The sequence below is a fragment of the Lithobates pipiens genome, unplaced genomic scaffold (genome assembly GCF_037356315.1).
Source record: "Lithobates pipiens isolate NorthernLeopardFrog02 unplaced genomic scaffold, aLitPip1_a1.2 Scaffold_18, whole genome shotgun sequence".
Lineage (NCBI taxonomy): Eukaryota > Metazoa > Chordata > Amphibia > Anura > Ranidae > Lithobates > Lithobates pipiens.
In genome coordinates this window covers 477,453,779-478,030,494 of record NW_027507758.1, presented here as the reverse complement: position 1 = coordinate 478,030,494, position 576,716 = coordinate 477,453,779, and the positions used below count along the sequence as shown (strand labels likewise).

Here is a 576,716-nt window from a genome sequence, read left to right as displayed (position 1 = left end):
AAGTAGGCCATGAAGCAGCTTTTGATTCGATTGTCTAATTACTTTTGGTCCCTTGAAAAAGGGAGGATCGCTAGTCTTAAGAGCTGTAATTCCTAAACCTTCCTCCCATTTGGATGTACATACCCTCAAATTAAAACCTGAGAGTGTGCACTTTCAGCCCATATCTATCATTATATATATAACTATAGCTTGAATATGTTTTGGTAAATACCGGAAAAAAACGAAAAATGTGTCCAAATATATATGGACCTAACTGTATATTATTATTCTAAAGAATTTATATAGCGCCAAAAGTTTGCACAGCACTTTACAACATTAGGGTAGACAGTACAGTTACAATACAATTCAATATAGGAAGAATCAGAGGGCCCTATTTGTTAGAGCTTAAAATCTAGGGGGGGGGGGGTCAAGGGATACAAAAGCTAATAGCTGTGGGGTGGTGAACTGATGGAGAAAATAAAAGTACTGTTGTTAGGTGGGGGCAGAATAGGCTTCTCTGACAAGAAGGGTTTTCAGGGGTCGTCTAAAATTAAACATAGTAGGAGATTTAATCGGATTGGGGTAGGGAGTTCCATAGGATGGGAGAGGCTCAGGAAAAGTCCTGGAGGCGAGCATGAGAGGGAGTGACGTAGGAGCTAGAGAGAAGGAGGTCTATAAGGTATATGAAACAACATACATGAATTATGCATATTATGCATATCAGATATACATTTGAAAAATATTGGACATTTTATTAGCTATTACATACATACATGTACAATTTCACCGGCCAAATGGTTTGTAATTCAGATACCACTGTCAGGCAACATCCTAGCCAGGTCTGTGACATCCAATGCAGAATTGCAGCCCCATCCTACTTTTCCAGTTAGGAATTTACAGTAGGCTGATATTAAAATAGAGTCAGGTTGTTACATTAGTTACATTTAAAATACATTATAAATTGTCTTGGATTTCTTTGAAACTAAATCAGATTTTTAAGGTTATCTATAGTAAAATGTGCTCTGTTTGAGATGTCTGGCTTCCAATAAATGACAACTAATTCCTAAAAATAAGGGTTGGATTTACCAACAATAGGGATACAAATACATTACAGTTATAAATAAGGAGAGAGGAATCAGTAACGGTGTGGTTGAAAAAACTGGTGTTACCAATCCACCCTATAGCAACTGTACATTAACATGCTCAGTTGCTATAGGGTGAATTGGTAACACCAGTTTTTTCAACCACACCCTTACTGTTTTTGAATATACAGAGCTTATTTTAATTTGTTTATGTTTTAACATGTGTTGTTGTAATGCTAAAGAGGAGCTCCACCTTAAAAAAAATATTAAAAGTCAGCAGCTACAAATACTGCAGCTGCTGACTTTTAATAAATGGACACTTACCTGTCCAGGGTGCTCGCGATGTCGGCAGCAGATGACGAGCAATCGCTCCTCTCTCAGCTGCCCCCACCGGCATTTTCGGTCAGGGAATCAGGAAGTGAAGCGCTACGGCTTCAGTGCCCGGTTCCCTACTGTGCATGCACGAGTCGCGCTGCTTGTCTTCACTGGTCCCCGTTGTGTTCTGGGAACTGTGTGTTTCCCAGAACACAACGGGGGGGGGGGGCATCTGCCATCTGCGGATATTCTGCGGTTATCTATGCCCGGAAGTGGGTGCAGATACCTGTAGTATACAGGTATCTGCACCCCCCATCCCCCCTGAGAGGTGCTAAATGTGACACCGGAGGGGAGGAGGAATTCGATGAGTGGAAGTTCCACTTCAGGGTGGAGCTCCGCTTTAAATTCAACTTTTTATACCGTACTAATTTTGTATATTAAATGTCTCTATGGTACCATTAAAGTCTATTATAGCCTTACTCCAATTCTCCTATCTGAACTCATGCATTTATCTAGCCCTCTTTGATATTGCTAGATAGGCAAATATCCTTTTGCAGTGTGCTCCTAGAGAGAAGCCGTATTTCAGTTCCTGTCCAAACAGCAATGATATCAATTTTCATTGAATATTACACCTATTAACATGAGAAAGCATTTTCCCACTTCAGCTGTCTGTGTTCAGCTTGGGTAATCCAACAAACTACCTGCTCCTGCTGATTTGAAAACTGAGTTGTGTTGCTAGCTTCCAATCACCTGAGCTTTTTTTCTTTGTAGGTGGTGCAATGAAAGCACTGTATTCATACAGCCCTCTGGAAGATACCTGGTGCCTGGTGACAAAGTTTAGCCATGAAAGAGCGAGTTGTGGAATAGCTGCATGTTGTAATAAAATATTCATCACAGGTGGAAGAGATGAGAGGAATGAGGTCATCGCCACTGTTTTATGCTGGAACACTGACCTAGAAAAACTGACTGAAGAATGTGTCCTCCCCAGAGGAGTCTCCCATCACAGCAGCGTTACATTAAGGAAATCTTATACCCACATCCGTAGGATTGTCACAGGGGCTGTTTCTGTCTAACTACAGAGGACACCTTATCACAACTATCTAATATTTAGATGATTTATAATTTATTGAATTCATTATCACATTAATATGGGGAATGAAGAGTATTTGTTTAAAATGAATTGTTGGCATTGATGACTTATTGTTATCTTGCAGAAAATGTTAGCAAAACTCAGGGCTTTTTTAAACTAGTAAAAGCAATTTTAAGTGATTTGGTTTATTATATTGATGACATTTTCAATATGCCAATGACACTGAAATTAAAACATGAACCGTCTCTTTGTAGCACAAATATGTTTTGGCACTTTTTTTTTTTTTTTTTTTACGTTCTGTTGAGTGCATCCAGAATTATTGTTTAAAGATTGGATGTAATGAATGAAGGTAAGATCCTCAGTTGGGTTTTATTGTGTTCCTGTTAGACATATTTCCCCTCACTTCATGTCCTGGTTTTCACCCACCAGGAGGACATAAGGAAGACGGTTTCTCCCAGCAAAATACAATAAAACAAACAATGGTTCTAACTTTCCTGCACCCAACGAAAAACATATTGATTGATTGGATGCTGCAAACAATATAAATCCACCTGTACTCCATTTTAAAGTACTAAGAATAGATACCATGTAGTGCCTACTTTTAACTTATTAGCCAGAAAAACCTGTTATGTCCAATGAGGCTGCATTAGTGCTATTAAAGTTATTTTCTTTAGACAGGCTATTAGTTGGGGCTGATTTTTTTTAGTGGTGCAGAATTCTTTACAAAAGGCTGTAACAATGGAAAGTCAGGCCCCACATAACACATACAAAATATATCAGAGAGAAGCACAAGGGAGGCTTTTGTGGCTAATAAGGAGACATCCATGTAGAGGTCTTACAAAGGTAATCCTATACTTTATTGTATCCTATAGCACGCAATAAATTGGATCAGCAAGTGACTTAACCATTGCAGACTTCAGTTTTTCTGTGGTCATTTTCCTTGAGATTTTGTAGCTGAACCTTAAACTTCAGCGGTTCTGCAAGAATCTTAAAAGCTATCTACACACAAACCATCTGTGCATTGGCTGCTCTTAGATATGACTTAAAAGTTTAAAATGAATTTCAGTCTGAAAATAAGTGTAATGTGATGTGCATGTACAGACTGTACATGTTTGACTCCAAATGGGGACCAAATCAAATCCTGTTGTAAATGAATACAAAATATATATTTCAACCCCACAATGAAAACCAGGGTTATGGTTGTCATTATTCTCTTTACATTCCTCTTCAGTGCCAAGAAAAAGTATACTAAATTTGAGCAGCCATTCGTGTAATGTTTGGTGAAGTGAGCAGTGAGGCATTGCATATTTAATTACACAATTGCAGTCAACACTAAATTTCCCTGTGCAGTTACATTTTCAGTTATTTAAATTACAAATACATATTGGTATTTTAGATTTGCGCAGTAACTTACCTCAGGGTATTACTATCTAGAAACTTTAATTCTGCAGTAATCTAATTAGGGCATTACCTATAATTGTTATCATAATTATGCATTGTTTCTTCACAGTTCTATATGTAGTGAGGAATATACAATTGTTAATGTAATACACTGTAACATAAGGTAGGTATGAACCCTAAGGCCCCTTTCACACTGGGGCGGTGCGGGCATCGACGGTAAAGCGACGCTATTTTTAAAGCTGTTTTACCGTCGTTTTAGCGGCAGTATGTGGCCGCTAGCGGGGAGGTTTTAACCCCCACTAGCGGCAAAAAAATGGTTAAAACTGCCGGCGGTATAGCCACGCTGCCCCATTGATTTCAAAGGGTAGGAGCGATGAAGGAGTGGTGTATACACCGCTCCTTCACCGCTCCAAAGATGCTGCTAGCAGGACTTTTTTTACCGTCCTGCTAGCGCACTGCTCCAGTGTGAAAGCCCTCCGGCTTTCATACTGGAGTGAAAGGGCCCGTTTTTTTTCAGGCGCTATACAGGTGTTATTTTTAGAGCTGTAGAGCCTGAAACCCGCTCAGTGTGAAAGGTCCTAACTGAATGGCATTTTGGCATTTTGTTATCCAAAGCTCTCTGTATCATTAACAATTTTCCCCTTTTTTTTAAAAGAAAATACTTGTTTTTATAATTTTAACCCTGATTATTTCTTCACACTAATGATGTCCTGCATTATCTTTGACGCCAGTCTCTGCCTACATGCAGTCCAGCAACTGCTGCACTTAATTTCTTACGGTGGATTTCCAGGTGGTAACAACAGTGGATCACACCTTTGTAATGTGTGTTGAAACAGCCACTCAAACAGTCTCCATTTAAACCTGTGTAACAAGGCAGGGAAGTGCCTGAACTAGGACCTTCATGTCAGTGTCACAAAATATTATTTTCCTGAAAGCTGCAAATTAAAAACTTGACAACTACTTTTAAAATTAGATTGACATGTCAAACTGTATATGATATTTTACTGATTGGGTTTATATAACAATGGTTATGTTATGGTAAAGTTTTCAAGTACAGTGCTCAGCAACAGACAAAATATCGAATCCTGCTTTGCACTGTTTCCTTAAGTCTAGGTTCACATCTATGCGGCTGCGCTTGATATGTTTTTCAGGCAGGTTTTTCAGCGCATTTTGCATTTTTAAACCAGCATTTTCTGATGCATTTTTGCATACAGTTTTAAAGCATTTCACGCTTTTTTTTTTCCTCTTCAAAAGCACTGTAAAACACACTGAATAAAGCTGGTTGCTGGGGAGAGGACCATGAAGCCCATGTTGATGAGGACAAGGTCCTCTTCCCGACAACCCTAGCCAGTTGTTGTCAGGGTCTGCGGGCGGGGGGACTTATTGGAATCTGGAAGCCACCCTTTAAGAAGGGGTCCCCCAGATCCCACCCCCCATGTGAATGGGTATCCATTCACCAAAAAAAAGCAGTAAAATGTAATAAAATCTCAAGAGCTGGTTTTTGACAATTCCTTTATTATCTTCCCGCTGTCTTCTCCTTCCCGCCATCTCGTCCTTAAGCAGTCTTTTCCCACTGTCTCTTCCCGCAGTCTTCTCCCGGGCTGTCTCTTCCTGCTGCCGCCATCTCTTACCACTCCTGTCTTCTTCCTTGCTGCCGGTTACTCCCCCAAAAAATTTAAAAGCCGCTCTTGTTCTGTTGATGTCTTCATCTGTTTTGTTGTTGCCCCCTCTTTGCCGACTCTTATATAGCAATGGGGCGTGGCCATCCGATGACATCAGCCAGCTCCTTGCCCCTTGTCACAAGTGATGTTATCAGATTGCCATGACCATGGCTATATAAGAGTCTGCAGAGACCAGGCGACAACAAAACAGAAGAAGACATCAACAGAACAAGAGAAACTTTTTTTTGTGGCGAGGAAGAAGACAGCAGTGGGAAAAGATGGTGGCGGCGGGAAGAGACAGCTTGAGGAGAAGATGGCGGGAAGGAGAAGACAGCAGGAAGAGACAGCTCAAGGAGGAGATGGTGGGAAGGAGAAGACAATGGAAAGAGACGGCTAGAGAAGACAGAGCTACTAATAAAGAAATTGTCAAAAAGCTCTTGTGTTTTTATTACAGTTCATTGCTTTTTTGGTGAATGGGTACCCAATACCCATTCACATGGGGGGGCAGGATCTGGGGGCTTCCAGATTCTGATAAGCCCCCCGCCCGCAGACCCCGACAGCCACTGGCTAGGGTTGTCTGGAAGTGCCCCTTGTCCTCATCAACATGGGGGGAAGGTGTTTTAGGGTGGGGGGGTGTAGAACCCCCCTTGCCCAAAAGCACCCATCCCCCATGTTGAGGGCATACCTGGTATGGTTCAGGAGGGGGGTGATCACTCGTCCTCTCCTTTCCCTGACCTGCCAGGTGGCATGGTCAGATAAGGGTCTGGTATGGATTTTGAGGGGGACCGCACGCCAATTAAAAAAATAATTGGTGTGGGGGTCCCCTCCGAATCCATATTAGACCTGAAGGGCCTGGCAGGGGCTGTTTTTTCGCAATTTTTGTTTTTACATTCAGCTTTCAGCGGGGAAGCCCACTTGCAGCTGATCACTCGTCAATGTTTTTTTTTTTTTGCATAAAATATTTTTTTTTATTTTTACAGTACAAAGTAAAACCAAGTACAAAGTGGAAAATATAGAGTGGAGGAGCTCTGGATCATAGTAATTAACCTATGCATAGGATAACCAGGAGTAAATAACGAATAGGAGGGGGAGAAGGAGGGAGGGGGAGGGATAGGAAAGGGGGTGTATTTACCTGTAAACAGTACAACGGTAAAATAGATTGTATCAAGGAATTCACAATAATATAATAAACTATGAAACCCTCAGGAGCGGAAGCAACATTGAATGTAATAAGGAGAGGACTGTCATAAGTGATATACCGATAATAGTGATAGACATGGTTGTCCATCAGGGTTGAGGCCGGTTAATAATCCTAGAGAGATGGGAAGGGTTTAAGCATCAGGGAGTGGACAGATGAGGGATTTTGAGTTTGCCCAGGGTATTAACAAGATCACGCTTCAGGTACTATTCAGTATATAGAAATGGGTGTATGATGGATGATAGTTCTTCCGCAGTGAACTTAGACTTTATATATTTCCTCCACCTGGTAAAAAAGAGTAGTTTAAGACAATGGTGTCCAGTCTTTCAACATGAAAAGGTGACAGTAAGGCTTGTTTCACAGCCCGTAGGGGTGGTGGAGATCATTTAATCCAGCGAGCCGCCAATAGACATATATGAGACCATTGCGTGGGAATAGGTGTTCCTGTCGGTGAGGAAGGGAAGGCCGGAGCATTGCATCCAAACAAACATAAGAATGGATCTTTGAGTAGCCGTATCTTGCTAACATTAAAGAAATAGGCAAACACAGAGTCCCAGCATGTAAATATTGCTGAGCATTCCCATAGACGGTGCAGCAGGGTAGGGCGGGGGAAAGAGCACCAAGGGCATTGAGCTTGGGTAGGTTCTGTGACTCATGGGTTGTTAAGGATGAGTCAGCTGGCTTCCCGGCCCCCTGCTTAGCAACCAGCTATATACAGTGATAAAATAAGAACCGCAAAACCCAAAACACCTAAAAAATCACATTAACAAAGGCACCACTTGCATTTCTGGTGCAGCTCCATTGAAATCTATTAGCTGCAAATCGTGGCAAAAAAAACTCCCTGACCCTTTCTAAAAACTCACCGGCCGCAAAAACGCATAGATGGGAACTAGTACCATAGGAAACTATGTTAAATGGAAGGTAAGGTTAAAGCGAAGTTCCACCCATTTAAAAGTCAGCAGCTACAAAATGTGTCTCATGGTCCAGAGATGCGGGTGCCTCGCTCCTCTCTCCCTCCTCTCTCCCTCCTCTTCACGATGCCAGCATTCTAACTGTGGGCACCCGGCTTTGACTTCACAGCCATGCTGCGCACTTTGAATGGCCCGGGCAATCTTCTGAGAAACGTGACGTGTCCCAGAAGATTGCAGCGAGGGAGGAGGGAGAGGTGATCTTCCTTCCACTGTGCCAGGGGAGGAAGTGGGAGCTGGGTGCCTCTAAAAACAGTACCTGCTCCCCCCAAAAAAGGACATGCCAAATGTGGAATGTCAGTGGGTCACCAGCACTTAAAGCGTAAGTTTAATTTTTGGGTGGAACTCCGCTTTCAGCACTCCATTATTCATAACTTTAGACCAGGGGCCAGTTTCCTCTAAACAGTTGGGGTCATGTAGAAGAATATGAAATCCCAATGGCTCTGTAAAAACCATGCATAGAAACACCTTCTAAATATGCACATGCTACAATTTAGTCATTGAATTTGGTCACTAGAAAAAAGTATGTCACTTTCTGGAGTTTATCGTTTTTGGCAAAGTAAATGTTAATATTAGATCCAGGTCCATTTCCTGTCTATATATTTTCTTACATATAAAAAGCTTAAAACAAATCATCTCAGTGAACTAAAGGCTATTCCACTGCATCCATTCTAAATGACTTGGTATTGTGTAAACTATTTCTTTTTTTTTTTTTTTTACATAAAGTTTTTATTGAGATTTTTATATTATGGTTACAGTCATGGTGATATCTCTGTACGATAGTTGGACATAAAATGAACTTCCAAGAAGTTTTACAGATGATGCCATAAACAGTCAAGCAAAAGGATTATGACATTGAGGTCTGACTAAAATGTACAGAAAGGATTCCTTATTTTGTATATAAGAACAAACAATAAACAATCAAGCATCACAAAAGCCCTTTGTGTACTTCTTTTTACTATTGTTAAGGAATCTTCCCAGTGAGATAAGTGATAGAGATGAGGGTAGCGTATTGGGTTATTTATTTCGAGTATTTTTCTCGTCTTAGGCCTATCTGGGTGGCAAGCAATTGAACTAATCAGAGAAAGTAGGGTAGGGCAGAGGGAGGGACACCATTAGCTCCTGAAGGATCAAATTTTCAGGTTTTAGGGGACATATCATTACCCTGGGAGGATAAAGCTGAGTTTGACTTAGATTTCTCCATATTGGATTGACTATGGGGGTGGTGTTGTTTATATATATCTGAGTTCTCAAAAAAGGAACCATCTAGTCCAAGTTTTAACCTAATAAAACATGTTTTTTTTCTGCTGATATGCACCAGTTCCTCCATCTCCCCTGCCTGAGTCACAGATCTCAAGTATCTTGGTATAGTTCCATAGTCTTGAGTGTTTTTACTGCATTCAATCAATGTATGAGAAGAGAGTGTTTGTATGTGGTAGGAGAAATATAGGTATGGTAAAGTAGGAAGGTAGCGGGACTGAAGGGGCATTCATAGCCTGAGATTTTTTGCAATAAAAAGGTGCACTTTAGTCCAAAAAGGACAGTTTTTGGAGCAGGACCACATGTGCAGCAGTGTACCTCACACCACAATGCATCTCCAGAATTTGTCTGTCAAGGATGATGAAATGGCATGAAGGCGTGTCGAGGTACAATACCATTGGCAGTGAAGTTTGTATGAAGTATGAAATATCATATGGTATATTATCAAAATTTAACTGAAAACAAACAAACTGAAAAATATTGCAAAAAAACATCAAATGCAGCCACTTGTGCCCATCGATTGCAGCCATTGTGCCAATCAAATGCAGCCACATGTGCCCATCAAATGCAGCCCCTGTACCCATCATATGCCGCCACTTGTGCCCAATCAAATGCAGCCACTTGTGCCTATCATATGCAGCCACTTGTGCCATCATATGCAGCCACTTGTGCCTATCATATGCAGGCACTTATGCCCATCATATGCTGCCACTTGGGCCCATCATATGCAGCCACCTGTGCCCATCATATGCAGCCATTTGTGCTAATCATATGATGCCACTTGTGCCCATAATATGCAGCCACTTGTGCCCATCATATGCCACCACTTGTGCCCATCAAATGCCGCCATCTGTGCCCATCATATGCAGCCACTTGTGCCCATCATATGTCGCCACTTGTGCCCAACAAATGCCGCCACCTGTGCCCATCAAATGCCGCCACTGTGACTCCTGCCCACCCACTGTCCTCTCCTTCAGACTTACATTAGACAATAATGGGTATCACTTAAACTGGAAGCTTTCTAAGTATTTTGGTAAGTAAAGCAGTGAACATATTTTTATGATCTGTGTATTTTGCTGTTTGCCTGGCATTACACTTTTATGCACCATGAATGCAAATTGCACGCTTGCCCTCTCTAGTGATTATTTTACAAAATGTTATATTCAATACAGTAACAAAAATGTGGAAGAACAAGCAAGTAAAATGTGAAAGTCAAAAATGTATTTAAGATAAACACATCACTAATAACTCAGAATGTATGCACACTGCACATAAACCATACTTCCCTATTGCGCCATGTCATAAACATTTTCCTTAAAATATGAATCTTATAGCTTATTACCCTGTATATGGCAGAGTATATCTACTTAGTAAATATAAGATTAATGAGCTGCATTGTTATCTAACAGGTATGCCTTATTTCCTACAGCCTATAGTTCATATCTATCTGATAGTATTCTACGTTGCTTGACAACGTTGTTTGAACAATTATTCCACTCATGCATTTAGAATGTCTGGTCTCAGCAGATGGGATATTTACTATATATACATTCACATGGAAACGTATGACCAGGACAACTGTGTATAATTACAGGTAATGGTTTAACATAGCATCTTTTTTTACTTTAAAGTGGTTCTAAAGGCCATATTTTACTAATGCATTCCCTGCTCTTCAATAATGGGCCAATTCTGACACTTCTCACATACATGTAAAATTCTATATTTTTTGCTAGAAAATTACTTAGAACCCGCAAACACTATATATTTTTAAAGGCCCAGAGAATAAAATGGTGGGTATTGAATTTGTTTATGTCACACAGTATTTGTGCAGCGGTTTTTCAAACACACTTTTTTTAAAAATAATACATTTCAGTGGATTTTAATGCACAAAAACACAATATAATATCAATGTTTTTGGTATAGTATAAAAGATGATATTGTGGCGAGTAAATAGATACCTAATATGTTACGCTTTAAAATTGTGCATGCTTGTAGAATGGTGCCAAAGTATGGTACTATATGATATTGGGATCATTGCTGTAGCTGAATGCAGGAGAATGTACTTGCATGGCATGTTAACATTTAAAGATCATCTAACTTCACTACATTAACTCTTAACGTCTATGTTAATATCCATTGGACAAGCAGTCATAGTGGATGGTTTATCATTGTTTTCACCCAAGGGCTCAAACATTTTCCCAATATGATCTTGTGTGAAGATGGGTGAATCTTAAGTGATAATTATGGTGTTAATTAAATTGAGGACTTTCAATATGGAAGGTAGTATAGAATTCACCAGCTTGACAAATACTGCTTGCCTGCATTGTTTGCATTTCTGGCCTGGCTTTTCAAACATCTTTTTTGTTCTGTGAGATGGTTATGTAGCACTAACCCCCGAAGGAGCTGCTGGTTATCTTTGGGCCTACTGTTACCTTCTGTTCTCCTTGTGACATGTCTAGGGGATGTCCTGTGGTAAATAGCTCAGTAACCTGAGACTGACAACAGATCCACTTGAATTGATTTTATTTGCAAAACTCAATTGAACAGTCTTTCAACTTGGGATCAGAGGGTTGGAAAGGAAGTTCAGGTACTCTAAAGCCCGATACACACTATCAGTTTTTCTGCTGAGTTTTTCCTTCAGATTTACCAAAACCATATAATATGAGGTCAAACCTTAGGAGTTTCAATGTGTATGCAATCAGGCAGGCTCTGCTACTACATGGTTTTGGTAAACCTGAAGGAAAAAATCAGCAGAAAATCCGATAGTGTGTATGGGGCATTCGTGTCAAAGTCAAAAACGTTGAAGAACTTGCTTACTTCGACTACATCCAGAGAATAGCCATTCGCAGCTGGATGGTCACTGAGGTTGGACAGTCCCTCTCTCACAAGGCCTAGCAGCCAACAAGGTGCTTACTCAGGAAACAAGTCTCTGCCACAGACGTTGTTGTAGAAAGTACAAAATAATGTCTCTGCCACACACGTTGTTGTAGAACATTGAAAACAATGAAACTTGAAACACTCGTAGGATATCTGGATCTTTCAGCCAGCTTGGCGATATCCACAAGACTGGATTCTCTCGGGTACTTCAGCCCTTCCACGCTCTTGTTAAGAAAACCAACCCGTACGTGGTGTTCTTCTAAAGAGTCCTCCCCTCTTTGATGCTTTAAGTACACTGGGTCTCTCCCCAACCGGAGATGGCACCCAACCACCTCAGAATCCTCCTTTAGTTTCCTTGCCTCGGGCTAGCCAGCCCAGAGACATTCAATTCGGGTGGATCCACACCCCAGGCCAAAGCCTTCCTGGGGGTTGGTCAGGAGGACCAGGACCATGAAGTCAGCACATCATACTAGACCGGAGCCCCAAACCACGTGACGTCCGCATCTTAAATACCCTCTCCCAGAGGGCACAGCGAGAGGGCCACTCCCACTGACCTGGCTCCGAAAGAGAGCAACTTAAAGTGGAGGGCCACCCTGAAAAAAAAAATACATTAAAAATTAGAAAAAAATCTTTAAAAAAAATAATGAATTTTTTTTATTTTTTTTACTTTCCAGAAATGCCTGTTGCTAGGCACATCATCCTAATCTGCCTCTTCCTCCTCCGCGGAGATCTTCTTTCTTCTCTCCTCCATGCAGCATCTTCTGGGTAATGGGTCGCGCTGTGTTCTGGGAACTGTGTGTCCCAGAACACAGCGCGTCCCATTCACAAAGCGCTGCACGACTCGCGCATGCGCAGTAGGTAACGGGCAGTGAAGCCGCAAGGCTCCACTGCCTGTTTCCCTTAGAAAGAATGGCGGCACCGGGACCGAGAGCCGAGGGACGGGTCGGCCTCGGGCGGCCGACATCGCGGGCGCCTTGGACAGGTAAGTCGGCTTATTAAGTCAGCAGCTGCAAACACTGACTTTTAATTTTTTTTTTTTAACCGGCCCTCCTCTTTAAGCACCTAACCTGACCATAGTTCCACGCCTGCCACCAGAGACAGTGCCCCCTGTGGCCAGGCTGATAATCTCATAGTCCAGTCAGACTGATGCAGAGGTCCAATTTAGACAAATAAACCCAAACCAAACTTCAGGAGCCGCCGCTAAATTTTAATGTTGCCTATTGTCAAGGGGGAATTGTAGACACAAAGACGATCTATAAACAGGTACTGCAAGCATAAGTGAATATAAAGTAAATGCATTAAAGTGGTTATAAAGGCAGAAGTTTTATTTTTATTTTAATGCATTCTATGCATTAAGATAAAAAGCCTTCTGTGTGCAGCAGCCCCCCTCACCCCCCCTAATACTTACCTCAGCCCCATCTCGGTCCAGTGATGTGCACGAGTGCCTCGGCCATTCGGGACTCTCCCTCCTGATTGGCTGGAACACAGCAGCGGCGCTATTGACTCCCGTTGCTGTCAAAGTTAGTTAGCCAATTAGGAGAGAGAGAAGGCTGGGCCAAACTGCGGCTCCGTGTCTGAATGGACACACGGAGCAGCGGCTCGGGTGTCCCCATAGCAAGCTGCTTGCTGTGGGGGCGCTTGACAGGAGGTGGGGGGCGCTCAACAGAAGGGAGGGGCCAGGAGCACCAGCAAGAGACCTGAAAAGAGGAGGATTAGGGCTGCTCTGTGCAAAACCATTTCACAGAGCAGGTAAGTATAACCTGTTTATTATTTTCTCACCGGACACACTGAGAGTAGCACGAGCCATAGCCTCCTTCTGCTGTCAGTCAAATGCTGTGAGGCGAGAGCAGGGGCATGGTTGAGCGTTGTGTGTGTCTATGTCCTTGCACATAACAAGTATGCATAACATCTTTTTTATTTTACCCCAAAAAATTTTAAAAAATTAAGGTTTAACTGTTTCCCGGCCACCATATAAAATGATGGTCAGACGGGACCGCCCCTGTCCCATTCTTGCCACACCCCGGGGCCTGCGGGGGCACACAGCGTTGTGATCGATGGTGCACTGTGTCCCTTAGGCATAGTGCAGCACCAGTCACAGTAAAGAGCCAATAACGTAGGCTCTTTACTATGTGATAAGCTGTGTCCAATCACAGCTTATCACCTGTAAACAAATGCCAGTTATCAGCATTTCTTTTCCTCAGCGCTGTCAGTGTCTGAGGAAAGGAAAGCCGATAACTGGCATTCCTGTGATGACAGGGGCATTTACACTGATACTGAGGGCACTGATCATCAGTACCCTGATTTACAGTGCAGCCCTATCAGTGTCCATCAGTGCAGCATATCAGTGCCCATCAGTGCTCCATATTATTGCCCATCAGTGTTGAATATCAGTGCCCAGCAGTGCTGCATATTAGTGTCCATCAGTGCCACCTATCAGAGCCCATCAATGCCGCCTGATCAGTGCAGCATCTTCAGTGCCAATCAGTGCAGCTTATCAGTGCCTATTAGTGCCACCTCATCCGTGCAGCCTTATCAGTGCAGCCTTATCAGTGGCCATCAGTGCATCCTCATCAGTGCCCATCAATGCAGCCTATCAGTGTCCATCAGTGCAACCTCATGAGCACATATCAGTGAAGATGAAAAATTACTTATTTCCAACATTTTACAACAGAAACAAAGAAAAAGGTTTTTCTTTTTTTCAAACTTTTTGGTCTTTTTTCGCTTGCTTAGCAAAAAATAAAAAGCCCAGTGGTGATTAAATACCACTAAAATAAATCTCTATCTGTCTCAAAAAAATTATGAAAAATAAAATTGTGTGCAGTGTTGCATGACCATTTAATTGTCATTCAAAGTGCGACAGCACTGAAAGCTGAAAATTGCCCAGGGCAGGAAGGGGGTTAGGGTGCCCTTTATTGGGGTGGTTAATATCACTTAACTGGGTAACATCTGCTTAACAGAGACGCTCACTTTGATCTCCTGCCACTTGAATAGCTCTCACAGTAAAATATGGGGATGTAGGTACATTTTTAAAACCTCATCTACCTATGTCAAATTCATGTCCTCCCCTGCAGCTAGCGATGAGCCGAACACCACCCCGGTTCGGTTCGCACCAGAACATCTGAACATGCAAAAAAGTTTGTTTGAACACTATATACTCTGAACAGAAGAATGTATACTATAGGGCCTGCCCTAAATACTCTGCAGAAAATTGGGCCTTAGGTGTTGGAGGTGCCAGAACACTATAAGCCCTCACAGATAGGCTTGTTGGGCGCAAGAACGGGCCCTGCTATGAAATATTATATCAAGAATTGTAATTACATGGCCCTGTTAAACAGAGGCAGAAAAATTCTGCCTTGGGTGGTGATGCCACAACACTGTAAGCCCTCACAGTTACTCTTGGTGGGCGCAGGAACGGGCCCTGCTGTGAAATATTATATCAAGAATTGTAATTACATGCCCCTGTTAAACAGGGGCAGAAAAATTGGGCCTTAGGCAGTGGTGGTGTGGTGGTGCCACAACACTGTAACCCCTCACAGTTATGCTTGTTGGGCGCAGGAACAGACCCTGCTATGAAATATTATATCAAGAATTGTAATTACATGCCTCTGTTAAACAGGGGCAGAAAATTGGGCCTTGGGTGGTGGTGGTGGTGTCACAACACTGTAACCCCTCACAGTTACGCTTGTTGGGCACAGGAATGGGCCCTGTTGTGAAATATTTGATCAAAAATTGTAATTACATGCCCCTGTTAAACAGGGGCAGAACAATTGGGCCTTAGGCAGTGGTGGTGGGGGTGGTGCCACAAAACTGAAACCACTCAGGCCACGTACACACGCGGGGACTGTTCGCTCAACTTTGTCCGCTGAACAGTGTTTCGGCGGACAGTCCGCTCGTGTGTGGGCTTCAGCGGACAGTTTCAGCGGACAGTCTGACGAACAAAGTTTTTCGGAAATTCCGAAAAACTGTCCGCTGAAACTTGGTTTGAGCGGACAGTCCGCCCGTGTGTAGGCTTGTTCGTCAAACTAAGTCTCGCGCATGCTCAGAAAGAATTTACACGCCGAAGGTTGCATTGCAGTGTATAGGACGTCGTTTTCTAGTCCCGTCGTACGTGCCATTCACGTCATCGCGCACGGTTTCAGCGGACTGTTCGTTCGTCGTGTGTGGGCAAGTCCGTCCATGCTAATTTTGAGCGGACTGTCCGCTGAAACTGTTTGACGAACAAAGTTGAGCGAACAGTCCCCGCGTGTGTACGCGGCCTCACGGATACTCTTGTTGGGCACAGGAACAGGCCCTGCTGTGAAATATTTGATCAAAAATTTTAATTACACGCAACTGTTAAACAAGGGCAGACAAATTGTGCCTTAGGCAGTGGTGGTGCCACAACGTTGTAACCCCTCACAGTTACGCTTGTGGGGTGCAGGAATGGGCCCTGCTATGAAATATTAATTCAAGAATTGTAATTACATGCCCCTGTTAAACAGGGGCAGAAAAATTGGGCCTTGGGCAGTGGTGGTGGTGGTGCCACAACACTGTAACCCCTCACAGATAGTCTTGTTGGACGCAGCAACGAGCCCTGCTATGAAATATTATATCAAGAAATGTAATTACATGCTCCTGTTAAACAGGGGCAGAAAAATTGGGCCTTGGGTGGTGGTGCCACAACACTTGGTGGGTGCAGCAATGGGCCCTGCTGTGAAATATTATATCAAGAATTGTAATTACATGCCCCTGTTAAACTGGGCTAAAAAATTGGGCCTTAGGCAGTGGTGGTGGTGCTGGTGCCACAACACTGTAACCCCTCACAGTTGCGCTTGTTGGGGAGCGGAGGAATAGGCACTGCTATGAAATATTATAGCAAGAATTGTAATTACATACCCCTGTTAAACAAGGGCAGAAAAATTGGGGCTTGGGTGGTGGTGCCACAACACTGTAAGCCCACACAGTTACTCTTGGTGCGCCCAGGAATGGGCCCTGCTGTGAAATATTATATCAAGAATTGTAATTACATGCCCCTGTTAAACAGGGGCAGAAAAATTGGGCCTTAGGCAGTGGTGGTAGTGGTGCCACAACACTGTAACCCCCTCACAGTTATGCTTGTTGGCCGCAGGAATGGACCCTGCTATGAAATATTATATCAAGAATTGTAATTACATGTCTCTGTTAAACAGGGGCAGAAAAATTGGATCTTAGTCAGTAGTGAAGGAAGTGCCACAACACTGTAACCCCTCCCTCTCAGATACTCTTGTTGGGCACAGGAATGGGCCCTGCTATGAAATATTATATCAAGAATTGTAATTACATGTCCCTATTAAACAGGGGCAGAAAAATTGGATCTTAGTCAGTAGTGGAGGAAGTGCCATAACACTGTAATCCCTCCCTCTCAGATACTCTTGTTGGGCACAGGAATGGGCCCTGCTATGAAATATTATATCAAGAATTGTAATTACATGCCTCTGTTAAACAGGGGCAGAAAAATTGGGCCTTAGGCGGTGGTGGTGCCCTAAAAATATTGTTGGAAGCTAGCATCATCAAGATTGAGGAGCAATAGGATAGTCACTCAAGGGATCCCACATCCATAGAAAAATCAATCAGTTACATCAGCATCAGGTTCTTGACAGCTGCTGCTGATCCAAGACTGATTCGTTTTTATGAATGTGAGCCTATCAACGGAGTCTGAGGACAGACACACTCTATGACCTGTTACAAACCCTCCAGCAGCACTGAATGTGCGTTCAGAAAGAACGCTGGATGCAGGACAGGCCAGTAGCTCAATTGCATATTGAGCAAGTTCTGGCCAGTGGTCCATCCTCAAGACCCAGTAATCCAGTGGATGTTCTGTTGGATAGGCCTCCAAGTTTGCTCTTGCCCCAAGACATTCCTACACCATGTAATGCAGACGCTGGCGATGGTTACTTGAACCGATCAGACCTTGGCGCTGAGGACTAAAAAATTGTCTAAAGGCATCGGTCAGCCGGCCATATTCTCCACCGCTCTTCCTCTGCCTGCCCGAAGCCTTAGCAACATGTTGTCCAGCACAAGGAAATTGTAACCTCCCAGGGTCTGGAAACGCATTGCACAAGCCTTTCTTGCTAGACAAGGAAGACCTAGGCTGTGGCTGAGCCCCAGCACATGTGAGCCCACCGCCCAGCTCACCACGTGAACCCACCTCCCAGCTTACCCTACCTCCCTCCTCTCCGTAGGCTTGCGGGCCCTTCCCGACTCAGTACACCGCTGCCTGTAACTACCGGACCGCTCCCCAGAGACACCAGGAGACAGCAAGACAGGACCACCACAACAAGACCGCCTCACAGCAAGCCAGGGCCACCACCTTCAGGTAAGCTTGTGTGACCCCCACCCCCTCCCCCAGCGGTTGATCCAGGGTCTCGCGGTCCGACCGCCTTCGGGGGTCGGGAAGGATTTTTTTTCCCCCTATTGGTGCAATTGGCTGGCACAGCTAGGGGTTTTTTCGCCTTCCTCTGGATCAATGGGAGGGCGGTGGGTCAGTAGGACCCCCCCATCACCGCCACCTAAATTATTTTACACCTTCATTAGCTCAACCATTCAGCTTTCACCAGCAATACTCTTCTGGTCCAGGTTCTTCGCTTCAAGCTGAGCCAGCTGGAAGAGCCAGGAATTCACAACCCCAATATAAATACTCAGTCCGCATAGGTGACCCAAAAGATCAACTTGCGTGCTTACAAATAGCCTTTACACGGCGGCAAGGCTGATAAATAAACCGACAACAGGATAAAATCCTGGATTAGGATCACCATCTTTTGTCCTCCCAGTACCATCAACTTCTTCCGCGAGCCATGTGCCACTTCAAATACTCAGCAGAAGTTCTCCACAGACTAAGGAGTACCACCTCAACATTCCCACCCTCTTTACAAAAAATCCTACAAAAAGAACGACTACTAAATACCAGCCTATAATCAACCATCAAACACAGGAAGATATCTACTCAACCACAACAATTAGCATGCGCCTTGATTAACACCAGGTCGGCAGTCAAACACAGACTGGAAGTACACGACTTCATCATCGATAACAACATAGAATGCCTCTTCATAACGGAAAGCTGGCTTACTCCCGACTGCAACACCATCCTCACCGAATTGGTGCCAAAGAACTACAGGATCCTAACTGAGCATCGGAAAGGGCAAAAAGGAGGAGGCCTAGCAGTGATCTTTAAATCGCACCTGGCGCTCACCAAACCAACGGTACAGAACCCAGTGGCTTTTACGGAGACACTGACACTACATCTTCAATCAACACCCCATGACACCACTCACATTCTACTATGCTACAGACCGCCTGGGCCAAAGACTAATCTTCTTACACCCCTCAGAATTCATTGCAAAACAAACCCTGAAATCCAAAAACTTCATGGCACTCTGGGATTTTAACCTTTGGGCAAACGACTTGCAAGATCACATCGCGACCGCCTGCATCAACCAACTGGAAGAACTGGGTCTCCAGCAACTGATAAAGACTTCCACACACGGATCAGGACACAGCCTGGACCTCATCTTCAAACAAAATATGGACATTGACATACTCGACAACATAACACTACCATGGACGGACCACCACGCCATCAAATTCAAAATCTCCTCCAATACCGTACACCAAAAACGGAAACCTGCAACAACGCATTGGACCAGATCGCAGAAGAAACTACGCTCCGAAACCTTCAAAACCATTTTATCCAACAAAATAGCAATGCTGGACTTAAGCCACTCATCTGAGCAAATACTCAGCTCCCTTAACAAGGTATTACTACAATCAGCAGACTCAGTAGCTCCAAAACGCAGGACACACATCAGGAGAAATAACTTGGGATGGTTTAATGGCCACCTCTCTCTACTAAAGCAAGAACGCAGAAGAGCTGAAAGAACATGGAGAAGAAATCCCACCGAGGAAAACCACACAAACTACAAAGGACTCATGGTGAATTATCACAAAGCAATCTTCAAAGCTAAAAAGGATAATTTCTCAAATGCAATCTCAATGGCCTTAAACCGCCCTCTGGAACTTTTTAAAATAGTCGCTCAATCGATGAACCCCGTATGCTTAGAGCCCCCAGCAAACGAAACCCAAGATTTCTGCAATGAATTATCAGATTTTTTCATCAACAAAATCGAAACCATCAGGAAAACAATTCATCAGAAAAAAACAGCCAACCCCAGTCAACAAAAGCAAAAAGAAGATATCTACACCAACATCCCACAACCGCCGAAGTTTTCGCTGACCCCAATTACCGCTGACCTCACTAAAAACATTGTCAAAAACCTTTGAGACAGTACATCACCAATTGACATCATCCCCACAAAACTCCTGAAAGAATGCTTTGACATCGTGGCTCCCACCATAACCCACCTCATAAATCAGTCGTTTAAAGAAGGGATTGTTCCGAGCGCCCCCAAACAAGACATCGTCAAACCCCTGCTAAAGAAACCTAACCTCGACCCTCAGGACCCAAACAACCGCAGGCCGATTACAAGCCTCAACACCATCTCCAAGATCATGGAGAAAGCGGTAGATCAACAGATACAACACCACCTGGATACCCACAAACTCCTAGATCCGCTGCAATCAGGCTTCCGCCCGGGCCATGGAACAGAATCAGCACTCCTCAAGATATGGGACGACGCCCTCGAAGCAGCGGATGACGGAGAATCATGTCTCCTGGTACTGTTGGACCTCAGTGCAGCATTTGATACAGTGGACCACAACACTCTACTCATCCGCCTCACAGAAGTAGCAGGAGTCACAGGCTCAGATCTTCAGTGGTTCGCATCCTTCCTAGGAAATCGGTCACAGACAGTGAAACTAGGAGAATTAAACCTCGGAAACCAAGGCAGTCTCCTGCGGAGTCCCCCAAGGATCGCCCTTTGTCGCCAGTGCTCTTCAACATATACATCCGCCCACTCCTCAATATCATCAGATCATCGGACCTCTGCTTCCACTCATACGCTGACGACACGCAACTTTATTTTCGTATCACAGAACAAAAAGACCATCATCAGCAACTAGAAAATTGCCTCGCTTTGATAGAAGACTGGATGACCACTAACTCCCTCAAACTCAATGAATCAAAAACAGAGCTTCTCATCCTACACACAAAGCATAATTCCCAAACCAAGATCCCCTGGACACCACCCACCATTTTTGGGCAGACCATCCCCCCAAAGACCAAGGCAAAGAGTCTCGGGGTCATCTTTGACTCGCCAATGTCAATGGATGCCCAAATAGGAGCAGTAGTCAGTGGCTCTCACCATCTGCTCCGCCTGCTACGCAGACTAATCCCGTTCATTCCAAAAAAGGACAAAGCAGTGGTAGTTGGAACAGTCATTAATTCACGACTTGACTATGCAAACTCACTTTACATAGGATTACCCCAATATCAACTTGCGTGCTTACAACTTATCCAAAATACGGCGGCAAGGCTGATAACAGGGAAAAAACCCTGGGAATCAATCTCCCCTACCCTGAGGAGCCTACACTGGCTAACCGTAAAGAATAGAATCACATTCAAGACCCTCTGCCTCACCCACAAATGCACGCATGGAGACGCTCCTCAATACCTAATCGAGAAAATAAAACCCTACACTCCCAACCGCAGTCTTCGATCCTCTAACCAAAACCTCCTCCTCGTTCCCAAATCTCGGTACAAATCAAAGGGGGAACGGAGATTCGCTGTCCAAGGACCGTGGCTATGGAACGCTCTACCAGCCAACATCCGCTTAGAAGAAAACCTCTAGGTCTTTAGGAAAAAACTCAAGACCTTCCTCTTCTAGAAGCTGGACAACAAAGCTCCGCAAAGCGCCTTGAGGTGATTCAGTTCGCATTATGCGCTATACAAATTATTCATTCATTCATTCATTCATTCATTTATTCGATACCACAAATCCTAGGGTCCTTTCGCAGGCTTTGCAGAATCAGGGAGCCCATGCAGCGTAAGTTTGCAGACGCATTCGATTGTGAGTCCTCTGGGTCACCTCCTCCCAACCATGTACAACTCTTTGGGTTTCTGTGGACTGAAAACCATCCCTTGAAGACTGCTGCTGAGTGTTATCCTCTACATCCATGCTAAAACAATCTTCCTCCTCCTCCTTCTCTTCTTCCTGTGTGTTTGGCGGGCCCACAGGAATGCTATCTGGATAAAGGGGGCCTTGAGAGGTAAGCAAGTCCTCCTCTTCCTCCCGCTGTTCTGCCTCAAGTGCCTTGTCCATTATTCCACAAAGCATGTGCTCCAACAGGAAGACAAGAGGGACAGTATCACTGATGCATGCATTATCGCTGCTCACCATCCTCATGACCTCCTTAAATGGTGACAGGACAGTGCATGCATTCTTGATCAGTAGCTACTGGCATGGCAAAAAAAAAGCCAAGCTCCCCTGACCCTGTCCTGGTGCCATACTAACACAGGTACTCATTGATGGCCCTCTGCTGCAAGTGCAGCCGCTACAGCATTGCAAACGTTGAATTCCCCTTGGTGGGCATGTCACGTGGGGAGGGTTGCATTCATAGTTTCATAGTTTCATAGTTTGTAAGGTTGAATAAAGACACCAGTCCATCTAGTTCAACCTGAGTAAGTGGCTACAATTGCCCCTATCCCTGTACATTGCACACTCACATCAGTCCCTACCCTCAAGGAGCCCACAATCCAAGGTCCCCATTCTTATACTAGGGCTAATTTTGGACAGAAGCCAATTAACCAACCTGCATGTCTTTGGATTGTGGGAGGAAACCGGAGTACCCGGAGGAAACCCACGCAGGCACAGGGAGAACATGCAAACTCCAGGCAGGTAGTGTCGTGGTTGCATTCCCTTTGAATGTCAGCCAGCCGAGCACCGGCATTGTATGACTGGCGGAAATGACCACAGGCTTTTCTGGCCTGCCTCAGGAGATCCTGTAAGCCTGGGTACCACCAAATTCAGGACATGTGCCAAACATGGGACATGGGTCAAGTTTCCCTGTCGGAGGACGGAGAGAAGGTTGGTGCCATTGTCACTTATAACTATTCCTGACTGAAGCTGGTGTGGCGTCAACCACCACTGAGTCTGCCCCTGCAGAGCTGACAGAATCTATGCCCCAGTATGGCTCCTGTCCCCTAAGCAGACCAACTCAACAACCGCATGGCATCTTTTTGCCTGAGTGCTTGCGTAGGTCCTTGATCACTTACGGAGCCCCACTGGTTCAGAGGAGAAATCAGAAGAAGAGGCCATAGAGGAAGAAGAAAAGGAGGGGGTGGAGGTGAGAGCTGTGGCAGAATGACCACTAGCATTTTGGAGGCGCGGTGGCGTAACAAGCTCCAACAATACTGAACCCTGTCCTGCATCCTTCCCAGCTGCCAGCAGAGTTACCCAGTACGCCGTGAAAGAAAGGTAACATCCCTGCCCATGCCTGCTGGACCAGGAGTCAGCGGTAATATGCACCTTACCACTGACCGCCCTGTCCAACGAGGCCAAAAATATTGCCTTCCACATGCCGGTAGAGAGCCAGAATAGCCTTCCGTGAAAAGAAATGGCATTTTGGAACTGGCTACTGAGGTACAGCACATTCCACAAATTCACAGATGGGGGTAGAGTCTACCAGCTGAAAAGGCAGCAGTTGCAGTGCTAGCAATTTGGCCAAGCTAGCATTCAGACTCAGATTATGTGGATGACTGGGACCGAATTTCTTTTTCCGGTTTAGCAACTGGGTTAGGGAAATTTGCTTGCTGAAATCAGATGGAGGTGTACTGATAGCAGATTGGCTGCAAGTACTTGGGACACCTATTGCTATACCTTCATTCCCCTCAGTGCAGGTTTTTGAGAGGACTGGAGGTATAGTGGGGTTGGAGATCCCTGATGGGGAGCAATTAGAAGTCCGCCTTTTTCTTTGATGTGGGTCTTTCAAGTGCTTTTGAGAACGGACTGCATGAGAGGTCTTCATATGTCTGGTCAAGCATGTGGTGCCCAAGTGGCTGCTGTTCTGGCCACGCTTGATACGCTTCAGACTGCGATCTCCTGCACATGTGTCAAAAAAGGCCCACACCAAGGAACTTTTCAAAATCAGCTGGGAGTCAGCAGCGCCCTACACCTGCGGAGCTCTGTGGTGTTATGTAAAAGGGTTTCTGCCCTTAAGATGTCCCCTAGAGGACATCCTGCCTTGTTGGAGTTGTGCCTCCTCCTCCTCTCTTCTATCAGGCACCCAAGTAGAGTCAGTGACCTCATCATCCCCTCCCTCCTCATCACTGGAGCAAACTTGGCAGTATGCTGCATCTGGGGGAACATGACCACCTGTTTCTAGTGCTTCTTGGGCACCCCCTCTCTCTAGGCTCATGTTACTCCTTTCCTTAACCTGGGAACCAGCATCAGAGCCTTCCAATCGCTGCGCATCCTCCATAAGCATGTACCTGACATTGTGGTCAAATAGTTTGGGGGACTCATCTGTGCATGATGGTAGGGCTAGGGAAGGAGTGACTGTGGACAAGGAGCCAGTGGAATAGGCCGCTTTGGGAGCTACATTGGAAGGCAGACTACTCTGAGCCTGGGTGACCAAGGATGAGGAGGACGGCTTTGTTATCCACTCCACCAACTCTTCTGCATGTTCTGGCTCAATAACATGGCCAGCAGCAGAAAAAAAGGACAAGTGTGCCCCACAGCCACCTGCAGAGGATGCACCATGTCCATGACCAGCACTGTTGACTGTAGACACAGAGCCTGCTTGCCCTCTTTTAGTGGCCTATGAGCATCTGCCTCTCCTTGGTGACCTTCCGGACATGATGTATATTTTGTTTGACAACACCACACTGCACTGTATTTTGTGCTGTGTACACCACCAGAAATGTAGTAGCAACTGCACTACTGCTGCACTGTATTGTGTGCTGTGTACACCACCAGAAAAATAGTAGCAACTGCACTACAGTTGCACTGTATTGTGTGATGTGTACACCACCAGAAAAGTAGTAGCAACTGCACTACGGTTGCACTGTATTGTGTAATGTGTACACTACCAGAAAAGTAGTAGCAACCTCACTACGGCTGCACTGTATTGTGTAATATGTACACCACCAGAAAAGTAGTAGAAACTGCACTACAGTTGCACTGTATTGTGTATTGTGTACACCACTAGAAAAGTAGTAGCAACTGCACTACGGCTGCACTGTATTGTGTGATGTGTACACCACCAGAAAAGTAGTAGCAACTGCACTACATTTGCATTGTATTGTGTAATGTGTACACCACCAGAAAAGTAGTAGCAACTGCAGTACGGCTGCACTGTATTTTGTAATGTGTACATAACGAGAAAAGTAGTAGTACCTGCACTACGGCTGCACTGTATTTTGTAATGTGTACATAACCAGAAAAGTAGTAGTAACTGCACTACAGCTGCACTGTATTGTGTAATGTGTACACCACCAGAAAAGTAGTAGCAACCACACTACGGCTGCACTGTATTGTGTAATGTGTACACCACTAAAAAAGTAGTAGCAACCGCACTACGGCTGCACTGTATTGTGTAATGTGTACACCACCAGAAAAGTAGTAGCAACTACACTACAGTTACACTGTATTGTGTATTGTGTACACCACTAGAAAAGTATTAGCAACTGCACTACGGCTGCACTGTATTGTGTGATGTGTACACCACCAGAAAAGTAGTAGCACCTGCACTACGGTTGCACTGTATTGTGTAATGTGTACACCACCAGAAAAGTAGTAGCAACTGCACTACGGCTGCACTGTATTGTGTAATGTGTACACCACCAGAAAAGTAGTAGCAACTGCACTACGGCTGCACTGTATTGTGTAATGTGTACACCACCAGAAAATTAGTAGCTACTGCACTATGGCTGCACTGTATTGTGTAATGTGTACACCACCAGAAAAGTAGTAGCAACTGCACTACAGTTGCACTGTATTGTGTATTGTGTACACCACCAGAAAAGTAGTAGCAACTGCACTACGGCTGCAATGTATTGTGTGATGTGTACACCACCAGAAAAGTAGTAGCAACTGTACTACGTTTGCATTGTATTGTGTAATGTGTACACCACCAGAAAAGTAGTAGCATCTGCACTACGGCTGCACTGTATTTTGTAATGTGTACATAACCAGAAAAGTAGTAGTAACTGCAATATGGCTGCACTGTATTGTGTAATGTGTACACCACCAGAAAAGTAGTAGCAACCGCACTACTGCTACACTGTATTGTGTAATGTGTACACCACCAGAAAAGTAGTAGCAACCGCACTACGGCTGCACTGTATTGTGTAATGTGTACACCACCAGAAAAGTAGTAGCAACTGCACTATGGCTGCACTGTATTGTGTGATGTATACACCACCAGAAAAGTAGTAGCAACTGCACTATGGTTGCACTGTATTGTGTAATGTGTACACCACCAGAAAAGTAGTAGCAACTGCACTACGGCTGCACTGTATTGTGTAATGTGTACACCACCACAAAAGTAGTAGCAACTGCACTACGGTTTCTCTGTATTGTGTAATGTGTATACCATCAGAAAAGTAGTAGCAACTGCACTACGGCTGCACTTTATTGTGTAATGTGTACACCACCAGAAAAGTAGTAGCAACTGCACTACGGCTCCACTGTATTGTGTAATGTGTACACCACCAGAAAAGTAGTAGCAACTGCACTACAGTTACACTGTATTGTGTGATGTGTACACCACCAGAAAAGTAGTAGCAACTGCACTACTGTATTGTGTAATGTGTAAACCCCTAGAAAAGTAATAGCAACTGCACTACGGTTGAACTGTATTGTGCAATGTGTACACCAGAAAAGTAGTAGCAACTGCACTATGGCTGAACTGTATTGTGAAATGTGTAGACCAGAAAAGTAGTAGCAATTGCACAACGGTTGCACTGAATTGTGTAATGTGTACACCACCAGAAAAGTAGTAGCAACTGCACTACGGCTGCACTGTATTGTGTAATGTGTACATCACCAGAAAAGTAGTAGCAACTGCACTATGGCTGCACTGTATTTTGTAATGTGTACACCACCAGAAAAGTAGTAGCAACTGCACTACGGTTGCACTGTATTGTGTAATGTGTACACACCTAGAAAAGTAGTAGCACCTGCACTACATTTGAACTGTATTGTGTAATGTGTACATCACCAGAAAAGTAGTAGCAACTGCGCTACGGCTGCACTGTATTGTGTAATGTGTACACCACCAGGAAAGTAGTAGCAACTGCACTACAATTACACTGTAGATATACGCTACACTGGATGCTGCAGAGTGTTTATATATATATATATACACTAGACTGTCTGTATATATATATATATCAGTAATGAACAGAAAAAAGTGCACTCACATAGCCACATCCGTAAATTAACAAGAAAAAGGTGTACTATAACAGTAAACCTAGATCGGACTTTGAAGGCATAGGAAACAACAAAGAGGTATGAAAATAAACACTTATTGAAAAATACACAACATGAATAGAACAGTAAAGAAAAATAAAAAAATCATGTATACTAATACATAATGTGCAGTGAGCCCTTGTGTATCTACGCGTATCTATTTGGTTACTTAACCTCTTGCTTACTGTTTTTCTTGGTTCTGTTTTTGTTCTATAGATTTTGCTAAACATTGTGGACAATCTCTGATGCCGCATACACATGACCGTTCTTGCCGGCAGAAAAGGTCAGACGGAATCATTTCATCGGAAATTCCGATCCTGTGTGGGCTTCATCTGACTTTTTCTTTCGAAAAATTATGACGGACCTAGAAATAGAACACGTTTTAAATCTTTCCGACGGAATCAATAAATATCGGGACAACCATTCGTCTGTATGCTATTCCGACAGATCAAAAATGACCCAAGGACAGCTATTGGCTACTGGCTATTTAACTTCCTTTTTCTAGTCCCATCGTATATGTTGTATATCACCGCATTCTAAACGATCGGACTTTGGTGTGATTGTGTGTAGGCAAGTCAGTTTCAGCAGAACTCCGTCACAAAAAAACATCAGTTTATTCTGATGGATAAACTGGTCATGTGTACGTGGCATCAGTCTCATATTTGGACTATTTTCCCGGTGGGTGTCCACTTTAATTGGTGGGCATTGTAGCCCATATTTGGCTCCCCTCTTTGGCACTGAGTCCACTCTTTGTGCATTATTCTGCCCTTGTACCGGGAACCGTCTGTCTTTTTATGTTCTTCTCTTACTAGCAGGTACTACTTTCCTATGATCATTGTCATTAGGTGTTTTATATTACCACACCTCAAAGGAGCTTACTCTGTGTGTTGGTAGTTACACATTTATATCATCTTACACCGTTTACTAGATTGGGCTGGCCTGACCTATTTGTGCATAGATCCTGATGGTGGTGTAGTAGAACTTCCAGTGGGATGGTACCCACTGAACCAGTTTCTGGATACTTATAAGTGAGACTTATCTCTTTGTAAGGTATGGCCGTCTGTTTAAGTATATTTGTCCTAATAACAATGTAAAGGCAATTTTTTTTCTTCTTGTATATATCCACCTGCATTATAGTTATTTCCTGTTGACAAACATCTATTTTTAAATGTACAGTGGTATATCACCATTTTAAAACCTATATGTTCCATCAGACAGTGAGGTCCATTCTCTTAATTTGCTATCTGTAGAACCTTGACTGTATCCTAAAGAAGCTTAACGGTGAAACGCACAGATACACAAGGGCTCACTGCACATTATGTATTAGTATACATGATTTAAAAATTTTCTGTACTGTTCTATTCATGTTGTGTATTTTTCAATAAATATTTTTATAGTACACCTTTTTTCTTGTTTATTCCTGTATATATATATATATATATATATATATATATATATATATATATATATATAACACTGCCTGAAGTAGATTAGGAATAGTAAACCATGGAATGCACTGTAGAATGTAGATCTCTAGGCTACGATCACTGGATGCAGAGTGTGTGTGTATATATATATATATATATATATGTATATGTATATATATATATATATATATATATATATATATATATAGATATATACACTGCCACTAACTCAATAATCTGCCTGCTGAAATCAAAATCAAGCTATGTCTCCGTCCACCCCAACAACACTACACAGGGCCGCCCTGCCGGCAGCCTTATATAGTGTGGGGTGTGGACTTAGTCCCCCTGAGCCATGATTGATTTATTGATTATGGCTCTTAGCAGAGGGCGCTGAGGTTGGCCAAAGCATGCAAGTCAGGTGCATGCTTTGGCCAATCATCATACAGCAATGCACTGCAATCTCGCATTTCCAGCAAACATCAAGCTCATCCCTACATGCAACTAATGATTAAAGTAGAACAATAGGTAAAACTTTTTTAAATTTTGGATAGAGCAAGTGAGGGTTATAACCTTGTCAGATTTTTTTTCGCCATCTGTGCCCCATTTTGGAGATTTTCCTTAACTTCCTGTCCAATAGCCAAACAAGAAATGAGTGGAAATCCCTGCAAATGAAGGAAATTCCTTGGGGACCTCCAAGCAGTGTTACCAACCCCCCGTGAATTTATGTTCAGCCCGTAAATTTCCATTGCTGGCATTGATGCCGTAAAAAAGATGGCTGCAGGTCAGCCATGCAACTGCGCATGCGCCATCCCGAAGCCTGACGGGCTCAGGAAAGCTCATACGCGCTTGACTGGGGTGGCGCATGCGTAGTAACGTAATGCCAGCACCTGTCACCATTTTTAAATAGAAAGCAATCATTCTTTGCGGTGCCAGTGCCACACCAACGCTGCTCCCCGCCAGTTGCTACAGGCTGAGGCATCAGATTAGGAGCCAAGGAGCAGTGAGGACAGAGACAGCTGTGTGAGTGAGGGGATAATAAAAGGGGGCAGAGGACGACATTACTGGGGGTGTAGCCATGGAGGGTGTGCCTGTGTGGACAGAGAGGTGACAGGGGCACAGGAGGAGCCTGGAGGACACTAATGTGGAGAAGTAATATGAAGAGGGACTGAGGAGAAAGCTACTGTACACTACCATGTCCGTGCAGCCTCTGATCATCTCCCGTATCCTGACCGCTCCGCAGCCTCTCATCATCCCCCGTATCCTGACTGCTCCGCAGCCTCTGAACATATCCTGTCTGCTCCGCAGCCTCTGATCATATCCTGTCTGCTCCGCAGCCTCTGATCATATCCTGACCGCTCCGCAGCCTCTGATCATATCCTGTCCGCTCAACAGCCTCTGATCATATTCTGTCTGCTTCGCAGCCTCTGATCATATCCTGCCCGCTCCACAGCCTCTGATCATATCCTGTCCGCTCCGCAGCCTCTGATCATATCCTGTCCATTCCGCAGCCTCTGATCATATCCTGCCCGCTCCACAGCCTCTGATCATATTCTGTCTGCTCCGCAGCCTCTGATCATATCCTGTCTGCTCCATAGCCTCTGATCATATCCTGTCCATTCCGCAGCCTCTGATCATATCCTGTATCCTGTCTGAGTTATGTAATAGCAGTTTTTTTTTAAAACTCAAAAGAAAATATTTTCTTGCAATGACATTTAAAATACACATAAGGGAACAATAAACTAGAGTTAACTAAAATATATACCAGAGATTTTAAAATAAATAAATAAAGTAAAGTAAATACAATTCAATTTGTGGTGATATGGGTTTGAATGCCTAAAATGTCTAAATAATAATATGAAATTTGAATAAGTTAACAATTGATAATGAGAAACAATCCATGTTTTAAACCTGGGAATCAAATCCTTTCTTTATGTGCTTACATGCAGAGTGCAGACCACTTGTGCTGAGCAGAACTTAATGAACGGCAGGTAGCCAGGGACAATGTCCCAGCAGTGCTGCATGGATCCCAGCAATAACTATATTAGTCAGCTAAATGAGTCAACAACACGCTATCTGCTGATAACCATTTCATTACATATTGAAAGGCAGGGAAAAAGCTATTTCCCATAGAACCCTCCAGCTAAGGCCAGTGCTCCCCTGAAGAATGAGATTGTTAAGGCGCTCTAGACATCTTACATTTTCAGAAAATTTATAAATTTAAAAGGATATAAAATGAAAACTCTTGAGTAAGTACAATTTTTATTTTTTACATATCAGCTGTTTAAAATACTTTTATAAAATAAATAAGCATCTAATTTTGTTGCATATTTTATGACATGCATATATATTATTCAATTTTATATTAGGATCTTGAATTAATAATTCTAAATGAAAGATAAGAATATTGGTTTGAATCTTTGTTTATTCTACTGAACTGGACATTGGTGCTGAACTTTGGCAAAACCCTCTAAGGTCGTAATTGATGCTATGTCAGAGTAGAAAGTCCAAAAACTAAGATAAACTATATGAAATCACTTCATGGATGTTTAAGTCAATAGGAGTTAATGTTGTACCAATGGGAGTTATTGCTGCATTCAACCTTTATTTATCTTATCTAAGCTTAAACTTAATCCCTTATTTTGCTCTACTTGAACAAGCAGACATGGTCTTTGGACTTGGTGCCATAGAAACATACTTTGGGCATTATTTACTAACATGTTAGGCCTGTACCCTTCAACTTTAAACATTTATGTAAATATAATCTACAATAAATGTTTAGTTATGCAAAAAAATATATATATATATATATATATACATATATATATATATATATATATATATATATATATATATATATATATATATATATATATTCACAGGTGTGGTATGCAGCACACGGTGTACGTCCTAGTGCCAGCAATCAAGCCTTCCCAAAGACCATAGATAAAGAATAAGTCTGGGGATTGCTGCACTTAAAATTGATTAATTCCACATGTAATAAATTACATACTTTTTATGTCATTCCAAATAACAGTTTCGGGCTACAAAGCTTACGCCCTTCTTCAGATGGGAACAAGATGTATACTGACATTATTCTCACTTCATTTTATATTGTTACATTTTATAATGTTTTGATGCCTAATGGATTTCTGGTGTGAAATGTATGTAATTTATTACATGTGGAATTAATACATTTTAAGTGCAGCAATCCCTGGACTTTTTCTATATAATTCTATATAATTATTCTGCAAATGTTACTAGAACAACAATTAAAATAAATATAATGCTACATAATATGCTGGTTCTATATATGTAAAGTGTGCCTTCCATTTACTAATGCTGTAAGGTAGTGCAAGCAGACATTGCATTTTTATATGCAGTATACATGTATACATTATGAGTATTTTATGGTATTTTGGAAAGGCAATATTAAGTAATGTCTTCTATCATTTTAACACCACCTTTATTTGTTTATAGCTTCTGTTAGGAGGTTTGGTTGTGGAAGAGTTTATTGTCAGGTATATTAAAGACCAGAGATGCTCATTGATATTTAATTCACACCTAATTCACAAGTAATTGCAGCAATGCCAAGGAAGAGGATGAAGGCACAAATGATGAGAAATAGCCTTAAAAATCACACTTCTTTAATTCAGATTTTATTGAAAATTTTAAGAAATTTACATAACCAACAAACAAACAAGAAAACGAAAAAATAAAATAAAATCACACTTCAAAATACACTAAAATCACTGCTGGAAGAATTAAGTACAGTATCTACCTCCCTGCCAGAACAGAAAGTAAGTGGCAGTCTCTTTAAAGCGAGGGAATATCTTCTCCTAGGCAGCTGTCACCAGAACAGGGGTTCCCACAGAAATAGGGAATATCTTCTCCTAGACAGCTGTCACCAGAACAGGGGTCCCCACAGAAAGAGGGAATATCTTCTCCTAGACAGCTGTCACCAGAACAGGGGTCCCCACAGAAAGAGGGAATATCTTCTCCTAGACAGCTGTCACCAGAACAGGGGTCCCCACAGAAAGAGGGAATATCTTCTCCTAGACAGCTGTCACCAGAACAGGGGTCCCCACAGAAAGAGGGAATATCTTCTCCTAGGCAGCTGCAGCTGTCACCAGAACAGGGATCCCCAGAGAAAGAGGGGATATCTTCTCCTAGGCAGCTGTCACCAGAACAGGGGTCCCCACAGAAAGAGGGAATATCTTCTCCTAGGCAGCTATCACCAGAACAGGGGTACCCACAGAAAGAGGGAATATCTTCTTCTAGGCAGCTGCAGCTGTCACCAGAACAGGGATCCCCACAGAAAGAGGGGATAATTCCTTAATCATCTGTTTCCCTAAAAACACTGCAATTATGGATTTCCCATCACTTTCAATTCCAATGACAGTACTTACCAGAGCAATGGTATATGTCCTTGTTTAACTAGTTGCTGGCCGCTGTATGTATATATACATCCTGTCAGCAAGGGGTTATAACAAGCTCATGGTAGGTGAATGGCTGTTCAGTAACAATGAACTGGGGTGGCTCTACAGCCAGTTGATCACTTTTACAGAAGTGAAAAGGTTGGCACCATCCTACCCTACCACAGTCCATGGTGGTTCCCGAGCTCTCCTGTTCTGTTGGGGAGTCCAGGACTGCAGTAAATGGCTAGGATCCCTTCACACACAGGAAATAGAAAAACATCCATTCATCGATCTCCTCTGTGACTAGTGAAACCAGAAGTGACAATGATTTTATCACTTCTGGTTTCAGAGCTGTCCCATAGCAGCCAGGGACACAGCTAATTAAGCATGATCTGTGCTTGATTAGCTGTATTAGAGGACACAGGAAACGTTGGGGGTCTAAAAGACCCCTGATGTCTCCATACAGAGTATCTATCACCTGCCCAAAGCTTGTAATCCCCTTGTAATAGCAATAAAATTCCTTGCCTCTGGGCATAAATGCAAATTTATGTGTAGCTCCCACACACATATGTAACCACTTAAGCCCCGGACCATTTTTCTGGCCAAAGACCAGAGGATTTGTTTGCGATTCGGGACTGCGTCACTTTAACTGACAATTGCGCAGTCGCGCAACGTGGTTACCAAACAAAATTGATTTCCTTTTTTTTCCCACAAACAGAGCTTTCTTTTGGTGGTATTTGGTCACCCCTGTGGTTTTTATTTTTTGCGCTATAAACAAAAAACAGCGACAATTTTGAAAAAAACGCATTATTTTTTACATTTTGCCATAAAAAATATCCCCAAAAATGTATAAAAAAAGTTTTTTTCCCTCAGTTTACTCTGATACATATTCTTCTACATATTTTTGTTAAAAAAAAATCGCAATAAGCGTTTATTGATTGGTTTGAGCAAAAGTTATAGCGTTTACAAAATAGGGGATAGTTTTATGGCATTTTTATTAATAATTTTTCTTTACTAGTAATGGCGGCGATCAGCGATTTTTATCCTGACTGCAACATTATGTCGGACACATCGGACATTTTTTACACATTTTTAGGACCATTGACATTTATACAGCAATCAGTACTATACAAATGCACTGATTCCTGTGTAAATGACACTGGTAGTGAAGGGGTTAACCACTAAGGGGCAGTGTAGGGTCTAAGTATGTTCTGGGGAGTAATTCTAACTGTGGGGGGGGGCGTGGCTACATGTGACACATCACTGATCTCTGCTCCCAATCATAGGGAGCAGAGATCAGTGACACTGTCACTAGGCAGAATGGGAATATGCATGTTTAAATTAGCATCTCCCCATTCTTCCTCTCCCTGAGGCGATTGCGGGTATCCCTGCAGACATCGACCACGGGAACCGCGATGCCCGACTCACAGAGGTCCCGGCCTGCTCACGCACATGCCGCGGGCTGCACACACATGATGGCACAGCGGCAGATTTAAAGGGAGGTACAGGTACGCCCATTTGCCCAGCAGTGCCATTCTGCCGGCGTACATCGGCGTGCGCCAGTCGGGAACCGGGTAAACAGCAATTTCACCACACATGTGAGGTATCTCCATGAACATCAAAGTGAGAGCAATCATTCTAGAGCCATTGTTTGTTATGGCCTCCATGTTTTCCTCCTCATTGGGTGCCAAGCATGGGTTACATGAGAGGTCCACCCTGGGGTGGGTTCTTCTGGGCTACTCTAAGCACCTTATACAGGGTCACTTTACTACACAAAGGGTTCTTTTGCTTATTGTCATCTTCATCAATGCCCTGGGACAAGGCTGAGACTGCTGTGGGGGAATACTCGACTTTAAGGTGGGCCTCTATTCTAAAGCCTCATACATACGATTGGATTTTTCGAAGGGAAATGTGTAATGACAGGCTGTTGGCAGAAAATCCAGTCGTGTGTATGCTCCATCAGACAATTGTTGGCCAACTTTCTGTGGACAAATGTTGGATAGCATGTTTTAAAATTTTCCAAGGACAAATGTCTGTTGTTGGATTTTGCGAGCTTGTGTACACAAGTCCACCGGACAAAAGTCCAAAGTACAAACACGCATGCTCGGAAGCAAGGACGAGCCAGAAGCGGTCGGTCTTGTAAACTAGCGTTTGTCATGGAGAATTTACATTTGTGATGTGGCAAATTATGAATTCCCTTCTTCTTTAATGGGATAATAATGAAGCTACTTTGCTGGGGATACTGATGGAGTTATTGCAAACTAATTTTCCAAGGCTTTTTTTTTCTAGTGATATCAAGAATAATATTATTATGCTTTTTTTTTATGGGGAAAGTTACCACAACACCATAGTTTTTTAAGATCAAAGATACAACTATGTTGGTGTCCCTTGTCATTTGAAGTAAAACACATACATAAGTCTGTTATTATTCTACACAATTTTTTTTATGTGCATTAACAGCTTCCTGACCGCCTCACGCAGATATACTGCAGTAGAAGGGGACGTACAGGCAGATTAACGTACCTGTACGTTGCTCTTTAAGGGGCGGCTTGCGGGTACCAGCGTGTGCCCGCCGGGAGCTCCGTGACCATCAGACTGGCATACCATCGATCGTCCCATGGTCAGGAAGAATGGGGAGATGCTAATGTAAACAAGCATCTCTCCGTTCTGCCTAATGACACTGTCACTGATCAGCAGTCCCTGTAATTGGGAGCGGTGATCAGTGACATGTCACACACAGCCCCTCCCCCCGCAGTTAGAATCACTCCCTAGGACACACTTAACCCCTACAGCTCCACCTAATGATTAACCCCTTCACTGCCACTGACATTTTTACAGTAATCAATGCAATTTTTTAGCATTGATCACTGTATAAATGCCAATGGTCCCCAAAATTTGTCAAAATTGTCTGATGTGTCCGCCATAATGTCGCAGTCATGATAAAAATCGCTGACCATTGCCATTACTAGTAAAAAAAAATTATCAATAAAAATGCCATAAAACTATCCCCTATCTTGTAGATGTTATAACTTTTGCGCAAACCAATCAATAAATGCTTATTGTGATTTTTTTCCAAAAATATGTCAAAGAATACATATCGGCCTAAACTGAGGAAAAAAAAAATTTTATATATTTTTTGGGGATATTTATTATAGCAAAAAGTAAAAAAATTAGACATGCTATCTGCCAATAGAACTTAACCAAAAAGTGCATTCTATACCTCCAAAAATATAGAAAATATACCAAATCAAATCATTATTCAACCAAAAAATAATGTCAAAGCAATAACTACAAGGCCAATAATAAATAACGCGTTATCTCCTCTGATTCCGCAACATGGCTGGTTGACGAACGGCCGTTCAGAAACTGAAAAGTGCGAACTCAATAGCGCAAAATGAAAAGTGTGAAATGGAAAAAGCGAAATGAAAAGTGCGAATCAATACTCCCCAAACTTCTACTAACATGAAATTAGCAGAAGGAGCCCAAAGGGTGGCGCCAAAGAGCTGAAAAACAACGTAGTATGTCACTACGTTCATAATTGTTGGCCAACAATCATGTGGCCGTGTGTATGCAAGACAAGTTTGGGCCAACGCCCTTCGGACAAAATTCCATGATTTTGTTGGCCAACAATCCGATCGTGTGTATGAGGCTTTAGGGAACATATGCCTTGTACACTGACACTGTCACTTGTCTCTAGTTAACTCTTGGTTCCTCATGACAATCTATACCTTCTCTATTATGTGCATTTAGGAGAGGCACAGTAAGGCAATGTCCATGTCCATCTGTCCAGCATTTTCCATTACTAATCCCCAGTAGCGAAGTTGGCCCCACCGTGCACTTTGCACAGGCTCCACACGTGCATTTTACTCTTGAACCTCCGTACCTCTGTACAGAATGGGAACCTCTGCGGTGCAATCCACTCCCGCTGCTATGGGAGACAGACCACTGACAGACGTGCCGACAACATCTACTTTGATGCTAGAGGCCGTTCTACCTATAACAGTTACATGCTTTTGACACGCTGCTTGTTACACATCTGTTACTCTAAGTAACGATTTGCATCTTTACACTACTTCACTCCACACTGATGCCTTCATACCCCAATGTGTTAAGACCTACTCAGTGAACTATGTGTCTACCAGTCCAGACCAGCAAAGGACAGCATTTCAAACAAATGGCCACTGCCTCAATAGAAGCACATGCATAATAATGGATAGATAGATGGCAGGTAAGGCTTGAGGGAGCCCACCCCCCCCCCCTTAAAGGCACAGGAACACGATAGACACCCAGCATATAGCACAATGGCAGCAAAGGTGTCCAGTGCGTCCCCTCACCAGTATTCCAGCAGTACAAACAAATGGCCACCTATAACCAGCCTTCGCAGCAAGAAGCACGCAGAAGGCCAACGCATGTCAAAACCAAAGAAAATTTCCAGCTCAATTTACCAACCAGCCTGCAACCAACCAAATTATGCTGTTTAACAGTTTACTTTAAAAACAGGGGATAGGTTTTCACACATTTGCAAATAAATGCGTAAGCTGCAGAGCCACTTCATGGCACCCCAATATTATCTGCAGTCCTAACGCTATACATTTTTGAGAGCCTCTACAGTAGATATGTTTTCTAGGAGACACACAAGGAAACTCCTTGAGGTGATTGCCGTTGTGCCAATTGCATAAGCAGGGCTGCTTGATAATACTTGCATTAAAGGGGGGGGGGGCTAGGGGATCAGACCTCCTTGACTTTTGGATTTATACAAAATCATCTTAGCTATCCCAGAAAAAGTGTCCTTCCAAACATTTTTAAGGCTATGTCTTTGCATTGTGTGAAGTTAATAAGATGAAGTACAGGTAGGACTCATGCAAAATACAAAAATGTAGGTATCAATGTCATCTTTACTACTTTAATGCTACCTAACCATGAGATATGTGCTTTTTCCAAGACAAAAGTAAAGATTTAAAAAAAATTTATGGTTTCAGGTAATTTGCCTGGCCTAAATAAGGCAAAGAGAAGGGGGTCCAGGGAAAAGAAAGAACTGCTAGATTGCTGAGGAGCATGCACTGTCAATGTGGGCAGGGAAACATTCAGAACTTTAGATATGGTCTCATTAATATAGAGTGCAGAGACTTGGCCACAGCAAGCCAATAATGACATTCAGTTAGCAAGGAAGAGGATTACAACATCGGCGAGCAAAAACATTTTGTAAGGATAGCCCCCCACCTCAATCTCTCTACCGTCCTGATGTAGGCGGATTGCCTAAGCAAAGGGTTCTAAAGTGAACAAAAGTGGAGCGAGAGGGCAGTCCTGTCTCATCTCTCCCTTCTATGTCAGGGATAGACAACCTTTGAGAGGTGAAGATCTACCTGGAGAACATGGAAGCAATCAAAGATTACTGGGTGCCACACCCTTTAAAAAAAAAAAAAATAACTAGCAAGCCCCCTTTGAAAAGTGAAGACAGCACAAATAAAACGTAGAAAATGTTAAAAAACTAGTGTCACTATAGAATAATAACTTAGCCTACCTTAAAATTTTGCTTCAGTGGGAAACTCAGCATTCACTTTTCATTCACAACTTGTCTGGGGAGTAATTGGTTGCCCCCACAAGGCTAATGCTAGAGTTCATTATGAAAGCAAAACATTTGGTACTGCAGGCTGATTTCTTCGACTAGTTTCAGGCCTGGCTATCTGCTCTGATTCCTGGCCAGTGTAAGTAGTATGTAGGACAGTATACAGAGGTCAGTAGTAAGTAGGGCAGTATACAGAGATCAGTAGGATGTTGAGCAGTGTACAGAGTTCAGTAGGATCAGTAGGATGTTGGGCAATGTACAGAGGTTAGTATGATGTTGGGCAGTGTACAGAAGTCAGTAGGCTGTTAGACAGTGTACACAGGACAGTAGGATGTAGAGCAGTGTCCAGGGGTCAGTAGTGTGTAGGACAGTGTACAGAGGGCAGTGTACAGGGGTCAGTAATAGTATAGGGATCAGCAGGGAAAAGGAGCTGGGGCAGGAGAGTATGGTACTGGGGGGGTCAGGAGAGCATGGTGCAGGGAGGTCAGGATGATACAGTGCTGAGGGGTCAGGAGGGCATGGTGTGGGGGGGAGGGTCAGGAGGGCATGGTATCGGGGGTCAGGAGGGCATGGTACTATGGGCTCAGGAGGGAAGATTACAGGGCCTTCAGGAGGGCCCGGTACTGGGAGGTCAGGAGGGTATGATATTTGGAGGTCAGGAGGACAGTACAGGGAGGTTAGGAGGGTAAGGTATTGGGGGGCTAGGAGGGCACGGTACTGGGGGCTCAGGATGGCAGAGTACAGGGGGCCAGGAGGGCATGTTGCAGGGAGGTCAGGAGGGCATGATGCAGGGAGGTCAGGAGGGCATGGTGCAGGGAGGTCAAGAGGGCATGGTGCAGGGATGTCAGAAGGGCATGGTGCAGGGAGGTTAGGACTGCATAGTATCAGGGGGTCAAGAAGGCACAAAAGTTCTTTATGCAGAGTGGTGCAGGAAAGTTGTCATGGCAGAGCTGCATGTTCTGATCCACACCAGCCCTCCTCTCACATATCACCCACAAATTCCTTGGATGGATTGGAGGGGGAAAGCTGGTGTGGAGGCACACACTGCAGTCAGTGAAAGAGCTTGGGCATGTTCAGTCATGAGCCTGAATCATTCTGAGCTATTTTCGAGGCTTTGACTGCCCCTCGGCTGCATGTATGACATGGGCAGGGGCTGTCTCTGCAAATTGGTTGAATTTGTGCCCACACGCTCTGAAGCTGTCAGGAAAAACACAGTGTCGGCAAGCTGGGGATCTGTTCTCGATCCACCTGTTACCTGCCCACGGTCCACAGGTGGATTGCGATCAACAGGTTGCCAACTCCAGCTCTAGGTATTGAAAATTTTCGATTACCCAACATATGCATGTGGGGAACTGTATAGGACCCTAATCCAAGTTAGGAAACATGCAAAAAAGCCCCAGTGTTTAAGTGCAAACTGCAGCTAATCCTCCAACAGCCCCCTTTTTATTTTTCAGGGCCTCTGCTTTCAGAAAATGTATTGGGGATTGGGGATTCCAAGTAATTTTCTTGCAAAAAATATGATTTAACATTTGTGTCAAAAATGTAAAAAATTTCCCAGACAGCAAATGGCTAAAGATCTTATAAACAAATTCTAGTACCCATTATATTTTTAAGATATCTACAGCCATGGCATTGTGTTATTATCTCATTTTCATTTGACTTCTCCCCTTTGAAAATCCACGATACTATACAGTAGAGCTGTTAAGACCTGACAAATCTAAGGTTTTGTTGATAGCTTTATACTTCTTTCTTATTTACGTCTTCTTCTAAACTGTTTAATAAATGAAAGATTAAAATCTCACACTAAAGCTGGCCATACACCTATAGATTATCTGCAGATTTTGTATGGTTAGATGGAAAAAGTGGGAGACTCCTCCATCCACAGTTTAGCGAACATGGAGAAATCTGTTGTACTTTTTCAATCTAACCATAGAAAATCTGCAGATAATCTATAGGTGTATGGCCAGCTTTAGATTGAGGCTTGGAAGAGGAAGACTACTCTTTCAAACAGTTTAATAAATGCCAGACTAAAATCTCACATTTAAACAGAGAGGACTTGGATATAATAATGGAGTCGACAAGGTAAGTCACACCAATGACAAACAACAGGTTAACCCACTTTTATATCCTTCACAGGACATATCTTATGTCCAAGTTCCATCATATGCCCTGATCCAATTGTCCAAAGTGTAATACAACTGATCCAACCTCTGGAATTTGATTTGGAAAAGTCCCACTGTTCATATTGGATATGGTTTTCTTAAGTGATCTCTAACAACAGAATCACTTTTTCCTGTCTTACATATTTTGGGTATAGTAAAGGAAAACCTATGAACCCACCATAAAAGACATTTCATAACTGAATCCCTTCTCTGCTAACAAATTTGTACACAACCTAATGATGTAGGAAATCTCCTCTCCATCACATTCAATGTTTTTTGGTAAATTTTTTACTAGTGTACCACAAGGTGACCTATTATCGCAGACTATGCCAAAATATTAAATATCTGGAACAAATGGCTTTCTAATGCCGTGTACACCCGAGCGGACTTCTCGTCGGACTGAACTCCGAAGGACTTTTTGACGGAGTACTGACGGAGTTCCACCGAAACGGACTTGCCTACACACGATCACACCAAAGTCTGATCGTCTAGAACGCGATGATGTACGACGGGACTAGAAAAAGGAAGTTCCATAGCCAGTAGCCAATAGCTGCCCTTGCGTCATTTTTGGTCCGTTGGAATAGCATACAGACGAACGGTTTTCTCGATAGGAACTGGTTCCTGCAGAGTTCCGGCGGAAAGATTTGAAACGTATTCTATTTCTAGGTCCGTTGGAATTTTGTAAAGAAAAAGTCAGATAAAGCACACACGAGCGGAATGTCTGACGGAATCGTTCAGTCTGACCTTTTCTGCCGGAAAGTCTGCTCGTGTGTACGCGGCATAACTGTATTATAAACTACATAGTATCTTCTCTATATACAGTAGTTATATTGCTTAAGCTACCCATGTAACCTACTGCCAAATATGTGTCCAATATTGCCAAATGAACCAGGGAATTTTTGCTTGTACGTTGGATGATGGAAGTCATCAAAAAGCTTATTCTCATTAACCTCTGGGGAAACTTCCCTTAAAAAGTGTTACATCCCCTGAACAGTCTAATTGTCTATACTAAATCTATTATATTGTGTTGAAGACCATCACTATACAGATCCTTTTCTGGGACAAATACCATTATTACTTTTTCAATTACCAGCACTGTATGATTGGATACACTGATTTTTTTCTCCTATTATTAATAAGTATAAACATATTTTCAAATATGAATGAAAACATATATTTACAGGGAACTGTATCTTAAAAAATGCTTGCAGGTATGTTTTTATTTGCAGAAGAGTCATATTGGGGTTTATTTACTAAAACTGGAGAGTGCAAAATCTGGTGCAGCTGTGCATGGCAGCCAATCAACTTCTATTGTCAGCTTGTTCATTTAAGCTTTGCTAATAAAACCTGGAAGCTGATTGGTTTCTATATAGAGCTGCAGCAAATTTTGTACTCTAAAGTTTTAGTAAATCAACCCCAGTATGTCTGTTCTGCAATAAAATATTCTTACCTTCCAGCACACAAACTTCTTTGGAATATACACTGATCTGCACATGTACAGCTCACTGTATATTCTTGGCATATCTTAGTCTTTGGCTGAATCAACTCTGGGATGTGTGTGCTGCAGTTATATCATGCTAGACAGGCCGAAATGCCAAACCTGGGCAAAGTTGTTGGATGCAACAAGGGGAAGTGAATAGAGCAGACTTTAGTGCCACTTTAAAAAGTGTAAATAGTTTCAGTACTACAGTGAGCATGACTAAGGTACATGCTAGAGGTTTCCAGGCAAATTACATATTTAAAAACTGTGGGTCCTATACACTTCTAATAAAATGTACTTAACATTTTCTTCCATAGAGTTTATTCCAATTTAAATGCATGATATATGTGTAGTTCAATGATCAAGAAAGCATCCTTTAATGTTTCTGAAATATTAATAACAAATGAATGACTGGTTATGTATATAGCGTAAACATATTAAATGGGTTCATGCTTATCAGACCTTGCTTTATTTTTCAGGCATTAATCACAGCTAATGCCAGTTCCAGCCATCCAATGAGGACCCTATGTACACCTAATAATCTCTTTTATTGAGGATGAGATAACGATGCTTGTAGATTACATGAATTGCACTTCCTATTATGAAAACCCCTCATCATACACGACACCTATTGAAACTGCCATCAACGACACAGCAGTTAACTCAGAATGCCTTTCACAGTCTATCCTAGTCATGCGGATGTTTTTAATTCCTGTAGTGGTCTGCAGTATTGTTACTCTTTTAGTCAACCCCCTGATCCTCATTACTATCTTAATGAAGGACAAATTACGGAAGGAGACGAGGTACAATCTCCTGGCCAATGTGATGCTCTCGGACCTCATCTTTCTTCTATTTAACAGTCTAATTTCTACTTGTAACGCCATACGCTGGTACATCCACCAGATTCTGTGCTTCACCATGATTGTCTTCTCATTTGCAGCCTATACCAGCTGTGTTTTGACATTTACTGTTATGGTAATTGACACCTACATTGCTATCTGTTTCCCTCTACATTACCACTCTCTCCTGTCTGTCCAACGCACCAGAAAAATATTATCAGCAATTTGGATTTTTTCAGCTGTTTTCCCCATAGCTGTGTTTGTAATCTCTGAATCATTTAACACAGCTGTACAGGAAGGACAAAATGTTTGCCTCTTGCTCTACTACGGGCCTAAAGATAATGGGAATAACAGAATTACCATAGTCTGCTCATTTGCCATATTTTTCTTGATGATTTGTTCTGTTATGATCACATACTTTTACATTAGGTTATACAAAATGACGCGCCACTCAGGTATATGGGCTAGCCGATTCTCAAGAGCTCGAATAACACTTCTAACGCATTCCATTCTGCTGTGTTTGTATATTGTACCTGCTTTTATATTGACTCTGGAAGTCATAATGTTTAAAAACAACGTGATTGGAATGGATGTAAGGTTGTGGCTATCTGCCAGTAACAATGGTGTGATAATGTTGATGCCGCGGGCACTATCACCTTTATTGTATGGACTCAGGTACCGTGAGATATCCACCTCACTAAAACTCTGGCTTTCACGGAATAAAGTAAGCATTACTGGCACAGAGGGATACAGATAATATACAAATTCACAAAACTGTTAGCACTTGAAATTTGTTTAGCATTTGTAATTTATTATGTATGTGTTGTTGCATTTTCAATAAAATAAACTATCCTTTATTTTAGAAAAAATAGTGCATATAGTTCTTGTTATTTAGTGAGGCATGTCATTGGGTAAAAATGCTATGCAGAAGCAGTATTAAATTGGGTTCTTTGAACAAAAAATGTAGTTATTTGCCTTGTGTTTAAATATATGCTAACATTGCATGTTTTTATTTGTAAATTCAAAACTACATTATTAGAGCTATAATACTGCTATGTTAGCAAAGGCACACTGGTGTCAAATATGGTAAGATCTTATAAAGAACAATGGTAAAAAAAGCCACAGCAATGTGAATATGTAAAAACATAAGCAGTTAAATTTTGCCAGAATATTGCCATATTATGAGAGTGATACCATCTTACCACAGCAGTGCCCTCATACTGGAGCCAGAGCAATGGCCTAGAAGCTGAACACCTTTCCATTTCTACATCAAGAAAAAGTGCTGAGGAGTTAAGGCTTTTAAGCACACTTAAAGGGAGAGCTTTTTTTTTCTAACTTTCAGTTGCTCTATGCACCAATATACCATTAATATACATCCTTTGCATGAAAGAAAAAGCTTTCTATGTATTTAATGACAAGCCCTTAACTCAGCCTTCAGCTTGTTCCATAGAAAAGTTCATGACTTTCTGGTATGTAGCTGACATACCTTACACACCCTGTACCTGCCTTTCCCCTTCAGGAGATTGCTCCCACCCACCTCTGTATTGACCATCAAGGATGGAGAATGATCTGGGGGGTCCTAGTAGATTGCAGATTGAGCAATAGAATGCAATGTCAAGCTGCAGCTACCAAAGTCGGGAGAATATTAGCATGCAAAAAAAAGGAATATATTCCAGAGTTAAAACTATAATCCTGCCACTTTATCAAACTCTGGTTAGACCACATCTAGAGTACTCTGTCCAGTTCTGGTCACCAGTCCTCAGAAGGGATGTGCTGGAACTGGAGAGAGTTCAAAGAAGAGCAACAAAACTAGTAAGGGGGCTGGGTGCCCTCAATTACGAAGAACGACTGCAAGCACTACATTTATTATCACTGGAGAAGCAACACTTGAGAGGAGATATGATAGAGATTTACAAATACCTCAATGGTGAACCCAGAAAAGGAAAAAATAATGCAATGCACATTGCTTTTTAAAATCTAAAAGCTCCCCACCGTCACTGTTGACTCCAAAAAAAGGAGAGAAAAAAAAAAACGGCGGCCGCCCGTTCCTTAACGACCAGGATGTTTGCTGAATGTTAAGAATGCAAGCGTCTGCTGGCTCCTTAAATATTGCATGCCGGGACCACTACTTATTTGTTGGAAGATGAAGATGGAGTGTTCTGTCGGAGGCCTTTGAAAGTAGCCCCCCATCCTGGGGGGTGAACTCAGGTCTGGGCTCAGGTGCAGAAGGGACCCCTTCTCATGACACATGGAAGGATCATAAACAGGAGGCAAGGGAGCAAGAAGAGGACCACAGGAGAACACCGATGGGAGGAAGACAGCCAAGAGGGCTGGTGAGTGTTACAGTCAGAAGACTGAGAGGCATGCCTGAAGGGACTGGGTGCAAGCAGTCTGGGATGGATGCGGAGTCAGTCTGGGAGGACTGTGGAGAAGTAGCCAGGAGGACTAGTGAAAGTGCAGCTGCAGCTGGATAGCTAGCACCAAAAGTCCTCTCTTTTGCTACACTGCCAAAGTGGCCCACAGTCCCTGCCTGCAAAGGGCATTTGCTATGGTCTGATTATGCTCTTTTTAGAGCATCCTGTCAGTGCTCGCTGGTCCTGGGAGATGTAGTTCTACAAGCAAGTCTGTGCTGGAGGTGGAAGAGGAAAAGTGCATATACTGGATGTATATAGTTGAGTCCCTGAAGAATTTCTTTGCTGATCAAATGGGAATCCCACAAGAACCCTTACCCCATCCAAGTTTAATCCCCCTAAAATAAAAAAACAAAACAAAGCTGCAAGGACTGTTTCTTGTCTCAGGGGTGGAAAATTCATGTGCCTGGCTGTGCAGGGAGGGAGATAACTATATTCATCAGCAGCTCCTGCGGGGTAGCGCTACAAAATTATCAGGGGATGTTGTTCACAAGTGACAAGGAGAAGGCAACTGTATTAAATACATTCTTCTTCTTAGTATATATGAATGAAAAGGAGGGATATAATAAACAAGTGTAGAACAGTGTTCTTGTGTACACTGTCTTTGAGGTTGTTTACATTCATGCCTGGTAACTACCATAGAGTTCCTATTACAAACGGAATCTGCCTTTTAAGAGGTTGTTTCCTGCCCCTGCTTAAGGGTCAGGAAACCCCTCAAGGCTATATAGGGGGATGTCTTACAGGAAGTGAAGGAGAGAGTGTGTCCAGCCACGTGCTGATTTGCCAGAGGTGCTAGAGGCTTATTTTGTGCTGTAGCCTTCCAGGCTGAAAAGTGGCAATAGTGTTACTGCACAGTGTAGCTCACTGTTTGTTATAATACTGTCACTCTTGTGTGGGAATCAAAGATATCTGTTGTTGGCTTCTCTGATTCAATGAAACTTTCTATTTGCATACTGCAATGTACTTGGGCTAGTCTCAAGTGTATGAAAGCAAAGCTCATTTGATTATAACCTATCAAGTGACAGGTTTGTGTTAAAGTGTATATCTGCCACTTCATTATTTAAAGCGACAGTGTCCCTTTTTGGTCTGGGAGGTTCCTAGCTGGTATTAGTCTAGGGAACGGTAAACAGCTCAGGGTAGCAACAAGATAGGCTTCCAATGGCCACTTAGAAAGGTAGCAGTGTGGTAGAATTGATAGCCTATAGTCAGGTCAGAGACCAAGAGATAGGCTAGATACGTCTGATTTGCCTTGCAGGTGGCGTGTTCAGAACTTCTTCGCCATCATTGTGTTTGTCTGTACAAGTATCCCCAGGAAGCCACCGATCCACAGATGCATCAGTGTATGTCCTCTCAAGCCGGATTGTGTTACGCCTTGTAAGTCAACTCATCAGGAGCCCCAGCAACTGAACTATGCCATAGTGCCTAATTGGAGGTATTGGTGTTAAAGGCCTTTAGTTTTAAATAAATAAATATATATATATATATATATATATATATATACCGTATTTATCATTTTAGGAGGGAAGTTTCAGGAAAAAAACTTACATTTTAAATAAATAACTTTGAAGCAAAATAAGAGTCCATGCCCATCAATGCAGCCTCACCATTGCCCATTTGCAGCCTGATCAATGACATCTGCAGCCTCACAATTGCCCATCAATGCAGCTTGATCAATGCCCATCTACAGCCTCACAATTGCCCATCAATGCAGCCTGATCACTGCCCATCTACAACCTCACAATTGCCTATCAATGCAGGCTGATCAGTGCCTCACCTCAGATTACTGCTGCCTCGGAGGAGACAGGGAGAGGGGCGGGATGAGCGCCTTCAGATTACCTACAGCGAGAATCTACTGTTTAGTCGGCGGCCTCTTTAATACAAAGTTCTATGATAGACAGAACAGTGGTCCAATTCCGGCCCAGGAGATGGGACTTCCTATTACAGAGGTTGCTGAGTAAACAGGAGATTCTAGCTGTATGTAATCTGATGGTGCTCATCCCACCCCCCTCCCCGGTTCTCTCCTAGGCAGCCCAAATTGCAGTATTGGTGTATAACACGCACACACTATTTGCACCTAATTTTCAGGGTGAAAAAGTGCTTGTTATACGCCAATAAATACAGTATATATATATATATATATATATATATATATATATATATATATATATATATATATATATATATATACTGTTCTCAGACACATGTACATTCTTCCTGTTATTGCTATCACTTTATCATATATAAAGTTACACTAATCACCTGCTGGTATGTCTACACATCTTTACTCTTAGACTCTTAGAAATCTATGTTGGGTGTATTAGTACTACTGCTGTCAGTTATTTTGGGTGAGTTAAGAATTATTGTCCAAGAAAGGGTTAATCTCTACATATGCTGGAGCTCTGTTCTAAGTGGAGGCACTGCCAGTTATATATTCATAGTCCACTCTTCCTTTAGCGAAGGCTCTGGCTCATTTGGTTACCTGCAGGTTAGTGCCATAACCTGTGTGGAGAGGGCAACTTCATATGTCTTGTGTAGCCCCTATAACAGGGCTACACAAGACAGTATTGTCAATAACAATATATCAAATGTACCCTTGTGGCTGACAGAGGCCAATGTTCAAAAAAGATTATAAAAATGTAACATGAACAAATCACTATGACTGGTTGCATCACACCTGAGAGTTCTCAGAGAACGTATACTTGTTATAAACAGACCATTGTTCCTAATTTTTAAGGACAGCTTACTGACTGGAACAGTACCAGCAGATGAAAAGCAAATATGGTGCCAATAATCTATAATTTTAGATAGATTATAACCTCTTTTTCCCTCAACCCAGAAGGGCACTAAAATTTGTTACACAGCATTCATTTCTTCATATACGTATGAGCAGAGACAAACCAGCACCCTGAACAGTTGAAGTTCCACTTTATCAACCTTCTTAATTCAATATCTGTATACAAATTGATCTATGAATATTGATAAAGATGTATCAACAGAGTCCACACGATATGCTAGCTGGATAGGATCAAAGTAATTCCTACAGGGGCAATTCTCAGCAGGGGTTTTTTAGTTTGAGGAAGGGACAGCTTAGTGCCCTTCTGGGGTGAGAATAGAAAAAAATATAATTTGTGTTTTTAGAAATATACTTCAGATTAGAGGATGTGAATAAACCCATATTTCAGCACCCATCCTGAAGAAGCAACTACTTATAGCAAAATGGGGCAACTGTGAGAGCTGTGGAAATCTATAAGATTCTAGACTGTTGTAATCTACTTTCTGTTTCAATATGTTTATTGAGAATATTGTCAGAAAGTAAAATAACATTACAGGCAATTTATGAAGGCCTGCAAGGCCAGTCAACACTAAGAAAACCTATACAGATTAGGTAATCAACAGAAAGGTTCAGAAATGGAGCATGTCTAACTTTTTGAACCAGACATAGAACCAACCTAGTTGCAGCTTCTGTAACACATAGTGGAGGTGTCTGGGTAGATCCTGTCGGGAGGGAACATAGTACTATCTAGTGAGGATTTTGACATTCGCTTCAATTAGTGTAATGTTCATAATACCTTTATAGGAACGTTGAAAGAACTGGTACCATTTTTCAGAATCCAGGTGAATCTCTAATTCCTACTCCCAGGCATGGGCATAGGAAGGTTTAGTTGACCTCTCTGCCAAAGCGACGTATATAATGCAGATGCTTTCCTTCTGATTCATGATATCGGAACACCATTTTTCATATGGAGTTGGTTTGTCTGCCCATATTGTGTGTAAGAAATGCGTAATTTGGGTGAATCTGAATTTCTCGTTATTTGGCATGTCTAGTTTGCTAACGCAGTAACCCAAAGAACTAGGGCCCGATGCTGTAAAGTGTCCTATTCCAAATAGTCCTTTATTCAGCCACCTGCGGATGGCTGTTCATCCCTGGCTGAAAAAGTGGGTTGTGGAATAAATGTAAGAGGGGCCTTATATTAGAGACCAGAGTGGTCTGTTTGTGGAGGATGTTGCAAAGTGCTAGAGAATGGGATAAAATAAGGACCAGTATAGGGTGAGAGATCTAAAAAGATAGAGTAATCGAGGAGGTAATGTCAACTTGATCTTGTTAATCCTGCCTAGCCAGGACAGACCACACTACGACCAGCTTCTTAAATCCTCTTCAAGTTTTCGAAAAATTGGTGGGTAATTTATAGCGTACAGTCTGTTTATGTTGCTTGGGAGTGCCACTCCCAAGTATGGAAATGATTCAGTGGCCCAGGTAAATGGGAAATGGCGTTATAGGTGTTTGATTGAGTGTTGTGGGAACAAAAAGTTTAATGCCGCGTACACACGACCGTTTTTTTCTGTCAGAGTAAACTCTGATGGTCTTTCCGACAGAGTTACGCTGAAACAGACTTGCCTACACACGATCACACCTAAGTCCGTTCGTTTAGAACGCAATGACTTATGATGGGACTATAAAAAGGAAGTTCAATAGCCAATAGTCAATAGTTGCCCTTGGGTTGTTTTTGGTCCGTCGGAATAGCTTACAGACGAATGGTTTTCCTGATAGGAATTGATTCAGTTGGAAAGATTTAAAACATGTTCTATTTCTAGGTCCATCAGAATTTTTGAAAAAAAAGTCAGATGAAGCCCACACACGATCGGAATATCCGATGAAATGATTCCGTCTGACCTTTTCTGCCAGAAAGTCCAGTCGTGTGTATTGATTTGGAGGCGTTGATCTTGAGGCCAGAGATAGTACCAAAATCTTGGAGTATTTGAAATACATTGGGGGTGGATATTAGGGTAAAAGAGTAGCACGTCACCTGGGAATAAAGCGCACTTGTGTTCTTGGGGACCACATGTCACTCCCTTTATATCTGGGTGAGATCTGATTGCTATCACCAAAGTTTCTATAGCGATTGCGAATATTAGCCGGTATAGGGGGCATCCTTGTCTTGTGCCCTTTCTGATGTGAAAAGCTTTGGAGTAGTGACCCATCAAATGAATTTGTGTGCTAGGGGTAGAAGATAGAGAATGTATAATTCCTAAGAATTTAGGGTCAAAGCCCCACCTCTCCAGAATTTCAAAGAGATTGGGCCATGAAACAGAGTCAAAGGCCTTCTGTAGATCAATCAAGATCGAAAAAACTTTTTGTGGTACCCCCCCCCCGTCCCATTGCAGTAAGGAGATTATGTCTATGACTCTCCTGACCTTATCAGGGCCCTGTCTCACCAGAATGAAGCCCACGCAGTCCTTATGGATATAATTTGCTTTAAAACTAGAAAGTCTAGATGCCAGAATTTTTGTCATGATTTTAAGATCATTATTAATGAGTGATATCGGGCGGTAGTTACTCCCGTCTTTCCCTGGTTTGGGGATAACAAAGACAAAGGCTGTGTTAAGGTCTATATCCAGGGGAGCTCCATCCCAGAGGGGATTTAAGCACTGCGCCATATAGGAAGCCAGAGAAGGTCAACATTTATTATAATAGCATCCTGAGAAGCCATCCGAGCCTGGTGTCCAGCCTTGTTTGAGTGTTTTAATCAGCTACAAAATCTCTTCCGCTGTAATTGGTTTATCTAGGATTTCCTTATGCGTGCTAGAGATCTTAGGAAGGGTTATATCTTGAAGAAAGGATTCTAGTTTGCTGGAGGGAGGAGAGTCCTGATCTGTATATAATTTTGAGTAGAAATCCTGAAAGGATTCCGTTATCTGAATGGGATTTTGTGTGAAGTCACCTGAAGCTGTGCAGATTTTGGGGAAAGACAGAGTACGTGATTTAGTGTTTGAGCTTGCCGCTAATTTAGAGCCAATTCTGTCTTTCTGAGAGCAAAATTTTGCAACCGTCCATCACTGCTGCAGTGATCAAGGCTAGGTTAAGTGGTAATTGGGCTGTCTCCAACTTGGTCAGTGTGTCTGGTATGGTGTACTGTGGGATTTGCTTATGAGGAGAAATTTCTTTGTTAGTTTCTGGATGTCTGCTCTGCATTCCCGTTTCAACTGAGAGGCCTGCTAGATAAGCTTCCCTCTTATCACTGACTTGTGGCCTGTCCACAGTGTAGTAGGTGAGACTGTACCATTGTCATTTTCGGCAAAGTACTCCTGCAGTGCTTTAGCTAAAGTTATGCATTGCACTGGGTCACTCAGGAGAGACTCGTTAAGATGGCATTTATAGGGACCCTGAACCCCACGACGCCGGGCATAGTTAAGGACATTATGGAGTGATCTGAAAGGGAGTTGTCACAGATTTTAGAGGAAATGGCTAGAGGGATGGGGGATGCCTGCAGAAAAATGTGGTCTATCCTGGAATAAGTTTGGTGTGGGACTGAGTAGTGTGTGTGTAATCTTTGGCATGGGAATTAATTTCCCTCCATATGTCTACTAGGCCTAGGGAGTGTAATTGCTCTGCTATTTTAAGACTTTGTCTCTGCGGCCGTTTAGCTTTCAGGGTCCCTATTTTGGATTTACCCAATGAAAGATCAAAAGGCATACTGAAATCCCCCTCCCCAAGGATAATAGTCCCTTTCAGGTGCGGTTTTAAAGTATTTAACATGGAAACAAAAAACTTTCCTTCACCCTTGTTTGGGGCATAGTAAGACACAAAGTTATAGGTCCCCCCATATGTGGAGCCTTCAGTCATTAAGTATCTCCCTTCCTTGTCTCTAATAACCTTATGAAGTGAGAAATTGATTGGTTTGGAGAGGCAGATTGCAACACCTCGAAATGAAAAGAAACAAAGCGCCTCTAAGCGCAGAAGTAAAACTTTATATTCCCCAAAAGCATTAAAGACACTTACAAAATGGGAATTTTATATATATATAAAATGAAAACACCTTTTTTATTTTTTTCAAAGTTATCATATAATCTCTGTTCTCAGCTGTATAAGGGGCTTAGAGAGCTGGGTGTGGGGAAGCAGCAGTAATCGCAATAGGCATACATTGATTTGCGCAAAAGTTATCGCATCTAAAAACTACGGGAAAAATGTAGGGACATTTATTTTTCTTTAATTATTTTTACTAGTAATGGCAGCAATCTGCGAATTTTAGCGGAACTGCTACATTGCGGCGGACAAATCTGACCCCAATTGACACTTTTTGGGGACATTATTACATTGATCAGTGCTATAAAAATGCACTGATCTATGTAAAAAATACACTGACATGGAGTGTGTTCCCTGGGTGTGTTCTAACCAGGGACGATGGGCTTACTGGAACTTGACAGAGATGACTGGGAACAGTATATCTCTGTCATGTCATTAGGCAGAACGGGGAATCGCCTTGTTTACACAGGCAGTTCCCCGTTCTGCCTCTGTACACAGCGATTACGGGTCATCGGCAGACATCAAGTTAGAGTGGTTAAATTAGTGTTCACAACATACCAAAATAATGAGTGCATAAGGGGATGTTGCCCATCGCACAGATATAGGAAATTTGCCATATTATGAGAAATTGTCATGCTAGGGATATGACATTTTAGAGAGACTGTCATGCTAGAGAGACTGCTGTGTTATTTAAGACTGCATGGAAAACGAACAAACTCTGGACAGCCGCACTCCGGATCAGATGAACAGTAAAAGTGCCTTTATTCCTTCAAATGAAACAACTCCACATCACACAAATCACCACAGAAAAGGGAAACAATTAGAACAAAACTGCTGACGCGTTTCACGCTAAAACCAGCACTTACTCATAGCTATGAGTAAGCGCTGAAGGAATATAGGCACTTTTACTTTTCATCTGATCCGGAGTGCGGCTGTCCAGAGTTTGTTCGTTTTCCATGCATTTGGTTTGTGCAATTAGCCCGCACCTGGAACCCCTACCTGCTTGGAGAGTAAGCAGTGTACTGGTGGACTGATCTGGAGCAGTGGACCTTTGTTCTTATTTAAGACTGCCTTGTTAAAGATGTAAATGAGTCTCTGCTTGGTGTACCTCTTTACCTTGTGCACGGAGGGGCAGATTGGGGACAGCCTACAGCCCTGCTCCTGGAGTTGAAAATGTTCCTGAAAGCCCAGGAAGTGCCATAGTGTGCATATAATTGAGCATAGGAGGCTGTTGTTAGTGGTTATCAAGACAAGTGTTCCATGTAATGAGTGGTTATTTAACCATGGGCACCAGAGAGCAAATGATTTGGTGATTGGTCACAAGATAACAACTGTAATCTCTATTGCCAAGTGATACCTATTGCTCTTATACTTGGTGTTCTATGCTTCTTCTGGACCCTTTTCCATTAACCAAGGGGCCCCCCAGTACATCAGGGTCTAAAACAGAAAGGCTCTTTAACCACTTCAGTCCCGGAAGGATTTACCCCCCTCCCGACCAGAGAACTTTTTGCAATACGGCACTGCGTCGCTTTAACTGACAATTGTACAGTCGTGTGACATTGTACCCAAAAAAACTTGATGTTCTTTTTTTCCCACAAATAGAGCTTTCATTTGGTGGTGTTTGATCACCTTTGCGGCTTTTATTTTTTGCACTATAAACAAAAAAAGAGCGACAATTTTGAAAAAAAGCAGTATTTTTTAATTTTTGCTATAATAAATATCCCAAAAAATATTAAAAAACGAATTTCTTCCTCAGTTTAGGCCAATGTGCATTCTTCTACATATTTTTGGTAAAACAAATCACAATAAGTGTATATTGATTGGTTTGCGCAAAAGTTATAGCGTCTACAAAATAAGGGATACATTTATGGCATTTTTATTATTTATTTATTTTTAGTAGTAATGGCAGGGATCTGCGATTTTTATCGCGGCTGCGACTTTGCGGTGGACACATCGGACACTTTTGACACTATTTTGGGACCAGTGACATTTATACAGCGATCAGTGCTATACATATTCCCTGATTACCATGTAAATGACACTGGCAGGGAAGGGGTTAAACACTAGGGGGCAATAAAGGGGTTAAGTGTGTCCTAGGGAGTGATTCTAACTGTGGGAGGGATTGTCTCACTAGAACATGACAGAGATCACTGCTCCCGATGACAGGGAGCAGTAGCTCACTGTCATGCCTTGTTTACATAGGCATCTCCCCATTCTGCCGCTCCGTGACACGATTGCGGGCCATCGGCAGACATCAAGTCCACGCTACCCGTGAGCACGGTCAAGGAGTATGCGGTGGGGGCACTCGCACGCCCACAATGCCAGGATTTAAAGGGGACGTACCTATACGCCCATTTGTCCATCTGTGCCATTGTGCCAATGTACATCGTTGTGCTCTGGTTGGCAAGGGGTTACGTTTGTCACAGAACTAAAGCAGCTTTTGCTTTGTGATGGCTTTCTTTGGTAAGTCACACTTTTACCTTTGAGGAAGCAGTAGGCTTCTGGGTATATTATTACATTGTTAAAGTTGGCTGCATAGTGTGAAGAGCTAGAGTTTTCTAAGAGCTTATGCCACTCCGGTCATGAAGTACTTAACAGTGGGGATAAGATGGTTATCCATCATACAGCCTCTTCATCAATCTATACAAGTACAAATCGCAGATACAGACTAAACTATACTCTAACTATTTGAGCTACCCAGGACAGGAGCACTGTTTACATAGTAATCTGGCATACGTGGAGATTAAACGAAGATCTAATTGAAGATATGGAAATAGAAAGGATCATAATAGCAGAGATTGATTAATATTTTTTGAGAAATGAGACCACAGAATTAACAAACGCAACTATATGGGAAGCACATAATACATGTCATAAGGGGAAAATTGATTTCCATTGGGACAAGAAAAAAGAAGGAGAGAAAATACCATGGGGAAAATTGTAAAAGAAATATATGATCTGCAACAAAGACATAAAAAGCAAGCAGAAGTGGAAACCCATCGGACCCTAATTATAAAAAGAGATCAATTAAAAGACCTGATGGAACAGAAAACTAGGTAGGGGTTTAATAGAGTGACACAGGAGAGATACAAATGGGGTAATAAGCCAGGGAAACAACTTGCAAAAATGTTAAGAAATACGAAGACCTTAAATTATATTGAAATGATAAAAAATTAGAGAGAAGAAATGGTAAATAAGACAAAAGACATTGCATTGGCCTTCCAATCGCATTACAGTGCATACTATGCAATAAGAAATGAAGAGACACAAGAAGAAAAAGTAATAAGAAAAAAATATGGTGAACTCTCCAATTTTAAAATGAATCCCATAAAAAAAGAAATATTAAATATAGGAGTAGAAAAAAAAGCAGAACTCGCACTACAAAGGGAATTCCCATTCACATGAATGGGAAGAGAACTGCCATACTTAGGAATTAAACTGACCTCTACTGCCAAGAATTTATATTTGGAAAACGATATCCCATTATTGAATGAGATCAAAGCAGAATTAACCCCTTCTCGCTCGGCCTATAGCAAAAGGGCGGTGGTTCAGTTACCCTGACTGGGCGTCAGATGACATCCTTCAGGATAACAGCCACTGCGTGCCTGGGGGGGTGCACATGGCGGCAATTGGTGGAGAGGTGTGTCAGTCTGACACACCGCTCCACCAATCTTGGTAAAGAGGAGGCTCTTTACCACATGATCAGCCGTGTCCAATCACGGCTGATCACGATGTCAACAGGAAAAGCCATTGATCGGCTTTTCTTAACTCGCATCTGACAGATGCGAGTAGAGGAGAGCCAATCGGCAGCTCTCCTGACAGGGGGGTCTGAGCTGATTGTTTATCAGTGCAGCCCCCCCTCAGGTGCCCACACTAGACCACCAGGAGAGCCACCAGGACCACCAGGGAAGGGGGCAACATGTGGATGGCCAGGTATGTACCCCATAGCCATCCACATGTGCAAATAATTCCCAATCTGTGCCAATCAGTGCCCACAAAGGGTACTGACTGGCATTATATAACATGATGCCCAGCAATGCCACCCATCAGTGTCATCAGTGCCACCCATCAGTGTCAATCAGTGCCAACTATCAGTGCCCATCCGTGCCCATCAGTGCCCACCTATCAGTACCCATCCATGCCACCTATCAGGGCCACCCAAAAGTACCCATCAGTGCCACCCATAAGTACCCATCAGTGCCGCCTCTGAGTGCCCATCAGTGGCACCTATGAGTGCCCATCAGTTCCACCTATGAGTTCCCATCAGTACCGCATACAAGTGCCACCTATCAGCGCCCAACATCAGTGCCCGTCAGTGCCCCCTCATCAGTGCCACCTTATTGGTACCATCTCATCGGTGCCCATCAGTGCCACCTTATCAGTGCCCATCAGTGCAGCCATATCAGTGCCCATCATTGAAGAAGAAAACATACTTATTTACAAACATTTTTAACAGAAACAAAGAAAAACGTTTTTTTTCAAAATTTTTGTTTTTTTAAATTTGATGCGCACAAAATACAAACCGCAGAGGTGATCAAATACCACCAAAAGAAAGGTCTATTTGTGGGAACAAAACTATAGAAAAATTGTTTGGGTACAGTGTAGCATGACCACGCAATTGTCATTCAAATTGCGACAGTGCTGAAAGCTGATAATTGGCTTGGGCAGGAAGATGTCTAAGTGGTATTGAAGTGGTTAAAGAAGGGTTCACTGCAATCCCTACCATGGATGGGAAGGATAAATATGTTTAAAATGGTGATCCTCCCAAGACTAATATATAAATTCCAAATGTTACCAATAGCTATACCACAGAGTTTTTTTCAGAATAATAAAAACAATGATGATAAAATATATTTGTCAAAATAAAAACCAGAGAGTAAAATTTGCAGTAATCAGCAGAAAAAAAAAACATGGAGGCATAACAACACCAGATATAAATAGATACTATAACTAAGTAATTATTTCACAAATGGTAGAATGGGTTGATAAAAAAAGCAAAAAAAAGTGGATTAGGATCGAAAATACTTTAAGCAGAACACTTTTGCACAAAAATATTTATAAGCACAGAACATTAGATTGGCAGTACACGATTTAACTACAAATGTATTTAAAATTTGGGACACATTATATTGACAAAAATATTCGGTATATAATTCACCATTAATTGCACTCACGGGAACACATTTTTTTGGCCCAGGGAAGCAGACACTTTTTGGTGCTAGAATGGGGAATGCACAAATAAGGGACATCACTATACATGGGAAGATCGCTAAAGGACCTAAAGGAAACAACCGGGTGGAAGATAAGTGAATGGGAATACTTTCAATTGAAACACTTGGTAAATACACTACCTCAACCAATTAGAGATGGAAAGAATTTAAATCCACTGTACAAACTCCATGGGATATCAAAAGTGTATGGAATATTGACAGACTTGGAAGGACAAGAGATGCCCCCCTAAATAGGGAAATGGGAAAAAGAAATAGGTATGAAACTAGAGGATCAATAAGTTGAGAGAATGATAAGGGCAGTATATAATTACGCAACACACATAAACACAATAGAAATGAACTACAAGCTCTTGGTAAGATGGTATTTGACGCCAGATAAAATCCACAAATACTAACCGGACAAATCCCCACAGTGTTGGAGGGAATGTAAACCGAGGGCCACAATGACACACATCCAGAGGATGGAGAAAATGGATTGGGAAAGAATTGAATCTCTGAAAGACAGATTTAGAGGGTAACGCTAGTGATTAAGATTTTAATATTACATTTAGAACAATTTGATAATAAAAGAAACCGAATAATGAATAAAGTCTTGGAAAAATATCAGAATGATGTGAAACCGAGATGGAAGCAGTAAATGAACATAAAGTTGAATAAGTCTCTCAACAGAGTTTGCTGAAATGGTATTACAAAAAAGAAGAATGGGAAAACATTTCACTCTCTAGATGTGCAAAGCTGGTAAAAACATATGTAAAAAGACTTGCAGCTGTAATTGCAGCGAAAGGTGATTCTACAAAGTATTGACTGGGGGGGGGGGGGGGGCTGAATACAAATGCATGCCACACTTTTCACATATTTATTTGTAAAAAATGTGGAAAACCATTTATCATTTTCCTTCCATTTCACAATTATTTGCCACTTTGTGTTGGTCTGTCACATAAAATCCCCAAAAAATAAGTTTTACGATTTTGGTTGTAACTAGGAATGAGCCCGATGTCATAAGTTCAACTCGAACATCAGGTGCTCGCCTGTTCACCGAGTAGTGAACAATTTGGGGTGTTCGCGGCAAATTCGAAAGCCCTGAAGGGCCTGGTATGGATTTTGAGGGGGACCCCCACTCCATTTTTTTTTTATTTTGGCACTGGGTTTCTCTTAATATTCATACCAGACCTGAAGGGCCTGGTATGGAAATTGGGGGGATTCCAAGCCATTTTTTTCAATGAGTATTGCTGGGACTCAACAATTAGGCGCGATTACTTTTAAATGACTTTTTTTCCTTTAGAAATTTTGTGCAGGGACTGTTCTAAACACGCAAAACTTGCCACTTTACAGGCATACTATAGACACCCCCAGGTATGAAATTTTAAGCGGAAGTAAACCCATTAATTTAACAGTTTCAAAAAACATGTATATTCCCAGCATGCCAGGAATGCTAACTGTCACATTGGTTGTGCTTTCAACCAAACTGTCAAAACATCCAATGGCTGGTGTCATAATTGATCACATGTGCAGCATTATGGCAGTTGAAAATTAAACAGAGGCCAAGATGGCAGCTTCCTTGGATGAAAAGGATAGGCAGGTTTACTTCCACTTTAAAGGAATATTGCACTTTTATTGTTTCACTTCAAGCATTATTAAAATCACTGCTCCCGAAAAAACAGCAGTTTTAAAAACTTTTTTTTGCATTGATACATGTCTCCTGGGGCAGGACCTGGGTCCCCAAACACTTTTCATGACAATACCATGCATATAAGCCTTTAAAATGAGCACTTTTGATTATTCATGTTCGTGTCCCATAGACTTTTTGCCTGTTTGTAAGTTCTTCTGCGAACCAAACCGGGGCTGGTGTTCGGCTCATCCCTAGTTGTAACATGACAAAATGTGGAAAATTTTAAGGGGTATGAATACTTTTTCAAGGCATTGTATTATTTACGTTGAGATGTTCCCCCTACTCTCAAGTCAAATACCGACATAGTAATTCCCACTTCTAGTGAGAATAAGTATTTCCACCACTGGGTTGACGCCTTTGAAATTTTAACCCTTCTCTACTCTATCCAAAACTAAGGAAAAAAGTTTTTAATAAATAATAATATAATAGATGAGCATCTTAATGAGATGCAATGGATAGGGATAATTGTAGACATACTCAGGTTGGACTGATGTCTTTATTCAACCTTACTAACTATGTAACTATGGATTTACTTTATATATAATTTGTTTTGGTAGGAGGGCAAAAAAACAAAACTGCTGTTTTTGTATATTTTTAGAAAAGATCCAGAAGGTCTATGGAATGTATATAGGATGTTCTCAAATTGATGTTTGCTTCAACTTTAAAAAATGCACAATTTCTGGGATATCAAAATGTCCCCTAAAGCAATTGTAAACCCTTAAATTTCCAATGAAGTGACTGGCCTCAATTGATACACAGAAATTAAACGAATCATCCTACATAAGCTGTACTTGTTTATCTGTAGTTTTCTTTTCTCTACATCTGTTGAAAACTTGCTGAGCTGTCAAAAAAGGGGTCAGAGGGCTGAAGTTACTCTGCAGAGCTCAATGATGTGACAGCTGATTGGAAGTAGAGGACACAACCTCATTTACAAAGCACACAGGAACAGAGCCGAGGCTCTCAATCAGCTGCAGTTCTCTCCCCTGTCACCTTTTTTCTCTTGGTGTCAGAAAAACTTGTCAGAGAGGATTCATGCTGATATAGGAAGCAAGCAGCAGGCAGAGATTACACTTAGGGGTTTATTTACTAAAGGCAAATCCACTTTGGACTACAAGTGCACTGCAACTTGGAAGTGCCATTGCTGTGGGTCTGAGGGGGGCATGCAAGGAAAATAAAAAACAGCATTTTACTTGTACATGATTGGATGATAAAATCAGCAGAGCTTCCCCTCATTTTAGATCTACCCCTCAGATCTAAAGCGACTACACTTCCAAGTGCACTTGTAGTGCAAAGTGGATTTGCCTTTAGTAAATCAACCCCTTAGTGCTCTTAATTGACATAAGTACAAACCACAGCTGATTATACTTTGATCATATTTCATGTCTGGGGGTTACAACCATTTAATCACTTCTGGACCACCCACAATGTAATGTGGATGGGAAGCCCATGCAGGCAAAGTGACGTATGTGTGCCCCCCCCCCCCAAGGGGTAAGAAACAAACATACGTGTTAGTAAAAGCAGCACACAACAAACATTACACATTGTTAGGCACACATTTAACCCCTTGATTGCCCTAGTTGTTAACTCCTTCCTAGACAGTGTCATCCGTACAGTGACAGTGTAAATTATTATCACTGATCACTGTATTAGTGCCCCTTGTGATGTCAGTGGCAGCTAGTTAGTCCCCCCCCCCCCCCCCCCCCCAGCGTCAGTTGGTGTCAGATTTGCTGCTGCAGTCCCAATAGGAGTTACTAATCTCCTCCATTAATAGTATAAAAAACTATAAATAAATAAAGATTCCAGCATATATACCATAGTTTGTAGACTCTATAACTTTCAAGCAAACCAATCAGGATACACCTATTGGGATTTTTTTTACCAAAGACATGTAGCTTTGGCCAAAATCTATTAAAAAAAATAGATTTAAAAAAAAAAAAAATGTATTGGATATGTGTTATAGCAGAAAGATGGTTTTTTTTTACATTTTCGGTCTTTTTTTTGTTTATATCACAAAAATAAAACCCAGTGTTGATCAAATATGACCAAAAGAAAGCTCTATTTATATGAAAAAAATTATATCAATTTTGTTTGGTTACAGTGTTGCATAACCGCACTATTACTCAGTTAAAATAGCGCAGTGCCGAACAGCAAAAAATGGCCTGCTCATGAAGTGGGTAAAACCTTCCAGAGCTGAAGTGGTTAAAGAAACATGTAGCAAAAGATATAAAAAAAGAGTCTGGCACTGCTGTCCTTCTGAATTACTGGTTGCCTGCCTGCCATGCTGAACCAGTGATTTAGTAGTGTTCTCCACTAATCCAAAACTCGAATGCCACGTACACACAACCGTTTTTTCCGTCAGAATAAACTCTGACGGTCTAACAGGTTCCGACGGAGTTCCGCTGAAACGGACTTGCCTACACACGATCACACCAAAGTTTGTTCATTTAGAAAGCAATGACGTACGACGGGACTAGAAAAAGGAAGTTCAATAGCCAGTAGCCAATAGCTGCCCCTGCGTTGTTTTTGGTCCATCGGAATAGCATACAGACGAACGGTTTTCCTGATAGGAATTGATTCTGTCAGAAAGATTTAAAACATGTTCTATTTCTAGGTCCGTCAGAATTTTTAAAAAAATAAGTCAGATGAAACCCACACACGATCGTAATATCCGATGAAATGATTCCATCTGGCCTTTTCTGCTGGAAAGTATGTCGTGTGTACACGGCATAACATTTGAACTTCCACGGACCAAAAAATAATAATCTACTTAATCGAAAACCATCAAAACAAACATAAACAATACCTGAAACTGTAACCCTTTAGAAAAAACTTTTATTCATACAAATATTAAAAACAATTATTATGGTACATTTTAAAACATGCCAAATATATGAATAACTAATTCAAAGAGATCCCACCTTTTTAGCACCCTTATGCCCTGTACACACGGTCAGATTTTGCGACGGAAAATGTTCGATGGGAGCTTCCGACCATTCCGACCATGTGTAGACTTCATCGGACATTTTCCATCAGAATTTCAGACACACATAATTAGAGATCTGGATCTCAAATTTTCTGATAACAAAATCCGTTGTTGGAAATTCCAATCGTGTGTACACAATTCCGACGCACAAAATTCTACGCATGCTCGGAATCTAGCAGAAGAGCCACACTGGCTATTGAACTTCAATTTTCTCGGCTTATCGTACATGTTATATGTCACTGCGTTCTTCACGTTTGGAATTTCCGACAAGATTTGTGTGACCGTGTGTATGCAAGACAAGTTTGAGCCAACATCCATCGGAAAAAAAACATGGATTTTGTTATCGGAAAATCCTATCGAGTGTACAGGGCATTGTACTGCATATAAATAACTTCCAGAGCATTTCTCAAACATAGCCCTTGTCCACATGTATGATAATCAAACTTATCTTATATCTCTGGCAGCAACCATGCACAAGTACCCATGAGTTCAAAGGTATGTTGTATACCTCCTTCAACTGCTACAAGCGACAAGAAGGTATAATGGTGTATATACAGTTACAGTAGTATAAGATATTCACATTTAGGATATATGCAGTGCCTTGAAAAAAGTATTCATACCCCTTAAAATTTTCCACATTTTGTCATGTTACAACCAAAAACATAAATGTATTTGATTGGGATCTTATGTGATAGACCAACACAAAGTGGCACATAATTATGAAGTGGAAGGGAAATGATAAATGGGTCTCAATTGTTTTTACAAATAAATATCTGAAAAGCGATGCATGCATTTGTATTTAGCCCCTTTACTCTAATGTCCCTAACTAAAATCTAGTGGAACCAGTTGCCTTCAGAAGCCACCTAATTAGTAAATAGAGTCCACCTGTGTGTAATTTAATCTCATTATAAATACAGCTGTTCTGTGGAGCCCCAAGGTCGTCTAAGCCACCCTTAGACAACCTTAGTGAACAAACAGCATCATGAAGGCCAAGGAACACACCAGACATGTCAGGGATAAAGTTGTGGAGAAGTTTAAAGCAGTGTTAGCTTATACAAAAAACATCCCAAGTTTTGAACATCTCACGGAGCACTGTTCAATCCATCATTCGAAAATGGAAAGAGTATGGGACAACTGCAAACCTACCAAGACATGGCCGTCCACCTAAACTGACAGGCCAGGCAAAGAGAGAATTATTCAGAGAAGCAGCCAAGAGGTCCATGATAACTCTGGAGGAGCTGCAGAGATCCACAACCTGTCCTCAGGACAACTATTAGTTGTGCACTCCACAAGTCTGGCCTTTATGGAAGAGTGGCAAGAAGAAAGCCATTGTTGAAAGAAAGCCATAAGAAGTCCCGTTTGCAGTTTGTGAGAAGCCATTTTGGGGACACAGAAAATATGTGGAAGAAGAAACTCTGGTCAGATGAGACCAAAATTAAACTTTTTGGCGTAAAAGCAAAACGTTATGTGTGGCAAAGAACTAACACTGCACATCACCCTGAACACACCATGCCCACTATAAAATATGATGGTGGCAGCATTATGTTGTGGGGATACTTTTTGTGCTGAGTTTTTCCTTTAGATTTACCAAAACCATATAATATGAGGTCAAACCTTAGGAGTTTCAATGTGTATGCAATCAGGCAGGCCCTTCTACTACATGGTTTTGGTAAATCTGAAGGAAAAACTCAGCAGACAATCTGATAGTGTGTATGGGGCTTAAGAGTCTGCAAAAGACTTGTGACTGGGGTGGAGGTTCACCTTCCAACAGGGCAACGGCCCTAAACATACAGCCAGCGCTACAATGGAATGGTTTGTATAAAAGCATATTCATGTGTTAGAATGGCTCAGTCAAAGTCCAGACCTAAATCCAATTGAGAATCTGTGGCAAGGCTTGACAATTCCTGTTCACAGACACTCTCCATCCCATCTGACAGAGCTGGAGCTATTTTGCAAGGAAGAATGGGCAAAAATGTCACTATCTAGATGTGCAAAGCTGGTAGAAACATATTCAAAAAGACTTGCAGCTGTAATTGCAGCAAAAGGTGATTCTACAAAGTATTGACTCAGGGGGGCTGAATACAAATGTATGCCACACTTTTCACATGTTTATTTGTAAAAACAAATTGAAAATCATTTATCCTTTTCCTACCACTTCACAATAATTATGTCCCACTTTGTGTTGAGCTATCACATCAAATCCCAATAAAAAACATTTACGTTTTTGGTTGTAACATGACAAAATGTGGAACATTTCAAGGGGTATGAATACTTTTTTAAGGCACTGTAGCACAATTGACGGTTTACCACCATCAATTGTTTCCAAAAATCCTTCAAGAAGTCTTGTAGATTTATGCCCACTATTAATAGAAAGGGATCACCATTTAGAACATCTGAATGGCCTAAAGAAACTATATCCAATAGACAGTGAAGCTGTATACAGAAAGCCAAGCACCATATGAATGAGAAAGGCCGCGTACACACGGGCGGACTGTTCGCCCAACTTTGTCCGCTGAACAGTGTTTGGGCGGACAGTCCGCTCGTGTGTGGGCTTTCAGCGGACAGTTTCAGCGGACAGTTTGACGGACAAGGTTTTACGGAAATTCCGTAAAACTGTCCGCTGAAACCTTGTTTCAGCGAACAGTCCGCTCGTGTGTAGGCTTGTTCGTCAAACAAAGTTGCGCGCATGCTCAGAAAGGATTTTCACGCCGAAAGTTATAATGCAGTGTATAGGACGTCGTATTTTTCATCCCGTCGTACGTGCCGTTCACGTCATCGCGCACGGTTTCAGCAAACTGTTCGTTCGTCGTGTGTGGCCATGTCCGTCCATGCTAATTTTGAGCGGACTGTTTGCCGAAACTGTTTGACGGACAAAGTTGGGCGAACAGTCCGCCCGTGTGTACGCGGCCAAACACTATTTGCTTGTTCCGTAACATACATAAAGCAAATGTTATTTAAAGACATTACACTCACTACAGACCATGAAGTTGTATGTAGAAAGTCAAATACCATATAAAAAAGAAATGCTTTATGCTTGTGTTCATCACATGAAGCAGTGTTACTGTATCTACGACACTTATTAAACAGGAAGGCTTTTAGGGACATCATATGCATCAACACCCAGTATATTTAAGTATATGGCTAAAATTGAGGGCTATATGTAGGGATGTAGCATAAATTGACCTCTGATACATTTTGTTTAAGATTTGAGATTTATTTGATCCTTAGTGTTGGCTTAATATTAGCCCCTTATATCCTCGACTGAAGGATTTTTTATAACAACTTAGCAGTAAACAGTCAAGTGTTCTAAATATCGCAATTGTGGTTTACCTATACTGCTGCAGCTGGATGTATTTCATCACTTTACCTTCTTGTCTTTCTAAACAGTTGGAGGAGGTATACTTTTGAACACGTGGGTAATGTGTTACCTAAGGTTTCTCTAATGGACTGCAAATCCAAATATTCTTTATTTTGTTTTGATTTTTTAATTTAATAAATTATGTTTTTATGGTTCGTGGAAGTCCAAAATCTAGGGTTTTGGATTAATGGAGAATATTGCCAGTATCGGGAACTCGGACTTGAGGTTGGGAGCTGAGTTGCCAGTGTATTGCCAATTTCAGTAATGTCAAACTCACTGGCTTGAAATAAACAGGAAACAATTAAAGCTGTAGTAAAGTGAGAAATCCTGTTTTGCACACCTGCTGAGTGACCTCATTGAAGCTAGAAGACCAGTGTGGCAGTCAGGCAACTAGGAATTTCAGAGTGAGAGGGCAGCTATGGCACGCTATATATTGCTACCATGACAGGTTTCCTTAAACTTCCAACTGTTCTGTGCAGGAAATTAAGGAAAAAAACACACCTCTAATTCCACACCCCCTGCAACTAAACAAAAACAATTATGAAAAGGGATGAGCACAGAAGTTTGAATCCTAGTCTGAAACTCCCTGATTGACCCCCGCAGGAAGCTGTCCCTATACTGGGCAAATCATAAGAGGCTGAGGCACCCCACATGCCCTTTGTATCTGTGTGGCTACAGGATGGAAAATGCCCTGACCACAGAAAGTTTGACCAGTATAGGTGACGGCTTCCTGGTAGGCTCACTCAGGTGGATTCAGACTTGAATCCAAACATGCCTGAGTTCATCCCTAGTAACGACTGGCTCTAGTGCTGAGGACTTGAATTTGATTTGGTAAACACTCGTTAACCTAACTCCAGGCATTTTTTTAAGTTTTAGACTCAACGTTTTTTCAGGTTTTTTTTTCTGCCTGTAACTATATTCGGGAGATTTTCCTTCACTTCCTGTCCCTGGGATACCAGTACAATAAATAGTGGGGGGAGGTAGCTACTGCACAGACGAACACATACACTCATGCATATTTATCTATATTTTCTTAATTTACAGCTCCCTAAATGAGTTCCTTTGCATATTTCTCTTTACTGATTTTACAGATTTTTTCAAATAATCACAATAGCCAAAACTGAATGAATAGCCAACTCTATATTTCTATTTATTCACTTTGAACTAATGGCTAAAATATACAGATTTTTTAGAGGAAATAGATCTAAGTAATCATCAAGGTAAGTTGAAAAAATGTAAAAAAGATATAGAAGAGGTACATGCCATAAAGGGTTTAGGATTGTAGTAACCAGATACTTAAGTGCATTTATCATTATCCTAGGCCTTTAAACCATGAGATTTCCTATTAGCATTCTATATTTTCTTCCGTCTATAAAGTAGGCAAATGTTTTCCACCTCACACATCTGTTAAATGATTTGCCTCCAGTAACAATCATACTGTTCTTGTGTTCATTATTCGTTTTTTTTATGGTTAAATTATATTCTTTTGCGATGAACAGTAAAAATAGCCCAACTCCAGCCAAAAATATTTTTTTTTAAATTTTCAACAGTGTGGGAAAGAGTTAGAATCTCTGTTAACATTTTTGTTCTCTGTGTCTTTATCAGTGACATTTCCCCCTACTTCCTGCCCTGTCAACACTAAGATCCCTTTCATACTGAAACGCTGCTAAAACAGCCGCTGAAGCGCCGGTTGTTTTAGCGGTGCTTTAGCAGCGCTTTTTGGGGCGCCCTAGCGGGTCGATATTTTACGGTCACGTGATAACTTGACCTTTCAAAAAAAAAAAAAATTACCCATTTTGCAGCGCTTTAGAATCACTGCTTATTCATTTCAATGGGCAGGGGCATATTTGGAGCGCTATTTACATTGCTCCAAACATATCCCAAAGATGCTGCTTGCATGAGTTTTTCTATCATCCCGCAAGCACACCGCCCCAGTGTGAAAGCAAACATTCAAATAAATTGGAGGCAGTTTTCAGCCACTATATTTAGCGCTAGAACACATGAAAACTGCCTCAGAAAGGGGCATTAGACATAGGCATAAGATGGTAAGGATTAGGAAGAGACAGAAAGCAAGAATAACCTGAGTGATGTTCTAAACCCTCCCAAGATAACAACATTTTATGTACTGACTGTATATTTACAAGGTATACGTTTTACTTATACAGTATATATCCCAAGTAGATAATGGCATCTTCAATCAGTTATCTACACAGCTTTACCATAAGCCCAGAGACGCATCATTATACATAGAAAAGTACTTACATTATTAAGGTGTTTACCAGTTGTGTGGATTTAAAGGGTCAGTTTCTCTAAACTCAAACTCATACTTTTGAGTGGAATCATTTACTGGTTTCTTGTATGTCTGAAAGGGCTCCAGTGGATGATCTCTGTGCCTGAGTCTTCTGATCTGCTTTACCTGCAATGACTGTTACAAGAGGGTCTTACTGGCACACTATATTATGGTAAGCCATAGAGATGAGACATGAGACACCATGGTTGGCAAAGCAGAGCTGGGCACAACTATGTGGAGAATCTGCTACTACAATACCCAAGATGTAAAATGAAACCAGTGAATAATTCAACTCTACCAATCTTTCTTACAAATCAACTTTTCCTAAGTAAATCCATGAGCTGGTACTACAAGTTTAAGTTGTTTGAATTTGCAAAATAGCCGAAGTGATCTATAAATCTCTCTATACCTAAACCCATACATAAAAGGGGAGATACCCTTTGGCAAGACTATGAGAACATCACAGATGATTAAAGTAATCAGCATTCCTGTCTTTAGCTCTATAATTTGATTTATGTATAAGAGAGATGCAGCCAAAAGAAGGAGAAGTGGACAGAAGTAGGATCCTAATATGATGTGATGCATCAAAAATGTGACATTGGCTCTAGAATAAACCCCCTTCCATAAGCCACTCTCTCTTGTTTTATAGCAAAGGAATAAGTAGCAGCATAAGATTGTTGAAAAGCATAAAAGAAATACAGCAATAAAAAGAATATGAAACAGTCGGATTGTATTGTCCCCATGTAATGTCATTAAAAGTATGACAGGCAGAGAGCAGTATTCTGGTTGGCATGGATCTGTTTTCTGAGTAAAGTGCAATACTAAAAACAAAGTTCCTGAAAAGAAGCATGAGGAGAACCACAGGAAAGTTATAAGCTTCTTAGTTCTTGATGGAGGTAGAAGTATCGTGTAATGCAGAGGCCATAATATTGCCAAGTAGGTGTCCACCACCATTCCAGCTGCTGTGAGGACTCCACCGCCATAAGTTGCAGCCAAAGAGAAAAGGAGAAAAGCACAAATATTTTTGGGGATCTGCATGCTTGTTGTGTTGTAGATGCTGACTGCTGTGTATAGAAATAGATATAGTAAATCAAAAATTAAAGAATTTCCCAGGAGAAGGAACCGAGTTTCTTTACGCATACTGAAGTTCATAAAGATGGAGAACAATATTGGAGGTGTTACCAAAATAGCAGCAAGAAAACAGGCCAGAGTGGGGAATAGGAACATCAATATTTCCTGGTGAAATGGGAGAAATGCTTTTTCAGGATACGTGTAATAGGCTTGACTGACTACGAAGTCAGACAAATTGCCCACATCTCTTTGTGATATCAATGAATGGGTACAATCTGTAGAGTTCATGTCACTTCTGTAGAGCCGGATATTCTTCAGTAGGGTAATGTTTTATATCACATTTGAAAAAGAGCTTGTGTCCAAACATCCACGTTCTTAGTACCCAAATCCTTTTTGCCAATCATGAAGAATGAAGTTTGTATGTTCCTCAGAACTAAAAAGCCCCCAATAGAGTATGCCTGTAGTCCAGGTTGCTTGAGATGCTTTTCTGCATCATTCTGCTTTACAATGAAACAACAGATGGGATGTCTGCTTGACCAAGCAAATCACCCAGTGTATATAGACCTAGAATTGTATACTCAGTTAGTCTATATTAAAAGATTTAGCTGTTTCTAGTCATGAACTATCGACTCATCTACTGCAGCTGTCATCATAATATTTATTGTCATAGCCATGACAATGACAGTAACCTATAGCAGAAGCAGGCATAATGATGATGCTTTTAGCTTCCATAAATGTCTTTAGTTGCTGATAAGCTATAATGATCAGTAGCAATAGGTGACCTTATTTTTCCAGAAAATGTTATATTTCTTGGAGCATCTTGTTAGGCTTCCCTTGACTCATCATCTGCCATCACTATAGCACAGGTGGAGTGGTTTAATGATTAAAAAGGTTAAATACAGAAAGACAGATCTGTACTTCCTGTTTGTTCTGCAGTATTTACTGTGGCCATTTAGGCTGCGAAAAAAAGTTGTCAGAAAGTGCTGGAACGTACTTTGAACCGACATGTCTGAAAACAATATATATTATTTACAACTGAAATCTATCTATCTAGCTATCTATCCCACTTCCATCCACATGCAGATGGAGCTGGATAGTACAGTTACCGTCTCTGATTGTACCTAGAGTCTTTTATTCATGGATACCAGGGATGGGAGAACGGTTCGGCCTGAGCATAAGTTCAGGCGAACTTTGGCTGTTTGGACATTCTCCAAACAACTGAGTTATAGGGTCGTTCAACCCTTTGTTCAACCCACCGAACTACCACAATGCACTGTGCCACTGCATACCCCACACTATAAAAGTATTCTTTCTATAGCGGCCATTTGTAGTGTGATAGCGGCGTGGAGAGAGATAGAACAGGGCTCTGTTCAGTGCTGTTAGATAGTTAGTGTGCTGTAGTGTGTTATTCTACTTCTACTGTCAGTGTAGAATATCAGATTAGTGTTCATCTAGGGATAGTTCAGTGTGAGTGTAGTGTTACTATTCACCTTTACATTAGTGTGAATGTAGGGATAGTTCAGTCATTGTGAGTGCAGTGTGACCATTCAACTGGGAAAGGAGACTCTTTTCCCAGCTGAAGCCTATTACGGAGAAACCAGTTGGGTGGAGCCCATTTTGAGACGTCTAACCGTTTGAGCTGGCTGGTGCAAACCTCTGCTCTGTTTTTTATGTGCATTGATTTTTGCTGATGTTTGTACATTTTTAGTGTGTTGTTTTAATAAACCCTTTTGTTGAAACATTGCACTATGAGGTTATCCTCTTCTTCGCTTATGCTCTGGGATTCATCCTTGAGCTGCCAGATTAGATATCAGCTCTTCCAAAGATACCGTGATTCCTGTGTTCTCTGAAAAACCGGGTCCACTTTTACAGTTCAAGGTGTCATTGTCCAGTGTCTGATATCGCTGCTATCTGGAACTTGGTTCGTTTGTACAGCCCAGTCTGTTGAAGCATTGTGGGATTATTATCCAATGCTTGAAACTACCGTTATCTGGTAAGAAGTGAATCTATGTGGTGATGGGATATTAAAGTCTTTGTGTTTGTAAGAGCACTGAAGCTTCCTTATATTTGATTTACCTAATTTCCTTGAAGAACACTTGGTTCACTCTGTTCCCTTTTGTATAAGGGTTTGCCAGTTGGACATTTTTTATGCACTTTCTTTATTCATTATATAGCGATACCCTCACTTAAGAGGGCCGCAAGTTTGGTTTGGGTCCTGAGCACAGCTCCGCCAACCCCCCGGCAATCTGCACTACCCACTCTGGCACAGTTAGTATCTAGCAATACACATTAAATCACTTATACTCTAAATATGTGTGTGTGCGTGCGTGGGTAACTCAAGCTCATAGACAATCTTTGAAAGTATATAACTGACTTTACTTGTTGTTTTATAAAAGGAATAACATGAATTGAACATTTGGTTTGCAACACATAAGCAGGTCCCTGCAGTAACCAGTAATAAAGATAAACAGAGTAATCAGCACAATAAAGTATTGCTATGCAACTCTAACGCTGCCCTTTTTCAGCTACTTCCCCGCATGGGTAAACTAACACCCAGCACTATCTACCTATGCATTCAGGCCTGACTGATCTAGATGGAAGTCCAGTAAAACAATATTCGCTAGCAATCTTTCGGTGGTGCACTTGAAGAACAACTTTGTAATCCAAACGAATAATAAAGATAAAGCATCTGTCTTTAAACAGCTCTCACCACCCGGACAAGTCCAAGTCCGGTTTCTCTGCCTTTTCGTCTAGGAACAGGAATCCACCGACCTCCGAGTCTTCAATCCTTCTGGTGTACTGCAGCAAGGAATGAGAAAATGTCTCTCAGGTGCAACTAGGCTGGCAGAGAGCTCTTTGGAAAAGAGCCCAGGCTTCAGGCCTTGTGCCTCAGCAGTTCAGCACAGATCTCCTCTTGCTTGAAGAGAGGGGGGTGTGCAAAGAGGAAGAACTAGGCCTCTCCCCCTCCTTATATATCCTCCCCCATGAGTCTTTGAGACATAACTCAAAACATCCTGGGAACCAGCGGGGTTCTGGGAACAGTAGTTTTATAGTCCTTAAAGAGACCCCGCTACACACTCCCCCCACTGAAACTCTTTGGTCCCCAAAGGTAAACTTTTAACACATATCCTGTACCAATTTTGAAAGTGCTGGGTATGATGTTGGTACAGGGAATTTCCACCAGAACTCAGAGGTGGGATTCCCTGTCCCACAGGTCACACTGACATGAGTGGCCTGCCTAACTGTGCCAGAGAGTGAGCTGGGGTTGCCCTCCACCAAATGGTCAGTGGAAGGATTAGAGCGTTCAGCACTTCTTCCAGCAGTCACAACAGAGTCCTCAGAGCTCTCCCCCATTTGAGAGTAGGTTAGCTTCTTGGGGGGTCTCACAACTCGGCGAGCTCTCTGTTCTCTTGGGACTTCAGGCTCTGGTGCCACAGGCTCTACTTCAGGAACACATTCTGACAGCATCACTGGTTCTGGAACATCGGTTCCTTCCTCTTCTGAGTAAATGCTAGGGATATCTTCCCAGCCTTCAGGCACACCACTAGATGGAATGAACTCTGTAGCTTCTGGGTTCAGTGTCCCATCCTGTGTATCCTCAGTAGGTGGGAGATCTATGGCAGAATTTTCTGGAGTTGATGAAGGCCATAGCCACTCAAGCTCTCCTCTTCCACCTTCACCTCGTTGGGGATCTTGTCCATCTCTAACCCGGGAGGTCTGAGACCGAGTGCTGGGTCCCGGGGTATCCAGAATGGAAACAGATTCAGGTGGATTTCTCACTGGAGGTATTCTGACTGCTTCAGTAAGCGGGAGCAAATGATTCCTGTGCCAAGTCTTCAAGGGCCCCACTTTCCCCTCTGGTTTTAGCTTATACACAGGCAATCCAGGTAGCTTTCTGCAAATGACATAGGGCTCCGATCTCCATCTATCAGCAAGCTTGTGCTTCCCAGGGATCCCCAGATTGCGTAGCAGTACACGGTCCCCAGGCTGCAGGTCTTGCACTCGAACCTTCAGATCGAAGTTCCTCTTGTTGCGGGCTCCCCTTTGGTCCGAGGCCGCCTGAGCTCGTTCATGGGCCACTTTCAAATTGTGTCTAAGTCGATCCACATATCCCTTGTGGGAGGTAGCAGAGGCATGGTCTAGGGAAATGCCAAAGGCCAGATCCACCGGCAATCTTGCTTCCCTCCCAAACATGAGCCGGTAGGGGGAGTAACCCGTCACATCACTTGTGGTGCAGTTGTAAGCGTGCACCAAAGCTGATATGTGTTGGCTCCAGTGTTGCTTCTTCTCTGTCTCTAGAGTTCCAAGCATGTTTAGTAAGGTCCGATTAAACCTCTCAGGTTGGGCATCTCCTTGTGGATGATAAGGTGTAGTCCTGGTCTTCTCTACTCCCAATGAGTCCAGTAGGTTCCGGATCAGACGACTCTCAAAGTCCCTTCCTTGGTCTGAGTGGATTCTCTGTGGTAATCCATAGTGGACAAAGTATTTTTCCATGAGCACCTTGGCCACAGTGGAAGCCTTTTGGTCTTTGGTGGGGAAAGCCTGGGCATAACGGGTGAAATGGTCGGTTATCACCAGAACATTTCCCAATCCACTCAAATCGGGTTCGAGGCAGAGAAAGTCAATGCACACCAGATCCATTGGACCCTGACTCTGTAGGTGGCCCATTGGGGCAGCTTGATGGGGTAGAGTCTTCCTCTGGATGCATCGTGCACAAGAACGGCAATATTCCTCCACTTCTGCCCTCATACAGGGCCAATAGAACCGGCTTCTGACAAGCTGGAAAGTTCTCTCCGCCCCTAGATGGCCATGCTGGTCATGTAAGGCAATTAGTACCGTCTCTCGGTGCTTCTCTGGGAGAAACAACTGCCACTTATCTTCTGAGTTATCAGAGGGGCCCCTTCGGTAGACCACTCCCTGATGTACTTGTAGCTTATCCAACTCTTTCCTCAGCAGGCGAGCCTCCTTGGAAGGGTGATGTCGAAGTCCCTCTGGATTCTCGTTCTCCAAAGCTTCAAGGACCAATCTCCCCATGGGGTCTTCCAATTGGTCATAGCTCAGCTCCTTTCTGGACAGCTTTGGCAGGAGTTCCTCTGCTAGTTGAGTTTCCCCACAGTAGGGTTGAGGGACTCCCACTGCGGTGACTCCTATCTCCTCTGCTCTGGGGCCCCCTCTTGCTTGAAACTCAGCACCCTGACAGAGTGCTCGCACTCCTTCCGGTGCTACCTGGGTCCAGTCTTCCCAGTCATTGACCATGACATGAGATCTTCGGGACAGGGCATCTGCATCCCTATTTCCAGCCCCTGGTCTGTACTTTAGACTGAAGTTGAATCCGGATAATGCAGCCAACCATCTGTGTCCGGTTGCATCTAACTTTGCAGTAGTGAAGAGGTAGGTCAGAGGATTGTTATCTGTCTTTACGGTAAACTCCGCCCCATAGAGATAGTCCTTCAGTTTGTCTACTACTGCCCATTTGAGGGCCAAGAACTCCAATTTATGAGTGGGGTAGTTCTTCTCCGAGGGAGTCATGCTCCGGCTCACATAGGCCACTGGTCGCAGCTGCCCTTCATACTCTTGATAGAGCACTCCGCCTAGGCCCTCATGACTGGCATCGACATGTAGCTCATATGGTCTGGTGGGGTCGGCATAGGCCAGGACTGGGGCCGTGGTAAGGCTCCTCTTCAAGGTTCGGAAAGCCTCTTCACACCTTGGGTTCCACTGATCTTGAACTGACTCACCGGCCCTCCTAGGTCCCAAGCCATCCTCTTCTCCTTCAGTCTTGAGCAATTCGTTTAGTGGCTTGGCAATCCGGGCAAACCCATCCACAAATCTTCTATAATAGGAGCAGAACCCCAGGAAAGATCTGAGCTCTGTGACTGTTGTTGGTCTTGGCCAAGAGGTAACTGCCTCCAACTTCTCAGGGTCTGTAGCCACTCCCTTTTCAGACACTATGTGTCCCAGATAGTTCACCGAGGATTGGTAAAACCGGCACTTCTCGGGAGAAAGCTTGAGTCCTTTTTCGCTGAGTCTTCTCAACACCTTCTCCAACCTGGCCTCATGTTCTTCCAAAGTCTTCCCGAAGACAATGACATCGTCCAAGTACACAAGGACTTCTATGAGGTTCATGTCTCCAACAGTCTTCTCCATGAGGCGTTGAAAGGTAGCAGGGGCTCCAGACAGGCTCTGAGGCATTCTGTTGAATTCAAAGAATCCCACTGGGGTTATGAAAGCTGTCTTCTCTCGGTCTTCCTGGTGCATGGGGATTTGGTAGTACCCACTCTTGAGGTCCATTACACTGAACCACTTGGCACCAGACAAACTCTGTAGGGCATCCTCTATTCTCGGTGTGGTATACTGGTCAGGGATGGTCCTCCTGTTGAGAGTCCTGTAGTCGATACAAAGCCTCAACGACCCATTCTTCTTTCTGACCACCACTATGGGGGAGGCGTAGGGACTTCTAGACTCCCGAATTACACCAGTCTTCTTCAACTCCGCAAGCTGCTCCCTCAGATCCTCCAGATCAGCTAGAGGGACCCGCCTAACCCTTTCCCTGAAGGGTTTGTCTTCTTGGAGGCGGATTCGGTGGGTGGCACTCCTGGCACATCCCACATCAAACTCATCCTTTGAGAAGATCCTCTCCCATCTAGTCAGCTGGGCCTTGGCTCTCTCCTTCCAGGCTCCAGGTAGGTCCGGGTTCTCCATGGAAAGTTTTTCCCAAATATCTCCTCCTTCACCCGTTCCTTTTACTTCTGACCAGCTGACTGGGGCTGCAGGACTCACCTGCCCCAACAGCATTCTGGCAGGGATCTCTATGGGTCTCTCCGTAGGGTTTCTCACACTCACTGGGACTCTTCCTCGAGCCTTCTTCAGGGCCTTGATTGAAATCACTTCCGGTATCACTTCCAGGCCTGAGTGATCCTCCCTTGGATCGGATTCCAGCATGACAAAGGGGCCAGGCTGCTCCCAGGTAAGCTTCACCGTGGCCCTGAGGCAGGCTACCTCTCCGGGCTGCAGCACCACTCCCTCTCTCCCAAGTCTCCACACCTTCCCTATCCCCTCTCCTGGGGTCTTCTGCTCTAGGACCAACCGTTGGTAGGCTGTCTTCAGCATGGGATGGATATTGGGATCTTGATGGTTACTCGTCTCCACTAGAGGGGTCAGAAGTCTTCGCACCAGATCCGTATTGGTCCCTATGATGAGGGACATCTTGCTGGCCCCGGGCGGTCTAGGACACACAACTGCCAGGGTGTCAAACACCTCTGTTTTCCCCGCCACAGATGGATCGAAGGTCAGCTTTATGGGCAGGTAACCATCGTAGGGGAAACTCTGAGTTCCCAGGCCCCATATCTCCAGCTCTTCTATCTTCTTTATAGGCAAATGGCTCAAGTGCCTATCATAGAAGTCTCTGTACAACAAAGTCACTTGAGCTCCAGTGTCCAGGAGGGCCTTCGTGTAGACTCCTTCCACCTGGATGGAGACAGTGGGGGACGGACCGACCAATTCTTCTGGGTAGGGCCGGGTTGAGGCCACCCTCTTCTGGGGACCCGTCTTCATCCAGTTGGTTTTAGACTTTATTCTTTTTCGAACCTGGTATGCATTGACCCTCCCCACAGTAATGGGAGTACAAACCCGCTGAGGGATGTTATCGTTTCTTATTTGTAGACATTCCTTCTGAGGGGTCTGGTTTTCTCTCTTCCTCTTCCCTCTATTCAGTTTGGAGTTCACTGAAAGGCATGGGCACCCGGTTGACTCCCTCACCGGGGCCCTCTGGCGTTTCCCGCCGGCTGGCGGTTATCTATCTTCTTCTTCTTGGGACTGGAACATCTACTGGCGAAGTGGCCTCTGCCCCCGCAGTTGTAGCATAGCGTCTCTTCTCGGTCTCGAGTGGGGCTTGGTATTGGTGTATCTGGAAACAACTCCTTCCTAGGACTTGGTTTCTCGGCTCCCCCTTGACCTTTCGCCATCATAGCAGTCAACATCTCCATCACCTGGGACATCTGTAACTTCAAAGTGTCCACCTCCTTATCTCTAGCGGTAGTCATGGCCGGTGTAACTATTGCTACCGGTTGTTTGACGGGCTCGGTGAGATGTTCTTCCCTTTTCTCTTCCAGTAGGGCCTCTTCCTCTCTGATCATTCGGATGAGGTCAGTGTACTCCAGATTCTTCCCATCCAGTCGGGCACGCAGTGTCCATGCAATAGGATCCATGGGTTGAGCTCCCTTCAGTACCTGTTGAGCACGGGCCTCATCTACTTTTCTTGGGCTGATCCCCTTCTTTAGGATCATCCTATGCAGGATTTTATCTAAACGTCCCATGTAGTCTGATAGTTTTTCACCCTTTTTCTGGTAGCAATGCTCTAACTGATAAGCAAGCTCAGAGATTTTCTCTGTCCCACCAAACACAATCTGTAGTACATCTAGGTACTCCTGCGCATTACAGTCTGTCCTGCTCATCTTCAGGTTGCGTACGGCCTCTAGAGCAGGCCCCTTTAGACTTTCCACAATCCTCTGCTTCTTTATGCGCTCTGGAACTTCCCATTCCTCTAGTGCCTGAAGGTACAGGTTTCCTCCCTGAAAACATCCGGAGTTTTCTGTACCCCGACATCGGGTAATCTGTGGGATCCTTCTTGATCCTTCTTGCACTGGGCCACAATCTCCACAATCTCCCCCAGGACAGCACACAGTTCTGCGCTAAGGGTGGCCGGTGCTGATCTGAGACTCTCGGGTGAGGTACGGGCCGCAGCCTGCGGTGATCCCGTTGGCGAAGGCTCCTCCTTTATTGCGTGCGCCAACCTAAAGGATCTGTTGTCTTGTGTCCGTACACGGTTGCGCTTGCAAGCCTCAGGCATCCCATCCCAGTATTCCACTAGCGCATACTGATATGAGATGTCTGGGTCTGATTTTATCTCCATTAGGGATGAGCTTCGTGTTCGAGTCGAACGTACGTTCGACTCGAACATTGGCTGTTCGGCCGTTCGGCGAATTCCGAACGTTTGGGCCGTTCGCGTCAAAATTCGAGTGACGCGCGCGCGGACCACAATGCACTGCGGTGGCGCAGTGCATTGCTGCCCCATGATTGGCCAAGCATGCACTGTGACCCCGCATGCTTGGCCAATCGCAGCGCCGGCAGCGGGGAGAGCCATGATTGGCCACAGGCATCCTGCCTGTGGCCAATCATAGCTCAGGCTGTGTAGTGCACGCCCCACACTATATAAGGCCGCCTTTGAGGCGGCCTCGTGTAGTGTGTTACTTAGCATCTGAAGCAGTGGGTGTTCTGTGTACCTTCAACACAGTACACACCAATCGTTTTTGGCTGATTTCCTATCTTGCTGCTGTGTAGTGGTTGTTGTCTGTGCCCTGACTGCAGTATACACCACTATATTCACCTCACCTATATAGCTAGTGATCTAGCTTTAACCACTTAACAACTGCCCATTGCCGATTAACGGCTTCAGGGCGGTTGTTTAACTCTGAGAGGCCGTTAATTAACGGCCTCCCAGAATTCTGCTCTCGCGTGCCCCGAGGTGTGCGCACTCGAGAGCATCCGTGACTGCCGGGTCGCATCACGGATCACGGTAAACGGCCGCTCATAGCGGCCGTTTACCACGTGATTGCTCCGTCAAATGACGGAGTGATCACTTGGAAACAAACCGGCGTCATGTTATGACGCCTGTTCCTCCCTCCCCTCTCTGTACCGATCGGTACAGCGGAGGGGAAAGAGATCGGTGTCAGCAGCGATGTGGGCTGCATCTGCAGTGCCCACATCGCTGCTCACCGAATTTAACCCCTCAATTCCCTGCCAATACTCTGCAATACCAGTGCATACTCTGCAGTACCCCGCCATTACTCTGCAGTGCAGTACCCTGCCATTACTCTGCAGTGCAGTACCCTGCCATTACTCTGCAGTACCCCCCATTACTCTGCAGTAACCCCCATTACTCTGCAGTACCCCCCAATACTCTGCAGTACCCGCCATTACTCTGCAGTACCCCCAATACTCTGCAGTACCCTGCCATTACTCTGCAGTGCAGTACCCTGCCATTACTCTGCAGTACCCCCCATTACTCTGCAGTACCCCCCAATACTCTGCAGTACCCAACATTACTCTGCAGTACCCGCCATTACTCTGCAGTACCCCCAATACTCTGCAGTACCCTGCCATTACTCTGTAGTACCCCCCAATACTCTGCAGTACCCTGGTATTACTCTGTAGTACCCCGCCAATACCCCGCCAATACTCTGCAATACCCTGCCATAAATTGCCATACCCAGCCATACTCGGAGATACCCAGCCATACTCGGTGATACCCTGAAATACCCAGCCATAGACGCCCCCCACCCCTCACCGCCCTCCGGTGCTTCTACCAACTCGCCAGTACGATCAAAGCCAGAATCTTTTTTTTATTTTTTATTTCAGGCTTCCCAGCCTAGAGGTGAGATGTGGGGTCATATTGACCCCCAGATTTCACTGTAAAGAGGACCTGTCACCCCATATTCCTATTACAAGGGATGTTTACATTCCTTGTAATAGGAATAAAAGTGATCAAAAATATATTTGGGGGGAAAAAAATGTCAAACTAAAATAAATAAAGTAAAATGAACAATAAAAAAATAAAATAAAAATTAAAGCGCCCATGTCCCCATGTGCTCGCATGTGCCACACATGTGAGGTATCGCCGAGAATGTTAGAGCGAGAGCAATAATTCTAGTCCTAGACCTCCTCTGCAACTCAAAACATGTAACCAGTAAAAAAAAAATTAAAGCGTCACCTATGGGGATTTTTTAAGTAGCGACGTTTGGCGCCATTCCACGGGCATGTGCAATTTTGAAGAGTGACATGTTTGATATCTATTTACTTAGCATAACTTCATCTTTCACTTTATGCAAACATTGGGCTAACAAGTGGTTAATAATAGAGCTTGCAGTCAGTAGTGTTAGGAGATAGTGCGTGCTGTCTGCGTGCTCTGTACCCAGTACATACCGCTATAATATAGGGCAGGCCCCTACTTTCAAACATCCAACTTACAAACATCTCCTACTTGCAAACGCAAGGAGACAGCAGCAAGTGAGATGAAAAAAGATGGACGACAAAACAAATTATACAGGGGTGATAACCCTTCCCTATGTTTTCCAAAAAGCTTAAAGATAGTTTTTTTGACTGGAGCTACACTTTAAAAATGTACCGGTTGAAAATGACAAAGAGATTCAACTTAACACAACAAACCTACACAGTCCCTGTCTTGTTTGCACCGCCTGTATACTGCTGTTCTGAGTATATAGGGCCTGGGGGCCACACGCATTTCCTTTTTTTAATATGGGTACGGGGTTCCCCTTAATATGCGTACAAGACCCAAATAGGCTGGTAATGGGCAGGGAGGGCTACCCATGCCATTTTTCTGAATGATTTTCAACCATATTGCAGGAACCAGATATAAGATTAAAACCGCAAGCAGTTTTAAATGGTGTTATTTCCGTTTAATGTCATTTTGTGCAGGGACTGTTCTAAACACGGGAAACACGTGGCACTTCACAGGCATACTACAGACACCCCCCAGGCACCATATTTAAAGGAATATTTCACTTTTTTTTTCACTTTAATCGTCATTAAAATCAGTGCTCCCGCCAAAACGGCAGTTTTTAAAACTTTTTTTTGCAGTGACCCATGTCCCCTGAGGCAGGAGGCAGGTCCCCAAACCCTTTTTAGGACACTATCTTGCATATTAGCCGTTAAAATTAGCACTTTCCAATTCGAACGTTCGAGTCCCATAGACGTCAATGGGGTTCTAACGTTCGTACCGAACGCGGGGGTCGTTCGCAAGTTCTGGTGTGAACCGAACCGGGGGGTGTTCGGCTCATCCCTAATCTCCATCACCCATGGTTCATGGTCTGGGGACACTGACTTCATTAACTCCTCTACGGTCTCAGTCGACCATTTCTCCCCTGGGAGGCTAATGACCACTGACTGACTTGGGTCGGCCTTAGCCGCTTCACACCACGCTCTGACTCCTTGTGGGTCCATGCCGGTACCTCTGGCGTGTTCACCGCTGTCTCAGAAATCCCGGATTTACGAGCCCCCACGTATAGCGATACCCTCACTTAAGAGGGCCGCAAGTTTGGTTTGGGTCCTGAGCACAGCTCCGCCAACCCCCCGGCAATCTGCACTACCCACTCTGGCACAGTTAGTATCTAGCAATACACATTAAATCACTTATACTCTAAATATGTGTGTGTGCGTGCGTGGGTAGCTCAAGCTCATAGACAATCTTTGAAAGTATATAACTGACTTTACTTGTTGTTTTATAAAAGGAATAACATGAATTGAACATTTGGTTTGCAACACATAAGCAGGTCCCTGCAGTAACCAGTAATAAAGATAAACAGAGTAATCAGCACAATAAAGTATTGCTATGCAACTCTAACGCTGCCCTTTTTCAGCTACTTCCCCGCATGGGTAAACTAACACCCAGCACTATCTACCTATGCATTCAGGCCTGACTGATCTAGATGGAAGTCCAGTAAAACAATATTCGCTAGCAATCTTTCGGTGGTGCACTTGAAGAACAACTTTGTAATCCAAACGAATAATAAAGATAAAGCATCTGTCTTTAAACAGCTCTCACCACCCGGACAAGTCCAAGTCCGGTTTCTCTGCCTTTTCGTCTAGGAACAGGAATCCACCGACCTCCGAGTCTTCAATCCTTCTGGTGTACTGCAGCAAGGAATGAGAAAATGTCTCTCAGGTGCAACTAGGCTGGCAGAGAGCTCTTTGGAAAAGAGCACAAGGCCCAGGCTTCAGGCCTTGTGCCTCAGCAGTTCAGCACAGATCTCCTCTTGCTTGAAGAGAGGGGGGTGTCCAAAGAGGAAGAACTAGGCCTCTCCCCCTCCTTATATATCCTCCCCCATGAGTCTTTGAGACATAACTCAAAACATCCTGGGAACCAGCGGGGTTCTGGGAACAGTAGTTTTATAGTCCTTAAAGAGACCCCGCTACAATTATATTAGGGAGGTAGCACTCTCACCTAGCAGTACAAAGCATCACTGGTTCAAATCCCAACCACAACACCACCTGCCTGGAGCTTGCATGTTCTCTCTGCACCTGCATGGGACTACTCCAGTTTCCTCCCACACTCCAAAGACATGCTGGTAGGTTAATTGGCTTCTGTCCAAAATTGGCCCTAGTATATTAATGTGAGTTGGGGATTGATGTGTGTGTCTGCTGTGCTGTGTACATTGACAGCAATATATGGGTGCTTTAAATAAATAATATATAATGGAGAAGCATCTTGATGAGATGCAATGTACAGGGATAGAGACAATTGTGGACACTCACTCAGGTTGGATTGGTGTCTTTATTCAACCTTACTAACTATGTAACTATTCACACCTTTTTTTATAAACTGAATCGTATATTTTTCACTTCATGAGTCATTTTATTATTTTATTTATATTTATACACTTGTTTTTGTAGGAGTGGACTTTATGCCCTTAAATTTTTGTCATGTGTATTTTTGCACTGTGAATATTACCGATCAGCACACCTATTTCTTTTAATTAGTTGCTACTGCGAGTTTAACGGCGTATATTTCATTGCGTTACTGCAAGTTTAACGCTGCATAGTTTGTTGAGCTCCTACAAGTTTAATACTATATATTTCATTGTGTTATTGCAAGTTTAATGCCATATAGTTCTGTGCATTACTGCAAGTTTAACGCTGTATATTTCATTGCGTTACTGCAAGTTTAAGATTGTATATTTCGTTGCACTACTGCAAGTTTAAGCCCGGGTTCACACATGTGCATTGTGAATTGAAGCTCCGGTTTCACTGCGCAGATAAAAATCAGTTGCTCAGCAGTCCCTCTGTGTTTTAGCTGTGGATCAGCTGCAAATTCAGAGGTAACCCCTGAAGTGTCTAATTAGAGCTGGCCAATCACTTGTTATCTATTTGTGAGGCTGCTAACAAAAAGATTGATTTTTGTGGACACTTCCTGGTTGTCTAGGAGTCTGTAGTGTGTTTTTTATTGTTAGAATGTGTGCTGCTCTGCTCTGCTTCTATGTCACACGGTATTTGCGCAGCGGTGTTTTACACGCAACTTTTTGGGAAAAGGGACACTTTCACGAATTAAAAAAAACAGTAAAATTAGCCCAATTTTTTTGCATAATGTGAAAGATAATGTTACGCTGAGTAAATAGATACCAAACATGTTACACTTTATAATCGTACACACTTGTGGATTGACGACAAAGTAAGGTACCTAAAAATCTCAGAGGATTTCTAGTGCTAGAATTATTGCTCTCGCTCTGACGATTGCGGCGATACCTCACATGTGTGCTTTGAACACCGTTTACATACACGGGCGCAACTTCCGTATGCGTTTTCTTTGCTTTGCGAGCTCGCGGGGACGGCGGGCGCTTGAAATTTTTTTTTTTTTTTTTTTTTTTTTTTTTTTTTTTAAATGACTAAATTGTTTTAAAAAACAAAAAAAATGTGATCGCTTTTATTGCTGTCACAAGGAATGTAAACATTCATAGTGACAGTAATAGGTGGTGACAGGTACTCTTTATGGAGGGATCGGGGGTCTAAAAGACCCTCCACCCCTCCTTTACACTTCAATGTATTCAGAACGCCGAAAACGGCGATTCTGAATACCGTATATATTTTTAAAACCGGCGCCATTTGCAGCCGAGTAAACGGGAAGTGACGTCATGACGTTGCTTCCGTGTTTACTATGAGGGGACTGGAATGAAGCTGATTACGGCTTCGTTCCAGTTCCTCCCCAGCAGCCGGAGGCATCGCACATGGAATCGGTGCTCCCGATCTAACGGGAGCACCGGTAACAGCGGCGAGAGCGGGGGAAGTGCCCTCCCGCTCCTCCGGCATAACAGCCGAGCGGCTTTTAGCCGCATCGGTTGTTATGGCTTGAAAGCCAACCGCCTGCTGAAGAAAACGGTACCGGGATGATGCCTGTAGGTGCGGGCATCATCCCGGTATACCCCCGGAAGCCGAGTACACACATCTGCGTACACTTGGCGGGAAGGGGTTAATTACATGCGCATGTCAATAACTAGGTGAGTCATTTACCTGCCAAACCATACATATTTTTCATGAATATTTCCATAGTAGGGGAGGTTTGAAAAAGACACAAGTCCATCAAGTGTAACCTTTGTGTGTGATTATGTCAGTCTTATATTTTTAAAAATAAGCGTTGTTTCTCCCCCCCAAAACACCTTGTCCCCAAGTTGATGGGGACAAGGTGCTTTATGGAGGGGATCCCACACCGCTTTGTTGTGCAGTTTGTGACCAGACAATTGTTATTGTTAAATTCAAATGCCAGTGTCTATATCTATGTCAAAATGATGTCACAACTGCAAATTAATTTCTTATTTTTGATGCCACTTCTTTAACCTACATGTTGATATAGATGAAGGATGCAGGCCTTCTTAGAACTAATAATGTTCTCTAACACTTACCTTACTATTTTGAAGACTGTATGGCAAAATATGTTTCATACATGTATCTAATCAAAGTTTTTTTTTTTTTATTTAGTTTTGACTAATTGCTTGGGTTAATCTCCCCTCGCTTAGAGCGTCAGAACACATGTAACAGAACAAGTATCCAGCCTGCTGAAAGATTACTGATCACATTAAGGTGTTTTTCATCACTGATGTCCTTTGTCATGTGAATTTTTGAGCATGTAATCAATTTTTTTTTACAACTCTTCAAACATGTGTAATTATAAATATATAACCCGACAAAAGTTGGCGTAATAAGGATTTATTCAAGTATCCAAAATAAATTAAAATTATATCAAAATATATAGATATATAAAAAAATAAAAAACATTTGCTCATATAGCCATCATAAATTAACATCGAAAAAAAAAAAAAAAAAAAAAATTCTCTCAAGTAGGCCTCTTCAACATAGTTAACCAAAAAGGTGTCCTCTTGGTCCTCAAGCTTGGACAGACATCATTAATCATAGATTGGGATATGTTTTTTGGAAAGGGGGCTCATTAAAGTAGTGACTGGCAGAAGCTGGGTCATCACTGGCAGTGCTGGGAGCAGGCCTAGCCTCACCATGTTGACTTGGCACATACATACCAGGATTTTGGGGGGGGGGGGTTGATTGAAGGAATTGGGGATGGGATGGGATAGGGAATGTTACTGTGTGGCACTTCATATCTGGAGATTGCCTTTTCAAAACTAGAAGGATATGATGGGGGATTATAGGGGTAAGGTTGGTGTTGTTGTTCAGGGTAGTGGACGTATCTGGGGTAGTTAACGGGAGGTCTTGGTGGTGGCACATATGGCACTTTAAATGAAGCTTCCTCTCATGGCTGTGAGAAGGAGTGCAGCACTTGTTCAATAGTGTTTTGCATTTCAAAGTAGCGCTGTGATTGTACCTTTTTAATTAGAGGGACAAAATTGAGCGCCAGTATAGTATCCGGACATAAAAAAGCATCCACCTTTTCGACATTTCAAGTAGGCGCTCACTTATGTCAGGTTGGGATTAAGGTGCTCGCCTCCGTGGCACTTTGGTTGGCAGAACAATGTCTGCAGGAGCAGAGGAGGGCCCAGGGATAGCCTTTGCCACTGCAGATTGTTCATCTGGATTTGTTTCCCAAAGATTTGAAGAGCTTTGGATTTGTGATAAATCCTCTGTGCCTTCTTGAAATCCAATATGGTCTTGGGCCTCCGGTTGAGCCTCTGGTTGGTCCTCCATTACATCTTGTTACTCCCAACTGGCTTCTGTCCTGCTTTTCAAAAATAAAGAGTGGAACTTAACTAGGCATAATCAAAGTTAAGAGGTTAGCAGATACATAGATGATATAGATGAAAACGTACTCCCTCATCTCCACAATGGGTTGCAGAAAATCAAAGTCCCTGGCAAACATATAGGGTACCCTAGGGGCTGACCCTGAGCCACTCCTTGCTTTTTTGAGGTGACGTATATCTTTTCGATAAGCATCACGCATGCTACACCACCTTGTCTGTAAGTAGTGCACTGAAAAACATAAAAATTTATAATTTTATTTATGTTTGCTTTTAGGTACCTAGCAACAGGAAATTCTTTTGGAAGTATGCACTATGAATTTAAGGTTGGAAGTCACCTATTAGTGACATTGTTAATGAAACCTGCCTAATCATATGGGAAGAACTGAAATATTTGGTTATGAAGAAGCCAAAAAAGCACGAATGGTTGAAGATAGTGTAGCTATTCTGGGAGCGTTGCAACTTCCCCAACTGTCTGGGAGCCATAGATGAGAAGCACATCCGTATCCTCAAGCCTCCAGCTAGTGGGAGCCAATATTTTAATTATAAGAATTTTTTTTCGTTGGTATTAATGGCAATGGCAGATGCCAATTATCATTTTTTTATATTGATGCAGGTTCTTACGTCAGCAGCTCGGATTCTAGTGTATTTTCACATTCCTCATTTGTCCACATGCTGCTTGAGAATACACTAGACTTGCCCAATCATTCTCCCCTGCCCGGAACAACAGAGCCTTCCCTTCCACATGTATTTGTAGGAGATGAAGCGTTTGCACTTTCAGGGCACATGCTCTGGCCTTTTTCAAGTCGCTCTCTGACAACAGAAAAAAGAGTGTTCAATTATAGGCTCAACAGGGCACGACGAGTAGTAGAATGTGCATTTGGTATACTATGCAATAAGTGGAGATTCTTGCATACTTCAATAAACCTCAGTATTGACCATGCTATCAGTGCTGTTAAAGCAGCCTGTGCACTGTACAACTATGTGAATGAACGAGATGGATATCTATTTGAGGATTCCCTGAGCCATAACATGGAGGCGGCACAGTGGAATGTTACTAGGGGCACCACTACTGGTACACATATTCGTGGTGAATTCCAAAAATTCTTTATGTCACAAGCTGGGGAGGTGCCTTGGCAGATGAATTCTATATAATCATAAAAAGTGTGTATTTGTTTGCATTATATTATCAGGGCCTTTACAAAATGAAAAGTGTGCTGTAAAAAATGTTTTTTTTAGGTAATTTTGATTTTTTTTTTATAAAAAATAATGTTGTTCACATTTGTGTTGTATATTATTTTGCAAACCTAAGAAAATCTAAGATTATTAATTAATTTAGGGACTCCTCCGTCACTGAATGATGCCATTATGTGCCTAATGTTGAGAGCATGTGGCCTGGTATGGATTTGTGGGTGCACGCACGCTGTTGTCTAGTAAAATAATATTAGAATTCATAAAAATGGACAACATAAAGAAACAACAGGACAGCATCTACAAGGTAGTGAAAGGGAAAAAAAACAACTTACATTTGCCAGCCTGAACTTGGGATGAGGACGTGCTTCACTCTTGGCAAGATGTTTCTGGCAATTTCCAGCCAAGTAAGTTTTTTAAGAACGTTGTCCTTATATTTAGGATGCCAGGTGTCATAAATCATTGGTTTCTCCCTCACAAGTCTGATCAGCTCCTCACAATCCACAGATTCTTTGAACTTTGATGCCACTTTTCGCCCTCTTTTTGCCATGCTTGCTCCGGTCATCAACACAAAACAGACAGGGGAGGAACTGGAAGAGGGGGGGTGTAGGAGGAGGGGATATAATTTATGTTCACTCAGCAACACAGATGCGTGCCTATAGAAGATAATGGCCTTGGGGGGCACACGTTTTTTGTGCAATGTGCAGTGCGAATGCAACGCACATATGTGAACTTACCTCATTCAAATTGTCAATTCATAGGTGTGAACGGGGGCTCATGCTATATATTTTACTGTGTTACTGCAAGTTTAAAGCTGTATATTTCATTGCAATACTGCAAGTTTAACGCTGTATATTTAATTGCGTTACTATAAGTTTAACTCTGTATAAGTTCTGTGCATTACTGCAAGTTTAACGCCATATATTTAATTGAATTACTGCAAGTTTAATGCCATACATTTCATTGCATTACTGCAAGTTTAATGCCGTATATTTCAGTGAGTTATTGCAAGATTAACGCCATATAGTTCTGTGCATTATTGCAAGTTTAATGCTGTATATTTCATTGCATTACTGCAAGTTTAACGCTGTATAGTTCTGTATGTTACTGCAAGTTTAACGTTGTATATTTAATTGCATTACTGCAAGTTTAACCCTGTATATTCCATTGCGTTACTGCAAGTTTAATGCTGTATATTTAATTGCATTACTGCAAGTTTAACACCATATATTTAATTGCATTACTGCAAGTTTAACGCCATATATTTAATTGCATTACTGCAAGCTTAACACAGATTAGTTCTGTCTGTTTCTTCAAGTTTGACACCATATAATTTATTGCGTTACCTCAAGTTTAACACCATATATTTCACTGTTACTGCAAGTTTAATGCCGTATGGTTCTGTGCATTATGGCAAGTTTAACCCCATATAGTTCTGCGTGTTACTGCAAGTGTAATGTATATTTCATTGTGTTACTGCAAGTTTAACAAAGTTTAGTTCTGTGCGTTACTGCAAGTTTAACGCCGTATAATTAATTGCAGTACTGCAAGTTTAGCGCTGTATATTTCATTGCGTTACAGCAAGCTTAACACCATATATTTCATTGCGTTACTGAAAGTTTAATGCTGTATATTTCATTGTTTTGCTGCAAGTTTAATGCCATATAGTTCTGTATATTATTGCAAGTTTAACCCCATATAGTTCTGTGCGTTACTGCAAGTTTAACGCTGTATATTTCATTGCGTTACTGCAAGTTTAATGTGGTATATTTCATTGCGTTACTGTAAGTTTAGCGCTGTATATTTAATTGTGTTACTATAAGTTTAACAAAATATAGTTCTGTGCATTACCTCAAGTTTAATGCTGTATATTTCATTGCGTTACTGCAAGTTTAACACTGTATATTTCATTGCATTACTGCAAGTTTAATGCCATATATTTCATTGCATTACTCCAAGTTTAACGCCATATATTTAATTGCATTACTGCAAGTGTAACGCAGTATATTTCATTGCATTACTGCAAGTTTAATGCTGTATATTTCATTGCATTACTGCAAGTTTAACACCATGTATTTAATCGCATTACTGCAAGTTTAACGCTGTATAATTCATTGCGTTACCTCAAGTTTAACACCATATATTTCCTTGTTACTGCAAGTTTAATGCCGTATGGTTCTGTGCATTATTGCAAGTATAATGTTGTTTATTTCATTGCGTTACTGTAAGTTTAACCCTGTATATTTCAATGCGTTACTGCAAGTTTAACGTCGTATAATTCATTGCATTACTGCAAGTTTAGCGCTGTATATTTTATTGCGTTACTGCAAGCTTAACACCATATATTTCCTTGCGTTACTTAAAGTTTAATGCTGTTTATTTAAAGATTAATGCCATATAGTTCTGTGCATTATTGCAAGTTTAACCCCATATAGTTCTGTGCGTTACTGCAAGTTTAATGCTGTATATTTCATTGCGTTATTGCAAGTTTAACGTGGTATATTTAATTGCATTACTGCAAGTTTAATGCTGTATATTTAATTGCGTTACTGTAAGTTTAATGCCATATAATTCTGTGCATTACTACAAGTTTAACACTGTATATTTCATTGCGTTACTACAAGTTTAACGTGGTATATTTAATTGCGTTACTGCAAGTTTAATGCTGTATATTTGATTGCATTACTGCAAGTTTAATGCCATATATTTAATTGCATTACTGCAAGTTTAACGCCATATATTTAATTGCATTACTGCAAGTTTAACACCGTATATTTCATTGCGTTACTGCAAGTTTAACACAGATTAGTTCTGTGTGCTACTTCAAGTTTAACGGCGTATAATTCATTGCGTTACCTCAAGTTTTAAACCATATATTTCATTGTTACTGCAAGTTTAAACCCATATAGTTCTGTGCACTACTGCAAGTATAATGTTGTATATTTCATTGCATTACTGAAAGTTTAACCCTGTATATTTCCTTGTGTTACTGAAAGTTTAATGCTGTATATTTCATTGTGTTACTGCAAGTTTAATGCCATATAGTTCTGTGCATTATTGCAAGTTTAACCCCATATAGTTCTGTGCGTTACTGCAAGTTTAACGCTGTATATTTCATTGCATTACTGCAAGTTCAACATGATATATTTCATTGCATTAATGCAAGTTTAATGCTGTATATTTCATTGCATTACTGCAAGTTTAACACCATATAGTTCCGTGTGTTACTGCAATTTTATCCCTGTATATTTCATTGCGTTACTGCAAGTATAACGCTGTATGTTTCATTGCGTTACTGCAAGTTTAACACCATATATTTCATTGCGTTACAGCAAGTTTAACGCTGTATATTTTATTGCGTTACTGCAGATTTAATGTCATATAATTGATTGCATTACTGCAAGCTTAACGCTGTTTATTTCATTGCGTTACTGCAAGTTTTTAATTCCGTATATTTCATCAAGTTATTGCAAGTCTAACGCCATATAGTTCTGTGTATTACTGCAAGTATAACACTGTATATTTCATTGCGTTCCTGCAAGTTTAATACTGCATAGTTCTGTGCATTGCTGTAAGTTTAACGCTGTATAATTCATTGCATTACTGCAAGTTTATTGCTGTATTTTTCATTGCGTTACTGCAAGTTTAACACTGTATATTTCATTGTGTTACTGCAAGTTTAACAACGTACATTTATTTGCGTTGCTGCAAGTTTAACGCTGTATATTTCATTGCGTTACTTCAAGTTTAACGCCGCATAGTTCTGTGCATTGCGGCAAATTTAACGCTGTATAATTCATTGCTTTACTGCAAGTTTAGCTCTGTATATTTAATTGTGTTACTGCAAGTTTAACGCTGTATATTTCATTGCGTTACTGCAAGTTTAACACCATATAGTTTTGTGCGTTACTGCAAGTTTAACGCTGTATATTTCATTGCGTTACTGCAAATTTAACTCCATATAATTCTCTGCGTTACTGCAAGTTTAACGCCATATAGTTCTTAGCCTTACTGCAAGTTAACGCCATATATTTCATTGCGTTACTGCAAGTTTAACGCTGTATATATCATTGCATTACTGCAAGTTTAACGCCGTATATTTCTGTGCATTACTGCAAATTTAACGCTGTATATTTCTTTGCCTTACTGCAAGTTTAACACCATATAGTTCTATAGTAAGTGGCCTAAACCCAATGCAGCATCCTCTGCCCCAGGCCCCAGGCCAATGAAGCAAAGAGTCTCTATCAGAAAGGTCCAATCCACCCTGTCAAATGCCTTTTCGGCATCGGTTGACAGGAGTAACAGGGGGATTTTGTGCCTCTGCATGGCGTATATCAGGTTGAGTGCTTTGGTCCCTAGCTTCTCTTATTAGGACAAACCCCACTTTTAAAAGAGATATTGGTCGATAATTTTGGCACTGTAGAGGATCCTTGCCCTCCTTCGGGATCACAGCAATAAGATCACGAAGGGTATCCCCTCGCCCGCGGCAATGTATGCGGAGAGGAAGTGCAGAGTCAAAAGGTCCCTAAACGTCCTATAGTATAGGAGAGAGCAGCCATATGGGCCCAGCGCTTTACCTGGTTTCATTTGTGCCATTGCCGAGGTCACATCCTCAACTGAGAGAGGCTCATTAACCACTACAGATCCGCGCTATTGCCAAATGACGGCATTAGCGCGGACCTACATTTCCGGGACTACGTCTATTGACGTCGTCCCGGTTACGAGCGGCCTGCGCGCCCCCTGAGGGGCGCTCGCGGCACGCTCTGTGATCGGCGAGTTCGTGAGACTCGCCTGATCACCGATCCGTGTAAGGGGTCGATCCCGACCCCTTATCACGTGATCAGCTGTCAGCCAATGACAGCTGATCATGTGATAGAACGGAGCCGGTAATCGGCTATTATTCCTCCTCGCGCTGACAGCGCGAGGAGAGAAAAAAAAAGCCGATCGCCGGCGGCCGTGATCGGGACATCAGTCCCGATCACGGCCATCAATACAAGGGACCACCTGCCACCTGCCTGTGCCCACCTGCCTCCCGCAGTGCCATCCTGAAGTAAAATAAAAGCAAAAGTAAGTGCCCCCCGTCAGTGCCCCCCGTCAGTGCCCATAGTGCCCACAGTGCCACCCACAGTGCCACCCACAGTGCCACCCACAGTGCCACCCCACAGTGCCACCCACAGTGCCACCCACAGTGCCACCCAATCTGCCTCAAAGGTGCTGCACCCCAGTGCCGCCCATCAGTGCCCAGCAGTGCCGCCCATCTGTGCCCAGCAGTGCCGCCCATCAGTGCCCAGCAGTGCCACCTATCAGAGCCACCTATCAGTGCCACCTATCAGTGCCCATCAGTCCCATCTATCTGTGGTACCTATCAGTGCCCATCCGTGCCACCCATCTGTGCCACTTATCCGTGCCACCCATCCGTGCCATCTTATCTGTGCCCATCTTTGCCCATCAGTGCCACCTTATCTGTGCCCATCGGTGCCGCCTTATCTGTGCCTATTAGTGCCGCCTTAACTATGCCTATCAGTGCCCACCGGTGCAGCCTATCAGTGCCCACCAATGCAGCCCATCAGTGCCCACCAATGCAGCCCATCAGTGCCCACCAATGCAGCCTATCAGTGCCGCCTAATCAGCGCACTTCAATGAAGGAGAAAAATGACCCGTTTGCAAAATTTTATAACAAACTATTAAAACATGATTTTTTTTTTTTTTTTTTTTTTTTTCATCTTTTTTTGTTTGTTTAGCAAAAAATAAAACTCCCAGCTGTAACTAAATACCACCAAAAGAAAGCTCTATTTGTGGGAAAAAAATGATAAAAATTTCATTTGGGTACAGTGTTGTATGACCGCGTAATTGTCACTCAAAGTGCATCAGCGCTGAAAGCTGAAAATTGGTCTGGGACTGAGGGGGGTTTAAGTGCCCAGTAAGCAAGTGGTTAAGGTCTGTCAGGTCTTCATCTGAGATAAGGGGAAGCCCCAAGCGCAGTATATATTCCTGGATAGCTATCCTCCTGGAGGATTCCTCCCTGGTGGATTGCAGATGGTGAAGGTTATAGAAAGAGATATAGTATTGCAGAAAAATGTCTGCTATTTTCTCCATAGTGTGAGCTTTGGTATTATGTTCGTCTAGTAACTCAGGAACAAATGTGCGGGCCTGTTGGGCTCGCAGAGCTCAGGCCAGCAGCTTCCCACATTTATCACTATGTTCATAGAAAGTGCATCTACACTTGGCTATTGTGGCTTTAGCTCTCTCTAACGCCAAAGTGCACATCTGGCATCTGAGGACTTTGAGGTCTATCAGAGTCGTATCCGCTAGGGATTTCTTATGGATGGACTCCAGGGTTCTAATCTTTTCCATGATATCCAATCTTGATTATGAGACCCCTGACACAGCTTTTATTCACCTCCCATACCATCATGGGAACGCTAGCAACACCATCACCCTCACTGCACAGCGATCTACAACATTTCCGGCCCCTTCTCCTTTCCCACTGCTACCTTCTGGGAACTCTGAGTGTCCCGGTAGGACCATTCAGAAAGTGCAGCGTGACTCACACATGCACCGTAGGAAACGGGCTGTGAAGCCGCAAGGCTTTACTTGCAGTTTCTCTTGCTACAAATGCGGATGCCTGCACCCAAAGCCAATTGACGAATTGCTTAGGGGTGCCAACATCGTGGGATACCTGGACAGTTAAGTGTCCTTATATTGAAAGTCAGCAGACACAGTATTTGTAGCTGCTGACTTCTAATTTTTTTTTTTTTTACAGACTGGAGCTCCACTTTAAGTATCTGAAAACAAATTTCCATTATATTTTAACCACTTATCCATTGGGCACTTAAACCCCCTTCCTAACCAGATCAATTTTCAGCTTTCGGTGCTCTCACATTTTGAATGACAATTACTCAGTCATGCAACACTGTACTGTACCCATTTGAAATTTTTGCCCTTTTTTTCACACAAATAGAGTCCACAAGCTATGGTGGCAATCTCTGAAAATTGATCACACCTGAAGTACTGATGGCCTATCTCATTTCTTGAGACCCTAACAAGCCAGGAATTACTTCATCAAAAGTTATCATTATGTTGACATTATTCAAATGTATTAAAGTAGCATTAGTATTTTGAGTAATCTAAACAGAACTTTTATTTTATAACTCTATTATCCAGGAAGGCCAGCATCAGAATCCAGAATACAGCCATATACAGTATACAGACGAAGTGGCGCAATCTTTTTCTGGAATTAAGTAAGTGCAACACTTATGCCGTGTACACACGATCAAATTGTATGACGACTTAGTCCGTCATACAATCCGGCGGACAATCCGGCGGACTTTCTACCAAACGGGCTTGGCCACACACGGATACACAAACAGTCCGACGAAAGCTTGCGCGATGACGTACAGCACGTACGACGGGACTAGAAATAGGAAGTCCAAGACACAGCAAAGCACCCTTTGGGCTCCTTCTGCTGACTTTGCGTTAGTGGAAGTTTGGTTAGAGACGATTCGCGCTTTTCAGACTTCAGCTTAATTCGTCCGTTATTTTTTTTATTTATTTATTCTCGAATTGGAATATTAATCATAAGATGAGGATGAATAAAGACATTTGTGATAACTCTGTGTGAATATAAGCAGCAAAGCAACTTCACTTTTCTCGCATTATGAAGAAGAAAAGAATGTGCTATAAAAGATCACAAAATTAGCAGCATGACGAATATGCTAGCTTCAATACGAACACTAGTTTTACAAGACAGAACGCTTCCGCCCTGTAAATCCTTTCTGGGCATGCGCCATTCTTAGTCCATCGGACTAACATACTGACTAACGTATTGTCCGCTGAAACCAAAGTACGACAGGAAGATTGGTGTGCAAACCGACCTTCTTAGTACTCCGGACTTCACGCTGAAAAAGTCCGCTGAAGCCCACACATGAGCGGATTGTCCGTTGAAATGCGTTTCAATGGACTAAGTACGTCATACAATTCGATCGTGTGTACGCGGCATTAGTAGACATAATGCAGCTCACAGTAGACATAGTGTGTTATTTACAAAAGGCAAATCCACTTTTCACTACAAGTGCAAACTACAAGTGCAAAGTGCACTTGAAATTGCACTGAAAATGCACTTGGAAGTGCAGTCGCTGTAAATCTGAGGGGTAGATGTGAAATGAGGGGAAGCTCTGCTGATTTTATTATCCAATCATGTGCAAACCAAAATGCTGTTTTTTATTTTCCTTGCATGTCCCCCTCAGATCTACAATGACTACACTTCCAAGTGCACTTTCACTTTGCACTTGTAGTTTGCACTTGTAGTGCAAAGTGGATTTCCCTTTAGTAAATAACCCCCATAATGTCCTCTTGATGAATTAGTCCTCCAAACTCAGCCAACATCTTTGTCTAAATTTCCCACACTGGCCGGTTGTATAGTAAAACCAAACATACAGTAGTAGCACCATCTAGTGACAGTCATTTGGAATGCTGGTACAGTTGAGTACAGTATGTTCTGCCAATACATACCCTGGCAGTATTTATCATTTCTTGTCCATGTTTCAGAGAATATGAATAACAAAACACAAACACTTTTCTTTCACTCATGGTTAGTATTTGCCTGAAGCCATTTATTATCAGTGTACTGTGTTTAATCTTTTTAAATCATAATCACAACAGAAATTACATACCCCAGTTAGTAATACCCTGGATTGCCCCCTTTAACATCAATGACAGCTTGAAGTCTTTTGTGGTATTTGAGGATGCGGCTCTTTATCTGCTCAGATGGTTAAGCTGCCCATTCCTCTTGGCAAAAAGCCTCCAGTTTCTGTACATTCTTGCATGAACTGCACGTTTGAAATCTCCCCAAAGGGGCTTAATAATATTGAGGTCAGGGGACTGAGATGGCCACTCCAGAACCTTCACTTTATTCTGCTGTAGCCAATGACAGGTCAACTTGGCTTCGATTTTGACCAAATTTCCTGTGCCTTTTGTAGCTCACACATCCCCAAAACATCAGTGATCCACCTCCATGTTTCACAGTAGGAATGGTATACCTCTCATCAAAGGTCTTGTTGACTCCTCACCAAATGAAGCGTTTATGGTTGAGGCCAAAAGGCTAAATTTTGGTCTCATCACTCCAAATGACTTTGTGCCAGAAGGATTGAGGCTTGTCTCTGTGCTGTTTGGCGTATTGTAAGCAGGATACTTTGGGGCATTCGCGTAGTAATGGCTTTCGTCTGGCGATTTAACCATGCAGCCCATCTTTCTGAGTCCTGTATTTCACCTGAAGTTATTTGTGGGTTTTTCTTTGCATCCCGAACAATTTTCCTGGCAGTTGTGGCTGAAATTTTAGTTGGTCTACCTGACTGTGGTTTGACTTCTATAGAACCTCACATTGTTCACTTCTTGATTAGAGTTTGAACACTGCTGATTGGCATTCTCAATTCCTTGGATTTCTTTTTATATCCCTTTCCTATTTTATACAGTTCAACTACCTTTTCCCGCAGATCCTTTGACAATCCATTTGCTTTCCCCATGACTCAGAATCCCGAAACATCAGTGCAGCACTGGATGAAAGATGCAAGGGTCTGTCAGGAGTCCAGAAACTCATTTACCTTTTATACAAACACACTCATTACAAGCAAACAGATCACAAGTGAGGATGGTTACTTTTAATAGCCATTTAAATCCCTTTTTGTCAACTTGTGTGCATGCTTGGGTGTCAGGCCAAAATCACCAGAGTATGTAAACTTTTGATCAGAGTCATTTGGGTAGTTTCTGTTGTGATTATGATTTAAAAAGAGTAGTTGACTGATAATAAATGGATTCAGCCAAACACTAACCATGAGTGAAAGAAAAGTTTATATATATATATATATATATATATATATATATGTGTGTGTGTAGCGGCGGCTCCTGAAGAGCACGCTCAATGCGTTTTTCTAAAATTAAAGTTGCCTAAACTGCAGTTTGGGTATATTTGTCTAAATTGGACCTCTGCATCCGTCTGACTGGACTGTGAGATGTTCAGCCTGGCCACAGGGGGCACTGTCTCTTTGGCAGGCATGGAACTATAGTCTGGTTAGGTACTTAAGTTACTCTCTTTCGGAGCCAGGTCAGTGGGAGTGGCCCTCTCGCTGTGCCCACTGGGAGAGGATACTTAAGATGCAGAAGTCACGTGCTTCGGGGTTCCGGTCCAGTATGAGGTGCTGATTACATGGTCCTGGTCCTCCTGACCAGCCCCCAGGAAGGCTATGGCCTGGGATGCAGATCCACCCAACTTTAATGTCTTGGGGCTGGCTAGTCCAAGGCAAGGAAACTAAAGGGGGATTCTGTGGTGGTTGGGTGCCGCCTCTGGTTCGGGAGAGACCCAGTGTGCTTCGAGCATTCCATGGGAGGATTCTTTAGAAGAACACCACGTACGGGTTGGTTTTCTTAACAAGAGCCTGGAAGGGCTGAAGTAACTGAGAGAATCCGGTCTTGTGGATATCGTCAAGCATCTAAAGCTTCGTTTCCCTACACGTTCTGCAACGTCTGTGACAAAGACTTTGTTCCTGAGTAAGCACCAAGTTTGCTACTAGGCCTTGTGAGAGACGGACTGTCCAACTCGAGTGATTATCCAGCTGCGAATGGCTATTCTTTGGATGCAGTCAAAGTAAGCAAGTACTTTATCTTTTTTTTGGACTTTGACATTAACCTCCCTGGCGGTACCATTATTTCGGATTTTAGGTGCTAAAAGCGGTACCATTATTTTGCATGAAAATTTGGCGTTTTATATTGTAGTCCTGCAATTCTTAGGAATAACTCTCTTAAATCTGTCCAAACCAGAGTCTAGCAGACATCCCGGGTATGATAAAGTTTGAAAAATTAAATCATAAATTATAATATAAGAAATAATTATAAATAATTGTACCAAATAATAATATAACAATAATAAAAATTATTCAATAATGTAATCACATCAAAAACACTGAAATTTGCTCAGTTGCAGAATTGTCACTGTCATTACTTTTCAGTATTTGATGACGAATCTCCCCACAAATCGCTATCGCTCAATTCTGCGAGTGATTCTAATTTATTATCGCTGTTTTCTAGCTGCTCTAAAATCATTTTTGATGTACAGTGACAGTTTTGGTTGCTATGGACAATCTCCAGTTTCCAGGTATAAAGAACAGCTTTTATTATATAAAACTACATGCAGGACACTGGGCAGACCACTAGGGACAACGGGGATGTGAAATGTTTACATACAGCAATGTAATCTGTAAGATTACATTATACTGTATGTTTACTGTGTGTTTCACTTTTTGAATTTGGCGCCGATCTCCGTGCCCGTGCGTCGCAACGCTCGCAGGGCACGGAGATCGCCGATGTGATAGATCGAGCGAGACACGGCTCGCTCGTACAGCGGGGAGGCGACGCTGGATCCGAGGGAGAAGGTGAGTATTCCTCCTCCTGGATCCAGCGATGCAGTCCCGAGTCTGACTCGGGGATACCGCTAATGGTATAAAAAATCCACCCCGAGTCAGACTCGGGAAAACCGTCAGGGGGGTTAAGAGTACCTGAACTTCCTTTTTCAACCCTCTGATCCCAAGTTGAAAGACTGTTCAATTGTCTTAAGTTTTGCAAATAAAATCCATTCAAGTGGATTTATTGTTAGTCTCAAGTTACTGGGCCATCTACCACGGGACATCCCCTAGACATGCAAGAAAGAGAACGGAGGGTAATGGTAAGCCCAACAATAACCAGTAGCTCCTTCAGGGGTTAGTGCTACATGTGGGGGCTCGTCGTTCAGGATTTTACTGTTACTCTGCAAAGGAACTGTACATGTGGTAAAGCAAGGACAGAGGGTTGTGTGATTCTGAACTAAGGTGTGTAAGCGTGGGAGGAGCCCTTGCTGAAAAGCCTGCAAAGTTGCGCAACCCAAGCATCCCAGTGGGAGGAGTCTGAGTTTTTCTTTCCTGCACGAGGCATCGCGTGAGAGTGTATTACGGAAGGAGGAAAGATCAGTAGATATTTTTCTCTCAAAGTGTTGGAGAAAATTTATTTGAGGATGTACAGTGCTCCGGGTATGCAACCTGTGTCAGGACCAAGGATGCCTCTTGGAAGGGGTCCTGCAGGAATACAGCTGCCTGGTACTGTGCTCACTGACACGGGCATTCACCTGCTGCCGCAGGGGCAGTTTATACTGTACACCACTGGAGACATAGAGGGCCTGGGTATGTTATGCGGAAAGTGCGATAGCCTGGTCGCCAACCCTCGGCCATTCTCCAAATGTAAGAGGTGTGGAGAATATACTTTTAAAGTCGAGCAGCCCACCGAATTGCCTTGGGCCTACCACATGGACTGGGTAACGGGTATGGCAATGGCAACCGAGGAGGCGATCGTCTACGCCCCAGCTTCATCCGTTGGAGCTCATATTTCAAGAGAGGATGCTGTGCTCTCTGAAGTCCAGAAAACTACCCTGGGGGTTGTGGACATAACCTCTGCCATGAGTGTTGCCGCTGAGAAGCTCGGTTGCAAGGAGGGGAAACAACCCAGTGGTTCTGGTGGCCACAAAAATAGATCTTCTCTACGTCATCCCGGGCCGAACATTTGGAAAAGGTTACCCGTGGACAAGCACAGGAAGGCTGCGGATGTTGTTACCGGAAACTGCTGGCCTGCAGGGGAGTCGTCACAGAGCTCGGGGAACAGTTCTGGCTCTGATGAAGGAGACGACTGGCACTTTGAACCCAAATTGCCGTGAGTACTTTTTGAACTTTCCGTTAACGGCTTGTAGTAGTTAAGCCATTCCAAAAATAAAAAAAGCTGCCCGATCATGACGAGGCCAATCTGGGTCTCCGAGACTTTTAGAATAAGCGAGTATGGGGTTGGAATTCCGCTATGTTCCAAGGGACATTATGTTTGTCATTGAAAAGAACCTTGAGGCCTGGTACGAGGATGTTGTTTGGAGCTATTTAAAGGTACCAAACCCGCTCTGGAAAAAGGCTTTCTCACTGGAGGTTTATGAACAGTTTGTCCGATGTCTACGGCATTTGAGCTACGATCGGCACATCTATGAGGACAAAGTTGTGATCTGCAGACCAGATAAAGACAGTGCTGTGTACTTTATTACTACTCTGGATGCACAGGGGAAAGACTTAACTTTACCTGATCCCCATTTCTACTGGTGAACTGTTCCTGAGTCAAGACTTTAAAATTTGCGAGGAGGGTTTCTCTTGGTCTTTGCCTCTTTGCAAAATTTTCTTCAAGCTACTGAACTATGGGGCAGCTAGACAGAGTCAGTCACACAGAGGAAAGGATCATCTGCGTGTCAAGAACATTTAACCTGTTTTAAGTTAGAGACTGCACTTCAGCGACGCATACCACTAGGTGGCATGAGTCGGCACAATTAGCACTGTTTTACAAAAAAAATAAAAAACGGTTTTAGAGGTTTTAGAGTTTAGAGAAGAGGAATCCATGGAGACTGATGGAATCCTGCCTTCTAATAGTTTAGGTGTAAAATGCTGTATATATGTTCTTTTCTTTTTTAGGATTCACCGGAGAGCACATCTATCAAACCGCATGAGAATGAGTGGGTTAGATAGACAGGCTTGGGTGGTAACTTTAATGTGAGATGATTCTGGGTTTGATGCAATATGGAAATTTTTCTATTGTTTCCTTTCCCTTTTTCCTCATTCCCACCCTAACATTCAGGTACTTTAATGTTTTTTTTTTGGTAGGACTAGTTGTTAGCTCTGAGTTTCTTTTTTCCTGTCTTTCCCAGACAATGGGGACATTGTCTAAATAAGCGGGGAAGTGTGTAGCAGCGGCTCCTGAAGAGCGCGTTTTTCTAAAACTAAAGTTGATTAAACTGCAGTTTGGTTTGGGTATATTTGTCTAAATTGGAACTCTGCATCAGTCTGAATGGACTGTGAGATGTTCAGCCTGGCCCCAGGGGGCACTGTCTCTTTGGCAGGCGTGGAACTATAGTCTGGTTAGGTGCTTAAGTTACTCTCTTTCGGAGCCAGGTCAGTGGGAGTGGCCTTCTCGCTGTGCCCTATGGGAGAGGGTACTTAAGATGCAGACGTCACGTGCTTCGGGGTTCCGGTCCAGTATGAGGTGCTGATTACATGGTCCTGGTCCTCCTGACCAGCCCCCAGGAAGGCTATGGCCTGGGATGCGGATCCACCCAACTTTAATGTCTTGGGGGTGGCTAGTCCAAGGCAAGGAAACTAAAGGAGGATTCTGAGGTGGTTGGGTGCCGTCTCCGGAGAGACCCAGTGTACTTCGAGCATTCCAGGGGAGGACTCTTTAGAAGAACACCACGTACGGGTTGGTTTTCTTAACAAGAGCCTGGAAGGGCTGAAGTAACCAAGAGAATCCGGTCTTGTGGATATCGCCAAGAAGGCTGAAAGATCCAGGTATCCTACAAGTGTTCTAAAGCTTAGTTTCCCTGCCGCTCACTCGTCCCCACCCCCTTTCCTGACCGGCCAGGCTACGTGCTCGGATAAGGGTCTGATATGGACTTTGGGGAGGACCCCCACGCCGTTTTTTCGGCATAGGGCTTCCCCTTTATGTTCATACCAGGTGACAGGGCCAGTGAGGTGTCAATCTCGCTGATGGAGGCGGCGACATTGATTTCCTGCACTAGTTCCGTCTACCTGGAGCCACGTTCAAAATGAACTGACTTTTTTCCGTGTGTGGGCAAGTCCGTTCATTTCAAAACTCCCGCCATAGTCCGGCGGGTTGCCCGCCCAACCTAGTCCGCCAGAAAAGTCTGGTCGTGTGTGGGCAGGTCCGCTCAGAAAAGTCAGGCGTACCTCCACTGCTAAGTCCAGTGGACAAGCACACAGACGGGCGGACTGTCTGCCGGACTGCCGAATGCGACAGACAATTTTGAGTCAAAACTTCTTTCTAAGTCCGCCGGACTTTTGGGAACAAAAAGTCTGCTGGAGCCCACACGCGGGCGGATTGTCCGCCGGATAGTCTGATCGTGTGTACGCGGCATAAATGTCAACATTGCAAGGAAGAAGAGAAGAGAAGAAGGCGGTGGCGACAGAAGACCGGGCCAGCGCTAGTAAAAGAGCTATAATAAGATAGCGGAGGCCCGGCAGAAGAACCGAAGAGGGGGACAAGACCCTGAAGAGCGGGACAAGAACCCCGAAGTCGGAAGAAGACCCCTGGACGGCGTTGGCGACGAAGAAGAAAGCCAGCTCCTCCGCTAGTAAAAGAGCAGAAGATAGCGGAGGAGTCCGTCGAGAAGACCCCCCAAGACGGAAGACCACAGGAGCTGTCTAATAAATTATTTTAAAAACCTGTGTTGTGTTTTTTTATTTACACTTTTTTCACCAGGTGAATGGGTAGGGGTACTTTGTACCCCATACTCATTCACATTGGGTGGGGGGCCAGTATCTGGGGGCCCCCTTATTTTTGCAAATAAAATCCATTCAAGAGGAACTATTGTCAGTCTCAAGTTACTGGTCCATCTACCACAGGACATCCCCTAGACGTGCAAGAAAGAGAACGGAGGGTAACGGTAACCCCAACAATAACCAGCAGGTCTTTCGTGGGTTAGTGCTACATATATACCATATTTATCGGCGTATAACACACACTTTTTTTCCCTTAAAATCAGGAGAAAATTGTGGGTGGGTGTCATATGCCGATCCCCACTGATCTCCACTGACTGTGAGTGGAGATGAGCGAGCTCCGCCGACATACAGAAAGCCGAGTGTATTCAGCTAGACTCGCAGTCCCGCCCCTGACTGTGAGCAGAACCGAGTCTAGCCGATTACAATCGGCTTTCTGTATGTCGGCGGCACTCGCTCATCTCCACTCGCAGTCAGCGGAGATGGGCGGGACTGTGAGAGAAGCCGAGTCTAGCCGAGTAAACTCAGCTTTCTGTATGTCGGCAGCGCTCACTCATCTCCACTCACAGTCAGAGGAGATCGGCGCCAACTTTAAATAATCAACAGCTGGGCAATGCTGCACAGAGACTGGCAAGGCTGCAAAGGCACTGGGCAATGCTGCAAAGGCACTCGGCAAGGCTACAAAGGCACTGGGCAAGGCTGTAGATGGACACTGGGCAAGACTGCAATGATGGACAAAGTTGCCGATGGACACTGGGCAAGACTGCAATGATGGACATGGCTGCAGATGGTCACTGATAAGGCTGCATTGATGGGCATTTAAATGTAAGTTTTTTTACTTAAACTTCCTTCCTAAAGGTTTTTTTCCTTAAAATGCCCTCCTAAACTTGGGGTGCGTGTTATATGCCGGCGCATGTTATACGCCGATAAATACGGTATATATACTATATTGTCAAAAGAATTGGGACACCTGCCTTTACATACACTTGAATAGGGATGGGACCAATGTTTGCCAGTTCGGCGAATACTGAGCATTATGGGGCATTCGTGGCAGATTCGAGCACCCATGGAGTGCCTCATAATGCACTGTGAGTTTGCAGTGCATTAACGTCTGATGATTGGCCAAAACATGCACCCGACCTGCATGCTTTGGCCAATCACAGCATGCTCTGTTGCGAGAGCCATGATTGGCCAAAGACAGGGTGCCTTTAGCCAATCATGGCTCAAGGGGCTAAGTTCACACCCCACACTTTATAAGGCTGCTTATAAAGCAGTGGCTGTATGTAGTGTGTTGGAGTGGACAGAGCTAGAGCTGACTTGAGATAGATTAGGCAGTTAGTTAGTGGCTTGTAAGCAGTGTATTAATATACAGTATCTCACAAAAGTGAGTACACCCCTCATATTTTTGTAAATATTTTAATATATCTTTTCATGTGACAACACTGAAGAAATTACACTTTACTACAATGTAAAGTATTGAGTGTACAGCTTGTATAACAGTGTCAATTTGCTGTCCCCTCAAAATAACTCAACACACAGCCATTAATGTCTAAACCACTGGCAACAAAAGTGAGTACAAAAGTGAGTAGACCCCTAAGTGAAAATATCCAAATTGGGCCCAATTAGCCATTTTCCCTCCATGTTGTCATGTAACTCATTAGTGTTAGAAGGTCTCAGGTGTGAATGGGGAGCAAGTGTGTTAAATTTGGTGTTATTGCTCTCACACTCTCATACTGGTCACTGGAAGTTCAACATGGCATCTTATGGCAAAGAGCTCTATGAGAATCTGAAAAAAAAAGAATTGTTACTCTACATAAAAATGGCCTAGGCTATAAGAAGATTGCCAAGACCCTGAAACTGTGCTGCAGCACAGTGGCCAAGACCATTGTCAGGAACAGTGTTATTGCTTGGATCGCCTGCTGGTGTCACTGTTTCTTTCACCATCAAAGGTTGCAGTTCTGGTGGTCACCAGCGGGTGTCTCCCAGCAAATGGACATTCTAGTGATCTAGCTGCACCTGATGTGGAATTGCTGGGAGTATATAAGCCCGCCCTTCACTGAGGTTCAGGGCTTCAGAATTCCTTCCTGCAAGCCTTGTCCCTGCCTGATCTGTTGCCAGAAACCTGTTCCTGATCTGCTTCCTGCCCTGTCCTGGACTCTGTTTCCTGTACCTGGTTCCTGAGACTTGTCCCCTGATTCCTGCCTTGGCTCCCCTTGCTTCTGCTTCCTCCACCTGGCCTCCTGTTCCCCTTGTCTCTTATCCCTGCATTGTCATATATGTGTTCCCTTTCCTAAGGACTAAGGACATGGATTACTGGAACAATGTCCTGTGGTCTGATGAGACCAAGATAAACTTATTTGGTTCAGATGGTGTCAAGCCTGTGTGGTGGAAACCAGGTGAGGACTACAAAGACAAGTGTGTCTTGCCTACAGTTAAGCATGGTGGTGGGAGTGTCATGGTCTGGGGCTGCATGAGTGCTGCCGGCACTGGGGAGTTCATTCATTGAGGGAACCATGAATGCCAACATGTACTGTGACATACTGAAGCAGAGCATGATCCCCTCCCTTTGGAGACTGGGCTGTAGGGCAGTATTCCAACATGATAACGACCCCAAATACATCTCCAAGACAATCACTGCCTTGCTAAAGAAGATGAGGGTAAATGTGATGGACTGGTCAAGCATGTCTCAAGACCTAAAACCTATTGAGGATCTGTGGGAAATTCTCAAACGGAAGGTGGAGAAGTGCAAAGTCTCTAACATCCACCAGCTCTGTGATGTCATCGTGGAGGAGTGGAAGAGGACTCCAGTGGCAACCTGTGAAGCTCTGGTGAACTCCCTGCTCAAGAAGATTAAGGAAGTGCTAGAAAATAATGGTGACCACACAAAATATTGACACTTTGGGCCAAATTTGGACATTTTCACTTAGGGATGTACTCACTTTTGTTGCCAGCGGTTTTATACATTAATGGCTGTGTGTTGAGTTATTTTGAGGGGATAGCAACTTTACACTGTTGTGCAAGCTGTACACTCACTACTTTACATTGTAGCAAAGTGTAATTTCTTCAGCATTGTCACATAAAAATAAATTAATAAATATATAATAAAATATTTACAAAAATGGGAGGGGTGTACTTACTTTTGTGAGATACTGTGTGTGTTTATATAAATATATATATATATTTGTATGAAATTTGTACGAAATATGAATTTTCGTTAGATTCGTAAACTTTTCGCAAAATAAAGAAAGTTTGTTATGATGAATTTATCATTATGAGGGGCTCCCACTGTGCTGTGCTGACTTCCTGGGTTGTTGACCTTTAGGTTCGTCAACTTTTCAGAAAAATAGCAAATGTGTGTTATGATGAATTTATCATTATGAGGGGTTTCCACCATCCCTGTGCTGACTTCCTCTGATTGGTGAACAAAACACCAGCCACATTTCTGCTGTAACGGAATTTGGATCCGAAATTCGTTAACGAAATTTCGTATTTCGTATAAAATTCGTAAGCATAGAAATTCCCATAGGGGTTCCCACTATCCCTGTGCTGAGTTCCCAGGTCTATACACCTGCTGTGTCCATTATGAGGGGTTCCCACCATCCCTGTGCTGAGTTCCCGGGTCTGAATGTATACCTGTGTGCCCATCATGAGGGGTTTCCACCATCCTTGTGCTGTGCTGACTTCCTGGGGTTTTAACTTTTAGGTTTGTTAACTTTTCGTAACAATTACAAATTTTCGTTATGATGAATTTATCATTATGAGGGGCTCCCACCATCCCTGTGCTGTGCTGACTTCCTGGGTTTTTAACTTTTAGGTTCGTTAACTTTTCGTAACAATTATGAATTTTCGTTATGAATTTGGATACAAAATTCATAAACAAAATTTTGTATTTTGTACAGAATTCGTATGCATAAAAAATTCGTATTTCGGATTCGTACGAATGTAGTACGAATTTTTTTACGAAACTAATCGCACATATCTACTGGTTAGGAGGTGTTTTCATATTGCACTGAGCTGTCCTATCAGGATGCAGGACCCCTGACCCTCAGTCTGGACAGGGCCGGTTGGCCCTGTGCTGATCATATGCACTCTCCCAAGAAAGAAAAAACTCTCTAGCAATACACACCAAACTGAGCATGTGCAGCCTGACTCTATAGACTCTTTCTTATCTGGACATGTTTTGGAGTCAGTGGAAGAAGAGGAGGATCTGTGCATACACGATCAAACAGCCTTTTTACACAATGCAGAGGATTAACCCCTTAGGTTCAACAATGAGTGTAACAAGCATGCTTTACTGCATATACCTATATGCATTTAAAGTATAAGAAAAAATAGCACTTCATTAATTTGATGTGCTTCATAAATACATGTTGTTGATGGAGAAAAAAGACACCAGAGACATTAACATTTTATTAATACAAATGGAAGGCAAGGAAGGTTTCTACTTAAAGTGGAGGTCCACCCTAAAGAAAAAAAAATACATAAACACGCTCCTTAAAATACATTAAAAAACATTTGAAAAAAACATTTCTTTTTTTTACTTACCAGAAATGGCTGTTGCTAGGCAGATCGTCCTAATCTGCCATTTTTTTAGTCCATGGTTCTTGTCCTCCCTCGCATTGTCTCCTGGGAGATGGGGCACAATGTCTTCTGGGACATATGTGTGTGCCCCAGTAGACAGGTGTCCATTCACAAAGTGCTGCACGACTTGCGCAGGAAACGGGCAGTGAAGCCGCAAGGCTCCACTGCCTGTTTCCCTTCGTTAGGATGGCGGCGCCGACACCTGATCCGGTGGACAGATCGGCCTCGGGGGGCCGACATTGTGGGCTCCCTGGACAGGTAAGTGTCCTTATTAAAAGTCAGCAGCTACAGTGTTTGTAGCTGCTGACTTTAAAAAAAAAAAATTGTGGCTGGAACACCGCTTTAACTTTACTAACACTTCACACAATGCTTGTTTTATATAAATCATTATATGTATATGTTTATGCATTGATTCATACATTCTCCAGAAAGCCAAGTTACATTTCTGCTCAGTGTAAAACATTTGTTGCAAGTCACACACTATAAAGTCAATCCAATTAAAAATTAAAAGCTACAATACATTCCAGCCAGGTTTACATTCTACTTGCCCTGTACACAGCTGCGATACAGGTGAACCCATTCCAGTGCACTGTAAAGCAGCACTCATTTGGTGAATGTGTACCCACAATATTATTTTGCATCTTTTGTCACCTTCTTGCTGTACTGGATAGAAAAAATTCTGCAATATTAATCAAAATAACTATAAAACAGATAAAATTCAAACAGTTATTAAATGTATAGTATCTTTTTTTAAATCTGTATACTATATGTACAGTATATCTCATTTCTTCTCTTGCTTTATATACTGTATATGTCTGCCAGTGTTGCAATAACACAGAATTCATTTTTAAAAAATAGTCAACTTCACCATGATTACAGGCACAGTCACACACACATCCAAATACACACATATGGAGAGGGTGCCAAAATTGGATTTCACAATATGGTGACCACAGCAATGATGTAAGATGATATATGGGATGGTGGTTGGGGTGCAAACAAATATTTTTTTTGCAGTAATTAATCTTTTGGGAGCTATGTTTTAAAGTGGAAGTTAAAGTGGAAGTAATTCCTCCTATCACTTTCAGCCAAGGAAGCTGCCATCTTGGCATTTGTTTAATCTTCAACTGTCATGATGCTGCACATGTGATCAGTTATGACACCAGCCATTGGATGGTTTGACAGTTGTGACAGTTAGCATTTCCGGCATGCCGGGAATGTAACTGTTTTTTAAACTATTAAATTAATGGGTTTACTTCCGCTTTAAGGCAAACTATCAGTATTCTTAAAAATATTGCCTCCTCCCTCCAACCAATCTGCATAGTCTGTATAAAAAAGATCTCCGTACATAGCTTTTCTTATGGTCCAGTGGACCCATCAGCTCTGGCTTCCTTGTTTCAGAGATCTGCTGCTGCAGAGGGAGCACCAGCAATGAAGAGGCAACGGGAGGGGGTGGGCAATGTCATGCCCCCAGGAATTCAAAACACTGTCGAGCGCTCCTTGACACAGGGGAGTTGGAGCTGCTGTATCATGTGACTGCACCAGAGTGCATTAGAGCCGGTTCACACAGCGGGCGATGCGAGGCGACACGACTCGCCTCGCTCTCGCAAGTCGCCCCCGTTCTGTACAATGGAACCGTTCTGAGAGGAGCGACTCGAGTCGCTCCGACTCAGAAAAAAGGTTCCTGTACTACTTTTGGGCGACCTCGGGGCGACTTGCATTGACTTCTATACAGAAGTCATCTGCAAGTTGCCGCTGAGGTCGCGGCAGGTCGCGGCGAGGCAAGTCGGAGTCGCCTCGCCTCGCCTGCAGTGTGAACCGGCCCTTAAGAGCCGGTTCACACAGCGGGCGATGCGAGGCGACACGACTCGCCTCGCCTCGCTCTCGCAAGTCGCCCCCGTTCTGTACAATGGAACCGTTCTGAGAGGAGCGACTCGAGTCGCTCCGACTCAGAAAAAAGGTTCCTGTACTACTTTTGGGCGACCTCGGGGCGACTTGCATTGACTTCTATACAGAAGTCATCTGCAAGTTGCCGCTGAGGTCGCGGCAGGTCGCGGTGAGGCAAGTCGGAGTCGCCTCGCCTCGCCTGCAGTGTGAACCGGCCCTAAAGGTAAGGTAAGTACACAGATCTTTTTTATACAGGCTTTGCTAAATAGGTAGGAGTTAGGGGATGGCTTTTTTTTTTTTGAATACTTCTAGATAGTCTTCACTACTACTGAATTACAGTCAGTACTAAAACAGTTCGATTTCTATAAATTCTATTTTTAATTTCCAATTTGAGATGCGGAAGAACATGGCTAAAGTTTAATCTCTAGGTACATTTCTGCGCAAAAGTTTTATGCAGGTTTGAAAAAATGCTGTACAGTAAGAATGCTTTTAAAAATATATTTTTTAATTGTTTGTTTTTATCAATTTACAAAATGCAAAGTGAGTGAACAGAAGAAAATTTTAAATTGAATCTATATTTGGTGTGATTACCCTTTACTTCAAACCAGCATCAATTCTTACACTGGCACACTTTGTACACTTGAACAAAGTCAGAGATTTTGCAGGATTAGAGTCGGGTGTGTGATTAACCAATTATACCAAGCAAGTGTCAATTTAATATGTAGGTTGAAACACAGTCATGAAACAGAAATAGCTGTGTAGGAGGCTTAAAACTGGGTAATGAACAGCCAAAATCTGCTACTAAGGTGAGGTTGTAGAAGACAGTTTCATGTTAGAGGTCATACACCATGGTAAGACTGAGCATAGCAACAAGACACAAGGTAGTTATACTGCATCAGCAAGTCTCCCCCAGGCAAAGATTTCAAAGCAGGCTGGGGTATCAAAATGTGCTGTTCAAGCTTCTTTGAAGAAGCACAAAGAAACGGGCAATATTAAGAACCATAGATGCCTTTCTTCCATATCTTTTGGTCCCGTCCTAGGGTGGCCCAGTTCTGGACAGAGGTTTTTGACCTCATTAAAATCTGCCTACAACTGTCCCTCCCGCTATCTTTGAAGTTGGCATTATTGGGAATACATGATGTTGAACAAAGACCAAGGTACACATATATGTTCAATTAAATCAATCCTTGTTTTAAAAAGAACCATGGATGCAGTGACCAGCCAAGGGAACACAGCAGAAGAAAGACACATCATGCTTTCTTCCCTTGGACATCGGAAGATGTCCAGCAATGGAATCGGCACATAATTGGCAGAAACCAGTGGGACCCAGGTACACGCATCTACTGTCTGAAGAAGTCTGGCCAGAAGTGATAACAAGAAAAATGAAATAGGACGCCATGTTCCGATAGAATGCCTTTATTGACAAAACTTAGTCCATACACCAACAGAGGCACAGGTACAGATGATAGCTGACGCGTTTTGCACCCATAGTGGAGCTTAGTCATAGCTGTAGGACCACCAACCCCAATCTGTCTTTTATACATATAAACTATTGGTCACCTGACCAATTGTATCTAATCCAGACTGCGATCAGGTGTGGTCCTCCAAAGCTTTCACACACATGAAAAAGGAGTGGGCGTGGAGGCGATCAGAGCAAACAACATGTCCTTCTAACCATATGTAAGGGTCTCCATATATGTATATACATACATGTGTGCGTGTGTGTTCGTTATTGCTTTACAATTTGGGTGAAGTGTCTTCTCTTCAACACCATCCAGCGAGGGTTAATCACATACACATATTTGTGTGTATATATATTTTTCAATTTCCACATATTTTGTAACGATACATTCATGTTCTTGTGCACACATTGATGTTTAAATTTCACTAAATGTTTTTGTTGGGTGTTCAGTAGATACATGGGCATAGTGTGTCATATATTGATATATAAGTACGTTGTATGTATTATGGAGTGTATGGGAAGGCGATCTGCTGTAGCCTACTTATTGGACCCCGGGGTTATGAAGTATTTTGAATTAGAATTTTTTATTTGTTATTTTCCTTCTCTCTATGGGTTAATGTACTTAACATATTGTTTGCCCTGTTCGCCTCCACGCCCACTCCTTTTTCATGTTTGTGAACCTTTGGAGGACCGCACCTGATCGCAATCTGGATTAAATACGATTGGTCAGGTGACCAATGGTTTATATGTATAAAAGACAGATTGGGGTCGGTGGTTCTACAGCTATGACTAATCGCCACTAACAGTGCAAAACGCGTCAGTATTCATCTGTACCTGAGCCTCTGTTGGTGTATGGACTAAATGTTGTCAATAAAGGCATTATATCAGAGTGTGGACGTCCTAATTCATTTTTCTTGTTATTGCCTTTGCTGAGTCGGCATACTTCATCTCCTGAACACAAGGATGGTGTGAACACGGGGCCATCGCCTGGAGCAGTAATTTCTTTGCACTCTAGCCAGAAGTGTTTTTTGTCGAAGAATTCCAAACAGAAGGCCATATCTTCAATGTGGAAACAAATTTATGAAGGAGAAGGGATCTCACCGCTCCAGGAGCACACATGCAGGCTGTAAACTGTCTCTTTAGATGGGAAGCCACAGGTGCTGGCTATTACCACTAGCAACAGATGAAAAACAAGCTGAGCGACTTAACTAAGCATGGAAACAGAGGAACTGGGGGCCGAAAAAATGGAAGCAGGTGCTCTGGAATGATGAGTCAAATTTTGAAAAAATTGGCTGTAGCAGGAGGCAGTTTTTTTGTCAAAGAGCTGGAGAATGGTTCAATAATGACTGTCTGCAGGCAACAGTGATGCATGGTGGAAGTTCCTTGCAAGTTTGGGGCAGCATTTCTACAAAAGGAGTTGAAAATTTGGTCAGGATCAATGGTGTCCCCAATGCTGAGAAATACGGACAGATGCTTATCCATCATGCCATACTATCAGGGAGGCATGTGATTGGCCCTATATGTATTCTGCAGAAGGACAACGACTCCAAACATACAGCCAATGTCATTAAGAACTATCTTCAGCGTAAAGAAGAACAAGGAGTACTGGAAGTGATGGTTTGGCCTCAACAGAGCCCTGATCTCAACATCATCTAACCTGTCTGGGATTACATGAAGAGACAGAAAGATTTGGGGCAGCCTTCCTACACAGAAGATTGGTGCTTGGTGCTCGGCAGGTAGGAACAACCTACCTGCCGAGTTCTTCAAAAACTGTGTGCAAGTGTACCAAGAAGAATTGATGCTGTTTTAAAAGCAAAAGGTGGTCACACCAAATATTAGTTGGATTTAGATTTACCTTCTGTTCATTTCATTTACATTTTGTTAATTGATAAATATAAACTATTAACATTTCTATTTCTGAAAGCATAATTACTTTACATTATTTTTTCACACCTGACTACAGTAGTATATGTTTATTCAACACACACTTCCTTGTCACTCATACGATATATGGAGTTGAGACAGGCTGTAACGTGGGAAGGAGAAGTATTGTTTCTGATATATAGTGCAACCAAAATTTTCTAATTAATTAAAACGTCTTCACTGCATAAAATAAAACAGCAGAAGTTGCTGCATTTGTAGATTATTTTTCAGTGCAAATTGTATCTTTTTTTAATACTAGAATAAAAATATATTATATCACTGTGGCATTTAGCTGATAAATTCATAAATAAATGTAGTTTCTATTATAAACACCTTTTTCTGTAATAATAATAATAACCAATATTAATATGTATTTTTATTGCCTATTTTGCTATTATGTATTAAGCTGGGGGTTCTCTAATGCCCCGTACACACGATCAGAAATTCCGTCAGAAAAAAACTTGGATGGTTTTTCCAACGGAATTCCACTCAAGCTTGCCTTGCACACATGGTCACACAAAAGTTCTCAGAACTTTTGACCGTCCAGAACGCGGTGACGTATAACACTACAACGAGCCGAGAAAATCTGCTTCCGAGAATGCTTTGAACTGTTTCCGAGCATGCTTAAGAATTTTGCGTGTCAGAATTTGTACAGACGATCGGAATTTCCGATCTGAACTTTTTCCGACCGAAAAATAGAGAACTTACTCTCAATCTTTTGCTGGCAGAAATTTGGCCAGCAAAAGTCTGATGGAGCATACACACAGTCGCATTTTCCGACCTAAAGCTCTCATCGGTCTTTTGCTGGACGAATTTCCGATCCTGTGTACGGGGCATGAGAATAAATTGAAAGAGGCTGAAAAGCTTTTGATAAAGAGGTAGGCAATGTATAATAACACACTCAAGGGACTACTATGAGTTACATGATGAACAGACATGTAAAGTTTTTTAGTATTTGCTTATTCACTGTTAAAGTGGATGTAAACCCTTACAGACCAATCTGACCTACAGGTAAGCCTAGATTAAGGTTTACCTGTAGGTCCAAGAAATATTTCTTAAACTTACACAGTTTAGGAGATATTTGCAAAAGACAGGCACCGCTGTGTACGGTGCATGCGCCATAGACAATGGCATGCAGGCACACTGAGCATGCTGCTGCTAACGGCAATCATGGTGTTAGTGGCGGCTCCCGGGCACATGCGTGGGGGTGATGTCATCGTGGCTCCAGCCAGTCACAGCGCCAGAGCCGCAATACCCAGAAGTCACTCCGGGTATCATGGCAGTGTCGGAGGAGGACAACTAGGGTCACTTCGGGGGCTTCCATCTCAGGTAAGATATTCATAATGTGCTAGTATGCTATGCATACTAGCTCATTATGCCTTTGCCTTGCAGGGTCTATTTTATTTTTTATTTTTTTTAAGTTAGGCTTTATTTCCTCTTTAACACTGTTTTCTACATCTATCAATCCTTGGATAAATGTGAATAGCTAGGCTTTTCTGTGTCTATGCCCAGGCTCATTACTGTATGAATTACATATACTGTATTCACGCCTGGCATTTTACAGGCAGAGTTGGCAAAGTAGTGAGAAATCAACTCCACCAGCAGCTTCACAAAATGAAGGGAAAATATTAGATCTTTATATTATCTTCTATCAATACCCTGCACAGTATAAATCACACTATTTGCACTGAGAGCCAGGTAGGTTGTATTTCATTGCATAATGCCTTCCAAGCATGTTTCCAAGCATTGGAGGGTTGATGATGTAACAATATACTGGATCTAAATGCAAATGTTTCTTTTTTTTCATTTTCAACAGAGTAGTGGATGGCCTTTTGCCATCTGTATTTCATTAGAGGGGTTATGACTGTTTGGGTGGAGTGACTACCAATTGCTAGTGACAATAATTTAATTGGCAAGACCACATATACAGTTTCCATCTAGTGCCCCCCTATAGGGCAGCCTCTGTTAAATGTCCGTTTTTTTATTTGAAAATTGAAGCAAACTTAGGGAGAACCTGAAGTATAGAGTTTACCCCAGATATGAAAAATTACAAATATATAAAGTGTTATCTTAGTTTAGCTGCCTTAAGTGAAGTCTGTGTGTTTTCTTCTATGTATCTCATACGATGACCATAAAGGATTGTAAAACATTAGGATTGAGCAGCAAATCATTTAGAACCAAGATTTATCCATTCAGTTTGTCTCCTGTAGTGTTTTATTCTGTCACAAGCTCCGCTGGCTGTTCTTTGTTACAAAAAACCTGTAAGATAAAACAGACATACTGTAGTAACCCTCACTGAAATAAATATGAATATACATGTAGGTACGTGGTGTTTTTTAAGTTGCAGAGTCCCTTTAATTGACATCATATGCAGTCTAAAAGTCACCTTTTGGGGTATGAATGAACCAAAGAAGTTACATTGAAGCAATAGTAAGGTGGCTTCATTGTAACTCTTCTGTTTGAATAGTCAAAATGAAACCCTTTTTTTTTTAACCTGTTTTATGCTTACATAGCAGTGGCAGCAGTGGCATAGCAGTGGCAATGGTCTCTCTATGTCTCCACTCTGGGTACAGAGCCCTGGTGGGGCAATAGCTGTATACAGGCAGAGCCACTGATTGGCTGGTCAGGCCATCCGAAACTCTGCATAAAAGTACTATGACAACGCTCATGAGACCCCTGCCCCCCCAGCTATTGTTCTTTAACCACTTGCCTACTGGGCACTTAAACCCCCCTCCTGCCCAGACCAATTTTCAGCTTTCATTGCTCTCACACTTTGAATGACTATTACTCAGTCATGTAACACTGTACCCAAATGAATGTTTTGTCCTTTTTTTCATACACATAGCGCTTTCATTTGGTGGTATTTGATCACCTCTGTTTTTTTTTTTTTTTTTTTGCGCTATAAATGAAAAAAGACCGAAAATTTTGAAAAAATTTCATGAATTTTCACCACAATTTATACTGCTACATATCTTTGGTAAAAAATAACCCAAATTAGTGGATATTATTTGGTCTTTGTGAAAGTTAGAGAGTCTACAAGCTGTGGTGCAAATCATAAAAAATTGATCACATCTGATCACATCTGATGAACTGGTGACCTATCTCATTTCTTGCAACCCGAACAAGCCAGGAAAGTATAAATATCCCCCAAATGACCCCTTTTTGGAAAGTAGGCATTCCAAGGTATTTAGTAAGAGGCATGGTGAGGTTTTTGGTGCTGTCATTTTTTCCCACAATTCTTTGCAATATGAAGTTTTTCTTTTCCCCACAAAATTGTCATTGTAATAGGTTATTTCTCTCACATGACATGTGTATACCATAAATAATGTCCCAAAATACATTCTGCTACTCTTCCTGAGTACTACAATACCACATGTGTGGGACTTTTTCGCAACCTAGCCACTTAGAGAGGCCCAACATGCAGGGAGCGCCTTCACGTGTTCTAGGAGCATAAATTACACATCTAACTTGTTGACTACCTATTACACTTTTGAAGGCCCTGGAGCACCAGGACAATGACACATGACACTGACGTGACACTGATGGCAGATGGCACTGATACGTGGCACTGATGGCACGTGACACTGAAGTGACACTGATGACAGATGGCACTAATACGTGGCACTGATGACACGTGGCACCGATGAAAGATGGAACTAATATGTGGCACTGATGACAGATGGCACTAATACATGGCACTGATGACAGATGGCACTAATACATGGCACTGATGATAGATTGCACTAATATGTGGCACTGATGACAGATGGCCCTAATACGTGGCACTGATGACAGATGGCACTAATACGCGGCACTGATGACAGATGGCACTTATATGTGGCACTGATGACAGAGACAGATGGCCCTAATACTTGGCACTGATGACACCTGACACTGATGACAGATGGCACTGATATGTGGCACTGATGACACGTGACACTGACAGGTGGCACTGGGGACAGGTGGCACTGATAGGTGGCACTGGGGACAGATGACACTGACAGGTGGCACTGGGGACATATGGCACTGATAGGTGGCACTGGGGACAGATGGCACTGATAGGTGGCACTGGGGACAGGTGGGCATGTGTGTGTGTGTGTTTCACTGTGTGAGTGTTAACTTACTGTACACTGATGCTGCAGCTGCAGCACGGAAGCTCTCCCTCCTCACACGCTGTCTCTGTGTGAGGAGGGAGAGCCGGCGATGAGAGATGATCTCATATGTTTACATATGAGATCAACTCTCATTGGACACGCCGATCGAGTGCTAAATGGCCGCTGTGATTGGCCATTTAGCACGATCTGTGATTGGCTGTGTCCAAGAGAACAGGGATGCCCTCCCGACAGTTAGCGTCCATGCTGTAGCCGTCTTTTGGCTATAGCGCGGGCGCAAAGTGGTTAAGGCCACTTTCACACTGAGGTGCTTTACAGGCATTTTAGCACTAAAAATATCGCTTACATAGCGCCTGTAAAGCACCTCTCCTGTCACTCCAGTGTGAAAGCCCGAGTGCTTTCACACTGGAGCAGTGCGCTTGCAGAACGGTAAAAAAAGTCCACTGTGGGAGTGGTGAATAGAGTAGTCCAATTCCCTAGCAAACACTGCAATGTAAAATAAAGTATCATTTATGTAAAGGAAAAATACTACAAGGAAACATTTACTATAAGTGACTTTACCTGCAATTTTTTTTAAAGTTGTTTGTTTACCCAAAACTAATAACAGATAACAATGGCTTGCTCAGTTACTCACTGGCTTCTCCTATAGGGACATCCAGAGGTCATCAACCTGTGATTCCTGCTCTACTTACCTTTCACAGTCATAAAAGAAGGTTTCACTTTGTGTATGTAAACCCAACATTTCTTATTACTGATATGTGCCTGCCGTACCATTTACTTGTATGAAAAGATTTTTTGTTCTCTTTCTATTGCTTCCTTTGTGTGAACTCCTTGGTGTTCCTGCCAGTCCCTTGGCTATTCTATTAAAAACTGACCACACTAGGCAGGAGAGTTCAGCATGGTCAGTTTTCTAGCTAGGCTGGGAACAGAGCCTGTTCCCCTCCAATGATCAGACTTGTCCTGACACGCCCATCCAGCACAACCATTCACTGTCAAGACCCGTGTGCTGCTGTTTCTCCTCCCCTAGCTCTTATGCAGCCGAGAACAGAGGGAATGTGTTCACTTATCAAAAAGGGAAAAAAGGTATATATCTATACACAAATGTTTTGCGTTTCATTTCTATTTTGAACCGAATGGGTTGTTTTACAAGATGAAGGTTTACACTTACAGTGCCTTGAAAACGTATTTATACCCCTTGAAATTTCCACATTTTGTTATGTTACAACCAAAAACGTAAATTTATTTTATTGGGATTTTACATGATAGACCAACACAAAGTGGCACATAATTGTGAAATAGAAGGAATATGATAAATGTTTTTTTACATTTTTTACAAATAAATATCCTTAAAAGTATGGTGTGCACTTGTATTCAGCCCCCTTTACTCTGATACCCCTAAAATCTAGTGGAACCTATTGCCTTCAGAAGTCACCTAATTAGTAAATAGAGTACACCTTTGAGTAATTTAATCTCACTATAAATACAGCTGTTGTGTGAAGCCCTCAAAGGTTTGTTAGGCCGCCGGACAATCCGCCCGTGTGTAGGCTCCGGCGGACTTTTTTTACCCAAAAGTCCGGCGGACTAAGATTGGAGTTTTGCACATCAATCTGTCCGCTGGACTCGCATTTCATACTTTTGAAATGAACAGACTTTTCCCGCCCGGAGAAAAGTTTGCTCATTTTGAGCGTGGCTCCAGGTAGCCGGGACCAGCGAAGGAGGCGTTGCTGGCCCCATCACCTGGTATGGACTTAAAGGGGAATCCCTACACTGAAAAAATGGTGTGGGGGTCCCCCCTAGGTCCATATCAGACCCTTATCCGAGCACGCTACCCGGCCGGCCAGGAAAGGGGGTGGGGACGAGCGAGCACCCCCCCTCCTGAGCCATACCAGGCCGCGTGCCCTCAAATGGGGGGTGCCTTGGGGAAGGGGGGGCACGCGGATAGTCCGGCGGACTTAGTCTGCTGTACCTAGTCCACCGCAAAAGTACCGTGTGTGGGCTGGTAGCTCGTTCGGAAAGTCCAGCGGACAGTCTGCCAGACTAAGTCCGCCGGATAGTCTGATACGTGTGTACGTGGCATTAGAGAACCTTAGTGAGCAAATAGCATCATGAAGGCTAAGGAACATACCAGACAGATCAGGGATAAAGTTGTGGAGAAGTTTAACCACTTGCCGACCAGTTATACTGCGACAGGGCTACTCTATGTAATAGAGTCTGTGTAATAGATACAGTGGGCACACTTAACCCTTTGATCGCCCCCTAGTGTTAACCCCTTCCCTGCCAGCGTCATTTATACAGTAATCAGTGAATTTTTATAGCACTAATCGCTGTATAAATGTCACATGTCAAAAGTGCACGATCTGTCCACAGCAATGTCGCAGGCCCGCTAAAAATCGCTGATCGTCGCCAATTACTAGTAATAAAAAATAATAATAATAAAAATGCCATAAATCTATCCCCTATTTTGTAGATGCTATAACGTTTGCGTAAACCAATCAATATATGCTTATTGCGATTTTTTTTTAGGTATGTAGAAGAATACATATTGGCCTAAAATGATGAAGAAAATTTTTTTACGTTTTATTTTGGATATTTATTTTAGCAAAAAATAAAAATAAAATTTTGTTTTAAAAATTGTCAGCCTTTTTTGTTTATAGTGCAAAAAATAAAAACGGCAGGGGTGATCAAATACCCCCAAAAGAAAGCTCTATTTGTGGGGAAAAAAAGGACATAAATATTGTTTGGGTACAACGGCAAGCAACTACGCAATTACCAGTTAAAACGACACAGTGCCGTATCACAAAAAATGGCCTGGTTATTAAGGGGGGTAAATCTTTCCGGGGGTGAAGTGGTTAAAGCAGGGTTAGGTTATTAAAAAAAATCCCAAGCTTTGAACATCTCACAAAGCACTGTTCAATCCTTCATTCAAAAATGGAAAGAGTATGGCACAACTGCAAACCTACCAAGACATGGCCGTCCACCTAATCTGACAGGCCGGGCAAAGAGAGCATTAATCAGAGAAGCAGCCAAGAGGCCCATGGTAACTCTGGAGGAGCTGCAGAGAACCACAGCACAGGTGGGAGAATCTGTCCACAGGACAACTATTAGTCACGCACTCCACAAATCTGGCCTTTATGGAAGAGTGGCAAGAAGCCATTGTTGAAAGAAAGCCATAAGAAGTCCCATTTGCAGTTTGCAAGAAGCCACATGGGAAACACAGCAAATATGTGGAAGAAGGTGCTCTGATAAGACCAAAATTTAACTTTTTTTCAGCCTAAAAGCAAAACGTTATGTGTGGCAGAAAACTAACTTTGTACATCACACTGAACACACCATACCCACCGTGAAACAAGGTGATGGCAGCAGCATGTTGTGGGGATGCTTTTCTTCAGCAGGGACAGGGAAACTAATCAGAGTTGATGGGAAGATGAATGGAGCCAAATACTATAAATAACCTTAGAAGAAAACCTGTTAAGATTCTGCAAAAGATTTGAGACTGGGGAGGAGGTTCACCTTCCAGCAGGACAATGACCCTAAACATACAACCAGAGGTACAATGGAATGGTTTAGATCAAAGCATATTCATGTGTTAGAATGGCCCAGTCAAAGTCCAGACCTAAATCCAATTGGGAATCTGTGGCAAGACTTGAAAATTGCTGTTCACAGATGCTCTCCATCCAATCTGACAGATCTTGAGCTATTTTGCAAAGACGAATAGGCAAACATGTCATCCTCTAGATGTGCAAAGCTGGTAGAGACATACCCAAAAAAGATGTGCAGTTCTAATTGCAGCAAAAGAGGGTTCTACAAAATATTGACTTGGGGGCTGAATAGAAATGCACGCCACACTTTTCACATATTTATTTGTAAAAAAAATTGCAAATGATTTATAATTTTCCTTCCACTTCACAATTATGTGCCATTTTGTGTTGGTCTATCACATAAAATCCCAATAAAATACATTTACATTTTGGTTGTAACATGACAAAATGTGGAAAATTTTAAGGAGTATGAATACTTTTTCAAGGCACTATACTTTAACTTACAGAGAAATTTGTATTTTGGGTGGAAATATAATTTACATACCTCTTTCTTCAGCATCAGGTATAGGGCCAATGGGCTCAAACTCATCTTTTCTGAATTTGGAAAAATCTATAGACAAAGCATCCGAATTATGTGCAAAGTCTTCATTACAAGCAGATGTATGGTTATACTTTCCTGTGTTAAAAAATATGACTGCATCTCCTGGCTTGTGAACTTTGTACAAAGTAGAGGAGAATCTGGAAATCACAGATGAACATGGGGACTTGAAAAAAGGTAGGAAATTTGTCTTGGTAACAAACTTGTTGGATTGAGTTTCCTTTGGCGTTTGATTGTTAGTTGTACATTCATCCTTTGAATACTTGACTGAAAGAGAGTTCAGTATAGGTGCTTCATCAGAGGTTTTCAGATGTTTCTTGTCGGTTTCATTATCACACTTGAACAAAGCTGGTTGAAGCAGCGATGGTTGAGGCTCAGTGTCACATTGTTCTATTACATTTTTAAAGTTCTGAGATATTTCATATGGTCGTATTATTTTACTTGTACCATGCAAAGTGTTTTGGCTACCAAATGTTATATGCAGTGATGATAATCGAGCTGTGAACTTATCGAGAATTTCTGTCAAACCCTTATTATTTTCTGCCATGGAGCTGGTGACATATTGTAGACCTAATGAATGTAAAGTGTCTACATGGTTATGAATATATGGCACATTTGTACCATCTTTTATACTTGTGGACACCATAGGGGATACATTTTTATTCTCTGGACTTGATGCAGGCAACTCCTCTTGGTTTTCATTAATGTTGCTTAAAGTTGTTAAGAATGATGACTCCAGATCTGAGTCTTTTACGTTCAAATGCTCTTCAGATGGGGCACCTTTTTCAGGCAAGCCCTCCTTAGACTCTGTAAGAGATGTGGCTGGTTCTTCAAATTTGTTGCCAGACAAGATATCAGCCAATATATTTTCAGAATCTCTGATATGACTAATTATACTGCAATATTCTTTTTCTTTATATCCCCTGTGTGATTTTAAACACTCTCCTCTTATGTCTCTTGATGTCATTTTATGGATTGCTATTTTTGATCCCATTTCCATTGGTTCTATTTCATCAGAAGAAACATTTTGATTATTGATTTCTGAATCTGATATCTTTCCTGTCTTCTTTAACCAATTGACCATTCCCATGCTTAAAGTCAACTCTGTGTCACATAGCTTCAACAAACATTCTCTCCCTTTCCAAGTACTTTGAAGAATACCATCTCCCACTAGATCATGTGGTGGTTGGGAGGCCATATTCTCTTCAGATCCCACACAAAAACTGTAGATAGATGTAGGATTTTCAGCATTATGACTAGATGCTGGAAAGTCGCACTCTTGGCTTGGCCATTTCTTTGTTTCTCCAGAGTCACAAAATAACTCATAAAGGGCATCTCCACTGTAACTGTCTCTTGGAAATGATCTATGGGTTTCCAATTCATTTTTGTCTTCTTCCAGTCCAGGTGAGTATGAATCATAATATCCTTCATCACTTGTAGATTTTGGAGACTCTGGGTCATTAATATTCTCACTAGAAGACATGAGGTCATTATAGGATGATGTGGAAACTTGGTCTCTTAACACGGTGCTGTTAGTTTCCTTTCTGATTGCATCATTACAATCATGTAAAGATTTAGCTTCAAATAGTCCATTTGAACTTACATTTCTTGGAAGTGACTTTGCATGTCCATGGAGTCTGGAGAAATCTACTGATTCTGATTTGGCTGGTGAGGCAAGGCGCTCTCCACCACCTTGAAAGTTAGCAGCTATAGGGCTCGGCTTTGAAATAAATGTCACTCTGCAATTTTCTATATCAATAAAAGAGGAACATTCATCTGCAAAGATTTCTCCACAACCGGTAAGTGAATCAAAGCTCTTTAGAGATGCCACATCCTCACACAAGGCTTTGAAGGAATCAATGGCATCAATGAAAATTTCACGGTCAGGGAATTCTGGAGCTAGGAGCTCATCAGAAACCATTTCACCCACATTGGACTGATTTTGGACTATTTCTTCTCTGTTTGGTTCAACATTCACTATCTGGAGCCTCTCGTCTTCTGATATGGTATCTTGCTGCTTGTTTCTTTTTAAATTAAACATGTTTCTTAAACTCTTCTTAGGTCTTCTCAGAGAAATTCTTTTCTTTGGCAGTGATTTAGCAACTGATGGCACAAAAGGCATCTGAGGCACAAAGTTTCTGTAGTCAATCATAGTCTGTTTGCATGTCGATGGTCTGGTGGTTTGCAGTTCATTCCTTTTGCCACCTGGGTCTTCAATGAGCCCCGGGGAACTTATGCTACTGGGTAGTCTTCCATGTCCACTTACACCAGTGTTTTTATCTAATTTGTCATCTCTTGTAACACAATCAGATGTTTTGCTTTTCTTAACAGTTTTTGGGCAGCGGATATTATCCCCTGTCACTTTTGTGCAAATACTATTAGACATTCTTTGTGTTCCTGTAACATTCTTTTTAATTTCATACCGAGCAGGATTCTTCTGACATTCAGTTTTCTTTTTATCTTTACATCCAACTTGAGGCACCTTTTCCGAATGGTTTTGTGCATAACTTATGATAAATGTCTTGCCACGCATCAGTTCCATTGTTTAAAATGGAGATCTGTAAAAAAAGAAGACAATTCTTTATGTCATGTTTAATTAAAAAAACAATAGTTTCAAAAAATTATAAGAGATAAAGTAGACCCTAGCATTTTTTTTTTACTTGTTACTGCATTGACTCTACAAACTTACTAATATAAATATACACTCGTTTTTTATTAATGCCCAATTCCAGAGGAAACTTTTTAGGTTTTGGATAAAGTGGAAAAGGGTTTGAACTTTGGCACCCCAGATGTTGGCAAACTTTGGCACCCCAGATGTTTTGGAACTACATTTACCATGATGCTCAACTACACTGCAGTGTGCATGAGCATCATGAGAAATGTAGTTCCAAAACATCTGGGGTGCCAAGGTTCACCATCACTGCTCTATACATGTGTTAGAATAGCCTAGTCAACGTCCAGACCTAAATCCAAATGAGAATGTGTGGAAAGTCTTTAAAATTGCTGTTCACAGACATTCTCCATCCAATATGACAGAGCTTGAGCTATTTTGCAAAGAAGAATGGGCAAAAATGTCATCCTCTAGATGTGCAAATCTGGTAGAGACATACCCAAAAATACTTGCAACTGTAAATGCAGCGAAAGGTGGTTCTACAAAGTATTGACTCAGGGGAACTGTATACAAATGCATGCCGCATTTTTCACATTTATTTGTAAAAAAATTTGAGAACCATTTATCATTTTCCTTCCACTTCACAATTATGTGCCACTTTGTGTTGGTCTATCACATAAATAAATACATTTACATTTTTGGTTGTAACATGACAAAAAGTGAACATTTTTAAGGGGTATGAATACTTTTTAAAGGCACTCTACTGTATGGGGAGGCTTTACCATACAGTGTTACTAACAGCAGTGAAAGCATTTTCTCTAGTAGTTCGCAAAAAATCTAGAACCTCTGTAAGCAATTCATTGCTGTCTGTGTCCTCAATAGGGAGATTTTGATGTTCTCCCTGTCTAGGTGATGGGTCTCAACGTGAGGTTTTATCTCTTCATTATTTAAAACTTACTGGTGTTTTTACACTTATCAACACCATTCAAACCTAAAAACATTTGCGGTTGGAATTTTTAAACATGTACCCAATTATCAAGTAAAATCTGGTAGGGTTCACCACATTTGAAATACCCTTAACATGTACAGATTAACTACCAGTACTGTAGTAGAATTTCATATTAACCAATATATATTTTATGTTATTCATATTATTATTATTATATAGTAGTAGTTTTATCAATATTATTATTCAATAATTAAATCAATAGTTATTAATCTTTAATAATGTATACTATGTTTTCCATAGCTTTAGAAATACTTCATTTTAAATGTTGAACTAGTTGACATCTCTGCTTTTTTCTCATACTTTTTATAAGATAAGTTTATTGGGTGAAAGTTCATTAGGATAGTTAATTTTTAGTTTTTAAGTAAGCACTAATTGGAAAAGAAAACACTTGACAGCAGATAAATCACAGAGATAAGATAAGAAGATCTTATACAGGTGGTTTAGAAATAATTATGTGGAATATGGGAAAGTTATGTACAGTACAGTAATTAAGTTTGACAGGGTCAAACAAAGGTCTGCTTGTGCCCTCATTAAAACTGTTAAAATACATTGAATAAGGAAATACTGATATATATGTTTATAATAATAATTCATAATTAGACAATATTGAATAAAGTAATTGGCTTTGTAGAGAGTATATATATATATATATATATATATATATATATATATATATATATATATATATATATATATATATATATATAATGTAGATGACACAGTATTTTTTGTGAAACCCATGTATGTATACATGCAAATAGAATTGTATAGTGAGAAACAATAAGACATAACATAATGGTGGGGTTATTGAACTCTATGTATGCTGCCCTATTGCATGGGTCATGGAGGTCAGAACCAGTGGACAATTATCTGTTCAGGTAGGCGTCTATCAGGCTGACTGTTTGTCTATGCAGCCCTATTGCACAGGTGAGAGACAGTCAGAACCAACAGGCAAATATCTGCCCTTTTGTTGTAACTTGTCTCCTTGTACGAGTCAAATAAAGAAAACCTGTATCACTGAAGTCCTGCCTGGGTCAATACGTTATTATTCTACTTCAGTACCCTAAAATGAAATATTGGGGTAACACGCACTGGAAGTGTCTGGAAGCCCATGCCAGCAACCAAGATGGTGGTGACAGAACTTCAGTTCCTGTGGAGAGATTGCCGAAGGTGCACTTGCACGCACTTGTGCACTAATTGTGACAGTCATGGCGCCAAAATAATAATAATGCAATAAAAAAGAATGGTGAAGTGACTAACACCAACCCAAATGATACAATCCAAATATACAAAGTTAAGTTTGCTACTCAGCACAAATATTTTTGATTAAAAAATGGGGGCTAAATTGGGGGGCTAAATTTGCCCCCGGTTTGGCCAATTTGTTTATGGCTAAGTGGGAGGAGGATGTCGTCTATGCCCTCGAGAGACCAGAATTGGTTCTTTGGGCTAGGTACATAGACGACATCCTCCTCCTTTGGAAGGGTGACCATGCATCTCTTGATGACTTCATGTCCTTTCTTAACACAAATAATAGAGGCATACATCTCAGCTATGAGGCCAGTCTCACTTCTATTCATTTTCTGGATTTAGAGATCCGAGTTGTTGACAAACAACTGGAATTTAAAACATACTTCAAACCTACCGACTGGAATGGTTACATTCCGGTCGATAGTTGTCATCACTCACAGTGGCTGAAGTCAGTCCCTCAGAGCCAGTTCCTCAGACTGAGGAGGAACTGTATCAGATTGGAGGATTTTTACACCCAGTCAGCAGTTTTGAAAAATAGGTTTTTGGAAAAGGGTTATCATTCTACCCTTCTGGATACTGAGATTGAGCGGATTTCTGGGCTCGATAGAGATGCATTGCTACAGCCTGTACCCAAGAAAAGACAGAAGGTTAAATTGAAATGGTCTTTTTTTACATCCTACTTAGTTCAATCTAGATAAATCAAGAACATCATCCGAAAACATTGGGGTGTGTTACAGAGTGACAGACTTTCGAGTTCCACTATTCCTACTAACGCTGGTGTCATTTTTAGGGGGACTCATTCTATACAAGGGCAAATAGCACCTAATGTCATAGATCCGCCCAAACGTACCCCCTTCTTCCAAGAGTGTAAGGGATATTATCCGTGTCGTAAGTGCAATGTCTGCCTACACAATATTTGTGGCAGACGTAGGAGTGATACTTTTACGTCTGCAGTCACACAGCGCACTTACCACATGGAGCACTTTACCACTTGTGCTAATAAGTTAGTCGTCTATATGCTGACTTGCCCTTGCAACAAGCAGTATATAGGACGTACGATCAGCACATTTTCCATCCGGGTTAATGAACATTTGACTAATATTAAAAAAGGCAAAACCAACCATAGTGTCCCCTGACATTATCTTGAATATCACGATCAAGATCCGACAGGAACACAGTTTGTCATTATTGACAAGTTTGTCCCCCATTTGAGGGGTGAATCCCGATTACGGGGGGTTTCTCATCTTGAAACCCAGTAGATTTAAACCTCAAAACATATTCACCTTTTGGTTTAAAAGTGGAATGGGACATCAATTCATTTATTAATAAATCTTAATTTCACTGATTTACAATTTTTTTTTCCTCTCCTCTTTTCTTCTCTTTTTTATTTCCTTCTTTTTATTTTTATTTTCATTTTTTTTTTTTTTTTTTTCTTTTTTCACTTTTATTTATTATTAATTTTTTATCTTTTTTGTTCTCACCAAGTGGGGTGGTAGTTTCCTTGTGTGTCTCAGTGACACTTGGGTGCCCCTTCACTCATCCTTTAACGGTTGTAGATATATGCAGACTGAGGAGTGTTTTGACATTAGTCTGACAGTCTACTACCGTTTATAGGATATGTGCCTTTCAGTATTATGTATAATGTCCATCTACAGCACGTGCGCATTCACACGGGTGAAACAGCATGATTTTCGTTGTCCCGTGATGGCGCATGCGCTGTGGACATGGCGGGTCACTGCGTGCGCGTGTGCTCCAGTTGTTTTTATTTCCACCCCAATTGAAGGAGCCAGACCTCATTTTGAGTTCTGGCCCTTCCGCATTGGATGGAGGGCGCACGCGCACGTTGGTCTGTCAATACTGGCGTGCGCGTGTGCACACGCCTTATGTAATTTCCGGGTCCGGTGTGGTATCAATGCGAGGCTTGGTTTGTTTACAATCAAGCCTCGCTTCCGGACCCTATAGCTTTTTCCCTTTTAGGCATTACGGAATCCACTCAGATTGGTTGTAACATCCCTGGGCATAGTAGCGCTGTAGCTGGGCATTGGCTGATGTCAGCCATGTGTCAGGGTGACCCGTTTTCACTGTCTTTTTGCCCATTTTCGCTGGCTTTCCTGACGATGATTATGGCCTCTACTTGATCCCTATAGGCTCTGTGTCCTGGCCAAGTACTGGGGGATTATTGTACAAAGCGCAAGATTGGTGTTTTGGATATGGGGTGGGTCTTTAGTCCATTATGTGAGTAATCCTACCCTATTAAGAAATTTGTTGTTATCAATTACGGACTAAGATCTCTGATTGGTGCTATATTTGTTATAGTTATTTATGTATGTATGTGCAATATGGGGGAGCAGTTAGATGCCCCAGTAGAAGTCCTTTGATTCGAAACGCATAGGGCGAGGTTTCTATGTTCCCTGTATTGCTTTTATTCCTGTGATCACGTTTTTTAATTTCTTTTGTCTGTATATGCTGGTTTTATGCCAATAAACAGCAAATCCTGTTTTTGACCTACACGATGGGAAGTCGTTGTTCTTTTTGTTTTACATATGATTCCCTTCGGGAGTTTTTTCTTCATTGTTGAGTATTGGTCAGAGACCATCCTTTTACCATTGGAACCTTTGGAAGGAAGACTGGAACCCTCGAGATGGTGTCGTTCACTTCTCCATTGACGAAAGGACCCACAGCCCCTCCATTGGCCGATGGATCATCTGTGACCTGTCGCATGGTTCCTGTGAAGTCGAGGACTCATTGGCTTAAGCTCGTTTGACCTGGTGTTACCCACATACAGTGGTCTTTTGTCTCTGGTAAGATTACCCACTTCATTCACATTTCATTTGATGTTATCTCCCCAGATGTCCTTTGGATTACCTTTCTGCCTATGCAACGTATGAGCCATCACATTGGTGATATTCATGGACTCTGGGGACTGATTCATTATTTTTAGTATATTTGGATTGTATCATTTGGGTTGGTGTTAGTCACTTCACCATTCTTTTTTATTTCATTATTATTATTTTTTTAGCGCTACATTATTGTTTTTCTATGAATTAGAGTTGCCTGAGTCATTTAGAATCCACCTTGTCTTCCACATAAACTTATTGGAACCTACTATCCCTGAACCTTTTCCAGAATGAAGCACCGGGCCACCTGAACCTGTAATTATTGACAGGAGGAAGAGTTTGAGGTGGAAACAATCCTAGACTGCAGGAAAAGGATAAATCAGGTCCAGTTCCTGATAAAGTGGAAAGGGTATGGGCCAGAGGACAACTCCTGGGAACCGGAAGGTTATATTCATGCCCCGAAATTTGGTTCAAGCTTTCAAGAACTCCTATCCTGACAAGTGGGCAAAGTTAGGCATCCGGAGGCTTGCCCTTTAGGGGGGGGGGGGGCAATGTCAGGAAGCCAATATGAGCAACTAAGATGGTGGTGACAGAACTTCAGTTCCTGTGGAGAGATTGATGAGGGTGCACTGCATCCTCTGCATATCAGGCTCCATCATCAGGTACGTGACAGGGAGAATCAATGTGTTGCCTGGGAAAGGGTGCCTTTTAGCCTACAGAAAATCATGATTTAATCCAATTAAAGACAGATGGGTTTCAGTGGTGGCTGGTGGGTTTTTCTTTTGGGGGAGTAGCAAACAACCACCCCCCGGGCGGCCGGTGGTGCAGCACTACCACCCCCACCACCCCGGGTGGTTGGTGGTCTGGCACTTACCCAATCTAGTTGGCAGGCTGTGGTGTCCTCTTACACGGTCCGCCCGCCATGTGGGCAGCAGCTCCAGTGTCCACTCCTTCAGCAGCTTCCTCCGCCGTGTCTCCTCTCTCTTCCGCCTAAGCGCTAGGCATCAATAGGATCGCCTGGCGCTTTGGCCAATTCGGAAGCAGGTCTCATAACCTGCCTCCTGATTGGTGGGGGGGAACTTTAGTGTGAAAATAGTGAAAATTCATTCGCTATCATTGCACAACTGGGTGGGCTTAGAGTGCAGTGCTCTTCACCCTTTTTTGAAGCCTATTAGAGCCTCTGGCTCTAATCACGTGCTTAAAAAAACACTTCCCCTCCATTGGAATTCATCGCCCAGTGCCCTGATATGTAGATCAGGGGACCGGATGCATGGATGGAGGGGCGACACCCATGTGCCCTCTATGGACAGGCTGTAACTGATGGGTTTGCTCCAAAAGGAGGAGAGCCTGGAGTAAGGCAGGCCTTGTGTTCTCCAGGCATTTAGGAATCATTATGGACTTGGATCAGGGGTTTAGAGTGTAAAGGTCTCAAACTACCAGCTGTGTACATATATGGCAGACAGGCGGGTCTGCAAAGGCTTGTGCAGTTATAGAGCACAGAGGATGGCATGGATAGCCCTGGAGTAGCTTGGAGCCTGCCTACACCCTCATGGGGTTTCTGTATCGGGCACATATTTTAATATGTTTGGTTTATGTGGGGAGCTTACTTAGCATCTATTTCTGGGCATTTATCAAGTAGGGCATTTGTTTCATAACATCTTTGGGCACTACTTGAATTTTGTTTACTGAAAAAACAAACCTGAAAATGAGCCCACAGCCTTAGTGTTCTACAAAATAAATTTTCTCCTATAAACAAACACATTTTCTCATTGTACTCACCAACTAGCCTGCAAACAAACCATATTGACCCTGTCTAACAATACATGTTAACAAATCAGCTAACAATCTATAAAAAAGATGGCAACCCCCCCCCCCCCCCCCTATATATATAACTAGCCTTTGCAGTAAGGTGCACATAGAAGGACAACACACATCACAAACAAACAAAAATTTCCCAGCACACTTACCAGCTAGCATTGCAATCTTTTTTTATAGCTTTTTCTCTGATTTGGTGTGGAGGGACATTCGATGTCTTCAGCTCCCATTGTGCCATTACTGGGGGTCCAGTATGTCCCTGTGCCAAAAAGGAGGAGTGGATACCCTCCAGACAAGCCTGCCTTCAATTTATCCTCTGCTATATATGCTCCAGCTTAGAGACTCTGAAAACTATAGAGTTGGGGCTATGGTAAACAGGAGGGGCCCTGACGTGGGCACTGCAGCTTTCACATATATTTGCAAATGTGTGAAATTAAACCCTCTGTTTTTAATGTAAATTGTTAGACAGGGTCAATTTGGTTTGTTTGCAGGCTAGCTGGTAAGTGTGCTGGGAAATCATCTGTTTATTTGTGATGTGCGTTGCCCTTCCATGTGCATCTTACACAGTTTCATAGTTAGTCAGGTTTTAAAAGACCATCTAGTTCAACCACAAAAAAAAATAAAAAAATAATAATAATATCATACAATCCCATATACCCAATTCTATACCCACAGTTGATCCATAGGAAGGCAAAAAACCCCAGCAGAGCATGATCCAATTTTCTAAAGCAGGAGAAAAAATTCCTTCCTGATCCCCCGAGAGGCAATCGGATTTTCCTCGGATCAACTTAACCTATAAATGTTAGTACCCAGTTATATTATGTACACTTAGGAAATAATCCAGGCCTTTCTTAAAGCAATCTACTGAGCTTGCCAGAACCACCGCTACAGGGAGTCTATTCCACATTTTCACAGCTCTTACTGTGAAGAAACCTTTCCGTATTTGGAGATGAAATCTCTTTTCCTCTAGACGTAAAGAGTGCCCCCTTGTCCTCTTTGTTGACTGTAAAGTGAATACCTCGACACCAAGTTCGCCATATGGACCCCTTATATATTTGTACATGTTTATCATATCCCCCCTTAATCTCCTCTTATCAAGAATGAATAAATTCAGTTCCTTTAATCTTTCCTCATAGCTCCTCCATGCCTCTTATCAGTTTGCTTGCGCTTCTCTGCAATTTCTTCAGTTCCCCGATATCCTTTTTGAGAACTGGTGCCCAAAACGGAACTGCATATTCCAGATGAGGTCTTACTAATGATTTGAACAGGGGCAAAATTATATCTCTCTCTCTCTCTCTCTCTGGAGTCCATACCTCTCTTAATATAAGAAAGGACTTTGCTCGCTTTGGAAACCGCAGCTTGGCATTGCATGCTATTATTGAGCTTATGATCTACCAAAACCCCCAGATCCTTCTCCACTATGGATCCCCCCAGTTGTACTCCCCATAAAATGTATGATGCATGCATATTCTTAGCCCCCAAGTGCATAACTTTACATTTCTCAACATTAAACCTCATCTGCCACATAGTCGCCCAATTAGACAGAGCATTGAGGTCGGCTTGTAAATTGGAGACATCCTGTAAGGACATTATTCTACTGCATAGCTTGGTGTCATCTGCAAAGACGGAAATGTTACTTTTGATCCCAGACCCAATATCATTTATAAAGATATTAAAAAGTAAGGGTCCCAGCACTGAAACTTGGGGTACACCACTGATAACTTTAGACCATTCAGAGTAAGAATCATTAACCAAGACTCTCTGATTTCTGTCTTTTAGCCAGTTTTCTATCCATTTACAAACTGATATTTCCAAACCTGTAGACTTTACCTTACACATGAGCCATGTGTGCGGAACTGTATCGAACGCTTTTGCAAAATCCAAGTATACCACATCCACCGCCACCCCTCTGTCCAAGGTTTTACTTACCTCCTCATAAAAAGAAATCAGGTTTGTCTGACAACTTCTGTCTTTCATGAATCCATGCTGTCTGTTGCTTAAAATATTTTTTTCCTGCAAGAACTCGTCTATGTGGTCTTTTATTAATCTCTCCAGTATCTTCCCAACTATAGAAGTTAAACTAACAGGTCTATAGTTACTTGGTAAAGACTTTGTTCCCTTTTTAAATATAGGCACCACATTGGCCCTGCTTACTGCAAAGGATAGTTATAAATTGGGGTGGTTGCCATCTTTTTGTATAGCTTTTTTTCGCTGATTTGGTGTGGGGGTACATTGTGTTCCTGTGCCTTTAAGGAGGAGTGGGCCTCCTCCAAGTAAGCCTGCCCTTAATTTATTCACTGCTATATAAGCTCCAACTTGGAGACTTTCAAAACTATAGAGTTGAAACCGGTGTATACAGGCTTGGCCTTGACATGGGCACGCCAGCTCTCATATATTTGTGCAAATTTTTTTAACAAAACCCTCTGTTTTTAACATGAATTGTTAAACTGGGCCAATTTGTTTTTTTTTGCAGGCTGGCTGGTAAGTGTGGTGGGGAATTTTTGTTTGTTTGTGATATTCTTTGCTCTTTTGACCCCTTTTGCACGGGACGGATTCGTAACGATCCGCGCCCGTGATGATCCGCTTGCTCAGCAGGGATCGCTCTGTTTATCACCACTGTGCCGGTGGATGACAGGGAGGTCCCTGCACATCTCCGCTCTCCTCTATGGGGGATCGGATGAACACGGACCGCCTGTCCGTGTTCATCCGATCCGTTCTGCAGACGGATAGAAAAATTGGATTTTTATATACAGCTTACCTGTAAAATCCTTTTCTTGAGAGTACATCACGGGACACAGGAGCTTCATTACATAGTGGGTTATATAGGCACCTCTGGTTATTGGACACTGGTTGACCCCAATTAAGGAGATTTCCTCCCCTATATAACCCCTCCCATATGGGAGGCACCTCAGTTTTGTAGCAAAGCAATAAGAAACCACGTAAAACCCAAGAGGGGTGGGAGCTCTGTGTCCCGTGATGTACTCTCAAGAAAAGGATTTTACAAGTAAGCTGTATATAAAAATCCCATTTTCTTGATCATACATCACGGGACACAGGAGCTTCATTACATAGTGGGATGTCCCATAGCAATGCTCAGATTGAGGGGAGGGAGACACAGATCATAATTATAGACCGCCAGGGACCGGAGGACCTAAACTGCAGCCTGCAGTACGCTGCGCCCGAAGGCGATATCCTCTTGCCCTCTGACATCCACCTGATAGAATCTGGTGAATGTGTGGACTGATGACCAAGTTGCAGCCCTACAGATCTGCCCAAGAAGCACTTACAGCCCTAGTAGAGTGCGCTTTCACTTGAAAAGGAGGAATCTTCCCCTTTACACTATAGGCCTGAAAAATAACCTGTCTAATCCACCTTGAGAGAGTGGATTTTGACACCGCCTGGCCCTTCCTAGGGCCTTCCGGCAAAATAAATAAGCAATCAGTTTTCCTTATCTGGGCAGTTGCTTGAAGATAAAGACTGATTGCTCTAACCACATCCAAAGTGTGCAAAGATTCTTCTTCTGCAGACTGTGGGTCCGGAAAAAAGGATGGTAGGATTACGTCTTGATTCAAATGGAATCCCGAAACCACCTTAGGTAAAAAGGACCTGTTGGGACGCATGACCACCTGGTCCTTATGAATAATTAGATACGGCTCCTTGCTGGAAAGAGCTGCTAGCTCTGATACTCTTCTAGCCGTGGATATGGCTACCAAGAAGACCAATTTTTTAGTCAGGAGAACTAATGAATCCAGATGCAAAGGTTCAAATGGTTGCCCCTGCAAAGCCGAGAGAACCAAATTCAGATCCCAAGGGCATACCGGAGGTTTGACTGGCAGTCTTATCCGCATGGCCCCCTGGATAAAAGCCCGCACCAGGGAATGCGATGCAAGTGGCTTTTGAAAAAACACTGACAGGGCCGAAATCTGCACCTTGATAGTGCTTATGGCCAAATTCATTTCTAGGCCTGACTGGAGAAAGGCCAAGATCCTGCTAATGACATACTTTCTAGGATGGCATTTCCTGAGTTCACACCAGGAAACATATGCCCTCCATATTTTGTAATAAATAAGCCTGGAAGCCGGCTTTCTGGCATTGACCAGAGTAGAAAGGACTGGCCCCGAAAGGCCACGGTCTCTCAGAATGTGGGTCTCAGCAGCCAAACCGTCAAATTCAGACTGCATAAAGCAGGATGGTAGATTGGACCCTGTGAGAGCAGGTCTGGCCGGAGAGGGAGGATCCATGGCCTGCCTACTGCCAACTTCATGATCTCCCCGTACCATGGTCACCTGGGCCAAGCCAGGGCCACCAAAAAGACCGACTTTGTCTCCCTCTTGACTCTTCCCAGGAACCGCGACAGAAGCGGGCTCGGGGGGAAGGCATAGATCAGATTGTACTGATCCCAGGGAACTGTCAGAGCATCTGACCCCTGAGCAAGTGTATCTCTTGTCCTTGACACAAAATTGTCCAGTTTCCTGTTGAACCTGGATGCAAACAGATCTACGTCTGGAGTACCCCACCTGTGACATATGTTCCGAAACACGTCGGGGTGCAGAGCCCATTCTCCTGGGCACAACTGCTGGTGGCTCAGAAAATCCGCCTGCCAAATTTTCCACTCCTGGAATGAAGACTGCAGAAAGACACGGAACATGCTTTTCTGTCCAGACAAGTATGCGATTCACCTCTTTTTGGGCCACCAGACTCCTGGTACCACCCTGGTGATTGATATAAGCCACTGCTGTGGCATTGTCGGACTGAACCCGAACCGGGAGACCTCGTAGTCTGTAAGACCACTTTATGAGAGCCATATAAACTGCCCGGATCTCCAAGATATTTATGGGCAATAGCTTCTCGATCGCAGACCACTTCCCCTGCGAGCACGTCTCCTCCAATACTGCTCCCCAGCCTGTCAGGCTGGCATCTGTTGTGATAATCTTCCATGGAAGAGGAAGAAAAGTTTTGCCCTTCAGCAAATTCTTGGTTTGTAACCACCAGACGAGACTCTTGCGTGTCCCTGGGGATAGACGCATAGGAAGATCCAAGGCTTGGGGCTTCCTGTTCCAAGCCGCAAGGATGCATCTTTGCAGAGGCCTTGAGTGGAACTGGGCGAATGGGACGGCCTCGAAGGAGGCGACCATTTTCCCTAACAGTCTCATGCACAGCCGAACGGGGGAAGATCTTCTGCCCAGAATTAGGCGCACCAGATCTCCAATGGCCAAGGCCTTTGGCCTTGGAAGAAACACCTTGCCCTGAGCGGTGTCAATGATCATGCCCAGGTATTCCAACCTGGTGGCAGGCTGTAGGGACGACTTTTCTAGGTTTATGATCCAACCTAGGCGTTCCAGGTGTTCTAGCGTTCTGGTGACGCTGTGGTTCAGGAACGCTGCTGTTTTCTCCATGAGAAGCAAATCGTCTAGATAAGCCATGACGGCTATACCCTGAGCTCTTAGGTTTGCTAAGAGAGGGTCCAGAATCTTTGTGAAGACTCGAGGGGCCGTAGCAAGCCCGAACGGCAAGGCCACAAATTGAAAATGGCGCCGCTCTACCGCGAACCTTAGAAATTTTTGGTGTGCGGGAAAAATTGGCACATGGAGATATGCATCTTTGATACCTATTGATGCCATAAATTCTCCCCCTTGCAGGGAGGAGACCACAGTGCGAATTGACTGCATTCGGAAGGACCGGATGCGTAAAAACCGGTTCAGATCCTTCAGATCTAGGATAGGTCTGACACTTCCATTTGGCTTTGGAACGGTGAAGAGATTTGAGTAAAACCCTGAACCCTGTTCTTTTGGGTCCACTTCTACTATCACCCCCTGGGATAGTAAGTGATCTAAGGCCAGAAATAGCGTTTTTTGCTTTACTGGATCCCTGGGGACACTTGACCTTAGAAAGCGAGAAGGTGGAATCTTCTGAAACTCTAGCCTGTAGCCAAGAGATACCGAAGAGATCACCCACTTGTCCTGGATCTCTTCCCGCCAGGCTCCTGCAAATCGAGGAAGCCTTCCCCCCACTCGGCCGAGCGGGGGCGCCCCTTCACAGGGAAGCTTTTGTAGGTTGCACCACAGCGCCAGTCATGGAAAAGGAGGCTTTTAATAAGGTTTCCAGCTTCTTATCAGTTGGATCCTTAAATACCTGCGCATTATCCAAGGGACAAGTCAGGCTTTTATTCACTCAAGAAACAGCCGCATCAACAGATGGGACCCCCCACTTCTTGGTGAAACTTTCCTCCAGAGGATAATGCATAGAAAACCTTTTAGGAGGAGCAAACAGTTTACCGGGATGTCCCCAATCCTCATACAACAATTCATCCATTAAGGGATGGATGGGAAAGGAATAGGCAGTCTGTGGGGCTTTCCTGACTCCCAGGGAAGAAACAGAGGACGTAGCGACTTCAGCAGCAGGCATTCTGAATGTGGTACGCACCAATTCAGTATAATACTGCACCTGTTTTCTGAGCGCCTGGGAGGAGGGGACTCTCTCCTCTTCCTCTGATTCCTCCGACTGCTCAAGATCCCTGTCCCCAGACAGGGATCTCTCCTCATTTTCAGAAGAATCATCTGAGAGAGGAATTTCAGCAGAGGGAGGGGATCTACCCCTTTTCCTGCTATCTTTCAGGGAAGCAGAAATAAAATTCATTATTCTCCCTTCAAAACCCTCTAATGTAGCCCTAAGGGAGTCCTCAGTGACATAAACCGGGGCTGGGACATTAGGAGAGGCTGCAAAACCTGACAGGGGCACTGACTCGTCTTGAGAGGCTGGCTCCAGTCTTGCAGGGGGGGATGGTAACTTACAGGCACTATTAGAACCCCTGGACCTAGGCAGTGATTTACCAGTGCTCTTGTTACCTCCCCCTGAGACCCTCTTATGAGGAGACATAGTCCTAAGCTACAAAGCAGAGGTACTAGTACAAGTGCAATCACTGTTGTGCTTAAAGTCTCAGAATAAATATATATGCTTAAACTGCACAACCTGATGCTGAGTAGGTGTCTAAGGTTTGCCTGGATCCAATCCCCACGGATGCTTACTGCCCACAGCTCCTGTGTCTCCACTTACAGCCTCCTGACGCTCTGGGCTTTTTAAAATTGCCGCCTGGCGCCTGCGCAGTACAGCGCCGTGCACACCAACGTGCACGGCTCACAACCACACTCCCCCCTCCTCCATTAGGCCGGGAACGCGCCTGGCGCGCGTGCACGAGGACCGCGGGATCCAGGGGGGGAAAGGAGAACTCCACCGGAGCTGCGTGGGACCCCCAGACTACGTGGGACCCCTGTGTTACCTTGTTGTGGCAGGAATTGCAGTGGAGACGTGAGACAGCTGGAGAACCTGGCTTCACTGAGCGTGTGTACTGAAAGGCATGTAAGTATGCATCAGGCTGCTCTTACTCCCTCTAGTGGTGGAAGCCAGGTAAGACATACAACTACTCACAATGAAGAAATCCATCATATAATAACATATATAGGATTAAATTCCCTTACCTGTCCCCGCCGCAGGAATTGCTGAACCAGACAAATTCCAGCCTTCACCCATCACGGCGGGCAGTGTTAGCCAACCTTCAGGTTTATCTGGGGCTCTTTCTCAGAAGAGCCTCCTACCTGGACCATGTAAAGACTCTGCCAGAAACTTTTGTGCGCTCTGTGTAAACAGTACACCAAGTCTGGTTTTCCCAGAACACAGTCTTCCAATGGAGAGGACTTACAGGCCAAACCTCGTTTCTTCGGCTGACGAGGCCCGGGTACCATACCATCTTGGGAGTCAAATATCGGCACGAGGTATGGATCCGGTTTGTTGTAGCCCTTAGGCCCCTGCAGGGACCTGCACAGAGCTAAAGTTTTATGTGACCAACCACCATAGACACTGACGAAAAAACTGAGGTGCCTCCCATATGGGAGGGGTTATCTAGGGGAGGAATTCTCCTTAATTGGGGTCAACCAGTGTCCAATCACCAGAGGTGCCTATATAACCCACTGTGTAATGAAGCTCCTGTGTCCCGTGATGTATGATCAAGAAAAAAGGATTTTCCTCCATCTGCAGAATTGGACCATAGCGGAGACGGACGATATCGAGTGTCTGCAGATGTTCATCTGCAGACACCCGCTATCCCATAGGGAGGCATGTATGTCCGTATTCCATCCACAAACGGATGGATGAAATACGGACATATGGTCCGCATGTGTGAAAGGGGCCTTCATGTGCACCCCAGTGCGAAAGCTATGGCGGTTGCCAGATTTTTTTTGTAGCTTTCCTGCACTGAATATAAAATATCCTGTAATTTAATCTTTCTTTTGATAAAGATGCTGGGGTTTATTTACTAAAGCTGGAGAGTGCAAAATTAGTCTCTATTCTGCAGAGAACCCAATCAGCTTCCAGGTTATATTGCCAAAGCTTCATTGTACAAACTGAGGTTAGAAGATGATTGACTCCCATGCACAGCTGCACCAGATTGTGAGTGCTCTAGCTTTAGTAAATATCCCCCACTGACTCTTAGCCCCTGTACACACGGTCGGACATTCTGCCAACCAAATCCATTGGATTTTGTCCGACGGATTGTGTCCGAAACTGTTGCATACACACGGTCGGACCAAGTTGTCGGAAAATCCGATCGTTCAGAACGTGATGACGTTATTTCGTTACGACGGGACTACGTTCATGCTAGTAGCCAATAGCTTTGGTGTAGGAATTTGATCGGAGCATGCGTGGCACTTTGTCCGATCAAAATTCTCTACACATGATCGGAGTATGTCCGATCGGACCAGTTTGTCGGAAAATATTTCCAACAAGTTGGAAAATTGGGTCCGACGGATATTCCGACGGAAACAGTCCGATGCATACCACACACAGTCGGATTATCCGACAACACGGTCCGATAGGACACATTCCGACGCATTCTCCGACCGTGTATACAAGGGCTAACAATAGTAATAATATAAGTGCCTAACCTCCTTTCCCAGGCGCGTATGTTACATGTATGCAACATATTATATTTTTTCTAGTCTAACAAGTGTGTAGTGTACTTGATTTTGTGACATGATTTTGTTAGCATTAATACATCTGAGTGAAGGCCAATAACAGGCATGTTTCCAGCCCTTGTTCTACACTTGATATATTTTCTGCCTCTAGGTTTGCAATCAGCACAATAATGATACAAGATGTGACAATTAATAAAACAGCCTTAGATCAGCAGAAACAAAGGACTGCACTGTGCAGACATCGATCTGAGACTGCAGAAAAGCAACAGAAAATCTCAATCTGCAGGACATGCTACGGTCACCATGATCACAACACTGAGTACATCCATCAGCAGCAGCACATGGTATCTGCTGAAATCATCCAGATATTCAGAAGGAGCAGTCCATCCCTTCCACAGTTCTCATCTGTGCTTGGTTACTCATGTGAACTATATGGATAATTATAGGCTCCTGCTGCTATGCAGAGAAGAAAAAAGATAAACATAGGAATGTCTTCTCCAAATGTCTTATTTTTATATTAATAAATGCTTTGTTGCTTGCTATAGATCCATGTATACCACAATCATTATTAGTATATACTAATCTGACAATTTAAAAAAAAAAAAACAATGCCATAAATAGAGACTAAATTCTAGCTATGAATCCATCTATCAGACCTAAGGAGCATAACACTGGAGAAGATACATTTGGAGCAGTTCTAATAAAATACACACAAAAAAAGAATCATTACAGATCCATAGAACACATTGTTTACCTGCAAATACCTCATTTACATTCATCCTCAACAATGAAGCCATCAGGTATTCTTCTTTATATCAGAAGAGAGAATGCATACTTACTGATTATTAAGGCCCTTCTGATTTAGTGCATTTTTCTCCTATGGATTATTTTGTAATGTTTTCCTTCAAAAGCGATGGCGATGCAGTCAGCACAGAATCCTTCTATTAGATGTGGAAGCGGCTGCTCATGACACAGCTCTGTTTTCCCCACCCCACTCACATCTGATAATGTCTACTGCACATTCATTTCCAGCAATGCTTATACAGGCTCGGAAAAATCTTGGATGTGCTGCACAGTGATTTCATCCTAAAGTCATTGCGTGTGCTCCAATGCAAATGACTGTAATCCTGGGGTATACTGCAAGTGTCACATCATATATATACATGTATGTATGCGTATGCATTATATATATACATATATATATATATGCCACTGTACATACAATATAATATATATATATATATATATATATATATATATATATATATATATATATATATATATATATATATATATATATATATATATATATATATATATATATATATGCCGTGGCCGCCAAAGTCAGCAAGGGGCCCCTGTGCAGAAATTATATTTGGGCCCCAATTATTGCTATCATCACGGCAAGTAACACATGGAACTACTCACTGAATTATCCTAAAAAATAATAACCTTTGATAGAACGACCATATTATACAAACATTCCACACCAAAATTATATTTGTGATGAAAAATAGCTAATCCATCCCTGTGAATTTACCCCAATATGTCACTGTGTCATAGCACTTTTTTTTTTTTGTGTCATTCCATTACAGCTAATTATATAACAGAAAATTCCATCACCCAGCAACTGCACATATCATCCAGCAAGAATCTAGACTGCAATGGCACATTATATCACCTAAGAAGAACATGCGTTGAGATAACACATTATATTATCCAGCAAAACAATATTATGCTAAAATAGCCATTTATATTAACTAAAAACATTATTCATACATCAATATCCTCTCCAATGTGGGGTTCTCTCATATTTAGCCACCACCAGCCCTTTTAATAAGAGGCCCCCTTTTAGCAAAATACTGTCAGGCCCCTTTCCCCCATGGGGAGCTCCCTACAAATGTATCCTGCAAATGTACACATCCTCCAGTAAAGGCCCAATCACACTGGTTCTTAGGGTAGAATCCCCTGTAATAGGTGGTATTTAAACAGACAACCAAGGTAAAAGGGCATAACACTAACCACCAATGTAATGGGAGCATTCACATTGTCCACCAGGGCCCCCAATATAATGGCGATCAGGGTAAATACCGCCATTACAGTGCTAGTCAGCATAAACTCTCCTGTTACATTGATGATCATTGTAAAATCATTTGTTACATTGGTAGTCAGTGATGACACTTGTTACATTGGTGGTCAGTGTAGATTTTCATTTTACATTGGTGGTCAGTATAAATTGCCTCGTATGTTCAAGGTCAGTATTAATTTAGTTCATGTAACATTGCTGTTTAGGGATAGAAGGCCCCCTTACATTGGAATTTAGCAATGTGTCAATAACTGATGTTCAATAGGAGAGAGCCATATTATACTTGTATTATTGGGTGAAGGGCCCTTATTCATTGGTGTCAGTGGGAAAAGGTTCCTAATTCATTGTTGTGATTGGTTACTTTTCTAGGAAAGAGCTCATCTGGTAATGCTGATTAATGAGACAAAACTATGACGCTGGTAAAGTCCACAGACCTGGGTCAGACCCAGCATACTTCATTCACTGAAAATACCCTGGCTATCACTTGGCCACTGGGATCCTGGGGCTTGGTACAGGTGGGGACAGCCTCTACCTGTAGTTAACAGCAGGTAGTGGTCAGATCCATAGCCAATAGACGGCTTGCTATTGGCTATAGAATCTGCCCACTGATTGGCATCAATCACAAGGAGACCGAGGACCTAAAGGGGAACTAGTGTCTCAGCTTCCCCATCAGGCTCCACCCACTGTAGCATTACTGGTTACTAGGGGGTTGTTTGCAATGAAGCTTACATCATCCTTAAAAGAGAAGCATGGCCAAAGCTTTTCTCATCCATACTTCTCTTCTGGGTCACAGTAGTGCACTGCTCTCCTGTGACCCAGAATCAGCTGATAGTGGCCTATTGCCCAGAGCTGGTGCTGGTGCAGGTTCTAGAAGAATCCCAACCATATTGTCGGAATCCACCCAGTTGTCTGATTGATAACTGGCACCCACCCCATCTCCAGCCCAATGCTCCAATAAGCACAGAGAAGGCAGAGCTGGAAGCAGCGACTGAGTCACAACTCTCAGCCCCAAGAAGACTGAAAGCTGAGCGATCGGTGGTCATGTGATCGTTCAATTCTTGGACTTAGAGTCAGCAGGAGTTTTATAGCCCACACCTCTCCTTTAACAACCAGTAACAGGTTGGTTGTAGTGGTGGAAAATATGCCACTCTGCTACAAGCACTCTGCCTGTCTCTGTACACCAACTTACAGTTGGTCTGAATTATCTCCAGTTTCATTATCTACAAACTGGTAATTATTTTTATTCTGATGCATTAATGGTGCCACTTTGTAAAAGTATGTATTGAGAACTTACTGAATCTGCCACACATGTTGATAAAGTTACAAGGATTTTTTAACCTGGCACAGGCCATTTTACAGGGCCATAGTACTATACTATTGTTGTAAGAGTTTTATTAAATTCCCCTGATCATCTCAAGAGACTCACTGTGTTCCTTTACTGAAAATCCCAGTCAAAAGGAGGCTTGTCCAGTGTGCAAAATTCTTTTTGTTCAAGTGATTACTTTTTCTGTTATTGCAAATCATCAGACGCCTTTGGCCTAAATCTCTAACAAGCATTTGTCTACTTGAAAGTCTGATAACAGAGGCTGGTACCAGTGCATCAGGGTAAGTAAATTTAGTTGTTGTCTTACTGTAATCAGTGAGCTGTGTGATTATTTTCCTCGGTTCTGTTTCACTGGCTGCAGGGTTGACTGCTTCCCCCTGTCTGTATGGAAATCTTCTGGAAGATAGAGGGCAGGGAGAGTCAAATCAGCAGCTGCATACTTATGCAGCCGTGGCAAATCCCTGGGGAGATGTGCTCAGACGGTGGCTGGGAGTCTGTATAAATACTCAGACTTGGAACAGAAGTGTCTTGTCCCTAAGGATGAGATCTAGGGTTGCCACCTTTTCTTCAAGTCAAACCCCTAAAGCCCCGTACACACGAGAGGACTTATGCCCGACAGACTTCCGAAGGAGTTCCGTCGGAGTTCTGCCGGAGTTCCGACAGAGTTCTGACGGACTTTTCGGCTGAGCGGACTTGGCCACACACAATCACACTAAACTCCGACGGATTCGAACGTGATGACGTATGACTGGATTCGAATAAGGAAGTTCATAGCCAGTAGCCAATAGCTGCCCTAGCGTCGGTTTTAGTCCGTCGGAATAGCATACACACGAGCAAATTTTTCGAAGGGACCAGGTACGGCGGAGTTCCTTCGGAAAAATTTGAAGCATGTTCCATATTCTAAAGTCCTTCGGACTTTGGCGAGTCAAAAGTCCGTTGCAGCCCACACACGATCGAATAGTCTGACGGACTCAGTCCGTCGGACTTTGAATGTTGAAAAGTCCGCTCGTGTGTACGGGGCTTAACACTTTAGCGGCGCACAGCAATTTTTTTTATAGTAAAAACTCCACATATATTTTGCAATTAAATAACATTTCTAATCAAATTAAATTAATCTCAAGAGTCCCCCTTTACATCAGAGTCCACAGAGTTCCCTTTTACATCTGAACTCATGGAGTTCCCTTTCACTGTAAGGGGGGACTCTGCAGACTCTGACGTAAGGGAGAACTCTGGGGACTCTAACATAAGGGATGCTCTGGGAACCTGGATCTAAGGGGAAACACTGAGAACTCTGATGTACGGAGAGGACTCTGATGTAAGGGGGAACACTGTGGTCTCTGGTGTAAAGGGGAACTCTGATATAAGGGGTGCTCTGAGAACCCTGATTTACCTTAGTGTACTTACTCAGAGGCAGGTGAGAGAAGGGGGGGGGGGAGACCTCAGTCACAGACAGTAATGGATGGTGAGCTCACTCACTCCTTGGCAGTCAGCACCTCTCATCTAGATGTAGCTGAGGCTGCTGGACTTCAAATTTCTGGCCCCCATTTTCCTTTTCTGAGGCACAGCGCCAGGGATTGAAGTGTGGGCAGGCACAGAGGGGTAGCGGCAGGAGGAAGTGGAGCAGATCAAGCCCTCTCTCCTCTCCTGTCTGTGTGTGTGTGGGGGGGGGATTGTTAGTGTTGGCTTTGGGCGGTGTGAAAGAGAGTGTAACAGACACTCTCAGCTTAGACAACTGCAGCCAGCAACCCTGCTGGGAAGTCATAGTCTGGTCTGAATAATGTGTCCAGGTTGCAGGTGATCTGAAACCTGAACGCATGATTCCAAACCCGAACTGTCCGGGTGAATCCTGACAGTTGGCAGACCTAATGAGATCACAGCCGAAGGGGGGGGGGGGGGTCGCTGTTTGTCCCCAGGCAAACCTGCCTTGTGTCTGCTGTTCAAGGTGCATGCAGCTAGGCGAACTAACTAGGGAGCCTATTTTACTGAAAGTTTGATGAAGACATTTTTTTGATTGCTGAGCCCCCCGGTGGCAATCATAACACCCATAATATATATTGTGCCATGTCCTAATTACAGTTGAAAATATATGGAGAAGAAAAACATGGACTTTTCAGGCACATATACAAAAATATAACAAACTCTTTATTAACCACTTTCAGACCGGACCATTTTGCTAGTCAATGACCAGAGGTCTTTTTACAATTTGGCACTGCGCTGCTTTAACTGGTAATTGCGCGGTCATGCAATGTTGTACCCAAACAAAATTTGCATCCTTTTCTTCCCACAAATAGAGCTTTCTTTTGATGGTATTTGATTGCCTCTGCGATTTTTATTTTTTGCGATATAAACGTAAAATGACCGCAAATTTTGAAAAAAAATTATATTTTCTACTTTTTGTTATTAGAAAAATCCAATAAACTCAATTTTAGTCATACATTTAGGCCAAAATGTATTCAGCCACATGTCTTTGGTAAAAAAAAAGTCAATAACTGTATATTTATTGGTTTGCGCAAAAGTTGTCACATCTACAAACTAAGGTACGTTTTCTGGAATTTACGCAGCTTTTAGTTTACGACTGCCTATCTCATTTCTTGAGGTGCTAAAATGGCAGGGCAGTACAAAACCCCCCCAAATGACCCCATTTTGGAAAGTAGACCCCCTAAGGAAATTGATAAGTGGCATGTTGAGCCCATTGAATATTTTATTTTTTTGCCTCAAGCGATTTTTACACAAAGTTGTCACTAAATGATATATTGCTCACACATGCTATGGGCATATGTGAAATGACACCCCAAAATAAATTCTGCTGCTTCTCCTGAGTACGGGGATACCACATATGTGGGACTTTTTGGGAGCCTAGCCGCGTACGGGGCCCCGAAAACCAAGCACCGCCTTCAGGCTTTCTAAGGGCGTAAATTTTTGATTTCACTTCTCACTACCTATTACAGTTTTGAAGGCCATAAAATGCAAAGATGGCACAAAACCCCCACAAATGACCCCATTTTAGAAAGAAGACACCCCAAGCTATTTGCTGAGAGGCATGTTGAGTCCATGGAATATTTTATATTTTGCCACAAGTTGCGGGAAAATTACAAACTTTTTTATTTTATTTATTTTTTTCACAAAGTTGTCACTAAATGATATATTGCTCACGCATGCCATGGGCATATGTGAAATGACACCCCAAAATAAATTCTGCTGCTTCTCCTGAGTACGGGGATACCACATGTGTGGGACTTTTTGGGAGCCTAGCCGCGTACGGGGCCCCGAAAACCAAGCACCGCCTTCAGGCTTTCTAAGGGCGTTACAGTTTTGAAGGCCATAAAATGCCAAGATGGCACAAACCCCCCCAAATGACCCCATTTTGGAAAGTAGACACCCCTAAATTTAGGGGTACACTAGTGAGACTAGGTAATAAATGGCGGGTGCCCTGAAACTATAAAAAAATAACTAACCAACCAGCGTCACCTGTAACAGTTATATGGTGATCACTGGTGAAAGGGTTAACTAGGGGGCAATCAGGGGGCTTTATGCGGTAGTATATGGGGGTCCCTGGCGCTATAAAAAGCTGCGGCGAACCTAAATACCTACCTGCCTAACTAGCGTCACCTGTGACACTAATACAGCGATCAGAAAAACGATCGCTTATTAGGCTGGGTTCACACTGGAGCGATGCAGGAACGCCACGAATCCGCGGTGGGTTCCCGCATCGCATGCCTCCCGGCGGCAGTTCACACTGCCCTATGCGAACTGCTGGGAGTGTCAGTGAAATGTTAATGACACCCCCAGATCAGTTTGCATATCGCAGTGCGATTTGCAAACTCGGATCGCATGGTGTGAACACCCATGCGATCCGATTCTGCTGCGGACCAAAAAAAGGGTCCCGTGCGAGTTTGCGGCGGGTGCGGCGGGTGCGACACAAATTCAGCCATACTATCTGTATGGCTGAACTCGAATCGCACAGAGATCGGATGTGATTTGCACTGCAGTGCGGTGTGAATCACATCCGTTCTCATAAACCGCTGCAATGTGAACCCAGCCTTAGTGACACTGGCGACGGGGGGTGATCACGGGGTTAAACCCTTATTGGGGGGGTTAGGGGGGTACATTAGAACTAAAGGGGGCTAACCCTAACTGCCCTAACAGTTATTACAGTCAGAAATGACACCCGCCGGGTGATCAGGGGGTTAAACCTTTATTAGGTAATAAATGGCGGGTGCCCTGAAACTATAAAAAAATAACTAACCAACCAGTGTCACCTGTAACAGTTATATGGTGATCACTGGTGAAAGGGTTAACTAGGGGGCAATCAGGGGGCTTTATGCGGTAGTATATGGGGGTCCCTGGCGCTATAAAAAGTTGCGGCGAACCTAAATACCTACCTGCCTAACTAGCGTCACCTGTGACACTAATACAGCGATCAGAAAAATGATCGCTTATTAGGCTGGGTTCACACTGGAGCGATGCGGGAACGCCACGAATCCGCAGCGGGTTCCCGCATCGCATGCCTCCCGGCGGCAGTTCACACTGCCCTATGCGAACTGCTGGGAGTGTCAGTGAAATGTTAATGACACCCCCATATCAGTTCGCATATCGCAGTGCGATCTGCAAACTCGGATCGCATGGTGTGAACACCCATGCGATCCGATTCTGCTGCGGCCCAAAAAAAGGGTCCCGTGCGAATTTGCGGCGGGTGCGGGGGGTGCGGCGCAAATTCAGCCATACTATCTGTATGGCTGAACTCGAATCGCACAGAGATCGGATGTGATTTGCACTGCAGTGCGGTGCGAATCACATTCGTTCTCATAAACCGCTGCAATGTGAACCCAGCCTTAGTGACACTGGCGACAGGGGGGTGATCACGGGGTTAAACCTTTATTGGGGGGGTTAGGGGGGTACATTAGAACTAAAGGGGGCTAACCCTAACTGCCCTAACAGTTATTACAGTCACAAATGACACCAATGCAAAAAAAAAAAAAAAAAAATGCAATTGGTGTCACTGTGACTGGGGGGGCAGGGGTAATTGGGGGGGTGATCGGGGGGTGAAGGGGGGGTGTGAGTGTGCCTGGCATGTTCTACTGTGTAGTGTCGTGTTGGTGCAACTCACCGATCCTCTCTCCTCGGTGCCGGAACGAAAACTACCGACACGGAGGAGAGATTACATCACTTCCTCTCCTGTGTTTACATTACAGGAGAGGAAGTGATGTCACGGAGCATTTCTATTCGTCGGGAGCGATCGCAAAGCGATCGCAAAGGGGGTGGCCATGAATGAATGGCCGCCCCCTCATCCCGGATCGCTCCCGAACGAATACCGACCGCCGCAGGCACCGATCGGGCCCCCCACCCGCGGGAAGGCAGGGACGTATATATACGCCCATATGCCTGCCCGTGCCATTCTGTCGACGTATATCGTCGTGCGGCGGTCGGCAAGTGGTTAATTCATATCACAAAATCTACATAAATACCAAAGACACAAACTCATTATGAGTTTGTGTCTTTGGTATTTATGTAGATTTTGTGATATGAATTAATAAAGAGTTTGTTATATTTTTGTATATGTGCCTGAAAAGTCCATGTTTTTCTTCTCCATATATTTTCGAAAGTTTGGTGAAGCTGACAGAGGTCATTTTCCTCTGAGAATCTAGTCTGGTATCACTGGAAAAATGACTGGAAGATATTGGAAGGAGACAACCCATTATCCAAGGTCATTAGAGGGTAAATGCTGGTGTGAGAGATCCTCGGTGCCGCTACCAACCCTCTTGTACTGGAGTCAGTTTTCTTCAAATGGGACATTTATTGCTTGTGTATGGACTCTCACATTTTTGGGGAAAAAATCTAGCATTCTCAAATTGTTACTACAAAACACAGTCCACAATTTTCTTGTGCAAGGACTATGCTCAGATCTTAAGAGGTAAATTAGTGTCCTCAATTTGCTAGTAAAGTTACTGGAGTACCCCACAGTTACCCTGAACCTATCCAAGTTCAAGTTCTACAATAAATCATCGCAAAAACAATATCATTACCCTGTTAATTGAGCCAAGGGAGTGACTGCAACTCTGTGCCTGGCTGTGGGGCAACTATGGGAAAAGACCCTAGGGACGTTAAAAAATGACAGGCTCCTGTACCTCGGCTAACACAGTGTCAGGGCTCAGAACTGTCACAATATGCTTTAAAGTGGTTGTAAACCCTTACAAACCACTTTGACCTACAGTTAAGCCTAGATTAAGGCTTACCCGTAGGTCCAAGAAATATGTATATATTTACAAAAAGACAGGCACCGCTGTCTACGGCCGCAGCGCGCAGGTGCACTGAGCAGGCCGCAGATCACTGTGATATGCCCCTCGTGTCGGCTCCCGTGCGCATGCACGGGAGTGACGTCATCACGGCTGTGGCGAATCACAGCGCCAGAGCAGCGAGACCCGGAAGTCACTCTGGGATACATGGCAGCGGCGAAGATGAATACGGAGGATCCCTTCGGGGGCTTCGTTCTCAGGTAAGTTATTCATAATGAGCTAGTATGCTATGCATACTAGCTCATTATGCCTTTGCCTTGCAGGTTGCATTTTTTTTTTAAATAGCCTTTACTTCCTCTTTAAAAGCATAGTTCACCTCAGTGGCGGTTGGTGCTCAATATTTTAGTGGGGGGCAACAAACAAACCTGGCCCCCTCATTCGCATATAAGAGCTATGCAACCAGCACTCCCTAGAGAAGGATAGCAGTAGAACTGAGGCAGCTTCCATGTTTTTGTCATGATATGTGTACTTTAATAATAAATACTATTAAACTATACTTAGATTGTTGAACATACACTCCACAACAAGGACTCAACCTGGAATTATATTCACATTGGGTATACATACCTAATTTTATTTTATATTTTTATTTGTTTATTGCAGGACAGACAACAGGTAAGTCCTTTTTGTGTTTGCTAAATACTTGTGTCTCCATGCACAGCAATAAATATAGATTTTATTATCTCAAATGTATTATAATGTGATTCTAAAAGGACAGGCATTCCATTTTAAAGATACTGGACATCTGTTATCAGTGTTGATACTGTAAATGTGTTTTCTTTGCAATTACATGGAAAAGCTATTGGATTTCTACAGTGATGTTCAAACAATATGTGTCTTAAATTAAAGTGGCAAATGTAGAGAGTAAAACATACAGTATATTAGACTCTAATGCTTATAAAACAATATATATAAACAGCTTACAACGAGGTCATTTTTTGAGCTTGTGCTTCTCCCCATGGATGGTAAACTGATGTATAATGAGACAACTCTTTTATATTATTATTATTATTATTATTGTGGCACTGACCCAACCCCGAAACATAGAAGGTACCTTCTAGGCAGGGTGGGCTAGCATTTCACCTCAGGATTCAGTCCTTGGCAATAGCAGAGCAATGGGTTCAAAATGACACCAGTCTCTTTTAGATGCAAGAGACAGTGCATCTAATGCTGCGCACACACGATCGGACTATCCGCCGGACTTTCCTAACGAGCGGACCTGCCCACAAACCGCCGGACTATGGCGGGAGTCCGCCAGACTTTTGAAATGAACAGACTTGCCCGCACACGGAGAAGTCTGTTCATTTTGAACGCGGCTCCAGGTAGACGGGACTAGCAAAGGAGGTCAATGTCGCCGCCTCCATGGGCGAGATTGACACCTCGCTGGCCCCATCACCTGGTATGGACTTAAAGGGAAAGCCCCACACCGAAATAACGGCATGGGGGTCCCCCCCAAAGTCCATATGAGACCCTTATTCGAGCACACAGCCCGGCCAGTCAGGAAAGGGGATGGGGTCGAGCGAGCGGCCCCCCTCCTGAGCTGTACCAGGCCACGTGCCCTCAACATGGGGGGTGCCTTGGGGAAGGGGGGGCCACGCGGCTCCCCCACCCCAAAGCACCTTGTCCCCATGTTGATGAGGACAAGGGCCTCTTCCCGACAACCCCGGCCGTTGGTTGTCGGGGTCTGCGGGTGGGGGGCTTATCAGAATCCGGGAGCCCGATTTAATAAGGGGGCCCCAGATACCGGCCCCCCACCCTATGTGAATGAGTATTGGGGTAGCATGTACCCCTACCCATTCACCTGCTGAAAAAAGCTTAAAGAAAAAACACAACACATGTTTTTAAAATAATTTATTGCACAGCTCCAGTGGTCTTGGGGGGGTCTTCTCGCCGGACTCCTCTGCTATCTTCTGCTCTTTTGCTAGCTCTTATACTAGCAGAGGAGCCCGGCTTTCTTCTTCGTTGCCATCCGGGGGTCTTCTTGCGACTTCGGGGGTCTTGTCCCCCTCTTCGGTTCTTCTTGCCGGGCCTCCGCTTTCTTCTTCCAGCTCTTTTACTAGCAGTGGCCCAGTCTTCTGTCGCTGTTGCCGCTGCCTTCTCTTCTTCTCTTCTTCTTCCTTGAGATGTTTACTCAATGCTCTCTCTGGCCACAATGACAGGGACGAGTTGTGCTGGTACTTATATAGGGACAATGGGCAGGGCCACCGGGTGATGTCACATGTGACCCCGCCCCTTATGATGTCACAGTCCAAGCATTTTCTGGGACTGTGACATCATAAGGGGACGAGGTCACCATGTGACATCACCCGGTGTGTCACAGCATGTGTGTATATAGCTCTGTATGTATATTCTGCTCATTAGCTATGACTGAGCACCGTGTTTGGTGTGAAACATGTCAGCGGCTGTGCAGTTAGTCCGTTTACAAGCCTAGATGCTATGATTTTAATTACATTTTTGAAATAAAGTTGAATAATTCGGAGTGCGGCTATCCAGCTACATCTTTTCTACTTCAGGGAATGTAGAAATGGTTGGGTTTGAGGGGATATTTAAACATAATAAAGTTGAAAGAAAGACTAATAAGAGAAGTAAGTGAATTATAGAGCATGAAGGACAATCTTGATGAATGGTTTGGAGCATCCATTCCTCCCTCTCCTCAATGACGAATAAATCCGGAAGCGACAAGGATTTTATCACTTCTGCTTTCAGTTCATTGATTCCCTGGATGTTGCAGATCTCTGTTTGATTGGCTGCCTTAGAGGGAAGAGGAGAGATTGGGGTCTTATAGACTTTGATAAACAGGTGCACAAACATTGGGCAAAATAAAATATTGCAACAACCACCATTTAAAGAGATACTGTACATATTCTGTTCATCGGTTAAACATAATACATTCACCACTTACTGACCACCCCATAGCAGAATTACTGCTACAGGGTGGCTGTTCTGTGAAGCATATATATATATATATATATATATATATATATATATATATATATATATATATATATATAGTATATACACACACATAATTCTGCACTTTTGAGTAGGGGGTGCGCGCTGCTTCTGCTGTGATTAGGTACAGCAGAAGCCGATCAGTGGGTGCCAGCCAATGGATGTCCGCAGGAACCCGCTGATCATCGAGGAGAGAAGCTAAATGAAGCTTGTGCCCCTGGAAGACATTATCTTTAACGAAACGGCATAGGGAGGAGCGGCGTGTTGACGTCACCGCGATTCTGCACTGATCCCGGAAGCGACGGGCAGCTATATTGTAGCCGGCCGGCTGGAGTTTTTATGTATAGGCGCTTTTATATCCGAAGACATGTAAGTGCAATATGATTATCGTTTTATTAAAATAATTGACAATATTACACTATGGTGATTCCTTTCTCTTATATGTGGGAAATGAGCGGTGTGTCTGTAGGAGCATAATATTGCCTGAGTGGATTTACCTTCTTTGCTACCTAAACCTTGGCTAGGTGATAAGCCATTGGCGACATCTGATCTCATATAAGGGATCAAAACAGCTGGTAAGCGGCAGTATTGTTGGTGGTGGAGAATCCTTGCTCTTTTTTTATGGCACTTCTTTATTGGTGTTGTAATATCACAGTGGAGACCCTATGGAAAATTGTTTCTCCTGGAAAATGGACTAATTAACTCTTTACACTCGGGGAGTTTTTTCAGAGACAATATCCTGATCTTAGTGGTTGTGGTGTATGTTTTTTCTTGTTAATGAATATTTACAGTTGTATGTAATTTCTTATATTTTTGCATTCAACCTATGTCATATATATAGTTACATAGTTAGTAAGGTTGAATAAAGATACCAGTACATCCTGAGTGAGTGTCTACAATTGTCCCTATCCCTGTACATTGCACACTCACAGCTGTCCCAACCCTCAAGGAGCCCACAATCTAAGGTCCCCATTCATATACTAGGGCCAATTTTGGACAGAAGCCAATTAACCTACTTGCATGACTTTGGAGTGTGGGAGGAAACCAGGGAAAGAAAATCCATTGCATCCTTTAGTAAAAGCACTGCACATAGTACAAAAAAACACTAGATAGGAACACATTCAACCTTTGGATTGCCCTATATGTTTAACCTCTTCCCAGCCAGTGTCATTAGTACAGTGACAGTGCATATTTTTAGCACTGATCACTGTATCAGTGTCACTGGTTCACACAAAGTGTCAAATGTGTTGGTTATTGTCTGCCGCAATATTGTAGCCACACTATAAGTTGCTGATCGCTGCCATTACTAGTATAAAAAGAAATAAATTGAAAATTCCTGTATACAGTGCTTTGAAAAAGTATTCCTACCCCTTGAAATGTTCTACATTTTGTCATGTTACAACCAAAAGTGTAAATGTATTTTATTGTGATTTTATGTGATAAACTAACACAAAATGGCACATAATTGTGAAGTGGAAGGAAAATGATAAATGGTTTTTAAAATCTTTTACAAATAAATATCTGAAAAGTGTGGCATGCATTTGTATTCAGCCCCCCTGTGTCAATACTTTGTAGAACCACCTTTCGCTGCAATTACAGCTGCAAGTATTTTTGGGGATGTCTCTACCAGCTTTACAAGTCTAGAGAGTAACATTTTGGCCTTTCTTCTTTGCAAAATAGCTCAAGCTCTGTCAGATTGGTTGGAGAGTGTCTGTGAGCAATTTTCAAGTCTTGCCACAGATTCAATTGGATTTAGGTCTGGAATGTGACTGGGCCATTCTAACACATGAATATGCTTTCTAAGCCATTCCATTGTAGCTCTGGCTATATGTTTAGGGTCGTTGTCCAGCTGGAAGGTAACCCTCCGCCACAGTCTCAAGTCTTTTGCAGATTCTAACAGGTTTTCTTCTAAGATTTCCCTGTATTTGGTTCCATCCAGCTTCCCATTAACTCTGACCAGTTCCTTGTCCCTGCTGAAGAAAAGCATCCCCACAACATGATGCTGCCACCACCATGTTTCACGGTTGCGATGGCATGCTCCGGGCGATGTGCAGTGTTAGTTTTCTGCCACACATAGCAATTTTCTTTTAGGCTAAAAAGTTACATTTTGGTCTCATCTGACCAGATCACCTTCTTCCACATCTTTTCTGTGCCCCTCCCAATTGGCTTCTGATGAACTGCAAACAGGACTTCTTATTGCTTTTTTCAACAATAGCTTTCTACTTGCCACTTCTCCATAAAGGTCATATTTGTGGAGTGCACGACTAATAGTTGTCCTGTGGACAGATTCTCCCACCTGTGCTGTGGATCTCTGCAGCTCCTCCAGAGTTCCCATGGGCCTCTTGGCTGCTTCTCTGATTAATGCTCTCCTTACCCGGCTTGTCAGTTTAGGTGAACGGCCATGTCTTGGTAGGTGTGCAGTTGTGCAATACTGTTTTGATTTGGGGATGATGGATTGGACAGTGCTCTGTGAGATGTTCAAAGCTTGGGATATGTTTTTATAACCTAACCCTGCTTTAAAAGTCTATACAACTTTATATCTGATCTGTGTGGTGTGTTCCTTGGCCTTTATGATGCTGTTTGTCCACTAAGGTTCTCTAACAAACCTCTGAGGGCTTCGTAGAACAACTGTTTATACTGAGATTAAATTACACACAGGTGAACTGTGTTTTGTTTGTGCACAGCACAAATTCTTTTAAAAAACTGTGGTATTTATGGGGGGGGGGGGGGTTACATAAATTTTATTTGGCTACAGCATTGCATGAGCGCACAATCATCAGTTAAAGAAACGCAGTGCCGCAAAAAAAAATGTCCTGGTCATGAAGGGGGGTAAATCTTCTGAAAGGTCAAGTGGTTAATCTCACAGTAAAGAGCAGCGATCGGCATGGACATAGCCATTGTGTGATAATCAGTCACATGGTGTGCTTCCTTTAGATGATTGTTCACCTAAGCATACACATCTATATAAAATGCCTTGTACAGCTTGGGGACAAATGGTTCTATAGAACAAAGTCCTGTTTTTCCGAATAATATGTACCATTAAATATGATATTGATTATATTGAAAGAAATCGATGCACTGTGCTTTCAGTAAGCATTAGAAGGTTTGACTTGATGGGAGCACAGCCTAGCACACATGGAACGTCCTGTAATGTATCACTTATCTGTGTAATCAAGTTGCTAGCACATCTGCTTCTTTGTTATGGTAATGGAGAAAAAAAAAAATCAACTCAGTTTTCTAAACATAGGCAATCAGTAATTCTCAGGGAATATGCTCCTCAGAAATGTTTGGTCTCATTGCTCTGGAAGTCGCAGGGATCTGTTAGGACGTAAGAAACAGTCTATCTCTGGCACGAAAACTGCATCAGAAACGGCCAATTCAGATTTGGAAGTTGGCATTACAATTTACTTGGGATGAGCTCTCTGTAGCAAATTTTTGCTTGGTTTAGGACATACGCTGAAGGATTTAAGACATGAATGCTTCAGGATGCAGCCTGCCCAGCTTGTTCAATGTTTCAGTTATGCTCCAAAGAGAGGTATACTCAAACTCCACTGTTTTTCAGGCTCTGGCAATTGATCAGCCCTCCCCGTTTATGATACAGGAATGGATTATTCATCCATCTTATTCAACAATGCATATTTTCCTAATACCAACAGCCTTGTGCTGTATCACGGCACTTTTTTTAACGCCTTCTATATTATTTGCTATATACTCCAACGTCACCATGCTCCAGGAAACGCGGTTCTTACTCCTGGGAAATACAATCATTTACGATCTGATATACCTGTTGTTCTACACCGTGACTGCCATATGCAATGTGATGAACGTGAAGATACCAAAAGTTATTTGCATTCTGATTTTATATGTGCTGGTTGTTGCCTACTGGGGTGGTGTTCTCACAACAGCTTCTATGGTGATGGATACCTATTTGGCAGTCTTGTGGCCCCTACATTATTTATCTCTGCTTCCAGCAAGAAGGGCATGGAAATTGCTAATGCTTGTTTGGCTCTCATCTTTTGTGTTTCCTGCTGTTGTCCTCTTACCTTTGTATTTTACCCAGGAGCCTCTGTCGTGCCCTTTTGAGTTCTGTTCAGTCCCAGTGATTTTACTTCTAACGTTACATGGAGATGATACCCTCAAGTTTTTTTACATTCTATTTGTTGCTGTTTTCATTTTATGCTTCTCTCTAATATTTTGCTGCTATTTGGTTTTGTACTATAAAACAAGAGAAACTGGGATTTGGAAAAGTGTCTCCTCAAGGGCCAGTGTCACCTTTTTTTTGCACCACACTATATTGTTTTTTTACTTAAGCCCACTGCTCTTACTTCTATTGGAATCTTTGCTCTATATGAGAAAAGTCGTTGGATTAAGAACTGGATTGTGGGTAACAATGACTATCTGCAATTTATTTCTTGTGTTTCCCAAGGCAGCGTCACCTTGTTTGTATGGGCTTCGCTACAGACAAATATACAAGTCACTCAGGCTGTTTTTTAGGTTAAGAAAACATAGAGTGATTGCACCTGTTATCTCAAATATATAAAACCATTCAGCAAAAAGTTTATTCAGTGACTTGGTGAAAATGCAGTTCTGCCCAGGGATGTTATAGTCTGTACTTACATGTGGTTTATAGCTCTGATCAATCTTGCATCCAGTAGACAAAGCATTTTATCTGGGTGATGTCATATATGTGATGGTTATCAAATACAGTGCACTCTAAAAGTTTTGATTGGTTCAAACTGGGTCCTATTACATCCATTAATTTGGTAAAGCTGAATATCAGCCTTACTTTCAGTCAGTCTTACACAGTTGTACAAGGTTCTATCTGTTCCGAAATTACTGTGAGCTCCTCAGTGTCTTTTGGAGACTGCAGCAGGTCAGATAAAGTCCACCTCATTGTCTCGCTGAAGAACATACAGCATTATCTAACTCTTTCCATCCCAGCCTGACTGTCCCTGGCCCACTCCTTTCTTTCATTGGATTTAAGTTATTTCAGTCATGGAGGCTCAGGATCACATAAGCATTACCTAGAGCAGTCTGCACCAAAAAGCAGCCTGTCTAAGAACTTCCAGTCCTCCGGACTGACATTCACCTATCAAAGCATTTTGACATTTGACATTTGCTTGCATCAGGGCTGAGGATTCTTGAGAGAAATATAGAGAAAGGAGATATTGTGATTTTTTTTCTTCAGTAAGCTATGTACTGCATTCATATCACTGCGTTCAAGCAATAACTATTTCAGTGATGGAGGATGGGGACAAGTCACATTACTGGGGGGAATTTTCTACACTGGAGGTCTAAAGCAGAGTCTACCTAAAACTGTATTACAGTTCGAGTGTGGGTACCCTTAAATTTAACTTGGGCCCAAAAAGATGGATTCTGGAAGACTTTATGGCATATGAAACCAAAACAATTCTAAAATTAGAGTCGCTTAGCTTCCCAAACATAAAGCTATGGACACCAGATAGAAACCTTGTAAATAAATAAAAAAAACTGTAATGAAAGTTGAATAAAACTTACATTCAGAACAAATACAGTGGTTGTTTGATCAAATTCTCCTGTTTTGTATTTTTTCATATTTGTTTCTATGGGAATTTGGTTATATTTAAATCCTATTCCTGTAATAGTACAATTGACTGAAAGCTAGAGCAGAAAGCATAGCCCCATTAGCCAAAGTCTTCAAACTACTGCTAATGAAGTCATGTCGTAATTTCCCCGTCATAAATTGGATAATAGTTGGAGAAATATACATCTGTCAGACTGCAGTTAGTGACCTATACTGATATACAGATGATCTACTATAGCCACATTTTTTACATAATTCAAAATTCCTGGTGTGATGGAGCTTCATTCATAACATGCTACACTAATAAATAGGAAAATAATAATCAGCTATATGATTGTGAGAATATGCATTAGACCCAAATCATAATTAGACCCATATCATATTTGATGTCTATTAACTCATATTTTCACCCTGTTTAATAATATGTTGGTTGTTGGACCCCTTCAGCACATCCTCCAGACATCCTCCAGACACATTTGTTGGCTGTGTTAAATCTGTAAATACTCTTTTTAGGGAAAAGAAAAGAAGGCTGTATTTGCAGGTCAGTAACTCTGGCTTATCATTGAACTTATGAAAGAATGTTACTGTTACTTATGAGAGACATTGACTCTAAAGCCTTGTACATACACTTTGATTTTCAGACAACAGAACATCAGATTTTTGTGGCATGCTATTCTCATGTCAAAAAAAGTGAAGAGGTTACTAACAATGCAAGAATTTTCATTTGACAGAATACAATGTGTTGAATAGTTTTGTATGTAGTCTTTAGTTTCTGAGCATGCGTAGTTTTGCTCTTATGATTTTTTTGATACAAAACCTGTACTAATGAAGCGAAAATCAGAAGTTGAGTTCACATCCGATAAAATTTTTATAGTCTGCACATCCAGCTTTTGTCTGACGAAAAAGTGAAATGGGCTGTTGAAAGCATCGTACTAACGGTAAAATTTGCGGGTGATTGGTCGTCGTAACATAACTGATGTCCGAAAAGCAAAGCATGTGTACTGGCCTCAAGGCCTCGTACACGACGATAGGAAAATCAAAAGGGAGGAAAATTTGTAAGACAAGCTGTCTGCATATTTTTGGATCGTTAGTACAGTGCTTTCAACAGCTGATGTTACTTTTTCGTCAGACAAAAGCTGGATGTGTAGGCTATAAAATTTTTGCTGGATGTGAACTCAACATCTACTTTTCGGATGGTCAGTACAGAAATCGTCACACAAAAGTCAAAAGTACAAATACGCATGCTTGGAATCAAGGAACAAGCCGGAAGAGTTTGGTCTTGTAAACTACCGTAATCTAGAATTAACGTTCGTGACGCGGCAATTGATAAAATGTCGAAATGCAGCGCACATTCTCATCTTCTTTAATGGGATAATAATGAAGCTGCTTTGCTGGTGATACTGATGTAGTTAAGCCAAACATATTTTAAAAGGCATTTGTTTTGTACGATCTAAAAATCGCAAATCAACGTTCACCAAACTTCTACTGGCATGAAATTAGCAGAAGGGGCCGAAAGGGTGGTGCTTGTGAAATTAACTTCCTCTTTATACTCTCATAGTAAGTCACTACGTTCGTGTTTGTCAAACGACAATTTGCGAATAGTGACAAAAATCAGACGCTCGGTCGTACAACAATCAAACCGAGGCCTTACCCACCAGATTGGATATACACTGCAAATGTACAGTATTAGACTGCACAAAACCAAAGACCAGGGAAGATTTCTTAAAATGATTCTAAACCTTCAGTTTAAAAAAAATAAAAATAACAAACATGTTATACTTACCTGCTCTGTGCAATGGTTTTGCACAGAGCAGCCCCAATCCTCCTTTTCTGGGGTCCCCAGCTGGCGCTCCAGGTCCCTTCTTTTAGGTGAGTGCCCCCACCCTTGTGTGATCGCTCCTGAGCCACCCAGTCTGTTTCTATTGACACAGCCTGGGCAACTCGACCCGCCCCCCACAGCTCCTTCATCACGGCATTTGATTGGTAGCAGTGGGAGCCAATGGCTGCTGCTTCTATCAATCTGCCTAATGAGGAGGGAGACAGCGGCGAGAGCCATTGCTCTTGTGCACATCGCTGGATTGGCTTGGGCTCAGGTAAGAATAAAGGGGGCTGGGGGGCTCCCACAGCACATAAGTTTTTTTTTACCTTAATGCATAGAATGCATTAGGGTAAAAAACCTTAAGACTTTAGAACCACTTTAAGAATTTTGTTCACTTACAATCCTGTTTATTTTACTGCTGCTAATTGCCTGATTTCTAATATATTTTTTGTAAATATTTTCTTGCACGGTTTTTCTTTTCTTTAATTTAAGCAATTTTTTTAAATCATTAAGCTGAATCTCTAAATGCTGTAACTTGAAAATAAATAATGAATTGCCTCTTTAAAGAAAGCTACCAAATGTTAAACTTTTACATTTTGGTCTGGGTGTGGTAGTGAGTGTTATACCGGCCTTTCTTGTCAGAATTGTTACAGCAGATGGTTGATGGTGAATACTTTGTTTTTCTGTTAAAACATATAGTGGTAGCTACCATTTGTTTGTTAAGGTTTAACTGTGATTTAACCTGCCACAGTGACATTCACTTTCAGTCTGCTGGCATTAATATTTCTGCTTGGAGTTTGACTGAGATTGCAATACATCACAAATATAGCTATCCTTTTACCCATATATATACCCTGACATACAAAGTATATTTTCAGACACTAGTTAAGTGTACTGGCATACAGGTTTGCAGAGTAATGCAGGCCATACATTAATCATTTAATAATTTTTTGTTCAACTAGCGGATTGATTCAAAAAAAGGTACCTGATCCCCCCATCCACACATTCAAGGTGGATGGGAGAATCACACCCGTTGAGCTATTGTGTTCTGACAGCGGCACCAATTATTTGGGAAAAACCTAACAGGCTGGTTGTACAAAAGCCGATTGGTAGAGAAACTCCTTTACAACCAGCCTGTCCATACATGTATCAAAATTCGGCCGGTCCCTGTTGAACCCGAAACATTTTGATTCATGCATGGCCGCCTTAACTCAAGGTAACACGTTTGTTCTGTTATTGAATTGTTCTCTTCAATCACTGAGACTGTGCCAAAGTCTACATCTCCTGTGTATGAATTACTAAAACTAAAGTGTACTTCTAAGCCCCTGTACACACGGTCGGAGATTTCGACAACCAAATCCGTCAGGTTTTGTCCGTCGGATCTTGTCCGAAACTGTTGCATACACACGGTCGGACTAAGTTGTCGAAAAATCTGATCTTTCAGAACGTGATGACGTAATTTCGTTACGATGGGACTACATTCAGGCTAGTATCCAATAGCTTTGATGTAGGAATTTGATCTGAGCATGCGTGGCACTTGGTCCAATCAAAATTCTCTACACATGATCGGAGTATGTCCGATCGAACCAGTTGGTCGGAAAATATTTCCAACAAGTTGGAAAATTGGGTCCGACGGATATTCCGACGGAATCAGTCCGATGCATACCACACACAGTCGGATTATCCGACAACACGGTCCGATAGGACACATTGCGACGAATTCTCCGATCGTGTGTACAAGGGCTTAGAGAGATAATTCTTCACTTTATAATGCATGGTAACATGTCAGAATGTGACAACAAGCTCATAAACAGAAGCCACTACTTATACCTTTTGTAACGTTTTGGGGCTGATTTATTGTAGTAGATCTTTGCACCAATTAATTAATGCTCCATGTAGTGTACATAATGACTAGCTACGTTTGTTGCAGGCTCTGTTCATGACTTATGAAGTATGCCGCAGATTATACTTTGTAATGTAAATACCATAAAACATCTCTTTAGGCTATTTCCTCTGGAATGCAAGGCAAAGATACACCTCCGTGTCACCACAAGCCGGGCAGTGTATGGTAACACGCAATATTTCATTAATTTAGAGTGACCACTCAACACACAATAACATGCTGACGGAGAAGCACTACCCCATCACATATGAACTGCATAGAAGTGCATACCTGGTTTTCTTATTTCTGTCATGTGTTGGCAGCCCATTCTAAATGAATGAATGAATGGGCTGCCTTAACGCAAGGTACATTAATGAACAAATTGACTTATATATGAATGAATCACAATAGAATGCATAGGTGTGAAAGGGCTCTAAAAGTTTACTTATGTGAAGCTAAAACTCAGCAAAAAAGCTGAAAAATGGCAGGAAGAGGAAGAGTGTTAATAAAAATGAAGGGATAATATACAGTATAATATTTCCAAGTAATAGCACCATAATTGTTGATCCAGAGATCTAAGGCAGGGGTCTCCAAACTGCAGAACAGGGCCGGATGTGGCCCTTTGCTTCCCTTTATTCGACATTTGAGGCACTATGCCTCCTATTGATATGAGAAACTATTCTACCAATTGACATCTACAATGGGGCACCATTTCTCCCACTGACACCAATGATGGAGCACTATTCCTCCCACTGACACCAGTGATGGGGCACTATTTCTCCAAATGATATCAACAATGGGGCACTATTCCCCCCAGGAACAATTTCCACTCCCACTGTCCACAGTCTGGTCCCTCTAAAGTCTGAAGGTCAATAAATTGTCCCTTTATTTAGAAAGTTTGGAGGAATCTTTCTCTACTGGACCTTTTTTTTATATAAATATTTTTGCTTTCTGGATCAACTGTGGGGTTTATGTATAAGGGTTTACACTTATTTATTTTTCTATTGGGTGAACTTGATGGACTATTTTTTCAGCCTGACTATGTAACTATGAAATAATAGGCTTCAATTGCCTCTGCATAGGTAAAGCATTTGACAATAATTCCTCAGTGGGCTCCCACCAACCTGAGGTAACAGAACAGTTCAATTTTTAGGTTCGAGGATATACTGTAGCCTCCATTTACCTGCACCCCCCTTAACAGATGTAGTCCTCAGAATAAGAGATCGCCAAACAAAATAAGCAACATAAACTTGTTCTTGATTTCTTGATGGGCATTAGTCCTCTGGTGGTTTGTCTAGGCAGATGTCCAGTCTCAAAAGGAAGATCAGGATGCTGTCAAAATTTCAAAAGGATGGTCAAGGCCTTCTGGACAAGGTCTCTACCAAAGGAAGAAGATGAGGATGCCCTTCCCACAAGCCTTCAACCGCAGGGACGTCTCTCCTGGACCCAGGTGATTGGTAACCCTTGCAGCCGGAAAATAATCTGCACTAAACACATGAGGTTGATGCAGATCCTAAGGGCTTGCAAAGTCCACTTGCTCCATCCTCAGGCACTATATCATATACCATTTATTCAAGAGATGGCCACACTCCAATTTGATATGACCTTGACTTCCATTTGGCTTCCAGTTTGCTTTCAGTAGGGTTGTGCCTATGTGGTTTGTTCAAATCGGACGATCTTGGAAAAACTCCTTGCCGCTTCCCAGTGTGGTGTGGGTGATCACTGTTTTCTGCACTGGAAACACATTCTGCACAAAGATTAAGAGTCAGGGCTGAAACTGATTCTTTTGCAGTGCTGAAACTGCTTTGCACTGTTTAAATGGCATGGCTATCACAATGGATCGTGTTTGCACCTGCTTCCTCTCCATATCTTGCTCCTTCTGAACTACGTTGCATATATGTGCATTAGCTGCAAGAGGAGTAGGTCTGGGGCACGCACTTTTTATGGAGCCTCCTGCTTGCATTCCCAGAAAGATTCCATTATTTGGATTCTGATTCCACTCCTTTAAATAGAAGATTCCACTCCCACTGAGTACTGCAATACTGATCTCAAAGAGGTGTCCTGCAGAAGCTGAAGTATAATCAGTTACTGTAGCACATTCATGCCTAAAACAACAGGGACTTATGAGAAGGTAGAGCCATGGGTCACTACCACTTCGATTTTAACAAAAATGTAAACAAATACCTGAATTCTCATCCAATCAACCCCTACCACAGGGAGGGGTAATTTATTGGCAGCCTCCAACACTATCCGAGGAAAGTCCAATGTCTGATACTGTTTGTAATGTTTTTGATAAGAGGCATAGCCCATATAAGTAACCTCAGATCCATAACTGCTGTCATTACTGGTAACTGAATTAGGAGCAAAAACTTTAGCTCCAAGATGGAGGCTGAAGAAAGTACTTCTTGTAGCTTGTCCCCCTAGCCTGTGATTCTTTAGATTGAGGGGTAAACCTTTTTGAGGCATAGCCCTTTCTCGCCTATAATTCCTAACAAAGTGACCACAACACCAACAGTGCCGATCCATGCCACAGCTTCTCCCATGGGAATGCACAATGAATGAAGAAACAGCTGCACACCACGTTAAGTCCCAAATCCTTTTATTGAAGTTCCCAGCGTGACACACACAGGACACTGCAATAGGTTGACACGTTTCACACAAAAAAAAAATGTGCTTAATCATAAAACAGACATGCCCAAATAATCTGTATTAAATAGGTCCACCCCCACCTGACACAGGTGTTTGATGATATCAGTATGGGCTTCCTGATGCCTTGATAGCTTCGTAAAAACAATGCACAATTTGAATAATGTAGAATAGATTGTTCCTGCAAAACCAAAAACCTATCAAAGGGACATATGAGAAAAAAGGATGAAATATAAAAAATAAATATAGTATAAAGAATAAAAAATAAAACATGAAAAATGTTTTTGCAAAACGAAAAAATGAAATAATTTTTTTTTTATAGATCACAAATATATAAATGCACAGGAACAAAGAAAAAAATGAATTAATGAAAGGAATAACCAAAGGGAAAAAGAGAAAAACACAATAGAAAAAGACTAAACTTTTATAATGGAAGATAAAATAATTTAATTAAAGAAATCAAATTCCATAAAGAACAATAATATAACCATAAATATCTTGATCCCTTCCTACCTAGATATATTCCGAAGCAATGTGTATAGACACAAAAAGTCCCCAATAAATCAAGCAAGCATAAATAATACTACAACTGTATAAGGATGGGTGCAGCGCCCAGTCAATGCCAGAGAGGGGCATCCCAACAGTTCATCCATAAAAGTGGCTAACATCCCACTCGAAGTTGAGGCCGTAATGAATACAAGTCTGGAGGTGGAAGATCCAGAACCCCTCTCTCCGGCACAACAACCGTAAGGCATCAACCCCCCTCTTAGGGACCTTAATCACCTGGACTCACATAGCCGACTTGCAATGTGGATAGATATATACAGGGGGAGGTGTGCCTGGCCAAGGGGAGTGTAGAGGTGGCGGTGAGGCTGCTGACATCACAACTCCACCCACTGAGCCCTGGACAACAGACCCGCCCACAGAATGCAGAGTATCGCAGGGCTCCAAACAGCTAAAGGGCAGATATTTGACATGTAAGGATACATGCAGGAGGCATGTATATCCTTATAGTTCAGCACTATGGAAGTAATTTAGAAATGATGAGAGTGGGTTTACATCCATTTTAAGGTTAAAAATGACTTTTATATGCTTCTCCTGCCAAAATACTTATCTACGATCACTTGCTATAGCTGCCAGCTCCAGGAGGATGATCTGCATTTCTTCCCTGGTATTCTGGCTAGGCTCCTGCTGCCTTCAGTCAAATTGTTTGGAGAGAGCAGGGACATGGCTTGTGTGTGTGGCGTATGTGTCTATGGACACACAGCACTGACTGGAAGCATGTACACACAAGTATCTCCTTAACAACTATCTAGCTAAGGAGACACCCACAAACAGGCCGGGGGTGCTATTGGCTTGGGGACCAGCTGCAGGAAACCAAGAGAAGAAATTTCAAAGGAAAACTTATAATGTTAGTGTGGACTATAATAGAAATGGTTACAGTTAAATCTCATATCTGTGCTAGGCCTTCATGGGAGGTAACACAGGGACAAAAGAAAACTGTCATGTATGGCAGGGGACCATGGACCCACTGCATAGCCTGCGCACCTGGTAGGGGTGTGAACCAACATACATAGTGTTCTAAGGATCTGCTGGTTTTCACCTGAGCTTCTGATGATGGAGATGGGTTTTCAGCAGCTGACTTCCAGGTTCTGGCTTTCAGCCATACCTGTGCAGGCTGCAGCTGACTAGATACAGAGGAGCACAAGAATGCTGAACTCACAACAGTGACTGCAGTTCTAAAGTATACCATGACACTAAAGAGCTGGAATTGCAAGGAGGCAGGAGTGCAGGAGTATTGTGTTGCACTAGGATGCTGGGCACACTAGAAGGCAGATTTGTTAGCAGGAGAGTACTGTGGCACATAGGAGCTGGAAGACAGGATGCTGGGTAGACTGCACAGAAGATACATTCGTAAAAGGAAGACTGAGAGACACAGAGGCACCAGGTAACAGTGGATAGCAAGGATGGGCACTGTTTGAAAAAAAATAAATGTTTTTTTTGCGGGTAATTTATCAGGGCAATGACTGGTGTTGGTGCTTCAATCATCACGGCACCATGGTTGTTATGGTGTCAGGATGATTAAAGCACATTATTTCTATTATTATATTGTTATATAAAATGAAATGGTTCAACTCACCATAATGCAGAATCAGTGAGAGCCCTGAGTGTGTTACTTACCACCCGTTGCAGATTGTCACTTGCCATATCACCTGCCACACATTGCGGATTGTCAATTCCCACATCACCTGCCACTCATTGTGGATTGTCACTTGCCACATTACCTGCCACATGTTGCGGATTGTCACTTGCCATATCACTCGCCACAAGTTGCAGATTGTCACTTACCACGTCACCTGTCACACCTTGTGGATTGTCACTTGCCACGGCATAGCTCTCTTGGGACACCGGTTTGAATCTGCCAGCAGGGAGCTCTGTTTCATTGTGAGCTACTGCTGATTTGTGGCCTACACAGCAGGAGCCATTCAGCTACACCCAGAGGGACCTCTGCGTACAGCATCATTTCTGTTCTCCAGCAGACCGAAGGCTGTTCCAGGTCTTCCAGCGACGCCTGCACTTCAGATCCGGGTAGGCCGCAGAGTGGTGTGGTGAACGCCAGACATCATTTTCCAGAGCCAGGATCCACAGGAAGTTCCTGAGAGGGTTTTATTCATCACCTGCATTCTCCGGTGTGGTGAGCGGGCATAGCTCATTTAGATTCTTTAAAAGACCCTGCATACAGACATCATTTACTCAGCCCAGCTTCTGGTACTTGTGGTGCCACTGGAAGTCAGTTCATACATTCTTTAACCACTTGCCGACCGCCTCACGCCGATGTACGTCGGCAGAATGGCACGGGCAGGCATAAGCACGTACATGTACGTGCTTTGCCTCCCGCGGGTCGGGGGCCCGATCGGGCCCCCGCCCGGTGCCTGCGGCGGTCGGTTTTCGTTCGGGAGCGATCCCGGACGAGGGGACGGCCATTCATTCATGGCCACCCCCTCGCGATCGCTCCCGACGAATGGAAATCCCCGGTGACATCACTTCCTCTCCTGTAATGTAAACACAGGAGAGGAAGTGATGTATTCTCTCCTCCGTGTCGGTATTTTTCGTTCCGACACGGAGGAGAGCGGATCAGTGAGTTGCACCAACACATCCCACACACAGTAGAACATGCCAGGCACACTCACACCCCCCCTTTACCCCCCGATCACCCCCCCAATTACCCCTGCCCCCCAGTCACAGTGACACCAATGTCATTTTTTTTTTTTTTTTTTTTTTTTTTGCATTGGTGTCATTTGTGACTGTAATAACTGTTAGGGCAGTTAGGGTTAGCCCCCTTTAGTTCTAATGTACCCCCCTAACCCCCCCAATAAAGGTTTAACCCCGTGATCACCCCCCGTCGCCAGTGTCACTAAGGCTGGGTTCACATTGCAGCGGTTTATGAGAACGAATGTGATTCGCACCGCACTGCAGTGCAAATCACATCCGATCTCTGTGCGATTCGAGTTCAGCCATTCGCCGCACCCGCCGCACCCGCCACACCCGCCGCACCCGCCGCAAATTCGCACGGGACCCTTTTTTTGGCCCGCAGCAGAATCGGATCGCATGGGTGTTCACACCATGCGATCCGAGTTTGCAGATCGCACTGCGATATGCGAACTGATCTGGGGGTGTCAGTAACATTTCACTGACACTCCCAGCAGTTCGCATAGGGCAGTGTGAACTGCCGCCGGGAGGCATGCGATGCGGGAACCCGCCGCGGATTCGCGGCGTTTCCGCATCGCTCCAGTGTGAACCCAGCCTAATAAGCGATCATTTTTCTGATCGCCGTATTAGTGTCACAGGTGACGCTAGTTAGGCAGGTAGGTATTTAGGTTCGCCGCAGCTTTTTATAGCGCTAGGGACCCCCATATACTACCGCATAAAGCCCCCTGATTGCCCCCTAGTTAACCCTTTCACCAGTGATCACCATATAACTGTTACAGGTGACGCTGGTTGGTTAGTTATTTTTTTATAGTTTCAGGGCACCCGCCATTTATTACCTAATAAAGGTTTAACCCCCTGATCACCCGGCAGGTGTCATTTGTGACTAATAACTGTTAGGGCAGTTAGGGTTAGCCCCCTTTAGTTCTAAGGTACCCCCCTAACCCCCCCAATAAAGGTTTAACCCCGTGATCACCCCCCGTCGCCAGTGTCACTAAGGCTGGGTTCACATTGCAGCGGTTTATGAGAACGGATGTGATTCGCACCGCACTGCAGTGCAAATCACATCCGATCTCTGTGCGATTCGAGTTCAGCTATACAGATAGTATGGCTGAATTCGTGTCGCACCCGCCGCACCCGCCGCAAACTCGCACGGGACCCTTTTTTTGGTCCGCAGCAGAATCGGATCGCATGGGTGTTCACACCATGCGATCCAAGTTTGCAGATCGCACTGCGATATGCGAACTGATCTGGGGGTGTCATTAACATTTCACTGACACTCCCAGCAGTTCGCATAGGGCAGTGTGAACTGCCGCCGGGAGGCATGCGATGCGGGAACCCGCCGCGCATTCGTGGCGTTCCCGCATCGCTCCAGTGTGAACCCAGCCTAATAAGCGATCGTTTTTCTGATCGCTGTATTAGTGTCACAGGTGACGCTAGTTAGGCAGGTAGGTATTTAGGTTCGCCGCAGCTTTTTATAGCGCCAGGGACCCCCATATACTACCGCATAAAGCCCCCTGATTGCCCCCTAGTTAACCCTTTCACCAGTGATCACCATATAACTGTTACAGGTGACGCTGGTTGGTTAGTTATTTTTTTATAGTTTCAGGGCACCCGCCATTTATTACCTAGTCTCACTAGTGTACCCCTAAATTTAGGGGTGTCTACTTTCTAAAATGGGGTCATTTGGGGGGGGGGGTTTGTGCCATCTTGGCATTTTATGGCCTTCAAAACTGTAACGCCCTTAGAAAGCCTGAAGGCGGTGCTTGGTTTTTGGGGCCCCGTACGCGGCTAGGCTCCCAAAAAGTCCCACATATGTGGTATCCCCGTACTCAGGAGAAGCAGCAGAATTTATTTTGGGGTGTCATTTCACATATGCCCATGGCATGCGTGAGCAATATATCATTTAGTGACAACTTTGTGAAAAAAAAAAAAAGTTTGTAATTTTCCCGCAACTTGTGGCAAAATATAAAATATTCCATGGACTCAACATGCCTCTCAGCAAATAGCTTGGGGTGTCTACTTTCTAAAATGGGGTCATTTGTGGGGGTTTTGTGCCATCTTGGCATTTTATGGCCTTCAAAACTGTAATAGGTAGTGAGAAGTGAACTCAAAAAATTACGCCCTTAGAAAGCCTGAAGGCGGTGCTTGGTTTTCGGGGCCCCGTACGCGGCTAGGCTCCCAAAAAGTCCCACATATGTGGTATCCCCGTACTCAGGAGAAGCAGCAGAATTTATTTTGGGGTGTCATTTCACATATGCCCATGGCATGCATGAGCAATATATCATTTAGTGACAACTTTGTGAAAAAAAAAAAAAAAAAAAAAAAAGTTTGTAATTTTCCCGCAACTTGTGGCAAAATATAAAATATTCCATGGACTCAACATGCCTCTCAGCAAATAGCTTGGGGTGTCTACTTTCTAAAATGGGGTCATTTGTGGGGGTTTTGTGCCATCTTGGCATTTTATGGCCTTCAAAACTGTAATAGGTAGTGAGGCGTGAAATCAAAAATTTACGCCCTTAGAAAGCCTGAAGGCGGTGCTTGGTTTTCGGGGCCCTGTACGCGGCTAGGCTCCCAAAAAGTCCCACATATGTGGTATCCCCGTACTCAGGAGAAGCAGCAGAATTTATTTTGGGGTGTCATTTCACATACGCCCATAGCATGTGTGAGCAATATATCATTTAGTGACAACTTTGTGTAAAAAAAAAAAAAAAAATTTTTTTTTGTCATTATTCAATCGCTTGAGGCAAAAAAATAAAATATTCAATGGGCTCAACATGCCTCTTATCAATTTCCTTAGGGGGTCTACTTTCCAAAATGGGGTCATTTGGGGGGGTTTTGTACTGCCCTGTCATTTTAGCACCTCAAGAAATGAGATAGACAGTCGTAAACTAAAAGCTGCGTAAATTCCAGAAAACGTACCTTAGTTTGTAGATGTGACAACTTTTGCGCAAACCAATAAATATACAATTATTGACTTTTTTTTTACCAAAGACATGTGGCTGAATACATTTTGGCCTAAATGTATGACTAAAATTGAGTTTATTGGATTTTTCTAATAACAAAAAGTAGAAAATATCATTTTTTTTCAAAATTTGCGGTCTTTTTACGTTTATATCGCAAAAAATAAAAATCGCAGAGGCAATCAAATACCATCAAAAGAAAGCTCTATTTGTGGGAAGAAAAGGACGCAAATTTTGTTTGGGTACAACATTGCATGACCGCGCAATTACCAGTTAAAGCAGCGCAGTGCCAAAGTGTAAAAAGACCTCTGGTCATTTACCAGCAAAATGGTCCGGTCTGAAAGTGGTTAAAGACACCGCATGCAGACACCTATGCCCTGTTCACTTCTTTACTACTTGCAATCTTATTGGATGCAATACTGTTAAGGTAATACAAGAAGAGTTTAAAAGTAAAATAAGATTATCCTACAGATCTGCCAAATTTGCTATACACCATTATCAAGCATTACCCTAATCACATTACTAGAAGCTAGCTGAAAACTTCCAGATTCCAAGAAGCAACACTTTAACCCTTTTTATCCTCTTCATCTGCTCAAATGACTTTTAGCACAAAGGGTCTGCTCTCACTTCTCTGGAACTCTATTTAAGGGAGTCAGCCAATTTGAATAAATAATAAATGAATGAATAATAGTTTGTATATTGTTTTCTCATGTTGTAATATTGTTAATGGCCTGTGGGTTGAAGAAACAGAAGGAAGTGAGCCTGACATAGGAAATAAAGTGCCAGTTCCCTCCCCTTCTGCTGACCTGCTCACATAGGTTTCTGTGATTCGGGTAAGGTCTAATTGAATTTGAGTTATACTGTGTACTCTGTGTTTCCTTGCTACAAAAAGGTTTCAAATCACTAAGTTTGCCTTTCATAAATAGAGTTATAGTGTTCAGATAAGAATACCTTTTATTATTCGCAGTATGCACGATTTTCTGTATTCTCATTAATACAGTAAACAACTGGAACTATTTCACTGATATCGTGTGAGTTTCTTATTATTTGTACAGCTGGTAAGATGACTGAACCCGGGGTGTCAGAGGTGATGGAGGAGTCAGGACAACCAGTGGGGCACAGAGTCTATTAGCAGCCCTTACCTTCATCATCCAATCACTTACAAGCAAAAATACTGCTTTTACATTTTTTCTTGTCAAGTGATTGGGTATGCTTTGCAAAGTAAATTTTCACCAAATTCACCAAGCTAAAAGACAATTCCATTGCAAAGTGAAATTTTCCTTTCAAAGGAACACCCTTTTTTCCTTTAATAAATCAACAGCATTGTGTAATAATAATACATTTATCCACATAAGCATATTAGCAAGAGGGCACTAAAGTTACGGGCCATAATTCTGGGTAAGACGAGGGAGATAATAAAGCATTGTAATGTGGACAGGTCTACAGACGGTTAAGCAAAAATAACATGCTAGCAATTATTAAATAGACATAAGAAAATCAGATAGCAGTGTTTCAGTTTTTGGGTGGAAATAGTTCAGTTAGCACATACCAGCAATTATTAAAGACACATAAGCAAAGCAGATAGCATGAAAATAATCCAGTCTAACATAAATAAGGTAAAGGTACAACAAATCTAAGATGGATACCATCAGGACACATTTTTTAGAAACAAGACTTGACCTGTAATTGACCATTGACAAAAAATATGGCTGACCTCAGAGATACAGTATGCGGCAGCTGACTTTTTAAAGGGATAATTTTCACGCCAGCATAGGTTCTTTTCAAATACCGATAAGGGAAATTTCTACTTTTTAAAAGAATATTCACGTGAACTGTTGTATTTGTTAACACAGGATAGTGTAGCAATCAACCCCCACGTCAAATGAAACAGATGCATATGTTGTTATCCCAGAACATTTCACGAGGGGTCAGCAAACACTACAGAATTTTCAATGCAGCAGCACTTTATGATGATCTAATGGCTTTGCTATCTCACGAGGAGTCATAAAGTCTAGGCTAATGGAGAAAAATCTACTTTTTGTACGTGAATCAGGTGACATGCGGAATACGCAAACAGTCACACCACAACAAAATCATATAAAGGATATGTGTACTAAATGTCCTGTTTTAACCACTTGCTCACTGGGCACTTAAGCCCCCCTCCTGCCCAGACCAATTTTCAGCTTTCAGCGCTGATGCAATTTGAATGACAATTGCGCAGTCATGCAACACTGTACCTAAATGAATTTTTTATAATTTTTTTCCCATAAATAGAGCTTTCTTTTGGTGGTATTTAATCACAGCTGGGGTTTTTATTTTTTGCTAAACAAACAAAAAAAGATGGAAAATTTAGAAAAAAAAAATCATGTTTAATAGTTTGTTATAAAATTTTGCAAACAGGTAATTTAATATGTGCTGATGAGGCTGCACTGATGAGCACTAATAGGCACAGTTAAGGCGATACTGATAGGCACAGATAAGGTGGCACTGATGGGGACAGATAAGTCGGTACTGATGGGCACAGATAAGGCGGCACTGATGGCCACTGATAAGATGGCACTGATGGGCCCTGATGGGTGGCACGGATGGGCACTGATAGGTACCACTGATAGATGGCACTGATGGACACTGATAGATGGCACTGATAGGTGGCACTGATGCGCACTGATAGGTGTCACTGATGGGCACTGATAGGCACTGGTAGGTGACACTGATGGGCACTGATAGGTGGCACTAATGTGCAGCACTGTTCAGACACTGATTGTGGGCACTGCTAGGTGGCACTGTGGGCACTGACAGGTGGCGCTGTGGGCACTGACAGGTGGCACTGGTGGGCACTGACAGGTGGTGTTGGTGGGCACTGGTAGGGGGCACAGGTGGGCACTGAGGAACTGGGGCACATCGCAGTGATCGGGACTGATGTCTCTTTCACTGCCGCTGGTGATCGGCTTTTTTTTTTCTTCTCGCGCTGTAAGCGCAAGGAGAAAAAATAGCCGATTACTGGCTGTGTTGACATCACACGATCGGCTGTCATTGGCTGACAGCTGATCACGTGGTAAGGGGTCGGCGTAGACTCGCTGATCACAGAGCGCGCCGCTGCGCCCTTCAGAGGGCACGCAGGCTGCTCGTGCATGGGACAATGTCAATAGATGTCGTCCCGGCAATGCAGGTCCGCGCTGTAGCCATCATTCGGCTATAGCGTGGATCTCTAGTGGTTAAAGGGGTACCTTTTTTCCTCTAAGAAGGGTAAGAAGTAGGGTAACAGGGTAGATGAAAGGGGTACAACTAGCAGGCAGTAAACCAATTATTTTTTTTATATATATATAAAAGCTAGCTTTAGTTCTCCTTCAGACTTCAGAAGGGCAACACTTCAGATTTGTATTTGAAGTATAAATCTTAACATTGATTAACAACTTCCCCATTTTAGCCCTAAACTCAGCACTCTTTAGGTAACTACCAGCGCAGTTAGGTGTCAGAGGGGTTAAAGTGGTTGTAAAGTCTCAAGGTTTTTCACCTTAACCACTTCAGCCCTGGAAGGATTTGCCCCATTAATGACCAGGCCATTTTTTGAGATACGGCACTGTATTGCTTGAACTGACAATTGCGCAGTCGTGCGACGTTATACCCAAACAAATTTTGCATCCTTTTTTTCCCACAAATAGAGCTTTCTTTTGGTGGTATTTGATCACCGCTGTGGTTTTTATTTTTTGTGCTATAAACAAACAAAGAGCGACAATATTGAAAAAAAATGTTTTTTTGTTTTTAATACATATCCAAAAAAATATATATATATAAAAAAAACTAATTTATTCCTCAGTATAGGCCAATATGTATTCTTCTACATATTTTTGGTAAAAAAAAAAAAAAATGTAATAGGTGTATATTGATTGGTTTAGTTATAACGTCTACAAAATAGGGGATATATTTATAGCCCGATCAGACACTTTTAACACTTTTTTGGGTCCATTGACTATGATACAGCGATCAGAGCTAAAAATATCCACTGATTATTGTATAAATAACACTGGCAGGGAAGGGGTTAACACTAGGGGGCGATCAAGAGGTTAAATGTGTTTCCTAGGCAGATTTTTCTAACTGTAAGGGGGATGGGCTTACTGGAACATGACAGAGATAACTGTACCCGATCACTGGGAACAGTAGATCCCTATCATGTCACCTGTCAGAATGGGAAATTGCCTTGTTTACAATGGCAGTTCCCCGTTCTGCCTCTGTAATAAGCAATTGTGGGCCGCCGGCGCACATCGAGTCTGCCCGACCCACAATCGCACCTGCACAAGCCACCGAACAGCTACAGCGATTTGGCAGAAGAGCTGACCTGCCGCTGTATAATGGCGGCGGCTGGTCGGCAAGCGGTTAAAGTGTTGCTAAAGCCACAACAGTAAAATCAGTATGTATATGCAGTAAAGCATGCTTGTTATACTCACTGTGGAACCTAAGGGGTTAATCCTCTGTACTGTGTAAAATGGCTGTTTGATCCTGTCTTCTCTGATCCTTCCCTTCTTCCGCAGTCCCCAAGCCATCTCCTGATAGAACAGAGCCTTGGAGGCACCCTGCACATGCTCAGTTTGGTGTGTATTGCTAGAGAGTTGTTGTTTTTTTCTTGGGAGAGTGCATGTAATCAGCACAGGGCCAATCAGCTCTGTCCAGACAGAGGGTCAGTATGAAAACTCCTCCTACAAGCTTTAATCAGGCACTGATATTAGTCACAAGACTGTTATATACTGCTGATGAGAAAAGGTATTTAGCAGTTTATATTTACTAAAATAATTGCATTTCCATGTTCTGTGTACTGTGGGAGACCAGATATAGTGAATGCAGGGTTCTGGGTTTAATAACAGTTTAATGCATTCTAAAACATTCTTTGCTGCAGCTGCCCCCCAGACCCCCCTTTTTCTTAGCTGAGCCCAATCCGATCCAGCGATGTGCACGAGCCCAGCAGCTCCAGCCACTGTCTCTCTCCTCATTTGACAAACTGATAGCAGCGGGAGCCAATGACTCCCGCTGCTGTCAATCAAATCCTGTGACAAGGGTGCAGGGGGCAGAGCCAAGCCTTGATGTCTGTGTCAATGGACTCAGCAGCAGGACTCGGGAGTGAGCCTGCATGGGTGCCCCCTTGAAAAACACCTTTCCGTGAGGGCAGCCAATGAAGGGGAGGAGGATCAGGGCTGTTCTGTGCAAAACTCTTGCACAGAGCAGGTAACTATAACATGTTTGTTATTTTTCTTAAAAAACAAAACACTGACTTTGTTAATGGGAAAATTGAGTGATTTCCTCTCCGGCAACTCATACCGGGCCGGTTTTAATCACAGATTCCCCACCTCCGTGTGGTGTTTGGCCTTGATGTTTAACTAATCTACTAGAGAAGACTTGTCTTCTGCCAATCTAAATGCACTCACTGAGATGCTGCAGAGATGGTTATCTCCCAGCCTGCTACTGTTTTCTAAAGCCCCGTACACACGAGAGGACTTATGTCCGACAGACTTCCGAAGGAGTTCCGTCGGAGTTCTGCCGGAGTTCCGACGGAGTTCTGATGGACTTTTCGGCTGAGCGGACTTGGCCACACACAATCACACTAAACTCCGACGGATTCGAACTTGATGACGTACGACTGGATTCGAATAAGGAAGTTCATAGCCAGTAGCCAATAGCTGCCCTAGCGTCGGTTTTAGTCCGTCGGAATAGCATACACACGAGCGAATTTTTCGAAGGGACCGGGTCCGGCGGAGTTCCTTCGGAAAAATTTGAAGCATGTTCCATATTCTAAAGTCCTTCGGACTTTGGTGAGTCAAAAGTCCGTTGCAGCCCACACACGATCGAATAGTCTGACGGACTCAGTCCGTCGGACTTTGGATGTTGAAAAGTCCGCTCGTGTGTACGGGGCTTTAGGCAGACCAAAATTGTTCCATCCCCCCCATCAACACAGACAGTTTACACCAGGGGTCTTATTCTCATGCACCAGAGTAAAAAGTTTTTAGTTTTTTTAAAGACACTCTATCACAGTAGGAATTATAGAATTGAAATAGTGTTTGGCTCTGGTAGTTAACTAAAAACAGACTCAGAATATGTATTTCGAACCATTCTCCAGACTGCTTTACAACCTGGCTATTTACAACAGGGATGCATGATGAGCCTTTTGAGGACTTGTATGTATCAGGAAAGTCAGACTACTTGTTCTGAATCAGGGACGCATTATACTGAAGCCAGAGGCCCAACATGACATCCAGACAATGATACAGCCTCCATGTTCTTCTCAGGAAAGATTTGAACTACAGTAAAAAAGATCTACAAAGCAAATTCTAAATTGAATTAATTATTGAAACTTAGGCCGTGTACACACGCGGGGACTGTTCGCCCAACTTTGTCCGTCAAACAGTTTCGGCAAACAGTCCGCTCAAAATTAGCATGGACGGACATGGCCACACACGACGGACGAACAGTTTGCTGAAACCGTGCGCGATGACGTGAACGGCACGTACGACGGGACGAAAAATACGACGTCCTATACACTGCATTATAACTTTCGGCGTGAAAATCCTTTCTGAGCATGCGCGCAACTTTGTTTGACGAACAAGCCTACACACGCGGGGACTGTCCGCTGAAACAAGGTTTCAGCGGACAGTTTTTCGGAATTTCCGAAAAACCTTGTTCAGCGGACTGTTCGCTGAAACTGTCTGCTGAAAGCCCACACACGAGCGGACTGTCCGCTGAAACTTGGTTTCAGCGGACAGTTTCAGCGAACAGTCCCCGCGTGTGTACGCGGCCTTACTCTTTTTGTCTGCCTGGCTGGTAAGTTCATTATAAGTCTGAGTATATAATTTTCCACTTCACAGTAACAATGCATTAACAAATCCTTGAAGACAATACAACTCCAGGTAATATGCAGGAAATGCATTTATTTCATCTTTGCGAAACCCTCATTTGATCACTGTTATTATTCATAAAAAAGCATCAGATACCAGTACAGCATCACCTCCTACACAGCAGCAGGATGTTATGATTCAGTGGTTTCAGTGCCACAAGCTGAAACAAGAAGACAGAGATAATTTATGCTAACCTACATGACTAAATCATATACTCGTCTGAGTCAGAAGAGAATTGACTGATGCTCATGTATACAAAAACAATCTTGGAACCTATGTATAATGCTGCTCATGGACATTTAAAGGCTCAACCAAAACGAGCTCAGGCTCATCCATGGTGGCCAACTTCCATAGCCTAGAAAAACAATATGATTGCTGAGGCAAGAACCTTTCAATACTGTATTCACATAGTCCATGTGCATCTATGATGAACTTTTCACTATTCACACAGTCCATGAGCTTCTATGATGAACTTTTAACTATTCACACAGTCTGCGAGCTTCTATGATGAACTTTTCACTATTCACACAGTTCGCGAGTATCTATTATGATCGTTTCACTATGCGAATAATAGGGATGAGCCTTATGTTCGGGGCGAACATGAGTTTGAATCGAACATCGGGTGTTCGCCCATTCGTTGAAAAGCAAACATTATGTGGCGTTCGTGGCAAATTTGAGTACCAAAATGCACTGCGAGATCACAGTGCATTGCTGTATGATGATTAGCCAAAGCATGCACCATGACCTGCATGCTTTGGCCAATCCCAGTGCCCTCAGCTAAGACAGCCAGAATTGGCCAAAAGCAGGGTGCCATTGGCCAGTTAGGGCTCAGGGGGACTATTTCCATGCCCCACACTATATAAGACTGCCTACACGTTGGCCCTGAGTAGTGTGTTGTTGGCGTGGACGGAGAGAGAGTGTGATTTAAATTGAGCAGGCAGGTTATTCAGTTAGCTGCAGTGTATTTAATATATATATATATATATATATATATATATATATATATATATATATATATATATATAAATATATGTAGTGCCCTGCTCCTGATGGGCAAACGCTATTATTTTTAAAATTTAGTTGTCTGAAGCTATAGTTGTCTCAGACTAATTTTCTTTAAAGGTTCTGGTTTCTGTACCAGTCCAGCTGGGTTGCACTGATTCCAACTGGATCCTAGGTGCCGCTGTAACCACCGGTAAGTGTGGAAAGGCAGCTGGCTGGATGTATTGAATACCATCTCTTGCTAGGAAATGGCTCAGTGGGAGTGGTCTCCCTGCTATGCATTCTGGGAGAGGGTATTTAAGGTATCAACGCCATTTTTGGTGGTTCGTTTTCCAGGGTCCGCTATCCCGACCACATGGCCCTCCTGGCCTGGGGTTGGTGTCGCATGGTCCTGCGCCTCGGGGCCAGCTGGCCCGAGGCTCTGCAACTGAGAGGGTAGGCACACAGCAGTCTTGGGGCCTACTAATCCAGGGGTGGTCCTGTGCTGTCTCGCCTGCGGGGAGAGGCCAAGAAAACTGGAGGATCCAGGGGAGGACTTTTTCATTAGAGGACCGAGTGCAAGGCTGGTGTCTCTGGGGGAGCCTGGAAACTTAGTTGGAGGACGCAACCCGGATCAATACCCATACAGTATCGCCGGGTCGGCTGAAAGAATCTGGTACTGTATGGTAGTTCTTTAATACTCTCAAGATTTCTAAGTTCAATTGACAAGTCTGTGGCAGAGACTTTTGCTAGGTTGCTAGGTCAAGTGAGAGGGGCCTATCCTAAGGTTGCTGGATCCAGTCTGTGGAGCTGTTTGTCTTCTGGATCTGACCAATACCTCAAACCCACAATTACTAGAAGCCTGAACTCCCCCTTTATCCTCTGAGCCTCTATTGAAGACTTAGTCCTTTTTTAACATTTATTCAGGATAAGCACAAAGTGTCGGATTCATCATCATTTGGGCTACTTTCCAACGGAACCTCCATGACAGAGAAGCGAGCAGGTGAGGTAATGGTAAGCCCAAATAAAACCAGCAGCTCCTTAGGGGGTTAGTGCTATATATATATATATATATATATATATATATATTTTATTAATTTTCAAATCAAGTACAAAGTAATCGAGCAATAGAATAATCAATAAACAGAAGTGAATATAGATCATAACACAAACAGTGACTACAGAAGACAGAGAATAACGTCCATATATGCAGGCACAAGGGTGATCTGCATAACCATATCATGTAGAATGATTAATAAACAGTTTACTGGGGGGGGGGGGGGGTAGTTTACCAGGGATAGTACATAGAGAAGGTGAATAGGAGGGAGGGATGGGAATAGATGACAGAAAGGGGATGTTACATCTGGTAGCTATGATCATGAAGGGTGTACAGGCAGAGGAGCTCCATAGCCCGACCGATCCCAGGGCCCCCATACCTTATCAAATTGGGGAATCAAGTTTTGCACCAAGGCTGTCAGGTATTCCATTCTCCGAATATCGGACACCAATTGAAGAAGTCTAGGCCATGGGGGAGCTGCGCCCGACAGCCAACACAGCGGGATAAGCCTCTTAGCAGCCAATAGAATATAGGAGACCAGCCTGTTTGTATTTTTAGGTAGGCCAGAAACAGGAAGACCCAACAGACAGTGTAAGGGGTCGATTGGGAGGGACACCCCCGTTACCTCCGCCACCAATGACCCCGCCGATATCCAAAGGGGAGGTATCAGGGGGCATTGCCAAAAAATATGAAATAGTGACCCAATGTCAAGCCCACAACGCCAGCAGCGCAGTGAAACTGCGGGGTCATATTTGTGGATGACATCGGGGGTCCTATACCAGAACATGAGGATTTTAATTGCCGTTTCCCTTTGCGTAACACACTTAGAGGATTTAAAGGTAGAGGACCAAATCCTATCCCAAGTCTGTAGGGTGATAGGTTTGTCTAACAACCGAGACCACCTACCCATATACAAATGTGTAAGTTCATTTAAGGGGGTCGATTCATGGAGGATTCAGTGGATAGAGGAAATCAAATGTAGTTGGTGGGGACCCTGAGCGCAAAGGTGTTCAAAAGCCGTGGGGTTATCAAGGATTAAAGTCGGAGACTTGGAGCTAAAGAGGTGCCTAACCTGTAGATAAAAGTGAAATGAATGCTTGGGGATGTCATATTTTCCATGTAAGGTCTCGAAGGCATGAAGCCTATGCGAGACAGGGTGTACCAGGTTCCTAAGTTGGAAAAGGGGGGGTTCTAGCCACGGGGAAATTCTACCCAAAGACAGTCCATCGGGGAGAATAGGGTTAAACATCACATTCGTGAGGGGGGAGCAGGATGAGGAAAGGGAGCACTTTTTGTTGCACTTCTGCCACAGGTCCAGGGTAAAGGTCATTGGGGCCGTACATTGACGTCTAAGGTTTGGGTGTAGAGGGGATGGGGCGCCCCAGATCAAGGAGCATGGGTGAACCGGATATAGGGCCCCCTTCTCAATAGCAGCCCACTGACTCATGGCACTAAGAGAGGACCAGATGGTAATGATTCTTAAATGTGTAGCATGGTAATATTTCACAATATCCGGAGCCCCCAAACCTCCCCGATCCCTAGGCGCAAACACAACTGAACTGGCAAAGCGGTGAGACCGATCAGCCCAAATACATTTTAGAAAATGTCTTTGGAGAAGTTTAAGCTGTGAGGCCGGAATGGCAACCGGCAGTGTCTCAAAGTGGTAAAGCAATCTGGGCAAGACCGACATTTTAAGGACGTTGATCCTGCCCAGAAGGGACAAAGGGTATCTGGACCAAGACAGTAGGAAATTATTTATATCCTGGAATTGGCAGGGAAGTTTACACGAAAAAGGTGGGAGTAGGAAGGAGTCAGAAAGACACCCAGGTATTTGAGTGAGTCATTGCACCATCTATAAGGATAAGTTTCCTTCAGCCTAGAGAGTTGGGTAGCGAGTATGTGTATGGGTAGGGCTTCAGTCTTTGAGGTGTTAACCTTGTACCCAGAGATACTCCCAAAGGATGATAATAGCTTATGCAGTGAAGGGAGGGATATCTGTGGATTAGTAATAGTTAGCAAGATGTCGTCCGTGAAGAGTGATAGCTTATACTCCCCCTGTCGCATGGTCACCCCACGGATATCTGGATGAGAACGTACGGCCTCGGCTAGGGGTTCTAGACATAAAATAAATAACAATGGTGATAAAGGACACCCCTGCCGAGTGCCATTCATCAAAGGGAAACGAGGCGACAAGAAGGACGACATCTGTACCTGGGCTGTAACTGTTGAGTACAAAGCCTTGAGCGCATTTAAAAAGGGGCCACTAAAACCATAAACCTTGAGAGTGGCAAACATATAAGGCCAGCTAAGCCTATCAAAGGCCTTCTGGGCATCTAAACTGAGTAGAAGTGCTGATTTGTTGGTCCTGTCCAAAAGGTCAATCAGGTTTATTGTGTGTCAGGTGTTATCCCCGGCATGCCTGCCAGGGACAAACCCCACCTGATCTCTGTGAACAAGCTTGGGGGCAAGAACTGATAGTCTAGAAGCAAGGATTTTCATAAATATCTTGTAATCCGAATTTAGAAGGGCTATAGGTCTATAATTATCTGGAATGGAGGGGTCCTTACCCGGCTTGGGGATCACTGAGATAAAGGAGTGTGAGAAATGGGTGTGGGGAGGGGTGCCCTCTAGTAGAGAATCAAATAAGGTAAGCATGTGCGGTCCCAAGATGTCCAAATAGGTTTTATAGTAGAAATAAGGGAGACCGTTAGGGCCAGGTGCTTTATGTGAAGGGAGCTCCCGTAAAGCAGCCGAGAGCTCATCTGCTGTTACTGTTTTGTTTAGGGCCTCTAAATCAGTTGGCGAGAGCTTAGGAAGTTTCAGGTTGGAGAAAAAGGACTTAAATTTCTCTTGGTAAAGTGAAAGTGATTTTCAGGGGATAGACAATTATAGAGTTTGTGGTAAAAATCGCCAAAAATGTTTGAGATTTCACGAGGGCAATAGGTCCTAGATCCGTCGGGCCTGGAGAGAAACTCATGGAAGGAGTTGAATGTGCGCGGGCGTAGTTTGTTAACTAACATTTTATGGGGCTTATTGGAAAATTCGTCGATTTGGCTGCCCGGTCGAGTTGCGCTGTTTTAATCTGTTCCCTAAGCAGAGTGACTCTCCGCAATTTTTCCACCGTGGGGGCGCCCAAGAGCCTCTGCTCCGCCGAGAGAAGAGCAGAGGTTAGAGATCATTCGGTTCTGTCTCTCTTCAATCTAGAGCTCTCTGCAATGCAAGCGCCTCTAAAAACGGCCTTGTGGCCTTCCCACAGGGTGGAAAAATCAGAGACCGACCCCTTGTTTAGTTGGAAAAATTCTGTTAAAAAGGTGATTATTAAGTCGCCAGTGGCAAGATCTGGGGTAGGCCTGTGTGAGCAAGAGGTCTAGGGTAATGGGGGCATGGTCAGACCAGGTAATCGGCATCACCTCAGAATCAACCACATGGGGAATGAGGGGGGCAGATATAAGGAAGTGGTCGAGTCTTGAGTACATTTTATGAGCTGGGGAGTAGAAGGTAAATTGTTGAGCTGTGGGGTGTTTAATCCTCCATGAGTAGTAAAGTCGGTGGGATCTAATAAGCTGACGGAAGGAGGTAGCTTGAGAGGCAATCTTCTTAGAGGGTGTTGACGAGAACAGTGTTTGCCTGTCTCTAGAGGGGGAAATAACTAACCAAGTTAAAATCCCCGCCGACTATCATAAAGGGTTGTGATGGGTAATGAGAAGAATCAAACAAGCCACTAAGGAATTCAATCTGACCAACATTGGGGGCATACAGGTTCATGAGGGTCAGAGAGGTGTTAAAATATTGACAGTCTAGGATTAAGTATCTGCCATGGGAGTCTGCGTGGGATGTTTTAACCTTAATGGGGCATGACTTTTTGATCAAAATCGCAACACCTGCCCTGCCTGTAGGATCGAGGCTAGAAAGGAGGTGGGGAAGTGCTTGGAGGCAAACTTAAGGGAGCCATCCGCTTTAAAATGGGTTTCTTGTACCATGATCACGTCTGCACCAGAGGACCTGGATTCCTTCAGGGCCAACCAGCGCTTACGTATAGAGCCTAGGCCCTTTACATTATACAAAAAAGCTTCAAAGCCATAAGGGCGGACTAAATGAATAAGCATGTGTAAGTACTTGAAGGTTGCAGCACATCCAAAATAAGTAACATTAGACCAGGACTCTAATTGACAGAATGTGTCAGTAGCGTCAGATATACCCAGGCGGTGGGGGAGGAATAGGTACACCCAGAACCAGGATAACCTGAGGCCAGTAAACAGTGTAACTGAGTTATAAGAATGGACACAATAGAACAAAAAAGTTAAAAAGAAACATTAACAAAAGCGTTAGAAAAATAAAAAAGAGAACAAAACCAAAAAAGAATTGAACATCTGGAGAGCCTGAGGGAAAAATACACCTCAGGGGACCCAGGGTATCAACCCAGGCCAGGAGGGTCATGGCCAGATGATCACCGGAGGTGGTCGGACGTAAAGGTGGAAGGGCCATCCACTCTCCTTATGAAAGCGGAAATTAACAAATAGCACTAACAACATACAGTCTTTAGTAAGAACTGAACCCCATGGGGTGGGGAAAAATAGTCCCAGTTTGAACATTCAAGACAAGGGACAGACCTGTTATACTCATAGAAACAGGATCCTCTCCTTTCAAATCACAGAGGGAAAAAAGAGGATGAGGGAGTATAAACAGCACACAAAACTGAACCAAGTGGGATCTGGTGGGGGAATTCAGGAGGGTTGCTTGGAGAACCGTGGGCGTTGAGGAGTGAAGAGGTGCCTCCTGGATTTGCTCCTCACAGGTGTCCAGATGCGACTTGGAGTGTTGGGAAGTGGGCGAATCTGGGCTTCAGCAGGATGCATGTCCTCCTCGGGAAGGGGGGGAGCCCAAGGCTCTTTAAAAAGGATTCGCTCTCCGGAAGGTCCCGCAAGGTATGTTGAGCACCATTTTTTGACACCAGTAGACGAAACGGGAACTCCCAATAATATGGGATCTTGTGATGTTGCAAGTAGGAGGTAATCGGCCGGAGGTTCCTGCGTTTAGCCAGGGTGATGGGGGAGAGGTCACAAAAAATCTGCAGTTTCACCCCTTTGTAGACAATTTGAGGTTTGTTGCGTGTGGATTGGATCAGTGACTCCTTACTTTCGAAGAAGTGGAACCGGACAATAACATCTCTGGGTCTAGCTCCAGCAGGAGGTTTTGGGGCCAGAGAGCGGTGGACTCTGTCAAGGCGCCAGTCTATGTCCACGACCGAGGGGGCCAGAGTGTTGAAGAGGCCCAGGAGGTAGGTGCGTAAATCAGAGTCTCCCACAGTTTCCGGGATACCTCTAAAACGCAAGTTCTGGCGTCTCTCTCTATTTTCCAGGTCCTCCTGTTGCAGCTGTAATTGGGAAACTGAGAGGCGCAGGTTGTGGTTGTCCTCCTCAACAGCCTGGACATAGATGACCATCTCGTCAAATTTATTTTCGAGTGTGTCTGTGCGCTCACCAAGTTGGTTAATTTCCTTTCTCAGTTCCACCGTAAGTTTATTTACCTCGGCCGAGACATTAGTTGTAATTTGTTGGAGCAATAGATGTAATTTGGCATCCAATTTGGCGTCCAAGATTGCAGGTGTAAGGATCCCCTGCGTTGGAGGCATGCCTGGTTCAGGGGCATGGGGGTCAGCAGCTGGGGGAATGCCAGAGCCCTCCATTCCCAAAGGCGAGTCCATGGTGGAAAAAGGATCCGGGGGGGAATGGGAGGGTGCAGGTTGAGATCTGGTAACAAAATGGTCCATAATAGGCCCTGTCCGCTGTTCAGGGATATGTTTGTAATGTTCCTGTTGCTGGCCAATTTTTCCCATGGGGTGCTTTGGTACTGTAAAGAAGAGAAAAGCTTACCCCCTGGGTTGTTAGTAGCAAGTGTTGTTTTGCGGGGGTCGCGGAGAGCAGATGGGCCCTTTAGCTCATTTAAAAGTCACGGTGGTTGTAGGTAATGGAAAACATAAAGATAACTGATGGTGGGTGCAGTTAATTTCAGGAGAATCCACTCCCCCTGCACACTATGAGGCTGTGGTGATAGTAACTATAAGGTGCTGGGTGTAGCAAGATGGTCGCCTACACCCAGAATAGGCCGGAGCCAGGGCCTTGCATGAGTAGGGCTGCAGAGGAAGCTGGCTGGGCCTGCTGCAGAAACATATATAATCTTTAGCCCCCCTCAGAGAATCAGAATCAGTCAGTAGCAGCGCCCACCCGATGGGGGGGAGGGGGGGATCCACAGACTGCCCCTTGAGGGACTCACCGGACTAGATAGAGACAGGATGAGGGGGTCCCAGGTAGTGTCCGCCTGTGTAGATCAGCAATCCAGGGCCTCCTCCCGGGATTTCTTTACTCCGCCGCTGTAGCGGCTCCCGGTGGGTCCCGTAGAAAAGAGCGGTGCCTCCGGAGGCCTAGTAGGCCGCAAGATGGTGGCCGGCAGGACGGCCAATGGAGAGCACAACGGGCCGAATCCCGCGATCCACCGAGGTCGGATTCCGGCCAAAATGGTATGGGCTTGTAGTGGAGGTCCCAGATGGGCCAATTTGTGGGCAATCCAAGCAATCCGCAGCGGAGGATGGCCGCGGATTTCCTTCCAGCCAGCGGAGCTCTGATGGCGTGCGTCCTTCCAAGCCCCCGTACTTTTTCTAATATACTTCAGACAGGCAGGTTATTCAGTTAGCTGCAGTGCATTTAATATATAAATATACAGTCAGTCTAGTGTATATATATATCTATATATATATATATATATATATATATATATATATATATATATATATGTATATATATATATATATATATATATATATATATATATATAATGCATCCAGTGCAGTTACTACTACTTTTCTTTTGGTGTACACAGTGCACAATATAGTGCACCCATAGCTGTTACTACACTTCTGGTGGTGTACACAGTACCATGCACCCATAGTGCAGTTGCTACTACTTCTACTATAGTTGCTATTAGACGTCTGGTGGTGTACACAGTACCATGCACCCATAGTGCAGTTGCTACTATTTTTCTGGTGGTTTACACAGTACACAATACAGTGTAGTGTGGTTTTGCTAAACAAAATTTACAGCATGTCCAGAAGGCCTCCAAGGAGAGGCAGGCACTCACAGGCCACTAAAAGAGGGCAAGCAGGCTCTGTGTCTGCAGTCAAGAGTGGTGGTCATGGACACAGTGCATCCTCAGCACGTGTCCTTTTTTTTCTGCAGCTGGCCATGTTATTGAGCCACAACATGCAGAAGAGTTGGTGCAATGGATAACAAAGCTGCCCTCATCCTCCTCATCCTCTATCACCCAGGCTCAGAGTAGTTTGCCTGCCAATGCAACTGCCAAAGTGGCCTATTCCATCAGCTCACTGTCAACAGTCACTCCTTCCCTAGCCCCACCATCATGCATGGAGGAGTCCCCCAAAATATTCCACCACAGTGTCGGGTACATGTTGCAGGAGGATGCGCAGTGATCTGAAGACTCAGATGATGGTACCCAGGTTGAGGAACGTGAGCCTAGAGAGAGGGGGTGCCCAGAAGGACAAGAAACTGGCAATCATGTTCCCCCAGCTGCATCATACTCCCAAGTTTGCTCCAGTGATGAGGAGGGAGGGAATTATGAGGTCACTGACTCTACTTGGGTGCCTGATAGAAGAGAGGAGGCAGAGGAGGCACATCTCTAATGAGGCAGGATGCCCTCCAGGGGGAAGCTTAAGGGCAGCCACCCTATTGCATCACACTGCAGAGCTAAGCAGGTGCAAGGCGCTGCTGACTCCTCGCATATTTTGAAAGGTTCTTTGGTGTGGGCCTTTTTTGACACATGTGCAGCAGATTGCACTATTTGCAACATATGTCTGAAGTGTTTCAAGCACAGCCAAAAGAGCAGCCGCTTGGGCACCACATGCTTGACCAGACATTAGACGACCTCCCATGCAGTCCGTTGGCAGCAACACTTAAAAGACCCATATGAAAGAACAAGCTGGACCTCTCCTTGCTCCTCATCAGCTGGGATCTCCAACCACACTATACCTCCAGTCCTCTCAGAAACCTGCACTGAGAGGAATGAAGGTATAGAAATAGGTGTCCCAAGTACTTGCGGCCAATCTGCTAGCGGTCCACCAACATCCGATTTTAGCAGGCAAATTTCCCTACCCCAGTTGCTAAACCGTCATAATAAATTCTGTCCCAGGCATCCATATGCTAGTAAACTCTGCCCCCTTTTGTGAATTGGTGGCATGTGCGGTACCTCAATGGCAGATTCCCAAGTGCCATTTCTTTTCATTCTGGCTCTCTACCAGCATGTGGAAGGCAAATGGCCTTGTTGGACAGGGTGGTCAGCAGTAAGGTGCATATTACCACTGACTCACGGTCCAGCAGGCATGGACAGGGACGTTACCTTTCTTTCATGGTGCACGGGTAACTCCAAAATGCTAGTGGTGATTCTGCCACAGCTCCTCCACCCCCTCCTCTTCTTCTTCCTCTATGGCCTCTTCCCCTGAAGATTTGTCCTCTGAACCAGTGGTGCTCTGTAGGCATTCAAGGGGCTACACAAGCACCCAGGCAAAAATATGCCATGCGGTGACTGAGTTGGTCTGCTTAGAGGACAGGAGCCACACTGGGGCAGAGATTCGTTCAGCTCTGCAGGGGCAGGCTCAGAGGTGGTTGACGCCATGCCAGCTGCAGCCAGGAATGGTTGTATGCGACAATGGCACCAACCTCCTCTCCGCCCTCCGACAGGGACACTTGACCCATGTTGCCTGTTTGGCTCACGTCCTGAATTTGATGGTGCAGCGGTTCTTGAGTAGGTACCACCAGTGGTGGTGGGCCTTAGGCACCACCACCACTGCCTAAGGCCCAATTTTATTGCCCCTGTTTAACAGGGGCATGTAATTAAAATTTTTGCTCTAATATTTCACAGCAGAGCTCGTTCCTGCGCTCAACAAGAGAATCTGTGAGGGGTTACAGTGTTGTGGCACCACTACCACTGCCTTAGAAACAATGTTTCTGTCCCTGTTTAACAGGGGCGTGTAATTACAATTCTTGATATAATATTTCACAGCAGGGCCTGTTCCTGTGCCCACCAAGAGTAACTGTGAGGGGTTACAGTGTTGTGGCACCAGCACCAAAGGCCCAATTTTTATGACCCTGTTTAACAGTGGCATGTAATTACAATTCTTGATATAATATTTCACAACAGGGCCTGTTCCTGCGCCCACCAAGAATAACTGTGGGTGGTACCAAAACATTGTAACCCCTAACACCTAAGGCTCAATTTTCCATATAGTATATACAGGCAGTCCCCTATTTTCAAACATCCGACTCACAAACGACTCCTACTTACAAACGGAGGGAGAAAACAGGAAGTGAGAGGAAATCTACCCCTAGAAAGGAAAATTCTCTCCTGTAAGAGTTAATATGGGAAAAAAGGTGTCTCCACTAATGCTTTATCACTAATCCTTGTTTCCCTAATAACCCAAAATTTTCAAAATCCAACTGTCATTGGGACAGAAAGTGAGGTGAAATCTTCTAAACAGGGGCACAGACAGCAAAACAAATGTTACAGGGGTGATAACCCTTCCCTATGTTATCCAAAAAGCTTAAAAATAGATTTTTTGGCTGGAGCTACACTTAAAAAATGTACATGTTCCAAATTACAAACAGATTCAACTTAAGAATAAACCTACAGTCCCTATCTTGTTTGTAACCTGAGGACCATCTGTATACGGCTGTTCAGAGTATATATAACTTTTCACTATTCACACAGTCCATATGCATCTATTATAAACTTTTCACTATTCACACAGTCCGTGTGCATCTATTATGATCTTTTTATTATTCAAACAGTCTGTGCGCATCTATTATGATCTTTTCATTATTCACACAGCCCTGTGCAGCTTGGCATGGGGGTTCAGACCCCCAAATGCATTGCCTTAACAACAGATGATCTGATCTAGAAGTGGGAGATGAAAAATTCTGTTCACTTGGCAGTGAGACACTGCACTAACACCTCAGCATTCCAATTCCTTTGCTCATCTCTAATCCCCTGCAGCTGAAAGTCCCACTGATGACCACAGAGCAGGAATAGAGAATCATTCCCTTTGACCACAAATAAGTACTGTTCCTCCCTTCTACTTGTGTGTGCACTTATCCACAGATTTTTTTTTATCCTAATACTTCACAGTATGCCTCATGTAAATATATACCATTACCCACATTGGCTTCTGTTTGTCCAACACGAGACCAGAGAACTATTTCAAGGGTTCCTCTGTGTGGAAAAGGTTGAGAAAGGCTGATATATACAATATGTAATAAGGCTGGCAGGAGGAGAGCCTGTATTTGCAGGAGGAGTCTGAGGGGTACATATCCCTCCTCCCCTGTCTGATCCAGTGTTGGCCTTGCATTCGTATCCAGTCAACATGGGACAATCACAATGTGTTCCAGTCAGCATGGTACAATCATAGCACGTTCAGTCAGCATGTTACAATCATAGTGTGTTCTGTTATAGTATGTTCTGTCATAGCATATTCAGTCATAGTGTGTTCCAGTCAGCATGTTGCAATCTTAGCATGTTCCAGTCAGCTTGTTACATTCAGAGTTTGTCCAGTAAGCAGGTTACACAGCGTGTTTATTCATAGTGTGTTCCAGTCATAGCGCATTCAAGGCATAGCGCGTGCTGTCATAGTATGTTCAGGCCAGATGTGTTCAGGTAGGGGGGTCATTCCAAGCGTGTTCCTGTCACAGTGGTTCTGTCATTGCAGGTCCATTATAGTGGTTCTGTCATAGCGTGTGCTGTCACAACGAGTGCTCTCATAAGCAAGTTCTGGCAAAACCAGTGCTCCCACAGTGTGTTCAGTCACAGCGTATTCAGTCATATTGTGTTTAGTCACAGCGGGTACCATCATAGCGTGTTCAGTCATAGCATGTTTAGTCACAGCAGGTACTGTCATAGCGTGTTCAGTCATAGCGGGTTCAGTGACAGCTTAAAATTAACTTTTTGATGATATTCTAATTTTATGAGATGTACTTGTATAAAGATACGCTATATTGTCAAAAGTATGGGGACACCTGCCTTTACAATTTACTTTAATTGCATCCCAGTCTGAGCCCCTGTACACACGGTCGGAGATTTCCACAACCAGATCCGTCGGATTATGCCCGTCGGATTTTGTCCGTCGGATCTTGTCCGAAACTGTTGCATACACATGGTCGGACAAAGTTGGCGAAAAAATCCAATCTTTCAGAATGTGATGACGTAATTTCGTTACGATGGGACTACATTCAGGCTAGTAGCCAATAGCTTTGATGTAGGAATTTGATCTGAGCATGCGTGGCACTTGGTCCGATCAAAATTCTCTACACATGATCGGAGTATGTCCGATCGGCCCAGTTGGTCGGGAAATATTTCCAACATGTTGGAAAATTGGATCCGACGGATATTCCGACGGAATCAGTCCGATGCATACCACACACAGTCGGATTATCCGACGACACGGTCCGATAGGACACATTCCGACCAATTCTCCGACCGTGTGTACAAGGGCTTAGTCTGTAGGGTTCAATATTGAGTTGGCCCACCCTTTGCAGCTATAACAGCTTCAAATCTTTTGGGAAGGCTGTGCACAAGGTTTAGGAGTGTATCTTTGGGAATGTTTGACCATTCTTCCAGAAACACATTTGTGAAATTAGGCACTGATGTTGGATGCGAAGGCCTGGCTTGCAGTCTCCACTTTAATTCATCCCAAAAGGTGTTCTATCGTGTTAAGGTCAGGACTCTATGCAGGGCAGTCAAGTTCCTGCACCCCAAAATCGCTCATCCATGTCTTTATGGACCTTGCTTTGTGCACTGGTGCGCAGTCATGTTGGAACAGGAAGGAACCATCCCCAAACTGTTCCCACAAAGTTGGGAGCATGAAATTGGCCAAAATGTCTTGGAAAGCTGATGCCTTAAGAGTTCCCTTCACTGGAACTAAGGGGCCAATCCCAACACCTGAAAAACCACATAATAATCCCTCACAATCCTGCTGTTCCCTTATGTCACCTTAAGGTGGCAGTGTGCACCAATGACTGACACCCTTTGGTTCCAGTGACAACTGGCAGGTGTCTCCCTGTATCTTATGTATGACTATTATCCACACTAGTCTGACTGCTGAAATGTTTTATAATCTCTTCATCCCTCCAACACTAAAATAACAAAGCATTCTGTCAGATTCTCTGCTTGGATATCTCAGTTGCTTTAGCCTGTCATCCTGCCCATTATAATGTACCCTGCCTATTTTGTTACCCATCATGCCACAGCAGGTCTCAACATACACGGGTTATTTGTAGTGGAATTTTGGGGCCTCAATAAATGATATAGGCAGTCAGCACATCAGGACTAATATATACTATATATATATATATATATATATATATATATATATATATATATATATATATATATATATATATATAAATAATTGTATTAGTCAGGCTACTTTCACACCATAGCACTTTCTTAACATGCTCAAAATCATGCAACTTTTGCTCTTTACCATCTATTTTAGCATTAGCAGCAATGATGGTGGTTATCTGCTAAATGTTTTCTGAGTAATTAAAGTGATATTAAAGGCAAGTTTTATTAAATTTTTTTAACCACTTTTGCTGGTCAATGACCAGAGGTCTTTTTACAATTTGGCACTGCGCTGCTTTAACTGGTAATTGCGCGGTCATGCAATGTTTTTTTCCCACAAATAAAGCTTTCTTTTAAAGGTATTTGACTGACTCTGCGATTTTTATTTTTTGCGATACAAACGTAAAAAGACCGCAAATTTTGAAAAAAAATGATATTTTCTACTTTTTGTTATTAGAAAAATCCAATAAACTCAATTTTAGTCATACATTTAGGCCAAAATGTATTCAGCCACATGTCTTTGGTAAAAAAAAAGTCAATAACTGTATATTTATTGGTTTGCACAAAAGTTGTCACATCTACAAACTAAGGTACGTTTTCTGGAATTTACGCAGCTTTTAGTTTATGACTGCCTATCTCATTTCTTGAGGTGCTAAAATGGCAGGGCAGTACAAAACCCCCCCCCCCAAATGACCCCATTTTGGAAAGTAGATACCCTAAGGAAATTGATAAGAGGCATGTTGAGCCCATTGAATATTTTATTTTTTTGCCTCAAGCGAATTTTTTTTTTTACACAAAGTTGTCACTAAATGATATATTGCTCACACATGCCATGGTTATATGTGGAATTGTACCCCAAAATACATTCTGCTGCTTCTCCTGAGTACGGGGATACCACATGTGGTCGACTTTTTGGAAGCCTAGCCGCGTACGGGGCCCCGAAAGCCAAGCACCACCTTCAGGATTTCTAAGGGCATACATTTGTAATTTCACTCCTCACTACCTATCACAGTTATGAAGGCCATAAAATGCCAATATGGCACAAAACCCCCACAAATTACCCCATTTTAGAAAGTAGACACCCCAAGCTATTTGCTGAGAGGCATGTTGAGTCCATGGAATATTTTATATTTGGCACAAGTTGCGGGAAAATTACAAACTTTTATTTATTTATTTATTTTTTTCACAAAGTTGTCACTAAATGATATATTGCTCACACATGCTATGGGCATATGTGAAATGACACCCCAAAATAAGTTCTGCTGCTTCTCCTGAGTACGGGGATACCACATATGTGGGACTTTTTGGGAGCCTAGCCGCGTACGGGGCCCCGAAAACCAAGCACCGCCTTCAGGCTTTCTAAGGGCGTAAATTTTTGACTTCACTCCTCACTACCTATTACAGTTTTGAAGGCCATAAAATGCCAAGATGGTACAAAACCCCCACAAATGACCCCATTTTAGAAAGTAGACACCCCAAGCTATTTGCTGAGAGGCATGTTGAGTCCATGGAATATTTTATATTTTGCCACAAGTTGCGGGAAAATTACAAACTTTTTATTTTTTATTTTTTTTTTCACAAAGTTGTCACTAAATGATATATTGCTCACGCATGCCATGGGCATATGTGAAATGACACCCCAAAATAAATTCTGCTGCTTCTCTTGAGTACGGGGATACCACATATGTGGGACTTTTTGGGAGCCTAGCCGCGTACGGGGCCCCGAAATCCAAGCATCGCCTTCAGGCTTTCTAAGGGCGTACATTTTTGACTTCACTCCTCACTACCAATTACAGTTTTGAAGGCCATAAAATGCCAAGATGGCACAAACCCCCCCCCCCCCAAATGACCCCATTTTGGAAAGTAGACACCCCTAAAATTAGGGGTACACTAGTGAGACTAGGTAATAAATGGCGGGTGCCCTGAAACTATAAAAAAATAACTAACCAACCAGCGTCACCTGTAACAGTTATATGGTGATCACTGGTGAAAGGGTTAACTAGGGGGCAATCAGGGGGCTTTATGCGGTAGTATATGGGGGTCCCTGGCGCTATAAAAAAGCTGCGGCGAACCTAAATACCTACCTGCCTAACTAGCGTCACCTGTGACACTAATACAGCGATCAGAAAAACGATCGCTTATTAGGCTGGGTTCACACTGGAGCGATGCGGGAACGCCACGAATCCGCGGCGGGTTCCCGCATCGCATGCCTCCCGGCGGCAGTTCACACTGCCCTATGCGAACTGCTGGGAGTGTCAGTGAAATGTTAATGACACCCCCAGATCAGTTCGCATATCGCAGTGCGATCTGCAAACTCGGATCGCATGGTGTGAACACCCAAAAAAAGGGTCCCGTGCGAGTTTGCGGCGGGTGCGGCGCGAATTCAGCCATACTATCTGTATGGCTGAACTCGAATCGCACAGAGATCGGATGTGATTTGCACTGCAGTGCGGTGCGAATCACATCCGTTCTCATAAACCGCTGCAATGTGAACCCAGCCTTAGTGACACTGGCGACGGGGGGTGATCACGGGGTTAAACCTTTATTGGGGGGGTTAGGGGGGTACCTTAGAACTAAAGGGGGCTAACCCTAACTGCCCTAACAGTTATTACAGTCACAAATGACACCAATGCAAAAAAAAAAAATGCAATTGGTGTCACTGTGACTGGGGGGGGCAGGGGTAATTTGGGGGGTGAAGGGGGGGTGTGAGTGTGCCTGGCATGTTCTACTGTGTAGTGTCGTGTTGGTGCAACTCACCGATCCTCTCTCCTCGGTGCTGGAACGAAAAATACCGACACAGAGGAGAGATTACTTCACTTCCTCTGCCTGTGTTTACATTACAGGAGAGGAAGTGATTCACTTCCATTCGTCAGGAGCGATCGCAAGGGGGTGGCCATGAATGAATGGCCGCCCCCTCATCCCGGATCGCTCCTGAACGGTTACCGACCGCCGCTGGCACCGGGGGGAGCCCGATCGGGCCCCCCACCCGCAGGAAGGCAGGGACGTACAGGTACGCCCATATGCCTGCCCGTGCCATTCTGTCGACGTATATCGTCGTGCGGCGGTCGGCAAGTGGTTAAATAACAAACATGTTATAGTTATCTGTCCAGAGGTTTTGCACAGAGCAGCCCCGATCCTCCTCTTCTTGGGTCCCCCGCCGACGCTCCTTGCCTCTCTCTCCTGGCAAGTGCCCCACAGCAAACAGTGACCGCAGAGCAGCTTACCAAGCCGCTGCTCTGTTTTTTCATTTACACACAGAACCGCGGCTAGGCCCTGCCCCCTCTCTCTTCTCATTGGCTCACTGGCTGTGATTGACAATGGCTCCCACTGCTGTCTTAGTGGCAATGGCAATGACTCCCACTGCATGAAGGTAAAAAACCTTGAGCCTTTAGAACCACTTTAACTGAAAGCAAGTACTGTGGTCCACATTAATCCCTTGCCAACCTGGCCATAGCCGAATGACAGCTACAGCACGGTCAGTTTGTTTTGGGATGGCATACGTTGATGTCCTCTGGACCCAGCGCATCATGGATTGAGGTAAAGAATCAATGACAGCGGCCCTTTACCATGTGATTGTTCCATCCAATGACTGAGCGATTAAAGTCAATAACCCGGCACATGACCGGTTCATCTCTCTCCTCTGCTCACACGATCAGTACAGAGTGTGAGGAGAGGAGGGAGCCAGTGCAGCAGTGTGAGTGGGCTGGATCTGAAGTGCACACAATGCTGATCCGTGCCTCATCAGTGCTCACCTGTGCCCATCCATGGCTTATCCATGCCTCATCTGTACCCATCCATGCCTCATCCATGCTCATCCATATCTTATCCTCTTATCCGCGCCCATCCATGCCTCATCCGTGCCTCATCCATGCTCATTCATATCTTATCCGTGCCCATCCATGCCTCATCCATGCCCATCCATGCCACATCAGTGCTCATCCTTGCCCATCCATGCCTCATCCATGCTCATCCATACCTCATCCATGCTCATCCTTGCCTCATCTGTGCCCATCCATGCCTCATCTGTGCTCATCCATACGTCATCCGTGCCTCATTTATGCCACATTGGTGCTCATCCGTGCCCATCCATGCCTAATCCGTGCCCATCAATGCCTCATCTGTGCTCATCCATAGCTTATCCATGCCCATCCGTGCCCATCCATGCTACATCAGTGCTCATCCATGCCTCATCCATGTTCATCCATATGTCATCCGTGCTCATCCTTGCCTCATCTGTACCCATCCATGCCTCATCTGTGCTCATCCATACCGCATGTGTGCCTCATTTATGCCACATGAGTGCTCATCCGTGCCCTTCAATGCCACATCAGTGCTCATCCTTGCCCAGGGTTGCCACCCATCCGGGATTCACCTGGACAATCCGGGTTTGGAATTTTGCATCCGGGTTTCAGACCTCCTGAAACTCTAACACATTATTGAAAATGGACTGCAGTTCCCCAAGTAACTGAGTACCACAACCACCAAGTACATAGGTGGGCCCACTCCCAAACATGGACAGGAGAGGAGAGAGGACTTGATCTCCTTCTGCTCCTTCTGCCCTTACCCCTCTGTCTGCCCACCCAAACTCCAATCCCCAGTATTCTTCAATCCCCGGAAAGAGATACTTGGAAATTTGAAGCTCAACAACCGGCAGATACATCGTAGAAAAGGTGTCAGTGCTTGAGCCTCCATCCTTGGGTGAGTGAGCTCACCAACCAATGTCTGAAGTCTCCCTCTTCCTCCCTTCTCTCTCCTGCCTCTGAGCAAGTGTGTACACTAAGATAAGTGGGACTTTGATGTAGGAGGGAGCTTTGGAAACCCTGATTTAAAGGGAAATGCTGGGAACTCTAAAGTAAGTGGGAGCTTTGGTGAGCAGAAACTCCCTTACAGAAGAATTCTTCTTTACACCAGAGTCCACAGCGTTCTCCCTTAAAATAAATTGGTGTGTGCAAGTGCAAGTGTTCTGGTTTGGCTTGAAGAAAGTGTGGCAACCCTATCCATGCCCATACATGCCTCATCTGTGCTCATCTGTGTATATCTGTGCCTCTTCCATGCCTCCTTTATGCCACATCAGTCCTGATCCGTGCCTCATCCATGCTCATCTATGCCCATCCATGCCTCATCCATGCTCATCTATACCTCATCCATGCTCATCCATACCTCATCCATGCCTCATCCATTCCACATCAGTGCTCATCCGTGCCTCATCCACACCTCATCCGGGCTTATCCGTGCCTCATCCATGCCACATCCATGCTCATCCGTTGCCTCATCCATGCCCATCCATGCCTCATTCATGCCACATAAGTGCTCATCCATGCCATATCAGTGCTCATCCATGCCTCCCCCATGCCTATCCATGCTTCATCCATGTCACATCAGTCCTCACCCATGCCCATCTATGCCTCATCAATGCTACATCAGTGCTCAGCCGTGCCACATCCAAGCCTTATCCGTGCTCATCCATGCCACATCCTTGACACATCAGTGCTCAACTGTGCCATATCAGTGCTCATCCCTGCCATCACAGTGCTCACCAATGCCACTAGAGTGCCCATCAGTGCCACTACAGTGCTCATCTGTGCCATCAGTGCCCTACAAAAGTTTAAAAGGTAGTCAGGAAATTAGATGTGTAATTTAAGTCCCTGGAACACCTGATGGTGTTCCCTGCATGTTGGACCTCTGTATGTGGCCAGGCTGTGTAAAGTCTCACACATGGTATAGTCATACTCAGGAGGAGTAGCAGAATGTATTTTGGGGTGTAATTTTTGCTATGTAAATGCCATGTGTTAGAAATATCTTATAAATGTACAACTTTGTCTAAAAAAAAATGTGTTTTTATTTTCTTTCCATGTAATTTGCAAAAACTTGTGGAGAAAAATGACATGTTCAAAAGACTCATTATGCTGCCTAAATTAAATTATGTGTTGGGGTGTTTGCTTTCCAAAATGGGGTAATTTTCTGGGCATTTCCATTTGTCCTGGTGCTCCAGGGCCTTCTTCAAATGTGTAATAGGTAGAAATTAAATGTGTAATTTATGTCCCTAGAACACCTGACGGTGCTCCCTGCATGTTGGACCTCTGTATGTGGCCAGGCTGTGAAAAAGTCTCAAACATGTCGTATCGTCATACTCAGGAGAAGTAGTGAAATCTGTTAATATGATAATTTTGTGAAAAAAAAACTTCATTTTGCATTGTGGGAAAAAATTACAACTTTAAAAAACTCACCATGTCGCTTCCTATATACCTTGGAATGTCTACTTTCCACAAAGGGGTCATTTGTACTGTCCTGGCCTGTTAGTTTCTCAAGAAATGAGGTAGGCCATCACTACATCAGGTGTGATCAAGTGTGATCAATTTTCAATGATTGGCACCATAGTATACACTCTATAACGTTCACAAAAACCAAAAAATATACAATGATTTTGGTTATTTTTACCAAAGATATTTAGCAGTATAAATTTTGGCCAAATTTATGAAGAAAAATGACTAATTTGCAAAAACAGAAACGAAGAAATGCATTTTTTGTACACAATTTTTGGTCTTTTTCCATTTATAGCACAAAAAATAAAAAACCCAGTGGTGCTTAAATACCACCAAAAGAAAGCAATTTGTGTGAAAAAAGGACAAAAATTTTATATGGGTACAGTGTTGCAAGACTAAGTAATTGTCATTCAACATGTGAGACCACTGAAAGCTGAAAATTGGCCTGGTTAGGAAGGGGGTATAAGTGGTTAACAAAGCAGATAGGCCTATTTCAGGTCTATCTACACCACCCAAACCAGTTTCTTTTTCAAAATGATATAGAAACCCTACCCATACCAGGTCCACCCTCATAGCTTTTGAGTGCCTATGGGCCTCTAAGAACCCTGTCCCACACATGCTTTTGGTTCTGTACAAGCTCCTTAATTGGGCTGCCCCTAGTTCTACACCAATTTATATCAGGGAATGGGAACAAGACCTCAGAGTTTTCTGAAGTGCAGTTGCAACACCTGTATCAACTGACACAATGTAACTCAGTAGATTCCAGGATGCAAGAGAATAATTATAACATACTGACAAGGTGGTATTGAGTGCCGACAACACTAGCCCAGATTTACCCGTCTGTTTCCGACCTTTGTTGGAGAGGCTGCCATCAAAGCGGTACGTTCCTAAAATATGGTGGGAATGCCCTGTCATAAAGCCTTTGTGGCCCGATGTTTGAGACCATATAGTGGAGATTCTACATGATGATACAAGATGATATTTCTTTATACATCCCATAATCAAATGCACACTAGAATTTGGATTGGAGTGGTAATGCCAGCACAAGAAGGTGAAAAGGATATATTGCTATGCACAGGAGTATCTTCCAAACATGTGTCATGCACTAGGAAGCAGGGCCTGATCTAGTCTATCTGATCTAAGGATGCAGTAAAAAAAAAAATCAGAGGGTATAATGTCACCACTGTGTATGAATCACTGACAGTTTGTCACAGATGCAGGGAACCAGTATTGATTTGTTCATCCGGCACACTTCTTTACTGTCATGGCCCAGAAGTAATATCTGACTGGTAGTATAGAGACAATGCAGAAGTGTACAGGGAACATTAGTATGTAGTGGGTTGTTAAGAGGTTAGGATAAATAAACAGAACTTGTGCCCCCTTATATCAGGTGTCTCCATAGGAGTCCCATTTTAAATTAGCGTCCCCATCAGAGTGCCCCTTTACATCAAATGTCCCCATCAGAGTGCCCTTTACAGCAACTGCCCCCTCATTGTGCTCCTTTACATTAACTGTCCCCATCAGCATGCCCCCTTACATGAAATGTCCCCATCAATACCCACCTACATCAATCACCCCATCAATGTACCCCTTGCATTGTTTCTCCATTAGATTGTCTCATGGCTCAGTAGATTCACTCTCAGAGACCCGGAGGGGACAACTAAAATCTAGGGGTGCACCCCAGCAACCCCATAGATCCAGGCCTGCTCGGAAGAAAGGTGGAAACATCTCTACAGGCTTACAGGAGAGGAAAGCACAGCGCACCATTATTCTGAATACTGATGGATGGGCTTGGTAGAATTTGTTTGGACGGTTGTAAAGTGGCAATCTGAGTCTTCCCGAGTCCTACCTGTGCCTGGCAGTTGAAATCCCCATTGCCATTTGCAATGAATAAAGTCTGACAGAATTCTACTGAATTAGATCTGCAGGAGATACTAGAGTACCTAATGAGAGGTCTATTGGTTACCATGATGATGTAATGTTATTTAAACAAAGGAATTGCAATAAACAAGTGGAAGAATGTCTTAACACAAGATTTTTGGGGATCTGGAGAAAAATCAGTCAATGACAGTGTTGGCTGCATTGGAATACAAACTATGTCTAAAGACCTGACCACCTGGAGACACAAGCTGGCCAAAGCTTGCCAGGAGGAAAAATGATCCAACACTGGAAAAACCATGGCCAATCTCTGTTGCTCCATCTACAATATGCCATTGGCAGAAGTGTCTGCAACACCTCCCTCTATTGCTATAGGCTGGACATAGATACATAGCACACACATTGCAGGCTGAACGAAAAAAATCTAACAGATTATTCCATCCGCACTATACAGTGTGGATTTTTTTTCTGTTTTCCCGCTCAGTAGTTTTCTTTACTGTCCCTCATTTTGCCACTATTGCTATCCCTAATAGCTGTTTTGTCCTTCTGGTCAACACACCTGTGTCAGCCTCAGTTGCACAGCACGGTCCTTTGTTTCCAGTCTTCTCCTAAACAGCATTGGGATGCAAACTGATCTTCGGATGCAGGGCACAGCCAATGTTTCTATCAGCCATCTTGTCTAAGAGAAAAACTTCCCTAATTACTTATATCTACCATTAGATATGGTGGTCTAATATTAGACCACCATCTAATTCTTCAAGTTCCTGCACAAACCATTGCGATAGCTCTGACAAACTCCCCTATTCCTCTTCCCTTGAGTGCTCACAGTGATCAAAGGGCAAGGAGTGTTGGGCCTGCGAGGCAGTGTCTTTGCCAGATAAGGTTGTTGTTTGTGGAGATTGCCTTTGAGACCTCTTCAGGTAAAATTTTTACAAAAAATAACATCCCTGCTAAAACAGTTTGTTCATGAATCCCTGTCCAAATTCTCAAAATGCTTTGTGGCTTTGATTTTAGGGCAGCTTGTTTGACCTTCAGCAAGGTCATGTAACCCAGATGGGGAGAGAGAAATAACAGGTGCAAGGGCCACCATAGTGTAGTATTAAAAACAAACACTTTATTAAACACTTTATTAAAACATTGCAAGTTGCACTCGCAAGATCAAGAGGAGACTGGCAGAAGTGACACTGGAGGCTCGAGCAGTGCGTCTTTTAACTATACCCCCTGCATGGAGTCAGCCTAGCCAGAGGACCAATAACGCATGGTTTTAAATGTATGAGAAAAGGATCATCTCATAGGTGATACATTACAACTCCTGTGGATTACTCATTCCGTATCTGTATAGGCGTATTGCATCTTTCTCATATGGCACAAAGTGGGACATCCATATATCCTGGTGAAGCAAGAAAAACATCCAGTGGATGGATATTGGTGTACCTTAAAGTTGCAGATTCTCCATAAACAGGGGTACATGCAGATCTACATGGGCTCAACCTCGGCTCCTTCCATTGTGCCGGTCATGTGAGAAAACGCTACTCTACTTCCTGGTATACTCACCCAATCAAATGGGGGATATGGGCGGAAATTACGTCAATGCTTTTTGCAATGCTATTGTGTAGCTTCGTCTGGACATTCGGACCCACATTTGATTGGGCGAGTCTATCAGGACGTAGATTTTTCTCACATGACCGGCACAATGGAAGGAGCCAAGGTTCGGCCTGCGTAGATCTGCATGTTTATGGAGAAGCAGCAACTTTAACCACTTCCCGCCTGGCCTATAGCAGAATGACGGGCAAGCATTGGTTCAGTTATCCTGACTGGGCATCATATGACGTCCAGCAGGATAACAGCCACTACACCGATCTCGGTAAAGAGCCTCTGACGGAGGCTCTTTACTACGTGATCAGCTGTGTCCAATCATGGCTGATCCCAATGTAAACAGGAAGAGCCGTTGATCGCTTTTCCTGCCACCCTAGACCACCAGGCAAATGCCAATCAGTGCCCAGGCAGCTGCCAATCAGTTCCCATCCCCAATGCCTGCCAGTGCCATCAGTGATCACCTATCAGAGCCCACCAGTGCCGCCTATCAATGCCCATCAGTGCTGCATATCAGTGTCACCCATCAGTGCCACCTACCAGTGCCCATCAGTGCCACCTATCAGTACCCATCATCAGTGCCCGTCAGTACCCATCAGTGCCACCTGATCTGTGCCCATCAGTGAAGGAGAAAACGTACTTATTTACAACATTTTATAACAGAAAACTTTTATTTTTTTTAAATTTTTTTGGTCTTTTGTTATTTGTTTAGCAAAAAATAAAAAACCCAGATGGGATCAAATAACACCAAAAGAACGCTCTATTTGTGGTAACAAAATTATACAAATTGTGTTTGGGTACAGTGTAGCATGAATGCTCAATTGTCATTTAAACAGCGACAGCACTGAAAGCTGAAAATTGGCTTGGGCAGGAAAGGGGTGTAAGTGCCTGGTATTGAAGTGGTTAAGGTACACCAGTACCGATCCACTGGATGTTTTTCTTACTTCCCCAGGATATAGTTAAAGGACACATTGCTATCAAGCTACACCAGAGGGGGAAGTCATAGAACTATACTGCTGTTTTTTTTTCTTTATGGACCATAGGTCTTCATGACATTGGCATATGTACAGCTCTACGTCTGGATCTGTGGACCTTCGCTTTATGGCTCGAGCCTCCAGGAGGTTGGTACTTGTTTGTTCCACATAGTCACAGTATTATCTGATATATCAGCAAGGACTGAGTGGATACAAACTGTCCCAATATACCTAGTTTCTGGACATTTTTTAGGTAATTGTTACATGTTTTATGTTGTTATTGTCCTACATGTGTGTGAATTCTTTGGCTCGCCCCATTGTGGCTAGCCAAATTACATGAAAGTCCTTAAATTAAAGACCATAGTCATTTACCATGTTTTAAACTTTTCTTACCAGAATAAAGTGGTTATACTTTATTAGTGATGTGCAAATCTTTCAGTAAGCCCTCCTTTTCTTCCCCGCCCCCCCCCCCCCCTTGTTTGGGAAGCTTTTTTACTCATCCTTAATGTGACTTCAGTTTTCCATCATGCAAAAAAAGTGGGTACTCCTGTCCTCCGAACTAGAAAATACAATTCTACATGTTCTGCATGTTCAGGACTCTAATGCCGTGTACTCATAGTCAGACTTTCAAGCAGAAAAGGTCAGACGGAATCGTTCCTTCGGATAATCCGACCGTGTGTAGGCCTCAGCCGACTTTTTTTTTCAAAAATTCTGATGGACCTAGACATAGAACATGTTTTAAATCTTTCCGACGGAATCAATTTCTATTGGGAAAACCATTTGTCTGTATGCTGGTCCGACCGACCAAAAACGATGCATGCTCTGAAGCAAGTATGAGATGGAAGCGCTAGGTGTGGTAAAACTAGCATTCGTATTGGAGCTAGCACATTCCTCACGTTACTAATTCTGTGATCTTTTAATATAGCACATTCTTTTCTTCTTTATAAGGCTAGAAGAATGAAGTTCTTTTGCTGCTCATATTATTCACACACAGTTCTCACAAACTGATTTCTTCATTATTTATCCTCATCTCATGAATAATATTCTATTTTTTAAAAGCCCAATCTCTATAATAATGTTTACAATAATTTTTTATACTCATCTTTTATCATTTTTGATTTCATCAAGATTTATTTAACGATTACTTAAAAATAATTTTCTAGTGATCTCCATATAATTTTATTTTCAAGTTACCACAATAACATTATTATCTTGTATTTTTTCTTAACCTTATAATTTGAAATAGGGGGTTATTTACGAAAAGGCAAATTCATTTTGCACAAGGTGAACTTGAAGTGCAGTCGCTGTGGATCCGGGGGGGGGGACATGCAAGAAAAAAAAAAATAACAGCATTTTAGCTTGCACATGATTGGATGAGAAAATCAGCAGAGCTTCCCCTCATTTCAGATCTGCCCCTCAGATTTAGGCTCCATGCACACTGGAGCTCATAAACTGCAGTTTATTGGAGTTTGTGCATTTTTTTTTAAATCCCATAAACTCCACTCTATGTTAGCCTATGTGTCCATGCACACATGGACTTTTTTAGCTTTTTTTTTCCAAATCTTTTTATTGGAATTTATCAGATACAATCACAAAAGAACAGGTTCAATCTCAGTCAGTTCAACAGTAAAAATACATACCACAAGCTTCAATAACAGATAAGTAAAATTACAAGGAGTACGCAGATTCCCATCTCCTAAGCAAATTATACTAAGCAATGATTATTTGCCTTTAACATATATAAGAGATGGGATTACAAACTGGCATTAATCCAAAACAAACTATAACTGTTCTTACGGAGATACCTAAAGACGCCTTCTAGATTTATCCCACAGAGCCCACCTGTGTGAGAAGGATTTCAGTCTACTTTCCTGATAAGCTATTGTTTTTTTCGTATTCATACGAATCATCAACTACGGTGATCACCTCCGCTATCAAAGGAGAAACATTAGATTTCCATTTACGTGCGATACTTAGCCGAGCCGCAAATAAAATATGTGTCACCAAAGTGCGCCCAAGGGGAGGGTATATGTCTAAATCCACACCTAGAAGAGCTTGTTCTGCTCTGAGAGCATTCAAAATCCCCATAATCCTAGCTAACAGCTTGCCTATTTCCCTCCAGAAACTTCGTAGTGAAACACAGAATCAAAACATATGCGCCAAGTTACCCACTTGGCCGCACTCTCTCCAACATACGTTCGTCTCCACTCCTGCATATTTTGCTATCGTGTAGGGTGTCCTATACTATCTTAAACGTATCTTTTGTGCTGCCTCTCTGAAGTTTGAGCATCGAGAATGATTATAACTACCCTTAATTGCTCTAACCCATTGGTCTGGGGAAATGGCAACATTCAGTTCTTCTTCCCATTTAGTCACCTGTTTAGATATCTCAAAATGTAGTTCACCATGAAGGATATTATCAATGGCCGTAATACCTTTCTTTTGTGCAGAGTGTGGCTGCCACAGTTCCCAAATGGAAGGGTGAAATAATGTGATCGGGCATTAGGAATCATGCTCGCTATCCTTGCATAGGTCAGAAATTCTGTCTTTGGAAGACCTAAATTGGTCCTCAGACTCTCAAACGTCCGTATTTTCCCCTGTTTCAGCAATTGGTGTAAGAAATGGAGTCCAAATTCCCCCCAGTGTGTCACCTTTAGGTCTTGAGTGAGAAAGGACAGAGCTGGTAGAGCAGGGATCTGCAATTAGTGGACCTCCAGCTGTTGCAAAACTACAAGTCCCATCATGCTCTGCCTCTGGGTGTCATGCTTGTGGCTGTCAGAGTCTTGCTATGCCTCATGGGACTTGTAGTTCTGCAACAGCTGGAGGTCCGCTAATTGCATATCCCTGCGATAGAGGAATGGGAAGGTTTTTGAGTTCAGAATGTTTATTCCGGTGATTACTCAGGTATAACCCGGCCTGTAGTGTCGCCTTTATAGTAGGGTGTTGTTTATATTGTCGGGGGTCACCGATTGCTGTAGCGTATAGTAGCCCTGATAGGTCTCCCTGCTGCGTCTGTTCTAGTTCACAAATATGCCATTGTTTCTGTTCTGGAGTGCAAAACCAAACTCTAAGTTGGTCTAGTATGGCTGCCATATGGTAATCCTTCAGCTCTGGAACCCCCATGCCCCCGACCTGCCTGTGTTTGATAAGAACCCCAAGGCTGCATCTGGCTGGTTTCCCTTCCCATAAATATCTAACCAATTGGCGCTGCATCGTCCTATAAAATGAAGCTGGCAACAAAAGAGGAAGTGCTCTAAAAAGATACAGAAGCTTTAGAAGTAGGAACATTTTGTATGCTGCCAACCTACTGGACCAAGAAAGATAAAACGTTTTAAGTCTGGACAACTCCCCCTCAAAGCTCAAAGGAATAGGTTCAAAGTTGTATTTGTATAGTTGAGATAGGGAGCTGGTCAACCTTATTCCCAAGTATTGTATAGATTCGGTCACCCAGGCATATGGTGAAGAGTTTTGTATTCAGCTCTGCTGATCCGATGGAACATTTATACCCAATATGCTAGACGTTTTTTAGCTTTAATGAGCAGTGGAGTTTAAGTCCTTTTTTCTGAACGCCAGAAATTCGCGTTCAAAGTGCTGTTTTTCACCGCCAAAAAACGACAAATGCCGATAAACGCTCATAAACATAGATTTTTGGAGTGTCCTCTGTGTATTTTTATTGAAAACGCCCATAAACGTTAACGCTAATAAACGCTCATAAACGCTAGTACAAAGCGCTGTTAAAAGCATGTTTTTCAACCAGCATTTTCTGCCAGAAATCTGGCGTCCAGAAAAAGCTTTTTTGAGCTTCAGTGTGCATGGAGCCTAACAGTGACTGCACTTCCAAGTGCACTTGCAGTGCAATTTCAAGTGGACTTTGCACTTATAGTGCAAAGTGGATTTGCCTTTCGTAAATAACCCCCATAGTCTTTTTGAAATGTACCTGCCTACTCACAAACAAACTTTCCTTTTTGAATAAAAACACATAGGAAAGTATTTTGTGAAAATAAAATATCCATTTATTCTGGGTAACAAAATAAAGAGGAAGGCAACGCTGGACAAACTTTTGGAATTTGTGAAGCCTTTTGGCCTCCAGGGCACACATCAAGTCAGTGGAAAACAAAATTGGGATCTTGAGGAGTCCATATAATAGGGAGCACAATCTAGTACAGGAATCCCAGAGATCAGGACAAGCAGCAGATGCCATATCTGTCCCCAGGCTTTGGTACTACAACCCCCTGCGTCTTCTGTCAGACCAGACTGAACCAAAGCCATCACTTTCTTCTCTACCCTGCAGCCTTCCCTCCACACTGCCCTGCAGCCTTCCCTGCAGCCTTCCTTGGAGGCTGTGGCTCTGGTGGTGGACTTGTGGCAGGAGGAGGAGGAGGAGAAGGAGGAGGAGGAGGAGGATGGGCTTGCTCATATATGTGGCTGTTCTCAGTGAGCTGGCCCCTCAACCCCTTCTGAAGGGCCTCATAAACAATTTTCTCACAGAGGAGGCGTTGGCCCTTCTCTAATTCCAGCAACCTGGTGGCTAGATAGCAGCCATAGGCCTCTTCAGCATTGGGGGGAACCTCAGTAAATCACTGGCTTCCCTAAAGAGGCCCAGTGCTGCATCCTCCGTCGTTGACCCCTTCCTGGGCCTTTTGGTGGTAAAGCAGAGGGGAGGCACCTGGGATTGGGTGAGGCTCCTACTGGGCACGGCCTCCTCCTGGCTGAGGCTTGGCATGGCTTCCTCCTGGCTGATGCTTTCCATACCCTCTTCCTGGCTGAGCTCACCCTGTGTATAAAAAGGGGCCATAGTTGTAGTTTTGTTCATCAATCACACACAATTTTCAGCTCATGACTTGCAAATTGAATGTTAATAAATAGAAAAGACTATCATTCTGACCTCAGCATTTTTCAAGCTGGTCACCAACATTTTGGTCACTACTGTCTAGTGATATGTATACATCATTTTTGGTCTAAAATCATTGATTTGTAAGCAATTATAACATCTAGTTAACATCATTAATATTAGGACAATAAATATGTCTAAAAATGAATATACCTGGTTCCAGCTGGGGGCATCCACTTCTTCCAGAATGGAAGGCCAAGGTTGTTCCTGGGAAGCTTCTGCTGGGGTGGAGGGAAGGTTTTTCAGTTTTTTGAAGTACCACAGTCTGGGGACATAAACATTCTCAGCCTATACTCCTGATCTGAGGGAAGCCTTGATCTTCTTGTGCTCCTTCCTATACATTCCTCTAACTCCCAACTTTAGTTTCCAAAAACGTAATGTTTGCTTCAGGGACCCGCGTCTTCACAAACACCAGAAGTGTCTCCAGCGTTGCCTTCCTTGCTTGTTTATTGTAATATAAACTGTATTTGACCTCCCACAGATTCCTCATCCTCTTGTACTTGTCAATAAAAATTTACAGAAATTCTGGTTCCTTAAACTGATTCCTTTTTTTATGTAAAAAAAAAAAAAAAATATATATATATATATATATAAACAAGACAAAAACACTAATGTCAGTCTAAACTCTCATTATCTTATCCAAATATAGGCATTAAACGTGAAGCAGCATTGGCCACTGTGATGGGCCAAGTTCAAATTTTACCTTAGTTTAGGACGCTCGCCACTTCCGTTCGTCCCCGCCACCCCACCACACACACACACACACAGGTCGGACGTACGACATGTGTTAGCTTGCTAAGAAAAAAACACCAATGTCAGTCTAAACTCTCATTGTCTTATCCTAATATAGGCCTCAATCTTGAAGCAATATACAAAGACAATCTATAAAATTAATAAATATATCAAACGATAAATCAATCCTCCAATAGAAAACAGCGTATATCACTACGTTTGCAATAAATAATAGAAAGGTGCAATCCTCTATATCAAATCACATATATATATATATATATATATATATATATATATATATATATATATATATATATATATAATAGTCCTGTATAAGTCCTTAGTGTGCATTCAATTCATAAAAGCGGCACATGTATCCAACTTGTGGTTCCACTTCAATATTCATCAATTCTATAGCCCTTCTACCAGGAATACACCTCCACACGTGCACAAGTATACACACAAGCCACACTGGGGGATATGTGAGAGTGGGGGGATCCACCTTTGGTGTTGCTCTTACCAGACTCAGCTGGTTTCACAGGCCTTTATAGATCACTTTTGCTGGTTCCTAATGCTGGGTTCCATCAACATCATAGACCGCAGGTGTTCGAAATCTAAGGCCGCGTACACACGCGGGGACTGTTCGCCCAACTTTGTCCGCTGAACAGTGTTTCGGCAAACAGTCCGCTCGTGTGTGGGCTTTCAGCGGACAGTTTCAGCGAACAGTCCGCTGAACAAGGTTTTTCGGAAATTCCGAAAAATTGTCCGCTGAAACTTTGTTTCAGCGAACAGTCCCCTCGTGTGTAGGCTTGTTCGTCAAACTAAGTTCCGCGCATGCTCAGAAAGGATTTACACGCCGAAAGTTATAATGCAGTGTATAGGACGTCGTATTTTTCGTCCCGTCGTACGTGCCGTTCACGTCATCGCGCACGGTTTCAGCAAACTGTTCGTCCGTCGTGTGTGGCCATGTCCGTCCATGCTAATTTTGAGCGGACTGTTTGCCGAAACTGTTTGACGGACAAAGTTGGGCGAACAGTCCCCGCGTGTGTACGCGGCCTTACATCCAGACTGGATCTTCATGTTGAGTTGTTAGTCTTCGCGTACCTGCATGTGCACCGGATATTCTCATGGAGTGTATGAGGTTTTAGGAAACAGTAAAGCTGAGGCATGTCCGGACCCAACCTGCCAAAAAGTCTCCATTACAGTGCTGTGTTTCAGGGAGTGTCCCCCTAATGACTAATATTCTCCTCAGACATCAACCAAATCCCCCCCCTCAGCGCTGGGTGTGCCTCATCCTCTCCTCGTCCTCTCCTCGTCCTCTCCTCATCCTCTCCTCTCCTCAGCCTCAGTGACACACAGAGGCGGGAAGGCGGGAAAAGGAGGAGAGTTTTCCCGCCTCTGTGTGTCACTGAGGCTGAGGAGAGGAGAGGACGAGGAGAGGACGAGGAGAGGACGAGGCACACCCAGCGCTGAGGGGGGGATTTGGTTGATGTCTGAGGAGAACATTAGTCATTAGGGGGACACTCCCTGAAACACAGCACTGTAATGGAGACTTTTTGGCAGGCTGGGTCCGGACATGCCTCAGCTTTACTGTTTCCTAAAACCTCATACACTCCATGAGAATATCCGGTGCACATGCAGGTACGCGAAGACTAACAACTCAACATGAAGATCCAGTTTGGATGTTAGATTTCGAACACCTGCGGTCTATGATGTTGATGGAACCCAGCATTAGGAACCAGCAAAAGTGATCTATAAAGGCCTGTGAAACCAGCTGAGTCTGGTAAGAGCAACATCAAAGGGGGATCCCCTCACTCTCACATATCCCCCAGTGTGGCTTGTGTGTATACTTGTGCATGTGTGGAGGTGTATTCCTGGTAGAAGGGCTATAGAATTGATGAATATTGAAGTGGAACCACAAGTTGGATACATGTGCCGCTTTTATGAATTGAATGCACACTAAGGACTTATACAGGACTATTATATATATATATATATGTGTGATTTGATATAGAGGATTGCACCTTACTATTATTTATTGCAAACGTAGTGATATGCGCTGTTTTCTATTGGTGGATTGATTTATCGTTTCATATATTTATTCATTTTATAGATTGTCTTTGTATTTGTACGGGTTTAAAATCCCTTTTTAAAACAGCTGCTAAATAGAAATATACCAAAAAATTCCACAGCCCCCAGGTAACAAGCACGCAATTGAGTGTAAGCGCCTGGAATTGTTCAGTTAACGGGGCGGAGGTTACCTGCAACAAAAGTGGTGATTAACTTGAAGCAATATAGGCCACTGTAATGGGCCAAGTTCAAATGTTACCTTCGTTTAGGATGCTCGCCACTGCCATTCGTTTGACACACAGATCGGACGTACGACAGATGCATGTTAGCTTTATATACACTGCGCATGTGTCAAACTCCGCCTGCCCCTGACATTCTTTTTCACGAATATTCCCCGCCCCTTCTCTCTTCGGTGCGCAGTGGGAGTATATAGATAAAAATGGCGGAGACATATTGTGGAACTAGTGTGGAGGAAAGCCTGGAGCCCCAAACATCCAGATCCAGAGGATATTGAAGGCCACCAACATGAGGAGGGAGGATTATGATGGCAAAAAGGGTCCGTACACCAATTTTCAGAAGGACCAAATAATGTCCTCAGTTGTGACCACTCTGGAGCTGCATTTTGGGGTACGACGGTCTAAAGACCAATTAAGAAAGTCCTGGGCCGACCTTAAACTGAGGGAGCCGGATCATCATTATGATAATTAACTTGCATGCTACTCCATGTGCTTTTCTTTACTGTTGTACAGTTTGAAAGGGCTACTTTCATGTTCATGGGCACAGTAATAGTTTGTAGGAAACATCGTTCGTTTGCCAATAAATACAATGTATTTAGCTGGTACAGGGTTATAGCTACATTTTGGTCATGATAATTTGTCTTATTAAAAGAAGTTTAGGATATTGTTGTGTAGATGTCTTAGAAACTAGAGTGAATTGCAAACTTGATTCAGTGGAATGTAAGGAGATTATTGCAGTTTGGTTAAAAGGGAATTTTAATCATGTCTTCAACTTGGAACTCTTCCCAACAGACAATTGTACACCACTTCAAAGCAATGTTTCATATTCCTATTTCAGGACTCAAATATCTGTGTGCTAGTATACCTTTTGTTTCATGCTCATAGGGGAGAAAAGACTCAGACAATAGGATCCCGGGGACCCCCGACCTCGCCAGCCTGAATGACAAGTATGCCCCAGCCCCCCCGAGGATGTGGAGGAAGGAGAGGTGGAGGAAGTAGGCGACATGAGCATCCCACCAGGTGAGTGTCTGACACCCCAGCTTCAGGTAATCTATATATGCCTGCATATTTCTAAATATATATTTTTTTCATCTATTTTAGGTGATGTTCTGGTTGTGGAAGGGGATGCGGCGGAACCATTTACTAGGGCCAGCGCCCAAACCCTCATTACCAAGATCATGGCGTGGAATGGAGAGATTGACAAAATGCACAATTGCCTGGACATCATGCAGCAGGAAATGAACAACATGATCAATGTTTTGGGGAGAATCTAATCCTCATCCTAATCCGGTGTGTCAACATGTGCTATCTGCCATTAGGGGATCTCAATGTACGCGTTTTGTGGATGCAACCCTTTCCTCATAACGCTAGTAGGTGAGAGGAAGGGATTACACCCACAAAACACATCCATTGATCCCCAATGATGGGAGATAGCAGATGTTGACATTACCCATTTGGACTCCCAATTTGTGTGCATCTTCAAAATTTGGCTTTTAAAGGGGTGACATCACCCCATCTGATGAAGGCAATATCAAGACATTTTTGACACTATAATGTCTGATATTGCCTTCAAGTTCTTATACGTTGAACTATGTAAGTTCCAGAATTGTGTATGCTATGTTTTAAAACATGCCCGTTTCTAAAAAAAAAAAAAAAAATAATATAATATTTTGATGAAAAAAAATATAATACCAAAAAAATATTGAGAAAAAACAAAAAAAAAAGTTTTAACACATTTTAGAAATGCACATGTGTGAATATGCACATGGTAAACATTTTGATATACAACAATGTGTTGCTTCTTCTTTCAATACCAGTTTTGTAAGTCATTTGGTGTTGACAGTGATAATGGGGCTTATTTACTAAAGGAAAATCCAATTGGCACTACAAGTGCACTAGGAGAACCTAGGAGACAACCAAAAAGAAAAGCAAGCAATAAAGAAAAAAAATGTAATTACTAAAAATTTTATACATTGTCTGGCATTGCAATGGCCCCCCTACCCATAAAATAATTAACATATCTTTCCCAAACTTCACGGCGCTTTGGGGTGCCAAACCAGTACGGCCAGTATCCAGGCCTGTCAGGGAATTTTCTGGAATAAATCCGGCCTCAGGCCCAACTGAGGCTAGATAATTATGCTAATGTTTCCTTAAAAAATTATGCAGGATGCAGCGGCAAAGGCTGATGTGGTTGATTTTGTAGTCCGCCATATGGAATGCTGTCAGAAACAGGTGGAACCAGCTGGCCCTTATCCCAAAGGTATTCTCAATGATTCTTCTCGCTCTGGCCAGCCGGTATTTAAAAACCCTCCTCTCCGGGGTGAGGGTCCTTTGGGGGAATGCCCTCATCAGGTACTTGCCCAGACCGAACGCTTCATTAGCAATGAAGACGAAGGGAAGTCCTTCCACGTTGTCCGCATCAGGTGGCAATGCCAGGCCACCAGTCTGGAGACATTGGTAAAACTCCGTCTAGAGTTGAAGACTCCTCCATCTGAGGAGACTCCTCCATCCGGCCATTGTTCCCCATGTCCACATAGAGGAACTCATAGTGTGCCGACACCATCGCCATTAACACTACACTATTAAACCCCTTATGAACATAATAGTAAGACCCCAAATGGGGTGCTGGCACAATGTGGACATGCTTCCCATCTATCGCCCCTCCATAGTTGGGAAAGTCTTTATGGTCAGAAAAATGGGAGGCCACAGTCTACCATTCCTGTGGCATTGAAGGAAACCGTGGAGTCAAACAAGAAAAAAATATAAGTACTTTTGCACATAACATTGCAAGCAGATTACACAAAAACATTCTTGCACAACACCAGTATAACATTTATTGAAGGAGTATTTAAAAAGACAAAAATATAAGGCCCACTTATCAGATTCCTCACCCCCTCTGATGCCCATTGATAAAATTGTATGGGGTAGGGGGTGGGGGGTGGGTGAGGGTTTGAGGTGACTTTGGGAGCCCAAAAAAAGCCTCGGGCACTCTGCCTGAATTTAAGGACATACATTACATTTGGACACATTTTAGGGGGTGGGGGAGGGTTCTAAATTAATTTAAGTACACAAATTACATTTGGACAAATTTTAGGGGGTGGGGGAGGTTTCTAAATTCATTTAACCACATAAGCCCCGGACCAATTTGTAGCCAAAGGACCAGGCCCCTTGTTGCGATTCGGCACTGCGTTGCTTTAACTGACAATTGCGCTGTCGTGCGACGTGGCTCCCAAACAAAATTGGCGTCCTTTTTTTTCCCACAAATAGAGCTTTCTTTTGGTGGTATTTGATCAACTCTTCGGTTTTTATTTTTTGCGATATAAACAAAAATAGAGCAACACTTTTGAAAAAATTCAGTATTTTTTACTTTTTGCTCTAACAAATATCCCCAAAAAATATATAAAAACCTTTTTTTTCCTCAGTTTAGGCTGATACGTATTCTTCTACATATTTTTGGTAAAAAAATTGCAATTAGCGATTATTGATTGGTTTGCGCAAAAGTTATAGCGTTTACAAAATAGGGGATAGTTTTATAGCATTTTTATTAATATTTTTTTTACTAGTAATGGCGGTGATCAGCGATTTTTATTGTGACTGCGACATTATGGTGGACACATCGGACATTTTTGACATATTTTTGGGACCAATGTCATTTATACAGCGATCAGTGCTATTTAAATGCACTGGTTCCTGTGTAAATGACACTGGCAGTGAAGGAGTTAACCACTAGGGGACAGTGTAGGGGTTATGTGTGATGTTATGTGTTTTTTTTTTATTGTAGGGGGCGTGGTCTGGCATGTGATGTCACTGATCCTCTTTCCCTATAAAAGGGAACAGACGATTGGTGACAGCCACACTAGGAAGCACGGGGAGAGGTTTGTTTACACAGACCTCTCCTTGTTCTTCAGCTCTGTGACCCGATCGCGGGACACCAGCGGCGATCGGGTCCGCTGGTCCCGCGGCCACGGTCACGGAGTTAAGGATTGGGTCTGACCCATGGCTGGGCACTTAAAGAGCCATGTACAGGTACGTGATTGTGCCCAGCCGTGCCATTCTGCCGACGTATATCTGCGTGAGGCAGTCCTTAAGTGGTTAAGGACACATATTACATTTGGACACATTTTAGGGGGTGGGGAGGGCTCTAAATTAATTTAAGGACACACATTACATTTGGACACATTTTAGGGGGTGGGGAGGGCTCTAAATTAATTTAAGGACACACATTACATTTGGACATATTTTAGGGGGTGTTTCGGGGGAAAGCAGTACAATGGAGCTCACAATATACATTGTTAAAGGGACTAGACTATAGGTGTATATGGGCCCAGGATAGCATGCTGGGGAGATTAGTGGAGGCAAATATGCATGAAGGCCAAAAAAGGAGTATTAAAAAAGCATCCAGCATGCATTGGGAATAAAGGGGACATTCACAGCATAATCCAATCATAGTAATTAGGGAATGATGAAATAAATACAATACATTAGCAAACATGTTTGTCGAGAACTTGAGGTCCTGTAGACTTCTACCCATCGCCAAGTACCGCAACCTGGTGACTAGCCTCTACTCCGGAGTGATGGTTTGCCGCATGCAGGTATCCTGCCTGCTGATATGCCTGCTGATATAAGGGGTCAGCAAAACCAACAGACAGTGTAAATGGGGTCTGTCATCCTGAGATGATTCCTGAAATCCTTATGATTATTCTCCTGGATCTCACGAAGCAAAGGCATGTGCGAGACTTGGTCACGCTGGAGTAACCAATTCTTGGTCCATGAACTCATCCTCACCCTGTTCATGGACCGAGCTTGGGTCAAAGTATGGACCCCAACACCAAGCCCCCACACAGCAGGAACTCAACAATGAGTAGGTACCCGCACCATGGTTTCAAAGCGGTCAGCTGGTCAGAATGAACTTAAATGAACACACTGAAGAACAGCCAGTCCTGTGAAGAGCGATCTGAAGAACAGTAAGGAGCGGACCAGAACACACTGAAATCCAGATACAAACTGACCAGCACGCACTGAAAACTAGATACAAACCCACAAGCACAAACTGAACAGCAGTAAAACGATTGGAATAAGCTGGAGTCTGAAATGCACGAATTGTCTCTAACCAAACTTTTACTAACACAAGATAAACACAAGATCAGCAGAAGGAGCCCAAAGGGTGGTGCAATGGGTCTTGAACTTCCCTTTTCTAGTCCCATCTTACGTGCTGTACGTCACCGCGTTCTAAACGGTCGGACTTTGGTGTGATCATGTGTACGCACGACAGTTTCAGCGGAACTCTGTCGGAACTTCGTCAGAAAAACCTTCGAAGTTTATTCCGACGGGAAAACCGGTCGTGTGTGTGTACGCGGCATAAGAGCATATCTTCAATCTTCAAGCTACAGCTTCATTCAGACTTTTGGAAAGACTATTTGTCCTGCTGACTGATAGACTAAGTGGGAATGAGGGGACCTCAAAGACCTTGCCACCGTGGGTTGTCAAACTCATCCAGAAGACATACAGGGCTGTCAGGTAGCATTCTCCAGTGATCTACCACTGTATGAAAACCATGAGCGCTTACCAGAGTGAGTGGACTGTAATACAATAAGTATAGAGTCAAACAAGATTATGTGAATCTAAATCACCTCTTAGCCCTTGTACACACGGTCGGAGAATCCGTCGGAATGTGTCCTATCGGACCATGTCGTCGGATAATGCGACTGTGTGTGGTATGCATCGGACTGATTCCGTCTGAATATCTGTCGGACCCAATTTTCCAACATGTTGGAAATATTTCCCGACCAACTGGTTCGATCGGACATACTCCTATCATGTGTAGCGAATTTTGATCGGACCAAGTGCCACGCATGCTCAGATCAAATTCCTACATCAAGGCTATTGGCTACTAGCCTGAATGTAGTCCCATCATAGCGAAATTACGTCATCATGTTCTGAAAGATCGGATTTTTCGACAACTTAGTCCGACCGTGTGTATGCAACAGTTTCGGACACAATCCGTCGGACTAAATCCGACGGACAAAATCTGACGGATTTGGTTGGCAGAATCTCCGACCATGTGTACAGGGGCTCAGAAGGCTGGACCCATCTCAAATAGGTTTCCATTGATCGCCGCTCACAAGATCAAACACCCGACACATTGCATTAGCCATTTATGATGTCAGTTATGACGAAACATGTCAGGTAGCGCCTGTGCTCATGACATCATTGGGTATTTAAACCTAGGATGTGGTCTATGTGATCTTTGGGATGGATGTTTCTGATAAGCACTGTTACTCTTCTGATTTTGTGAGTGTATAGCACTTTTATTATAATACATTTTCTGGCAGTTTTACACTATGTGGCCATTTTAATGTTCCCTTGCATAAGTTAATGGAATAGGATGCTGACTTGTGACCGCCATGAATGCCTATATGAAACCTGCATTGGAGTGTTTGATCCTGTAAGCAGAGATCAGTGGAAACATATTTGAGATGGGTTCAGCCTTCTGAGAGGTAGTTTGGAATTGAGAGTCCACTTGCTCTGGTAAGTGTAGACGTTTTTAATATGATGGTAGATCACTGAATGATCTCATGGGTCACGGATTGTCACTTTTAAATATACCAATACTCTTATGGTGATTTTTGGACTTGATGATTGGACTATCACTGTGGTATCTATACACCCTGGACTCAATGCATCACTTTATATCTTTATTTCCTATTTTCATTTTATTTTCAGTGACTTTTTATTTATACACACCACTTTATATATATAATTGTATGCATTTTTGATTGCTTTGGGTCATTTTATGTCAATTGATGTGCTAGTGGCTGTGTTTGACCTCCATACACAATGTCTCTCTTTTTTTTTTTTCATTTTGATTGCCTTTTTTTTTTAAGCTGTATTCTCCAGCAGTGGAGAAGGCTCATTTGACAAGATTTGCCTCAACTTGTTGGGCATTACAAGCAATGGTTTTCCTGGAGACAAACTGCAGAGAAACAAGCTAGCCATCACAGCATATTTTCCTTGGACACTATAATTTACACTAGATCCAGTGGCGGAACTACCACCATAGCGACCCGTGCGGTCGCTACGGGGCCCGCAGCTGAGGAGGGCCCGGTGAGCGGGCGGCAGGTGAGCCGCCGAGCTCCCTGTCCGCTCGGCGCTCGTACAGTCACACTGACTGTACGAGCGGACACAGCCAGGTGACTCGGCGGCGGCGGGGGGTTGTTGGGGAAGCTGCGGGGAGGCTTAGTGGGTGGCCAATCAGCGGGTGGCGGGGCAGAGAGATGACATCATCTCTCACCGCCCGGCGCCCGCCCTGCAAACTGCCAGCTCCGCTCTCACTCACTGTGCAGGCAGCAGAGATTACATCCTCTCTCTGCTGCCTGACTCAGACTGGCAAACAGAGCGACTTTAACAGGAAAGTGACAATCCGCAATGTGTGACAGGTGACATGGCAAATGGACAATCCACAATGGATGGCAGGTGACATGGCAAGTGGAAAATCCGCAATGTGTGGCAGGTGACATGGCAAATGGACAATCCGCAATGGATGGCAGGTGACATGGCAAGTGGAAAATCCGCAATGTGTGGCAGGTGACGTGGCAAGTGGACAATCTGCAATGTGTAGCATGTGACGTGGCAAGGGGACAATCTGAAACTTGTGGCATGTGACGTGGCAAGGGGACAATCTGAAACTTGTGGCAGGTGACGTGGCAAATGGACAATCCGCAATGTGTGGCAGGTGACGTGGCAAGTGAACAATCCGCAATGTGTGGCAGGTCACGTGGCAAGTGGACAAACCGCAATGGGTGGCAGGTGACATGGCAAATGGACAATCCGCAGTGGGTGGCAGGTAACATGGCAAATGGACAAACCGCAATGGGTGGCAGGTGACGTGGCAAATGGACAATCCACAATGTGTGGCAGGTGACGTGGCAAGTGGACAATCCGCAATGTGTGGCAGGTGACGTGGCAAGTGGACAATCCGCAATGTGTGGCAGGTGACGTGGCAAGTGGACAATCCGCAATGTGTGGCAGGTGACGTGGCAAGTGGACAATCCGCAATGTGTGGCAGGTGACGTGGCAAGTGGACAATCTGAAACTTGTGGCAGGTAACGTGGTAAATGGACAATCCGCAATAGGTGGCAGGTGACGTGGCAAGTGAACAATCCGCAATGTGTGGCAGGTCACGTGGCAAGTGGACAAACCGCAATGGGTGGCAGGTGACGTGGCAAATGGACAATCCGCAATGGGTGGCAGGTGACGTGGCAAATGAACAATCCACAATGTATGGCAGGTGACGTGGCAAGTGGACAATCCACAATGAGTGGCAGGTGACATGGCAAGTGGACAATTTGTAATGTGTGGCAAGTGACAATCTGCAACTTGTGGCAAGTGGACAATCTGAAATGAGTGGCAGGTGATGTGGCAAGTGGACAATCCACAATGGGTGGCAGGTCACGTGGCAAGTGGACAATCCGCAATGGGTGGCAGGTGACGTGGCAAGTGGACAATCCCCAATGTGTGGCAGGTGACGTGGAAAGTGGACGATTTGCAATGTGTGGCAGGTCACGTGGCAAGTGGACAATCCACAATGGGTGGCAGGTGGACAATCCGCAACTTGTGACAAGTGACAATCTGCATCTGGTGGCAGGTGACACACTCGAGGCTCCCACTGATTCTGCATTATGGTGAGTTGAACTATTTAATTTTCTATAACAATGCAATAATAGAAATAATGTGTTTCAATCATCCTGACACCATAACACAAATGGTGCCGTGATAATTGAAGCGCCAACATCAGCCATTGCCCCCATAAAAGTATTTTCTATCAGTGCCCCTCCCGAGACTAGAATCTGGATCCGCCCCTGGGTGGGGGGGGGGCCCATACAACATTTTGCTATGGGGCCCTGTGATTTCTAGTTACGCCCCTGACTAGATCTGGGTACCTTTACCACAGTTAAGTTTGGCAAAAAAGACTTTTCAAGCACCTATGACTTATACTAATAAATGTTAACTATTTCAGCATTGTCCTCCCAGTCTGTTCTATATTTATAATTATTATGCTGCCATGTAGACATGAGGAAACCAGAAAATTGCATCAAATACTTACCACAATGTTATTTTCCTGGTGTCTATCCACAGCACCATTTGGACCCACTCTCAGACTTGGCATAGTTACCTTGAATGATGCTGGATCATTAATACGATAAGTATTTTATATTTGATTTTACAGTACAGTATTTATTTACTTTTCCTGATGTACATACTCTACATTGACAGAAGTATTAGCTTGCACTAAGTTTCCACATCCCAAATAGTAGGTGTGTAATTGTAATTGTAGGGATAGAGATTACAATAGGGTCATTGTGAAATATTAGGGTTAAAGATTCAGACTAACGTTTGGGGGGGGGTGAAATTTAAAGTAGAATTCCAGGAATGATGTCACTTTGGAAACCGTGGACCAGCTGAGATAAAGTGAAAGCCGTGGACACTGCCAATAACAACCTCAAGTCTAAGAACAATTGTTGCTCTTGTAGACCATGTAGATCCACCACTACTCAGTTGGACTCCAATCCTGCAGTCCGAACCCTAGCTTCTCCTGCTCCTGGATAGGCTTCAGGCAGCCTAGCAGCCAGGTGTCCCCGGAATAGGCCTCAGGCTTCCGGCCTAGCAGCTCAGGGTGACATAACACATGTCCAGCCAGACAGCCGTCCAGGTGGCAGAGAACCCGATCACCTGACTCCACCCAAATAAATAGGCTCTTCCAGCAGGCCAAGGGGCTTAAAGAAACCCTTACCCATTGGCTGAGACACTTCATCCATTCATAATCTGTCGTTGCTATACCCTTGTCTATCTAATGTCACCAGCTACAATGCCCCTAGTGACAGAAGAGAAAAGTGCAGCAATTCCAGAATTAGGGGGAAATCAGTGGATCTCCTAACAATTAACCAGGACAATTACTACCTGCCAAACTAAATTGGTTAGCAACCCTGCCTAAACACCGGGGTGCTACATATAGATGACGAGAACACCTGGCCATTTAATTAGAAACAGAAATAATCATTCTGTAATTTGCCGGAAATTAAATTGGCATCTCTTTTCTCGGTAAATGTCAGTTTTGCTGTAGTAGGTTGTATATATCGTATAGATGTGCCACTTCACATGCAGGGTCCGAGCATCCCCCAGGCATGTTATTTACAGGAATTTTGCATTTATAATATAAGTATTATAAAAATAACATTTTTTTGATTTTTTGCATTGGATCTTCTAATGACGCATACAAACGATCAGGAATGTGGCCAGCAAAAGATCGAAAAGAGCTTTTGGCCGGAAAATGTGATCGTGTGTATGCTCCATCGGACTTTTGCTGGCCAGCAAAATATTGTGAGCGGGTTCTCAATTTTTCAGTCGGAAAAAGTTCCTATCCGAAAATGCGTTCGTGTGTATGCAATTCTGACGCACAAAAACTCACGCATGCTCAGATTCAACTACGAGATGGAAGCTATTGGCTACTGGCTATTGAACTTGAATTTGGTGTGACCGCGTGTATGCAAGACAGCTTGAGCAAAATCCCCTTGGGAAAACCATCAGAGCTTTTTCCAACCAAAATTCTGATTGTGTGTAAGCGGCATTAGATGTTTACTTCCTGCGTGCTGCTCCAGTGGCCTTCACATCACAAGCCCCCCCAGGTGATGTTACCCAACCATAACCATAGTGAAACCTCTCATGAGAGCCGGCCGTTGCCACTGCACCATGCTTGAAGGTTAATACTCTTTTACATGGTGCAACCTACATTCTAGAATTAGGTTTTGTGCTCTTTGCACAGTGCTATTTTCCTTATATAACAAGGTCCAAGAGTTGAAAATAAAAATCAGGGTGTTCCACTTTGGAAAATAAATAAGTATTTATAGGGTAAAGCACCATGGAAAAGAAATCTTTTAAAATGTTGGTTCACTTTAATGTAACTGTCAAGAAAAAATATAAAAATACACATTTTAAAGAATAATTTAATAGTAAAATAACACATAACGACCTTTTAATTATTCAATGTTGGTCACCTAGACAAAAAGACAATAAATTAAGAATCAATGTATTAATTCCGTTACGAATTTATTCATTTTAAATTCTAATACGCTTGTGAGTAGCTTCCCAGCCAGTATGTAAATGATGTCATCTTTCCTTAGTTTTTGTTTCCAAGTAGCCCAGGCTATGATGGGAGTGAGAAAGAAGATGTAAATTTCAGTCTAGCCTCAATAGTTGCCAATGAACTAGCCAAGCGCTCTCACTTTATTCAATGAAAACAATGGCTTGTCTCTCTGAGCATGCCTAGTGCAGACATTCCCCCAGCCCGTAAACTGTGAACAAACCTGTTTGTACTGTTGTACAGTTCAGTACTGCACAGATAAATCCTAATTGTTATTCAGCTCCTTAGCATAAGCTCCTGGCATAGCTCACAGTCTTCACTGGTACTAAGACTGTCTAAAATAGCAACAAGAATGCATGCAACCTAAGACCCAGTGGGGGGACGGGAATGATTGTATCCTGTAATCTGGATTCGGAGTGTGGGACAATTTTATAAAGTTTCAGAAATGTTCAGTGTAATGTACTTTCTCCGAAGCTTCTTCAAGGTAAGCCATATTCATTTCTTCTAACTATGTAAAGAATGCTTCTCCCTAATAAGTGAATGTCATGGCTCTCTGAAGGAATGCAGAAAAGTAGTCCTGAAATAATGCTTAGTAACTGCTTTAATCTATTGACCAGCTCATTTTTTTGTATGGGATTTGTTATGTACCGTACAAAAGTCCAAGTAGTACAAAAAGTTCTCTCTTGCTTATGTACAGTACCTTTTACTAACTAAAACTAAAGGTTTTATTGATTTTCTCTATGTGCTTGGTTTATTGTGTTATTTAGTTATACGACTTATTTTTTTTGGCTGGCTCAATTGAAAGTACGTTTTATAATACCTATGAATATCAGCATGTGATTGTTGCTAAACACTGTACGTAACATGTGCAGGGCTAAATCACCTCAAGTAATATCACATTCAGGTGCAAGCATTTATTTTTAGGGAAGGGTGGAAAGTTCGTAATTAGCAGGTTTAGTTTACATTGAGATCCAAAAATAGCTTGATACTGCGTTGCACCTAGAAATAGATAAAGGGAGGTGTATGCATTGGTTGAAACCTTATTATAGGTGTGAAGAAGGATTGTGTATAAAATTAAATTTTAACACTTTTTTAAAATTGCTGTAAGATCATAATAAAATCAAGCTGCACGTGGTTAGGTGATGGGGGGTAGGTGTTACAGGTGCTAAAAATCTCCTCCTATCAGCAACATCTACTGATTAACGTAGAAAAACAAAGTCATTTTCTAAAATAGATTAATCAATCATTATTGCCAATCAATTGCCCAGTGTCAACCCTGATTTGCAGCAGCTGGAAAATTGACAGACACCAAGACTAGAATAAGTCATGTGATCTCGTCTGTTCCCCCCTCCCCCTAAAAACACCTAAAAAGGAAGTTCATTCATTAAACTTGTTTTGCAATGCATAGCCCCATGTAAATGTGAGTGTAAGGCTTTTTCAAAGCATTGTATGTGTAATATTGTTTTTATAGATTTGATGTTCCTTATTTGCAGATTGTTTATATAAATAATATATGAAGAAAGCAGACATCCTTACTAATACTAGACCAGCCTTTTTCAACCTTTTTACCACAATGGAATCCTTAAAATAATTTTAAGGTCTCAGGGAACCCCTGCAAAAAATAATTCATTGAGGAGTTAGGGGGAAAATGGCCCTTTACTTTGATGGTCAGTAGGAGGAATGTCCTGTACATTTTTGGTCATTAGGAAGAATGCCTCTCTTACATTGATGGTCAGTAGGAAGAATCTCTCCTTACATTGATTGTAAGTATGAAGAATGCCCCCCTTACATTGATTGTAAGTATGAAGAATGCCCCCTTACATTGATTGAAGTAGGAATAATGCCCCCTTACATTGAAGGTCAGTACGAAGAATGCCCCTACATTGATGGTCAGTAGGAAGAATGTCCCCTTACATCGATTGAAGTAGGAATAATGCCCCCTTACATTGATGGTAAGTAGGAAGAATGCCTCTTACACTGGTGGTCAGTATACCACCCTTATAGACAGCTAAAAAGTTCCCTGATGCTGTGCTGCTGGGTGTGCCCAGTATCATTGACTCTGTAGCTATAGAGGCACCATCAGATGGAACATCAATTGGCCCAAGCTGAAAGAAACCCTAGAAACCTCTGGAGGAACCCTGGGACTCCTTAGAATGATGATTGAGATTGATATGCAAGACAAATGCGCATGAAATGTTTGAAAAAGCTATCTTGCCTGTTATTATCTAGAACAGCGTTAGTATATTTCACGGAAATCCAAAGGTGCGTACATTTTTTTGTAATACACTTATGTGGTTATCAAAATTTTATAAACATTTCCATAATTAAATGCTTTTAAAATAACCAATATAAGTGAGCCATTTTGTTTTGTATAAATCTGAGTATTTTTGCCAAGCACAAGGGACCCTAGGGGTGCGTAACACACAGTAATGGAACCACTGACCCAGAGGTATTTAAGGCTGGCATTAGGACATTTCTAGACAAGGCCAGTAACGGCCAGAAAAGATGCTTTTTTTACCTTATGATTTCACGTGGAAATGTTAGTATAAGTAAAAAAGTCCCTGTACATTTTTTTCAGGAGAACTTCTACCAGAAAGCTATGTAAGGATGTATTTTTTGTTTTAATTATCATAAAACATGCAATTCTGTTTACTCAGTCTTCTTATTCACACTACCACTATTACTACTGAACAGTCAAAGGGTGACACTGCTGTTCCAAGTCTGCGTCTTTACAGCTTACTTTGCCATCTCTTACCTACCCCATCATGCTCACCTCACAAGGAAATAGCGTCACACATTACTGAGGTACTCTTTGGTTTCTCCACGTTAGCTCCCCATCTCCTCTAGTTCCCAGTACTTCAGACATGTTAGATTGATATCAATGTGCAATGTCCTGATTGATATTGTTTGTGCGCTGTTGTCAAACATTTCTTGGGCTGGACAGAAAATTTGCAGCTGGCTATTCAGTCTTGGAGATCGGAGAACTCTGGCTGCCCATCATTCTGATCAGTTCCCTGATCAGAAAATTTCTGGGTCCTAAAATTCTCTCCAGCTTTGTCATATTTCGCTTGATGTGTGTGAGTGATATGTGTGTACACAAAGAGCAAATATTCTGCTGCAGGCACTGAATCCCCAAGCCATCACTGGATGACAAGTGTCGGTTCCTATAATTGTTGGCATCTAAATTAGTCTCCGAAAAGCTCCTAAAATGAAAGGAAGTGGAACTGCTCACAATATTAAAAGCCACTGAACAACTTATTGGGTGGATTTACTACAACTGTAGCTCCCAGAGTCTAGTACAGCTGTGCATGGTAGCCAATTCGTTTCTAACTTCAGCTTGTTCAGTTATGCTTTGACAATAAAACCCTGGAAGCTGATTGGTTTCTATGCAGAGCTGCACTAGATATTGCACTCTCTAATTTTTATAAACTCCCCCATGTACAGTCATCCAACAGACTGACAACTCCATCTTATGTACAGACCCCCTAAAGCATTTCACTCAGTCAGGTGCTTATGCATAAAGGATTCAGCCCATAAAACCCAGTTTGGCATGGCTGGTTTAAAGCAAACAGGTACTTTGCCCATTCAGTTTAACAGGTTTTCTTGATAGCCCACCCCTCCATGCTGATACTTACCTGCACTCCCTCGTCGCCCCATTCTTTGGCAGAGCCCAGAAAAATACCTAGTGCTTCTGAGCAGGAGAGAGCATGTGACTCTCCCCCTACCTTCCCACAAGGCAGAGTCGAACCTATTATAGGGATGAAAGAAGTGATTTCAAAATCACCATATTTTCACATAAATTTTGGAAAATGAAAACTTTCAATTTCACTGATTACTACCTATAAGGCTAATCACTCTATCCCTGTGTAATCTCTGACAGAGACTCTTCTGGAACTGACATGGGGCTTTTTGGGGTTCCAGAGGGAGAATGCTAACAGTTTGGGAGCACATGGAAGGCAGAGTTGAGCAGTGAAAGGGTCAGACTATCAAGCAAGCTTGTTTCTTTGCAGCAAATGCTGAAAGTGTTATTTTATATCTATTCAATAAGTGCAAAACAAATGAAAAACCTGTTTATTCTGTCAGAAATCCAATCCTGTCCTGTACTCTATACAATGTTATTTCACACATTGTTATCAGCCCTGCCCAGTTTTCCTGTGTCAGGGTGAGGATGCTGCTCCTGCATGGATACAGTACAGGAAATGTGTTGTGCTACCTAGGGACAGGAAATGTCATTGGCAGGATCACTAGGATGGAAATTATTGGCTATGATTAAGGCTTATTGCTGAAACGCGTAAGCAGCTGTATTTTGTAAACTCTGCCTGTTACAATAAAGTAATATATTCGGAAGAACGAGCTGCCGGTTCTCCATTCTACTTTTCAATAAACAAAAAAAGCTGAATAAAAGAAGCTTCGAAATACAGTATATCATTTTTGTTCTTGGGTTTAGATAGACTTTAAGTTACCTAGGCCATTGATGAAACATAGCTGAGTTGTAATTAACTGTATAATAGACTGTAAATATGTTATGATTCATAAACCATTGCCATTGTTTCTGGATGGGACTTTTTAAAGATGCTTCAGTTTAGTTTATAATAACTCTGTGTGTATATGTTTAGTGCGATTTATGAGCGGTGTTCAAGAGTACCGCGTAACTACACAAAGTAACAAGTCAACTATGTAAACATACATGTCATCCTTTTCTAGTACTTGTACTATTTTCTAAGGGATTACTGGGCAAGAGGTGACCATGTTTAGTTCTCTGCAAAATATCTTCCATACAGTGTCTACATTTTCAGCACTAGATCTCATAATTTAGTTCTCATAAGCCAAAGGAAATTTTAGATATCCATATCTCATACAATATAAATAGTGATAAAAATGAGCCATCCTGATAGCAATAATTAAATAAATAAAGTGCAGCTGCCCCTTTAAGTATGAAGCACACTGCAATCATAAATAGTTTAAAGATAAGCGCTAAAATCTATCCATCCACAACACCAATAATGTACAACCTTTATACATTATTGGTGTTGTGGATGAATAGATTTAAGGGAAGGAGTAGCGCCTACCTTTACACTATTTATGATGTATCCATATGTGTTGTACTACATTGGGCAGCATTGGACAATACTGCCCAGTGTATCCCAGCGGGGCTGGTGCGAACAAGCATAGACAAGGCAATATGCCTAAAGTGCCTTTCTTTCAGTTCACACAAATGTGCCAAAGAAAAGTAGGAGAGGTTGAAATGTTATGCAGTGCAGAATACTGCAATGTGTTACAACACATCACAATGCATTGCAGTGCAATGGCCTTAAACAAATGTAATTTTTTGACATTTAAATAAAGTTAGAAAAAAACACCCTCCCTAGATTGTAAGCTTTAATGAGCAGGGTGCTCTGATTCCTCCTGTATTGAATTGTATTGTGACTGTCTGCCCTCGTGTTGTAAAGCCCTGCACAAACTGTTGGCGATATATGAATCCTTTATAATAATAAAAAATAACTCACTGCCCCTACTCAATGCACGCCAGCGGGTGTGCCTTATACAGTGCATATTATGTGCCGGCTGGTATGAATGGGCTCTTAAGGACTACTTCACTCAAAAGTGATATATGGTTATAGGTGGAGTCTGATGTGGCCGAGACACTCACACATTTTTTTGTCTTATGGACTCCAGCATAGACATGTCCCTGGTATTTTCTAACCTCATCAACTGACTGTTCCCAAAGACTGAGGCCTGTGGTCAAGTTTGGGAAATCCAAATTAAGTTGTATCTTCACCCAAGCCAGCCAAATAGTGGGATTACATGGCTATGGTTACCCTAACATGCTCGTTACTGAGATTTTAATACTGTATATAAGTCATAGCATAGGTTCATATAATGACAAGGCTGGAATTAAAGGAAAAGTCCCTCTGACTTTGAGAATTAATGATACCCAAGTACAGCTCAGTGATTCTGTTTTTAAAAACTGCTCAACATTGAATGAGGTAAGAAGCAATATCTCATATACATTGTATAATATGTTATAAGGTCAGGACCAGATTTCTATCTGGGGAGCCTATAAGCACAGAAAGCTTGGTGCTTTAAAATGGAACTAATGCTGCACATACTAAACTCTACTCCAGCAATGTGACGTCTGAAAGCTCCCTCATCAGCACTGACATCTTCACCCTGCCTTTGTCTGGTTTTGCCATCTTTGCCCATGTTGACTGGCCAGGATGATGTAATTCTAACACATGCACACAGGAGTTAATTAATCTTGGAACCGAGGTGTGCAAAGAGGGTCCACCGAGTTGCAAATGCACAGGTTAGTATTCATTCTAATGCAGTTTATTTCTCGAAGTGGACATTTCGATAGCTTTACAATTCTGCATCAATTCATTCCTGGCATATCACAATATACATACAGCAACAGTACCTTTTTCAGAACCTTTCACCTTTAAAGTAACACTAAATGGTATCCTATATTCTCCAAGAATAATCCATACACATCCACCAATTAATGATCCATTTTCAAATGGAGCTCTCAAACCCAGTGCTGAATTACCAAATAAGCAGAGTAGACACTGGCCTATAGGCTCAATGCCATTTAATGGCCCTAATCTCAGCTACTAACCCGTGGCCTCCTGAGTCCAGAACATACAGGCTGTATGGCATGGGGCGAGATCAGAGCATCAGTGGCGCTCCCGGCCCCGCTCACTTCTTGCTCACTGGGGAATAATACAGTGCTGCCTGTCTCCTGTGTAACCTGGGGCTGCACAGTGCCAATGCCCTGCTTTTTAGGAAATACAGCCTGGTGGCCCCAGCCCACTGGGAAAATGCCTGGTGTGCCCTATGGCCAGTGTAGGACTGAAGGTTTGTCTCTTAAAATCTCATCTTCTTTCAGCTTTCAGTTTGTAAAAAAATGTGGTCCCACTAAAGCGCACATACAAGAAACCTCCAGAAATCTGGGAGGGGGGACCCAAGGTTTCGACTGCTGAGGGGCCTCCACAGAGTTTAATCTGGCACTGCCCAAACCTCTCCTTCCCCTTCTCCCTCACTTGCATTTGTTTGAAACTACCAGTACACATAAGTTGCAGTCATGTGCACAACTCTACAGTGGAACCATGAACAAACATAGCCACCCTCTAATGGGAAGTCTGATTAAAGCAGTAATAAAAATAAATTTGGAGGAAGCTGAGAGCAATAGAAGATACTTTTTTTGCTTTAAGAAAACATACTTAAAGCGGAAGTAATATCCGCTATAAAAAAAAGTAGGGCTCCCTCAGGTGGGTTATGCCCTAATATGCTAGTATGCACACCATATTAGTACATTAAAGCGGTTCTTCACCCTAAAGGGGAAGTTCCGCTAATCTTATCCCTCCCCCCCTCCGGTGCAACAATAGGCACCTTTCAGGGGCGAGGGGGGTGCAGTTACCTGGATAATCCAGGTAACTGCACCCACTTCCGGCCAGACCGCCGCAGACCCCCGCAGACACTCCGCCCCCCCGTTGTGTTCTGGGAAACACACAGTTCCCAGAGACACAGCGGGGGACCATAAGAGAGGCGCAGCGCGCCTCGCGCATGCGCAGTAGGGAACCGGGCAGTGAAGCCGTCATGCTTCACTTCCCGATTCCCTGACAGAGGATGGTGGCGGTGGCAGCAGCGAGACGAGCGATCGCTCGTCATCTGCCGCCGACATTGCTGGAACCTGGGACAGGTAAGTGTGATTTTATTAAAAGTCAGCAGCTGCAATATTAGTAGCTGCTGGCTTTTAATATTTTTTTTTTAGGTGCAGCTCCTCTTTAAGGCAGACTTACCTGTCATATAGTGTCATCCAGCACTGCAGTGGGACCGATCCACTGGGCCCCTGGCACTTCCATCATCGCCCAGTTTATCTTCCGGATCCCGTGCCTTTGCCCATTTGATAGGCCAGGCAGCAATTACGTCACTCCTACACATGCGCACAGGAGTTGCATTGGCATGGCACGGATCAGGGCCGCAAATGTTCGCTGAGCTGTGCATGCATGGCTCAGTGAACATGACAGCTGACAGGCAGAAGGATGCATTTATGGCAAAAGAGACCAAAAGGGTCTCTTCTGTCATTATAGCCCTGCTGCCCGACAGCCATTTGTTTAAAATCAGCTTTGCTTGCACTTTAAATTGTATATATTTTTTTGTATCAATTTAAGGGATTAGTCCAGGAAGTAGATGACCCTGATGGCTCTCCCTTTGCGGAGAGAAAATCAGACAAATGCATTGTCAGGGGGCATACATACTGAGAGGTAACTGGAAATATTACAATTACTTATTACTTAGCAGGCATGACCCTACCATGAAAAATATATCTGTAGATAAAAAGTGTAAATCTTGTTACTACTACTATTCAATGTATTTGTGCTGTGGTTCTACCCACATTCCAGCCCCTATGTCACTCATGGGCACAGTACTGACGTAAGGATTGGCAGATGGAACAACGCTGTATGCCAGGGGATACAGACTCCTGCCACTCCTGAAAGTATCAGATGAAAAGATCCTGCTGGCAGCTCTGCATGGCAAGAGATCTAAGATTCCACAAAAAGTCTTTTTTTATTATTTTATAAAAAGGCGACACTTCAACTCAGGGTTAATATGGTGTATGTTTGTTTTTTTAAATAAAGCTTTTTCATTTTTTTTTCACTTACCAGCTTGCTTGACTGACATTGTATTCCAAAAACACCTTTCATCTACACATAAAATAACTAATTTTAAAATACATTGTAACAATAATGTTAGTACAAAGTATTTATAAAGAAACTTGACAAACAGATAAGAGCTTTTGTCAGCATTCATGGAACAGAGACTGGGACCCTTCTGAGTAACAGGCTTCTGTGTAATGAAAGCATTCAAACGGTCTACAGGCTTTTAATTATAATTGTGCTCATAAGTTTACATACCCTGGCAGAATTTATGATTTATTGGCCATTTTTCAGAGAATATGAATGATAACATAAAAATCTTTTCTTCCACTTATGGTTTGTGTTTGGCTGAAGCCATTTATTATCAATCAACTGTGTTTACTCTTTTTAAATCATAATGACAACAGAAGCTACCCAAATGACCCTGATCAAAAGTTTACATACCCCAGTTCTTAATACTGTGTATTGCCCCCTTTAACATTAATGACAGCTTGAAGTCTTTCATGTTATTTGTGGATGAGGCTCTTTATCTTCTCAGATGGTAAAGCTTCCTGTTCCTCTTGGCAAAAAGCCTCCAGTTCCTGTAAAATCTTGGGCTCTCTTGCATGAACTGCACGTTGGAGATCTCCCCAGAGTGGCTCAATGATATTGAGGTCAGGAGACTGAGATGGCCACTCCAGAACCCTCAGTTTATTCTACTGTAGTTAATGACAGGTCGACTTGGACTTGTGTTTTGGATCATTGTCATGTTGGAATGTTCAAGTATGTCCCATGCGCAGCTTCCTGGTTGATAAGTACAAATGTTCCTCCAGCATTTTTTGAAAACATCCTGCATTCATCTTGCCATTCATTTTCACCAAATTTCCTGTGCCTTTGTAGCTCACACATTCCCAAAACATCAGCAATCCTCCTCCTTGTTTCACAGTAGGAATGGTATACCTTTCATCATAGGCCTTGTTGACTCCAAATGTAGCGCTTATGATTGTGGCCAAAAAGCTCGATTTTCTTCTTATCACTCCAAGTGACTTTGTGCCAGAAGGTTTGAGTCATGTCTCTGTGCTGTTTGGCATATTGTAAGCAGGATGCTTTGTGGCACTTGCCTAGTAATGGCTTTCTTCTGGCAACTCGACCATGGAGCCCATCTTTCTTCAAGTGACTCCTTATTGTGCATCTTGAAACAGCCACACCACATGTTTTCAGGGAGTCCTGTCTTTCATCTGATGTTATTTGTGGGGTTTTATTTGCATCCCAAACAATTTCCCTGACAGTTGTGGCTGAAATTTTACTTGGTCTACCTGATCGTGGTTTGGTTTCAACAGAACCCCTCATTTTTCACTTCTTGATTAGAGTTTGAACACTGCTGATTGGCATTCTCAATTCCTTGGATATCTTTTTATATCCCTTTCCTATTTTATACCATTCAACTACCTTTTCCCGCAGATCCTTTGAATATTATTTTGCTTTACCCAGGACTCAGAATCCAGGAACGTCAGTGCAGCAATGGATGAAATATGCAAGGGTCTGTCAGGATACACACACTAATTACAAGCAAACAGATCACAGGTGAGGATAGATAACCTTACTAGCCATTCAAACCCCTTTGTGTCAACTTGTGTGCATGTTATCAGGCCAAAATGACCAGAGTATGTAAACTTTTGATCAGGGTCATTTGGGTAGTTTCTGTTGTGATTATTATTTAAAAAGAGTAAACACAGTTGATTAATAATAAAAAAGCTTCAGCCAAGCACTAACCATGAGTGAAAGAAAAGTTGTTGTGTTATCATTCATATTCTCTGAAAAATGGGCAAGAAATCATAAATTCTGCCAGGGTATGTAAACTTATGAGCACAACTGTATATCTATACTGGTGTTCTGACAGTATCTCATTGATGAACATAGCCTGCAAACACTGTTTGCAGGCTTTGTTTATACTGCTGTCATCACTACTGAAACAATGACTGGGACCCAGCTGTCAAATTAAGAACCATCCAGAACCTCAGATACTCCTTCTATAGCAGTATCTTTAGGCACAAGGCTAGTGTGCATAATGGATAATCCAGCCCCATTTGGTGAAAATATTGGCAACATTTTTTGGACAGTGGCAGCAGACTGAAAGCACATTGATACCGGTTGGATCAATAGATGCTCTTTGCCATCTTGTCCTATCTTCACCCCTTGTGACGGAATGCCTGGTACCCAGCCTGTGTGGCTCCGCTATACAGTGCCTCCTGCCCTCCCAACCGTTCTAGCAGACCGAGAGCTAATACCAAGCCTTTTACCCCAAGCATCGTACACAGAGAAGATGTTGAATTAGAACACAAGGAATGACTGTTTATTGAACAGAAATACAGGTTTTTATACAAGTAAGTCAGTCATCCCATGAACAATAAAGTAAAATATTTACCCTAAACATTACACAAGGGTTATATAACAAGATAAACTTGACACAAGGCTGATCCCATTATAAGAATCTTCAAGAGTTGGCCAAATTAGCCAATGGACAGAAACAATAGGCGACTCAATTAACTCAATTAACTCAATTAACAATGGGAATTCACACCTAGGAGGCACACAATGGAAGAGACACAAACTTGTGTATTCTTTCCACTAGACAAGTCATCAGACAAACAATGTGAAGGGGCCTCTCCAACCCAGTCTGCAGGAGGGCCACCAGATTCCCTCTGACCACTGCTGTGTACAAGATTAATATCACACCTTTGCATCCACTCCAGAATGGAATCTTTATCGTCCTTAATCATCCAGAATTAATCCAAGCCTTGCTCTCAGCGCTCATCACATTGTTGTTCATCATTAAAGAATGATCTGCTCTCTCCTTGGGCCATAATCAGTGGGCAGAAGTCAAGCCCATAGTCCCCTCCAAAAGCCCATGTCCTGGTTGGGTCTGTCACACCACCCTGTTCACATAACTGACTTCACAACTATAAGAATGAGGCATACAGGCAAACTACATAACTGACTACTGTTGTGGGGGAAATTCCGAGTATTTTAATCAATTTGATTCATAGTATCTTGTTGACAAGCGATACTCACAGACCACTGTATTAAAAAGTTTTAAAACATTATTACTAAAATGGCTAAACATGGGGGATCTGGATGTCCAGGAGCAAATATATACAACATAATCTTATAACATACTGTATACATTAATTAAAAAAATTGTTTTTTAATTGTGATTTTGATAACCAGGGGATCTATTATTGATCCAGGCCATCAAGTTATTATATAATATTCTGTGCTAATGAGGATGTCAATAGGCTTGTCACAGAACAATGGCTACATCTTTATTAGTCACCCTAATTGGTGTAGCATTTATGTATAATGACAGATTCTATAGCAATTCTAATCAACTTGGAATGACACTATGAATAATATGCACTCTGAATGTACAGGAAAAAATATGCAGAGAAGATCAATATTAATACCCTTACCTTAATACGTTAATAAATGGAATATGTGCAGACTTATGCCGTGTACAGACGATCGGACATTCCGACAACAAAACCGTGGATTTTTTTCCAACAGATGTTGGCTCAAACTTGTCTTGCATACATACGGTCACGCAAATGTTGTCAGAAATTCCGACCGTCAAGAACGCGGTGACATACAAGAGATACGACGAGCCGAGAAAAATTAAGTTCAATATCCAGTGCAGCTCTTCTGCTTGGTTCCGAGCATACGTAGAATTTTGTGCGTCGGAATTGTGTACACATGCTTGGAATTTCCGACAAGTTTTTTTGAGAAAATTTGAGAAGCAGCTCTCAAACATTTGTTGTCGGAAATTCTGTCAGCAAATGTCCGATGGAGCATACACACTGTCGGATTTTCCGATAATAAACTCAAATCAAACATTTGTTCTCAGAAATTCCGACTATGTGTACGCAGCATAAGAATGCTTATTTGTGATAACTAATTGTTGCCCAGGGCAATTTTGAAAATTTTCACATATATATGTGATAATCTGCTTATTTGTTTGTTTGCTTGAAAATTACAGAACCCACAAACATTATACAGTATGTTTTCTGAAAGCAGAGGCCCTGGAGAATGAAACAGTAGTTGTTTTAACTTTTTATGTTGCACAATATTTGCGCAGCTTTTTATAAAATGCAGATTTTCTGGAAAAAATAAACATAGATGCATTTTAGTGCACAAAAACACAGTACAATACCCAATTTTTGGTAACATATAAAAGATAATGTTGTGCCGAGTAAATAGTTACCAAAATGTCAAGATTAAAATTTTGCAAGCCTGTGAAAGGACGACATACTATGGTACCTAAAAATCTCCATAAATGACACTTTTAAAGCGTTTACAGATTGCCGGTTTAGAGTTATGTTTATGCTAGAATTATTGCTCTCACTCTGACGTTTGCAGTGATACCTTACATTTGTGGTGCAATTGCTGTTTACATTTGCGTGCAGAACCTACGTGCACATTTGCATTCACAAGTGAACACAGAGAAACAAGGCCCTTTAAAGAATTTCTTTTTTAATTTTATGAATTCTTTAATTAAGTTTATTTTTTTACTCTGTTGCTTAAAAAAAAAAGTTAAACTTTATTATTTTCACAATGGATGAAAAGCATTCTTTGTGATAGTTGGGGCAGTGACAAGTACCCTTTATAGATTGATCGGGGGTCTATAAGACCCCTGATCCCTTCTCAGCCCTCCAAAGCGTCCAATCAAACAGAGATCAGTTTAATCAGATTCTTGCCTGGTTGGTAAAGACCAGTAAACAAACAACCACAACTGGAAATTATAGTTGCTTCCAGCTTCATTTGAAGAAGGGGAGGAATTTGTTCCTCCTTCTTCTTTGTGCTCAACCGACCTGACTGCTTGCAACAGTCCTGGACTCCCCAGTGGAATGGAAGATCACAGGACTGGCAGCATTGACCCCGTAAAAGCCCTCTACATCTCACAATCTACTTATTCCTGTACTGCACATAGCCTGTGCAGAGGGCAGAGCTGTGGGAGGGACCTAGCAGGCTCTACCCACTACAGGCTGCCTGTAGAAAATTTCAGGAGGGGCGGATGCAAGACCAGTCACCCTGTACAAGGTGAAAGAGCAGCAGTGACTGGTCTCTATTACAGGAAGCTTGCAAACAGAGGCCAAGTTCCACATTGGATTAATAAATAGATCTATGCAAAGCACACCAAGATTCAAGTAAAAATACATGTGTAGCACCCTCCTAGGTAGGTGCTAGAGAAGAAAGAGTATAGTTTTTAGTCTTTTTGCTTACCAGGAAGATGGTTAGGTAAAACTTAGAGTGCTCTCTGCCTACCAGGGAGCAGGATCCATTGGTTAGGTCTGCTCATACTGTACCTATACTCAGGTGCAGCTCAGCTTGCTTGACTGTCCCTCACTGGTATAATAGGGAGGTATATTGGACAGTAGGAGGGCCCTGACAAGTGAGTGCACAGGCTTTGTTACAGTCCTGACTATACGCAGAGGAAAAGTGCTGCATTGCCTGCTGCGATACTGTATAAAAGCCCATGGCACATGCCCTTAGGGTGAGTTGAATTGGGAAACAGAGTCCAGGAGGGAGAGGGCAGCTACCCTCTCCTCTGTGGAGGCTGTTGTGTGGACTTGGGTGGTCGACCCAAGGGCCTAGAGTTAAACAGTCAGAGAAAAGCTGAACCCAGAGGTCCTGCAGAGCTGACTGGAAGGGAGACGCCAGAAAGGATTCTGCCTACTATGAGTACAGATCTGTGTCTTTGGGCCCCCCCCCCCCCCCGTCAGCTAGAAGAGTCAGCGGACGGGTGTCAGTCAAGGGGATGCTAGAGAGTATCCTGAAGGTAATGCAGTGCATCAAGTCTGCTGCTAGTGAGAGCAAGAAGACTTAATTCCTCCATACATGTGGCGGTATGGTTTAAGCATTGTGACTGCTTCCACAAATAATCCAGCGAGGCCAACTGAGAGTTGTCCTTGTCCACTGTGAATAGTTCAAGTTGGAGTATCCCACTAATCCCTTTTCCCATCCAAGTTCAAAATAAAATACAAAACCACAAATACCCTGGACTGGTCATTGAGTAACTAGCAAGTGGGGGTAAGGGGGAAAAGTGAAAACCCCTAGCAACCAAAGTGGAAATCCTAGCAACCAGCTGTAGGTAACTAGAGAGAGGCCTATGAACTCAACACTCAGCAAGCCCTGTGGGGACAGTGCCACATATGACTCTTGTATTTAGACAATATTTGCTTATCCTGGAGTTCAGCTTTAAAACACAAATCCAGCCAAAACATATTTATATTTAGTTTTGGATAGAATCTGGAGGGGTTAACTCTTTGTCTGTCCCCAATTGGGATATTCCTCCCCACTTTTTAGTTAATATGTGTCAGACAAAACAGGAAGTAGAGGGAAATCCCCCCCCTCCCCCCAAGGAGAAAGTGAAGAAATATCAGCATACCAAAAGGGTCCAAAGCTTTAATTTTGTGATCACATGATAAACATACAGCAACGTTTCAGAGCCACACAGGGCCTCTTCATCAGGCCAGTGATGGTCACTTGCCTGACAAAGGACCCTGCGTAGCTCTGAAACGTTGCTGTATGTTTATCATGTGACCATGAAAATAAAGCTTTGCCCCCTGTTGAGGAATCCTTGGTGTGCTGATGACATTTTTCCACTTTGCTCATCCACGGTTTCCAGCCTATGGTAATTACAGCACCTGGCACTACTGAACAGCCAGTTTCTTGAATGTGTGCTTGGGGAAATATTGCACTTATCCCCCCAAGGGCACACAATTTGTCTGTGTCCCCATATTAGCAATATCAATTCACTTCCTGTCCAGGTGATGGGTGTCAGACAGAATAGATAGCACAGTGAAATCTCAGCAGGGACACAGTCACACAGACAATATTCAGAATTTGCCAGTTCTAACCCTTCCTTTGTCTACAATTACAATTTTTATTTTGTGGCTGGAGCTTGGCTTTAATGTACTTTATAATTATTGAGTATTGATGAAAATACAGACTATACAAATCTATACGTGTTTATCATATAATATATTTCATATGATTTAAAAAAAAAAGAATGATCTGCAAAGTCTTCATATTTTTCTATTGGGTTTTGTGAAAAATAACTGTTGCACCTAGTGTTGTCAAACAATTATCTATAAAAAGAAAACAACGCACAGACACATTCAGACAGAAATATCTCCACCAACAAGCAAATCTGGTTTGTCTAAGTGTGTCAGGTAATAAGATTACACCAGAGAAACCAGAGAATGTACTCATTGATAACTTCCTCCAAGAATTATATGTAGGGTATAGAGCTTTGGAATGTCTTAAAACTCTCTTCTCTGTCTTTTTGAGGCATCTCACATAACGCAGCGAGTGATGATGCTGTGGACATGCGTTGAATGGCCGAACGTAGAAGGGGGGAGACATGACACTAGCACTGATACTTATCATATCTTGAGTGGGAGTTGAAGTATACAGCGAAGTTAGAACTGGCCTCAAAATTTTTTACAGATTCCTCCATCCACACAAATGAGGTGGATGGAGGAATTCCCCCCCCCCCCCGCCAGGACATTGTGTTTTGGCAGCGGCACCCATAACTGGCATAATACACTGATCAGCAGTTGATTGGCTGCAGGCACTGATTGATAGAAAATTCCCCAACATGCCCCATTGACAGAAACTGATTAAATAATCGACCATTCAACCATTCTTCTGTTGAATGGTGGAGCTCACACACTGATCAAAATTCAGCCAAACATCGATCATTGTATAGCTTAAAATTGATTTCTTTATGTGTTCTCATAATATAGAATATGAATGCACAGAATATAAAAGAGGGAATCTATGTACAGGAGTACAACAAAAGCCTGACCACGGCTTATTTTCTGCCCCCTCTATCCAAAAAAAAAGAAAAGGTTTGGCTAGAAGGAATTCAGCATTATGTCTGGACAAAAATGAAGACCCTACAGCCAAAGCATGTAGTGCCAAAAAATATGGCTTGCAGGGTTTTAAAAGAAGACTTTCATCCGAAAATTACATTCACCATCACCTTTTCCTCATCCCCAACCTGCCCAAAAGCTCCTACACAATGACATATTTTGGAGGTGGGCAAAGTACCTTTTTGGATGGTACTTGCTCCCACTTCCTTATTCCATACCTAGGCAGAGATGACGTCACCTTGCTCTGCCCCCCACCCAAAATCTGCTGGGTTAACATCACACATGCAGGAGACTAGAGGACCCAGGCCCTTGTAATCAGGCTCTCACACATCAGGGGCTGACTATGAGTCATCAAGAAGTCGCAGCCTGCTCCCAAATCCAAGATGCCACCTGGTGATCAAACCAGTAACACTCTCTGTCCTTGGGTGACAACGCTCATTTGCTATACTGTAGTTATGGAGCAGCATGGTCACCCTAGGTCTGGAAACAAGTTAGGACTACAGAGCAAATCCCCCTCTGCTTTTCTCCATCTCATAGACCAACCTTTCTCAACCTCTTACCCCAGAGGAACATTTTACATATTTTTCACTTCTTGTTGAACCCCTGCTAAAATCAATTCATCCAAAAACAGTGTAAAATCAATCAGTGGAAAGCTGCACTTTGGTGCCAAACTGCTGGCTCTGTCAAGTGGTGTAAGCCTAAGCCCTTGTACATACGGTCGGACATTCCGACAGAAAATGTCCGATCGGACCATGTTGTCAGATAATCCGACCGTGTGTGGGCTTCATCGGATTGTTTCTGTCGGAATATCCGACCGACAAAGTTTTAGAGCTGGGCTATAAAATTTTCCAACAACATGATCCGATCGGACTTTGTCCGATCGTTTGTAAAGAATTCCGATCGGACAAAGTGCCACGCATGCTCAGATCAAATTCCTAGACCAAAGCTATTGGCTACTAGCCTGAACGTAGTCCCGTCGTAACGAAATAACGTCATCATGTTCTGAACGATCGGATTTTCCGACAACTTTGTCCGACCGTGTGTATGCAACACCAGTTTTCGGACAAAATCCGTTGGATAAAATCCGACGGATTTTGTTGTCGGAATGTCCGACCGTGTGTACAAGGGCTAAGAGCTATACAGGCATCATCAGATGGGAGGTCAATCAGCCACAGCTAAGGGAACCCATAGACACCTGTGCAGGTACCCTCGTTGAGTATGGCTTTCATAGAGGAGAGGTGTTCTGTAGCTCACAAAGAGAGCTGGGAGCAAAACAAACTGCAGCACAAACTGAGAGATTATGCAGCTCACTAGATTTCTGTCAGGATCAATGGGTATTTTCTTGCACTCATTAAACAGATATAACAAAACACTTTCTAAGGTATACTTTAAAGAACAAAAGGGTGCAAATGGTACAAGTTCAGTGTTTGGGTTTAGGGCTTATTCACATGGTTACAGAGACTTGTACAGTGTCCGTTTATGTGCCCGGGATTGACATACATTCGTTCCGCCAGCAGCCTGCTGGAAATCAATGACAAGAGCAGCTATACGGATTTTCCTGCACATCCAAGTGTGACAGATCCACAGTCCTGAATGCAGTCTGTCCATGCATCCGTTCCTGCAAGGTTGTAAAGAGCTGGATGTGAAAATCCATACAGCCAGTGCATCTCTCTGCCTGTCATTGATTTTTAAAAGGTTGCATCATTTATCTTTTTGCAATATCCCATTTATCTCACAATCTGCTTGTGAGTAATCTCTTTGTCAGTAAGTTGACTGTCTCTTCTCGGTGCCTCCCTCCCCACCTTTGTGTCTTCTTCGTCTTATTTTCTTAATTAATCCCATATTCACATAGCCTCATTAGAAAACCCTAATGCACAATTTGTCTGGGCCTGGCAAACAGGCTTTTCTAAGTCACTGGGGTGTCTCCCACAACTCTCCAACACCCTGTCTTGTTTTAATTCCTCCCTCAATCAAGGGGTGGAGAACAGCTAGTAACTGCACAAAAATAATACAATTATAAGAAGACGATAGAGTCAGGTTAGTCATTAGAAATGCCATAAACTCTAGGAGACAACGTGATTAAATTTCTCCATTGAGGACATTTTTATTGGACCCTTTTTCCACCCACTACTGGACTATGGTAATGTTACTTTTTCATGTTGCAATGTGTATGCTTGCACCGTGGAGCCGAAAAGGGATGTTTAGACTAGTAGACCAGAGCTTATCACTATCAATGTAACCTTGCAGTGAGGCAAAAAACTAAATATTTCTACACATTTTTTTTCTAAGCACATTTTTCTCACGCACAGCCAGCTTGGCTCAGAGGTTTTGTGACAGCAAGACTCACAACTGATAATTTGTATCTAGTTGTTGTACTATGTGACTCACAAAGGGATCATTGAGCTTCCACCAAGCTTTACTGTTGGATTAATAAATCATATATAGTGATTATACTGTTGTTGCTGTTGAGTTTATATGGATATTCCTACTCACTAACATTTTTGTTATGACAGAGTACTTATGGTGAAGTTTGCTTTTTATATTGTGTGTGTTTTTGATTTTTTTTTTTTTTCCGTAAGGTAGTAAATGATTGCACATATGCTATGAAATTAGTCTGTGTTTGGCTTATGTAAAGCATTGCTATGTGGCTGTCCAAGTCACCCTCTATGGCACGTCCCAAATCTTTTTTGTTTTAGGCAGCATCTTGAACCTTATAATATAGTATGGACCCCATTCAATGCAGTGCCAGGTATTGTAAGCCAACTGAGCCGTGACCTAAGGCTATAATATGCTAATTGATGGCTGATTTTTCATTGCCTTATACAGTTTTGCTCCTGTAAAAGCATGTTTTCTTTTTGTCATAAGAAATATGCACTGGAAGCTGTTCACCTACAAAGGCACCTGAATTTACTTTACCCAGGGTTAATTTGCATTACAATTAGATTTGTGAATGCCATATAGGGTTTGATCTACTAAAGGCAAATAGACTGTGCACTTAGCATGTGCAGTAGCAGTTGCTCCAGAACTTAGTAAATGAGGAGAAACTCTGCTGACTTTCATGATCCAATCATGTGCAAGCAAAAATGTGTTTTTTTTCCCCTGCATGTGATTAGGTATTTTAGCTGATTTATTTACTAAGTTTTGGAGTAACTGCATTTGCAAAGTGCATAGTCTGTTTCGCTTTAGTAAATCAATGCCATAGTGTTTTTACTTTAAAGTGTTTGTTAACCCAAAAAACAAACATATCCTGTTCCCTTAAAGCGTGTTATACAGCACAGTGCTTGTGCTGTGTCATTTGGCCCCCCATAACGCCTAAAAAACCTGGCTGATCCTGCCAGTTTCTACCCTCCCCTCTCTGCGCTGACTCCCATGTATCAGGGCTTCTGAGCTCTGACACCGGAGTCAGCAGTATGTGCCTCCATCGCCCGCTGCCTGCTCTGTGTCTCCTGTGTGCTCTCCCCCCTCCTCTCCACCTGACTTTTTTTTCTACAGTTCCCCTGATATATATCCAGGGCTGTCTTTAAGGCAGGGCAAAAGGGACAGCTGCCCTGGGCCCTGTCATTGTTGTGGGGCCCAAAACAGCTGCCTCATACTTGCCAACTATCCAGGTTTAACTTCCCTTGTCTCTTGAAGTTTTATTCCTGTGCTGTGTCCCAATATCTCTGTGTGCAGTGCTGGTACTAATGTTGCCCAGCTCTGCCCTATTGTTGTGTGGAGATGACTCACCTGCAGATCCTATGTTTACATGTAAATAACCGGCATTCGTATGTAAATAGCGGCGACAATACTAAGTAAATAGCTTCGGTCGGCGGCATTGGTATGCAAATAAAGGCAGCATTCCTATGTATATCATGCTCCCCTGCTGTGAGGAGGTGATGCTGTAACCTCTAGCAACTAGTCAGTAAGCAGTAATGATATGCTGTAACTGCTGGCAACCAATCTCAATTGCTGCCCAATCTGATACAGAAAACTGATTTTAAGTCTAGCTGCTATTTATTGTATGTCTCAGAGTAGGTGGAGAGGAAAATTGCATGGGGGGGCCCTAAGAATTTTTTTGCCCAGGGTCCAATCTATACTAAAGACGGCCCTGTATATATCAGTAAGTGCCCCAATGAATGTTTTTTTTTTAAAAAGTTCTGTATAATAGCTTACTTCAGAGCACCATTCGACGCTTATGTGACTGCTTGCCCATCTCCTCTCCTCTTCCCAGCTGATGTCAGCGGGGGTTTCTCACCACTTCCCCCTGCAGCTATCACATCGGGAGAGGAGACCAGCGGACAGTCAGCTGAGCGCTAACGGCACTCTGAAGTAAGCTATTATACAGCACATTTTTATAAATGACATCCACTGGATTACGTCTATATATCAGAGGGAACTGTAGAAAACATTTTTTTACATTAACAAACACTTTAAGTTTCCATAGATAACACAAAGAAACATATCAAAATGCATTTCTCTTAATGCATTTAAAAGAGAAGTATGGAAAATACTTACCTAGGTGGATGCAGCCAGGGAAGCCATCAGAAATTTTTGGACCGCTTACACAGCTTTAGCCCTGTGCCCCTCGAGCCTGACCACCAACATTCCCCAGGGCTGGCAGACGAGCCATCCCACCGAATCTGAACACCGGCCACCTCATCTGTATGTACTCAGCCCCACCTCAATCCTGTATATATGCCAGCCCCCTCACACCTGTACATATGTCAGCCCCACCTCCCCCACACACTTGTATATATGTCAGCCCCATCCCACCTGTATATATGCCAGCCCCACCTCCCCCACACACCTGTATATATGTCAGCCCCATCCCACCTGTATATATGCCAGCCCCACCTCCCCCACACACCTGTATATATGTCAGCCCCACCTCAATCATGTATATATGCCAGCCCCACCTCCCCCACACACCTGTATATATGTCAGCCCCATCCCACCTGTATATATGCCAGCCCCACCTCCCCCACACACCTGTATATATGTCAGCCCCACCTCAATCATGTATATATGCCAGCCCCACCTCCCCCACACACCTGTATATATGTCAGCCCCATCCCACCTGTATATATGCCAGCCCCACCTCCCCCACACACCTGTACATATGTCAGCCCCACCTCCTCCACACACCTGTATATATGTCAGCCCCATCCCACCTTTATATATGCCAGTCCCACCTCCCCCACACACCTGTATATATGTCAGCCCCCCCTCAATCATGTATATATGCCAGCCCCACCTCCCCCACACACCTGTATATATATATATGTATATATGCCAGCCCCCTCACACCTGTACATATGTCAGCCCCACCTCCCCCACACACTTGTATATATGTCAGCCCCATCCCACCTGTATATATGCCAGCCCCACCTCCCCCACACACCTGTATATATGTCAACCCTTATCCCACCTGTATATATGCCAGCCCCACCTCCCCCACACACCTGTATATATGTCAGCCCCATCCCACCTGTATATATGCCAGCCCCACCTCCCCCACACACCTGTATATATGTCAGCCCCACCTCAATCATGTATATATGCCAGCCCCACCTCCCCCACACACCTGTACATATGTCAGCCCCACCTCCTCCACACACCTGTATATATGTCAGCCCCATCCCACCTTTATATATGCCAGTCCCACCTCCCCCACACACCTGTATATATGTCAGCCCCCCCTCAATCATGTATATATGCCAGCCCCACCTCCCCCACACACCTGTATATATATATATATATATATATATATATATATATATATATGTCAGCCCCCCTCACACCTGTATATATGTCAGCCCCCCACATCTGTATATATGCCAGCCCCCTCACACCTGTATATATGTCAGCTCCCCAAACCTGTATATATGTCAGTCCCCCCACACCTGTATATATGCCAACCCCCCATATATATATATATATATATATATATATATGTCAGCCCCACACATACACAAATCTGTAAACACACAAGCATCTGACCCCTCCCTGTATACAACCAGCCCACCTCCCTTTCTTTCGCAGCCCCTACTTGTAAAGGAAATTTTCCTACCTAGTCCCAACTCATTTTCACAAAGCTGATATGTTGCTGACACAGAGGACCACAGTACAGGCAGCTCACACAAGAGGTGCACATGCACATAGTAGCCAGGGGTGGCAGTAAAGAGCTTGTTGTCTGAGCTCACTCTTGTTGCCTTGGCGGTATGCTTTGGGTCATTGTCATGCTGGAAGACCCATCCATTACCCATCTTCAGTGTTCTGGCAGAGGGAAGAAGGTTCTTTTTTTTTTTTTTTCTATTTATTTAATATTTATTTTAATTATATCCACATACAAAAACTAATTCTGTAGATTGAACATGATTACATTTAGTGTATATGTTTTAGCTCTCCTCCCACCCATCCCCATCCATCCCATTATCTAAATGTTCTCCTTTTCTCCCTGTTCTCCCACTTTACCCTGTCTTACAACCTCCACATACCTTCTTAAACGCCTTCCAATCTTTACATCTAATTATCATTCCTTCTCTTCTCTCCTCTCCACACTATCTCAAATATTCCATGTTATATGTCTCTTCTACCGCTCCGAACCAATTTTTAATTGTGGGGCTTTCTGTTTCTTGCCAGTATCTTTGTATCTGACTTTTAGATGTATTGATTAGGTGAGGTATCACAAATTATTTATATTGTTTATTGAACTTTTTATCCCATGAAACAAGCACGTCCAAGGTTCTTCCAATATCTCTATTTTGGTCATTTCTTTTATTAACTATAAGATCTCTTTCCAATAACTTTTTATTTTTGGGCAATCCCACCATAAATGTGCCATCGTTCCCTCTACTTTACAATATGGTGATTTTCCTGTTTGATATTTACTTATTTTGTCTGGGGTTATATACCACCTTTTAAGGCATTTATAGTTCATCTCAGCTGTGTTGGTGTTGACTGCGGAGCTATGTACCAATCTCAAAATTTTTCCTAGTTTTTGTTTGTTCCCTCGTGTTCCAAATTCTCTTTCCCATTCTTTTATGTATGACGGGACCTCCAGCTCTTTCTATGCCATTCGAATTTTATAAATCCATGATATAAAATTTTTTGTATTTGATGCCATACTCAGCCACTCCAGCGGCTTTAGATCTTGCGCTGATCTTAATGGTTGTGGCAAAGTCATGACAAAGTGTTTCAACTGGAGGTACCACCATTCATTAATCACCATTAAATCTGTCTTGTGTTTTAATTCTTGAAATGTGCATATTTTCCCCTTTTATGGTATATCCTTTAGTCGTTCATTTTAGTTTTTTATCAAAATAATTTGTTTTTTTATGAAAATAATTCGTTTCTTTCAGTGGTATTAGTGGAAAATTATATTTCCATGTACCTTGTTTATGTATTAAATCCCAAATTCTAAATACATTTCATGTCAGTGCATGTGTATTCTCACCCAGTGCTCTATATTGAAGTGGAATCCAAATAATTCTACCCAACCGTGTATCATTCATTACATTCCCTATTTGTACCCATCTTTTTTAATATTTCTCCCTCGTCCAATCCATTACTTGTGAAATTAACACCGCATTATAATCATTTTTAAAGTCTGGTACCTTTAGCCCACCTTGCGTTTTATCTCTCTTTAATACCGAGAATGAAATTCTTGGTTTCCTTTTCTACCAAATGAACTTAGTTATTATATTTTTTAATGTTTTAAAATACGTCTAAGGTAGGGGAATAGGCAACATTTGAAATTTGTACATCACTTTCGGCACTATTCCCATCTTTATGGTATTTATTCGTCCTATCCATGAGAGGGACCTTGTTGCTATTTTTCTTATTTCCGTTTTCATTTAATTTAATAATGGGATGCAATTTACCTGGTATAATTTCCCTGGAGTTGATGTTAATCTATTCCTAGATATTTTAGTTTTGTCTTCCATATAAATTGAAATTATTGCTGTAAACACCATTTTTCCTGTTTATTTACATTTATATGTAAAATTGTTTATTTAGAAAGATTTTTGAGTTTGATAATTCTCCATAATATTTCAGAGTCTTAGATTGGGCATTGTAATCCTAGGGTTAGAAATAAAAAATAACACATTGACACATAAACTGCTATTTTATGTTCCTCCTCTCCTATCTTAATCACTTGACCACTTAAACCCTCTTCCTAACAAGACCAATTTTCAGCTTTCGGTGCTCTCACACTTTGAATGACAATTACTCAGTCATGCAACCCATATGAAATGTTTGTCTTTTTTCACACATATAGAACTTTCTTGTGGTGGTATTTAATTAACACTGGGTTTTTTATTTTTTATAAATAAAAAAGACTGAAAATTCGGTAAAAAAAAAATTCTTTGTTTCTGTTAAAATGTATTGCAGAGAATTGCCGATTATTGGCGAGTATTGCATAGTATTACAGAGTATTGCATTATATTGCATAGTATTGGCAGAGTATTGCATAGTATTGGCAGAGTATTGCAGAGTATTACATAGTATTGCAGATTATTGCAGATTATTGCATAGTATTGCAGAGTATTGCATTGTATTGCATAGTACTGGCAGAATATGGGCACTGAGCAGCGCTGTGGGCTGGATCTGTAGTGCCCAGAGCGCTGCAAACAATCTCTCCCTCTCTCCTCTCACACTGTACCAATGGGTACAGAGAGGGGAGGGAGGAACCGGTGTCATGTCAGACGCCGGTTTGTTAACAAGTGATGCCGATGGACACTGATGAGGCTGCATTGATGGGCACTGATGAGGCTGCATTGATGGGCACTGATGAGGCTGAGATGATGGGCACTGGTGAGGCTGCATTTATGGGCCCTGGTGAGGCTGTACCGATGGACACTGGTGAGGCTACATTGATGGTACTGGTGAGGCTGCATTAATGGGCACTGGTTATATATATATATATATATATATATATATATATATATATATACACACACATATATATCTATATCTATATATACACATACATACATACACACAGTATATATATAATAAATATTTTTTAAAACAAACATGTGATACTTAGCTGCTCCTCCTCTTCTGGGGTCCCCTGCCAGCGCTCCGGGCTTCTTCCCCTGCTGAGTGTCCCATAGCAAGTTGTTTGCTATGGAGGCACTTGTGTGGGCTCGATCCCGAGCTGCGCTGTGTGTGTCCATTGAGTGGGGGGCAGAGAGCCTCTGCTCTTGAGCACAGCGCTGGATCAAGATGGGGCTTATGTAAGTATAAGGGGGGGCTGCACACAGAAGGTTTTTTTACCTTAATGCAGAGAATGCATTAAGATAATAAAAAACTTATAACTTTAACCACTTTAATGACTTATTTTTAAACAGCAAACATTGCTTATTTACATTTTCTAAATGTGTGTCCCATTTGCACAGAAAGACGACACATGCACTTCCACGGGGCGAATGATTATGTGAATTCTTTATAAATATCCTTAGCACCTGAGATCAAGACTTGTTTCCGCCTCCCTTGGGAAGAGCTGCCACGTTTGTAACTTTTTATGGTTGTGTGATCCCCCCCCCCCGTTCTTTGTAGACATGCATGTGTTCCACAGGGCGAGTGTGAGGATGAGCAGTAATGCCGCGTACACACGATCGGACTTTCCAGCAGACTTGGTCCGGCAGACCAGAATCCGCCAGACAATTCGATCATGTGTGAGCTCCAGCGGACTCTATTTTCCCAACGGACCTAGAAATAAAACATGTTTCAAATCCATCCGACGGACTAAAAATCTGGAAAACTGTTCGTCTGTGTGCTAGTCCAACCAAATACGACGCAAGGGCAGCTATTGGCTATTGAACTTCCTTGTTTAGTCCCGTTTACGTCATCACGTTCCAAACTAACGGACTTTCAAATGGACTTATGCCTTGTACACACGGTCAGACATTCCGACAACAAAATCCGTCTGATTTTTTTCAGACGGATTTTGGCCTAAACTGGTGTTGCATACACACGGTCGGCCAAAGTTGTCGGAAAATCCGATCATTCGGAACGTGATGACATTTGTTCGTTACGACGGGACTACGTTGAGGCTACTAGCCAATAGCTTTGGTCTCGTAATTTGATCTGAGCATGCATGGCACTTTGTCCGATCTAAAATTCTCTACAAACGATCGGAAAAAGTCAGATCGGATTTTTTTGTCGGAAAATTTTAGATCCTGATCTCAAATTTTTTCCGTTGGAATTTCCGACGGAAAAAGTCTGATAGAGCCCACACACGATCGGATTTTCGGACAATATAATCCGATCGGACCTTTTCCGTTGAAATTTCCAACCGTGTGTACAAGGCATTAGTCCAGTCGTGTGTGGCCAGGTCTGTTTCATTCAGAAAGTCCATCGGACCTCCGCTAAAAGTCCATCGGGAAGACCTTAAGACCTAGTCCGATGAAAAGTCTGGTCGTGTGTACGCGGCATAAGGGTTTGCTGATATTTTATCCCTAGAGAAGGAATGCATTCATTGGAGGACGTTTATTTAACAAAATATCATAGATTACAATATTTTGCGTTTTGAAAGTTCAAGGATATTATGAAGACTCAAACCTAGGAGTGTTTGTGATATCAGTGAACATCTGGAAGAAGAAAAGCTAGTGTACTTTCAGTACGTACAAATGTGAGTTATTATAGTATTTGCAGAGATTATCAGACTGCTCAGATGCAGGCTCAGGCTTTGAAGGCTCAATTCACTAAGCAGTATATGTTGTTTTTCTTACAGCTGAAAATTACAAGCTCATCACTAAAAATAACAGTCATTAGATAGAACTGGAATTCTGCAGAGTCAAAATAGGCAGGGCTGCCAGGGGTACAGAGGGGGGCATTTGTGAAAAGAAAAAATCCTAGATGTTTAAATTGCAATCAACTCCACCCAAAAACAGACTAAACATTTTAAATGGTGCTTGGGAAACAGCTATTTCTAGCATACCTGTAGATAATAATACATATGTATTTTTAAAGATTATAGTAAATGTATTGTCTTTTTCAGAGATTTGTTTAAGGCAAGCTTGTGTAAAAGGATCAACAAAATGTAAATGATCTTTTAAATATATCTAAAAGTTTTAAAAGCCTTGTTTGTTTGTATAACACGTGCACATGGGGGAAGCCATGTTTTCTAATTACAAACGCTACAGTTATAAATTGCAAACTGTAAAAGACAAATTACTGTTCTTTTCTCATCCGAATACACGTGTGTGAATCACTCCACTCACTAAAAACAGTGTACTCCAGGTGTGGCTGATATTGTTTATTACTAACTATAAATGGATCCGGGTTCATTTTCTGTTTATTAAAGTGGTTGTAAACCTCAGCTATGAAATATGAACAAAGCATATCCCCCTATAGTGTGTACTTGTCACAATTAAGAGCACTAAGTGTAATTTCTGTCTGCTGCCTTGTTCCTCTGCTATCAGCATGAATCATTTCTGACAGGTTTTCCTGACACCAAGGGAAAAAAGTTGAGGGGGAGGTAGCTCTAGCTGATTAACAGCCTTGGCTCTTTTACTGTGTGCTGTGAAAAGGGTGTGTGTCTCTTCTTCAGGGCTGGTGCAAGCATTTTTGACACCCTAGGCAAAACCTAATTTTGCCGCCCCCCCGACCACACCCCATTTTCCCTGCCCTTGTATACCCCACCTTTTTAATGAAGCGCCCAAATGCAGCCTCACCAGTGCCCATCAATTGCAGCCTCACCAGTGCCCATTAAAATGCAGCCTCACCAGCGCCCATCAAATGCAGCCTCACCAGCGCCCATCAATTGCAGCCTCACCAGCGCCCATCAATTGCAGCCTCACCAGTGCCCATCAAATTCAGCCTTACCAGCGCCCATCAATTGCAGCCTCACCAGCGCCCATCAAATGTAGCCTCACCAGCGCCCATCAATTGCAGCCTCACCAGTGCCCATCAAATTCAGCCTCACCAGCACCCATCAATTGCAGCCTCACCAGCGCCCATCAAATTTAGCCTCACCAGCGCCCATCAAATGTAGCCTCACCAGCGCCCATCAATGCAGCTAACCAGTGCCCATCAATGCAGCTAACCAATGCCCATCAATGAATGTTTGCTTGCTTCCATTCATTCGGGAGACAGGACACAGACACAGTCCTCTGCCACCGCTGTGCCTCTGATACTATTTGGGAAGCGAGTGGCTGCTGCCTGCTGATGCAGAGACTTAGTTGCTTGCTGCAGAGAGAAGAGAATAGGAACACCAGTGGCCGGGAGCACTAGGCAGCAGGGTGCCCTAGGCGGCTGCCTAGTTTGCCTAGTGGTAGCTCCGGCCCTGCTCTTCCTTTCAATCGGTTGTCAGAGCTCTCCTGGCTGAACTCTGCATAGTGTAACATTAGCTCTCCGCCCCTTTTTTTCCTGAACACTCAGACAAGCTATATAAATTCTGGACTTTGAATGGATGTAGAGATGTGAAGACTGTAAATAAACAGGTTTATCTTATGTAGGAGGATCATTTATTAAAAAGGTTTATAGTTTTTTTTTAAGTTTATACATTGAGTAAGATTTAGGAAAACTGGTGAACACAGAATCTGGTGCAGCTGTGCATAATAATCAGCTTCTAACTTCAACTTGTTCAATTAAGCTCTGACAAATAAACCTGGAAGCTGGTTACTATGCACAAGTAGACCAGATTCTGTGCACACATTTTAGTAAATCTCCCCCATTGTCTCTCTCTCTCTCTTATATATATATATATATATATATATATATATATATATATATATATATATATATACACATATATATACACACACACACACACACTATATATACACAGCGGGTAAAATAAGTATCAAACACATCACCATTGTTCTAGGTAAATATATTTCTAAAAGTGCTATTGACATGGCATTTTCACTACGTGTCGGTAACAACTCATGCAAGCCATACATACAAAGAAATTAAAAGTAAATAAGTTCAGAAAATAAGTTCAGATACGTTATGTGCAATAAAATGGGCTGAAACAGGGAAAAGGTATTGAAAACATGAAGAAAGCTAGGTGCAAAAAGGCATTGAAACCAAGACACCAGCTGAAATCTATCAGTAATTAGAAAACAATCCTGCCGCTTGTTTGTGCAAATGAAGATCAGCTGGTGTAGTCTCAACTGATGGCCTCTAAAAAGGTCTCATTACCAAGATGTCACACAGAAACATCTCATGGTGGTTAAAAGCAAAGAGCTCTCTGAAGACCATTGCAACATTATTGTTGCAAAACATACTGATGGCATTGGTTACAGAAGGATTTCTACATTTTTGAATGTTCCAGTGAGCACTGTTGGGGCCATAATCCAGGAAGCGGAAAGAACATTATTTTATTTTTTTATGTAATATTTATTTATGACAAACAAAAATGAAAAATAATGAGGATACACATAATGAACTTCGTCATCAACATACTGGAAGGCAGGAATCAATTACACAGATTAATACAAACAGCAGTAGGTTGTGAACCTCTTACCAATGCAATACTGACCTTTCCCATAAGGGGATAAACTACCTGGCTGGTACAGAGGCTACCTAGGATAATAGAGGTGTGTTTAGGTGGGTATGTATCACCTCCCGGAGTGAGTAACCATTATAGGTTTCCGGTTCCAAAAGAGGCCCAATCCTGCATATCCTTAGTGGAGGGGGGGGGTTCGAAGAACCTCCATCTGACCTTCTCTGGCCAGTATCTAACCCATGGACAAGCAGGGGAAAGGCATTGCACTGTTATGTGCCCCGTCTCTATTACAGAATGGAGAGACCTTTGTAAGAAGCAAACCTAGTGATAACAAAATAACTAATAGCCGCCAGGTAGCATGGTCTGGGCAAACATGTGCAAATCCAAAATATAACATAAAAACCCAAAAATAAAGACATGAAAAATGAGAGAAAAAAAGGGAAAGAAAGAGAAGGCGGAGCCCTCTTCTCCTGGCATGCACCCATGTTCTTACTGTAAAAATGCGAGTAATTGCTCATAACCAAAGACCAGCTTTGCAAAAGAGAGTAAAGTATATGTAAAATGGTGGTCCTGCCAGGTCTAGGGTCTCTACCCTAAAAGGTTGAGCTATGCTGACCAAGATGTCCTTTAAGGGAGGGCTCAGCAAGCTCCAATAAGGCGACATCCAGGCTGGAAGAAATATACCCCGGGTCAGAGGTGTGTTTTAGCCAAGGGGCCCAAGTAGTGTTGAAACTTTCCCTAGTGCCATTGCAAGTTGCCACCAATTCCTCCGCTTCCCTAATCTCCTTCACCTTCCGGGTCCATTCATCTCGGCTAGGCACATGAGTCTGCTTCCAGTAAACAGGGAGCAGGCGTTTAGCTGCATTCAGGAGGTGCGGCAAGGCGCTCCTTTTGTAATGGCTAACAGGTATAGGAGGAATATGGAAGAGGAAGTGCAAAGGAGAGAAAGGGTTGTCAATGGCCATTGTCCATTATCTGTGTTTTAATTTCCTCCCAGAAGGGTCTGACTCTCGGGCATTCCCACCACAGGTGTAGTAATGTACCACAGCCTCTCCAACAGCGGTCGGATATGGAGGAGTAGATTTGGGACAGGACAGTCAGCACCCTGTACCAGCGTGTCAATATCTTATAATTGGTTTCTTGTGTTCTGGACTCAATGGAGCTGGAATGTGTAAGCTGATACAGGTGAGCCAGCTGCCCCCCGGAAAACTCCATCCCTAGGTCTCGTTCCCATTCCCTAATATAAACCAGCTTAGTTCCTGAAGTGGCTGAGCACAATAGTTGATATAACGAGGAGATCATGTGGGGGATGGATTCATCCATGAAAAAAGAGAAGCTCAAAGGGCACAGATAATATGCTGGTAACCTAAGAAAAACAACGGCACAACCTGAGTATGGGACCATGGTCCATTGAGGCTAGGAGTGGCTGGGCCCAGCGAGAGAAGGCACTTGGGTTGCTGGAGCCTTAGGGAAAAGTTCCATCAGTCTCTGATGGTAGAAGGGGAGAGGTGCTGGTAGTACGGCATTTGCTGCCCCTGGAGCGGCCTTTGCCCCTTGCGGTTAGCCATGGCTGAAGGAAGGAGAAAGCAGGGAAATCTAGGTTGCCCCTCCAGTCCAGAAAGTACACGTCTCCAAGCTCCAGAGCAGAGAGGAAGTGCAGTAAATCATCCTTGCTGCGTAGTGTAACTTGTCGCCCCCCTTCATCACTTGCAGGCTAAAGGGGAAACCCCAGTGGTAGGTAAGGCCTACATCCTGAATGGCTGTTAGCTAAGGATGCAGAGCTCTGCATTGCATAAGGGTGTGCCTTGAGAAGTCCTGGTAGAAAAACAGCTTTGCCCCATCAAAATCGAAGTATGGTTTGTTCCACATTTTTAGCATAATGCGATTGTTCAGCGTGTATTTATGGAGCTTGCAAATAATATCCTGTGGGGTCTCAGGGTCCTGTGAAGGCAGCTTTAGAGCTGTGTGTGCCCGATCAATTTCTACTGGGGCAGTGTCTAGGAGCCCCAGTATTTCCCTAAACACTCTGACCAGGGAGGGGATGATATCTCTGGGTGCAGTGGACTGCCGCGAATGCGTATATTTGCGCGTCTGCTGCGATTTTCAAAATCATTTAGGTGGGATATCAGGGCCTCCATTTTGTGGTCTTGCTGTGCATTTTTATTGCAGCATGGCAATGCGGGGGAGAGTATAATCAAAACGCTGTTCCAGGGTCCCCATCCTGCCCCCCAGGTGCGTGGTATCTGCTTTCAGATATGCAATGTCCTGTGTGAATGCCTTTTCTATCCTGCCAGTGAAGCAATCCAGGTTCTCTCTAGTGGGGAGAGACCAGATGTGGCGCTTAAGGTCACCATCCCACAGCAATTCTGCAGGGTTAGGCCATGGTCTTGGGAAGACACAGAGCCTGGGGATGCAGGGGGAGCAGAATCACTCACTGACCACGGCGATGGAATCGGGGATGCCGTCATCTCAGGGAGCGGAGTCACGTGTTGCCAAGCGACCTTCTTCTCCACGGCACCATCTTGGGTCCTCCCTTCCCAGTCCCCGGGAAATATGTAACAAGCAAGCCCTGCCTCGCCTCATCTGTCCTCGGCGGCTGGGAGTGTGTCTGCTGGCGCTGGGACATGGTAGAAGCCTGTCACAGTAGGAATCGCCCCTGTATGGCTGTTAAAAGTTGCGGTGACAGCGGAGCTGAGGGAAACCACGCCCTCACTTCTCCATAGCTTGGCCACACCCCTCGAAAGAACATTATTTCACCATAAACTGGTCACAATCAGGTGCTCCTTGCAAGATTTCTGACATAGGAGTGAAAATAATTATCAGAAGAGTTGTCCAAGAGCCAAGGACCACATGTGGAGCGATTCAGAAAGACCTGGCATTAGCAGGTAAATTTGTTTCAAAGAAAACAATAAGTATTGTGCTTAACCGCCATGGCCTGTATGCACGCTCACCGTGCAAGACTCCACTGCTGAAGAAAAAGCATGTTGAACCTTGTTTAAAGTTTGCTGCACAACATTTAGACAATCTTATGAAATAGGGGTGGACATTTCAGCAAGACAATCATCTCAAACACAAAGCCAAGGAAACTCTCAATTGGTTTCAAAGAAAGAAAGTAAAGCTGCTAGAATGGTCTAGCCAATCACCTGACTTGAATCCAATAGAAAATCTATGGAAAGAACTAAAGAACAGAGTTCATAGAAGAGGCCCACAGAACCTTGAACATTTGAAGACTGTGTGGAAGAATGGGCCAAAATCACACCTGAGCAATGCATGCCACACAGGAAGCCTCTTTAAACTGTCATTACCAACAAAGAATTTTGCACGAAGTATTAAATACATTTCAGTTAGCGTGTTCAATACTTTTTCCCTGTGTCATTCCATTTTACTAAACATAGCTTTATTTCTGAACTTATTTGTTTTGGTTTCTTTGTATGTATGGATTGCATGGGTTACTGACATGTGGTGACATTTCATGTGGTGACATTTCATGTCAATAGCAGTAACCATGAACTGAGATGTCCACTGAAGCATGAATCACGGCAATAGCTCAGTTCTGTGTGTAATTTGCAGTTTTAGCTACTAATTTGTGTAACAGTATTTTTTTGCAACAAGCTGTAAGGAGATAACCCACTAACATGCAAAAAAGAACCAATATCTCCATCTGCTGGCTTAAAATAAAATACAAAATATTAATATTCACATTGTAGTGCAAACATGCACTAAACCCATTTGTATTGACTGTAAGCCCTTGTACACACGGTTGGACATTCCAACGGATTTTGTCCGAAACTGGTGTTGCATACACACGGTCTGACAAAGTTGTCGGAAAATCCGATCGTTCGGAACGTGATGACGTTATTTCGTTACGATGGGACTACGTTCAGGCTAGTAGCCAATAGCTTTGGTCTAGGAATTTGATCAGAGCATGCGTGGCACTTTGTCCGATTGGAATTCGCTACAAATGATCGGACAAAGTCTGATCGGATCATGTTGACGGAAAATTTTATAGCCCAGCTCCAAAACTTTGTTGGTCGGATATTCCAACGGAAACAGTCCGATGGAGCCCACACACAGTCGTATTATCTGACAACACGGTCCGATCGGGCATTTTCCATCAGAATGTCCGACTGTGTGTACAAGGGCTTAAAGAGAGATTTCACTGAGCCTGCTGTGACCTTCCTCTAGTGACTAACCCACAGAACAGCAAGGGAGAGAAAGAAAGGTAAGTATATCTATCTGTGGAGGTCTGCATCAAATGGAACCTGTTGCTCTGCCCTTCCATTGATTTTAAACGGCATCCCAAGGCACCTTTTTCAGCACCTCTTAACACGTGTACCTTTCAGTGTACCAAGACACTCAGATGAGCATTGTGGCCTAGTGCATTGAATAAAGTGGTGCACGGTCTTAAAAATTAGCTGGCTGCCTTAACACAGCAGGTGTAAATTTGCAAAATATCGCACATTGATGTGTATGCCCCACAGGGGTGAGCAGAACCTCCTCTTCTCCAAAAGACACTTTTTTATGGGGGGCTGGTAGCTGGTTTTGACAGGTATCCGCTCCCACTTCCGTTCGGGTCTCCTAGATGATCCAAGCAGAGTTTCTCCTCTCCGCCTCCCCGCAGTGATCTGGGATAGGTCACAGGTCTCAGAAGACTGTGGGACCATTTACAATGCGCAGTTGAGCCACCCACAGTTGCGATGCCAGCACCAGGGACAGAAGACAGAGGGAAGGGACAGCTCAGTTGAGCACATCATTGCATCCTGGGACAAGTGAATGTCTGTTTATTAAAAGTCAGCAGTTACAGCTTTTGTGACAAAAAATTACCAGAGCTCCTCTTTCACTTTCACCCTAAAGTCAGTGAGACCCGTACAAGACCAGAAAAGCGTGAAGCATGGAACCTTCCTTGTCCTGGCATCTCCAACACAGCGGGGAACTCTGTGGGAACAGTTTATGTAAGGTCATGGGTAGGGTTGCCAGTTGCCACCTCATCCCTTTAAACCCGAACACATATGAATTACACAGGTTCTGAGGCTAATTAAATGCAGATAAGGCAACAAGTGAGTTTAATTACCACCTTAATCAGCCACAGAACCTGTGTAATTCATATGTGTTCGTGTTTAAAGGGATGAGGTGGCAACTCTATGGGTCCAAGAAATGGTTGATGTCTGTATGCAGGCCATGTGCATGAGCCCATAATTTGGCACATTACTACTTTGGCTGTATAGTTCATTGAAAGATTTCTCCTGCACAATGCTGTATGAACAGATAATCAGTTGCTTTCAAGCCTTGAGATTAACAAAATTCTCTGTGGCCTCATAGACCACCAATGTGGAATAATCCCTCCCACAATGTTTTTTCTTCGTAATACAAAGAGGTTGTGTGACTTTCAATGCATTCTCCAAAAGTATCTGCTAATAAAAAAAAAGGAAAAGCATATTGATTTGAGATAGTTACTTGCATTGTTACGAAGGTTCACATATAAACAGAATACACACCCCTATGACTATGCAAAGAGTAACTTGCAGTGCTTAGAAACATATAATTTATAATGTGTCTCCCACAGGGTGCTGTCTGTTCCTGGCATAAAGTATATATGATTTAATTGGAATAAATAGTTAACTCTTGCCAACAAGGGCTTCCTCTGCCCACGTAAAGCTAACGCAGAGGATTTAATAATCATTTCTAGTTAATTCCTTCTACAAAGAAGCAAATGTCTGAAAAAAACAGAACATATGTATGCCCAGAAGTCACATTGTAAAGCATTTCTAAGTCCTAGAACAATAATGCAATATATTGTAGCTTACCAGCCCTGAAATCTGGTGGCTTTATTAGTTTTCTATTTTGAGAACTACTGCATTGTGGCAATGCATGCTACATGTGCTACTGCATTCAAATTGAATGACACCAACACAAAATCTACAAAATAGGAGATAGATTTATGGCATTTTTATTATATATATTTTTTATTAGTAATGGCGGCAATCTGCGATTTTTATAATGACTGCGACATTGCGGCAGACAGATCGGACACTTTTGACACTATTTTGGGACCATTGGCATTTATACAGCGATCAGTGCTATAAAAATGCACTGATTACTGTGTAAATGTCACTGGCAAGGAAGGGGTTAAACACTAGGGGGCGATCAAAGGGTTAAGTGTGTTCCCTTAGCGTGTTCTAAGTGTAGGGGGGATGAGCTCACTAGAACATGACATAAAACACTGATCCCGATTACTGGGAGCAGTAGTGTCATGTTGCTAGGCAGAATAGGGAAATGCCTTGTTTACATAGGCATCCCCCGTTCTGCCTTTCCGTGACACGATCGCGGGCCACCAGTGGGACCCGTGGACATGCTCCCGCAGTGTGTAGTGGGCATGCCTGCTAGCTGCTGATGACGGAGTGACGTACGGGTACATCATTTTGCGCACCCGTGCCCCTTTGCCGACGTATATCGGCGTGAGCTGGTTGGCAAATGGTTAATTAACCACATTTATTCATATATAATCATGGCACACATATGTGTTTGCATAGTTTAATATAAGGTAAACATAGGTTTATTTTTAGGAGACTTTAATGCCCCGTACACACGAGCGGACTTTTCGACATCAAAGGTCCGACGGAACGATTCCGGCGGACTATTCAATCGTGTGTGGGCTGCAGCGGACTTTTGATTTGCAAAAATCCGACAGACTTTAGAAATGGAACATGCTTCAAACTTTTCCGCCAGAACTCTGCCGGACCCAGAAATCCGCTCGTGTGTGTGCTAGTCTGACGGACTAAAACCGACACTAGGGCAGCTATTGGCTACTGGCTATGAACTTCCTTATTCTAGTCCAGTCATACGTCATCACGGTAGAATCCGTCGGACTTTGGTGTGATTGTGTGTGGCCAAGTCCGTTCATTCGGAAAGTCCGTCAGAACTCTGTCAGAACTCCGTCAGAACTCAGTCGAAAGTCTGCCGGACTTAAGTCCTGTCGTGTGTACGCGGCATAACACACTTATTTTTCAACATATTTTTGGGTTTGTCATAATTGTATCAACAGTTTTTGCAGGAGTTAATCATTATTACACACATTATTGTTTATGGTCAAGAGAGCTTCCCTTTCAACACATTGAATGTTGTCCTATTACAGACACATGTTCATTAAATAAGCACTTGCACTTTATTCAGATAATTATATAGAGAATTTGCACTTGCACTTGTTTTTATATATGATTAATTACACAATTTAGGCTGATTTCACACATGTAATAGGGCCAGAGTGTTCTAGTGAGGGTCTGGGTATTTTAGAACCATATATAGTCAATCTTTTTTAGAATTAATACATATTTGGTGGAAATTGTGCACACATTTGTGGATATTCCATAGATTTGCGCTGCAAATATATTTATTCTCACTACCTACTAATATTTTACTAGGATTCAGCGGCAGCATGCTTAATTGGTATCCACAATAGTCCAGGTATTTATGCAGAACTGATTCCTCTTTCTGCTGTGTGATAGTATATATAGACAGGCTAGGGTAGTATATGGACAGGCTAGCGTAGTATATGGACAGGCTAGCGTAGTATATGGACATGCTAGGGTAGTATACTGACATGCTAGGGTAGTATACGGACAGGCTAGGGTAGTATATGCAGAGTTTCCTTGTTTCCCTCCCTCTCCTCCTCCCTCCTCCAGTCCGGGCTGTCCCTGTCACCCCTCGTGATCACTCTGCTCAGTGAAGGGGTGACAGTGGAAGATCGGGGGATCTTGATGGGGGTGGAAGCTCTGTGATCGACCGATCAGTATGCTGACTCTCCACACTTCTCCCTGACCTCCCCCTCCTTTCCATGACCTGCAATCACCGGGCACTGACAGGCATCACTGATGGGCACTGAAAGGCATCACTGATGGGCACTGACAGGCAGCACTGATGGCCACTGAAAGGCATCACTGATGAGCACTGACAGGCAGCACTGATGGCCACTGAAAGGCATCACTGATGAGCACTGACAGGCAGCACTGATGGCCACTAAAAGGCATCAGTGATGAGCACTGACAGGCAGCACTGATGAGCACTGACAGGCAGCACCGGTGGGCACTGATTGACAGTACTGTTGGGAACTGTTGGGGTTGCACTGATAATCAAGAGACACTGATGTTCATTGCCTTGATTGTCAGTGCAGAGGCCTCCGCTGAGGAATGCCACTTACCGGCTCTTCTCTCCTCACGGCATTTCCTGTTTGCACTGTTATCAGCTGTGATTGGACACAGCTGATCACATGGTAAAGAGCCTACGTCATACACTCTTTACTGTGATCGGTGATGGCCTGTGTCCCAGGGAGCACCACCGATCGTCGTGCTGCGGCCCCCCTGGCGTGCATACGCAGTGACAATTGGAGGACGCCATACGACATCCTACCAGAACAAGAGTGATCCCGCCCGTCCATCATTTTACTATATGGTGGCCGGATAGCAGTTAAACACAATCGAATGGTAGGTTTGATAATGAACACTGGAGAAAATAATTATCCTAAGACATTGAACATTATTATTACTTCTGGAGGTGGGCTTTTAAGTCTAAGCCCCATAACAAAAAAGGTATTTTGCATCTTATCAGTTTTTAAATGTGGTAGCTGCATTGTTTTTTTTTTGTTTTTTTTAGCCTTTTATTTTTCTTTACTGTCACCTGATGCCAGTAGCACTCTTTCTGTCCTAGCGTGACAAGGCTCACTGAACCTAATGTATCTAGAAGCAGCTTTGTCAGTATAGAGCAGTACTAAAAACACCTTCCCTACTTCCCTGTTCCTTTAGCTAGAAGGGAAGGGTACTGTAATCCTCAGAGTTGAAAACAATGTAACTGATAAGAATTCAGCCCAGGCAGAATGCACAGGTCTGTATCAGCTGACAGGATTTCTAGCAGGATCAATTCTTTTTTTTTGCACTTATTAAGCAGATATAGCAAAATGCTTTCAATCATATATTTGGGAGGTCAAAAGGAGACAGATAAGAAAAGTTCTTTCTTATGCCGCGTACACACGACCGGACTTTCGGGCAGACTAGGTCCGACAGGATCAGTCCGTCGGACAATCCGATCATGTGTGGGCTAGTCCGATTGTTTTTCGGGGAAAAAATCAGACGGATCTAGAAATAAAACATGTTTCAATTCTTTCGGACGGGTCTCCAGTCCGGTCGAAAAATCCGTTTGTCTGTGTGCTAGTCTGACGGACCACATACGATTCAAGGACAGCTATTGGCTACTGGCTATTGAACTTCATTGTTTAGTCCCATTTACGTCATCATGTTCAAACCGAATGGACTTTCGAACAGACTTAGTCCATTTGTGTGTGGCCAAGTCCATTCGTTCAGAAAGTCTGCCGGACCTGCACTGAAAGTTCGTCGGGAAGACCGTTGTACCTAGTCCATCGAAAAGTCCGGTCGTGTGTACGCGGCATTAGGGTTTACCTTATGAATGAGAGTGTAGTTGTTCCAAACCAAGTTTAGATCAAAACCCAGAAGTCAGCTGTCATTCCTGGGCCAATGAGGTGCGAGTGGGGGATTCACAAAGGGGTGAGGATGCTTGTGACATCGGTAACCTAATATGGTCACATGGAACAGTAGCAAGGATGTTTCCACCACTAAAAAATGATATTAAAAAGAAATGTTGTTGAGTAAAACAAAATCAAGTGTTAGCGAATTAACAAGTTGCAGGTTATTTTTGGCTTTGTAAGATATTTGTATACTCTCGTTTTTTTAGATAATTAATGGCTGCATTGATTTCCCAGTCTGTGTCTGCTTAATGGGGATGTGATAGAGGGAGTAATAAGTTATAGCTAATGCTTAATATTGTGCAATTACTTTTGTTTTTTGGCACCATACATTATAATCAGGGATGAGGTTCGGGTAAGCTGCTACAGGTTTAAGATTCATGGTCCCACAAATATATCTGCAGATTTGCCCAAAGGAATTCATAATGCACAGCTTGGCCCTTGAACTATGGCAAGCAGGCTTAGAAGGGCCAAAAATGGGGCAACAAAGCAGCCATAGTGTCAGTTAATTGGAAGCTGCTGTAAGGGAAGGATAGGGAAAGCTCACTAACTGCATATAGACAGTTTAGGGTAAGTTAGGACACTGTCCTTTATATCAGATTTCTAGTTTATTTGGCAGTCAACCCTTTGTAGCCTTCTTTATTCTTATCACTGGGGCTTTTTTGTCTTTCTTTTCATTGAGTAATACTTTTTTTATTTCATGTTGATAGGGCCTTTATTTCAGGTTAAATTCCATTTTCCGGCTAGGCTTCTCTATAAAGGGGGTATCAATTTACATTCTTGTTCTATTTGGAGTTTTTACAACTGATCCATTGCCATGATGTTCAGCTTTTTCAAATGAGGGAAAATGCATGGAGAACATAAATTATATTATTTTTGAAAATTTAAAGATTTCCTTCATGCTCGCCAGAGTAAAAATATACCCAAGCTGCAAACTAAGTGGTATTTAATACTCCTGTTCTGTTCATGTGTATCACTCCCCTAAGTGCCCCCACTAGCCTGGCAGCTGGCACCAAGTTATTGTACAAAATTGTCAGGTGTAACCTAAGTGTAAGATGAATAGGTCACAATTAACTCTATTATTATGTCACGTTGGTGTTATATTAAGGCGTCACATAGTTTTCTATTAGGTTGGTTGGTAATACCTTCTCTGTGTATTGTATGTTGCTGTAATTTAATATCCCTTGTTCTTTGCATGGTGTTTTAATATCTATCATTTTAGGTATATTTACTGTTAATGGCATATTGCATCCTAGCTATTATGTTCTGCATATGTACTACGATAAAACATAAAACATTTACCATGTGTTTGTATTGGCCATGGTTGGATTCATTTTCTTGTTTGTGTGAATTTTAAAAATGACATATTTTTTTTAATTTGTTAAAATAATTTGTTCATAGCTATTTGCATTTTTTTATTTAAAGCTAAGCTCCAACTTTAAACAAACATATTCACATTTGAAATTCAAATATGTAAACTGTCATATCCCCCAAAGAATTTATAACTTTGTCCAGCCACTTTTGTGATTCATAAACCTCTGCCAGAAATCACAGCCAAGAGAGTCAGAAATACAGGGATCCAGTCCAAGATATCATCAGCATCATGATCAGATAAACAGACTGGACACTTTATTGTCACCAACAGAAAGCATCAACGCTACGAGGCCACCAAGAGCCTCTTCCTCAGTCAACAGTGACAGTAACCAAGCGTAGAGTATAAATAAGCATCAATACTTAACCACAATCCCCGCCCATCGAAATGCCTACAGACAGCCCACAATCCTAAACATACCAACACACAATACTAAAGGTGCCTGGAGCAAAACTGCCTTCACAATGCTCAACAATTTACTGTATAAAACTCAAATAGAATTCACATATTTACCTTTATGATAACTTCCATGTCCCCTTCCCATCCCTAGCAAGCTAATTGGACAACAAATAAGCAGAAACACACTATCAGGCCGGGTTCACACTGGTGCGACATGACACTCGTCCTACTTTGGATCTGACTTTGCCTTGTGACTTGAAGTCAGAGACGGGGAGGGGACCCCAGGTCTGACAGAAACTCTGCCTCCAGGATGGAAGCTGAGGAAGGAAGGAAAAAGGACAGAGGGATCTCTGCTACCCCACAGTCTCTTCTAGGAGACACACTGGCTTCATCCTGAAGCTGGGCAGCAAGAGTATCTCTACACCCCCAAGGCCTAAAAGGGAGAAAGCTGCCCGATGCAATATTCAGCAAGCTTTCAGAACAGTGCCAACAAACTATTATCCAATCACTTGTTCTGGGATATTTTACCAAGCAGTCAGGTGGGCTGGTATTTTCAATAGAAGGGACATAGAGGGGATATTGTGCCAGCGCATCTGCCAAATGAGGTCTAGCGTATATTTTTCAATAGTAGATCACACTAGATCTCATATGGTGCAACCCCCAGAACATACGCATATGGTGAATGAGCCATATCTTGCTGCACAAGATCCGATTTTGTTTGCTACTGACCAGTATCAAACCAAGATTGATCTTGTAAAGTGCCTGTGGAAAATCAGACAACATCTGCCTGGAAGGCACTGGAGCCAACCCCCCCCCCCCCCCCCCAGGAAATCTCCTGCATTCATTGTATGAGATCTGCTGCTGTTTGCCATTGAATATCACATGTAAAGTGCATTCAAGGTTTTCCTTCTCCTTTGAAGGCACTGGCCTTCCCAGGGGACACCTGTGAGGTTCTGGCTCCAGTCATCAGTGCTTCACTAGACCAGGAAGTGACATAATAAAGGAAGCCAAAAAAAAAAAAAGAAAAAAAAAGCTTCTGTGCTACAAGTACCTGAATGGTGTTTTGTAATGTGCAAAATGTTGGCTTTATAAAAATCTCTTGTGCATTTGAGCAATCTTTTCTTTTTTTTATTCCAAGTTTTTGTGACTTTGCTGTACATAATGTGTGCTAAAGGGCTCACTCAAACTGGGGGGGGGGGGGGGGGACTGAGCCACAAGCACCTGAGCTGCAGTTTTACCACCACCACCCCAGCCGCCCACCTGAACAATACAATTTGACAGGGCTGTACACATGCGATGTCCACAAAGCTTTGGTTCACAACCTTTTTAACTCAGGGTGCAAAGTTTGACAAGCAGCACCACTTGTCAAACTCACCCATTGAGTTCAATGGGGCTGCACCTCAACTGCATGCAATGCAAATGATTGCGGAACAGTAGTGCGGCATAACAGGGTTAAACCAGGAGGTGAGGAGGTGATATATAACCTCCTCACTGTCTGTCAAATGACCTCTGAAAAGTGATGCAAACATGGGATTGTTCTTCAGAGGGCACCACAAATGTGAAAGAGCCCTAAAGATGTTCTTTGCTTTCATCTCAGAATGCTGAAAGGTACAGTATATACAATTATTGCAGACATTTTTTTATTTACATTACTTGTATCATTAGAAAAACTGTGTTCCCTTTACGTATGAGATAAAACTTGATAAAAATGTGTTTACCTCAGCAGAGATTATGGTACCAGTTGGGAGGCCTGTACACAACTCCTGGGCAGAAGGAACTGTTTAATCACACAGTGTCTTGCAATGGGAGGGAGAAACACCCTAGGGAAGTCATGGCATTTTATCTTATATGTTCCCCTCTAAACGTTTCAAATAATGTTTTTTTTTCTTTCTTTGTATGTTGAATGGGCAGCTTTGTAATTACAAAGCATTACATGAAGGCTGATCCTTTCCTTTTAAATCCCCTCTTGCTGGGGCAGCTTTTCTGTGTTGCTATGTTACTATAGTCCTATGCGGAAATGTCTTCCACTCTACAGCACAATTACCCGCTCACACACAGGCTATGAAAACATTTGTATAGCTAGATTGGGACTTTTCATTTAAAGTACTGGCCAATTGTGCATTTAAAATGCTATATAAAGATTGCTTTGGTTTTATTTTAGCAGTTTTCAAAGGCCTGGCAGGTAAAATCGGGGTAAGCTAATGAAGGTAGCAGAGGGTCCTTGTTCCTCCGCAGGGGATAAGCACTTCCGACCATCGTTCTGTCTATAAGTACAGTTGATGGCAATTAGATTTAGCAGGTGAAAACAGTCAGATGTGCTTAACTTCTCCACACAATGAAGTAATAAGTGTTTATGAGCATAGAGAAAGCTACTTAGTGAAAAACGACCTGATGTATTTTAATTAAAGGGTATTACTGCTCTAGCTATGAAAGAATATATAATGTTTGTTTACAGTGACTTAGCAGGTAATACTTTGAAGTGAATGTAGGCGAAGACTAGTGTCATGCTATAAAGAGCAAAACACCAAAGTGTGACAGGTGTTTACCCATAAACTCTGCCTTACATGTACAGAACATTTATCCAGATAGCACTTAGTGCTATGTCTAATTAATCAAACATAATCAAGCATTAAGCAACAGAACTGTCGCTGTGAAGGCATAGGTTTGTGGAAGGAAAACACAGGCTGGGGCTTAGGGATAAGACATAACTCACAACTGTCCCTAATTTCGAGGGATTGTCAATCATCCTCCTCATTTGTCCCTCATTTTGGTCTGATCTATATAGTTGCATATAAAATGCACTATTTATCTTTAAAATTGTGTTTCCAACTGCTAAACCTTTTATCCAATTTCTACGTTGTTGCATTTGTAAATTTCAAAAGCCAGTATAAAGGAATATTCCTGCAAAAAAATAAATTTTAAAAGAAATGTTCCTTTAAGGGGCGTGGCAGGGGTGTGTCCTATGCTTATATACTTTTGCTAATAGGTGTACCTATTTAACCTCTTCCCGCCTGCCCGCAGGCCGTCAACTGACGACTGGGTGACACCGCTCTCGTTCTGAGTGGACGTCATATGACGGCCTCCCAGAACGACCGCTTTTGTGGGGGCGTGCTTTGCGGCGATCAGTGGTGCAGTCTGACACACCCCTACACCGATCTTGGTAAAGAGCCTCTGACGGAGACTCTTTACCACGTGATCAGCCGTGTCCAATCACGGCTAATCACTCTGTTAACAGGAAGAGCCATTGATCTCTGTCACCAATCTCATATCAATCGCAAGGATAAAAGGTAACTTAGGATCAGGATGTGCCAACACAGGAGCAGAAACAAAGGCAGCCTTGAGACTCTCAAAGGCCTTAATGGACTCCGGAGACCAACTCTATGGGTTACTGTCCTTTCTGGTTATATCAGTCAGGGGCTTGACCAGAGATGAGAAGTTACGAATAAATTTCCGATAATGAAAGTGCTGGGAAAGCCGCGCTCAGGAATGTATTAGGTTGTTGCCACCCTGCAAGTCCTCAGCCCCCACCTGGAGGCTGTGGATATTCAACCGTTTTTTAAAATTAATATTATGCAATATTATAATAATTATAATAATATTATCTAGCAGGGCTGGACTGGGACAGAAATTTGGCCCTGGACTTCATCCAGACCGACCCCCTTATATCAGATTGACCCATCAGCAGCCCCTTACATCAGAGTGTCCCATGAGCAGCCCCCTTACATCAGCGTGACCCATCAGCAGCCCCCTTACATCAGAGTGACCCATCAGCAGCCCCCTTACATCAGAGTGACCCATCAGCAGCCCCCTTACACCAGAGTGTCCCATCAGCATCCCCCTTACATCAGAGTGTCCCATCAGCAGCCCCCTTACACCAGAGTGACCCATCAGCAGCCCCCTTACACCAGAGTGACCCATCAGCAGCCCCCTTACATCAGAGTGTCCCATCAGCAGCCCCCTTACATCAGAGTGTCCCATCAGCAGCCCCCTTACATCAGAGTGTCCCATCAGCAGCCCCCTTACATCAGAGTGTCCAATCAGCAGCCCCCTTACAACAGAGTGTCCCATCAGCAGCCCCCTTACATCAGAGTGTCCCATCAGCAGCCCCCTTACATCAGAGTGTCCCATCAGAAGCCCCCTTACATCAGAGTGTCCCATCAGCAGCCCCCTTACATCAGAGTGCCCCATCAGCAGCCCCCTTACATCAGAGTGTCCCATCCGCAGCCCCCTTAGATCAGTGTACCATCAGCAGCCCCCTTAGATCAGTGTGCCATCAGCAGCCCCCTTAGATCAGTGACCCATCAGCAGCCCCCTTAGATCAGAGTGTCCCATGAGCAGCCCCCTTAGATCAGAGTGACCCATCAGCAGCCCCCTTAGATCAGAGTGACCCATCAGCAGCCCCCTTAGATCAGAGTGACCCATCAGCAGCCCCCTTAGATCAGAGTGACCCATCAGCAGCCCCCTTACATCAGAGTGTCCCATCAGCAGCCCCCTTACATCAGAGTGTCCCATCAGCAGCCCCCTTACACCAGAGTGACCCATCAGCAGCCCCCTTACATCAGAGTGTCCCATCAGCAGCCCCCTTACATCAGAGTGTCCCATCAGCAGCCCCCTTACATCAGAGTGTCCCATCAGCAGCCCCCTTACATCAGAGTGTCCAATCAGCAGCCCCCTTACATCAGAGTGTCCCATCAGCAGCCCCCTTACATCAGAGTGTCCCATCAGCAGCCCCCTTACATCAGAGTGTCCCATCAGAAGCCCCCTTACATCAGAGTGTCCCATCAGCAGCCCCCTTACATCAGAGTGTCCCATCAGCAGCCCCCTTACATCAGAGTGTCCCATCAGCAGCCCCCTTAGATCAGTGTCCCATCAGCAGCCCCCTTAGATCAGTGTGCCATCAGCAGCCCCCTTAGATCAGTGACCCATCAGCAGCCCCCTTAGATCAGAGTGACCCATCAGCAGCCCCCTTAGATCAGAGTGACCCATCAGCAGCCCCCTTAGATCAGAGTGACCCATCAGCAGCCCCCTTACATCAGAGTGTCCCATCAGCAGCCCCCTTACATCAGAGTGTCCCATCAGCAGCCCCCTTACATCAGAGTGTCCCACTAGCAGCCCCCTTACATCAGAGTGTCCCATCAGCATCCCCCTTACATCAGAGTGTCCCATCAGCAGCCCCCTTAGATTAGTGTCCCATCAGCAGCCCCCTTAGATCAGAGTGTCCCATCAGCAGCCCCCTTAGATCAGAGTGACCCATCATCAGCCCCCTTACATCAGAGTGACCCATCATCAGCCCCCTTAGATCAACGTGACCCATCATCAGCCCCCTTAGATCAGAGTGACCCATCATCAGCCCCCTTAGATCAGAGTGACCCATCATCAGCCCCCTTAGATCAGAGTGACCCATCAGCAGCCCCCTTAGATCAAAGTGACCCATCAGCAGCCCCCTTAGATAAGAGTGACCCATCAGCAGCCCCTTTACATCAGAGTGTCCCATCAGCAGCCCCCTTACATCAGAGTGTCCCATCAGCAGCCCCCTTACTTTAGATTGTCCCATCAGCAGCCCCCTTACATCAGAGTGTCCCATCAGCAGCCCCTTTACACCAGAGTGTCCTATCAGCAGCCCCCTTACACCAGAGTGTCCCACCACCAGCCCCCTTACATCAGAGTGTCCCACCACCAGCCCCCTTACATCAGAGTGTCCCACCACCAGCCCCCTTACAACAGATTGTCCCATCAGCAGCCCCCTTACACCAGAGTGTCCCATCAGCAGCCCTATTACAACAGATTGTCAGATCAGCAGCCCCCTTACACCAGAGTGTCCCATCAGCAGCCCCCTTACACCAGAGTATCCCATCAGCAGCCCCATTACAACAGATTGTCCCATCAGCAGCCCCCTTACATCAGAGTGTCCCATCAACAGTCCCCTTACATCAGAGTGTCCCATCAGCAGCCCCCTTACATCAGTGTCCTCCCCCCACATGTACTCACAGTTCTGAAGGCAGCTTCTCATCTTCCTCTCTCCAGTCATGTGATAACAAGTGATAGGGGAGAGAGGAAAGAAAGTCAGCCGGCTGTCTATCTCCCCCTGCAGGCTGGAGGGAGCATAACGCCTAATGCTCTCTCCAGCATATGACGGAAGCTTCTCCTCCTGACAGGCAGGGAATCGCAATCGCTCACTGTCAGAGAGGAGCGGCTCCAGGACTGCGCCAGACCGGCCCACTTAGCTATTGGCCCCCCGGGAATCTCCCGGTAGTCCCGATGGCCAGTACATGCCTGGGCTCTAAGCGCTACCTCTAAAGAATTTTTTTTTTAATATTTTTGTGGACTAGGTCCGTAATTTATGGGAAAATTCCCCAGTCTATACTGGTCACAGTCAGTTGCTCATATCCACTGAAGGAAGAGGGACCCCAAGCTCTTTTCAGTATTCAAATTGGACTATCTAGTCTAAGCCCTTGTACACACGGTCGGAGATTCCGACAACCAAATCCGACGGATTTTGTCCGAACCTTTTGCATACACACAGTCGGATAACGTTGTCGGAAAATCTGACGTGATTACGCTATTTCGTTATGATGGGACTACGTTCACGCTAGTAGCCAATAGCTTTGGTGTAGGAATTTGATCTGAGCATGCGTGGCACTTTGTCCGATCGGAATTCTCTACACATGAACGGAGTATGTCCGATCGGAGCATTTTGGTGGAAAATTTTACCGGCAAGTTGGAAAAGTTGGTCCGTCAGATACTCCGACGGAAACAGTCCGAAGCAGACCACACACAGTCGGAATATCCGACAAAACGGTCCGATTGGACACATTCCATCGGAATCTCCGACCGTGTGTACAAGGGCTTAGGCAAATTACAATATCCAGAAAACTAAAAGGTTATTTTGTACAATATACCCTATATTAGGTGTATATGCAGTAGGTACTAAAGAATGATAATAGCCCAGGGAGGGCCAAAAAAGGAGAAGGAGAAAAAGGGGGAAAAAAAGAAGAGAGAAAGAAGAAAAGCCCCCACACAGAACCAGCTCAATAGGAGTTATAATGCATTTTCTACGTGCCCCCTGTAGATAAGGGACATTACTACATGATGGGATATTTCAGACCAATGGTATGTGGTGCGTAAATGATAATATATAAACGCTGGAAGGGGAACACTGAAGTTCAGATTAATCTAAGTAAAATAATCAGATGTGCAGAAATATAAAAATTAATTATAGAAAATGACAACTAAAGAAAAAATAGTAAGGATAAATACAAACAACTGTGTGAATCTAATATTGAATATATAACTCCTCATACAGGGTTTTCCTATGAACCACAATATGTCCACAATTTCTATCTCCACGTTAAAAGAGAAGAAAAAACTCTAATATATTACATGTGACAATAAGTTCCAAATCCTTATCCAAAAAAGTGCAAACATACAAAAAGTGCAGAAATTGCAAAAAATTTGCAAAAAGTGCCAGAAATAACAATAATTCATAAAGGGTTAAAAAAAATTATAAAAAAATGTGCAAAAAGTCTTGAAAGGAACAGTATTCAACGTTGCATTAAAGTGCCATGTGCCTGTTGAACTTCAACGTGAATGTAAGGTGCTCAGTCTGTATATAGCAGGTTTCCAGGCGAATCAGATAGAAAGGTGACTTTAGTGCTTGTCCACACAAATCCAGTGACTTCTGTGCTCACACCCTTTTGGGTCCCCACTCACCGAATCCTTATCCCCCTAGGGATTATAGGCATGTAGAATCTCCACCTCCAATCTTCTCCAATCGCCTTGTGCCCAGTTCCTTCACCTTCTCACTGTACATCAGTATCCCAGATAGTTCACCTTTTAAGATGGTTAGCAGCAGACGAACGGTTCCTCAGAGGGAAAAAAAAACAATTCCCATAGTGTACTATATTTATCAGCAAAAAGTTGATTTATTAATGTAAAATTTTTTTGTACAAATCAATTCAAAAAACACAAAATCACAGCAATAAATAAAAAAATAATAAAAATAAATAGTAAAAAAATGTAAAATATATTAATCCAAAGAATTGGAAAATATATAAAAAATATATAAATAAAAAATCATTTAAAAATTAATGTTTATGAGGTAACCAACATGCATGTTGGCGAGAACCAAGCTAGTGCATGAGGATAAGAAGTATGAATGGGTACACCTATTGGGTCCCAGCAATTAATGTTAGTAATGCCGTATTTCAGCCCAAGGTGCTATAAAAAGAAGAGAGAATTCACGTTTCACATTCAGAATTACATTCACGTTGAAGTTCAACAGGCACATGGCACTTTAATGCAACTTTGAATACTGTTCCTTTCAAGACTTTTTGCACATTTTTTTATTATTTTTTTAACCCTTTATGAATTATTGTTATTTCTGGCACTTTTTGCACATTTTTTGCAATTTTTGCACTTTTTGTATGTTTGCACTTTTTTGGATAAGGATTTGGATCTTATTGTCACATGTAATATATTAGAGTTTTTTTCTTCTTTTTTCACGTGGAGATAGAAATTGTGGACATATTGGGGTTTATAGGAAAACCCTGTATAAGGAGTTATATATTCAATATTAGATTCACACAGTTATTTTTATTTATCCTTACTATTTTTTCTTTAGTTGTCATTTTCTATAATTAATTTTTATATTTCTGCACATCTGATTATTTTACTTAGATTAATCTGAACTTCAGTGTTCCCCTTCCAGCGTTTATATATTATCATTTACGCACCACATACCATTGGTCTAAAATATCCCATCATGTAGTAATGTCCCTTATCTACAGGGGGCACGTAGAAAATGCATGATAACGGCTATTGAGCTGGTTCTGTGTGGGGGCTTTTCTTCTTTCTCTCTTCTTTTTCCCCCCCTTTTTCTCCTTCTCTTTTTTTTGGCCCTCCCTGGGCTATTATCATTCTTTAGTACCTACTGCATATACACCTAATATAGGGTATATTGTACAAAATAACCTTTTCGTTTTCTGGATATTGTAATTTGACTAAGACTAAATAGTCCAATTTGAATACTGAAAAGAGCTTGAGGTCCCTCTTCCTTCAGTGGATATGAGCCACTGACTGTGACCAGTATAGAAGACTGGGGAATTTTCCCATAAATTACGGACCTAGTCCACAAAAATATATAAAAAAAAATTCTTTAGAGGTAGCGCCTAGAGCCCCATAATATTAATTTTAAAAAACGGTTGAATATCCACAGCCTCCAGGTGGGGGCTGAGGACTTGCAGGGCGGCAGCAACCTAATACATTCCTGAGCGCGGCTTTCCCAGCACTTTTATTATCGGAAGTTTATTCGTAGCTTCTCATCTCTGGTCGAGCCCCTGACTGATATAACCAGAAAGGACAGTAACCCATAGAGTTGGTCTCCGGAGTCCATTAAGACCTTTGAGAGTCTCAAGGCTGCCTTTGTTTCTGCTCCTGTGTTGGCACATCCTGATCCTAAGTTACCTTTTATCCTTACGATTGATACTTCTGAGACTGGTGTTGGCACCCTTCTTTCTCAACATCCTACATCTGAAAGCGCTATGCATCCTTGAGGCTACTTTTCCAAGAAATTGTCACCTGTGGAGTGCAATTATGAGACTGGTGACAGAGAGCTGTTGGTGATCATTGAGCCCTGAAAGAATGGGGATATCTCCTCAAAGGTACCACTGTACCGGTTCTCATTCTTACTGACCATAAGAATCTCACATTCTTGTCTGAGGCTAAACGCCTCTCTCCCAGAAGGGTGCGATGGGCTCTTTTCTTGTCAAGTTTCAATTACATTGTCTCATTCTTACACGGCACTAAGAATGTAAAGGCTGATGCCTTGTCACAACAATTTTTCTCCACTTCCAAGTTGGAGTCAGTTCCGGTTCCTGTGATTCCTCCTGATCGTATTCTGGCTACGATTCGCACCAGTCTCACTTCTCCTTTTGGTGAAAAAATTCTTGCTGCTCAGGTCCATGCTCCTCCTGAGAAACCTTGTGACCGCTGCTTTGTCCCAGAGAGTCTCCGTGCTGCCGCGCTCCAGACTTACCATTCTCCCAAGGCTGCTGGCCACCCTGAGAAGAATCAACTCTTTTGGGAAATTTTCCAACAATTCTGGTTGCCTAGTCTGCGTGCTGATGTAACTGCCTTCATAGGTGCCTGTTCTGTGTGTGCTCAGAGTAAGACTCCACGACACCTTCCAGTGGGCCTCCTACAACCCATACCCAATGGAGAGAGGCCCTGGACCCAGCTATCTATGGATTTCATCGTGGAGTTACCCAACTCCCAGGGCAACACAGTTATCCTTATGGTGGTTGACCAGTTCTCAAAGATGTGTCATTGTATTCCACTTAAGAAGTTGCCCACTTCTAAGGAACTGGCTTCCATTTTTGCTCGGGAGATCTTTCACTTACATGGGCTACCCAAGGTGATTGTCTCGGACAGGGGTAGTCAGTTTGTGTCCCGGTTCTGTCGAGACTTTTGTGAAAAGTTAGGTATTCAGCTTGCTTTCTCCTCTGCGTATCACCCGCAGTCAAATGGGGCATACAGTACCTGGTGCATTGGAAAGGGTACGGTCCGGAGGAACGCTCTTGGGTCTCATCCTCAGACGTATAAGCCCCTATCCTTCTCCGTGATTTCCATGAATGTTTTCCCCCCAAGCCTGGTGGTACTCTGAGGGGGAGGGGTTGTTGAGGAGGGGGTACTGTCAGGGATGGGCTCAGTCCTTCCTTCTCTGAGCTGGCCGCTCAGATGTCAGGTAATTGCCAGCTCCAATCTCTCCACAGTTACTCAGCTGTTGATATCCTGTTCATCAGTCCTGCCTACTTAAGCCGTCCAGACCAGAGGGGCTATGCCTTCGCCTTGGTCACATTACAGAAACTATCTTCTGCAATCCTGTTCAAGACTTGCTTCTCTGACATCCCTTCTGGCTCCAGATCCTGCTTGCTGTTCCACTGCATTGATCCCTGACCTCCGGCTTGGCTGACTATCCATTCCGGTTACTGAACTATGGCTTTATTTTGACTATGTTTGTTCTTTTTACTTTTATTATTAAACAAATGTGATTTAATTGTACTTCTGTCTCGGCCTGATTTCATGGTTTCTGACATACTGTTAGTACAATGCATTGAGAGAGCTGTCACTGAGATAAATGAATCTACCTGTCAGCAGTTTTGTGTTGTATGAGGCTCCCAGGGACTCCAGCAGTGTGACTGATTCTGCATGAGTCTCTTTATACTCCTCCCCAGTGCATCAGGTGGATGTGACATGTGACGTTACATCACAAAAAGAAGGCCCCCCTCCACCGATGCCCTGCGCCAATGGCAAAAGAGCAATACCTTGATTCCAGACACACAAGGAGGTTCCTGTTTCCACGGGAGCTCAGCATGCGATCCTTTGTAAACAAGGGTCATACTGTTGTGGGTCCCTGGGCGTCTGTGCAGGGATCCTGTGGCAAGTAGGTAGGTGAGGCCTGCAAGGAGCACTCTGAGATAGGAAAAAAAATATATTATAAAGTAAAATTTAAGGGATTATGTTTGTGATTCAACTCCAACTGTTCATATATAGTTCAAAAACCTGTGTTATGGGAATCCTGCCAGGAACATTGATGCATCCTTACAGTAATACATATATTCAAAATACATTACAATTTGTGCAAATACATGGATATAATGCATTGAACTATCATTTAGTGATTCCTAGTGAGTACCTTTCTGCACAGATAGGATTATTTGAAGGGTTTCTTGACAATCGTCAAAAAAGATCCCCAAAAGTGGCTTACATCCAATTTGACATCGCAGCATGGTATACATAGGAAGGTGGAGAGATATAAGGGCATATGAGGTTAATACATACTGATAGATCTAAGGGACCAAGGTAAACAGAGCCGCAGAATTGCCATCTTAGACACTATAGAAAGGGCTTGTAGCTGATGCCCTCATTTAGACCTGGACATCTAGTGGACTGTAATAGATAAATCCATTTCACTTTGAGCTGTAATAGTTTTTTGTCAATATCCCCACCTCTTTTGTGTGGGGGGATATGTTCCAAGGCAAAAAAGCCAATCATTTTCAGGTTATGGTTGTGGTACAGTCCCATATGTCTGCTAATAGGGGTTTCCGTTTTGCATTTGGAAATTGTAGAGACATGGTCTCTAATTCTGCAGAAGAAGGGGCGTTTTGTTTTGCCCACCTGGAATGCTCTGCAACAACACTTCATGATATAGACCGCACCAACAGATTTACAGATGATTCTATGTCTGGGCGTCCATGAAGTGTTGTTGGGGATATTAATATTTTCACCTCTCAAAATGAATGAGTAATAGTTACAGTTACCACGTGGATATGTGCCTAATTTGTCTATTTTACTCGTCTTTTTCCCAATGTGGTGACTTGCTGCCATAGTATCTTTAATGGACTTTGACCATTTAAATGTGATTTCTGGATAGGGCTTGATGAACTTATTAATTTTTTGCTCAGCAGTGAGGAGGTACCAGAACTTCTTATAGACATTCTGCACCTTCCCATGTTGTCTATTGTATTTAGTAATTATCCTTGTTGATCCAGATTGTATCTCTCTTCTTGATTTGTAGATCAATGAATTTCTGTCCTGAATTACTTTATTGTAAGCCTTCCTAAGGCAGATCCTGCTGCAACCCCTCACAAGCAAGTGTTCTTGCAACATAGCAGCTTCCCTCTTAATATCTTCATCTAATGTGCAATTACGCCTCAGTCTGAAGTACTACTGACTATATGGAATACTTATAATCAGTTGCTTTGGCTGCAAGCTGGTTGCATGCATCAATGTATTGCCGGCAGACGGCTTTCTGTACAGGGTTGAGCATAAAGTTCTTACTTCATTCAGGAAAATGTCTACGTCAAGAAAGGTTATTTATTCCTGACTGTATAAAATATGTACATTTTAAGTTATAGGCATTGTGTTGTAAACTCTCCAAAAATACATTTGGCTCATGTTTTTATCCTGCCCAAACCATGAAGACATCATCTATGTAACGATGCCAAGATAATATATTACTAAGTTCTATAACTTTTTCTTCTTTATAACATAGATCACACTCCCACCTCCCCCCCCCAGGTACATGTTGGCATAGGTGGGAGCACAGCCCGCCCCCATGGTCACCTGCACCTGGAGGAAGTGGGATCGTTTGAATACAAAGTCGTTATTCGTAAGAATAAAACTAAGCATTTCTATTATAAAATCATTGTACTTACAAGAGTTTATGTCCCTTTCATCAAGAAAGCCACGTATTACTTGTATTCCTCACATGTGTGGAATGGGATTGTACAATGAATTAATTAATAGAATGGTGCTGGTAGTCACAAAACAGAAACTGCACTGACCCACATCCCTAATTATAAATGAATAACCAGAAAATTCCTCAAGATGGGACTTTAAAAGGGAGCAGTGAGTAACTAGGAGGTCATAGGGGAGTACAAAAATATATAAAGTTTTAATTGTTCAAGGTTAAAACAAGGAGAATACATTTCATGTACAACACATAAAATATGCAGGATGCAGATACATGCATATACAATTATAACAGCAATTATTAACAGCCACCATTGATCTGTTGAGAAATGGTGAAAACAGCAGAAATACGCAACGTTTCGAGTTTGCGATATTAATTCTCTTCTTCAGGGGTGGGGGGGTTCAACAGGACATGAATACGTATATTGATTGGTTTGCACAAAAGTTATACCATCTACAAAATTGGTGGATAGATTTATGACATTTTTATTATTATTATTTTTTATTAGTAATGATGGTGATCTGCAATTTTTATAAGGACTGCGATATTACGGCAAGCAGATCGGACACTTTTGACACATTTTTGAGACCACTGATTACTGTTAAATGTCACTGGCAGGAAAGGGGTTAACACTAGGGGGTGCTCAAGGGGTTAAGTCTGTTCCCTAGTGTGTGTTCTAACTATAGGGGGGATGGGACTGACTAGGGGAGGAGAGAGATCAGTGGCCATATTTAGTATGAACACACAATCTCTCTCCTCTCCCCTGAAAGAACCGGGATTTGTGTGTTTACACACACAGATTTTGGTTCTCGCTCTGTCACGAGCAATCACGGGTGCCCGGGGGTCATCACACCCGTCGGCACTCGCATCTTCTCCAGGCACACTCTGCGTGCACCTTCTACAGCATCTTAAAGGGCCGACGAACAGTTACGGTGACTCGCCCAGGGGAGCCAACCTGCCACAGTAAAACTGCGGCGGCCGGTCGGGAACTGGTTAAAGGAAATAATTGGGGTTTATTTAGTAAGAATAGAAAGTGAAAAATCTGGTGCAGCTCTGCCCAGAAACAAATCAGCTTTCTGTTTTTTAGTCCAAGTCTAATTTAACAAGCTGAAGTTAGATGCTGATTGGCTACCATGCACAGCTGCAATAGATTTTGCACTCTTCAGTATTAGTAAATCAACCCCATTGTGTTTTTACAGGTATGGGTTTTTTTGGACTAAAAATATAATTTTTAGTCAAGTGAATGAAAAAGTGGCTTATAAAAAATATGTTTCACATCTTTACAAAGACAATCTTAAGCATTTTGTTTGCTTACAGAGCCTAATAACTAAAGCTCATATTATATACACAATTGAATGAGTCGAATAACTCACCCCCTACTTTTACCTCCTGTTTCTGTAAAATAAAGCTCCTTACGGAGTTGCAATCTGAAAGAGACAACTATTGCTGTGCTCTATCGTCAAAAAAAATGTAAAACACTAGTGTTATGGGTAAACCATGTATTATGTGGCTAGTTATTTCAACTGGAAAATTATATAAAACAATTCCCAATCCATTAAAATTTCAATTTTAAAGAGTTAATTTAAAAGAATTCTGAGATTACTCTACCTGAATTTAAAGCTAAAGGAAAAGTTTGGGGCATATAAAAAACAATTAGAGAAACCAAGGAGATGGGAGGATGGTCCGATAGGGAAATCCCTCTAATAGATGGACATAAATTGTCCAGTACAACATCCTATTGAAATCATACACAAAAGAACCCTAAACACTAAGGACTTTCACATTACTGTTTAAATAAAATATCAAAGATTTTATTATACAAAGATTAAAAGCGTATCAGTGACATAGAAATACACATTAATACATAACACAATTAAAGGAAAGATTTTTTTATGGTAATCTTATACATTCATCACCCTACTGCAGCCAGGTGGTGATTGGCTCGCTGTAACTTCAATGTAGGTGCATTTCACGGGTACAAAAGCCTGCTTCTTCAGGAAAATAAAAATGCAAGGGGAGCTCTAAATACATATAAATAATAAGTAACAATGGTCATCCTACAATCAGCTGTCACCAACTGCCTCAGTGCATGGCATAGTCCACATGGGCTTTTCCATAGGTCCACAGTTAACCAGTATAGTCAAAGTAAGTGTTCATATGAACAGTAATCTCATGTTTCTTAGGTGCTGGTAACATAACCAGAAATTGTTCACTGAGTGCATGAAGTGATCGCCCCATGGGGAGCAGTGGGAGGAAGAAAGCGTGGTGTTGCTGCCTCCATCTTGAAGGGGATGGCTCCTTTAAGTATAAGATTACCATAAGAAATTATTAATGTGTATTTCTATGTCACTGATATGCTTTTAATCTTTGTATAATAAAAACTTTCAAATTGTATTTCAATAGTATCGTGAAAGTCCTTGATTTAGTGTTTAGGGGTCTTTTGCATATAAAAAACAAACATACATAAATCAATGTGATGCTGCAGTGGTCCCATATTGGCTCTAAGACCGAGAACTAAGTGATCACATGACCACTGATCACTCAGTTCTCAGTCTGCTCAGCACAGAGAACAGTGACTATCAGTCAGCTGATATCCGCTTAAGGCCCCTTTCACACTAACGTCCCGTTCAGGCCCGCCTGTCAGTTTTTCAGGCGGACCTGAACGGGTGCTCCATAGAGCTCTATGGAGCGTCGGATGTCAGCGGTGACATGTCCGCTGACATCCGACCCGCTCCGATCCGAAAAAGTGTGACGGAGGAAAAAGCTATTTTTCCATCCGTCTGCGGATCGGATCGGATGACGACGGGCACTGCGGTCCGTCGTCATCCGATCTCCCATAGGGGAGAGCGGCGCTGTGACAGGTCCGTCCCTGCACAGTGTGCGGAGACAGACCTGTCATCTCCCTGCTCAGCGGGGATCGGCGGAGTGATCCCCGCTGAGCAAACGGACATCCACGGGGCGGATCAGAACTGATCCGCCCCGTGTGAAAGGACCCTAACTCCCCCAGTGCTCACTGGAGCACCAGACTGGAAAGGGGCTGACTTCAGCTCTCAGCTATTCGCCTGAGCCAACTATGAACTGTTGCCAACTGAGCCAACTGTTGTGTGGAAACCAATGACATTGTTGGGATCATTCTAGAGCTTGGAGCACTCCGCCTGTGCATCTTGATATGCCACACCTGTGAGGTGGATGGATTATCTCGGCAATGGAGAAGTGCTCACTAACACAGATTTAGACAGATTTGTGAAGAATATTTGAGAGAAATAGGCCTTTTGAGTACATAGAAAAAGTCATAGATCTTTGAGTTCAGCTCATGATAAATAGTGGCAGACACAAAAGTGTTGCAATTATAATTGTGCTCAGTGTAGATAGATAGATAGATAGATAGATAGATAGATAGATAGATAGATAGATAGATAGATAGATGGATAGATGCTGCAAAATTCAAACCATCTATTGCCAACCTAAAGGCAGTTTGGCTGTCCTAAGTCAGGAATAAGGGGTTAAGATATGGGAAGCAAAGAGTTAAGTGGGAACACGCATTAGGTCTCTGCTATGTGCTCGGCTGGATCCCATTCTTTTACTTGGAGTGAGGTAACAGAGGTCTTTGGACTGGTGGAGTGGGTGTCATCTCAGCGCATCCATCCTAATGCAAAACATCCAAATACAGTGTGTAGTAACATGGGACAAGCCACCCGTCAGAGGAACTCTGTACTTCATCCCTACATACAGGGAGGCTCATCTCTAAGTCGGGAAACTGCCATAATGTTCATTTTTTAACGTGACTGCAGTCCTCGCTTGGTCCCGGGCATTGATGAATGTGTTCCACACTAAGTATACCTCCATGTGCTGGGCACAGTAAACCCTGCCCTTAAGTCCCTAATGTACAATAATTCAAAAGATCTTATACCAGCTGAAGGCAATGAAAAGCAAAGCACACACATTGTGTGAATATCCATTTGTGTAATCCACTTATGGGTTTTCCATTCTCAGAAGGTCTGCGCTAGACTTATAATAGCATTGCTTTCCTCTGACACGTCTCTTAGTGCTGCACAGCGGCGACCTGCCAGGCAACTTAGCCTCCTGACAAGTCACACTGCATGCATTGCAATGGAACCGTTCTAATAGGAGCGACTCAAGTCGCTCCAATTTAGAAAAATAATCCTGTACTACTTTGGGGCGACTTCGGAGCGGCTTGCATTGGCTTCTATACAGAAGTTGTTTTGCCAGCCATGCCGAAGTTGCGCTGTACAGGGTGGCTTCAGAGTCGGACAACTTTGAAGCTACCCCTGTGTGAACCGGCACTTACTGTCAAGTGTAACTAAGACCGTTATCTGTGTATTTTATTTAGTGTTACAAAATATGAAACGTAAATGCAATATGTCCCATAATACAAATGTATGTAATTCCATACATGTCATACCAGATTACTAGAACAGTTTCTGATACTCTGTTGTGTGTTCATAACTGACACTGTGTACACCTCTGGGACAGCAATTAGTAATTATTCATATATTTGCAAATTGCATTGTCAGGCCCTTGTAAACAGGGGTGATTGTGGTCAGAATACTTTCATTTATTTATCTTTTTTTCAAATCATCTTTTTCTCAGTTAGAAAGTACATAGGAGCAGTATAGGATAGTTGTATTTCTGTCAAGTGGCAGATTTTATCACAAAGAAATAATTCTGAAACTTTCTTTGTGTATGGATCACCATCAAAATGATAACCAGCTAGATTGTTTTATTAAAGGAGCAGAGCATTTTTATTTGGCAAAGTGCAGGCTAAATTGTATGCGCAGCCAATACAATTTTTTGTAGCTTTAGACAATGTGGGAAAGTAAGGAACCCCCATTTAACTGCTTTCTGTGTGATCTTGGGTAGATTTATCCTTTTCATTTGTACTGGTGACAAATGATACGCTTGGGTTTAGGCTTGTATTTGGACCAAACCTATCCTGGGGGAAACCCAGAAGTAAGGTGTCATTGCTGAGCAGGGCATTCCCTGTCTCACAATTGCAAGCACACAAAGGGTTAGGGATGCTCATGACAACATTAACTTAACATGGCCACAACAATGTCATGAACATCCCTGCCCCCTTGTGGCAATGACAGTATACTTCCAAGTTCAGACCCAACCCAGGCTCATCACTACTGGTGACCATGAACAAGAGGACAGAAATTGATGGGATATCAACATTTTACAGTAGTCATCTGAGCAAGGGCAGGGCCGTTTTTAAGGCAGGACAAAAGGGGCCCTGTCATTGTTGGGGGGCCCAAAGCAGCTGCCTCATACTTGCCAACTATCCTGGTGTAAATTCCCCTGTCCCTTGAGGTTTTAGTCCTGTGCTGTGTCCCAATATCTCAGTGTGAAGTGATGCTACTAATGCTGCCCAGCTCTGCTCTATTGTTGTGTACAGATGACTCACCTGCAGACCCTGTGTTTACATGTAAATTACCGGCATTCACATATAAATAGCGGTGACATTCATATGTAAATAGCAGCAGCCGACGGTATTGATATGTATATCATGCCCCCTGAGGTCATATCCACAGTAGCAGAAATCATGTGCTGTAACCTCTAGCAACTAATCAGTGAACCGTAATGTGTGCTGTAACCTCTAGCAACCAGTCAGTGAACCGTAATGGCAACCAATGGCAATAGCTGCCTGATATGATTCAGTAAACTGATTATGAGTCTAGCTGCTATTTATTGTATGTCTCAGAGCAGGTGGAGAGTGAAACTGCATGGGGGGCAAGAAAAGTTTTGCCCAGGGGTTAAGATAAATCTTCAAAAGGGGATACCTGTTCCAGTGGCCACTGTCTAAGAGAAGATTTCTCCTCACTTCCTGTTGATTTTCCAGGACAGGAAGTGAAGGTAAATCTCTCCAACAGGACACAGACAGGAAGAAGTAAATTGACAAGGGCTTTAATTCTTCCAAAACCAAAAACCCTTGTTTTTCATACATTTTGAACTTTGTATAATAAATTTTGATGTAGATAAGTATAATCGGTGAAGCTGTTTTAACATCAGGCATCCAATCTTGTTCACACAATATTCTCGTCTTTTGATTTTCCGCTATATATGCTGTATGCTTGGGTATTGAAAGGTAAATCAGCCTTAATTTATCCAGTCTTACGTGAACATTCTCTATGCCTTTGGTAAATTAACCGCAGTGCATTTGGTTCCCAGGACCTATCCTTCCATCCAGGCTGTTAATAACAACCCGAGAGCTCACTTTTGTTAGTGCTTTGGCTCAAGCTTGCATGTTCACATGTACTTTCAATGTCATGGTAGGAGAAGGCGCAGAAAATGAGGGTGTTGCTTTGGATATAAAAAGTCTGGATACAAATGTAGAGGCTTTCAAAACTGATGCTGGATGTACAGTAAAGTAAAAGGATTTACACTGTTTAAATGTGTGGATCACTCCTCATTGAAACACTGACAGCATCCTACCTTTTTTTAACAGCCTTTGTTTCTCTGGGACTGTTTTATAGTAGTTTCCATCTACATTGACACCTGCTGGTGAAATATGGTATCACAGCTCATTAGGGTGATATAATTAAGTTCTATTTTTACTCAATTGAGACTGTTTGAAGTCAATGGTAATATAATTCTTAGACAAGGTAGCCCATTTCACACAGTTTTAAATAACTAGCTATGACATGCTGTATTCTTCTAAATCTTCCTATATGTTTGAAAAAAAAGTGATATAAAAATATGTCTGGTTATTATTTTAGTATTATTATTGTTGTTATTTTTTTTATTAAAGTGGACTATATTTCCAAATTTTAGTTCTTAATCTTTTTGAATTTTATTATGTGTTACATGACAAACTCATTCATAAACTGTGTGACTAAGTGAGCAGTGTATTGTATGTTGTAAATGTGTTTTTGTGAGCATGGAAACAAGCTTTTGATTACAATCCAAGTTTTCATGGTTCTTTATTATTATTACTACTTGATTATAGTGGATGACACAAAACCAAGCACTCATTGAGTCACTTTAAAAAAGCTCTTTGGCAGCTTTATGGCTGTCACTCTTGTCAATTCTAAGCCTCCAAAGATAATAAATAAAATCTGAAGACAAGTTTTGGCACACATTTTTACCAGAGTTACATAGCTCTTGTAGGTATTGCAAATCTCCTTGGAAACCTAAAATTTGTTGAAAGGAGCATTGCGGGTTGTGAATAGTGGCTTCATTTGGGTGGATCAGCACCATTACATCACTTGTCATTTATATTTTATTCAGTCAAAGGAGACATCGTGAAAAGTGATGACCCCTGAGCTAATCCCTGTTTCATTTGTGAGTTGATTAAAAAGACCAAAGAGAACAACTTTGGCCTAGCAGTAACTGCTATATTTCCAAGGAGACATACTTGACGCATGCACTTCGTTTATCAAAAGTACTATCTCTCAGCTTGTAGACATTAAAGATGGCTGTACAGTTTGAATTTTGCCCGATTCCTGCAAACTGGCTGAACTTGGAACTGTGGGTGGCTCGGCATGACAAACTTTGATTGAGAAATCAGGTGGAAAATTGTTAGCCGAACATCAAATCTGCAGCAGTCACCGTTCGGGAATTCAGACAGCCGTGGGTGCTGGCTGTCAAAATACAATAATTAGCAGCAGGAGATTTGTCCATCCACGATGTTTAACATAGATGGCAGTATCAATGGGTATCTCAGTTGGGCTAAAATGTGTGTGTCTAGATGTGTGTGGCCAGCTTTAAGCCCCATACATACGGGCCAAATGCCAGGTGACATTGGCCAGTTCAATACAAACTGGCCGACATTCAGCCCATGTGTAGGACAGTCGGTCTGAAAGATGCTGGCTGCTCGGTTGGCTTCTGGCAGATGTGTATGCTGGAAAACCAGCAGCCGACCGGCTCCCGATTAGTGCTCTCAGCCAATCATTTGCGAGTGGGCAACCCCCTGTCACAACAAAACAGCCCAGCATCAGGTCCACTAAATAGATTCCTTCAGTTCACCATTCAACTGCTGCTTCAGTTGTGCATAATGTTGACACATTTCAAGGGCAAGACCTTCTTCCTCAGAGCTGTGTCTGGTGAATTGATGGAATCTATACTTGGATGGACGCCATGTTTTTTACACAGATTTTTTTCAAGCACCTTTGTGAGAAGGATTTACTAATAAAGATTTATGCGCCAGGTAGGTGTTTTGGGGTTCTTCAAAGATTTCAAATCTGGACACAGTTGCAAGGCAAACAATTGTTTATTGGCAATCCCTTGTAGGCTTGTATCCTTTAACACTTGAGTGCTAGCAGAACTGGAAATGTTTGTAGAGCCAGCTTTTGAGAACACAATCTTCCCAGGTGGCCCTTTAAAGTGAAGGGCAGCCTCACAAACCACTACAGAGAATAAAGCTACCCATAGATGGATAGAAATTTGGCTGGTTTAATAGGGATCGGCTTAATTTCAATCCATTTAATGGCCCGTACACAATCCAAAAATCCAAAAGTTTTTCTTTCCATGCTAGTCGCATATTGAAAATTAAGAGTTTACTAAAGTGACAAAAATTCTCGTACGACAGAATAAAAAAAAAATCTGGAGTGATGTAATCGACTTCTGTCAAATAGGACTGTTGGGAAACTTTAATTGATCAGCAACTGCATCTAGACAGGTGCAGCTCTGGATCAGTGTATTCTGATAGTGAAAGAGTCAGGCTGTCAGAAAACAATTGCCCAGCTGGGAGGACTCCTCCTTCCACCTCGTATGTGTGGATAGGGGAATGCATTTGGATTTTTTGATTGGCTAGTTAATCGATAAAAAAAAAAAAAATGAGGCACGTGTGGCCAGCCTTAGAAGGCAAAAAGAAGGTAGGACTAAGATTGACATTTACAGGAGAATGGAACTATGCATATAATTGTAACAGCCTATAAGTGTCAATATATATCGATCAACGTTATATGCAGTTTTCACTAAAGTTAACCTCTACTTATGCCTTTATTCATCATATGCTCAGTTTAATTTTTCCAAATTTACTATCCATGGCAGCGTTTTAAAAGCCTTTACAGGTTATCACTTTAGATTTACACAGAAGGTCCCGTAATGGAATAATGTCCATGATCTGATGCCCCTGGTGATACCTCACATGTGTGGGATGATCCCTGTTTTTTTTTGTTTTTTTTTACACTGTCCCTTCAGAAAACAAAAATGTTTTGATCACTTTTTTAGCTGTCACAGGGAATATAAACATCTCTTTTGACAGCAATAGGCATGTGACAGGTAATCTTTATAGATAGATCTGGGTTCTATAAGATCCCAGATCCCTCTTCTGCCCTTAAAGTGGTTGTAAACCCTTACAAACCACTTTGACCTACAGGTAAGCCTAGATTAAGGCTTACCTGTAGGTCGAAGAAATATCTCCCAAACCTATACGGTTTAGGAGATATTTGCCCGAAGACGTGCACCGCTGTCTACGGCGCATGCGCCGTAGACAGTGGTGCGCAGGCGCACTGAGCGTGGCATTCTCGATAAAAAAGATGCCGCGCGTCTCGGCTCCCGTGCGCATGCGCGGCTTCGCCGAATGACAGCGGCGGAGCTGCGAGACCCACCGAGAAGATGGATGCGCCGGACTACAGGGGACAGCAGTGAATTCGCTGGCTCCTGTGTCAGGTAAGTGACACATAATGGGCTACTATGCGATGCATAGTAGTCCATTATGCTTTGCCTTTGCAGGGAATGAAAGAGGAAGTAAACTCATCAGGGTTTACTTCCTCTTTAAAAGCATTTGATCACACCAACATCTGTGTTTTCAAATGCTTTTGATTTTTGAAAATGGTGCTGTTGACATCTGGGTAAACTAGAAGTAATTTCAGGTCTATGCTTCTGGGTTACTATAGCTGGGAACCAATCAAAGCTGATCCGTGCTTTGTTCAGCTCTCTGATCAGCTGGCAGAAGTGCTGACTGGTTGCTCATGTCTCCTGGTGGGGCAGGAGAGCCTGCGAGGGGGGGGGGGGAGGGGGAGGACGTCCCCTCTCGCTGTTTATAAAAGCAATCCGGTGGCTAGTTAGCCACTAGGATTGTTTTTACAAGCGAGCCAACCACAGGCTCTAACAAACAGTATAAGGATGATGCCTTCAGGTGTAACTACTTATCATCTAGCAATGTAAGGGTAAATCACTGGTTGGCAAGCAGATATGCCAAATTACTGGGAAAGATTATTTTCCAGATTTATTTATGTCTAGTTGTGTTATATCATTTTTTCTTTGTTTGCACTTGTAAACCTAGTAAAATAGACATCCCAACCTGAAAAAACGAATTTCAGGGAGGTGACAAGCTCATTTCAAGGAGGTCACACTCCGTGCCGAGATAAGATGTCTGTAAAAAAACAAAAACATATAAATAAGTATATTCGCACAAGAGGTTTACAGCCTGTTCACACCAGAACACACTACGGAGGTACCAAAACTGTGTAACAACTAGACTTGGCTCACCGCCTCAGTAAATATGTATACAGTCAGACGTGCCATTGCAGTATGTAGTTGTTAGTAGATCTAAAGGGTATTTATTGTACAATCACAATGTAATGTGTTTGGTGAGCTTAACACAAAAAACACAAGACAAAGTACTGATGCAAGCTCCATTAGTTTGGGCCTATATGTGATTATAATTTTTTCATAAGAATACTAATTCAATGGCTGAATGTGCTCCTATAAACACAATTTTTTGTCTATAGTACATTTTTACTGCAGCGCTACTTTATGGGTGTAATTGTAGCCTGTAACATGTTCCCACTATGACATATAGTATGTACCATTCACAGACTTTCTCTATTTCTCTCTATCTTCATAGGCAATAATCGAGGTGACTGTACTTGTCTCATGGCTGTTGTCTGCAGTGGTCACAGATTACAGATTTTAAGATATTTTACATTCTTTTTTCTACTCAAGTTACCTTTGTATTTTTGTTCCATGCAATCTGTTTGCTAAAGAACAGATTTAAACTGTATGTCTAAACAGGGGATTAAACCACATACCTTCACATTCTGAGTCTAAAGTCTCTCAGGCCTCTCTCTCTTTCTTCAAGTAACTGTGTTTATTCAGCTCTAACTACAGTGGAAATGGTTTGCATATTTTTATACATTTACAAAAGCCTGGTTATTTTATATATTTTTATTCCACTCACGAAAGGCAGAACTGTTTCATCTGCAGAATCATGCTTGCGGTGTGGGTTTTGAAGAGAATGCAATTCAACCAAAACGTACAGCAGATTTTTTTCTGTGCATTTGAGATGTAGTCATTTAAAAGTGATCTCTAGATTTAGTGTACATGTAGACAATAAGCAAATCTGTTATAAAAAAAATTTCCAAACTAAAAACATATTTGAGAAAAGGCCAAAATTGCAGTAATGTATGATATTACATGTTGTAGACACAAAAGAAGACCATTCTGGAGCCCACCCCACCACTCCTGTCCCCAACCCACCACTCATCTTCTGCTCCTAGCACACCTTCCCTGTTCCCAGCTCCTTACTCATCCCTGCTCTGCTTACAGCCCATTCCTCCTCCTCTGCTCTGAATCCATCCCTTCTGTACTGCTGTCAGCCCACCCCTGCTCCTAGCACACTCCTCCCCTACTCAGAATCCATCCCTTCTGTACTGCTGTCACGCCATTCCTAATTCCAGCATAGTCCTCCTCCCCTGCTCAGAATCCACCCCTTCTGTACTGCTGTCACCCCACCCCTGCTCCCAGCACACTCCTCCTCCCCTACTCAGAATCCATCCCTCTGTACCACTGTCAGCCCACCCTTGCTCCCAGCACACTCCTCCCCTACTCAGAATCCATCCCTTCTGTACTGCTGTCACGCCATTCCTAATTCCAGCATAGTCCTCCTCCCCTGCTCAGAATCCACCCCCTCTGTACTGCTGTCACCCCACCCCTGCTCCCAGCACACTCCTCCTCCCCTACTCAGAATCCATCCCTTCTGCACTGCTGTCACGCCATCCCTAATTCCAGCATAGTCCTCCTCCCCTTCTCAGAATCCACCCCTTCTGTACTGCTGTCACCCCACCCCTGCTCCCAGCACACTTCTCCTCCCCTACTCAGAATTCATCCCTTCTGTACCGCTGTCAGCCCACCCCTGCTCCCAGCACACCCCTCCCCTACTCAGAATCCATCCCTTCTGTACTGCTGTCACGCCATTCCTAATTCCAGCATAGTCCTCCTCCCCTGCTCAGAATCCACCCCCTCTGTACTGCTGTCACCCCACCACTGCTCCCAGCACACTCCTCCTCCCCTACTCAGAATCCATCCCTTCTGTACTGCTGTCACGCCATCCCTAATTTCAGCATAGTCCTCCTCCCCTGCTCAGAATCCACCCCTTCTGTACTGATGTCAGCCCCTCCCTGCTCCCAGCACACTGTTCCTCCCCTTCTCTGAATCCATCCCTTCTGTACTGCTGTGAGCCCACCCCTGCTCCCAGCACACTCCTCTTCACCTTGTTCTGAATTCATCCCGTCTGTACTGCTGTCAGCACACCCCTGCTCCCAGCACACTGCTCGGTCCCTGCTCCAAATCCATCCCTTCTGTACTGCTCCCAGAACACTGCTCCTCCCCTGCTCTGAATCCATCCCTTCTGTACTGCTGTCAGCCCACCCCTGCTCCCAGCACACTGCTCCTCCCCTGCTCCAAATCCATCCCTTCTGTACTGCCGTCACACCATCCGTAATTCCAGCATAATCCTCCTCCCCTGCTCAGAATCCACCCTTCTGTACTGATGTCAGCCCACCCCTGCTCCCAGCACACTGTTCCTCCCCTTCTCTGAATCCATCCCTTCTGTACTGCTGTGAGCCCACCCCTGCTCCCAGCACACTCCTCTTCCCCTTGTTCTGAATTTATCCCATCTGTACTGCTGTCAGCACATCCCTGCTCCCAGCACATTGCTCCATCCCTGCTCCGAATCCATCCCTTCTGTACTGTTCCCAGAACACTGCTCCTCCCCTGTTCTGAATCCATCCCTTCTGTACTGCTGTCAGCCCACCCCTGCTCCCAGCACACTGCTCCTCCCCTGCTCCAAAAGCCATCCCTTCTGTACTGCTCCCAGAACACTGCTCCTCCCCTGCTCTGAATCCATCCCTTCTGTTCGGTAGCTTACAGTGGGCTAAAAGCTGCTTTCGGCTAACATCACAGAGCCTCTTCAGGCTTTGGAAGGTTCCAGACAATAATGTGAGGATTCACCCAGATGCCTGATCAGCAGCTGTTTAAGCATGTTGTGGAGAGCCAGAGCCAGCCACTCTTGTCCCCTACCCAGCCCGGTGTTCTAGCAAGCACTGCTGGGGCAGAGCAGAGAGTGATGACTGACAATCACAGCTCTCTGCTCCAGGAAAACTTACAACTGAGTGATCAGTGATCGCTCAGTTCTCAGTCTTAAGAGTTAATGGTCTCACATCAATGCTGCGGCCATTTTTTTTCATTCCCACACTTCTCTTTAAAAGTTCCTGTTTTCACAGTTCTCTAGAGCAGGTTACACCAGTCAAATATCATATAGCGTATTCCATATTCTACAGGACACTATGCAGTACAGAAGGGATGGATTCAGAGCACTGTTGGAAAAATTGAAAACCTGTTCTCAATCTTTGGCTGGCGGAGATTCAGCCAGCATAATTCCGATGGAGCATACACACAGTCGCATTTTCCGATGAAAAGCTCTCATCTGTCTTTTGCTGGCCAAAATTCAGACCGTGTGTACTCGGCATTAGGAATGTACAGTTTTTATTTTCATTATTCAATTCAATATATTTGTAGAAAGGCCTCCTTTGGTCTAATAAAAACCTCCAGGGCCAGAGATAGCTGACATGCTTCTGTATATGGTGGGTTTCATGACATAGTGGGTGTAATGCCAAGTAGATTGATTGGACACCAGACACTTCTTGAATGCAAAAGAGATTTTATTTATTTTAACAGAACTTTGGGAGAGAGAGCCGGGTTTGGGCTAGGATACCCTTAGGTAGTTGCAAGATTAATTGGGAGACTCTGAGACTTCAACAAGAGGACGGCCATGCAGGGGAAGTCATCCACTAAGACGCCACATCTGCATGTGTAGGGATGCTGTCTCCTATGGCAACAGTCTTTAACAGTTCCTAACACAAAGTGTAACAGTTCCTTCGCTTCCACTAACTTCTTAGTAGTTCTTTAGCCCATGAGCTCCCGGTCTCTCTCACTAGACTAGACGATTCACTGCCACTGAATCCCTTGATCTCCTCCAATCTTTACGGTAGTATCTTCCTCAAGCGTCATCCCTACCTCACTGCTGGGTCCCTAGCTTGGCACTCAAGATACTTCTCAAGCTTCACTCCACTGGCCGGCTTGGTCCCTGACATGACACACAAGGCAGCTCTGCAAGCGTCCATCCAAATATATAGGCTCTCCCAGCAAGGGATCCAAGAAAACCTCTGCCCATTGCCTGAGATACCCCATATATCCATAATCTGACTTTGCATTGCCCTTCTCTTATCTAATGCCACCAGGTACCGGCCACCGAGCGGCAAAAGAGAGAAGTGCAGCAATAAAAGACTAATGCCCTGTGCACAAGATCAGACTTTCCGACAACAAAACAGTGGATTTTTTTCCGAAGGATGTTGGTTCAAACTTGTCTTGCATACACACGATCACACAAATGTTGTCGTAAATTCTGAAAGTCAAGAACGTGGTGATGTGCAAGACGTACAACGAGCCAAGAAAAATTAAGTTCAATAGCCAGTGCGGCTCTTCTGCTTGATTCCGAGCATGTGTGAACTTTTATGCTTCGGACTTGTGTACACATGCTTGGAAATTCCAACAAGTTTTGTTGTCGGAAAATTTGTGAACCTGTTCTCAAACATTTGTTGGTGGAAAGTCCGACAGCAAATGTTCTATGGAGCATACACACAGTCAGAATTTCCGACAACAAGCTCACATCCAACATTTGTTGTCGGAAAGTCCAATCGTGTGTACAGGGCATTAGAATGAAATCAATTGATCCTCAACAATTAGCCAAAGCAGCTATACCTAGCAGATATGATGGGGCACTATTACTACCGCTGATACCAATGATGGGACCTTTAAGGTGGTTCTGACCAGCTCAGTAGATTGTTTTAAAAAAGGCCTGGATTTTTTCCTAAGTGTACATATTATAACTGGGTACTAACATTTCTAAGTAAAGTTGATCCAGGGAAAACCCAATTGCCTATCGGGGGATCGGGAAGGAATTTTGTCCCCTACTGTAGCAAATTGGTTCATGCTTTTCTGGGGTTTTTTGCCTTCCTCTGGATCAACTGTGGATGAAGGATTGTGAATATGGATGGGATTGTACCTTTTTTTTGTTGAACTAGATGGACTTGTGTCATACAGGTACGTAATTGTGCCTGTATAAGCCGATCTGCCTCAGTAAATGTACTGAGGGGGTCGGCAAGCAGTTAAACAGTGCAGATGGAGGAATCTTCTCTGTTGGCTATTGTATTCTGATAGGTGGCAAATTACCCAAACAGTGACTGCATCTATTGGATGCAGCCACTGTCTGATCAACAATTTTCTCACCTACTCTTTTTATTTTCACATCAAATGATGACTGGTGTGAAGTTGCTGACATGGCCATCAAATGCTTGAATTTCATCCAGTTCCTGATGACATTCCCTACATGTATAGCCAGTTTAATAATATTATCCTTTAAAAAGATCACTAGTGAGCAGATCTGATCACAATTTGTATTATTTGAAGTAATGTGACTCCTTTTTGGATGTATCTCTGCTTAATTAATGTGGTTCCATATATAAATTGATCAGTAGTGTTGTGGGAATATTTTATTAAGACTTCAGATGCTATGTGGTTCCCATTAAGTCCCATTCCTATACTTTTTAATGGCAAGTTCCTTGGGCTCCATTATAGTGATTCACACTGGGTGTTTCTCATTCTAGCCTCAAGAAGTGTTCTAGAAAATTCACTCTGTACCTGACACGTCACATTCTGCAATAAGCAGGCTTATATTCTATACCTGTGTTCATCATCACCACCCTATTCAGGTGAATTAGAACAATACACATTTATTTCACCTCACTTCTGACTTGTTCTTGAGTTTAACAACCATGACTATAACTCAGAATAATATTCTCAATGGCAAATGCATTCACACATTAACCCAAGTCATTTTAAGCCTAAATTCCTTTGTTTCTCTATAATTGTATCTCACTAGTACCATTCATATTTTTTAAATTCCACAAACATAGATCTAAACCTAAAGCCTCATACACACGATCGGATTTTCAGAGGTGAAATGTGTGATGACAGGCTGTTGGTGGAAAAACCGACCGCATGTATTCTCCATCGGACAATTATTGGCCAACTTTCCGTGGACAAATGTTGGATGGCAGGTTTATAAATTTTCCGTGGACAAATGTCTGTTGTTGGATTTTCCGAGTGTGTGTACACAAGTTCGTCGGACAAAAGTCCAAAGTACAAACACGCATGCTCAGGAGCAAGGAGGAGCCAGAAGTGCTTGGTCTTGTAAACTAGCGTTCGTAATGGAGAATTAACATTAATGGCAAATAATGAAATCTCTAAATGCAGCGCACAATTCTCTTCTTCTTTAATGGGATAATAATGAAGCTGCTTTGCTGGTGATACTGATGGAGTTATTGCAAAAGAATTTTCAAAGGCTTTTTTTTTCTAGCGATATCAAGAATAATATTATTATGCTTTTAGTTACCACAACACCATTATCCTGTAGTTTTTAAGATCAAATATACAACTATGTTGGTGTCCCTTTTACAAATGAAACTGCCTATTCCCAAACTGTCATTTGAAGTAAAACACATAGCCAAGTATTATTCTACAAAAAAATTGTATTGTTCACTAAAAAAAGAAAACAAATACAATTAGAGCTATGTGTGCTAGAGTGCTAGGTTTTTTGTTGGTAGTGTAGGTAGGTAAAATGTTCAGGCTTGGATGGCAGCCAACAATGTGTTTTTTTATCTGTGTCTGGACAGAGACTCAGGGAGGGCTGCATGACTTGAGGCAGCACCCCTGGTTCCCCCCCCCCCCCCACTTCTGGAAACTTGGAGAAGATTCTAGAAGAATGGGAAGTGGAGGTGAGGAGAAGCTGCCTGGAGTAATCACAAGGGCCCTCAAATACTCAGGGTCAGCCCAGCTGGGGCAATGGAATTTGGGTGGTAGATGGAGATGGAGTGTTAGGAGGCTGTTGGAGAGCCTTGAGGGTAACCCCCTAGTCTGGGGGGGGTGACCTCGGGCCTGGGCTCGGGTGCAGAAGGGACTCTCTTCATGACACACCGAGGTGTCTTGAACAGTGGCACGGGAGCAAAGTGGAGGACAGCAGGAGGAGAACACTGCCATTTAAATTTCCAGGGAGGAAGACAGCTGACTGGCTGGTGAGTGTTACCGTCAGGAGGACCAAAGGGCAGCCTAAAAGGACTGGAAAGAGCAGTCTGAGATAGATGAAGAGTCAGTCTGGGAGGACTGTGGAAAAATAGCCAGGAGGGCTGGTAAAAGGGGCATCTGCAGTCAGGTGGGCTGGCAGTGCCTGAAGAGGTGGTGCTGGGACCCCTAGCCACAGAAGGACAGCTGGACACTAGAACTTGCTACACATAAAAGGGGCCCGCGGTCTCTGCCTGTAAAGGGCAGTTGCTATCAATCGAGTTCAAGCAAGTATTGTGCTGGAGGAGCTGAGAAGTGTGTAAAAAGATTGTACAGAATAAGTTGTCCCTGATAAGTTCTACTAGAGTCAAATGGGTATCCCAAATTTACCCTTTGTAAAAATACAAAACAACACTCTGGACTGTTCCTTTCCTTAAGTGCGCTGTGAAAATGCGGTGTTCCTGGCTGTGCAGGGTGGGTGGTTAAACACAGATAATTGTTACCTAAAGCAGGTAAATCTAAACACATGAAAAAGTGATCTGGGATCCTTTAGGCTTCTTTTTTATGGCCAAGGGGTGGTAAAAACGGGCAGTTGAGCTGTACACATGCCATTGCTGCGATTATTCGCTTTATGGACACAGCAAATCTAACACAGCTAATATAGTTTGACAGGTGATACCGTCTGACAGTCTTGCCCCTTGAAGTCAGTGGGACCATATTGCAATAGCATAATATCATTCCAATCCATGTTTGGCAAAAAATACCCCAAAAAAACAGAAAAATAAAAAAATACATTTAGAAGGTGAGGGTATTGCCTCCTGAACACCTACAAACTGCTTCTCCACTGTGGATCACTTTTCAGAGGGGTGGTAGAGACTGCTGTACATGTAAACTTAGGCAGCCCACACAGGTATATTAGTCTTTTTTTTTTCTATTCAACCAGCAGGTTAAATGAGAACAAATGACCCTATTGCCCCACCTATACATTGCAGGCAGATGGGAGAATCATTCCAGTTGAGCATATTGAATTTTGACAGTGGGGAGACGTCTCTGCCATCAGAATACACGGATCAGTGCTGCAGGTCATAGTATGGAGATTTTCCAATGGGGTGGTTGTACAGAAGTTGATCTGTAGCTCCACTTTTTTACAATCAGCCTGACCATTCATGGATCAAAATTCAGAAGGTTCCTGCTGAAGTTCTTTATGCTTCCCAGTTATCTTCTTATATATTTTGAAAAGCTAAACTCATGAATGCCAGTGTGAATGGAGCCTTTAGATTCCCAGATCAATTTTTCTTGCACATAGATGTATCTGACCTTAAAGGTAATCTCCGGGCAAGTTTTTTTTTACCCTTTATGCCGAGACTTATCTGCTCATTTTGTACTAGAGGAGAGGACAGCTCAGGTATACTTACCTGACCTGCCGATCCTGCCCACACAAGACCGGTCCCTGCGTCGCCCACGGGGTTGCAGGGGCCTATGGTCATAGCATGCTCCATAGACAGGAACAGTCCCACTGCACAGAGGAAAAAAAATGTCCAGAGGTTGGCTTTAACCACTTAAGCCCCAAACATTTGGCTGGCCATTTGTGTCCGGCATAATGTTGCAGTCATGATAAAAATCGCAGATCGCCGCCATTACTAGTAAAAAAATAAATAATAATAAAAATACTATAAATCTATCCCCTATTTTTTAGATGCTATAACTTTTGTGCAAACCAATCAATATACACTTATTGTGATTTTTATTACCAAAAATATGTAGAAGAATACATATCAGCCTAAACTGAGAAAAAAATAGTTTAAAAAAAAAGGGGGGATATTTATTACAGCAAAAAGTACAAAATATAGTTTTTTTTCAAATTTGACGCTCTTTTCTGTTTGTAACGTAAAAAATAAAAACCACAGAGACGATAAAATATCACCAAAAGAAAGCTCTATTTGTGGGAAAAAAAGGACGTAAATTTTGTTTGGGTACAACGTCACTCGACCGTGCAATTGTCAGTTAAAACGACGCAGTGCAGATCGCAAAAAATGGCCTGGTCATTCAGCAGCCAAATCGTCCAGGGCTGAAGTGGTTAATAAATCATTACATGCATTTATATGCATTTGTCCTTTAAATGCATATAAACACGTTTGACATTGCCAGTGTGAATGAGGCCTTTAAATTCAAATTGCAAATGGATCAAATAAACATCAATGATCTGTACATTAGAAGGGTGCAGGTCACATGTGGCAGTTTGTTACATTCAATGAAAAGTTACATCTGCAACGCGTTGCAAAGATTCCTACCACTATGCGGCGGAGTCATGTACTAAGATCAGCTCATCCGTCAGTCCAATGTTCTGCTTGATGGTGTGATGTGTATTCAGGCAACAGGTGTGGGTGCTCAGACATTAGCAAATACCTGTCAGCATTGCTGTCACATACAATGTGTGACAGGCTGATGTAGTAACCAGCCATGGAAAATCATTAGAATGTGTCTGTTCCACCTGCATTTCTGAGACGGTCATAGCACAGGTGTGTCCTGCTTGGCCTTCACTTCTCACTTACTTGTTTTGGGTTCACTACTTCCTCTTCCAGCAATTATGTATATCATGTTTTCCAACATCCTAAATATGATGTACAAACTCCAAATGTTTAATGTTGTGTCATTTACAGCAATGATATAATAGTTTCTTCTGTAGTGCAGTTGCCCCCCAGAGCCCCTCCTTTTTTTACCTAAACCCGATTGTTCTAGCGACAAGATTGAGCCCAGCAGCTCCAGCCGCTCATTGTATAGATAGCATTGATAGCAACAGGAGCCACTGGCTGTCAATCAAATCCAGTGACATGGGAGCCGGGGGTGAGACTCAAGTTCTGTCGTCTGTGTCAATGGGACTCAGGAGCGTGTCGGCAAGGGTGCCCTCTTGGAATGTGGCTGTCTAAAGAAGGCAGTCAATTTGGGAAGGAGCCAGGAGCACCGGTGGGGGACCCCAGAAGAGGAGGGAGGTCTGTCCAAAACCCTTGCACAGAGGAGGTAAGTATACCATGTATGTTATTTTTAATTAACTTTTACAACCCCTTTAATGCTGAGCTGCTGTATGCAGGTTAGCATCAAATGAATATTCAGGCCTAAGTATTTCCTTTCATTTATATTTTTATATTTTTCACAGGCAAGTTTAAGGCCCCTTTCACAGGGGCTGTCCAATCAGGTCTGCCTGTCAGTTTTTCAGGTGGACCTGATCGGACCTTACAGTCTCCTCTATGGATCAGTGGATGTTAGTGGATACATGTTCTCTGACATCCACAACTATCCAATCTGATACCGGCCTGTAAAACTCAGAAGGATGGTGGTCCTATTTTCCATTCATCTGGCGGATCGGATCAAATGAAAACGGAATGGCGATCAGTTTCCACCCAATTTCCTCATAGAGAAGAGCGGGACTGTGTCCGTGTCCACTCTGCAGAGCGATCACCCCGCTGAGCAAACAGATTTTGCAAGACGGAGGTGTCCGTGTGAAAGGGCTCTTAGTATCCACTTTTTTATTTTATTTTGTCTTTTATTGGACACTTGGCAGCCCACAGGGTATAGAGTATATGGTTTGTTTGAAAATATACAAAATGACTGTTACACATCAATATACAGTATATTATATACATATATTTATATGGTGCTTGGACTTTTGTTGTTGCTAGCACTGCTTTGAAGTTTGGTTTGGGTACTAAACATTTAGATCAGCCATTCACAACCATAGTTCCTGAAGAGGTTTCTAGGTGTTCTCTGAGCTGTTATTAATTGACATTGATTGACATTTAATGCTGTCTGTTAACACCATAGTAGGGGATGCATTTTTACCACTGACCTCTAACAGACTGGTCTTAGTGGGGAGTTATTTAAGATACATATTTAAAGGTTTCCATGGGGGTTAAAAGGTTGATAAAGACTAATCTGGACAATTTGAATTTGGGTATGCCAGTGCCAGGGTTGCCCGCTACTTTTTTTTACTGACAACATCTAGAAAATTTACTGAAAAGCAACATTTTTTACTGCCAACCTGAAATGTGACAGGGACTATTAAAAACGAAGACAATCAAGATTTAAACAATATGGAAACATTAACAATACCATAACAAGCAATCTTTCTGGCTTTAAAATAAAAAAAAAAACAAGCGTGTGGCACATTGTGCCAAACCATTGCTATGGAGAGAACCCAAGTCTAGTCAATGTTTATACTGAATGCCTATGCCACAGTCCTTATACCCACAAAATACTCCTAATTACTGAGCCACAGTTGATAATCACAAAACACACACATAAACCTCAGGACAAAGGATAATATTTTCAAAAATGTAAAATTTCAATTATATTTGCTTTTATACACAAAGAATGATATCACTTTGTCTGCGTGAGCTTAGCTTACAGGTCAGGACTATGTAACACATAGCTCCCAACTGTCCTTAATTTTGAGGGACTGTCCCTGATTTATAACAAAGTCCCTCTGTCCCTCTTTCCTCCTCATTTGTTCCTCATTTTGGTTTGAACTATATAGTTGTATATAAAATGCACTACTTATCTATCAAAAGTGTTTCCCAGTGCTAAATCTTTCATCCAGTTTCTAAATTGTTTAATTTGTAAATTTTAAAGGCAAATATAAGCAAATAATAATGTTAAAAAAAACATTTGTGGGCATAACTAATCATTTTTCTTTCTATAATTCTCCTTCAAGGTGGCGTGGCCAGTGGTGTGCCCTATGCCAACAAACTTTTGCTAATAGGTGTCCCTCGTTCCCATCTCAAAATGTTGGGAAGTATGGAAAGGGGTGAGAGGCAGAAAGGGAGGAGAGGGAGAGACAAGAACATTTTGTAGTCTAAAAGTGCTTCTCCTTTTAGGTTCACAGCTGGAATTATGTTGTAGATTACGGGACACGTTCAGGATAATTAGGTGGTACTGGCGAGGTTTTTGTCAGGGAAAAAACAAGAGTCATTTTAAAAGCACCTCTCATGTTCAAAAACCCTTTGAGATAACATAAACATGGAAAAACTTCTCGTTATGTTAAAGAATTTTAATTATATGTTGTCCTGACTAGACATCAACATTGCATTGATGTTCTATCTTGTCTTTCTTTGTATGATTCTTGTATGTTGTTATTATGCTTTGGTATATCACAAATAAATATATACATTAAAAAATAATCAAATCAGATACTGAAGGGTATCTGCATATATATTTATTTCATTGAGTGCCTGAAGAGCAAATATTCAACTTCCAGACTCAAAATCACATCCCTGACATCTGTCCCTTCATTCATGAGTGAGGCTCATTACGTTGCATTGGGGGACACGGATGTCCCCCAGCTCTGTCCCTAAACCTAGAATTTGTAGATTAGGAGCCTGAGGTTTGCGTACTCATGGGCACACAGAACTAAGCCACAAACAGGCACCACTTGTCTACTTTTCATTTTTATCTTAGCTTAAAAAAAAGTATAAAGTAAAAGTTTTTTTGCCCATACTTCTCTTGTGGGTCACAGCAGTATACTTACTTTTGTTCCCCCGTGACCCAGAATCAGCTGATAGGGGACTGTTGAACACTTTCAGCAAATGGAGCAGAGCAACACCAGGTTCTGGAAAAATCCCAACAATTGCTTGACTGACAGCTGGCTTTGTTTGTTAGCGCATGGCTGAGAGCCAGAGCCTGTTCCTACCTCCACCCCAGCTGAGCGCTCCAGTAGTCATTGGAGGAGCAGAGTAGACCGAGAACTGAGCGATCAGCGGTTATGTGATCGCTCAGTTGTCACTCAGTTCTCCATCCTAAAGCCAGTGTGGGATAGCTGCATCTGAACACTGATGCTGCAGCATGGAGGTAAGTAAGGTTTGCTTTTTCTGTCTCCTATACTTCTCCTTTAAACAGATTTTCAATGTTAGTTTAAAGCGGAGTTCTGCTTAAAAAAAAGAAAAAAGAAAAGTCAGCAGCTACACATACTGCAGCTGCTGACTTTTAATATTCAGACACTTACCTGTCCCAGGGTCCAGCGATGCGGGGAACAAAGTCCACTTGTCTCCTCCTCCCCTCTGCTGCGCCGGCATTGGGACTGTGGGCGCCCAGCTGTGGCTTCACAGCCGGGCACGCACTGTGCATGCGCAAGCCACGCAGCGTGCCGTGACTGGCCGGGCAATCATCTGGGACCTGTGACGTGTCCCAGATAATTGCCGAGAGGGAAGGGGGAGAGGTGACCTCCCTTCCGATGCTGTGGTGCGCTAGGAGGAAGTGGGAGCGGGGACCCTCTAAAAAGAGGGTATCCACCCTCCCCCCCAAAAAAAATGACATGCCAAATGTGGCATGTCAAGAGGTCACCTTCCCTTAAAGCGGAAGTTAAATTTTTGGGTGGAACTCCACTTTAACAGGAAGCAATATATTTAAAGCCCAACCCTGGGAAGCTTTTAAATGATCCCTTGCAATGGGGCTGCACCCGCACTGCATGGGTTAACTGCTCGTTCTGCATAGGAGGAGAAGTGCTTTTACTTTTCCGATCCTCTGCTCCCCCATGCTCCATTGGTGGATTGTCCCTCGGTGTCATCATGTCCAGTGCAGGGCTATGACAAATGGAGTATGGGGGAGAATGGGGGAAAAACACTGCTGGGAATGGTCTATCAATGCAGAGATGCAAAGGAACAGGTAAGTAACTTCTTTACCTCCTTTTTTTTTTAAACAAACTTCTTTACCAACTAACCCTAGACCTAAAAGAGCAATGAACCCTTGCAGTATAGACACAGCTCCACTGCAAGGGATCATGTTAAAGCTTCCCAGAGTTGGGATTTAAAGTACCAAAGCCTTTGGGGTGAAAAAGAGGTATTTAGACAGATTGTGCTGCCTGCTCCTGAGCTCAAGCCCGATTAAATGACTCAGGCTCTATGGGGTTGATTTACTAAAGGTAAAAAGGCTGTTCACGTGCAAGAGAATTTTTCCCAAAGCTTAGTCAAATATGGTGAAGTTTCACTTTGCAAAGAATAACCAATCACATGTAAGGGAAATTAGAAAAAAACTGTGTTTTTTATCTCCACATGATTGGATGATGGAAGTCAGCAAAGCTTTACCTCATTCACTAAGCTCTGGTGAAAAGTCTCTTGCAAAATAAAATTTTCCAAGCAAAGTGAACAGTCTATTTGCCTTTAGTAAATCAACCCCTATGTGTATGGCCAGTGGTAGTTTACCAGTCCTACTAACCCAGCACATTAAAGCACAGATGTTCCCTCCATGTACTATGTGCCAAGCTCTTGTGGGGAAAACAGCTATATATAAACATGTCATCCTGATATAATGAATCATACAGTCCTGACTCATATCTCAAGTAGTTTTGACACTGCAGATTCTTATCTTTATATTTCTACTTTGTGCATGTCCCAGAGTAACATCAGCAAGTACAAGATATACATAGAGAAGTCAATTATGATGATAATTCGAATGAAAACAATCTAAATGTTTTTAAAAAATATACCTATCTATGTTCATGTAGAGAAATAAAAAAATGTTCCCATGCTACTTTGTTTAATACATGCATATACAGTATTTAAAGAGAACCTCCTGTAACCCAGCAAAGAAACAGACAAACTGGAGGTTATTTACTAAAACCACAGAGTGAGAAATCTGGTGCACATTGGGGTCACATGAAAATAAGCACAGCTGAAAAGTAATTATGCTGATGATGTGACAAAGAGACTATGGCGCCACCTGCTGGCTGCCCAGAGAAAAACATGTTATAGAAAAATCTTCCTATTTTAAATCCTGTCCATTTCTCCCTCAAAACTTGCGACATCTGTGGCATTGTGCTGTGTCATAAAACTGCACATTTTAGAGTGGCCTTTTATTGTGGCCAGTAGGCACACCTTTGCAATAGTCATGTTGTCTAATCAGCATCTTGATATGTCACACCTGTGAGGTGGATGGATTAACTCGGCAAAGGAGAAGCGCTCACTAACACAAATTTAGACAGATTTGTGAACAGTATTTGAGAGAAATAGGCTTTTTGTGTACATAGAAAAAGTCGTAGATCTTTGAGTTCAGCTCATGATAAATAGGTGTGTTGCACTGACCCCCGAAGGAGCTGCTGGTTTTATTGGGCTTACCGTTACCTTGGTAGATGGCCCTAAGAATTGTAGAAATTGACAATGGATCCCCTTTTTGGGATTTTTATTTAAAAGAAAACACAGTCTCTTAATGAAGGGTAAAGGGTTAGGAAGGAAGTTCAGGTACTTTTTTTTGAACTGCAGAAATAGGAAATATCTCACAATAGCATTCCAAAGAATTACTGTTTCACAACTGGATTCTCACAGCTACCGGATTGACCTCCTCTCACTAGGCCTAGCAGCCGATAGAGTGTTTAAGTAGAACAAAGTCTCTGCCACAGACTTGGATGTAGAACACTTGAACAAAGTCTCTGCCACAGACTTGAATGTAACTGAGCAACGTAGGTAAATTTAGAGAGCTATCATACGGTACCAGTATCTCGCAGCCGGTCCGGCAATACCATATGAGTGTAGATCCATTTAGTGTCCTTCAGCTGAGCCTCCAGGCTCCTTCAGAGGAGCCAGCTTTGTGCATAGCCTCCTCCCAAAGAGTCTTCCCCTGGGTGCTTCTCCAGTTGCTGGGCCTCTCCTCAGGTGAGATGACACCGGACCACCTTTGAATCCTCCTCTCACTTACTTCACCTCGGGCTATCCAGCCCCGAGACTCAAAATTGGATGGATCCGCACCCCAGGCCCTGAGAGTCATGGGGGCTGGTCAGGAGGACCAGGACCAAACAGACAGAAGAATCTTCTAGGCCGGAACCCAGAAGCACGTGATGTCAGTACCTTAAATATCCTCTCCCAGAATGCACAGCAGGATGACACTCCCATTGGGCTTGTTGCGAGAAAGGTTGGCACTCAATACGCCTAGCTAAACCGCGTTCTCACACATGCCAGTGGTGACAGAGACACCTGTGGCCAAGGAGAACCCAGTGCAATCCAGCTAGACTGGTACTGAAACCACATATAAGGCATAATTAACCCCAAAACCCAGCTGTGGTTTTAGGAATATTAAATTGAAAAAAAAAAATATATAGCACGTGCTTGTCAGGAGCCGGCGCTACAGGGACAAACACAAAAGTGTTGCATTTATAATTTTGCTCAGTTTAGATAACCATTGCGCAAACCAATGGTGAATAAAACAAATAATCTATCATAAAGACATATATCAAAACATCAGAAACATATAATGAAAAAAAAGCATAACAGTAATTTATTTAAAATAAAGTGTACATATGCTAAAAGTACATGATAATCCGAAACCCAACAGTAAATAAAGTGTCCAGCTTTTCTTCTACGGTGATAACAATTTCAGTGAGACAACATGGAAACAAATGGTGTACTTCCAACTGATTGTGACACCTGAGTGCTCCCAGTATTCTCACCTTACTGAGTAATCAACTACGCTTTTGATTACATAAAGAAATCCTCCTCCATCGATGTTAGCTCTGTTGTTGTCCTTTTCAGTTGGTTTGGATATCATGTGGTGGTGGTCCCTTTAAGGCTCCCTCACATGTGCTTATCCATATGTTAGGGTAAAAAAAAGTGACCTCCCATTGTGTAATATTGGCAGTAAAATCTATTTTAAATTGCACAAAGTCCATAAAGACATGGATGAGCAAGATTGGGGTGGAGGAACTTGACTGGCCTGCACAGAATCCTGACTTCAACCCCACTAGAACACCTTTGGGATGAATTAGAGGGGAGACTGTGAGCCAGGCCTTCTAGTCCAACAACATTGCCTGACTTCACAAATGTGCTTCTGGAAGAATGGCCAAACATTCCCATAGACACACTCCTAAACCTTGTGGACAGCCTTCCCAGAAGAGTTGAAGCTGTTATAGCTGCAAAGGGTGGGCCAACTCAATATTTAACTCTACGGACTAAGACTGGGATTCCATTAAAGTTCATGTGCGTGTAAAGGCAATTTGAATGTGCCCTTGTAGATGCCCATGTGAATGAGCCTTTAAGTATGCTGCATGCATGGGAACACATAAAAATATAGTGGGACTCAAATTTGACTGCAAAATTGGAATGATACATTAAATGACATTAACAGCAAATTGCAAGCACATGGATACACTAAAAGAAGAGAACCCCACACTTTATATACAGGAATGTACGTATTTGTTTACATTCTGTACATAGCTAAACTATTAATGATACACACAGTAAATACAATATACGTGAACTTACGTGAGACAGCATTATTTGTCTCCGCTGTGTAGGAACTTTAGAGTAAATTGTAGACAATTTGTATATGAATTTTTGGCTGAGACACAACACTTGGCTTTTCCTATTTATAACATTTTGCATTGTATATATACAAAATGTGGGTGTTACACGAAACCAAGTGGTTTGTTTTTAGTAATATTTAAACAGCCAGTTATAACTTTGCTAAAAACTTGTCAAACCGGTAATGTACATGTCTTCCTAATGACAGAGTATAGCAGGAGCAGGCACAATAGCTGTCTCGTGTTTCTCCATACATTACTGAGCCAGGACAGTCCTGTCTGCTCCCATACCGTCGGCTCCACAAAACTTAAAGGTAAATCTTTCCATACTTTCTATTTATTAAAAAAGCAGGACAGTTTAAAGGTGTCTTAATATTTGCAAACTACTGTATGTGCAATCTGGATGGTATCCATACACCAGCCATTGATAACATTGTCTTGCCCCCTTTTTTTTTTTATGGATAAGTGTAATTGTATTTGTGCTGTGATTAGGTTGTAGAAGAATGATTATGTTTGTTTGTACAGAGATCAACTGGATTAATGTTAATTCAGAGGTGAGGTTAGTTAGTGTGTGTGTGTTTTTTTAAATAAAGTACTAATAATTCCATGACACTGTATACACATGTGCAATATTGCATGGTAACCAACTGATAAAGATTTACTAGTGATATAAGCTTTGCTTGTATGATTAAGGTGTACAATTCAAGATTGTTGTTAGCAATGCAATTTATGTAAAACCTGCTGATTATAAATTGGCCACTTAGGGGCTGTAAAAAAAGGAGAACTCCAAATGTAAGATCAGCTTCACAAATTGCTCTGAGATTTAATGCATTCCATTTTTATTCATTGCCTTTTCTATGTATCATTTCACCATGTATGTACGAGATTGAAAAATGAAGGAAATAGTAGTGACTGCCATCGTGGTACCAGCTGTTGGTTATTGTGTGAGGATTGGCAGATCTCGTACTCATCTACAGCTTATGAGATTTGCCAGTTTGTCACCATATGAAGTAAAAGTACAAACTCTTCTTCATTATAAAATGTTGATTGAGCAATCAAAAAGAGTATCAACTCGCTGGAAAAGATCGGAGAGTGACAGTCTAATACTTGCAATCACATCAACGAAGCCTGTAAAACATTTTTTTTGAGCACGCATTGATATATAGATAATATTAGATAATAATTCTTTATGAAAAATTATTCAAGATGGAATAAATATATCAATGTGTGCTTTGATTGCTGGGAAGATGGTTCAGCAACAAAAATTTGGGTGGCACAGTGGTGTAGTGGTTAGCACTCTCACCTAGCAGTAAAAAGGGTTGCTAGTTTGAATCCCAACCAGGATACTACCTGCCTGGAGTTTGCATGTTCTCCCTGTGCCTGCGTGGGTTTCCTCTGGGTACTCTGGTTTCCTCCCACAAACCAATGACATGCAGGTAGGTTAATTGGTTTCTGTCTAAAATTGGCCCTAGTATATGAATGGGGACCTTGGATTGTGAGTGTAGGGATGTGAGTGTGTAATGTACAGGGATAGGGACAATTGTAGACACTCACTCAGGTTGAACTGGATGGACTGGTGTCTTTTTCAACCTTGCAAACTATGAAACTATTTGGTTTAAAAAAAAAAAAGCACATGTCAGCTTAGTCTTCGTGGCTATGTAAAATAGATTTTTTTAATGTGATTTTATACATATAAGCTCTTCTGAGCAGGGCCCTCTTAATCCTCTTGTGTTTAATTGTATTATAACTGTATTGTCTCCTTTTTATATTGCAAAGCGCTGCGTAAACTGTTGGTTGGCGCTATATAAATCCTGTATAATAATAATAATAATAATAATGTGTATATATATGTATATATATATATATATATATATATATATATATATATATATATATATATATATATATATATATATATTATCGATTTATATAGCGCCAAAAGTTTACGCAGCACTTTACAATGTATAGGGGGGACAACACAATTACAGTACAATACAAAAGGTACAGGAGGGCCCTGTTCGTAGAGCTTACATTCTAAAGGGAGGGGGTGGTGGTACAAAAGGAAATAGCTGCAGAGAATGATTTGATGATTTGATATATATATATGTGTGTGTGTGTGTGTGTGTGTATATAAAGAAATGATAACGTCCTGTGACCCTTATGGCAGTCCCTTTCATTAAAATTCACACCCCTTATTTAAGGCATGTTGACTATCTCCATTGTTACCAATCATAGTAACCTTCCATAGTTCATAGTTTCCAATACTGACAGTCAAAGTCTTTTGTGGTCAATGAATGGATGTGACAGTGTATCTGTGTAGAAAAAAATTCCCTTTACTCAAAAAGAGTGTATATCCTCTAATGGGAATTTAAATAGGGCTACTGCAAATAAATAATAGTGTAGAAGTAGAAAAAAAAATTGTTTATATTAAAATTGATATTTATTTAGATTTTTTTTTTCTAAATAAATATCAATTTTAATATAAACAATTTTTTTTTCTACTTCTACACTATTATTTATTTGCAGTAGCCCTATTTAAATTCCCATTAGAGGATATACACTCTTTTTGAGTAAAAGGAATTTTTTCTATGATATTAGGGATGTGGGCTCACTGACAAATTTAGTTTCAGGCAGGGGTGACACCACTCCTCCATGTGTATCTGTGTATGTCATTTTTTCAGCTGTAGCAGAATTATGTACCATGTCAGCCATCAACAAAAGTAGAGGTTTGGATTTAGGGCCATACCATTTATTTAGAACCTCGAAATGTGAGATATATAACAGTTTGTATCACAGGGTGACGCAGTGAACAAACACATATTAATGTGCCATCATCCCAATATATGTTACGAGAATGGAAAAAACAACTAATGTTTAAAGGACTTTTAAAGGGCACATAAGTACTACATCTAAAAATTGAAAAGGTTTTTAATTATTTAATTTACACAAAATGACAAAAAATTCGATAGCAGCGCATATTACAACAATATAAAAAGAATTGTGTAAATACTAGACCTAGTCTCATACCATTTATTGGCTAACCAAATAGACTTTGGTGTAGTGTAATAAATGGTATCACCCTAAATCCAAACTTCTACCTTTAATGTGATTTTAAAATTAGGATTTTCCCATATTACTGTTTGTGGGAAAAACAGAGCACATTTAATTATTTCAATGACTCACGATGAGCTGGCGAATATTGCATCTTAAATATTGCATATGTATGCATAGATACAGAGGAACGTATTAGCATTAATAGTCTGTGGCCTGTGTTGAATATGTAAACACCGATGACCAAAATACAACATATGTAATAGTAGTTCCTGTGTAAAATTAAGTACAGGCAGTCCCCGGGTTACAAACAAGATAGGGTCTGAAGGTTTGTTCTTAAGTTGAATTTGTATGTAAGTCGAAACAGGTATATTTTTTAAGTGTAAATCCATCCAAAAATGTTTTTCTACGTTTTAGATAGAAAGCATAGGGAAGGGTTAACACCCCTGTAACATTTGTTTGCTGTCTGTGCCCCCATTCTGAAGATTTCACCCCACTTTCTGTACCTGTGACGATTGAATATTGAAAATTTTGGCTTGTTGTGGAGACAAGGATTGATGATAAAGCTTCAGTGGAGACACCCTTTTTCCCACGATACTCTCTTACAGGAGTGAATTTCCCTTCCTAGGGGTAGATTTCCGCTCACTTCCTGTTATCTTCCTCCATTTGTAAGTATGAGTCGTATGTAAATCTGAAGTATGTAACTGGGGGACTGCCTGTAAATGTCATCCATGTCACTGAGCATGTTTTGAATCCTTTGTTGCCTGTGCTTTGTTCATTATCACATGTAGGGGGTATGGGGGATTCATGTATTAAAGAAGAAATGGAGTAGATGTATACTAAGGTTGCCTACTGACAGGTTGATATGACAAAAGGGTAGTACTATATAGCAACCAATCAGATTTGAGCTTGCTGTTTACAGGGCTTGGGCATCTGTTTAGTTCCAATGGCTTGTTGCATGTAGCACACCTCCAGTTTGCTTTGTACTTGTGTGTCTATATATTGGGATAAAAAAGACATAGCTACTCTCATAGGAGTGTATGCTTGCTTTTCTCACTAGAGACTTTGTACTTGTGGACCTTGTCTAAGAAGCAGAAGAAATGTGTGCATCTTATTACGACTAATCAGATTCATGCTTTTATCTAAATAATGTACACTATATTGTCAAAAGTATTGGGTCACCTGCCTTTACACGCACATGAACTTTAATGGCATCCCAGTCTTAGTTCGTAGAGTTCAATATTGAGTTGGCCCACCCTTTGCAGCTATAACAGCTTCAAATTTTCCGGGAAGGCTGTTTACAAGGTGTAGGAGTGTGTCTATGGGAATGTTTGACCATTCTTTCAGAAGCACACTTGTGAGGTCAGGTACTGATGTTAGACAAGAAGGCCTGGCTCACAGTCTCCAATCGAATTCATCACAGGGGTGTTCTATTGGGTTGAGGGCAAGACTTTGTGCAGGCCAGTCAAGATCCTCCACTCCAAACTTGCTCATCCATGTCTTTATGGACCTTGCTTTGTGCACTGGTGAGCAGTCATGTTGGAACAGGAAGGGGCCATCCCCAAACTGTTCCCACAAAGTTGGGAGCATGAAATTGTACAAAATGTTTTGGTATGCTGACACCTTAAGAGTTCCCTTCAAGGGGGCCAAGCCCAACCCCTGAAAATCAACCCCACACCATAATCCACCCTCCACCAAATGATTTGGACCAGTGCACAAAGCAAGGTCCACAAAGATAGGGAGGAGCGAGTTTGGGGTGGAGGAACTTGATTGTCCTGCACAGAGTCCTGACCTCAAGCCGATAGAAAACCTTTGGGATGATTTAGAGCAGACACTATGAGCTAGACCTTTTCATCCAGCATCAGTGCCTGACCTCACAAATGCACTTCTGGAAGAATAGTCAAACATTCCCATGGACACACTCCTAAACCTTGTGCACAGCCTTCCCAGAAGATTTGAAGTTATTATACACTGCAAAGGGTGGGCCAACTCAATATTGAACCCTATTGACTAAGAATGGGATGGCATTAAAGTTCATGTGCCTGTAAAGGTACGCGTCCCAATGCTTTTGTCAATATAGTAAGTGTATATGTCTAGAAATTTACTAGAAAATGCAAAGAAAATGGTTTCTATGGACAACGGCAACATTTTTGCTTTTTATTAGTGGCATACAAAGAACCTCATGTTGCAAAACTGCTGACGTAAATACAGTACAAATGAATACTACAATATTGTCCAAAATAGATATTTCCTTAATTGCAGAGAATGCAAGGATTTGCAGTTTCTATGGCAGTTTTGCCTATTTTTTGAAGCCTAAATTGCCAATATTGCTTAACCAGGTGGTCTCAACAACTCAAGTAGCAATAAAGCCCAGTGTTAGATGCACACACATATTTATTATTGCTAAATCGCTTATGTGTGAGCAATGCAATAATACTACATACTTACATACAGTACTATTTTATGCCATGTAGTTTTTTTTTCTCAGCAATTATGTACCTTGATTATGGTAGATTTCTAATATTACATATGAAAGAATTATAATGCAGTTCAATTGTTGCCAAAACATACCTGTATATAGTTAAGTCTTTGTGCAGAGAGCGTAAAGAGATGATAAAGAGTATCACTTCACCAGAAAGACGTCATTTTTCAGGATGGGGCCTGGCATGTTCCTGCTACAAGTCCAGGCAGGGACACCCAGGATTCCTTACAGGAAGAATCTATAATGATAGCTCTGATATTCTAATCAGCAAAAAGCATGAGAGAGGAAGCCAAGGTAATAATGCTTAGTTTCATCCTTCTTACGGCACACTAAGTGAAAGTTGTACAGTTCATTCATAACAAGTAGGTATGAGCTTGATTTTCGACTCGAACATTAGGTGTTTGCCCATTGGCAGAACAGCGAACATTATGAGGCCTTTGCGGCAAATTTGAGCGTTGCGGAACGCCCTATAATGCACCGCGAGATCACAGTGCATTGCTGTATGATGATTGGCCAAAGCATGCAACTGACCTGCATGCTTTGGCCAATCACAGTGCCCTCTGCTAAGAGAGCCATAATTTGCCAAAGGCAGGGTGCCTTTGACCAATCATGGCTCAGGGGGACTAAGTCGACACCCCACACTATATAAGGCCTCCCTGTGTAGTGTTGTTGGCATGGACAGAGAGATAGCTTTCACATTAAGCAGGCAGGTTATTCAGTTAGTGACAGTGTATTTGAGATATATATATATATATATATATATATATATATATATATATATATACACACAATCAGTCTAGTGTATATATATATATATATATATACCCTGCATTTAGCATAGCCTATAAATTCAGTGTTTACTCTATATTCAGTCGGTGCAAGCAATGTATTAATCTATCTATCTATCTATCTATCTATCTATCTATCTATCTATCTATCTATCTATCTATCTATCTATATCTATATATATCTATATCTATAGATATATATAGATATATATATGGCTTTTTTTCAGTGGGAACGCAGTTCCGACACCTCCAGCACCAAATGTATGTAATAGCAAGGGGTGTGCTGGAGGGTCTACTGATGCTGTCTGCTGAGGGATTTATGGTCACGGGGATCTGTTGTTGCTGGGGAGGGGGTGTGACTTATGGTGCTTGTAGGGATCTACTTTTGAGGGAGAGGTCTATTGCTGTTGGCTGCTGGAGGGTCTAATAATGCTGACAGCTGGGAGATCTGTTTATGCTGCTTGGGGAGGGGGGGATCTAATGTTACTTGGGTTGATCTTTTGTTGCTGAGGGTGGTATTTTGTTGTGGATGGTGTATTGTTTCTGTGTGGGAGGGGTCTATTGTTGTGTGGAGAACAATTGTTACTGGGGTGGGGTCTATTGTTGCTAGGGGGAACTTTTGTTACTGGGTTGGGGACTATTGTTGCTGGGGGAGTCTATTGTTGTGTGAAGGATCTATTGTTGCCGGGATGGGGTCTATTATTGCTTGGAGGGGAATTTTTGTTGCTTGGGAGGACTCATTGTTATTGGGGTGGGGTCAATTATTGGTGGGAGGGGAATCTATTGTTGCTTGGGAGGATCTATTACTGGGGTGGGGTCTATTGTTGCTGGCTCTAGTGCATATATTGTTACTGCTTTTCTTGTTATTAGGCAAGAACAAATTCCGTACAAATTATTTAGCAAATGATACTTGGGGCAATACTGGGAGGTGGGTAGGGGGGTGGAATCAGGGGATGGGGCTCGGAGGTGGGTAGGGGGCGAAGACAAGGAGGGACTCAGAAGGCGGGAGTTACTGCGCCTATTCTCTGAGAAAAAAGCCCTGAATATATATATATATATATATATATATATATATATATATATATATATACTATATATATATATATATATATATACTCCACATCCAGTGTAGCCTATATCTACAGTGTATTCTGTTGTGTACTGTTTCTAATAAACCTCAGGCGGTGTGCACAGTATCTAATACAGTGTGTACAGTGTCTACTACACTTCTGGTGGTGTACACAGTACACAATACAGTGCAGCTGTAGTACAGTTGCTAATACAGTGCAGGCGGTGTACACAGTATCTAATACAGTGTGTACAGTTTCTATTTTACTTCTGGTGGTGTACACTGTATCTAATACAGTGTAGTGTGGTGTTGCAAAGCAAAATATTCATCATGTCCGGAAGGCTACAAAGGAGAGGCAGATGCTCACAGGCTACTAAAAGAGGGCAAGCAGCCTCTGTATCTACAGTCAACAGCGCTGGTCATGGACATCCTCTGCAGGTGACTGTGTTATTGACGCTTGTCCTTTTTTTCTGCTGCTGGCTGTGTTATTGAGCCAGAACATGCAGAAGAGTTGGTGGAGTGGATAACAAAGCTGTCCTCATCCTCCTCATCCTCTGTCACCCAGGCTCAGGGTAGTCTGCCTTACAAGGCAGCTGCCAAAGTGGCCTTTTCCACCGGCTCCTTGTCCACAGTCACTCCTTCTGTAGCTTCCCCATCATGCATGGAGGAGTCCCCAGAATTATTTGACCACAATGTCGGGTACATGCTGCCGGAGGATGCACAGTGATTTGAAGGCTCCAATGTTGGTTCCCAGGTTGTGGAAGGGAGTAACATGAGCCTAGAGAGAGGGGGTGCCCAAGAAGGACAAGAAACTGGCAGTCATGTTCCCACAGCTGCAGCATACTGCCAAGTTTGCTCTAGTGATGAGGAGGGAGGGGAAGATGAGGTCACTAACTGTACTTGGGTGCGAAGAGAGGAGTAGGAAAAAGAAGCACAACTCCAACGAGGCAGGATGTCCTCTAGGGGGCAGCTTAAGGACAGCCACCCTATTGCATCACACCACATAGCTCCGCAGGGGCAGGGCGCTGCTGACTCCCCACTGACTTTTTCAACACATGTGCAGTAGATCACACCATTGCTGTTTGCAACCTATGTCTGAAGCGGATCAAGCATGACCAGAACAGCAGCTGCTTGGGCACCACATGCTTGACTAGACATATGATGATATGCCATGCAGTCTGTTGGCAACAGCACTTGAAAGACCCACATCAAACAAAAAGGCAGACTTCTCCTTACTCCTCATCTGGGATCTCCAACCCCACTATACCTCCAGTCCTCTCAAAAATCTCCACTGAGAGGAATGAAGGTATAGCAATAGGTGTCCCATGTACTTGCAGCCAATCTGCTAGCAGTACACCACCATCTGATTTTAGCAAGTAAATTTCCCTACCCCAGTTGCTGAACCTTAAAAAGAAATTCAGTCCCAGCCATCCACATGCTCAGCGTCTAAATGCTAGCTTGGCCAAATTGTTAGCATTGCAACTGCTGCCTTTTCATCTGGTAGACTCTGCCCCCTTTGGTGAATTTGTGGAATATGCTGTACCTCAGTGGCAGATTCCAAAACGCAATTTCTTTTCACGCAAGGCCATTCTGGCTCTCTACCAGCATGTGGAAGGCAATGTTTTGGCCTCGTTGGACAGGGCAGTCAACAGTAAGGTGCATCTTACCACTCACTCATGGTCCAGCAGTCATGGGCAGGGACATTACTTTTCCTTCACGGCGCACTGGGTAACTCTGTTGGCAGCTGGGAACGATGCAGGACAGGGTTCAGTATTGTTGAAGCTTGGTGATTCTGCCACAGCTCTCTCCTCCACCCCCTCCTCTTCTTCTTCCTCTATGGCCTCTTCTGCAGGTTTGTCCTCTGAACAGCAGTGCTCCGTAGGCGTTCAAGGGGCTATGCAAGCAGTCAGGCAAAAAACCATGCGGTGCTTGAGTTGGTCTGCTTAGGGGACAGGAGCCACACTGGGGCAGAGATTCTGTCAGCTCTGCAGGGGCAGGCTCATAGGTGGTTGATGCCACGCCAGCTTCAGCCAGGAATAATTGTATGTGATAATGGCACCAACCTTCTCTCCACCCTCCAACAGGGACACTTAACCCATGTTCCATGTTTGGCACACATCTTGAATTTGGTTTTGCAGCAGTTCTTGAGCAGGTACCCAGGCTTACAGGATCTCCTGAGGCAGGCCAGAAAAGTCTTTGGTCATTTCCGCTGATCATACAATGCCAGTGCTCGGCTGGCTGACATTCAAAGGGAATGCAACCTGCCTACCAACCGCCTCATTTGTGACATGCCCACCAGGGGGAAGTCAGCATTGGTAATGCTGCAGCAGCTGCACACACAGCAGAGGGCCATCAATGAGTACCTGTGCGAGTATGGCACCAGGACAGGGTCAGGGGAGCTTGGTTTATTTTCGCCACACTAGTGGGTACTGATCAAGGATACATGCACTGTCCTGTCACCATTTGAGGAGGCTACAAGGATGGTGAGCATTGCATGCTTCAGTGACACTGTTCCTCTAGTCTTCCTGTTGGAGCACACGCTTCGTGGAATAATGAACAGGGCACCTGAGGCAGAACAGCGGGAGGAAGAGAAGGACTTCCTGCGGGCCCACCAAACACACAGGAAGAAGAGGAGAAGGATTGTGTCAGCATGGACATGGAGGATAACACTCAGCAGCAGTTTTCAAGGGATGGTTTTCAGTCCCCAGAGATGTATGTGGCTGGGAGGAGGTTGCTACGGATCATAAGATCCTTATTGACCCAGAGGACTCAGAATCAAATTCCTCTGAAAACTTATGTGGCATGGCCTCCCTGATTCTGCAAAACCTACAAAAGGACCCTAGGATTCATGGTATCAAGGAGAGGGACCATTACTGGATGGCAACCCTTCCTGATCCATGTTACAAGGGTAAGGATGCAGAACTCATCCTGTCTTCGCAGAGGGAGCAGAGGATGAAACATCTTCAGGAGGCCTTGAAGAGTGGTTTGTGCAATGTGTTTCCAGGCCCTGGGAGGTTACAATTTCCTGGTGCTGGACAACGTGTTGCTGAGGCTTCGTTCAGTCAGAGGAAGAGCCATGGAGAAGGTGGCCGGCTGACCGATGCCTTTAAACAATTTTTCAGTCCTCAGCGTCAAGGTCTGATCAGTTCAAGTAACCATCGCCAGTGTCTGCATTGCATGGTGCAGGAATATCTAGGGGCAAGAGCAGACTTGGAGACCTTTCCAACAGAGCAGCCACTGGGTTACTGGGTCTTGAGGATGGATCACTGGCCAGAACTTGTTAAATATGCAATGTGCGCCTGTCCACAGACTCCGTTGATAGGCTCACATTCATAAAAATGAATCAGTCTTGGATCAGCAGCTATCAATGCTGATACTGATGTAACTGATTGCATTTTCTATGGATGTGGGATCCCTTGAAGATTGCCTATGCTGACTATCCTTTTCCTTCTCAATCTTGATGATGCTAGCTTCGAACAGTATTTTTGGTTTAGTGCACCACCACAGGAGCATGTAATTACAATTTTTGATATAATATTTCAATGCAGGGCCCGTTCCTGCTTCCAACAAGAGTAACTGTGAGGGCTTACAGTGTTGAGGCACCACCACCCAAGGCCCAACTTTTCTTCCCCTGTTTAACAGGGGCATGTGATTAAAATTTTTGATAAAATATTTGAACACAGGGCCCATTCCTGCACCCAGCAAGAGTATCTGTGAGGGGTTACAGTGTTGTGGCACCACTACCACCTAAGGCTCAATTTTTCTGCCCCTGTTTAACAGGGGCATGTAATTACAATTCTTGATATAATATTTCATAGCAGCGCCCATTCCTGCACCCAACAAGAGTAACTGTGAGGGCTCATAGTGTTGTGGCAGAACCACCCAAGGCCCATGTTTTCTGCCCCTGTTTAACAGGGGCATATAATTACAATTTTTGATATAATATTTCAACGCCGGGCCCGTTTAGGCGCCCAACAAGAGTATCTGTGAGGGGTTCTATAGTATATATACTGCTGTTCAAAGTATATAGTGCATGGAGGACACCCGCGCCATTTTTTTTTATTTGGTGCTGGGTTCCCCTGAATATCCATACCAGACCCAAAGGGCCTGGTAATGGACTGGGGGGGGGGGGGAACCCATGCCGTTTTTTTTCAATGATTTTCATCAATATTGCCGGGACCCAACAATACATTACAGCTGCGAGTAGGTGTAATTTACATTTTTACATTATTAAAATCACTGCTCCCAAAAAAAACTTCAGTTTTTAAAACTCTTTTGTGCATTGATACATGTCCCCTGGGGCAGCACCCGGGTCCCCAAACCCTTTTTATGGTAATAACTTGCATATAAGCCTTTAAAATTAGCACTTTAGATTTTTCACTTTGACTTTAACTGTGTTTGACTTTAACTGTGTTCCCTACAAAAAGCAACACAATTTTGTTTGATAAGCAACATTAAGTTTTTAAATTTTTAATGTTTATCATAGTTAGAATATATTAAATATAAAGCATTAAAGTCCAACTTTGGAATGGTGAAAAAAAAAACCCTTGTAGTGGAGCGCCACCACACAGCGAGAGTTAAATGTTTGTTAAGTCTAAGAGGTAGAGGAAGAGGTTGCATTACTTATCTTATTTCTTTGCTGCAGCAGGCTCCAGTGATGTCCTCTTCTCCATGATGCTCTGGGCTGTAGGCAGTCCATCTGCGTCATTATGTACAATGCATATCATTGCATTGTGTGTGGAGGAGGCAGGCATGCAACCACGGTCAGGAGTGCCTCAGAGAAGGGGCTTCATGGGTGCATGGAAAGAGGGAGCGTAGAGGAGCGAGGTAAGTATTACTCCTTGTCCCTGTACCTCTAGATTTAAGCAGTTGTTTACCCTTGCAGTGGGGCCCCCATTTTTTTCTTCAGATTTAAGGCCCTGTTAACACCTAAGCGATTTTCAGCTTGAAAAGCTTGAGAATCACTCAGCTGTGAAGCTCAAGAGTGCCCAACAAGCCAAATCCCATTCATTTCAATGGCCTCTGTTCATATATGGTCATTCTGTGCCCTGAAGCAAAATGCCTGTCACTCAAAAAAGTTCTTTTTGGCAGATTACAAGTGTTTTCGGCCCCATAGACTTCAATAGAAATGTCTGAAAACATGTGGCTTGAGCATTTTATAAGCATTTTGTTACTGCTTTTCTACTCAAACAGCAACTCTCCGCCCATAATTAGACATACACGAAACATAAAAATTATTTTTTTTGTTTCGTCTTCATAAGAATTTTGCTTTTGTTTTTTTAATTTTCGAATGAATTCCAAATGTTCACAATGATTGTAATTTGAATCAGTCGAAAATTTTTCGACTGATTCAAATTCAGTGTGAAGATTCAGAATAATAGCTGGTTGTTAAGCAGCAGGCTGATATTCTGTCAAATTAGCCAACTCGTCAGAAACTCCAACCACCTGACTTCCGGTTTCTTTAAACCATCAGTAATTGGAGATTTTGATGAATTGCTGTTTGGACACAACACCGGCAACCGAATACAGTCTGGTACAGGAAAATTTTGCTGTTTTGACACCACAGCGGCTAACGAGGACAAAGTTGTCTTCAACCGCGGACGTGGCCATTTTGTTGGCTAGTATCGGAGCGAGTAAAAATCTCTGCTCATAATATCATGCAATGGACTGTAAACGGTTGCAGGTGTTGTGTCCAAACTGCAATTTGTCAAAATCTCCAATTACTACTGGTTTAAGGAAATTGGAAGTGAAGTGGTTGGAGTTTTTGATGAGTTGGCTAATTTGACAGAACACCGGGAAGCCGGTTTCTGCGTCCTTGACAACAGATGAACCGATGGCTTCCCCACTGACAGCCGAGTGTAAAAAAAATAATGCCAGCAATGAAAAATAAACAGAAATAACAGCATCCCCCCCCCCCCCCCAATTCATACCAGGCCCTTTGGGTCTGTGTGAATGAGGCCTTAATATTAGAGTATTAAATAATTCCTTTTGACTTTGTGTATAATAATATTTCTTTTTTACACCATAAATACAACCTATGTCTTGTCTTTAGTGTTATGTTTATTAATAATATAGGGCTCATATATAAGGCTCATATAGGCTTTTCCATTCAACTGCATTGTTTCTAAAAGGCATGTGTTTGACTGCAAAATGCAGGGTTTGCCAAGAAAGGGAGATCTGTGTTGCCTTCAATTCAAACACACCTCACTAGGAAACGCTGCATAAGAAGAATCGCACCGCACCCCAAACCAAAATACATTAAATGTACCCTCTGATCTGTCATTTACACTACCCCACTAAAGTCATTCAGTTGAGCTGCATTTGGTGTGCATTTCAAATGCAAGCCAAATACAGGAGAACAATGCCTGTCTACATGAGCCCATATTATTTTTTTTGGTTACACTCAATCTTTCAACCTACCTGGGATATGTGAACTGTGGTGCTCCGCTCAGAACACATTTTTGGTACTGATATTTGCAGGGTGATGGTCGAAACTGGCATGAAGGCTCATCAATAAACTGTTGATAATTAACTTTCCTTGATAATAACAACATTGGAGTGGATTTTTTTTATGCAATGACATAAAAGCATCCAGGACTAACGTAAGTGCAAGTCAGTTAGGTCAAAAATTCAGTAAGCCCCTGCCAAACATGCATATTTTTTGTTCCGACTGTACTGTAATGATAGCCACACTAATGAACAGGAGAGTTTAAATCTCAGTTGTCTAAATGAAGGTGGCAACTGGCTGCTGGGAAAGCTAGAATTACATGTATCATTGCCTAAAACAGCCTTTATCAACCTTTTCAACACGGAGGAACCCTGGAAATAGTTCTCCGGTCTCAGGGAACCGCTACTAAAAATTAGAAATCTACAACTCATGATACATTAGTGTGATGGTCAGTGGGAAGAATGGTCCTTATACTTGTGGTCATTGGCAAGAATTACCTCCTTACAGATAGCTAAAAAGATCAATGGTGTCAGTGGGAACTTATCTGAGAGGCAGAAATTGCCCAATGCTGAAGGAACCCCTAGCAACCTCTGGAGGAACCCTAGGGATCCACGGAACCCTGGTTAAGAATCACTGGTCTAAAATGTCAAAAATCACTAACTTTCGTAGCCACCTTTTGTGAAGGAGAAGTACTCTCTGTTTTTAGCACATCAGGGTCAACGAAATGTATATACCACCTACAAAAGCTCTCAAAAATACAGCTTAGTAAAGTTGAACTCTGGGCATATATAAAACACACAAATTGTTACAGCTATGTATTTTTTAATGCAGCTAGTATACAGTAAATATGAGAATTTTACATGATATCAGCCCTTTGCAAACCCCCTACACAGCATCACTCAGAAAGAGAGACAGATGTGTGGCACTGGGAGCCAATCAGGTGTGCTGCATGCATGATGTTAGCAGAAGAGAGCAGATATCATCAGTCTGCTGCTGCTCTTTCATATACAGTCATCAGGTGGTGGGTGGGAAGATGAGACCACCCTTTTCCTTAGCTGTAACAGACAATATTTTATCATCCTCCTGGCTGTGTTGTGTGATGGTGATTTTTAAAATTTAGAATAGGATGGACAGACATACAAATTCTTTGTTTGCTCTCAATATATGTATTTCATCTGGGTATTTAGCTGTTTTCCTAGAGTTCCATGTTAATGTTTGTTTTGTTCAAGTAATTATAAATTCAGCATATAGCTAGATGTAATAATTATTGAACGGCCAACTCAGAAACTGATATTTCAGTGATGTGTAGATGCTGAAAGTTAAATCACCTAACAGGTCTTTATAATGTGCTTAGAAATTTAGGTGGTAGATTTCTACCCTTGAGTTTCAGCTATTGGACAGTTCCAATTTCCTTGTTTTATTTTAATTTAGCTTTATATTATGTAGACCAGGACCTATGGAGAGGAGATCCTGCAATAAGAACTGGATTTGCCATTAGGCGCAGTAGCCAGTTGCCTACTGGTGGCAGAAACAAAGAGGTGGCTTTCCGTTTACAGTTATGGGAAATACATATTTCCCAATATCAGTGGAAACACCGCCAGCTCACTTAAACCTAATTACACATTGTCACAATATTATAAGTCAGGTTAGAACCAATAAGAGAAGAGAATGCGGCATATGTGGCATATCTACTTCAACCTGTTCATTTACTATAAATGTGCACCTTGTCAAAAGTGCAAGGATATAATGAAATAATTATTTGAAAAAGGGGAAGAGAAAAGGAAGAAATACTGTCAGGGCCTGGACTTGAGCCCAGGAGCTCTGCTGTGTCTTGATGTAACTCCTCTTGCTAGGCTACCTGAGATGCTGAACATTTCACTCTCTCATCCATTGGACATTCCTGCCTTGTGCCTTGTTTTCTGCTGAACTATTTTCACCTCCCATGATCTTCCTGGTTTAAACCATGTCTCTGCACTTCCTGTTTGCCAGATTATTGTGCTCTCCCCAGCCAATATCTTGTTCTTTTCACTCCTGCTGCTGTCTCTATCTTCGCTACCACTCCTTACCGACTTTTGGCTTGCTTCTCAACTATGGATTTGCCTAATCCCAACCTCCCAACCAGCAACCACTTGTTATCAACCTTTAGCCTGTTTGCTGACTATTTATTTGCTTGATCCCTACCTGCTATATCTACTACTGGATCCCGGCTTGCTCACCTCCTGGTGGGGCAATCCTGAGGACCACGACCTGGTACAAACACAAAATAAAGCCCATCTCCACCATCAGGAGCTCTGGTGAACACCAGTTAGTACTTAGACTTTGCACCTCAGGTAAACTTGTGTCCTCTGCCAGGGTGACCTGCTTGCATACCTATCCTGCTGGTCGGTGGGTGCCTTGCTACTCCCATAGCTTCTGGTCTCCAAGCCTGTCCCTTGATTGTGATAGATACTTTAACATGATTATGTACTGTGTATCCTCTCTTTGTGTGTGGATGAAGCTGTAGTGGGCTTAAAGAGGGGGTACTGAAACTAGTAAACACAGCCTAGTTAGAATTTCCCAAAGTCAGGTTTAGGCCCATTAAAAGATGAGAATACTATCATCTGTAAGAATGTAGCCAAATAAACAGAAGCATGAAAATTCTGTTCCCAGTTTAAAGTATATCTAAACCCTAAGAGGATGATGCAAAGCGCTATGCAAACTGTTGGAGCTATATAAATCCTGTATAATAATAATAATAATAATGTTTCATTTGTGTAAGCACTTTAAAACATAAACAATTGCATTTTTTTATTAAAGTACTGTCTTCCCCTCTTTGCATCTTGGTGCTGTTGATCCCCTCAATCCTTTTTCAGTTTCTTCCTGTCAACATCCACTTGCTCCAGCATTGGCTGCACATCAATGCGCAAGACTAACTTTCTAATAGTGACAACGGTGGGCCATGCCTGAGCCCCACCAGAGACTCATATGAAAGGTTGACAAAGAAGAAGAACAATAGGGAGTTGTCACCCTGTAACAGGAAGTGCCTGAAAAGACTGTAAATTACTTTCTAATATTATATTAACATGTAAAGTGTACATGCAACTTTATTGATTTAATTTAGATCTACTTTAAGTAAATACAGTGGTTTCATGTTTATTTGGAGGATATTTTTTTACCAGAGTTTACCGCTTAAAAGTTTATTTATACTAAAATGCAGTTTGTGCTAAAAACATATACTAAAAGGTAAGATGGTAACTGAATCGAGCCTACTGTAGCTAGCCTACAAGTAATACATTTAAAAGAGAAGTTGGTTTAAAGCCTTCAGTGAGCAGATTGCCTGTGACTGATAGTCATTGGCTCTCTGCTCTGTCCCTTCAGCACTTACTGGAGCTCTGGGCTGTGGATAGGGCGGGAGGCTCAGGCCCTCAGCGGCTCGTTGAGAGGCTGAGCCAGATTCCGGTCTAGTTATGTAGGTGTTATGTGGGTGGATCTCAACTGTAGAGTCTGGATCTTTCCTGACCCTGACTCAGTAATGCCAGCCAACAGCGGACTTTAGCCTGCTGTCAGATGAAAACAGGTTACAGAACTGCCTCCCCAAGGGAAGTACAGCCAAAATAGCTGTGGATATACCTTAAAAAGTTAAAAATTAGCTGCTAGCCAAGAATTTCTGTAGTCCAATTTACACCATGACAGAATGCAAAAGGTCAAGCATTTTCAGAATCACACTTACCTAGGTGTATGCAGCATTGGTCAAATGCTGCATCTGTCCCCCACTGGCTCTTAGACTGAGAACTGATTGATCAAACACTGCTGATTGCGAGTTCCTTAGGCTTCTCGAGCAGAGAGCTGGTGACTGTTATGCCGCGTACACACAATCGGACTATCCTAGCGGACCAAAGTCCGCCGGACAATTCGATCGTGTGTGGACTCCAGCGGACTTTTTCTTCCCAAAAGTCCAGCGGACTTAGAAATAAGACTTGCTTCAAAATTGTCTGCCGGACTCGGCTTTTAGCGGACAATCCATTCGTCTGTGTGCTAGGGCAGCTATTGGCTACTGGCTATGAATTTCCTTCTTCTACGTCATCACGTTTGAATCCACCAGAGTGATCGTGTGTGGCCAAGTCCGTTTGCTTGAAATTCCGGTGGATCTCAGCTGCATAGTCCGTCGGATTGTCCGCCGGACTAAGTCCGCCAGACAGTCCGATCATGTGTACGTGGCATTAGTCACTGCTGTCTACTCTACCCCCTCACTCACGGGAGCGCTGGGCTGTGGAGGGGGTGGGAGTGGACAGCTCGTGCTTTCAGCAGCTCAGAGGCTGAGCCAGGGCACTGGTCCAGGGGCATGTGGGCGGATTCCAACTTCATTGTCGCAATCTGCCCGGAGCCTGGACTGGCTCTGTGGCATCAGCCAACAGCGGGCTTTAGCCCACTGTCTGCTGAAAACAATTCACAGCAGTGCAGAACAATCCTACTTTTCCTTTAACAAGTTTTTCTTAAATGTTTACAATTTGAGTAGCTTTTAAATAATTATCTCCTATTATATTGCTGTATTTAAAATATATAATTAGATTTTGGTTATTTAAAAATGTAAAGGTAGTTTTTTTTTATTTCAGGAACTTACATGTGTTTATCATTACAGAGTCCTGACGTAACTGAAGATTCTGACAACAAACTAGAATTTAATGAAGACCCTGATGCTGAGCACTGCAAGCCTGGATACAGTCTAGACCAGGATGAAGATTACTTTGAAACTAGGTCATACTTCAGTGAAAGTCCATCTGAATTAAAAAGTGAAGTATTTGAAAGTGTATCGGACATTGACTCAGTCTGCAGCGACACAACAGATGAACTGAACAAAAGATCTGACTGTCTTTTACTGGAAAAAAACAAATCTGTGTATTCCGATATCCAAAACAACATTCATTCAAACACATATTTCTCAAGAGACATTTTATGCAGCCAAAATGATGAATCAAAGTTCTCTTTCTGTTCACAAACACAACCCATTTTATCTCAGAAAAGTCTTACATCTGATCTGAGCAGCACAGAAATAGAAGATACAGACAAGGAACTGACCATAACAAATGATTTGCTATTTTCAGAACTAAGAACTAGGAATGATACAGAGAACAATAATGTACCTGTGAATGATCAGTATGATGATGATCTAGCAATCAGGATAGACACACAAAGTTGTTTAGTAAGCGCTTCAGCTAAGCAAAAAGGAGTAAACAACATATCCCTATCAGAAGGATGTCTATCCTGTGCAAGATCAGATACTTTAACAGTTGCCTATTTAAGTGAATATCATCAAAGCCTTCCTAACATTCATTTAAAAGCCACATCTTACCATATCAAAAGTACAATCGAATATAATAACAACACAAGAATTAAGGAGACAAGTGCAATTACAAAGTCTTTCTCTACAGAAAATCTTAATCTGAATACATCTTCTATATGCCTTGATCAATGTAATGGAATTTTAATGAGGACATCAACGGAAGAAGAATTTCAAGCTCAGGGGGCTAACTATCAAGAGGACATCCATGCCTCAAAAGACTGGAATAACAGCTCTCAAGATCATTGGACACAACAAGAAACACTTCCCAGAGATACACAACACACATTACATGTTGATTCAACAAAGGAAGATGGTGCAACAAGACCAGATACATGTAAAGATGCTGCTTGGAACTCATTAGTATCCTATGAATGTAATTCTTCAGAGACAAGAACAACAAAACCCATTGTGCCTCAACATAACACAAACGACATTGATAATGCACTGAAGCATGTTAATGGAAAGGAATACAATGTTTTAGGAACAGAATCACAACTCACTAATGCAGTTACCGATTCCTCTAATAAACCTGCTGTTATTATAATATCTATTCAGAGAAGAGGTGCCCAGGCAACACTAAACAAACTTGACGATAGCAATCCTGTTGAAGAACAATGTATAGAAACATTGAGTTCACAAACAAATTATTTAGACAAAAATAGTGAAATATGCAATCAGGAATGTTCCAAATTAGCTTCTAACAGAGATTTAGGCACAGATACATTGAAAAATAAAGATGAAGCCAGCACAAAAGACAAAACTGAGGACAATAACTTCACTGAAGAAAATATAGATATGAAAGATGTAAATGCAGTCGATGTAGGCCATGAAGTATTACAAACAAGCCAAGATAAGCAAGATCTTCAACAGTGGGATAACATGTTAGATGGGCCTTGTACAGAAAATGACACTTATTTTTCTGAAGAAAAAGACATGGAGATAAACAAGGAAAACCATTTAGATGGGAAGTCTACTGTGGATCTAATTGTTTCAATAAATGGACCTTGTAAGGCAGACAATAGCTCTCTGATATCTGAGACAAAAGATGTAGCATTACCTAAGACAAATAATGCAGAGGAGGAATCAAGTGTGGACCTTATAGTTTCACCAAATGCTCTTCCATGTTTGTATAGCGAGGAAAGTTCAGACGGTTCAGATAATCAGGAATTCAGTTTCTCAGATGATGACTTTGATGATGAAAAGGAATGTTATGACTCATTCCATAAAGAGAGTAATATGGAGGACACTTTGTCTTCTACACACACACCTATTTCTGAAAGAGGAGCAGAGAACATTAACATATCTTCTGATGCCAGGGTAAACATGGATGAGAAAACTACCTCTAATATCCCTAATAGCACTGAAAAGAAATCTAACTGTGAAAAGTGTGAGCAATCTACAAACAACGTAAAGGTGGAAGATGATACAATAACACATATAAGCAGTGAGCATTCAGTTTTGTCTCATGTTTCCAAGATGCCAGAAGATGGTGTTGAGCCAGTCAAACCAGAAAATAACACAGAGATCAATGATAATGTTAAGTCATCAGAAATAAAAAGCAACACAGAATGCAAACCTATGCAATTTCTTAAACCCCCAACTTTAAGCAGTAGACATATTGCAAATTTATGCAAAGATGACCATAACTCAGACTTATCTGATGATGATTCAGCTGAAAGTAGTTTTCTGTACAACAGAAGTATGCGAAAGGCCTCTGGACCTGGAAGAATAGATATAGATAATTTTACTCGACTCAGATCCAATATGTCAAATGTCAGTATTCCAGAACCTATTGAAAAATCGCAAAACAATAACCTAACCGAGCCTCAGTCTGAAAGCAATGACATGAAAAGCAATAAAAACGTAGAGAGCAAAGGGTTAAAAGAAAGGTTATCTTGGGCTCATAAGTCTTTCTCCAGTCTCTTCGATTTTAAAAATCTAGAAAAAGAAAATGTGACGCAACAAATCGACACTGATGGCAAAGAAGATAAGAAAAAGATGAGAGCTCATCAAATGTCCTGGAGAGCACTACGAAAAAGCAAAGAAAGAGACTCTCTTAAAAGACTTAGTGTGTTGAATTTGTCAACACATGTCATGAGCTCAAATAAACCAAGGAAACCTTCTAAGGAGAAATTGGAACCTGGCACTGAAAACTTTGAAAACTCATCAGTGGTTCCAGACCTGCTTAGCAGTTCTCCTGCTGAAATGAAGGAAAATAACTGCACAGAATCTAAATGTGACAAAGGTACAAGCACAAATGCAGAAAACCTTAGGACTGATGATGTAGATACAAGAAGCCCTTCAAAATGTGGGGTCAATCCAAGTACTTCATTTGATCACTCTGTGAGCTGCTCCACATTTAACACAAATGAACAGCCTTTATCAAGCAAGCATTCACCCACTACTTCTTATTCTAACATATTCTCAACTTTTGACCTAAACTCAATGCCTTGTCGACCCATGAGCCCAAAACCACAGAGCCAATGGCTTAGCTATCAACGTAAAAGTTTGCGTAATTCCAGGGCCAGTGCTACCTCTATGACCTCTCTTGGAAACTGCTCTCCAATGGAGGGTTATTTGGACTCACAAGAAGCATCTACAGCGTTTAAACCTTGGCCAATGAGCTCTTTAGAAAATGAGTTCCAGAAGGAGGACAGTGGCATTAGCAGTCAGTCTCAGGCTAGCATATATACTGCTTCTTCAACAAGTGACATACTACGTGATGAAGTAAGTATCTCTTATTTGCTTAGATTATGCTGTCGAAGGGCAATATTAAAATATGCAAGGGTTTTATTGCTGTCTGTGTCCCTTCTTGGAAGATTGTCTCTCTCTCTATTTGTCCTCGTGACTATTGTCACTGGGGCTAAAAGTGAGGGACAGTCAATTCCACAGCTTTCTTTTTGTATTTTACTGGACCACATATAGATTTTAATACCACAAGCATACTGTATGTATTATGTGATGGATGGAGTGGTAGCCTCACTCATAGACCTGGCATGCAATGTCTCAAAATACCAATAGCATATCTTGTTTGGTGCATTCGTATCTGCCAATTGATGTATGCTATCAGTAACTTGAGATGCCAAGTGAGATTGCCTCTCTAGCTATTACATATTGGACCTTCTGTATAAAAAAGGAAGCAATCAAAGCTATGTTGTAAATTAAATTCAATCAAAAAATAGTCTTTCAAACTTCAGCAGCACTAAAGCATAAAACATAAACGTTTGGTAGTCTATAAGTCCAGCCAAAACTGGTATATATAATCTTTTATATATGGCAGTTCATAAGTAAATCATCTGTTGTTTAAAACATTCGACCATTGATATGTCTCCTGCTTAAGATCCCTCTAGGAATTGCACTCACCAGAAACAAGATCAATCAAGGTCTCATAGTGTATGTGAAGTGGCTACGATCGCTGCAAAAAGAACCTCCATCCAGACCACAGTGAACGATCAGCAGATATGAAGACCAGCACTCACGTCCCCTGATTCACCAAAGTCCGGTCAACTAAAGGCTGTGCATAACACTTGGACAAATAAGGAGAGAGGAAGCCTCATAGTGTAAAACTGTAAAGCTTTTTAATATCCAAAAAATCCCCTTCCCTTAATACATTACACTTGCAAACAAATAATTAAAAAAAGCATCCAATAAAAATTAGCGCGGTTCATTCAGTTCTGTTAATTGCACCACCTGCTGGAGAGCTGTAATCATCTATGGTGGTTCCGGGGGAGAAGCCAGAGCCAATGACCTATAAAGCAAGCCGTGTGATACACTTAGACGCGTTTCGTGAATCCGTCTTTATCAATAGGCCTATTGATAAAGACAGATTCACAAAACGCATTTAGGTGTATCACACAGCTTGCTTTATAGGTCATTGGCTCTGGCTTCTCCCCGGGAACCACCACGGATGATTACAGCTCTCCGACAGGTGGTGAGATTGACAGAACTGAATGAACCGCGCTATTATTTATTGGATTTTTTTTTATTACTTGTTTGTAAGTGTAATGTATTAAGGGAAGGGGATTTTTTGGATATTAAAAAGCTTTACAGTTTTACACTACAAGGCTTCCTCTCTTCTTATTTGTTTGAGTATTATGGACAGCCTTTAGTTGACCGGATTTTGGTGAATCAGGGGACGTGAGTGCTGGTCTTCATATCTGCTGATCTTTCACTGTGGTCTGGATGGAGGTTCTTTTGGCAGTGATCATAGCCACTTCACATATACTACGAGACCTTGATTGATCTTGTTTCTGGTGAGTGCAATTCCTAGAGGGAGCTTAAGCAGGAGACGTATCTATGGTTGAATGTTTAAAACAACAGATGATTTACTTATGAACTGCCATATATAAAAGACTATATATAGAAGTTTTAGCTGGATTTATAGCCTACCAAGATTTTATGTTTTATGCTTTAGCGCTGCTGATTTTTGAAAGACTATTTTTTGATTGAATTTAGTTTACAACATAGCTTTGATTGCTTCCTTTTTTATAAATTTTTGTACATTATAGCAGCTGCTTTTCTATTCTATGAGCTATTTTCCTAAGCGCCGGATAAGGCATTGTTTTGAGAACTTTTGTTTAGATATTGGACCTTCTGTAAGGATATTTTGCTAATTAATAGAGATATATTGATTAGTAAGCTACTCACTCAATGATCGAAGGGACAGTAGAGTGAAATTGACTTTGCCTTGCCTTCTTTGAACAACAATACCCATAACCTATATGTCTGTGTGTGTATCCATATCCTCATGGGTTCACACCTATGCAAATTGGAGGCGGATTTCTCTGCATCCAATTTGCATAGCGAGAGAATATGACCGGCTCTCTATGGAGCCGGTTCACATGTCTCCAGGGTGGCTGTGGAGTGCACTGCCCAGAAACACTATGCATGTTTGCCTCCATTTCGGGGCCGATTTCAGGCAAAGATTCTGCCCTGATTCATCCCTGAAATGGAGAACAGGGATGGACAGCAATGATGTGCGATCTGTGGACTGTTTAGGTGTGAACCGAGCCTAATGGAAGAACCCTGAGATACTGCATAATACGTGCATAAGTAATTCTGCTTTGGAACCTTTATTGCAAGTGGAATTAACATCTTTGTTTTAAAAAAAAATGCTGCTTTTTTATGACAGAAGAGACTGTGTAGATCTATTCTGCCATAGAAGCCTCCACCTGCTTGTCAGCAGTGGGCAGCTCAGTGTACAGTCTTGGCGTGAGTGTATGGTAAAAATAACCCCTGCACATGCACAGAAGTCACATCATTTGGGCCCAGTCAATCAGGTGGTCAAGGAACACCTCTAATGGAAGAATGGGAGAAGATAGAAGCGTTGATAATAGAGTATAGCAGTGATGGAGAGGATTGCTTTTTTAGGTAAGTCTGCCAAAATTTGGTGGTTTACTTCTAGCGCTGTCAATAGTATTTTTACAATATTTTTATTGTGGAGAATTTTGGGAAGGGTTCCATGTAATCAGCTGGTTTGGAATTCTGTTGAAATAAAGAATTATTCCAATCTTGAGTGCAGCAATTGCAAATTCTCTATTGTTTGAAAAGGAGGAAACATTTTTAATAATTGGGTTGTCACTAGAACAGGAATAGAGGGGGAAATCTTCCAAAGGGGGCATTTTCCAAGAAGGGATTTACCTCACTTTTGAGAGGCTTCCTCTCACTTCCTGCTGTGTCTACATGAAAGGAAAGGAAGGGAATGGGACACAGATGACAAGAAACCTTACAGGAGTTTTAGTTATTCCCCATCAAAAATACTTTTAGATATAATGAATGAGCTGGTTACCCATATGATTCTAAATGCAAGGCAAGGACTGGACATTTATTTTACAGATGATTGTTTTCATTTTGATGACGTATATTAGAAAGTGTTTGTAATACTGCACCTCTTGTATATCCTGGTCCACCAGGGTGCACAGTGAATTCAGAGCTTGAGCCTTATGGGCAAGCTACCAGTAGATGGCATATGTGGTCAATACAATCACTGGGAATAGCAATGAGAATAACTTCTGAATAGGCCCTAAAAAGATTCAGAATGGTTTTCTTGAATAAATTATATGTCCCATATGACAATATTTTGGTCACGTAGTTCATGCTGTTAGAAGTAACAGAACATAATTACATAAAATATAATGGTTAACATGATTTTAACTATTTTCATTCTGCTCTAACATCACAATTTATAGATTATAATGCTACTACTATATATTCTGAGACCAAGCTAAAGTAAAAAATACCAGCCAGATTGCATGGGGCCCTTTTTGTTGATCCTTATAGCAGCAACAAGGTCTGCTAGAGCTGTTGTCCAGCCAAAATGTATATTTAAATTTGGTAGATGCTGATAGCATAAACAGCTCACTGGATTTCTTTATCTCTTGAGGACTGTTGTGACTTCTGTCCTCCCCAAAGAACCCTTTCTGCTTCAGCATATTTTGGAGTCTTGTGCTTCCTATTGCAGCAGAAAGTACCTTTTCTTACTGACCAATAAAAAATAAAAGATTGGAGCGTGAGAGTAAAATGGAGAGCATGAGAGTCTTTTATAATGGTCATGACGGATTGGCAGGGCTGGTCTAGTCTAGTCTAGGCTTCCACCTGTTTTGGACTCATTCACACTAACCATGGCCCACCCAAATTTGTCTGCAGTTTCCTCAATATTGGGCACTTCAAGGTACCAGCATGTTCCGGTGTCTCATTCCAAAAATTAGACATGTGCAATTCTTTTAGTCCCGAATTCGTTCTTTAACAAATTTCGACAAATTTGTTAATTCAGAAACATCCGAATTAACAAAAACCTGTTTAACGAATTTTTCTGTAAATTCGTAAATTTGAAATTCAAAAATCCGAAAACCCGAAAATTTCAAAATCTGAAATAACTAACTGATAATAACTTAACTATTACTAACTATTAAATTATAGGTATTGGAATTTTCTTTTAAATTTGGCTGTTACTGAACGTAATGAATACAAATGTATCCGAAGTTACAAATTATCTGAAAAAACGAATGCCGTAGCTAAATGAAAGGAATGTAACAAATTAATAATAATAAAAAATAATAATAACAATAAAAACTTGTTATTATTATTATTTATTACTAATTCGTTCTGCTCCATTTGTTTAGATGTGGCTTTCGTTATTTTGGATAATCTGTATTCGTTGTATTCACAAACAGACAAATTTGAATGGAAATTCCAATACCTAAATTTTAATAGTTAGTTATTATTAGTTAGTTATTCTTTTAAATTTTCATATTTTCTTTCTTGTTTTCGAATTTATGAATTTTCAAATTTACTAATTTACGAATTGCGATTTTTTGGCAGTGTACATGTCTACCAAAATTCCTCTGTTCCTAAAGGACTAATAAAGTTAAGTGTAATCTATGTGCAAAGCTGACCAATAAAGCAGGCTGAAAGCACATGGCTCTCTACTTATTGACTCATAGAGTGTCAAATACCCAGAATTGGGAAATATGGGGTCAGAACCCTCAACAATTGGTTGAAAGTCAACATTTATCTATAGTGTAAGCCTTTAACGGTACACAACAAGTCTGCTTAAATCTTTCTTTAGTGATTTATGCTACAGAATGAAGTTGATGCCAAGGCACCAGAACAAAGACATAGTTTAGTAGAAAAACCTACCCAAGTACATGCAATAAAAAAGTGTCTTCTAAAATCAGGTCAGGTTGGTAATCAGGTCTCTAGTTGGTAAGGTGATGTAGTTTCCCACCACGGGGAGGAGATTTGCTGTGTAAAATACTCACTGGACACAGGATAGAGAGCTGCAATGCTGTAAGGACGAAGCAAAAAAAGGGGCAATGATGTCACTAGAGGGTCTACCAACAAAAAATACTCTAAACCAGCCTTAACTTTTTTGTCATTGAGAAATTTTTAAAATCATTTTCAAGTCCTGGAGAACTCTTGCTAAAAATGATTATATCCATAGCTCATGGTACATTTGCATGACAAATAAGTTGTGGAATGTTTTAAAAAATAAATAAAGAATGTGGTGTTTCTAGAGTAGCTGACACAAAGAACAGATTTAAAAAATCAGTATACCGTACCACAAAATTATTTTGAATAATAATCTGGAAATTAAGTGAATATGGTATGATAAGAAATGCAGGCAGTGAAAATTGTGTTGTCCCCCAACATCGGTGGTCAGTGTAGGAATGATCTCTTACACAAAAAATGTTCTCCTTGTATTGCTGGTCATTATAGGTGGTAGATCAATTCACCACTGTCCTCATTGCTCAAGGAACCCCTAGCAACCTCAGGAGGAACCCTGGTTGAGAAAGGCTGCTCTGAATCATGGTGGCACTACAGCTCCTATAAATTGTTGTTGAGGACAAGAGCAAAATGTAGTGATTAATATCAACAATTCTGGCTGCACAGCAATAATGTAAAAAGTAAGGTTTATTGTATAGGCATAAAGTTTGCTAAAGTTTATAGAAAATCCCTTGACTTCTACTTTAACATCATTAAGGCTGCATTCACACCTGAGCGGAGCTATTTTCTGGCCTTTTTATATGAACGTTTTTATACATTAAGTATATTACAAGCGTTTTACAGCTTCAGATGTTTTTGTTTAGCCAACAGAAAGCACTAGGGGAGGAAAGGTGCAGCAAATTAGGGGCAGACAGCTTCTGAAAACGCGCAACAAAGTGCTTGTAAAATGAACTTGTTGCACATTTTCAGGCATTCCCATTGAAGTCTATATGGCCCAATCTGCCTCCAATGTGCCAAAAAGAAGCTTGTGTGCTTTTTTAAAAACCAGGCATTTTGCTACAGACGCTCAGATGTGAACAGGGGCCATTGAAATCAATGGGATTTGCCTTGTAACGTGTTTTTAGAGCTTCATGCTGCAAGCAGAAAATTGCTCAGGTGTGAATAGGGCCTAAGGTGAGTGTCAGCACAACCTGATCTCATAGTTTTTGCTTAATACTAATGAAAACAGGATACTAGACCAAATCAAACAACACCTATAAAGATGCAAAGAGAGAAAATACTCCAGAAGAGGAAGACCTCTGAGCTGCTGGTTTTCACTTTCCCTAACACCGACACAACCAATAAAACATCCACATTACCCCTGCTGGCCTCTGCTGGATGCAGGAAGAGCTCAGAGAAAAGAAAGACTCAATTACTCTACAGGAGCTTCAGCTGTGACGACCTATGGGTAAATCAGACAAAGCAGTCAATGAATGTAAACAAGTCAGGAATCTCTATTCAAGCACAAAACCCAGCGAAGAACACACAAGTAAGAATGACATCCATCCTCTTGATCTGTCCTCTTGTCACTGCTCTCCTGTCTTTGCATGCTTCTTCTATACTATGACAAATGCAAATCTTTCACTTGCACCTGCTTTTAAGTGACAAACTTTCACAGCTAAAACATGGCTGTGGATTGGTAGATAAGGGTGGCATTACGCGGAGGTGGGGCTTACAGCCATGGTGAAATTAAAATTGTGGTAAACTTTCTTTGCTAGGTCCAGAACAGAAACTACAAGTTGGCTTACATAAAATAGTTTTAGTAACATTGAAGGACTGATATCTAAATATTTCAGGCCCTTATCAGAGCTGAAATATTTAAAATAATGGCAGCATAGTAGGGAACAATAGCTACAGATGACTTCCTGTGCATTAGTAATGAGCTCAGGTGTGTCTGGGTCCTAGTCGGAACCGACCTGAGCAAGCCCAGTAGTAAACTGTCGCCTGTACTGGGTCAATCAAAGGCGACCACGCCATTCCCTGACTAAATTTGGCCCAGTACAGTGACAGCTTCCTGGCAGATTCACTGAGGTGGGTTTGTAGTAGAATCCAAACCCAGATGAGATCATTTCTACTGGTAAATAATGCCATACGTAATTTCAGCTGTCACCTTAAAGCCTCACTTAGCAAGTAATGGCAGCTTACATATAGACTACTCAGCATCATACCTCCAACTGAGATGGGCAAGAGGGGTGCTGTTTAGTGCAACATTTTAAGAAAAAGGATAGTGATCATCAATGGTGATGCTTTTTTAACAACTACATATCCTTTAGAGTAGCATCTGAAAGTAACTAAGGGAATATTTTAGAGGTTGGATACTAGAAAAGAGGGACAATGTCTCGAATAAGGGAATGGTTTGGAGCTATGCAGTTGCAAGCTGAAAAACTTCAACTAATCGTATTGTTATTTGTTTTGATTAAATTAGTATTAAATTGATGGAACAATGCTTTGTTATAGTTTAGTGGTCCTTTTAAATTATTAGAGTATTTGCGTAACAGAAAGCACTAAAAATTCAGCCAAACAAAAATGAGAAATTCAAGTAGTTGCTCAAACAATAGCCACCCAATTATTTTTTCCTCCATAGGGGTTAGCCTGCCAGAAATAGGAATTAAAATTTAGCTGCACACTTTAATTGTCACTATTTTTGCAGACAAAGGTGTGTCCAGATCTCAAAAAGAAAATTATCTACTGATTTATGAACAAATTCTGCATTTCTAAGACAAATGTTTTGTCGCCATGACAAATTTAGATTAAAGAGCTAGATTCAGACTGCATAACATTTATGGAAACCATGCACATACAAAGCATCTGGGTATTATGAAATGGAGGAATACCATAGATGTGGGCTGCTGCAACTATATCATACAGTTTGCATGCTAGCAGTAAATTTGTTCATCGAAGGAAAAAAATGCAATTTACCCCAGAATTTCTAGGAATAATATTAAGGAGACAGAGTCCTTTATGTAGATTCCCAGAGGACCATAAACATGGTATATATTGCACAAACTGAGACAAATACACTAGAAATAGAATTAGAAATACGGTGATTGAGGTCATACAGTTAACATTGCCTTGTAGATATTTTAGCTATAGCTTTCTCATGTAATAGAAAAAAAAATGCTGTCCTCATGCTATCTTCATTCTGCTGAGTTACTGGAACAAGCTTTGGTGTCTGGAACTACCGATATACAAATGCTGGTTCAGGATCAGTGACTCACCAGGCAGTGAAGAAAGGGTGAGCAGGATAGTGCCATAATATGTACCTTTAAGATAGCAATGGCAGCTCTCGTATTTTTACCCTGACAGATTCCCTTTAACAAAGCAATTTAATGACATTGTGGCGAGAATATTGATGGATAGTCCAACAATCACTGCACATTAGGGTTGGGGTACAGAGGGGGATGTGCCCTAAACGGCCATGCAATTCATAGAGACAATATTGGTGGAATATTTCCATAGGAAATAACTGGAACCAAACTGTATTAACAAATATTTGAATTAGTCAATGTAAATTGGGGATTCTACTGTATTTGCTGATAATGAAGCTTACTTAGACATAACCAAAGGAAACACCAATTCATATATTTTTTACTTTAGTGAAACCTCAAAAGTTTCACAGTTTCTGTCCTCTCCTTGGGTGGTAAGGGAAGCTTTTCGCATTCCATGGCAGTTCATTAAAGTTATATCTTGTTATAGAGATTAACTATTCATCCAAATTTCCCAAGCAGTGGTGGTGGTGGTGGCAGAATATGGCTTTTGAAGGTGCATCACATAAACATATGTGTATCTTTGTCACGTTAAAGTAGAACTGTAGCCAAGGTATGGACATTCACATATTTAAATTTTATTAATAAGTAATCAATAAACTTTAAAACACGCAATAGCTGTTCTCTGTAGCTACAGACACTATGGGGTCATTCATCCTCAAATTTTATGCAGCATTTACCCCGAAGGATTGTTTGGATTTTCCTGTTCCTGGTGTTAATGACCCTCTAACCTCTAATTCTGTCTGACACACCAGAATTGTTATATATTCACGCCAAGAAGAGCAAATAACAATCATTATAACAAGCGATGGTAAACAGAGGAAAATAACAGTTGCACTAAATACAGGTGGCAAACTAGATACTGTCAAAACCACTTGTGAATGGTTGTAAAACCTGGTTTAAGGGAAACGTTTATGTCCCCTAGGCCCTGACTAAAGGGAATGCCCTGAATATGGGAGATATACACATCGTTGCTATAAAACACAGTCCTTTCTAATACCCCCTTCCACTAGCCAGAGGTAAATGCCAGCTGGTGGCCAGTGTTGGGTCCAAAGATCTACACTGGTGCATACTAAACAGAGTTCGTAATTCCAACAAGAAAGGAGAAACTTTCTGAAGAACAAATCCCATGGGGTCCCATAACTTTGGTGCTGTTCTTTTAATCAAGAGTATAGCAAAGATGGTGGCCCAAGGCTTCTCACCATTCTGAAGTTCATCAAGAAGTTCCCTCCCTCTCGTGGTTTTCCTCCCTTCTGCTGAGCAGCCCCTCCCCCTGGGACTTGTAGTCCAGCATAGTCCCTATTTCATTCATGCTGCCTTCCTGGGGACTAAATTTTCCACCATTTATTGCAGCTCACATCATGCTGAGGGTCAGCTTTTCCTCTTCAGGTGGCGCCTGCAGCCAATAACTGCTCTACCTTCTACTTCGGCACCAGCTTCTCACCGTTTCTCTCTCTTCCCTATTCAGTCCTACTGCGGCTGGGGGGAAAGATGACAGCAGTAGCTGTGAGGATTGCCCTGTCAGCACCAGCCAAGGCCATGCAGACACCAGACAGGTGCTGCTAGCCAAGCTACATTTAAAATAAAAGCGTTGAAGTCTTGCAAGTCAGGTCTTAGCATTCTGCTCTTTCCTCTATCCCCCTGCACCTGCTCTTTATTCACATAGTAATTACAGGGCTGGAAGGCAGCCAACACACTGCAATTTGGGGGGAGAAAGGCAAGTTACTGAGAGAAATTTTAAATAAAATTGGTTTCACTGTAAACTTTGAGGATGGGTTTCTTCACAGTGCCTTCAGCTACAGAGGACAGTGAGGACTATTTACTGATTGTTAAGAATATGTAAATGTCTATAGCCTGGCCACAGTCCTAGTTTAAAGTAAAACCTTCTTAAACCTGAAATATATTAACTAAGCATATGATGAAAAAATGCATAAGCAGGGATTCCTTTCACCCAACACAATAAAGGACTTACAGGATGGCTCAGCAGGTGGAAGTAAGCAGTGCCTTACTTGACACACACAGGAAAATATGTGATTTGCAGGTAAACATAACTGTCATTATTTATGAATCTACTCACTGTTGCAACATCTAGTTTCTTCTGAACGTAACCTCTACTTATGCATTTTTTATCATATTGTCAGGTTGAGTTTCCCAGGTTTGTGACAGGTTCACTTTGAGGATGGATTCTACATTTATCATATAAATATTGTATAATATTTACACCCTGCTTCCTTGCAGTTGGTGTCCTGTAGTAGTTCTGTAGAGTTCTCCAAAAGTTAGATAGTTACATACAGTAGCTAAAGAAAATAAAAAATTGCGCTAAGAATAGAACACAAAAGATCAATATTATATGAATGGACCAGTCCACGAGCAGCAATTAAATGTGAGCTATAGCGCAAGAATAATGGGAAGGAGAAACAATTGCACTACTACAGTCCGTATAGAATTTGCTGAGCACAAACTGTTCCAAATGGTGATGTATGTAGTTGAAAAACTTCAAAGAAGCACACCCTGATGATAAATAACAAATAAGTGTACCGCCACCTCATAGAAAACACGCTTACCAGATAGTAAGCAAATTTGGGCAGATGGCTTTGACCCAGCCCATGCCTTTGCTTTCCAAGATTCAGCAGGATCCTGCATACATGTTGATATGCCCCTCAAATGGGTATCATGAAATCTGTGGCTCCGTAGGAGATGGAATGACAGTCAACATAAAAAAAAAAATGAATAGACCATAGCGTGATACTGTATTGCATACGAAACATCCCAGTGACTATTAACACAAATGAGTGCACTGCCGCCTCACAGAAAACACACTTACCAGATAGCGCACAACTTGGACATATGGCTTTAACCCAGCTCAGGCCTCTACTCAGTGGGGCATCCCAAAGATGACATGGGGAATAATACCTGAGAGTCGTTTTCCCATGTCATCATTGGGATGCCCTGCTGAGTAAAGGCCTGGGCTGGGTAAAAGACATCTGCTCAAATTTGCTTATTATCTGGTAAGCGTGTTTTATATGAGGTGGTGGTACACTTATTTGTGATTTATCATCAGGGTGTGCTTCTTTGAAGTTTTTCAAGTACATACATCACCATTTGGAACTGTTTGTGCCCTGCAAATTCTATATGGACTGTAGTAGCGCAATTTCTCCTTCACATACAGTAGCTAATCTGGTTGAAAAAAGACACATCCAGTTCAACCCACAGAGAAAAAAAACAAAACACACAAACTTTCATATACACAATCTCATACCTACAGTTGATCCAGAAGAAGGCGAAAAAAATAACAATAAAGCATGAACTAATTTGCTGCAGCACGGGAAAAATCCTTCCTGATCCCTCAAGAGGCAATTGGATATTCCCTGTTATTCCCTGGTTTGACTTTACCTATAAATATTAGTATGCAGTTATATTATGTACATTTAGGAAATCACCCAGGCCTTTGTTTTGTTTTTTAAATCTACTGATCTGGCCATAACCAGCTCTTGAAAGAGTCTATTCCACATTTTCACCGTTCTACTGTGAAGAAGCCTTTTTGTATTTGGAGGTTAAATCATGTATCTTCCAGACATAAAGAGTACCCCCTTGTCCTCTGTGATGACCGTAAAGTGAATAACTATACGTTAAGTTCACTATTTGCACGACTTATGCATTTATACATGTTGATTTATCCCAACTTCATGATGTATTGAAACATGGATAAAATGAATATCCTGCTGTTGCCCATAGCAGCCAGTCAGATGCCTCATTTCATTTTCTGCTCTGCACTGGAAAATCTAATGAGTTGTTATGGCACCATCTTCTCTGTCCTCCATTGAACTATTATAGATTTTTTATACATAGTTAATACTCATTCTTCTCTGCTTCAGAAGCAGAGGGTGAAATCCAGTAGATTCAGTATGAAAAGACCTTTCATTAAACAAAAATGATAGATGCCTGGTTGTCATGACTATGGTTTTTTCTCAGAAAATAGGTGAAGCTATTCAACCCCCTCCCCGTTAACTCCCTGCCTCCTTCCCGCTGCCGCCCAGAAAAGAGAAGTAAAGTGGCATGTGCAACGCTTTGCTCCAACTGGTGTGTGTGGTCAGGGCTCAGAACTGTGTAGTGCATAGGGCACAAGGTTCAGGAATGCATAATGCACATAATATAGATCTCAGAAGTGCAGATTCTGATTATTTACACTAAGGGCATACTCACGCTGAGCACGGTTGATTGGAATCGTGCTCCAGTATGATTATCCTCTCTCCCCCAATGGTCTCCACTAAACCTCTGCTTAAAGGAGACATTCCAAGGCACACTTCCATCATGTCCTCTGCCGTCCAGGCCATAGTGATCCCTTCTTCAATGCTCACTGATCTATGGAGGATTTTGTGCTCAAGCATGGTTTGCATTCACACTGAAACAGACCATATTGGCCTACAAGTCAACTGTTTCCCAGACCACCTCTTCCATATGGTGCGAGGCATGGAATACTTCACTGTATACCGGCATGGTTCGCACCACTCACATTACACAAATGAACCAGACCCAGGGGGGTGAACCTTTCTCGGGTATAGTTAAAACTGCTAATGTGCATACACCCTTAGGCTGGTTTCACTATGCGAATTGGATGTGGAATTCTCCGCATCCAATTAGCATGACAGGAGATTGCCACTGGCTCTCAATGTAGCTGGTTTACACAGCTCCAGAGTGGCTGCGGAGCAAATTTCACATGGGTCCTGTGTGTCTTTGGCTCCATTTCAGGTCCGAATTCAGCCCTGATTTGTCCCTGAAGCGGAAAACAGGGACACACTGGACCCTTGCTGTCAGCTGCATCTGTTTTAAGTGTGAACCCAGCCTTAATCAAAATCAGCCGGTGCTGTGCCCAATTTTGAGTTAACTATATATTTTAGATGGCCCATAAATATGTAGAGACATGTTTACAGTGCCAAACTATTGTTATTGAACAATCTTTTCATGAATGTAAATTCATGTGCAGGTTCATGCAATGGAGCAGCTTAGGCAAAAACTTCCAGATTACGGTTTTCAGGGGAAATTGTCACTCTGAATGGGAAGCATAACCAGATCAATACAAATGTTGAACCTGATGAAAGTCATCTTATGTAAAGGCAAATGAAGATCTGAAGTTCGCCATAGCTGATGATGAAGGATGTGCACACTTTGGGGGTCTATTCACACCGTTTTCTAACATTTTAAGCAGACATTCCATTCATTCCTATGAGATTAGTTCACTTCTATGCACTGCAGCTTAGCACGAAAAAGAACATGTAACATTCACGCTTGATAAGCAAGCCCACAGCAATGAATGGTGAATGCACAAAACAACACATGTATTTTTTTTCTTCCAAATTTTTGTGCACGTGCACCATGGAAAATCTCTAATTGTTTATCCCTAACTTTGAGGAACGCATTAACATAAATCCACATTAAAACATGCATAAACCCAAACAGCACATTTTGTAGATACTTAACTGTAAGTCGTACACCATGATTTCCAATGAGTACCATTCATATCTGTGGCTCTTCATGTCGCAGGGACTTCAAAGTAGCCCCTGCACTACTTTGGTCCAACTTTGATGCGATTTGAGGTCCATAGACTTGCTTCAAGTCACGTCAAAATCGTGGCAAAGTCTAAGCAAAAATCGCAGCGAAATCACTCGACTTTCAAGTTGCACAAGTGTGAAAGGAGCCTTAAAGTGACTTGAAGTTTGTAAATCCTACTATTAACAGTGATAGAAATACTAGTATAAGTAGTGTAGAGCCTACATTTTATGCTGTTTTTATGAACATCTTGAACTCTGTGAATACACACAGTTGTTCAGAGGAGATTTGCAACAATACACTCAACCATACAGATCAACCATACATTTCTCATACACTATTAACATAACAGAGAGGGCTGTTAACATAATTACTGTATCCATTGGGTATACAGTATATATATATATATATATATATATATATATATATATATATATATATATATATATATATATATATATATATATATATATATATATGGGAGATGTTGATATTGTTGTATACTGGTGATATTGCCTACTAAGATATAGCAGACAATATAATTAAAAAATAGCAAGTAGGGTGGTAGTATTTTATCCCCAAACATATGTCATGCAGTAAGAAACACACTTATTTTACTACACCCCTTATCATACCTTTGGCATGGGCAAATATGTGGTCTGCACTGCATGTTTTATTGCACAGGACTCCAAAAGGCCAAGAGGGCTTTAAGAGATTGGGAGCCAGGTGATCACTATGGGGGGGGGGGAGGGGGGGGGGCTTTCCATTCACTGCTAATTATCTGACAGATGTTTATATTCGATATTATGAAGTTTAATTGTGCTAGTAAAGTTAGTAATCTAAGTGATGTAGCTGTGGGTTTATTGTTTGATTGTACTAGGGGTCTCCAAACTTTTAAAACACAAATCCAGTTTACTGTTTCTTATGCTTTAGGGGGGCCAGGACTGTGGCCAGTGTGAGTAGAAAATGTCCCAGTGTCAGTGGGAGTAAACACTGCCACATCATTGGTTTTAACAGGAGGAATAGAGTCCCATAAAAGGTTTAGCATCAACGGCGTCACTGGGAGGAATAGTGCCCCATCATTGATCTTAGCAGGAGGAATATTGCTCCATCAATGGTATCAGTTGGAGGAAGAGTGCCTCATTCATGGTGTCAGTGGAAGGAATGGTGCCTCATCATTTGCATCAGTTGGAGGAATAGTGTCCCAGGGGCCAGAGAGAGACAAGCAAAAAGCCAAATCTGGCCCCTGGGCCAGAGTTTGGAGACCGCTGTGCTTTAGAATGTGAGTGGAATAGGCAGCTACTGTATAGGCAGTACTCTAGGCCAGTGGTCATCAACCTTGTCCTCAGGGCCCACTAACAGTCCAGGTTTTATGTATTACCTTGGGGAGATGCAGACTAGAATACTGCAATCACTGAGCAGCAAATGATATCACCTGTGATGTATTTCAGTTATATTGCAAACCTGGCCTGTTATTCGGCCCTGATGACAGGGTTGATGACAACTGCTCTAGGTGGCCTACAGGTGCCTATTAGACAGAAACTTCAGGTAGGTGGAAACATAGAAACAGTGCCTCCAATAAAAATATGAAAGCTTACATGCAACTCGTTTCCTTTCACAGGGTCCTGTATATCCTCCTCTTTTTTTTTTATTACGAACAGGGCAATGTCCTGTATAAACTAATCCAAAAAATAAAAAATTCAATATACTGTCTAAACTGATGATGGCTGTAGTTTGATTGCTTGGTATAGTTCCTGCATATTAGTCTGCACAGTTTTATTGAATGATCCCCTATAAGACATTACACATTTTACAATAGCTCTATGTTTTGCACTCTCTATTCCTACTTAAATAATTTAGTTGTGCACAGGTAACAAAGATCATTACTAACAACATTTCTCTGTTTTCTTGTTGTTTATATTCCTGATTTTATTTAACACATTGTTCTTTCCAATGAACTAATATTTAATACAATAAAAAAATGTTACGTCACTTTAAGTGGCATTCTATGATCCATAGGGTGGGTTGGATGGAAAGGTGGGATTGGAGAAAAGCCTTACTCTTCTTTTCCTTCTTAGGTAAGAATGAATGGAAGTAAGTCCACCATACCATATGAAATTTTTCGCTTCCTTCCTTTGAAACTACACTCGTTTTCTCAAAGCACACCAACCAGACTGGATCTTGTCGGTTGTGGCAGACGGGTTACCTTTCCAGGTAGGTACATTAACATAGAAACATAGTTAACTAGGTTGGAAAAAAAATATCTGTTAAGTTCAACCTTTTACAACTTTAGTAGTTTTGTTCCAGAGTATTTTGTTTTTTACATTTACTTTTACTAAACCTGAAAGTAGAAAGTGAATTGATGATCTCCTGTCTCCCACTCTTCCTGCTGTCATGAAAACCTAAAAAATAACCCAGAGAGACCACTGATTCCATGATACTCCTTTCTTAACACCATAGCCAAGGAATCGAAAATGTGAGAAGCACGAGCATTGATTGGCTGCCTTGTTGGAAGTGGCTGCCCTGGAATTTTTTATTTGTTTTCCCTATAGCCACAGCATTATGGCAGAAGTATCAGGGAATCATTGCCCTAATTGATCTGCCATCGTACTTAATGTGATTGTAGCCGTATTAGTGCAATTGTGACTGAGAAAATTGAGTACTGTCCGTGATACTTTTTTATTTGCACTAACATAGAATTTTTCAGGAAAAGCTTTCGGGGTATGTCCCCTTCTTCAAGGCCCAAGCAGTACTCTTGGACCTTGAAGAAGGGGACATACCCCGAAAGCTTGTCCTGAAAAATTGTATGTTAGTGCAAATAAAAAAGTATCACGGAGAGTACTCAATTTTCCCTAATGGATCTGGAAAGATGAGGACTTACTGGGAGCTATGGCAGAATGCGGACCAATTTCATTTAGACAGACCACCCCTTTCACAGCATGCAATAATTATTCTGCTGTTATATAATGTGTGTGATGATACTCATTCATGCTACTATTAATATTACAGTTTGTATCAGCACTATGGGCAAATCTGTAGGATGTATAATAAAATTAAAGTGCCCTTCGAAAGCCACTCACATAAGCAGTGTCACTGCACAATCTTTATTTATACTTGGAAGCAATAGAGTTCAGGTTCAATTTTTTTTTTAAAGGTGTACATTTAAAAAAAAAAAAAACTGCGCTTTGTGTAAAAGAAAACAAATAGCTGCACACTAAAAAGTCAAAATACTTAGACAAAAATATATGTACACATACAAGATAATAAAAAAGTAATAAGCACACCTATTTTGCATGTGTACATATTTTTTTTTTATACGCAGTAACAGTTTTTATGATAATTATATACTTTGTATAAAGTTTCACTGTAACAATATGCAAGTTTGTTTTATAATCATATCCAGTGATTGAGTTATATATTACTAGGAGTGCCCTGTGCTTGTAAAGAACTGAGCTTTCCACATTTTCCAAAAACTTGTAGAAAAAAATGACATGTTCAAAAGACTTGATATACCTCATAGATTATATGTTGGGGAGTTTTCGTTCCATAATGGGGTCATTTTTGGGGCATTTTTATAGTCCTGGTGCTCCAGGGCCTTCAAAAGTCTAAGCCCTTGTACACACGGTCGGACATTCCGACGTAAAATGACCGATCAGACCGTGTTGTCGGATAATCCAACCGTGTGTGGGCTCCATCGAACTGTTTCCGTCGGAGTATCCGCCCGACAAAGTTTTAGAGCTGGGCTATAAAATTTTTCCACAACATGATCCTATCGGACTTTGTCCGATCTTTTGTAGAGAATTCCGATCGGACAAAGTTCCATGCATGCTCAGATCAAATTACGACACCAAAGCTATTGGCTACTAGCCTGAACGTAGTCCCGTCGTAACAAAATAACGTCATCACGTTAAGAACGATCGGATATTCCGACAACTTTATCTGACCGTGTGTATGCAACACCAGTTTCAGACAAAATCCGTCTGACAAAATCTGACGGATTTTGTTGTCGGAATGTCCGACCGTGTGTACAAGAACTTAGAGGTAGTCAAGAAATTAGATGTGTAATTTATGCTCCAAGAGCGCCTGATGGTGCTCCCTGCATGTTGGGCCTCTCTATGTGGCCACACTGTGTAAAAGTCTCACACATGTGGTATCGCTGTACTCAGGAGGAGTAGTAGAATGTGTTTTGTGGTGTAATTTGTTTTATGCACATGCTGTGTCCTGGCTTATTAGGGTCTCAATAAATGAGATAGGCCATCAATACTTCAGCTGTGATCAATTTTCAGTGATTGGCACTATAGCTTGTGGACTCTATAACGTTCACAAAGACCAAATAATATACACTGATTTGGATTATTTTTACCAAAGATATGTAGCAGTATAAAATTTGGCCAAAATTTATTATGAAAAATTACTAATTTGCAAAATTTTATAGCAGAAACAAAGAATTTTTTTTTTTTTTTTTACAGAATTTTCGGGTTTTTTTTTATTTATAGCACAAAAAGTAAAAAACCCAGCGGTGATTAAATACCACCAAAAGAAAGCTCTATTTGAATGAACAAAATAACAAAAAATTCATATGGGTACATTGCTGCATGACTGAGTAATTGTCCTTCAAAATGTGAGAGCGCTGAAATCTGAAGATTGGTCTGGTTAGGAAGGGGGTTTAAGCAGGGGTCAAGTCCTGGGAAAAAAAGTGTGGGAACTCCCACCCAAGATCCATTCCCCCACCAAAAAAAAAAAAAAAAAAAAGGTACGCTCATATGCATATATACTTCACAGAAAATACAGTACAACATTTATTGTAAAGTGCCAGTTTACAAAAACAAAATAACGTGTCAAACAAAACAATCAACACAATGGGTGATGATCTTTCCCTCGCAGGGAATTTCTACCACAAATACACCCTGTTCCAAATTCTGTTACACAGCCCATTAGAAAATATCCCACAAACAGGAATAAGTATTGGCAGAGTATTGAAGAGTATTGGCAGGGTATTGCAGAGTATTGGCAGGGTATGTATTGAAGAGTATTGGCAGGGTATTGCAGAGTATTGGCAGGGTATTGCAGAGTATTGGCAGGGTATGTATTGAAGAGTATTGGCAGAGTATTGCAGAGTATTGGCAGGGTATGTATTGAAGAGTATTGGCAGAGTATTGCAGAGCATCGGCAGGGTATGTATTGGCAAGGTATTGCAGAGTATTGATAGGGTATTGCAGAGTATTGGCAGGGTATGTATTGCAGAGTATTGGCAGGGTATTGCAGAGTATTGATAGGGTATGTATTGTAGAGTATTGATAGGGTATTGCAGAGTATTGACAGGGTATTGCAGACTATTGGCAGGGTATTGCAGAGTATTGGCAGGGTATTGCAGAGTATTGGCAGGGTATGTATTGGCAGGGTATTGCAGAGTATTGATAGGGTATTGCAGAGTATTGGCAGGGTATTGCAGAGTATTGGCACAGTATTTCAGAGTATTGATAGGTTATTGCAGAGTATTGGCAGGTTATTGCAAGTATTGGCAGGGTATGTATTGTAGAGTATTGGCAGAGTATTGCAGAGTTTTGGCAGGGTATTGCAGAGTATTGGCAGGGTATGTATTGAAGAGTATTGGCAGAGTATTGCAGAGCATCGGCAGGGTATGTATTGGCAAGGTATTGCAGAGTATTGATAGGGTATTGCAGAGTATTGGCAGGGTATGTATTGCAGAGTATTGGCAGGGTATTGCAGAGTATTGATAGGGTATGTATTGTAGAGTATTGATAGGGTATTGCAGAGTATTGGCAGGGTATTGCAGACTATTGGCAGGGTATTGCAGAGTATTGGCAGGGTATTGCAGAGTATTGGCAGGGTATGTATTGGCAGGGTATTGCAGAGTATTGATAGGGTATTGCAGAGTATTGGCAGGGTATTGCAGAGTATTGGCACAGTATTTCAGAGTATTGATAGGTTATTGCAGAGTATTGGCAGGTTATTGCAAGTATTGGCAGGGTATGTATTGTAGAGTATTGGCAGAGTATTGTAGAGTATTGGCAGGGTATTGCAGAGTATTGGCAGGGTATGTATTGCAGAGTATTGATAGGGTATGTATTGTAGAGTATTGATAGGGTATTGCAGAGTATTGGCAGGGTATTGCAGACTATTGGCAGGGTATGTATTGCAGAGTATTGATAGGGTATTTATTGCAGAGTATTGGCAGGGTATGTATTGCAGAGTATTGATAGGGTATGTATTGCAGAGTATTGATAGGGTATTGCAGAGTATTGATAGGGTATTGCAGAGTATTGGCAGGGTATTGCAGAGTATTGGCAGGGTATTGCAGAGTATTGATAGGGTATTTATTGCAGAGTATTGCAGAGTATTGATAGGGTATGTATTGCAGAGTATTGGCAGGGTATTGCAGAGTATTGATAGGGTATGTATTGCAGAGTATTGGCAGGGTATTGCAGAGTATTGGCAGGGTATGTATTGCAGAGCATTGGCGGGGTATTGCAGAGTATTGATAGGGTAGTGCAGAGTATTGGCAGGGTATTGCAGAGTATTGACAGGGTATTGTAGAGTATTGGCAGGGTATTGCAGAGTATTGATACTGATAGGGTATTGCAGAGTATTGGCAGGGTATCGCAGAGTATTGATAGGGTATTGCAGAGTATTGGCAGGGTATTGCAGAGTATTGATAGGGTATTGCAGAGTATTGATAGGGTATTGCAGAGTATTGATAGGGTATTGCAGAGTATTGGCAGGGTATTGCAGAGTATTGATACTGATAGGGTATTGCAGAGTATTGGCAGGGTATCGCAGAGTATTGATAGGGTATCACAGAGTATTGATAGGGTATTGCAGAGTATTGGCAGGGTATTGCAGAGTATTGATACTGATAGGGTATTGCAGAGTATTGGCAGGGTATCGCAGAGTATTGATAGGGTATCACAGAGTATTGATAGGGTATCGCAGAGTATTGGCAGGGTATTGCAGAGTATTGATAGGGTATTGCAGAGTATTGATAGGGTATTGCAGAGTATTCGCAGAGTATTGCAGAGTATTGATACTGATAGGGTATTGCAGAGTATTGATGAGTATTGGCAGGGTATTGCAGAGTATTGATGAGTATTGGCAGGGTATTGCAGAGTATTGATGAGTATTGGCAGGGTATTGCAGAGTATTGATAGGGTATTGCAGAGTATTGGCAGGGTATTGCAGAGTATTGATAGGGTATTGCAGAGTATTGATAGGGTATTGCAGAGTATTGATAGGGTATCGCAGAGTATTGATAGGGTATTGCAGAGTATTGGCAGGGTATTGCAGAGTATTGGCAAGGTATTGCAGAGTATTGATACTGATAGGGTATTGCAGAGTATTCGCAGAGTATTGCAGAGTATTGATACTGATAGGGTATTGCAGGGTATTGCAGAGTATTGGCAGGGTGTTGCAGAGTATTCGCAGAGTATTGCAGAGTATTGATACTGATAGGGTATTGCAGGGTATTGCAGAGTATTGATAGGGTATTGCAGAGTATTGATAGGGTATTGCAGAGTATTCGCAGAGTATTGCAGAGTATTGATACTGATAGGGTATTGCAGAGTATTGATGAGTATTGGCAGGGTATTGCAGAGTATTGATGAGTATTGGCAGGGTATTGCAGAGTATTGATGAGTATTGGCAGGGTATTGCAGAGTATTGATGAGTATTGGCAGGGTATTGCAGAGTGCAACTTACACACTAGTGACTAACCTGGTAGAGAAGGAGAAGTAAACTGGAAAAGTGCAGCGTGTGGCCCCAGGAGGCCAGGACTGACTGGCACTGGGTAGAGGGGAGGAGGGGGGGGGACAGTCCGGAACTCCGGATCCAAGCAGGCGCGCAGCGTGTGTCAGCCTGCCCACTGACTCGCGCCAGTGCGTGCCCACGTGCACGGCCGAAGTCATGTGACCGGTTGCTAGATGCGGAGCGGCCCCTGCCTAGCAACCAGTCACTCGGCGGCTGAGGAGCGGCGGCGAACTACGCGCTGCATAGCCTCAGCCCTCAGGCAGCTAATGGGAACGGCGTTCCCGCTGTGGGAATAGTACGGGAACGCCGTTCCCATGCGTTCCCGCAGGACTCGAGCCCTGGGTTTAAGTGCCCAGTGGTCAAGTGGTTAAGGATGGCTATGGCTGCCATATTTTAACAGTTTTGACTGTAACCCCCTTTATAATGCCTTGCAATGGGACTCATTAATTACAATGTGACCAATGTAAGTCCCTGCACTGGCTGGCAAAACAAAATATCGCCTTGAAACAGAAACACTTTACATACTACATTGCTGGCATTCATCTCAGTCATAGCCTCTTGGCATCTGGAAGATAAACTGCTGTAGGAGGTAACCTCCCATCAAGGACACGGCTCTGACTTCAACAAGGAGATACTGCCCACACATATTTCTGATGAACGCATACCAACACTGCTTTTTTTTTGCGTGTTCTTGCCATTTGATTTTGTTGTTTTATTCGGTGCAAAAATATGAGTGTATGCGTGCTTGCGTGCAGTTTTATGTTTAAAACCAATCAAGCAATGCATTCCTTTTCAAACAATATCCACCTGTCTTGCCAGAAGGTGTACTTCTACAACATAGTCATAATTCAGACAATTGACAGCAATGCTTTTTTCTCTGAAAGTCACCTAGAAAGGTGCAGTGAAAATAAGGACCCAGTGCTGCTGCCTCCCCCCAATTGTGTGCTCACATTATAATCTGTGTTGATGAAAGCACCCATTTCTCTGATTCCTACTGTAATAAATTGAATTGCAATTGTACTCTCTGCCCTTATGTTGTAAAGCAGCAACTATAATGTCGGCGTTATATAAATCCTGTATCATAATAATGATAATTTTCCACTCTGCCTACTGGTGGATGAGCCTATGCTGTCTAAGCATCTAGAATAACTCATACATATATATATATATATATATATATATATATATATATATATATATATATATATATATATATCGGCTCTAGTCAAACTTTCATGCATTACCATTTACAAATAATCTTTCTCTTGAAAATAGTTGTTCAACCAAAGTGGAAGATTAATTTGTCAGATTCAATCGGATTTTTCACTAAACCTTTTTCAGGTTAATTTAGCCCACGCATGGACTTTTTTCAAATTGTGAGGCATCCTGCTCACCCTTTGGCCTTTAATTACCATATATGCTCGAGTATAAGCCGACCTGACTATAAGCCGAGGTACCTTATTTAACCACAAAAAACTGGGAAAACTTATTGACTTGAGTATAAGCCTAGGGTGGGAAATGCAGCAGCTACTGGTAAACAATGCCCATCTGGAGCCTCACTGTGCCCATTTGCAGCCTCACTGTGCCCACTTCTGTATGTTACAGTTTCGCTTTGAGCCTCAGTTGGCACATTAATTATTGTTGACCCGTTGGTGGAATCTGTTATAAGATGCTCTGGATGGGTTTTTAAAGGTGGTGTCCAGAGTGGTTATATGTTCTGTATGTTTGGTATGTTGTTTTTACCAAAGGTGAGGCTATTGTTGCCTTTTTAATACAAGCCACTTTCTCCTTAGTGTGTTAATACAAGCATTTTAGCAGTTGTGTGTGTATTGACATTCCTTTGATAGATAATCCACCTTAAAAGTCCCTTAAAATTCAGTATTTCTCCTCGTTTCCCAGGTTGTATAAACCCCCTCTAATGCCCCGTACACACGATCGGATTTTCAGACAACAAATGTTGGATGTGAGCTTGTTGGTGGAAAGTCCGACCGTGTATATGCTCCATCGAACATTTGTTGTCTGACTTTCCACCAACAAATGTTGCCTAACCGGTTCTCAAATTTTCCACCAACAAATTTTATTGTCAGATTTTCCAATTGTGTGTACACAAGTCCTTTGGACAAAAGTCCAATGTACAAACACACATGCTCAGAATCACACATCACTATTGAACTTCCCTTTTATCAGCCATCGTACGTCACTATGTTCGTAATTGTTGGCCAAAATTTGTGTGACCGTGTGTATGCAAGACAAGTTGGAGCCAACACCCTACAGACAAAAATCCACTGTTTTGTTGTCGGAAAGTCCAATCGTGAGCACAGGGCATTACAGAAAGTCAGATCACAGCAGAAGAAAAAGGAACCTGAAAATTTGGAGGAAGGCTAATGCTGCATTCACACAACCAGTTTTCCCGTTGGAATAAACTCTAAAGGGTTTTGCCGATGGAATTCCGCGGAAGCTGACTTGCGTACACGCGATCACACCAAATTCCGACCATCAAGAAGGTGTGACGTACAACACGTATGACGGGACTAGAAAAAGGAAGTTCAATAGCTAGTAGCCAATAGCTTCTGTCTCGCACTTTCTCCTTAGTGTGTTAATACAAGCATTTTAGCAGTTGTGTGTGTATTGACATTCCTTTGATAGATAATCCACCTTAAAAGTCCCTTAAAATTCAGTATTTCTCCTCGTTTCCCAGGTTGTATAAACCCCCTCTAATGCCCCGTACACACGATCGGATTTTCAGACAACAAATGTTGGATGTGAGCTTGTTGGTGGAAAGTCCGACCGTGTATATGCTCCATCGAACATTTGTTGTCTGACTTTCCACCAACAAATGTTGCCTAACCGGTTCTCAAATTTTCCACCAACAAATTTTATTGTCAGATTTTCCAATTGTGTGTACACAAGTCCTTTGGACAAAAGTCCAATGTACAAACACACATGCTCAGAATCACACATCACTATTGAACTTCCCTTTTATCAGCCATCGTACGTCACTATGTTCGTAATTGTTGGCCAAAATTTGTGTGACCGTGTGTATGCAAGACAAGTTGGAGCCAACACCCTACAGACAAAAATCCACTGTTTTGTTGTCGGAAAGTCCAATCGTGAGCACAGGGCATTACAGAAAGTCAGATCACAGCAGAAGAAAAAGGAACCTGAAAATTTGGAGGAAGGCTAATGCTGCATTCACACAACCAGTTTTCCCGTTGGAATAAACTCTAAAGGGTTTTGCCGATGGAATTCCGCGGAAGCTGACTTGCGTACACGCGATCACACCAAATTCCGACCATCAAGAAGGTGTGACGTACAACACGTATGACGGGACTAGAAAAAGGAAGTTCAATAGCTAGTAGCCAATAGCTTCTGTCTCGTACTTTCTTCAGAGCATGCGTCATTTTTGGTCCGTCATAACAGCATACAGACGAGCGGGTTTCTCGATAGGAATTGGTTCAGTCTGAAAAATATAGAACATGTTCTCTTTCTAGCTCCATCAGAATTTTCAATGTAAAAAGTCCGATGGGGCATACATACGGTCAGAATATAGGATGAAAAGCTTCCGTCTGACTTTTTCTGTCAGAAATTCCGACCATGTGTACGGGGCATTAGAGCAATAGGGGTTTTTTTGAGTTACGAATTCATACTCGAATATATTTTGTTTTTTAATGTTACTTTAACCACATGCAATCCAATTGTCACCCAATCAAATCTAACCAATTAAATTCAATTAAATTAAACCAAACCAATCAATTCAGTCGTATTTTTACATAGAATTGCTAGTTGTCAGGCCTTGTATAGATAGCTGTAATGAAAATGAAAACAACAGAATATAGCATATTTACATGTAAAGTGCAGCACAAACTGCAAGCGCTCTATAAATTCTGTATAATAATAATAATAACAATAATAATATCTTATTAAAACTGAGCCTTAAGAATTCAAATGTAAGGACTGGAACTACGCCTTTCCTCTTTCTGCAATGAAAATGCGAATCGATAAGCAGAAACTAATTAGAATGTAATTCCTTTCTCACTCAAGAGACACATAAATCTCCCCATTCCAAGATGAATCACACTGGAGAACAAATCCAGCGACATCCCAAGGGTTCCATCAATGGGACTCAGCGCAGACATTGTATTGGGCTCTGCAGGGCTTCTCTCACACATTTCGCTCACAGATAATCGAATGATTCACTTGCCCATCCTTAAGTTAACGCCACCCAGCTAAGTACACTGGCAGCAGTTGCTAAGATATTGTTGTGGCACTTGGCCATGTGTAACAAGTGAGCTATTGCAACGATTCTGCTGATGATTAGAGAATCCCCCTAGAGGCCCCCTATGATGTCAGGTTGCAATCTACAAGGAGCGCCAGGCAGCTCACAATTCAGCCAGCACTACCAGGTACAAGTGCCTGGGAGAAGCAACAAGAGGCTCCTGTCTGCTCCAGCTGCACAGCCAGCCGGTGTGCCCAGATGAGGACCCAGCAGCAATGTCCAAGTGCTACAATGAACCCTCACAATAGCAGTGGGAGCTCAGGGCTTTCCTCTAGCTCAGATTCTGACAGCAGTAGCTATGTTGGATGGGGTGGTGCTGGAATGAGAGGACTGCTGTCTAGATACTGGAGTCTGGAGAGCCTGCAGTCTGTTTCTGGTAAGGAGAATTGCTTCTATATCTAGTCTTACAAGGCTGTGACAAGTCATGACTTTAATGATGGGCTGTGGTCTATAGACGATGCAACAGAGAATTCAATATCGGCTGGATAGATCAGACTGGCAAGGGGCGAGGAGTTAGAGCTAGCCTTCGCAATCTCAAGTGTATCTTCTGTTTTTAATTTTTTTATTTTTTAAATGTCTGTTTTTTGAAGCAGAACATAATTTTCTAAACTCAGATGTAATGTTATTGTGATTGTAACATTGAAGAACAGAATCAGGCTTGTGGAAGTTATCCTAGGCTCAATTTACAAAACATTGGGGTGAGGATCTTTATTTTTAAAAGAAAGTGACAGTTGAGTTTGATGAGATTTGAAAATGACAGTTGCATGGCAGAAAATGAAGATCCTTATCGATGTGTAAAGCTTTGTGTGTTATATAACGGCAGAACAGAACGCATCTAGGGAGCCAATGTGCAATTCTGGATTAGATACCAGTAAAAAGTTGGATGCTAGCAAATTGCTGTATCATCTATTTAAAAGAAGCTGTGTATACTTGATTTGCCAAATGCAGTAACCCCTGACAGTCAATCATTTTTCAATACGCTTCTGTTCGATGCTCTGGGTTACGGCGCTGTGCTGGTTTGCTGTATATCAGCGCCGAGGATGTCTGCGTAAGGGATCAGTCGTCCAAACAGTATGGAGCTTATTATAAACTCTAAGGATGGATTTCTTAAGCCCCATACACACTATCAGATTTTCTGCTGATTTTTTCCTTCAGATTCACCAAAACCATGTAGTGTAAGGGTCTGCCTGATTGTATACAAATGAAAACTCCTATGGTTTGACCTCATATTATATGGTTTTGGTAAATCTGAAGGAAAAGATCAGCAGAAAATCTGATCGTGTGTATGGGGCTTTAGAGGTGTTTGATGCTTTCAGTAGTATGTGATTATTATAGTATTTGTATTAGTATTTCAGTATATTTGAGACCCATCAAATGTTTGGAGAATGACACATCAGAAGTAAGTGCAAATCAGCCAGAAGTAAGCGCAAACCATCAAAGCAGACATGCTACCCATCCCCCAGCTGACCTCCCCATCACTTCTGCCTTTGGTTATAGTAATGAAAGTAGACAGGATGTCATTATGTGACAGAGGGGGACCCTTCTCTTCTTCTTCTACCAATCTTCACAGGTGCAGACGAGTCAGCAATCATGGCTGTAGTATACAAGAACAGGAACAATAGGTCTCCAAAGGAAACTTATAGTGAAAGAAGTATGGGGAATGGCATTGCTGCCATCTTTCCTAGAGCTCATTCTCACCAGCTGCTGCGTTATACTGCGGCCACTGGTGGGCGCTCTGAAGGGAGCTGTGCTGATGTGTCATAATGATGCATGGGTATGGTTTACTTTTTTCAACTTTATTGAAATGTTAATTTAACAAAATGGCATTTCATTTTTTTTTATTATTCACTGTTCTGTGTTACAGTACGGTGTAGTGCATCACAACATGTTGCTCTGAGAAAAAGTTCAAAATGTCCTCTTTTTTTAGTGCACATCACTGCAGAGCACACTATGATATAAGGCTGCAATCTACAAGGAGCGTCAGGCAGCTCACAATTCTGCCAGCACTACCAGGTACAAGAAGCAACAAGAGTCTCCTGTCTCGTACGACTCAAGGCAGAGTTCCATGTCTTTGCTTTGTGCCTGCATTGGGCAACACAGTACAACAGGGTTGGTGTGAATAAGACTTTAAAGTATAACTAAAGGCAATTTTTTTCTTTTTTTAGTTTTGAATAGAGTAAGAAGGATTAGAACCCCTGTCAGTTTGTATTGTTGTCTGTGTCACCATTAGAGAGATTTACCCTCTCTAATTATTCTGTTTATGTGTATCATCAAATTAAAATGTAGCACTGACTCCCGAAGGAGCTGCTGGTTTTAATGGGCTTACCGTTACCTTCTTCTCCTCGATTTGCGTTTAGGGGTTGCCTCGTGGTAGATGGTCTAAGAACTATAAAGACTGACAACAGATCCGCTTAAAGGGATTTTTATTTGCAAAAACGTAGTTAACAAACAGTCTCTCAGTATAGGATCAGAGGGTTTAGGTGAAAAGTTCAGGTACTCTTAATGTCAAAGACAGTATAGGAGAACTCTTTTACTTTGAATAAATCCATAGAATAGCCATTCACAGCTGGATCTTCACCCTAATTAGATAGTCCTTCTTTTACCAGGCCTAGCAGCCAACAGGGTGCTTGAGTCAGGAACAAGTCTCTGCCACAGACTTTATAATAGAACATGTGTAAGGAAACTTGAAAACTTGTAGAACGCTCGTGTGGTACCAATATCTTGCAGCTGGTCCGGCGAAACCGCACGAGATTGGATTTGCTTAGGTCCTTCAGCGTTACCAGGCTCTTATTGAGAAGCCAACCCTTGCGTGGCCTTCTCCCGAAGAGTCTTCCCCTGGATAAATTAGAAGTTGCTGGGCCTCTCAACAACCTGAGATGGCACCGGACCACCTCCGAATCCTTCCCTGAGTTTCCTCGCCTCGGGCTAGCCATCCCCGAGATGTAAAGGCGGGTGAATCCACACCCCAGGCCATAGACGTCCTGGGGGCTGGTCAGGACGACCAGGACCATGCAGTCAGAACATACTTCTGGACCAGAACCCCGAAAACACGTGACATCCGCATCTTAAGTACCCTCTCCCAGAAGGCACAGCAAGAGTGACACTCCCACTGGGCTGACTCTGAGAGAAAGTAACCTTAAAGCACCCAATCAGACTGTGTTACCATGCCTGCCAGAAGTGACAGCGCCCCCCATGGCCAGGCAGAACACCTTGTAGTCTAGTCAGACTGATGCTGAAGTCTGCGGTTTAGATTTAACATTAAATTTCAAAAACACATAGCTCGTGCTCTTCAGGAGCCGGCGTTACAAAAAAATAAAATAAAAGAAAATTTTGAGTTGACATCTGAACAGGAATTTTCCAATGGGGACACTAGTTTTGGTTATCCTGGTGACATCCTGGGATTCCCTTACTTCCGAGGGACTACCTCTTACTTCCTGTTTTGGCTATGAGACAGCAAATTAAGGGAAATCTCCCCAATGGGACAGTTTTGCCTTTAGTTACACTTTAAAGCAGGGGTCCTCAAACTATAGCCCATGGGCTGGATCTGGCCAGCCAGTGTGATTTACCTGGCCCATGGACTGCCCCTTTAACATCGCAGCAACCCCCCTGCCCTCTGCAACCTTTATCACACAAGACCAGAAACATCACAGGTTCGGACAAAGGGCGGGACCTTTTGCGTAAAGAAGCAGGTGATTGGTTACTAGGCAGTAGGGCGGTCCCAGCAATCAATCACTTACCATTCACTTGCAAAGTCCTGCCCATTGTGTGGACCTACCATGCTTCACGTTTTGTGTGATTAAGGTAGCAGAGGGTAGGGGGAGTGCTGTGATGTTATAGAAGGGTAGTGTAAAGAAGTGTAATATTGAGGGAGGGTCTGTTATGGGTGAGTCTGTTATGGGTGAGTCTGTGATGGGGGGGAGTCTGTGATGGGGGGAGTCTGTTATGAGGGGAGTTTGTTATGAGGGGAATCTGTTATGACGGGAGTCTGCTATGGGGGGAGTCTGCTATGGGGGGAGTCTGTTATGGTGGGAATCTGTTATGACAGGAGTCTGTGATGGGGGGAGTCTGTGATGGGAGGAGTCTGTTATGGGGGATCTGTTGAGCGGGGAGTCTGTGATGGAGGGCTCTGTGATGGGGGGCTCTGTGATGGGGGAGTCTGTTATGGGGGGATCTGTTATGGTGGGAGTCTGTGATGGGGGGAGTCTGTTATGGGTGGCTTTGTAAAGGGGGGATCTGTTAGGGGGGCTTTGTGATGGGGGGACCTGATATAGGGGCTTGTTGATGGGGGGATCTGTAATGGAGAGGAGTCTATGATAGGAGGGGTGGTTCTAAGATGGGGGGAGGGTTCTGTGATAGGGGGTCTGTGGTTGGGAGGGGTTCCCTGATGAGGGGAGTCTGTGAAATACTAAGTTTACGTTGATTAAAACATTTTTTTTTTTTTTTTAATATTGTATTCCTGGTTTTCTTGCACTACAAATAAGATGTCTGCATAGGAACTCGTTAATATTTTTTTAAACTATAGTCTGAGGGACTGTGAACTGACCACCCTGCCTGGTTGTCTTGTCTGGTTTCACATTATCATTGTTTCTTCCTAAGGCTACATTCGCACAGTAGTTTAGCTGAGGCCAGGGATGGCCATTGGCAAGAAACAGTAAATTAGACATGAAAACCACACTATAAGCTCTTTTAAAAGGATAGGTCAGCAAGTGGTAGCCTCTCTCATAGCTCCCAAGTCTCCCTTATTTTGAGGGAACGTCCCTGATTTGGAAAAAGTCCCTTTGTCCCTCTTTCGTCCTCATTTGTCCCCTTATTTTGGTCTGATTTATATAGTTGTACAGGTGGGGGGGCTGCTGGGGGGGCGCAAACAAACTGAAAAATTCAGAGAAAAACATCAATTGCAGCCTCACTGTGCCATCAAACGCAGCCACTTTGCCCATCAAACACTGCCACTGTGCCCCAAATGCTGCCACTGTGCCCATGGAATGCTGCCACTGTGCCCATTGAATGCTGTCACTGTGCCCCAAATGATGCCACTGTGCCCATTAAATGCTGCCACTGTGCCCCAAATGCTTCCACTGTGCCCCAAATGCTGCTACTGATCCCATCGAACACTGCCACTGTGCCCCAAATGTTGTTACTGTGCCCATTAAATGCTGCCACTGTGACCCAAATGTTGCAACTGTGCCCCAAGTGCTGCCACTGTGCCCCAAATGTTGCCACTGTGCCCCAAGTGCTGCCACTTTGCCCCAAGTGCTGCCACTGTGCCCCCCGCCCGCCGTCTGCCCGGCACTTACCTTGTCTCTAGTGTGCAGGGGGTGACAGCGGCATGCGGCGTGTGGTGTCCGGTGTCCTCCATTTCATCCCGACCCTGATGTCTTCTCCCGTCCGCTCCTCCTCTCGTCTTCTGCAATGATTTGACGCCTGGTAGGTGTCCAATCACAGCGCCTGTGATTTCAGCCAATCAGGTGATAGGAAACACAGACCCGGCAACCTGATTGGCTGAGAGGCGGATCAGTGTTAGGGAAGCGATGTATTTGCTTTTCTAACACAACACTGTGTAAACAGCAAATGCACAGCATTGCACCCGCTGTTTACCCTTTTGGAAGCCTATTAGAGCCCACAGCTCTAATTACGATGCCTATTAGAGCCGACAGCTCTAATCAGCTGCTTCCAAAGAAACCCTGCCGATGTAATTCAGATGCCTGGTGCCCGACAAGGGGCCGGACATCTGTATAGGGGGCGGCATCAACGACAATAGATAGATTCAATGCAATGCAATGCATGAATCTATCTATTGGTGATAGAGCGGTGCAGGAGAGAGGGGTGGTGTTCCTGCGCCCTCTATGGACGCACCACCACTGTTGTATTGTATATAAAATGCACTTTCAATCTTTCAAAAAGTGGATCTTAGTGCTAAACCTTTCATCCAATTTCTAAATTGCTGCATTTGTAAATTGCAAAGCCAGTATAAGGCTCGGTTCACATATATTATTATTATTACGAGACTTATATAGCGCCGTGAATTTACGCAGCGCTTTACATATATATATTATACATTCACGTCAGTCCCTACCCTCAAGGAACTTACAATCTAAGGTCCCTAACTCATATTCATGCATATACATACTAGGGCCAATTTAGACAGAATCCAATTAACCTACCAGCATGTCTGTGGAGCATATGCAAATAAGATGCTTTCTTAAACGCACCTATCAGCTTTCAATGGAGCCGCTTCACACATGTCCAGGGCGGTTGCAGTCTGTTTTTGAAAAGGGTCCTTTGCAATTTTGGGTCTGGTTTAGGTTCAAATTCAAGTAAAAATTTGCACCTGAATCGCACCTGAACAAGTGAACCAAAGCGAACCGGATTCGGGACTGCAAACTGCGACATGTATGAACCTAGCCTAAAGGAAATGGACTGGTAGAAAAAAAAAAAAAAAAGCATTTGTGGGTGTCCCTCTTTCCCATCACAAAAAGTTGGAAGGTATGACCGCTCTATTTATACAGTACAGGGTTCCTTAGGAACCCAGTCACACCAGCGTGTCGCAGTGACTTGCAGTACAATGCACATTTAAGTCTCTTCACACTGATGCGAATTCTGTGCAGATTGGATCCAATCCAAAAGGCATAGATTCACATGTCATCTGAAAAAACATTATTTGCAATGAAAGCCGCTCACATCTATGCGGTGCTGATCTGGTCAAAAAAGGGTTATGTGCGAGTTTGATGCAAATTTTGTCTCCAGCTATGCCAAATCCCTTCAGAAATCGCATTCATTCAACTATAATCGCACCTGCCCCAACAGAAAATCGCAGAAAATTGATATTCCCACTGTGTGTGGTCTGCATCGGACTGTTTCCGTCGGAATATCCGACGGACCAATTTTTCCAACTTGCTAGTAAAATTTTCCGACAAAATGCTCCGATCGGACATACTCCGGACAAAGTGCCACGCATGCTCAGATCAAATTCCTAGACCAAAGCTATTGGCTACTAGCCTGAACGTAGTCCCGTCGTAACAAAATAACGTCATCACGTTATGTACAATCGGATTTTCCGACAACTTAGTCCGACCGTGTGTATGCAACATCACTTCCGGACCTCTTCCGGAATTAATCCGTCGGAATTACTCCGACGGATTTGGTTGTCGGAATCTCCGACCGTGTGTACAAGGGCTAAGAAGATGAAAGTTCTGTTTTAGTTTGCTGTGGAGCTTTGGCAGCTTATTCAAAAGGAATGGGATGGTTAACACAATGAACGTTTAATGCACAAAACCTCATGTTAAACGCACACACTTGCTGCATCAAATGGATTGAATGAACCCTTCGCTTAGTACAAAGAATCCACATTGGCTCTAAAAAGCATGGCATACACGCAGAGTTTTTTTTTTTTCTTCTTCAACCAGCGGGTTGAATAAAAAAAAAACATACAGATCTCTGCATCCACACAAGTGATGTGGATGTGGGGATCTCTCCTGCTGCTGCGCTATTGTATTTTGAGAGTGAGGACCCCCCCCAAGTGCAGAATACACAGATCAGAGCTGCGACCATTGGCTGCATGTGCCGATCAAATGCTGGTTTTCCAGCTGGATTGCGTGGCAGAAGCCAGCAGCTTCTGCATAGCTCCCAACTGTCCCTGATTTCAAGGGACTGTCCCTGATTTTGAGCAATGTCCCTCTGTCCCTCATTCCTCCTCATTTGTCCCTCATTTTAGTCTGATCTTTGGAGTTGAAAATAAAATTCACTTTTTATCTATCAAAAAGTGTTTTCCAGCCCTAAACCTTTCATCTGATTTCTAAATTGCTGCATTTGTAAATTTCAAAAGCCAATATAAAGGAATAGTAGTGGTAAAAAAAGCACTTGTGGGTTTAACCAATCTTATTTTTTTTTTGTACAATTCTCCTTTAAGGGGGCGTGGCAAGGGGTGTGTCCTATGCCTGCATACTTTTGCTGTTAGGTGTCCCTCATTCCCATCTCAAAAAGATGGGAGGTGTGCTTCTGTTGAACAGAGAGGGCTACACACATACCAATATTCAACCAGTTCAGCAGGAATTTCGATATGTGTATACCTACTGTAGCTTTACTCATACAGCTGCCGATGACCCAAAAGGAAGTGCTGATTAGTCGCTCTTTGGAAGCCTGCAAGTGTCTAATTGCTTTGACTGTATCACAACCTACCATCAGGCCTAGCGCAGAGAAAATAGCTGAGCACACTTAGAACAATTCCTTTTTTGTTTTCCATGATTATACCGACAAGGCATCAGCAGATTCTCATATACAGAAAAGCCGGGAGGGTTGATACAGTGGAATGCAGATGTACACATGAGAAAACAATGTCATTAAATATTATAAAATGACACACAGGTGACACCCTGACCCTTTTCCATAAATCCCAGGGAGGTTTCATTACAAATCACAATAGAAACTATTTAACCCGCCTTAGGAATACTTCGGGAACATGTTCTACTGAACCATTTGGGCAGTGAAGTAACTAATTGGCTGTATCATGGTGGTTTTTTTTGTTGTTTTTGTAGCACTAGTAAGATTTATCATGTTTTATACACTAAACCATATTCAAATCATCTACTAACTGTAAGTGTCAGTACACATTGTAGTGTTTGGGATGCTTTGCATCATGGTGCAGAAATTTAAATGCGTTGTGTAGGTTTGACAGGTTGGCAATACCGAACACTCTCTTCCATGGGAGTAAATAGGACTGTACAGAACCATATGCCAAGGGCCTTATCTTCAAATACTCTAAACCTTTGCTGTTGTTGAGCTGCTATCCTTGTATACTGTTGTCAGTGACATTACTTATGCATGTTCACTTTATCCGTCATTCAATGCACACTGGCCATGCCATGATCTACAGAATGCCTGGCTGGGGTGACGTAACAATCCCTCTCCAGCACAGGTGCATAAATTGGCTCTAAAGGCTGGACATGTTTTACCTTACTACATTCCCTGTATGATGGACTGCATGGCACCCAACCTGTGTGCCCCCGCCAAGATACAGCTTCCTCCAGCTTCCTGGAACCAGGTATTATAGCTGGGAATTGCAACCAAGAACGAGACGACACTAGTTTAGGTACAAACTGGAACTGACTTTATTGTAAATTCACGCAAAATATATACCACACAAAATCAGGTAAGAGCTTGATCACATTATCCTAAACAATGCAAACTGTAAACAGTAATATCATCAGTACATCAAATGAACAGCTAACATAACTAGTAATCTATTTAAACAGTAAGCTTAACAATTAGTCGCCTAGACAAGCCTAGATTACTCAGGTCAGTGCCCACCCAGACAGTTCAGCACCATTATTCAAGAAGACCAAGGCTGTCCAAATCTCATTGACCAGTTTTCCTTTCACATCCATCTTCTCACTGAGTTTCAAGTTGGCAGAGACCATCATGGCTTTCTTGATTGTTACATGTGGTAATGTTATCATACATTATATAACAGGGCTTCTCTGAATACTTGTAGCTCCCTCTTTAACAAAGGTTTTTATTATAAATTTACAAATTTACATTCCAATACAATAGGCTTACATTCAGATTTCAGTACAGGTGTTTCAAAGTATAGTACAAATTCAAGCAGGCTGTTGCCCAGCAATGTAGACATTTCCTGGATCCGGGCGGACCCGGGTTTTCACATAACTGCAACACAAGCGTGTCGATCAATATACAGAAAGCCCATAGTAATCATCTTCAGAAAATTGGTAAGACGAAAAGAGGAGAAGGGAAGAAGGAGATGTTCAAAGGGTCATCTGTAGCTCCCTCAAATGCCATGGCTCATAGTCGGTAGGCAAGAGGCTACCCTGCAATCCTCTCCAAAATCCTCTCTACTGGTTGGGTCTGTCACATCCTGCATTAAGGTAAAAAATGTCCCAATGTCTGTATCGTCCCCCTCACCTCCCTGTATACTTACTGTACCTAAGCCCGATCTTGATCCAGCACTGTGCCTATGTGCAGCCGTTCTCTCCTCTCTCTGCTTACAGAGAGCAGCCAAAACCATTGACTCCTGCTGCTGTCAATTAAATCCTGTGAGCAGAGAGCTGGGCGTGGGGTGGTTGAGCTGCACTGTGTGTGTCAATAGATGCACACAGTTCGGCTTGGGAGCGAGCATGCAGGTGCACCCTTATATCATTGGACCAAAAATGACGCATGCTCTGAAGCAAGTACGAGACGGAAGATATTGGCTACTGGCTATTGAGCTTCCTTTTTCTAGTTCCGTCGTATGTGTTATACATCACCGCGTTCTTGACGGTCGAACTTTGGTGTGACCGTGTGTATGCAAGACAGCTTCAGCGGAATTCTGTTGGAGAAACCTTCAGAGTTTATTCCGACTGGAAAAAACGCTCGTGTGTACACAGCATTAAGGTAAACATTTTCTTAGGCTGACCATACATAGTCAAATTACAAAATAATTTTCTTTTGAAAATCAGAAATTTTGTGTGTTTTGTGATTCGATGGGGCCACCACTGATTTCGAAATTCGACCAACCAAACCTTCAATTTCACCTCATTTTGCTACAGAAAATAATTTTCGTGGCTTGGAATCTTCTTTGTTTCCCGGGAATTTTCTTTTCTTGCACATGCACATTTCTGTTTCAATTACATTTCTCGCACGATCCTAAAATCATTGATTAGAAAATCGTTCAGTTTTAAAAAAAAATTCCAACATGCCGGATTACTCAAATTCGATGGCTGTTGCTGCAGCCCACTAATGGTGCAAAATTCGAAAAAAAATTCTTAGATAAGATTTTCTAAAGATAATTTTTTCGAAATTTGACCCATGCCTTAAAAAAACATGGATGCTGCAATTGTTGACGGGTGTGGATAAGAAGTTTGCGCTCTTAAGCTGGCCATACATTATACAATTTTCCTATTCAAATTCCTTTAGATTTACCTTCAACTATGTAGTGCAAGGGCCTGCCTGATTGCACACATATTGAAAGTGTTTAGGTTTGACCTCGTATTATATGGTTTTGGTAAATCTAAAGGAAAATTGTACACAAAGATTAGAAGTATAATGTATGGCCAGCCTTACTTTCCTGATCTGTATATTTGTTTCAGGTCAGTGGTTCACAAAGTATTGAATCCAAGGGATCAGCATAACAGTCAGGCACCCTACATTTCCGAAAGAAGTCAGCAATGGCAACATTTAATTATGCTTCTCTTAGGAATGGTTGACTTTAAACCTTAAACAAAATATATATACTATCACGAAGAAAAAGGCTCAGGTAGTTTAATTCCCTTTTCCTGTATGCCTTTGGCATTAATCGCATGTAGAAAACTCTGATAGGCTAGTTGTATCCAAGTCAATGGATGGATCAATTTGGGTACAATCATCCTTCCCATACATGGATCGAAATTCGCCCGAACCCTGCTGATCCAGAGGAATTTCGATCCACATATGGCTGGTTTTAGTAACAAATGTACAGGAAACCTCTAAAAGAACATCTGTAATGTGTAAAATATGTCAACTGGTGGTCACACCTAAACATATTTAGGCTGTCAGATCATCTGCTCTGATATAATAAAGAAGAAGAATTATATTTTTAAAAATAGATTAGTTTGTAATCCACTGAATGTTCATGAGGATGTGATCATTTTACTGCTGTCCACTAAGTGCTGTGAAATATTTCTTTAATTTTCCACACAGTAATTAAGTTAGGTTTGAGTCATCATTCAAAGATCCTGGCCTGTACGGGATCATCAAAGGTTGGACTGAAGTTTGTAAATACTAACCTATCATATCACTAAAGTGGTTGTAACCTCTGAAATGAAAAATGAACAACATATCCCTCTATAGTGTGCACTTGTCTCAATCCAAAGCACTGAGTATGATTTCTGCCTTGCCTCCCCTCCCATTCATCTGCTGTCTGCATGAGTCACTTATGACAGATTATCTGGACAACACAGAATATTTGGAGACAGACCCATCCCCTCTCCAGCATACAGACAGTGATTGACAGCCCCAGATTACACTGAGCTGTATGCTGTGCAGCATGTGGCATTAGATCTCTGCATGCTGGAGCTGAGAAATAGCCTTTGATCTGTATGTTTGAGAAAGCTGTAGATGAAAAGCTACAGCTTATGTAGGTGGGTTTGTTTTATTTCTATGTATTAACTGAGGCTAGTCACTTCACTGGGCATTAAGGGTGTTTCAAATAATTGTATAATCGATGCATCGTGATTCAGCCTTAAATGATTCTGCATCGATGCAGAGACCGGCTGAAATGCGATTCTATCAATGACATCATCCCAGGGTGCACCCCTTTAAGAGTCCCACCCTCCCTCCTCCTCTCCATGTGTAGACCGGCTTCTATGATAAACGGCACACTGATCCAATGCCGGGAAATTGAATCAGTGTGATGTGTATCATAGGAGCCAGTCCAGGAGGCCGCCGGGCAATTTAAATCCAAGTTCCGTGTCACAGTGGGAGATCCTCGCTCTGTGTGACTTGAGAACTGGTGAGGCTACATTGATGGGCACTGGTGAGACTGCATTTGATCGGCACTGGTGAGACTGCATTTGATGGGCACTGATTATGCTGCATTTGATGGGCACTGATTAGGCTGCGTTTGATGGGCACTGGTGAGGCTGCTTTGATTGGCACTGATAAGCTGCATTTGATAGACACTGGTGAGGCTGCATTTGATGGGCACTAATAAGCTGTATTTGATGGGACAGGTAAAGCTGCATTGATGGGCACTGATGAGTGTGTATTGGTGAGCACTGATGACGCTGCATTTGATAGGCACTGGTGAGGCTACATTGATGGGCACTGGTGAGACTGCATTTGATGGGCACTGGTGAGACTGCATTTGGTGGGCACTGATTATGCTGCATTTGATGGGCACTGATTAGGCTGCGTTTGATGGGCACTGGTGAGGCTGCTTTGATTGGCACTGATAAGCTGCATTTGATAGACACTGGTGAGGCTGCATTTGATGGGCACTAATAAGCTGTATTTGATGGGACAGGTGAAGCTGCATTGATGGGCACTGATGAGTGTGTATTGGTGAGCACTGATGACGCTGCATTTGATAGGCACTGGTGAGGCTGCATTGATGGGCACTGGTGATGCTGTATTTGATGGGCAATGTTTAGCTGCAATTGATGGGCACTGGTGGGACTATACTGATGGGCACTGATGAGGCTGCAGTTGATGGACACTGGTGAGGCTGTATTGATGGGCACTGATGAGGCTGCATTTGATGGGCACTGGTAAAGCTTCATTTGATGGTCACCAGTGGATCTACATGTAATGGGCACTGGTAGGCTGCATTTGATGAGCACTGGTGAGGCTGCATTAATGGGAATTGATGAGGCTGCATTTGATGGGCACTAGTGAGGCTGCATTGATGGGCATATTGGGGGCTGCATTGATGGGCACTGATAAGGCTGCTTTTGATGCATTTGCCTATTTTAAGCCTGTTATTTACCTCCCTTGTGTAAACATCCAAAAGTCCTGAGCCTGCTGCTGTGTGTCAACATCTTGAATGTGATGTCAGTGATCCCAGTAAACACTAGTACAAAAGGAGGGATGGTGGAGCTAGATCAGCTAAGACAGTGATTACACACCTCCAGAAGAAGAAAGGGGGCTGTGGTATGGAATAGGGGGGGTTGGCTCTTCCTGGAGTAGTCAATTTGTCTAACAAGCCCAAAGGCAAATTGCAAGTCAATAAAAAAACATTATAATAATTTTTATGGAAAGGAAAAACACTGCAAGTAAGCATTGAATGTGCTTGATTGTTTTCCTGTGCTTTTACCTGAATTGTCTTTTATCGATTTAAAGAGACCATGTCCCTTTAAAAGAAATGTGTCACGAGAGAAATACACTGTTGCGATTGTTGAGCTCTCCTTCTGAAAAAAATGCTAACTGCCTGACTGCCATGATATTAAAGGCATTGGGTCGGGATAATAGCCAGGCAACTAGCAGTTTCAGATGGAGGTCAAGAAAGGCAACCACCTATGTTTATCTCATTAGAGGTATACTTAGGACTGCACATGGAACACTATTAATAATAGCAAGTAGAGACAAGATGGGTTTGCACACCTATATTAGAAGGCATAGAGGCCATCTCATTTCTTGGTTGGAGGACGTCCAGTATCATCTAGCCCTTTCCTCTAGCCAAATAATTTCCCTTTGGGATTAATAAAGTATTCTGAAACTGAATCTGTCCAAGGATTGGATTTCATTGGATTTCAGTTCTTTCAGTCATAAAGGCCTTAAGTGGATGTAAACCCTCACATATACCCAGTGAAGTGAACAGCCTCAGATAATACACAGAGAGGAAACAAATCCTCCTACCTGAGTTTTACATGTATAGCTGCTGTCTTCAGCTTTATATACTGTTTATAAACTGCACATCGTGTTTGAATTTTCACTTTTTGGTTCACCTGTGGGTGTGGATTCTTGCCATACACTGTGAGACAGCTGATTGGAGGAAAGGCACACACCCCCCTCCACATAGGCAGAAAAAGGAAAAAACAATGCAGAGCTGTGCTGTGAAATGACCAGCTCTCTGCTAATCTATTTATAGCACCCACCCTGAAACAAAACTCAGGCTGGTTTTATTACAGTTGACAGAGAACTTGTCCAAAATTATCATGCTGATAACAAAAGAGAGAAGGAGAAAGCCACAGGACTTTGAAAACAGATAACAAAACACTGCAGATATGTGCCCAGCTCAAATTTCATAAATCTGGTTTACCGTACATTCACTTTAACATTACATATGCATAGCTCCCAACTGTCCCTCATTTCGAGGGACTGTCCCTGATTTGGAGCAATGTCCCTCTGTGCCTCATTCCTCCTCATTTGTCTTTCATTTTGGTCTGATCTATATAGCAGTATATAAAATGCACTAAACCTTTCATCTGATTTCTAAATTGCTGCATTTATAAATTCCAAAAGCCAATATAAAGGAGTATTAGTAGTAAAAAAAAGCACTTGTGGGTTTAACCAATCTTGTTTTTTTGTACAATTCTCCTTTAAGGGGCGTGGCAAGGGGTGTGTCCTATGCCTACATACGTTTGCTGATAGGTGTCCCTTATTCCCATCTCAAAAAGTTGTGAGGTGTGCATATGGGTGTTGCCTAGGGTGGTCTGCATGCAAATACTACTAGCCTATGAACACCCAATCCTCCAGACTGACATGTATCCATAGAGTAATTTCTAATAATTACTCCCACTGACTACATCAGGGCTGAGGACTCTTCAGAGGAGTACTGAGGCAGGGTGCTATGATGTTTTCAGGAAGCTATGTACAACACCCTGCTGACACCTCCCACCAACCATGATCTGCTTACATTGCATAGAGAAGAACAGAGACCCAGTGATGACATCACTGTGTCTTAAAATAAGGTATGCAATGAAAATGGAAAGGTGTTGGTTAAAAAAAAGCAATTAACATGTTCAGGAGAGGGTGGGAGAAATCCAGGACGGTAAAATATAAGAAGCTTACATTTCAGCTTTAACAACATACATAGAAGAAGTGGGAAAACGCATACATTTTCTGCTATTAGACTGCAAGCTAGGGATAAACGGAACTCTGGTTCATTAGAAGCTGTTAACTAGAATCTGAATACATGTATGTGTGGAGAAGAGAAATGGGTGCAATCCGGAGATCTTGTCATGTTGAATTATGGACCTGTCAAGTCATGGTAAGCCGGCATAGATGGGGACTTGGAGAGAAGAGAGTGTGTGACTTTTAACCACTTGCCGACCGCCTCACGCCGATGTACGTCGGCAGAATGGCACGGGCAGGCATAAGCACGTAGATGTACGTGATTTGCCTCCCGCGGGTCGGGGGCCCGATCGGGCCCCCGCCCGGTGCCTGCGGCGGTCGGTTTTCGTTCGGGAGCGATCCCGGACGAGGGGACGGCCATTCATTCATGGCCACCCCCTCGCGATCGCTCCCGACGAATGGAAATCCCCGGTGACATCACTTCCTCTCCTGTAATGTAAACACAGGAGAGGAAGTGATGTATTCTCTCCTCCGTGTCGGTATTTTTCGTTCCGACACGGAGGAGAGCGGATCAGTGAGTTGCACCAACACATCCCACACACAGTAGAACATGCCAGGCACACTCACACCCCCCCTTTACCCCCCGATCACCCCCCCAATTACCCCTGCCCCCCAGTCACAGTGACACCAATGTCATTTTTTTTTTTTTTTTTTTTTTTTTGCATTGGTGTCATTTGTGACTGTAATAACTGTTAGGGCAGTTAGGGTTAGCCCCCTTTAGTTCTAATGTACCCCCCTAACCCCCCCAATAAAGGTTTAACCCCGTGATCACCCCCCGTCGCCAGTGTCACTAAGGCTGGGTTCACATTGCAGCGGTTTATGAGAACGAATGTGATTCGCACCGCACTGCAGTGCAAATCACATCCGATCTCTGTGCGATTCGAGTTCAGCCATTCGCCGCACCCGCCGCACCCGCCACACCCGCCGCACCCGCCGCAAATTCGCACGGGACCCTTTTTTTGGCCCGCAGCAGAATCGGATCGCATGGGTGTTCACACCATGCGATCCGAGTTTGCAGATCGCACTGCGATATGCGAACTGATCTGGGGGTGTCAGTAACATTTCACTGACACTCCCAGCAGTTCGCATAGGGCAGTGTGAACTGCCGCCGGGAGGCATGCGATGCGGGAACCCGCCGCGGATTCGCGGCGTTTCCGCATCGCTCCAGTGTGAACCCAGCCTAATAAGCGATCATTTTTCTGATCGCCGTATTAGTGTCACAGGTGACGCTAGTTAGGCAGGTAGGTATTTAGGTTCGCCGCAGCTTTTTATAGCGCTAGGGACCCCCATATACTACCGCATAAAGCCCCCTGATTGCCCCCTAGTTAACCCTTTCACCAGTGATCACCATATAACTGTTACAGGTGACGCTGGTTGGTTAGTTATTTTTTTATAGTTTCAGGGCACCCGCCATTTATTACCTAATAAAGGTTTAACCCCCTGATCACCCGGCAGGTGTCATTTGTGACTAATAACTGTTAGGGCAGTTAGGGTTAGCCCCCTTTAGTTCTAAGGTACCCCCCTAACCCCCCCAATAAAGGTTTAACCCCGTGATCACCCCCCGTCGCCAGTGTCACTAAGGCTGGGTTCACATTGCAGCGGTTTATGAGAACGGATGTGATTCGCACCGCACTGCAGTGCAAATCACATCCGATCTCTGTGCGATTCGAGTTCAGCTATACAGATAGTATGGCTGAATTCGTGTCGCACCCGCCGCACCCGCCGCAAACTCGCACGGGACCCTTTTTTTGGTCCGCAGCAGAATCGGATCGCATGGGTGTTCACACCATGCGATCCAAGTTTGCAGATCGCACTGCGATATGCGAACTGATCTGGGGGTGTCATTAACATTTCACTGACACTCCCAGCAGTTCGCATAGGGCAGTGTGAACTGCCGCCGGGAGGCATGCGATGCGGGAACCCGCCGCGCATTCGTGGCGTTCCCGCATCGCTCCAGTGTGAACCCAGCCTAATAAGCGATCGTTTTTCTGATCGCTGTATTAGTGTCACAGGTGACGCTAGTTAGGCAGGTAGGTATTTAGGTTCGCCGCAGCTTTTTATAGCGCCAGGGACCCCCATATACTACCGCATAAAGCCCCCTGATTGCCCCCTAGTTAACCCTTTCACCAGTGATCACCATATAACTGTTACAGGTGACGCTGGTTGGTTAGTTATTTTTTTATAGTTTCAGGGCACCCGCCATTTATTACCTAGTCTCACTAGTGTACCCCTAAATTTAGGGGTGTCTACTTTCTAAAATGGGGTCATTTGGGGGGGGGGGGTTTGTGCCATCTTGGCATTTTATGGCCTTCAAAACTGTAACGCCCTTAGAAAGCCTGAAGGCGGTGCTTGGTTTTTGGGGCCCCGTACGCGGCTAGGCTCCCAAAAAGTCCCACATATGTGGTATCCCCGTACTCAGGAGAAGCAGCAGAATTTATTTTGGGGTGTCATTTCACATATGCCCATGGCATGCGTGAGCAATATATCATTTAGTGACAACTTTGTGAAAAAAAAAAAAAGTTTGTAATTTTCCCGCAACTTGTGGCAAAATATAAAATATTCCATGGACTCAACATGCCTCTCAGCAAATAGCTTGGGGTGTCTACTTTCTAAAATGGGGTCATTTGTGGGGGTTTTGTGCCATCTTGGCATTTTATGGCCTTCAAAACTGTAATAGGTAGTGAGAAGTGAACTCAAAAAATTACGCCCTTAGAAAGCCTGAAGGCGGTGCTTGGTTTTCGGGGCCCCGTACGCGGCTAGGCTCCCAAAAAGTCCCACATATGTGGTATCCCCGTACTCAGGAGAAGCAGCAGAATTTATTTTGGGGTGTCATTTCACATATGCCCATGGCATGCATGAGCAATATATCATTTAGTGACAACTTTGTGAAAAAAAAAAAAAAAAAAAAAAAGTTTGTAATTTTCCCGCAACTTGTGGCAAAATATAAAATATTCCATGGACTCAACATGCCTCTCAGCAAATAGCTTGGGGTGTCTACTTTCTAAAATGGGGTCATTTGTGGGGGTTTTGTGCCATCTTGGCATTTTATGGCCTTCAAAACTGTAATAGGTAGTGAGGCGTGAAATCAAAAATTTACGCCCTTAGAAAGCCTGAAGGCGGTGCTTGGTTTTCGGGGCCCTGTACGCGGCTAGGCTCCCAAAAAGTCCCACATATGTGGTATCCCCGTACTCAGGAGAAGCAGCAGAATTTATTTTGGGGTGTCATTTCACATACGCCCATAGCATGTGTGAGCAATATATCATTTAGTGACAACTTTGTGTAAAAAAAAAAAAAAAATTTTTTTTTTGTCATTATTCAATCGCTTGAGGCAAAAAAATAAAATATTCAATGGGCTCAACATGCCTCTTATCAATTTCCTTAGGGGGTCTACTTTCCAAAATGGGGTCATTTGGGGGGGTTTTGTACTGCCCTGTCATTTTAGCACCTCAAGAAATGAGATAGGCAGTCGTAAACTAAAAGCTGCGTAAATTCCAGAAAACGTACCTTAGTTTGTAGATGTGACAACTTTTGCGCAAACCAATAAATATACAATTATTGACTTTTTTTTTACCAAAGACATGTGGCTGAATACATTTTGTCCTAAATGTATGACTAAAATTGAGTTTATTGGATTTTTCTAATAACAAAAAGTAGAAAATATCATTTTTTTTCAAAATTTGCGGTCTTTTTACGTTTATATCGCAAAAAATAAAAATCGCAGAGGCAATCAAATACCATCAAAAGAAAGCTCTATTTGTGGGAAGAAAAGGACGCAAATTTTGTTTGGGTACAACATTGCATGACCGCGCAATTACCAGTTAAAGCAGCGCAGTGCCAAAGTGTAAAAAGACCTCTGGTCATTTACCAGCAAAATGGTCCGGTCTGAAAGTGGTTAAAGGTCATTATTCTGTAGACTGTAGAATATAAAAGGGAAATGTTCCCTGATTAATGGTTACATCCAGCAAATATTTGATCAGAGAACCAGCATTCTTCTCATTGTGTAGAGTACGTTACCCTCTCACATTCAAGGATGTTTCCATGGCTAAAACACAGCTCAGAAAAAAAGAGGGGGATCTAGGGGGATCTAGTACATTCACAATGAGGGATCAGCTCTGCTTGTTATGGAAGTCCCTCCATTTAATTCTGTCACTAGAGCACAGCGGTTTAGTCTTTTTTAAAACAATTATCAGCAACTCGAGGCAAATAAAATAAAAAAGATCCCTTGAAGTGGAGCTGTGCCCACACTGCAAGGGTTATTTGCTTGTCTAGAAGAGAGGAAAAACAGTTTTACCTACCTGATCTCACTCCCCCATGATCCAGTGGTGGACTATCCCTTGGTGTCCTCATGTCCAGTGTAGGACTATGGACCTTGCTCTGGTCTTGATGATGTTAGGACCCTAGTGGAGCGTGGGGGGTGCAGACATTAGAAAGATCGGTCTAGCTGCAGGTAAGCCCTTGTACACACGGACGGAGATTACGACAACCAAATCCGACGGATTCATTCCGGAAGAGATCCGGAAGTGATGTTGCATACACACGGTCGGACTAAGTTGTCGGAAAATCCGATTTTACATAACGTGATGACGTTATTTTGTTACGACGGGACTACGTTCAGGCTAGTAGCCAATAGCTTTGGTCTAGGAATTTGATCTGAGCATGCGTGGCACTTTGTCCGTCGGAGTAGGCTACACATGATCGGAGTATGTCCGATCGGAGCATTTTGTCGGAAAATTTTACCGGCAAGTTGGAAAAGTTGGTCCGTCGGATATTCCGACAGAAACAGTCCGATGGAGACCACACACAGTCGGAATATCCGACAAAACGGTCCGATAGGAAACATTCCATCGCAATCTCCGACCGTGTGTACAAGGGCCAAGGGTAAAAGATGAGTTAAGGAATCTCTTTTTATTGTTCCCATAGGCATAAATGAGATTTTTTTTTTTTGCCTGGAGTTAGGCTTTAAGTATAGAAATTAATAAAAACATGTATGATAAAAATGCAGCAGTTGTAATGTCAGAGATTAGCTTAGCCTTATTCAATCCATCCAGCCATCAAATAATCAATATTGTCACGTGTGTAATGAGAGTATCCTAGGCTGTGATTGCCAACCAATAATGATCAGCGCTGTGCGGACTGTTGGCGCTATACAAATCCTGTATAGTAATAATAATCAGTGTTGTGAAACCAAAAATAGAAAGAATTGTGGACTTTACAGTGCCAATCAGAACCCCAAAAAAAGATGAGAAATATACAAATATTAAAAACACAACATCTTATTTCACATCATAACACTAAAAGGTTATGTAAAAAACATAAAAAATAATTTTTCCTGAAAGTGAGCTTCTCCCGCCTGGCCCAATGTATCACATAAATAGAGAGCATAAAGCTATATGGACATTGCAATATAACAAAAGAGGGCCAGAAATGCAGGACGAGGTTCAACGGTCTTGACGCGTTTTGCAACTTGATTGCTTCATCAGGAGACTTATGCAGGCCATACACGGTCGAATTTCGAACGAATTTTCTTTTCAAAATCTGAAAATTCATTTTTTTTGTGATCCGGTGATGCCACCATTGATTTTCGAAATTCGGCCGACCAAGCCTTCAATTTCACCTCATGTTGCTACAGAAAAGAATTTTCTTGGCTGGGAATCTTCTTTTCTCTCCGTACATTTTCTTTTATCTCCGTACATTTTCTTTTCTTATTACGTTTCTCGCACGATTCTCCCATCATTGATTAGATAATCGTTCGTTTTTCTAAAAATTTCCAACATGTCCGATTCCTCAAATTTTATTTCCGCACGAAAATCGGCTGTTGCTGCAGCCCACTAATGGTGCGAAATTCATACGAAAATTCTTAGATACGATTTTCGAAAGAAAATTCTTTCGAAATTCGAACCGTGTATGGCCGGCATTAGTGTACCAGGGAGTAGATCACAAATGAATATATTACAAGTATATGCAATCGTGTGCAAACTAACCAACAAGTAATATACAAGTGTTGTATACTCACATAAAAATAAATAAACCAGCAGGGACACATGTCCGTTTACAGCCACTACTCAATAGAGAAGAATGAAGGTTCCCATCAGGTCCGTGGGAAAAACAGACAGGCAGACCCAATCGGAACATACGTGTGAAAGGGGCTTAAGTCAGTGTAAAATTTTGCCTCTGTTAAGGAGCTTCCTATAATACAGACCTCTCACTGCTGCTCTCTCTCCTTGTGCAGGGTAACTGGTCTTGTCTCCGCCCCCTCTTGTAGTTTTCTTCAGGCAGTCTGCAGTGGGTGGGCCTGCTGGGTCCCTCCCACAGCTCTGCTCCCTGCACAGGCAATGAACAGCACAGTGATGATATCCCGCTATATATGACACTTTTACAAGGTAATATCTGAGTTTGAAAAGGCATTTGATGCACACAAAGTGGATTTATATTTAAAGTAAAGTTTTAAACATTCTTAGCCCTTGTACACACGGTCGGAGAATCTGTCGGAATGAGTCTTATCGGACTGTGTCGTCAGATAATCCGACTGTGTGTGGTATGCATCGGACTGATTCCGTCCGAATCTCCGTCCAACCCAATTTTCCAACATGTTGGAAATATTTCCCGACTAACTGGGCCGGACGGACCTAATCCGATCATGTGTAGAGCATTTTCATCGGACCAAGTGCCACGCATGCTCAGATCAAATTCCTACATCAAAGCTATTGGCTACTAGCCTGAATGTAGTCCCATCGTAACGAAATTACGTCATCACGTTCTGAAAGATCGGATTTTTCGCCAACTTGGCCCGACCGTGTGTATGCAACAGTTTCGGACACAATCCGTCGGACTAAATCCGACGGGCAAAATCCAACGGATTTGGTTGGCAAAATCTCCGACCGTGTGTACAGGGGCTTAGACTTAATAATGAGTCTGCAAACCAGAGCCATGAAGGTAGAAGTCTAATATCACACAGCAGACCAGGAAGACTGAACCACTTTATTGGTTTAGCATGTTAAATCTGTTTTCTTGATTTTCACACATTTTAGGACAAGGAAAAAAAAGCAGAAATTGCATCAAAACAATAAGTATAAATACATCAGAAGAGAACAAGTACCGCCATTACTGAAAGTAAAAGTAATGCATAGTGTTGCCATGGAAAGCCATATCAGACTAGCCAGAGCATTTGCGAAAAATATATAAAAATCACTTATCTATAGCTTAGCAAATGACATACTCCGTGTGTTAGTACAACTAGATAAAGTAACAACAGCACAGATCTCTGAAGTACCATAGAGGGCTTGTGGTAGCTACAATCAGATGTCAATGAGGAAGGTCCCCTCTAAAACCCAATAAGGTACCACACAGAAGAAAGAACATTGTAAGAGGTAGCACAAAAGAAGAAGAAAATCATGAAAATGAGAGATAAGGAAACAGTAGAGGAAAGAAAAAAAAAAAGAGGGGGGGGGTCTAGCATTTTTTAAAGTAATACTTTTTTTTTGTGGTACCACAGGCGAACACAACCCATTCAAATGAATAGGGCCATACTGCAACATCGTGCAATGCACATGGTTACAGTGCAGTGAGTGAACATTTTGAGGAGATGGTGAAGATGCGACATATCATTTCCTTGCCATTTGTCATACACCCTATAAAAAGCAATCCACTTTGGTGGTAATTATAGCCCCACGTGCAAACAAGCCCTTAGCCCTTGTACACATGGTCGGACATTCCGACGGAAAATGTCCGATCGGACCGTGTTGTCGGATAATCCGACAGTGTGTGGGCTCCATCGGACTGTTTCCGTCTGAATATCCGACCGACAAAGTTTTAGAGCTGGGCTATAAAACTTTCCGACAACATGATCCGATCGGACTTTGTCCGATCATTTGTAGAGAATTCCGATCGGACAAAGTGCCACGCATGCTCAGATCAAATTCCTAGACCAAAGCTATTGGCTACTAGCCTGAACGTAGTCCCGTCGTAACGAAATAACGTCATCACGTTCTGAACGATCGGATTTTCCAACAACTTTGTCCGACCGTGTGTATGCAACACCAGTTTCGGACAAAGTCCGACGGACAAAATCCGACGGATTTGGTTGTTGGAATGTCCAACCGTGTGTACAAGGGCTTAGAGGGTTATCAGCAGAACATGTGCTCCTATTGGAAGGTTTATTCTCACCTTTTGATTTGATGACAACTCTAAAATTAAGTATTTCTCCAGATTTTCTGTATCCACAATACTGTATAAAAAAGACAAATAAAGGAGGTGAATCTCTCCAGTGGAGACACAGACAGAAATAAATAAACCAAACTAAGAAAATGTAAGTTGCTGTCGTTTGCAACATATTTATTTATTACAGGAATTTATATAGCCGTATTAATGTATACAGCACTTTATTACACATTACACCACATTTACATCAGTCCCTACCCTCAAGGAGCTTACAATGTAAGGTCCCTCGCTCACATTCATGCACATTCTATTACTAGGGCCAATTTAGATAGTAGCCAATTAATCTACCGGAGTGTGGGAAGAAGCCCATGCACACATAGGGAGAACATGCAAAACCCCATGCATACTGTATAGCCACGCCCCCAATGTTGCTAGCCACTGAGATATTGTTGAATCCAAATTCTTACAATTGACAGCTTTAGCTACATGCTGATATGTCAAGAGAAACTTTGGAGCTCTGGAGCTGTAGAGCAGGCCTTCAGAGATATGAATAATTCAACACACAATCTGCTTTATCACAATCCATCCAAATTACATTTTGGCAGAGCTTCACTTTATGTCATTTGCTGTGACTCTGTAGTTGTTCTACACCAAACTTTATAAACAAAGGGGCAGCTGACTGTCCCTCAAACTTTAGGAGGGCTTGTCTGTGGAAGGTGAGAGCAGAAAACGTCCCAGTGGAAGAAGAAATGTCCCAGGTTTGGTGGTCAGTGGTAGTAAAAAAAAAAATACACAGCTTCTGTGGTCAGTAGGAGGAGGACTAGTCCTCATTGTTATGTAGCGGCCCTAACCCGTTGCAGGGCGGCCTTGACTGAATGGGTTTACCGGTTACCTTCTCCTGGCCTGCTCTTTTCCGCGTTTAGGGGTTCCCAGGGTTGATACCCAACTACTTGTACACTGACACAGATAAGGTCCTTTCAAAAGGTTTTATTTTGCAGTAGAACTCTCACAAAACACAGTCTCTTTGGGAACAGAGGGCACGGGTGAAGAACTCAGGTACCTTGAACTGCAGGTTTTAACAAAGTCTCTATTTCCACCCAGAGAGTAGCCACTCGCAGCTGGGTACTTCAAAGCTGAACAGACCTCTAGCCAGAGATCATGGCAGTCAGCACGTTGACTCAAGCTTGAACAATCAACTGAAGATAAACAGGAACCTTTTTCCGACTGTACCTGGAATGTTTCCCGCTTCCTTTGAGGTACTGGAAAAGTGTGGACTCATCAATGTCCTTCACTCAGTAACCAGGCACTTCTCAGGATGCCACTTGTCGGCCCTCCTCCGAAGAGTCCTCCCCCGGGCACTTGCACGAACTGTGGTGCCCCTCCAAGCTGAGAGCACACCTGGACACTCTGAATCCTCCCTCAGTTACAACACCTCAGACTGGCAGGTTCCGAGACTCGGAAACAGACGGATCCCTACCCCAGACCAGTCGGGTCTAACAGGTGCCACTGACAGGAACATGCTGCGGGATGTCAAACACCGGTCCTGGAACCAGAACAGATCACACGGGTCTCTCGAACAACTCCGGAACCCCAAACACATTACCCACACCTGCTTAAGTACCTCCTCCCAGACTCCTCAGTGGGTCTGGCACTCCCGCTGATTGCCTCCGAGAGGGCCATACCAAAACATCCAACCAAGCCTGGTTCTCGCCTGTCATGTGCACCTCACAGTTCATATGACCAGACAGAACATCAATCATGGCCTGGCCAGACTGGTGTTAAGTCTTACCTACACAAATAACCCTCAGTACTGTAAGGTCCCGAGGCAAAAACTAAATTTACAAAGCATGTGACATTAATGAGAAGAATGGCCCTCATCATTGGTGTCCGTTGGAGGAATAGTCCCCATCCTTGGTATGAGCCCAGGTTCACATTGAGGGCGGGTTTGAAATCGTGCGAGTTTAGCTAACTTGCACCATTTCATACCGGCAATGCAGTCCAACTTGACAGACATCTGTGTGGGTTCATGCACACATGTCTATTCAAATTGCCCCCAAAGTCGCCAAAAGTAGTGCAGGAACTACTTTCTACTCATTCGGACGGTGCCGTTGCTGGCAATAGTCGATCTGGCATGTGGTTTGACATGTCCAATGTGAACGTGGGCTTAGTGGGAGGAATATTACCCCATTGATGGTATTAGTGGGAAGAATTTTCCCCATCTTGGGTGTCAGTGGAAGGAATAGTGCTCCATCATTGGTATCAATGGGAGGAATAGTGCCCCTTCATTGTTATTAGTGGGAGTAATAGTGCACCATTCTTGGGGTTAATGGAAGTAATAGCACCCCATCATTGGTGTCAGTTGGAGGAATAGTGTTCCATTGTTGATGTCACTGGAAGAAAACAAGCACTATCATTGGTATTAGTAGGCGGAATAGTGCCTCATCGTTGGTGTCAGTGAGAGGAATAGTTTCCATCATTGGTATAAGTGGGAGGAATAGTGCCCCTCAGTGGTGACAGTGAAAGGAATAGCATCTCATCATTGGTATCAGGGGGAGGAATAGTGCTCAATTGATGGTATCAGTGGGAGGATTATTACTTATCTTGGGTGTCAGTGGAAAAAAATAGTGCTCCATCATTGGTGTCAGTGGGAAGAATATTCCCCATCGTTAATGTCAGTGGGGGGGAATAGTGCCCCATTATTAGTGTCAGTGAGAAGAATTTTGCACTTTAATTTGTATTAGTTGGAGGAATAGTTCTGATCATTGTTGTCAGTGGAAGGAATAGTGCGCCATCATTGGTATTATTGGGAACTAATCCCAATCATTGGTGTCAATGGGAGGAATAGTGCCCCCTCAGTGGTGTCAGTGGAAGGAATAGTATCCCATCATTGGTACTAGTGGGAAGAATAGTGCTCCATTATTGGTGTCACTGGAAGAAATTGAGCCTTCTCATTGGTATTAGGGGAAAGATTAGTGCCTCATTGTTGGTGTCAGCTGGAGGAATAGGGCCCCATCATTGGTATTAGAGGGAGGAATAGTACCCCATTGTTGGTATCAATGGAAGGAATAGCACCCCATCATTGGTGTCAGTGGGACGAGCATCATACATAAACTCGTGAATTCTAGTTACCCTCTATAGACTACACCGTACGTTGGATTTAATGGGGTCCAGCTGACTATGTGCTATATGTTATTTGTGTCAGTGTTAGTGTAGGCGTTTTTAGTGACTCACTCACAGAGGTGTGTTCTCTGCTTTGCAGACAGGTCACAGTGTGTTAGAAATGATCTCTATTCCGCGTTAATAAAATTCACAGTTACATTTGGAAGAAGAAATGTTGTCATGGAAATGCATTGGCAGGAACACCTGATGTTGCACTCGGTACTAAAGAGGCTCAGACACAGATGACAGATCATATAGTTCCATCATCATTTCTCATGGGTGTATTTATTGTTTTTCTGTTTTAATGACCTATGCAAAAAGTTGCAACCTGTCCTGGCAGAGGCCTTGTAAACTGCTATGTAAATTAGTGTTGCAGTAGTTCACAAGTGAGCTTGGTTTTTTTAAAATCATTTTGATCTATGAATTCTCTGCAGCTGCAACAAGTAAAAAGAGATATTTCGAAGTCAGACTATCCCTGACCAGGACCGTCATCACTGTGGACCAGCTCCTGTAGATTGTTTCCGAGACGCAGTGCGAGGAAACCATTTCTGAGAGCATCTCCCTGTATTGATGGTTTATTGCAAATCTGTCTTACATGATTGACGTGCTGCGACTGATGGTAATTGTGTAATTCCTTAAGGGTATACTTCTTGGGTGATCTCTTTAGGTGGACCTAGACTTAAGCTAACCTATCTACCAGACTATGTGAAACAAGTTGATTGAGAACAATACGGCACTACAGCAAGTACTTTGCAGCTGTTCTTTTGCTCAGGGTCTTTTTTCTTATTGGTTTCTGTCAAGGAACATAGGGGGTTATTTTACGGAAGGAAAATCCACTTTGCACTGCAAGTACACTTAGAAGTGCAGTCGCTCTAAATCTAAGGGGTAGATCTGAAATGAGTGGAAGATCTGCTGATTTTATCATCCAATCATTTCCAATCACGAGCATGTCCCCCTTGGATCTACAGCGACTTTACTTCCAAGTGGATTTTCCTTTAGTAAATACCCCTCATAGTGTCTTTGTAAGATATCCTAGATCCAGCCTGCTGATGACACCATCAAAGTAATCCAGCCATTAGGAATGAACAGGGGATGTGTATCAAGCTCCGGATAAGCTCCTATGTGTGAAAGTTCTTTGCCGTTATGAATCGGGAATTAGTCTAGGCCTCCACACACACCAGGCATTGAGAACCCCAAGGTTAGGTGTGGGTGGAATGCACAGGTTCCCCATCCATCCTCGCTGCTGGCAGCCTGTAAAACTCTATGAGAGGCTGACAACTGCTGTGGCTAGAAGCGATACTAACATTTAGGGCAGTATGTGCCAAGGGATGAAGGCTTGAAACGCAAGCAGTCAGCCTGCCAGGCATTAGTCCCTGAGCGCATACTGCCACAAACTTTAGTACCACTCATTGCACCATCCAGCCCCACCCAGCAACAGTAGCTTTTTAGGCTCTTAGGCCTGGTTCACACCTATGCATTTTTAGTGCTTTTTGCATTTTGCAGATTTGCACTTCAGTCCATTTATCATGGTTTCCTATGGAACACATTATGTAGTGCAAATCTGCAAAATGCGAAAAGCACTAAAAATGTATAGGTGTGAACTAAGCCTCATAGTGCTTTACAGGCTGCTGACAGCAGGTCTGGATGGTGTATCTGTCATTTCGCGGAACTACACTGCATCTGGGCACCAAAAAACGCTATTTAGTTCCTTTTTAATATTCAAAGAAAACTAATCTATCTAGCCATGTCTCCCTGCTCTATTTTGCCGAGAAACCACTTTGAAAGACACACTCCCTAGCATTTCTGGCCGCAGACATCTTGAGTAAGGGCAGATGGTTCATGTAGCATTTACTTCCTGGAATCCATCTCCCCTTAGCTCAGACGTAGCTCAGGCAGGAGGGTGCGCTTAGTTGAGAAAAAAGGGATGTTTGTTCCTTGTAATAGGAATAAAAGTGGGCCAAATTTTTTTTTTGTTAAAAACAGTGTAAAAATAAATAAAATCAAATAAAACAAATGAGAATTTTTTTTTTTTAAACGCCCCATCCCGACGAGCTTGCTCGCAGAAGCGAACGCATACGTGAGCAGCGCCTGCATATGAAATCGGTGGTCAAACCACACTTGTGAAGTATCGCTGCGATCATTAGAGCGAGAGCAATAATTCCAGTCTAAGCCCCTGTACACACGGTCAGAGATTTCGACAACCAAATCCGTCGGATTTTGTCCGTCGGATCTTGTCCGAAACTGTTGCATACACACGGTCGGACTAAGTTGTCGAAAAATCCGATCATTCAGAACGTGATGACGTAATTTTGTTACAATGGGACTACGTTCAGGCTAGTAGCCAATAGCTTTGATGTAGGAATTTGATCTGAGCATGCGTGGCACTTGGTCCGATCAAAATTATCTACACATGATCGGAGTATGTCCGATCGAACCAGTTGGTCAGGAAATATTTCCAACATGTTGGAAAATTGGGTCCGACGGATATTCCGATGGAATCAGTCCGATGCATACCACACACAGTCGGATTATCTAACGACACGGTCCGATAGGACACATTCCGACGGATTCTCCGACCTATGTACAAGGGCTTAGATCTCCTCTGTAACTCAAAACATACAACCTGTAGAATTTTTTAAATGTCGCCTATCAAGATTTCTAAGGGTAAAATTTGACACCATTGCACAAGCGGGCGCAATTTTGAAGCATGCCATGTTGGGTATCAATTTACTCGGCGTAACGTTATCTTTCACAATATAAAAAAATTAGGCTAACTTTACTGTTGTCTTATTTTTTTATTCAAAAAAGTGATTTTTTTTCTCAAAAAAATGCGCTTAAAATCGCTGTGCAAATGTGGTGTGACAAAAAGTATTGCAATGACCGCCATTTTATTCTCTAGGGTGTTAGAAAAAAATGGTATAATGTTTGAGGGTTCTAAGTAATTTTCTAGCAAAAAAACGTGTTTTTAACTTGTAAACACAAAGTCTGAAAAAGAGGCCTGGTCTTTAATCACCAGAAGTATTACAGAGAAGCCACCTATGTAATAGAGCATTTGGACCTACCTCAAATGATATGACATGTGTGTTGTATGTAATCGGCACACCCTAAACATTTTTACTAGCACTTAAACATTTTGACAGAACCCAAGACTACAAAAAAAAAAACTTTTTTTGGCAAGCAAACACTCCATAAATGCTGTAGGCAAAACTGTGTGTAAAAAGAAAACAGAGGAACACAGAGGACTTTTGTGGCATTGCTGGCACACAATTACAGAATGGCGCATTGTTCCATTGTTATTCCATGATCCGACATCTAGTAAACATATGTGACAGCACTGCCTTCTAAGACTTAAAAGTGGCTGACAAAGAAAGACTTTCCTTACACATTAGTTGGATCTATGAATGGAGCAGTAATCTACAAATTGATTTTGCTGAGCGATCAAACTGCTGAAAAAGGAAAATAGATAAATAATCAGCTTGATTTAAATGTAGTTGTGCTGGCCATAGGGGTTTTAACGGAAAGGCTGCAGTAGGCTTCAATAGCGATGATTATTATTATTATTATACAGGACTTATATAGTGCCAACAGTTTATGCAACGCTTAGAGCCATTCTATCCCAACGTTCTGCTTTCAAAACAATTTTCGATACACGTGCATTTCTCTTAAGCTAACCATACACTATACAATCTGTATGTACAATCTATTTTAGATCTAGCATCAACCATGTAGTATAATGGCTTTCCTGACTTGATACTAATTGAATGGATAGTTTAGATTTGTCCTTATATTACATTAGTTTTGCTAAAGGTAAATGAGAGATTGTTTAGCATACGGTCTGCTTTAGGGCTGGTTCACACCAGATGCTTCCCAGTGCATTTCTAGGGCCGCTTCACACCCTAAAAATACAGGATCGCATGCTTAGTTCCTGTGTGATTCCTGTGCAGTGTGATTTTGCAGCCCATTCATTTGAATGAGCCGCAAATTAAACCAGAAAAAGTAGTGCATGCCAATGTGCCGCACCAAATCCCAGATGCGGTACTGTGTGATTTGGTGACCACAAACGCACTGCATTTGCGATCTGCATTTGGGGTGCCAATCACATTATATTGACACCTACAGCTGGTCGCAAGAGCAGTGCGTTCTGGTGTGAATCAGACCTTAAACAGCATCCAAACTGCATGCACAGTGTTTGCCATGTATTCCAATGGCCCTAGTTCACACCAGTGCGGTCAGTTCCAGTGCTTTCAACATAAGTACAACTTGCTGCACCTTGTTCATCCAGAATGCTTTACAATGCATGCAACTGAGCTCGACTGCACCGGAGTGCACATTTTCCCCAAAAAATAATAATAATAAATAAATAACAAATGAACAAACAAAGGGGGTTATTTACGAAAGGCAAATCCCCTTTGCACTACAAGTGCAAACTACAAGTGCAAAGTGCCCTTAAACTTGCACTGAAAGTGCACTTGGAAGTGCAGTCACTGTAAATCTAAGGGGTAGATCTGAAATGAGGGGAATCTCTGCTGATTTTAATATCCAATCATGGGCAAGCTAAAATTCAGTATTTTTCTTTATTTTACTTGCATGTCCCTCTCGGATCTACAGCGACTGCACTTTCAAGCGCACTTTCAGTGCAATTTCAAGGGCACTTTGCACTTGTAGTGGATTTGTCTTTCGTAAATAACCCCCCGTTTATCAAAATAAAAATAAAAAAACATACTGAACAGCAATGAAGATGCACATTGTAAATGCGTATGTAAAAATGCCTCTGGAACTCTGGAACACTGAAATTGTGAACAAGCTCCTGATGTTTTCTTTGAAATCCTCGGTCAGATGACGTTTTGAAACTGGACAAAGCCCCATACTACTCTGAAAAAAAAAACCATTATGACTACCTTACATGTGTGTTCTGTCACTCATATTGATTGTTTTCTGTTTTTCTTTGTCACTGTTCCACTCCTTCATTCTCAGCTCTCCTTAAAGTGGAACTTCACTCTCCCAATCATATGCTGCAAGTGTAAGTAAATAGATAGGAAAGTATATCATATTTCCTTGTTTTAATTTTTACAATAACTCAGTTACTTCCTTATTTCTTGCCTAGGCGAGTGATGTCATACTGTACATCTCAGGAGACTTCATGAGGGGCGGACAGGGGGAAGGGTTTTCTCAGCTAACCCCCCTCTCCCATAGCTCCCAACTGTTCCTGATTTCGAGGGACTGTCTCTGATTTGGAGCAATGTGCCTCTGTCCCTCATTCAGCCTCATTTGTCCCTCTTCCACCGCCGATAAAAGTGATCTCGCTGCGAATACGCTGCAGAGACCACTCTTATCGGAAAGCGGACGGCCGGCCGAAGAAGAGGATACATGGGTTATGGCCGCTAGCTGCGACCATAACAACGATATTCCTCTTCAAACTTAGGACATATATCGGCGTGGGGTGGTCTGTAAGTGGTTAAGGCTTGGTTTACACCTACAGGTGCGACCAATCACGAGTGCATTTCTATATATTGCATATAGGGTAGCCCATTCATTTCAATGGGCTGCCCTATGTACAAGAAACACGCAAAAGAAGTCCCTGAGGCTTGGTTCTCACCTACAGATGAGACCAAGCACGGGTGCGTTTCCTCACGTTGCGTGTAGAACAGCCCATTAATTTCAATGGACTGCCCTACGTGTGAGAAATGTGGAAAAGAAGTCCCTGAAGCTTTTCCAAAATGGGCTACACAGAGAGGCATGGTACAATTAATGGCATTGCCACACATCTGCTAAAGGGCACCACTTTTCTGTGTGTGTTGGTAAAAGGTATGATTTTGCATGTGCTACTGAAACGCACAGATGTGAACCTAACCTGACTCTTTTGCAAACATTGACCACACCGAACTGCATGGCGCATGTTTGCAGATGCGTGGGGGGTTATTTTCTGCATACAGTGGGGAAAATAATTATTTGATCCCCTGCAGATTTTGTAAGTTTACCCACTTACAAAGAAATGAAGGGTCTATCATTTTTATCATAGCTGTATTTTAAATGATAGAGAAAGAATATCAATCACAAATCCAGAACAACACATAAAACAAATGTTCTAAATTAAGCTGAAGTTCAGTAAATAATATAAGTATTTTTATATAAGTATAAATATTTGATCCCCAAGCAAAACATGACTTAGGGGGTTATTTACTAAAGGCAGATCCACTTTGCACTACAAGTGCAAAGTGCACTTGAAATTGCACTGAATGTGCACTTGGAAGTAAAGTTGCTGTAGATCCGAGGGGGACATGCAAGGAAAATAAAAAATAGCATTTTAGCTTGCACATGATTGGATAATAAAATCAGCAGAGCTTCCCCTCATTTCAGACCTACAAATTTACAGCGACTGCACTTCTGAGTGCACTTTCAGTGCAATTTCAAGTGCACTTTGCACTTGTAGTGTAAAGTGGATTTTCCTTTCGTAAATAACCCCCTTAGTCTTGCTGGAAAAAACCCTGTTGGCAAGTACAGAGGTAAGGCGTTTCTTGTAGTTGGTGACCAGGTTTGCACACATCTCAGGAGGGATTTTGGTCCACTCTTATTTACAGGTCTTCTCTAAATCTTTAAGGTTTCTTGGCTGTCTCTTGGCAACTTGAAGTTTCAGCTCTCCTCCATACATTTTCTATAGGATTAATGTCTGGAGACTGGCTAGGCCACTCCATGACCTTACTGTGCTTCTTCTTGAGCCACTTCTTTGTTGCCTTGGCGGTATGTTTTGGGTCATTGTCATGCTGAAAGACCTATTCACGACCCATCTTCAGTGTTCTGGCTGAGGGAAGATGGTTCTCATCCAAGATTTTACAATACATGGCCCCGATATATACATTGGGGCTGTTTCTCTGCTAAAGGTACAGGCCAACTTTGCTGCATAGGGGCCAATGGACAGGGGTGGCATGTATTGTAAAATCTTGGATGAGAACCTTCTGTCCTCAGCCAGAACACTGAAGATGGGTCATGGATGACCCAAAACATACCACCAAGGCAACAAAGTGGCTCAAGAATAAGCACATTAGGGTCAAGGAGTGGCCTAGCCAGTCTCCAGACCTTAATCCTATAGAAAATTTATGGAGGGAGCTGAAACTTCAAGTTGCCAAGAGACAGCAAGAAAACCTTAAAGATTTAGAAAAGATCTGTAAAGAAGAGAAGACCAAAGAGATGTGTACAAACCTGGTCACTAACTACAAGAAACGTCTTACCGCTGTGCTTGCCAACTAGGGTAATTCATGTTTTACTTGGGGATCAAATAATCATTTTATTCACTGAACTGCAACTTAATTTATATAATTTGTTTTATGTGTTTTTTCTGGATTTATGGTTAATGTTCTTTGTAAGTGATCAATTATTTTCCCCACTGTAAATCAAGTAACCTTTTATTGCAGAATTAAGGTCTTAACTGGACTGGAGAATAACAAATCTCTATCTTCATGTCTTAAATGAAGAGTTAATAAAGTCTTTCCAATGAAGAAAGTTGTAGCCTGGGAACACTTCTGGTGCTACCACTCTCTGTCACTTATTATCGGAAGATTTCTTGGAGCTTGCCTTATTTTGACATTTTTAGGTCAACGGCAGATGTCAGAGAGAATAGGAAGCTCCTAATCAAGGCTTGTAGACTGGGATCGGGGAAGATTTGTCTGACTTATTTACTGATAGAAATGTCTAAATCTAGTCATCACAATGAAATCTGCTAATGAATGCTTTTCAAACCCCCCGAAATATACAATTGCAGCATGATTTTAATAAGACACTAATGGGTGTTTGCACATTCCTGGAATGCACAGTGTATTGTTCCCTTCAGGGACAGTAAATTTGGCCACAATTGTGTCTTGTCTTGTGTTTACTGAATACATTAACTGTAAATGCTGTCTATTTTATACAATGGCCTTTCTATGAACTTTTTATGTGTACATTCAGTAGTCAAATTCTCACACTAGCAGCATAGCAATCATCATTACAGCAGATCTTAAAGCGGAGTTCCACTTAAAAGTGGAACTTCCACTCCCCCCCCCCCCACTGGTGCAACCATTTGGCACATTTCGAGGGGAGCGGATATCTGTCTTTGACAGGTACCCTATCCCCACTTCTGGGAGTCTGGGGCACGGTGCATTACGTCAGCGGCTCGGCTCCCTCCCCCATCGTTGGGCCAGTAGGAGAGTGCAGCGGTGCCTCATGCATGTGCAGTAGGGACCTGGTGTGAATGTTTCACTCTCGGGTTCCCTTACCAGCAATGGCGGCGGGAGCACCCAACAGCTGATGGAAACATCAGCTGCGGTGCCGACATCGCTGGACTTCAGGACAGGTAAGTGTCTGATTATTAAAAGTCAGCAGCTGCAGTATGTGTAGCTGTTCGCTTTTACTTTTTGCAGGGGTGGGCGGACCTCCACTTTAAAGTGGTTGTAAACCTCTGCAATGAAAAATGAACAAAGCATATTCTTCTATACTGTATATCAGCTGCAATCCAAAACACATAGGGGGTTATTTACTAAAGAAAAATCCACTTTTCACTGCAAGTGCATTTTAGCTTGCACATGATTGGATGATAAAATCAGCAGAGCTTCCACTCATTTCAGATCTACCCCTTATATTTAGAGCATCTGCACTTTCAAGTGCACTGGCAGTGCAAAGTGGATTTGCCTTTTGTAAATAACCCCTATAGTGTGATTTATGTCAGCTCTGTCATTCACCTATCTGCAAGTCACTTCGGATAATCAATGCCAACACCAGACAATCGACCACCCCTCCAGCACATAGCAGGTGATTGACAGCCTCAGTTGTTTATTTTTCTCTATGAGACTGTTCACAGGGGAAGGGGTCATTCTTTTCCACCATTCAGGTCCCAGATTCCACTGAGCTCCCTGCTCTATGCCATGCAGTGTGTGACAGCAGAACCCCACCTCCTGCCCTCTGGAGCTAAGGAATGTGTGTAAAATGTGTGCTTGTCAGAAACCATGAACCAGATTGAGAGAGAAGTACAGTAAAATCACACTTGTTTAATAATAAAAATAAAAAGGTAAATAGAGTAAGCGTAGTCAAAGCATAGCCAGAGTCCAGTAACCATATCGGGTAGACAGCCAAGCCAGATTTCAGTAACCAGATCGGGTAATCAGCCAGGCCAGAGTCCAGTAACCAGATTGGCTAATCAGCCAGGCCAGAAGTCAGGGATCCAAGTAGAGGAACAGCAAGCAGGATAAGGAGCCAGAAGGGATGTCAGCAAAGCTAGTCTTTAAACAGAACCACAGGAGATGGTTTCTTGTGATGTGACCAAGGCGAAGGCAGGATCGAAGTAAGCTGCAGATCTTTAAGTAGGCGGGACTGACAAGCAGATTCACAACAGCTGGTAAACTGTGGAGAGAGATGAGAGCTGGCAATTAGCTGACAGCTGAGCGGCCCGCTCAGAGAAGGAAGGGCTGACCAGCCCTGACAATGCTTTAGGAGGCTGTAGAGAAGAGAGTGCTGGAAAAAACTTTTCCTCCCTACCGATCTCTCCACCCCCCACCATTCTGCTATCTGAAGAGCCAACCTTTTTTTGTTTATTTACTTTTTTTTGTTAAAGAGTCATAGAGCACAGTAGATCTCCTACATTCACAGGGAAGCTGTACATGTGATTTGTCCTGTAGGTCCTAGGACACATATGAGAGATTTAGCCATACACAAGGGTCAATGTGATGACAACAGAGAAGGAGTTTGGTTATGGCTTTGTAGGCTATTTAGGACAGAGGAGCAACCTATTTTGTCCCTATTTCTACACCATTGCTTACCCAGGGCTTCCTCTTTCCATTATCAGCATCCCAAAAGAGTGGCAGAGGACTGTAGGGAAGGTAAACATAAGCAGTTGGTGGGGACACCATTAAACTGAACCTGAAGTTCATTTTAAGTATTTGTCTTTTTAAAAAGGAGATCTTTACAATATTACACAATGTGAAATTAGTGAAATTAGTAAAATTTAGATATGCTCCAGAAGGTCCTGTACTGCACGTTAAGAGCAGTATAGCCAGATCCTTGAACTTCACTGTAAGAATAGCACAGCTTAGTCAAAAACATTGATCAAAACACACCCACGAACAGCTGAATGGATACTGAACGAGCAACAGCAAGTGACATGGTCACTCTGTGCATTCCCCCTGTCAGCATGTCCTACAGCAGAGCCTGATGGGTGCCTGAGGTTACCTCTCCCTCTGGCATTTGGATTGCCAAGTAGAACAATAGTATTACTTACATCTGTGTAGGTTGCAAAAAAAACATGAAAATGTTTTACGTAGCCTATCATCAAACCCGTAAAGAATATCTCCATGCAGATTTTTCTTTTGGGTGGACAATGCAGAGAGAACCAGACCCTAGTCCCTCAGGGAGGGCTGTGTCAGGTGTGGATGGTAATATGGGAGTTTTGGTGGAGCAAATAAGGTAAAAACCATTAGTTGAGAGCGCCGCAGAATGTTTTATATGGTGTTGTACCTAACTATGATAAATAAAATAGATTTTACCTATTGGATGTAAGATCTCTTTAAATTATCTGCTCCACCAATACTGGGAACCTCTGCAAAGAATCACTTTGCTATACTTTCCATGTGCACCCAAATTCCATAAACAGGCACATACAAAGAAATGTTACGTTCATTTTTACTGTATTTTAATTTGACAAGTTCTTCATGTTTCGGGGGGGGGGGGGGGGGGGGTGATTTGTTTGCTCCAGGTGGTGGCTTGCTGATTTTAAATAGATCTGGTATGAAGGAAGCATGCATTCATATGTACACAATTCCATCCAGCTTTTCTACGACCTGCTGTGTAGCACTTTATTGAATCTTATATTTTAGCATGCTTACAAGACTTGTGTGGGCTGAATATTCTGCTGTCATACTCAGGAGTTCCATTCTCCTTCATACCGCTATGGATATGAGCTACAGGCAGGATCAGGATATGAGCCTGCAGAGGAGACCTATATGTAGAACAAATTGGACGTACTAAGAGTTGCTTTATGCTAAACAAGTCTCACGAGCGACTGTGCTTAAATCTTCATTTTGTAAGTGTAATGGTTCAAATAGCCTAAACATCATGGTGACACTCTGTAACACTCACCTGCAACCATTTCAACATAATCCACTGTCATTGTTTGGCTCTGCTTGCCACAGAGCTCCTTTTTAATATGCATGGGTGGTAGAAAGAGAAGGATAGGCTGGAAACACAGGAAAGGCTTTATAGTGCTAGGAGAAAGGAGTTAAATCCACCCAGACATATAAGTATTGGGGGCAGGCCTAGTCATTATGGTCATTTGCTTTACACATGTATTGCTGGAGGATTAAACCAATTGACGGTTTCCATGACTACAATCTCCCAAGATACAATGCTGTTAAGACAATCATGAATAATCTGTTATTGTGCATTAGGGCCGAGCTTTGTCAGATTTCATATACATGCAATCTTTATTTGTTCTGCTGCTACATATATTTATCCCTCTCATTGGAAACTGCGGTTATAGAAACAAGGATGACTATAACACTATATCACTACAAACAGCTGAACAAAATAAAAAAATATATTCAATCTAATATTATATTATAGTTGTAACATTGCACGCAAAATGGGACAGACATTCATCAAACAATTATATTTCTCAAACCAGATTTTTCATATCCAATCCAATTAGTGCTATTACAATGTGACTGTCACTGCTGTATTTTTCATTTATTATCCATTTTATATCATAGGCTCGCCAAAGATTATCAAATACCTCCAGTACTTTTGGAGCACTTAGTCTTTGGCTATGTATGTAAAAAGCAAAGCATCCAGTGTGAATTACGACAGCATGAATGCTGGGACTGGATTAGGTTGTAAAAGTCTACTATGCAAAGAAAAAGGGTTGACATGATAATGAGATCTAATGAAACCCATACTTCGTGGAGCGAAAAGTGACTTTGATTCATGAAGCGCATTGCGAAGTATTTATCTGACTGGTGGGCTTTTGTAAACAGTTGTTATAAATCTACATACACATAAGTTATGAGATAATGTATTTATTATGAGAGGCAATTCCCGAGGATGTATAATGTATCTAGCTCTCAAATAATCAGTCAATTTTCTTTAAACAATTGCTTTTTATCCATGCATAATAATAAAGGGATATTTGGATCCAAACATTCAATCGAAGCATATGTGTGCCTAAAAAATTCTGGTAATGGTCTTTGAATATACAGAATATTCTTTTTTTCAAATCTTTTATTTATTTCAAGAAACACAGAAGCAAAAAGGTAAAAAAAAAAAAGAACACACGTATCTTCTAACAACAATTCAGATACTTCAAATTAACATCATTCATCTTAATCATAACCTTCGAAATATCATGATACATATTACATAGTTGCCATTTACAGAATTTACCGAATTTTCATGAGTGAATAAAGGAGTCCTACAGAATACAGTGCCCTACTCAGTTTCCCAAAATGTCGGTGATGACCATGGTCACAATTAAATCTCATGTATGTACTAATCATTCATGGAAAGCGACAAATTTGATAAAAAAACGGCTCCGTTTAGGACTCATTTAACAAAAAATAAGTTATCACCAAAAAATCTACTAGATGGGGTCTGTACAAGACTACTAATAAGGCCTTTTGCAAATGGCTATTGTGAACAATATAATGAAACAATACACATCCTCAAGTCTAGTTTTTTCATGGAAAACTGAACTTTCCTACATCTCAAGCTCTCAACTCTACTTATGATACAAGGTCCAAAGGCTAATAAGATACATCAGACCACCTCAAAGAAAGAGTCTTCTGATTTATATCACATTTAGTCTCTAACAAATTGTTATTTAATTCTGTGCAATAACACAGCATGTTGGTTTTTGGGTTGTGAAACCTTGTCAGATGGAAATGTTGATGTATTTAGAATAGTTGACATTAGGGAACATTATTGAAAAACCTTTTACTGTGGTGCCACCAGGCTAAAATCACCCAATAAAGTGTGTTCCACCTGCTGTATGTGATACCAGAAAGCGCAGCTTCTTCATTTGTCTGTTTCCCTTCACATCTAATCATTCACTAGTTCATTAATTTCAACGCCACAGGCATCACCTCTTGCTATGTCACCAGCACCAGTGGACTTAAGCCAATACCACAGCCTGTGTTCTTTATATGATCTAGTTTCACTATAGAAAGCTTCAGATGGTAAGCATGTGCCCTCCTCGGGGGCCATTTTGAACCCCTATGCAATGATTTATGCTGCACTGGTAGAATGTCCAGACCCGCAAGGATGGTAATGTGCTGTGTACACTCTCTTAGGTGATCATTATACCTTATGGTGTCATTCCTCCCTGGTATAAAAGCTGATCAATATCCAAATGAGCATGAAGGAAACCTTGGTTAATAATTAATTATGGCCATACAAACTGGAAGCTTAGTTAGTTGGTGATGTGGTCATTATAATTCTGCAGGACAGTACTATTCCGACTCAGCTTTATTGTCATGCAAGGCTTGAAGGATAACGTGGTATTTCTTACATTTCTGAAGGGAAACCCATGTTTTGCAGCTGCCGTCATATAAGAGTTCTATACCTGTGATTATTTCATTATCTGCATCATGTCTGCATTTAAGCTATATTACTGTAGTGATATAATAATATGAACAGCTTGCCAAGCAAACAAAAGCAGACAGATAGATGTGAGCAACAACAGTCTGCCTTACAATATAGCATATGTTTTGGAAAATGTAGGGCTTTTTCATTTGCATTTTGTGCTGTTATATTAATGGAAGTCTCCGTAAACTTTCAGTCTCTCTAAGTGAAGCATTGTTTCTATCCTCACAGTGATTACAGATGGCTCCCTGGACAGACCATCTCTCACCGATGACATGGGAAGTGATGAGGACCTCTATGAAGATTTACATGTTTCCAGCCACCGTTATGGCGGAGGGGGAGAGCAGCTGGCAATAAACGAGGTACTTAAATTACACACCCCTCAGCTCTGCCATGTTTTAGTTTTTTTTCCTATACTTTAGTATTTTATTTAATAAATGCATTTTTTTTTTAACTATCATGTCTAACAACATCATATTGGTCAAAAAGTGTAGAAATTATGGTGTTATATTTTCGTAGTGTGCTCTTTAAATTGTGAAAAATGAACCTGCCTCTACTGTATTACATTGTGTGATAGCAGGCATACATACTGTAGGTGTCTAAACATCCTGTTTGCAGTTTTGGTAAATGGTTCCCTTGACTCTAGGTAGCCTGTAAACCTGTGCATTAACCACTTTCAGACCGGACCATTTTGCTGGTAAATGACCAGAGGTCTTTTTACAATTTGGCACTGCGCTGCTTTAACTGGTAATTGCGCGGTCATGCAATGTTGTACCCAAACAAAATTTGCGTCCTTTTCTTCCCACAAATAGAGCTTTCTTTTGATGGTATTTGATTGCCTCTGCGATTTTTATTTTTTGCGATATAAATGGAAAAAGACCGCAAATTTTGAAAAAAAATGATATTTTCTACTTTTTGTTATTAGAAAAATCCAATAAACTCGATTTTAGTCATACATTTAGGCCAAAATGTATTCAGCCACATGTCTTTGGTAAAAAAAAAAGTCAATAACTGTATATTTATTGGTTTGCGCAAAAGTTGTCACATCTACAAACTAAGGTACGTTTTCTGGAATTTACGCAGCTTTTAGTTTACGACTGCCTATCTCATTTCTTGAGGTGCTAAAATGGCAGGGCAGTACAAAACCCCCCCAAATGACCCCATTTTGGAAAGTAGACCCCCTAAGGAAATTGATAAGTGGCATGTTGAGCCCATTGAATATTTTATTTTTATTATTTATATTATATATATTATATTTTTTTTTTTTACACAAAGTTGTCACTAAATCATATATTGCTCACACATGCTATGGGCATATGTGAAATGACACCCCAAAATAAATTCTGCTGCTTCTCCTGAGTACGGGGATACCACACGTGTGGGATTTTTTGGGAGCCTAGCCGCGTACGGGGCCCCGAAAGCCAAGAACCGCCTTCAGGTTTTCTAAGGGCGTAAATATTTGACTTCACTCCTCACTACCTATTACAGTTTTGAAGGCCATAAAATGCCAAGATGGCACAAAACCCCCACAAATGACCCCATTTTAGAAAGTAGACACCCCAAGCTATTTGCTGAGAGGCATGTTGAGTCCATGGAATATTTTATATTTTGCCACAAGTTGCGTGAAAATTACAAACTTTTTTTTTTTTTTTTATTTTTCACAAAGTTGTCACTAAATGATATATTGCTCACGCATGCCATGGGCATATGTGAAATGACACCCCAAAATAAATTCTGCTGCTTCTCCTGAGTACGGGGATACCACATATGTGGGACTTTTTGGGAGCCTAGCCGCGTACGGGGCCCCGAAAACCAAGCACCGCCTTCAGGCTTTCTAAGGGCGTTACAGTTTTGAAGGCCATAAAATGCCAAGATGGCACAAACCCCCCCCCAAATGACCCCATTTTGGAAAGTAGACACCCCTAAATTTAGGGGTACACTAGTGAGACTAGGTAATAAATGGCGGGTGCCCTGAAACTATAAAAAAATAACTAACCAACCAGCGTCACCTGTAACCGTTATATGGTGATCACTGGTGAAAGGGTTAACTAGGGGGCAATCAGGGGGCTTTATGCGGTAGTATATGGGGGTCCCTGGCGCTATAAAAAGCTGCGGCGAACCTAAATACCTACCTGCCTAACTAGCGTCACCTGTGACACTAATACAGCGATCAGAAAAATGATCGCTTATTAGGCTGGGTTCACACTGGAGCGATGCGGGAACGCCACGAATCCGCGGCGGGTTCCCGCATCGCATGCCTCCCGGCGGCAGTTCACACTGCCCTATGCGAACTGCTGGGAGTGTCAGTGAAATGTTAATGACACCCCCAGATCAGTTTGCATATCGCAGTGCGATCTGCAAACTCGGATCGCATGGTGTGAACACCCATGCGATCCGATTCTGCTGCGGACCAAAAAAAGGGTCCCGTGCGAGTTTGCGGCGGGTGCGGCGGGTGCGACACGAATTCAGCCATACTATCTGTATGGCTGAACTCGAATCGCACAGAGATCGGATGTGATTTGCACTGCAGTGCGGTGCGAATCACATCCGTTCTCATAAACCGCTGCAATGTGAACCCAGCCTTAGTGACACTGGCGACGGGGGGTGATCACGGGGTTAAACCTTTATTGGGGGGGTTAGGGGGGTACATTAGAACTAAAGGGGGCTAACCCTAACTGCCCTAACAGTTATTACAGTCACAAATGACACCAATGCAAAAAAAAAAAATGCAATTGGTGTCACTGTGACTGGGGGGGCAGGGGTAATTGGGGGGGTGATCGGGGGGTAAAGGGGGGGTGTGAGTGTGCCTGGCATGTTCTACTGTATGTGTGGTGTGTTGGTGCAACTCACCGATGCTCTCTCCTCGGTGCCGGAACGAAAAATACCGACACGGAGGAGAGAATACATCACTTCCTCTCCTGTGTTTACATTACAGGAGAGGAAGTGATGTCACGAAGGATTTCCATTCGTCGGGAGCGATCGCGAGGGGGTGGCCATGAATGAATGGCCGTCCCCTCGTCCGGGATCGCTCCCGAACGAAATGCCGACCGCCGCAGGCACCGGGGGGGGCCCGATCGGGCCCCCCACCCACGGGAAGGCAGGGACTTATATATACGCCCTTATACCTGCCCGTGCCATTCTACCGACGTATATTGTCGTGCGGCGGTCGGCAAGTGGTTAAAGGGTAACTGCACTTTCGTGGGAAAAAAGTTAGCAAATAAAAAAAAATTATATAGTAGTACTTTGGATTGCGAGCATAATTCGTTCCAGAAGCATGCATGTAATCCAAAGCACTCATATATCAAAGCGAGTTTCCCCATAGGAATCAATGGAAACTCAGATAATACATTCCAGTGCCACTGCTGGTGTATGCAGTATTGCATGTGGCTAGAGGTGCGGGGGCGCGGGAGACACTCGGAAACAATGGGAGACATGATTTCCCTTTACGAGTATCTCACCAAAAATGACGTTTTTGTTGTAGGGGATGCTCAAATTTTTTTTGTTTCTTAGTGCAGGTTTCTGGGAAAACCAGTAAGCCAATCACATAAGCAGAAAACGAAATTTCTGGGGGGTGTTCTGTACACCATCTGTGTACAGAACGTCTCCAGGTAGCAATATTGCACTGCATATTACTGAAAATTTCAGCACTGCACATTGAAAAGGAAAGGTAATTTTTCATTACATTCAATATGACTTGTGTCACAATTGTATACACTATATTATTTTTTATTTTTTTTCTATTTATTTTTTCTACAAAAGTGGAGTAGCCCTTTAACAGGCTTTTCTAAGAAGTTTGGTCGGAATGCAGAACACATAGGGGTTGATTTACTAAAACTTGCAGAATATGGGGCAGCTGTGCATGGTAACCAATCAGCTTCTAACTTCAGCTTAATTAGAGCCCTTTCACACTGCCAGCGCCCAGGCATCGACGGTAAGGCTGGATTCACACCTATGCAATTTTTGTGCTTATTGCATTTTGCAGATTTGCACTACAGTCCATTTAACATGGTTTCCTATAGAACATGATCATTCTGTAGTGCAAATCTGCAAAAAGCACAAAAAATGCATAGGTGTGAATCCAGCCTGAAGCGCCGCTAGTTTTAGCGGTACTTTACCATTGTTTTTGCAGTGCTTTTCGGGTGCTAGCAGGGTGCTTTTAACCCCCGCTAGCGGCCAAATAAAGGGTTAAAAGCTCCTGTAAAGCGCTGCTGCCGAGGTGCTTTGAAGGCACTGCACATTGATTTCAATAGGCAGGGGCACTTTAGAAGTGGTGTATACACTGCTCCTAAATCGCCTCAAGGAAGCTGGCTGCGGGACGTTTTTGGGCGTCTTGCCAGTGCAGTGCCCCAGTGTAAAAGCACTCTGGCTTTAACACTAAGAATGCAGGTGAGGCTTTTTTCAGGTGCTTTACAGTCTCTATTTTTAGCGCTAAAACGCCTGAAAACCGCCTCCAGTGTGAAAGGGGTCTTAAGATTTGACAATAAAACCTGGAAGCTGATTGGTTACTATGCAGAGCTGCAGCAGATTTTGCACTCTTTAATTGCAGAAAATAACCCCCAGTGTCACATGCAGCCTCTCTGGAGTAGGAGCAGGCAGGTCCCGCATTTAGTTACATGGCATCCTGTGCAGACTTTTAGTCTGTTGCTCCCCCTAGTGAAAAAAACAAGCTTGGTTACAAGCTACAGAAGCACTTCCACTGAGGATGACATCAAGAAAAGTGGCCTTCTGATGAAATTTCTGATTTCCCACACTCTTGCCCGACATTGCAGCATACATACCCATTGCAGAGACTGCGTCACTTTGTCAGAGGGGAAGATTTTCGGATGTGGACCCAAAACTTTGAAAATGCTTTTACATAGCAGGGATGAGAAGGAGAGGGAGTAGGAAAGCAAGTGCTGCAAATGAAAAGCAATGCTAGCCTCTTCAACCCCCTTCCTGACCAGAGCACTTTTTGTGATACGGCACTGTGTCGCTTCAACTGACAATTGCTCAGTATTGCGACATTGCACCCAAACAAAATTGACATCCTTTTTTCCCCACAAATAGAGCTTTATTTTGGTGGTATTTGATCACCTGTGTGGTTTTTATTTTTTGAGCTATAAACTAAAAAATAGCGACAATTAAAAAAAAATAACAATATTTTTTACTTTTTGCTATAATAAATATCCCCAAGAAATATATAAAAAAAAATTCTTTCTCAGTTTAGGCCGATGTGTATTCTTCTACATATTTTTGGTTAAAAAATTGCAATAAGTGTATATTGATTGGTTTGCGCAAAAGTTATCGGGTCTACAAAACAGATGTTAGATTTATGACATTTTTATTATTATTTTTTTGTTAGCAATGGCTGTGATCTGCGATTTGTATTGTGACTGTGACATTGCCGCAGACACATCGGACACTTTTGACACTATTTTGCGACCAGTGTAATTTATACAGTGATTAGTGCTATAAAAATGCACTAATTACTGTGTAAATGGCACTAGCAGGGAAGGGGTTAAACACTAGGGGGGCGATCAAGGGGTTAAGTGTGTCCTAGGGAGTGATTCTAACTGTAGGGGATGGGCTCACTACAACATGACAAAGATCACTGCTCCTGGTGACAGGGAGCAGTAGATCCCTGTCATGTTGCTAGGCAGAACAGGGAAATGCCTTGTTTACATCTCCCTGTTCTGCCACTCCATGTCACGATCGCGGGCCCCCAGAGGACATTGAGTACGTGGCTTAAGGGGGACGTACAGGTATGCCCATTTGCCCAGCCATGCCATTGTGCTGACGTACATCGTTGTGCGCTGGTTGGCAAGCAGCTAGAATTATGCCTACTGAATGTTATTGAATTTTAATAAATGTTTTAAAGAGATAAAAAGGATGGTGCCATTTCTGCCAGGCTATACATAGTTAAAGTTGGCTATATGAATGGCATCCTTGGAAAGAAAAAAAAAACATACTGAAAATGAAGACATTCAGCTTCAGGGATTGAGATAAGCTGTGTACTGAGTGGGGAGGTAAATGCAATGAATGGGCCAAGGCCACAAGACTTATTTTCCATAAGGTGATTTACACTCAGGAGCTGAAGCCCCTGTTCCTAAACCATGCAAATGCTGACAGTGGCATAGCTATAGCCATAGCAGCCAACTCAGCTGCTATTGGGCCAAAGGGTGAAAAAGGGAGTCCACTAAGGGGGGTCGCCTGAAGTCTCTATTCCAGAAGATCTGACATCACATACACAGGATCATGCTGTTGCTAGACACATATCACCTTTGCATCCCACTTATCTGTGGGTAGATTGGATGCCTTCAGAGCTTCTGGTCACCCTGAACTACCTGCTGCTCATCTATGGCAATTTCCATCCACAGTACTGCTCCCTTATAGTGTACTGTAATGGACTGTATTACCAGCGTTAGTGCTGCCCTTCTTTGATTTAACCACTTAAATATCACCCAAACCATCCCCTCCGTTCTTCTCAAGACCTCCTACTCTCAAGCTCTCTCGTCTCCTCCTCCCACACTCGTCTCCAGGATTTCTCCAGAGCCTCTCCAATCCTCTGGAACTCGCTACCTCCACCGGTCCGGCTATCCCCTACTCTTGCTACCTTCAGGCGATCCCTGAAAACTCATCTATTCAGGGAAGCCTATCACGTTTCAAACTAATCTCCTACCACTTCCATCAACTCATTCCCGACAGTTATAACCTTCTGTACCACCTGCCCCACCCTTTTAGATTGTAAGCTCTTCTGAGCAGGGCCCTCTTAATCCTCTTGTATTTAATTGTATTGTAACTGTAATGTCTCCCTTTTATATTGTAAAGCTGAATAATAATAATAATAATAGCTTCAATACCGGGCACTAAACACCTTCCTGCCCAGACCAATTTTGAGCTTTCAGCGATGTCGCACTTTGAATGACAATTGCGCGGTCATGCTACACTGTACCCAAATGACATTTTTATCATTTTTTTCCCCCACATATAGAGCTTTTTTTTGGTGGTATTTGATCACCTCTACGGTTTTTATTTTTTGCTAAACAAATAAAAAAATACAGAAAATTTTGAAAATAAATATGTTTTTTTTTGTTTCAGTTTCAAAACTTTGTAAATAAGTAAGTTTTCTCCTTCACTGATGGGCACTGATGGGGCTACACTGATGGGCACTGATGAGGTGGCACCAATGAAGTGGCACTGATGAGGTGGCATTGATGGACACTGATATGTGGCACTTATAGGCGGCACTGATGGGCACTGATAGGCGGCACTGATGGGCAACACGGATATGCACTGATAGGTAGCACAAATTGGCACTGATAGCTGCCATGGATTGGCATGGATAGGCGGTATGGATGGGCATGAATAGGCGGTACAGATTGGCATGAATAGGCGGCATAGATGGGCATGGATAGGCGGCACAGATGGGCATGGATAGGCGGCACAGATGGGCACTGATAGGCGGCATTGTATTGTTTTATACTGTACTAATGGATGCCAATCAGTGCCAAACAATAATGCATGCCAATCAGTGATGCCCATTGTGGGCACTGATTGGCATCCATTGTGGGCACTGACTGGAATCCCTGGTGGTCTAGGGTGGCATACCTTGTGCTGGGCATCCCTGGTGGTCTAGTGGCGTCCCTGGTGGTCCAGTGTGGGCATCCTCGGGGGGGGGCTGCGCTGATAATCGATCAGCACAGACCCCCCTGTCAGAGGAGCAGTCGTTCGGCTCTCCTCTACTCGCGTCTGACAGACGCGAGTGAGGAAAAGCCGATCACCGGCTCTTCCTATTTACACTGTGATCAGCCGTGATTGGACACGGCTGATCACGTGGTAAAGAGTTTCCGTCTGAGACTCTTTAACAAGATCGTAGTTGCAGGGTGTCAGACTGACACCCCGCAGCAACGATCGCCGCGATGCGCGACCCCGGGGGCGCACAGCGGCTCAAAAATTCTGATCACGTCATATGACGTCCGGTCAGGATTTTGAAACCACTATGCCACCGTGCCTTTGTTATAGGGCAGGCGGCAAGTGGTTAATCATACAGTACTTTATTGATCAATGACACCATTATCCTAACTGATGTTGCCATTTGTTAAAAAGAGAAGTCCCTGGGAGAATTCCATCAACATTTTGATATGGGGTGCCATGAATTCTAGTTTCGCCTCCGCTGTTATGCCTACAAAAAATGTCAGCTAAACAAATCACCCTCTCATATTTCATGAATCAGCACATTTGTGGGAATGGTATATTGCAATGTTACCTTATGAGGACCGGACTTTCCGGCAGACTAGGTCTGACGGTCTTCCCGACGGACTTTCGGTGGAGTTCCGACGGACTTTCTGAACGAACGGACTTGGGCACACACGAACGGACGTTTGAAAGTCCGTTTGTTTTGAACATGATGACGTAAACGGGACTAAAAAGGGAATTTGGTCCGTTGGAATAGCACACAGACTTTTATTTTTTATTTTTACACTGTTCTTTAAAAAAAAATTATAATAATTCTGTCACTTTTATTCCTAATACAAGGAATGCAAACAAGGAAACAGGACCTCTTAAACATGAGATCTGGGGTCAAAAAGACCTCAGATCTCATATTTACACTAAAATACAATAATAAAAAAAATTGTCATTTAGAAAAATAATAAAAAAATTATTAAATTAAATTAAAAACAATAATTAATTCAGTGACCACATGTCTTCTTAAGCTCCCTGAAACTGAGTAGTTTTCTCCCTATGCTAGAATCACCTAGAGGTATTTAAAATTATTTAAAATTCTCTGCATTAAGGTAGCTAGCTCTTCTTCGCCCCACCAGCCTCTAAACACTTACCTGAGTCCTCTCACAATCGCTGCCCTGGCTACACCAGCTCTGCTCTTTCTTTCTGGTCTTACAGGAGACTCTGAGAGCAGTGAGAGCCATAGATTCCTGTTGCTGTCAGTCAAATTCTATGAGAAGGGAGTGGGGGGCGTGGCCAAGCCTCACTGTGTGTGTTTATGGACGCACATAGCTCGGCTTGGGAGTGTGCCCACACTGATGCCACCTCAGCACATAGCTTGCTGAGGGGACAGCCATATAAAGGAGAAGAAGCAGAATGGATGTTTAAAGTCATCCTGTTTCTTGGTACTTGTCTACCACTACCCCCCCCCCCCCTTTTTTTTTCCTTTATTCTGTACCACCTACTGCTTTGCTTGAAAAATGGTTAATAATAATGGTTTTAATGAAAATATATAAACCATAAAAGTATATTCAACCATAAAGTCATCCTGTTCCTGTTTGATCAGGTTCTGTGTATGAATGTTTGAAGCCCAGTGTGGCCTTCTAGGAATGGTGACTTTTTGGGGAATTAATTCTGTGATTTGGTAGCTGTTCAATGAATTAGGGATATGATTTAGTTTGATGCGTGATGGTTGAAGCATTTGCAGTGTGAGACATAAGGGTATTAGTAGTTTTGTAATCTTTTTTGTAAGAATAGGATGATAATTGATCATAAATGGGTCATGTGGCGAATTAACTACGTACATCATATTGAGTGCTCAGTGAGCTGCGTTGTTTGAACTGCTTTGTATAGACCTCCCCATGGGAAGCTCTTATCAGAGCTGTTCTAAGTGGTACCAAGACCGGGGGATTATAACTTTACAGCTGGCCTGGGAACACCCAGGAATCCCTAAGGAGCGGCTGAGTCATTGGCTGGGCAAAGCTGTGCCAAGGGAAGTCTGGCAGGTCTGCCCAGCACGCCTCCCTCACCCACCACATTAGGATAGGCAGATTGGAAAAGGTGATTATGATAACGATGTATTGGCACACTATTTGGTTTCTTCACAGTTAAAGATGTAATTAGCTATTAGTTGTAGTATACCATATTGATGTGTTACAAAATAATTATTGTATTATTTAGAAAGGTAGTGCAATGGCAATGTTGATATATAAAGTGCAATAACCTGGTGCAACCAATGAAAATTCATGTGACTATAGTATATTGAATTCTATTCTGTATTTTTCTTTTGCACATCATCATCACTATTCACATGGATACTGCCAATAGCAGCCAATCAAAAGTTTTGATCCAAAATGTAAACATTTTAATGGAACTTGGGCCAACCACTGTACATAAACTACAAGCCAGCTCCCCTATTTTCCTTGTAGGATGTACCAGTACGTCCTCCAGAAACTGAGCTCCTAGTCATGCATTGTCTTGTGATCACGCTGTAAATAGACACAGCAGATGACAGCCAAATGATACAGAGCCAGTGGGAGTGACTCTGTACCATATGATTTCTTTGACCAATCACAGCATCACAGAATGTAAACACAGGCTACAACTAGCAGGCATGTGTCACATGCTGGCCAGTGATCAGGGAGAACAGTTTTTGTGCCAGAAGACCACAAGCTGGTGTCCTGTCGGATAGTGTCCCCCGTCGGATAGTGTCCGCTGTGTACTGCGCATGCGCTGTGAGTCCAGGTTCAAGCCCCACCATCCAAGTGGACATAGAGTTAGAATAAAAAGAGCCGAGCGAAGCGAAGGCCCTGGCCGAGCGCGGCGAGCGAAGTGAGCCCGCAAGGGGCCCTCTAATATGTGCATATTATCAGTTTAGGCCAATATATATTCTTCAACATATTTTTGGTAAAAAAAATCACAATAAGCGTATATTGATTGGTTTGCGCAAAAGTTATGGCGTCTACAAAATAGGGGATAGTTTTATGGCATTTTTATTATTATTATTTTTTTTACTAGTAATGGTGGCGATCTGCGGTTTATAGCAGGACTGCGACATTGCGGCAGACAGATCAGATATTTTTGACACTTTTTTAGGACCATTGACATATATACAGCAATTAGTGCTATAAAAACTGATTACTGTATAAATGACACTGGGGAAGGGGCTAACACTAGTGGGCGATCAAGGGGTTAAGTCAAGTGTGTTCCCTGGGAGGTGTTTCTAACTGTGGGGGGATGGGAATAACTAGATGAGGAGGCCGGTCATTGTTCCCAGCAGATCTCTCTCAACTCCCCTGTCAGAAAAAAGGATCTGTCTGTTTACATTGACGGATCCCCATTCTGGCTTTCACTCCCACGATCGGGACATCGCGGCCGCCGGCCATGCGCATTTTGTTTCTCACCGTGCAGCGGGCTTGTGCATCTGCTATCGCTCTTACAGGTGCCGGTGTACACCTACGGTGATTTGCGGGAATGCGCGACCTGCCGCCGTGTAACGGGGGCTGCTGGTCAGCAAGTGCTGTAACACCATTATTGTTGAGAAAATAACATTCTGCTCTAGGTGATCAATTTACATTGCAAGAATGTTATCAAACAATGTTTTCTAATCTAAAGAAATAGCTGTTTGACCATGTCTTTTGTAGACTGATTCTGAATGGAAGGGTTCATTGCAATCAGCTGGTGCACTCTCAGGCCGCGTACACACGCGCGGACTGTTGGCCCAACTTTGTCCGTCCAACAGTTTGAGCGAACAGTCCGCTCAAACTTAGCATGGACGGACATGGCCACACACGACGGACGAACAGTTTGCTGAAACCGTGCGCGATGACGTGAACGGCACGTACGACGGGACGAAAAATACGACGTCCTATACACTGCAATGCAACCTTCCGACGTGGAAATCCTTTCTGAGCATGCGCGAGACTTAGTTGGCCGAACAAGCCTACACACGAGCGAACAGTCCGCTGAAACCTTGTTTCAGCGGACAGTTTTTCGGAATTTCCGTAAGACCTTGTTCGGCCAACTGTCCGCTGAAACTGTCCGCTGAAGCCCCACACACGAGCGGACTGTCCGCCCAAACACTGTTCAGCGGACAAGGTTGGGCGAACAGTCCGCGCGTGTGTACGCGGCCTCAGTGTTCTAATAAGAAAACTTGCAGTGTCTGTATCCCTTTAGAATTAACCCTTAGCAGCAGCTACAAGGGAAAGGAAGTACCACTGACAATGGCTGGGACATAGGAGCCTATGGTTGACCTCACCATTCCCAGAATTCCCAGACAGCTGACACAGGGAATCACATGATCAGACTAGGCTAACTAGGTAAGTATACACAATTATTTGTACACATAAGTCACCATAGGTAGCAGGATGGAGGTGTGGTGGGAGTTTTTAAAGTGGGAGAAAATGTCATGTATGACTTTTACCTATAGGTAAGCCTTTGGTAAGGTTTACCTTTAGGTACAGTAAACATCTTAACGTGCGCAGATATTTACTTTTGATGCGGCCAGTGACGTTACCGGAGCACGAGCCAGAGTCTGTGAACCCGGAAAGAGGACCGGGTGAAGATGGAAGCACCTTCAGCAGTGATAACACTGGAAGGCTTAATTTTAAGGTAAGTTTCACATAATGTGCTAGTATGCAATGCATACTAGCACATTATGGCATTGCCTTGCAGGGTTTAAAAAAAACAGTGGTTTACTACTGCTTTAAGGATGGGTAGTGTTGGTCAGGAATTCTACTTTAAGACTTGACTTGTATCTTAATGTAGATTTCTGGGAAAATTTGTGAACCAATCACGCAAGCAGGAATTGAAATTTTTTGGGGGCATTCTGTACACCAAGGATGCACAATACTCTGCCCGTTTTCCATATTGAATTGAATTTTACAGAAAATATCAGAGCTGCAGATTGAAAAGGAACGGTAATTTTTAATAACATTAAATCACAATATATGGTCTGTTTAAGAATTGCATATGCTTTATTATTATTTTTTTATTAGATTTTTTTTTTTTCCGTGAAAGTAGTTACTATTTTACATATACAGCAGCAGGGCGGCCTTTAAGTGCAAAATCAGGTACTTGTACGTGATTCCTCTCCTCGGTTTTAGGGCAAGCATGCCGCCGGAGCCCTGCTCCCACTGTGATTGGACACAGCGGAAACCAATCAGCTTGTTCACAGGAGAGGTAGACCACCGTTCTGTGAGGGAGGAAAATGGAGATCTTGTGTTTCTGCTAAGCAGAAACATGGATCTCTGTTTTCCTCCAGTCACAGCATTCCCCCCACAGTTAGAAAGCACTCCCTAGGAGCACGCTTAACCCTTTGATCGCCCCCTGGTGTTATCCCCTTTCCTGCCAATGTCATTCATACAGTGACAGTGCTTTTTTTTTTAGCACTGATCACTGTATTGGTGTCACTGTTCCCCAAAAAAGTGTCACTTAGTGTCAGATTTGTCTGCTGCAAAGTCGCAATCCCACTAAAAATTGTTGATCGTTGCCATTACTAGTAAAAACAATAAAAAAAAAAATCAAAAGTCCATAAATATATTCCCCTAGTTTGTGGACGCTATAAATTTTGCGCAAACCAATCAATATGTGCTTATTCAGATTTTCTTTTACTAAATTTATGTAGCAGAATACATATTGGGCAAAATTGATGAAGACATTTTTTTCCCCTTTATTTATTAGATGTGTTTTAAAGCAGAAAGTAAAAAAATATATATATTTTTTTTCAAAATTGCCAGTATATTTTTATTTATAGCGCAAAAAATAAAAACTGCAGAGGTGATCAAATACCACCAGAAGAAAAAAGAACATACACTCTGTTTGGGTAAAGCGTCCCATGTCTGCGCAATTATCAGTTAAACCCTGGCTTCACACTGAGGTGGTTTTCAGGCGTTTTAACTCTAGAAATAGCCTCTAAATAACGCTTGAAACCCGCCTCCCATTCGTTTCAGTGTGACTTTTCACATTGGGGCGGTGCGCTTACGGGACCTTCTGAAAAGTCCTGCAAGCAGCATCTTTGGGGTGGTTTGGGAGCACTGTATACAGCGCTCCCAAAATGCCCTGCCCGTTAAAATGAATGAAAGCACATGAAAAGCGCAACACGGGAGCGTTTAACACCTTCTTCGGCCGCTAACTGGGGTTAAAATCACCCCGCTAACGGCCGAAAAGCGTTGCTAAAATGAGCAATGCTTAAGCGCTACCGCACAGCGGCCCCAGTGTGAAGGTAGCCAAAGTAACGCACAATGTATTGCAAAAAATGGCCTGGTCATGAAGGGGCTGAAACCTTACGGGGCTGAAGTTGTTAAACAATAACAAAGTCAACCCCCGGATACGAGGGTAAAAAAAAAAAAAAACACAACCTACTCCTTTATGTTATGTACCTTTTTTGTGCGTGATTTCAATCAATTCAATTGTTTACAACAAAAATAAAAAATAAAACACAAAGCAGTGCTCGCAGTGGGAGGGGGTGAGGGGAAGTTCTTGTTGGAAAAAAAAAAGGAAGGGCACTTGTGACAGGAGCTGCAGCCCTTTAAATAATAAGCCCCCAGGTGTTCCAGAATCTTCCACCACACCTGATTGGGCACCTTTACCTGTGCCCGAAGGTTTTGGGGAGAAAATTGAAAGGGGCAGTACACCTCAAATAGTAACAAAAGTGAGTACACACCTCACATTTATGTAGCAGTTCACTTTTGTTGTCAGCGGTTTAGACATTAATGGCTGTGCGTTGAGTTATTTTGAGAGGACAGCAAATTTACACTGTTATACAAGCTGTACATTCACTAATTTACATTGTAGCAAAGTGTCATTTCTTCGGTGTTGTCACATGAAAAGATAGAATAAAATATTTACAAAAAATGTGAGGGGTGTACTGACTTTTGTGAGATACTGTATGTAAATATGCACTAAGTTTATGTGTGAGAGGAGAAATTGAGGAGGGGGATGTCAGTCACGCACCCATGTATGACCAAATATTGGTCCCGCTTTAAATATTTTGGTAAAGTGCTGAATGACAGAGAAATTGTAAGTCAAATAATCGCAGCTCATAGAAAATGAAACATTCAGGTACTGAAGTGGTTAAAAAAATCCAAAACCTCATTATACCGAATTAAAGGGAATATCTGATTACGTCTTTAAGACACTCGCCATTGAGACTACAGTATATCTTGTGTTGCTTACTCTAAAATCTCACAAAACTGTATTTTTGCTTGTAAGGCTTGCTGGAACATGTAGTTCCACAACAGATGTCTGCCTAAGCTTGGTAACAGCACTCAGCTAGCTGTGCCCAGTAGGAGAAATAGGCTCTTCTAATTGAATGGCTTACAGGCTGCACACATTAATCCCAGTCTCTTGATATGTGTGCCAAAGCCCATAAGGCGACGGCTAGATCGTTCCTATAGCTTTCTGCTATTTTTTATTTTTTTTTAATGAATTTTATACTGTAAGCCAAAGCAGACATTTAAAAAAAAAAAAATAGTTCTGGAGCCATTTCTAATCTGTTTCAGTATGTCGGCGTACACCTTTCTTTCTTAACCCCTTTTAAACGGATGCGTTTCCTAGATACCATAGTCTGCAGTCAGCTGATTGGCTATAGAGAAAGCCAGTAACTCCCTGTCGACCACTGCTCCACAATGTAAGGCTTTTCTGGTAGAGGGATTTCTATACCTCCATTATCCTACTAAGACTGGGAAACATCTATGCTGCTTCTATTAGATTGCAGATGACTTGCTGCAGAGAGGGGATGGAATGCTCTGGGATGATTTGCTGAATCCTGAAAAAAAAAAAAGAAGAAGGTAATCATTTGTGCCGCACGCACAGCCCTTCACAGAAGACTATGCGGAATAAATAGATCTACCGCCTCTGACAGCTGCACAGCCCCGTCCTTTTGTTTGCGGCCAGAAGCCGTTAGGATTTGCACTATTTGCTTGTCTCAGGCCGAGCTATGGCAAGGGACCGAGCCAGACAAAAATGGAGCACCCTTCACGCCATCCTTCGCTGCAACATGAACCCCGAAACCCAGCGCATCGTGGTCTTTGTCATCCTGCTCTTTCTCATTTTTATTAACGTTGTGCTCATGTTCCTCCTGGCCTTCTTTTGAGTTGAGCCCTGGACTATCGCTCCGGAAGCCAGCATCCGATCAGCAGGCCAGCTTGCCATTGTCTGTCACCAGGTCTCCTGGTCACCTTGACGATGCGTCTGGTACCAAATAATCGCAGGCGACACTTGTGCCTTGAAGACATGCCATTCACAAGATGGAGAGACTTCATTACATAACTGCTGGCGCTGCCTTTGTTCCTGCACAATACAATAGTGTTTTGATTATTTTTTTTTTTCCTTTTACATTTACATGCTTGTATTTTTATTTTTTGTAAAAAAAAAAAAAAAAAGGCGTTTTTTGGAAATAAAAAAAAAAAACGGAAAAAAAAAAAAAAAGACAGGTACATACAAAGAGACGTTCACAGATGTTGGCCTTGGAAAGACAGATGTTCCTTATCCAGGACATTGTGTGTGTGTGTGATGGAGCGTCAGCCATAGATTCTCTTCAGGTATTCCAAGAGTATGGAGGACGGGAGCCAGTACCTAGCAAGACCTGTACTACTCTAATCCTCATTGGGTTCCGGCATTTTTGTAACTGTGAAACCTAATCATATGCTGGTTCATTACTGCACAGTGACAGATGCCTCGGAGAACCACAAGGCAAATTCCTCCTCAGCTAGCATTGATTCCATGCCGTCTTCTTTGGCTGCCATGCACAGGACAGATCTACCATTTATTTCCTTAAATTCCATTCCATTTTCTTGCTGTATCTCCATACATGGACCTGTTTTTTTTTTTTTTTTCTATACACAAAGTAAAATGAAGCAGTCAGGAAAATACAGCATGAATACCGTTAACAAATACCCAGTGTTGAGTTATAGCCAAAAAAGCCTTATGACTGCTTTTTACCATAAAGAACAATGAAGGATGTAGTATTATTTACACAACACATGCCTTCCGGTATGGAGGATTTGGGGTTATTGTAGCAGGGCACATACAAGTAGATTTAGTCTTATTTTGATGCTAGAAAGGCATTTTTGTACGTTTTCGTCTGTTGTTAGAGATGATTATGTGGCAAGTCTTTTTCCCCCTTGTGGTTTTGGAAATGGTAATGTTATTAAGGTCAGGTTATCGTGGCATGTTAGGTCGATTTAAATGTCATCCGCATTTATTAGCCTGACTGCCGGGATGGGCCATCTGTCAGTGTATGCTTTCACTGTATGACTTCTCTAATGTCCTCGTATAAAGAAATCTTTTGAGGATCAGGTATCTCCAATCTGGTCTCACAGTTTTATGTTAAAAATCTCATTAGGTATATTGTGTAAAATGGGTATTGGACAGAATAGGTGGTTTAAAGGTGGGTACCAGGAATTATTTGTAATGCATAGCTTTAATGTAAGTATTTATATCTCATACCTAATGGGCCGCTGGGTTATTTGATACTCATTGTAGTAGTTACCGCTACTACAGTGACAGCTGTGATCTTCCAGGTCCTCGTTCGCTCATTCATAGATTGTCTTGTATTTTTATATATTTTTTTGGAAGAATTCAAGGTGTTTTGTGATTGGACAAGGTGGAGATCCTGATGTCACCACCCCTCCTTTCCACCTATTCCAGTTCATTGAATAAAAAAAATATAAGACGTTGTATGAATGGCAACTGTGTCAAGTGCAACCCCCTCTGGTGAGTGTGCAGAGGGAAAGCCACTGACATAAAACCTGAGCAGGACCCAGAAGACTTCTACAGTCATTTCCAGCTTTCCTTGCTGTCCATCATGTATGATTATTGTACCAGGGATGAATGTAAGTATGCTATAAAGATCATACCAGGAGTTCAACTCACCACACATGGTGAGGAATCGGATCTCACAGCTTGGCCTGTCTCCAGCTCCAGTGGCCCAGTCTTTAACAAACACGTATGATGCATATGGCCAAGTCAACTGTTGAAAAAATGATATATGATTACAGTGCTCACAATATTGTAAACATCACAACAAATCAAAAAATCTGTGAAAAAAAGAAGGCAAATGTGCTCCAATCATTAAAGTGCAATTGTGCTTCAAACTTCAAGGTGCATCACAAACCCCTCTGGTGTCCCCACTCACCAAAAGGAATAGACCCCTAGCTTTTCAGTCCAGGGGTCATTCAGGCTTGAACGTTGGCCATGAATGGCAATTCATAGAAGGGTCCAATGAAGATCTCCCACCACCGTGATGGTCATAGGTAGATATTAGCACCAAAAATCAAAGAAGGAGTAATAGTGACGTACAGTTTCGCAGGATTTTATTGCGCAAACGTGGTAAGGTACTTACAGATTAGAAAAATCGATATCGCAAGAGGAATTGCAGTGATAAAATCACGTAAGACATAATTTCCGGTGTTCAAGTCCAAACTACGTCACTTCCGGTTTTTGGTGGAACGAACACTGGATGCAGCGTTTCCTTGATTTCATCACTGCAAAACCTCTTGTGATACCAATTTTTCTAGTCTGTAAGTACCTTACCACGTTTGCGCAATAAAATCCTGCCAAACTGTACTTTACTATTAGTTCTTCTTTCATTTTTGGTGCCAATACCTACCTATGACCATCATGATCGGGGAAGATCTTTATTGGAACCTTCTATGAATTGCCATTCATGGCCAAAGTTCAAGCCTGCATGACCCCTGGACTGAAAAGTGGGGACACAGGAGGGGTTTGTGATGCACCTTGAAGTTTGAAGCACAACTGCACTTTATTGATTGGAGCACATTTGCACAACTATATTGACGTTTTTTCACCAATTTTTTTGATTTGTTGTGATGTTTACAATATCGTGAGGGCTGTAATCATATATATAATTTTTTCATTTTGTCAAGTGTATAGCACTTTATATACAGCAGCTGCAATCACTAGTTTAATCATTTCACTTATAGCGTGAGTCAATATATACTATATATTTTTTTCAAAGTCAGCTGTTGGATTAGCACCCTTACCAAACATTTAAATCGTTAAGATGGCAAAAAAAAAGTTGCATAGAAGGAAAATGCAGTTGGTGTGTACATTTTCTAGCATGCCTGAATAGTTTCTAGGTAGATAATGATGAGGTGGGAAGTTATGCACTGTCCATACACGTGATGATCAGGAGATTAGGACTGAAACAACCACTTTTAGCTGTCATATGTAAAGGGCATCATTAGAAAAGCAATCATATGCAACGGAACATTTGATTCTATGATGCTGTTGCCTGCTTGAGTGTTCAACCATATATATTTTTCTCCACATGACCTAGAACATTATTCAAGCTCCAAACATTGATTTCTTACAGATTTGAGTATACATGTGCATGGATAAATCTGTACAAACTTGGGCCTCTGAGTTTGGGCCCAGTTAAGGCAGCTGAACCTAGTGTTTGCATACCGTTAATATCCATTTCAGCTTCATAGTTGAAGGCACTGGGGCAGTATGCAATATTTGGGTCTTTATTTGATAGATTTGGGTCAGTGCAAACAGCAGTGCCAGCTATATCCAATCACAATTCATGTACTTGGAATGGGTTGTGCATAGTGAGTCCACTGAGGAATTATTGCTAGGTGTTCTTTCACTTTGCTCTTTTGCCTTATTAAATAAAGATGGCATTAAAGGGAAAGTATAATGGCTTTTAGCCAGCTTTAATGGCTTTTTAGAATGTTTACAAATTTATAACCTCATCTTTTATTTATTTTTTTCATTACTTGTATATAATCTTTACTTTAGGAAGAATAAGGAACTCTGGGTGCTTCCATTATACTTTCTTTGTAGAACGTGCTGGGTTTTCTATCACGAAAGCACTGCCTGTTCACTTTTGGCTGTCTCTCTCCAACTAAAACTTCATATGGGGCCATATGAGTAAGGTTGCCACCTGTCCAGGATTCACCCGGACAGTTCGGGTTTGGAATCATGTGTCCGGGTTTCAAACTGCCTGAAACCCGGACACATTATTCAGACTGGACTATGGCCTCCCAGCAGGGTTGCTGACTCCAGTTGCCTAAGCTGAGAGTGTGTGTTACACTCTTTCACACTGCCCAAAGCCAGCACTAACAAATCCCCAACATACAGATGGGAGAGGAGAGAGGGCTCAATCTGCTCCTCTTCCCTCCACACCTACCCCGCTGTGTCTGCCCACACTCCAATCCCTGGCACTGTGCCTCAGAAAAGGAAAGCGGGGCCTGTAAATTTGAAGTCTAGCAGCCTCAGATACATCAGGATGAGAGGTGCTGACTGTCAAGGGGTGAGTGAGCTTCCCATCCATCCCTCTCTGTGACTGAAGTCCCACGTTATCTCTCCTGCCTCTGAGTGAGTACACTAAGGTAAATCCGGGTTCTCAGAGCACCCCTTATATCACAGTTCCCCTTTATACCAGAGGCCACAGTGTTCCCCCTTACATCAGAGTCCTCTCCGTACATCAGAGTACTCAGTGTTCCCCCTTACATCATGGTTCCCAGAGCATCCCTTATGTTGGAGTCCTCAGAGTTCTCCCTTACATTAGAGTCTGCAGAGTCCCACCTTACAGTGTAAGGGAAGTGTTCGGGTTTGACTTGAAGAAAAGGTGGCAACCCTACATATGAGCCACAGACAGGTGGAGAGGTATATTGATCTGATTCATTCAGATGCGTATTTGTTGTAAATACAGCTAGGAAGCAAACTAATTATAGCTGGCTATTCACAGTATAGCAGTATAATAAATTGGTAAACATGTAAAGAAGGGTGCCTTGAGTATACCTCCTGCTGACTTCAAGTGGTAAGTATGAAATATTCATGTACTGTATTTCATATTTATCTGACTAAAAAAGAAAAAAAGTATATTTTTAAAATGATATTTTTTAGCCTGAACAAAATAAATATTTAAAACATCTACTAAAACACTCTACATTCCTTTAATGTGAACCTGTACTTTACCCGTTCAGAGGAAATTTAACAGATTTTCTGTTTTTTCTACTTCCACCTGCCCCCTTACTGCCCCATTTGTCCACCAGAGCCCCCAGAAATCACCAATATGTCTGGGGATGGGGGAGCATACCTCTCTCCACTTACCTCCACCTTACAGCCAATCTGTAGGCCTGAATCCGGTCATGTGTGGGTGGGGGAGATAGGATTTGACCAGAGAAATCCTGGAACTCATCCAGCAAATTGGGGGTAGGGGGGCTCTAATGGGTACAAAGGGCATTTGAGGAGCTACAGAGGGTACTTGTTGTGCAGCAAACCTGTTATTTTGCCCTGAATAAGCAAAGTACAGGTCTTCTTTAAAATATGTCTATTTGGTTTAGCTATAGAAATAAAAATGACTTTTCTAGCATCAATTTTATGCCAAAATTGCCTTCAAAATTGGGGCTCTGTGCAACTTGTGTTTGCCCCAGTGAGCACTACAACTTGATATCTTGATATTTTGTGACATATTACAAAAATGTAGACGGTGTAGAAGTCCAATGTTTTGCCTAGTACATGTCCCCTTTTTTCCTAACTTTCTGGTGCCAAAATGTATGTTTTCTTTTGCTAGTCATTGTCTTTTGTTAATGGCTAAAATATCTGTATGCACTTTCAAAAAAGAAATAAATCTTTTCTAGACTTCATGAATGTTCCTTTGCTTATATATATTGAAAATATTCACTTGAATCGTATGTAAGGCCGCGTACACACGGGCGGATTGTCTGCCCAACTAAGTTCGTCAGACAATCCGACAGACAGTCCGTTCAAATTTTGAATGAACGGACTTGACCACACACGATGAACAGACAGTCCACTGAAAACTTGCGTGATGACGTGTACAGCACGTACGACGGGACTAGAAAAACGACGTCCAATACACTGCAATGCAACCTTCGGCCGTGTAAATCTTTTCTGAGCATGCGCCATACTTAGTCCGTCCAACTTGCCTACACACGAGCGGACTGTCCGCTGAAACCAAGTTTGGATGGACAAAACCAAGTTTCAGCGGACAAAATTACGGAAATTCCGAAAGACAAATTCCGTCAGACTGTCCGCTGAAAAAGTCCGCTGAAGCCCACACACGAGCGGATTGTCCGCTGAAACACGGTTCAGCGGACTAAGTTGGGCAGACAATCCGCCCGTGTGTACGTGGCCTAAGAATGCAAGGGAAAACATCCGATCTGCAGCCAAAACTTTACCTTTAGTTACTGTATTTACAGAGTGGGGAAGGCTTAGAACCTCTGTCAGGTTTTTATAACTTTCTATGTCCCTGCAGGGAATATTTCCCCCACTTCCTCTTCTGGTGACACCCTTTCACACCCTGACACAATGGATTGGAAATGCGTGTAAGGGGACCAACGGAAGGCATACCAATAAAAACCTAAGGGAGGTGCTAATATTTCTCCATTGTACCTAAAAAAGGTGTTTCCATTGATGTTTGTAATCACTCAGGACTTCTTCAGATGTTTCCCTTGTTCTCCCCAGATGGCAGCCTTGTAAGGTCTTCAAGTGATTTTAGCAAGGCGCTTGTACCCTTTAACCACTTGCCGACCGCCGCACGACGATATACGTCGGCAGAATGGCACGGGCAGGCATATGGGCGTATATATAAGTCCCTGCCTGCCCGCGGGTGGGGGGCCCGATCGGGCCCCCCCCCGGTGCCTGCGGCGGTCGGCATTCCTTCGAGAGCGATCCGGGATGAGGGGGCGGCCATTCATTCATGGCCACCCCCTCGCGATCGCTCCCGACGAATAGGAATCCCCCGTGACATCACTTCCTCTCCTGTAATGTAAACACAGGAGAGGAAGTGATGTATTCTCTCCTCCGTGTCGGTATTTTTCGTTCCGACACGGAGGAGAGCGGATCGGTGAGTTGCACCAACACTCTACACACACAGTAGAACATGCCAGGCACACTCACACCCCCCCTTTACCCCCCAATCACCCCCCCAATTACCCCTGCCCCCCAGTCACAGTGACACCAATGTCATTTTTTTTTTTTTTTTTTTTTTTTTTGCATTGGTGTCATTTGTGACTGTAATAACTGTTAGGGCAGTTAGAGTTAGCCCCCTTTAGTTCTAATGTACCCCCCTAACCCCCCCAATAAAGGTTTAACCCCGTGATCACCCCCCGTCGCCAGTGTCACTAAGGCTGGGTTCACATTGCAGCGGTTTATGAGAACGAATGTGATTCGCACCGCACTGCAGTGCAAATCACATCCGATCTCTGTGCGATTCGAGTTCAGCCATTCGCCGCACCCGCCACACCCGCCGCACCCGCCGCAAATTCGCACGGGACCCTTTTTTTGGCCCGCAGCAGAATCGGATCGCATGGGTGTTCACACCATGCGATCCGAGTTTGCAGATCGCACTGCGATATGCGAACTGATCTGGGGGTGTCAGTAACATTTCACTGACACTCCCAGCAGTTCGCATAGGGCAGTGTGAACTGCCGCCGGGAGGCATGCGATGCGGGAACCCTCCGCGGATTCGCGGCGTTTCCGCATCGCTCCAGTGTGAACCCAGCCTAATAAGCGATCATTTTTCTGATCGCCGTATTAGTGTCACAGGTGACGCTAGTTAGGCAGGTAGGTATTTAGGTTCGCCGCAGCTTTTTATAGCGCCAGGGACCCCCATATACTACCGCATAAAGCCCCCTGATTGCCCCCTAGTTAACCCTTTCACCTGTGATCACCATATAACTGTTACAGGTGACGCTGGTTGGTTAGTTATTTTTTTATAGTTTCAGGGCACCCGCCATTTATTACCTAATAAAGGTTTAACCCCCTGATCACCTGGCGGGTGTCATTTGTGACTAATAACTGTTAGGGCAGTTAGGGTTAGCCCCCTTTAGTTCTAAGGTACCCCCCTAACCCCCCCAATAAAGGTTTAACCCCGTGATCACCCCCCGTCGCCAGTGTCACTAAGGCTGGGTTCACATTGCAGCGGTTTATGAGAACGGATGTGATTCGCACCGCACTGCAGTGCAAATCACATCCGATCTCTGTGCGATTCGAGTTCAGCCATTCGCCGCACCCGCCGCACCCGCCGCAAATTCGCACGGGACCCTTTTTTTGGCCCGCAGCAGAATCGGATCGCATGGGTGTTCACACCATGCGATCCGAGTTTGCAGATCGCACTGCGATATGCGAACTGATCTGGGGGTGTCATTAACATTTCACTGACACTCCCAGCAGTTCGCATAGGGCAGTGTGAACTGCCGCCGGGAGGCATGCGATGCGGGAACCCGCCGCGCATTCGTGGCGTTCCCGCATCGCTCCAGTGTGAACCCAGCCTAATAAGCGATCGTTTTTCTGATCGCTGTATTAGTGTCACAGGTGACGCTAGTTAGGCAGGTAGGTATTTAGGTTCGCCGCAGCTTTTTATAGCGCCAGGGACCCCCATATACTACCGCATAAAGCCCCCTGATTGCCCCCTAGTTAACTCTTTCACCAGTGATCACCATATAACTGTTACAGGTGACGCTGGTTGGTTAGTTATTTTTTTATAGTTTCAGGGCACCCGCCATTTATTACCTAGTCTCACTAGTGTACCCCTAAATTTAGGGGTGTCTACTTTCCAAAATGGGGTAATTTGGGGGGCGTTTGTGCCATCTTGGCATTTTATGGCCTTCAAAACTGTAACGCCCTTAGAAAGCCTGAAGGCGGTGCTTGGTTTTCGGGGCCCCGTACGCGGCTAGGCTCCCAAAAAGTCCCACATATGTGGTATCCCCGTACTCAGGAGAAGCAGCAGAATTTATTTTGGGGTGTCATTTCACATATGCCCATGACATGCGTGAGCAATATATCATTTAGTGACAACTTTGTGAAAAAAAAAAAAAAAAAAAAAAAGTTTGTAATTTTCCCGCAACTTGTGGCAAAATATAAAATATTCCATGGACTCAATATGCCTCTCAGCAAATAGCTTGGGGTGTCTACTTTCTAAAATGGGGTCATTTGTGGGGGTTTTGTGCCATCTTGGCATTTTATGGCCTTCAAAACTGTAATAGGTAGTGAGAAGTGAACTCAAAAATTTACGCCCTTAGAAAGCCTGAAGGCGGTGCTTGGTTTTCGGGGCCCCGTACGCGGCTAGGCTCCCAAAAAGTCCCACATATGTGGTATCCCCGTACTCAGGAGAAGCAGCAGAATTTATTTTGGGGTGTCATTTCACATATGCCCATGACATGCGTGAGCAATATATCATTTAGTGACAACTTTGTGAAAAAAAAAAAAAAAAAGTTTGTAATTTTCCCGCAACTTGTGGCAAAATATAAAATATTCCATGGACTCAATATGCCTCTCAGCAAATAGCTTGGGGTGTCTACTTTCTAAAATGGGGTCATTTGTGGGGGTTTTGTGCCATCTTGGCATTTTATGGCCTTCAAAACTGTAATAGGTAGTGAGAAGTGAACTCAAAAATTTACGCCCTTAGAAAGCCTGAAGGCGGTGCTTGGTTTTCGGGGCCCCGTACGCGGCTAGGCTCCCAAAAAGTCCCACATATGTGGTATCCCCGTACTCAGGAGAAGCAGCAGAATTTATTTTGGGGTGTCATTTCACATATGCCCATGGCATGCATGAGCAATATATCATTTAGTGACAGTTTTGTGAAAAAAAAAAAAAAAAGTTTGTAATTTTCCCGCAACTTGTGGCAAAATATAAAATATTCCATGAACTCAACATGCCTCTCAGCAAATAGCTTGGGGTGTCTACTTTCTAAAATGGGGTCATTTGTGGGGGTTTTGTGCCATCTTGGCATTTTATGGCCTTCAAAACTGTAATAGGTAGTGAGAAGTGAACTCAAAAATTTACGCCCTTAGAAAGCCTGAAGGCGGTGCTTGGTTTTCGGGGCCCCGTACGCGGCTAGGCTCCCAAAAAGTCCCACATATGTGGTATCCCCGTACTCAGGAGAAGCAGCAGAATTTATTTTGGGGTGTCATTTCACATATGCCCATGGCATGCATGAGCAATATATCATTTAGTGACAGTTTTGTGAAAAAAAAAAAAAAAAAAAAAAAGTTTGTAATTTTCCCGCAACTTGTGGCAAAATATAAAATATTCCATGAACTCAACATGCCTCTCAGCAAATAGCTTGGGGTGTCTACTTTCTAAAATGGGGTCATTTGTGGGGGTTTTGTGCCATCTTGGCATTTTATGGCCTTCAAAACTGTAATAGGTAGTGAGAAGTGAACTCAAAAATTTACGCCCTTAGAAAGCCTGAAGGCGGTGCTTGGATTTCGGGGCCCCGTACGCGGCTAGTTTTCCAAAAAGTCCCACATATGTGGTATCCCCGTACTCAGGAGAAGCAGCAGAATTTATTTTGGGGTGTCATTTCACATACGCCCATAGCATGTGTGAGCAATATATCATTTAGTGACAACTTTGTGTAAAAAAAAAAAAATATTTTTTTTTTTGTCATTATTCAATCGCTTGAGGCAAAAAAATAAAATATTCAATGGGCTCAACATGCCTCTTATCAATTTCCTTAGGGGGTCTACTTTCCAAAATGGGGTCATTTGGGGGGGTTTTGTACTGCCCTGCCATTTTAGCACCTCAAGAAATGAGATAGGCAGTCGTAAACTAAAAGCTGCGTAAATTCCAGAAAACGTACCTTAGTTTGTAGATGTGACAACTTTTGCGCAAACCAATAAATATACAATTATTGACTTTTTTTTTACCAAAGACATGTGGCTGAATACATTTTGGCCTAAATGTATGACTAAAATTGAGTTTATTGGATTTTTCTAATAACAAAAAGTAGAAAATATCATTTTTTTTCAAAATTTGCGGTCTTTTTACGTTTATATCGCAAAAAATAAAAATCGCAGAGGCAATCAAATACCATCAAAAGAAAGCTCTATTTGTGGGAAGAAAAGGACGCAAATTTTGTTTGGGTACAACATTGCATGACCGCGCAATTACCAGTTAAAGCAGCGCAGTGCCAAAGTGTAAAAAGACCTCTGGTCATTTACCAGCAAAATGGTCCGGTCTGAAAGTGGTTAAGTTATACTACCAAATAATTTCCCTCTTACTTTGGTTCTTGTATAACATTTAAAAGCATTGCACATTTTGTGTTTTCTGCTTAAATATTTTATTCTTCAGAGCAATGAATGAAAATTACACAGTTACATACCTCCCAACTTTAGAACTTGACAAAGATGACGCCATAATGGCTGGGTTATATGTGGCTGAAGCTACTCATTGCATACACAACACATTTATGCCACAGTTCTTGTAGGCACAAAATACACGGAGCCCCAAGCAACAGTCTCACAGACACACATAAACCCTGGTACAAAGGATCATTTTCAAAAAATGAAACTCTTCCATTACATATGTTTTTCTTCAAGCAGAATATGAATGGAGAACTTTGAGCCTATTTTAATGAAGATTAGAACATCATTAAAAGTTACAGGCTGCAAAGCAACCAGCAAATGTTATGACAATTAACGTTTTGATCAGTACCGTGTAATGTGCAAAAGAATTGAAGTGGATATCATCGTGCCCCTTTTATTACTGGTCAGTGGGAAGAAAAAAGTGTCTTGGCGTAAGTGGTCAGTGAGAAGAAGTATACCCTAGTGTTGGTGGTCAGTAGAAGGAAAAAATGCCCAATTGTTGCTGTCAGTGGGATACATAAAAATAGCCCTAGCATTGGTGTCAGTGGGATTAAAGAAAGTATACCCCTAGTATTGATGTCATTGGGAATCAATAAACATTCTACCTGCCTTTACTATCCCCCCTCCCCCAAATACTCATCAGTTGTGTCAGTGGGATTTTATACTTGTCCAGCACTGTCAGTGGGATTATAATATCCCCTGTCAGCATTGGTGTCAATGGTAATTATTAATTCCTCTCCTCACTGTGCATTTTTATCAATGGGGCCTTATAATCCTCCTATGCCTAGCAGTGGTGTCAGTGGGATAGGTGAAGAAAAAGAAAGTGGAGGTAGAAAGGAGGAAAAGAAGGAGAAAGAATAAAGGGATTTTGGGTCCAGAGCATCCACTTATGAGCATCCACCTATACTAGACTAGTATAATAGACTTTTGAACCATTTATATTGTAGATCCAAACACTCCAGGTGAATATGTAGCAATTATATGGAGACCAGCTGTCAGTTCTTCCATGCGTTGGAAGCCCAGTCTTTAATTGTAGGAATCTTATCAGTCTACCTATACAATATAATCACAAATATTCATTATTGTGTCTTATTTACAGGCAAAGACCTGGTGAGCCTGCCAGTTCCCTTTGCCTACTGTATCCTTTTGACCACAACAAACATAGAAGCAGTTCTGTGCTGGTATGGTCAATGTGTGTTCCTTAGTTCTCTGATCGGAGCTACAGGACACTGTGCTGACGCACAGCATGCCTGTAGTCCCGTTGTCATCTTTGCCGACATGCCCCCTTCAAAGCCCAGCTCTGCCTGCCATACCCTACATTGGCAAAGAATGCATTTCACCGTTGGCACTCCGTTGTCATCTTTCCCGACATGCCCCCTTCAAAGCCCTGCTCTGCCTGCCATATCCTACATTGGCAAAGAATGCATTTCATCAATGGCACTCCGTTGATATCTTTGCCGACATGCCCTTTTCAAAGCCCAGCTCTACCTGCCATACCCTACATTGGCAAAGAATGCATTTCACCGTTGGCACTAACATAAGACAATGGAGACACACTCCCTGATGATCAATTAAGACATGCCCTTTGGCCAATCCTGCTACAGCCATTTCCATGAAGCGAAATAACTTCTCTTTGTCATGATATTGTCTCCACTCTTCCGCTCTCACCAACCCTAAAAGGTAGACTGAATAGCATTCATGTGGCTGCTTTATCAAAGTCTAACATAAGCTTTTTAATGATAATATTTTATTAGAAAAAGTAAATATATTAAACTAACATTGTTTATAGTACACTAAATAATTGGAGATCTTTAGTATTCAAGAACATTTTTAATAAGTGGAACTAAACCCTCCTATCATTTAAAGCGAAGGATGCTGCCATCTTAGCCTTTGTTTGATCTGCAGTTGCCATGGTGCTACACATGTGATCAGTTATCATACCAGCTATTTGATCGCTTGGCATGTCATAGTTATTCATACCATGCCTATAATGTACAGTAACTGTTTCGGGAAACTGTTAAATCAATGGCTTTTGTTTGGCTTTAAGATCTGACCTGTGAACACAATCTTCATACAGTCTTGGCTGCTAATGCAGATGCTAATGCAGATGCATTACATTTATTTAAATATGGGTCCAGAAAAACCTATACACATGGTACAAATGACAAAGAGGCAGATACTTAATAGTACATAAAAGACTAGGCTCTGTGATTGTATCCTCTGCAATATTTGCAGGCTGGTTAGCTCCGTGCAGCGCTCACCAGTGAGTAGAGTCCATGCCAATTGTGTCGTTTAAGGGCTTGTTGGCCCAATTTTATTAAAGAGAAAGACAGGGGCGGACTGAGAATGCATGGGGCCCCCGGGCAATAGGAGAATATGGGGCCCCCAGGCAATCAGAGATTATGGGGCCACACAATATACACAAAAACACACACACAGTATACAATCACACAGTATACACATACATGTACACACAGTATACACAGACATGTTTCTATTGGCTGAGAAGGTACTGGAGAGGTGGGGCAGCTATAATCTCGGGATTTTTAGACCAAAAGGATGTCGGTAAGGGACATTCTAGAGATAGATGTAAAAAAAAAAACTCAAATTTTTACATACTGTCCCTGGTTTTACTGAGGCTGGCAACCCTGATGGGGCCCCCTAGTGGCATGGGGCCCTCGGGCAGTGCCCAAGTGGCCCAATGGTCAGTCCGCCCCTGGAGAAAGAAAATATACAGCAAAACGAAAAGTTGCCCCTGCAGGGGTGTCAACCATCAATGCAAAACAAAATAAATTGGGTTCAGCCTCCTGGCTCTCCCTGGCAGCACTGCCTCTCAGGCTTTATGCCCTGGTCCTCTTAACCATATAACAGCATCCCTGTATTCACAAACAAACACTGTACCTCGGTTAGCGCTCTTTTCTCAGCTTCCTGCTGCTCTGCTGAAATGAGCACCATGCAGACATGCACACTTCTGGCTGCTCCCACATGGACTCCTCGAGAGGGTGGAGACCAGAACCCTGATCCTAAGACCCCTTTCACACCAGGGCCTTTTGCAGGCGCTATAGCGTTAGAAATAGCGTCTGCAATCCGCCCTAAAAAAGCTGCACCATTGTCTGTAGTGTGAAAGCCCCGAGGGCTTTCACACTACAGCTGTGCGCTGGCAGGATGTCAGGGAAAAGTCCTGCAGGCAGCTTCTTTGGAGCGGTAAAGGAGCGGTGTGTTTACCGCTCCTCGACCGCTGCTCCCCATTGAAATCAATGGGGCAGCGCTGTAATACTGCCGGCAAAACGCCGCTATTGCGGCGTATTGCCGGTGGTTTTAACCCTTTCTCGGCCCGCTAGCGGCCGAAATGTGCCGCAAATCCGGCGGTAAAAGCCGCTATTTTTAGTTGAGAATCCTAGGCCACATATATCATGACAGACAACTGCACTGTCACACCTCTAAACCCCCAAATACGCTCACAGATTTTGCGGCTATAATGGTATGATGGACTATATAATCAATTCAAACTTAGACATGTTTTCTAAAGTATGTGGACAGATTTTTTTTACTGAATAAACACCATCACATGGCTACAGATGATAAAGCATATTGTATTTGTTATTTTAAAAACTGGTAGCTGAGCTTATCCTCTTAAGAATCTTTCCAGAACATTCATCCATCAAAATACAATGGCAAAGGTCACAAGGGAGGAACGAGGTATTCGTATTTAGATGACTGATCATCAATAGTGAGTTATACAAAACACCTGCGGAATATAGGGAGGTGAGGTGTCAAAGAATTAGAAAACTTAAATTTATGTATAATATGGTCATATAGCATAAAGAAAACAAAGTGCACCACCCCATCCCTTTCAGGTGGGGGTAGATGCAGGCAGATAAAGCTGGTTAGTGCTATACCAAAGATGAAGGTTCTGCCTCCCCCAGCCACAGCCATTCTCTTTAACTCACTTTAGGGTAAGGGAGGTGAACAGTGTACTTTAATCTCAGAAAAAAAAGTATTACCTACCCTACCGCCTGGCCTGTCATGTCAAAAATGTATAACGAGTATAACCGTTCAGTCATATTTGACTCTTGCCGATTCTGTGAGCCAGCCCTCAGGGTACCGTGTCTGATACACTTGAAAGCCTTTTCTACCTATTGTAAATTGTTTATGCGGTAGGTCACCAGGTACTTTCTCAACCTTTCCTAGTTGCTCGGCCTTGGACCTATAGTTACTAAATTATTTCTAAATTAAATATTTGTACTTCAATTTCAGAACTAACTATTGCCTTCCTTACCACTTGGCCTGGACTGTCCCATCAGAAGTGACTGTTCAATGAAATATGACTTTTCAGTCATTTCTGACTCTTGGCGGTTCTATGAGCCAGCTCTCTGGGCACCATACCTGATGCGCTTGAAAGCCTTTTCAATAACATTTTCTTAGTAAATTTTTTTTGAGGTAGGTCTCCATGTCTTTTCCTCAACGTTCCCCAATTGCTTGGCTTGGGAGCTATAGTTACTAAATAGATTTTAAGTAGATGTTTGCTTTTAATGCCAATGTCCTTCTGTTTTTTGCCCATCGTAGGTCAAGCATAAATCAATAAATCAATAAATTTAATTTCAGAAATAACTATAGCCGTTCCTGGACTGGAAATTCCTGTCAAAAGTCAAATATAACTGAAAGAAATTGAAAAAAATAATGTTGTGCTGTCAGGAAAACAAATTCAATATATAGTGTATAATAGGGATTTTCAATTAGTGGACCTCCAGCTGTTGCAGAACTACAAGTCCCATGAGGCATTGCAAGACTCTGACAGCCACAAGCATGACACACAAAGGCAGAGGCATGATGGGACTTGTAGTTTTGCAACAGCTGGAGGTCCGCTAATTGCATATCCCTGGAAACAAATCAAGAAATAAGTCCAACAAATGAAATATCAAAGTCCATCAAAAGTGTGCAAATGCCAAAATCTTCATGCAGCTACTGTGCACCAACCACTAAGTGATTATAATGCCAATTACCAAATCCTCAGAAGCCACAACTCAAGAGGTCTAAATAGGTATTTAAAAGATGAGTGGTGGGGGGAGTAAGATGGTCCTTTTTTTGATTGTGGGGAATGTGTTGGAGTTTTATGTTGTAGTGGATGGTTGTTTTATATGTTTAAAAATTATAAAATAAAGAGATATTTAAAACAAAAGATGACAAATCCTGCATGGATGGATGGATGATAGCTCCAGCACTCTTCCTCTCATACCTCAGCAAGCCTCACTCTCTCATGAATGGTATGCCCCAAAAATGGTCGCCGGATCGCTTATCATATACCGGTCCCAGCAGCAAAAACACATACCAAGTAGTTAATAAATGCGTACTCACAAAACAGATAGTATGACAAGCATAGCAAACAGGACCACCGACTCTCTGGGTGGGCATGATAATGTTACTGCTAAACTCTTCCCTATACACGTTTTGTCCGATGAGACGTCTTCCAAGGGGCAACAGAATGTCAAGGGTCAAAGTCAAAAATGAGTGTTCAGTCATATCTGACTCTTGCTGATTCTATGGGCCAGCTCTCTGGGCTCCAGGTCTGATACATTTGAAAACTAGAATTTTCTTGGCAAGTTTTTTACGAGGTAGATCGCCAGGTCTTTCCTCAACCCTCCTCAGTTGCTAACTTGGGACCTGTATTTCCGAAATTATTTAAAGGATATGTGCACCTCTTCCAGACCGCCTTCCGCACATTTACTGCAGCAAGGTGGCCCAGCTGCGCGAAACGATGTACCTGTATGCCGCTTCATTCAGCAGCCTCTGGGGGTGCGAGAGGGAGCCAATCAGCGGGTCAGGCAGACGCGATGTCCGCTGGCCACCCGCGATCGTTCCCCAGAGAGGCAGAACGGCTTCCTATGTAAACAAGGCAGCTCGCTGTTTTGACAGGGGAGAACATAGAGATCTTGTGTTCCTGCTAAGTGTGTTCTTCCAGTCAGAGCAATCCCCACACAGTAAGCACCTCCTAGGGACACTCTTAACCCTTTGATCACACCTGGTGTTAACCCCTTCCCTGCCAGTGTCATTAGTACAGTTATGCCGCGTACACACGATCAAACAATCCGGTGGAAAAGTCCGGCAAACTCAAGTCCGCCGGACAATCCGCCCGTGTGTACCCTCCGGCGGACTTTTTTTACCCAAAAGTACAGCAGACTTAGAAAGTATATTTGCACTCCAATCTTCCCGCCGGACTCGCATTTCGGCGGACAATCCGGCCGTGTGTGTGCCAGTCCGCCGTACTTTTGAAATGAATGGACTTTTCCCGCCCGGAGAAAAGTCCACTCATTTTGAGCGCGTCTCCAGGTAGCCTGGTATGGACTTAAAGGGGAACCCCAACGCCGAAAAAAATCAGTGTGGGGGTCCCCCCCAGATCCACATCAGACCCTTGTCCGAGCACGCTACCCAGCCGGCCAGGAAAGGGGGGGGGGACGAGCGAGCGGGCCCCCCCTCCTGAGCCGTACCAGGCCGCATGCCCTCAACATGGGGGGTGCCTTGGGGAAGGGGGCCCCCCCCACCCCAAAGCACCTTGTCCCCATGTTGATGAGGACAAGGGCCTCTTCCCGACAACCCTGGCCGTTGGTTGTCGGGGTCTGCGGGCGGGGGGCTTATCGGAATCCGGGAGCCCCCTTTAATAAGGGGGCCCCTGGATACCGACCCCCCACCCTATGTGAATGAGTATGGGGTACAATGTACCCCTACCCATTCACCTGTAAAAAAAAAAACACAACGCACAAGGGTTAAAATAGTTTATTGCACAGCTCCGGGGGTCTTCCGTCTTCAGGGTTCTTCTCGCCGGACTCCTCCGCTATCTTCTGCTAGCTCTTTTGCTAGCGGAGGAGCCCGGCTTTCTTCTTCGCCGCCGCCCTCTTCTTCCGACTTCGGGGGTCTTGTCCCCCTCTTCGCTTCTTCTTGCCGGGCCACCGCGCCTTCTTCTAGCTCTTTTACAGGCGGTGTTCTGTCGCCGCTGTCGCCGCTTTCATCATCTTCTGTTCTTCTCTTCAGATGTTGCCTCGTCGCATCCTCCGCTCACAATGGCACGGACGCGACGTGCGGCGACTTATATAGGGACATCACCGGATGATGTCCCCGCCTATTATGATGTCGCATCCTCTGGGACTGTGCCATCATAATAGGCGAGGACATCATCCGGTGATGTCCCTATATAAGTCGCCGCGCATTGCGTCCGTGCCATTGTGAGTGGAGGATGCGACGAGGCAACATCTGAAGAGAAGAACAGAAGACGATGAAAGCGGCGACAGAAGACCGGGCCACCGCCTGTAAAAGAGCTAGAAGAAGGCGCGGTGGCCCGGCAAGAAGAACCGAGGAGGGGGACAAGACCCCCGAAGTCGGAAGAAGAGGGCAGCGGCGAAGAAGAAAGCTGGGCTCCTCCGCTAGCAAAAGAACTAGCAGGAGATAGCAGAGGAGTCCGGCGAGAAGACCCCCGAAGACGGAAGACCCCCGGAGCTGTGCAATAAACTATTTTAACCCTTGTGTGTTGTGTTTTTTTTAACTTTTTTTTACAGGTGAATGGGTAGGGGTAAATTGTACCCCATACTCATTCACATAGGGTGGGGGGCCGGTATCCAGGGGCCCCCTTATTAAAGGGGGCTCCCGGATTCCGATAAGCCCCCCGCCCACAGACCCCGACAACCAACGGCCAGGGTTGTCGGGAAGAGGCCCTTGTCCTCATCAACATGGGGACAAGGTGCTTTGGGGTGGGGGGTCCGCAAGGCCCCCCCTTCCCCAAGGCACCCCTCCATGTTGAGGGCACGCGGCCTGGTACGGCTCAGGAGGGGGGGGCGCTCGCTCGCCCCCCCCCTTTCCTGGCCGGCCGGGTAGCGTGCTCGGACAAGGGTCTGATGTGGACCTGAGGGGGACCCCCACGCCGATTTTTTTTCGGCGTTGGGGTTCCCCTTTAAGTCCATACCAGGTGATGGGGCCAGCGACACCTCCTTCGCTGGCCCGTCTACCTGGAGACGCGCTCAAAATGAGCGGACTTTCCTCCGCATGTGTGGGAGAGTCTGTTCATTTCAAAAGTACGGCGGATAGTCCGGCAGACTTAGTACGCCGTATTAGTCTGCTGAAAAACTGCCGTGTGTGGGCAAGTAGCCCGTTCGGAAAGTCCGCCGGATAGTCGGCTACGTGTGTACGCGGCATAACAGTGCATATTTTTAGCACTGATCACTGTATTAATGTCACTGGTCCCCCAAAAAGTGACACTTAGGTGCTCGATCTGTCCATCGCAATGTGGCAATCCCGCTAAAAATCACTGTTTACCGGCAAAACTAGTAAAAAAATAAATAAATAAAAATTCCATAAAAATATCCCATAGTTTGTAGACACTAACTTTTGCGCAAACCAATCAATATACACTTATTGGGATATTTTTTACCAAAAATATGTAAAAAATTGCTGAAGAAATTCAAATGTTTAAATTTTTAATTGGATATGTTTTATAGCAGAAACTAAAAATGTTTATTTTTTTTCAAAATTGTTGCTTTTTTTTTTGTTTATAGCGCAAAAAATAAAAAGAGCAGAGGTGATCAAATATCACCAAAAGAAAACTCTATTTGTGGGAAAAAGGGACATCAATTATATTTGGATATGGTGTCGCACAACCACGTAATTGTCAGTTAAAGTAATGCAGTGCCGTATCGCAAAAAATGGCTTGGTCAAGAAGGGGGTAAAACCTTCCGGGGCTGAAGTTGTTAAAGTAGGTACATATGCTGTATACAGTGTTATCGACCCTGTCTAATGCAGTTATAACAACAAAGCCACCATAACTGCTTTTGGTTTGTTTCAGCAACGATCTTTCTTACCTTTTTTTACAAAGTTAAAAAGTTTGGTTATGTGACCATGCATCTCTTCTTCTTGATAATAGGGGATGGGGATATAAAACACGGTAAGGACACACCGTGTCCCTGTATTCCATTGTCTGTTCATCCTGAGGCAAGATGCGGGCTGTGCTTAAGCAGGGGGGTGTGTTCAAGAGGCAGTCTGTGATTGGGAGGGGGTGTGGTGACTGAACAAACTACCCAATACAGGTATACCGTGTGTCTGTACAGTGTCCTGTACCTCGGACTGGCCAGCCAAAGAATACAAACTGCACCAATCAGCTTGTGTGGTCAGTTTAAAACAAGCAAGAAAGGTGAGTGGCAGTATCAGCCAGGTACTTCAGATGGAATAAGTACATGAAAATGATAGACATTATGATTTTAAAATTCACATATGTGTTGCCTTACCTACCACCTAACCTGAATAGATCCATTTTAGAAATCATGTTGATACCTGTCCAATGGTGTCAGCTCTGCCCAGATGCCTTTTGCTAAATTAAAAAAAATCCCTCCTCCCCTTCTCAGCTCCAAAACATAGGATAATTCCTTTTGCAGCCCATAATAAAAGACTTCTTGAAATAACACAGGCAGAGTAAAAATTTCTAACAGCATTTTTTACCTATTTACCAGATATAACAAAGTGTTTTTGATGGTACACTTAAATCTGGACTTAAGCCCTGGTTCATATTGAAGCTATTTGGCATGTGATTTGACATGTCAAATCGCATGCCAAATCGGCGGCTATTGCCGGCAATGGCACCGTTCAAATTGGTGCGACGCCGCACTGATTTCCATAAGTAATATCTGTACTACTTTTGGCGACTTCGGGGTGCGATTTGTATAGATATCTGTGCAGAAACCTGTACAGATGTCTCTGAAATCGCCCCCCGAAGTCAAGACTGGCATGCGGAAATGAAATTTTGCGAGTTCAGCTAAATTCGCACGATTTCATTCCCGCTGTCATTATAAACCTGGGCTTAAGCAGATATAATACACACAAATATTGCAGTTCTGTAATAATTAATACATCCTATAATGTGTTTGTTTTTCAATGCAAGCAGTGTAAGAACCTGAATTGGACCTTGTATTACAGCAGAGCTGGAGTTTGAGAGAAGAAGCAGCACAAGGAGCCAGTCAGTTCACATGTTGACATGACGCATGCTAATTGAAGGAGAAAGCAGAGTGACAGATACTCCTTACTGTGCAGCTTCTCCTTTCACTGTCCAGTCACAGGCTGGGGCAGATCCAGGATGACCCGGGCTCAGACGAGCGGGTTGAATGATGCTGTTCATCAAACTGAGGACATCTTGGCAACAAAAAAAGCAGAAAAGTGAATAATGCAACAAAAGCTGCTTTTAAATTGTATCTTTTGATGGTCTTCATTTCTATCTCCTTCTTTTTTAGTCATCTTTGATAGACACAAAAAGCAAATAAGAGACTTTCATTGTTGGGGTTAACATAACTACTTTAAAGTGGTTGTAAACCTCAACCATGAAATATGAACAAAGCATATCCCTCTCTCAGTCCAGAGCACTAAGCGTCCGTTCACAACGGTGCGACTTGTGATGTGATTTGACAGTTCCAAATTCGCATGGCAAGTTGCACCCCTTTGCCAACAATGGAACAGTTCCCAGATTGCAAGGATAAATTGCCACAAATTTGTGGCAGTGTTGAATTGTAAGTCTTGTGAACTTGCTTCACATTTTCACGGATAAGTTCTGCACTTACAGAGCACTTGAAGCACAGGTTCTAGTTGACACTTTTCCAATTTGTAGCAAATTTGTGTGGCAAGTCTCTAGCAAGTCTCTAGCAAGAGCAAAGTTGCAGTGGTGGGTCTACAGCAAGAGCTCTGCAAGTATATATCATGAAAATTCAGCCACAGTGACCCCTGTGGTGGGATGACTATTACACAACATAACTGAACCACAACTTACAGCAGACTTGCAGAAAGGTTGCAAAGAAAGTTGATCTGGAGTCATGCAATGCGGACTTGCTGCAATTGTACAACAAAATTGTGAAGTCTTGAAAGTCTAGCAATAGCTTAGCAAGTTGTTTTTAAACTCGCGGCACAATTGCTTGCTATCTGGGTTCCTATCGCCATGACTAATGTCACAGTGATTATGAAATAGCTTCCTGCTCTACTTTTTACCGCTTTCATTGCGACTTGCATAGACGTTTGTCAAATGAAGTCACAAGCTGCAATTAAATCGGCAGTGCAAATCGCACTGATGTGCGGCTTTGAAATTGCACTGAAGTAGCACGATTTCAAAGCCGCACCATTGTGAACGGGGGCTAAGTGTCATTTCTGTCTGCTGCTTTGTTCCTCTGTTATTAGCTTGAGTCCCTTTTGACAAGTTTTCTTGACACCAAGAGAAAAAAGGTGACAGGGAGCGACCTCCAGCAGATGTTCCTGTGAGCCTCCAATCAGCTCTCAGAGCTCTCCTCACTGAGCTCTCAGAGTGTAACTTCAGCTCTCTGCCACCTTTTTTCTATACTCTCAGACAAGCTTTATAAATTCTGCACTTTGAACGGATGTAGAGAAAAGAAGACTGCAGATAAACTGGTACAACGTATGTATTAGGATTTAAATCATCTCTGTGTATCCCTTCAATGGGTATATGTGAGGGTTTACAACCACTTTAAGGTAGTGTGCATGTGAGGTTGTGTTGTCTCAATCAGAGCAGGTATTTCCATTTTTCTGGAAGCCCCTTGAGTCTCAGAGCTTTGCACAGTTTTGAATGCTTTAGTGCTAGCACAGCACATAGTTGATCATTAGGCAAAACTCAATACACTGTAGCTGAACAATTGGCCCCTTCTACTTCTACTTCCTCGACACAACATACTAATTATACAGACATTACAGTACAGTCAGCATTTAGTGTGTGGGGTTTATCATGATATACTGAAACCCAAACTCCAGGAAAACTGTTAAATACACAGTTCAAATAAATATCTGAAAATTGCGTTGAATGCCAAAGGTGTTATGATTGTTTATCAAGTCTTGTAAAACCAGAAGACTGCACATCTGGTGGTACCTTGACCTTGCTACTTACTACATAGCACATTGTAACCTTGTTGAGGACTCACCCCAGTCTGTGATTAAAAAATAAAGGAGCAGCGGGATACCAATAAGGTCATCCCTCTACTCTCCTCACCCCGTAAGCATGAACACAGAGGGCAGCCCTGAATGGCTCCGATTGTTAATTAGCCTTCTATGTGGTACTTATGTTAGTTATATATAAAAATGTATAACTGGATAAAATGGTGTTGATTATATCTGACTGCACTTTGACTTTAAAGTGGTTGTAAACCCTTACAGACCACTTTTTGCTACAGGTAAGCCTATAATAAGGTTTACCTGTAGATACCCCGGATATCTCCTAAACCTACATGGTTTAGGAGATATCCCCTGTCCTCTGCATGTGCCAATGTCATTGTCAGCAAACTGAAGCAATGGCACTGTTGTGCCATTGCTTCAGTGAGCGTGCCATTACCAGCGGCTCCCGTGCACGTGCGCGGGAGTGACGTCATCGTGGCTCCGGCCAATACAGCGCCAGAGCCGCGATATCCAGAAGTAACTCCCGGGAGTGATGTCGCCGGCCAGTGCTCTGTATGGGAATTGCAGCGAGGGCTTCAATCTCAGGTGAGTATTACATAATGAGCTTGTATGCTATGCTTACTAGCTCATTATGCCTTTGTCTTGCAGGTGTTCGGTTTTTTTGTTTTTTTTTTCAAAGTGGGTTTACAACCACTTTAATAATGTTTCAGGTTAGTATAGCGACTGACAAACTAGTTATTTAAAGCAGAACTTTGGGCAAAAACTTTTTTCCATGTCCTTGTTGCTGATCTCCTACCTTCACCAAGTTTGCCATCCATGTTCTTCTGAGCTCTGTAGTTCCTCTGCAATAGCCTGCTGAAAAACTGTTTGTAAGACCGCTGGCTTCTATCCGTCTCCTCAGCTCAGCCAGCAGTTCAGGCACGTCCCCTTGTACTTCAATCCACAGCGAGCAAGGATTTATATTTCCTGTAGTGGGCGGAAGGGTCTCAGAGCCCCCGGTCAGTGCCGTCCATGGAAGAGGTTTCCTCCTCCTCTCTCCTCCTTCCTTCTCCTCTGCTCCCTGACAGTCTCCACCCCTCCACTCCTGCACTGGAGGACACTGATGAGCTGCACTGGGGGCCACTGATGAGCTGCAGTGGGGGGGCTCTGATGAGCTGTACTGAGGACTACTGATGAGCTGCAGTGGGGGGCTCTGATGAGCTGTACTGAGGACTACTGATGAGCTGCAGTGGGGGGGCACTGATGAGCTGCACTGGGGGCCACTGATGAGCTGCAGTGGGGGGCACTGAAGAGCTGCACTGGGGGGCACTGAAGAGCTGCACTGGGGGGCACTGATGAGCTGCACTGGGGGCCACTAATGAGCTGTAGTAGGGGCCACTGATGAGCTGCATTGGGGGACACTGATGAGCTGCACTGGGGGCCACTAATGAGCTTGAGTAGGGGCCACTGATGAGCTGTATTGGGGGGCGGGCACTGATGAGCTGCACTGGGGGGCACTGATGAGCTGCACTGGGGGCCACTAATGAGCTGCAGTAGGGGCCACTGATGAGCTGCACTGGGGGCCACTGATGAGCTGCACTGGGGGCCACTAATGAGCTGCAGTAGGGGCCACTGTTGAGCTGTATTGGGGGACGGGCACTGATGAGCTGCACTGGGGGGAACTGATAAGCTGTATTGGGGGGCACTGATGAGCTGCACTGGGGGGCACTGATGAGCTGCACTGGGGGGCACTGATTGCTGTTAGAATGATCTCAAAGCTGCAGCAGGAGCAATATTTATAATACTGAATTACAGCAGAGTAGTGTGTATAATATATAATTATGGGATGTGTCTACAGTTCAGTAATGATTACATAAAGTAAGTAAGGGCAATATGATTATCTCCTGTTGTGGCTGGAGGGGAGAGAACAGACATGCTTTCCTAGATTGTAAGCTCTAATGACCAGGGCTCTCTGATCTAATTTTATTGTAATTGTACTATCTGCCCTAATGTTGTAAAGCACAGCGTAAACTGTCGGCACTTTATAAATCCTATTGTAGCGCTGACCCCCGAAGGAGCTGCTGGTTTTATTGGGCTTACCGTTACCTTCTTGACCTCGTCTCTGTCTAGGGTTTCCCGTGGTAAATGGCCCAAAGAAATGCAGAAACTGACACTGGATCTTCTTTTGGTTTATTTATTTGAAATAGAAACAAGATCTCTCAGTTTAAGGTAGAGGGTTAGGAGGAAGTTCAGGTACTTTTGGACTGCAAAAACAGAAAGTCCCTTATAGAAGAAATCCAGAGAATAAACGTTTCACAGTTGGAGTCTCACAACCTCCGGATAGACCTCCTCTCACTAGGCCTAACAGCCGGTAGGGTGTCAAGTAAAGCAATGTCTCTGCCACAGACTTGAATGTGAAATACTTGAGAAAAGTCTGACACAAAAGTCTCTGTAACCAGGGGACATAGACAAATTTAAAGAACTATCATACGGTACCAGTGTCTCTCAGCCTGTCCGGCGATACCGTATGAGTGTAGATCCATGAAATGTCCTTCAACTGAGCCTCCAGTCTCCTTCAGAGAAACCAGCATTGTGCCTGGCCTTCTCCCGAAGAGTCCTCCCCTGGATGCTTCTCCAGTTGCTGGGTCTCTCCTTAGATGAGACGGCACCGGACCACCTTTGATTCCTCAGGCCTCGATATCCATTCAGGCCTGTCCCTGTAGTTACTTCGCCTCGGGCTATCCAGCCCTGAGACTTGAAATTGCATGGATCCGCACCCCAGGCCAGGAGGGCCAGGGGGGCTGGTCAGGAGGACCAGGACCAAACAGAAAATATCTTCTGGACCGGAACCCTGAAGCACATGAAGTCAGTACCTTAAATACCACCTCCCAGAGTGCACAGCAGGAGAACACTCCCACTGGGCTGGTTCTGAGAAAACGTGGCACTCAATACACCCAGCTAAGCTGCGTTCTACCACTTGCCAGCGGTGACAGCGACACCTGCGGCCAAGGAGAACTCAGTGCAATCCAGCCACACTGGCACTGAAACCATAATTTTGCAAAATTAGCCTTGAAACCCAACTGTGGTTTCAGCAATATTAATTTTCAAAAACATATAGCGCATGCCCCTCAGGAGCCGGCGCTACACTGTATAATAATAATAATAAGGGGCTGTAACCTATTATACCGTGTGTTATGTATGGCTTGCTGGCTACAGAGTGAGGGGTGTGATTTATGTTGAAGTGGGTGAGTTCACATGTACAAGCTTAGTGTACCTCCCAAATTCACTCCCATCCCAAGGATTCATGGGAAATGTAGTCTGATTAAAGTGTAAAGAGAGGAGAGAGGATTTGATGCAATCCCTGTTCTAAGAGATCCTCCCAGTCAGAAAAGATGATATGTTTTTTGAATCACAGAGCTGACTTCTGGAAATTGAATCAGTCATATCTCTTAAACTGTAAGAAATTTCATAAATGTAATCACTGTTTAGTGTTTTGTGTGGGGGGTGAACTAATGGGGGATTTTTTTTTAAATCCCGGAGTTATGCTTTAAGGAAGAGCATATGCAATGGCAAAAAGTGTCATAACTAATATATGTGAAGAATACTGAAAACTACGTAAAATGTGTATTTCATTACGTAAAGTGCTGTGCAAACTGTTGGTGCTATATAAAAACTGTATAATAATATTTCCTCACAGCTGATCAGTGATGGCAGCGTGGTGTATGCAGAAGCTCTGTGGGATCATGTTACTATGGATGACCAGGAGCTTGGCTTCAAAGCTGGAAGTGTCATTGAAGTGATGGATGCCACAAACAAGGAGTGGTGGTGGGGGAGGATCCTAGACAGTGAAGGATGGTTCCCTGCAAGCTTTGTCAGAGTGAGTATTGAATCTGATCAATGTCATGATATGGAATGATCACTGTGTGAAACTATTAGTATGTTATTAATAGAAAAAGATCAATAATGCCTGTAGAAGGACCATCTCCTCACCTCTATAATGAAACATCCATGTGTCATACATGATACATCTTTTTAGGAGTCAGGGCCCACCTTAACAAACAAAAAATAAATAAATAAATAAATAAATTATATATATATATATATATATATATATATATATATATATATATATATATATATATAATATATATATATCAACTGCTGTATTAACAACAATATTTCATATTGGTACCAGCCAAATTTAATTACTTAAACATGTATGCCAGCCTTTCTCAACCTTTTCAACACAGAGTAACCCTTGAAATAGTTCTACAACTCATGATACATTAGTGTGATGGTCAGTGGGAAGAATGGTCCTTATACTTGTGGTCACTGGGAAGAATTACCTCCTTACAGATAGCTAAAAAGATCAATGTTGTCAGTGGGAACTTATCTGAGAGGCAGAAATTGCCCAATGCTGAAGGAACCCCTAGCAACCTCTGGAGGAATCCAGGTTGAGAACCACTGATGTATGCTATCGAACATTTCTCATGCCTGTAGAAGAGCCATCTCCTCACCTCTAAAATGAGACAACCATGTGCTATACATGTGTATCGTCTGAATAGGAGTTAACGTCCTATTTAAAAAAAAAAAAAAAAAAAAAAATATATATATATATATATATATATATATATATATATATATATATACCTGTATATATATTTAAATTACTGTAACAACAATATTAGATGTTACTACTGGCCAAGTTTAATTACTCAAACACGTATGCTATCATACATGAAAATATGTGTCATGCCTGTAGAGAGGTCTTTTCCTCCCCTCTATAATGAAATTTGTCATACATTGTATATCTTTCCATTAGGGATCCAGGTCCACTTGTATATAGTCTCATCTGTGGATTTTTATCTCCTAAGTATTTTGAAACATTATAATGATCCAGAATTTGTTACATATTATTACTGTACAATTGTACACTAAAAATGTCTGTTAGATTGGCAGGTGTCCTTTAACATATTATTTGCATACAAGTAAGTACAGTATAAGAAAAGTGACTTGTGTATTTCAGTGAACAGACTGTTTTACTGTACAATACATCCTATAACATACAGTGCCATCTAGTGACCACAGTTTGCATAGCTTAGTTTTATTTCAGTTCTGCATACCCAGCATTAAGAGAATGACCCAGTGCTGCCTCTGAGTTATAAAATAATGCCTTTTTGGTACACAGCTCCGCGTGAACCAGGATGATCCAGTCGATGAATATTCCAGCAAGCCCGGAGACAAACAACAGGATTCCAGGAATGTCTTGAGGCGACACGGTTTTGGCCCAACAAACAAGGACCAAATGAGAACCAATGTGATAAATGAGATCTTGAACACCGAGAAGGACTACATCAAGCACCTAAAGGACATCTGTGAGGTAAATTATTACCCCTAATTCACTGTTTAACGGAAACCTGTACTGAGATAATACATAGGAGGCTATTGCTGTTCATTCTGTTTTCATGCCATGCTTGAAGATATATCATTTGTTAAAGGGCCCTAATGCCATTGGCAAAACATGGCATCAATGCTAGAATGATAATTGCAAATATTGCCACAGTGATTACTTATTAATAATTAGTACTAGAGTAACATTACATTGGAATGCTACATTGATCATTGTTCTTAAACGATAAATAAAGTATTACTAAAATCCAGCCAATGTCAGCTTGCCCCTCCAATGTCAGCCTGCCCCTCCATACAGGCCTTAACAGTAAACATGAAACCGTATCATACAAATATACTAAAAGATAAGGCCTTGTTCTCTATTCAAATGCACAAAGCAAAATGTAGCTGCAGCAGTCATGAGCAGGCCATGTGGTGAAAATCTGCAACCTTGTGAAATAAGAAATACCGTACACACATAAAAAAGATGGACATGGTCACAGCCCCTGGGTTACAAAGAAGATAGGTTCTGTAGGTTTGTTGAATTTGTATGTAAGTTGGAACAGTGCGTAGCACACCCCCGTAGGGACTGCTGATGAACTTGGATCCCCCACTCCTGCACAGCCAGGCACACAGAATCTTCACAAGCACCCAGAGTCAGAGTCTGGGACTTTTTTTTTTTTTTTATTAAAGGGTGAATAACTTGGATAGGGATGGAAGGTTAAAGGATGCCCACCTGACTTCGGCAAAACTTCAGGGACATCTTCCTATATACACCTATACACAGTCTCCTTCACTCTCCTCCAGCACATTCACTTGTTTGCTCCAGCCGAGTCACTCGGATTTATCTGACAGGCTCCCAGTCAGATCAGCAATGGCCCAAATACAGGCAGGAATTCATAGCCCATTTTTCTGTAGCACAGTTGTTGTGAAACAGCTTAAAACTCTCTGTGGCCACTGATCCCAGCACCACCTCTTCAGGCACCGCCAACCTGCCTCTCCACACCAGTCCACCTAGCTGACTCTCGCAAGATCTCCAGGGCTTAAGACTTAAGCACACCGCTGTCTGTAAGGGGAATCGAATACACGTGGCAACCTACCCCCTTTTTTATTCCCCATAGTGTTGACTACTTATTCTGTCCTCTCTCTTGCTCCCGTGCCTCTAGGAAAGACTCCCCCTGTGTGTTTTAGTGCAAGATCCTTCCAGCACCCAAGCCCTGGCGCAAGGCAGGGCACACACCCCTCCCCCCCCCCAGACTAGGGGCCACCAATAGCTTCCTCAACACTGTATCTCCATATTCCACCCAACTGCCCCTGCTGGCATGGCCCATGTCTATTTATGGAGTGGTCTCAGCCCCCTGCCAGCCTACCTCTGATGATTGGCTGAGGATCCATAAATATTCAAGGCAGCTCCTCCTAACATCCTCCCTCTAATTCTACAAGATTCTCCAACCTTCTAGAACTGGAGCAGGCACCAGAGAGCTGCCAGGATTAGTCTCCTAGCCCTGAACCTTAGTAAACGCTGACCCAGATTCCATAGCTCAGGCTTTGCCCTGAGCTAAAAAATAATTTTCATACTCTCACTTCTAGCACACACAAGGGTGCTACACGTGTAACTCCTCTGGCTAGATAGCACACCCCTGTAAGGTTTGTTTTGCTATCTGTGATCCTGGTCAGAAGATTTCACCTCACTTTCTGTCCCTGTGACAATTGGATTTTGACAATTTTTGGTTGTTGTGGAAACAAGGATTGGTGATGAAGCTTCAGTGGAGACCTCTTTTTCCCATGATAACTCTTACAGGAGTGAATTTCCCTTCCTAAGGGTAGATTTCCTCTCACTTCCTGTCGTCTCCATTTGTAAGTATGAGTCATATGTAAGTCGGATGGATGTAACTCGTGGACTGCCTGTACTGTCAAATGTACCATTATTCATTGAATAATTGCTTTCCTATTTGTAAAGGGTTACATCAAGCAGTGTCGTAAAAGAGCGGACATGTTCACGGAGGAGCAGCTATGGACTATTTTTGGAAACATTGAAGACATCTACAAGTTCCAGAAGAAATTTCTGAAGACCCTGGAAAAACGTATTAATAAGGAAGCTCCACATCTGAGTGAGATTGGTTCCTGCTTTCTGCAGTATGTAAGTTCTGGAGTAATGTTTACCGTAACTAACCGTCTCCTAGCAATTATATTATGGATACAAGCCAGGGCAGAACTTTGCCATTGTATTTTTCTTCTAGTTCATTTTTTTGAAGTTTGTGCCTCGTTGACTGTCGTGGAGTATGGTGCATTCAATGTTTCTCCGGTAGCTATAGTCAGGGTAGATCTAGTGCTGTCTAAATCTTCAGAAAGATAGTCATCAAGCAGTGGCAGGACAGCAGGCTGATGGTTAGGTCAGGTGCAGACAAACTGATCCTAAAGTCCAAAGCATTAACAATCCATCAGAGTCAAACAGATATATATCCAAGGCTTGAGCAGGCAGGCACACAGCTTTTCTGATTAGGGCAAATGTGTGCTGCAGATACATGAGCTGCAGTGCTAAGTAATGACCAGCAGGTGGTGATTGCTCAAGGCGGATCCCTACAGTGGACTTTAGCATCTCCAGTTTGTGACATCTATCTCTCCCACATCCCAACTTCTTAGCCCTTGTACACACGGTCGGAGAATCTGTCGGAATGTGTCCTATCGAACCGTGTTGTCGGATAATCCGACTGCGTGTGGTATGCATCGGACTGATTCCGTCGGAATATCCGTCGGACCCAATTTTCCAACTTGTTGGAAATATTTCCCGACCAACTGGTTCGATCGGACATACTCCGATCATGTGTAGAGAATTTTGATCGGACCAAGTGCCACGCATGCTCAGATCAAATTCCTACATCAAAGCTATTGGCTACTAGCCTGAATGTAATCCCATCGTAACGAAATTACGTCATCACGTTCTGAAAGATCGGATTTTTCGACAACTTTGTCCAACCGTGTGTATGCAACAGTTTCGGACAAGATCCGACGGACAAAATCCAACGGATTTGGTTGTCGAAATCTCCGACCGTGTGTACAGGGGCTTACAGCTGCAATGGGCATATACAAAAGGGTGATGACATTTATTGTAAAGGAGGAAGAAATTAAAGTAGAATTCCATCTTAGACCTAACTATCCTTAAAAATGGCCTCTCCCCCCCCCCCCCCCCCAACACCTATTCTGACTATATACTTGCCTACTTTCAGCCTGGTCCAGTCATGTAACCCCCTGTGTCAGCCAACGGTGCCTGCAGGGTAGAGAAAAGAATGATCAACATCGGCTGCTAAAGCCTGGATCAGTGATATCACCCATAGGCTCCTATGGCTCATCCATTGTCGGCGTTCCCTCCGCTCCCCTGCAGCCGCTGCACATGACTGGACTGAGGCAGGCTGAAAACAAGTATGTACATTCTTTTTACATCAGTTAAACATCATAGGTGTTAGGATGGGGAGAGGGAGCATTTTTAGGGCTAGGTAAGTTTAGGCTGGAATTCTACTTTAACCTTCCAAAATAAACTGAAACCTTAATTGGATGTTGACTGGTATAATAGTAAAAGAGGAGCTCCAGTCATATTTCTAAAAATGAACAGTCAGACACTACAAAACCTGTAGCTGATGACTGTTAATAAACAGACACTCACCTGTTCCAGAATCCAGAGCTGTCCTCACTCGAGACCTTTTTTCCACTAATCTTCGGTTTGCAGCGCCGGTATCTTATCTGTGGGCTTGCGGCTTCACAGCCGACTGCCCACTATGCATTGTGAATGGTCACACAGTCTTCTAGAACCTGTGATGTGTCCCAAACTACGGGGAGGGAGGGGGAGAAGAACATCTTCTTGGATCGCCTAGGCAAGCTGAGCGAAAGTGGAAGTGGGTGACTGTCAAAACCAGATACTCCCCCCCCCCCAAAAAAAAAAGTGTAACAGGCTTTAAATCAGAACTTCCTGTTTTGAGTGAAGCTCCGCTTTAAGCAATCAGTTACAGCGAATACTGTATTTATTTCAGCTGTTTTCCAATCATCTTCTTCTTAACAGAGTCAGATTTTTTTAGACAAAGCAGTGCACCACAGCTACGCAGTCACCGATGTCAACTAATCGTCAAATTCCGCATTCAGAGTCTAATGCCACGTATACACGGTCGGATCAGAGCTTGTTGTCGGAAATTCTGACCGTGTGTAGGCTCCATTGGACATTTTTCATCAGAATTTCCGACACAAAATTTGAGATCTGGATTTCAAATTTTCCAACAACAAAATCCGTTGTCTGAATTTTCGATCGTGTGTACACAATTCCGAAGCGCAAAGTTCTACCCATGCTCGGAATCAAGCAGAAGAGCCGCACTGGCTATTGAACTTCAATTTTCTCGTCGAACGTCACCGCGTTCTTGACGTTTGGAATTTTCGACAACTGCGACTGTGTGTATGGAGAACAAGTTTGAGCCAACATCCGTCGGAAAAAATCCATGGATTTTGTTGTCAGAATGTGCGATCATGTGTATGCGGCATTAGAGTGGGCTCAGAATTGAAAATTGACTATAAATTTAAAATATATATGTTTAGAATCTATAAATAAATGTATGAATTAGAATGTAAAATGTATTTAAAAAAAATATAAAAATTACTATAAATAGTGTTTTCTATTTTTGTACATTATATTTTTAACTCTATATGCATTTTATAGACTTGGTTTAATTTTTACATGTTCTTTTTATGTTTATTTTTTTTTCTGTGTACTTATAAATTGTAAATGATACTTATGTGCTGTATATTTGACTGGTGGTTGCTACAAATATTGGTTACATTGTGGTATTTTTCTGATATACATGCTTTTTTTTATATGTCAGCAAACAGATTTTCAGATCTACTCAGAGTATTGCAACAACCATCCGAATGCCTGCACAGAACTTTCCAAACTTTGTAAAGTGAAAAAGTATGGTTATTTCTTTGAGACATGTCGCTTAGTACAGAAGATGATCGATATATCACTGGATGGATTCTTACTGACACCAGTGCAGAAAATCTGCAAATATCCCTTACAGCTGGCCGAGCTTCTCAAATATACCAACCCCCAGCACAGGTAAGTCCAGGGCAAATCAAATTATACAATTTTTAACACCTAGTTCACACATATTTCTTTTTAATTGAATGTCCCATTCCTTTTGGGCAACCAGCCCACTTGACCCATGCCTATGCCTGCTGCATTTCATCAAATACTGTTAAGTCTTGAGTAAAGGTGATGGGGGCAGGCTATGTACTTACCTCTATGGAACATTGTGAAACTTTAGGTCAGTGAACGCACACTTGGCTTCCCTGCTGTTAACTAAGATAATTGGAAAAAAAAAGCGATGAGATAAGTTTATTCCATTTTACCATCCACCCTTCAATATTAAATCCGTAGAGGATTCCTTTCAGAGCAGTAAGATCATGTCTTATTGCTGAATTTGTACTTAATAAGGCACATTCCAATTTCAAGAAGAACTGATTTCAATATAGAGTATATTTTATGAATACGTTAACCAGTTTAGCGTTTTAATAAAGTGATACACCGTTGTTTATTTTCAGTTTATTGCTAGAAAGGATTTTCATAGCTTCCAAAAAGGTACTTTTTTGCAATTGAGACGGCACTCCATGTGGCAGAGGTTCCAGGTCAGTGGACTGAGAGAGTTGGGTCAGCTGAGAAAGTTGGGGAGACCATAGCTGAGACAACTGGAAGAGAGAGTCTTGGGGACCAGAGGGGACCAGGAGTCTTGGAGGAGTGTGAAAGCCTGGAGTGTCAGGAGAGCCCCTTCCTAAAGGCCAGGAGTGGGCCTTCACAGCTTTATACTGCGCCCAAGGCTGAGTGAGCCTTAAGAGCCAGGTGGCTTGGCATTTTCAATTTTGTTGTAATTTGTGGGAGAAGAACCCCTGTGTGGGCAACCCATGCATGTATGAACTTTCATTTTTGTTAATTTCAATAAAAATGGGCTACCATGCCCTTAAATTGAAGTTCCTGTTGGCTGTGAACTCACTGAAAATGTATCTACCACTGAGCTAGACATCCCCCAATATCACAACATCTACAGGGATACCAGTTATACAAAGTTCTTACTACGGTTAGGGTCAAGATTACATACATTTCTTTAATTTTATAAGGTTTTAAACTAATGTTTTATATATATTTTCATAATACTGTAAATGCATGTAAAGTAAAGCAATTAAATGTAAATAATCTTTTTAGTGTGGGTTTAACCACTTACGGACCGCCCACCGTTGTTATACGGTGGCTGTTTGAAGGAGGATATCGTTGTTGTCGCAGCAGCTAGCTGCCATAACCCCAGTATCCTCATCTTCAGGAGGCAGTCTGCTACAAGATAAAAGTGGTCTCTGCGGTGGATTCACCATGAGATCACTTTTATCAGTGGTGGGAGAGGCCCCCCCCCCCCCCGCCGCGATCAGGTGCCCTCCGCCACTTACCGGAGCTTTTGGCAGTGGCGGAGGCGATCGCGTCCTGTCAGTAGCTGGGTATGGAGACGAGTGAGGGGAAGATGGCCCCCACCCATCTCCATACAATTGCTGGATGGAAGCGACGTCAAAACGTCACTTCCACCCACAGCTCTTAAAGGGCAATTTTTTTTCTAAATAATTTTTTTTAAACGACAATTATTTTTATTTTGTTTGCATTTTAATTAAATATGAGATCTGAGGTCTTTTTGACCCCAGATCTCATATTTAAGAGGTCCTGTCATTCTTTTTTCTATTACAAGGGATGTTTACATCCCTTGCATGCAGAAGCGAACGCATACGTGAGTAGCGCCCACATATGAAAACGGTGTTCAAACCACACATGTCACTGCGATTGGTAGAGCGGGCACAATAATTGTATCCCTAGACCTCCACTGTAACTCAAAACAGGCAACCTGTAGATTTTTTTAAACGTCGCCTATGGAGATTTTTAAGGGTAATTCCACAAGCGGGCACAATTTTGAAGCGTGACATGTTGGGTATCAATTTACTTGGCGTAACATTATCTTCCACAATATAAAAAAAATTGGGCTAACTTTACTGATGTCTTATTTTTTAATTCGAAAAAGTGAATTTTCCCCAAAAACGTGTGCTTGTAAGACCACTGCGCAAATACGGTGTGACAGAAAGTATTGCAATGACCGCCATTTTATTCTCTAGGGTTTTAGAAAAAAAATGTATACTGTTTGGGGGTTTTAAGTAATTTTCTAGCAGAAAAAAATGTTTTTAACTTGTAAACAGCAAATTTCAGAAAGAGGCTCAGTCATTAAGTGGTTAAAAACCTTGTTTATTTGTAGAAATGTAATTCTATATGTACAGGCAGTATTGGTCAATACAAAGCGCATTGTAGTTTGTAGTGCTACCCAGCCATTATGCTTTACTGTTCCTCCTCACAATGCAAGTCTATGAGTTGTAAGCAATACACTCCCTTTCCTGTGTGGTTCATATCATATTTAGACAGTCATTAAGCAGGGAGTCAGATTATTATAAATTGATAACCTAAATTAATCTTTACATCCCGTTAACCATACTTGTTTTTTTTTTTCATGTAGGGATTTTGCAGATGTGGAAGCAGCACTGAATGCCATGAAAAATGTTGCCAAACTAATCAATGAGCGAAAGAGGAGATTAGAAAACATTGATAAGATAGCTCACTGGCAAAGTTCTATAGAAGAATGGGAGGTAAGTTTCCTCTCACTATTGACTCATTCAGGACATCTGCGATCTTGAGTCTAAGGCTGGCCATACATTATACAATGTTCTTGTACATGTAGCGCCCTCCTAGGTAGGTGCTAGATTGAGTGTATAAAGTTTTTGGTTTCTCTGCTTAACGGGGAGACAGCTAGGCAAATTTATACGCTGTCTGCTTAACAGGGAGCTGATTTAGTGAGGTGTGCTCTCATGCTGTCTTGGTGTTTCACACTAATCCAATAGCTATGGAGTATATTGGACAGTGGGTGGAAACCTGGCACATGAGAGCATGGATGTCTGTACAGCCCTGGCCAATTAGAAGAGGATATGCCCCAAGGAATGCTGGGTACCTGTATTTATATCTGAAGAGCACATGGGCTCTGGGTCTTCTTCAGAGAGAGAGGTCCAGGTGAGGAGGGGCCCTGACACCCCTCCTCAGTGCAGGCTGCCATGCGACCTCGGGTGGTTGACCTGAGGGCCTGAAACATTGAAGTTGCAAGCCATGGTTCTTGTGAGAGCTGATTGAGGGAGGATGTCTGCAGATTCTGTCTGGTAGTGCTGGAGAAGGCTGTCATGAATGCTTCAGGAGGCTAGCGAGTACAGACCCCCACAGGGGATCCTTGGGACTTTTGCTGTTAGATCCCCCTCTGGGTGCTAGAAGTCAGCTACTGGGTGCAAGCTAATGGGGACACTGGCTAGTGTCTTGAAGAGGCAACGTTTCACTGAGTTCCTTCTGCTACTAAGGGACTTGTTCATTCCATACTGCTGCTGTATGGTCCTAAAGATAATCTGCTACACTGTTCTATTGAGAAAGTTGTCCTTACCTTTAAAAAGTTAATTTGAAGTATCCTACTAATTCCATTCTTCTATCCAAGTTCTTCAAATAAAATACAAAAAACAGTCCTCTAGACTGGTCATTGAAGATAACGAGCGGAAGAGTGTGTTCACCTTGATGTATGAAAAAAACCCTGTAACTGGCTGTGGATTAATCAGTGGGAGGCCAGGGCAAACCAATATTCGAGCGGCTCGGGCAGGAGGAACTGCTACGTACAACTTTCCTTTAGATTTACCAAATCCATATAATGTGAGGTCAAACCTAAAGAAAATTGTATAATGTATGGCCAGCCTTAGTCAGTGTTTCGCTACTAAGGCTGCTTTTAGAACTCACATTTCCCCGGGCACCCCTAATTATAAAAACCCCTTTGTACTATGGGCTATATTGCTTTATTATCAATTATATTACATAATCAGATAGATGCAAAATTATATATCCAGAGTTAAGATTACACAATGCCATTCAACGAGGAACTTATAACAACTTGATAAAACATAATGGTCTTTAGCATTGAGCATACATTCCACATTCAAAATTATGCTACCAAAATTAATTTGTGCTGTAAATTGCCTCCAGCATTGTTCCTGGTTCGTCTTGCTGGAGGCTGCCATTTTGCTGAAGCCAAGAGACCCAGCTGCTGTAAATCTTTAGGCTACCAGCAGATCGGCCTCTACATTTTTGACACAGTGCTGTAAAATAGAGAGCAACTGAGCATGTGCAGAACAGGGTGAGCCAGTGCATTACTGGATATTAAACAGTATAGACACTTGTTTTTAATATTTTACATATACCTTATTGCTATACATGCAAAAAGGGGCCAGCCTGAACTGATCTAGCAGAACTTCATTTTTTGACTAAAGTTACACTCTATTAAAGTTTTACACAATTAAGAGGTTGCAAAGAAAAGCAAACTGTCATCTTCAATTTTTCTTATTTTTCTTATTTTACTTATTTTTGTTTTTTAGCCCTGAGTATAAAAAGTTGAGAAACTAGATAACAAAACAACGGGAAAATTCTTGCTAAGATCTACTTTAAACGTTATAATAAAAGCTGAGGTCTCCATTGTGTGAACCACAATCAAGGCTCCCTTTCAAATGTGGCTCCTCTAAGTGCTGTTGACCTCTACCACTTTGATATGCAAAGTGCAAGAAAGTTATGTTCAGAGCTCTCCATATCTTGTCATCAAAGATTATGTATTCTTTCATCTGTCATAAGGGTGAAGACATTCTGACAAGAAGTTCGGAACTCATCCACTCTGGTGAATTAACAAAGATCTCACAGCTGCAATCAAAGGGGCAACAGCGGATATTTTTTCTTTTTGATCATCAGATTGTCTACTGTAAAAAGGTATTTTATAAAAATTTTTTTGTATTTTTATTTTATTTTATTGTAAGGTTCTTGAAAGGAAAAGAATGGACCTTTTATACTTATATACAGTATATAGAGTCACTGGTACATTTTAGGTCATAAGTGAACTGCTTGTGCCGCTCCATTTAAACATCTACTATTATTGCTGAATTCCAGGATAAGCAAATATTGTCTAAATACTGTATAAGAGTCATGTGTATTCTTAGGCCGCGTACACACGCGGGGACTGTTCGCCCAACTTTGTCCGTCAAACAGTTTCGGCAAACAGTCCGCTCAAAATTAGCATGGACGGACATGGCCACACACGACGGACGAACAGTTTGCTGAAACCGTGCGCGATGACGTGAACGGCACGTACGACGGGACGAAAAATACGACGTCCTATACACTGCATTATAACTTTCGGCGTGTAAATCCTTTCTGAGCATGCGCGGAACTTAGTTTGACGAACAAGCCTACACACGAGGGGACTGTTCGCTGAAACAAGGTTTCAGCGGACAGTTTTTCGGAATTTCCGAAAAACCTTGTTCAGCGGACTGTTCGCTGAAACTGTCCGCTGAAAGCCCACACACGAGCGGACTGTTTGCCGAAACAATGTTCAGCGGACAAAGTTGGGCGAACAGTCCCCGCGTGTGTACGCGGCCTTACTTGAATCTTGGTATGCTTTGTGTAGTTCTTCCAGATCTGTGCCATAATCTAGTTCGAAACATAGGGGTTGATTTATTAAAGGCAAATCCGCTTTGCACTACAAGTGCACTTGGAAGTGCAGTCTTTGTAGATCTTAGGGGAAGCTCTGAAATGAGGGGAAGCTCTTCTGATTTTATCATCCAATCATGTACAAGCAAAAAGCTTGTTTTTTATTTTCCTTGCATGTCCCCCTCAGATCTACAGCGACTACACTTCCAAATGCACTTGCAGTGCAAAGTGGATTTGCCTTTGGTTAATAAACTCCATTGCCTCTGTACATGAGATTGCTGCAATAAAGACCGGTCACTGCTGCTCTTTCTCTTTGTGCAAGGTGACTGGTCTTGTTTCTGCCCCCTTCTATAGTTTTCTGCAGGCAGCCTGTAGTGCAATGGTCTCCATCTGCAGCCCAGGGTCCAGATGCAGCCCTTTGCTTGCCTTTATCCAGCACTTGGGGCACTGTTCCTCCCACTGATAGGAGACACTATTCTGCTAAATGACATCAACAATGCAGCACCAATTCTCCCATTGACACCGACAATGGGGCACCATTGCTCCTATTGACACCAAAAATGGGGCACCATTGCTCCCATTGACACCAACAATGGGGCACCAATTCTCCCACTGACACCAACAATGGGGCACCAATTCTCCCATTGACACCAACAATGAGGCACCAATTCTCCCATTGATGCCAACGATGAAGCACCATTTCTCCCATTGACACCCAAATAGGGCACTATTCCTTCCAATGATATCAATGATAGGGCACTGTTCCTCCCCCTAATACCAAATGTGATGTTCCCTCCCAATGATGCCAGGAAAATTTCCACTCCCGCTGGCCACGGTCCAGCCCCCCTTAATTCTGAAGCACAAAAACCGGGCCTTTTGTTTAGAAAGTTTGGGGACCCCTGCTGTAGTGGATGGAACCTGCTGGGTCCCTTCCACAGCTCTACTCTCTGCATAGGATATGTACAGCACAATGATGATGTCACTGCTGTCTTGGTTTATAAAGGTATTTGATGCTTACAAAGTGGATTTTGTCCTTTCGGGTCGTTTAGAAATATATTTAACTGAAAGAAATTGTGTCTGGAGTTCAGCTTTAGATTCAGTCCAGATTAGTAATCTGTAGTCAAACTCCCTTACAACCCATTCATAGTTCATCTACTCTTCTACAGAAGGCCTTTCTGTGCTGTCAGGAGATGGCAATATACAGGCAAACACCTGACAGCAGTTAAGCTCAGCTCGACTCCCTCAATTACCAATACATGTCTAACGTAGTTAATTTGGATAGAGCAAGGGAGGGATATAACCCGTCAGATTTTTTTTTCACTATCCGTGTCCCATTGTGAAGATTTCCCTTCACTTCCTGTCCCATAGCCACACAGGAAGTGAGAGGAAATCCCTGCAAATTATGGGAATTCCTTGGGGTTTGTTGGTTTAGTAAAACCTATGTAAGGTTGAGTCCTGCCATTTATTTACCAATTCCTTGGGGACCCCCAGGTCACCAGGACTAGTGTCCCCATTGGAAGATTTCCCCTCTGTTACTTTTCTGGGGACAACCCAACATGTGGGATTTTCTTTTACTTTCACTTTCAATGATAATGGTAAACAGGACAAATAGAGAGGGGGAAATCTCCCTCTCGGAGGCACAGACCGCAATAAAAACTGACAAATCCATCTACACTCTCTAATCTAAAACCAAAAAAAGTTATACTTTAAGGATAGCTGAAGCCTTTTATGGGCCCCAAATGATCAGCTTTGCAATGCTGATAATAAATTAGAAACATCTTAGCAATTCTGTAATGTAATATAACCATCAAAAAGGACAAAGGCAATATTCCTTTGGGCCGGTGTCAGTGGTTGCTGTGTGGCATTCAGGGATCTCTGAGAGATCACCAATAAATATTCAAGTCTGTATCAAAGTAATGTGTTACCACTGCACTTTAAAAAATAGTATATTGTAAATTGCCCAGAGGCAGTGATTATTTCTTCTTACATATCCTTAGGACATTCTGAGACGGGACATGTTATATTATAAAGGAAAGATCAACATGGATGACATGGAAGTCATTAACGTAGAGGATGGGAAAGACAAGGACTTTAACATTACTGTGAAAAATGCATTTAAGCTGCAGAGTAAAGTCTGTGATGAGGTTCACCTTCTCCTGGCAAAAAAGCCTGAACAGAAGCAGCGCTGGCTGCAGGCTTTCGAAGAAGAGAGAAAGCAAGTACTTCAAGATGAGCAGACAGGTAATATGACAGAAGAACATTGGGGACCAGGGCTTGCTACTTCTGTACTGGAGCATTCAGATTGTGCATCATCACCTCGCATGCTTGCCGACAGGACTACTCCAGAGCCTCCCCTTTCCCCTGGAACTCCTTACCCCAATCTGTCCAGCTGTCTTCTACTCTGTCTGTCTTTAGGCGATTCCTGAAAACTCATCTCTAAAGGGAAGTGCATCTCACCTCCACCAAATCAGCTCATCCCTCATGGATATCACTTTTTGTATCACTTGCCCATCCCATTTAGATTGTAAGTTCTCACAAGCAGGGCCCTCCTAACCCTCTTTCTTGAATTGTATGTAACTGTACTGTCTTCCTTTTTATTGTAAAGTGCTGTGCAAACTGTAGATGCTTTATACATCTTGTATAATAATACATGTTACCTATGGATCTGTAATAACACACTGATGTCTTTATACCTGTCACTAGGTTTCAGCATTAGTGAAATTCAACGGAAACAAGCAATGATCAATGCCCACAAACCGCGTCCTGCTGGAAAGCCAAAAGGTGAGTGTTCCCGGCAGTGTATTTTGCATGCTAATGCCAAAAAATAAAACTATTTTTAGATGATCGAGTGACTTAAAAGTGTATGTATAGCTCAAACTTGTTTTAGTTCAATCTTATTTAAAGTGTTACTAAACCCAGGGCCCTGCATTCACTATATCTGGTCTCCCACAGTACACAGAACATGGAAATGCAATTATTTTAGTAACTATAAACTGCTAAATACCTTTTCTCACCAGCAATATATAGCAGTCTTGTGACTTCTATCAGTGACCAGTCGAACACTGGTTAAAGCTTGTAGGAGAAGTTTTCATTCTCCCCCGATTGTCCTATGAAGCTGCAGGACCCCTGACCCTCTGTCTGGACAGTGCTGATTGGCCCTGATCATAAGTAGGGATGGGTGAACGGTTCGCCCGGCGGTCGTTTCGCGGCAAATTTCGGCTGTGCGCGGTCTGCCCGATCGGCGGACTATTGGCGCCGTTCGCCCGGCGGACTTCCGTGTTTACTGTGTAAATGAACTTTGACCTATGATGACACATCCATCATGGGGTACAGGACAGCCAATTGAGACATTACAGCACATGGACACTTGGACATTCCCCCTAACTTATAAATAGACCCGATCCGGCGGCCATTTTACATTCTTTCTTCTGTCACTATAGGGAGAGGTTGCTGTGTGGAGCAGGGAGAGATTACAGTGACCCAAATCGCTAGCTATTTGGTACACAAAAGTTCTTTTCAGGACTGGTATAGGTGTTAGGTGTAGTTCAGGATATAGGTTTGCTGTGCTACTGATTGTTGCAGCAGCCTGAGTGTCTTTTGTCAGTTTAGAGAAAGGGACAGGACGGTGTGTGCTGCAGGGACAGTCAGTTTAATCTTCAGCTGTTACTATCAGGTCCACAAAAGTGCTATTCCAGTTATTGTTCCAGTAGCCTCTGTTTTGTCAGTTTATATAGGGACAGGCAGGAAGCTGTGTGTGAGGCAGTGAGGGTCAGTTTAATCAGTAGCTGTTACTATATTAGGTCCACAAAGGTTCTTTTCAGGACTGGTATCAGTGGTATGGTAATAGGCTTGTACACGTATAATATTCTTTCTTCCAAATATAGAAAGAATATTATACTTGACTGCTGCCCTTCTGCTGCAGTCTGCTAATCAGTCACACACAACCTACTTGTTCCACAAAGGTCCTTATAAGGACTGGTAATAACCTGGTGTAGGGTGCTATAGTACATAGGGTTGAGTGAGGTACAGTCTGCTATTCTATAAGGACTGGTATAGGTCCACAATACATAAGGTTGAGGTGCACTACTGCTGACCGCTGCCCTATACTGCAGCAGTCCTTCATCGGTATAGGGACTGACGTACAGTCTGCTAATCAGTCACACACAACCTACTTGTTCCACAAAGGTCCTAATAAGGACTGGTAATAACCTGGTGTAGGGTGCTATAGTACATAGGGTTGAGTGAGGTACAGTCTGCTATTCTATAAGGACTGGTATAGGTCCACAATACATAGGGTTGAGGTGCACTACTGCTGACCGCTGTCCTATACTGCAGCAGTCCTTCATCGGTATAGGGACTGACGTACAGTCTGCTAATCAGTCACACGCAACCTACTTGTTCCACAAAGGTCCTTATAAGGACTGGTAATAACCTGGTGTAGGGTGCTATAGTACATAGGGTTGAGTGAGGTACAGTCTGCTATTCTATAAGGACTGGTATAGGTCCACAATACATAGGGTTGAGGTGCACTACTGCTGACCGCTGCCCTATACTGCAGCAGTCCTTCATCGGTATAGGGACTGAGAGTTTTGTCACAGGGTCATTTAAAAAATGACAGGCAGAGGAAGAGGCAGGCCCTTCCGCAGGGGTGGTAGGGGTAGGGCAGGAGCAACAGGCTTGAGCCAAAGTGGGAAGTTGCAGAAGGTGCGTTCAATTACTTTAAAGGACGCACAAGACTTGGTTGAGTGGCTCACTCAGCCTTACTCTTCTGCACCCTCCTCATCCTCTCGATCTGCACCCTCTTCTTCACTCTCTGCTATGTGCACCCCCAAAGACACTACCACCAACAACACCACCACCACCACCACCACATACCTTCCGCTTGAGTCACAGGAATTATTTTCCGATCCATATCAAGACATTTCTGATGCGCAGCCACTCTTGGTATTGGATCAGGAAGAGGAGGTAGCAACAACCGCTACTCAGCAGTCTGACGACATTACCCAGATCAGCCCAAGGAGGACGTTGGTCCCCGGTGTTGCTGCCTACTCCGAGATCTCTACTTATAGCGGTGGGGAAGGTGACGTTGATTATGACGTGTCTAGTGATGTCATGTGGGTGCCCACAAGAGAGGAAGAGGAGGGGAGTTCAGAGGGAGATATGGACCAGCAGATAGGGAGGAGAAGCAGGAATAACTTACATTGCACAGGAGGGACAAAGCAGACTGCAAATGTATCAGGAGCGAGTCATCGACCATGTACGGTCACATCTGGCGCTCCCAGGACTCCGGCACATGGCTCCGCAGTGTGGGCTTTTTTTAACGTGTCCGCTGCTGACAATAGCGTTGCCATCTGCAATCTTTGCAGTCAACGTATTAGTCGCGGTAAGCCCAACACTCACCTAGGGACGACCGCCTTAAGAAAAAACATGAGCAGCCATCACCGAGCCGAGTGGGAGCAATGGAACACACAAAGCCACACTCCAGGCTCTCACCGTCCAGCCTCGTCTTCTACTTCTCCTTCTCCTCTCTCCTCACAATTGTCCTCCACTCCACCTTCCATCACGCTAAGCTCACGTTTTTCTGCATAAAGGCAGGCTTCCGTGGGCCTAATGTTCGAGCGTAAAAAAATGATGACGCCGGATAACCCTCTTGCCCAACGGTTGATGGCTGGCTTGTCAGAACTCATAGCCCGCCAACTACTGCCATATAAACTGGTGGACTCGGAGGCCTTTCGCAAATTTGTGGCCATTGGAACACCACAATGGAAGGTCCCAGGAAGGAAGTATTTCTCAGAAAAGGGCATCCCAGAGCTATATGGCCATGTTCAGCGGCAAGTGAATGTATCTCTGGCACACAGTGTCTGTGCCAAGATACATCTGACCACAGACACGTGGTCTAGCAAACACGGGCAGGGAAGGTATATCACTTTTACTGCCCACTGGGTGAACCTTCTGACGGCCGTCAAGCATGTAACCCGTGGCACCCGTGTAGATTTGGTTTTACCGCCATGGATTGCATGCAGGCCTGACTCTTCTTCTCCTCCTCCTCCTACTCCATCCTCCTCCCTCTCCTCCTCGGCTGACTCCTCCTTTTCCGCTGCTAGCGTCTCTTCCGCTGCGCCGCCCAAGCTCCCCAGAACCTATTCGACATGCCAGGTGAGACGTTGCCATGCCGTGCTGCGTCTGTTGTGCCTGGAAGCCAAGAGCCACACTGGCCCGGCACTCCTTTCAGCTTTGCGTTCACAGGCAGATCAGTGGCTAACACCGCTCAATTTGACAGTTGGTAAAGTGGTGTGTGACAACGGTGTCAATCTGCTTAGCGCATTGAAACAGGGCAAAATCACGCACGTGCCATACATGGCACACGTCTTAAACTTGGTCGTGCAGCGATTCGTTGTCAAATACCCTGGGGTCCAGGACATCTTGCGGCAGGCAAGGAAAATCTCGGCCCATTTCAGAAGATCTTACACGGCCATGGCTCGCCTTGCTGACATTCAGCGGCGACACAATCTGCCGGTCAGACGTCTTATTTGCGATTGCTCGATGCGATGGAACTCAAGCTTCTATATGCTTGATAGGCTGTTCCAGCAGAAACTTGCAGTTAACGTCTACCTGTATGAACTCTGCGGCAGAACAGGTTCTGGGGAGCTGGGTTTTTTTTCACCGCGCCAGTGGCTGCTCATGCGTGATGCATGCAGACTTCTGCGGCCATTTGAGGAGATCACCAAACTGGTCAGTCGCAGCCATGGCGCCATCAGTGACATGGTACCTTATGCCTTCTTTATGGAGCGTGCATTGCGTCGTGTCATTGATCAAGCTGTGGAGGAGCAGGAGCGGGAAGATGAGGAAGTCGCAATGCTGTATGAATTCCCAGGGGGGGCTACTCTATCTGAGACAAGTGAACAACAGGAGTCTGAAGAGTAGTCAGAGGAGGATGGTGTCGGGGGGGATGAGGAGGAGCAAGAAGAGCATGCTTTAAACCTTTCTGGGATCCCTGTTGTGCGTGGATGGGGAGAGGAAAATGAAGAGGACGACATTATCCTGGATGATGAGCAGGAGCCAGTCCACCACACCGCTTCCAGTTTAGTGCAAATGGGGGCCTTCATGCTCCAGTGTTTTAATAGGGACCCCCGTATAAAAAGCATAAGGGTCAAGGACCAGTACTGGGTGGCAACGTACTTAGACCCCCGGTACAAACACAAAATGGCGGAAATGTTACCGCCGTCACAGAGGGCTGGCAGAATGGAGCACTTCCAGGCCTTGCTTCGAGAAATGCTGCATTCTGCCTTTGCGTGCACTGGTAGAGGAGCAATTCCCACTCCCAGAGAAGGAGTTGCGGGTACCAATCCAACAGCGCCTGCAAGAAGAGGCCGGTTTGAAGATGTGTTGGTGACTTCGGATATGAGGTCATTCAACCCATCGACAGGTGTCATCCGGATCCAGCATCAGGGAACGCCTAGACCTTCAGGTGTCCGACTACATCGGGTTAACGGCCGATGTGGACGCTCTGAGGAGTGATGAACCCCTGGACTACTGGGTGAGCAGGCTTGACCTCTGGCCAGAGCTTGCCCAATTTGCAATCGAACTGTTGGCTTGCCCGTCATCCAGTGTCCTGTCCGAAAGGACGTTCAGCGCAGCAGGGGGGATCGTGACCAATAAGCGTACTCGCCTAGCTCACGACAGTGTTAACTACCTCACATTTCTAAAAATGAATGAGGCATGGATCTCGGAGGAATTCAACACATGTGCCCAGTAGACCATGTATATGTCTTAATCAAGCACAGAGACCTTCTTTCTTCATTTGGCTCACTTCCTTGTCCAAAAAAGCACACCGTACTATATGCCCGTACCCTCCTCTTTGAAGAGGTTGAGCGGTGTCATATTTCTACTGGGGCTGCTTATTATGAGGGGCTCCCACCATCCCTGTGCTGTGCTGACATCCTCCTGGGGCTGTACCTCTGCTGTGCATATTATGAGGGGCTCCCACCATCCCTGTGCTGTGCTGACTTCCTCCTGGGGCTGTACCTCTGCTGTGCATATTTTGAGGTGCTCCCACCATCCCTGTGCTATGCTCATTATGAGGGGCTCCCACCATCCCTGTGCTGTGCTGACTTCCTCCTGGGGCTGCTTATTATGAGGGGCTCCCACCAAACCTGTGCTATGCTGACATCCTCCTGGGGCTGCTTATTATGAGGGGCTCCCACCATCCCTGTGCTATGCTGACATCCTCCTGGGGCTGCTTATTATGAGGGGCTCCCACCATCCCTGTGCTATGCTCATTATGAGGGGCTCCCACCATCCCTGTGCTATGCTGACTTCCTCCTGGGGCTGCTTACGGTGCAGGTGTCAGTGCTGTATATCACGGTGCTGATGTCAGTACTCTCTATCACGGTGCTGCTGTCAGTGCTGTATATCACGGTGCTGGTGTTAGTGCTTTATGTCACGCTGCTGATGTCAGTGCTCTCTATCACGGTGCTGTTGTCAGATCACTCTATCATGGTGCAGGTGTCATTGCTGTATGTCACGCTGCTGATGTCAGTGCTCTCTATCACGGTGCTGCTGTCAGTGCTGTATTTCACGGTGCTGGTGTTAGTGCTTTATGTCACGCTGCTGATGTCAGTGCTCTCTATCATGGTGCTGCTGTCAGTGCTGTATATCACGGTGCTGGTGTTAGTGCTTTATGTCACGCTGCTGATGTCAGTGCTCTCTATCACGGTGCTGTTGTCAGATGACTCTATCACGGTGCAAGTGTCATTGCTGTATGTCACGCTGCTGATGTCAGTGCTCTCTATCATGGTGCTGGTGTCAGATGACTCTATCACGGTGCAGGTGTCATTGCTGTATGTCACGCTGCTGGTGATCATCTCCTGCACCCTCTTCTTTGCCTACCCTGACCTTCCCTCTCCTCCATTGCCTTCATGCGCTCCACAGTCCTGAATTGTCAGAACAATTTCCCATATAAAAAAAGAATGCTTGTAGTTGTCGATCCCAGATTCACCTCATACATGTGTTATGTCATTGGCCATGTGGTGGGACTATGTTTGCACAGCTATTAATTATTTTGTGGCTGCAAATTTGACCTGTAGGTTTGCAAAGTTCGCCTCCCATTGAAGTCAATGGGGCCTGCCGCGAACGTTACAGTTCGCGAACTATCGGCCGCGTTCGCGAAACGTCCCGTCGGAAGTTCGTCCATCACTAATCAAAAGCACTCTCCCAAGAAAAGAAAAAAACTCTCTAGCAATACACACCAATCTAAGCATGTGCAGCTTGTCCCATAGCCACTGTTCTATCAGCAAATAGATTGGGGGCAGTGGAAAAAGGGGAGGTTAAGAGAAGACAGGATCAAACAGACTTATTACACAATGCAGAGGATTAACCCCTTATGCCCCATAAACACGGCCGGACATTCCGACCACAAAATCCGTCTGATTTTTTTCGACGGATTTTGGCCCAAAACTTGTCTTGCATACACACAGTCGCACAAAATTGTCGGAAAATCAGATTGTTCGAAACGAGGTGACATACAAAATGTACGACGGGACTATGTAGAGGCTAGTAGCCAATAGCTTTCGTCTCCAAATTTTTTATGAGCATGCGTGGAACTTTGTGCGTCAAATTCTCTACACACGTTCGCAAAAAGTCCGATTCGATTTTGTTGTCGGAAAATTTTAGATCCAACTCTCAAATTTTTTCATTCGGAAATTCCGACAGAAAAAGTCCATACACGATCGGATTTTCGGACAACTTAATCCGATTTGACTTTTTCCGTTGGAATTTCCGACTGTGTGTATGGGACATAAGGTTTATAAGGTTCCTGATTTCACTGTTGTGGGTTTAGTAACACTTTAAATAAAGTTTAATAAAAGTATAAAAAGGTAAGGTACGGAGTATCCAAGGTACATATTATTGAACATACCATAGCATAGTCCTCAAAGTGTAATGGTACAAAAATACATAAATAGGCCATCAATGTCTGAGGTATCAGTGATAGAAAAGAGAACCCACCTATAAAACATTGTCCATCAAAAGTCTCATAAACTGGCCAGACTGGGCAAAACTTGTTTTTACCTAGTCTGGTAGGGAAGGGTCAAAAACCCTGTTGGCTTTTATTTTTTATTTTTTGCTGTCTGTGGCCTGCTTAACTTTCGCCTTGGAGATGCAACAGTAAGTGTGACGAAATCACGACAAAATACTACCTTAAATAGTTGTCACCAGAAAATACGTCACTCTCTCTGTAGGTGACTGCTCCAATATTTTATCCTTCCCCTTAAGCCTAGTACACTTGGACCAAATGTCGAGCAGCATCGGCTGGTTCAATAGAAACTGGCCGACTTTTGACCATGTGTACGGCAGCTGGTCTGACAAAAGCCACCCATTCAGCTGGCTTCTGTCAAAGATGCATGACCGGATCCATGGCTCCTCCAAAGGTGTCGGTTTTTTTTTTTTTTCGTTCAGCCTGCTGGGTTAAACGAAAAAAAAAAAAAATACTCTGTACTAGGCTTTAGTTTCTGTTTTAATGATAATGGTGACTGGGACAAATAAAGAGGGCTAACCCTTCCCCACTAGATTCAAACTAACAAAAATGGTTTTGCCCTTACATTTAGGGCTGTTTCAGATAGGCAATGAGACCCCTTTCTCTCTGCTGAGCCACTCTTTGCTGCGTGTACATCCACCTTGGAGCTGCATGCAGAAGCCCATTGAAGTGGATGCAGACACAGTCGCATGTCAAAATTTGACATGCAGGCAGGGGCAGGTCCATGGATCTGAATGCAGACGCTGGAGAGTGCAAAAGCTGGTGCAGCTCTACATAGAAACCAATCAGCTTCCATTTTTTTTTTTGTGAAAGTTTAATTGAACAAGTTGAAGTTAGAAGCTGATTGGCTATCATCACAGCTGCACGACATTTTGCACTCTCCAGCTTTATTAAATCAACCCCTGTGCATTCAGATCTGGGCACCTGCTCCTACCCACAATAAAACTGTAGGCGTGAAAGGTTGCTAGAGAGTGGATTGACACACTGCCTTTATATAATATATATATATATATATATATATATATATATATATATATATATATATATATATATATATTATTCCACAAGTAAGACATTTTTATCAGAATGTAATCCTCTTCATTGAATATTTTTTGGAAGACTCCTGCTGGCCTGGGAGTAAGGCCGGCCATACACTGAGCGAATTTCTTTCCTGCAACCACGGGTTACAGGAAGGAAATTTGCTTGATTTCCCCATCAACACAGTGTTGATGCAGAAATCCCTGCTGCCGAACCATTGGGGGAGATTTACTAAAACTGGTGCAGCTGTGCATAGTAGCCAATCAGCTTCTAACTTCAGCTTGTTCATATAAGCTTTGCCAATAAACCTGGAAGGTAATTGGTATCTATGTAGAGCTGCACCAGATTTTGCACTTTCCAGTTTTAGTAAATAACCCCATTGTCTTCTTGCGGTGGGGGAAGACAGTGATTATTGCTAGCGCTGTGGTCTACTTTGGTATATTTATAATTATGTTCAATTAGTATGTAGCACCATGGTCCTGCGAGAAACAATATTTCATTCTACCATATGTCCTCACGTGTATTAGAATGACAATAAAGCTTGACTATATGATAATTGCCAGTAAAACCCAGCAAGCTGGTTGTACCCATGTTGATCAATCAATTTTGTATATTCAGCCTGGCCATACACAGTTTGAATCTCTGATGAACCGGCCAAGATTTGAACTGTGTATGGCCTCTAAGTGACACCACTGCTGTGGCCTAGTAGGAAGGGGCAGAGACAGCGTTATGAAATCTTACTACTGGAGTCTCTGAGAGTTATTGGCAGCAGCAGGTGACTTGATACAATGGAGCACACCTAAGGCTACTTTCACACTGGGGAGGGCGCCGCTTTAACGTTGTTTTTTGCGGCGCTATTTGGCTGTTAACGTAGCAGATTTAACCCCCCCCCACTAGCGGCCAAAAAAGGGTTAAAACCGCCCACATAATGCCGCTGCAGCAGCGCTATGTTGGCAGTTTAGCAGCGCTGCCCCATTGTTTTCAATGGGAAGGGGCGCTTTAGGATCGGTGAATTCACCGCTCCTACAGCGCTGCAAAGATGTGGCTTGCAGGACTTTTTTGATCGTCTTGCAAGTGCACCGCTCCAGTGTGAAAGACCTTGGGCTTTCACACTGGAGACATAGGAGAGGCGCTTTACAGACGCTATTTTTAGCAATGTAGCGCCTGTAAAGTGCCTCAGTGTGAAAGTAGCCTAAAACTGGAACAGCAGTGCAACCGTGTCAATGACAGGTACTCTTTTGTAGAAACTGAGCTGAATACCGAGAGCAGTGATGGCAAACCTGGGCACCCCAGATGTTTTGGAACTACATTTCCCATGATGCTCATGCACTCTGCAGTGTAGATGAGCATCATGGGAAATGTAGTTCCCAAACATCTGGGGTGCCCAGGTTTGCCATCACTGACCTAGAGCTATGAGCACTTCAATAAAATGTGCTCCTTACTCTCACATTCCTTGGCCCTTACACAGCGGATGACCTCATAGTATGGGTCTTGCACATGCAACTGATAAATGAGAATTTTCCTTTACAAAATGTTATCCTAGTACAAAGAAATAGTAAGGCCGCTCTCCTGACCATTTATTTATTTATTTTTTCAGCCGTTAATCGGACATACTATGATTTCTGGATGAGACAGAAGCATCCCACGTTGCCCGCCAACCTCCCCCAGCAACAAGTCTTCATGCTTGCTGAACCCAAGCGCAAACCCTCCAACTTCTGGCAGAACATCAGCCGGCTGACTCCTTTCCGAAAATAAAAAGCAGCTTTGTGTTCTGCTCTTGCCTCCTGTACAAAGAAAGCACTTTACTCACAGTTGACAAGAAGTGCCCGCGCCTGGGACTCCTACTTTTCCTCTTACAGGGCATGGTGCTAGCTGGTACATTACAGTATATTTATTTTTTAATAAGAGTTGGACATTTTTTTTCCATGTTTTGTTGTTGCTGCCTCTGCCCAGGTCAAGTGGCCCATCCGGGAAGTGTTGTAGTTTCCTCTTTTGCTGTTAATATAAATGGACCGTATGTTTGTACACTGTTTACCACCAGAATCTTTTAAAAACTCCTACTGACGATGGATATACAATGGATATTAGGTTGAAGTTGATGTAGCAGGCCTCAGTCTGTTATGCTGATAGCAAGCAATCAAAGTCAATGTTCGCTAATCTGCTGTCATTTCAAAAGAGGGTAATATCTGATTGGTTTCTGAGTGGCGATGCAGAATTGACTTCAGACAATCTGATCAACGAAGCCCGCAGATTTAGAACTGTTTCTGTGATGTTGCAGGACATTAGTGACCATACTTGTATAAAATACAGGTGTATTCTACACTAGGTGGAGGCAATGGCCCACGTTTGTTCAGTGGGGGAGGTTTACAAAGACAGAAGCAGAGAGAAGCCAAGCAGAACAGGCTCAACAAGTGGCTAGCAAAAGACATATCAGCTGACAAGTTCTTATTTAAATGTTCCTATCTATTCTTCAGAATTTTTTGTCGTTCTATAAAACATGAGTTGGTGCAGGTTGAGGTACAATGGGTCACCAATGTATTTACAAACGTGGTAGATTTGCTAATGTCCTTAACAAAGGAGACAAAATAATCACAAATTATTCACATATAAATCCAGCCAAACCCTTTTTTTTTGTGTTTTGGATGGGGTGGGGAAGGATTAGAACCCCTGTCAGGTTTTTATTATTATCTGGGATTCAGTTAGATAGATCTCCCCTCGTTTCCTTTCCTGCTGACAGTGTTATAAGGCTCCATGCAGTGAGCTGTTATGCCTCATACACACGATCTGAATTATGGTCGGAAAAAGCTCTGATGGTTTTCCCGATGGAATTCCACTCAAGCTTGTGTTGCCTACACACGGTCACACCAAATTCCGACCGTCAAGAACGTGGTGATGTACAACACTACGACGAGCCGCAAAAATGAAGTTCAGTGCTTCCGAGCATGCGTCAAATTGTTTCCGAGCATTCGTTGGAATTTTGTGCGTTGGAATTGCCATAGGCAATCGGAATTTCTGTTGGAAAAATTGAGAACGTGTTCTCAAATTTTTACTGGCGGGAATTCGGCCAGCAAAATTCCGATGGAGCATACACACGGGCGCATTTTCTGATGAAAAGCTCTCATCTGTCTTTTGCTGGCCGAATTTCTGATCATGTGTATGCAGCATTAGAGGCCACATATGCTGTTAGGTTGGGCATATTTCCACACCTGGGAAGCCCAGGTACTTCGTACAGCAGCCCCATAGATATGAATGGCTGTGACCACCTGTTCATAGGCATATGACGGTACTCACATAAAAATGTGCATAGTGCACAGGTGTATTCTGGGACTACACTATGTGCCTGTTTAAGTAGCGAGTAGGCGAGTACCGGCCTATACCCAAACGGGGTGGCTGTCCGCAGCACCTGGGCTTTCCCTCTGCAGGTTTGAATGACTGTAGTGTTGTGTATAAAACAATAGTTCTCAACCATTTGAGCATGGTCCACTGCTGAGCAATGGCCTCCCTCCTCCCAGGCCTTCTGCTAGCTGCAGTTTCCCTAAATAACCACACAATGCCTCCTAGCTCCCATAGTGCCACCCAACCTCCCATAGTGGCCCGCAGTGCCCCTCAACCTCTCACAGTGACCCCAGGTCCCCTAAGAGCCCTCGGTCCCTGCAGAGCCTGCCAACCTACCACAATGCCTCCTGGCTTGCTGCAGAGTTGTCAGCCCCCCAACAGTGTGCCACAGTGCCATGCAGTTGTCCAATTTGCCCCTGCAAAACAACTAGCCCACCCCACCCCCCCAACCTTCCATAGTTTCCTCCAGCTCCCTTCAGAAACCTCATCTACTACAGGACCACCAAGTCTGCTACAGAATCCCTTAACCTGCTTCATCCCCCACAGTTACACCCAGCCCCATCCAGAGCTGTTCTCAGGCTATATTTTCTGCAGATTGAATGTGTGAATGGGATAAATAACTGCATTATGACCAATAGATGACTATGATAGGAAAGAAATGTGCTTCTCAGCGCCATCTAGTGGCCATAATGAGGTATTTTCCCTATTTACACATTCAATCTGTGAAGAATATAGCCTGAGAACATTTGATTTTTCCCCAAAATGCACAGAACAAACTTACATGACAGTTTGAAGGACAAGCATCTATGCAAAGTACACCTCATGGTATATTGGACAAACTTAGTTGCAAACAAACAACTGTGATTATGATAGCTGATTAGGCCTGTAGATTACAAATCTGCTAAGAATTGCTCTATGTATGGGGTGGAAACAAAGAAAGAACAACGATGGGTTATCAGACATTCAGGATAGGCATATGATGGCTGTATATTTCAAGGAATTGTATTTAAAAAGTAAGGAAGAATCTACAACAAAGGCCCCTTTCACACTGGGGTGATGGGTGCATCGGCGGTAAAGCGCTGCTATTTTTAGCAACGCTTTACTGTTAATTTTGCGGCGCTATTCAGTCACTAGCAGGGTGCTTTTACAACCGCTAGCGGCTGAGAAAGGGTTAAAACCACCACAGCAGCACTATGCCGGCGGTATAGCCGGGCTGCCCCATTGATTTCAATGGGTAGGAGAGGTGTATACACTGCTCCTTCACCGCTCCAAAGATGCTGCTTGCAGTGGTTTTTTTAACGTCCTGCCAGCGCACCGCAGCTCGCTCTTTACAGGCGCTATCCAGGTGCTATTTTTAGTGCTGCAGCGCCTGTGTGAAAGGGGTCGAAGTGCCCTAGTAAATAGCATGAAGTAAAGAAAAACATCCTTTGCTGATAGGTCATAAAGAGGTGGACCATCTTTGACATGAATCCACCCTGTCAGTGCAAAGAAGACCAAAAACACCTTGTGATCAATGCAGCAAATAACCATTTAAATATGAGAGCTGCCATATTTATTACTGACTCGGGTGAGGAGGTCTTTCTGAATGCCACTGATAGATTAAAATAAACTGTTTATTGTAAGCAGTTAGTCTGAAGGCCCCCATGTATTGCAGGGATTTTGCTAATTTCTAAGAGCCAATGTGATGAAGTGGTGCCAATCAACAACGTACACATTTAAAACTTTCAAAATTGTCATTTCTATATAGAGATGTGTATATATATATATATATATATATATATATATATATATATATATATATATATATATATATATATATATATATATATATATATATATATATTATAACATTGAAAAACTATGTGCCTAAACTGAGATTGCTACTTAAAGGTGGCAACATATATTACGGTATGATATAGTACTAGTGTTTTCACCAGAGAAGACCTATACCAGTGATGGCGAACCTTGGCACCCCAGATGTTTTGAAACTACATTTCCCATGATGCTCATGCACTCAGCGGTGTAGCGGAGAATCATGGGAAATGTAGTTCCAAAACATCTGGGGGTGCCAAGGTTCGCCATCACTGACCTATACAGTGTCCTACTACTGTGCACTGAACTCTGTGAATATGAAGTACTGTATAAAGGAAGTCTTCCCTAAAGGATAGAAATGAAGGTTGCCATTGCTGACTTCTCATTCTACAAATGCTCATTGCCTGGAATTTTACTGACCCTTTGGCTTTAGTATTTTGAGCCTCTAACCAGTGGCGTAACTAGAACCTTCAGGGCCCCGATGCAAGAAACCATGAAGGGCCCCCCTGAACCCCAGCCAGGGCCCTTCCCTCCGAGTCTGGCGGGTGGAACTCCAGGGCGTGGTCACAGGTATGACCTTTGTGAGCCCTGTAGTTCCACCACTGGTATCAGTAGTTTTTTTATTATTTATTTTTAATTTTTAGGTGCCCCATTGGGGGACTGTCCCTAGGCAGGATGGGGTCCCCGTCCCCAGAAGAGATGAGGTCCTTTTCTCCAGGGCAGATGAAGTTACTGCCCCCAGGTGAGAAGGGGTCCCTGTCCCCAGGGGAGGCGGGGGTCCCTTTCCCCACTCCCCACGTGAGAAGGGGTCCCTATCCCCAGGGGGAGATGGAGGGGGTAAGTAATGGTGTGTGGGGGATGGGGTCCTCTCACTCACCATGACCAAGCTGCAGGCTGCGCACTCATCCATGTTGGCCTGGGCTCCATCCAGTGTGCTGGCCGGCGATCAGCATATCTCCCAGAAAGACCTTTCATCATCTGTGTATGACGGGGGAGGAGGGGGGCTGGCAGACAAGCCTGCAGTGTCCTCCGGGGGGCTCTCATAGGGCTGTACTGCATCTGTGTGCTTAAAGTTTGTTTACCCGGGAGAAGTATGCAGTGCAGTGTGGGCCGGACTCGGGGGGGCGGGACTCTGGCTGGGGAGAACAGACATCGGACTGAGCATGGAGCAGGAGAGGGGTACTCTGAGGAGCCAGCTGAGGACACAGGTCATGCGGGGAATGCACAACTAAAGAGCAGCCAGTGCGATAGTCGAGCATGGAGCTCTGCTAGTCACCCTCCACCTCCCGCCACCCGTGTGCATGGTGCACTGGTACCCCTAGCTGCCTATGCTGCTGCCGGCCATATGTAGAGGGGGCTGCATGGGCCCCCTGCCTCACAGGGCCCGGTTGCGGTCGCAACTGCTGCACCCCCTATAGTTACGCCCCTGCCTCTAACCCAGAACAAGTATGTAAATAAAGATTTTTGAATTTAGAGTCATTTTGGGCTGCAGGCTGTTGTCTGCGTACTTTGCATTGATACAACACAAGGCACTAGTTATTTTTTTATTTTTTTGTTGAAATGTGACATGTACGGCAGCTTCACTGTGGTACGATTAAATGCATTCACATGAGGATCGGTGCAAAAAAATGCAGCTTGTTTGCACTTTACGCACCGCATCTCAACACAGCCAGCGCTGTGGTGTGAACAAGGCACATAGACAACAAGCGTTTCCCATGTAGCTTGGTGTTAGGTCTTCGTTGATCTGTGTAGATCACCGCAGCTTAATTGATGCAGTGTGACAGCCCTTACTCTGTATACTTCCTTCAGAGCATTGAAGCCACTGGGCCAGCATAACATTCAGGCAACTAGCACTTTAAAGCTGAATGGTTCGAATCTTGCCTGCAGGAGATTCGAACCATCCATGGGCAGGCTGAATGTACCCAAGTTGATCCATCAATAGACTTGGGTAAAAACAGCATGTTGGATTTCTGCCATGCGATTATTGCCAGCGGTCTTAGCCGTTAGAAGTAATCACTGTGTTCTCCTGACAGGGACGGCTCCCTGCATCCCCCCCACCAGCAGAACATAATAGCGCCACAAGCTATGGTTGCAGGGAAGAAAATCGCACCATTTATGGCCTGCCTAACAAGGTTTCAAGTTTAGAAAAGTTTAAAGAATTTTGGATATGAATGTTTTTGCAAAGTTACATTGAACCAGTCTGGACCAACTTAAGTATGTATGCGCCATACCTTTGGAAGCTGGAAATCACTGTAGAAGACACCATTACTACAGTGATCCCTTCCAGCTTCCAGGTCCAATGCTGAGCGGTTGCCCTACTGCTTAGTGAACACAGGAGGTTATTTGCTTGGTACAGATGCCATTCAGAGAACACTGCATCTTCTCAATGGATGCAAAGCGTTCTTTGTTTGGATAGTGTCACCGCCTTGCATCTCCACCTCATCCAATCAGAAAACACTTTGTATTCATTGAGAAGATGCAAATTGTACTCTGAATGGCACCAGGTGCCAAACGAGTGACCTTATGTGTTCACTTGGCAGCAAGGCAACTGCTTGCCACGGGACCCAGAAGCTAGTGGCAATCACTGTAGTAACAGTGTCTACTACAGTGATTTGCACTTGCCACGGGCATCGACCAAGCATGACAAGTGCATATTTACATTGATTCAAGCTGGACTAATGTAGCTATGCAAAAATATTCATACCTGGAATTCAGCTTTAAGAATTGCAGCTCCTGGATTTCTCTTAGTAAAGGTTTACAATAATGTCATAATTGTTCCTACCCAGTTTTACTGTGTAGAGCTTGTAAGCAACAGCCCTGTGTTGTGTACACTGCTTGAAGGATAGAGGTCTTCTTACATGCAATGGCATTGGCAGTATCAAATTATAAGCGGCAGTGTTTATTCCTCCTACAGGTGGCGCTACTGATAACATTTTTCTTAGATCTTGGCTGTGTACCCCAGGGGAGTGCTGTCTGGCAAGAGATCACTCCATATAATGATCAGAAGCAGCTGGGAAATATCCGTGAAGCACTAATGTACACAACACCAGTGTGCCTCCATACTTAGTGACAGTAGTGTCAATAACAACACACCTTACTTGGCAACTTCTTTTCATTAGCAAAGCTAACAATCGCGTATTTTTCTGTTTTCTAAGACCTTTGCCATCTTTTTTTTTTATGTTGTGAGATAATTTTATTTATAATAACACTGATGTACTTTTAAGTGTCTGTAGTAACATTTAGTGGGTTGTTTTTATGACTGTATTGCAATTGTAAATTTGTTCTTTACAGATATGAAATAAAATTGCCTTACACAGGATAAAAGTTCAAAGCCATAAAGAAAGACAGGAGTTGTACTTGAATCATTATGCTAACATCACACGCATCGAATGTATCCAAAGTTTTCCAAATAAAAAAGGCATGAATAATTTATAGAAAACAAAAAAAGGTATACATAGATACCATAAGTCAGGGGTAGGCAACCTTTTGAACACAGTGTGCTGAAAAATGTTTTATAAAATAAAATTGTCAACTTCACACTTATAATCACAAAAATACATTTTTAAAAAGTAAATGCTGTAAACTACTTGAGCGATAGCGAGAAATTAACGTCCTGTACCTTCACACCTCAGAACAGTTCCACTGCCCTACCACTGTACCCTCCTCTCATCTACCTGTCCTGGCACACTCATCCCCACTGATCCACCTCTCGCATCAGCCCAGGTGCTTGTATGTGATGTCACATATAAGAAACTGGAATGGATGTGCAGTGATGAGCTCAGGTTGGGGGCATTTTCCAAAAGCATTGGGTCTGTGTGCAAGAACATAAGTTGGGCCCTACAAGGTGAGAAAAGCTGTGGCGTCCCACAACTTTTCAAAATTGTGGCACGCCATAGCAAAAATTGGGTGTGATTTGTATTGCGCGGAATACTGACTGAGGCTTAAAGGAACATAGAGTTCAAGGGTTCAGTAGTAAATGACGCAAAGGTTCAGGAGTAAGTAGGTGATGCAGAGGTCAGTAGTAGTAGATGATGCAGATCTGAGGGGTCAGTAGTAAGACACATCTTATATATATATATATATATATATCTATCATTTTATTTTTATATATTTTTTTAAACAAAGAGGAAGTCCCTACTTTTCTGAGATTGGTAGTGTAAACCAACCATCTTCCTCCAGATGGTGGGTAGGGCTAGTAGAACCGTGATTGATTTTAGTAGTGGCAAATCACAGTCCTCCTCCTGGAAACAGCGACCGCTCCCATAGCAGAACTGCACCCAATCTCTTCTCCATCACAAGCGCTGACGATCACAGCTACCAAACAATGTTTCCCATCTTGTAAAATGTGTGGGGGCGCAGTGCCTCCCCCACAGTGTGGCTGTGGTGAAGGCAATTCTGATATTAGAATGCATTATTGCGTAGGGATGAGCCGAACACCCCCCCGGTTCGGTTCGCACCAGAACTTTCGAACAGACCCCAAATTCGTACGAACTTTAGAACCCCATTGAAGTCTATGGGACTCGAACGTTCGAAATTAAAAGTGCTAATTTTAACGGCTAATACCGTGTTTCCCCGAAAGTAAGACAGTGTCTTACTTTCTTTTTATCCCCAAAAGCCCCACTATGTCTTACTTTCGGGGTATGTCTTATATTGGAAAAAAATTGTCGAATTTTTTGTTTTAACCATAAAATTAACATTTATTAACAACCTGAACAGTATTGTATTCACCACAAAACAGTTTTATAAAAGGAAGTGCCAAGAATGTCTTGTTACAACATTGCATAACATGTAAAACAATGAAAAATGGTAAGAACGAACAGTGGAATACTGGAGGATAAAACAGATTTATGTGTGATACAGTACCACCTGCTGTATTTAATCCAGTGTGACACCTGCTGATACCCACTGGGTTACATACAGCAGATGATACCCCAGTATGCCAGTGTGTATGTTTTACTGATGTATGATTAATACTGTGTGCATTACCATATTTTAAGCAGGAGGCGGCAGTGACAAGTGCAGGGGACGGCGCGGTGACGTATGGAGAGGGGGACGGTGCGGACGTGGGCAGGAGGCGGCACTCATTAAGATCAGAGGGAAATGGCAGACGCGGCGACGTATGGAGAGGGGGACGGTGCGGACGTCGGCAGGAGGCGGCGCGCAGCTAGATGAGAGGGAGGCGGCAATACCCCCGTGTTTCCCCGAAAGTAAGACATATGTCTTACTTTCGGGGTACGGCTTATATTAGCCGACCCCTCTGAAACTCCCGATACGTCTTACAATCGGGGGTGTCTTACTATCGGGGAAACAGGGTATGCAAGATACTGTCCTAAAAAGGGTTTAGGGACCTGGCTCCTGCCCCGGGGGACATGGGTCAATGCCTAAAATGTTTTTAAAAATGGCCGTTTTGGCGGGAGCACTGATTTTAATGACGATTAAAGTGAAAAAAAAAGTGAAATATTCCTTTAAATATCATGCCTGGGGGGTGTCTGTAGTATGCCTGTGAAGTGCCACGTGTTTCCCGTGTTTAGAACAGTCCCTGCACAAAATGACATTAAACTGAAATAATATCATTTAAAACTGCTTGCGGTTTTAATGTTATATCTGGTTCCTGCAATATGGTTGAAAATCATTGAGAAAAATGGCATGGGTAGCCCTCCCTGCCCATTAGCAGCCCCTTTGGGTCTTGTACGCATATTAAGGGGAACCCAGTACCCATATTAAAAAAAGGAAATGCGTGTGGCCCCCAGGCCCTATATACTCAGAACAGCAGTATACAGGCGGTGCAAACAAGACAGGGACTGTGTAGGTTTGTTGTGTTAAGTTGAATCTGTTTGTAATTTTCAACTGGTACTTTTTTAAAGTGTAGCTCCCGTCAAAAAAACTATTTTTAAGCTTTTTGGAAAACATAGGGAAGGGTTATCACCCCTGTATAATTTGTTTTGCCGTCCGTCTTTTTTCATCTCACTTGCTGTTGTCTCCTTCCGTTTGCAAGTAGGAGATGTTTGTAAGTTGGATGTTTGAAAGTAGGGGCCTGCCCTATATGCTCTGCAGAAATGGCGGAACAAGGTGTTGGTTTTGCCACAACATTGTAAGCCCTCAAAGTGACTCTTGGTGGGCGCTGGAGCGCCCTGCTGTGAACGATTATATCAAGAATTGTAATTACATGCCATTGTTGAACAGTGGTAGAAAAATTGACCTTTGGTGGTTGTGGTGCTGGTGCCACAACACTATAAGTCCTCACAGTTACTCTGGGTGGGCACAGGAACGGGCCCTCCTGTGAAATATTATATCAAGAATTGTAATTACATGTCCCTGTTAAACAGGGGCAGAAAAATTGGGCCTTAGGCACTGGTGCTGGTACCACGACACTGCAACCTCTCCCATATACTCTAGTTTTATTGCAGGAATTAGCCCTGCTGCAAAGCATTGCATCAAAAATTGTAATTAAACACCCCTGTTAAACAGGGGCAGAAAAATTGGGCCTTAGGCACTGGTGCTGGTGCCACCACACTGCAACCTCTCCCATATACTCTAGTTTTATTGCAGGAATTAGCCCTGCTGCAAAGCATTGCATCAAAAATTGTACTTAAATGCCCCTGTTAAACAGGGGCAGAAAAATTGGGCCTTAGGCACTGGTGCTGGTGCCACCACACTGCAACCTCTCCCATATACTCTTGTTTTATTGCAGGAATTAGCCCTGCTGCAAAGCATTGCATCAAAAATTGTAATTAAACGCCCCTGTTAAACAGGGGCAGAAAAATTGGGCCTTAGGCACTGGTGCTGGTGCCACAACACTGCAACCTCTCCCATATACTCTATTTTTATTGCAGGAATTAGCCCTGCTGCAAAGCATTGCATCAAAAATTGTAATTAAACGCCCCTGTTAAACAGGGGCAGAAAAATTGGGCCTTAGGCACTGGTGCTGGTGCTGGTGCCACAACACTGCAACCTCTCCCATATACTCTATTTTTATTGCAGGAATTAGCCCTGCTGCAAAGCATTGCATCAAAAATTGTAATTAAACGCCCCTGTTAACCACTTTCAGACCGGACCATTTTGCTGGTAAATGACCAGAGGTCTTTTTACAATTTGGCACTGCGCTGCTTTAACTGGTAATTGCGCGGTCATGCAATGTTGTACCCAAACAAAATTTGCGTCCTTTTCTTCCCACAAATAGAGCTTTCTTTTGATGGTATTTGATTGCCTCTGCGATTTTTATTTTTTGCGATATAAATGGAAAAAGACCGCAAATTTTGAAAAAAAATGATATTTTCTACTTTTTGTTATTAGAAAAATCCAATAAATTCAATTTTAGTCATACATTTAGGCCAAAATGTATTCAGCCACATGTCTTTGGTAAAAAAAAAAGTCAATAACTGTATATTTATTGGTTTGCGCAAAAGTTGTCACATCTACAAACTAAGGTACGTTTTCTGGAATTTACGCAGCTTTTAGTTTACGACTGCCTATCTCAGTTCTTGAGGTGCTAAAATGGCAGGGCAGTACAAAACCCCCCCAAATGACCCCATTTTGGAAAGTAGACCCCCTAAGGAAATTGATAAGTGGCATGTTGAGCCCATCGAATATTTTATTTTTTTGCCTCAAGCGATTGAATAATGACAAAAAAATAATTTTTTTTTTTTTTTTACACAAAGTTGTCACTAAATGATATATTGCTCACACATGCTATGGGCATATGTGAAATGACACCCCAAAATAAATTCTGCTGCTTCTCCTGAGTACGGGGATACCACACGTGTGGGATTTTTTGGGAGCCTAGCCGCGTACGGGGCCCCGAAAGCCAAGAACCGCCTTCAGGTTTTCTAAGGGCGTAAATATTTGACTTCACTCCTCACTACCTATTACAGTTTTGAAGGCCATAAAATGCCAAGATGGCACAAAACCCCCACAAATGACCCCATTTTAGAAAGTAGACACCCCAAGCTATTTGCTGAGAGGCATTTTGAGTCCATGGAATATTTTATATTTTGCCACAAGTTGCGGGAAAATTACAAACTTTAATTTTTTTTTATTTTTTTTTCACAAAGTTGTCACTAAATGATATATTGCTCACACATGCTATGGGCATATGTGAAATGACACCCCAAAATAAATTCTGCTGCTTCTCCTGAGTACGGGGATACCACATATGTGGGACTTTTTGGGAGCCTAGCCACGTACGGGGCCCCGAAAACCAAGAACCGCCTTCAGGTTTTCTAAGGGCGTAAATATTTGACTTCACTCCTCACTACCTATTACAGTTTTGAAGGCCATAAAATGCCAAGATGGCACAAAACCCCCACAAATGACCCCATTTTAGAAAGTAGACACCCCAAGCTATTTGCTGAGAGGCATGTTGAGTCCATGAAATATTTTATATTTTGCCACAAGTTGCGGGAAAATTACAAACTTTTTTTTTTTTTTTTTTTCACAAAGTTGTCACTAAATGATATATTGCTCACGCATGCCATGGGCATATGTGAAATGACACCCCAAAATAAATTCTGCTGCTTCTCCTGAGTACGGGGATACCACATATGTGGGACTTTTTGGGAGCCTAGCCGCGTACGGGGCCCCGAAAACCAAGCACCGCCTTCAGGCTTTCTAAGGGCGTTACAGTTTTGAAGGCCATAAAATGCCGATGGCACAAACCCCCCCCAAATGACCCCATTTTGGAAAGTAGACACCCCTAAATGTAGGGGTACACTAGTGAGACTAGGTAATAAATGGCGGGTGCCCTGAAACTATAAAAAAAAAAACTAACCAACCAGCGTCACCTGTAACAGTTATATGGTGATCACTGGTGAAAGGGTTAACTAGGGGGCAATCAGGGGGCTTTATGCGGTAGTATATGGGGGTCCCTGGAGCTATAAAAAGCTGCGGCGAACCTAAATACCTACCTGCCTAACTAGCGTCACCTGTGACACTAATACAGTGATCAGAAAAACGATCGCTTATTAGGCTGGGTTCACACTGGAGCGATGTGGGAACGCCACGAATGCGCGGCGGGTTCCCGCATCACATGCCTCCCGGCGGCAGTTCACACTGCCCTATGCGAACTGCTGGGAGTGTCAGTGAAATGTTAATGACACCCCCAGATCAGTTCGCATATCGCAGTGCGATCTGCAAACTCGGATCGCATGGTGTGAACACCCATGCGATCCGATTCTGCTGCGGACCAAAAAAAGGGTCCCGTGCGAGTTTGCGGCGGGTGCGGCGGGTGCGACACGAATTCAGCCATACTATCTGTATGGCTGAACTCGAATCGCACAGAGATCGGATGTGATTTGCACTGCAGTGCGGTGCGAATCACATCCGTTCTCATAAACCGCTGCAATGTGAACCCAGCCTTAGTGACACTGGCGACGGGGGGTGATCATGGGGTTAAACCTTTATTGGGGGGTTAGGGGGGTACCTTAGAACTAAAGGAGGCTAACCCTAACTGCCCTAACAGTTATTACAGTCACAAATGACACCCGCCGGGTGATCAGGGGGTTAAACCTTTATTAGGTAATAAATGGCGGGTGCCCTGAAACTATAAAAAAATAACTAACCAACCAGCGTCACCTGTAACAGTTATATGGTGATCACTGGTGAAAGGGTTAACTAGGGGGCAATCAGGGGGCTTTATGCGGTAGTATATGGGGGGTCCCTGGCGCTATAAAAAGTTGCGGCGAACCTAAATACCTACCTGCCTAACTAGCGTCACCTGTGACACTAATACAGCGATCAGAAAAATGATCGCTTATTAGGCTGGGTTCACACTGGAGCGATGCGGGAATGCCACGAATCCGCGGCGGGTTCCCGCATCGCATGCCTCCCGGCGGCAGTTCACACTGCCCTATGCGAACTGCTTGGAGTGTCAGTGAAATAATGACACCCCCAGATCAGTTCGCATATCGCAGTGCGATCTGCAAACTCGGATCGCATGGTGTGAACACCCATGCGATCCGATTCTGCTGCGGACCAAAAAAAGGGTCCCGTGCGAGTTTGCGGCGGGTGCGGCGGGTGCGACACGAATTCAGCCATACTATCTGTATGGCTAAACTCGAATCGCACAGAGATCGGATGTGATTTGCACTGCAGTGCGGTGCGAATCACATCCGTTCTCAAACCGCTGCAATGTGAACCCAGCCTTAGTGACACTGGCGACGGGGGGTGATCACGGGGTTAAACCTTTATTGGGGGGGTTAGGGGGGTACATTAGAACTAAAGGGGGCTAACCCTAACTGCCCTAATAGTTATTACAATCACAAATGACACCAATGCAAAAAAAAAAAAAAGCAATTGGTGTCACTGTGACTGGGGGGGCAGGGGTAATTGGGGGGGTGATCGGGGGGTAAAGGGGGGGTGTGAGTGTGCCTGGCATGTTCTACTGTATGTGTGGTGTGTTGGTGCAACTCACCGAACCTCTCTCCTCGGTGCCGGAACGAAAAATACCGACACGGAGGAGAGAATACATCACTTCCTCTCCTGTGTTTACATTACAGGAGAGGAAGTGATGTCACGGAGGATTTCCATTCGTCGAGAGCGATCGCGAGGGGGTGGCCATGAATGAATGGCCGCCCCCTCATCCCGGATCGCTCTCGAAGGAATGCCGACCGCCGCAGGCACCGGGGGGGGGCCCGATCGGGCCCCCCACCCGCGGGCAGGCAGGGACTTATATATACGCCCATATGCCTGCCCGTGCCATTCTGCCGACGTATATCGTCGTGCGGCGGTCGGCAAGTGGTTAAACAGGGGCAGAAAAATTGGGCTGATGGCATCACCCAGAACCAGAAATGTTCTTCCAGCATATCAGCGGAGGAGGAAGAGGATAGACAATCAACATAACAGGACAGTCACTCAGCATCAGCATAAGCAGTCTTGAAGGGATGTGATATTTAAAAAAAAATTATTTGGTTACATCAGCTTCAGGTGCTTGGTAGCTGTGGGTGATCCAAGACTGATTCATCTTGATGAAGGTCAGTCGATCAACTGATTCGGTGGACAGGCGCACCCTGTGATCGGTAACAAAGCCACCAGCAGCACTGAAGGTGCGTTCCGAAAGAACGCTGGATGCAGGACAGGCCAGTAGCTCAATTGCATACTGTGCAAGCTCTGGCCAGTGATCAATCCTCAAGACCCACTAAGCCAGAGGATTTTCGGTGGGAAAGGTGTCCAAGTCTGACCTTGCCCCTAGGTATTCCTGCACCATGTAAATCAGACGCTGGCGATGGTTGCTGGAACCAATCATACCTTGGGGCTGCGGACTAAAAAATTGTCTGAAAGCATCAGTCAGACGGCCACCTTCTCCACCGCTCCTTCTGACCGATGCCTCAGCAACACGTTGTCCAGGACCAGGAGCTTGTAACCTCCCAGTCTCTGGGAACGCGTTGCACAGACCTTTCTGCAAGGCCTCCCGGAGATGTCTCATCCTCTGCTTCCTCTGCGATGGCAAGATAAGGTCGGCAACCTTACCCTTGTACCGTGGATCAAGGAGAGTGGCCAGCCAGTAATGGTCCCTCTCCTTGATCCGAAGAATACGAGGATCCTTCCACAGGCTTTGCAGGATCAGGGAGGCCAGGCAGCATAGGTTAGTTGAGGCATTCGGTCCGGAGTCCTCTGGGTCACTAAGGACAACATGATCCGCAGCTACCTCCTCCCAGCCACATACAAGTCCACGTGTTTCTTGGGACTGTAAATCATCCCTACAAGACTGCTGCTGCTGATGCTGAGTGCCAGCCTCCACCTCCATGCTGACACAATCATCCTCCTCCTCCTCCTCCTCTTCCTCCTCCTCATCCTCTTCCTGTGTGATGGGTGGCACAGCAGGAACACTGTCTGGATAAAGGGGGCCTTGAGAGGCAAGGAAGTCCTCCTCTTCCTGCCTCTGTTCTGCCTCAAGTGCCCTGTCTATTATTCCACGCAGTGTATGCTCCAAGAGGTGGACAAGAGGTACAGTGTCACTGATGCATGCACTGTCACTGCTCACCATCCTTGTGGCCTCCTCAAACGGTGACAGGACAGTGCATGCATCCCTGATCATGCCCCACTCGCGTGGTGAGAAAAAACAGAGCTCCCCTGACCCTGTCCTGGTGCCGTAGTCGCACAGGTACTCATTGATGGCCCTCTGCTGCATGTGCAGCTGCTGCAGCATGGCCAACGTTGAGTTCCACCTGGTGGGCATGTCACATATAAGGCGGTTCTTGGGCAGGTTCAACTCCTTTTGGAGCTCAGCCAGCCGAGCACAGGCATTAAATGATCGGCGGAAATGCACACAGACTTTCCTGGCCTGCTTCAGGACATCCTGTAAGCCCAGGTACCTGCCCAAGAACCGCTGCACCACCAGGTTAAGGAAGTGAGCTACACAGGGCACATGGGTCAGTTGTCCCTGTCGGAGGGCGGAGAGGAGGTTGGTGCCATTGTCGCAAACCACCATCCCTGGCTTAAGCTGGCGTGGCGTCAACCACCTCTCGGCCTGCCCCTGCAGAGTTGACAAAACATCCGCCCCAGTGTGGCTCCTGTCCCCCAAACAAACCAGCGCAAGCACGGCATGGCATCGTTTTACCTGCATACTTGCGTAGCCCCTGGAACGCCTACGGAGCACCGCTGGTTCTGAGGACAGAGCACTGGAAGAGGCCATGGAGGAAGAAGAAGAGGAGGGGGTGGAGGAGAGAGGTATGTCACAACCAATAGTAGCATTTTGGAGGCGTGGTGGCGGAACAACCTCCAACACTACTGCACCTTGTCCTGCATCCCTCCTAGCTGCCAGAAGAGTGACCCAATGGGCCGTGAAAGACAGGTAACGTCCCTGTCCTTGCGTGCTGGACCATGAGTCAGCGGTAATATGCACCTTACCGCTGACCGCCCTGTCCAGCGAGGCAAGGACATTGCCTTCCACATGCCGGTAGAGAGCCAGAATCGCCTTCCGTGAGGAAAAAGTGGCGTTTGGGGACCTGCCACTGAGGAACCGCACATTGTACAAACTCACGGAAGGGGGCCGAGTCTACCAACTGAAAAGGCAGCAGTTGAAGTGCTAGCAATTTAGCCAAGCTAGCATTCAACTGCTCGGCATGTGGATGGCTGGGAGTGAACTTCTTTCGCCGGTCCAGCAGCTGGGGCAGGGACATTTGCCTGCTATAATCGGACGTGGGTGTACTGCTAGCAGGGTGCCCGGAAGCACTTGGCTGTGACACACCTAATTCTACACCTTCATTCCTCTCAGAGCAGGTTTCAGAGAGGACTGAAGGTCTAGTGGGGTTGGAGATGCCAGCTGATGAGGAGCAAGGAGAGGTCCGCTTTGTTCTTTGGTGTGGGTCTTTGAGGTACGCTTGCCAACGAGCTGCATGGCAGGTCAACATATGTCTGGTCAAGCATGTGGTGCCCAAGCGGCTGATGTTTTGGCCACGCGAGATACGCTTGAGACATATGTTGCAAATAGCAGCGGTGCGATCTGATGCACTCGTCTCAAAAAAGGCCCACACCAAAGAACCTTTAGAATAACGCGCAGAGGCAGCGCCCTGCACAGGCGGAGCTCTGCGGTTTGATTCAGTCGGTGTGCTGCCCCTAAGCTGGCCCCCGGAGGGCATCCTGCCTCGTTGGACATGTGCCTCCTCCACCTCCTCCTCCTCTCTCCTACCAGGCACCCACGTGGAGTCAGTGCCCTCATCATCCCCTCCCTCTTCATCGCTGTAGCAAACCTGGCAATATGCTGCAGCTTGTGGAACATGACTGCCAGATTGCTGTCCTTCTTGAGCATCCCCTCTCTCTGCATTCACGCTACTGCCTTCCTCTAGCTGAGTGTCATCATCAGAGCCTACAAAACACTGGGCATCCTCCTGGAGCATGTACCCAACACTGTGCTCAAAGAGTTCAGGAGACTCCTCAGGAGGACGTGGTGGATCTAGGGAAGGAGTCACTGATGATGACATTGAGACGAGGGAAGACGATGCGTTGGCAGCTGCTTTGCTAGTACCCTGAGACTGGGTGAGAGAGGATGAGGAGGATGAAGAGGGCTTGGTCATCCACTCTACCAAGTCGTTGGCATGTTGCGGTTCAACATGTCCAGCTGCCGAAAAGAAAGACAAGCGTGTCCCATGGCCACGTGCTGATGACAATGCACCGCGTCCACGACCAGCACTGTTGTCTCTAGACACAGAGCCTGCTTGCCCTCTTTTATCGGCTCACGCCTGTCTGCCTCTCCTTGCTGGCCTTCCAGACATGGTAATGGCCTGAAGGGAGTTGGGTAAAACAGCAGTTGGGTAGTGTATATTGTGCTGGAGGCACACAACACCCACTAACTCCTGCAGATGCCTTTATTATAGAACACCAGAGATAAAGGGGTATACTGTACTGGAGGCACACAACACCCACTAAGCCCTGCAGATGGCTCTATTAGAGAACAGCAGTAAAGGGTAGATACAGGTGTATATTGTGCTGGAGGCACATAACACCCACTAACTCCTGCAGATGCCTTTATTATAGAACACCAGAGATAAAGGGGTATACTGTAATGGAGGCACACAACACCCACTAAGCCCTGCAGATGGCTCTATTAGAGAACAGCAATAAAGGGTAGATACAGGTGTATATTGTGCTGGAGGCACACAACACCCACTAACTCCTGCAGATGCCTTTATTATAGAACACCAGAGATAAAGGGGTATACTGTACTGGAGGCACACAACACCCACTAAGCCCTGCAGATGGCTCTATTAGAGAACAGCAGTAAAGGGTAGATACAGGTGTATATTGTGCTGGAGGCACATAACACCCACTAACTCCTGCAGATGCCTTTATTATAGAACACCAGAGATAAAGGGGTATACTGTAATGGAGGCACACAACACCCACTAAGCCCTGCAGATGTCTCTATTAGAGAACAACAATAAAGGGTAGATACAGGTGTATATTGTGCTGGAGGCACACAACACCCACTAACTCCTGCAGATGCCTTTATTATAGAACACCAGAGATAAAGGGGTATATACAGATGTATACTGTGCTGTGCTGGAGGCACACACAACTTCCAATAACTCCTGCAGATGGCAGATGGCTCAAATAGAGAAGAGCTATGTAGGTGGATATAGCGGTGTGTACTGGGTACAGAGCACGCAGACAGCACGCACAAGCTCCTAACAGTACTGACTGCAAGCTCTATTATAAAAGATAGATCATTAGCTATATAGGTGAGGTGAATATAGCGGTGTATACTGCGGTCAGGGCACGCAGACAACCACTACAGAAGAGCAAGATCGAAAATCGGCCGATAACGATCGGTGTATACTGTGTTGAAGGTACACAGAACACCCACTAACTGCTTCAGACGCCAACACACTACACAAGGCCGCCACGCTGGCGGCCTTATATAGTGTGGGGCGTGTACTACACAGCCTGAGCTATGATTGGCCACAGGCATCATGGCTCTCCTCGCTGCTGGCGCTGTGATTGGCCAAGCATGCGGGGTCACAGTGCATGCTTGGCCAATCATGAGCCAGCAATGCACTGCGATGACGCAGTGCATTGTGGGCCGTGAGCGCCACACGAATTTGGCGCGAACGGCCCATAATGTTCGGAATTCACCGAACGGGCGAACAGCCAATTTTTGATTGAAAATGTATACTTTATTTTTCAAGAAAATATACAAAAAACAAAATACTTTTAACAGGGTACATTCCACACTGTACTGCGACGCAGCGCATGAAATACACTACATGACAATACAGTTCCAAACATACAAATAAATTACATTCATCCTGCGGTATGATGCCTGATGTGTTGTGCAGAGTAATAATACCCCGAAACATCACATCATGCATGACGCCGCATTACCCTGAAAGCATTACCAAAAACCATTACTAAATACATATCACGTCATACAGTCTTAGTCAAAGTCAAAATCTAGATGGCATTTCAAAGAGCAACAGGTGTGATGGGGGGGGTTGGAGAAGGTGGGGAGGAGGGGGGGGGAGAAAGAGTTCACAGGCCCGAAGCTTTATTGAACTGCCAAAAAGGGTACATAGTGGTGGGGGAGGGGGGGGGAAGGGGAAATCTTCAGACCTCCTCTTCCTCCTTGTTGTCCATCAGGTGATAGTCTCTGAGCAGACTGTGAGTCAGTCTGCGGCAGTCCTGGATGGACATCCTCTCCCTCTGGTGGATGAGGCGCTTTCTGGCGCACCAAACAGCGTCCTTAAAACAACACAGCACCCGCCAGGCACTATCAATGTCCTCTTGTGAGTGAGTCCCACAAAAGAGTCCGTTTAACACACCAAAGTGTGTTATAGCAGTCTGTGGAACAAAGTCTTTGAGATCAGGTTCCAGAGCCCTCAACAGGCCCTGTGCAAAGGGACACTCCCAGAAAACATGCAGAGCAGTTTCCTCCTGGATGATGCAAAAGGGGCAGTGTCTGTATCTGCACAGGTTTCTGGCATGCATGAATGTCCTGAGTGGCAACCCCCCTTGGATTGCCATCCATGCCAGATCTTTGTGCCTGTTGGTAAGTCTCTTTGAAGAAACATTCCTCCAGACCACTTTGCAAGTGGCTGAAGGGAGGCCTGGAACAGTCTCAACAATGTCTGATGCTCTGATCAACTTGTGGATAGTTTTTGGCTTCCACAAGTCGGGCTTCACTCCATGTAGCCCCTGCTCCTTAATAAACTTGAAAGTGTCCAAGTAATACCAAGGAGTGTCCCAGTTGTAAGGGATGGAGCTGTCCCATTTGTCCCATCCAAGGGACCTCCAGAGAGGCAGGAGGAAAAAACGGGACATGGAGTTACCGCCAGAGTCTACAGTTCTGTCCACCAAAGTTCTGCGGATGCAGTTACAGGCAAAGAAGACCCTCAGTAGAGTGGCGATGTCGGGCACGCCCTTACCGCCCTTGAGGGGTTCCTTGAACATAACCGCCCGCTTTACTCTGTCCATTTTGGAGCTCCAGATGAAGTGAAACACTGCCCTGGTGATGGCCTTGCAGGTGTTAACCCGGGGGGGCCAGGCCTGGGCGAGGTACTGCAACACAGGGAGAATCTTGCTGCGGAGTACCAGTGTTTTACCTTCGATGGTGAGTTCTCGGAGGCTCCAAAGTCCAAACTTCTGTCGCATCTTTGCCAGTCGTTCTTCCCAGGACTTCAGGGCTGCGCCCTCTGCTCCAAACCAGACCCCAAGGATTTTGATGAAGTCTGCTTTGACGCTGAAGGGCATAGGTGCAGAAGAAGGCAGGAACCACTTTCCGAAGAGCATGACTTCCGACTTCCCGCAGTTGACTTTTGCCCCTGAAGCTTGGCCGAAGTCCTCACACGTCTGGGCGAGTGTGTCGATGGAGTGCCGATCGGCACAGAACACCGTCACATCATCCATGTAGAGCGAGCACTTGACCTCCCGTCTGTCCGGTCCTGGTGCGGTGATCCCTCTGATCTCTGGGTTCCGTCTGATGCTTTGGGCGAAGAGCTCTATACAACAGACAAAAAGCAGAGGTGAGAGAGGGCAGCCTTGTCTGACCCCAGACAACACTGGAAAGGGGTCAGTTTTCCAACTGTTCACCAACACCACACTACAAATTTCATTGTACATTACATTTACATATGAACAGAACATTTCCCCAAGACCAAACCTGCGCAGAGCGCTGCACATAAACTCATGGGAGACACGGTCAAAGGCCTTCTCCTGGTCAAGGCTGACCAGGGCCACGTGCACACGGCGGCCATGAATGTACTGGACCGTGTCCCGGACAAGCGCGAGGCTGTCCGCAATCCTGCGACCAGGAATGCCACAAGTCTGATCCGGGTGGATGATCTGTCCGATGACAGATTTCAGCCTGTTGGCCAAAACCTTGGCGAGGATTTTGTAGTCCACGTTCAGAAGAGAGATCGGACGCCAGTTTTTCAGGTCCGATCTCTCCCCCTTGCGCTTATACAAAATCGTGATCATCCCCTCCCTTAGGGTCGGAGGCATTCTGCCCTCCACCACCATCTCCTCGTACAGCTCGAGCAGGTCCGGGCCTACGAGATCCCACAGCGTTACATAAAGTTCAACTGGGAGACCATCGCAGCCCGGGGTCCTGCCTTGCCTAAAGGATTTAGCGGCAGAGTGCAGCTCCTCCAACACCAAGGGGGCGTTGACGTCCGACGAACCTGCAGGATCAATTTGGTTAGAGATACCTGACAGGAACCTGTCGGCTGTCTGTGAATCTGTTGTTTTCGGGGAGTAGAGGTTGGTGTAGTAGTCGCTGACCACTTGCATCACAGCCTCCTTTCCCTTCTGGAGTGTTCCGGTCTCGTCACGCAGCTCAGACAAGGGTGTGTGTCCTGAGTGGAGTTTCCGGAAAAAGAAAGAATTACACTTCTCACCTTTCTCAAGGTTCTCCACCTTGGCACGGAAGACAATGTGCCTGGATTCTTCCTCAAAGTGCCCTTTCAGGCTCTTCTTGGTGTCCTCCAGGTCCTGCCTAACGTCCCAGCCACAGTGGTGAAGGTCCTGCAGGGACTGCAACTGACGTTGCAGTCTCCTGAGTTCCTTCTTCCTGGCACACACTTGCTGTCGTCCCCTTGCCTGAAAGAAGCTGCGTAGCTTGACCTTCACAAACTCCCACCAGTCACTTACCCTTCCGAAGAATCGCTTTTCCTCCTTCCAGGTGGCATAGGCCTCCCGGAGTTCCCCCATCAGTTCCTCATTTTCCAGCAGGTTGCTATTCAGCTTCCAGGAGCCTGGTCCGCGGGCAAAGCCCTCGCCCAGGTCACCCCGAAAGTGAATAGCCCTGTGGTCAGAGAAAAAGCAGGGGATCATGGAGAAATCGCGATGCTTGACTGCTCTTGAAGTGAGCACGAAGTCGATCCTGGAACGCACTGATCCATCGGGACGGCACCATGAGTAGTTCACGGTACCTCTCCCTATGGATCCCACGGCGTCCTGCAGGGAAGCCTCCGAGATCATCTCCTTGAGCAGCCTGGAAGTAGCATTGAGTTTTGCGTACATGCTGGAGCTGCGCCCATCCTCCTCTATCGGGCAGTTAAAATCACTGCCGATTACTACTGCCCTGGTGGTGACGAGTTGGGTCCGCAGGGTCTGGAAAAGTTCCACCCGCTCATTCTTATCTGGGGGGGCGTACACGTCGATGAGCCTAATTGGCTCTTCCACCCATGAGCCGTCTATGACCAGAAGACGGCCACAGACTAGCTCATGGATGGAGTCAACCGCGAAGCGCTCACCCCTGACAAGAATGGCTACACCTGCAGACTTACAATCGCCACCCCCGGACCAGTAGGAGGGATCGAGGGTCCACTGGGAGGTCAGATGAGTGTACCTCCTCAGAGGAGGAAGTGCGCACTCCTGGAGCATGTAGACATCACTCTGCTGTGTGGCGAGAAATGTCAGTGCCGCTTGCCTTCTAGATGTATCCTTGATACTCCTCACATTAATGGAAAAGATTGAGATCTCTGCCATAATGAAAAAGGGGTATGAGGTCTAGTCGGCAAGGGACCGAACTTACCTCCCCGGAGGGGGGTCTTCCGCTGCCTCTTCTGCTTGTCCTGTGTTCTCGGACAGGCCGAGCTCCTGCAGGACAGCATCCATCATTTTCTGGGTGATGGGGACGTGGATGTCGGAGGGGAGGTCAGGCTCAGGGGTGGCCATGACCTCCTCCTCCCCCTCCACGTCCTCATCCTCCTCCCCCGCTGACTCGAGGTCCTCCACTATTGGCTCTGGTCCCTCGCTTTCGCGCCGGTCGCCAGTGGGCCTTTTAGTGGAGGAAGCGGGTTCCTCTGCTGTTGGACTACTAGGCTTCCGTTTCCGGCTTCCTGAGAGTCCACTGGTGGGGGTGGAAGGGAGGGTGGGGAAGTCCTCCAGGGAGGACAGGTCTGGGGTGGGTGGGGGGAGGGTGGGGAGGGTATCCTCCAGCACCGGGGTGGCGGGTGGGGGGGTGCTGGAGGTTGGGGCCGGGGTCCGGGCTGGGGCCTGGACAGGGGTGGGGGTAGGGGTGTGCTTACCCGTGGTCTTCTGTGGCTCTTTTTCCCTTTCCGGTGGCTTCTTCCTGGTGCTGGAGGATGGTTTGCCCTGGATCAGGGCGCCAGCATAGGACCGGGACCGCTGGGGGCAGTGTTTAAACACGTGCTCAGCCGCTCCGCAGAGGTTGCAGGCTTTGGACCTCGGACAATCCTTGGTCTCGTGGCCTGCAACCCTACAGAACCTGCAAGCAGGTTCTTTGCAGTCCTTCCCCATGTGTCCGGTGTTGCTACACCTGTTGCAGGTGAAGGGTATACCGGGGTAGAAAAGGATGCCTGCGGAGTTGCCCAGGGAGAAGCACGGCTGCAGGTGCAGGATGTCCCCCGAAGGGTCCTTCCTGAACTTGCAGAGTACTGACCACTTACCTATCCAGAAGCCGTTGGCATCGAGGATTCGGACGGGGTCCTTCACCACGGTGCAGAACCTCTGGAGGTAAGTGGCTATATCCTTACCTGAGGTATGGGGGTTCCTCATGGCCACTGTCACCCACTTCTCGTCCCGTGTTATGGGGCAGTTCGCAGCGAACTTACGGAAGGGGGATTCAGGACCACTCGCCTTGACCATATCCCAGTATCTTCTGCAGGCCTGGAAAGACACAAAAGTTACAAAAAATGTACCTCTTGTGAAGGCCTGCACTGAAAGCGTTTCCGCTTTGCTGAACCCCTGCTCCAGGATCATCTTCTTGCCGAAGATCTCCGGGGTCATGTCGGGGACCCTTCCGTCCACCTCCTTCAGTTGCAGCACGACCGAACGCATGTTCATCTCGAACACGAAGCTCATCCCTATTAGTGCGGCATAAGCTGTCACTTCCTTGCGCTGCTCTGCTCATGGAGAGGCAGTCAGGTGCAGACAATAGAGGCTTTGTGTGCCACTTGTGCCACGGTGCCTACCCCTGCTATAAGTATTATAACATTGCTACTCTAATTAGATTCTAATCTCAACATTGTAGCACATCATTATTAAGTTCAGAGAAATGCGTCTGCCGGGAAAAGCTTTTTTTTCTATTCATGTTATCTGTTTCTAGCTCCATGGGCGTGGAGCTGAAGTTATATGCAAATCATGACTTGTTCTACATAAAGCCGCGTACACACGGGCGGATTGTATGGCCTACTTAGTCCGTCATACAATCCGACGGACAGTCCGTCATACTTTCGAATGAACGGACTTGACCACACACGGATGCACAAACAGTCCGTCGAAAGCTTGCGCGATGACGTGTACAGCACGTACGACGGGACTAGAAATAGGAAGTCCAATACACAGCAATGCAACCTTTCGCCGTGTAAATCCTTTCTGAGCATGCGCCATTCTTAGTCCGTCGAACTAGCCTACTGACGAGCGGATTGTCCGCTGAAACCAAAGTATGACGGACAGTATTACGGAAATTCCGAAATACTTAGTACGCCAGACTGCACGCTGAAAAAGTCCGCTGAAGCCCACACACGAGCGCACTGTCCGCTGAAATGTGTTTCGACAGGCTAAGTTGGCCATACAGTCCGCCCGTGTGTACGCGGCTTAAGTCAACACTGGCCCCACAATTCTGCATTGGTCCTTTGATGTGCTCGCAGTTGCAGTGTTTGTTTTTTATTTATTACAGGTATTTACTGTATCCACTTTGCGACTGCCTCCTATAGATTTACTGCTAGAGGGCAGCTGCTGTGTATACAGTATATTCTGCATCCCAGGGTAGGGGCGGGGGCGCGCATGTCAGCTGTGCTGTGATTAAACACAGCACAAGCTGATCAGCGGGTGCTGGCCAATGGATGACTGCCAACACCTGCTAATCTGTAAGGAGGAAGACAGGACAGAGCTCATGCCTATGTAAACAAGGCAGAGCTCTGTCCTGTCAGTGGGGATTTTTGTTTCCTTGCAAAGGCAAAGTGGGGGGTTACCAGGGGGGGGGGGCTCGGGTTGCCAGTGTCATCTGAGGTGGGTGCATGCAACCCAGTTGTCTATGTCTAGGCCTGGGTCCCATAGACTAAGAAATTGATTGTACGGGTAATTCAATTTATTTATTTTTTTAGCTGCAAAAGTGTACTTATGCCAGAACTATTCGCACCATCTATATCAGGGGTCTCTAAACTTTCTAAACAAAGGGCCAGTTTACTGTCCTTCATGGGCAACTGGAGTAGAAAATGTCCTGGGGTCACTGCGAGTAAACAGTGCTACATCTTTGGTATTAGGGGGAGAAATAGTGCCCCATTATTCATGTCCAGGGAAGAAATAGTTCCCCAAGGGCCAGATAAGGGCAGGCAAAGGGTCACGTCTGGTCTCTGTGCCACGGTTTGGAGACCACTGATCTATATAATTATATGGTTACAATGAAGGTTGATAATCAATCATTACAGATGATAACAAGACTGCAGTGTAACGATGGGAAGTCTGCCAACACTTAGTGGTCAAATCTCAGTAGATCAGCAGGAACAGATTTTTTTCGTTGCAAAAGATTTTTATTGTAAATTATAACAACAGTGTACAAAACATGTCAATAGTAAGTGGCAGTAGGGCGAGATGCCCCCCAAAAGACAAATGCATCATAGTGATAAAACATATAATGGGAAAACAAGTAAGAAAAACATATCCCTCCCCAGACCAAGGTTGCAATATAGTAGGTAAAAGAATAAATCTTGACCAGTCTGAGAAAAAGAGCACGTGATAGCAATGGTACATTCGAGAACAAGGGGTCAACGTGGCCCCCTCCTAAGTCGTGGGGCCAGGGAAGATCGCCCCGCCGCCCCAAATGGGAACACACTGCGACCGGGCAACTCCCCAGGGCCCCCCCCACCCCCCAGCGAAAGGGACTGGTCAACCAACTACATTGGTTATGCATTCGAAATATAGCAAGTGAGAACTATGAGTTATGCAACTTAATGAGGCATACGTGATGTATACTCAAGATCTGGGAGGGAGAGCAAAAAAACATAGTAGAACAAATGGAGGTTTCCTTGCACTGTATAGATTAGGAAATCCAATAAGTGAAATGTTAACTAATCACAAAGGATATTTGCAACCAAAGGGAGCATCCCCTACAGGGAGGGGAAAAGGGAGTATAGGAGGAAAAGGGGATAGACAAAGAAAATAAGAGCAGGAAAAGTAGAGGGAAAGTAGAGGAAAAAGGCAATTAGCGCAGAAGAGTGTAAAAGGAGATAAAGGGGGGTGTAGAAGGTCGTCTGGAGAAGTGAGCGACAGCCAATAGTACAGCTATTTTAATGTGGGAGGGTTATCCCAACAAAAGATGCCCAAGGTTCCCAAGTGTGATAGAATTTCTCAGAACGGTCCAAGATTACACCGGCCATTTTTTCTTGATTCATGATCCAAGAAATTTTTTTCTTTGCTACTCTGGGTGATACAGTAGGCGTCTTCCAGGCTTTTGCCAGGGTAAGTTTGGCACCCAGTAAAATAAAGTGGATGAGGCGTTGTGTAATCTTGGGCGCTCCCGTGACTGGGAAGTTGAGAAGTGCAATGAGGGGGGATGGTAAGATAGGCTGTGAGGTAATTATGCTTATCCAGGAGAAAATTTTACGCCAAAAATGTCGTACTCTGGGACAGGACCACCAAACATGAAGCATGTCACCTCTAAGTTTACAGCCCCTGAAACATAGAGGAGATGTGGACGGGAAGATGTGGGCAAGTCTCGTGGGTACTAGGTACCACCTGGTAAGTACTTTAATACTCGCTTCTATGAGACCTGTATTCATGATGCCCTTGTATGAGTAGGAGAAATTCCTTTGCCAAGTCTCCAGGTTCCAGGATTGGGCCAAGTCATCTTCCCAAGCCAACATGTAAGAGGTTTTGGACTGTTTACCTGAGAGTGCCCTGTAAACCAGTGAGATCCCACCCCTCTGCTCGATGCCCTGCCCACACCATTGTTCATAAGGGGTAATTTGTGGACCGTCTGGGAAGGATCTGCATTTTTTGTGAAGAAATGCGGATATCTGTGAAAATCGGAAGAGTTCAGATCTGGGCATGTCCAATTTACTCACGCAATAGGCTTTTGTTAGGGGGCCTAAAGGTCTGAGAAAGTGACCGATTCTGTAGAGCCCTTTGTCTAGCCACCACTGGAACGCTTTGATGTCTAGGCCTGGGTAGAAGTCTGGGTTGTGAAATAAGTGTTTCAAGGGTTCTAAAGAAGAAATTAGGTGTGTATTACCTCTGAGGGAGTCCCATAAAGTGAATGAGTGGGACAGCGTCGGCGACATGATCGGAGGTCTGGATTTTTTGGGGCTCCATAGAAGGAAATCAAGGGTATGAAGCGGGACTGCCAATCTTTCAATGTGTATCCAGTCAGGGTGTTCCCATCGGGAGTAGATTCTGGAGAGCTGTGAAAGTTGTGCTGCTTGGAAATACCAAAGCAAGTTTGGCAGGCCCAGTCCCCCTTCTGTCCTTGCTCTATATAGGACCGACTTCGCCAGTCTGCGTCCACCTTTCCCCCAAATAAATTTGATGACTTTGGCTTGGAAGAGCCCAAGGTGGTTTTTGTTTATTGGTATCGGCAGGGTTCTAAAATAGTAAAGGATACGCGGGAGTAATGTCATTTTGATGGCATTGATCCTACCTAACCATGTCATGGGAAGTTCCGACCACTTTAGGAGGTCTCGCTCTAATTTTTTGTACAGCGGCGGGTAATTAGCTTGATAGAGGAGATCTATTCTTGGTGTCAGTTTTATTCCCAGATATGTAATAAATGAGTCGGCCCATGAGAGTTTAAAGCTATCTCGAAGCCTAGAGATGAGTGAGTCTGCAAGATTAATGTTAAGTGCTTGAGATTTGTTGTAGTTGACCTTGAGGCCAGATACCAAACCAAAGTCATCTAGGAGGCGGCATAAGTTAGGGAGCGTTGTGAGGGGAGAAGATACAAAAAGTAGGATGTCATCCGCAAACAGTGCGCATTTGTGAGTTCGGGAGCCACAAGATATGCCTTTGATATTAGGGTTGTTCCTAATGGAAATCGCTAAAGATTCAATCGCTATGGCGAAGATAAGAGGGGATAGAGGACATCCTTGTCTCGTCCCCCGTAAGATAGGGAAAGATTCAGAGTAGAATCCCTGCAGACGTACCTGGGCCGAAGGGGTTGAGTAGAGAGCCCTCAGAACATTGAGAAAATGCTCACCAAAACCCCAACGCTGTAAAGTTGAAAAGATGAATGACCAGTGAATAGAATCAAATGCTTTTTGTAGGTCCAAGGAAAGCAAACAGCCTTGTCGAGGGGCTCCCTTGTCCCAGTTGGAGTTTAGGAGAGAAATCAGATCAATGGCTCTACGTGTCTGGTCAGAGCCTTCTCGGCCTGGTATAAAGCCTACCTGGTCCTTATGGATATATAGACTAATGAAAGAGGCCAGGCGGTCTGCAAGGATCTTAGTCAGAATCTTTAGATCATTGTTGATGAGGGAAATTGGTCTATAGTTGGAAACAGCACTAGGATCCTTGTCTGGTTTAGGAATAACCGTTATATATGCCATATTAGAAGAAGCTTCTAAGGGACCCCCTCTCCGAAGCTCATTGAAAAAACGAGCAAGGTATGGGGCTAGAGTGGTGGAAAAGGATTTGTAGTAAGGTATAGAGAAACCGTCCGGGCCAGGAGCAGAGTGGGGTTTTAATTTTTTGATCACAGCACAGACTTCTTCCTGCGAGATAGGGGCGTCTAAGATTTGGCGATGTGAAGATTTCAAAATTGGGTTTTGTACTGTGTCGAGGAACTGATCAACCTGTGCTTGCGTCGGGCAGTCTTTATTACTATAGAGGGATTGGAAGAATGAATGAAATTGTTCCATTATGCGTTGCGGATTTTGGGAGAGGGTACTACCATTTATTTTGATTTTGGGGAGGGCAGTGTGTTTGATTTTTGGAGAAAGTCTACGTGCTAAAAGTGTGCCTATCTGATCTCCCTGGCAGTAAAAACGGGATTGACTCCAGCGGATCCATTTTTCAGCTCTAGTAGTGAGTGCTAAGTTTAAAGAAGCACGAGCTGCGTCCAGGTCCGAGATGGGAACCTCGGAGGGGCGAGCCTTGTGCCTTTTAGATAGGGCCGCGAATTCCTGCTCCAATCTGACAATATCAGATTTTTGTGCTTTGTTAATTTGAGAAGCAATTTGGATAAGGTGTCCTCTAAGAACCGCCTTATGAGCAGCCCAAAGGCACGAGGGTCCAACCTCTGGGTCGTAACCCATATGTGATCTATTCTCGAGAAAGATTGGTGGGGACTGGAGAAATGGGTATAATCCCTCAGGGATGGATTCATTTCCCTCCAGATATCAATCAGCCCATGTTGGGAGATTAGTTTGGCTATGCGCAGACTTTGTTTAGTGGGTCGAACAAGGCGTTTACCCGGAGGACGTGCCTTATCCATGCCCGCGTCAAAGGCCGTATTCGAGTCACCCCCAAAAACTACAGTCCCCTCCAATAATGGTGACACGGTGTCTAGTAGATTCTTAAAGAAGGCATATTGACCTCTGTTGGGGGCGTAGTATGAAATGAATGAGTAGAGATTACCATCTAGCTCTCCAATCAAAAGGAGAAATCTGCCTTCTGGATCTTTAAGTTCTGACTTGAGAGAGAATGTACATCTGTTGGAAATAAAGATACCCACCCCTTTTGTTTTATCATCTGCATTAGCCAGTGAGAAATTAGAGAATTTGGAATGAATAAAGGAAGGATGGTAGCGTTTAGGGAAATGGGTTTCTTGTAGGAGTGCTACATCGACTTTTTGGGAGTGAAAATGTTGAAATATTTTCCGACGTTTAGCCGGGGAGTTTAGTCCTTGGGCATTGTGAGTAATAAGCTTAAGGGGAATTTTGTCTTGGTCAGTTACCGCCATCGAGCAGAGGAGTGGGAATACCCCGATACACAAAGGCACTTACCCTTAGTAGATTCATAGACCAGGACAATATCAGACCGGAGTGTGACTTCAGCTAGCATATATGAAGACCGTGCCCTCGTTCTCCAGACGACTTCTAGGGGAAAGAAAGAGTAGAGAATGAGCAAGAAAAGGGGATAGAGAGGAGTAGAGAAGAGAAGAAGGGGGACAAACATGACCCCCGATGCGGGCGGAATAAAATACCACCTGCAATAAAAAAAGAAAAATCAAATACCTCCCCAATCTCAATCCCAAAGGGGATAGAGATAGAGAGTAATCCTGATCAGTGAAGGGTCAATACCGAGTTCACTAGGCAGGATGGGGTGCATGAGCACCGCCCTAGCAGGAAGGACCATCTAAGAATTTAAACAAAATGTAACTGTCAAAAAGGCCCCAGAACCAACGTTAACATTAGAAATCGTTCGAATCTCCCCAACGACCAGGAGATGATAAAGAAAAACAAAACAGGAGAAGAAAAATACTTGAGTGTGGCAACATAAGATTAGTAAAAAAAAAAAAAAAAAAAAGGGGGTTAGCCAGTTCCCCCCAACACAGAGGGAGACCTTGAGTGCCGTTCCCACCTATACGGTGAGGTATATTCTAGGCGATTTCCCTGCTCAAGGTCCCCAAGAGGGGACTAGTATCCCCCCAAAGTCCCAAAATTTGTACTGCAGGCAGTTCATAGTGAGTCAAGGCGGGACGTTGTCCTTCGATTTCTTGTATCGTGCAGGTTTCCACATCGAGTTCAGTGGACTGGAAGGACTGGGATGAGGCCAAGTCGTAGGAAAAGCTGTTCCCCTTCTGGAAGTGAACTAAAGGTGTAGGGTTTCCCATTGAATAACATCTTCAGTTGAAATGGAAAGAGCCACCAATATTTAATGTCCTTATTCATTAGAATTTGAAGTAGCGGTTTCAAGGTGCGTCTCTTTTGAATGGTGGAGGGAGATATATCAGCAAAGACTTGTAATTGGTGTCCCTGAAAGACGATCTTGGGCAGGGATCTGGATTTCTTCATGACTGCTTCTTTCACTGTATAGTGGTGAGGCTTTACTACAATATCTCGAGGTAGGCCATCATCCCTGGGGGGCCTGAGGGCCCTGTGAGCCCTATCAAGCTCTAGATGGTGTTGTGGGGTGTCAGGGAGCAGATCTTTAATGAAGGCCTGTATTGTCTCAGGAACGTCCTTGTAGGATTCAGGGAGTCCCCTGACTCTAAAGTTGCACCTCCTATTTCTATTTTCAAGGTCATCTATTTTGGCATTGGCAGTATCCAGTTGTTCTTGTAAAACTTGTAAGCAAGCAGAGTTCTGATTTGTTCTGGAAATCGTCGCATCCAGGTTGGATTCAATAGATTCAATGCGAGATCCGATGTTCTGGAGGTCTGCTTTGATGTCATTTGTGATTTTGGTAGCCGTATTTTGTAAACCCCTGTCCAGGAGTTCTGCAAATTTAGCAAAGAGTTCAGTCACATTGATCGGCTGCAGTAGGCCCAGATCCCCAGGCTGTGTTAGATGTTGGGGCTGAGGGAGGTTGGCTCCCAAGGGTGGGAAATCCATGTCTGGGAATGATTGTTCCAGAAGGGACACTGTGGAGGCTGGAGAAGCCATGTCAGGATGATCGGTATTTGACTGTCGTTGCAGGGCAGAAGAGGGAGAGGCTGCCAGCTGTGCCCCGGTTGTGTAAGCCGCGTCCGAGCGGTGAGGCCCGGCCTCCATTTTAGCCTCTGTCTGGGAAGAATGGATCGTCTCGAAAGTCGGCTCGAGGTTTCTCCTGACAGCCCCGGAGTACATTGGGGAGATCCCTGATGTGTCTACTACTCAGCAAGCGTATTGTGGAGTGAACGTTGGTTCTCTGGGCGCCGTTATCAGTCCTGAACCGCCAGGACGGGACGGGGCTCCAGGTCTATGCGGCCATCTTCGGAGCTGCCGTGCATGCGCCCTCTGGAAACAGGGCTAGAAGATTATAGGAGACTCCGCTCCCCCCCCCCACACCAGCAGAGTGTGAAATGAGGAGTAGTAGGCCTTTGGGTGTAGCAAGATGGCTGACCTCAGTCAGCACAGGCCTGGATCAGGGCCAGGACTAATGATAGATGCAGTGTGGGGGTTTGGAAGGTGTTTGCTGTCCAGGGGGGGGATCCTGCATTTAGAGGGACTCCCTCCCTATTTTCGTTGGTTAGTGGTCCGGGCGCGATGCTCTTCCGCGGGTGTCCTCCGTAGGAAAGACCGGGGATCCACAGGCCTTACTAGGCCGCACTAGGCCGGGCCCAGCCACGGCCTCCCCGCACACCCCCGAGGCCCGAACGAGCCACCGGAGCGCACAGGGGGTGAAGATCAGAAGGGTTGGAGGGTGGATGATAGTCCCCTACCGCTCGATGCAGCTGAAATCCCGAGGATTCGGCAGGCCTCCGGAGCGGCAAGATGGCGGCCGCGAGCTCCCGGTGTCGATCGTCCCGCGGCCGAATGGAGGGGTATGTACTTCAAATATAGCCACCAGTCGCTGCAGGGCCCTCCAGGGAGTAGTTGGCCTTAGATTCGGGCACCAGTCGGTGCTGATTAAGTGAGGATGGCGATGGATGGATTCCGGGATACACGGAGCTCCCTCAGAAAGCGTCCACCGCCAAGCACTTCCGGTCACGCCCCCCCAGGAACAGATTTTTAAACGCTAATTGCTTTTATCCTAAGATCATTTGAAAGGTGCAATACACATTATTGGCCATGCCTCACGTCAGCACACAATGGGTTAACACCTCATCTGGTGCCCACATGACCACCTTTTCCTAGCTGAATAAAAGACAGCCCCTCCCCCACTGACATGTTGTTGTTTTTTGGTCTGCTCCAAGCCACATGTGGATTGCAGTGGTAAATACTTTGATGCAAGGATATCCCCCCATCCGTACCAGCCCTCCATGTTCAGCCTCTCATGGAGTTGGAAGACCTAGAATGTTGGACAGTAAAGCCTCCTGAGACTGGGTATCCCTTGTGCCAGGTCGCGGGCAAAGTTGCTTAGACAGCACAAATGTTTTACAGGTGTGGTATTAGTAAGCTCTGCAATGTCACCATTGGGGTTTTCCTTTCTTGTATAGGCAGCGTGCTGCTCTCCTGGCTTTGGTGAAGATATTTGCCAACACACCATGGAACGACACAAATAGCGTCCAAACGACATGCCTGACAAAAGGGCCCTGTGCGGCTCTGAAACTTTGCACTATCCTTGTGCTGTGATCATGCAATAAATCCCTCTTTTGGACGCTATTTGTGTCGTTCCATGGTGTGCGGGCAAATATCTTCACTGTGACTTGAACCAGTATCCAGGTGGTTGTTGCTACTGCACCCAAATCCGAGAGCGCATCCAGGAACGTGTACAATGGGAAAATGAAGCTCTCCTGGCTTTGTCTTGAGTCTGACAGCAGCGGTGGATAATGACACAGAGGGCAGGGAGACAGGCGGCACAGGGTAGCGACCGTCAGTCAGCAAGCAGCAGCTTAACCACTTCAGCCCCGGAAGAATTTACCCCCTTCCTGACCTGAGCACTTTTTGCGTTTTGCCACTGCATCGCTTTAACTGACATTTGCGCGGTCGTGCAACCTAGCTCCCAAAGAAAATTGACGTCCTTTTTTCCCCCATAAATAGAGCTTTCTTGTGGTGGTATTTGATCACCTCTGCGGTTTTTATTTTTTGCACTATAAACAAAAAAAAAGAGTGACAATTTTGAAAAAAAAATACATTATTTTATTTTTTTTCCTCAGTTTAGGCCAATACGTATTCTACATATTTTTGGTAAAAAAAAAAAAAAAAAAATCGCAATAAGCATTTATTGATTGATTTGCAAAAAAGTTATAGCGTTTACAAAATAGGGGATAGTTTTATGGCATTTTTATTCATTTTATTAATTATTTTTTTAGTAGTAATGATGGCGATTTTTATCATGACTGCGACATTATGGCAGACACATCAGGCATTTTTGGGACCGTTGTCATTTATACAGCAATCAGTGCTATACAAATGCACTGATTCCTGTGTAAATGACACTGGCAGTGTCATTTACACAGGGGGGTCGTGGCTATGTGTGACACGTAACTGATCTTTGCTCCCGATCACAGGAAGCAGAGATCAGTGACACTGTCACTACGCAGAACGGGAGTTGCTTGTTTTGTTTACATTAGCATCTCCCCTTCTTCCTCCTCGTGAGGCGATCGCGGGTATCTCCCCGACGATCGAGTCTGCGGAACCCGCCACCCGACTCATGGAGCTAGCCGCGGGCGTGCGTGCCCGCTGGCTACCTCTTAAAGGCAGCGTACAGGTATGTTAGTTTGCCTGTATGAGCCCTTCTGCCATGCATATCGGCGTGAGGCGGTTGGCAAGCGGTTAAACAGTCTTAGGACAGTAGAGGTGTATAGTTCTGACTTAATACTTGTATGTATAACTGGCCTCTTGGCAAAGTCAGTTCTAATCTGTTATTTATCGCCATGTTGTATGTCAGTTTGATGCAATGTTTTATCCAAATGGAATGCATATGTTCTGGACTCTGTAATGTCAAATATATTTCACACAACTTTTTTTTTTTTTATCTCAAATAAAAACTAACAATCTTAGAGCCAGCAGAGGAACTGGTTTCTCTGTGGTCCTGCCAGTTTTCTCTTGTCTGGTAAAGACTTAGGTTAGACAGTCTGACTGGTTTTGTCTCAAATTCTGTGTCTCCTGTCTGCCTCTGGAAGGCTGTCTGACCTCACCTGTTGATGCTTAAGTAGATAAAAGCAGATGGGTCTATAAGGCTGGATTCACACCTATGCATTTTTAGTGCTTTTTGCATTTTGCAGATTTGCACTACAGTCCATTTACCATGGTTTCCTATGGAACACGTTCTGTAGTGCAAATCTGCAAAATGCAAAAAGCACTAAAACTGCATAGGTGTGAATCCAGCCTTAAAGAAACAAGGTACCTGTTTTTTTTTTCTTGGTGACAGAATTATGGGTTCTTTCCATATTGTTTTTGCACATATGAGCTCACCACACCTGTCAGTGGTACAGAAGATTAGTAATGGTACGAGGGGGCGGCGTGGGACATATCTTCAAAAGCATGCTCAAGGAATGCAGTATGGTGTTTTGCATGATTTTAGGAGCAGAAACCCTAAATGCAAACACTCCAGAAAATCTAAGACCCGCCACCGGTCATCCCCTGCCCAGGACAATATGCATTCCTCACATTCCCGCAGGGTGGCTTTCATGCTCCTCAAGCAGCTCACGTGGCAATGGCTCACATGCATTTACATCAGCGCAATAGAAAGTGCCTTGCCCAGCCCTGTAGCAAACATTGGCCATTGATTGGCATGGATTGCCTCAAATGCCAATGGATAAGGAACAGGTAAGTTGCATCCATCCCAAACGCACGCAGACATTTCCAAATGTAAAAAAGGAAGAACTTCTTTTCCCATAATGATGGAGTTAAAAGCTCATCGATGAAGAATTGGAGAGATGTGATAAGAAGACCAATTTACAGTGAAGGTCTACAAGCTTTATCTAATGAACCTGGCTGATGCATGTTTAACCACTTTAAGACCGGACCATTTTGCTGGTAAATGACCAGAGGTCTTTTTACACTTTGGCACTGCGCTGCTTTAACTGGTAATTGCGCGGTCATGCAATGTTGTACCGAAACAAAATTTGCGTCCTTTTCTTCCCACAAATAGAGCTTTCTTTTGATGGTATTTGATTGCCTCTGCGATTTTTATTTTTTGCGATATAAACGTAAAAAGACCGCAAATTTTGAAAAAAAATGATATTTTCTACTTTTTGTTATTAGAAAAATCCAATAAACTCAATTTTAGTCATACATTTAGGCCAAAATGTATTCAGCCACATGTCTTTGGTAAAAAAAAAGTCAATAATTGTATATTTATTGGTTTGCGCAAAAGTTGTCACATCTACAAACTAAGGTACGTTTTCTGGAATTTACGCAGCTTTTATTTTATGACTGCCTATCTCATTTCTTGAGGTGCTAAAATGGCAGGGCAGTACAAAACCCCCCCAAATGACCCCATTTTGGAAAGTAGACCCCCTAAGGAAATTGATAAGAGGCATGTTGAGCCCATTGAATATTTTATTTTTTTGCCTCAAGCGATTGAATAATGACAAAAAAAAAATTTTTTTTTTTTTTTTACACAAAGTTGTCACTAAATGATATATTGCTCACACATGCTATGGGCATATGTGAAATGACACCCCAAAAAAAATTCTGCTGCTTCTCCTGAGTACGGGGATACCACATATGTGGGACTTTTTGGGAGCCTAGCCGCGTACGGGGCCCCGAAAACCAAGCACCGCCTTCAGGCTTTCTAAGGTCGTAAATTTTTGAGTTCACTTCTCACTACCTATTACAGTTTTGAAGGCCATAAAATGCCAAGATGGCACAAAACCCCCACAAATGACCCCATTTTAGAAAGTAGACACCCCAAGCTATTTGCTGAGAGGCATGTTGAGTTCATGGAATATTTTATATTTTGCCACAAGTTGCGGGAAAATTACAAACTTTTTTTTTTTTTTTTTTTTTTTCACAAAGTTGTCACTAAATGATATATTGCTCATGCATGCCATGGGCATATGTGAAATAACACCCCAAAATAAATTCTGCTGCTTCTCCTGAGTACGGGGATACCACATATGTGGGACTTTTTGGGAGTCTAGCTGCGTACGGGGCCCCGAAAACCAAGCACCGCCTTCAGGCTTTCTAAGGGCGTAAATATTTGACTTCACTCCTCACTACCTATTACAGTTTTGAAGGCCATAAAATGCCAAGATGGCACAAAACCCCCACAAATGACCCCATTTTAGAAAGTAGACACCCCAAGCTATTTGCTGAGAGGCATGTTGAGTTCATGGAATATTTTATATTTTGCCACAAGTTGCGGGAAAATTACAAACTTTTTTTTTTTTTTTTTTTTTTCACAAAGTTGTCACTAAATGATATATTGCTCACGCATACCATGGGCATATGTGAAATGACACCCCAAAATAAATTCTGCTGCTTCTCCTGAGTACGGGGATACCACATATGTGGGACTTTTTGGGAGCCTAGCCGCGTACGGGGCCCCGAAAACCAAGCACCGCCTTCAGGCTTTCTAAGGGCGTTACAGTTTTGAAGGCCATAAAATGCCAAGATGGCACAAACCCCCCCCCAAATGACCCCATTTTGGAAAGTAGACACCCCTAAATTTAGGGGTACACTAGTGAGACTAGGTAATAAATGGCGGGTGCCCTGAAACTATAAAAAAATAACTAACCAACCAGCGTCACCTGTAACAGTTATATGGTGATCACTGGTGAAAGGGTTAACTAGGGGGCAATCAGGGGGCTTTATGCGGTAGTATATGGGGGTCCCTGGCGTTATAAAAAGCTGCGGCGAACCTAAATACCTAACTGCCGTCACCTGTGACACTAATACAGCGATCAGAAAAACGATCGCTTATTAGGCTGGGTTCACACTGGAGCGATGCGGGAACGCCACGAATGCGCGGCGGGTTCCCGCATCGCATGCCTCCCGGCGGCAGTTCACACTGCCCTATGCGAACTGCTGGGAGTGTCAGTGAAATGTTAATGACACCCCCAGATCAGTTCGCATATCGCAGTGCGATCTGCAAACTTGGATCGCATGGTGTGAACACCCATGCGATCCGATTCTGCTGCGGACCAAAAAAAGGGTCCCGTGCGAGTTTGCGGCGGGTGCGGCGGGTGCGACACGAATTCAGCCATACTATCTGTATAGCTGAACTCGAATCGCACAGAGATCGGATGTGATTTGCACTGCAGTGCGGTGCAAATCACATCCGTTCTCATAAACCGCTGCAATGTGAACCCAGCCTTAGTGACACTGGCGACGGGGGGTGATCACGGGGTTAAACCTTTATTGGGGGGGTTAGGGGGGTACCTTAGAACTAAAGGGGGCTAACCCTAACTGCCCTAACAGTTATTAGTCACAAATGACACCCGCCGGGTGATCAGGGGGTTAAACCTTTATTAGGTAATAAATGGCGGGTGCCCTGAAACTATAAAAAAATAACTAACCAACCAGCGTCACCTGTAACAGTTATATGGTGATCACTGGTGAAAGGGTTAACTAGGGGGCAATCAGGGGGCTTTATGCGGTAGTATATGGGGGTCCCTGGTGCTATAAAAAGCTGCGGCGAACCTAAATACCTACCTGCCTAACTAGCGTCACCTGTGACACTAATACGGCGATCAGAAAAATGATCGCTTATTAGGCTGGGTTCACACTGGAGCGATGCGGGAACGCCACGAATGCGCGGCGGGTTCCCGCATCGCATGCCTCCCGGCGGCAGTTCACACTGCCCTATGCGAACTGCTGGGAGTGTCAGTGAAATGTTACTGACACCCCCAGATCAGTTCGCATATCGCAGTGCGATCTGCAAACTCGGATCGCATGGTGTGAACACCCATGCGATCCGATTCTGCTGCGGGCCAAAAAAAGGGTCCCGTGCGAATTTGCGGCGGGTGCGGCGGGTGTGGCGAATGGCTGAACTCGAATCGCACAGAGATCGGATGTGATTTGCACTGCAGTGCGGTGCGAATCACATTCGTTCTCATAAACCGCTGCAATGTGAACCCAGCCTTAGTGACACTGGCGACGGGGGGTGATCACGGGGTTAAACCTTTATTGGGGGGGTTAGGGGGGTACATTAGAACTAAAGGGGGCTAACCCTAACTGCCCTAACAGTTATTACAGTCACAAATGACACCAATGCAAAAAAAAAAAAAAAAAAAAAAAAAAAAATGACATTGGTGTCACTGTGACTGGGGGGCAGGGGTAATTGGGGGGGTGATCGGGGGGTAAAGGGGGGGTGTGAGTGTGCCTGGCATGTTCTACTGTTTGTGTAGAGTGTTGGTGCAACTCACCGATCCGTTCTCCTCCGTGTCGGAACGAAAAATACCGACACGGAGGAGAGAATACATCACTTCCTCTCCTCACAGGAGAGGAAGTGATGTCACGAAGGATTTTCATTCGTCGGGAGCGATCGCGAGGGGGTGGCCATGAATGAATGGCCGTCCCCTCGTCCGGGATCGCTCCCGCACGAAAACCGACCGCCGCAGGCACCGGGCGGGGGCCCGATCGGGCCCCCGACCCGCGGGAAGGCAGGGACGTACATGTACGCCCTTATGCCTGCCCGTGCCATGCTGTCGACGTACATCGTCGTGCGGCGGTCGGCAACTGGTTAAGCAACGCACTTCCAGGAGTGGATGGGGCCTGCCAGCATCAGGTGTGTAAGTGTCTTTGCCTTTTAATGCCATTTAGGAATCCCACGGGTTGAAAAAATGTACTTAAAGCTGGTTCACACTGCATGCAGTCAAATGCATCTTTATTAGAGTCAAAAATGCTTGAACAGTGTTTACCACTTGAAAAAGCACTTGAACACCTCAAAAGTGTGCATGCAGAAAAACCTCTTCAACTCAGAAATTGTGGTGAACTGGCCTGCAGACTTACAGAAAATGTATACTTTGCCAGGTTTTTGCCTGTGGACTAGCGACAGCTCTGTGATGTTTAAAGCATTAAGAAATTGCCTTTAATTTAAGTGGAACCTGCAGGAGTGGGCATGGTTCGGGAGGACTTGAACCTGGCTGCTGACTTTTGGCCAAGGCTTCAATTGACCTTGTTCTAGGGCTGGCACATTCAGTCACGGCTATGAGAGCTTTGTGGTTGCACCACCAGAGGGTGCATGATGCTTCCACACAAGCCCTTTGTAACATTCTCCATGATAGGAGGTTGTTGTTTGGCAAAGCACTGGGTGAAGCGAGTAACAGAAGAAATGTCTATAATGTGGTCACAGTCTAACAAGAGAAAGCAGCTGTCTTTTTGCTCAAACTGGTCAATCTTCAGAAGGGTTCACGAGGCCAAATCTAATAGGCCAGGCTGAAAATTACCAGAGAAGGGATAGCCTCCTTTTGGAGGGTTTGGGCGACAAACATCAAAGACAGTTAAGCTGGGAGTACATTCACCAAATCCTTTCATTCATGTCCAACAGATCTCAAGAAGAAAGAATTACTGCAAGATTGCGTATAAGAATTATACGCAACAAGCCCATAGTGCTGGTGCTGCTAAAAGACCAAATCTGGGTGTTTCTCCCATTCTTTCTAGTACCCAAGGCTTCAGGAGCTTTCCCTACTGTCTGGGTTTGAGGAAATCAAATGGGTACATACACAACAAAAGGTTCAAGATCGAGTCAGTGCAAACAGTCATGGCGATAGTTCAGCATGAGGACCAGTTAGAGTCATGCCGCATACACACGAGCGGACTGTATGGCGTACTTAGTCCGTCATACAATCCGACGGACAGTCCGTCATACTTTCCACTGAACGGACTTGACCACACACGGATAGCCAAACAGTCCGACGAAAGCTTGCGCGATGACGTGTACAGCACGTACGACGGGACTAGAAATAGGAAGTCCAATACACAGCAAAGCACCTTTCCGCCGTGTAAATCCTTTCTGAGCATGTGCCATTCTTAGTCCGTCGAACTAGCCTACTGACGAGCGGATTGTCCGCTGAAACCAAAGTACGACGGACAGAATTTCCAAAAATCCGAAATACTTAGTACGCCAGACTGCACGCTGAAAAAGTCCGCTGAAGCCCACACACGAGCGGACTGTCCGCTGAAATGTGTTTCGGCGGACTAAGTAAGCCATACAGTGCGCCCGTGTGTACGCGGCATCAATCGACCTGCCGGACGTATATTTCCCTATACCAATCAGTGTGTAACACCAGAAACATCTGAGATTTGCAGTGACTGGCTGTCACTTCCAGTTTAGGTGTCTGCCGTTTTTTCAAAATTTGGGCACGGCACCAAGAAACTTTTTGAACATTTTGAAGGCAGTAATGGCAGTAATTCTTCTTTGAGGGTAAGGCCCTGCGTGTTACTTGGACAATGTTTTGATTGTCACAGGTGTAAGCCAGGAGCTGGCAAAGCATCGCAACCTTGTCCTAGATATCCTTTTCCAAGTTCAGTCGACTAGTGAACAAACAGGAAAAGCAGTTAATCCCTTCTTAAGCTATGAAGGATCTTGGAGTAGTTTTCATACCCAAAGAAGGATTGCATTGTCCCAATTGGGACATTTTACAGTGGCCATTCCAGTGCTGCTTTGGGCCAGGTGGCACATGGGGGGCTTTTCAATTTGCCTTCCTCTGTCAATAGAATGGGCTGCCTATGGATCAGAAAGTCTTTGTGGCAGTACAAATTAGCAAGAATTGGAGTTTTGGACACCAGTGTGCCTCTGTCAGGGCTGGCTTAGCCCTTCCTTCTCTGGGCTGGCTGCTCAGCTGTCGCTAATTGCCAGCTCTCTTCTCTCTCCACAGTTACCAGCTGTTCCTGATGATGCTCGTCTGACCTGCCTACTTAAAGCCATCCAGCTCACTTCACCTCTGCCTTCGCCTTGGTTACATCACAAGAAACCATCTCCTGCGGTTTGTTTAAAGACTGGCTTGCTGACATCCCTTCTGGCTCCTTATCCCGCTTGCTGTTGCTCTACTTGCATCCCTGACTTCTGGCCTGGCTGACTACCCGATCTGGTTATTGAACTCTGGCCTGGCTGACTACTCTATCCGGTTACAGGACTCTGGCTATGCTTTGACTACACTTTTTCTATTTACCTTTTTATTTTTTTTAATAAACAAGTGTGATTTAATTGTACTTCTGTCTTAGTCCGATTCATGGTTTCTGACAGCCTCTCAGCTCAGGAGATGGAATAATTCTGACGTCAGATGCCAGTCTGCCTCCAGTCTGAAGAGACAAATGCAAGGCCATTGAAGCCTAGTGGAATGCAGATGCTCTGGCTGACTTAAATGTAATGCAGTTTTTATTTTTTCTGCTAGCATTGCAACCCTTTCAGGGTCTTTCTCCAAGGGGCCAGAGTAACGATGATTGACAACAAGAGAGCAGTAGCTTTCATTGCCCACCAAGTGTCTCTCTTTTCATGTTACATTCAAAACAAACTTTTCGCTGGACGAAGAGCCAGTTAAAGGCAGTCTACTTATCGGGAAAGCAGGATCCACTAAAGGATTAGTTAGGCAAATTATTTTCCAACAATAAGTACCTCAACTAGTATTTGCTCTATGGTACATTCCAGCAGCAGTTCTCATAGAGAGTCCTCTGAACACACAGATTCCGGTATTTGTAACAATGTAAAAAAGGTAAATAGAAGATGGATTCAGTTTTTTCCGTTGGTGTTTGTCTTCCTCCAGTGTCCTTGATTCTGAAGATTTGGACAGAACTTGTTTATTCCATACAGGTGCTTTCCACCTGCCGAAGAGGCCTTGGTTGTCATTCAGCGCCACCAATCCTGTTTCCAGTCAAACAAGATCTTTTATGCCAACATTAATGGCAGCACCCCAATCCAGTGAGCCTCTTAATAGCCTGACTATTGAATCAACCGGACTAGAGGTGCAGGGAGGCTCATCCAAGGGGTGGTTCAAGTCTTGGCAAAGAATACAAGACCATGAACGCTACATATTAGGATATGAAGCAAGTTTGTTCTGTATAAAAGTTTTCTCTCCTGTGTCGCCAGCTCTAGACATTTTTACAATCAGCACTTGAGGTTTGTCTGGCATACAACTCCATTGAATAAATGCTTCATGCAGGCCGTAATCCATATACGACCACCAAGGATATTCTTGTTCCCTTCATGGGACCTAAGCTTGGTTCTCAAAGCGCTCATACAGGCATCCTTTGCTCCAATATTTTAATTTTTATTGCGGTCCCTAGTAGTAAAACTAGTTCCTCTGACAGAAGTTGCTTCAGACAGAAGGATGTTGGAGGTTGCAGCATTTTCCTGCAAAGATCCCTTTTGTGTCTTTTTTTTGTGATACTACATCCATCTCCAAGTGGTATCCAGTTTCCAGCAAGACCTGGGGGCAGTCCCTCCAAGCATTCGCTTGGAGTTACTGAGTATACAGCAGGAAGACTTCAGGTCCTTACACAAGTTGCTAACAGTGTACATGCAAAGATCAAAGACATGAGAAGTCTTCTATTGGTTCAGCAGGGTGATTAGATTGACATGCAGGAAGTGGGCCTTTCTGCTCAGGAACAGGGGACAAGCTCCTTCAAACTGTGGGATGACAGCCTTTGGAGCATTTATGCCAGTGAAGTATATGAGAGATGGCTAGCCCTTCATTCAACTTTACGAGCTAGGTATGCAGTTGGCAAGTTCTGCAAATTTTGGGATGAGACAAATAAATTATTTTTGTCTTTGGAAGCTTTTCTGCGTTTGTCAGTGTTTCTTTTCATGTTTTCTCTCCCGCCCATTTATTCAGCTAGTTAAATCTCATTGTGTGCCGACATGAGGTATGGTTAGGAATATGGAAAATTGTTATTAAATACTTATAAGTAATTTTCCTTTCCTGGCCTATCCTCACATCAGCACAGGACTCCTAGCCTGCGACAGACCACTTGGGAGGATTATCGAACACGTGGGGGGGTGGGCGCTGTCTTTTATTCAGCTAGGAAAAGGTGGTCATGTGGGCACTAGATGGAGCATTCTGCTTGGAAAAAAATTTAATTGCAGCAAGATATCGTGAGTCTGTAGCAGATTTTTTTTTTTTAATATTGCCTTTGTATGCCATTGCTACACATAAACAACAACAAAACACGTAGTAGCAACTAATTTCTCTTAGTAGTGTAATGCTCCAAATTTGGGTGATCAAATCTGCTTTGATTATCTGCTACAGTTCATTCTGTATGTGTAGCAATAACCAGTGAATAACTATAACAAACGGCACATTTGCACCCAGCCTGAAGATGGTACCCTGGGCTGCTGAAGGGAAAGCCTTGTGACTCACTTGATCAGCATGAAATTAAATCATATAAATTAAACAAAAGACCTTTTTAAAGTAGGCCTTCCAAGCCAAATGCTCCTGGTAGGCACAAGTAACCTCACTGTGCCTTCCTTCAGAGCTGGGAGCTGAAGTTGCCACAAAAAAAAAAAAAACAACATTAAGATTCCTGCTAATGTGGCCACACGCCATCAGTGCTACTGATTCCTAAGAAAACGGATACAGTGGAACCTCGGATTGAGAGTGTTTCGCAATACAAGCTATTTTATTTTATTAAAATCCTGACTCAATTTGCAAGCGTTGTCTCGCAAGACTAGCAGGATTTAAGCCGCTGGGGTGTGCAGTACCTCATTTGGCCAAAGGTGCGGGGGCGCCGGATATATAGACACTCTGAGACAATCTGTTCCAGAGCACCACCCCCCCCCCACCTCTGGCCACATACAGTACTGCATACACCAGCAGTGACTGTGGAACCAATTATCTGAGTTTCCATTGATTCATATGGGGAAACTCAATTTGATATACGAGTGCTTTGGATTAAAAGCATGCTTCTGGAATGGATTATGCTCGTAATCCAAGGTTCTACTGTAAAGTCACATGGCTGCATGGGTGTGGATAGTTTGCGTCATTCAGAGGCAGTTAAATGCTGCCTCTGGATGCAGCAACACTGTGCTATGGTCCAAACGAAGCTCTGTTACATGGGTGAAACATGTTGACGTAAGCAGCATCAATGAGTTGCGCTCACACTAGTGGCCCCAGGCATGGCTGTTCCTCTGACCCATCAAATGATTGTTTACTTCTGCCAGAAAGCATGCACAAAAACGACTAAGATAGATGGCCTTTCATGAGATCACGGAGAGCTGCAGGCTATGAGGCAGACAAGCACGGGATACCGGGGCATCGTTATAGTGAAAGTCTGAATGGATGCGAGGAGTTTCCTCTATTGTTCTGGTGAGCGGGTTTATTTGGACTGATTGAATACTTGCTGCCATGCAGTTGTACATGTGCTCTGTAGTGCTGCGCTTTCACACAGCTGTATACCTGTCCCCCAATCCTAGCTTATTTGTTTAAAAATTAGAGTTACGCTTACCGGTAACGTCTTTTCCAGTAGTCTTTCAGGATAGCCACTATGAGAGATAGACTCCTCCTCTTCCTCTGGAAACACTGCACCAGCCCATAAATTCTTACTTCCCCTGCCGGACCTTAGTTTATATCGAGATTACCTCCCGCCAGCTGGGGAGACACAAGAACACATTAATAACATATTTATCAAATACCATTATCTTGCTGCGCTCTGGTCATTTGCAGGACCCCCCCCCCCCAATTTTCGGGTGGGAACTAGGGCTGTCCTGAAAGACTACTGGAAAAGACGTTACCAGTAAGCATAACTCTAATTTTCCCTAATCGTCTTTCAGGACAGCCACTATGAGAGGATAAACGAGCACTTACCAGTTAGGGTGGGACTACAGCTTGCAAAACCTTTCGCCCAAAGGCCTGCTCACCTGCCGACACCAGATCCACTCTGTAGTGTTTTACGAAAGTGGAGTAGCTGGACCATGTTGCTGCCCTGCAAATCTGTTCTGGCGTTGCTCCCGCTCTTTCTGCCTGGGAGGCTGCCATAGCTCTAGTAGAGTGTGCTTTAATACCCACTGGGATTTCTTTCCCTGCAACTGAATAAGCCTGCTCGATGGCTACTCTGAGCCATCTAGCAATAGTGCGTTGAGACGCCTTACAACCCTTTCTGGCCCCAGAAAACAAAACAAATAAGGAGTCTGACCTTCTGAATGTCTTGGTCAGTTCTAAATAGTGTAAGATACATCTCCTAACATCCAAATAATGAAATCTTAGTTCCTTCTCGCCGGAGGGATTGAGACAAAAAGAGGGCAAAACAATTTCCTGGCTTCTATGAAAGCCGGATGCCACTTTCGGCAAAAAGGCCGGATCGGTCCTTAAAATGATCCAATCCGGAAAAATAACGCAAAAGGGAGCCCTGACTGATAAGGCCTCCATCTCACTGACCCTCCTGGCAGTTGTCACTGCTACCAGAAACACTGTCTTCAGAGTAAGTTTTCTCGGAAAACACTCTTTTAAAGGCTCAAAGGGGAGTCCAGTTAAGCGTTGTAAAACTAAGGATAAATCCCATCTGGGAAAGGACAGACCCTGGACCGGTCTCTGTCTGGACAGGGCCCTAAAGAACCTGACTACCCACGGGTTGGCAGCCAAATGATCTTCCAAATAAACACTGAGGGCTGACACTTGACCCCTAAGGGTACTAATGGATAAGCCTTTATCTGCCCCACATTGTAAAAATTCCAAAACTGCGGAGGAGCTCCGTACTGGGAAAGAGCTCTCTGCGCACCACTTGTTGAAACGTAACCAGACCTTTTCATAGATCTGGCGAGTTTCCTTTTTCCTACTGTCCAGGAGGGTAGAAACTAGCCTCTCTGAAAATCCTTTAGATTTTAATAAACCCTCCTCAGTAGCCAGGCCGCTAACTTCCACTGGCGTACTCGTGGGCAGAGGACTGGCCCCTGAGAGAGGAGATCGTCCCGAGGGGGCAAGAGTAGGGGAGGTTCTACCGCCAACTGCTTCAGTATTGAGAACCATGCTCTCTTGGGCCAATGCGGTGCCACCAGAATAAGAGATGTGTTTTCCATTTGAAACTTTCTCAGAACTGCTGGCAACAATGCTGGAGGTGGGAAGGCATAGCAAGTTCTGAAGTGCCAATTCTGGTTCAAAGCGTCCACCCCTAAGGCTCCCTCTCCCCTTCTTAGGGAGAAAAAACAGGGGGTTTTTGCGTTGTTTCTGGACGCGAAAAGATCCACCTCTGGAGGCCCCCATCTCTTTTTTTTTTTTTTTTTTATATATATATTCTTTATTTTTCATTTTTTTTTAAACAGTATGTATTAAATACAGATATCTTTTATATCATTATCACACTTTACAATTGTATTTCACATCCGATTGCTTAACCTTACCCCCCCCAAAAAAAAAAAAAAAAAAAAAAAAAAAGGGCAAAACCCCCCCCCTTGCCTCTCCCTTCTATTCCTCTCCCCATTCCCTTCACACCTCTTAAGGCCATCCTCCTTCAAGAAAGTTCTCCATTGTTGCCATTTCCCTTGGTATTTTTGCCCTGTTTCCTCCAGTTTCTGTATAGACTCCTCTATTACCCTTTTGTATTCTACTTTCCGCACCCATTCTGATATTGTCGGGACCTGTATGGTTTTCCAGTGAGTTGGGATCAGGGATTTTGCTGCATTCAACAGATCTGGGACCAGTGTGTTTCTATATTGTGTGATCCCTTTCTCTGTATCGTGGAACAGACATTTCCATGGGGATTTTTCAATCCTTTCCCCTGTGACTACAAATATAATTTCTATTATCTTCTCCCAGAAAGGGACTATTTTGGGGCAATCCCACCATATATGCTTAAAAGTCCCTGGTGCCTTGCATTCCCTCCAGCAAAAAACCCGGATGTCTTCTCCAAACCTCTGTACTCTTTGGGGGGTCCAGTACCACCTCGCTAATAGTTTGAAGGACATTTCAGCCGTTTGGACGTCTCTTGGAAGTGAGTGGGTCATTTTAATTATTTTTCCCCTGTGCTCGTCATTTCTTAATGGGCCAATCTCCTCCTCCCATTTCCCTAAATATGCTGGGAACTCAGAGTCTGCCTCATGCCTTAATATTTTATAAACTTTAGAAACCCTTTTCTCTAAACATTGTGCTTCTTTAAATAATTTTTCTAATGGTCTAAGTAGTGTATTTCCTCTCAACGGCTGTGGAAGCCCTTGGATAAAGTGTGCGATTTGCGTGTATCTCCATCTATCTAATGGCTTCTGTCCCCATTCTTGTATAATTTCACTAAAAGTGCTTATCCTATTTCCTTTCATCACTTCCGCTATTGTTATTTCCTCTCTCTCTTTGCCCACCTACTAAAATATAAACGCTCCTCTTTCCCTGGAAGAAAATAATTTGTGTCTAAAAGTGACATTAAAGGGGAATTGTAGTGCCAATTGTGCCTCTTATTGATTTTATCCCAAATTTTTAAAGTGTGTCTTGTTAAAGTGCTCGTGCTAAGCCCTAAGTCCCTATATTGGGGGGGTATCCATATCATCTTTATCAACTCCGTGCTGCTTAGTGTTCCCTCCAACTCTACCCAACTCTTCTCTTGCTTATTATGGTTCCAATCAGCTATCCTTGAAATGACTATGGCTTCGTAGTATTTTTGGAAATCTGGCAGTGCTACACCTCCTTTATCTTTCTCCTTCACTAGGACGTTATAGGCTATTCGCGGGTTTTTACGTGCCCATATAAAGGCTGTTATCATAGATTTTAATTTTCTGAGGTAACTTGAGGGTAAGGGGACTGGGATCATTTGGAACGTATAGATTACTAAAGGCAAAATGAATATTTTAATTGCGTTTATCCTCCCCATCCAAGTCAGTCTTTTATATCTCATTTTATTTAAATTATTTTTAATTTTATTCAGCAGGGGTATGTAATTAGCAGCATATAGATTGGATACTTGTGCCGTCAATTTTATGCCTAAGTAAGACAGTTCTGCTTTGCACCACTTAAATGGGAGGTGGGTGGCTAGTGCTGTCTGATTTTCCTCTGATAGATTCAGGTTTAAAATCTCCGACTTGGTCATATTTATTTTAAAGTTGGACAATCGCCCATACTGTTTGAACTCTTTTAGGAGGGTTGGAATTGTTACTCTTGGGTTGACTGTATATAGCAAGACGTCATCTGCAAATGCAGAGACTTTGTACTCCTTCTTGCCCACTCGGATACCTCTGACATCCTGGTTCCTCCGGATTGCCGCCAGGAGAGGTTCTAAGGCAATCACAAATAGAATCGGCGAGAGGGGGCACCCCTGCCTCGTCCCATTAAACAATTCCAGGGGGCGAGACAGGGACCCATTCACTCGGACTCTAGCTGTCGGATGTGAATATAACGCTTTGAGCCATTTCATCATCTTCTCTCCTAGTCCCATATATTTTAACGTCTCATATATAAACTCCCAATCCACTCTATCGAAGGCCTTTTCGGCATCTACCGATATCAGTACTGTGGGGGTCTCTCTCCTGATGACTTCCTGGATCAAGGCTATGGACTTCAAAGAGTTATCCCTCCCCTCTCGCCCCTGAACAAACCCTACCTGATCTGGATGGATCCATCTCGGGAGGAGGGTTTTTAATCTATCCGCGATTATTTTTGCGAAGATCTTTATGTCCGTATTTAAGAGAGAGATCGGACGGTAGCTCTCTAGAGCTGCTGGGTCCTTATCCTCTTTTAAAATCAGTGTTATGTGGGCACAGAGGGCCTCCTCCCGAAACTTCTCCTCTGCTCCTACTGCATTAAAGTAATCGCAAAGTTTCGGCGCTAATTGTCTCTGGAATTTTTTGTAATATAGAATAGAGTATCCATCGGGGCCCGGGCTTCCTCCTAGGGGGGTATTTTTAATTGTTCTCTCCACTTCCTCTATTGTTATGGGGGCCTCTAAGGCCTCCATTTCCTCCAACTCCCCTCTTGGGAACTCCAAGCCTCGCAGATACTCCTCTACTGCTCCTTTCCTTTCCCCCTTATCGCCCCCTTTCCCCCTTATATTATACAACTTACTATAAAAGGCATGAAAGTTCTCTGCGATTTTTGGGGTGGAGAACTGCTTCTCCCCCCCCTCTATCTTTAATCATTGGGATGTGGGTCCTATTTTTGTATTCTTTCACTCTATTTGAGATCCATTTGCCTGACCTGTTTCCCCATTGGTATCTTTCTTTATTTATTTTATGAAATGCTGACTCTCTTTCTTGTTCTAGGGTATCTTCCAGTTCTCTCTTTTTCTCTATTAACTCCTGTCTATCCCGTACCCCCATTGGTCTAGTTTTCTGCTCTAATTCCTTAATCTCTCTATATAGTTGGACTTTTTGTTTCTCCCTCTCCTTCTTTTTCCCCGATCCGATACTGATCAGGAGCCCTCTTGTGACTACCTTATGTGTTTCCCATAGTGTGGCTCGAGGAATATCTGGTGTGTCGTTTAACTCGAAGAAGCACGACAGTTCCTGTTCAATCTTGCAGATAATGTCCTGGTCCTGTATTAGTGAATCATTTAATTTCCATATTCTCTCTGCCCCCCTCTCTCCCTGTACCTCGAGTTGTACTGCTACTGGGGCGTGATCTGATAGTGTGATTGGTTTTATTTCTGCTTTTTTGAGGTTCGTCACTAGTTGATGCTCTACTAAAATATAGTCCAATCTTGCAAAAGAGTTATGGGGTGCTGAGAAGTGAGTGTAATCCCTCTCTTTTAAATGGCATATTCTCCATGTATCCATTAACTGCATATTGACCAAAGTTTTCCTCAGAGCTCTATATCTCCGCTCTGGCACCCGGGTACAGCCCCCCGAATTATCCAGTTTAGGGTTTAGGGTCCAGTTCAAGTCCCCTGCTATAATCAATTTTCCTGCTCTGAATCCCTCTACCTTCTCTAGTACCTTCTTTAGGAACTTATCTGGGTTTCTATTGGGGGCATAAATATTCACTATTGTACATTTCATGCCAAGCAGTTTACCCTTTAAAAATAGGTACCTACCTTCCGGGTCAGCCAAACGCTCCTCTATTTCGAATCTAGTAGATCTATCAAACCCCGTGGCCACCCCTCTTGAGTGGGCTGATGGCGTGTCCCCGTAAAACCAAAGTGGGAATTGCAATGATGTCAATTTTGCCATTGATACGTTAGTGATGTGTGTCTCCTGGAGGCAGACCACATTACCACGCAAGAATTGGAGTTCTTTATTTATTTTATACCTTTTTTCTTTCGTGTTTAATCCCCTTACGTTGTACGATATTACGTTAACTACCACCATTGATCACTGTTACCGGGGATCGGAGCTTCACGTAGGCTGACCCAGAGGCATGCACCTTTGGGGGTTGAGAGGGAGGGAGAGAGCGGCAAGGGAAAAAAAAAAAAGAAAAAACCCCCCCAGATCCCCCCCGCCCTTGTAGCCCCAGCCCTTCAACCCTTTCCCACCCCCACTCCGCAACAATACCCCTAAAAAGGTTGGTCGGAGTCCTCCCTTTTCCTTGTTGCTCTTATGGGTTTGACACATATCTCGCTGGTGTCCTCTCCTCCCCATATTTACCCGGGGTCTCACACCGGTGGCTCTCCAAGGATCTCCTCCCTCCCCCCCTCCTCCCTCCCCCCGCATCTCCCTTCTCTTTAACAATCCTCTTCCCCATGTCTCTTTCCTTCCTCCTTTCATTTCTCTGGGTCTATCTTTACGTTATCTTAGGGTATCCCCCTCTGGATTGGACTCTGCTCCTCTCCTTCTCCTCCATCTTAGATCCCTTTGTATGGGCCTAGTGTCCTTCTCTTCTTCCTCCCACCCTGGTAACTGGGGGGGTGCTATGTCCAACCTTTCACAAAACCCATTCAAATCCTCGGGGAATCGCAGAATTGCAGAGCGGCCCTCTTTTTTCCCTTTCAGGCAGGCTGGGAAGCCCCATTGGTAGGATACTCCTTCTGCCAACATCCGTTGTGTAAGGGGTTTTAATAATCTCCTTCTCTTCAACGTTTCTGTTGCAAGGTCGGGAAACACCTGCAATTCTGCGCCTTCAAAGGTCACCCCTGCCCTTGTCCTCAGTTTTTCCATTATTAACCCTCTCTCTTCCATGTAGTGGAACCTGACTATCACATCTCTAGGGGATTCCTCCCTTACTACCCTCTGCCTAGTAATTCTGTGGACTCTATCTATCTTTAAGGTGTCAGTGAGCTCTCTCTCCAATAACGGGTTAAATATCTGCTGTACTATACCCCCTAGTTCCCCAGTCCTATATTTCTCTGGGAGGCCTTTAATGCGTACGTTCTTCCTTCTGCCTCAGGTTCTCTTGGTCCTCTAATTTATACTGGAGGTTTCTGTTCGCTATCTGAAGAGAGGAAATTTGTTCTGTTATCTCATTCAACCTTTGCTCCTGATTGTCTAATCTTACCTCTATTTCCTCCACTCTCCCGAGGACCTGACCTATGTCTGCCCTTACTCCTGCTATTTCTGCTTTTAATGACTCCTCCATTTTGGCAAACATCTCCGCTAGCATTACCTTTATTGGGAGTACCTCCTCCCCCTGGGGTATAAGTTGCAGCGTCCCTTCCCCTCTATTGTCCTCTTCTGCTGCTCTTATCTCTTCCCTTTCCTGCTGGGGTCTGGCATTATTATGGCTGGGGGTACATACTTCCTTCAAGCCCCCCATCTTGGCTCCATTTACCTTACCCCCTTTACTTTCTTCTGATATCTTCTGCCTATTGAGTCCTGATCTCCGCGCTGTTCCTGACTTGGGGCTGCTCGGGCCTTCCTCTAATATGCTGGAATTGCTTGCCATATACCGCTGGATACCCCCTGGGCTGGGCACCGGCGACATATTTTTACTTGATTTAGTTTTCCCTCTCGTTCTTCCCTTTAGGTCTACCCAGTTCTATTCTACCTCTCCTGCTCCCCTTCTCGCCCTCTGTCTCCTCCTATCTATCTTATCTTTATGACCGAGGCCTACCACTTGTTACTTCCCCTCTCCCCTCTAATCTATCTGGGGGTCTACGGAGGTGTCAGGTCGGGAGTAAGGGTAGTGAAGTCAGGATAAACATGCCCCCTTCAATCAACCAACTAGACCAGAGTGTCCCTCCCCGTAGACCTATTAGCCGGATCTCCCTCCTTCCTATCCCTCTTACCCAGTGAGGGTAGGGATACAGCCGTGGATACCCGAAGTTTTGGGGGACACCGACACTCTGATCAGTTTCTGCCTTGGTCTAACTTCCACTATCCACGTCTCCACTTCCTACTACCGGACCTCGAACCCCCTTACTTCAATGGATTACATAGGCCCTTTGAACAATTTCCAAAGATGTCCCGATTCAAATACAAATACAAAATATATATGTAGGTAAAACAAGGTAGGTAAAACAGAAACCAAACAAAAAGGAGGGCAGAAAAATCGGGAAGACCACTTTGAGTGATGGTAATTGTCTGCCCAGTCTTTGTCCCTTTGTCTATCTACACAGGTGGGCACAAGCGGAGTATCTACAAAGTATATATATTCCGACTTAAAACTGCAAGAATGGCAGTAATACTAGTTGTCTACAGTGTCTTTATCCATTTAACCATCTCCTGCCACCAGAGTGTCCTGTCCCCTTCTCCTTCCTTCAGAGCGACACTTCTCCGCCTGTTACCATGGTACCTGCTTGGCTTCTCTATTCCAGGTTTGCTACCCTCCTTCCAGGCACAATCCAGGTGGTAAAAATCTGGGCTCAAATACTGCAGAGTCAAGTTGGGGGGTGTGCTGTTAACCGGGGGCTATTTGCGAGCCCCTATTTACACTAATTAAAGTTCTTCATCCTCTGACGTTCCCCTGCAATAGAGTCAAACTTTAGGGTACTTTAGGGTACTCGTTGTCAAAGTGGGGTGCTTCCAGAGCTCTACTCCTCCCCTCTCAGTACGTCGGGGGGCCAGAATGTAATGATGTCTCCGTTTATACCCCTACCCTAATGTTTGTCACAGATACTAACGCAGGTATTTATGTTACAAACTATAGACAGCACCACATGAGACCCAAGCCACCGCTCCAAATGCTCACGCATCTCCGCCGGTCCTCTACACAGACCCAGTCTCCTCCGTCCAAACATTAACTCAGGGGGTTGGTGTTGCGTACAACTTGGTTCGCTGTTCGGAGGGCATACGCACCTCTACACCTTTTCTGACTGAGCGAATCTCCAGGGCTTTTGGCTTTGGCTTTATAAAGACAGACCCCCCTCTAATAATACTACTATGCGCTCTCTTAACGCATACAGAGCCTTTAAATATGGGCGGGTTTATAGCAATCTTTTTAAAGTCTTTCCAGGGCTACTTTCATGCCTTCCCTCAAGTAAGCTCCTCGTGCATGCCCAAAAGAAGAAAGAAAGAGAGTCTATATTATTGCGTCTTATAGTTACTGAGCACCTCTCCGTGTGTCGCAATTCACTGTTCACAGAGTTCACACAGGTCTGCTGTACTTCTCCCGGGTCAAGCACCCCTCACTCCCAAGCTTAACTCACGTTTTGTTGGTTTGCAGCGATCCGATCCAGGGGCCGGCCTCTTCCAGTGTCAGACCTTACAATCCCTTACCATAAGGACGTGTCTCTCGCTTTGCTGTGAAGGGCTGGTACGTTGTTCATCTTTGTCTCGGGGAATACGTCTGACCTGCGACCTGGTGTGTCTTCTGTGTGTGCTGCGTGTGGCGGGGGCCCGCTGTGCTACACGCCTCTTCGTCTCCTGGGGCCCTGGGCCGGCATCTGGATGCAGAGGCGCAGCGTGATCTCCTTCTGACGGGGGGAACGAGTCGCCTCACTCCCAGGCTAAACGGTAGGCTGTGGAGGAGTTGGCGCGAATTGCGAGCGCAGTCCGGCTCCCCTCCGCATGGATTGGAGGGGGGTGACCGGTCTGTTCGCCGCTCAGCTGTCACCGCGTGGCGGGGGGGGGGGGAGCGATGGTACGCGGGGATTCCATAGGGCGGGGAGGGATGGAGACGCTCAGAGCGAGCCTACCTCCTGGTGCTCCGCTCCATCCCTTCTCCTCTGGTCACCGGAGGCCCCCATCTCTTTATTATGAGATTGAAAACCTCCTGATTGAGAACCCAGTGGAACTCCCTCAGCCTCTTTCAGCTGAGAAAGTCTGCTACCACGTTTTTCTCTCCTCTCAGGAAAACTGCTGAGAGCAAAAGGGTGTAGGTCTCGGCCCAGCTCAGGATCTCTGTTGCTAAAGACAACAGGGCTCCGCTTCTCGTGCCACCCTGCTTGTTTAAATAGGCCACTGCGGAGGAGTTGTCCGACCGCACCTGAATGTGGTGACCCCGGAGCTCTTTTTTGAAGAATCTGAGGGCTAGTCCCACTGCCCTTAATTCTTTCCAGTTGGACGATCAAGCTAACTCGCCATCCTCCCAAGTGCCCTGGGCTAAAAGGGAACCCAAATGTGCCCCCCAGCCTTTTCCACTTGCATTTGTGGTAACTACCCGAGAAACCGGGATGAGCCACAGACGCCCTTGCGACAGGTACGTCACTTTCCTCCACCACCAGAGGGATCTCTTTACTTGGTGTGGAATATGTACTAGGGTGTCTAGAGCCTCCTGACTGTGGTCCCCCACCCCTAGGACAAAGGTCTGTAGGGGACGAAAATGTAGCCCTGCCCACTGCACTGCTGGGAGGGTGGATGTAAGGAGACCCAATACTGACATCAGAACCCTTATGGAAAACAGCTGGTTGCTCTGAAGAGAGGCCACCGCTCTGTCCAGCTTTTGTACCTTCTCTCTTGGCAGAAAAACTCTCAACAGTGTTGAGTCCAACAGGAAACCTAGATAGGAGATCTGTTGTGAGGGGATCAGGCTGGACTTTTCCAAGTTCAGAAGCCACCCCAGGTCTGTAAGGACCCTTTTGGTTAGATCGAGATCCTTGACCAACTGTATTGGGGATGCTGCAAATAAGAGCAGGTCGTCCAGGTAGGCTATTATACATATCCCTTGGAGCCGAAGAAAGACCATGGCTTCTGCCAGGACCTTGGTAAAAATGTGGGGTGAAGAGGATAGCCTGAATGGCAGGGCCTGAAACTGAAAGTGTACTACTTCTCCCCCTAAATCTATGGCAAGGCGTTGAAACTTCTGCGAGGCCTCCGCTATAGGGATGTGTAAATACGCGTCCCTTAGTTCCAGAGATACCATGAAACAGTTGCGGGGTAGAAGAGCCCTTACTTAAAAGATCGACTCCATGCGGAATCTTTTGTATGTCACTGAAGCGTTCAGGGGCTTTAAGTTCAGAATCAATCTGAACTTTCCTGCGGGTTTTTTTACAACAAAGACATGAGAATAAAACACCCTTCCCTCTTCTGCTTTTGGGACCCTGAGAACAACATCCTGATTCTCCAATTCCCTCAGAGCTTCCAGCAAGGCCTCGGCCTTTACCATGCACCTGGGTAGATGCGTGACAAGGAGCCTTTGAGGGGGTGGTCTTAAGAATTCCAAGAGGTACCCCCTTCTTATTACCCCTAAAATAAATTGATTGGGGGATATTGTCTCCCACTGTGGGAGAAAGGCCCCCAGTCTTCCTCCCACTGTAGCTGGAATGTCACTGGGTTTTACGGGGCTGGACAGGAGGGCGAAAAATCGCCCCTCCTCTTACCCTGCCTTTTTGGGGCCAGGTTTTCTTTTTCCCCTCTGGTTTAGGGGTTTCCCTACGCCCTTGCGGACGAAACCCCTTTTTTGTTTGTACGGGGGTTTTCCGTTTAAGAGGAAAGGATTTTTTCCTGTCCGCTGTCCGTTCTAGAACAGTCTCTAGCCCTGGGCCAAAAAGGAGGTCCCCCGTCAACGGTATCCCACACAGTTTTATCTGGGCGGCATTTTCCCTTGGCCACGTTTTTAGCCAGAGGGCCCTTCTGGCCGAACTGGCTAGAGCCCCCGTTCTGCCAGACATGCGGACGGACTCAGCAGAGGCATCTGCTATGTAAGCGATCCCTCGCAGCATAGTAGGGAAGGATGACAGAATGGTTTCCTTATCTGTGCCTGCCTCAATATGTTGTTGGATCTGTGAGAGCCAGTGCTCTAAATTGCGAGCCACAACCGTAACTGCCATTTCAGGCTTTAAATTGCCGATAGCCGAATCCCACGTTTTCTTAAGCAGAGAGTCAATCCTTTTGTCCATGACATCTGCCAAGGGCCCTATGTCTTCAAACGCCAAATCTGTGTGTCTGGAGACATGGGAGAAAGCGGCATCTAATTTGGGATTTTTATTCCAAAGGCATGCCAGGTCCTCTGAAAATGGGAATCTTCTTTTGAGGGATCTAGATAAAAAGGGCTTTCTTTCAGGATCCTGCCACTCCTTTTTAACGGTTTCCATTAGAACTTCATGCACTGGAAACACCCTTCTCTTTGGTTCCCCTAAACCCGAATACATTTGGTCATGAAGGGTTAGGGGCTTCTTATCCGCCTGGATACCGAGGGTTGTATAAATCGCTTTTAAGAGGTCCTCTACCTCATCAAGGGATAATTTATATCTGGAGGCTTTCCTGGACCCCCCGTCCTGGTCCTCCCCCTCCTGGGAATCGGAAGAGGAACTGTCTGGAAGTTCCCTTCCTGTCCCCGAAGGGCCTGCAACCTCTGTCCCCCCCTGTAGTAGCAGGTTGAACCGGAGCTGAACTGTGCTAGAGGTGGGGTTGTATCCTGGGGAGCTGGACCCGTGGGAAGCTGAAATTTTTCAAAAAGGGATCTAAAAGCAGAGAAGGTGGCCGAGAGCTCTTTGACTGAAGCTGCTAGTCCTGACTCCTGTTCAGATTCCCTTTCCCTAACGAGGGAATCTATACAGCCTTTGCACAACACTTTTGTCCAAGATTCCCCTAAAATGTCCCTACAGGAGGCACACTTTTTTTTAGAGCTATGCGTAGACTTAGTTTTTTCCGTAGCTTTCTGAAATAAGTAAAAATGGAAAAAAACAGAAGAGAGAAAAAGTCAATACAAAGCTCGGGATACAACCCTGGGAGTGCACTAGAGCCATACATTGGGGTGGGGGGATCCTAGATAGAGAGTACCCCTCCCCAGGGTGCTCTTACCTTAGGAATGCTGGAGATCGTGTCTGTTGGTTGAGCCTCAGCTTCCGACATGACTGCAGGTGGCTGCTTACTAGAGTTTCACGCTGCCTGTGCGCGTACCAAACTCATCTCCAGCTTGTGCCTGGCCCTCCTATCAGCTCCACGACCCGGAAGTCGATCGTATTCGAGGTCAAGCCTTCGTTTTCTGCTGGAAACGACGTCGCCCGGCCCGCTCGGTTCAAAGAAAAAAAGGGCGGACTGTACCCTTGTACAGGGAAATCTTTCGAACGGCTTGCCAGCTGTGTCCCTGTAGACGCGCTCGACTAGGAAGGGGTGGCAACACCTGGTGAGATAAGTAGACCGAACATCCGAACGGTTTGAACCCAGCTTTCTCCTAATGAAGCCCCTGCTTCTTTCAACCGGGTTCTTGACGAAAAGAATGGCCACAGCCTCCCCGACTGATCGGCCTGGTCCCTGCACAGTGTCTCCCCGCCAGAGGAAACACTAATAACGGAGGTCCGGCAGGGGAAATAAGAATTTATGGGCTGTCGCAGTGTTTCCAGAGGAAGAGGAGGAGTCTAGCTCTCATAGTGGCTGTCCTGAAAGACGATTAGGGAAATCACAGATTATGGACTAATCAACCCAGGCTCTAGTTACAATGGAAAGTTCTATTTTGAATCAATGGTTACCAAACACGCTTGCCTACTGCACTCCTTGGAGCATTTGTTAAAATTATATTATACAAGCTACCCCATAGCAGATTTACCAATTAGGGCAAGAGGACACTAAAAGGTATCCAAGTACACAACAGGAGCGTGCAGCAGCCAATGTATAATCAATGGACTTCAGCCTCAGTCCATTATCCATAGGGTGACGCTCATGAACTTGCACTGCCCCTACACTAAAGGGCTTATATCATAATTTAACTGTGGGCAAAGCACTCCCTATAGCCAAGTGGCTACTTTAAGTCCTATGTATCCAATCCCAGGTAAACCAATATAGTGTCACTTAAATTTGCTGGTTGTAAACTGTTATAATCTTTGCCTGAACTCAGGCCTTAATTAACCATGGGCTGGTAAGGTTACCCTGGATTGATTATCCTATGGTTTCTTAGTGTCAACGCATTGTTGGCAACTGCACGAGTGTCAGCGTGGTGCTATCCCAGGAGCAAGTGGTTTTAAAGGCAACGTTGTCGGTCCTTGATTTTAAATAGCAACTGGAGAATCGTTCTAGGTCTTTAATGGCAAAATGATGCCTTTTGATATTGATCTCAAAGTTAATCTATAACCTGGTTACACTGCTGTTGGTCTTCCAGTGAAACCACTGTACTGATATGTACCTCTGGTTTCAATTTTACTGTGTTTTTTGGCCTAGGAAGACCCCACCAGATGGCGAGACAGTAACTTTGATTATTCTGTGTATACATACTATTTTACGTTTTTGATATGGCCACAAAGTGGGCAATTAGTTGCTGCCAGTTTGTATGCACGAAACCACAGCAACACTGGCCCATTTAGGGTCTGCTGGAAGCTCCAATCACATGTAACCACTCGGACGAGTAGAAAAATAAACAGACAGAAGCTGTGCATAGTAACCAATCAGCTTGTTCAGTTAAACTTTGACACTGGTCAAAGGCCAGGTTCACACTGGTACAACACCACAGGTAAAAGCATTTGGCAATACCTTCTTCCCCCTCACTCCTTTTTCTCCCCTCTGTGTCCAGCATCTATTCATTTTGTAATTCACGTTTTATTAGACCTCTGCATATGTAACTGTTCCTGATGAGTGGATATTCTCCACAAAACACGTAGAGCCCCAGGCCTTATGCTGCACCATAACCATGCGATTGAGATTCCATAATATGAAATTTTACCATCAATTATTACCATTAACAGAATCATGTCATCCATGAATTGGAACGATTGTATTACCATATACCAATTTATTACCCATTGAGTGGTCGTGAATGTCATTATGCATAATTGCTACGGTGCTACTTATTTTTACCATGTTAACTCCGTTATTTAATGAATATCTTTTTGGAATCCATTTTCAGGTGATTTTACATTTTTTATTTTCTTAGCTGTGCTTAATTTAAAGTCTAAATCTATTCTTTCAATTGATGTTATCCTACTTTGCACTGCAACATCAGTCCTACTTTCATCAGAGTTGAATGAATAGGATAAGATTTTGCTCCGACTGAGATAGTCTGACTTGTCCTTTGACCAATCAAAACAATCCCAGTGACAAATTCCTTTTACTGCTGCTGTAATCACCATGTCGGATGTCACAAGTCAGATGGTTAGGACAAGGATCCTACTTCAATGATATGCAATGGGTTGAAGTAGGACCAAAATAGAGCAGGAACCTTTTCCAGTTGGACTGACTTGTGTCAGACTAGTTAAGACGGCTCTCATAGGGAATCATCTAGACTCATCATATGACATGTGCGCCCAAAGTCAGAACGCATGTCATAGCAGTGTGAACCCAACCCTTAAAACCTGGAAGCTGATTGGTTACTATGCACAGCTACACCAGATTCTGTGCGCACCAGTTTTAGTAAATCTCCCCCACTATGTGCAGGCAGTGTTTAGAATGGCCAGTCTACCAATTCTCAAAAGCAGCTGCCCCCCTTTGGCCTTAAAGCTACAAAAGCAGTTCTCAAAACAAAATCTCAACTCTCATAAGCAACACAAAAGTCAATCTTTATTCAAAACAGTATTAATACATAACAATTTTTGTTACAATAAACGTGCTTTAAGAATTTAAATCTGAGCTGATCTAATCACATTATACAAAAAGTATAAATAATTGAACTGGCTCAGAATGGATACACCATCCACTGACTATTGGAGAACTTGTGAAATGTAAGAATGGTACTTTTTTGGAAGACAACATTAATCTACATATAAAAAAAAAAAAAAAAAAAAAAGTATGAAAACTGCACGTAAAAGAAAATTTTACATTTCTAACAAAAATGTCAAAGCCTAAAAAAATAATAAAAATGAAAAATAAAATAAAATCCATGACCAATGCGATTCCATGCTCTCACGCTTGCTGACAAGGTGGCCAAATAGTCTGCATCAACCATATTGGGCTGACCCCGTTTGTACTTACGGTTTGACAGAAGTGCCACTTGCTTTTCTTGGGTCTTTTTAAAACGTATGCTTATTTGGAGCCAGACTACCCTGCCATAGGGCTATTCCAAGCAATAAACTGTGCTTCATGTATAATAAAGAATAAAAACTGATTCTTTGCCAAAATAAATGTAACTGAACCCACTGGTGCAAATCAGAAATTACTCATTTAATAAAATGGCAGCTTTTTGGAGGTGAATTTCATACATAGGTAGTAATATATCATTGGCTACAGGCTGCTTAGGTGACCTTGTGTGTAATGTTCTGCTGTCTAGTGCTCAGTTTTATAAAGTATAGTTCATTCTACCCTGGCTGTTCCCAGAGAATTGCTGGTCAGCCATTCATTACATCAGAAAAGTACAGCAATAGGAGCAATATAGCTGACCAAACACCTTCCAATCGCCATTTAATCTTCTAGATCTTCCAAAACGATGGAATAGCCCTACCTAAACCATCCACTCAATTTGTACCTACTCAGGTAGGCTTTATAACTGTTGGAAGAGCTAAAGTGGATTGCTCAATTAGATTGCATAGTTTATGGCACTCTAATTGAGCAAGGTTCACAGATGTCCATAGTAGGGCTCTGGCGACAGTGATGATTCCACCCATCAGGTAACTTAAATTAATTCCCACCCAAAAATGGCAATAAATGGTGTTCATCACTAAACATGAGAATACTGTGCAGTAATATGTAGTTTTCATAGATTATGCAGGACATTCTCTCAAAGCATATAACTAGTAACACAGGAATTACATTAAAATAGATATTTAAAGCATTACATTTAGTACAAAATGTAGCAAAAAGCTGATTTTTTTGACACCCCTTGTTTTAGCTTACAAATCCTGCAGCAATTGAGGCAATGTGGATCCAATGTCTACCATCCACAAAATGAAAAGAGTACTTCAATAAATGTATGATATATGAATATTCTCTGGCAGTATTTTAAAACTGCTGTTTTGTTGGACTTGCCTCACCACATGCTTCATAATAAAGATAGCAAGTATAACATGTGATATTCACTAGTTTAGTAAATGTGGAAGAAAAGGAGTTCCAAGTCAGAGCCGTATCTAGCTGGGTGGAAGATGGGTGCAGCGGAATAAAAGGACCATAAAGCTCCGTACAACAATAGAGATGGATCCAAATAATGCCACAAGCTGGGTATTGGAGCACACAAGATATAGCAGAACAAAAAGATGTATACACCTGCAGGGCATGTGAACATTCTGAAGGTTCGGGGGGAAAAAAAAAAAAAAAATTCTACACATCTGCCAAGTCCTACTTAAAAATATAAAGAAAAGAAAACTATTTCCATCCCATAATAAAACCCTTTTGAGATCTCCTAGGTTATTTTTACACACCTCTCCCTCCTTACCATTATATATTGTGCAGTGGACAGTTTCAGATTTAACGGGTAGAATTTTATATTACTGTGCTATAAATCCCCACACATGTTAAAGGGGTATGCATCTGTATGCTGTAAAGGGGGAACCTAGATACCGGATAAAGTCATGCTTTGTCCAGAACACTGAATTCTAAGAAAACCTCACAGGTACATGGAATATGTGGGATGCCATTTAATATCCAGTCAGAGCTCATACAGCCAGCCTACCAGACAGAACTGACATAGGAAGAATACCAAAGAAATTAAAACCTTTAAGGATGATCCATAAAATGCCCATTTCTAAACGTTTGCCTAAATATTGTCTTTCGGCAACACTGAAAGGATGTATAGATTAGGACCAAAGTGGATGTTAAGTGCATCTGTCCCCTTGAACACAATGTGACCCCACACAAAAATGATGGAAGCTACAGGGAAAAAAAAAAAAAAAAAAACTGGCGATATTTAGATAATACTTTACTACTTAGTAACTGCAAAGTTTCCCCCCCCCCAAATCTCAGCAGTAATGATCTGGCATCTAAATGTAAAAATCACTGTAACAAAGCTCATTAATGACTCATTTATGCACACTAGAATTAGGAATGTCCAGCATATTTATTTACTGTGGAATGCAAACAAAACTTCTGCACAAAGTGAGCATAAAAAAAAATATATATATGAATAAAACAATCATTTAAATGTGGTTACTGTATCGTATGAGCAGAAAGGGAAACAATCTCCACCTTTCACTTCCTTTTCTTCACATTTCCTGATGCATAGTTTTTCTTTTCTCTCTCTCAATCTTTAAATCAAAAGAATGAGAGCATAAGAAGCAGGTCCTGTGTTAGTGGAATGCAAAACGTGTCATCTCTTACCTGCAAGTAATGCAGAGGCAATACTAAACACGTTTAAGCAGCCAACTTGTGTGGCGGCAATTGTACCCCATAATGATATAGACCGATAGTGTTGAAAGCCACACACTGCATCCTAACACTAAGAATTCTTAGTCATACAGCTAGCAGGTCACATCAAAATGAGTCAGCTATTCCTATTTAACACAAAAAAAAAAAAAAAGAAAAAAAAAAAAAAAAAAGTGTAGTATTTCTAGTGTGAAGCTGGGTATATTCTGAAATACACAATTTTTATATGATGTAGTAGATTACGTTTCTCTTTAAAACATGGCACCATTTAACTAGCAACAATCTTCAAAAAATGGTAGAGCAACACTCAAAGTACACACTGGGTGATTAGTCTCGCTTCAAGCTCAGAAGGCCTCCCAAAAGGGGGAAAAGGCCTTCAAATCTCTATTCCTTTGGATTTTGCATATGATGTTTTTTTTGCATATGTCACTGCAATAACTGAGCAAGCTTCGGTTTGTGTTTTAACATGCATTCAACTAGATATGGATTGAAATGACTTTATAACTCCCTTTTTTATCATTAGAATTAGCTAAAAAAAAAAAATTGCAAGACTGTCCACAAAACAGGATTTTCATATTAAGACAACCACTAGAGTCCCAAGATGTTAAGATATGCAATAATGGAAATCTTCGAATCCTGAATTAGTGTTAGGCAAAGTGTTGAGAGAATTCAGAAGGAAGAAACTTCTTGCTGGAGGCAGGAATGCTTCAGCACCAACTAATGAGCCTCTTTCTTGCTTGCATATCTTCCATCTTTAAACCTGCAAGAAAAAAAGTTTTTTTAATCTATGAAAAAAAAATATATATATATATATATATATATATATATATATATATATATATATATATATATATATATATATATATATATATATATATATATATATATATATATATATATATATATATATATATATATCCATCCATTGGACACTACACTTACAGGGGGGACAGGGGACGGAGGTGTTACAATCTAACATAAGGAAGCAAAGCCCTGCCTATACCAAGATGTCTACCACCACACAGAGCAGAACAAGGAATGATAATTCAGTAAAAGATCAGATATAAGAAAGCCACGGGCAGAACTGGCAATTAGCCATTTTCCATCTATCCTTTGAGCTGTGTTAAAGAGCTCCAGACTGGGAAAAATAGGATTCTAAAACAACTTACCTGTAAAATCCTTTTCTTCGAGTACATCACGGGACACAGAGCACCATAGTAATCACCATGTGGGTATATAGGTACCTTCAAGTGATGGACACTGGTATACTCAGGACAGGAAGTTCACTCCCTATATAACCCCTCCTCCTACCAGGAGTGCCTCAGTTTTTGTAGCAAAGAAATATACCTAAAGCCCAGAAAGAGGGGGAGGGACCTCTGCCCTGTGATGTACTCCAAGAACCCCATTTTCTTTATTGTACATCATGGGACACAGAGCACTATAGTATAATAATCACTATGTGGGACATCACATAGTAATGCTATTTGAGGGGATGGAGACATAACCATAGGGCACCCCAGACTTGGACTTACACTGCACCCAAAAGGAGATATCCTTATGCCTTCTTATATTCACCAAATGTCATCAGGTGGATGTATGTACTGAAGACCAAGTTGCGGCCTTACAGATCTGAGCCAAGAAGGCCTGATGACGCACTGCCCAAGCACTAACTGCCCTGGTAGAGTGCACTTTGACTTGAAAAAGGTGGAATCTTACCCCTTAAGTCATAAGTCTGAATTATAAAAAAAACTTACCGAATCCAGAGAATCCAGTAGACAGCGGCACGCAGGCACACTATCGCCGTTAGCAGCAGCATGCCGTTATGTCATGCCATATGTCGTTAGTGGCGGCTCCCGTGCGCATGCGCGGGAGCGACGTCATCGCTGCTCCGGCCGAGGCAGCGATACCCAGAAGATACACTCCGTGCTACAGGGGACAGCAGTGACATCACTGGCTCCTGTGTCAGGTAAGTGACACATAATGGGCTACTACGCAATGCATAGTAGCCCATTATGCTTTACCTTTGCAGGGAGACAAAGAAGTAAACCCATCAGGGTTTACTTCCTCTTTAACCACTTCAATACCGGGCCTATTCTGGCACTCCTCTCCTATATGTAAAAATTCATAATTTTTTTGCGAGAAAATTACTCAGAACTAGGGGTGTACCGAAACTGAAAATGAAAAATGCACTAGGCCGGAAACGACAGATACTGAAACTTATTTTTAGAAAAATATTTTTAAACAGGACATGGTCAGAGACTGGTGACATAGTACAGGAGATGGTAAGAGACTGCGGACATGATACAAGAGATCAGTGCAGCCTCACCTGTGTCCCCAGTGGTGCAGCCAGCCCTTGTGCAGGGGGGGGGGGGAAGAGAGGAGAGCCACCGCCTGGGTGATTTGAGCGTCGGAAACATCACAGCTTTCATTTCAATAGCTGTGTTTCGCTCGCCGTCACATACAGCCCCCACCCTGTCTGGGCACTTTGAAAGACAGATCACCCATCCAATCCTGACGGGTGACCCGGACAAGGGGGAGGGGCCGTTTGATGGCACACGGCGGTGAACACACAGCTATTGAAATGAAAGCTGTGATGCTCCCGGCTCTCTAATCAACCAGGCGGCTCTCCTCTTCTGCACTATAGGATATAGCAACCAAGAACACCAACTTCATTTCAGAAGGACCAGGGGAATGAGCTATATCGGTTAAAATGGCTGACTAAAGAATGTGACGCAAGCGGTCTTTAAATAAGATCGATAAAGCTGAGACATAGTACTTAATAGTAGGCCAATTTCATCTCTAATTGTAGAAAAGGCAAGAATTCTGCCCGATATACTTCTGAGGGTGCCAACCCTTGGAGTCACACCAGGAAACATAAGCCCTCCAGACTCTAATATATAGTTCTGGAAGTTGGCTTCCTTGGATTAAACAAAGTAGAGATAACTGACCTGGAAAGAACAAGTTTTTTTCAGAATGTGGGTTTCAATAGCCAAGGCGTTAAATTAAGAGTTCGTAAGGTAGAATGGAATATCGGCCCCTGTGAAAGTAGGTCTGACCATAATTGAAGGGACAATGGATCCAACACTGCCATCTTTACGGTTTCCAGTACGACCTTCTGGGCCATACTGGGGCTACCAGAATTACCGGCTTTCTTTCCAGCTTGATCCTGCAAAGAAGTTGTGGCAGCAACTGAATAGGGGGAATGCATAAATCAGTGAGAACTGATCCCACATGGTCACCAAAGCATCTGTTCCTCATGCAAGTGGATCCCTTGTCCTGGACACAAAGTTGACTGACTTCATGTTGAATCTGGACGCCAGAAGACCTACACCCAGAGTCCCCCATTTTTGGCAAACAGGCAAAAAAATGTCAGGGTGAAGTAACTATTCCCCCAGGAATAACTGATGGAGACTCAGGTAGTCCGCCTGCCAATTCTCTACTCCTGGAATGAAGACTGCTGACAGGCACGGAACATTCCTTTCTGCCCAAGTTAGAATATAGTTCACCTTTCTCTGCGCGCCTCTTGGTGCCCCCTTGGTGATCGATATAGGTCACAAATATGGCATTGTCGGATTGGATCCTGACAGGACAATCTTATAACCAGAAAGTCCAGGCCTTCGGAGCCAAATCTCTAGGATGTTGATGGGCAAGGCTCTTTGGTTCTTGACCACTGTCCCTGGACATTTGTCTTCTCTAGCATTGCTGCACAGCCTGAAAGGCTGGCATCTTATTACCACCTTCCAGATGACTGGCCTGTAGGATTTTTCTTTCAGCAGATTCTGGGTTAGTAACCAACTGAGGCTTTGGGACACCCTTGAGAACAGCCGCATTGGTAAGTCTAAAGCTGGAATAGTGTTGTTCCAAGCAGACAGGATACTGTTTTGTCTCGAATGGAACTGGGCATAGGGAACCGCTTTGAATGAAGCCACCATCTTTCCTAACATCCTCATGCAAAGGCATGAGGGACCTTTGGACCTGACCAGCTCTCTTATAGGGTTTATCTTTGCCTGAGGCAAGAACACCTTTTTCTGGGCTGTGTATGATCAGACCCAAGTACTCCAGCCTTTTTAGCGGTTTTAAAGGAAGACTTCTCTAGGAAGAGAATTCAACCCAGACGCTCCAGGTAACTGGTTGTAATGTGCACGCTTTGCTCCAAACGAGCCATTGACTGGTCTATTAGCAATAGATAGTCTAGGTATGCCAAAGCCATTATGCCCTGTGCCCTTAACCTGGCTAGAGGTGGGGCCAACACCTTTGTAAAGACCCAGGGTGCTGTAGCTAGCTCGAAAAGCAAGGCTACAAACTGAAAATGCTGCTGTTCTACCTCGAACTGCAGAAACATTTGGTGAGCAGGAAATATAGGGACATTCAGATATGCATCCCTGATGTTGATAGACGCCAGAAGTTCTCCTCCTTGTAGGATAGACACCACTGACCTGATCGACTCCATGTGAAGAGAGCGGATGATCAGGAACAGCTTTAGATTCTTTAAGATCTAGAATGGGTCTGACATCTCCATTTGGTTTTGGTACCATAAAAGAGGTTTGAATAAAACCCAAAACCTTGCTCTTCTGTGGGGATTTGTATGATCACCCCTTGAGCCAGTAATCGGTCCAGTGCCCAAAACAGAGATGGCCTTTTCCCTGGATCTTTGGGAACATTTGACCACAGAAAACGAGACTGTGGAAACTTCCAAAATTCTAGTTTGTACCCTAGAGACACCGTGGAGAAGACCCATCTGTCCTGAATTTCCTCTTGCCAGACTTCCGAGTATTACAGAAGTCTTCCCCCCCACTCTGGAGAGGGGGAGCGCCCCGCCATATGAAGCTTTAGCATTCTGCTTTGCAGATTTCCACCCCCAGGACTTTTGTGCCTGGGCCTGACCCTGAGGCTTTCCTCTAGAGTCTGACGGCAGAGGCCGTCACCACTGCCTAGAGGATGCCCCTGGTGGAGGAGAAAGAGTCCACTTAAATGAAGGGCGTTTATACTTTTTCTTTTGACTTCCCACTAGAAATCATTTGGATGTATTTGTCCAAATCATCCCCAAATAGCCGATCCCCATGAAAAGGAAAACCAGTCAGGCCATTTGCATGGTGCTTCGGCTGACCAAATTTTTAACCACAGGATGCTACGCATGTGTACAAGCACAAGGCAGGAGGCCCGTGGAATAGAATCTTTTATGGAGTCTATGGCAAAACAAAATGCTTTTGGTAGTTCGCCAAATACCGGGCTTGTTGTGCAGGAACCTCCTTAAGGGTCTGTCTAAACTGGTCCTTTAGCGACCAACAGATGCCTATTGCAGAGACTGCAGGCTGAGTAACGGCACGTGCCGGGGGGGGGGGGGGAGGAGGATTTTAAACAAGAATTTCAACCTTTTACCTGTTAGTTCCTTAAGCATTTGTGCATTCTCTATTTGTGAATCGGCTTCGGGTGCAGGCGCCGGCATTGTAAGGGAAACCATCAGTGAAGCTTTCACAGCTGGTTTCCTGCTGTGCATGTGCAAGCAGAGCTCCACTTTCTGAATAGTCCCATAGTCTTCTGAGCATGTGCGCCCCCGTCCCACAGGACTTGAAAGCGGAGCTCCACCCAAAAGAGGAAGCTCTGCTTGTTCGCACCCCAACCCCCAGCCCCCCACTGCCACATTTGGCATTTTTTGACAGATGTCCGGCCCCACTTCTGGGTAATATTACTGTGGCAATCTGCTAGCATTTCCAGGCCCTCCCCCCAGAAATGCTAGGAGATTGCCGCTGCAATGTTACCTGGAAGTGGGAGAGGGCCCTGTCAAAAAAATGACAAATGTGACAGAAGGGCGGACAGTGCCAACAAGCACACCTTCCCCTTTTGGGTGGAGCTCTGCTTTAAAGTCCTCTAAGGATAGGTTCACATCACAGAAACTCAGCCCAAAAGTATTTTTACATGCATGTTTTTAATGCAACCCCCCCCCCCCCCCCTCCACAAAAGTTCTTGATGTGTGCCGGTGCGTTATTCCGCAGTCCAGTACAGCTCTGTGGAGGGGGAGCCATGTAATAACTTTTTTCTGCTCTCGAACTGACTGCACTGGTGTGAGCTAAGCCATATCTGCTGTTCAGGTGTTTTTTTTCCCCTGCATTAAAAACACTGCACTGCCTCTGGTGTGAACTGGCCATCAAAATGTAAGATTCTGGAGGGTTTTTTATTTTTAAGGGTCCTTTAATTAAAATTATCAGAAAATTAAATTCAGAAATAAAAAAATACATACTGTACATAACCACCCATATTCCAAACACATGGCAGAAAAATTTAGAGTATCACAAACTTACACTGGTTGGTTAATCACCACTGTGGTGGGACATAACTATAAGTTGGTGTCCCTGGAGCCCGGTATGCAGGCATTGTGACTTGATGAGGAGCTACTGGTGTGGGTGAATGGGTGGTCAACAATGTACCTACAAAACAAAAACATTTCTATTAATAAATGCATTATCCAGATATAAGCATTGGTTCAGAATGGTGTGATTTGTTATGCGATTTGACAGTCCCAAATCACGAGTTGCATCTCATTGCCGACAATGGATCCATTCAAATCTCAAACTCATGGTGCAGCAAGTTTGAGAAAAAAATAAAAATAAAAAGGGTGCCGCACTATTTTTTTTTGGACACGTTTACTACCAGACTGAGGAAAGCCTGATCTAATAAAAAAAAAAAATAAAAAAAAAAAAAAAAGTGATGCTTGTCTGTTACATCGCCTCAGTTAAAACAAGATTGGATGGAAAGATGTAAATGTACCTGCTGACATCGCCATGGTGGTCCCAGCTACCATTCCCATAGTCACCCCACTACCTCGAGGAGGGGGGAGGGGTGCAGGATACATAGTTGCAGGCATTCCATTTGGTTGCACAACAGTGGTGTGATGGATTACGTGTGGAGGAGCTGCGTACAGAGGTTGTGTGTAATATGTTCCTTGCTGTAAAAATAAACAAAAAGACAAACCTTAGATGCAGACCATTTCGAAAACGAGAAATACCTGACTACATGAAGAAAAAACGCATTTCTAAATGTGGGCACACATTTTACAATCTAATTGTAAATTCACCTGGAGTTCTCAAATCTTTCTAGACCTGCCAACAAATCTATTTAGGGCCTTTCGAATAAAATATAAATAGATATCTGCAAAGGCAGGCTCTCACTACATAGCTGCAGGTAAAATTAAGGCTCCATAAGCAGCCTGTGCTGAACTTCCCTGCCGAAATGAAATGCTGCCGAAGCCCACCTATCCTGAGACAGCTTGGCAAGGATTACACTTTAAGTCCAGATCTGCATAGGCCTCAGGCGTCTTCTGTGCAGCAGGGTTGGGGCATAGAGTGTCACTTGTGCCCCCATACCTAGCATTTTTCTTGGTTCTGCAGGGAAAGTTAGCATACACCACCTTAAGAAGCCCGATATGCAACAAATCTGTTTTAGTATGGGTAAAGCATGTGTCTATTTTATAGTAAACATTATGATTCGCCCATTACATGATATAAATTATCAAATCACAGCAATAAACATTAACAAAAAAAAAAAAAAAAAAAAAACACACCACCGAGATTTTCCCATTAACTATCCCTTTAGAGAAAGGTTCTTAAAGTTTATAAAAATTACCTGTGCATATGGATTTTGCTGAGGATAGGCACTTCGTACTGGATATACTGCAGTCTGGTAAGGATTTGGGGAAGAAGAATAAGGTGGCACAGCCCCGCTGGTGGGAGAACATGATACTTTGTATGGCGTTCCTGTTGTATATCCTTTAACAACAAACAAGAACAATTAGGACAGAATTTCTGATCCTGTATTGCTATGAATGAGTTGAAATACAGTTTGATTACTGATGTACCTTTGTTTGCATTTTTTAGTTAACATTTATCTCATCCAAATTTAAGGACGAGATCTAAAAATCATTGCTAAAATAGGATTTTTGTACTCACCGCAAAATACTTCTCTGAAGTTCATTGACAGACACAGCATCTTTAATCTTGACCTTTGGGTTATAATCGCCACCTTCAGGAGAGGACTAGGCAGAACATGTAAAAAACAGAAAATCTGCACAGTACTGCCCAGGGGGCGGTCCTACTGGCTATAACCACTCACTCTGCTTCTAGCAGTTCAGTTAGTCAAAAAGCAGTACAAACATAAAAAGGAGGGGTGGGTGCTGTGTCCATCAATGAACTTCAGAGAAAAGGATTTTACGGTCAGTACAAAAATACTATTTTCTCTTTCATTCATTGACGGACACAGCATCTTCAATCTTGACGAGGGGTGGGAACAGCAAGAAAACAACTCCACCCATAACAACCAGAGCTCCCCAATGGAGGAGTTGCAACCTTAAACAGCTGCCTGCAAAACCTTGAAGCCGAAGCAAGCATCAGAAGATGCGCTCACATCAACCTTGTAAAATTTAGTGACAGTGTGAACGGACGACCAGGTCCCCGCCTTACACACCTGTGAAACGGATGCTTGATGTCAGAAAGTCCAGGAGGCACCAACTGCCCTGGTCGAATGAGCAGCGACAGGAAAGGGGGCATCAGCCCCCTTAAGGCATAAGCCTGAACCCCGATCTGTGATCCGAGAAATGGTGGCCGACAAGACTGCCAGGCCCTTCCTTGGACCAGCCAATGATACAAACAGCGAATTTAACCTCCAAAAAAGGAGCCGTAGCAGACAGATACATCCGCAGAGCCCAGACCACGTCCAAGGAATGCAAAGCAACCTCTTTGGGATGTGATGGCTGAGGACGGAAGCACAATGTCCTCATTTAGATGAAAGGCTGAAACAACCTTTGGAAGAAATGAAGGCTGCAGGCGCAGCACCGCCTTATCCTTGTGGAGAACCAAGTAGGGAGACTTGCATGACAAGACTGCCAACTCAGAAACCCTCCTGGCAGATGTAATAGCCACTAGAAAGACTACTACTTTCTGAGAGAGTGTCAATAAGGGAATCTCCCTAATATTTTCAAACGGCGGTTTCTGAAGCACCAGGAGCACCAGATTCAAATCCCATGGAGACAGCAGTGGTCGAAGCAGAGGGGGCCCATGTCGAACCCCCTGCACAAATGTAGTCCAATGAATGAGTCACCAAGAGGTAAAAATAAATAAAAAGGAGTCAAAGCCGATACCTGCCCCTTAATGGTGCTTAAAATGGAAGTAAACCCTTCCAAACAACTTTGACCTACAGGTAAGCCTAGATTAAGGCTTACCTGTAGGTCCAAGTAATATCTCCTAAACCTATATGGTTTAGGAGATATTTGCCCGAAAATGGGCACCGCTGTCTACGGCGCATGCGCCGTAGACAGCGGCGCGCAGGCGCACTAAATGCAGCAAGTCCAAGAATGGATTTGCCTAATTTGTCGACTCCCGTGCGCATGCGCGGGAGTGACGTCATCGCGGCTCCGCCGAATGGCAGCGTCGGAGCTCCGAGACGCGACTCCCGTGCGCATGCGCGGGAGTGACGTCATCGCGGCTTCTCCGCTGTCATTCGTCGGAGCTGCGAGAGACGCCACAACCAAGATGGATGCGGCGGACTACAGGTGACAGCGGCGACTTCGCTGGCTCCTGTGTCAGGTAAGTGACACATAATGAGCTACTATGCGATGCATAGTAGTCCATTATGCTTTACCTTTGCAGGGAAAAAAAGAGGAAGTAAACCCATCAGGGTTTACTTCCTCTTTAATGCAAGTTTCTGATCCACTCCTCGCTGCAAAAACAGAAGGATCCGGAAACGGCATATGTACGTGGACGCCACCCCATCTCCTCACACATGGAGATGTAGGCCTTCCAGGTACGATGATAAATCTTCAGGGAAGATTACTTCTGTGCCCTCAGCATAGTGGAGATTACCGAATCTGACAGACCTTGATCCCTTAGCACCTGGCTTTCAACAGCCATGCTGTTAAAACCAGCAATGGTAAAGCTGGATGAAGTACCGGAACTCTTGCATCAGCAGCCGCCAAGGAACATCTGCCACCATTCGTACTATGTCGGCGTACCAAGGACACGGAGGCCAATCTGGGACAATCAGAATCCCCTGGGCCTCCACTCTGCGAAGCAGACATGGTAGAAGTTTGAGTGGTGGTGGTGGGGGTTGGGGCATAAGTCAGCCGATAATGCCCCCATGGAGCCACCAACGCATCTGCCGCTTTCGCCCAGGGATCTTTTGATCTGGCTACAAAACTCTGTACCTTCTGATTGAGTCAAGAAGCCAAGAGATCCACCTCTGGTGTGCCCCACCTTAGGCAAAGGAGCCAAAAACACATCCAGATGCAGCATCCATTCCCCTTGGTCCAGCATCTGACGACTTAGGCAGTCTGCCTGTCAGTTTTCAGTTTTCTGCCCACCGCAGGATGTGAGCGACCTCCAGTCCTGAAGCCAAGCTACTTGCTTCTCGATGGTTGACATACGCCACCAGCTGGGCGTTGTCTGACTGGATCTGGACCAGACACCCCTGCGGCCTCTGTGACCATGTTGAGAGGCACCACCTGATCGCCCGAAGCTCCAGCACACTGATCGGCAGGCGGGATTCTTCTTGCATCCAGTGATCCTGGGCCGACTGTATGCCTCAAACTGGTCAGGCTGGCGTCCGTTGTGATCACCAGCCAATGAAGAGGAAGGAACGACTTCCCGGACCGAAGGGCTGGAGACCTCAGCCACCAGAGTAGGGAATCCCTGACTAGCTGGCTCACACGAAATTTGACAATCCGGGGATAATGGAGATTTGTCCCATTTGGACAGGATCTCTTTCTGCAAGACTCGAGTGTGGAATTGAACATACGGTACCGCCTCGACAGTGGCTACCATGAGACCCAGGACTCGCATACAAAAAACGCAGCAACGACCACCTGCGGGACACCAACAACTTCACTGCAGCTTGAAGAGTCTGCAACTTATCCAAAGGGAGAAAGACTCTCTCCTCTGAGGAGTCCAGAACCAAGCCGAGGTACTCTGGGCGTTAAATCGGCACCAACACCGACTTATGGAGGTTCAATACCCAACCAAGCTCGGAGAGTCTGCATGGTGATCGTCACATCCTCCCTTAATGTGGAAGCTTCTCTCAGAAGGAGGTTGGTCTTAGCCAGGACACATCAGTATTGTGTTTATTTTCCTTCACTTGGTATTAGAGCAGGAAAAGCAAGCTGGTGTGAAGAGACAAAGTGTATCCTGGCAATGACAGAACATTGCTTCCCTTAATAGGGCAGGAAAGAACAGACTGATGAAAAATGTATGCTTTTAAAGTAATCCTTTCATGAAGCTAAAGATCGTGGTGCAGCTCCATGAATGATGTTAGAACATACACATAGGGTTATTTATGAAAGGCAAATCCACTTTGCGCTGCAAGTGCACTTGGATGTGCAGTCACTCTAAATCTAAGGGGTAGATCTGAAATGAGTGGAAGCGCTGCTGATATTATCCAATCATTTAGAAGCTAAAAAGCGGTTTATTTTCCTTGCATGTCCCACTCAGATCTACAGCAACTTTACTTCCCAGTGCACTTGCAGTGCAAAGTGGATTTGCCTTTAGTAAATAACCCCCATAGCTTCAGTTTCCAACCCAAAGCAGACAGCTCCATGAATTGTAAACAGACACCCAAAAACTCAGTGCACAGGTACAACCCACCTTACAAATCAAATGCACCCCCTGCTTTATCATTATAACCTGGCAATGCAGTGGGGGGATGAAGAATTATAATTTCATGTAACACCAACAGTTTGCCCAGCACTTTATCAAAGTTTATTACTATTCATTTATTACACTTCAAATAAGTTATAAGGCTGGATTCACACCTGTGCATTTTTAGTGTTTTTTGCACTACAGTCCATATAACATGGTCCTATGGAACACGTACTGTAGTGTAAATCTGTAAAATGCATAGGTGTGAATCCAGCCTAATACAAATAAAAGACAAGAGGTAGGCCCTGTGCTTTGACTTTCAGATTAGGCACTTCAGTAGAGCCAGTAAAATTTGAATTGAGGCATTTTATTTCTGGCGGTGGCTGCAGACCGGACCATTTTGCTGGTCAAAGACCAGGCCACTTTTTGCGATTCGGCACTGCGTCGCTTTAACTGACAATTGCGCGGTCGTGCGACGTGGCTCCCAAACAAAATTGACGTCCTTTTTTTCCCACAAATAGAGCTTTCTTTTGGTGGTATTTGATCACCTCAGCGACAATTTTGAAAAAAAAAACGCATTATTTTTTACTTTGTTAGAAATAAATATCCCCCAAAAATATATAAAAAAAACTTTTTTTCCCTCAGTTTAGGCCGATACGTATTCTTTTACATTTTTTTTATTTTTTATTTTTTTACCAAAAATATCGCAATAAGCGATTGATTGGTTCGCGCAAAAGTTAGTGTTTACAAAATAGGGATAGTTTTATAGCATTTTTATTAATTTTTTATTATTATTATTTATTTATTTATTTATTTTTTACTAGTAACGCCGGCGATCAGCGATTTTTATTGTGACTGCGACATTGTGGGGGACCCATCGGACATTTTTGACACATTTTTGGGACCATTGTCATTTATACAGTAATCACTGCTATATAAATGCAGTGATTCCTGTGTAAATGACACTGGCAGTGAAGGGGTTAACCAGTGGGTGGCCGTGTAGGGGTTAAGTGTTCCTAGGGGTGTGCTACTAACTGTGGGGGGGTTGGGCTTTCATTTAGTGAACACTGATCTCTGCTCCAATCACATGGAACAGAGATCAACGTCACTAGTTGCTAGGCAGAATGGAGAAATGCTGTTTACACGGCATTTCCTCCATTCGGCCGCTCCGTGAGACGATCGCGGGGATGCCCGCGGCGATCGAGTCCACGGGTCCCGCGACCGGACTCACAGGGGTCCCGACCAGCGCGGGAGTGTGCCGCCAGCAGAGCGCTCCCGATGGCAGGGCGGCATTGAATATTGGACGTACCTGTACGCCAATATGCCTGCCCGTTCCATTCTGTCGACGTACATCGTCGTGCTCTGGTCGGGAAGTGGTTAACCTCATGGCAAGTTTAGGTCAACTACCTAAAAAACAGCAAGCACAACAAATCCATAGAGTAGGGGAAATCCTACACTCACTTCCATGTCTAGGAAACTTTGACCTTTAAGATGCAGAACCAGCACAATACTACTACTCCCTGTACTCCAGTAGTAGCTAGTTGGTTATATCTATAGACTTCAATTCTGGACAGCTGCAGAACAAATATGCTGGCTCTTCATACATGCAGGATAAAGGTCTCTGATATGTACATGACAAGTGTCTAGGACACCATTAACCACATGGTACATAAACCCCCTTCCTAACCAGACCAAATTTTCAGCTTTCGGTGCTCCCACATTTTGAATGACAATTACTCAGTCATACAACACTGTACCTATATGAAATATTTGTCCCCTTTTCACACAAATAGAGCTTTCTTTTGGTGGCATTTAATCACTGTTGGTTTTATTTTTTGCACTAAGAAAAAAAATATTTTAGTTTCTGGTATAAAATTTTGAAAATTAGTAAATTTTCTTCATAAATTTTGGCTAAAATGTATACTGCTACATATCTTTGGTAAAAATAATTTGGTCTGTTATTTGGTCTGTGTGAAAGTTATAGAGTCCACAAGCTATGGTGCCAATCACTGATAATTGATGACGGCCCATCTCATTTGAGACCCTAACAAACCAGGACAGTACAAATACCCCCCAAATGACCCCTTTTTGGAAAGTAGAGACATTCCAAGGTATTTAGTAAGAGGCATGGTGAGGTTTTTGAAATTGTAATTTTTTTCCCACAATTCTTTTCAAAAATCAAGATTTTTTTTTCCCTTCACAAAATTGTCACATTTGCAGGTTATTTCTCACACAAAGCATATGCATAGTACAAATTACACCCCAAAACACATTCTGCTATTCCTCCAAAGTATGGCGATACCACACGTGTGAGACTTTTATACAGCGTGGCCACAGAGGCCCAACATGCAGGAAGGTCACACATCAGGAGTTCCGGAGCATAAATTACACATCTAAGTTCCTGGCCTCTTACACTTTTGAAGGCCCTGGAGCACCAGGACAATGGAAACACCCCGAAAATTACCCCATTTTGGAAAGTAAACACCCCAACGTAGATGAGGCATAATGAGTCTTTTCAACATGTCATTTTTTTCTACAAATTTTTGGAAAATGTGGAAAGAAAATGAACAATATTTCTAACACATAGCACGAACATACCAAAAATGACACCCCAAAATAGATTCTCCTACTCATCCCGAGTATGGCAATACCACATGTGCGAGACTTCCACAGCCTGGCTACAAAGGCTGAGCATGGCCAAGCGTTGATGGCTAGATGGCCGAGGCTGCAATGTGGATGGCTAATACAGAGGGATGGATGGGTGGAAGAGGCTGCAGCGTGGATGGCTATGATGGACGGTCGGCAGAGGCTGCAATGTGGATGTCTAAACACATGGATGGAAGAGGCCCCCACCCCTCGTCACTGAGCAGCACTGTGGGCACTACACCTCCAGCCCAAAGCGCTGCTGCATTCAATCTCTCCCCTTTCTGCCCACACTGGAGGGAGAGGGAGAGGGAGAGTGGACATCACGCCAGGTTGTTTACATGTGATCACTCCATCATTTGACGAATCGATCATGCACTAAACAGCCGCTGTCCCGTGTGCGTGCCCAAGGAGGAGGTCGGGAGCGCGATTCTGGGAGGACGTCATAGTACGCCCTCCCAGAGTTATCGCCCCGGAAGCAGTCATTCGGCTATGGGCCGGTTAAGTGTTTAAACAGTGGGTCCAAGCCAAGGGATGCAAGTGTAGTGTACCAGACTGCTCCAAGAGATCTAGAACTCATGGGAAGGCAGTCTATACTGATTGGAAGGTCTGATGTTCTCAGACCTTTTAGAAATTAGTTAACCACTTCCATACCAGGCCAATTCTGGCACTTCTCCTACAAATACAAAATCATAATGTTTTTTGCTAGAGAGTTACTCAGAACCCCCAGACACACAGTAAAACCTTGGTTTAAGAGCATTTACAAGACAAGCAAAATGTAATAAAATGTTTACTTGACAAAACGATGACTTGAGATACAATTAGAGTCATGTCACAACTGAGTATAGAAGAGAGGTGCTTCTAAGTGAAGCAATATTGTTACATTTATTGAAGGTACAAGATTTAGCAACTCACATGGTTGATTAAAAGAGGCACATCTAACTATGTAGGCATCCAGGGTAAAGCTGTCCACATAGACCATCCTCCCCACCGCTATCGATGCCGTCATTTCCATATTGCGCCCCATTAACGCTTGAAGCCTTGCTTTCAGACCGCTGTACTGCAGAGTAGTCTTCCCAATCACAATTGCAGACTGACAGCGGTGAGAGCCGACGCTGCGGGGGATGGTCCATGTGGACAGCTTTACCCCGGATGCCTGCATACATAACCATGCGAGTTGCTACACTTGGAGGCGCCTCTTACTCTCTGTAGCTCCTGCTGGATTTTGCTTCCAAGAACCTTGTGGATGGACATTTCATGTATACACAACCTAATCACATCGCTATAATCTTTTTATATGGACTATAAACTGAAGGACTTATGAATAAATGATTATGAAACGAATCTGAGTTTCCATTGTGTTATGGGGATATACAAATCGCTTTGGATTACAAGCATGTTTCCAGAATTATGCTTGCAATCCAAGGTTTTACTGTACGTTTTTTTTTTTTTTTTTTTTTAGCAGTGACCCTAGGGAATAAAATGGCGGTCGTTGCATTTTTTTATGTCACATGGTAGTTTGCGCAGCAATTTTTAAAAATGTTTTTCTTTGTAAAATAACTCATGAATTATAAAACACTTTTTGTACAAATGTGAAATGTTACACCGAGTAAAGTCACCTCCCACTGCCTGTAATAACAATCAAGCGGCTGAACTGCTATGATTGCTCTTGCAGGACAGTGAATTGCCGGTGGGGAGATATCCCCACTCAAAGCCCAGGACGTCATGACATACTATGGTATGGAAGTGTTTAAAGGATGAATTTCACACTCAGAAAGTGGCTACATCAGGTGTTAATATTCAAGTGGATTTTAGGATGAAGAGAGGTCTCCTCCACTTTCAGTTTGGAATCTGCCTATGACCAGTCTTACACTTCAAGCTCATCAGAGCTATTTTATACATGAGCGGTGCAAAACCCATATGACCAATACACATTCAGCATGATCCTACTACATATGCAAAAAACATTCTGGGAGCAAACACATAGAATGATTCTGATGTACAATAAAAAAAAAAAAAATAAAAAAAAAATAAAAGTTGCAAACGGTAGACTAGTCATCAGAATTATCTCCACTTTGTATATCCAAACACCTTTGTATCACATAAAGCAGAGTATGCAAAGTGCAGAGATGAACAGAAAGTGGCGACAGCTGCAGTGCTAGTCATGACAGCAGGCCACTATTCTAGTACAGTGGGCGACAGCGAACACAATACATAAGTCTAGAAACCATTCAAATTGCCTGGGGCCGAATTTGGTTTCTGAAGCTACAAATTAAATATTGCGCTCCCCCCGCCAAAAAAATAAAAACATAATTACCTTACATTTTTGATGGAACTTTAAAGCCCATGTTAGGGCAAGGATGAAGCTCCTTGCACCCATTTACAATTTTATTTTATCGTTTTAAATACCTTCTATAACCATCTTTTACTTACCCAACCCTGACATTCAGGGAGTGTGGGAGGACCTGACCACAATGAAGAAAATACTTTGGACCCAGTATGTCACATAACCACAGACTAGGGCAAATAAAAGGGGCTTTTAGGTAGGTTTTGTTATGACCAAGCAATTATAGGGGGTAGGAGTTTTTTGGAGCTTTAAAACAAAATTTACAGTGACCGGATGACAAATTCAATCTTAGTAACTGAACACCTAAAGTGCATATGGAAGATATGGAGTATTTTATACAACTTATATTGACTACAAAACTACATTGATGTACAAGACAAAAAACAAGCACAACCTACCTGATGGGAAGGCAGGATTTGCACCGGCATACATATTGGGTGAGTAGGCAGGAGCTGCAGCATACCCCATTGGAAAGCCAACTATAGAGGAAGAGGAAAGTTGAGATTATACACACACACACACACGTGAATATATTACATTACAATAAAATAAAGACTTATGTACAAATGTATAGAATAAGACTGAGTACTCCAAGTTGTTCAGTCAGGAAACCTTTATATAAACAGCCATATTCTTGTAGTTCTCTAATAGAATCTGATAGCAAAAAAAGTTTTTTTTTTTTTTAATCATTAGACAGGTGACATCTACCAGTATCGCCCCCTCACCTCCTAAATACTTACCCACGCACTTGCTTGATCCAGCGCTGTGCTCATCTGTAGTGGCCCTCTCCCTGAATTCACAGGACAGGAGTGGCAGCAGCGGGAGCCATTGGCTGTCAATGAAATCACGTGAGTGGAGAACAGGGGTTGGGGCCCAAGCCATGGTGTGTCAATGAATGCACACAAGCCCCTACGTGCGCCCCCAATAGAAAGCAGCTTCCGATGGTAGCACACCAAGAAGAGGCAGAGCCATAAGAGCTGGTGGGGGACTCCAGAAAAAGATTTGGGGCTGCTCTGTGCAATACTCTTGCACAGAGCAGGCAAGTATAGCATCTTTTAGAGAAAAAAATAAAAATAAATTTAGAAACTCTGTAATTGCGCCTCGGCTTACTACCTAGTTTAGGTAAATAAAAAAGGGAACAGGTTTGATTTATAGATAATACAATAAGCATCCTGTACGCTCAACCACCAAAACCCAGAGAAATGCCCAGGGCCTCGGTTTATGGTGGACACTCCATCCCAAAAATCCCACACGACAGCGGAGGAGGACTGCACTACCCTGTGCAATTTTTGAATTTCTCAGAAACTTGCATGAGTTTCTAGGGGCTATCACAGTACTTTGGTAGCAGGAAAACACAGTGATGGTAAAAACAAGATGCTTATTGTTACTTCTGTACAGTTTCTGTGCCTACTATAGGCAAAATTCAGGTTTCATTTTAAAGCGATCATACACATAAAATTAAAAGGATACATATGTCAGCATATGGGTTAGCCCAAGATTTTTCTGATGGAACAAAACCAACTGGCTGTGCTTGAAATTTATCTACAATCCTGCTTAGCCTTCTATTCCCCACGAAGAGAAAGTTGTGGGTCACACAGGTACATTGTTACAGTGCAACCTACCGCAAACACTGCTTAAAAACGTAACCTCCCAGGGCTTTGCGACTACAGCCGTTTTTACTAGCCTAGGATACTGCAGGCATCTGGATTCTACATCCCTGAAAGGTTTCCTTAGGTTCCAAAAATAGGAAAAGACAAGCGAAAGCTCTAAGGCCCAATTCACACCTATGCATTTTTTGCAGGAGAGGGAGATAGCTGCTGCCTGGTTGATTAGAGCACCGGGAACATCACAGCTTTCAATTCAATAGCTGTGTGTTCCGCCACGTGCCGTCACATACAGCCCCTTCTTTGTCCAGTCAATTTGATAGACAGATCACCCATCCAATCCTTAGACGGGTGATCTGTCTACCAACGTTCCCCAGACAAGGGGGAGGGCATGTATGTGACAGCACACGGCGGGGGAACACACAGCTATTGAAATGAAATCTGTGATGTTCCCAGTGCTCTAATCAACCAGGCAGCGGCGGCTCTCCTGCGCTATAGGACACCCGAAGCCAAAAAGGCCATTTTCAGCTGCCAAAATTTCGGTGCATCCTTAGCAAAATGCACTACAAACACATAGCTGTGAATCCAGCCTAAAGCAGGGCTAGGAAACCTTAAAGAGGTGGAGATCTACCTGAACATGGGAGATGGAAAAGATCTCTGGGCAGTGTCTCATCCTCGCATCCGATTTAAACCTCTAATTGCTGTACTACCCTGGCACAATCACGTGCATTGCACAGCAATCCTGGGTTTAAATCAGGTGGTGACGAGCCAATATATCTTCACCTGTCAAACACACCTGGATTGCTTTTCAGGGAAGCAGCAGTGCCTGCTGCACTTGTGAACGAGCCCTTAGTTGCATTTGGCAGCCACAACCCTACTGCTCACTCACATGCAAGTCATGGTTTTACTTCCCCCAATCTCTACCCCCATTATCTGAGGCAGCAGACAAAAGGGTGTACACATGCCACAGCAGGAATTAAAACCCATTGCTTTTGGTGGGTGCTACCGCCTGCCCATTGTGACCTATTCAAGTAAATGGGGCCACTGTGCAAGTGCCCCACAAATGCATGCTTCTGCAGGGTCCAAGGAGTTAAAGCAGGGGGCTGATTTTACCTTTTGTTTGCTGTATTGCACAAGATTGCAGGGCACTTTTAGCATGGCCTCGTTCACTTGAATAGGTCATGCTTGGTAAGGGCTAAACCCACCAGCCATGACAGTGTCTGCTCCAGCACCTGCACACCCCTCACCACTGCAGCTAAAGGGGTGTACAGGTGCCGGAGCAGACACTGCAGTTGGGGCAAGGGTGATAAAAACACAATGTAATTATGGGCTTTTACCACCCCCCCCCCCCCACTACAAATTAACCCCCTATAATAAGGCTTTGATGTAGATGTGCTGCGGTTTACCTGCACTGCGGGTGCAGCGCATCTGCAATTTTTCTGGGTTAGCCGCACTTTGCCATAGACTTCTATTATATCCTGCGGGTGTGGTAAACTTTCAGAAAGTGCACCAAACCTGCAGGTTATAATAGAAGTCTACGGCTAAGCGCAGAAATCTACAGGTACAGTGCACTGCACCCGTGGTGTGGGTAAACCGCAGCACATCAGTGTGAAAGCAGCCCTATACTATTATGCCCAGTGTACTGCTTCACATTGACCTTCCCTGCTGCCGGTACCACTTTCGAGACCATTAGCCGGGATAAGAGGTGGAGAGCAGTTGATATCACTCCACATGGGACAGGAGCCAGCAACAGGCGTCACCTTATGCGTCCCTTGCTACCTACTACACTTCCAACTTTACAAATGTTCCCTCTGCATTGCACTGATGCTCTAATGGTGGGTCAGCAAAATTCTTACTTTCTCTGCAGAACAGAACAAGTAATTAAAAACAACGCAGTATTGAGTATACTTCTGTACTCAGATAATGTAATTATCCAATGTTAAAACAAATAGCATTACATTTACATAATATGGATACTGAATGGCATTCATCTATCTAAACTGGCTTCAAAAGAAACATGAGACTGAAGGGGCAAAGCTGCTTACCAGGATATCCAATACCTTTGGCATTTGCATATGGAACCCCAGATGACCCAGGGCTATAGACAGGATTCATGATTTTAGATCTAAAAAAAAAAAAAGGAAAAAAGGAGGATGAGCAGTTAACATTACAGCAGTCAGGAGGATATTTGCATGCTTAAATAAATTAAACCTGGCACACTTTAAACTGAGCATTGCATAGAAAAATACATGATTAAGCAGAGTATATGTTCAGTGTAACCAACATGTCAAAACTAACGAACAGATTCAGAGATATATTAAGGCTCTCTAGAGCAGCCTGTAAGGCCTTAACTAAACATGGAAGCTCTAGTGGTACTGCATGGCCAGTGTACTGCATAGTTCTGCGCTCCGACATTGGATATCAGGTGTACAGATCCAAGACAACTTGGCTTGTGACTGGGAAGGCCACTTCCAATCCACTGAGCAATGTGCCAGCCAAGCAGTGCCACTCAAGCTTGGCACAGTTCAGAAGTCTGTTACAGAGACTTGGATCAGGGTAGCTGTCCTCGACTTTACTAACCGGTATAGCAAGCATTCAGGACAATGCTAACGTACTAGATAAAATGAAGTCCTGGGTATTAGAGCCCCAGTCTCTGAACTTAAAACCAAGTCAGTAGTAGCACCTACCCAAAGCTGGCCATACATTATACCATTTTCTGTCAATTGCCATTAGATTTACTGTAATCTATGATGAAGAGCTGGCGTCACTGCAGACAAATGGAAAGGGTTTTGGTCTGATCTCGTACTACAAACCCGTTTTTCAGGCGCTACAGCGCTAAAAATAGCACCTGTATAGCGCCTGAAAAAATCTGGCCCCTTTCACTAGCGGTGCGCTAGCAGGACAGTGAAAAAAGTCCAGCTAGCCGCATCTTTGGAGCGGTGTATTCACCGCTCCTACCCATTGAAATCAATGGGGCAGCACAGCTATACCACCGGCAAAGCGCCGCAGCAGTGGCCATTTTAACCCTTTTTTCGGCCGCTAGCGGGGGTTAAAGCCGCCAGCCGCATACCGCCGCTAAAACGCTTTACCACCGACGCCATTCCTGCCCCAGTGTGAAAAGGGCCTAAATGAGTGAGCTAAATGCTCAATTGTTTGAGTAGAGAAAAAAAAAAAAAGTCAAATTACAGACATGCCTCAAAACTATTTTAATTTAACATCCCAACCTTCTGGCTTTAACAGTTAAAAAAAAAAAAAAAAAAAAAAAAAAAAAAAAATGGGAAGAACACAAGTGCATTGCAACTGTTTTTGCAGATCAGAGGAACAAAACAAAAAAAAAAAAAAAACCCTAAACACCCCACACACAAGTTTAAAAACTTGTTTTTGGATTACATTTTAATCAGATTCTTTGAGTAAAAAAATCTAAAGATTGCTTTTACTGTATCTTAATTAGAAAACTTAGTTCATTCAGCATGAAATGGAGTTCAGTTACATAGCATGAGGCTGTATATTCTGCAATATGTACATTTTTGGTAAACTCATTTAATGAATCCAAGCTCTGTAAGCCGAGATAACATGCACTGCATTGATGCACAGTTTCATAGTAAACACGAGATAAAAAACATTTAGGAATATTCCTATATCCCTTTTTTTGCAAATCTATGTACATTACAAACTGTATGATTGTTTGAAGAGCAATGCACCTGTACAAGGCTCAAAGTGTGAGGAGGAAGGGCAAGCAGTAAAAAACGAAACCGAAACTTAAGCAGCTTATAAACTTTGTAATCTTCCTGTACATAGCTTGAAGTGCTTTATTCCTCCCTCGAGGAGCAAAATGGCAGTAGGCCATAAAAGAGACCCAGCTTGGGAATATTTATATAATATAAATATAATAAAGTTTCTCTACCTATGGGTAAAGCAATTATGCATGCAAAATGCAAGCAATGCAACTAAAATATGCAAGGTCTGGTGGCCCAAATGAAATATCATGAGAAGATGTGTTTTGAAGTTTTTTCTTTAATTATACCCAGCTAGTACATTCAGTTTGTTTGTTTTTTATGATATTTGGTTTATGCACTTCAGTTTCAAGCAAATACAAGAATATAACAAAATGTTATTGTTTTAGGCTGCATTCACACCTTACTGCATTTTGGGTGCGTTTTTGTGGCGATTTTAAACAGGTCACCAATGAAAAAAAAAATAAAAAAAAGCAGAAAAATGCTATTAATCTGCCCCAAAGAAGCTAATGTTCCGTTTTGACCTTAAAGGCCTTGTAAAGGTAAATGTTTTTTCACCTTAATGCATTCTATGCATTAAGGTGAAAAAATATCCGACACTGCCTGCGCCACCAGCCTCCCCGATTTACTTACCTGACCCCTCGAAAATCTCACGCTCGCCCCCGCCGTCCTCTTCACCACTCAGCCTGGCCGCCGATTGGCTGGAGTGGATGGATGGAAAGCAGCGCAGCCTGTCAATCACATCCACTGACGTGGAGCGCCGGGGCCGTGTGATACAGCGAGCGGCTATAGCCGCCGGCTGTATCACGGGAGCGTGCCCGCAGGTGCTTCTCACCATGCCAGGAAGCTCGCATTGAACGTGAGAAGTACCTGTGGGAGGAAGCCGAGACAGCCGCTGAGGGAACCCAGAAGAGCAGGTTCGGGGCCACTCTGTGCAAAACGAGCTGCACAGTGGAGGAAAGTATAACATGTTTGTTATTTAAAAAAAATAAATAAATAAATAAATGTTTACTTTACAATCCCTTTAAGGCATTTTTCAGGTGTTTTTGCGTGAGGTGAAAAAGAAAAAACGCTCAGATGTGAACAGGTGACATTGAAATGAATGGGATTTTGCTTGGGCGTTTTACGTGCTGAAAGTGCTCAGGTGTGAATGCAGCCTAAAATAAAAGATTCAGTAGCTGTCCAACTTTTTTTGTATTTACATTTTTTGCTTTATTTTTAATTTATTAATTTTCTATTTTTTTGGTATTTTCCATATTCATTTAGAGTCTCCTACGATTCTATTTTTACATAATTATAGAAAAATGAATGATGTGTTCAAATATTGGAATGCGATGAACTCCAACAAGGCAATGAACCTGTAATGTCAAACAAAAGTGGATAGGCTTGACCACGTTGCCACCTTGCAGATTTGTTCTGAGGTAGCGCCAGCGCTCTCCTCCCAATGGCTGCCTTATAGTAAGTCTATGGGAGACACCACCCAGGGTCTGCAGCCATTGTCACAGCCTCTCCTCCTCACTGAAGATCGGACACGATCATGTGTCCAGCTTCAGAATAAGCAAGTATACATAATTTTCTTTTACTGGGTAAACAGAATAGTCTTAGAATAGGCCTGGGAGTAGATTTAGGCTTAGTTAGAACTGAAATTCCACTTTACACTGTGTTGCAAGCTACACTTTCAGACTCGTAAACCCCCATTCACACTTGAGGGTAGTGTATGTAGGCAATTTTACGTTTGTGTGCGTTTTTTGAGTGAAGTGCCATACTGGAGCCTTTTCTTAGGGAGGATTTCTCATTTTGTCCCCATAGTCTATTATGAGAGTACCTTAAAAATAGCACAGATTTGTTATGTGTTTTTTTGCATTGAAGTCAATGGGGCCCAAAAACACTCATTTACCTTTTAGAGCTTCAGGTACTCAAATGTAAACAAAGAATGTAAAAACATGGAATTTGACTGGCTTAGCGTATGAGCTTTAAACATCAAGCTACAAAAAACTCAAATGAAAAGGGGGGCTTAGACGTGGACAATTAAAAAAAAAAAAAAATTACAATAAGGAAACCTGTGCAATAGAAACCTAATGTGCCAACAATGCTCTAGGCTAGGGGTAGGCAACCTCTGGCACTCGACTCCCTTCCCATCAGCAGAGCAGGGAAGTGTCAGTGAGACACTAATGCATTCCAATTTCAGAATTCCCCACACCGCACATTGTAAAAGATGGGAAACATTGGTTCTCTAACTTTGCTGTAGCTGCGATTGTCAGCTTGTGTGATGGGGGAAAAGATTGGCTGCAGTTCCGCTAGGGGGCGGTCCCTGTTGGGAGGAGGGAGGACTGTCTTGGCCACTGCAAATCTCAGAAGGGATTTCCCTAACAAAAAAAAAAACCCACACACACCACAATCAGGTGACAGTTTGTGTAATTACTATTCCTGAACCTTTTGCATAATTTACTACTGAACCCTGGCTCTCTGTAGCCCTTTAAGCCACATCCAGTATTCTGCGCAATGAAAATCACACCCAACCACTTTCTCAGCTGCGGGGCCCCAACTTATGAACCTGCACACAGGCCCACTGCTTTCAGAAAATTTCCCTGACCTGAGCTCATCATTGTGCATCCATTCCACATGCTTGTATGCGACATCACATACATGCACGTGGGCTGGATGTCAGAGGTGGATCAGCAGGAGTGTGCCAGGACCGGTTAATGTGTCTCATCTCTGCTTCCTTTCACCACTCTGCATATCACACATATCATAGATGACAAGAGGGTACAGTGGTGGGGCAGATGTGCAGGGTAGGACAGTGGTCTGAGGTGTAAAGGTGCATGAATTGGGGCTGATCTGAGGCATGAGAGCAGGATGATAATTTCTAACTACTTTATAAAAAATGCTTTTCGTGATCAAGTGTGAAGTTGAATTTTTTGTTATAAAAATCGGCACGCTCAATTTCATCGAAAACATTTTTCAGCACACTGCTCAAAAGGTTGCCTACCCTTATTCTAGGCAATGTTAATCAGAAAAATAAATGAATAAATCCCAAAGCAACTCTAAAACTAGCATATTAAAAGTAAACAACTTTTTGGTAAACAAGGGACTTTTACAAAACCACACCTTAAATCTGATTAATTTGACACGGGAAAAAAAAAAAACAAAAAAAAAAAAAAACTTCCACCTCAGTGGCAAAAAGGGTCTTGTGTTGGACCAAACAAATCTTATACTTGCGCAGACACACTGGGCCTGATTCCAGGAAACCCAATTTGGTTGGAAAAAACATAAGCCGGTTGCCTGCATGAGATAACATTTCCAACCCCCAGCAGATCACATCAACCTTTGCAGACTTTATTGAAGCTTTAGGCTGGTTCACATAGGCATTCCCCTCGAAACGCCCACCTGCCTGCCCAGCAGGGGATCTCCCCACTGAGCAGGCGATGACAGGTCTGTACGCTCCAATATGTAGAGCGGACAAAGCACTGCGGTTTTCTATTGGGTTGTCAGATGCAATTGGAACATCTGTCAGTTTCCTTCCGTTTATCATCTGATCTGCTGTTTTTGGCAGACAGGATCTAATCTAATGACAGCGCATGTCAGAAGACAAGTCCGCTGACATCCGCGGCTCCATAGAAAGCTACGGATGGTCCGATCAGGTTCTCCTGAAAAACTGACCTCAGACAGCCCGTGTAAAAACTAGCCTTATGCTAAGCCTGACCCATCCTCTCTGGACCAAGAAGAGGTATTTTTCCGTGACCTGAGCCGACCTGTCCAAGGACACACACAAACACATTTAATGCCAACATCTGAGACTCTTCAGGCTATCAAGTCCTTGAAACCTTCTTCAGCCCCTGGCCCCGGTGGTTTCTCTGGCTTTTATTCAATAAAGTTCTGAGCCTCTGGTACCATATTTAACCAGTTAGTTTAATGCCTTAAAACAGGAGTCCTTGCCCTTCTCAGACATGTTCAAGGCACACATTTCTATGATTCAAAAACATCAGAGGACATTCCAGAAGCACAAGCATTCCGCCCTATCTCCCTCCTAAAGTGATAACCTGAAGACCTTGGGGAAGGATCCCAAGCCTCCATATAAATATATATTTGCAAAGCTGTCCACCTTAAACACCAGTGGAAAATTCCAGGGTCCCTGTCCTCTTTAGATCTCTATAAAACCTTAGACTCAGTCATGCGAGCACCTGCGAGTTGTACTGTCCCACTGGGGTTTTGGCAAGGCCATCTTAGCCTAATTTCAGGCCTTGCACTCAACGCCCTCTGCTTTGGTGAAATATGCAGGGCATTTCTCATCACCTCCCAATTTTAAGAGGCATAAGACAGAAATTCCCTCTGTCCCCAGCTCTCTTCCATCCTGGCGATGGTCCTATGAGCCAATCAGAACATCTGGGGAATCGCTTATGCGGGCCAGGAATGCAAGCTTCATCTCTTTGCAGGTGACGCCCTATTAAATCTGACCAACCCCCTTAATCTTCTGTGGACTATTGTGCTGCTCGTTGATTTTGGGCCAACATATCATCTTAGACAAAATGGTCACCCTTAATGTAACCTTACCTCCCTACCTGGTTATTCGCTTACAAGTCCCCACTTCCACTGGGCATCCTCACATATTTATCTTGGTATTCGGTTGACTGATTCCCAATTCCTCTCTTTACATCCAATTATTATCCATGTCTTTGCTCCTTAATCGGCACGTGTGTAATCTTGGCAGTCCCCACACTTGTCCTGGATAGGTCTGACTGCACTCCTATCACAATGCTTTCCCTCCTCTGGCTCCCCCATAATCTCGAAGCATTGTTATTGAGTCCGCTTATGCATCACACCCTACAAGTCTGGCATTCTGTACAGTACTACGCTGGGTTAATGTCACCCTTTTTGCCCTCTCTCGCAAATCACTAATAACCCTCCTTTTCACCCAGGCTTAGACCAACTACAGGCATTCTCTTGGTGGGTTGCTAATCGGTTCACACATGTCCAACACTTTCTACCTGCCAGATCATTCCCATCATGGGCCTCATGACATTCCAGGTGGTGATATTCTTCTGCTACCTCTAACTTCATCATTGGCTCGCCTCACTGCGCGGAAGTTCTACATACCCATTTGAAAAAATTAAAGTCGTTCTTCCATCCCTCTCACCTACGTAGCTCAGTGGGAACAAGACTTGGCAACAGAGACTTGGTGGATTGGAGCAGGGCTGGGTCTTCTGTGGCCAAATGCTCATTTAATACAGCCACTTTGGAAGTGGGCATACAAGGTGCTACTCTGATGGTATTGGGTCCCTGCACATGCCAATGCATCCTACAGCGACTGCTGTTTCTGGGGCTGTAGCCAGCAGGGCGATGATGTTTACACATGGTGGCTGTGCCCTAGACAAATTCATTTTGTGTCCCGTGTTTATGGCCTCCTATTCACTTTATTCCACCGCTGCATACAAAAAAAAATAAAAGCCAAATCTGCCCTACTACATTAAATGCCCAATGCCAGGCCTGTTCACCTATCTGCAAAAGCTTGCTTCTTTTTTATTTTTGTCAGACAAAATAAAGAAAAATTGCCAAAGCCTGGAAGAAACCACCTGTCCCCTTCCAGGGGGCGGGAGATTGCATGATCGCGTTGATGTTTAACAAACCAATGTCTAGCATCCACAAAGACACTTATGCCAATTTCCTTAAAATTGGGAACCATGGCTGTCATATGCCTTTCCTACACTCCCCCAGACGGCTCGGGTACAGACAGCCTTGATGCAAGTATTTCACACCACACCCCCCCCCCAGACTAATTGAGCCATTAATCCTTGCAATAAAGCAGAGGGGAGAATTCCCACTGTAAGTAAAAAATTTCTGCATAGCTAGGAGGTCATCAAGTACTATATTACATGCTGTTCATTCTCACTCAGTCACTATGAGATTCGTTTTCTGAAAAAAAAAAAAAAAAAAAAAAAAACTGGTTGATCCTTTTGGTCACATCCCTAAATCAGCTAGGGATTTTGCAGTTGTGATGGCAACTCTGCACATGCTCAGTTTTCAGCGAGTTTCTACACTGAGCATTCTTCCTTATGACATCCGAGTAGCCCATGTGACTACAGATTTACACACGTGGGTGTATACAAAGAAGTAAATGACAACTACCTGCCTACTAACCAGATAAACACAATGGGGCAGGATATTATATGTAAATTGATTGTGGCTTCACCTCCGTCTTATTCCAAGAGACAGGCTGGTGAGGCGTGACAGCCTATTCAAAAGAAAAAACACTGCGCTATCCAAACATAAAAAACACACACCGAAAGGGATATTTAAGGTAAAAAGTGTAGCGCTGAAAAAAAATAAATAAATAAAAATGTGCAAAAAACACAAGAACATGTATAATATCCCTGTGTACAGCCACCTGGGACCCTATAAATGTTACCTGTGGTGAGAGCTTTAATTCTAATAAACACCAAAATTGTATTAGTGAAACAATTTACCACATAGAATTGTGCTTATATTTGTCTATAGAACGGAACATTTGCCAAATAAAATTGTGTTATTTTGTGTTCATAAAACAAAATAATCAAGATCAAACGGAATTTTTTTTGTTTAAACAAAGTCTCTTTGTTTGATGAAAATATTCAAGTCCCACTTGTATAATTAAATTGCAAATCCACCTTCCACTCTTAACGGGATAACATGCGAACACCACGTGACAATCCCACCCCCCCGTGGATGCGGGCTTACCAGACGTATCTGATCCAAAAGAATATATATTTAAAGGGTCGTACAGGCTTTTGTAGTATCTGTAGAAATTCAAACTCGCATATGGTGAATCGTCAAAACAATCTCTCCGCCACTGCAATTGATGGTAATAGGTTTTCTCCAATTAGATAGAGGTCCAGCTCAGAATGATGGACGCATAAAATAAAAAGATGGGGCCATATAGTGTAATTCCATTAAAAAACAAAGTTTGATAAAAAAAATAGTAACAAATGAAGACGAAATGCGTCGGAAGGACTCCACTGCAGCCGATTTTTATTTGAAAGCGCTTGAGTCACTATATAAATGTGAGTTTGTTACTATTTTTATTAAAGTTTGTTTAACTTTGTTTTTGGTAAGCCCGCATCCACAGGGGTGGTGGGATTGTCACGTGGTGTTCGCATGCTATCCCTTTAAGAGTGGAAGGTGGATTTGCAATTTAATTATACATGTGGGACTTGAATATTTTCATCAGAGATTTTATGTTTAAACAAAAAAATTCTGTTTGATATTGATTATTTTGTTTTATGGACACAAAATAATTTTATTTGGCAAATGTTCTGTTCTATAGACACAAAAGCACAATTCTATGTGGTAAATTGTTTCACCAATACAATTTTGGTGTTTATTAGAATTAAAGCTCTCACCATAGGTAACATTTATAGGGTCCCAGGTGGCTGTACACAGGGATATTATACATGTTCTTGTATTTTTTTCATATTTTTTGTAGAGTGACACTATGGCTGACAGAAATCTGCCCATACCATGTTATTTTCACAAAATAAAGATTTAATTTGAAATATTTGTATGACAATTTATGGATATTTATTTTTATCCTATATGCCAAAAGGTTTTTTTTTTCTTTAACATGTGAGCAGCAGAGGACTAGAAGCTCCTCCTGATTGTTTTCCTACAGACAGGCTGGGAAAAATCTGGGTCATGTGACAGCTGTATATTGAAAAAGGAAAAAGGGTAGCTTTTGCCATCATCCACATACAGAAATAGAATGGACAATGTATATTAAACAGCGGGTGTAAGTCACAACTCCTGCAGGCATGGACATCACTCTGAAATTCACTGAAAATTAAGACAAGTGACTTACATAATTATGTATGGACTGATGGTTACATTAACTATTATGCTGTATGACTTGTAATAGTAGCATCAGGTGGCGGTACTGCACACTGACTGCAACAGGAGGTATCATTTTTGATGAGGCCGTGGCATGTGTACACCCTTGTCCGACTGCCTTTGCGGCTTAAAGAGTAGCCCCAGTCATTTTTGTGTTTATTAAAAGTCAGCAGCTACAAAAACTGTAATTGCTGACGTTTAACAGACACTTACCTGTCCAATGGTGGCCTCACCAAAGCCATTCCCTTCCATCTGCCTTCTCTCCCAGGCATCTGAACTGAGGGCACCCAGCTGTGACAGCTCGCAGCTTCACACCTGGATTTCCACTGCACATTGCGAATTGTCCCGCAGACTTCTGGGACCTGTGACATGTCCCAGATGACTTGCGGGAGGGGAGGGGGAGAGAAGAACTTCTGCCCGGATTACCTGTCAAAACCAAAACAAAGAACCCCAAACGCTGTCATTGGGGTGGGGATCAGGTGATATGAGGGAAGGTGGTGCAACATGTTACACCCTAAATACAGACGTAACATGCACCCAAGGTGAACTTTTAGACTACTTTCACACTGATCAGTAGCAAAAACGTGTGTATTTGCCATGACTTTGCTGTGAGTGCAGTGCATTTTACATAGGACATGTGATTCGAAATCTCACCTCCCCTTTGAAATCAAGACAAAAATGCACCTATGTTGTTGCCACGTTTTCAAAGCATTTCAATGGGGAGGTGTGTTTTTTTTTTAACTGACAAAACATGCTGAAAAAATGCAGCAAGCAGTATTTTTTATTTTTTTTACACCACAATGCCCCAGTGTGAACACAAAAATAAAATGAAGCGTTTTTCTCGCTTTTTTTTTTTTAAAGCGGTTGTATACCCCGCTTTGTGATTTTTACCTACAGGTAGGCCTAATAATAAGGGGGGGGGGGGGGTCCCAGCGGTTTATGACCACTTAAGCACAAAAGCACTTCAAAAACTGCTGTGTGAAAGCAGCCTTAAAGCGACAGCAAAGCAGATCAGCTTTAAAACACCAACACACCAAAACGTGTGCTACTTTGTTACCATGTGCTTTATTGCTCAATTTCATGCAAAATTTCACAAGGTGCATTGAGGTGATAACAATTAATGACACAGCAAAACACATGCAAAAGATTGTGTTCTGCGGGGACCTGTGTAATTTTGCATGCATTCCTACATACCACGAATGCGAAACCAGCCTTCAACATGTCCAGCTTTCTCCTTGTATGGATTGTGACCCCCTGCTGCTTACCAACCAGTAAACTAAAAAAACACCATATGGGAGGGGGAGCGTGGGAGGACAATCACCCTATATTATAATCTCTAACGCAGTGGTCATCAACCCTGTCCTCAGGGCCCACTATCAGGCCAGGTTTGCAAGATAAGTGAAATACATCACATGTGATATAATTTTTTTATTTTTTTTTTATTTATTTTCAAAAAGACTAGTGTATTCTGATCAAACTCTGACAATAATTACATTTAGTTATCTACAATGGAGATATTTATATATGGGGTGGATTTACTAAAGGCAAATAAATGGTGCACTTTGCAGGGAAGTTGCTTCAGATCTTAGTAAATAAGATGCTTTACTTTGTAAAGAATAACCAACCAGATGCAAGCAAAATATGAAAAAAAAAATTATATATATATATATATATATATATATATAAAAAATTTTTTAAAAAGCAACAATCTTGCACAGGATTGGACAGAAGTCCCTTCCATTTGCTAGGCTCTGGAGCAAATCCACAGTCTATTGACCTTTAGTAAGCCCTCTGATGCAGTATATTGTATGGATCCCTCACACTGGATATGTACATGATATGAGCAGTGAGTGGAGCGCCAGGCCGGGGCCGCTCAGTAGTGATGGGGGAAGGGTTGGGTGGGGGGATGTGTATCCATTGTGCTCGGTGTCCTCTGTGCGGTGAGCCCTCCATGATGTACACACTCTGCCATCAACCTGTCCGTGTATATGTGGGGCCGTCCTCCGAGTCCCCCCTCAGGGAGGGGGGCAGAGTGATTCCCCTTGATGTAGGGACACAGGGGACGGGAGGTGAGGTAGGCCTCAGCCCGGCTAGGAGTGATCCCTGTAAATGAACTCCAGGTGAAGGCAGCACTGAGCGTCCCTCCATCTCCAGCCCGCAATCTCACCTCTCGGTCTCTGATCAGAACGCAGCACTCTTCTTACACCACCGTGTCCGGGTTTCTTCCTTTCTTTCTGCGAGGAGGAAATACCGTGCAGCAACAACCTACGAGCCCGTGTCGTCACTTCCTGTCAGAGCCGCCAGCTTCTCCCTCCCCTTTGCTCCTGTCCGATGGGCTGGGGGAGGAGCCGGCGCTGCCTGGGTCACGTGGTGTCATTCGCGGCCTCTCTATTGGTTTCCAATATGTTTTCGAAGTGTCCGTGCGCGTGTGTGTGTATTCATTGTCATGTGTGCGGACACTGGGCTGACGGTGCTTGGGCCTATGCAGGACCACTGGTAGTTATTATAAGGACAGAATAATGCTAGTTATCAAACACAAATAAAAAGTCTATGTATAGCCAGAACTTGTATCTGCAATTTGGATGGAGTGGGCGAGGTTAAAATAGAACTGGAGGCAAACTTTATTTTACTTTTTGGATGGAGTAAGGGAGGGTTATAAACCCTGCCAGTTTTTTTTTTTTGTCATCTGTGTCCCATTGGGGAGATTTCCCTTCACTTCTTGCTCCATAGCCAAACAGGAAGTGAGAGGAATGTCTCCAAAGTGTGGGAATTGTTTCAAGTATAGAAATGAAGATCCTGCAAGCTGAGCTATATAATAGGACTAGGGATGGGCTCAGGGGTGTTCAGGATCTCACATGCCCAATCTCACCAGGAAGCCGACACTGCACACTGATAGTCACAGGCAGAGAGACGTTTCCTGATCTGCAGCTGCACTGATTGGGAAATGTCTCACTACCTGGGATTAGCCGTGTGCAGTGTCGGTTTCCTGACAGGATCGGGCACATGGGATTTCAAACACCCCCAAGCCCATCTCTAGTGGTGGACTCCAAACTGGCCTGCAGCCCACATCCAGCCTGCAACTAGAGTAAGCGGCATATCCTAAATGTGCACAGCTTGAGGATTCAGGTCAGCAGAGGATGGCTATGATCTTCACTTCAACTCCGCAATGTAACAAAGAACTCTGATGGAGACCCTCATGTAAGGGGAAGTCTGAAGGTGACCCTGATGTAAGGGGGAGTCTGATAGAGGTGCTGATGTAAGGGGAACTTTGAAGGGGACCCTGATGTAAGGAGGAGTCTGATAGAGGCCCTGATGTAAGGGGAGTCTGATTTAAGGGGAACTCTGAAGGGGACACTGATGTAAGGGGGAGTTTGATGGAGACCCTGATCTAAAGGGAACTCTGATGGGGACCCTGATATAAAGGAGAGTCTGATGGAGACCCTGATGTAAGGGAGAGTCTGATGGAGACCCTGATGTAAGGGGAACTCTGATGGGGACCCTGATGTAAGGGAGAGTCTGATGTAGATCCTGATGGAAGGGAAATCTGAAGGGAACCCTGATGCAAGGGGGGCTCTGATAGGGACTTTGATGCAGGAGAAGCTTTGTTGAGGACCCTGATGTTAAGGGAATTCTGATGGGGACCAGGGTTAAATTCAGCAACAAAAATGTTTTCATCAAAATTTTCATCAGCAGCTTTTTTACAGTGACAAAAACTAAACGAAAAGTACACCAAATTTTCATCCACTGACGAAAATTATGATGAAAGTCAATTTTGTTTTCGCTAACAAGTGAAAATGTGAGGCAGAGACTTTTACCCTTCAGAATTTCCAGTTTCCACGGAGCTCCACCTGCTTCTGCTCCCAGCAAGCAAGCGATTTGAGACCGTAGCATGCATCGCTTAGAAGCAGTTGCAGCACTGTGCATCCAGCATTACAGGCTTACTCCGAGTTCTCAGATGACAGTCCAGAGCAGAGCAGCACTGTGCAGCCTCCCGACTCGAGTGCCACTCCCGACTCACAAGAATGTCCATTCAGAGCAGACAAGAGCACTGTGAGTGTATACATTACAATTACAGGCCTGAGGTCACCGTCCAGAGTACTGTGGAGCATTATAGGCCTCCTCAGATCACTGTCCAGAGCACTGCGCAACATTACTGTGAATGGCAAAAGCTCATATCATTGCATGACCTACTGCTGCCTTTTGGGGAACATACTAAAACCCTCCAGAGTGACACCATGTCCCTGGTTGTCCCTGCCCCTCTTTGCCCACCTTGAGGCCTTCAAACAGAACACTAGCTACCAAGACCTTGCCACAATTGTACAGAACATGAAAAGGAATGTAAACCAGAGTTTTGCTTCATTCTTAGATTCAACTGATATGTTCTCGCCACTTGCAGCAGCTGCTTGTTTTGCCAACCCTACTGTCTGTGAAACCCTTGTTGATGTAGTGGATGAGAATATTCAGCAATTGCTTAAAAAAAGGCAGAGGAGTATGCTGTAAGAAAATCCACATTGCCCCACACACAGAGAAGATATTCGGTGTCACAGGTGACCTCTCTAGAGGCTGGAAGAATTGAGAAAGGGTCATACTGGCACAAAGGGCTTTCCTTAAAATGAATCAAAGCAAATAAAAGTGTTTTATTCTCCAGGTATTTCTATTTCTAACATAAGACGCATACCTAATACTTGTGGGCTGTGCTTATTGTGATAGGAAGAATCACTATTTTCAACAACAGTTTTAATTGTCAATTTAAATTCATAGGAAAAATCTGCAGGTTACAACAACAAATGCCATTTGTATGTGCAGCTATAACAACCACCAATTTTTTTATCAACTCCTCTCTCACTTAGCATTGACAAATTTGACAATGGAGGTAAATATCACACTAATGAAAAAGAAAAATAGATCATTAACTGTCAAAAAGCACAGCCTTATGTCAGGGTCCTGCCCCACGAGTTTTGGTTTATTATGCTGTGACAGTGCCTGTGCAGTCTGCTGTGTGCTTGTAGCTGCTGAAATGTTTTGCTGTGTTCTGTTCAGTTTCTTGAACTGTTAAAGTTCAAGTAAATTTACACTGAATGATGGCATCATCACGTAAAGAGTTGTCACGTACCTGGTGGTTTTGAGCCTGAATTGCAGAGAGAGACCTCCCCTTTGGCTCCCACTCACGCCCCCCTGAAATGGGGACAGAGGGCACAGGAGTGAGGAGTGGTAATGGGTGCCTGGCAGGATCAACAGTCAGTTTCAGAAGTCCAGGAATCACTTGCAGAAACAGGGAACTGGAACTGCAGAGTAGACTGGATCTGAATAGCTGGACTGGAACTGGGAACAAACAGCAGGCAGACAGGCTGGAGACCGGAGTGCTGGACTGGAACCAGGAATCAGCAGCAGGCAGGATCAGCAGAGAGAGGTCAGGCAGGCCAGGCCAAATATATAGCGGACAGCAGAGGTACCAGGGATCAGGCAGAAGAATAGTCAGGCAGGCCGGTGGTCAGGTAACAGACGGACAGCAGAGGTACCAGGGATCAGGCAGAAGAATGGTCTTGGCAAGCCGAAGGTCAGATGCAAGCAGATGGCAGGAAAGGTCACAACAGGTAGCCGGGTATGGTAACAGGTAAGTCTCAGATCAGATAGGGTTTAGCACACAGAATGCCATACAGCAGACAGCGGGGACCGTCTGTGACAAACAGGCTTAAATAGCCCGCCTGGAGCAGCGATTATTGACAGGATCTTCCTGACAAGAGTTTTTGGGGTTTTTTATTTTAATGTTACACTTCTGTCAAAAAAAGCAATATTCTTGTAACAAAACTTGGTTTTGCTTAAATAAAGATGTTATATAACAACTGAATCTGTGTCTGTAGTGTATGTTCAAACCCTAATACCATAAATACCGGTAATACCATATTCGATTCACTCCAGAAGTATATAATGAGTTTCGAAAGTGTCGAGAAATTCTTGAATAATACATTACAATTTAACTGAACCCATTCCATTTTAGATTACTAAAATGAGATTTAGTCAGCTAAAATTATTTTAGTTGACTAAAATGTACTGGAGATTTTAGTTGACTAAATATGACTAAAACAATTGCAGATGAGTAAAAATGGGACTAAAAATAAAATGGCATTTTAGTCAAAAGACTAAGACTAAAACTAAATCAAAATCTGCTGCCAAAATTAACACTGATGGGGACCTTGATGGAAGGGGGGCTCTGATAAGTGTTGGAAAAGCATCAGCAAGTTATATAAACTGACAATATTGTATGCATTATACCTATCTATGCAGCAGGTGGCGTTGTGGTATTATAGTATATCGTTCGTATATTCTATGATATAACAGGATGTACTGTCTATATACCGTATATACTCGAGTATAGGCCGACCCGAATATAAGCCGAGGCCCCCAATTTACCCCCAAAAAACTGGAAAAAATTATTGACTCGTGTATAAGCCGAGGGTGAGACATGCCTGTCCATCCCTGTGTGTCCGTCCATCCCTGTGGGTCCATCCATCCCTGTGTGTGTGTCCATCCATCCGTGTGTGTGTGTGTGTGTGTGTCCATGCATCCGTGTGTGTGTGTGTGTGTCCATGCATCCGTGTGTGTGTGTGTGTGTGTGTCCATGCATCCGTGTGTGTGTGTGTGTGTGTGTGTGTGTGTGTGTGTGTGTGTGTGTGTGTGTGTGTGTGTCCGTGCAGCCTACCTGTGTCCAGCCTGCCTGTGTCCGTCCAGCCTGTGTCCGTCCAGCCTGCGTCCCGTCCAGCCTGCGTCCCGTCCAGCCTGCGTCCCGTCCCGGCCCGGCCCGGCCCGTCCCGTCCGGAGCCGAGCCGAGCCTCCGTCCTTCAGCTCTTCGTCGGCGGCCATTCTAGGATTCAAAAGCCGCGCCTCCGTCGGTGATAGGCGGAACACTCAATTTCCCACTGACTGCTGGGAAATTGAGTGTTCCGCCTATCGGATGTCCGTGATAGGCGGAACACTCAATTTCCCAGCAGCCTGTGTTCCGCCTATCACGGACATCGTCTCATCCTCGTCCGTAGTACGAGGATGAGACGATGTCCGTGATAGGCGGAACACAGGCTGCTGGGAAATTCAGTGTTCCGCCTATCACAGGCGGAGGCGGAGGCGCGGCGTTTGAATGTTAGAATGGCCGCTGTCTGTCTGCTCGATACGCTGATCGAGCAGGCAGACAGCGATGACTCGAGTATAAGCCGAGGGGGGCACTTTCAGCCTCAAAAAAGAGGCTGAAAATCTCGGCTTATACTCGAGTATATACGGTATGCTCAATGCACTCGTTTGTGTTCTTTTCCTGTCTATGATAAAAGACATGCATTGCTAATCCTCCATTAAAGTAATGTATTTTCTGCATACAATAAGCTTCCAAGCGTATGATTTAAAAACCTGCTAATAGGTTATGGGCCCAGGCACCCAGGCATTGGAGAGGATACTCAGTGAATACACAGAAGTCTATAAGTACTGTATGCAAGCTACTGAAAGATGGCAAGTGGTTCAGATGTGAAGTTCAATTTCAAAGCTGAACAATGCCAATTACCAGCTGTGGAAGTTTAAACTGGAAGTGTTTCTCACCAAGGATGACTTGTGGCAAGTGCTAAATACAAGCAGATCCACAGATGGAGATACTGAGGATTGGGGCAGGAAGGATAGACAGGCAAAAGCTATTATGAGCTTCTTAGTGGAAGATGACCAGCTTATCCACATAAGAACAGAGAAAACGGACAAAAGTATGTGGACTTCAATACAAAAGCTGCATGAGCTTTCAAGTCTAAACAAGAAGCTGTTTCTATTAAGAAAGCTCTACAAGGGGGGCGTGGCCTGAGGTGCAATGGAGTAGGACGTCTGCAGTGTGAGCTCCGCTCGTCCAGACTCCTGATTTTACCATCCTGCACCATCCTTCCTCCACATACCACCTGGATGACCCTGCCTTACCCCTCGCTCTAGCCCTGAAGCCATCTGTCCGTTTTGGATGCCGCACCGGTAAGCTCTGCATGCCTGGGGACTGCCTATAGGACAGACCGCGGCTGTGGCCTAGTCACCGGAACGGCGGCCATCTTGCTTCACCCGGCGTCAGCTTTCTTGGGCCTCCTCAGTCCTCCGGGCCACTCCGGAATTGCTGCATAATACCCCCGGCTACCGGACTGCCCTCGGCCGCGGGTGTGGTGCTGATCTACTGATAGCGGCTGGTGGGATTGTCAGCGGCGCCGGCCTGATCCCCGAGCCGGCGGCCATCTTGCTCCACCCGCGGCAGCCCCTATAGGCCTCACTGCCAGTTTATATTGCTATAACCCTCTGCCTGTAGCTGCCAAATCACCCCTTGCCACCCATGAAGTACCCCTCTACCCTGCAGCAGCCGGTTGGATAGCCTGTGGGACCAGCCTGGGCCCTGGAGCAGTGGCCATTTTGCTACACCCACTGCAGCCCCTTTGCTAAATACTTTGTGACCACCTGCTCGCCCTGTGCCCGTTTCTCCCCTGCTGCAGCCGCTGATCCTTGCAGGCCCCAATTCCCCATCTACTAGCCTTGCCTGTGGCACTTTGTGATTGACATGAGAGGGGAGGGTGAACGACTGGCCTAATACATAGCGGCCATTTTGGAACACCCCGGGCTATACTGGACCATGTCCCCATCTAAAAAGTCCAACGAGGCCGCTGACAATCTTGCCAGGTACCGCCGCCATGAAGAGGAGCACCGGGCCAAAGATGGCACTGGTGCTCCCCCTGACGCAGACCACTCTACGTCGGCCACTAATCAAGTTCTGGACGCTATAGCCCTATGTCAGAGCACGCTCACCTCCAAAATTGAGGAGGTCAAAATTGATGTGTCCCTCATCCGGCAAGATCTCTCTACCCTCCGGGATCGTGTGGCGGAGACAGAGACCCGCATCAGTAGAGCTGAAGACATCATACACCCCCTACAACACACTACTGATGATGTACGCCGTCAGCTGCAACAGCTTAGCGCGAAACAGGACGACATGGAAAATCGTCTCGGAAGATGTAATCTCCACTTTATCGGCCTCCCTGAGACAGCTGAAGGTAACGATCCAGCGGGTTTCCTCGAAAATCTCCTGACCTCCACCTTCGGCAGAGAGGCATTTTTGGTGATGTTTGCAGTGGAGAGAGCTCATCGAATTCCGGCCCGTCCCCCTCCCCAGGGGGCCCCACCGCGTACCCTGATTGCGAAATTTCTTAACTTCAGGGACCGTGACAAAATCCTCCGCCTGACTAGAGAGAGGGGTAATATCCCCCATACCAATACCCATGTGGCAGTATTCCCGGACTTTTCCAGCGAGGTGCAACGGCGGAGATCCAAGTTCCAGGATGTTAAGCGACGCCTCCGGGTTCTACACCTTAAATATGCAATGCTGTATCCTGCGAAGCTTCGCGTGGAACACGAGGGCCAAACCCACTTTTTTGATGACCCTGAATTGGCATCCACCTGGATTGACCAGAGAGAACACCGAGCCTGAACATGTTGCCCTACCCGTAAGCTGTGGATGTTTTTCTTCCCTTCTCCCGCTCCCATGGGTGCCCGCGATCTCTCCTGCTGCTACTTTGCGATTAAGCTGTCGCGCTGAGCACATTGTCAATAACTGCCCTTGCAGGGCTAGCGGATAAACTCGGGAAGATTTTCTTTACACTTTGTACTAGATCTCAAAGCATGACTATCCTTTACCGGCGTTCTTGCTGGCCTGAGATCCCTGCCTTCCCTGTACCTGGGGAGGACTGAAGATTACACGTCATCCAGGACTGATCTACTGTACTTTATTCATCATCCATATGGTGGGCAGAGCTCCCCCCTGCTCAGCCATGATGGTACCACACCTTTGTGGCCCCTACTCCCCATGCACCTTCCAGAGAAGAAGTCGCCCCCCTAGGACTTAGGCCGCGTACACACGGGCGGACTGTCCGCCCAACCTTGTCCGCTGAACAGTGTTTGGGCGGACAGTCCGCTCGTGTGTGGGCTTTCAGCGGACAGTTTCAGCGGACAGTTTGACGGACAAAGTCTTTCGGAAATTCCGAAAAACTGTCCGCTGAAACTGTGTTTGAGCGAACAGTCCGCCCGTGTGTAGGCTACTTTCGAAATGAGCAAACTGTTCCCGCTCGGAGGAAAGTCTGCTCATTTCGAGGTAGGCGGGGCCCGCGACGGAGACGTCGCGGGCTCCGCCGCCTGGAATGGGCTTAAAGGGGAACCCCAACGCCGAAAAAAATCGGCGTGGGGGTTCCCCCAAAGTCCACAACAGACCCTTGTCCGAGCACGCTACCCGGCCGGCCAGGAAAGGGGGGCGAGCGAGCGCGCCCCCCCTCCTGAGCCGTACCAGGCCGCGTGCCCTCAACATGGGGGGGTGCCTTGGGGAAGGGGGGGCCGCGCGGCCCCCCCACCCCAAAGCACCTTGTCCCCATGTTGATGAGGACAAGGGCCTCTTCCCGACAACCCTGGCCGTTGGTTGTCGGGGTCTGCGGGCGGGGGGCTTATCGGAATCCGGGAGCCCCCTTTAAGAAGGGGGCCCCCGGATACCGGCCCCCCACCCTATGTGAATGAGTATGGGGTACAATGTACCCCTACCCATTCACCTGTGAAATAAAGTACAAAAAAAAACACAACACAGAGAAAAAATATTTTATTGCACAGCTCCGGGGGTCTTCCGTCTTCGGGGGTCTTCTCGCCGGACTCCTCCGCTATCTTCGTGTAGCTCTTTTACTAGCGGAGGAGCCCGGCTTTCTTCCTCCCCGCCGCCGGCCTCTTCTCCCGACTTCGGGGGTCTTGTCCCCCTCTTCGGTTCTTCTGCCGGGCCACCGCGCCTTCTTGTAGCTCTTTTGCAGGCGGTGGCCCGGTCTTCTGTCGCCGCTGCCTTCCGTTCTTCTGTCGCCGCCTTCGGTTCTTCTGCCGGGCCACCGCGCCTTCTTGTAGCTCTTTTACAGGCGGTGGCCCGGTCTTCTGTCGCCGCTGTCGCTGTCGCCGTCGCCGCCTTCCGTTCTTCTTCTTCTTCTTCTTCTTCTTCTTCTTCTTCTTCTTCCCCAGGAGATGTTGACACGTCGCTCTCTCCGGCCGGAATGCCAGAGCCGCGCTGTGCGGTCACTTATATAGTGACAATGGGGCGGTGTCACATGGTATATGTCACATGGGTTGGTCACATGGTGACCCCGCCCCCTTACGATGTCATAGTCCCCATGTGACATCAACCCATGTGACCAACCCATGTGACATATACCATGTGACACCGCCCCATTGTCACTATATAAGTGACCGCACAGCGCGGCTCTGGCATTCCGGCCGGAGAGAGCGACGTGTCAACATCTCCTGGGGAAGAAGAAGAAGAACAAGAAGAAGAAGAAGAACGGAAGGCGGCGGCGGCGACAGAAGACCGGGCCACCGCCTGTAAAAGAGCTACAAGAAGGCGCGGTGGCCCGGCAGAAGAACCGAAGGCGGCGACAGAAGAACGGAAGGCAGCGGCGACAGAAGACCGGGCCACCGCCTGCAAAAGAGCTACAAGAAGGCGCGGTGGCCCGGCAGAAGAACCGAAGAGGGGGACAAGACCCCCGAAGTCGGGAGAAGAGGCCGGCGGCGGGGAGGAAGAAAGCCGGGCTCCTCCGCTAGTAAAAGAGCTACACGAAGATAGCGGAGGAGTCCGGCGAGAAGACCCCCGAAGACGGAAGACCCCCGGAGCTGTGCAATAAAATATTTTTTCTCTGTGTTGTGTTTTTTTTTGTACTTTATTTCACAGGTGAATGGTTAGGGGTACATTGTACCCCATACTCATTCACATAGGGTGGGGGGCCGGTATCCGGGGGCCCCCTTCTTAAAGGGGGCTCCCGGATTCCGATAAGCCCCCCGCCCGCAGACCCCGACAACCAACGGCCAGGGTTGTCGGGAAGAGGCCCTTGTCCTCATCAACATGGGGACAAGGTGGCACCCCCCCATGTTGAGGGCACGCGGCCTGGTACGGCTCAGGAGGGGGGGCGCGCTCGCTCGCCCCCCTTTCCTGGCCGGCCGGGTAGCGTGCTCGGACAAGGGTCTGTTGTGGACTTTGGGGGAACCCCCACGCCGATTTTTTTCGGCGTTGGGGTTCCCCTTTAAGTCCATTCCAGGCGGCGGAGCCCGCGACGTCTCCTTCGCGGGCCCCGCCTACCTGTACACGCGCTCGAAATGGGCGGATTTGCCTCCGCCTTACGTGGGCGAGTCCGTTCATTTCAAAAGTTGAGCGAACTGTTTGGCAAACAGTTCGCTGAAACAGTCCGCTCAAAAAAGTGCCGTGTGTGGCCATGTCCGTCCATGCTAATTTTGAGCGGACTGTTTGCCGAAACTGTTTGACAAACAAAGTTGGGCGAACAGTCCGCCCGTGTGTACGCGGCCTTATAGGATTTTTGTGCACTTTTCCCTCCCCCATTTGTCAGTTTTTTTTTCTCCCCCTTTGTTTTTCTCTTTGTTACCTTGGGTATCTATGCTCCTCTGCAATTAAGTTCCATGCCTCCAATGGGTCCTAACCAGTGGATGTCCCCTGTTGGTACCCAGTTATGGGATATGATGTCCAAGCCATGTTGGGGTGGCGCTGGACTGGGTGGGGGGCGGGATGTTGTGGTTTTTATTTTTCTTACACCACTATGTTTGCTAACGTTTGTTTATGCTGAAGGTACTATGTTAAAGTCATACATGCATTATTGGAATTGGCTGCTATTGTGTTTTGTGCGCACTGAATTGGCCATGACTGTTCTGCTGATTCTAGCCCGCCTATGGTTTATTGTTTACGCCCTGCACCCACCATGAGCTCTCTAAAGTTCCTTATGTGGAATGTCAGAGGCATGCGGAATAAGATAAAACGCACTGCCGCCCTGACATTCCTTAAGTCCCAGCGAGCTGACATTATCGCGCTTGTTGAGACCCATGTTACTGGCCATCTCCAGTCCTCTCTTAAAAAAACGTGGATAGGTTGGGCGTACCATGCTACCCACACCTCACACTCCAGGGGGGTTTCGGTCCTAATTGCTAAAAGGGTGCCGTTTGACCTAGTGCTGCTCCAGACGGACCAGCAGGGCAGATACGTATTCCTACATGCCACCATTAATGGAGCCCCTATTTTGCTAATAGCCTGCTATGTCCCCCCTCCTTATAACTCAGTTGTACTTAAGGAGGGCCTTGCATTTATGGCACACTACCCCTCGGTGCCGGCAGTGTGGATGGGGGACTTTAATATGACCCTCACTCCCGCTCTGGACTGAATGGGCACACCGGACTCCCCCGGTGACCCACCTGCCCATACCAGACTACATCGTATATTGACCGACTTTGCTCTTGTAGATACATGGCGCCACAAGCATCCGCATGCTAAAGCATACTCATGCTTTTCAGCCAGCCATAACGCAATGTCCCGAATTGACTTTATTCTCATCTCACAGACTCTGACATCCAGGCTGGAAGATGTGGGCTTCGCTCCGAGAATTCTCTCGGATCACGCCCCCTACTGGATTACGATGCGGCTCCTGGGGGCCTCTCCCCCTCCTACTTGGCGGCTGAACCGATTTTGGCTAACCGCCCTGCAGGAGCAAGAAGACATCCCTACGGAGTTGCAACACTATTTTACAGTCAACGGGGATTCCACTACCTACGACATAGTGTGGGACGCATTTAAGCTTTATGCCCGCTCCCTGCTCACCACGCGTATTAACAGACTTAAGCGGTCGTCAAAACTTGTTGTCCAACAGGCTACGGATCACCTACAAAGACTGGAGTAGGAGTTTCATCTAGACCCCTCGCCTGACTCGGTTACTAACCTTAAGCTCCAGCTACGACAGGTCTCCCAACTGCATACGGAGCAGGCCAAGCAGCGCATCTTTTTCTGTAGGCAAAGGATATTTGAATATGGAGAAAGATCAGGCAAACTACTTGCTTATCTCGCCCACCTAGATTCCCATCCCCCAGTCGTGGTCTCACTGATAGACACCCAGGGGAATGGTATTACCGATCCACAACGGGTGGCGGAGGAATTTGCAAGATTTTATCGAGCACTTTACGCCACTCCGGTCACTCATACTTCCCAAGACACCAGAGACTACCTAGCGAGAGTTACATTTCCCAAACTAACAGACGCCCAACGTGACCTTTTAGAGGCCCCCATTACTGAGGAGGATATTTCTGAGGCTATCTCCTCTCTGGCCACTTCTAAAGCACCAGGACTGGACGGTCTACCGCTTGAATTTTATGCCACCTACTCTGAAATTTTGACCCCTAAACTTCACGACTTGTATATATCCATATTTGACACGGGAATCCTACCCCCCTCCATGAGAGAAGCACAAATAGTAGTGATTCCCAAGCCAGGGAAGGACCCAAACTATCCGGAATCGTATAGACCTATCTCCCTACTACAGGTCGACATTAAAATACTGGCCAAGATTCTTGCCTCCCGCCTTAATCAGGTCATCCTCTCACTGATCCACCCTGACCAGACTGGCTTTATGCCAGGAAAAAACACCGCCATGAATATCCGCCGCTTACTCATGAACATCCAGGGATCCCATGATGAAGTCGGCTCGCAGGTCGTGGTGGCCTTGGATGCTGCCAAGGCCTTCAACTCCGTGGAATGGAACTACTTGTGGGATTGCCTCTGGGGATTCGGACTTGGCCCCAACTTTATTCGATGGGTCCAACTCCTGTATCAATCCCCAAGGGCCAAGGTGCTTGTGAACGGCTGGCTCTCTGATCTGTTCCCGCTGGAGAGAGGGACTCAACAAGGTTGTCCCCTTTCTCCCATGCTGTATGTGTTGGCTGTGGAACCACTAGCTATTATGGTTCGTGCAGACACCAGAATTTGTGGCCTTAGGATAGGAGATCTGGAAGAAAAGATCGGGATGTATGCTGATGATACACTCTATACTTAGCCGACTCGGGTCCCTCTCTTCTTGCAGCCCTTCACACCATAGACTGTATTGGTAGTCATTCGGGTCTGAGCATCAACTGGTCCAAATCCCAGATCCTTCCGCTTGATCATTTCCCCCCTGTACCCACGTCCCCTCCTCTAAATCTCCCTAGGGTTTCCGTGATCAAGTATTTAGGAGTGCAGGTCACTAGATTGCTGACAGACTATATACCCCTGAACATTGAACCCCTTTACACCCTGATCAAGAACAAGACACAAACCTGGGCCAGACTACCTCTGGGTGTTATGGGACGCATCAATCTGGTCAAAATTATACTCCTGCCCAAGATACTTTATTTGGTGTGGCATGCACCCCTGTATATACCACAAAATTTTTTCAAGACGATTGAATCAATTCTTAATTCATTTATATGGGGCCACAGCAGACACAAATTGTCTTGGAGACTTCTGAAGAACCCAGTGACAATGGGAGGGGCTGCTCTTCCAGATTTCCAGGATTATTATCTTGCTTCCCAATTGTCCCATTTCTATCACTAGCAAGATACCAGACATTAATTTGTAAACGCCCTGATGACCCAGCCCACACCCCACTTCAGTCAGTCCTTAGGGCCCCATTGTCAAGACGTCCCCCTCATCACAAGGTAGACATGCTGACGCACCACCCGGAGGATATGGCGGATGGCCCTTAACAAACTTGGGACCCCACAGGTTCATTTTTACACTCCTCTCTGGTTCAACACTTATTTTCCCGAACTGCTGTCCGTTCCGGACCCCGCAGCCTGGACACGCTATGGGATCCTGTACGTGCACCAAATTATGACTAACACTGGGGTTAAATCCTTTTAATCGCTAAAGGAAGAATTCACACTCCCTAACCATCTTTTCTTCAGATATTTACAGCTCCGACATGCGCTACAGACTCAATTTGCCGGCTCCAACCCCACTCTGACAGTCCCTCCTATAGTGGATATAGTCACAGGTGCTGAGCCAACCAAGTTGATTTCCGCCCTCTACTCCACCATCCGTCTCCCAGGCACCGGGGCATTGGCTTATGCCGCCAAGGCCAGATAGGAGATGGATGTGGGAGTGATTGAGGATGAGGAGTGGGATGAAGTCTTGGGGGACGTGAAGAGAGTCTCCCCCAGGCTCTCGGACCGCCTCACACAGCTATACATTATACATAGGACATACCTGACCCCCCAGAAGATAGCACGGTTCAAACCCACGTTTAATCCAGGATGCCGCTTATGCGACCACACTCCAGGCTCCTTCTATCACCTCATATGGTCCTGTCCGGTTATCCAAACATACTGGATACAGGTAATTCGCTTTCTCCATGACCAAATGGGCTCTCCTGCTAGCCTTGACCCAAAGATGTGCCTGCTTGGTCTATTGCCAGAATTAGAAGCTGACAAGTCCCTTCGCACCTTCCTACATGAAACACTGTTCCTGGCGAGAAAAGTGATTGCTCGTGGCTGGATGCAGGCCCCCCCCCCCCCCCCCACGGTCCAGTGCTGGAAGAAAGAGGTTAACGATACCCTCCAATATAAGAAATTGGTCTATACACATAGAGGATGTCCACTTAAATACGAGCAGATCTGGGGTAGGTGGTTGGGGGATGGGGAGCGTGTACTTGATATGCTGTTATATTGATCCCTTGCCCCCCCTCCCCCCTCTGCTTTTCCCCTTCTGGGCTTCCTCCACCTCACGGACCTACTTTTACTATGTCCCCTTCCCCCTGCCCCTTTTATTTCTCCTTTTGCCTGCTCCCCCTCCCCGGTTGACACCAATTAGCACTATAATGTCTCTACCCATGATGGGTGTCGGAACCCTATACAGCGCAGCTAACCCAATGCACTCATGTATGCAACACTGCCTTGGCCAGATTGGCCCTCATTACTTGATGTACCGTATGTATGCCTACTATGTATGTTATCTTCTCTGTTTCCTTCCTTTTTTTTCAATAAAGTTTGTTTTTCGATTAAAAAAAAGAAAGCTATACAAGATGACACTAGAAGAAGGCCAGCAAATGTGTGACCACATGAATGCTATGCTAGAGATCATAGAGAAGCTACGCGCCATTGCAGAGGACATTAAACATAATCATATTGTTGCTCTGCTCCTCTGCAGACTTTGCAGAAAAATATACTGCTCTTATTAACGCTTTAGAAACCAGACCCAAGCAGGAGCTGACACTGGAATGTGTCAAAAGGAAATTAATCAGTCTCAGGTGCAACAAGCCACATGACTAGCGATGAGACCTTCTTCACAAACATTGATTACAGTGCAAAAGACAAAGTTTTCCTAGCAAACGGGAAAAGCATCACCTCTGAAGGTAAAGGCCAGGGCTTCCTGAACTGCATTACATCACGTCAAGGAGGTCAGGACAGTATCCTTGTAAAGAAAGTGCTGTATGTTCCAGAACTAGAAGGCAGCCTTCTATCAGTGAAAAGTCTTGCAAGTAACAGTCCCAGAGTTAAGTTCCAGGGTGATTAATGCACAATTCACAATAATAAGCGATTCCTTGCAAAAGGAAAACTCTATCACCTATACAGGCTCATCACCTCAGACCAGCAAACCAATATAGTCTCCAATAAACAGTAAATGTATTCACCTATGGCACAGGTGGCTGGGGCACAGAAGTCCAGAAATTATACAGGACAGGACATTATAAAGAGAGGCTTATCAGAAGATTTGACAATAGCGCCTTCGAAAGTGCTCAGGAAATGCAAGTGCTATATTGAAGCAAAAGCCACACGTGGTTCCCTTCCGTGGGCATCTCAAAGAAAAACTACCCATCCTCTGCAGCTCATACACAGTGATGTATGTGGTCCAATGAAAACTCCCACGTCAGGCAGGAACAGATATCTACTGACTTTCATTAATGATTATTCCAGGTACACAACTACTTATCTGATGAAACACAAGAATGAGACATCAGAGAAACTTCAAGAGTTCATTGCCATGTCTAGCAACAAATTCCAACGCAAATCAGGAATAATACGCACCGACAATGGGGGAGAATACATAAGCAAAGAAATGGCCTCATACCTGAAGATACAAGGAACAGTACACTGGATAACCACACATACACTTCTGAACATAACAGTGTAGCACAGGGACCTCCAGCTGTTGCAGAACTATACCCATGAGGCATAGAAAGATTTTTGGTCATTTTTTTTCTTTTTGTGATTGCTATCCACTTCTATGTATTCTTAGAGCTACATTGGATGCATTTGACTACTAGTGGCTTCTTTTATCACAAGGATTTAGTCAGTATGATGATGTTACACTGCCGGCTAGTTTTGATTTTTTACTTGATTTAGCTTATTTACCTTTTTTTTATTCACATATTCACTTTTATTTGACTGCTTTTTGTGTGGGAACACTTTTTTATGTTTTGGCAGCTTCTGTTGGTTTGCGTGAATTTGTTTTATTTGTTCACTTTGGTTTTGCGCATTCTTTTTCTTTAGTTTGCTTTGTTCAATAAATCTACTGAGCTGAGATAACAGTGCCAACTCAGAAAACAAATTCCCAAAGACTCAAAACAATAATTCAGCAATAACGATATTATATACATTAGGAAGTCCAAAGGAAGAGGGGATTATAATGGTGCCAATTACAAAACAATACACAGTATAAATTGTAAGAAGATTTATCAAGTTTTATTACAAACATTTAAAAACAAAATGTGATAATACACAATACTGAACCACATATACACTGTAATATGGGAGCAAATAGGTGATCTGTTGGCCAGAGAAATGGTGGCCAAGATGGTGATGACAGATAAATTCTTCCCTACTAATTTCGCCAAAACATTGGCTTCATCAGGGGAATATAATATATCAAAAAGCATATATAGCTCTGAAAAGGAAAAGAGGAAAATAAGGTTCAGAGCAAAATCAATATGCAAACAACCAACATAGCAACACAATGTAGATAGCTGAATGATTAGGCAACATGATAGCATATGTCCAATTCCCCTCCCCCCGTCTCCCACCACCACACTCTAACATCTGAAGGGAAATTATCCCCAGGTCCAAAAATTCAACCAACATACCCCAACAGAGCAGGGCCAACACTGTCCAGTTCTAATGGGGCAGCAAGCCCCCACGGCCACTCTCTGGTTGCAGAGGGCAAAGGGGAGACCTAATAAAAACTAAAGAAATGTACAATAAAAATTAAATAAATCCAAGTAAAGGCTCCAAAGAGCTCATATCTATGTCATGAAATGGGCATAATAGCCTCAATACATACCAACGACTTCAAGGTTATATGAAAAAGGGGCGCTGTAGTGACCAAATAGATGATCAAGCAGGAATAGGCATGTTCAATGGTAGACTGGAAAGGAAGGTTACTAGGCAAGGAAAAGGGTATAAAAGTAAAACTAGTAAAAAAATTAAAAATTATTAAAAAAAAGGGGGTTTTTAAATGCTAAATAGCAGCTTACCCGGGAGCTGTATAATATAGTCCAGGGCTTTTAACCAAATTATGAGTAGGAATAGGCAAGGAGCCGAGAGGGAAAAAGAGCCAATACAGACAGGCAGGTGTGGCCAAACAAACAGCATTCACAAGCCTATTCAAACAAAAAAGATATGCCAGGATGACTAAATAGAGTTGGTATAAGAATGCCTAATAGGTACAAAAAAAGTAAAAGTAAAATAGAAGTCAAATGAAACTTCCAGAGGATAATTACCTTCAATGTAAGAGCACAGCGTAACATTGCCCCTGTAAGCCAGCACATGAAAGCCAGCTGGGTCAGTCTTTTAAAACCACTCACCCAATTGGCGTGAAAGCTAACCAATCGGGAGCGGACAAAAAACAGCCATTGCGCCTGTGCACCAGCATCAACCCGGAGCCTACAAGGCCCAGAATGCTAAGTGTAAAGTACAGTATATAAATCAACAGGAGAAGAAGTCATGTTAAGTTTATGACAGGCCAAAAGTAGATCAGTGGCCCACCCAGTAGTGTCAGAGGTTGGATCAATGTCATCTTTCACTATAGACTTGGTTAAGGAGGCAAGTGCTTTACTGGGGTGTTGAGCAGTGGGTATGAGTTCATCTGAGTTTTGTCCGAGAGGGCCATAGGTCAACCTCTTTGGGGGACATATCTTTTGTCTCAGCCAAGAATGTATGTCTTCCAGAGACTCAGGTTCCTATTCTGTTCCCCAATGACTGCATCCAGCTTCTGGTTCAGAGCCTACCTCGGTCTCTGGCTCTGTCTCAAGTTCTGATTCTATTTCAGGTTCCGACTCTACTTCAGACTCGGGTTCGGGCACTATCTCTCTCTCCATTATGTTAGTAGGAGGGATGGGTGCATTAACTGTACCAGACACTTCACTAGGCTCCAGCTTGACTCCCTCAGTTTCCAGGAGTGTGGAGGGGGCCATGGCCTCAATGTCAGGCAAGTGAAGGCCTGTCCCTCGGCAGTCTTCTTCTTCAGCCTCGGGGCTAAGAGAATCATCTGTTAAAGAGTGGACCCACAACCAATCCAAAGGTACTTCCTCATCAGCGTTTTCTTCTTCCGGAGATGTGAGAGGATAGGGCTTTTTGGCTCGAGGCCTCAATGTTGGAGACTGAAATGGCTTGGGGTCTGAAGGTACTTGGACAGCCTCTGAGATAGGTAACAGATGGTTCCAATGCCAAGTCTTTAGAGGCCCAGTCTTCCCTTCTGGCGTGATCTGATACACAGGAAGTCCAGGCAGTCTCTTGCAAACAATGTAAGATTGGAAACGCCATTGATCAGCTAGCTTATGTTTTCCTGGCAACCCTAGATTGTGCAACAACACCCGAACTCCAAGTTGTAGATCCTGAACTCTTACTTTAAAGTGGTGTTGCCACCAAAAAATAAAAAGTTGCTTAAAATTCGTAAAAAAAAAAAAAAAAAAAAATTGGCAAAAAAAATTATTTTTACTCACCACTAAATACCTGTTGCTAGGGGGTCCCTCGTAGTCTTCCTTCTTCCTTGCCCGGGCTGGTGACATTACTTCCCCTCGTGCTGCACAGTCACCTGGGACCTGTCACGTGTCCCAGGTGACTGTACGGCGTATCCCGGCGCCCTGCGCCGCTCGCGCATGCGCAGTGGGTGCCCGGCTGTGAAGCCACAGCCGGGTGCCCATAGTACACAGTACACATGGCGGAGCGGGGAATGAGGGGGCGCTTTGTTCCCCCGCATTGCTGGACCCTGGGACAGGTAAGTGACCGATTATTAAAAGTCAGTAGCTGCAGTATTTGTAGCTGCTGACTTTAAATTTTTTTTTTTTTGGGGGGGCACCAAACTTTAAGATCAAAGTTCTTATCTCTTTGTTCTCTGGTGGTGGAGGCTTCCTTGGCATTCTCATAAGCTACCTTTAGATTCTTTCTTAGCCTGTCAACCAGGGCCGCTATTAGAAATCATGGGACCCCGTACAGCGTACCTGACAGGGCCCCTTGGCCCCGCCCACAACCCCATCCCCTAGCTCCACCCCTGACCCTATGCTGTCACAAAACCTGGGGGAATGGTGGCAGGAACTGAAACATGTAACATGTTCCAAAAGTTGAACCCTTTAAAGCGGTGTTTCGCCCCTAATAAAATAAACATTAATAAATGGACACTTACCTGTCCTTGAGTCCAGCGATGTCGGCACCTGCAGCTGATGTTTCCATCAGCTGTTGGGTGCTCCGACACCATTGTGGGTTACGGGAACCCGGCAGTGTAGCCTTTCAGCTTCACACCGGAAACACTACTGCACATGCGCAAGGCCTCGCTCCTCTCTCCTATTGGCCTGGTGGCCGGGGGAGGAGGAGGGAGCCCCGCGGTGACATCACAGCTCTGCGCCAGGGACTCTCATAAGTGGAAAAGGATACCTTGTCCCTCCAAAAGGTGCTAATTGTGGCACTGGAGGGGGGGGGGGGGAATAAGATGAGCAGAAGTTCCACTTTTTGGTGGCACTCCGCTTTAATAACCATTATTATTCTAAACTTTTTACACTATTATAAAGCAGCAGAGATGTGTTATTTTAGAACTTTTTTGACAACAACTAATTAGCAGGGATGAGTTCAGGCATGTTTGGACTGTAGTCTGAACCCACCATAGCTTTAGCACCAGGAAGCTTTACAGCACCCCACCAATCATAACTGGATCTGAATGAGAGAGATGTCAGTGTTTTGAAATCTGTACCCATTCAGTTTGTGTCTTCATACACCACAGACTTGTGTCCATTTACATCAGGCTACCTCTGATCTGTCACATTTAGGTCTGGAAAAATAGAAAAGGATGTGCTTTTCCTTTTTCTTTTTGACCTGAATGGACACAAGTCAATTCATATCTGGACTCCTGTAGACCTACATGGAGCTTTCAATTAGGTCCAAATCAATAGCAACTGGTGCTCAAAATTTATGGGAGGGGGCGCAAACAAACTGAAAATTTCAGAAAAAAAAAATATCAGTTGCTGCCACTGTGCCCATCAAACGCAGCCACTGTGCCATCATACACAGCTACTGTACCCATCATATGCAGCTACTGTACCCAGTGATTGCCGCCACTGTACCATCAAACGCAGCCACTGTGCCATCATTTGCCACCACTGTGCCATCATACGCAGCTACTGTACCCATTAATTGCCACCACTGTGCCATCAAACACAGCTACTGTGCCATAAATTGCCTCCACTGTGCCCATCAAGCACAGCTACTGTGCAATCAAACGCAGCCACTGTGCTCATCAATTTCTGCCACTGTCCCATCATACGCAGCTACTGTGCCCATCAATTGCCGCCACTGTGCCATCATACACAACTACTGTACCCACTGGTCCACAGAAAAAACTGACAGGTGGACCTGATTGCAAAGCTTGGGTGAAAAATTCTTAATGGGGAATGATTTGGGGGGTGGTAGTAAAAATGCAGCTTGGCTGTGTGTTTTTACTGTCCCTTCCTCCATCACATGTGTAATGTAGCATCTCATTGTGTGCTCATGGTCATTATCATTATGATGATCAGAGCACAGCAGGTTCTCTATGGCTCTGTCAATGTAACATGACTGTGTGGTGCTGACTTTCTTATAGTCTGTAACACACAGTACAGCCATATATTAAGAAAGTCAGCACCAGCATCGGAATTACTCTTTCTTTCAGGCTCTCCCTCAGGCTGCAGCACAGCACTTACTGAGGGAAGGGAGCCACATTACAATTAAATCCATCCGCCAAGGAAAGCATACAGTGAGCACAAGGTACACTGATGCAGAGCAGGGTTTTTATGCCTCTGCCTGAAAATGGAGAAAAAGTCCCTCTTCTGCTCTTACCTCCTGGGCCCCTCTATTAATCCGATGGGTCCCAGGAAGGTACTATATACCTTGCCAATCAAGTAGGTGCAGGTTAATAAAGTTATTTAGCTAATTCGTTTTTTTTAGGTAGAAATCTGCTCGGGCCCCCCCCCCCCCCCCCCGCTGGCTGGGCCTGGTACAACAGGGCTGGTTGCACTGCCCTATCAGCAGCCCTGCTGTCAACATATCCCTTATAACAGGCTTGTGAGGTGTGATCTATGGCTGTTCCAAATATTAGGTCCACTGGTAAGCGAGCCTCTCTCCTAAACATCAGTCTATAAGGGGAGTATCCCGTAGAATCATTGCTATTGTAGGCATGGACTATTGCAACGATGTAGTCTCCCCAATGTTGTTTCTTCTCCATTGGGAGGGTTCCCAGCATGTTCAAGAGAGTGTGGTTGAAACGTTTTGGTTGGGGATCAATGCACAACCACTCCATTGGCCCTTGACTTTGTTGATGGTCCATTGGGGCGGCCCTGCTAGGTAGAATCTTTCTCTGGATACACTTAATGCAAGAGCGACAGTAGCTTTCCACCTCTGTTCTCATGGATGGCCAGTAGAATCGGTCCATGGTTGTCATGGAGGATGCTCACACAGCCAAACAATGTTTCTCTGGAAGAAACAGCTGACTTACACGTTCTGCCTCTTCAGAGGGAGCTCTTCAATATATGATCCCCTCTTCCATTTCATTCATTCCCATGCCTTATGAATCACCTTGGCGCCCGCAATGGGATTATTCATCATTATCCGAGGGTCTTTAATGGATAGTGACTTCCTTATTAGATTACCTAGCGGATCTTTCCACTGATCTCTTCTCATGTTTTCCTTAGTCAGCTGATGCAGTTCTTGGCTGCGTCCTAGGGTCAGGTTACATTAGTGCTTTGGTACTCCCACAGGGGTGACTCCCACAGCTTCAGCCCCTACAGCTCCCCTGTGTTTATATTCCACCCCTTGGCACACTGCCTGTACTCTTTTGGGAGGTAAGTGAACCTAGCTTCTCTGACCAGTCTCAGTAAAGTGTGGTCTTTGGGAAAGAGCATCAGTGTCTCTATTTCCCACTCCTGGCCAATATTTTAAACTGAATTGAAACTCAGATAAAGCAGCTAACCACTGACCAGTGTCATCCAACTTAGCATTGGATAGTAAGTAGGTCAGGGGGTGTTATCCATCTTCACCACAAAGGCCTCTCCATATAGGTAGTCCCAGAGTTTATCCACTACGGCCCACTTGAGAGCCAAGAATTCCAACTTCTGCATCAGATAATTCTTCTCAGGAGGCTTAAGGCTGCAATTCATATAAGCTACTTTGCAGAGTTTCCCCTCTGACTTCTGGTACAACATTCCCCCAATAACATCTCTACCGGCATCCACATGTAATTCGTAAGGCTTCGAGGGGTCAGTGTAGGCCCATACCAGAGCTTCGACCAGACTCCCTTTCAACCGCTCAAAGGCCCTCTCACATTTTCCCGTCCATTGGTCCTGGATAGATTCCCTAGGCTTTCTGCCTCCCCTTTTTTTGGGTTGTCTGCTGTTCTCCATCCGTTTGCTTCTGTAGCAGTTCGTTCAATGGCTGAGCAATTTGGGAGAAGTTCTTCACAAATCGTCTGTAGTAGGAATAGAAACCCAAGAACGACCTGAATTTGGTGACTGTAGTTGGGCGGGGTCAAGAAGTGACTGCCTCCAGCTTTTGGGGATCAGTGGCCATCCCTTCTGCAGATACCACATGTTCTTAATAGGTGACAGAAGTCTGATATAATTTCCACTTCTTCTCCAATGACAGCTTCAACCCCTCTTTGTGTAATCTCTGGAAAGCCTTCTCCAATTGAGCCTCATGTTCTTCCAGTGTTCGGCCAAACGCGATGATGTCATCTAGGTAGACTAATAGTTTTACCAAGTTCATCTCACCCACTGTGTTCTCCAGCAGCCACTGGAACGTGGCACGAGCTCCAGTCAATCCCTGGGGCCTCCGATCAAACTCGAAAAATCCCAGTGAGCTAATAAAGGCCGTCTTCTCTCAGTCTTCTGGCTGCATAGGGATCTGGTAGTAACTACTCTTTAAGTCCAACACACTGAACCATTTGGCC

The 576,716-nt window shown here is 43.5% G+C and overlaps 8 protein-coding genes across 11 annotated transcripts in view; 4 read left to right on the top strand and 4 right to left on the bottom strand.

The window, feature by feature from the left end:
* KLHL6 (kelch like family member 6) overlaps positions 1-8,630 on the top strand; it is a 109,226-nt gene extending 100,596 nt beyond the window's left edge. The window contains exon 7 of the mRNA XM_077488370.1: positions 2,148-8,630. Within this exon, the coding sequence (XP_077344496.1) occupies positions 2,148-2,449 (302 nt within the window). The 3' untranslated portion in view covers positions 2,450-8,630. The remainder of the gene's footprint in view (positions 1-2,147) is intronic.
* Positions 8,631-28,140: 19,510 nt separating this feature from the next.
* On the top strand, positions 28,141-43,953 carry LOC143990219 (putative G-protein coupled receptor 148). Of its 2 annotated transcripts, none has more exons than XM_077490322.1 (2): positions 28,141-28,267; positions 42,747-43,953. In XM_077490322.1, exon 2 carries the CDS (start codon positions 42,835-42,837, stop codon positions 43,861-43,863), a length of 1,029 nt encoding a protein of 342 aa, XP_077346448.1. In that variant the 5' UTR covers positions 28,141-28,267; positions 42,747-42,834; the 3' UTR covers positions 43,864-43,953. The 2 variants fall into 2 exon arrangements, with proteins under 2 accessions (XP_077346448.1, XP_077346449.1); XM_077490323.1 differs by lacking the exon at positions 28,141-28,267 and adding an exon at positions 30,735-30,890.
* An 18,963-nt stretch (positions 43,954-62,916) lies between these two features.
* Positions 62,917-69,508, bottom strand: LOC143988653 (putative G-protein coupled receptor 148). The gene has a single exon (XM_077488369.1). The coding sequence runs from the start codon at positions 69,207-69,209 to the stop codon at positions 68,175-68,177; it is 1,035 nt and encodes a 344-aa protein (XP_077344495.1). The 5' UTR covers positions 69,210-69,508; the 3' UTR covers positions 62,917-68,174.
* Positions 69,509-110,977: 41,469 nt separating this feature from the next.
* On the bottom strand, positions 110,978-139,844 carry AMER3 (APC membrane recruitment protein 3). The gene is made up of 3 exons (XM_077488368.1): positions 139,644-139,844; positions 120,265-122,876; positions 110,978-114,328 (listed from the first exon to the last, which is right to left on the bottom strand). Exons 2-3 carry the CDS (start codon positions 122,858-122,860, stop codon positions 114,318-114,320), a joined length of 2,607 nt encoding a protein of 868 aa, XP_077344494.1. The 5' UTR covers positions 122,861-122,876; positions 139,644-139,844; the 3' UTR covers positions 110,978-114,317.
* A 14,913-nt stretch (positions 139,845-154,757) lies between these two features.
* Positions 154,758-157,115, top strand: LOC143990218 (putative G-protein coupled receptor 148). Its single transcript, XM_077490321.1, has one exon. The coding sequence runs from the start codon at positions 154,932-154,934 to the stop codon at positions 155,997-155,999; it is 1,068 nt and encodes a 355-aa protein (XP_077346447.1). The 5' UTR covers positions 154,758-154,931; the 3' UTR covers positions 156,000-157,115.
* A 63,756-nt stretch (positions 157,116-220,871) lies between these two features.
* ARHGEF4 (Rho guanine nucleotide exchange factor 4) lies at positions 220,872-465,301 on the top strand. Of its 3 annotated transcripts, XM_077488364.1 has the most exons (14): positions 220,872-221,115; positions 321,291-324,719; positions 330,946-331,245; positions 340,648-340,783; positions 391,293-391,423; positions 433,440-433,619; positions 434,931-435,122; positions 437,091-437,270; positions 439,993-440,225; positions 442,702-442,831; positions 444,891-445,022; positions 447,737-447,980; positions 448,443-448,520; positions 458,408-465,301. In XM_077488364.1, the coding sequence occupies exons 1-14, from the start codon at positions 221,077-221,079 to the stop codon at positions 458,563-458,565; spliced, it is 5,562 nt and encodes a 1,853-aa protein (XP_077344490.1). In that variant the 5' UTR covers positions 220,872-221,076; the 3' UTR covers positions 458,566-465,301. The 3 variants fall into 3 exon arrangements, with proteins under 3 accessions (XP_077344490.1, XP_077344492.1, XP_077344493.1); XM_077488366.1 differs by lacking the exon at positions 330,946-331,245; XM_077488367.1 differs by lacking the exons at positions 220,872-221,115; positions 321,291-324,719; positions 330,946-331,245; positions 340,648-340,783 and adding an exon at positions 350,608-350,985.
* Positions 465,302-481,419: 16,118 nt separating this feature from the next.
* Positions 481,420-482,676, bottom strand: LOC143986747 (uncharacterized). Its single transcript, XM_077485151.1, has 2 exons — positions 481,787-482,676; positions 481,420-481,741 (listed from the first exon to the last, which is right to left on the bottom strand). The coding sequence occupies exons 1-2, from the start codon at positions 482,638-482,640 to the stop codon at positions 481,420-481,422; spliced, it is 1,176 nt and encodes a 391-aa protein (XP_077341277.1). The 5' UTR covers positions 482,641-482,676.
* Positions 482,677-518,888: 36,212 nt separating this feature from the next.
* FAM168B (family with sequence similarity 168 member B) lies at positions 518,889-553,767 on the bottom strand. Its single transcript, XM_077488363.1, has 7 exons — positions 553,611-553,767; positions 541,898-541,977; positions 538,647-538,727; positions 529,261-529,403; positions 528,406-528,583; positions 527,940-528,065; positions 518,889-522,400 (listed from the first exon to the last, which is right to left on the bottom strand). The coding sequence occupies exons 2-6, from the start codon at positions 541,965-541,967 to the stop codon at positions 527,953-527,955; spliced, it is 585 nt and encodes a 194-aa protein (XP_077344489.1). The 5' UTR covers positions 541,968-541,977; positions 553,611-553,767; the 3' UTR covers positions 518,889-522,400; positions 527,940-527,952.
* Positions 553,768-576,716: the final 22,949 nt, after the last annotated feature.

Bases quoted from the DNA above. Each gene is read 5' to 3' on its own strand.
- LOC143990219 (XM_077490322.1), top strand. From the start codon at position 42,835: ATGCTTGTAGATTACATGAATTGCACTTCCTATTATGAAAACCCCTCA.
- LOC143988653 (XM_077488369.1), bottom strand. From the start codon at position 69,209: ATGAACTCTACAGATTGTACCCATTCATTGATATCACAAAGAGATGTG.
- AMER3 (XM_077488368.1), bottom strand. From the start codon at position 122,860: ATGGAACTGATGCGTGGCAAGACATTTATCATAAGTTATGCACAAAAC.
- LOC143990218 (XM_077490321.1), top strand. From the start codon at position 154,932: ATGAATGCTTCAGGATGCAGCCTGCCCAGCTTGTTCAATGTTTCAGTT.
- ARHGEF4 (XM_077488364.1), top strand. From the start codon at position 221,077: ATGTTCAGTGTAATGTACTTTCTCCGAAGCTTCTTCAAG. The intron at 331,246-340,647 runs GTAAGAATGACA...TTTCCTTCTTAG, and splicing joins ACCCAGCGAAGAACACACAA to GTAAGAATGAATGGAAGTAA. The intron at 435,123-437,090 runs GTAAATTATTAC...CTATTTGTAAAG, and splicing joins ACCTAAAGGACATCTGTGAG to GGTTACATCAAGCAGTGTCG.
- LOC143986747 (XM_077485151.1), bottom strand. From the start codon at position 482,640: ATGACCCCGGAGATCTTCGGCAAGAAGATGATCCTGGAGCAGGGGTTC. The intron at 481,742-481,786 runs GTCCTCCCTGGA...CACCCCCACCAG, and splicing joins CCCCCACCCACCCCAGACCT to TGGACTCTCAGGAAGCCGGA.
- FAM168B (XM_077488363.1), bottom strand. From the start codon at position 541,967: ATGAATCCTGTCTATAGCCCTGGGTCATCTGGGGTTCCATATGCAAAT. The intron at 538,728-541,897 runs GTAAGCAGCTTT...CTTCCTCTATAG, and splicing joins CAAAGGTATTGGATATCCTG to TTGGCTTTCCAATGGGGTAT. The intron at 529,404-538,646 runs GTAGGTTGTGCT...TTGTTGTTAAAG, and splicing joins AAATCCTGCCTTCCCATCAG to GATATACAACAGGAACGCCA.